Here is a 576716-nt window from a genome sequence, read left to right on the forward strand (position 1 = left end):
CTCACTGACACAGTGTCGGGTATGGGTTGCATCTTGTGGACTGAGCTTTATATCAAATGAGATACTTGTTGGTTGCTCCCACAAGGTTTTATATTTTGTGTAATTAAAAAAATTGCCTGATCCAGCTGGGCTATGGGACCAGCAACCGCCAGCCTGGTAGTCAATGCCTCTCCCACAAATGCTGGCTTTGCCTCTCCAGAGCTCTGAGATTGCTCTCTTGCCAGCCTGTGCTCTACTGTAGTTAACTCTCCCCTGGAGCTCAGTCCTTTGCCCAATTCTCCTGTTCCAAATCCTGGTTAAATTCAGCCCAGGCTGTATTGCAGTGGAAAACACCAGACAGTTCTAACACTTTACAAATCAGCAGGGGCTACAATTGCTGGGCGAAGGATATCCTGTCCTAATATGCCTATGCAAAGAACACACAACTCAGTTATAATATTTACAAGCTGCGCCTAGATTGGGCAGATCTACAGCTACACGACTCTATCCCCCAGTTATGAGATAGATCCCTTGCTACTTGCGGCTCCTCCAGGCCAAGTGGTTCTGCCGTGTCTTCCACCTCCTCTTCCTCCATCTTCCTCTTTCTCCTTATCCCTCCATCTTGTTGTCCCTCTTCCTCCTTCCTCTCTCTTCTTCTCTAAAACTTCCAGCCCCACCTTTCCCTATCTCTACCCAGTCACAGGATGTAGCCTTTCTAAAAGTGCCCCTATGGCCAACAACTCAATTAGATAAAACCCAGTCCCAGTATTGAAAGATTTGTTTGGTGACAAGAGATGACCAATTAGGACTTTCTCCCATTATTTGGCAATTTCATTTAGAACACACACACACACACACACACACACACACACACACACACACACACACACGTTGTGGTAAATATTAAAAAATATGGCGGGACCTTTTTATCCCGCACTATCACCAGTAACTGTAGGTCCACATGGCACTGCGGGGTACTTTTATTTCATCAGTTTCATGCTGTCCCCAAGTACTCTCAGACCCAGGCAATCCGTGGGCCATTCCAGCATGACACCTTGTCACGCTGGTGTCTAAAATCAGTTCCAGTACCAGTGGGCCATATGGAACTAACCATAATTTATCTCTAATTAGTTCTCTCCTGGCAGTTCTCTGCTAGCTGTGAACTCTCTGGTTCCAGCTACCTGGTAAAATCAGGGCTCTAGAAGTTCAGCATGGGCTGGCCTATCTTGGCTCCTTGCCACAGACTCTGCTTACACTCCCAACAACCGCCCCCTGGTAATTAAGGTATAAACTCCCAACTAACCAGTGAAATCAGGACTCAGTGAACTGTAATTTAACAATCAGATTTTTATGTTAAATTCTCAATCTGCAATACATCCACACAATAAACTCACAATCAATTGATAAAAATATAAACCACCCACCTAGATAAGATAAATTGACCTATAGAAATCCATCCCTTAAGAAATATTCATAACAACCTGTATCTATGTAGAGATGTATGGCGATGGATCATTTATAACTGCTTCCATGTTGCCTCTCCCTCCGTTCTGACTCTCCATCTCCTTAAACCCCTGTTCCCGCCCCTCTTCCTTCTAGTCCAATTTCAGGCCTCGTTTTATCTGTGTCTGCCTTCACCTGCTTTTAACGACATCAACCTACACACACACACACATACACATACACATACACACACACACACACATATATGTATATATATGGAAGAGAAAGCAGAAAGACTGTTACAGATGGAGATGATGAAAGATACCAAAAAAGCAAGGCCCTCTAAATCAAAATGCTCAATACACATTTGAACTCACAGAGTCTGAGGCAGCCTGCACAGGCCTTGCTCAGGTCTGCTTTAGATGGGATCCTTGAGCTAAAAGGAGAGAGGGATATATGCCCCCCCAACCCAGAAGTTATCTCCAACTGGTAACCACTTCCAAATGAAATTTTAGCTCTCTCCAAATGAGTCTTATTGATAAAACAAACTAGGGGTACATTGCTTTCCAGATATAGATGCCTAAGAGCAAATGAACTCAGCGACATCTCTGTTTTATCTTACAGGTTCTTTCATATATTATGACTTTCAATTTAGGGTTTTCATGGAATTCCTGAATGCACAAATGAGTACGCCTTGGAATCCGTATCTGTTTTATATGCCATTTCCCGGGTGCTTTTCTTTCTGATGTGTTAGTTTTTTTTAAATCATATAGTATCATATCTTATCACATCGTGTCATTATCCCTTAGAAGCCTGTTTGTTTTCTAAAGAGAGACAGAAAGGCAATAGATCAAGATGGGAAAGGAGGTGAGGGTGAACAGGAGGGGATGAAGAGGGGAGGGGAAACCATAATTAGGTCATATTATTTGAGAAAAGAACCTATTTTCAATAAAAGGGAAAAAAGAAAGTTAAAATGCCTTTTTAAGAAATTTAGCTTATATGTAACATAATCCATTAGAAGATAAATGATCTGACACAACTCCAGCGTTTACTAAAACGCAGTTTTAGTATGAATTCTATAGAATAAAAAGAATAATCACTATGAATAACTGATGAAAATTTAAATATTGAATCATTTACAAAGTCATAGGCAGCATTTAGAAAACTAGAGATAGCACTGCACCAATGTTAGCAACATCAAGAATTCTAAATCCTGAAGGAAAAAGAAGATGCTAGCACTGGATGCTGATATAACATACGTATAGCTACTGAGGCCTTCAAATAAGCGCTGGTGATCACCAGAGGAAAAAATAATGGACATACTTCTTAGTCTCTTTCCAACACTGTATTACTGCAAGTGCTCTCCCCTGACATACCAGAAGCCAATGAACAATGAAGCTTACTGAGAGTGTCTGTACACTTTAGCCTTTCCTGGCACAGGGGATCCAGCAAAATAACTTAAGGATATGGGATATAAATTTGGTATGTACGACATTCAGCCTAGAAGTCCTAAAATATTGTCAGATGTTTTTAAATATCATTCTAAAGTAATGGCAAGAATTGTCTATGCTACAACACAAAGAATAACAGTATATAGCATATACCATAATATAAACATAGTAATTAAGATACATTAAATTTTAATCAATGCTCTATTTTATAAATACTTAAGATGCATTACTGCATGATTAATTGAAAAAATTAGCATTCAAGAAATATAATGGTTCAATAGGCTACAGACATTTGCCAATAACGTACGGAATATGAGCAGAGTAAATTATTCTTTGCGAGAGTAATGTGAAACTCTGAGCTGGTATTTTGACACTTTCAGAGACTAACTCTATGTGCTGCATTTGTCAATCATATTTGTATTTCTAATTTGCTTCCCTAAAGTTTACATATATACTTAGTAACTATCCTTTACTTAATGCACTATTCACATCAACAGGACTAGTTTAGTTCCGAATATGAGCAAATGCCCCTAATTGAAAAACAAACAAACAAAAGGCAACCCCCCCAAAAAAAACTAGTTCATTTAACTGTAGATCATGGAGATATGGAGATATATTGCATCAATTTCCTGATAGAAATTATCTCAAACATTATCTTAATTTTTTTATTTCTTGCCTTTTATGTCCAGCATGTTCAACTTAGTTATAATATTTAGATTCACTAACTTCTAGGCTCCTGTTCCCTCTCATCTATGTCTCGAGGTATCTCTGACAGAACAACATTTTGAACTATTCAGTTAGTTTTGCATATTGGTAATACCACTATTATTAGTATCAATTCATTTTTCATTTCCTCTAGAATGACTAATAAAGGGTCTTATTGTGTTTTGAGTTAAAATGTTTGCTTCAAAGGCTCTTACAGTGATGTTGGTGGTACTATTTGGCAGCGGGGGTGGGAGGATCCAGAAAGTTTAGAAGGTAAAGGCTAGCTAAACGAAACAGGTCATTGGAGCAGTGTTCCTTGGCAGTGGTATCTTGGCTTTGCTCCCTTCCTACCACTCACTATTCAGGAAACAGCTTCTTCCTCTGTATGATGTGTCATAAAACAACAGAGCCAGTCACAGTAGACTATGTTCTCTGGAACCGCAAGCCAAAATAATTCCTTCCTTAATTATTGCTATTAGATATTTGGTCCCCAAAACAAAGTAACTAATACAAGCTTCCACCAAGGAAAAGTCTAGCTAATGCTTGAAATCTTGTTCACATTACTAAATTCTTCAAGCTCCTCTGAACAGTGCTAACTCTTCAGGTACTCCTCAAACAGAATTCTTGGCGGCTAATGTAATGTTACTCAGGTTGTCTTTAATGGCTAGCCAGAAAGCCAGGTCTGTTGAATGATTTATTCTGTCAGTCTACACTTAAAATGCTCATGGCAATCTCTGTGTGCACTGAGGCAAAGCCCAGATCCTAGCTAGAAGGCCAGGGTTTTGTAAAGCTATTAAAATTACTTTCAGGGCTGGCAAGTTGGCTCAGAAGATAAAATTAAAGGTGCCTGCTGATAAGCCAGACAACCTGAGTTCAATTCTTGGGACGTGCATGATGAAGTGTCTCCCAATAATTGTCCTTTGACTTTCACATGTATGTTGTACTGTGCATGTTTGCATACACATACACCCCAACACCACACACACACACACACACACACACACACACACACACACACACACGGAAAGAGAGAGACAGAGACAGAGAAAATTGACTAAAAGTTTAAGGGTAAAAAAGGTATTTTCAATCTTGTTTTGATTATTACTCTCCACTATAAGGATATCTTTGACAAATTTATTCCAAAACTTCCCTCAGAAACTCAATTGCACAAATGCATTGTATAACTCATTATGAACTGTATGATTATTGGAAGGGCCATGCATCAGATACCTAATTTTGTTGTTGTTCTTGCTGTTGTTGTTGTTGTTGTTGTTGTTGTTGTTGTTATTGCTGTTGTTATTGCTGTTGTTATTGCTGTTGTTATTGTTGTTGTTGTTGTTGTTGTTTTGAGACAGGATATTTTTGTATAGTCCTGGCTGTCCTGGAACTCACTATGTTGACTACCAGACTGGCCTCAAACTCAGAGAGATCCACCTGCGTCTACCTCCCCAGTCCTGGGATTAAAAGCATGTGCCACCACGCCTTGCAAGATATCAATTTTTTAAGCCCTAAAAGCCAGTTTTAGTTCCTTGGAGGCTCTATCATCTCTCTGAGAAGGTAAGCTTTAAAATATAGGGACTAAAATAATTCAAAGATTTTTACAATATCTAGAGGCTAAAGAGGGAGATGGAAGAATAAAGATGGATAAGAAAAGCAAATAAAATATTACCATGATTTTGATTTGAGAATCCAATCAATCAGTGAATTAATCCATCAATCAATAGAAGACTTACAGAATCCTAAGAAGCATGTATGGGTATATAGATAAGAAAGATCTAAGAGATTCCACTCAATTTTAAAATGTATCAATCCTTTAAACATCCAACCCATATGTGTAGGCCATCTTCTGGTATACACTATACTTTTTCCTAAATTTCAGACATAATAGCACTAAGTGTCTGTAAGACACTTCCAAATAAGTATTTTCTATGTATAGATATGTTTATAAAGGATGTCAAAAAATCACGGAAATGCAACAAATGCTTAATCCCTTTGCTAACAAGTCAATAAAAGAAATGCAGGGCTTGCTTTCTAAATAGGAGCTTCGAGGTTTGATGCCATCTCACAAAAGAGTAATTACTGAAGCAGTGATGAATGCAATTCTGCTCATTTCCAATCTTAATAATACAGATACCCCTATTAATGCCTGCTCAGTAACCATAGGGCTGTACCCATGCGAGACAGGAGAATGCCACTTAGTGAAGGTCAAATTAAAAGTGTGTTATTTGTTGGCAGTCAAGAGCAGGCTAGAAAGAGGCAGGGTAAAGTTTATAAAGCCAAAAACCACAATTATTTCATACCTGAGGCAGACCAAGGAGCAGAAGTCTCAAGTTTCAGTTCAGTTGATTTGTTTTATGTTGTAAAACAGTGGGCCTCTCCAAGTTGCAAGTGCAGCTGCATGAGAATGTTCTATTCAGCAGGATGTGGTCAGTGGGAGCTTGGGACAGTGGGGTGAGGTTAGCTAAAACTAGGATAAAAATGGTGTTACTTTGGACAGTTCGATAGTAACAATGATTTCTTCCTAGACATGAAGCTTGGTATAAGGAATCATGTCCTCAGAAAGTGATTCTCAAACACCAAGTTTGTTGACTTCCTACATAATAATTGGCCACATAGCTTGTTAAAAATATGGACTTAATGGGCTGGGGATTTAGCTCAGTGGTAGAGCGCTTACCTAGGAAGCGCAAGGCCCTGGGTTCGATCCCCAGCTCCGAAAAAAAAGAACCAAAAAAAAAATATGGACTTAATGTCTCTGATCAAAATTAAACAGAATTTTCAAAAGTGAGCCCAGGGACCAACAGTGTGTTTTTCTAAAAGCTTTTTGGTTGTTTCTGATTCACTGAGAGATTTGGAGGGCACTGTGGGATAGTTGAAACCATTTTTTGTTAAAGCAGACAATGTCTAAATAGTGTTCTCATTTATACTTTATTAGTCAATAAAGTATGTGTTTATGTCGGGCATTGATGGTGGCACTGGCCTTACCTTCTTCATCTTTCTTCATTTTGTTTCTTATACTTATTCTGTATTCTAATTTGCTTCAGGGATTTCACTATCAGTCATACATATATATATATATACATACATACATACATACATACATACATACATACATACATGGAGAGAGAGAAAGGAGGGAGAGAGAGAGAGAGAGAGAGAGAGAGAGAGAGAGAGAGAGAGAGAGCGCATTTTGGGGTGTTGCTGTGTGTATCAGAAAGATAACAAATAAATTCAACCCATCATTACCACTCCTGATACATAATGTACACAGTGACTGTCTCCTGAACCGCTAGGCATATTGTAGTGCTGCTGCTTTAGGAACGAATGCTCCTTTTACCTCTAGTCTTATCTGTAGCATATAGGGATACTAGGTACATGGTACAACACAGGGTCATTTAAGTATCTCTTGGTTTTCCTTTTCTCCCCAAGTACTTGCTATCTCAAATCAAATGTTTCAACCAGCTCTGATACAAACTTTAGAACAAGTCTGAGAACTCATTCTAAGTATAGTAGATACTGTGTTATGCCATGCAGATCCATCTTTAGGACCAAAGAACTCATTCCTCCAGCTTCTGGGAACGTAGCCATGAGACAGTCTTTAGCTGTCAGCCTCCCACATAAATTTTCCTCATGTGCAAATAGCTGCTTTGTTTTAGGCTATGTGTTTTTCTCAGGAGCAAATTGTATCCAATGAACATTATAGAAAAGCATAAAGACATAGATGTCCCCTGTTCTTCAAAGTCAGGCAACCTTGAGTGTTTGTCACCACTTCAGAGTTATTTTATACCTGTTTTGGAACTGTGTTAACATTCAACTTCTGCCCAGTCCTACTTCCTTTCCTGAGGTTCTGGTAGTGATTTTCTCAAGAAATCTCTTACACATGACTTTTTCTCAGTGTTCTTCTTTAAGGAACTCGACTGTTTGAATCACTGGAGCAGACAATCTGATTATTGATGTTATTCAACTTATCACTACATTGTCCATACAAACTCTTTAGTTTTCATTGGCAATCTGAATAAAGCCTCATCTCTCACTTTCTCTTTAGCAAGTAAAAAGATAGTGTCTGATATTTATTACAGGGAGCAATGCATGATAATGTTTTGAGAGGGCATGAGAACAACATGAAAACATTCTTACAAGTGAATTGGAAAAGAAAATATCAAAGAGGAGAGAGGTAATTCTGAGTTGTATGAAATGTTAGAAAAAGGCAGCCCTCTACAATGTCATATAAGTAGGATAAACACTGGGTGTTTTCCTTATTTGCCACCTTATATGCTGAGGCAGGGCTCTCACTGAACCTAGAAACAATCTGGCTAGTTCGCTCCCAAATTTTCTTGACACAATGTTATCACACACAAACTGCAATGCCTGCTCAGCTTAGGTGGATTCTGTTCTGGGGATCCAGCTCTGTTTCTCATGTTTATGTGGTAAATAATTTGCTGAGGCATATCCCTAAACATAGCTTTTCAACTTTAAATAGAACTTACAGTCTGCTAAAGAAGACAGAAGCACACTGGGGTACAAACTCCTTCATGCCTGTATGAAGATATTTTCTTCTAATGCTAAGATCCACTAGTGTATATGCTGTTTCCTGCTAAAAAAAAGAACAAGAGTCAGAGAAGCACTTTGAAATATTGTTGGTTTTGACATTTTGATGGTTAATGGATAGTCAACAAGACAAAAAATATAATGCCAGAACGATCTCAGAAAATTCTCTTTGTGCTTATCCTTACTTAGAGGATGATGTAGAGAACTACCCAGTTCTAAGAATTCACTTAATTCGGAGCTTTATTCCTCTTCTTCCTTCTTGTCTTTCATATATCTACTTTCTTGATTCATTTACAAAATCATTTTGAGAATCACTTTTATGCCATTTTTCATAGATTCCATGTGTGTTATCAATTTAATCCTCTGTAGTGCTGTCAGTCATTTGCAATACCAAATAGGGCAAATAAATAACAATACTGTATTGTTGTTTTAAATATTCATTTACACAGCAAAGCCTACAAATATAATGTATCAAACCAATATTCTGCCAATTCTGAATCCATTAAAGTAGCATCAAACAATCTGTATTAAGAGTAAATTTACATAATATGTTAATTAAATATTAAATGAAATTCTAATGTTAGCTGTATGTACTTTATCAGTACAAAAGTTTGTAGTTCATAGTTTTGTTTATTTAAAAATAAGTGCTAGGAGGAGGGAGGATGCTGTGAACATGTGAATGAATTAGAATGGGTACATGGACTACAAGGATGAAAAAACCCATTTGAATTGTGATTCAAAGTGTCATACCTACTGCCAATTGGGAGGAAATTGCCCTTGTATTTCACTAGTGTCTAGAATTGGCCTTATTTAATATGAGTAAAAAGGTTTAGAGTTGAGTGTTATGTATTTTAACCAAAAGAAAATATAAAATCCAAAGGGTGTTTTCCAAAGATTTGTGGGAGATATTTGTTCATTCAGGAAGCAGATCTATCTATTTAATAGAACTCATATAGAAAGCAACTTTTGCATTTCTTTCCATTTACATCACAACACCCATTATTTGGTACCTCTATTTAAAATATTTCCATTGTATATATGTGTTTTAAGAATCTTTTACGGTAGAGACATTGTAAGAACAAGACATAGGGGGATGACTTTTAGGAAATAGTATTTTCCAATTACAACAGAGCAAATGTACATGTTAATACACAGAAATTATGACAGCGTGCACAAACCTGTGCAAGTTCAAGCTCGAAAAAACAACCCATGAAAGAAGGGTGGTGGACATGAATTCCTACCTTTCCCTGAAAAAATACTGGCATGTATTTGCTGTTGAAAGAGAAAGAAAGTCAGTTTTCTTCTATTGAATAACTGCTATATTGACCACCTTCTAAAGAAAGGTCCAACAACCAGACATAGTTAACCAACACGATGTACACTCATTTTTAAAGAGAGAACAAGAAAGAGTTTTCGTGTGTAAGAGAGTTTGATGTGTATGGAGGTGGGGAGAATCTAGGGGAGGTGTTAGGAGAAAGGGATGAGTATAATCAAAATGCATTGTGTGAAATTCTCAAAGATTCAATAGAAACATTTAAACAACAAAACCTCATGGCTGTGGGAAGAGGACTGGAGGGAATGGAAGAGTAATGGGGATAAGAGGGGAAATTATGCAAAAAATCATATCCAGAAAATATTTTAGAAAAACAGTAAGGTACTAGCACAAAGGCTGCTGTGTACAGCTCAATGGAACAGAGATCAATTGAAGATCTAGATACTAATGCATGCATGTGTAGCATATGACTTTCAAAAGAACAAAACACCAGTCAGGGGTGGAGTGGGGTAGACTCTTCCTCTACACACAGGATTCAATTCTAAATGGATCAAATTCTTTAAAGTCTGAAACTTCTACCGTTGTTCCCAACCTTCTTAAGCCACAACCCTTTAATACAGTTCTTCATGTTATGGTGAGACCCAACCATAAAATTAGTTTTGTTACTACTTCATAACTGTAATTCTGCTACTGTTGTGAATTATGATGCAAACGGGTGATATTCAGGATATCTGACCTGGGATATCTGATATGTGACACCTGTGAAAGGTTCATTCAAACCCCAAAGAGATCGTGACCCACAGATTGAGAACCATTGAATCTAGAAGAAAAAGTTTGGAGTACACTTTAGGATATAAGATCAGGAAAGGGCTTTCTGAATAGAATTGCAGTTGCTTGGGCATAAGACCAATAATTTATAAATGGGTTTCAATAAAATTGAATAGTTATATACATGAAAAACAAAACATAGTTGAGTAAAGAAGTAGTCTACAGCATGAGAGAAAAATTTCTTTCAGCTATACATCTGACAGAGGGTTAATACCTAAAGTACACAAAGAACTACAATCAGTAACTGTCAAGAAAGTAGACATACTTTTATGACACCAGAGGATGTCAGGGATTCAGACTACATGGATCATCTATTATATAAAGCTGTGTAGAGACCTGCTTTAAAATGAGAAAAATATATTGAAATATCAAAAGATTTCCTATATAGATATATATGTCTGTGATTGTGTGTTTGTCTGTCTGTGGTATATATATATATATATATATATATATATATATTTGTATATGTGTGTATATGTATATATATATACATATATATATTTGTATATGTGTGTATATGTATATATATGTGTGTGTGTGTGTTTGTCTGTCTGTGGTATATATATGTATATATATGTATATGTATATATATGTGTGTGTGTTTGTCTGTCTGTGATATATATATGTGTATATATATATATATGTGTGTGTGTGTATGTTTTGTATATGTGTATATATATGTGCCTATGTTGAATATGTGTATCTGTATAGAATTGTGCTGGTCTTCTTCATCCTCCCCTCTTTAAATCCACTCAGTATTCTTGGTCTCTTGTTTTGTGTCTTAGGAAAGTGATACATACGAACTGTATAAATAGGTTTCCTCAACCTTTGACATCCTAATGGATTCATGTAATAAGAATATCAGCAAAGTATCAGAGGCCAGCAACAACAAAAAGATCAGGATATTTATTCTTTTGAATATTCATGTTGAATCACCATGATGGGAACATGTTCAACTGAAAACCATAGTTTCTATCAACTAATCTCTTCACTCCATGTTCCAGTTATTACATTTCCCTTGCTCGTGCAATGATCATGGTATCTTCCTGTGACTATTTCTTGGGGTGCCATCTAACTTGTGGTCCCTGTGTCCTGCCACATATTGCAAACTGTGCTTTCATTAACTTTTTCACAGTCTGCAAAATCTAAGAGCGCCATCTCCTTTTACCAACTCACAAATGTTAACAGTGTTTATCTATTTTGTTGAAATATCCTGCACTTATAAAAATCATATTTTATGATTAATAATCTAAGTCTGTTAGACTCTTAGGTCCTCAGTCGCTAAGATCGTACCATGCACATTGTTGTGGCACACTTGCAGGCCTGAATTTCTGTTGCCCAGAGTTGGCAGTCAGTAATTATTCTGAGGAATTGAATTGAGCCAAAACACAACATAGCTATTCCTAGGCTATGATCTTGAATGACCAAGATAAACATTATCTTAATCATGCCATAAAAATCACGTGTTCCCAAAGAATTTAAAGATGTTAACTTGCTGAACATAATACCCATTTTAATGTCTTCTTCATGCAGAAATAAATGGTATTTAAGGGTATTATACAGCTTGCTGTGTAATTACATTAATCAGAGAGTGACTCTTCTCTTGGTTCCTTTGCTGTTTCCATGGTAGCAACCACATGTTTGCAAGTAAAGAGCGCACATAGAACCCATTCTTAATTACACGTGTAGCACTACATTTCAGAGAACACAATAAATATGGAGGTCATGGAGTGCATGGAAAGGAGATATGATGAATAAAGAATTTCTCTCCAGCTTTTCTATCTCTTGGTTATTACTAAACCCTTCATTAGTATGTTCTGACTCCTATTACCCTCTTTCTTTCATGCAGTAAAAAGGCCTCTGCAGCCACCCACCAAATTATAATCCTCTGCTCCTGAAATGACCCAGAAAAGTGCCAGAGAAAAGCCAGTAGTAAATTAAGTCCTGTCATAACAAAAATACAGTGGAATGAAAGTGTCTACTGACATTTTTCAGCAAAAAAAGGAATAGATTGACACCACTCTCTGTCTTTTCTCTTATCGTGGCAAACCATCAAGGTCTTCTTTTGAAAGAACTATTTGTATTACTAAGAGTTCTTATTTGTTCTTAAATACCTTACCCAGTGTGCAAAGTAGGTAGTGGCTCTTGAAATTCACAAGGCTATTGCTAAGATTAGCTAATTATTGGACATTTGAAAAATAACTCAGAAAGTATAATATCGACGCTAAAATAAATTTTCCAATCAAAGGTTTTGCATTGAATCAAAACTGTACAACCATTATTCTTACTGTCTTTCCTGCTGTTCTCCAGATATTATTTAAGGAGAGTAATGCACTCTTTAGAGAAATAAAAAACGATCATTACTCAATTTTAATTAAGGTTTTCCAAAAAAGAGCCCTATGCCTATTCGATCTACTTGAAAATTGTTTCTTTACTTTAAATGTTCTGTGTGTTAATCACATTTAGTATTATTTTTGTCCAAGAAGAATTAATCTTACACTAGCAATAAATTGTGGTTTTATAAGAACCCATTTGTTTCTGACTCCCTTGAGCTTCATTTTGCCTACATTGATCATTTGCATACTTCTCATTCCTCTTAGTTCTTGATATCTACATGATACACCCCTAACGGTATCCACAACTCATAGGATGGTAAATAAACATCAAAATGTTTTTGTGTACTGGATGGTAGAGACATACAATCACATGACAAGGTGAATGCTCTGTAAGGCCTAATGGAAAGCACTTTACTCTGTTCTGATTTCCCTCAGGAACCAAGAAAATAAAAACACATGAAGTCCACAAGGCTCCTTAAACTCTAAGCTTTAAACTGGCTCACTAACATTCCCAGTGACACCTATTGACAAGAGCATATCACAAGACAAATGATATTCACAGGGTAAAGATATATGCCTTCTTTATGGGAGCAAATTCAAAATAACAATATAAAAGGCTGAACATTGCCATAGTATCAAATGTATAATAAAAAGAAAGGCTGTAACACAGTTGGAATAAGAAAAGACAGACTACGGTCTTGAAAGAGGATTAGAATATTTCTTAAACCATAATAAACTTAATAACTTAATAACGTAATAAACTTAAACCAAAATTTAGATTGACAGTATAAAATAAACCTAAAACACACACTGAAATAATAGCCCCAAGGCAGGTGTTTCCCTAGATACATTTTATACTTAGTTACATCACTTAAAAAATACTCGGTCTGAGATTTGGCTAAATTTAAATCTGACTAGAATTAATTTATATTCTCTATTCTCAATACTGGGCCAGTACTTAATTCAAACAATTCCTGAGATGTCACAAAGACTATTTCATAGGTAAATATCCTACAAGTATTTTCTTGCTGTAAAAATGAACAAATTAGTAAATTAAATGACAAAATTAAGTAAAGTTAAAAGGCTAAATACGAGGCTACCCTGTCAGTGCCTTCCTTAGTTGATCTTCAATGCCTGGAGATCCTTTCCTTCTGGCCTGTTCAGCTACCTTGCTTATTTGGTTCAGATCCATCTGTTTTGGGATGGCAGCACCCACAGTGGGCTCTGAGCTCTTGCATCCATAAGCAATTAAGACCCCAGGCATGTCCACAAGCCAAGATGATGAAGGAATTTCCTTAATTCCTCTTCCAAGGGGAAGCTATGTTTCTGTGAAATTGACACCAGAAACTAACTATGACAACCTGCAAGAGAGATTTTCTGGCAAAAGCAGTATAACTTGAGAGAACTCTAACCTTCTAATCCTAAAGACTAATTTTCTCTTTCTACCAAGAAAATACAACATTCCTACCTGAAAAATCTCTTTATGCTCCTTCAGGCAGAGCAAATTACTTAAAATCCCTGAAAATTAAACTGTCATTGGAAATAAGAGTACACAAAAATAGGCGAGTACCTATATGGTATTACTGAACGTGGTGATTACCTGCCATGGAAAAAAAAGCCAAAAGGATTCAAATAGGATACATAGAGTCCTAACAAAACAACAAAATATCTAGCATATAATGAAAAGTTCATAAGAAATAAGCAAACAACACAATAATAAAAGATCATCAATTCACACCGGTATAGATGTAAGTCAGATGCTGGAATTATTAGAGAATGATGGTAAATCATCCCTATATAAAATGTGTCAAAATCAATTATAAATTCTCATGAAAATGGAGATAATGAAGGAAGAAACAGAAATAATGACAAAACATTCAGAGGTCTGTCAAAAACAAACCTACAGACTTAAGAGCCAAAGTGATAAGCTTTTGAAAACCAGACACAGGAAAAACTCCTAAGTGGTATGATACAAACTTTAAGACATTGAAGAAAGCTACTAAAGCCATTATCAGAAGACAGAAAGATCTCCCATGCTCATGGATTGGTAGGACTAAAAGAGTAAAAATGGTCATCCTACTAAAAGCAACCTACAGATTCAATGTACTCCCCATCAAAATTTCAACACAATTCTCAACAGATCGTGAATTGAAGGACAATTTTGAGCCTCATATGATAACATGTGTACACACACACACACACACACACACACACACACACACACACACACAAATAGACAAATAGGAGAGCTAAAATATTTCTTAATAATAAACTGCTGAAGATACCACCATCCCAGATCTGAAATTATACTACAGAGCTATAGTATTTGTGCCATGTTATTGGCACAAAAAGACACATTCATCAGAAGAATTGAACTGAAGACCCAGATATAAAGTCACACACCTATGGGCATCAGATATTTATAAAGAAGCCAAAATACACATTAAAAAAAGACAGCACCTTCAAGAAATGGTGCTAGTCTAACTGGATGTCTAAATGAAGAAGAATGTAAATAATCCATATTTATCACCTCACAAAATTTGTCTAAGTGGATCAAAGATCTCAATATAAAACGATATATACTGAACTGGATAAAGAGACGTTGGGAATAGATTTGACTGAGTTGGCATAGGAGACAACTTCCTGAAGAGGACACCAATCATGCAGGCACTAAGATCAATTAATAAATGGGACCTCATGAAACTGTAAAGCTTCTGTAAGGCAAAGGACACAGCCAATGGGACAAAGCAGCAGCCTACAGAATGGACAAAGAGAGTGTTTAATATATATATATATATATATATCACTTAATTTTTACTTAATATATATATTTACTATATACATATTTCACAAAAACATGACATCAAGAACATAAATAGCACAATTTAAAAATGGGGTACAGAGCTAAATAGAGATCTAAATAGAGAATTCTCAAAAGAGGGAACTTATATGGCCAAGAAACACTTAAACATTCACCATCCTTAGTTATCAGAAAAATGCCAATCAGAGGTACTTCGAGATTTCATACTACACCAGTCAGAAAGGAAAAAAATAAATCTAAAACTAAAAAAGAAATTAAGCACACAATTACCACATTAGCCACCCAAAATGCACTCCTGGATATTCATCTCAGAAAAAGGGGTTTGTAAAAATACCTGTTCTCAAATATTTACTCCTTTACAAAATGAAAAAAATGTTTTGAAGTATTAAAAAATCCCAAACTAATAAAAAAAATTTCAAATCCTTTGACAGATTAGAAGGTGGAATAATTAGTGGTGTAAACCCATTACCATTCCCTTAACAAATTATAAAGCTTTAAAGAAATTGATTAGGTCGCAAATTTAAGGAATACAAACATTTTTAAGATAAGTTGATACAATGAACAAGGAAAATGAGTAAAAACAATGAAAAGCCACAGGTTTAGGGTCCTGTACTCTAGTACCAAATCTGTTACTGTGTCAGTTTCTGCAAAGTAAGTCTATCTTTGCGTATAGCAATTTCTGGGGAAAATAAAACCTATAGGCCAAATCCAAGAGTGCTTTACATCTTGAAAATATTCTATACCTCTAGAAAATTTAAAATGTTAATGAAGGTATAGTTGATGGACTGTCAGGACATTCCTTCATTAGAATTAATTTAATAAGGTTCTCCACAGTGACTTCAAATGACAGTCCAAGCACTCCCTTCAGCTGTGTAAATGATGCCCCTCATTCCAGCATGACTGGTCAGGTTTCATTACCAAGTTTCTAAGTGCTGATTAATTTTAAAGCAGCTTTCCAATATGGACTCCATCACAATTCATACAAAACTGCTTCTATCTGCTGCAAATTTTTTCCCATTTTTTTAAGACACGTGAAATATCATTTGGTACTGATACTTCATATTGGTTTTTATTTCCTATTTTTTCAGTGGTTTTGTTTTTAGAATAAATTTTAAAGAGGGGAGACATCAGGCAGGACATCAGTTGTACAATTCTTTCAAAACATCTTAACTGATAATGTTTGGGAAGAAAACTTGCCCAACATTCTCCTAGATTTTAGATCTCTCTGTTCTCAAAATAAGCCTCACCATGGATATACTGCAACTTTTCTCCATTTGGTGCTTGCTGTTTTTGTGTTTGTTTGTTTGTTTGTTTGTTTGTTTGTTTTTTAGACTATTCTATTGTTTAAAAAAATCAAACCTAGGAAATTTGGTTCTCATCACCTCATACCACTCAAGTTCTCACCCTTGTTCTAACCCTTATCACCCTTATGGGTCTCAAAGTCAGAATCCCTTTTCTAAGGAGTACATCTAGTTATTAATCAGGACTTGATCTGCAGTGTTTTACTTCATGATATTGGATGTTCAATCTATTACAGTATATCATCTAGACGCTGTATATTAACACTACATAACAATGGCCCCTCCAAACCCTTACCCACCAATTTTCAGTGACTTAAAGATAAAAATATTTCTTTTTTTCATAAAATTAAATGTATAATTGTCAAATTCGACTGGTCTTGCCTGACTTAGCTTCTGTCTAAATTTCACAACATATCTACTTCGGGTATCTCTTCATTCTAACTTTAATACCTGCCCAAGAGTAAACTTTCTATTTATGGTAGACAATATGTCTTCAAGAATATCAGTTGAAATTTGTTGTGGTTTTGACAGGCTTACAAATTAAAATTCTCATAATCAGAATTTTGACCACAGTTCTTTCGCCAGAGCAAACCATATAACAGCGGATGAATTGGAAGCACATTTAGAATTCATGGCAAGGGCTGGGAGAAAAAGAACAGTTATAAATAAATAATTCCACTTACCATGTATGGCTTGCTAATATTAAGAGAAAAAAGTAAAAAAAAAATTGGAATTAGCACTTCCCTGATATAAGACAAAAGCATTTAAGAGTTTTGCCTTCCCTTTGAAAAAGGGAAATCCCAGAACTGTGTTCTTAGTGCTAATGATTTCCATTATTATTTTCCATTATTTCTCCCTAAGTAGAACCAGAGAGTGTCATCAAATGGCTTGTGCTCACATTTGACTGCTTTAAAGGTATAAAGTGAGAGAAAACGTTCTGACATGGAGACTTAGTAAGTGTAAGTGGACTTAGGTGTTTGAACATGAGATGGGTACTTAGTACATGGATCTGAGACCCAGTTTTTCTTGCCTTGATTTTAACAAATGATCAGGTGTTTAATGGTTTGCTGTGAGTACCCGCCTCTGTATTTGTCATGCTCTGGCAGAGCCTCTCAGGAGACAGCTATATCAGGCTCCTGTCAGAATGCACCTCTTGGCATCCCAAACAGTGGATGGTGGCTGTATGTATGTGGGCTGGATTCCAAGGTGGGGCAGGCTCTGAATGGCCATTCCTTCAGTCTCTGCCCCAAACTTTACCTCCAAATCCCCTTCTATGAATATTTTTGTTCCTGTTTTAAGGAGTGAAGCATCCGCACTTTGGTTGTCCTTTTTCTTAAGCTTCATGTGGTTTGTGGATTGAATCTTGGGTAATCTGAGCTTTGGGGCTAATATCCACTTATCAGTGAGTACATACCATGTGTATTCTTTTGTGACTGGGTTACATCACTCCGGATATTTTCTAGTTCCATCCATTTGCCTAAGAATTTCATGTAGTCATTGTTTTTAGTAGCTGAGTAGTACTCCATTGTGTAAATGTATCATATTTGCTGTGTCCATTCCTGTGTTGAAGGACATCTGGGTTCTTTCCAGCTTCTGGTTATTATAAATAATTCTGCTATGAACATGGTGGAGGATGTGCCATTGTTATATGTTGGAGCATCATTTGGGTATATGTCCAGGAGGGGTATAGCTGGGCCCTCAGATAGTACTATGTCTAGTTTTCTGAGGAACCACCACACAGATTTCCAGAGTGGTTGTAGCAGCTTGCAATCCCACCAAAAATGGAGGAGTGTTCCTATTTTTCCACATTCTCGCCAGTACCTACTGTCACCTAATTTTTTATCTTAGCAACTCTGACTAATGTGAGGCCGAATATCAGGGTTGTTTTGATTTGAATTTCCCAGATGACTAAGGATGTTGAACATTTCTTTAGATGCTTCTCACCCTATTCCTCATTCAGTATTCCTCAGTTGAGAATTCTTATTTTTTTCTTTCAAACAGGGTTATTTGGTTCGCTGGAGTCAAACTTCTTGAGTTCTTTGTATATATAAGATATTAGACCACTATCAGATGTAGGATTGGTAAAGATCTTTTGCCAATCTGTTCATTGCCATTTTGTCCTAATGACAGTGTCCTTTACCTTACAGAAACTTTGCAAATTTATGAGGTCCCATTTGTTGATTCCTGATCTTAGAACACAGGCCATTGGTGTTCTGTTGAGCAGTTTTTCCCCTGTGCCTATGTGTTAAAGGCTTTTACTCACTTTTTCTTTTATGAGTTTCAGTGTATCTGATTTTATGTGGAGGTCTTTGATTCACTTGGACTTGAGCTTTGTACAGGGAGGTAAGAATGGGTCAATTTGCATTCTTCTACATGCTGATCACCACTTGAACCAGCATCATTTGTTGAAAATGATGAAAAATTTTCCACTGAATGGTTTTAGCACATTTGTCAAAGAGATAGTAACCATAGGTGTGTGGGTTCATTTCTGAGTCTTCAATTCTATTGCATTGATCTTTCTGCCTGTCTCTGTACCAATACCATACAGTTTTTATCACAATTGGTCTGTAATACAGCTTGAGAGCAGGGCCGGTAATTCCCCTAGAAGTTCTTTTATTGTTAAGAATCATTTTTACTCTCCTAGTTTTTTGTTTGTTTGTTTGTTTGTTTTATTGGGTTTTTTTGGCTTTTCTGAATGAATTTGCAAATTGCTCTTTCTAACTCTGTGAAGAATTGAGTTGGAATTTTGATGGGGTTGCACTGAATCTGTAGATTGCTTTTGACAAGATGGCTGTTTAATCCTGGCAATCCATGAGCATGAAAGATCTTTCCATCTTCTGAGATCTTCTTCAATCTCTTTAGAGACTTGAAGTTCTTGTCATACAGATCTTTCACTAGCTTGGTTAGAGTTACATCAAGGTATTTTATATTATTTATGGCTATTGTGACAGGTATCATTTCACTAATTTTTTTCTCAGCCTCTTTATCCTTTGAGTAGAGGAAGGCTACTGATTTGTTTGAGTTAATTTTATATCCAGCCACTTTGCTGAAGTTGTTTATGAGCTGTAGAAGTTCTCTGGTTGAATTTTTGGGGTAACTTAAATATAGTATCATATTATCTGCAAATAGTAAAAATTTGACTTCTTCCTTTCCAGTTTGTATTCCTTTTACCACTTTTGTTGTCTAAATTCTCTGGCTAGGATTTCAAGTACTACATTGTGTAGGTAGGGAGACAGCGGGGAACCCTGTCTAGTCCCTGATACTACTGGAATTGCTTCAAGTTTCTCTCCACTCATTTTGATGTTGGCTACTGCTTTGCTGTACATTGCTTTGACTATATTTAGGTATGGGTCTTGAATTTCTGAACTTTCCAACAGTTTTAACATGAAGTGTGTTGAATTTTGTCAAATGATTTTTCAGAATCTAATGAGATGATCATGTGCTTTTTTTCCCTTGAGTTTGTTTATATTGTGGATTACATTGATGGATTTCCCTATATTGAACCATCCTTGCATCCCTGAGATGAAGCCTACTTTTAATGACTTCTTCTACTTTTTTAGGGGTTAAAGGACTGTTTAGATGGTTTATCTGATCCTGATTTAACTTTGGTACCTGGTATCTGTCTAGAAAATTGACCATTTCATCCAGATTTCCCAGTTTTGTTGAGTGAAGACATTTATAGTAGGATCTAATGATTTTTTTTAATTTCCTCAGTTTCTGTTCTTATGTCTCCCTTTTTATTTCTGATATTGTTAATTTGGATACTGTCTCTCTGCCCACTGGTAAGTCTGTTAAGTCTATCTTGTTGATTTTCTCAAAGAACCAGCTCTTGGTTTTGTTGATTATTTGTATAGTTCTTTTTGTTTCTACTTGTTTGATTTCAGCCCTGAGTTTGATTATTTCCTGCCTTCTACTCCTCTTGGGTGTATTTGTTTCTTTTTGTTCTAGAGCTTTTAAGTGTGCTGTCAAGCTGCTGATATATGCTCTCTCCTGTTTCTGTTTGGATCCACTCAGAGGTATGAGTTTTCCTCTTAGCACTGCTTTCATTGGGTCCCATACGTTTGGGTATTTTGTGCATTCATTTTCATTCAATAATAAAAAGTCTTTAATTTCTTTTTTTTTTAATTTTTCCTTGCCCAAGTTGTCATTGAGTAGAGCGTTGTCCAGCTTCCATGTGTGTGTGGGCTTTTTGTTGCTTTTGCTGTTATTGAAGACTATCTTTGTTCCCTGGTGATCTGATAAGATACATGGGATTATTTCAATCTCCTTGTATCTATTAAGGTCTGATTTTTGAACAAGTATATGGTCAATTTTTGAGAGGGTACCATGAAGTGCTGAGAAGAAGGTATATTTTTTTGTTTCAGGATTAAATGTTCTGTAGATATCTGTTAAATCCATTTGGTCCATAACTTCCATTAGTTTCACTGTGTTTCTGTTTAGTTCCTGTTTCTATGACCTGTCCGTTGATAAGTCCATATGATCTGTCCAATGGGGTTTGATGTCTCCTACTACTATTGTGTGAGGTGCATTGTGTTTTTTGAGCTTTAATAGGGTTGCTTTTATGAATGTAGGTACCCTAGCATTTGGAGCATATACGTTCAGGACTGAGAGTTCATGTTCATGGAGTTTTTTCCTTTGATGAATATGAAGTATCCTTCCTTATCCTTTTTGACAACATTTGGTTGAAAGTCAATTTTATTCAATATTAGAATGCTACTCTAGTTTGTTTCCTCAGTCCATTTTCTTGAAAAACTTTTTCCTGGACTTTTTTTTTTTATTATTAACTTGAGTGTTTCTTATTTACATTTCGAGTGTTATTCCCTTTCCCGGTTTCCAGGCAAACATCCCCCTTCCCTCCCCCCCCTCCCGTTCTTTATGGGTGTTCCCCTCCCCACCGCCCCCCCATTACTGCCCTCCCCCCAACAATCACGTTCACTGGGGGTTCAGTCTTAGCAGGACCAAGGGCTTCGCCTTCCACTGGTGATCTTACTAGAATATTCATTGCTACCTATGAGGTCAGAGTCCAGGGTCAGTCCATGTATAGTCTTTAGGTAGTGGCTTAGTCCCTGGAAGCTCTGGTTGATTGGCATTGTTGTTCATAAGGGGTATCGAGCTCCTTCAAGCTCTTCGAGTTCTTTCTCTGATTCCTTCAACAGGGGTCCCGTTCTCAGTTCAGTGGTTTGCTGCTGGCATTCGCCCCTGTATTTGCTGTATTCTGGCTGTGTCTCTCAGGAGCGATATACATCCGGCTCCTGTCGGCCTGCACTTCTTTGCTGCATTCATCTTGTCTAATTGGATGGCTGTATATGTATGGGCCACATGTGGGGCAGGCTCTGAATGGTGTTCCTTCTGTGTCTGTTTTAAGATTTGCCTCTCTATTCCCTGCCAAGGGTATTCTTGTTCCCCTTTTAAAGAAGGAGTGAAGCATTCACATTTTGATCATCTGTCTTGAGTTTCATTTGTTCTAGGCATCTAGAGTAATTCAAGCATTTGGGCTAATAGCCACTTATCAGTGAGTGCATACCATGTATGTCTTTCTGTGTTTGGGTTAGCTCACTCAGGATGATAATTTCCAGTTCCAACCATTTGCCTACGAATTTCATAAACTCGTTGTTTTTGATAGCTGAGTATTATTCCATTGTGTAGATGTACCACATTTTCTGTATCCATTCCTCTGTTGAAGGGCATCTGGGTTCTTTCCAGCGTCTGGCTATTATAAATAAGGCTGCTATGAACATAGTGGAGCATGTGTCTTTTTTATATGTTGGGGCATCTTTTGGGTATATGCCCAAGAGAGGTATAGCTGGATCCTCAGGCAGTTCAATGTCCAATTTTCTGAGGATCCTCCAGACTGATTTCCAGAATGGTTGTACCAGTTTGCAATCCCACCAACAATGGAGGAGTGTTCCTCTTTCTCCACATCCTCGCCAGCATCTGTTGTCCCCTGAGTTTTTGATCTTAGCCATTCTCACTGCTGTGAGGTGAAATCTCAGGGTTGTTTTGATTTGCATTTCCCTTATGACTAAAGATGTTGAACATTTCTTTACGTGTTTCTCCGCCATTCGGCATTCCTCAGCTGTGAATTCTTTGTTTAGCTCTGAACCCCATTTTTTAATAGGGTTATTTGTTTCCCTGTGGTCTAACTTCTTGAGTTCTTTGTATATTTTGGATATAAGGCCTCTATCTGTTGTAGGATTGGTAAAGATCTTTTCCCAATCTGTTGGTTGCCGTTTTGTCCTAACCACAGTGTCCTTTGCCTTACAGAAGCTTTGCAGTTTTATGAGATCCCATTTGTCGATTCTTGATCTTAGAGCATAAGCCATTGGTGTTTTGTTCAGGAAATTTTTTCCAGTGCCCATGTGTTCCAGATGCTTCCCTAGTTTTTCTTCTATTAGTTTGAGTGTGTCTGCTTTGATGTGGAGGTCCTTGATCCACTTGGACTTAAGCTTTGTACAGGGTGATAAGCATGGATCGATCTGCATTCTTCTACATGTTGACCTCCAGTTGAACCAGCACCATTTGCTGAAAATGCTATCTTTTTTCCATTGGATGGTTTTGGCTCCTTTGTCAAAAATCAAGTGACCATAGATGTGTGGGTTCATTTCTGCGTCTTCAATTCTATTCCATTGTTCTATCTGTCTGTCTCTGTACCAATACCATGCAGTTTTTATCACTATTGCTCTGTAATACTGCTTGAGTTCAGGGATAGTGATTCCCCCTGAAGTCCTTTTATTGTTGAGGATAGCTTTAGCTATTCTGGGTTTTTTTGTTATTCCAGATGAATTTGCAAATTGTTCTGTCTAACTCTTTGAAGAATTGGATTGGTATTTTGATGGGGATTGCATTGAATCTGTAGATTGCTTTTGGTAAAATGGCCATTTTTACTATATTAATCCTGCCAATCCATGAGCATGGGAGATCTTTCCATCTTCTGAGGTCTTCTTCAATTTCTTTCCTCAGTGTCTTGAAGTTCTTATTGTACAGATCTTTTACTTGCTTTGTTAAAGTCACACCGAGGTACTTTATATTATTTGGGTCTATTATGAAGGGTGTCATTTCCCTAATTTCTTTCTCGGCTTGTTTCTCTTTTGTATAGAGGAAGGCAACTGATTTATTTGAGTTAATTTTATACCCAGCCACTTTGCTGAAGTTGTTTATCAGCTTTAGTAGTTCTCTGGTGGAACTTTTGGGATCACTTAAATATACTATCATATCATCTGCAAATAGTGATATTTTGACCTCTTCTTTTCCCATCTGTATCCCCTTGACCTCCTTTTGTTGTCTGATTGCTCTGGCTAGAACTTCAAGAACTATATTGAATAAGTAGGAAGAGAGTGGGCAGCCTTGTCTAGTCCCTGATTTTAGTGGGATTGCTTCAAGTTTCTCTCCATTTAGTTTAATGTTAGCAACTGGTTTGCTGTATATGGCTTTTACTATGTTCAGGTATGGGCCTTGAATTCCTATTCTTTCCAGGACTTTTATCATGAAGGGGTGTTGAATTTTGTCAAATGCTTTCTCAGCGTCTAATGAAATGATCATGTGGTTTTGTTCTTTCAGTTTGTTTATATAATGGATCACGTTGATGGTTTTCCGTATATTAAACCATCCCTGCATGCCTGGGATGAAGCCTACTTGGTTTTGGTGGATGATTGTTTTGATGTGCTCTTGGATTCGGTTTGCCAGAATTTTGTTGAGTATTTTTGCGTCGATATTCATAAGGGAAATTGGTCTGAAGTTCTCTTTCTTTGTTGTGTCTTTGTGTGGTTTAGGTATAAGAGTAATTGTGGCTTCGTAGAAGGTATTCGGTAGTGATCCATCTGTTTCAATTTTGTGGAATAGTTTGGATAATATTGGTATGAGGTCTTCTATGAAGGTTTGATAGAATTCTGCACTAAACCCGTCTGGACATGGGCTCTTTTTGGTTGGGAGACCTTTAATGACTGCTTCTATTTCCTTAGGAGTTATGGGGTTGTTTAACTGGTTTATCTGTTCCTGATTTAACTTCGGTACCTGGTATCTGTCTAGGAAATTGTCCATTTCCTGAAGATTTTCAAGTTTTGTTGAATATAGGTTTTTATAGTAAGATCTGATGATTTTTTGAATTTCCTCTGAATCTGTTGTTATGTCTCCCTTTTCATTTCTGATTTTGTTAATTTGGACGCACTCTCTGTGTCCTCTCGTTAGTCTGGCTTTTTTCCTGGACTTTTACTCTTAGGTAGTGTCTGTCTTTGTCACTGAGGCATGTTTCTTGCATGTAGCAAAAAAGTTGGGTCCTCTTTACATATCCAGTCTGTCAGTCTGTGTTTTTCGATTGGGAAATTGAGTCCACTGAAATTCAGAGATATTAGGGACTGATGATTGTTGCTTCCTATTACTTTTGTTGTTAGAGGTGGAATTATGTTTGTGTGGCTATCTTCTTTTGGGTTTGTTGCAGGAAGATTACTTTTTTGCTTTTCCTAGGGTATTGTTTCTCTCCTTGTGTGGAGTTTTCCATCTATTATCCTTTGTAGGGATGGATTTATAGGAATATATTGCGTAAACTTGGTTTTGTCATGGAGTGTCTTGGTTTTGCCATCTATGTTAATTGAGAGTTTTGCTGGATATAGTAGTCTGGGCTGGCATTTGTGTTCTCTTAGGGCCTGTGTGACATCTGTCCAGGATCTTCTGGCTTTCAGAGTCTCTGGTGAGAAGTCTGGTGTAATTCTGATAGGTCTGCCCTTATATGTTACTTGATTTTTTTCCTTACTTCTTTTAGAATTCTTTCTTTGTTTTGTCCATTTGGTGTTTTGACTATTATGTGATGGGAGAAGTTTCTTTTCTGATCCAATCTATTTGGAGTTCTATTGGCTTATTGTATGTTCATGAGCATCTATCTCTTTCTTTAGGTTAGGGATTCTATAATTTTAAAAAGATATTTACTGGCCCTTAAATTGGGAATATTCCCTCTCTTCTATACCTATCATTCTTAGATTTGATCTTTCATTGTGTCCTAGATTTCCTGGATGTTTTGAATTAGGAGCTTTTTGTTTTTTGCATCTTCTTTGACTATTGTGTCAGTGTTTTATATGGTTATTTTTTGCACCTGAGAGTCTCTGTTCTATCTCTTGTATTCTGTTGGTGATGCTTGCATCTATGTCTTCTGATCTCTTCCCTAGGTTTTCTATCTCCAGGGTTGTCTCCCTTCATGATTTCTTTATTTTTTTCTATTTCCATTTTTACATCCTGGATGGTTTTGTTTAATTCCTTCACCCGTTTGATTATGTTTTCCTGTAATTCTTTAAGGGCTTTTTGTTTTTTCTCTTTAAGTTCTTCTACTTGTTTACCTGTGTTGTCCTGTAGTTCTTTAAGAGAGTTGCTTTTGTCCTTCCTAAAGTCCTCTATCATCATCATGAGGTGTGATTTTCAATCCAAATCTTGCTTTTTTTGTGTGTTGGGATATCCAGTATTTGCTGTAGTGGAAGAACTAGGTTCTGATGATGCCAAGTAGTCTTGGTTTCTGTTGCTTAGGTTCTTGTGCTTTCCTCTCACCATCTGGTTATCTCTGATGTTAGTTGGTCTTGCTGTCTCTGACTGGAGCTTTTCCTTCCTTTGGGCCTGTGAGCCTGTGATCTTTGGAGTGAAGGGCTCCTAGGAGACCTGCTCTCTCAGGGCAGGTTTTGGGTCTGAAAGCTGTGGGACAGCCCCAGCTTTGGGCACAGTTGGAGACAAGAAGAGTCCTATCCTAGGCTGCCCTGAGGCTCCAGATGGCTCTCTCCTTGGACAGTCAATGGAGAGAAAGTAGAATCCCACCTGTGGGCTCTGGGCTTAGGAGGGAGCATGGTCCTGGCTGACCAGCTCTTTGCCGGCACGATTTGGGTTCGAGAGCTATGGTGCATCACCATCTCCGGATGCAGATGGAGACCGGAAGGGGAATCCTGCAAGTTTTAATGTGACTAGAAATCACCAAGTATAGTCACAGGAACCTTAATCTGCATCATTTAAGATCTTGTTAAAATGCAGATTCTGCACCTACAGCTCCCTATAGAACTTCAGATTGTGCATTTCTAACAAGCTCCAAGTAAGTGATTTTCTATCAGACCACATTGTGAATAGTATGGGTTTATGTGAAAATAGCTTTCAGTGAGTTGATATGCTGTTAACCAAATTAGAATCACACATATGCGATACATTTCACCCTCTTAATTACACTGACCTTGGTTTTAGACATTCTGTATAAGTAAGATTTCCCTTAGGTATTAATATAACGAATCTTTAAACAGATACAGATTTGAATAATGAGACAAAAGCAAAAAGATACTTTATTATTTTGTTACTAATCTAAACAGTTTGAAGAAAGCAGTGATACCATCTGCTGTACTAAGTCTGCCTGAGCTCTCAGCATAAAATATGTTCATACATTTTTTAGCAGTTAGAAACATGAATACTTAGAGTTATTGCATAATAATGGAGCTTTAACAATTCATGACAACTTGAAGTACCTGCTTTTATTTCATTTGATTAAATATGTTCATGTGAGAGTTTTTTAAAAGTAGGATACAGATATATTAATCATTATAAGTTTTTTTACCTAAGTTATATTGATAAAATTTACTACTTCTATCAGAAATAAAATACGTATCAACATCTACAGTAATAAAAATATTAAATTATGCTAATAGTATTACATTTCACTCGGAGAAAAGTGGTTTTCATTTATTTTAAGTATTCAGTTAAGTATGTCACTAATACAGTTGAATTCTAGGTTTTGCTGAGTGCAGTAGACATCAGCCTTGTCACTATCTCTGAAACACTGGAGGAGCTTCAAATAATCCAAGTACTTACATTGCTTTCCAAAATGACAAAGTCTGAATAACTGTAAAGTTTTTAAATCCCTGTAGACGTTCTAGTGTATAGAATAGGGTAACGACATTCCAGTATTTTCTTTTAACTGTTTGCTAACTGTCTGAATTTAAATCATACATGATGATTTTTCTTATTTCCCAACTTTACTTAAATTTTTCTTTATTACTCCTGATATGGCATTATACAGGAATCTAAGCAATGTATACGCTTCTAATTCTTCCTGTTCTTTCGATGACTTACATGTAGCACCATCTGCTAAATTGGCATTATTCCTGCATTTAAATTAGTCTAAGACATGCATTCCAAATACATTAAAACTTGGGTACTGATTGTAAGTCCATTATTTATTTTATAACAAATTGAGATCCTTACAGACAACAGTTATGATTTGAACATTATGTCTTTGAACTGGTTTCATATACAATCATTGAACAGGAAATAAATGTGTAACTTATGACAATTTGAAGTAAACATATAATCAGTTCAATTCATTCTACTTGACACTATAGTTATGGTATATAGTTCTATTTAAAATGGCTGAGATTCCATGTAAGACACTATAGTATTTTCTTTTTAATGGTCATACTAATTTTCTGAATCCACATCATACAAAGATACCCAAAAACTAAAGAAATTAATATAATGTAATATGCATTTTAACAAGATTTTAAATGCTGCAGATTAAGGTTCAGGTAACTGCAGGACCACTTTGTAATATTTTTAATTCCAATGATGCCATAGTATATCTTAAGGAACAGTCTTGAGTGTATTCAATTAATATATACTACAACTATACTCTTCTTATTAATGTTTTAAGGAATGTTAAGCCAAAGCCTAAGGGACATAGATAAACATAACCTTTTAAAATATAACCATTTTTTAACATTTATAAGAAATGTAATTATGAAAAAATATCTAGAAACCCTAAGCATATTCTCAAATGGATGCATATTACTATATGTATGCAGAAGTACATTCATCATTTTTTTTCTTTAAATACAAACTATAGGTTTTGGTGAATTGCTACCTCTGGAAAATTATTAATTTGGTAAAATGCTCATTTGGAAAATTACCTTAAACATCCTTTGGGTGCTAATTTTAGTTTTAAGTCTTCTTCCATTAGATAATCTGTTGTGATTAGGACATGAACTGTTCCCTAAAAGGCTCAGATTTTAAAAGGCTGCTTCCTCTTCAGTGATACTATTGAAATTCATAGTCACAAGTTTGCTAACTTCACTAATCAATTAACTTATTGATGGGTTGGTAGCTACTAATAGGTGATATCGGAAGACTTTGGTAGTGAGGCAAACAGCTTTAAATAAGAGTCCTGAGTCAAGTGAACAGGAATATCACATCCCTATACTATCACTTCCCATTGCCGGGCCACCAGGAGTGGGCAGTTTTTCGAACATGCCTTTCTGTCACAATATACTATCTCACCACATGAAAAGAAGCAACAGAAGCAACCAAAGTGGAATTGATACTTTTGGAATCATAAGCCAATTAAATGGTTCCTCTTTTTAATCTCAAGTATTTTGTCACAGAAATGGAAAACTAACACAACTGTATGTTTAAAAAATTTTAATTTCTTTTGTTTACATACAAGTGTGTATTGATATGAGTGCATGTCATATTTATGCAGGTGCCTTTGGAGGGTACAAGAGGGTGTTGGATTCCCTAGAACTGGTATTATGGGTAGTGATGAGCTATGTGTCATGGGTATTATGAACAAAACTTGGGCTTTCTGGAAGAACAGGAAGCACTCTTAAATTCTGACCTGTCTCTCCAGTTCCACAACCATAGTTTTTTCCCCATGGTGTTTTTAAAATCACATGAGTTGGCTGATAATATTCAGATGATATTAGCAGAGGTAGGAATAGATATAAGTTTGTATACTGAATCTATTTTTATGTGTCCTTAATTAAGTAACTGAGCTTTGTAAGACTACCTGTTTCTAATCTATAAGGCTATCTTGATAATAATATGTAAGTCTCTGGTATGCATTAATCATCCAATAATGAATTCTTGTTTTATCTCATTCTCGTCATTCCATGATCATGACTTTTTATTGGCTTTCAGATGAAGAAAATAAAATGAACCAAAATCATGCTGTTGGTCTTCATTCTATTTCTCAACATGGAGAATTACATTAATTCACTACTCCAGAAACAAGTAGTGGCAAACATGATGGATATCCCGAGTCTTTCATCTTGTTTTTAATTTCCTTGGCTTGTCTTTATGAATTCTTGTTTCAGATGTGAATCTCCTTTTCTAGGAGACTGTCATTTATGCTAGGATAAACAGGAGGATAGTACTGTTTCACTCTTAATAGGCAATGACAGTCTCTTTCACAGCATTTTAGTAAGTAGGAGAATAAGGGCAAATAGACAAATGGTTTAAGGTGAAAGGGACAGCATAGGTTTGAAACAAATTCTTGTTTTATTTTACTATTTTGTAGTTTTGAGATTATTGTATAATCACATTTCTCCCTTGCCTCTCCTCCCTTCAAATCCTCCCATATACCTCTGCTTGCTTGCTTTCAAATTCATGGACTTTATTTTCATTAATTGTTGTTTACACAATTGTATACATTCACAAACATTCCTAAATATAACCTGCTCAGCCTGTATGTTACTTGTATATATGTTTTCAGGCTGACCATTTAGAATTGAATAAACAATTGCTATGTTCTCCCTTAAGGAAGACTTCCTCCCATTCTCAGCATTCTTTAGTTGCCTATAGTACATTGACTAGGACTGAGACCTGATGGGCTTTTCTCTGTTCGTTTTGGTATGTTCATTGGTGTCCTTGTTCAGCTCACATTTGGGCAGTCATGTTGGGAGAATCTACGGAAGCAGCTGCTGATATTACTAAGAGACACAGTTTTCCAGCAAACTTCCTGACCTTCTGGCTCTAACAATCTTTCTACCTTATCATTTCCAGTGTTCACTGTGCTTCAGTTGCAGGGGTGTTTTGTAGATCCTTCTTCCATAGGGGACTGGCTCCACAGCTCTGCATTTTGATTGGTTGTAACTTTCTGTAGGGGGCTATTTTGTTATAAAGAGAAGTTTTCTTGATGAGATGTGAAGACTACACCTATTCTTGCTTAAAAGAAAAAGGTTTAGATTGTTGTTAAAGACTATGCTGGTATAGTGGTCGTAACTTCTCTGATATATATGACTTCACTAGAACTGAGTAGTTTCATTAAGTTTCCAGGACCAAGCATTATTCCTCTTGTTTAGCAGGTCTTAAGTCCAATTAACTATTAGTTACTACCAAGGAATGTGTCGCACTACTAATACCCTTAGAGTTACCATGCCATACTGGTCAGTGATATAGTTTATAGGCATCATACCTGGATAGGTTGTCTCCCTCCTTTGGAAGATTGTATGGCAACTTCTGGTACCATGAAAGCTAATCTTCTGGAATGAAACATTCAGATGAGTCTCAGCTCAAACATCTCTGGACAATGTTTCTGAGGTGCATTGTCTTCAGAAACAGGGACTGCCCAGCTGTACATGGGAGGTAACCAAGGGCAACAGCAATATGCTGTATGTTTTGGAAGACTCTTAGACACACACACACACACACACACACACACACACGCACACACACACACACACACACACACACACACACACACAAAGCCCAGGGGGTGGCATTAGGAAGTCTTGATTTGTTGGAATAAGTATAGTCTTTTGGAGGAAGTGTGTCACTGTGGGAGTGGGCTTTAAGAGCGTCCTCCCAGCTGCCTGAAAACAGTCTGCTCCTGGCTTCTTTTCAGTGAAAATATAGAACTCTCAGGTCCTGTAGCACCAGGCCTTCCTGGGCGCTGCCATGCTCTGGTCTTGATGATAATGGACTGAACCTCTGAACCTGTAAGCCAGCCTGAATTAAATGTTATCCTTATAAAAGCTGCCTTGGTTACGGTGTCTCTTCACAGCAGTAAAACCCTAACTAAGACTATATGTATAGTATGTGCCTTATTTTTTAGATAAATGGTTACTACTATGATTCCTTAATTCCTTTTAAGATATTTTTATTGTTATTTTGCCATCCTCCCTCCAGCTTCTGTATTATCCTCCTTTGTCCTTCCTAAAGATCCACCCTTTTCCATTTTCATGATCAGATCCTTGAACCCTATTATTCCCCAAGTTATTGCTCACCAAACCCATCTATTTCAGCAATGGAAACATGTTAACTTTCTTGGTTTCTGCAGTTACTCCAGGGTATAGGGAGTACAAAGGAATCTTCCAAATGCTAATGCTTAACTCTAGTGAGAGTCTTCAATAAGGAGATTTAAGCAGATAAGACAACATAAATTAGTCATAGGAATATATAATACAACCAACCACAGTGTATGTTTTCTTAGATGAAAAATGTCAACTAAGATTTCATATGAGTTAACAAAATTCACATCTACCGTCATATTGAAACATCAAAGTTGTTTGCTTTAATGCAGCATAAAGTTATTTGTTTGTCATAGTTATTTTTTAATCAAATTAAGATATGATTCTTTTATTTTTAGTTTCTTCAGGACTTTTTGTCACGAAGGACCATAGGATTTTCTTTAAGGACTCTTCTGCCTTTACTGATGTGTTTTTTTGTCCGTGATTCTGTATGTATGTGCTTTACTCTGCATATGTCAAGCCATCCTTGAATTCCTAAAATTGTATTAAATTAAAGATTGTTTAATTGGATATTTTATTTATTTCCCAGTTTCTTCTCCAGAAAACCCCTATCCCATCTTCCTCCCCCTGCTTCTATGAGGGTGTTCCCCCACACACCCACCCACTCCTGCCTCCCCACCCTGGCATTCCCCTACACTGAATCATTAAGCCTTCACAGAACCAAGAGACTCTCCTCCCATTGATACCCTCCAAGGTCATCCTCTGCTACATATGCAGCTGGAGCCATGGGTTGCTCCATGTGTTCTCTTTGGTTGATGATTTAGTCCCTGGGAGTTCCGGGGTGGGGTCTGGTTGGTTGGTCTTGTTTTTCCTTCTTTGTTGGAAAACCCTTCAGCTCCTTCAGTCCTTTCTCTAACTCATCTATTGTGGTTCTAATGCTCAGTCCAATGGTTGGCTGTGACCATCAGCCTCTGTATTTGTCTGTCTCTGGCAGAGCTTCTCAGGAGATAGCTATATTAGGCTCTTGTCAGCAAAGTACTTCTTGGTATCTGCAATAGTGTCTGGATTTGGTGTCTGTATATAGAGAGGAGCTCCAGGTGGGGCAGTCTCTGGATGGCTTTTCCTTCAGTTTCTGCTCCACACTTTGTTTTCATATTTCCTTTAGACCGCAGCAATTCTGGGTTAAAAATTTGGAGATCAGTGAGTGGCCCCATTCCCCAACCAGGTCTTTGCCTAACCTCTGGATATGGTCTCTACAGGTTCTCCCTCCCCTTTGTTGGGCATTTCAGCTAATCTAATCCCAGTTGGTTCCTGGGAGCCTCCTGCTTTCCTGGCATCTGGGACTTGCTGGTGGCTACCCACAGTTCCCCACCCCCATTGCTATACACCTCTGTCAAATTCCTGACCCTCTGTATATCATCTCTGTCTCTTCCCATACCTCATCCTTCACCCTTTTCCCCTTCCTATCTTCCTCCTAAATCCCTCCCACCCTCTACCTCCTGTGAGAATTTTGTTCCCCATTCTAAGAAGGATTGAAGCATCTACATCTTCGCCTTCCTTCTTCTTGAGCTTCATGTGGCCTGTGAATTGTACCTTGAGTAATTTGAGCTTTTAAGCTAATATCCACTTATCAGTGAGTGCATACCATGTGTGTTTTTTTGTGATTTGGTTACCTCACTCAAGATGATATTTTCTAGTTCCAACCATTTGCTTATGAATTTCATGAAGTCATTGTTTTTAATAGCTGAGTACTACTCCATTGTGTAGATGTACCACATTTTCTGTGTCCATTCCTCTGTTGAAGGGCATCTGGGTTCTTTCCAGCTTCTGGCTATTATAAATAAAGCTGCTATGAACATAGTGGAGCATGTGTCCTTCTAATATGTTGGAGCATCTTTTGGGTATATGCCAAGGAGTAGTATAGCTGGGTCCTCAGGTAGTGTAATGTCCAATTTTCTGAGGAACCTCCAGACTTATTTCCAGAGTGTTTGTACCAGTTTGTAGTCCTACCAACAATGGAGGAGTGTTTCTCTTTTTCCACATCCTGGCCAGCATCTATTGTCACCTGAGTTTTTGATCTTAGCCATTTGCATTTCCCTGATGAGTAAGGGTGTTGAACATTTCTGTAGGTATTTCTCTGCCATTCAATATTCCTCAGCTGAGAATTCTTTGTTTATCTCTGTGCTCCATTTTTAAATAGGGTTATTTGATTCTCTGTAGTCTAACTTCTTAAGTTTTTTGTATATAATGGATATTAGCCCTCTATCAGGTGTAGGATTGGTAAAGATCTTTTCCCAACCTGTTTGTTGCTGTGTTGTCCTAATGACAGTGTCCTTTGCCTTAAAGAAGCTCTGCAATTTTATGAGGTCCCATTTGTCGATTCTTGATCTTAGAGAATAATCCATTTCTGTTCTTTTCAGGAAATTTTCCCCAGTGCACTGTATTGGAGGCTATTTCTAGACTCACTGAAGAGATAAGTCAAGGATGCCAACACTTGGGAACTTCTGGCTATTCTCTGGGAATAAGAGTGAGATAACATGAGTGGAAATGCAAGTAAAGGTCTAGGACAAAGATCAGTGTAGTCAGGGTACAAATAATCAACCCAATTTACCCTCCATTGCATAGAGCTTTGTTTTGCCTTCTCTCTCTTTTATCCTCTCCTAATTCATTTTATTTTGTTTTTGTTCTTATTTTTATTTAGCACACCATATCCCCTATATATTTTTTCTTTTTTTAAATATTTCCAAATATTTTAAAAGATAAATTAGAGTATCTTTTGTTTATTATGATTTCTGTCTCTTTTCTTATGTCTGAGCAATAGTGCTAATTGAGGTTTCAAAAGGACTATTCAATAAGAATTTAAACATAAAACTGGAAAAGCTATCTATTCCAGCAGATACACAAATCACAGAGTAATAATATTATAAATATGAGAAAATATTATGACTCCTCAAAAGTCTATAGTTATTCAGTGGTGTATTATAAACTTTAAATGGTTGAAAGGTCAGAAAAAGAAGCTCCCTTTTAAAAAATGATTGATGACCTGAAAGACTCTCCTAGCTCTAAATCATCAAAGGTGGCCACAGCTCTAAAGAGCTCTGGGAACAAAAAATATATTACAATTTGAGTCACTCTCTATAAGCTTAATCAGATGAAAAGAAATATTTTACATCAAGTTATAAGAGTAAAAGTTTAATTCAAAATAATAGATTATCTTTCCATTAACACATGCAACTAGAAACAACTTAATGGTTCCCATTCATCTCTGCCTCTGAATATCTACAGCCTTTTATAATCTCTCCTCTAGAATAGGTAGGGCTAAATGATTTGCTTCTTATAAATAGAATATAGGAAGAGAATGAGTTGTCACAACTAACATAATGGCCATAAATTTTGTCTTTCCTTTCTTTTTCTCATTTTCTTGCTTGCTTGCTTGGAGGGAACATTGCTACCACATTGTGAGATGCTTTATAGAGGGGTTCACTTGGTATACTAGTTAGGGTTCTCTAGGGAAACAGAACTTATAGCATAAATTACTTATAGGGGATTTATTAGAATGGTTTCCCGGCTATGGTCTCCAGACAAAAAGATAAAGAATCTAATAGTTATTCAGTTTATGAGAGTCTCAGTTGGTCCTCAGTATATATTGGACTCCCAAAGAAGTACACTCTAATACCCACGAAGGAATGTATCAGCAACAGGATAGATGAACATTGTCAGCCAGAGTTAGGGTATGAAGGAAAAGGCAAAAGCATCCTTCTTCCATGCCCTTTTATATAGGCTGCCACCAGAAGGTGTGACCCAGATTTAGGGTATATTTTCTGATCACAAATGATTGAATCAAGATAAAGCCTTCATAGGTGTGCCCAGATAGATGCTTTCATTTTAGTTAATTTTCAGACGTAGTCAAGTTGACAACCAAGAATAGTCATTGGCATGGAGCTGAGAGAGGAGGGGCTAAGGGAGGATGTGTGAATCTCACTCAGAAGGGGAAGAAAAATAGTCATCAGAGGTGAGTGGAGAGAGGGAACTGAGTGGGAGAGGGGCTGAGGAGGAGTATGGGGATGAGGATCTGATATGGGGAGAGGGGGGCTGGAAAGGGCTGGGAGTGAGAATGGAAATCACTGGGTGGGCCTCTCTGAATACCTGGGATGGGAGAAACTATAGAACACTACGGGGGTGATCCTTACAGTGGGGGAATATAGTGACTGAAGTAGCCATTTCCTGTAGCTAGGCAGGATTTACAGTGTAAAGAGGGGCATATCAAACTACCCACAAAACCTTGAACCCAAAATTTGTCCTGTCTACAAGGTGTGTAGGTATAAAGATAGAGCAGAAGCTGAGGGAACAGCCAACCAATGACTGGCCCACTATGGGACCAATCCCATAAAACAAAGCCAGACCCTGACACTATTAATGATACTTTGCTATGCTTGCAGATAGGAGCCTAGCATAACTGCCTCATGAGAAGCTTCATTCAGTAGCATGAGGAAAACTAGAGGGGTCAAGGACACCACAAGTAGACCTACAGTCAACTAATTTGGGCCCAGTGGGGCTCACAGAGACTGAACCACCAACCAAAGAGCAGCAGATATGTAACTTGGTCTTCATAGAGGTCCTTTAACGTTTGGAGCAGGGGCTGTCTCTGACTCTCTTGACTGTCATTGGACCCCCTTCTCCTACCTGGATTTTCTGGTTGAGCCTCAGTAGGAGAGGAGTTACTTAAGTCTTAGTAGGACTAGATGTCCCTGGATCTGAGAAACTACCCCATCTCTGAGAACTGGAGTGGGTAATAGGGGAAGGATTTACAAGAGCAAAACTGGGAGCAGAGGAGGGAGGGGAACTGTGATTAGAATTTAATGTGATTAAAAAATAAATTATGGAAATAAAACAGCTATCAGACAAATATAAATAACTCAAATGTCCAAAGACATGTATAGACACAGCATATAGGCAAATAAAATAAAATCCAATAAAATAAGTTTTGCAAACCAAAAAAAAAAAGGATTTTGTTCTTGAGCTCTTTGAGTGAACTTATAGGTCTGTGCTTCCTTAGTTGGGTCTAAAGTGACACAGTCTTTGCTACTGTCTTGATTACTGCTATATGAGAATCTGTGAACCAAAAGACTACATTTCGGATTCTAAACTCATAGTAAGGGTGAGATAATAAATGTTTCAAGGCATTAATTTGCAATGCACTAAACAATAACTAATGTGTAAGAATTTAATAACTCTTTTAGTTGTGAATTTTTTTCTTAAGAAAATGAAGGTGTGACCCTGTTGTATATAGATAAGTGAATTCATTAAGCATGTAGCAAGGAAAAGTTGATACAAGGGTTTATGCCTAGTCTTTATTGTATCTTGTTTACCATGTTATATTGCTATTCCTGGGAGGCCTGCTCTTTTCTGCAGGAAAACAGAGGAGCAGGGGATCTGGAGGAGAGGGGACATTGGGGCAGGGAACTGGGAGGAGCAGAGGGAGAAGAGACTGTTGTCAGGATGTATTGGATGATGACAGATGGGCTGTTTGCTGTCTGTTTTGTTTTGTTAACTTTTGTTTGCTCTCTCAATAAAACTCCTCTAGGTTTCTTGTGTGTGCCTGTCGGGGGCAGGTACTAGACATTATAAATGTAACTGATAACATCATGAGATTGGGTGCTTACAAAGTCCAGCAGAAAAGATTGAGGAAGCTAAGCTAAAATAGTCATGCTGGTGCTTCTTACTGAGAGTTTTCCAAGCTCAGCAGAGCAGAGCAATTTCTCCATGGCTGAGTTTCAGGCGTTTCCACTGCAGGCATTTTTATACCGTGGGAAAAATAACAACCTCTGTTAGAAATGATTCACCTTTTCTCTGTTCTCAAGGGCATAGTGTTTTACTTTGGCAGTTTACTTTTCTTCCTGTCTTTTCTTCCAGAGTTAGAGGGTCAGCTTACCCTAGGACAGAGAGTTTTGGAGGATACTTGAAATAAATATGTCCAAGTCTGAGACAAGAGAGCTGTCTTCACTCCCAGAGTCAGTCTTTCATTAAGCTTAAACACACGAACATTTAGCAGTTGAATATATATTACAGTCCCTTGCAAATATTTTCAGCTGGTGTTGCCATGAGAACTGACAGTTATTTATTCTCTTGATTTAAATTACTATCACTATTACCACAAGAAGCACAGAATTCATTTATAAATGTGTGAAGAACCAAAATTTGATACAGAAAATTCACAGAACATGAATTGAAAGCCATTTTAGCTGAAATACATGTATAAGCAGTGATCTCCTATGCCATTTAAATTTTCAATGACTTTTTGTATCATGATAAGTTTTGAGTATCAGTGATAAGATATTCACTTTTTCTCAAAGACATCTTAATGAAGCATTAAGTATTTTCACAATGGCAAAAAAAGCCAAATATTTTTGAAAAAGAAAAGAAACAAAAGGAAATCTAAGAGACTAAATGGCAACGTAATAATATTAAATAGAATATTTCCAAGTTTTATCAACTATCATTATGTTGTCTATGTCACATGGCAGGAAAGAATTACTGTGATATTTTGAAAATTCTCTTAATGTATGATTCATAAAACTTAGCTTGCTCCTTAATAATAATGAGGACAGACATTTTAAATTACTTTGGGATTTCTCTAATCTTGGGTCTAGCCATCCAAGAATCAGATGTGGATGTTGTCAACAACAGCCTCTAGCTACAAGGTTCAGAGATGACTACTAGATTATTTATTCCTCTTCTTGCATATTCATTCCAAATTCAAACAGAAGAAACTACCTTTGAAAAATGATTTCAGTATTGAAGTTCTCAAACATAAACCATCTAACTCTGGTCTTCTAGATAATATCTTTACTGGATTTTAAATGGCATATACCTATTTTAGTGGCTTTCAAATGATAAGAAGTGAGTTTGTTTGGTAATTATGATTAATTATTTCTAATTTTTAAAAAAAATTATTTATTCACTTTACATCCCAATATCAGCCCCACTCCTCCTCCCTGTACCCCCTCACACAGATGTTCTTCTTTTCCTGTGATAAGGAGAAAAAAACCCTAGGAATCACCACCCTAATCCCCTAACTTCAAACCCCAACAGCACATCACTGCAGGACTAGGTGCATTCTCTCCCTCTGAGGCCAGACAAGGCAGCCCAGTTGGGGAAACAAGTTCCAGAGGCAGGCAACAGAGTTAGGGACAGACCCTGTTGCAGTTGTTGGGGGGGGCACATGAAGACTAAGCTGCATATACATGTCTAGGATCAGCCCATGCTTGTTCTTTGGTTGGTAGTTCAGTCTCTGGGAGCCCCCCAGAGTACAGGTTAGTTGACTCTGTTGTTCCTCCTGTCCTTTTTGAGTTCCTCAATACTTACCCCAACTCTTCCAACAGGACTCCCCAAGCTCCATCTAATGTTTGACTGTGGGTTTCTATATCTGTTTCCGTCAGCTATAGAGTAGAGCCTCTTAGAGGACAATTATGCTAGACTGATGTCTGCAAACAAAATAGAGCATCATAATAGTGTCGGGGATTGGTGCTTGCCCGTGAAATGGGTCTTAATTTGGAGCAGTCATTAGTTAGCCATTCTCTCTGTCTCTGCTCTGTCTTTGTCCCTGCACATCTTGTACACAGGACACATTTTTGGTCAAAGGTTTTGTGGGTGGGTTGCTGTCCTTATCCCTCCACTTAGAGTCCTTCCTGGCTACAGGAAGTGGCCACTTCAGGATCCATACCCATTACTTCTAGGGGGTCTCAGCTGGAGTCATCCCCATAGACACTGTGGAGCCGGCCCCCACTGTCCCAGGTATATGGCATATCTTAGAGATCCCCTCATTTCTGATTTTTAAGAGTGCAAAGGAATACATAAGAATGAAATGGAAGTCTTATTGAATGAAAAATAGTTACACCAATAAATATATATTTTTGGTAATATGAAGGACTAAGACCACTTCAGGAATAGTTGATAGGAATTTTGAAAAACAAATGTCCTTATCCAACCCTAAAATATCAATATACTATAGTGCTGTGGTTCTGTAAATCAAAGATTTCCAGTTCTATCCCCAAATTATTTTCTCAGCAAGTTGATTATTTCCCTGGCAGCACTCATTACATTGTAGCCTTTCAACTCTTAAGCCACATTTGGCAATGATGTGATGAGGATTAACTCTCATGGACCTTGAACCTGGTCCAGAGAATAATCTCATGCTGAGAAATGGAAGAAAGCAATGAACAATCTAATGAAATAAGAGTGAAATGTTCCAAATTTAATGTTTGTTTATAGAAATCTCTGAGTGTTTAAAAATTTATTTTTATCATGACCAAAAAATTATTTGTGACTAATTTAGTGTAAGAATCATTGACTTTTAATTAATCATGAGCTTTTAAATTTGTGTTTCTGCAGAAGAAAGAGCTGTTAACTTGTTTAAAATATTTGACCTATAAATGTTAATTCTTCAGTGTTTCCAATATGCTTTCACATTAAGTAGTATATTTGCAACAGCATTCTTCACAGTTTTTAATAAGAAAAGCCACCCATGTGCACTTCAATTAAAGTTAATTTGATTAATAATATGGTTTATGGAACAAAACATGAAATGAAAACAGCACTAGATTTCTTTTTCAACATTAACAATACTTATTTCCACTGAAAGTGGAGCTTCCAAATGAATATTGCTGCTTCTTTCATGAATCCATGGTGGTTACATTTGAGAATAAACACTGCTTGCTCTACATTCATTTTCTCTATTGACTCTAAACTTCTAGAGTAGAATTTATGAAATCTTTGGATCATAGCAGCTTGAAAAGAATATAATAATAAAGGTAATGTTTTTATATGGGATATGTTTGCTGTCTGAGATAAAAATACAAAACCAATAGAAAATCAGTTACAACAAGTATAATTACATTTAATCAAGCATTACTTTTAGATTTTCAAATGACCAATTAAATAAAACTTAAGACAAAATGTTAAGAAAAATATTTTATTACATTTAATAAAATTTATTTTGGTCTATGTATGACATAATACTGCCACAAAAAATTCTTGGGACTATTTACAGCCTCATCTAATAAGAAAGACCAAAAGCAAAGAAGAGGTATGTCCCTTAATATCAGTTTTACAAATTGTATCTACATCCAACATTTCTTCCTAACCACATCTACCTCCACTCTAGGCTCAGATCAGGACACACATCCTGCACATCAGCCTAGTATACTTTATCCATCTGACTTCATTCCACCTACAATATATCCAACCTTTAGACTTAACCTGCCCATAAATCCTTTCTTTTGCCCCAACTTGCTTTGTCTACAGCAGACAGAGAACATCAAAAGAAGTATATACAGCCAGATAGCATCACAAAAACACATATGATATCAAGCTCATCTCTCCCCTTTTAAATCTATCAGTCAATTAGAAATTTTTGCCAAGCTGAATGATCTAGATGAAACTGAGGATATAGAATTTATAAAAATAATCATAAATTTAGTCAAAGAACTTAAAGAATTGAAAGAAGACACAAAGAAACAGCTAAATGAAATTAAGGAGAAAGAACTTAAGAAGAATAAATACCTGAGTGATACCAAAGAAAACACAATCATAAGGTTATGGAGATGACAAAAACAGCCCTGGACTTGAGGACAGAAGTCAATAAAGTGACAGAAACATCAAAGAGCACTAAAGCTGAAATGGAGATGGAATTGAAAAGCCCAATATCCCAACAAGAAGACTCAAGCAAACCCTTAAAGTAGAATGAAGGAAGCAGAGGATAGAATATCAGGACTCAAAGACAAAGTATAGTATTTAGACCAATTAAGCAAAGAATCTGAACAAGCACACAAGAAGTTTGAGATGCCATCAGGAAAAAGCTTTTGAGTTGTAGGCATAAATGTGGGGAAGGAATCTTAAGTTAATATCATAGACCACTTCTTCTACAAGCCCATAGAAGAAAACTTCCCCAAACCAAGGAAAAGCACATCTATACAGATACAACAAGTACACAGAACATCAAATAGACAAGACCAGAAAAGAAAGTAACCAGGGCATATCATAGTTAAAACACTAAGTACATAGAACAAAGTATTGAAAGCTACAAAAGAAAGAAACAATTGTAGCATCACTAAATAAATAAGGTGAAAAAAGACAAACATCATATACTGTCTCTCATATGTGGAGCTTTTAGCATTTCTATGCATGTAAATAAAGGTGTATAGGCAGGATATAGACTACTGTTTTAGCTAAGTTTACTATTGCTATGATAAAACACCATGACCAAGGGAAACTTGGGAAAGAAAAGGATTATTTAATTTCAGAGTTATAGTCCATCATCCAGAAAATAAGGGTAGGAACTCAAGGTAGGAACCTGCAAATAGGAACTGATGCAGGAACCATGGAGGTATGCTGCTTACTGTCTTGCTTCCCCTGGCTTGTTCAGTCTGCTTCCTTATTCAGCCTAGAACCTCCTGCCCAGTGGTGAGCATTAATGAAGAAAATGCCCTACAGATTTGTCTACAGACAATATAGATGAAGGCATTTTCTCAGTTGGGCTTCCTCTTCCCAAATAACTCTAGTTTAAAGAACAAAACAAAACAAACAAATATCTTACCAGAACAACTATTTTTTTTTTCAGAACAACTATTAAACTTGATAAGAGACTATGACAGAGACTGTTGAGAAAGTGGACAGAGGACAAAAGTTCACATATGAAATGAAAGTAGAAGGGAGAATACTGGTAGTAGGAATGTCATGGTTTGAATATGCTTGGCCCAGGGAGTGGCACTATTAGAAGGTGTGGCCCTGTTGGAGTAGGTGTGTCAGTATAGGTGTGGACCTTAAGACCCTAACCTTAGCTGCCTGGAAGTGAGTCTTCCACTAGAATCCTTCAGATGAAGATGCAGAACTCTCAGCTCCTCCTGCATCATACCTGCCTAGATGCTGCCATGTTCCTGCCTTGAGGCTAATGGACTGAACCTTTGATCCTGAGCCCCAATTAAATGTTGTCATTGATAAGACTTGCCTTGGTCATGGTGTCTGTTAACCACAGTGAACCCTAAGATAAGGATGTAGTTTAAGATTAATATAAATATCTTATGACACTAGTTACTTTATTAATTTTATGATAAAATACCCTAACCAAGGAAGCTTATTGAATTGTTTATTTTGGCTTATGGTTCTAGAGATATAAGAATCCATCATGCCAAGGAAGGATGGCAGCAAGTGAGAGACATGGTGGTAGGACCAGGAATTTGTGAATGATCATATCTTTTACAACAAGCACAAAGCAGAGAGATTGAACTAGAAGTAGGGTGAGGCTTTATACTTTCAAAGAAGAACCCCAGGAACACACTTTATCCATCAAGAACTACCCAAATAGTGCCACCAGTTGAAAACCGTGTTCAAATGCCTGAGGCTATTGGGAACAGTTATCAATTTACTACACTTATATTAAAACACAAGGTAAAATAGTTCATTTATACTATAAATTCTAAAGCATAAAAACATAAAGAGTTATGGCTAAGACACTTATTATTTTGTGAAAAGGATTTTTAAATGATGACATTTTCCCTTCTACTCAATACAATTCATCAAATATCATTTATAAGGTAATAGTTTGAAGACTATATGTCTTATCTTGGGTTTCATTAAATCACAGTCTGATGCAAAGTCTTACATGTACATAATTTACTTTGAAGGTATTATTTTTAGTTCTGGTCCTTGTCATTTTGACTGCTGAGAAGAAATGTGTATTCTGCAGCTGTTGACTGGACTGTTCTTTAGATGTTTGATACACAGTATCATTTAAGTCTAGCATTTCTTTGTTAAATTTGGGTATATATCTATCAACAGATGAAAATATGGTATTGAACATATCCATAATTATTGTACCTGGACCCAAATTTTCTTTTATGTCCAGTAGATTTTATTTTACTAAGTTATCTGCACTCTCATTTAGTATAGATATTTACAGATATGATAAGTACTTGATATATTGTTCCTATATTGTTATAGGGTGATATTGTTATCATTATACTAATTTTGGCTTAAAGTCTGTCTTGTCAAATATGAGTAAAGTTACTGTAGCTTAATTCGATATTCCTTTTACCTATAGTGTAGATTCGTTTCTGCTTACTTTTTGTCTATGTGTCTTTGCAGAGTAAGCTTCTTGCAGACAGTAAATTATTGGCTCTTGTTTTTCAACCCAATTAGTGAACCTATAAATTGGCAAATAAACCCCATTTACATTCAGGATTATAATTAAGAAGTTTCTATTAGTTTCTGTATTTTCCTTCTATCTTTTGTCCTTCCTCTTTCTCTCTCTCTCTTTCTTTCTTTCTTTCTTTCTTTCCTTCCTTCCTTCCTTCCTTCCTTCACTCCTCTCTCCCTCCCTCCCTCCCTCCCTCCTTTCTTTCTTTCTTTCTTTCTTTCTTTCTTTCTTTCTTTCTTTCTTTCTTTTTTTTTTCTTACTTGTTGTTTTGGTTGCCCACAGTTTTCTCCCTTATTCAACCCAAGTATTGATGGTTTACAGAGTAGTAGTTGGTTCTTCCCTAATATTTCTTCCTAATTTACTTGTCTAATAAAATTTGTTTCTTCACCTGACCATTCATGATTATGACTACCTGCCTTTCACCTCTCTGTGTATGAGACTCCTGTATGTATCATCTATGATGTTGTTATAGTAACCTTGAATTTCTTTGTTTTATGCACACAGTGGAAAATCTCCATTGATCTTATGGGATGCTCTTACTGGATATAGTAGTTTTATTGAGCAGTTATTTTCTTTCAAGGCTTGATGTATATCATTCTCTATTCTCCTGTCCTTTGTTGGTTCCTGCTATTCTTATAGTTTATCTTTGGAAGTGATTGAGCTTCTCCATTGCAGCTTTCAATTTCTTACTTTCTTCTGTATTCTTTGCATTATAAGTACAATATGTAGGTAATATCATGGTTTTTCTATCGCCATGTCAACACAGAATTCTAAATGTTACTCTGTTATGGAATGCCCATATCCATCTCTATATTTGGGAGATATTCTACTGTTAAACCACCTAATTTTTTTATTAGTTTAGTATGAATTTCAACATGCTTCTCTACATTATAATTTCATAAAATTGGTCTCTCAACAGTATCTCTTAAAAGTATTAAATTTTATATTTTTCTTTATTATTATCTTAATAAGTCAAGCATCAACCTTACAAGCCTTGTTATTCTTTGTTCCATGGGATATAGTATATTGATGATACTTTCTGCTGAATATTTTCAAATGATTTGTTGAGGTATTAATTTCCAAGACTTCCACTTTTTATGATTTCTATCTTTGCAGATTTTTTTTCTAAACTCTACATTGCTTTATTTTTTCATCTTTATTAAATTGGGTACTTCTTATTTACATTTCGATTGTTATTCCCTTTCCCGGTTTCTGGTCCAACATCCCCCTAACCCCTTCCTCTCCCCTTCTCTATGGGTGTTCCCCTCCCCATCCTCCCCCCATTACCGCCCTCCCCCCAACAATCATATTCACTGGGGGTTCAGTCTTGGCAGGACCAAGGGCTTCCCCTTCCACTGGTGCTCTTACTAGGATATTCATTGCTACCTATGAGGTTGGAGCCCAGGGTCAGTCCATGTATAATCTTTGGGTAGTGGCTTAGTCCCTGGAAGATCTCATTGCTTGGCATTGTTGTTCATATGGGATCTCTAGCCCCTTCAAGCTCTTTCAGTCCTTTCTAAGATTCCTTCAATGGGGGTCCCGTTCTCAGTTCAGTGGTTTAATGATGGCATTTACCTATGTATTTGCTGTATTATGGCTGTGTCTCTCAGGAGACATCTACATCCAGTAACTATCAGCCTGCACTTTTTTACTTCATCCATCTTATTTAGTTTGGTGGCTGTATATGTATAGGCCACATGTGGGACAGGCTCTGAATGGGCGTTCCTTCTGCCTCTGTTTTAAACTTTGCCTCCCTATTCCCTCCCAAGGGTATTCTTGTTCCCCTTTTAAAGAAGGAGTGAAGCATCCACATTTTGGTCATCCTTCTTGAGTTTCATGTGTTCTGTGCATCTAGGGTAATTCGAGCATTTATGCTAATATCTACTTATCAATGAGTGCATACCATGTGTGTTTTCCTGTGATTGGGTTACCTCACTCAGGATGATATTTTCCAGTTCCATCCATTTGCCTATGAATTTCATAAAGTCATTGTTTTTGATAGTTGAGTAATACTCCATTGTGTAGATGTACCACATTTTCTGTATCCATTCCTCTATTGAAGGGCATCTGGGTTCTTCCGAGTTTCTGGCTACTATAAATAAGGCTGCTATGAACATAGTGGAGCACGTGTCTTTGTTATATGTTGGGGCAACTTTTGGGTATATGCCCAAGAGAGGTATAGCGGGGTCCTCAGGTAGTGTAATGTCCAATTTTCTGAGGAACCTCCAGACTGATTTCCAGAATGGTTGTACCAGTCTGCAATCCCACCAACAATGGAGGAGTGTTCCTCTTTCTCCACATCCTCGCCAGCATTTGCTGTCACCTGAGTTTTTGATCTTAGCCATTCTCACTGGTGTGAGGTGAAATCTCAGGATTGTTTTGATTTGCATTTCCCTTATGACTAAAGATGTTGAACATTTCTTTAGGTGTTTCCCAGCCATTCAGCATTCCTCAGCTGTGAATTCTTTGTTTAGTTCTGAACCCCATTTTTAATAGGGTTATTTATCTCCCCGCAGTCTAACTTGTTGAATTCTTTGTATATTTTGGATATAAGCCCTTTATCTGTTGTAGGATTGGTAAAGATCTTTTCCCAATCTGTTGGTTGCCATTTTATCCTAACCACAGTGTCCTTTGCCTTACAGAAGCTTTGCAGTTTTATGAGATCCCATTTGTCAATTCTTGATATTAGAGCATAAGCCATTGGTGTTTTGTTCAGGAAATTTTCTCCAGTGCCCATGTGTTCGATATGCTTCCTCACTTTTTCTTCTATTAGTTTGAGTATATCTGGTTTGATGTGGAGGTCCTTGATCCACTTGGACTTAAGGTTTGTACAGGGATTGACAAGAATGGGTCTATTGCATTCTTCTACATGATGACCTCCAGTTGAACCAGCACCATTTGCTGAAAATGCTATCTTTTATCCATTGGATGGTTTTGGCTCATTTGTCAAAAATCAAGTGACCCAAGTGGTTTCACTACATTGCCTTCTTCTTATTTATTTATTTATTTATTTATTTATTTATTTATTTTGGTGCAGCTGCTTGCATGTACAGTGAAGCCCTGAGTTTGGCTTCTACATTGCCTTCTTAATTCATTCAGTTGTTTGTATTTTCTTCAAAGTCAGTAGTCATTTAAAATTAGACTCCTAATTTTTTTTTTTCGGAGCTGGGGACCGAACCCAGGGCCTTGCGCTTCCTAGGTAAGCGCTCTACCACTGAGCTAAATCCCCAGCCTAGACTCCTAATTCTTGTTGAGTATTTTATCTACTTTGATGTTTTTAGTTATTGAAGAATTGTGAACTTATGGGGTTTATGGTACTTTGCTATTTCATATTTCTTGTGATTCTATGGTACAATCTGTACATTTATGTTACAATTTTTACAAGTATAGCCATTTTTAAATGAAGATATTCTTAGTGAACAGTTTTCTCTTGAAGATTCCATGCCAAAAACAACCAAAACAACTCAGAGATGAGAAAAAACAAGCTGTACTAAAAATAACACCACACAAAATCAGATATGTAAATATAGTAAAATATATTTCAAGGATTGACTATACATTTAATAATAATGGAGAAGAAAGGATCAAAAAATCTTGAGATAAACAAAGATGTTTATAAAAAGCAAAATAAGTGCCAGCATCTGAGTAAGACAGATGCAGATACCCACAGATTACAGTGGAACTGAGCCTGGTAACCCCAGTGGAAGAATTAGTGGGAGGAATTAAGAAGTTGAAGGGGTTTGCAACCCCATAGGAAGAACAACAATATCAACCAACCAGATCACCCAGAACTCTGAGGGACTAAACCACCAACCAAAGAGCACATATGGATGGGTCCATGCCTCAAGCTACATATGTAGCAGAGGATTGCCTTATCTGGCATCAGGGGGAGGGGAGGGCCTTGGTCCTGTGAAGGCTTGTTGCCCCAGCATAAGGGAATGCTGGAGGGATGAGATAAGTGTGGGTATGCGGGAACATCCTCTTAGAGGCAAAGGGGATGGGGGATGGGGGTTTGCAGTAAGGAGATCGTGAAGGGGTGACAATATTTGAAATGCAAAAATAAAATAAAATAACCAGTTAATAAACACACACACAGAGAGAGAGAGAGAGAGAGAGAGAGAGAGAGAGAGAGAGAGAGAGAGAGAGAGAGAGAGAGCGCAAAATAAGAAATACTGGACTAATGAAAGAGCTCTGGTGAAATGGATAAGTCTAGAAGCAGCAAGACCAACACAAGTATCCCATAAAATTAGTGTGATGATAGTCAAAAATTTTCCTTGATAGTGTTTGGATACTTCTCACTGCTTATCTAGGTTTATGATATAGGAGTTTATCAAGAATAATGTCCAAACATTTCACTATTCTATTAAAATCTACCAAACCAATGGGCCAGTATAGAGGCTAGCCTTTACCCAGCTTGCTGGCATTAGCAAAAACATGGTAACTGCCAGGCAATATTCACGTCAATGTGCATATAAGCAGACCCAGGGACTGTAGGTATTACCTGTTAGTATGTCAGGTAAGTGTCTCTCACATTCAAAACACTCCTTCCATGTGAGAATGGGCATTAGATAATTCATAGAAGCATCCTTTAATAGCCAAATAAAAATCTGTTCTAGAGGTAGAAGGTGGGAAGCTTTGGACATAGTTGGTGGCAGAATAGCAAGCCTGGCCAGACTAGTCCCCTCCATGCATCTATCCACATTTGGTTTAATCTCTCTTCGCAGAAGTCTCCTCTTCTCAGAGGGTAGAGCACAGCTTGTTAATGGAAGTATATGTTCTTTTGTAATACATACCTTATCATCCCTCTGTAACACAGACTACACCACGTAGATTAGTGTCCACAAACCTGTATGAAAATCATAGTCAGTTGCCTTGGTTCACATTGGTTCTTGGGGTAGCAGTCAAATGAGAGGAAAGGCTATTGATGCTTGGAGATATGAAAATGCTGAGGTTTCTGATTCACTTGGCAGTGAAGTTGGGAGGTAGGAGACCTCACAAGATGGCTTTACCTTTTAATACTGATGGCTAAGCTGGGAAGTAATGGAAACCTCTTTTGTACCATCATCTTGCTGCAAGGTAACAAATGCTGGTTTTACTTTAGCTTTGCTAGGTACTAAATCCTGCCTTGTGAAGTTGAAGTAACTTTTCTTATAGTCAACCCCCCCCCCAAGTGTATCCCTTCTGTATCGTTATGCATTTAATATAATTAGGATTTTTCTTGTATAGTATTCAACTCTAATAATTTTGTGTTTCACCTAATTGTTGACTACTGTTGTACTCTAATGGCTTTCTAAGATCCCACTAACTCTTTCTGTAGCCACAAACTTACTGGTTTGTTTCAGTCTTGTGGAGGTATAGCAAATTGTTGAGCATTGCTAATCTGCCATATTCCTTACTACATTTTACACTTAGAACCATGACTTCATAAAAATAGTTTATATATTCAATAAATAAAACTTTTAGACAACCACTTCTATATTTATAATTAATGGGAAAGATAAGAAGCTTTAATTAATTTTAAAATCTCTATAATATACTTATGATACATTGTGATATTATTTTATGGTTATAATTTACCATATTTACGTTTGTGGACATATATTTATTTTTACTAGGCCTAAAAACTTGTGATTCATGTTTTTCAGATTTTAGTATTCTAAAATGATATGATATCAATTGCTCCTATATTTCAAAAATTGAATGAAAATATGTAAAATAATGTCTGCAAAACTTCCCAAGCATATTTTCTATCCATTTTTTCTTTTATTGAAATGGGATTTCATGTATCCAAGGGTGGTTTCAAATTCTTTGACTTCTCATTCTTCTGTCTTTGCCTTAAAGTATTAGCATTACAAGCATGTGCCATCATGCCCTGTTCACATAGTCATGGATATTAAACTCCGGACTCAGGAAAGTTAGGCAAGCATCTATTAACTGAGCTTATAACTACCTATATTATTATGTGCTGTATAACAATGCTTCAATAGAAATGGGCCACACATATGATGTTGCTCATAATAGTATGGACAGCCTAGATGAATATTGAAGTATAATAATTGTATTACCTTGATTTGTGTAAGTTCCTCTCTGATATTCATAAAGTAATGAAATCTCCTAACAATGTATTTCATAGAAATATACATATATTGTGTCTAAAAATATGTGTATGTACATATATAAATATAACTCTGCATATTTATTGTATATATTCATGCATTAACTAACCTAATTATCTAAATCACTGGAAAAATATTTTCTTTTTTATTATTTTATTTAGTTTCATCCCAAATGTTGACCCCTCTGGGTCCCTCCTCCCATAGTTCTTCCCCCATCCCCCTCCCCTTGGCCTCTGAGAGGGTACCCCTCCCTGTTATCCCCCCACCCTGGGGTCTCAAGTATCTACAAGATTAGGTGCATCCTCTCCCACTGAGGCCAGACAAGGAAGCCATCTGCTACTTATGTGTTGGGGCCTTAGACCAGCTGGTATATACTCTCTGGTTGGTGGCTCAGTCTCTGGGAACTTCCAGTAATCCAGGTTAGTTGAGACTTGGTCTTCCTATGGGGTTGCCATCCCCTTCAGGTCCTTCAACCCTTCCCCTAACTCTTCCATAGGGATTCCTTCCTGATCTTCAGCTAATGCTTGGCTGTGAGTATCAGCATCTGTCTCAGTCAGCTACTGGGTAGAACCTCTCAGAGGACCTCTATGCTAGGCTTGTGTTTGCAAGCACAACATATCATCATGGTAGTGTCAGGGTTTGATGCCTACACATAGGATAGATCCCAAGTTGGGCAGGCCATTGGTCAGCCATTCCTTTAGTCTCTGCTCCATTTTTGTGCCTGTATTTCTTTTAGACAGGAGCAATTTTGGGTGGAAAGTTTTATAGGTAGGGTTGGCTTCCTTATCCCTCCGCAGGGGTCCTTTCTAACTACTGGAGATAGTGTCTTCGGGTCCATCTCCTCACTGTTGGGCAATTCAGCTAAGATTACCCACACTGAGTCCTGGAAGCTTTCCTATCACAGTTCTCTGTGACTTTCTAGAGGTTTACTCCAACCCCTACCCCTAGCAGCTGCATATTTCCATTCATTCTCCTGGCCCTCTTTCCTTCTTTTCTTGTCTCCCTCCATACCTGATCCTACCTTCCCTATTCCCCTCCCACTCCCCTATTCTACACAGATCCCTCCCTCCCTCTGTCCCCCATGACTATTTTGTTCCCCCTTCTTTTTTTTTCGGAGCTGGGGACCGAACCCAGGGCCTTGTGCTTCCTAGGCAAGCGCTCTACCACTGAGCTAAATCCCCAACCCCTTGTTCCCCCTTCTAAGTGGGATTTAAACATCCTCACTTGGGCCTTCCTTCTTGTTTAACTTCTTAGGGTCAATGGGGTATATCATGGAAATTCTGTACTTTTTAGCTAATATCCACTTACCAGTGAGTACATACTAGGCATGTCCTTTTGATTCTGGGTTATCTCAGGATGATATTTCTATTTCTATCCATTTGCCATTGTCCTTGTTTTTAATAGCTCTGGTCCATTGTGTAAATGAACCACATTTTCTGTATCCATTCTTCGGTTGAGGGACATCTGGGTTGTTTCCAGTTTCTGGCTATTTCTGAATCACCCTGAAAATTTGTAGACATTGTTGGTGTGTTACAAAAGAGACTTCAGTAAGATTCCTACAACCATCTTATTCTCTCAAGTTGATTCAGTATCTAGGGTTTGTTAACAGCACAAGAAATTATCTAATGTGAATATAAAATATACATTAGGACAGATAACTTCACTTTAAATAGTTGGTATAAATTTTTTCTTAATCCATTTATCTGTTCATTGTGATATGTTTCATATTTCTTCCCTTTTAAGCTCCTTTCCAATGTTTATCCCTTATATTTCATGAGTAACACAAAGGATTTTGTATTTTGTATACTTATCAAACTGTTTCATAGTTGAACTGATGCAGAACTCAAAATTTTAGAATAATTATTTTCATATATCTGTAGTTGAGTTTGGCAGAAATTTCAAGAATTTTTAAAACTCACAAGGGAAAAGTGAAAGATTGCTCTTTCATCAAGGATGTGTGATGTTATATGAATTATTTCTAAAAATTATTTGGCAGATAAACATTTCTATGGATAAGTTTGGAGTCATGAATGGAAAAAAAGCTTTGTCTTTTTTTCTATTTACCCCTTATTATTTTTTATTTATTCCCTTTACATCCTGATCACTGCCCCATCCCGGTCATCCCTTCCTACAATTCTTTCCCACTCCCCCTCCTCTTCTACTCTGAGAGGGTAGAGACCTCTCCTTGGTGTCTCTCCCTACCTACCCTGGCACATCAAGTCTCTGCAAGTCTAGGCACTTCCTCTCCCACAGAGGCCAGACAAAGAAGTCCAACTAGAAGAATATAGCCCACAGATAGGCAAAAGTTTTTGGGATAGCCCCTGTTCCAGTTCTTCAGGACCTGCATGAAGATCAAGCTGCACATATGCTACATATGGGCAGGAAGCCTAGGACTAGCCCAGAATGTTCTTTGGTTGATGGCTCAGTCTCTGAGAACACTTAAGTGTCCAAATCAGTTGACTCTTTAAAAATACAAGTATTTAGATTTTAAGAATTCACTTCATATCTTTACATAGATCCATACTTTTGATATCTAGAGCTTGGGAAAATACAAAGCCCACTGAAAGTTTTATCATGTGACATTCTCAAAGAAGATATACATATTTATTGAAATAGTCCCTAAGTTTATTTTAAATTTCTTTTCTTATTTCATTAAATGCTAAATTATTGACTATGCAAATTAAGTACACAGGAAGGCACCAAAACAACAGTAACATCTTGAATTTATTATGAAGGATGAAATTTGGTACCTGTTTATACCAAAGCATTAAACTAGAATTAGCAGGCAAAGTGCCAAATTAAACAGAATCACTTCTTTCAACATTAGCATTGCTTCTGTTTACTTACTTCAGTGAATGAAGTAGCATACTTTTCATTCTTTTGTGTCTGTGATGATTGACTTTTTAAAAAGATTCCTAATGACATATTGCTATGCCCATAGATCTGTACTTACCACTTTTGTTGTTGTTTGTAAAAAGTCAATATGGGAGTACATAGGCCAGACAGGCCTCAAAATTGAAGCTATTCTCTTGCTTCAGCCTCTTACCTGTTAAGATAACAAGCATGTGCAATCATGCTTGGCTTAAGAAAGGTAACACTGATATAAAGTCATTATCTAACATACAGTACATTTTAAATGTAACGGATGGTTCCAAGAATAGTCATGAATTGTGCAACCTCAGCCTGTGGGTGGGGCTCTGAGCCAAGCCGGAAGTACTTTCGGATGGCCTCTCTTGATCACCTTGCTGCGATTTAGCGTCGCCAAGGATCTGCAGCTCTCCTTATATATGAGGAAACATCACAGATGTACATATGGTTGATGTCTGGCTAAGGAGGGAAGACTCACGGTGAGTCTTGTGAGGGTGTGGGTGAGTGGCACTGTCCTGTGGAGTGACTGGGGTGGTGCGCTGAATAAAAGAGGGAAGCAAAAAAAAAAAAAAAAGAATAGTCATGATCACGATTGTGAAGGATTTTTTAGAGCTGGGATCCAATGCTATTTTTATTACATCTTTTAAAGTATATTTTAATATCGAATAAACCTTAATCATTTGACACTTATGTATTTGACACTTTTTGATATGGGATTTTTAAAACTATGAAACAACTATGGTGTGGAATGTCTATGAATTGTCTCAATTTAGCCAACTCCCTAAGCACTGAGGGTATATAGATGTCATCCAGGCAACTGACGATGTCTCCACCTAGGACGTATCTCTGACTTAAGTTAACTGTATGTACAATTTTGGGGAAGTAAAAAGGCAATATGAAGAAGGAAATAGGACTATTAAGTATAGGTTCAAATAAAGTCAAGATTCAAACCTAAAACTTTTCAATACCAGATTTTCAGTTACTTCATTCTAACTTACTGTTTTTAGAACATCATTTGACAAGTGTTCCAAGTAAAACATCTTAATAACCAAGCATCTGTATTGGATGAGAAGTGGTGAGCAAGCTGCGATCATTGCTGTAATACACTAGTTTGCTTTCTGCTTGCCCCTTAGGCCCTTTCTTGACCTCTTAAATCCATACTCACCAGTCAAAAGAATCTACTTTAAAGCCCAATTTTGACCACATTCAGTTCTTGCTTGAAAAAAAATCCAATGAAATATGATCTGAACTCTATTATATTTCAAAAATAAAACTTTTCCATGACCTATTGGATTCCAGCTACTGTTCCAGTTTTCTTGCATTCTTTCTGAGTTACAGAAAGAAGAACATGCATTTGTCCAAAAGTATAGGGCACTATGCTAGAAGGGTCTTACCAGTAGTTTGCTAAAGATTCAGCTATACATAATAGTAAAAAAAGGTAGATTGTGATTATATTTTCTCAAATGTATCTCATACATTATTATTAAATATTAGAAAACACTATCTTCCTATCAATAGGTAATATTAAGTCCTAGATAGCCACTGCCTTTCTGACACTACTGTAGCCACTTTATTTTATGTCTGTAGTCAGCCATTGTTACAGAAGACATTTCTCATGCCCAAGTTCACCATTAACTGCATATCTTGTTAAGTTCTATGCTTTGGTGTTCTTGAAAATTCCCCAGACTCTCACCTTCCTTTAGTGCCAATGGCAATAAAGATCACTTAGAACTGATTTATATAGTTAGCAGCAATAAGTTTGGACCCAAACCAACCACCCAGTCACCCAACCATGCAACTGTCCAAATGCCTGGCAACACTTCCTGCACCTGTGTATAAACTTTTATAGTTGCTACAAGCTTCCGTGAGGTTTTCCTTTATAAGTTGCCCATGGGAAACAGTAAGGGTCACAGTCTCGGTTTCCAAGTTTGACCTATACCCCTAACTGATCAGTCCTCAGGGTATGTGTTCAATAAAGTATCCCTATTTGACTGAGATCTGTATCTGAGTAGTTTGTGGGGTAATTACTGGACCCAAATAGGTAGAGTTTGTGTGTGTGTGTCTGTGTGTGTGTGTGTGTGTGTGTGAGAGAGAGAGAGAGAGAGAGAGAGAGAGAGAGAGAGAGAGAGAGTGAATAATTGCATCAATGTTAACCGTGGGTAAAAATATAACAATTTCATCTTTTAGAATTTCTATTCTGAGAAATATGGCAAATGTCAAATCTAATCATAGTGGTAAATCATAATTTTCAGTGTGAAATCTATGTACCACGGGAGACATTCAAAGGCATCTATTAGGTTATAGGACATTAAAGATATTAGAACTTGGCTTTTTATCCTTACCCATAATTTATATGGTCTAAACCATAAAAGACATTAAAGACAATATCAATTAACCAAACATGGTTAGTCTACTGATAGTATAAATTGAGATAGTGATATTTCAAAATTTGTGTCAGATTTTAAAGACAAAAAAGTATATAATGTCACATATTCTCTATTAATGTTCTTAAAATATTCATTTAATTAAAACACAATTATTGTAGAGGAATTTTAGTCAAGCAACATGGCTGCTCTGGCATGGGATCACATCCAGAAATCTTCTAGGTCTGTGTGAGCCAGCTAGAATGACTTACCTTTAACCCCTCTAGTTAGAATACAGACACGAACTTAGTTTAGGCCTTTAATCCTTCTGGATAGAATACAGGCTCTCCCATAGTACATGCCACCAAACAATGAAGGCAAAGTTAGTTTGTAGAATGAAGTACTTGTATTTGAAAGTGATGTCTGATTGAGGGACTGACAAAGTGACCAATCAGAGAAAGAGTTGAAAGAATGAGTCAGAGATAGGACAGGTCCAACTCTCACAAGAAGAGCCAGAAAGAGAGGCTACTTAGGAGCAGCACAAAGTAAGTTAGGAAGAGTGGGAAATTCAGTTGAGTTTAGTTCAGTTGAGTAGAGTTGAGTTTGTTCATTCAGTTCCTGTGTTCTGTTTAGTTAGTGCAGTGGATTTGAGTTCATTCATGAGTTCATGCAGTTTCAACATAGGCAATTTTAGTGAGACAGTTTTACAGCAACAGGTTACAAGAGAAGACAGAATGATCTAGGGAACGCAAGGGAGCCAGAAGAGTAGATCATATTGCCAAAGTTAGGATGAGTGCAAGCAGAGATACTCTGGGAAGTCAAGAGAAGCCAGATTGAATCAGTCAGCTTAAAGAGGAGTTTGAGCCAGAGCAGCTTAGCCAAACCAGCCAACCAGAGTTCAGAATGCACTAGAAAAGGTAAGCTTTTTGTCAGCAGTAAGCCTCTGGTGAATAAACGCTACATTTACAAATTATTAAAATTAATTACAATTTTGTATTTTTAGTTTAAGTTATTTACTAAATAAAAATTTTTAATTACACACATCTCTTGCTTTTACTCAGACTGTATTTCTAAAGTAATAGTTTTATAGTAAATACAGCATAAAATGGAACTTCTTAATGAATAGAAAGGCTGTATAGTGGGAATGAATGTTTATACTCTTACTATAGTGACAGAGTGGAGAAATTACAAATGATTGTCTAGAAAACTGCTCTTGAAAGGTATCTGAAAAATTCATTTGAAAGCAAGTCTTCACTGTTTCTCTGCTCACTGTACCTAATTGACAAGAACATTAACATGATTCTTTCCCACTATCCAGATATCTCATTCAAATATTACTCTCCCAGTTGTTCCTGGGTCTAAGCTGTCTATACATTTTTCAGGGTTATGAGCAAAGTGAATAGTTTCCATCAGTCTGTTTAAAATTATTAGGCATTTCAAGAAAGTGAAAATAGAATATTGAGACACATATAGGTTCTTCTGAATCTTTAACCTCATGTAACTACATATATCGTATGTCCACGAAGCTGATCTTGCTTCAGATCATGCACATTCTTGGAGTGTCCAGGTGTTCTTGATTCTCTTAGACTCCCTGATAATTACTGTGAGGTGCTGAGAAATCCCTACCCTGATTTAGAAAGATGATTATAGGTCTTTATAATTATAGGGCCTTAAGTAAAAGCTCTGCCCTTTCATTATGCTGCTAAAACTATGTTTCCTCGAGTCATCTCTTGAATTTCATGGTCTGGTTAGAGGATTACTAGACACAAAAAAGAGGATGACTTTTGTGTTCACAAAAGAGATATATCATCTTATTCCCTAGGAATTCCTCTCAACTTGTTTGATTAAATTTAAATTAGAATGTTTTTTCATCTTGATGAGACAATATTTTGATAATTATTTCTTCATTATCCACAATTCCTAAGTATCCCAATTAATGCTAAAATTAATCTAGAGGGCTATCATTGTCACCATTTCATTAACATATAAGATATATGAACAAATTTAAGTATCTTATTATGCTATGAGATTTTCATTCAATTTAAAATATCATTAGTTTGATTGAATGTTGCTTAGTAATGATGATAAAATGCACTTGTGTTTCTCTTGAATTTGAGGAAAAAGTGACCTGTTATTATAAGAACATAAAAAATTTGTCCTAATTAACTTTGTGCAAAAAATCTAAGTACTGATTCACTACAATAATGAGTTTTGAATATTTTGTTCACAAACTGACATAAAGAAGAGTGTGTCTTTTAAATGTAGAAGAAGTTGAAAACCTTTCTTTATTGTGAAACAAAATAGCAAATATAAGAAAAATAGGCATGGATAACAGAAATATAACAGATAACTAGAATTATCCAAATATACAAGAAGCTATCTTTTGATTGAACTAAGAGTTACCACAAATGTCATGTCCTAATTTCACTCCAATGACTAAATGCTTGATCAAGTAAGTTGTGCCCATATCATCCTTGCATTCATTTTATACTGTTTTCAGTTAGCTTCTATGAAAAGATCCTGTTGTTTCAAAATTCTGGCTTCAAATAGTTGGTTATCACAGGTGTGTGCCAGTAGACCCAGGCTTTCATTCTGTGGATAATTTTGTAAAAAAAAAAAGTTTCAAAATACTAAATTTTCTCAGTTTAACATCAATTCAATACTTGACAAATAACATAAGACTAGACAGTCTTCATGAATCTATCTTGTATTCCTATAATAAAATACTTAAATATTGTGAGCACTATGAAGAAAATATAAAGGTATTAGAAATTCGATGCTAAGTTTGTCAGAAAAATAGAAACTCTGAAAAAAAGAAGGGAGGGAGAGAGGGAAGTAAGAAAGGAAAGAGAAAGGAAGGAAGAAGGAAGGAAAGAAGGAAAGAAGAAAATAAGAAATAAATTTGGTGATGAAAATAATCAAAGAAAGAATAAAAGAAAATAAATTGAAGAACACAAGTTTCTAAACTAAGACATAAGTACATAGCATAACAAATAAGATTCATATCAAAGAAAGATATCATATAACTTTAGAAGACTAAAGATAAAGGGATGTTTTTCCAGCTCCCCAAGAGAAAATATATTAAACTTGGAAATACCTTTAAATGATAATGTCATTGTTCTTCTTAAAATAAAACAGGAGGGGCTAGAGAAGATTCAGCATTAAGAGAGCTTCCCATTATTATAGAGAACTGGAATTTGGTTTTTCTGCACTAATATTAAGTGGCTCACAACCCAGTTATAACTCCAGCTCAAGAGATTTGACCCTTTCTTCTGACTTCTGCATGTACCAGGGACAAGTAATTTTTCCTTTACAATTGGTTATCAACTGGCGATAAGTTCTGGGTTAAGAACAGGGATGTTCTGTCTACTTTCTCAGCACTAGGAGTCCATCTGATGTAGACCTGTGCAGATCCTGTGCATGCTGCCATTGTCTTTATGTATGCCAGTCTTATATCCAAATGGCCTTGGGACTTGTTTCCTTGACCTTTTCCATCTCCACTCCGTCTTAAAATCTTCCTTTTCTTCCACAGAATTAGCTGTGAGGAGGGATTTGATGAAGACATCCCATTAAGGACTGAGTATTTGAAGGTCTCTCATTCTCTGCATACTGTCCAGGTGTGTGTCTCAGTATTTGTCACCATCTACTGCAGGAGGTGGTAACTCTGATGATGGATGAACAATACTGATGTATGAGTAGACTAGAATGTTGTTAGGAGTCATTTTATTGTTAGATTCCTTTAGCAGAACAGTATTGGTTTTCCCCTAGATCTGTTGTCTATTTTGTCTCAGGTTCTTGGCCATCTGGGCAGTATTGGGCATGGTTTCCATCTCATGGAGTGGGCCTTATTTCCAACGAGATATTGGTTGGTTACTTCCATAAGCATTGTGCCACTATTGCAGGCAGGTTAACATTGTAGATCTAAGGGTTTATAGATGTGTTGTTGTTTACCTTTCTCCTCTGATAGTATTTAGAGTACCTTCCCATACTATTCAGTGTGTGTGTGTGTGTGTGTGTGTGTGTGTGTGTGTGTGTGTGTGTGTGTGTTTGTTTGTTTGTTTGTTTAGGCACACTGTATCACCATGTTTCCCCAGATGGTTCCAGGCTTGCTTCCAACTCACAAAGGTATGCCATCCTTGCCTTCTGAGTAGTAGGGTTAAAGGCTTATGTCACCAACCCAGCCAACAAAAGACATTTTTAAAACAAGAAAATGACAGAAAAGAGCTGGGTGTGGTTTCTATTATTGTAACTTTAGCATTTGGAAAGCCAAGAAAGGACAATCAGCACAAATTTAAGTACAGGCTAGTCTTCAGAATGAGACCTGGTTAAAAAAGAAATGAGTCAGGGTAGTGTTGTATGCTGTGAAGAATTTCTGAAAGAAAACCATGTCTTCAGAGCCTCGTTGATTAAAACTTCAATGATGGTGGAGTGTTTTGAATATTACAGTTCCCAAGGCTGACTTTTCTTAAGCTGCCTAGAAAGCCACTCCTTGCCCACCTCTTTTTTTCTTTGTTTTTTATCCAAAAGCTACAGTAAAACACCAAAAACAGCACAATAAACTAAAATGATGATATAGTACATACACGCAAAAAAAGGCTCAACACAAGAAAAAGAGTAAGGAATATCCTCAATAATGGTAAAGAACAATTGCTAGGTTGTTACCATTTAAATAATTTATATTAATAATGATGATGTCATCATCATCATCATCATCATCATCATCATCATCATCATTTACTTGATAGAAGTACTCAGCCAACCAAGTGGCTTGTACTTTGTTGCTATCAGTATGTTCTTAGGTTTTAACTGAACAATGATTCTGTTTTTTTTGTTTTTCTGGTATATATGTGGAAGAAAGGCAACACATGGAAAATGTGTAGTAGTATTTCTTTCAATCAAGATCTACAAAGCATTAAATTTCAGCTAAAATAAATGAATTTTAAAGATATATGCACACATATATACATCATATATACACACATATATACATCATATATACATATATATATCATGTATGTATACATCATATAGATAGATAGATAGATAGATAGATAGATAGATAGATATAGATATAGATAGATATAACAAATGGTGAAGTTACAAAGAGAAATGATGAACAATCCTTCTCCGGCCATACTTTTACAGTCCAGTGGGAAAAGTGTTTAGACATTTATATAAGCTTTGTAAGTATAGTAAAGCTTAGTATGACACACATAGAGGACTTACTGCCATTTACAACTCTCTCTGACCAAAATATCTACTTACATAATTAAATATGGCTATAAATTTGCTCTACTTTTTACTGCCTAGTTCAGCCATCAGTTAGTCTATAATGTAAACATAATAATACTATTTCAAAAATATTTTTCACTCATTCCTTGGGAAATGTGTCATTCACTATATATGAATATAGCAAGATGCACTGATTCTATTATATGCACTCAAATCAGTCAATCAAGTCTAAAGTTAAACTGTACCAATCAAAGAAAGCCATCTGTCTTAGTCAGGGTTCCTATTCCTGGACAAACATCGTGACCAAGAAGCAAGTTGGGGAGAAAAGGGCTTATTCAGCTTGCCTCCATGCTGTTCATCACCAAAGGAAGTCAGGACTAGAACTCAAGCAGGTCAGAAAGCAGGAACTGATGCAGAGGGCTTAGAGGGCTTACTGACTTGCTTCCCCTGGTTTGATCAGATTGCTTTCTTATAGAACCCAAGACTACCAGCCTAGGGATGGCACCACCCACAATGGACTGGGTCCTCCCCACTTGATCAGTAATCAAGAAAATGCCTTACAGCTGGGTCTCATGAAGGCATTTCCACAACCAAGACTCCCTTTTCTGTGATAACTTCAGCTTGTGTCAAATTGACACACAAAAGTAGTTAGTACACCATCAAACAAATCCTTTTCCAAAGGTATAATTGTCAGAACCTAGGTTTGCCTACATCAGTTGCCTCATACCTCACAACTCAAATATTTCACCATTTTAATTTGTGACTTACAGTCTGTTCTATATTTTATCCACTCAAATAAAATGTGATTAAATACAATACTTAAGTTAACTTTCATTAGATTGATTTATTTCTTAAGCCAGATTCTTCTAGGTGTTCTATATAAGCAAAAATCTAACAAATATACCAAGTTTATAATAGATAGTATATAATTTCATATACTATAAACCATAAAGCAAAGTCTTTTTCAGACATATTTTGGTACAGTTTCTTGTAAACTGAACTATTATATTGACAGTGTATCTCTGAAGACATTAGGTTAAATATCTTGGAGGTGGGCAGAGTCAGTGCTAGAAACTGAAATCAAAGTTTTGTGCATGGCTTATTAACTGCCTGTCACTAAATAGCCCAAATGCACAAGTTGTACAGTATATATGCATTTACTTTATAACACCAGCATTTTCACCAAAGTGCAAGAAATTATGATAAATAATTAATTAAAACTATTTGAAATAACCAGGATTACCATTTTTAAAGTTAAGTTCTGTTAATAATTTCTTCTCAAATATATACACAATTAGCTGCTATTCTCACATAAATCACCTCTTTTCACTTTCATCTTTGTGATGTTCATCAAGCAAACTTGTCAAACAAGATAGGGACAAAAAGCAGAGCTCTTAGAAGAAAACTATTAATTGATAAAAATCATTGATTTTGATCATAATTATAACAAAGAATCCATATTAGAACTTAGTAAATATGCTTCCTAAGAAAAATTTGAGAGACAAATGTAAATAATTTCCTCTAGAATTGTTTATTCTAAGTGTGTTTATTATCAGGAAACTAAAATATTTTTAATATTTATAACTGCTAGATAGGGCTATATGAGCATCTTGTATTTTTCTCAACTTTCATTGGCTTTTTGCACAAAGTATGCAACAAAAAGGTCACCTGTGGATGCAGTTGAGAAACATTTGCATACATCTACAAGACACTTTTGAAAGAAAACTAGAAACAGGAAATTATTTTTAACATTATACTTTGACCATTTTTTTTTTCATCCTCACATCCCATCAAAATCTTCTCTATTCTAATGTAAATATTGGCTTCCAGAGCTAACTGATAGATTGTCTGCTACTGGTACCCAACAGCAAAGGCAAGGTCTCCCTGTGTATACTAACACAGTTATTGTTCTTTTTATTTTTCGTGTTATTTTGAGTTTGCCATTCTGACTGGTCTAAGATAAAATCTCCAAGTAGTTTTGACTTGTCTTTTTTTAATGGCTAAGAATACTGAACATTAAAATGTTTCTCGGGGCTGGGGATTTAGCTCAGTGGCAGAGCGCTTGCCTAGGAAGCGCAAGGCCCTGGGTTCGGTCCCCAGCTCCGGAAAAAAAAAAAATGTTTCTCAACCATCTCTGTTACATTCTGTGAGAATTCTCTCCTTAGTTCTGCACCTCTTTTTTCCTCTTTTTATTGTAAATAATTTTGTCATTAAAATATACTGATTCTGGTTCCCCTCCCCCAACCTCCTCCACAACCTTCATACCTTTCACCCACACAACTTCAGACTTTCTTTCTCTTTCTCCTTAGAAAACAAAAAGAGAAGGAAAGAACAACAACAACAAAAAAACCCAACAAGGATATAGATCATAATTTTTTGTAAAGAAAGGGAAGACAGGAAACCCACATAGAAAACTTATAACAACACAAAATCAGAAACCATAATATGCAAGTTTAAGAAAAAAGACAAAAAATGCCCAAAAAGATATGAGACAAAAATGTCTACAAAAACACCATTGAGTTCATTTTGTGTTGGCCCATTTTTATTGGGTTTGTTGGAAAATCCTCCTATGGAGGTTGCTATCTCTCATGCCCAGATAAACTCTCTGAGCTCAGTGAAAAATGGAGGAACTCCTTTCTCAGAGGGGTTTTGTCTTCTCTGTCTGATCTTATTTAGACAGTGTCTCTAAGCAATGGTGCCTGATCTTATCTAGATTACCCTGTACAGAGTTTCCTGTAAGTGCTTCATGATTCAGCAATAAGTCCTGATCAGCTCTTCCCACCGTATGATAATTAGGGACTGTGTTCTGACCAACCAGCCCTGCCTACAATGCTAAAAATAAAAACTAAAGAAAGTCACATAACTCATGGCCAGATTAAGAGTTCAACTTTTTCTCTCCAAATAAGATCCTGGCCTACAGGTTCTTAGAATTCCTCATCACATAAATGAAAAATTCCCACCCTACCAATAATGTTTATTCACCCTGGAAATCCTTACCCACTCCCCAAAATCTATTTATCCCTTGTTTATCCTGAATAAAGTTGATTTATTTCACTGAAGCTGATCCTGGAAGTCAGTCCATCAGTACTAATACTGTCTGAGCCCTGAAACTCTGCTCCCTTTGTCCTTCTGGGCCAGTGGCCAAAAGCCTCTGAGGAGAAGGGAGGGTTACTTGGGTTTTCTTTTTTTAAAGTTCTTTATATAATCTAAATACTAACCCTTTATCAAATTTCTTTGTTTTTCTTTTGTCAATATCCACATTAAAATTTCTGTCTTTACTGCAGTAGTTTAAGGATTCTGTGACCCTTGCCTAATGGCATTTTCTATGCCTATTGCTTTCAGTGACTGAATTCCTCTGGATGACTTCACAAAATTCTTCCAAACACTGTACATTGTCTTTCAGGGATTTTGTTTCCCTAATAGACTTTTTATTCATTTCTTTTTTGTTTGTTTGGTTTTTGTGAGGTTTTTGTTTTCTTTACTGGATATCGTTTATATTTCAAATGTTTTCCCCTTTCCAGCTTCCCCTCCAGGAACTCTCTATCCCATCCCCCACCCCCTGCCTCCATGAGGGTGCTACCCTACCCACCCAACCACTCCTTTCTGCCTCCCTGCCTTGACATTCCACTACCCTGGGGGGTTGAGCCTTGACAGGACCAAGGGCCACTCCTCCCATTGATGCCCAACAAGGCCATCCTCTGCTACATATGCAGTTGGAGCCATGGGTCACTCTATGTATACTCTTTGGTTGGTAGTTTAGTCCCTGGGAGCTGAAGAGATGGTTCAGAGGTTGAGAACACTGATTTCTCTTTCAGAGGTCCTGAGTTCAATTCCTAGCAACTACATGGTGGCTCACAACCATCTATAATGAGATCTAATGCCCTCCATTTAGTTATTTCTAATAGTCATACATTGAGAGATCATTTTAGGCCATAAAAGTCCATAAGCATTCCTTGGAGAAATAGACCAGATAGAATAATGTTTCTTCTGTATTTTGAGACTCTTGAAAGTCTTTCAAAATTACAATGTCAGTCCCTTTACAGTACCATTAAAGTCTTATTAACATAATGACATCTTTTTTGTTACTGTAACTCGTATATTCACTTTCAACACTAAAACATCAACCCTAAATTGACCACCATCTCAAGATATATACCCAAGAGAATTTAAAATATAAGTTCAAATAAATAGGAACAAAAATTTCATATTACTGAACTCGTCATCTGGCCCAGAATATATTAACTGCATACAAATATTACATCAGTCTTGAAGACAATCTGATAATATAAGCCATGGGACTATTTCCATAATTTTAAAACTTTTCAGAATTTGTTATTTATAATCTCTAGATTTCCCGTATCTGTCAATAATTTTTAGATTGAATCTAGAACTTAGAAAGATATAATCAGGGTAAAGTAGTTCCTCAAAGAGGATAAAGCTACAGAATATGAAAGAGAATACCTCACTGGGACTCAAGAATATAAGGGTAAATGAGGAAAAAAATCAAATGAAATGAATAAATAGAAAAAAACTAAATGAAGAAAGGAAAGTAAAAGTACTTGACAGTTTTGACCATTTTCATATGATACAGTGGGAAAAATATATTATCCCTGAAAATTGTCATTTGCAATCATAATGCAGCCCAATTTAGTCTACCTGTACAGGCAAATTATCATGACCAAATAATATAATTTAGTGGAGAAGAATATAATTCAAGAATGAAAGTTGACCCCAGGAAAATCTCTAAAAAGATCAACTCAACATCAATTTAGGATAAAATAGTTATCAGAAAGCTTAAAGAATGAATTCACTGTCAAGCTCATCAATTCTATAGCACAAGATTTTTGCTTATTCTGCATATTTGAAATTGAAATTAAAGTGAGCTTTTATTTCACTTTATTTCAAAGAGACATCTCAAAGCTTTCAATCATCTTAGTAGTCCTTTGTCTAATTACATGTGAACATCAAAATTGTTAGCAAATTTTACAGTAGAGTATGAGAGGCTTGATGAAAACTCTGAGACAACAGTGAAGCATCCTTTTGATGCTACCAAACCAATTGGCTGTGTAGGTGGGACTATTGACTATAATTTTTTTTTCAATTTCTTAAAGTAGGGAATTAAAAAAACCACGTACTCATAAATTAGCTTCCAGCTAAATTGATTCATAACTACTTTATAAGGTTATTTCTTTATTATTATTTTAAGAATTTATCATATATCATATCAACATGAAGCTAGATAATAAACTTAGCACCTATTATTATTTAAAAAATAACTTTACATACATATTTCATGTCAACTTTAATATAATAATCTCTCTGGAATTCAGAAAATATGAATGAGGGTAAGAGATGATGAACAAGTGATAAATAAGCCCAGTTCCTGCAGAATACAATGGGTAGTAAGACTTGAAACTCTATGATACTGATTTAAGCATCTGAACTTAAAGAGTATCAATTAAGAATTCAAATATTAGCCTTTAGATATAAAAAAATATAAGAACAGAAGTTTGTTGTTGAAACAAAAATCCTTTCCTTTTCTTAAAACTGAAATTTTTAAAAAGTTATTTTAATACATACAGGTGTGTGTGTGTGTGTGTGTGTGTGTGTGTGTGTGTGTGTGTGTGTGTGTACAGGTAGATGTTTTTAAAGAGTCTTGGTAATTTTACTTGGACTAATTAAATAAATATTGCGAGTTTGTTGCATAACACAATAAAATATAGCATACAAACAAAGTTGTGTATTGATGAAAATAAATCGAATTGGCCTAAATAATATCATTTAAAGAAATTTCTCTTCATGGATAACAGTTTTCTGCTATATAGTAAACTCATTTTTCTCAAATTAAAACAGAAAACGAGGAAACAAATGAATTATACAAGTGTTCTTTATGATTGCTGGCAAAATGTATGGATGTGTGGGTTGTTGTTTTGAAACAGGGTTGTTCTGTGTAGCCCTGGCTGTCCTGCAGCTCTTCAGTAGAGCAGGCTGGCCTTAGACTCATAGTGATCCATCTGCCTCTGCCTCCAGAGTGCTGGTATTAGAGGCGTGCACCACCACCACCTGAAATGCGTGTTTTAATTGTTCTCCATTGTTCTCCAGAGACTTGGACTCTACAAACAAAAGTGATACCCTGGTATGAAGTTGAATATATATATATATGTATATATATATATATATATATATACACACACATATATATATATATAAATGTCACTGAAAAAGTGAGTCACATAATTATTCAGCTTATACAATCTCACACATAGAGTTTATGACAGTCATTTTAACCCTGGAAAATAATTCACTTGGCAAAATGATTGAAACTGCTGGCCCTAATATTATTAATTTAAATCATATAATTCATGGTTTTACATTAACAAAACCAGTTTCCTCTTGGTCACATATGAATCAGGAGCTTCCCTTCACCTTAAAAAGCCAGTGTTACTAATTCATCCTCTGTAAAGACACGGATTCTAAAGGTTGTGTAGGTGTTTTGTTTTTATGTCGGTTTACAATTTCTCTCATTTTTTACAGAAAATTAAAAAAAAAAAAGGTTCTGGTTTCACAATCCCCTAATGTGTTTTTCTCCTGGCCAATGCATTGATTTGTTATAGTGGGTCTGTGGTTAAAAATAGATTAATTCTTACCCAGCAAACCAAAAGAAAAATTTATCATCCTTGCCTCTTTACCTCATGGTCAAAATAAGAGACTCTGTCCAATTACATGCTCATTTTCTTTCAGTTCCTAGGGAAGCTTAAGCTCCTGTAAGAATTACTCTCACTTATCTTGTTTGTTTTTACATTCCCAGTTGGTAGACAATGTACTCAGCAAATGTTGTTCTGTACACAAGATTACCTAACCTTCATGGCAGTGTCAATAAAAATGAAGAGATAAAAGTTATTTAACCAAGCTTCTAAACCAAATTTTTAGAAAAAATTATAAAAGGTAAACATATTTTTACCTAGCTTTTGTCCTTATTACCATTTAGCAAAAGTGATGTCTGCATAGCTATGTTTATTGATATTGTATGCACAGGAGCTGAATTATAGAACCAGACTAAGTGTCCACTAATAGATGAATAGATAAAGAAAGCAATATATATATATATATATATATATGTGTGTGTGTGTGTGTGTGTGTGTGTGTGTGTGTGTCTGTGTGTGTGTATGTGTACATATATGTATATGATTATTAGTCATAAAATGTCATTTTAAAGACTGTTGATGAAACTAGAGGTCATCCTGCTAATTTAAATAAGCAAAACAGTAAAAAACAGCTCAACTGTTACAGACCTTGAAAGAACAAATCTCAACATCATATGGAAAAAACAGAGCACAGGAAAACTAAAACAATCCTGAACAATAAAAGAACTTCTGGAATTATCACCATCCCTGACCTCAAGCTGTATTACATAGTAATAGTGATTTTTTAAAATGCATGGTATTGGTATAAAACCAGACTGGTAGCTTGATGGAATTGAATTAAAAACCCAGAAATAAACTCACATACCTATAGACACTTGGTTTGTGACAAAGAAGCCAAAAATATACAGGAGGAAAGGGGTGAGAATCTTTAACAAATGCTACTTGTCTAACTGGATGTGTGCATGTACAAGAATACAAATAGATCCATATTTATCACCCTGCACAAAACTCAAGTCTAAGTGGATCAAAGACAACATAAAATCATACACAATTAAGCTAATAGAACAGAAAGTAAGAAATAGCCTTCAACTGGTCAGTAAAGGAGGTAATTTCCTGTACAGCATACTGATGTATCAGACTCTAAGATCAAGACCTCCACATGAAACCAGATACACTGACACTTGAACACATAGACACAGGAGAAAATTTCTTGAACAGAAAAACAATGGCTTATACTCTAAGATCAGGAATCTACAAATGGAACCTCATAAAATTGCAAAGCTTCTGTAAGGCAAAGGACATTGTCAATAGGACAAAACAGCAACCAACAGATTGGGAAAAGATCTTTACCAATCCTACATCCGATAGAGGGCTAATATCCAAAATATACAAAAAAAAAAAAAAAAACCTCAAGAAGTTAGAATCCAGAGAATCAAATAATCCTATTAAAATGGGGTCCAGAGCTAAAAAAAATGTTCAGCTGAGGAATATTGAATGGCTGAGAAGCACCTAAAGAAATGTTCAAAATCCTTAGTCACCAGGGAAATGCAAATCAAAATAACCCTGAGATTCCACCTCACAACAGACACAGTAGATAAGATCAAAAACTCAGGTGACAGCAGATGCTGGAGAGGATGTGTCGAAAGAGGAACATTCCTCCAATGTTAGTGGGATTGCAAACTGGTACAACCACTCTGAAAGTAGTCTGTATGTTCCTCAGAAAACTGGACATAGTATTACCTGAGAACCCAGCTACACTACTCCTGGGCATATACCCCAAAGATGTTCTAACATATCACAAGGACACATGCTCCACTATGTTCATAGCAGCCTTAGTTATAATAGCCAGAAGCTGGAAAGAACCCAGATGTCCTTCAACACTGGAATGGATACAGAAAATGTGGTACATCTACACAATGGAGTACTACTCAGCTATCAAAAATAATGACTTCATGAAATTTTTAGGCAAATGGAAGGAACTAGAAAATATCCTGAGTGAGGTAACCCAGTCACAAAAGAACACACATGGTATGCACTCACTGATAAGTGGATATTAGCCCAAAAGCTTGGAATACCTAAGAAAAATTCACCGGTCATGTGAAGCTCAAGAAGAAGGAAGACTAAAATGTGGATGCTTTAGTTCTTCTTAGAAGGGGAAACAAAATACTCATAGGAGGAAACACAGGAATGAAGAGTGGAGCAGGGAATAAAAGAAAGGTCATCCAGAGACTCCTCACCTGGGGATCCATCCCATATGCTGCCACCAAACCCAGTCACTACTGTTGATGCCAAGGAGTGCTTGCTGATAGGAGCCTAATATAGATGTCTTCTGAGAGGCTCTAACAGAGCCTTACCGATACAGATGAGGATGCTTGCAGCTAACCAGGGTTAGAGAAAGGACTGAAGGAGCTGAAAGGGTTTGCAACCCCATAGGAAGAACAACAATATCAACCAACCAGACCCCCTCCCCCAGAGCTCCCAGGGACTAAACCACCAACCAAAGAGTACACATGGAGGAACCCATGGATCTAGCCACATATGTAGCAGAAGATGGCATTGCCTGGCATCAATAGGAAGAGAAACCCTTGGTCCAGTGAAGATTCATTTCCCCAGTGTAGGGGAATGCCAGGTAGTTGAGGTGGGAGTGGGTGGGCAGGAGTGGGAGCATCTTCATAGAAGCAGGAGGAGGGGGAGGCAAAATAGGAAAGTGGGAAAGGGGGAAAGGGGATAACATTTGAATGTAAATACATAAAATATCCAATAAAAATAAAAAAGAATTGATAAATGGATTCTCATGAAACTTAAAAGGATTCTCTAAGGTAAAAGACTTCAGAACAAAATGACAGCCTACAGATTGGGAAAAGATCTTCACTAACCCTACTTCTGACATAGGGCTAATATCCAAAATATATAAAGATCTCAAGAAGCTAAACAGTGACAGTCCAAATAACCCCATTAAAAAAATGAGGTAAAGAGTTAAACAGAGAATTCTCAGCAGAGGAATCTTGCATGTCCAAGGAGCACTTAGAAAAAGTTCACATTCCACAGTTGTCAAGAAAATGCAAGCCAAAATGACTCTAAGATTCTACCTTACACTCATCAGAATAGATAAGATCAAAAACTCAAAGGACAGCACATGCTGACAAGATCGTAGAGCAAGGGGGAGGACACTCCTCCACTGCTAGTGTGTGTACAAACTTATACAACCGTTCTGGAAAATAATTTGGTGGTTTCATAGAAGATTGGGTATGATTCTACCTCAAGAGTCAACAATATCACTTTTGAGCATATATCCAAAAGATGCTCCACCATCTCACAAGTACACTTGCTCAACTATGTTCATAGCAATTTTATTCATAACAGCCAGAAACTAGAAATAACCTAGATGTCTCTCAAGTGAAAAATAGATACAGAAAACGTGTACATCTACACAAGCGAATACTATGCAGCCATTACAAACAGGGACATCATTAATTTCTTTAGGCAAATTGACTGAACTAGAAAACATCATCCTGAGTGCGGTAACCCAGACCCAAAAGGAAATGCTCAGTATGTAGTAACTTGTAAGTAGATATTAGCCATAAAATATGGAATAACAATGTTATAATCAACAGCCAAAGAAAAAGGAGGGCACAAAGAAGAATGTTTCAATCTTTCTCAGAAGGGGAAACAAAATAGATATCAGTGATTGATGGAAAGAGGGAACTGGATGGAAGAGTGGGGACTGCATAAGGAGGGAGAACATATGTAGGGAGTGCAGGAGAGAGAGAAGGAAGATCATCTGGGACAGGGCCGGGGATTGGAGGGATTACTCTCTAGTAGGTGCCAGAAATCTGGGATGGGGAGAAACCCCATAGGGTCCAAGTGGACAGTTCAAGCTAAATGCCCAGCACTGTGTGTAATGGATCCTGAAGTGCCACTTCTTGTAGCCAAGCAGACCTCTCAGAGAAAGATAAGGATATCAACCCACTTACAATGCTTTCTACCAAAAATCGGTCCTGACTACAAGTTAAACTGGGATAAAGACAGAACAGAGGCTGAGGGATTGTTTTAGCTAACCCGCCTTTTTCCTTTTTCCTCACATTTTCTATATAAAGCTAAAATTGTCTTTTCAAGATCTGTGAATAATCACATCAGAATTTTGAAGGGGATTGCACTGAATCTGTAGACTGCTTTTGGTAGGATGGCCAATTTCTCTGTTAATCCTAGAGAACCATGAGCATTGAAGAACTTTCTATCTTCTGATTTCTTTCTTTAATGTCTTAAAGATTTTATTATACAAATCTTTTACTTCCTTAGAGTTGCCCTCAGATATTTCACATTATGTAAAGCTATTATGAGAAATATTGTTTCCATGATTTGTTTCTTAGTCCCTTTGTTATTTGTATATAGGAAGGCTTCTGATTTTTGTGAGTTAATTTTCTATCTAGGTACTTTAGTAAAATTGTTTATCAGCTGTAGGAGTTCCGTGGTGGAATCTTAAGAATCATTCATCTAGGCTATCATATACACTCATCAAAATAGGTAAACTAGAAAATAATTGTACTATTAAATAGAGTATGAGAAAAACAGAACCATTTTTACTGTGCTGGTAGGAATGTATAAAGAGTACAGCTACTTCGGAAAACTTATTTGATTCTCTTTTGTGAAATTAAGCATACAATCATTATATAATATAGAAATATCCCTCTTGGGTAGTTTTCCCAGATAAATTAAAGTTTGGCTTCACATAAATATCGCCACATAAATATTTGCAGCAGCTTTATTAGTAGTAATCAGTAATTCAAACCCTCCATTTTTATTAGCAGTTTAATGGTAGAAAAACTCTGGTATGTACATACCATAAACTATTTCTTGGCAATACATGGGTAATAATATTAACATATATAACGACTCTTATAAATTACATAGGAAATCTACTGAATGCATAAAGTACGATTTCATTTCTATAATATCATTGAAAGATATTAAAACAGTAAGTGGACTAGTGAATACCAAACATTACAATAGATGGATATATTTAGAAAGATCAATGTAAACTACCCTTGTATAAAAGGGACTGCGAAATGTCTCAGCTACGGTGGTAGACACATGAGCCTATGCATGTGATAAAGTTGTATACATGTAAAACTGCTAAATCCTGGTATACACTGTATTAAACTGAACAGCTTGGTTACCATAACATGAAAATAGGTAAAGGGCACTAATTGTTCTTTATATCAGTTATAAATTTATACAGAACTAAATTTACCTTTTAAAAACTCTATCTTAAAAGGCACAATATTATGAAATAGGGGAGATAGTCCTGTTGATAAATTGCTCCCTGCACAATTGTATCTGACCGCCAGCACTCTTAGAAAAACCCTGGGGTGGTAGCCCATGTTTGTTGTAACATTGCTTTAGAGACAGAGAAAGGTGGCTCTGTGGGGCTTTCTAGCTAGCCATTCTAGGCTAATCTGTCCCAGTGAGAGCTCCTGTGTCAAAAATCTGCATGTATGGTAAGCAGTTACAACAACAACAACAATACACACACACACACACACACACACACACACACTAAAAGATTGGTTACAGTTGCTCTCAAAAACAAAATATTTGGATATACATTTTTAAGTGTTTGTGAATCAACTGGGAAAACTAGTAAAAGAAAATGATACCTCAATTTAATACATACACTTTAATCTAAACTTTAAACATAAAGTTTAAATATAAAAGAATATTGAGGGCTGGAGAAGTGAGAAATGGCTCAGTGGTTAAGAGCACTGGCTGCTCTTCCAGAGGTCCTGAGTTCAATTCCCAGCAACCACATGGTGAATCACAACCACACCCAAGAAAATAGAGGAAACAAAGGGGTATTTCATTCCTGGTTCCAGATTGGCTTTGGGCTAGTGTGGGAGTAGGCACACTCAGGAGTACAAAGCAGTTAGCTTAATTCACAGCAGCAATCATCATGGCAGGAAGCATGACAGCATCCAAGCAAGCATAGCACAGGAAGAGATAAGAGTTCTACATCTTTTTTCTGAAGGCAAACAGAAGACTGGTTTCCATGCAACTAGGAAGAAGGTTTCTCAAAGCACATGCCCAGAGTGACACACTTCCACCAACAAGGCCTTGCCTCCAGTGTCTGAGCCAAGCATATTCAAACTACCACACCAACTACATATCTAATAGAAGGTTCATATCCAAAATATATAAGGAAGTTTTAAAAAACTTGGACATCAAAAATAAAAACAAAAACATCAAAAATCAATTTAAAAATGGGGTAGAGATCTAACAGAGAATTTTCAAAAGAGGAAATATGACTGAGAAGTACTGAAAGAAATGTTCAACATCCTTGGCTATCAGGGAAATGCAAATCAAAGCTATGTCACAATTCCGTCTTATACGTGTCAGAATGACTAACATCAATCAAAAAACTGTCAAGTTCATATTGATGAGGAAGTGGAGTAATGAGGACATTCCTCCATTGCTGGTGGGAATGCAAACTTATACAGTCACTATGGCAATCAGTGTGGCAGTTCCTCAGAAGAATGAGAATCAGTCTACCTCAAGACCCAACTATACCAATCCTGTCCGTATACCCAAAGGATGCTCTATCTTACCACAAGGATACCAGACCAATCATGTTTGTTGCAATGTTATTCATAATAGAGGGAAATTGAAAATAATCTAGATGTTCTTCAACAGATGAGCAGATATAAAAAATGTGGCATGTTTATACAACAGAGTATTACTCAGCTGCTAAAATATGAAATCATAATATTCACAGGTAAATGTGAAATTAATTAGAAATAGAAAAAATCACAACTCACTGCTCCCAAACCCCTTGGGAGAGAGAGCTCACCGCCTGGACAGGTAGGCACTCCTGAGACTGCAGAGCGGGAGAGATCACCAATACTGCCCACCCCTGCCCACATCCCTGACCCAAGAGGAAACTATATATGGCCTCTGGGAACCAGAAGATAGGGGTACTGGAGCTGCAGATCCCCTGTGCTCCAGACACTGCCCAGACCTGAAGGGACCTGATCAACAGTTCTCTGCACCCAAATCCCGTGGGAGGGAGAGCTAAACCTTTGAGGGGCAGACAAGCTTGGGAAGCCAGAAGAGACTACACTCTGCCCACATTGCTGACTCCACAGGAAAACACCTAACACCATCTGGGACCCCGGTGCACAGGGGCTCCCGGAAAAGGCGGCTCAGGCCCTCCTGGTTGCTGCCCTCATAGAGAGCTCAAAAGCAACCCCCCACGAGCAAACTTGAGCTGCAGGACCACAAGTAAGACCAACTTTTCTGCTCCAAGCGACCTGCCTGGTGGTCTCAGGACATACAGAGGCAAAATTCCTCTGGGACCAGACATTTCCAGTTTTTAGCTGGAGCCCCAACCTCGGTGATCCTGGCCCGCAGCTCACTGCCCCCAAACCCCTTGGGAGAGAGAGCTCACCCTCACCTTCTGGAAAGGTGGGCACTCCTGAGACTGCAGAGCGGGAGAGATCACCAATACTGTCCACCCTGCCTACATCCCTGACCCAAGAGGAAACTGTATACAGCCCCTGGGAACCGAAAGATAGAGGCATTGGAGCTGCAGGTCCCCCAAGCTCCAGACACTGCCCGGACCAGAAGTGACCGGCTCAACAGTTCTCTAAACCCAAATCACTTAGGAGGGAGAGTTAAACCTTCAGAGGGGCAGACACGCCTGGGAATCCAGAAGAGACTACACTCTGCCGACATTTCTGACTCCAGAGGAAAACACCTAATGCCATCTGGGACCCTGGTGCACAGGAAAAGGTGGTGCAGGCCCTCCTGGTTGCCGCCCTCACAGAGAGCTCAAAAGCAGCCCCCATGAGCAACTTGAGGCACGAGACCACAGGTAAAACCAACTTTTCTGCTCCAAGCGACCTGCCTGGATGACTCAGGACACAGGCCCACAGGAACAGCTGAAGACCAATAGACAGGAAAGACTACATGCCCGAAAGCAGAACACTCTGTTCCTGAAAGAAAACAGGAAAACAGGTCTACAGCACTCCTGACACACAGGCTTATAGACAGTCTAGCCACTGTCAGAAATAGCAGAACAAAGTAACGCTAGAGATAATCTGATGTCAAGAGGCAAGCACAGTGACCCAAGCAACAGAAACGAAGACTACATGGCATCATCACAGCCCAATTCTCCCACCAAAGCAAACAATGAATATCCAAACACACCAGAAAAGCAAGATCTAGATTTAAAATCATATTTGATCATGATGCTAGAGGACTTCAAGAAAGACATGAAGAACTCCCTTAGAGAAACACAGGAAAACATAAATAAACAAGTAGAAGCCTACAGAGAGGAATCACAAAAATCCCTGAAAGAATTCCAGGAAAACATAAATAAACAAGTAGAAGCCCATAGAGAGGAGACACAAAAATCCCTGAAAGAATTCCAGGAAAACACAATCAAACAGTTGAAGGAATTAAAAATGGAAATAGAAGCAATCAAGAAAGAACACAGGGAAACAACCCTGGATATAGAAAACCAAAGGAAGAATAAAGGAGCCATAGATACGAGCATCACCAACAAAATACAAGAGATGGAAGAGAGAATCTCAGGAGCAGAAGATTCCATAGAAATCATCGACACAATTGTCAAAGATAATGTAAAATGGAAAAAGCTACTGGTCCAAAACATACAGGAAATCCAGGACTCATTGAGAAGATCAAACCTAAGGATGATAGGTATAGACGAGAGTGAAGACTCCCAGCTCAAAGGACAGTAAATATCTTCAACAAAATCATAGAAGAAAACTTCCCAACCCTAAAGAAAGATGCACATAAACATACAAGAAGACAACAGAACTCCAAATACATTGGACCAGAAAAGAAACTCCTCCCATCACATATTAGTCAAAACACCAAATGCACATAATAAAGAAAGAATATTAAAAGCAGTAAGGGAAAAAGGTCAAGTAACATATAAAGGCAGACCTATCAGAATCACACCAGACTTCTCGCCAGAGACTATGAAAGCCAGAAGATCCTGGAGAGATGTCATACAGACCCTAAGAGAACACAAATGCCAGCCCAGGTTACGCTATCCTGCAAAACTCTCAATCAACATAGATGGAGAAACCAAGAAATTCCATGACAAAACCAAATTTACACAATATTTTTCTACAAATCCAGCGCTACAAAGGATAATAAATGGTAAAGCCCAACATAAGGAGGCAAGCTACACCCTAGAAACAGCAAGAAAATAATCGTCTTGGCAACAAAACAAAGAGAAGAAAAGCACACAAACATAACCTCACATCCAAATACGAATATAACAGGAAGCAATAATCACTATTCCTTAATATCTCTCAACATCAATGGTCTAAACTCCCCCAATAAAAAGACATAGATTAACAAACTGGATACGCAATGAGGACCCTGCATTCTGCTGCCTACAGGAAACACAACTCAGAGACAAAGACAGACACTACCTCAGAGTGAAAGGCTGGAAAACAACTTTCCAAGCAAATGGTTGGAAGAAGCAAGCTGGAGTAGCCATTCTAATATGGAATAAAATCAATTTTCAACTAAAAGTCATCAAAAAGATACGGAAGGACACTTCATATTCATCAAAGGAAAATACCACCAAGATGAACTCTCAATCCTAAATATTTATGCTCCAAATACAAGGGCACCTACATACGTAAAAGAAACCTTACTAAAACTCAAAACACACATTGCATCTCACACAATAATTGTAGGAATTTCAATGGGTAGGTCATGGAAACAGAAATTAAACAGAGACGTAGACAGACTAAGAGAAGTCATGGACCAAATGGACTTAACAGATATTTATGGAACATTCTATCCTAAAGCAAAAGGATATACATTCTTCTCAGCTCCTCATGGTACTTTCTCCAAAATTGACCATATAATTGGTCAAAAAACAGGCCTCAACAGGTACAGAAAGATAGAAATAATCCCATGCGTCCTATCAGACCACCACGGCCTAAAGCCGGTCTTCAATAAAAATAAGGGAAGAACGCCCACATATACGTGGGAGTTGAACAATGCCCTACTCCACGATAACCTGGTCAAGGAAGAAATAAAGAAAGAAATTACAGACTTCTTAGAATTTAATGAAAATGAAGGTACAACATACCCAAACTTATGGGACACAATGAAAGCTGTGCTAAGAGGAAAACTCATAGCTCTGAGTGCATGCAGAAAGAAACAGGAGAGAGCATATGTCAGCAGCTTGACAGCACACCTAAAAGCTCTAGAACAAAAAGAAGCAAATACACCCAAGAGGAGTAGAAGGCAGGAAATAATCAAACTCAGAGCTGAAATCAACCAAGTAGAAACAAAAAAGACCATAGAAAGAATCAACAGGACCAAAAGTTGGTTTTTTGAGAAAATCAACAAGATAGACAAACCCTTAGCCAGACTAACGAGAGGACACAGAGAGTGTGTCCAAATTAACAAAATCAGAAATGAAAAGGGAGATATAACTACAGATTCAGAGGAAATTCAAAAAATCATCAGGTCTTACTATAAAAGCCTATATTCAACAAAACTTGAAAATCTGCAGGAAATGGACAATTTCCTAGACAGATACCAGGTACCAAAGTTGAATCAGGAACAGATAAACCAGTTAAACAACCCCATAACTCCTAAGGAAATAGAAGCAGTCATTAAAGGTCTCCCAACCAAAAAGAGCTCAGGTCCAGACGGGTTTAGTGCAGAATTCTATCAAACCTTCATAGAAGACCTCATACCAATATTATCCAAACTATTCCACAAAATTGAAACAGATGGAGCCCTACCGAATTCCTTCTACGAAGCCACAATTACTCTTATACCTAAACCACACAAAGACACAACAAAGAAAGAGAACTTCAGACCAATTTCCCTTATGAATATCGACGCAAAAATACTCAATAAAATTCTGGCAAACCGAATTCAAGAGCACATCAAAACAATCATCCACCATGATCAAGTAGGCTTCATCCCAGGCATGCAGGGATGGTTTAATATACGGAAAACCATCAACGTGATCCATTATATAAATAAACTGAAAGAACAGAACCACATGATCATTTCATTAGATGCTGAGAAAGCATTTGACAAAATTCAACACCCCTTCATGATAAAAGTCCTGGAAAGAATAGGAATTCAAGGCCCATACCTAAACATAGTAAAAGCCATATACAGCAAACCAGTTGCTAACATTAAACTAAATGGAGAGAAACTTGAAGCAATCCCACTAAAATCAGGGACTAGACAAGGCTGCCCACTCTCTCCCTACTTATTCAATATAGTTCTTGAAGTTCTAGCCAGAGCAATCAGACAACAAAAGGAGATCAAAGGGATACAGATCGGAAAAGAAGAGGTCAAAATATCACTATTTGCAGATGACATGATAGTATATTTAAGTGATCCCAAAAGTTCCACCAGAGAACTACTAAAGCTGATAAACAACTTCAGCAAAGTGGCTGGGTATAAAATTAACTCAAATAAATCAGTTGCCTTCCTCTATACAAAAGAGAAACAAGCCGAGAAAGAAATTAGGGAAACGACACCCTTCATAATAGACCCAAATAATATAAAGTACCTCGGTGTGACTTTAACCAAGCAAGTAAAAGATCTGTACAATAAGAACTTCAAGACACTGAGGAAAGAAATTGAAGAAGACCTCAGAAGATGGAAAGATCTCCCATGCTCATGGATTGGCAGGATTAATATAGTAAAAATGGCCATTTTACCAAAAGCGATCTACAGAGTATTACTCAGCTATCAAAAACAATGCCTTTATGAAATTCATAGAGAAATGGTTGGAACTGGAAAATATCATCCTGAGTGAGGTAACCCAATCACAGAAAAACACACATGGTATGCACTCATTGATAAGTGGCTACTAGCCCAAATGCTTGAATTACCCTAGATCCCTAGAACAAATGAAACTCAAGACGGATGATCAAAATGTGAATGCTTCACTCCTTCTTTAAATGAGGAAAAAGAATACCCTTGGCAGGGAAGGGAGAGGCAAAGATTAAAACAGAGACTTAAGGAACACCCATTTAGAGCCTGCCCCACATGTGGCCCATACATATACAGCCACCCAATTAGAGAAGATGGATGAAGCAAAGAAGTGCAGACCGACAGGAGCCGGATGTAGATCTCTCCTGAGAGACACAGCCAGAATACAGCAAATACAGAGGCGAATGCCAGCAGCAAACCACTGAACTGAGAATAGGTCCCCTATTGAAGGAATCAGAGAAAGAACTGGAAGAGCTTGAAGGGGCTCGAGACCCCAAAAGTACAACAATGCCAAGCAACCAGAGCTTCCAGGGACTAAGCCACTACCTAAAGACTATACATGGACTGACCCTGGACTCTGACCCCATAGGTAGCAATGAATATCCTAGTAAGAGCACCAGTGGAAGGGGAAGCCCTGGGTCCTGCTAAGACTGAACCCCCAGTGAACTAGTCTATGGGGGGAGGGCGGCAATGGGGGGAGGGTTGGGAGGGGAACACCCATAAGGAAGGGGAGGGGGGAGGGGGATGTTTGCCCGGAAACCGGGAAAGGGAATAACACTCGAAATGTATATAAGAAATACTCAAGTTAATAAAAAAAAAAGAAATACCCAATTTAATAAAGATGCAGAAAAAAAAGAAAGCAAACCAAAAGAGGGAGAGACCATCACTAGTCTCCACAGAATATTAGCTGAACTGTCCTCACAATTGTTTCATACTGACTGTTGTAGAATGTTCTTTACCACAGCAAAATAAATCCTCGATTAAAAAGAAAAAAAGAAAACATCACAAATTACGGTTATCAGTTGGAGTCATTCTTATAAAATGAATAATGCCAATCTTATGTGCTTTTATATAGGGTTGCTTATTATTGATGAGACAAATGAAATAGTATTACATTTTTTTCTACTTCACATGGCCAGATAATACTATCAGAGATGAAAAAGTTTCAGGATAGTGAGGTATATTAATTGCTAATAGAAGACTTTGATCATATTATTTTTAAATATAAAAAATGGTAGATTATTTTAATATATTTATGTTATAATGAAGTAAGTAAAATAGGAAATAAAAATCTAAGTAATATTGAACATCCATCTGACTTCAGTCATAATCACTATAAAAGCAAATAGAAAGGACGATGGACCGTAATTAAGTTGTGTATGGAATCGAAGTTAATTGTATGCTATTAAAATGTCCTGAAAATTTTTTGAATCATTTTGTTTACTTAGCTTGATTTATTTTCCTTTTTCCTTTCTTTCCTGTCCTTTATCCTTTCCTCCCCTTCTATCTTCCTTGGCCTCTTTCTCCCCTCCTTCTCTTCTTCTTCCCTCCTCTTCTTTCTCTCTCTTTCATTTTTTCTCTTCTGTTGACATTTTTTGACCTATGATATCATGTGTTTATATGTATATATTATATAAAGATGCAATCAACCTAATTAAAATATTTCATCATTAATTTACTATTTTCATGTGTTATCGTTAAAATTGTACTTTTAGTAATTTCTAAACCACACATCTATACCAGTTGTTGTCATTATGCCTTACAAGAGATCCATTAAACTTATTCATCCAATGCTGTTGAGATGGCTAAGAAGACATTTTGGTCAACAGTCTGAGAATTTGGGTCTCTAGAATTTATGTAAAAGGAGGGAAGGCATAATGGGCTGTCTGTAATCTCAGCACTTGAAAGAAAGAAAAAAGTGAGGTAAGAATTTTATCTGATCTAGCCACAATTTTTGAGCTCCTAGATTAACAAAAGATTGCCCCATAAGTAAAATGGGGCTGGGAAATGGCTCAGCAATCAGGAACACTGGCTGCTCTTGCAGAGCATCTGAATTTGGTTCCCAGAACTCACAGAGCACCATAGAACTCCCTATGACTCTAGTTATATATATGAAGGCTATGTTGGTTTGAAAAAGAATGGCCCCCATATACATTTCAATACTTGGTCCTTGGTTGGCAGTACTTTTTGGAAAGGAATAGGAGGTATGGTCTTATTGGAGGTGTGTAACTGGGGGCAGGTTTTAAAGTTACAAGAGATTCACAGCATTATCTGTGTGTCTCTCTCTACTTCCTACATTTGTATCAAGATGTGCACTCAGATGACCTTGCTTCCATGGACTAACCATCTGAAACTTTGAGCCCAAATTAAGGACTTTCTTTTAAAAATGACTGCTATTGTCATGCTGTTTTTACTATAGCAGTTTAAAGGTACTTAAGATAGAGACACAATACTTATACATACAAATAATTATTTTAAAATAAATAAAATAGAACATGATCAAAGAAGACATTTGATATCAATTCAATTTTACACACATACACACACACACACATACACACACACACAGAGAGAGAGAGAGAGAGAGAAAGAGAGAGAGAGAGAGAGAGAGAGAGAGAGAGAGAACTTGTTGAAATTGGAGAATTTGTATCTTTGAACATCTAGCCTTTCATCATAACCTATTTCTTCATAGCCTTTAGTATACGTTCTATGCTTCTATGAGGACGACATTGTTAATTATGCAAAAAGTAAAATCATACACTATTAACCCTTCTGTGTATGTCCAGCTTATTTAACATAGAATATTTCTTCTGATTCTATGTTATCATGAATAATCAAATTTCCTTCTTCAGTAAGACTGTATATTATCCCATTTCACATGTATACCACATGTTCTATATCTCCTGAATTGAAAATGTATGCTTCATTTGTATCCTTTTCTTAATTATGAACAATGTTAAAATTTACATAGAAAAATAACATCTTTGACATAATTTATACAATTCCTTTGTATATATTCTCATAGGTTACCCTCATCAAGAGGGATTAATGCTGATTTCATATAGGAAGTTAGTTGTCCCAAGAGTGACTTATTACAAAACAAATTTGGCTATTTAAGCTTTATCATGGTGGTGACCCCATGATCTAATCAATTTTCCTCCAAGATGTACCTCTTCAAAAGTTCTAGAACTTCAATTCAAATGAAACTGGTTATATACTCAAGCCGTATCCAAACCTTACCAGTTATTACTGAGATGTTTGTGTTTCTGGTATATCAGGAACATAGTCCTTCAATACATACATAGCTTGAACTATTTTTATCCCAGTATATAATTTTCCTCTTCACCTTCATACTTATTTTCTTTCTGTGCAAATAGTTTTTAGTTTGATAGAGTCAGATTTGTCTAGTTTTGCTCCTTTTATGAGTACCTTTAGAATCCTACCCAAGAAGTCAATGCCAAGACTAATGTCATGGAGCTTATCTCCTTTGTTTTATTCAAGCATTTTCATAATTTTAAGTTTTAGGCTTAAGCATTTTATACTTTTGGAATTCATCTTTGTATCTTCTGGGCAACGATGCCCTGATTTTCAATACAATTTATTGAAGAGACTGTCCCTTTCTTCTTGGTGGTACTTGGTACCTTTGCTGAAAATCAATCAATTATAAATCCTTGGTTTTATTCTTGGGCTTTCTCTCCTATTCTATTAGTAGGCATATGTTTTATTTTTACATAGTAAAGAGTTGGACATGTAGCTGACAAGGCAGTGTAAAAATTTATCCATATGCTCACCTCCATTGGGTTATTTAGTCTAAAATGTAAAAATTCCTCTATTTAGTGATCTGTAGGCATAATTACATCATGTAGGAACCCCTTCAACTGAATCTCTGTGTAGTTGGTAGATGCTTAGCTCCAAGAAAAGGAATTTTTGTTTACTTCATAATAAGATAGGCAGTGATGGTCTTTTGTCCATCTGAAGGAGTTTGTGTTGAGAGAGATCCTGAGGTTGTAGGGGTATACTATGACTAATCCTCTGAGTGGTCTGCTTCTTCTCCCTCACTTCCCCTCCCCTTCCTGCTCTTTAATGTGGCAGTTTCCTTTGTGATTACAGCATTCTATCACCTTGGGAATCTCCTTTAGACATACCAAGCAGTAAAGAAGACTCAGAGACCAGTCTGGTTGCCTGGAAGAGATTTAATGTTTAGACCATCTGAGTTAGAAAGACCATTGTCTAACATTTCAAAGCTGCCTACAGGGCTTATACTTTACTATAGTCAGATTCCAGGTTTTGTGAACTCTCACCTATGTTGTTTTGCTTTGGTAATCAGCTGTCATTGAGTCATTTCTGCTCCTGTATGTAACTCCTCACCCATATTCCTGTAACTAACCCCAATAAAGTTTATTAGTTCTCCAAGTTGGACTTTGCTCTTTTATCTGAAATGGGCTAGTTTTTGGGGGTGAGTACTCCTATGTGGTATCTTCCCAGAAAAGTCTTGGCACAGAGCACCTTCTACCACTCCTCTTCCTCCAATTCTTTCTCTTTCCCTTCTCATTCTCCTCCTCCTCTTCCTCCTCCTCCTCTTCTTCCTCCTCCTCTTCCTCCTCCTCCTCCTCTTCCTCTTCCTCCTCCTCCTCCTCCTCCTCCTCCTTTTTCTTCCTATTCCGTCTTCCCCTTGTTTTACTTTGGCTGTTGGCTGCTCTTACATAACCAGCTATAGTAGCAAATGAAGAGGAGTGTGAGGACTAACCACAGAGGCAGCTTTGGGAATATAGCTAGATAGTGTTAAGGATAGTCTGTGAATATTGTTCAGGATGTTGACCCAACTAGAAATGAAAGCACTGTTTCACTCCATGGTACTCGACTAGCACTGCTTTGATTCATGGTAATGGACTAGAATGGGGGCAGAGCACTTATTTCCCTTTAAACTTGAATTTTAGTATACTACCAAGAGTGTTTGGCATGTGTCCTTAAGAAAATTACTCAGGTGATTTAGGCTGCAGTTTTCCCATATCCAAAAAGTAGCAATTCTTTGTGTTCGTGGAAAGAGTTCTTTAATTTCAAGTTGCCCAGCATCTGCATGTACTAGTTGGTGTGTTTTTTGTATGCTAGTAGCATGACATCCCTCCAGTAGCTAGACAAAGAAAAACAAAATAGTGCCGAACTAGAAGAAAATAATAGGAATACGAGCATAAATAAACAAAATAAAGACCGCAAATAAAACAAATCATGGTTTAAAAAAAAACAAATTGGTAAATCCTTAGCTAGATTAAGGAAAAAAACCAAAAAAAAAGAATGAAATGAGAAATGAAAAAGTAGTAATTATAACTGACACTGCAGAAGTGCCAAAAATTTCAAGAGACTTCTATGAATGACAAATTATACATTTAAATAAGATTGGATAACTTAGAATATATGGGTAAACTCCTAGATATAGACAGTCTACCTATAGGGAATCAAGAAATAGAAATTTGAAACAGAAAAAAAAAGAAATAAAGAGACAGGATGCATAATTCAAAAGTCCCCTATCAAAGAAAATTCCATGGCCTTATGGCTTCATTGCTGGGACTCACAAACCACTGAAAGAACTTGGAACAGTCCTTTTCAAATTCTTCCAAAAATTAAATACATTGTAGTTAAGTGTGATGTCGGATTTTAATCCTAGCACTCTATAAGCAGAGGCATGCAGATTTCTGTGACTCTGAGACCAGCATAGTCTATATAGTGATTTCCAGGACAGCTAGGGTTGTGTAGAGCTAGCCTCTCTCAAAATACAAAGAATAAAATAAGGAAAGAAATTAAAGCTATTCCCTGCTGTTTCTGTGAGGAAAAAATGACCTTAATATGAAAGTTAGATAAGGGAATAACATGAAAATAAAACTTCAGGCCAACATTCCAACTGAACACAGAGGCAAAAAAACCTGAATAAAATATTGGCAACCATATTCTATACCACATTACAGAGATTATTTACCATTATCAGTTCAGATGTATCTGAGGTATGCAATACTATTTTAGACATTATTGTTTAAATACTAACAAATATGATGTGCCATGTTAACAAACTTATAAAATTGCATGATCGTTTCAGTAGATGACAACACTCCTAAAATTCAACATTAATTCATTTTGGATACTCTTTAAAAATAGATATGTAAAAATTTGTCCATGAACACAATAAAGGTATATGTGGAAAATCAATAATGACTTTACTCAATGGTAAAACGTTGAACAATTTTAACATCAGAAGAATGTCTATTCTCAGTGCTTTTATTCAACATAGTCCCAAGAGACCCAGCCAAATCTATTAGGCAAGAAAAATAAATTTAAAAAACCATTTTCCTCCTTTTTTGTCCATTCTTTTCTTGGGTCTTGTTTATAGTGCCGAACTAGAAGAAAATAATAGGAATACGAGCATAAATAAACAAAATAAAGACCGCAAATAAAACAAATCATGGTTTAAAAAAAAACAAATTGGTAAATCCTTAGCTAGATTAAGGAAAAAAACCAAAAAAAAAGAATGAAATGAGAAATGAAAAAGTAGTAATTATAACTGACACTGCAGAAGTGCCAAAAATTTCAAGAGACTTCTATGAATGACAAATTATACATTTAAATAAGATTGGATAACTTAGAATATATGGGTAAACTCCTAGATATAGACAGTCTACCTATAGGGAATCAAGAAATAGAAATTTGAAACAGAAAAAAAAAGAAATAAAGAGACAGGATGCATAATTCAAAAGTCCCCTATCAAAGAAAATTCCATGGCCTTATGGCTTCATTGCTGGGACTCACAAACCACTGAAAGAACTTGGAACAGTCCTTTTCAAATTCTTCCAAAAATTAAATACATTGTAGTTAAGTGTGATGTCGGATTTTAATCCTAGCACTCTATAAGCAGAGGCATGCAGATTTCTGTGACTCTGAGACCAGCATAGTCTATATAGTGATTTCCAGGACAGCTAGGGTTGTGTAGAGCTAGCCTCTCTCAAAATACAAAGAATAAAATAAGGAAAGAAATTAAAGCGTTTTCGTTTCAGTAGATGACAACACTCCTAAAATTCAACATTAATTCATTTTGGATACTCTTTAAAAATAGATATGTAAAAATTTGTCCATGAACACAATAAAGGTATATGTGGAAAATCAATAATGACTTTACTCAATGGTAAAACGTTGAACAATTTTAACATCAGAAGAATGTCTATTCTCAGTGCTTTTATTCAACATAGTCCCAAGAGACCCAGCCAAATCTATTAGGCAAGAAAAATAAATTTAAAAAACCATTTTCCTCCTTTTTTGTCCATTCTTTTCTTGGGTCTTGTTTCAAGATCCCATCTAAAATATTAAGTGGCATGCTGGAGATTGCTTTAGTCATTGAAGAAATCTTCTTAACAATAAATAATGAAATTGCTGCTGGGGAAGTATTCTTTCTGTCCTTTTCTGACTTTCCATTCCTTCTAATACTTTGACAAAGAAACTAGTAATCTGCTTTGCTGCATCTCATTAGACTCTTCGTTGTTTGTTTCCATATTTTTTATATTGACTAATTTCCAATTGCTTTTTCAAAATTTTAAAAAATTTTGAAAATTCTTGATATGTTTTTTTAGTTAGGGTTTTGCTGCTGTGAACAGACAACCATGACCAAAGCAACTCTTACACAGACAACATTTAATTGAGGCTGGCTTACATGTTCAGAGGTTCAGTCCATTATCATCAAGGTGGGAACATGGTGGCATCCAGGCAGGCATGGTGCAGACCGAGCTGAGAGTAGTACATCTTCATCTGAAGGCTGCTAGCAGAATACTCACTTCCAGGCAGCTAGGTAAGGGTCTTATAACCCACATCCACAGTGACACAACTACTGCAACAGAACCACACCTTTTAATAGTGCCACTCCCTGGGCCAAGCATATACAAACCATCACATTCCACTTCCTGGTCTCCATAGGCTTGTCCAAACACATGAGCCTATGGGGGAACATACCTAAACATAGCATAATGCAAAATATATTTAGTCCAACTTCAAAAGTCCCTATACTCTATAGCAGTCTCAATAATGTTAAAAGTCCAAAGTCCAAAGTCTCTTCTGAGATTCATCCAACTACTTAACTCTAATTCCCAAAGCAAAACAGAAAACTAGCTGGGCAAACTCCAAACTCTGCATCTCCATGCCTGATGTCAAAGCAGTCTTCAGATCTACAACTCCTTTTTCTTCTTTGTTGACTGCAACAAACTTCTTTCTCCAGGGCTGGTTCCATACCCTGTTAGCAGCTTTCCTCAGCAGGTAGTCTATTGCTCTGGTATCTCAAACATCTTGGGGTCTCCAAGGCAACTTCTGTGTTAGAGTTTCTTGTTTCGGTGTCTGGAATCCACACAGGATCTTCTGGACTCGTAGGGCTGGTGTCACTTCTCCAGCTCTGCCCTCTGTAGCCCCCCCCCCTAAACTTAGGTTGATCCACACCACTGACAATGCAGTTCTTAGTGCGTGTGTGTGTGTGTGTGTGTGTGTGTGTGTGTGTGTGTGTGTGTGTGTGTGTGTGTGTAAATGTGCACCTAGAGGTCAATGCTGAGTTTTTCCCCATCACCCTCTACTTTATGTTTTGTGATATCTCTTCCTCAATCTGTAGCTTCCAGTGTACTAGAAAAGATGGCCAGTGAGTTCCAGGGTTCTGCCTGCCTCTGCCTCCCCAACACTGGGATTACAGACATTTGTCACTGCATCTGGCTTTTTAGGTGGGTGCTAGAGATCTAAACTCATGTTCTTCTGTTTGCAAAGTAAGCAACTTAACTGACTGAGTCATCTCTCTAGGTCCTCTCTCCAGTCCCTCAAATAATTTATCCTTTATTTGCTATGTCAGCTTCTAAAGATAGCCTTGTTGGAGTCCAGAACAAAAAGGAGTTTCTGGGAAAGCATGCAGCTAGGCTCTTTCTAGTGGAAAATTGGAAACTAATCTTATTCCAGGAGTTGTAGTGTCTGGGAGCATTGCATGCCCGCCTCCATTGCCAGCCCTCCTTTTTCTTCATACTTGATAGAAATCTTCCAACCTTACTTGTTCTTTGTACTTGATGGAAATTCTCAGATGCCCTACCTCTCTCTACTGATCTTTAAGCAAGGGGTTTAAAAACCAAGTGTTTCCACCTGGTCTTCAAATTTGGAGAATAAGAGTATAGTACAAATCCTTTATACCTCAGCAAGAAGCTGGCAGTCAGGATTTTCTTCTTTATTCTAAAGTATTCTGCTTATGGCAGGGTTAACGGATGAGTATTTCCCTGCTTTTCCATTTAAAAGATTTTATTTTATCATTTATGTGCATGGCTGTTTTGTTTGCATTTCTGTCTGTGCAGTATGTGTGTGCCTGGAGCATAAGGACAGAAGAGGACATCTGATCCCTTAGGAGTGGAGTTAAATGGTTATGAATTGCTATGGGGATGCTGGGAATTGAAACCAGGTCCCCCAGAAGAGCAGTCAGTGCTACCTGTTCTCTCCAACCACACCCCTACCCTTTCTAATGGGGATGATTTCTTAGTTGTCTAGTATATAGGAGTTTTTCAAAAGGATTCTGGCCTTCTTTTGGAGAATTGATCTGTATGTTAGTATTTCCACTGTGTGTGATGGTAAAAGAATAGCCAGGAGCCTTTTGTGTCTGGCTTGTTGTCTAAATAAAAGTTTTAAACTAGATGCTGGATTTAACCTAACAGTTCCTAATCATCCTAATATTTCTTAAGTTGCTTCAACTTCATGTTTTACATAAAAAACATTTTCATGTGCTGTTTTTCTTTATTCCCATTATATTGTACATAGCAGAAATTATGATGGTAAGAATGTGAATTTAAAAATGCCCTCCAATAACATTTTGCTATTCCTATAGGTCAGTACCTTGTTCAGCCATCACTGGCGAATCTTCCTCTTGCAGTATATGGGGACTAATACAGAGACCCACAACTGGACAGTGTGCAGAGAGTGAGACTTTGAAACACTTATTGCTAAATGGGATGTCTCCATTAAACTCCTCCCCTCTGGGCTTGGGGTGCTCTGCTGAGGAGGAGGTGGAAATATTTTAAAAGACAGGCAATTGAAGAAACCACAGAAACAGTATCTGCCATACACGTATGAACTCATAGAATCCGTAGCAGGTTCAGATCAGATAGGCTTGCAAAGGAAACATTTGTTTTTTCTAATAAAGTCTCACTGAGTATGTTAACTACACTTTAGGGTAGGCCAATGCCCAAGAGAAGATGACCAACATAAAATGAACTCAATGTTATTTCTATAGGCTTTTTGTCTCATATAGATTTGTTTGGGCATTGTTTTTGTCTTACTGGTTTTGATTGTACATTATAATTTCTGAATTTATTGTTTTGTGTGTGTATATGTGTGTGTCTTTTGTGTGTCTTTATATGAGTGTGTGTTTCTTCTGCTCTCTCTCTCTCTCTCTCTCTCTCTCTGCTGCTGCTGCTACTGCTGCTGCAGCTGCTGCTGCTTTTCTTTTTGTCCTTTACTTTTGTTTGTTTGGTTTTTTTTGTTTGCTTGTTTGTTTTCTAAAGAAAGAAAGAAGGTATGGAGATGGAGATGGGGAGGTGGAGAATCTGGGAGGAGTTAGGGGAAGGAAAATCATGATCAGAATATGCTGTACAAAATTTTTTATTTTCTATAGAAATATAAAAATGGAGGAAAATTTAGTGAGAAAGAAGGATGTGACTTTATCTTTATCTCAATGTGGTACAATATTTTGGACAAAATAAATACAACAAGTATCCAGCCTCTCCTTCTTGTATGAGGATTCTACAATGCTGAGTAAAAATTGCAGGTACAGGGCATGGTGGTTCACACCAATAATTCCAATATTTGGGAGTTAGAGGCAGGAGAATCAGGAGTTTCAGGTAATTTTTCCCACATAGTGAGTTCCAGGTCAGCTTGGGCTATATGAGAACTTCTCCAGAAAAAATAAAGAAAAGGGAAATTAAAAAGAAGAAATTATAGGTACATAGGTTAAGATGAGGATTCTATGAGCCACAGTTTATTTTCAGCCATCCCATAGAAAGTGTATTTCCATATATGGGAAACAAAATGGAAAGGTTTCATTTTGTAAGCCAATTTTATTTCATATGAATAGTCATTTACATATGTTGATAGTGAAGTGCTACTTTGGTAATTCATTCTCCTCCTCCCTATCCAATTTTAACTCCCAATCTTAAATAGTTCATAAGAGCTGATTTTTTTCATTATATTTTATACCCACACAAAAATATGATGCATGAAAATTGAATGCCATTATCTTTTCATTTTACAAACATAGATTTACTTGATTGTTTTGTCGTTCGTCTTATATTTTTGTAGAGCAGTATCTTAAACCAAGCATAAGGACTATTCTAGTTTCCTTTCTGGTGCTATGATTAAATATACTTGCTCAAAGCAACTTGGAGTAGAAAAGGATTTTTTTGTTAATATTTCCATGTCATAGCCTATCACTGAGGGAAAGCAGGGTAAGCACTCAAGAAGAAACTTGAAGCAGAAAAGATGGAGGAATGCTGACTCCTGGCTCACTTAGGTATATGTTCTGCTATTGTCATTGCATAGCTCAGCACCATCTCCTATTCTAACTCCAATTCAAATCAAGATAATTCCTCAGAAACATGCCAACAGACCAATATGATAATATATGACTTAGATACTTTTCTCCCAGGTGATTCTAGACTGTGCTAAGTTGATAATTAATGCTAACTAATTAATAGTACCATGTCCTAGGAGTATATATGGAAATATTACTAAATTGCAGATAGACAAATTCTTGTAAAAAAATGTAACTAAAGAAATATAATAAATTACAGTTAACCATTTAAAAACATTCAAAATAATAATCTTTTGGATATTGTTATAATTAAAATATATTTAAATTTATAAAGCATTGCTTTCAGCAATCTCTTATATTTTTAAAATATCATTTTATAGTTAATTTTTATTTAGACAAAAATTGTGTCATTGAGTTGGAACATCAACTTTACTATGCAGACACAGCCTCTAGTGAACTTTGACTATCAAAATTATGCATAAAGGAAAAAGAATTGCTAATCTCAATGCTATTTAGATTTTTGGTACACAATTTAATTTTAAAAAGTTAGTTTGCATTTGTATAACTTATCATGACTGTTAATGTATTTTTTATTTGAGCCGGAAGGTATTTCTAAGAAATGGAAACCCACATACTATAGATGAAAATACTAAAAGTTACTAGGTATATGAAGCATAACCTAATATTGTACACCCTTGAATTTGAAGTTAGACATGAAGTTCACCGTTGTCATTTCTTTAGCTCTCTTTATAGACATACTATATTACAGTTTTACACATTTTAGTGAATTTGTGATATCTTATAATTTTATACAGTGTCTATTTTCATATAAGTTGTAAGAGCATAATTTATGCAGATGAGATAATTTTCTTGAGAATATATACTTGGATGAAAAAAGTTTGCTACTGAAAATAACCTTAATGTTGCCTCTTAAATTTATACATTCAGATTAAAAGCTAAGCAGTTTTAAATCTTTAAATTGTTATTTCAAAATTTGTAGCTATCTGAGGTCATAGCAGTAATTGTATTATAACAACCAGTCTTGGATAACATTATAAAAGTCTGCGCACATTCAAAGTAAATACTTCTTTGAAAGGGTACAATCGCCTATGAAATAAACTGGAAATAATATTGTTTTGGTTAAATAATTGAAAAGGACTTGTGTCTTCAATTCTTTTACGATTGCTCTGGTAAAGCACTTTGATAATAGGGTAGAAGAGATGGCCCAGCAGTTAAGAATGCTTGCTGCACTTGCAAAGGATCTTTGAGTTTGGTTCCCATTAACAGGTTGAGCAGTTCATAACCACCCATAGCTCCAGTTCCAGGAGATCCAACTTCTTTTGGCTTCTGAGGGCACTCACAGTTCTGTGTACATAGCTCCACCCAGACACAAACATACACATGATAGAAAACAAATGTTGAACCAAAATAAAACACCATAACAAAAACAATTTAAGAGAGAGATGGTCTACTTTGGCTCACAGTTCCATGTATATCAGTCCATCTTGGCAGAGAGGTCAAGGCTTTAGGAACTTTAAGCAGCTTCTCACATTGGATCTGCAATAAGAGCAGAACAATGAAAGCAAAGTGCGTCTCAGCACTCATTTCCACTTACCTCGTCCTGGATCTCCTGTGTAGGGACTGGTACTACCCACAATTAAGATATGTATTGCCATACCAATTAACATAATCAAGATAATCCCCTACTGGAACACTCGGAAGCCTATCTTCAGGTGATTGTAATTCTGTAGATTTGTCAACACTATCGCAACTTGATAATTATGTTTTCATACAGAAATTTTATAAAACCATGCAAGCATAGGAATCAAGAATTTAGTATAAACTGAATTTTGTTTCTTCTTCTGAATTTCAAATCCCATAAAATTAAGGGAATTAAATAGTTTTATGACAAGGAAAGAGCATATCTCTTCTAAGTAGAAAATGCATTTTTTAGTCAAAATTAGAAATAGTTAGTTGGGTGTGATGGCTTATGCCCCTAATTCCAGCAATCAGGAGGCTGAAGCAGAATTGCTGTTAGTTTGAAGCTGGCCTGAATTACATAGTGCATTTCAGGTTAATGTGAGCTACAGACTGAGATGTTGGTTAAAATTGAAAGAAAGAAAGAAGAGAGGGGGAGAGGAAAAAAAAAGCTCAGAGACAACATATTGTTCTGAAAACAGTTTACCATTTAGGAAGCATATGGTATCCCTTCATGAAATCAGGGAGAAAAGAGTAATTGTGAAATACGTTCTATTAGAATTTCTAGGGGGACAGACTGTATGTTCCTAGTAAAACTATTCCATTTTAAGGTAGTGGTCCTTACATTTTCATATTAAGCAACCAATTATTACTGTGCCCTTATGAACATATGCTTTATATCTTGAATTCCCAGATTTTGTGTTTCATTTTATTTACACTAAAACGATTGCTGATTGCAGGTATAGCCACTGCATTTAAAACGGTAATGAAAAAATTCTCCATTTAGTATGAGACAGGATTGATTTGAAAAGGCTTCCTGGAGGCCATTTATATATTTTTAAAACATTAAGTGAAAAGGCCACTTGAAGGAAAGAAAACAAGAGAAGTCTATGCTTTTCTCTATGTCGCTAACAATCTCAATTGTAGTGGGCTAATGCTATACATAGACATATACAGCCAAGTTGGGGTCATCGAGTCACAATAGAGTCAATTAGGTTTATCTAAAATATTTTGAAATGTTTACTAAAACAAAGCATTACCAAACTTCAGTGATTTTTGACTTACATTGAGACACCACAGTCCTTTGCCCCAGCCTTATATACCCCCATTTTTAGTCATTTATCTGATTGCATTTGTAGACTTCTTAATTTAAGATATTATCCAAAGACTTTCTATCACAGCAGAAGAATATTAAGATACATTTTCTAGTTCCCCACAATGTAATTAGAATCTTAACATTCTTTTGCTGAACATTGCAACTTTAGTCCTTTTAAAAAATATTTTGGGGTGTTTTGTTGATTGGAAGGAGACATGATCTTGCTCTGTAGTCAAGCCTGGCTTGGAAATACTGTGGAACATAAATGCTTGAGTCAAAAGTTGTAATCCTGCTACATCAACTTCCTGACTGTTAGATTTATAGGTATACATTACTATGCATTACAATTTTAAAGAATATGTTTTAGATGTTAATTTTTCTAGGAATTATGTTGCATCTCCCTTGGCTTTTAAGTATCGAATTAACACTTTGTTATGTATAATTTTTCTTCTTCCCTTAAAGACTACTTTATTTGACATTAATATATGTCATTAATATGGCCACTTTTGCTTTTAAAAGTTAGTATTCAATAATTATTTCATAAATTCAATATTCAATATATATTTATTCAATATATATTTCCATCATTTCACTTTCAGCCTGTTAGAGTTGAAGTGATTTTTTGCAAATATGATATAATTGTGCTATATTTCTAATTCTTTTTGGCCTATTTTTTATTTAAATTTTTATTCACTTTACGTCCTGCTCTCTGTCCCCCTCACAGTCACCTCCTCCCACAATCCTTCTCCCATCCCTCGGAGCACATGGGGCACCTTAGATATACACCCCCACACACACACTTCAAGTCTTTGCAATTTTTAAGTTGATGTCCTTAGATCTGTTACATCTACAGTAATTGCTACATCAGCGCTTAAGACTACCTCTTTATTTTAACTATCTGTTTGTTCTCAGTTTTATTTTTCTACCTTCTGTGTTATTTTAATCTTGATAATTTCATTTTATCCATATATTATTGCATCTCTCAACCTTTATTAGGGAAGCTTTTTTTGCCATAGATGGTGATTAATAAAAAGACATACAGCTGGTTAACTTGCAGAGATAATGAATCAAGAAAGAGGGGATAGAAAGTTTATAAGAGCCAGAGATAGTGGGCATCTTCAGTGAAACAGTATTTGCAGACATGGCAGGGCCACTACACACTTGAACTCACAGTGGCTGTGAGTTCACAAGATCAAGCCAGCAAAAATCTCAGCAGAGATGGGAAGGGGCTTATTAAGTCCGAGGCTCCCAGGACCCAATGGGGCTGAGATTAGCTGAAATGCCCAACATAGAGGAGAGAACCTGTAGAGACCATATCCAGAGGTTAAGCAAGGTCCCTGGTTGGGGGATGGGGCCACCCACTCATCTCCAAATTTTTAACCCATTGCTTCTGTCTAAAGGATATACAGGGACAAAGAGAAGAGCAGTGACTGAAGGAAAGGCCACCTACCCCACCTGGGGATCCATCCCATACACAGACACCAAACCCAGATACTATAGGGTATGCCAAGAAGTGCTTGCTGACAGAAGCCTGATGTAGCTGTCTCCTGAGAGGCTCTGCCAGAGCCTGACAAATACAGAGGCTGATGCTTGCAGCCAACCATTGAACTGAGAACGAGGTCCCCAATGGAGGAGTTAGAGAAAGGACTGAAGGAGCTGAAAGGGTTTGTAACCCCATAGGAAGAACAACATCAACCGACCAGACTCCCCCCCACCCCACCCCAAGTGCCCAGGGCCTAAACCACCAAGCAAAGAGTACACATGGAGTGACCCATGGCTCTAGAGTGTATGTAGCAGAGGATGGCCTTGTCAGACATCAATGGGAGGAGAGGACCTTGGTCCTGTGAAGGCTCGATGCCCTAGGGGAATGCCAAGGCACAGAGGTGGAAGGGAGTGGGTGGGTGGGGTAGCACCCTCATAGAAGCAGGGAGGATGGGAGAGGGGGGAACTGGGAAAGGGGATACCATTTGAAATGTAAATAAATAAAATGTCCAATTAAAAAAAAAGTCCCACCTCTACTGAGGAGTTGGCAAACTACAGCAATAGGGAGAGGGAGGTTCAGATTCCTCAGGAATGTGTTCCTGAGAGGCTGCAATAGAAGGTTTCACACCAAGGTACATACAGTACTAAGTAGATCCAGAGGATTTAAAGAAAAGAGCGCATGAAACTGGAAGGGAAAGTGGTGTGTAGGGGAGTAATTGGAAAGCAGGGGATGGTAGTAAATTTGATCAAAACATATTGTATCCGTGTACAACATTCTCAAGAAAATAATAGAAGGAAAGAGCCAAAATAAAAACTTCAAACGTCCAGAATTTTAATTAATTGCACATTAACCTTAGGGAGACCTAATGCTTCAGAAAACCGTAGTCTTTTCAAACTTGAAGTTGGGCTGCTAATGCTGCTGCTGCTGATTTGCTAGGACATGGTGGGTTCTTCTAGTTTATTCAGGCAAAGGTGCAGTGGAATTCATTCTGTTAGGGATATTTATAGGCTTCATGGAGCAGATGTATGCCAAATAGTTAAACATAACTTAATCTGCAGCATAGTGGCAGTTGCTAAGTTGGATTGTTACACTTCTATAGTCAATCAGTGGGGAAGTAACAACCACCAATGTGGTTTAAAAGTTTATTACTTTATATGGATGGCAATGCAAACTCTGCTCCCCACATCTTTATTTCTAAAGGATGATACCACATCCATATATATGGCCAGATAATAGGTGAAATGATGTTGTGATAGGTTGTTCTGTGTTTGATCCTTGCTTATATGTCCTATGTGAAGATATGTAATATAACCACAGTGTCATGGCACTGTTCTGTCTATGAGATCTGGTAAGAGTGGGTCATTTTACAGGGTGTCATTGTGTAAAGATGTAATCAGACAAGAGTAGGTATCATTATTAGTGTCTGGGATTTAATCAGAATAATTTAAGCAGTGTTGGATAAATTGGAGAAAAGTAGTCACTCATTTTTCAGCCACCTAGATAAATTACATACATAGGGAAGCTAGGAAGAAAGATAAAAGTAAATCTGTGGGAAAAGTTAATGTCCTGTTACCAAACCTCTCCATTCTGATGTCTTAATTCTTTCACAAATTAAAACCAGACTATAAATACTATCTTAATTGACAACACCACCAGTTCCTATCTGTGACCCTCCAATAATTTTTCACTCCTGTCTACCTGAAGTTATTTGTTCATTGGGCTGTCATGACATGTCATAATCCTGGTTTCTTTTCCTCTTACCTTTCCCTCCTTCCCTCCCTTCCTCTCTCCTTCTCTTCCTCCCTCCTCCTTCCCCATTCTTATTCTTATTCTCCCATATGGCTTGCTTCCACTATTTTATTTGTGAATTCAGAAACTACCTCATATAAATTTCGCATCAACTGTCCCAGATTACTCATTATTTATCTTAACTTCTCAAGTCAGCTCCTTTTGTTTTAAATGATTTATGTAAGAGAAATAATTTATCCACCCAAGTTAGGCTCCTGAAACCATTCTTGATATTGTCCCTTTTCTAACCTCTCATCCACTTGATCAAGTTCTGAACAATTATTCTTTGAACCCTATCTTCTATATAACTACCCCTATTGCTCTATTTCTGACCAGATGTGTCCCTTTATTGGCCTATTGCCACGTTGTTTGAATTGATAGTCTTCTGTCCTGCCCTTCCAAATCCATATTCTCTCTGGCTAGCCGAGTAGTCTATATAAAACACAAACATCTCTAAGTCATTTGATCTTTAAATTGATGTATATTAATTTATTTTTCCCATTCTCTTGCTATTGCTATCCATTTCTACTTCACCTCCTGTCACTTTTTGCTTTTCTTTAATATCTACAACTCAAGGACCCTTATACAATGCTATATAACCTTGCCCACCATTTGTCTAAAAGTCATTTGCTGCATTGTTGTTTAGCTGACATCCCTTAAGGTCTAAATTGAGCATTCAAATCTCCATATAGTCTTCTTTATAGTTGTCAAACATTCCTCTCTGCATAGAAGTTAACCTCAACTTTTTGCATAGTAGTAGACATATCTATCTTTGTACTTATCACATTATCCTATTAAATGAATTGTAAATGTTCTGTTTCCCCTACCAACATGTGAATATCCTGATCATTTACATATATAAAATTAAGATAATTTTTCTGACTGAAGGACAGAACTTGAGCCAGCATTTTTGATAGTGCTCAAAAAATGTTGAATAGCAAATTTTTGTATCCTTCACTAATGTCTGCCAAGTACATTAGAAACTTCCCTGGTGGGTAAGGGCTTTATGTATTAAGAAAACTAATCTTGGGGTTTTTGTTAGATTGTGATTAATACAGCAGGGGACAACATTGGAAAGAGCCCTTAAACACCTCTACTGGGACAACCTAAACTCAGGCCAATTTCTCTTCACTTAGAAAGGATTGCTGTAAATCTTGGTTGAAAAGGACATGACTTGATTTAATACAGCTTAGCTTTAAGGCACAACAACAAAGAAATGTTTCTACTAATTGAATTATCGTCTCTAGGTGCTCTTTATCCCCATTAAATCTAAAGGGAGATATAGCCTGGAGAAGTGCACTGAGGCCTATTTACAATTACAGTTACTTCATACATGATTCTTGGGCGATTGGAAACTTTGCTTGCTATCCGAGAGACTGTTTTCTTAATTGACAGCTGTTAGGCGAGTTATACTGGAAGCAACATTATTCCAGAAAATTTCACTAAGCTTTCTCTGGAAAAATATTTTTACATTATTCTTGGGAACCACTAGTCCTTTCTTTTATTGTTATTAATCTTATCAAGATTGCTGAAGTTTTTTTTTTAATCAAGAGGGACTGTATGAGCAAGGTTAAATAATACACCTGCTTTTGAAATTATAAGCACTGTCTATGATTAATGAAAAAGGGAGGATCTTATTTTCTCTATTTTGAGATATGAGATATCATATAATTGTTTTCTCCATGTTTTAGTGATCAGTATTGTTCAAAAATAAAAGACTAGAATAACTTTGCACAAAAACCATTGCTTATTATGAAAACAAGAAGCTGGAACATGACAGTGCATATTTGTAATTTCAGTACTTGGGAGTCTGATGTAGAGAGTTGAAGAGTTCAAGGCCAACTTGGACTATATTAGGTAGGTAAAAGATTAAAATATATCTTGTAATACAAAGTATCTTTTCAAACTATGTAGTAAGTAAAAGTCAACAGATCGCTTAATTTGGTAAACATTTATGTTCTCTCACTGACTCCAAAGAGACAAAGGCTTAAAAAGTCCTTCTTTCAGTGGAAGACTCCCTTCCTAGCTGATGGAATTCCTAAAAATAAGATTCGGTTAGAGCACTATTTGTAAATTCTTCATCTAAAGCTAATTAAGAGCATATTACACTTTAAAATCTTAACAGAGGATATGTTGGTTAAGGGATTTTTATTTTTATTTTGAAATCCATAGGGACAAAACATTAACCAGTGTCACAAATTGATTTAACCTCCTTAAAATAAAAGAATAGATTAAAAAGATTATTTTAATTGATTCATTTTGATATGATTGCAAATATCTCAAAAAATTATATATGCAATTAACTTAATTAACTTAACATTTCTACTCTGCTTGATTTTATAAAGAATCTGAGGCTCTTTCCAAAGGTTCATAGTTTGGCTTTTACATCTAGCCTGTGGAAGAATGTGTGACATCATACCAATTAGTTCATTATATTTTTATATATATTTATGACAACATACTTTACTTCTAATCTTTAAAATTTGAATACTAAGAAAGGCAATATTAAGTAGATGAGGATTTCATAGAATCACATTATAGTAAACTTACAAAAAATGGGGCAAGATGTTAAATTTTGAATAAGAGGCAGACTACATAAATGGTAGCTTGTTTGAACAGTTGTGAAAAGAAAAATGCCACAAAGATTCAGCTGAGTCATCTGTAGTTAAAGAATAAGAGCATCGATGACTTAATCCTTTCATTTCTTTCCCCTCCCCAAACCAAGAATGCAGAAAGTAAAAAGCCTGTTATGTTATGAAGAGATTGAAATAATTTATGCTAATTATATTGTCAATGTCAAAGTCAAATGCTATATTTTATTGGCGAACCTAAAGGAGGAGAATTTAAGAGAAAGGCCATGGTGTAATTGTTAGACAATAGGAATCTATACTCACAGTTTGGTTCATTCTTAGATTTTTATTTAGTTTTATAGTTATTTTACATGATTGGACAAACGTGCCTAACTCTAACACAAATTGGAGGGGGGCTATGTACTCCTTCAATCTAATATAGGGTCTTCCTCAAAATTCTCTTTTATTTTCCTACAATGTCACTTTCTCATTTTCTTTGCAAGTGGTCTTGTCACATAATTTCAATCAATGTATCCTTCCTTATCTATATTCTCATTCTCTCATCTATATGTCTATATCCTGGCCTGTGGCTTTTGTCTTGATTTCCTGCTCATCAGACAAGTGATGTCTTAATTTGCACTTGCTTGTGTTACGATTTACAGTGTGGTTGCTTGTCACAAATGGCCAGTCTTTCAGCCTGCATCTTGCTCTTGCAGTCACATTTGGTCATGTCCTATATTCTCATCATTTCTGGTTACCTAAGGATCAGGAAAATCCATGGTAAGTCACAGACTTCTCTGTGGTTAACAGAGAATTATATGATGTTCATCCTGGAGATCTTCAATGGACCACCCATTCACTACAATTGTCCATTTTATGACACTGATACATATCTTTTGGCTTGTTTCCCACGTTGAAATTCTGAAATGAACTTGCTGTTACAATCACACAAACTAGTTTATTTAACATGTATGTAACCATGTGTAATAGAGGGTTAAAGTCTCGGCTGTAAAATGTAGCTAACAGTAGAGCTAGTTTAAGGCAGAATAAAAATAAAGTGATTAGCACTTTGGCTAATAAAATGTGTGCTACCAGTAGGAATATTTTGATAACCTTACTTGTATAATCTAAATTTCAAATTTTTGTCTATATCTTGAAGTTCGGGTTATTAGTAAACAAGTCTGAACACAAGGTTCTTAAATGTAATTCCTTTTTTACCACTAGTGTGAAAACATCAATGTGTTATCTGCTATTGTTTTGCCTCCTTGTGTGTTGGGGGTGGGAACTTGCCAACTGAAGAAGTGATGTTCTTATAAAATTGAGTTAGACAAAACGGATAAAGTAGGAACTGACATGCTTTATTGGCATTACTGAAATGATTTAGAAATAAAAGGAGTTTCTCGTTTACTCAATGTAACTGTTTTAAGAATTATACTGAGAAAAACCAGTTATAATGGTGGTAGAGTTTGCTAATAGACGTTCTAGAATTGTCATTGAAAGTAAAGCCTCATTTAGGCAAACTGTGTTACTAAACGCTGCATAGGTTTTTGAAGCAAACAATATGTGAAACATCATGTTTGTAGTTTGTCGCTAACTTTATGTCCCATTATTACTCTTCGGATGTTATATAAGAACGACTGAACACAAAATGACACCACGTAAAACAGATATCGAGGACCTTGTGTTGAAGGAGTTGGCCAACAACTGGAGCCCAGAGCCTGGGAGGAGGCACGTGTGGGGTTGGGGAGGCGGTTTCCGAATCACCTGGAGCCTCTTGCAGTTGACAGCTCTGACTTCCTGGGTTCCTTTTATCACCCAGGGGAGATCTGACTACACGGACCATCTAGTCCCCTATGGGCGTCTCTGGCTAGCGCCAGGCTCCCATCTGCGGAAGCCCACACCCGGTGTTCTCCGCAGGGTACGGGGGAGTCACCTCGGGAGCCAACTCAGCAGCTGCGAGGGCGACAGAGAGAACAGCCAGGGCTCCCATTGTCACCCTAGCAGTTCAAAGGCGTCCCCTCCCCCTGGTGGCGAGGGGATCAGGGGATGGGGGGGCTATAGTACCCTCCTCCACCACCCCGGGCTCTCCGTTCAACTGGTGGGGCAACCGGTCTCTCTGAGTCTCCTGGGAGGCCACTGGGAGCTATGTCCTGCAGCCGCCGCACCTGACTGCCTAACCGACCTCCGGGCTGGGCGAGCCTCCAGCAGCAGCGGCGGACTCCCAGGCTCCAGGCATCACCGCGGCACACGCCCTCCCGGCGCAGCTCCGGCCGAGTGCTACCCCCGGGGCGGGAAGGCGGGAGCGCGACCGGCCCACACCTGGCCCGCGTGTCTGACAGAAGTCGGGCGGCGGGCACGCGCGCTGGCCCACGCACGCGCACAGGGCTCGCGCGCACCGGCTGCCGGCCCTGGGGGCGGGACCGCGCGGCGGCGAGCGGGGCGGGGGGCTCGTGGAGCGCGCGCCCCGCACCCGAGGGCTGCGGAGAGATATTTTGGGTGGCAGGAGGCCCCTCGTCATTTCCGCCGGGCGGCTCGTCGTCGTGCCGGGGGCTCCACTCCCGCGCGCCAGGCGAGCGAGCGGGCAAGTTGGCTGCGGCCGTGCGCCGGCGTCTCTTCCCTTCCCCGCCGCGACCCTCGGCGGCTCGAGCCATGAACTGAAGCCCCTCGGGACGCACACCCCGGGCTGAGCCGCGGACGCTGCAGCTGCGGTGGCAGCCTGGGCTGGGACAGAGCCGACCCCGGCGCGTTATCCCGGCCGGCCGGCTGGCCGTCGCCGCTCCCACCGCGGCCGCCTCCGACGCTCCAGCCTCCGGACGGACACACAAAAGCCACCCTCTCCCTGTCGCCCACCCCAGGAGGCTGCGGCCGGCCACTGACCCCACCTGAGGGCGCAGCGGGCTGCGGACTTGGCTTTCTGTCCGAGCTCCGCGTCCCACGCGGCACCAACCCCGCCGCCCATGGCTCTGATAATGGAACCAGTGAGCAAATGGTCTCCGAGTCAAGTAGTGGACTGGATGAAAGGTAATGCCCTCTGTGGGGAAGGAGAGGCGACACTAGGGCGCAGGGTCCCGGTACGAGGGAGGGACACCCGACAGGGCATAACCCGTCCTGGGAGCTTTCAACCGACTGCTGAGGTCCTCCCTGGGGATGGCTAGGGGTCCTCTGGCTCTAGCAGGGACTCGGGGACCCTGGTCTCCTTTTGTCTTCAGCCTGGAGGGGCGCGGGGAGCAAGAGGGCGGCGGGCGCCACCTGGTTGAAGCTGGAAGCAGGGCGGTGGAATCCCCGCGCAGCTTCCCCACTTCACGCTTCCCTCGACGCCTTCGGGTTGAGAGGACGCGGCGACCCTTGTTTCCCTGCTAAGGGAGGAGCCCTTGGGACCTATTCTCCTGGTTGTCCCTGCATCAGCCCCTTTGTTCCTGGAAACCCGAGGCCCCTTCTCGGTCTTGCCCTGCCAAGTGCCTTCCCCAGCGCCAACTCTCCTGGCAACTTTTAAGCCCGCATAATGGGGTCAGGATGCAGTCGCTCTGGTTGGAAGCTGGGAACCCCCTCCATGATGGGCTGACGATGGTCGGGAAGGGGGCGCGCTACTTTGGGGTAACATGCTTCCCTTAGGACAGCATCCAAGCTGATATATGTGGGCTCCCTCCTGCGCACCCCAGCATGTCCTTTGCTTTTCTAGGTTGAGGTCTGCGATGTTTAAACCTCTCGCAGCTTCTTGTTAAGGGTCCAATGTTAGGTTTAAAGTAATGCGCATTCAAATATTCTCCTTTCTTCCATATTGAAGCCCCCCCTCCACCCCCGACAATCTCTAATGACCAGTTTCAAACCTTCGCCCTTCTCCTAGTCACAAATGTGGGCTTTTTCTCTAGTCTCTTGGCTTTCCTGTCTCACTATCTCCCTCTGTTGTCTGACTTGAGGGGCTTGTTAAGGACCTCTCCAGTCCATCCTCAGACTGAACTCTAAGGGGATACCTACCTTGGAATAAAAGATTCTTGGACATGCTTGGAAAAATGCTTGGGGAATATGAGAGTTCTGCTTGAGTTCATACCTGAGCAGGGAAACTTAAGATGTGCTTCAAGCCTTATCTGTGAAAATGCCCCTTTCAAAGAGCAAGGAGCCCCTTTCCTAGGCTTGCTTAGCAGTCAGACTTTCTAAGCTCTATATACTTGAAAATGGAAGGGATTGAAGGTAGTGGGGAGAAATTCAGTTCTCTCCTTATCTTTCCCCCACCCTTTCGGACATTTGCCTATTTTCTAGGGGTTCTCTTTATTTGCTTTGCTTCCTTTTCTCCCTGATTTGCCCAGTTATTTCTCACTTACTTTGATTTTCCCATCTCATCTGTAGGAAAAATGCTTTGTAACTGCGAAGCACAGTGTAAGTGCAAGTGAATTAAATTAAACCTAATTCATTATTTATCCACTGCCCCTTGTGTGCAGTGCATTGGGTACCATGGGGGTTATAAAGATGACTAAGACAAAGTCTAGCCGTGGCTCTTCTTTTCTGCTGCTTGTTCTCTTTCCGTATTTGCTATTAAAATTCCAGCTTCCTGAATTACACACACACACACACACACACACACACACACACACACACACAGGCACACATGTGCCTCAGGAAAATTCTGTCTTTTCAGTTTCTCAGTCATGGATGACAGAGTAGTCACAGGAAGTCAGAATGCTTTATTAAAATGCTTTCTTTGAATTTCTCTAACAGGTAAGTTTAGTTTGGGTCTGTTGCTGCAACAATATTCAGAGAAAAGCTGTCTTGGCTTCATGGGATTGCCTTCTAGAAATTCCCATGATTCGGGTAATGAGCACTGCATACTCCATCTTCTTTACCTCCCACCCAGTTAGTCTTGTGCTTTCCCTTCTCTGTTTAGGTCGCCTGAAGCAAGCACAACATACGAAGTATGTCCTTTAGAAATCGCTCTAGTGCAAAATGTAGTTTCTTTGAACTTTAGTAAAGACTATTTCCTGTAATTTTAACTTCACATGATAATTAAGTTGGATAACTTGTTTTTTTTTTTTTTGTACCTGTTGGTGACACATTTTATAGCTACCTAAAAAGATCAGTTAGATAACCAAGATAGAATTACATGCTTTTGTATAACAAAAGACTGAATGAGACTAAAAGAATAACTGATTTAATTATCAAGTTCAGGTCCCAGTTAGCTGCTTAGTCCCAAACTGCTTATTGTTAAATATTCTGTGATAGTCATATACATTTCAGATCCTATCAGAAAATAAGATTTTAAAAAACAGTTGGAGGAAATGAGAATTTCCCCAACTTGTTACTTATAAATGTTATCTTAGTTATTTTTCTCTAGTTCCACCAGTAAACTTAAAAAAAAAGACATTTAAAAATAGTTTCCACACTTTCCTCGTTTACAGAAATGTTGGAAAGCCAACTATTAATTTAGCCTATAGCTTTGAGTTGATTAGACCTTGCTTAATTATAATTATATAATTATAATTATAAGTGTTATAAAACCAGTACTAAGGATGAACAGCACTTTATTTATTATTTGTTTGTTTTTTCGTTTGTTTGTTTGAAAAGGGATCTTATATAGTACAGAGTAGCCTTGAACTTTCTGTATAGCCAAGCATGACCTAGGACTTCTGATCCTGCTTTTTCCACTACTCCAGAATTGGGATTACAGGTGGAAGCCACCCCTCCTGGTTTTATATGGTGCTTGGGGTCAAACTCAGGGCTTCCAACATGTTATCATGCTTTCTACAAGCATCAAGTGAGCCACATCCCCAGACCCTAAGAAATGAGTAAGGCTCTTGAATAATTGTAGCATTCGGGGAGCTCTTCAGAGCGTGTTAGTTGCGTGACCCCTTCAACATCCTTCATATTTGTAGGTTTTAGTTACAGTAAAAGTGTAGCTACCTATACTGTTTTAGTATTCACATACTTTATTATTTCTAGACTGTTTTTTTTATTTACCAGGCAGAAGAAATACAATTAGATCATATGTGTATGACTCCATGAAATTTATAGAAATGATACAGAAATTAAGTCCTCAAAGAATGAAATGAAGGATAAAAATAAATTTATTGGGATTGCACAGCGTGTGTTCAAGACTTGTTTAATGAAGGTCCATTAACACGGCAGTTAATTTTGGTCAATAATTGTTATTGAAATGTGTTTGAAAGAGATACTGAAAATGTCTATATTAACTATTAGCAAAGATGTAAATTGCTCATGCACTCTTTGTAAATACAGCACTGTCAGGTTTTTCTTTTTTTTTCTGGCTGGCAATGTATATTTGACATGGCACATTGTCGTTGTTAGTTGCAGTAAATGTACAATACATGATCCACTTAGGATTCAGTAAAATAAGGCTTTCTAGTCCAGATTAATTTGATAGTATTTTTGAATATTTGGTGATGGCTCATAAGCTTTTACACTCATTAAAAATTAAGTATATAAAATTACTGCTGGAGAAAGTATACACAATCGGTTTATTAGCACTGGAAACCAATGTCCAATTGGAAAGCATGTTTAATCATCTTATGCTTCTGATACTCTTGAAGCAGACCTTTCAAAACCAACAAAAGCAAGCAAGTTACTTAGAAAAGTCATAGGTGATAATGTAGGCAATAACTAGCTTTTCACTAAGCCTATTGTTCTAAAATATTATTTCTCAGGTCCTGTTGATTTGAAACTCCTAGAAATAGTTCATAATCTGTCGTTTCCACGAGTCTCTGAAATATAGCAAAAAACTTCCTAACACTTCAGTGTTTCTCTTTTTATTTTTATTATTAAATGTCCTTGTTTATCTTATACCAAGTCATTCTACTCTTCCTTTTATAACTTTTTGAGCTTTGAGACTAATGCAACCTATCCTCATGATCAAGATAATTATTTTCTAGGACCATTTATTTTCCTCTGTGGCATTCTTTTATCGAGTTTGAATCTCTTTCTGGGTTAAATGAAATGACTATCATCTTCAGAGTGAAGCGGAAGACCCACTTGTGCTGGCATTTTCTGATGATCTCTGGGACTTAATGCTAATCAATCTTGCAGTATTATGATCCCTCAAAAAAAAAAAACCCTACATTTTAAAATAGTCTTTAACCTATTCGGCAATCACCTGCCCTACTCTTTCTTGTTCATAATAATCCATTTTGTTCAAGAAGCAGTACCTGCCTTCTGATTTCTATATTAATGACTCAGCCATCTTGAGGATAGAAAATGAAATATTTAAAAAAAAAACCCTAATGTTTAAAATACAGTTCTGTAATGGGGGAGATGTATATTGTTTAGTCAGTGTAAATGTGAAGTGATATAGAAGAGACTATATCTGATAAGACAAACTTGGACAGGTGATTAATAATTACTTTTCTCCCCTCATAGGATATCAGAGCTTAGGTTGAAACGTATCTTAATTTAAAGAGGAAATTGTCAAAATTTTGAGTTGAATTGAGGGAAAGAAATCAGAAATATTTGCTTGGGAACTTGAAACTGCACATGGTGTTGTGGAAAGATGTTAAACTTAATTGATCACATTGGCTTTATCACTTTTGGAAAAAATAATAGTTTTTTCAAATACACGGTATTTGATAGGCACAGCAGTCATTTCCTCTGGATTTGACAGGTTTTTTTTTTCCTAATGGGAATTTTTGTTATTTTATGTAAAGAAGATATTTATCTTCTGATGTGTATAGTCCACAAGAAACATTTGATTTATAGTGTCATTGACATTTGATTTCTAATACAATCTATTCCTGATTAGAAGAAAGCAACTACTTATGTAATTATGTTCTGTTCCTGGGCTACTATTTACTCAGTGCATTTGCAAGGAAAGTATTTTAATGGAGTTTTACAATTCTTGTCTGCTTTAAAGTTTTCCTCTATAAGAGACAACAATGCTATTTAAGAAAAAAATGTTTTCTAGGATAAAGACAGGAACGAACTAATACACTTAGAAAATGCTTAAAAAGTTTGTCTTATGCATGCAAACACCAATCCATTAAAGATGACAGATTTGTGAACCAAGAAGGGATCCAAGGGGAGGACCGGGTTTTAGCAGGTATTTGAATTGTTTAATTAAGTTATATTTGAAAAGAAATGTATCTTAATGTGGGAGGCACATCAAGAGATTCTAGAGATGCAATAACGGTGTTAACTGAGAGTTTATCTGGCTTTGTCTGGTTGAAGTGGGAAAAGTGGGTAGGAGAGGGAAAGTGAGGGAGGAGTGTGAGTAGGTGACAAAAAGTACAAGAACAAATCTGCATATGAGCAAGACAATAAAACTCTCATCATGTCCTGAGTTTAAATAAATACCACATTATAAAACTTTGGCTGCCAAAAATCAGCCCACAAAGAATGTGTATTGAATTGGTACAGCTGTTTAAAATCTGTTTCTGAGGAATAATCTAGAAATAATGTTAAAGTAGTTATTTTGAAGATTAATTACATCATTAACATTATGCTTGATATTTAGAATTTTACTGATCCAAATCCTTCTATGCAGAATGAAACAAGGCTTTTGAATATCCGTACTGTTCTTAAAGCAATGATAAATTATCATTTTCACTTATAGTAGCACAACCCCAGATTAGAGCTTAATTTGTTTCTAATGACTTTTAGCTTTCCATATAATTTCTTTACAGTACGTCACACATAAGGCTTACTTTGAAAGATGCAGTGTTCATTTTTATAGTGTAGAAGAAGGACGGTGCATCTGAACTAATTTAAAGGGGGCAATAGAGAGCAAGTAATTTGAAAAAAGTGGAGTGTAAAATTTTTTCATGATTTTCATAGTTATTTAGTGTCTGAAAACAGGAAATAGAGTCTTGAATACAGAATCATTGTGTTGTATACCATCCAGTGAGTGAATGCACAGTTTTCATGGGTAGCATAGGTCTGTGCTTTTGAAAATGGTGTATTACTCTGGCAAATGATCAAAAGCCAAATAGTTCATTTTTGTTTAAAAAAAAACTTCAATCTTATTTTAAATTAAAACAAATATATATCCATGATACAGAAAACAAAATAGATGATTGTTTAGGAATTTTAGGCTTGTAGCAGGCTGTTTAAAGCCACATTTCTCAGATCTTCCCAGGTTTATGAGTATGCTCTATTCAGCAATTGTGGAGATGTTGGAAGAAAAGTTTGAAAACTGGCTCTAGAAGAAGAAAAAGTAAATGTAATGTACTATGTGTTTCTCTTTTCTACTCTCATTACAAAGGACACACTTTTGACTTTTTCTGTTAAGGGCATGATAATTATAGCATCTTCATTTTGTGTGATCCGTAAACCTAAGGCTACAATGAACTCCTTAAGAATGATTCTCAACCCCTACACCGAAGAACCGGGAAAGGCCCAAACATTTGAAATGTAAATAAAAAAATCCAATAAAAAAAAGAATGATTCTCAACTAATCACATCTCACTTCTTCCTTCTCTTGGTGGTTTTTTAAAATGACTTTTCATTGTTTTAGGCTAATGTTCAAAGCCGCTAACATGACCTATGAGTCCCTGAAGGTTGTGAGGTAAGGCTCATGATGGATACCAGACACTGGATACCTTAGTCCTTTTGTTTGTCCACAGCTAGGCCTTTATATGGATTTGATTCTTTCCTTCACTTTATTAGGTTTTATTGATCCTTCAGGTCTCAAGCTTTTCCTCTTACACATCAGAAAAGTCTTTCCCCATTTCCCAAATCTTGTAGGAATCCATAGTTGTATGTTCTCGTAGTACAACCTACACCTCTTATGTTCCACTTACTGATTTTATTTTAGCATTCCTTCCTATGATTATCTAATGACTGTTCTACTAGATGAAGGCACAGACCCAATCTGTTGTAAATAACAATGTATAAAACACTAGTGGTAATATATACAATCAGAAAACATTTGTTCAGTGAAGGAATAAATAAATTTATTTTCAGGTTACTGATCTGTCAGCAAATCTTTTTCCTAGGTGACAAGGCTTGCACATAAATTGTCTTATTGCATTTTAATAGACACTCCATTGCTAATGTGCATGCTATATGCCAGAATATAGGCTAAGATAGGGTGTATGATCTCTATTTCTTGGTTGTACTGACTTTACCCAATTCAAAATCCTAAATCATGGCTTAGAATTATTGTGTTAAGAAATATTAATAATTTCAGTGAGTGAATGGATGACACTGGTGTTCATACCATAGGTATTACAATATGACACAGATCCTATTTTCTAATTAAAATAGGCTCGTACTATATGCAAACACCTATAAAAAATATTTAGTTTAAAAACTAAAATAAACCTCTTTTAAACATTTCATTTACATCAGTCAAATATCTTGACTATTTCACCATTTTATAGTTCAGAAAGAACTCTATAGAGAGCATGGGAGACTGGTATTGGTAGAATCCCTTTGGGTTTTTAATTTCCATATAAGGGTTTAAATATTTTATACAATATTATTAAATGTATTTTTCCATAGTGAAAATACAGTTGACTTAATTAAGGAAATAATTCGAAAAAACTCCATTTAGTTAAACATATTATTATCACATATTTTAAATATAGAACTTATATTTTATTATCAGAAAGTAAGATACTTAAAACACTTTTAAATTAATAGCTTTGTAATTTTCTGTCCTTCCTCCTGTGTTTGATAAAAAATATGTTGAATACTTTAAAGTTTATGTAAGTTTATTTTGTTAAGTGTTTAGCAGTTATTTTGTAAGAACATATATGGAAGATTCACTATAAAATATTGCTTGTTGAATGAATGTGCCCCATGTGGATTTCTTGAGAGTAATGTGCTATTAAATAAACACTACTAGAGAGTTTCTTAATAAAATATTTTTCCTCTCAGTTTAAAGTTTGTAATGCATAAGTTACCATAACTGAATTCTTAAGACTTTGACAACACACACACTCACACACAGACATACCCACTATCAAAAAACAGAAAAAAAAACCCCAAGAAACATACACTCACAACCCCTAAACAACGAAGTAAAAACAAAACCCCCAAATACACAAAATCAGAAACCATAATATTTAAGCAAAAGACTAGTAAGACAAAGGAATGCCCAAAGAAAGCAATATGAGACAAAAAGTCTATAAAAATCCCATTGACTTCAACGTGCTAGCCATCTACTGCTGGTCACGGGGCTTACCCATGTGTGCTTAATATAACCAGTGAGACTCCATTGGAGAAAACTAATATTTCCTTTGGCAAACAGATGTCAATTGCAGATAGCTTCTTTGTTAGGGATGGGAGCCCATGCCTACCTCCCCCTCTCAGTGCTGGCACCCCATCTGCCTTGAACCTCTAAAGGCCTCAAGTATGTTGCCACAGTCTCTGTGAGTTCATACGTTCATCATCAGTCCTGTTGTGTTTAGAAGACACTGTTTCCTTGGTGTTATCCATAATGTCCCAGATAATTCTGTAGGACTCTGATTTGCACTTATATATTGAATTTACTTACAAATAAACATTCATTCACTATGATAGAAAATTTAAAGCTTGAAAAATATATTCCTTTTTTTGATTTTAATTGAAATTATAAAAATCTAGTATAGGTTTGCATTATCTTCCTCATCTTTATTAAGTTTCATCAATACTTTCATTGGTCCATTAAAATTTAAATTAAGTAGCATTTATGTTCATCTGTAGAATATTTTGGCACAATGTAAAATTTTTCAAAAGCTAAGTATTAAGTAAACTAAAACTTTAACATTAATATTAAACTGAAAATATTTGTCAAGTGTTATATACATCTCTATTATGTTGACTTGACATTAATGTTCTTAGACATTATTCTTCCAAGATAGATTGGATAATCTTTAGATATAGTGATATATAAGAATGTTTTGTCAGTCACTTTTTAAATTATTACTCAATAATTTATTTTGTTATTTGCTTGAATTTTTATTTTGTTTTATAAGCATTTGTTATTTAAAGAACAGTTTATAACATGTTTTCCCAAATAATACCTATAAGTCAGTAGAAGTCTGACTGAAATCCTGGATCTTACTTTTTTATTGTTTATTAGTGAACAGTTGTGCAATTTATTATAAGTAGCAATAACATTAAGCCTTCCATTTAAATTTAAGTGAATAAAAGATTTCTTACTTTACTATGATTTGAGGGAGAGAGGTGGGGGAGGAAAAAGGGGACAGGATCAGGTATTGGAAGGGGCAGGAGAGAAGTACAGAGGGTCAGGAAATCAGATAGAAATATGTAGCAGTGGAGAATGGGGAACTGGGGTTAGCCATTAGAAAGTCCAAGACTCCAGGGAAGCGAGGGGCCCCCAGGACCCAAAGGGGTTGACATTAGCCGAAATATCCAACAAAGGAGAGATAGAACCTGTAGAGATCACCTCCAGTAGATAGGCACAGCCCCCAGGTGAGGAATGGGGCCACTCACCTGTCTCAAAATTGTTAACCCGGAAATGTTCCTGTCCAAAGGAAAGGCAGGGACAGAAAATGGAACAGAGACGGAAGGAAAGGCCATCTGAGGACTGCCCCAACATGGGATCCTATCTACACACACCAAACCCAGACACTATTGCTGATACCAAGAAGTGCCTGCTGACAGGAGCCTGGTATGGCTGTTCCCTGAGAGGTCCTACCAGCACCTGACCAATACAGATGCAGATACTCACAGTCAACCATTAGACTGAGCCTGGGACTCCAATTCCCAATGGAAGAACTGAGGACTGAAGGAGCTGAAGGGCTTTTCAATCCCATAGGAAGAGTAATATCAATTAATTGGACCACCCAGAGTTTGCAGAGCTCCTAGAGACTAAAGCACCTACCAAAGAGTACACATGGAGAGACCCATGACTCCAGATATGTATGTAGCAGAGGATGGCATTATCTGACATCAATGGGACAGGAAGCCCTTCAGATGGAAGCTGGATGTTCTAGTGTAGGGGATGCTAGAGTGGTGAGGCGGGAGTGGGTGACTGGGTGAAGAAGCACCCTCATAGAGGCAAAGAGGATGGGGAGACAGGAATGAGATGGGGGCTTTGTTTTGTGGAGTGGAAACCAGGAAGGGGATATTATTTGAAATGTAAACTAATAAAATGATTAATAAAAAAGAGAAATATTTAGAGATGTGGTCTCCATCCATCACTACTGTTATTCAATATTATTAATTTTTAAATGTTATCTAAGGTTTCTCAAAATGAGCTTATTTACTTCTTAGTCCCATTTTGAAAACAAACTGAAAATGTGAAGTCATACTTTTTGAGTGTTGTTTACCAAAATTTATCCTAGAATTAATTTTCTAATGAGATGGTTATAATAATCATGTAATCAATTAATAAAAGTTTTAAACAGTAGCCTTAAATAATTCTGAATGGTTGGTTTTAAGAATCTGTTTCATTTTATGTGTCCTATATGTGTATGCAGGAGTTTACTTCTTATGCTACATATTGTCTTACTCTGGTTGTATTGTTTTCAAAAAGTTTAAACACACTGGGTCCTTGTGGTTTTTCCCTCCTTCCAGAGCAGAAAATTTATGTTTTATTTTTTTGTGTGTGATTTATTTATATTGTATTTTTCAAATGGGCCATGAAGATATTAAATATGTGTACATATGATACAAAATGTAGAATGTCAGCTATTGTTGCTTAAAATATAGAAACTCAATAATCTGATTCATAACTATTAATACTACTAGAATGTACATAAAAATCACATTTTATATGGTATAGAGCCTACATGGCAGTGGTTCTCAACCTGTGGGTAGAGACTCTTTGGGGTCAAATGACTGTTTCACAGGGTCACCTATCAGATATCCTGTATATCAGATATTTACATCATGATGCATAATAGTAGCAGAATTAGTTATGAAATAGCAACGAATAATTTCATGGATGGGCATCACAACATGAAGAACTGTATTAAAGTGTTGCAGCATTAGGAAGGTTGAGAGCCACTGCTATATTGTATGGGATAGATAGGTGTTTCTTTCCTATTCCCTCCCTATTGGTAACAGGATAAACTTTGTGGCATTCTTTTTGGGGGCAGTGATTCAAGTCTTTTTTTATCCAAAAGCATGCTCACTTGCCTTTAAGCTATGAGAACACATACTATCATTTTGATGTTAAATTGCTAATAGAATCTAATGGAATATATATGGTTAATTTTTCTTCATAATTTCCCTAGGTTTAATGTTTTGAGTTTATTTGCGGTTTATTTACTTGTTATTTCAGATTACATTTACTTGGGCTTTAGTTGAAGATTACTTTTGACATAAGATGATCATGTTTGCCAATAAATACCATAGTACCTATAAAATTGAAAAGGAATTGTTTGACATGAAAAAATAGTGTTTTTAAGCATCCTATTTTCCAGGAGCCATTTTCACACAGAAAATATCATGGTTAGAATTAGCTTGTGAATTTAATTAAAATTTTTGCTTACATGTAGTGACAGATTTTTTTAATATTTTGAAATATTTTTTGCAAACACTATATAGTACAACTTGGTTCTTCTCATTTGCCAAAATGATAAAGGTCTCATGCACTTTACATTTAATAATAGTAGTAATCCTAGAAGCTGAAATAAGGGAGCAGTAGATGGCTCAGATGTAAAGCCACCTGCTACCAAACGACAACCGGAAGCCATTTCCCCCAGACCCACAGAGTCTTTCCCTGAAGATTTATTTGTTGTGATTCTGTAGTTCTTAAGCCCTTACATATCCACAAGATGTCGATTGGTTTCTTAAAATTGTTTTCTTTGAAAAGTATTATTCATCTAAAATTATGGTATGTGATGGTTTAGTGAACCAGTAAAATAATTTAAACAGGAAGGGATATGGAGGCAAAGTTTGGAGCAGAGACTGAAGGAATGACCATTCAGAACCTGCCCCACATGGGTGTACAGCCCACATATATACAGCCACCAAAACTAGATAAGATTGATGAAGCTAAGAAGTGCATGTTGACAGGAGCCCAATAAAGCTGTCTCCTGAGAGGCACAGCCAGAGCATGTCAAATGCAGAGGCGAATGCTAGCAGCAAACCATTGAACTGAGAGCAGAGTCCCAGTTGGAGGAATTAGAGAAAGGATTGAAGGAGCCGAAGGGGCTTGCAATCCCATAAGAACAACAATGCCAACCAACCAGAGCTCCCAGGGACTAAACCACTACTCAGGGACTGACCCATGGCTCCAGCTGCATATGTAGCAGAGGATGGCCTTGTTGGGCACCAAAGGAAGGAGAAGCCCTTGGTCCTGACAAGGCTGGACCCCCCCCCAGTGTAAGGAAATGTCGGGAAGGTGGCAAGGAGGGCAGATGGGGAGGGGGATGGCATAAGGGGCTTATCTCTGAGAAACCGGGAAAGGGAATAACATTTGAATGTAAATTTTAAAAATCCAATAAAAGAAAAAATAATTTAAACACTAAAGAAAATTTAATATAATAAAAAATGGTAAAATGAGTATAAAGTTTGGAATGATTGAGCTAGATGTCTGATCAGTTTTATTACCTATAATAAAGTACTAATGAAAGGTATAATATACTTATAATATTTAAAGGTATAGTAGTATATTTAAAGTAATACTTATAGCTTTATTTATGCATTAAGCACCTATTCCTATATGTATGAAGCAACCTAAGTAGAATTACTTAAGAGTAAAAACAAAATAATACATTGTATTTTTCCTTGTTTTTATTAATAGAATTCAAGTAAGCCTGATTGGAATGGAAGTTTTAAACAAATAAAATAACTTAAGCTATTATTGTAGAAAGAATTAATTTGAAGTCTCTCAGTTGTTAAAGAAATCATCACAATACCTAGGACAATAGGCACTTGAAGCAAATGACTGAACTCTGACAGTTACTTTGGAGTTGATTTGATAGAAAAAGCATATCTTTCTATTACACCTTTTGAAATCCCCACAAATGAAAATGAATTTTCCTTTTGTTTTTTTTTCTTTCAGTCAGTTCATCACTTTTCACAATACAGTTGTTGACATGTATGTTTAAAAGAAGTCTGGTAAGAGCAAGGCCTGAATGCAATAATATTGTGGATCTACATCTAAATTAATTTTCTTATTTTTGTTAGTTTGAATGAGGCTACTTTGCCAGGTAAATTATTCTGTTCAAAGACATTGAACAGAATAACAGCTATGGAAACAAAAGTTATTTCTTCATTTTATTAGTGTATAATTATTCAAACTTCTAATTTCATAAATGTTACAAATTCTCTAAAGAGAATAAAGAGAATAACCTTATTCTTTTTGGACTACTTTTCATATAACAGAATATATATATATGTATATATATATATGCACACATGTGTATATATATAGTTTGTATATTTTGTATTCATTATATATTATATATTATATATGCACCATATATATTATATACATTATATACACATGTATATATTATACACACATATACATACACATGTATATATTATATACACATACCTATATAATTAATTATATTATATATAAATCTGTGCATATACTGAAATCATATTTATAGGAGGTATCAAATATATGATTTTAATTTGAAAACATCAGTATAATGGAATCTTGATACTATTGTACATATCTCTATTCTTAGCTACTTGAAAGACTGAGGCAGAAGGATTGTTTCAGTCCAGGAGTTTGAAATCAATCTCAATAACATAGTAAGACTCCATCTTAAGAAAATCACTATAATGTCCTTTCTTTAATAAGGTGGATTTCTCTATGTAGAGACTCAGTTTATCTATGTGTCTTATTTCTATTGCTATAAGAAACTCTATGGCCAACAGCAATATGGGAGAAAATGGTTGAATACCTTACACTTCCACATTATAGTCCATCATTGAGGAGAAGCAGGGCAGAAACTCAAGTAAGGCAAGAGCCTGGAGGCTGGAACTGAGCAGAGACTACAGAGGAATGCTGCTTACTGGCTCGCTCTCCATACTCATCAGTTACCTTTGTTACACCTCCTACGACATACATACCCAGAGGGTACCACGGGGCACGGCAGGCTGTGTCCTCCCACATCAATCATTAATCAGGAAAATGCACCACAGACTAGGCTATAGGCTACTTTGATAGAGAAACTTTTTCTCAGTTGAGGTTCCCGCTTCCCAGATGACTCTAGTTTGTATCAAGTTAACAAAACAACAATAACAACAACAACAACAAAACAACAACAACAACAACAACAACAACAAAAAACTAACCAGCACATATGGGAAAGAAAATAATTGTTTTTTCTGACATATAGTGAACATATCTGAATTTAAAAGGCACATTAAGATGTGAAGTCATTCAATATAATATGCATAAGGAAACAGAAGAGATGGGGGTCACAGTGACTATTAGGATAAATAGTGACAGAACAGATAGATTCCTTTGATATGTTATCTTAGTTATAAGGTGCTGGTGGTTAACATTTGCATTCCTTAATTGTGGTTGTTGGCAATAATTTGTTTCCACATAAGAGAGAGTAGGAAGAGGGAAGCATATAATTTTGTAAAAACCTAGCAATTTCTGTCTTGGCCAGGTGATTAAAGTTATCATCGATATGTAATTTTTATGTCATATATCCTTGATATGGTATAATGAGGACAATTCTCGGTGATCTCTTCCTTCAAACCTATAATCCTATCCTAACCATAAAAAATTTAGAAAACCAATATTTAACGATATTTTAAGAAGTAGCTAATACCCTTCAACCTTACCAAGTGAACAGGAGAAACAGAATAGTCTAGAGACATGATGATTAATTGTTAATATGGTAGACTGATAGTATTCTAGAACATAAAAATGTACATTAGAAAAAATCCAATGACATAGTAATAAAATTACTATTTCAATAAATAATAATTCTAGCTACAACTGCACCATAAGAAAATGAGCTGTTAATAGGACTATCTGGGTGAAAGGTACATAGGAACTGGAAACTGTTAATACTATTTTTCATCTTTCCTATGATCCTGAAACCTATATTGAAATTAAAGTTTATTTAAGAAAACAATCAACTTTAACATACTTTTATTTTTAGTAATTTAAAGGATAGCAATATCTCATGTGAAATAGTTTTGACATATCTTGCTAAAACTATAAATTATCAACATTTTCAAAGGAAAAAAATCCCTTGAAGTAAAGGGAAGTTTTTCATTATGAAGGTTTGTTCCACATAACAACCCAACCTTTGTGATAACTTCAGAAGCATTTTAATTTTATGAATATATTCTCCAGTAATTTTAAAGGTAATTTCTTTTCGAAAGAATTCTATACTTGGCTACCATTCTACTGAAATTAACCTTTTACTTGATTAATTTTTCAAAATTGCCTTTCGGTAATCACGAAGTATGTATATGAAAAGGAAGGGAAACTTGATATACTTAGAATGCAAACTACCAAAACTAAGCTGATTCCCTGTATTTTTGCCTGCTAACTAGATGCAGTTAGACCCTTGCACAGAAGATTGTGCTATTCTAAACATCGTTAACAAAGCCTGCTTCTCAACACTCATTCTAATTGTAGTTTCTGTTTCCCACAGACACTTTTGTTCAGGAATGTTAAACACAGCATGAAAATTTTGAGCAAATAAATGTGGTGCATAATAATTGATTTTTCAGCTGTATTAATATAAGTGCATGTATAAATAGTGACACATATTTACTTAGGGCAGACTTGCTGAAACTGAAATGCTTTTTTCGCTAATTACTTTACTGCAAGTGTGCAATGGTTTTGTCATTAAATGTAACACCTTATTTTCATTGTGATAGGTCTGTGAAATGTGTTTAGCTAAATTTGGGTTAGGAGGATGGTTAGAATTTTAAGACCTGCCATCATATCTCCAAGAAAATCATATTATACTTTGAAACATAACTACTTTAATACTTGCGTTTAATTCTTACAGTTTTTAAAACTAAGGATCTTTTTGGGGTTTTTTTTTAGATTACTGATACGAAAATTTGTTTCGGTAATAATTAAATATAATACAGCCAGAACTTTTAAATTCGTTTTTCATGCCACAACAAACCAAATATAATTAAGACAATTTCAAGTTCCTGATAATTTTTTAGTAATCTCTCTCTATAAAAGTGTGTGTTTCTGCTGATATCGATGACTGATATAGATATACTAAAATGCTGCACAGTTTGGACTTCATACTCTGTGAATGCATTACTAGGTGTATGCATTAATGCATTTGCACAAAGTTATTTTTTTAAACCATGATCTCAAGATTGAAGGAGAGTTTGTTTCATTTGAAATCCTCCTGATTTTAGTAAGCCTTGTATTTGAAGAAATCCACAAAACAAATTGCGCTGTGATTATCAAGATTATTAAAATATTTGAACAGGGTATGACTGGAAAGGATGGTTTGAGTTTAGATGGTTCTTACCTGCTTTCAGGATCCTTTTCCTCCTAGTGAGTTGCCTCATCTAGCCTTAATATGAGGAGAGGTGACTAGTCCTATCACAACTTGATATGCCATGTTTGGTTGATATCCCTGGGAGGCCTGCCTTTTGCTGAAGAGGAGAGGGGAGTTTGGGAGGAGAGGAGGGAAGGGAAACTGTGCATATATGCGAGAAGAATAAATTTAAAAATTAAAGAAAAATACCTTCCCAGTAGTACTATTATAAGATGACTTGGATTTTTTTTTATTTCTGGCTATTGTGATAGTAAAGATATTTTAGGCAGACATATAATAATTAGAGACTGTGTTAGAAGCCATGTGTATGATTTGCATGACTTGTGAAATACAAATGGTATGAAGTAAGCCTGGAAGCTTTTCTAGAGTTCATATGAACTTGCATGTTCCATGAAGTTGGAACATCAAAATGTCAGTGGTATTTTTCAAGGGTGCTGAAAACTTTTGTTATCTCCTGTGTTCATTTTAAAGGCCCATTTTTTTATCTTTTTTTATTTTGACATTTCTTCTCTCTACTGACCAAAGATCAAAGGGATATTTAATAAGAAACACTGTATCTTACAGATAATCCAAATTGTCAGTAGTATTGTGTTGAACCCAAATACCTATATTTTCTTATGTACCCAACTTTTTCTTTATGTAACTCGGCTTTTACTTTTGAAGCTATAGATAAAAATAGAAATAATGAAAATGTGCTTTATGGATAATTCAGAAGAATAATTATTCAAAATGACTAAACTTTGGTAGAAATGAAATGACATTTCAACAGTGGAAAAATAGATTGTTACTTCACACTATATTAAATGATCTTCAGAAAAACTGATTTTAATATATTCCAACTTAGAAATAATTCACTGAATGTCACTAACATATACTTTCTTTTAAGATATGGTACAAGAAAAACAACTTTATTGATTTAAAAATGTATCTGCAAGGTGGATTTCACAGGGGTGGCTCTTTATTGGAAGGCCTTTCAGTTTCACTAGCTTTTGTTACCTATGTAATCAATATATTTTAAACATATTTTTATTCTTTGATATTATATATATACATATATTTTTATTACACACACTTCCTTGTCTAACAGTCTTACTGTAATAATTCTCTCCAAATTATTTTTTTCTTACTTGAGTCAGCTGATGCTTTAATCAGTTCGGCTAATGAATAGAATGTTGTATTTCCCTGATTCTGTACAGGAACTTGATGTGAAGGTCCTAAGGCATTAGTGTTGATGGCTCTGCCATCCATCACTGGTTAAGTCTGAATTAATATAGATGGCCTCTTAGTAGGAGACCCTACGTATAAAGATTCCTCGAGCTTCCCAACTTTATTTTATTAAAGGAATCATAATCACTGAAATTTTACTTCTTTGATAGAATATTAAGCATTACAATTTTAACATCACAGGTTGATATACAGTGGTCATAATTATTAAATCCTGAGTCTCTGCATTAAATATGATACTTATGTGGTACTTATGAGCCTTATCCATTTAGATGACAAGGGTGTACTGTATTGACTTGTTATAGAAAGTGGATCTTAGATGAAATTACCAACAGTGGGGAGAGGGAACTTGTAGAGTCCACCTCCAGTAGAAAGACAGGGCATCAAGTGGAGAGATGGGGTTGCTGTCCCACAGTCAAAAACTCTGACCCAGTATTGTTCCTGTCTAAAAGAACTTCAGGGACAAAAATGGAGAAGAGACTGAGGGAAAATTGGTCCAACGATAGACCCAAATTGGGATCCATCTCAAGGGGAAGCTCCAAGGCCTGACACTATTACTAATGCTATGGTGTGCTTACAGACAGGAGCCTAGCATGGCTGTCCTCTGAGAGGCCCAACAAGCAGCTGACTGAGACAAATGCAGATACTTACACCCAACCAATGGACAGAAGCTAGGGACCACTGTGGTTGAATTGGGGAAAAGCTGGAAGAAGCAGAGGAGGATGGCAGTTACATGGGAAGACCAGCAGTCTCAACTAACCTGGACCCCAGAGATATCTCAGACACTGAGAGCCACCAACCAGGCAGCATACACCAGCTGATATGAGGTCCCCTGACACATATACAGCAGAAGACTGCCTGGTCTGGACTCAGTCAGAGAAGATGCATCTGATCCTTGAGAGACTTGAGGCCCCAGGGATGGAAAGGTCTGATGGGGTGGGAGTGGGATGAGTGGCCATCCTCTTGGAGACAGAGGAGGAATGGGATGAGGAACAGTTGGAGAGCTGACCAAGATGGGGAAAAGGAATGGACTTTAAAAAATTAAAGATTAATAATAAAAAGTGCAATATTTGCCCAATTGTAATATTATAAAATAAGAATGCAGAACTATGAAGATGCTGAAAAAAGAAAAAGAAACAAATGAACCATTTCTTCTGAGCTTGAATCACTGAAAATGAGAGAATGGTTGGCAAAACAATGCTTTTTTTCATTCACTTGTTAAAAGTAATATTTGGATTTAGGACAATTGAAAAATGTTAAGTCAGCAAATTAGGTCCCATGTTGTGCAGAACGGTGGTTGGAAAGTTACTAAAAATCTTATGGTGGCTTTTAATTTATTTTATTACCAGCAGTTTTGTTTATCCCCTTAGGTGTGACTTCCATTTGTGTTTTCCTTGGGAAAATGGCTTTGTATCTCTTAACATTAGTATATCTTAATGTAAGTAAAGTCAATTTACATACATAATTCTGAGGTATTTTTAAGTGTAGAAATTTATTAAGATCTTTGAATCAGTTCAACAGTGCTGACGTTAAAGATTTAAGAGACAGGGTTCTATTTATTTTTGTTGTTAGTTTTATTTGACAATTGATAGGCTCATATTTGATAGTATGCAATATTTTATACTTTCAAATTTAAAGGTATTTTGTATTTTCTTGATAGTGGTTAATTTTGAGTCATTCATAACTACCTTTTAAACCATGTTTACGTTTAAAGCAGCAGTTTTCAACCTTGGGGGGTTATATGTCAGATATCCCTCATATCAGATATTTACATTACAATAAGTAATAGTAGCACAATTACAGTGAGGAAGCAGCAACAAAATACTTTTATGGCTGGGGCTCACCACAGCATAAGAAACTATATGAAAGTTTGCAGCATTAGGAAGTTTGAGAACCACTGGTTTAAAGTAAGTGCATTTTTAAAAAAAGCAACATGAGATTATAAGGTTGAGAATTTGTACTTTTATGTCATACTTTGGATTTTTATTTTTCTTTCCTATAAAAAGAAAGCTGAACAGTACATTGTCCTTTAAAATTCTTAGTCTCTGATCCTAAGCTAATTCATTTCCACATTTGATTTAATGGCCCCCAGAGATAACAGTCCTTTTGAATTTTTTCATTTCAGTTACATTCTGGTGCCTAATTGAATACTGAGTACAAAACTAAATGAGGATTAAGTGAACACTTTCTGTGTAATAAAAGCAGAGTGCCTTCTTTGTATTTAAGGGTAGATCTGATTCCCCCACCACCAGTGTGGATTTATCATTACAGATATTGTTTGGGAAATTCTTGCAATATTAGATTATAATTATCTCTCTATGTTCCTTTCTTTTTAAAACAATTATCTTCAATTTATTAACATTTATTTATTTGATTAGAGAAAGAATGAGAGAGAGAGAGAGAGGGAGGGAGGGAGGGAGGGAGGGAGAGAGAGAGAGAGAGAGAGAGAGAGAGAGAGAGAAAGCGTGTCAGAAACAACATAGAGGGTCAGTTCTTGCCTTTAACCATGGGGGTCCCAGGGATGGAACTCCTGTCCTTAGACTTGGTGGTAATTGCCTTTTATCCACTAAACCATCTTGCCAGTCCTCCTCTTTTTTGTTCCTCTTTCACTACAGGAGTGTGCCTTAAAGCATTGGAGAGATGATTCAGTCATTAGTTAAAGACTAGACTCACAACCAAAATGTGAAGAATCTGCCTTAAGTTCTTAACAAAATAAATACAATTCAAACACCTTTATTTTAAGAGTATTTTCTGAAAAGACACTGCTTTATTTCTTACCACACTGACACCTTTGTCCTCTGTATAGAACTATTAGAAATCTCTCATTAATTTGCCATCATATTACATGTAAAGAATTGAGTCTAGATATTACCATCATTACATCTATAGAACTGAGCCTAGAAAAGATAAAGAACTTGTCTAAACTCCTTTATCTTGCTAGTAGTAAAATTAGTATGACAAAGAATCTAATGTACAAGAGCTCAGAAATAGTATTCTCTATGAATCTTTTCATTATTATGAAGACAACTCTTATGGGAACAAAATAATGAATACTTTGTTGATGTCAGAACTAAGAAAAATCTTATTTTTACAGTTCTAACTTTAGTTGTCTTTATCTTTCATTTTTTCTTTTTGTCCTCTTCTCTCTCCTAATGAAACTTTTGTTCTCAACAATTCCTATTCCTCCATTCATGTTTTCTTTTTGCATGTTACCTACTGAATTTAATTAATTTTTCTTGCCCAAATATGGGTGGAAGGTTATGCATTGGTGTTGAGGCAATATATCAGTGATCACACCACTACCACTAGTGCCTCAGGAAGGAAGGGCAGCTTCTAGGCCCCTCCTATGGCTCATGATAAAATATTGATGGACTCATTTGTGTAAAAGTCTTGTGCAAATAATCCACAATTGTGTTGCATTCATGAGAGCCATGTCTTGCAAAGGTCTTTTTGCTGAATGCTTGCATTCATGAGAGCCATGTCTTGGAAAGATCTTTTTGCTGAATGTCTCCTCATCCTCGAGTTCTTGCATTCTGTGTTTTCTCTTTGATGATATTCCTTGAACTTTGGCGGTAATGATAGAGCTTCCCCATTTATGTCTGGACACTCATTATCAGTTGTTCTACACATTTTAATCACTCAGGTGTTTCTGCATTAACCACTGCCAGATACAGTATGAAGAATTTGTAATGGAAGCTGGATGCGTCACTTAATGTATGTACATAAACGTGAGTACGTAGAAGGCAATTTGACAACATGACTATTTAACCAAGCAATAGTAACAGGCCTATCTTTAGGGTCCCTTACTTCCCCAGCTGTGATCTCATAATCCAAGATACAGAACCAGGTGTGAGGTCCTTACTTAGGACCTGTCTCCAGATCCAGTCCATGATATTGTTACTACCATAACATCTATGCAACTACTGCATTTGATGGCCAAGATTGTTGATGACTCTTCTTTCCCAAGTAACCTACGCAGCACTTCTGGCACTATGAAGGCCAACCAGCTGGGAAGATACTTCTAGTTCACCTCTAGCATGATTTTAGAACATAGGCAATAATCCTATTTCATAGAAAAGTACCCTCATACAGAAATGTTTTAGATTTAGTTTATCACTATCAAATGTAAAATTCCAATAAAATGCAAACCACATTCATAGAACTCAAGTGCTAAACTGTTGATGCAAACTTTTCCTTCCAGTTCAGCTCCAGCATGATTAAAGAACACAGGCAATTATCGTATTTCGTAGAACAATACCCTCCTAAAGAATTGTTGTACACAAACTTTTTTCTTCATTATTTATTCATTTTATATTGTAATCACAGACCACCCCCACTCTACTTCTAGTTCCACCCTCACAAAACACTCTCCTCACTACCCTCTTCCTTTCTCTTTAGAAAAGAGGAAGTCACCAATGGGAACCAATTTGCCCTGGCACATCAAGTCACAGCAGGACTAAGTGCATTCACTTCCCCTAAAGTGGCCAAGGCAGTCCAGCAATGGAAGGAAATACAAAAGCAGGCAACAGAGTCTAGTCAAGGTTAGCCCCCACTCCAGTTGTTAGGGGATTCACAGGAAAACAAATCCACACATCTGCTATAAATATGTAGGGGGCCTGGGTCCAACTCTTCATGTTCTTTGGTTGGTGGTTCAGTCTCTATGAGCCCCTATGGGCCCAGGTTAGTCGACTCTGTAAGTCTTCTTATGGTCTCCTCGACCCCTCTCGCTCATTCAATCCTGGGGAAATGAAATAGATATTGGAGATGGATAGAGGGAAAGGTAAAAAGTGTAATAATCATTAGAGAATGAATTGCATCTCAATGCCCAGTTTCTCATTGCAGCTGTGAAAGGTGGAATGGTAACAACCTTTCTGCCACCAAAAGCAAAATAACCACCCCAGGATAGCACTGGCTTATACTTTGAGGGCCAGTAAGAAGGTTTCATGTCATTGGCAACCACCTAGTTTCTTCATGTTCTATAACAAATGGTTAACTAGTGTAACTAAAATGCTTCTCAGCTGTTAATGAGTATGATGACTGCAATATGTCATTTATTTTGAACTAGTAGTTTTAAATGCTTGATTTGTCTACTTCCACTGATTTGTAATTTTGGGGGGTTTAAATTTAAATAATAATGATGAATTAAAATGAATAAACATACAGGAGAAATTCAGTGTGACTTGTTTCTGTTTGTAGGGGAAGGGGATGATGAGGTGCATTCAAATTAAGGGCCTTGGACAAACTAGGCAAATATTTTGCATTAAATTGTATCCCCAGCCTTCTTTCTACATGCTTTTAAGTGTGTTTTAACTATTCTCTACAACTTACACAGCATAAGAGTATGGCCTTTAATGTTTTCATTTGTCTGAATAAATGCACTGATTAATGTATTGTATTTGCTGGACTTCCGATTTATATGTGCATCTAGAGTATTTATGCATCTATGCAGAGAGAATACAAATATGACAGAAAACATGGTTGTTTACCTTTGATAAACACTAGTAAATCTGAACCTAAAGAAGCTGGTTACCTTTTGCTTGGATGAAAAATCTTTAAGCATAAATGTTACTCTAAGAGGTCTTAGTTAAAATAATAATCTTATATATTAAAATAGAACACCTATCATTTGAATGAATTCTTTTTAATGTATTTTTGGAAGTTATATATGTAAATTGATATGAAAGTTAATTTTGGAATGAAATAGAATTTATTTCAGATACAATTATTCATATGTGGCCTTGCATGTAATACATAATTTTCTAATTGTAAGAAAACAACTTTTAGATGCTTGGGCTCTTTTTATTTGTACATGGGTTATTTCATTTCTAAGAAAAATATATTATGAAACAATCTACATAATTTGTTGTCATTCTCATTTACACTAAACATTGTCATCTATCATAAAACTTTTCTAGACTAAATATAGTTATTGCTTTATTTTGATGATTATAATATGTTCATAATGAGTTTTGTCTGAGTTTTAAAAAATGCTGGTTATGTTTATATTTTTAAAAAATTATTTCCTGTAATTGTTGTCTTATGACTGCTTTATAAGTATGACTAGGGTAAACATGGTTATAATATTGTAATGGCAGAAAATTTGGATAGGCCAAACACCTAGTTATGATCCAACTTTGGTATCTATTAGCAGTATGGCTCTTGCAATCTATTTGAGGATCAATGTTTTCATTTTTAAACCGAAGGGGAAAAAAACCTACTTCAAAATGTATTTGTGAATTAAATGAGTTATCTATGAATAAGGTGTAAAAGATTTTGAGCCATTTCAACTTAATTTCCTGTGAGATTGGAGAAAATAACGATAACTGGGAATACAAAAATGAGATGATTTAAAACCACCACATGTAGCCAGTGGACACTTTTAATCCCAGCGTGTTGGAAGCAATGGGAGATGGATTGATGAATTTGAGGCCAGCCTTGTTTGCATAGCAAGTTCCAGGCCGGCCAAAGCCACATAGCAATATCCTATCGTTAAAAATAAATAAAAGGTAGGTAGATAGATAGATGACAGATAGATAGATGATAGATAGATAGATAGATAGATAGATAGATAGATAGATAGATAGATAGATAGATAGATGAAAGCACAGTACAACTCAACAAGGCCTGCTCATGCAATTTCTCCCAATTTGTAGCTCATGCCTGAATATATTTAGATTGCCCTGATCTAGCCAAAAATTTATATAGTTTCATTTGGTTGTACATAGTATTTTAGAACAACTTAGCAATGCCTACAGTTTGAAAGATTCCAAATAACACTTAAAATATTAGTACTCTAAGTATTAAAGCATCACCTTAGAACACTGCTCCTTCATTAAAACGTCTATAGAATCTGTAAATTTTGGAGCAAGGATCCACATTATTTTGTCTCCCCTTTCTTCTCTTTTCCTTACAAGTCCAAGAAATACTTAAATTTAGATCAGAGATTACTCTAATATCCACTGGTATAGCTTAAGCCCTTTTATTGATAGTTTTTCTTCTATGAACTAAAAGTTCATTATTGTCTAAATGATAAAAAACAAATAAAAATATAGACAAAAATGTTATTTCAGTGAATAAACTGTATTTTTGGACAAACTTCCCTAAAGCTGGAGGATTCATTCTGGATTAGAAAAAGGTATCAATAAAAGGGAACCTTTTAGGTCTTTATAAGTGACTCATTTGTAAATATAGTTTAAAAATCATTTAGACCTTGTCTTAGTTAGGGTTTTATTGCTGTGAACAGACACCATGAGCAATGCAAGTTTTATAAAGGACATTTAATTGAGCTGGCTTACAGATTCAGAGACTCAGTCCATTATCATCAAGGTGGGAGCAGGGGAGCATCCAGGCAGACATGGTGCAGGCAGAGCTGACAGTTCTACATCTTCACCAAAGGAAGCCAGAACAGACTGCATCCTCAGGCAGCTAGGAGAAGGGTTGCCAAGCCCACCCCCACAGTGACAACACTTCCGACACACTTCCTCCAACAAGGCCACACTTTCTTTTTTTATTTTTATTTTATTTTATTTTATTTTATTTTATTTTTTTACGTTCACTGGGTGTTCAGTCTTAGCAGGACCCAGGGCTTCCCCTTCCACTGGTGCTCTTACTAGGGTATTCATTGCTACCTATGAGGTCAGAGTCCAGGGTCAGTCCATGTATAGTCCTTAGGTAGTGGCTTAGTCCCTGGAAGCTCTGGTTGCTTGGCATTGTTGTTCATAAGGGGTCTCGAGCCCCTTCAAGCTCTTCCAGTTCTTTCTCTGATTCCTTCAATGGGGGTCCTATTCTCAGTTTAGTGGTTTGCTGCTGGCATTCGCCTCTGTATTTGCTGTATTCTGGCTGTGTCTCTCAGGAGCGATCTACATCCGGCTCCTGTTGGCCTGCACTTCTTTGCTTCATCCATCTTGTCTAATTGGGTGGCTGTATATGTATGGGCCACATGTGGGGCAGGCTCTGAATGGGTGTTCCTTCTGTCTCTGTTCTAAACTTTGCCTTTCTATTCCCTGCCAAGGGTATTCTTGTTCCCCTTTTAAAGAAGGAGTGAAGCATTCACATTTTGATCATCCATCTTTATTTCATGTGTTCTATGCATCTAGGTTAATTCAAGCATTTGGGCTAATAGCCACTTATCAATGAGTGCATACCATGTGTGTTTTTCTGTGATTGGGTTACCTCACTCAGGATGATGTTTTCCAGTTCCAACCATTTGCCTACGAATTTCATAAAGTCATTGTTTTTGATAGCTGAGTAATATTCCATTGTGTAGATGTACCACATTTTCTGTATCCATTCCTCTGTTGAAGGGCATCTGGGTTCTTTCCAGCTTCTGGCTATTATAAATAAGGCTGCTATGAACATAGTGGAGCATGTGTCTTTTTTATATGTTGGGGCATCTTGTGGGTATATGTCCAAGAGAGAGGTATAGCTGGATCCTCAGGTAGTTCAATGTCCAATTTTCTGAGGAACCTCCAGACCCATTTCCAGAATGGTTTTACCAGTCTGCAATCCCACCAAGGCCACACTTTCTAAAAGTGCCAATCCCTGGACCAAGCGTGTACAAACCATCACAGACCTTTAATAGCTTCTTGGCTCTGAAATTTAAACAGAGCAGTTAGCCTCATTCAACTTACTCTTTTTGACCACCATTTATTTCTTTAGCAGTGAGTGCTAAATTATAGTTTGTATTGTAATTCAGAATAACCTTAGGGAACTGGTTTAATAAATCATCAAAGAGAAAATGGGAAGATTGAATAGTTTAAATGATGGTGCTAGAACAGAGAAAATTATAAGGCTAAATATCTGTCTTTTTATCATTACATGGTCAAAAGTAGTGAATTTTAAAGTAGTAACATGAGCTTCGGTTTACTGTTAATTGTCTAAGTCTATGTGAAATGCTAAAGACATGATTTTCAAAAACTTTACTTAGAAGTAATTTGTTTTGTCTCTTTCAAATCCAGATCACTATCCCTTGGAGTTTAGGGTTTGTCATTTTTCAATAGGTTACTTTTCCCCTTTAACTTTTACTATTATGTAGTTATGATGTGTTTGTAGATATGTTTATACAAAAATACTAAAACAAAATGGAACGAAAATCCCACAGACAAACATTGAGTTTATTTTCTTTTGGTCTGCTACTTCTGGGCATGGGAAGCATGGTTGAGATATACAAGGACATTCCATTTGGCAAAATTAATTTTCCTTTTGCTAGCAGGTATCAAATGCAAATAAGTTCTTGGTTACAAGATAAAGCATGCAACCCTTTCCTCATCTCAGTGCTGGGACCCAGTCTGGCTTTAACCTATACCAGTACTAATGGGAATAGTTTAATGATGACATCTCATTTAGGGCTGAGTGTTCCAAAGTCTTTCATAGGCCTAGTGAGGCATTGATCTATGACTGCAGTAGTATGTCACTAGAAGTTGTTTTATTGCTATGGTTTTTTTTTTTTTTAGCAAAATAAACGTATTAGGGTTTTCCTCAGGCCCATGCCATATCTAGTCTCTGGTAGTTGGCTATTAAAGCAGCATTAGTTAAGGGTTCTATCTCATTTAGTGGGCCTTAAACGCAGCCATAAAGTGGTTGGTCACTCATAACACTTGTGCCCTTGTCGTACAGGTATTTTTGCAGGCAGGTCACCATTGTAGGTTACTGGGTTTGTAGTTGGGTGTTATTTATGAATTATCTTTCTCCTCTGGGAATATGCAGAGTACCTCCCAGCACCACAAGCATTAGTCAGTAGGCAGCAACTTGACTTCTCTGTGTTAAATGACATAAGTGTTATCTTCAGCAGCAGGCCTTACCATCAGATTGTGAAGAGCAAACACTAGCCCTGGCAATACCCTGAGGTTTTTTCTGGGTTGGGGGGAGGGGGGCAGTACATAAGACCCCTTTGTCCAATGATTTAACAAGATGTAACCCATTCCTATCACTGAAGGTTTTATTTGGGGCAGTGACTATTTAGATACCTTTCATATAAGTTTTAGGAAGCTTCTATAGTGATACATTTTCATATGATCCTCAAATGTCTCTTAGTGTTGGTCATTCCTTCCTTTGCACCATCATTTGCCCTTCCCTGCCATTGTTCTCCTGATTTATTCCTAATCTAGTTTCCCCTTTATCTCTCCATGACACTGTATTTTATTACCCTTTCTCTTAGAGATGTTATCCCCATTATCCACCCCTTCTCCGAGGCCCTACCAGGTATCTAACCTCTGTGGTGATTTGAATGTAGCCTACATATTGAAAAATTTAAACCTAACATCCACACATAGGAGAAAACATGCAATATACCAATTCTGTAGGTTGCAGCTTTGCATAAAATGCTATCCTTTGCTATACAGAATGTTTCTGTTTCATGACGCACTTATTAATTGTTGGTTTTAATGCCTGTGCTGTTGGTATCCTGTTTTTTCCTGAGCCAATGAGTTCAAGTCTATTCTCTACTCTCTATTCTAACAGATTCAGGGTATTTTGTCCTATGTTGAGATCCTTAATCTATTTGGACTAAATTTTTTTGCAAGAGGATAAATACAGATCTGTTTGCATTCACATACATACAGTAATGCATCCCATTTGTTGAAGTTGCTCTCTTTTTCCAGTGTGTAATTATGCTTCTTTGTAAAAGAAATCAAGTGTTCATAGGTGTGTGGACTTATGTCCATGTCTTCAGTTCAATTCCATTGATGAACATGTCTGCTTTTATGCCAACACCATGTTGTTTTTATTACTATAGCTCTATCATAATACTTGAAGTCTGAAGTGGTGATATCCTCAAGGAGTCCTTTTATTATTCAGGATTGTTTTAGCTATCCTACTTTTTCATGTGTGTTTCCATGTGAAATTGAAACTCTGTGAAGAATTTTATTCTGATTTTCATGTGTATTGTATTAAATCTGTAGATTGTTTTTGTTAGAATGGGCATTTTCACAGTACAAATCTTACTGATCCAATTAGCATGGGAGATTTTTCCATCTTTTCATGTCTTCTTCAATTTCTTTCTTCAGTATCCTGCAGTTTTTGTTATACAAATCTTTCACTTGCTTGATTAGAGTTAGTTCAAGATTTATTTTTAGGCTATTATGGAAGACACTGTTTCCCTGATTGCTTTATCAGGATGCATGTGGAATTTGTATATAGGAAAGATAGTGATTTTTGTGTGTCCATTTTGTATCTTGCTACTTTTACTGAAAGAGTTGATCATCTATAGCAGTTTCCTTGTGGGCTCCTTAGGGGCTTTAGGTATGAAATTAAATCATCTGCAAATAAAGATACTTTGATTTCTTCCTTTCTTGTTAGTATCTTTTTTATCTTATTCAGTCACCTTATTGCTCTATCTTATACTTCAAGTTCTACTTTGTATAGGTCTGGAGAGAGTGGACATCCTGCCTTGCTCCTGATTTTAGTAGAAATGTTTTACTTGGCTTTCCCTTTAAGGTAATGTTGATTGTGGGAGTGTTGCAACTTCCCTTTGTTGTATTGAAGAATGTCCCTTGTACCCATTTTCTCTCTAGAACTTTTATCATGAAGACATGTTGTATGTTTTATAGGCCTTTTCTGCATCTAATGAGATGACCATGCTGATTATCTTAGCGTGTTATATGTGGTGGATTGTGTTTATTGATTTGTGAGTGTTGAACCATCCATGCATCTCCTGGATGAAGCTTACTTGATAATGGTGGATAATCTTTTTCATGGTTTTTTTGTATTCAACTTGCAAGGATTTCATCGAGAAAATTTATTCTTTGTTTATAAAGAACATTGGCATATAATGTTATTTTTTTTGTTGGGCCTTTGTGTATGGTTTTAATATCAGGGTAATACTGACTTCAAAAAAAATTAGGAAATGTCCCTTAAGTTTCTATTTTGTGAAATAATTTGAGGCATATTGCCATTAGTTCTCTGAAGGCCTGGTAGAATTCTGGGCTGAATTCATTACATTCCATAACAATGTTTTCCATGTGGAGTCTTTCTTTTATTGTTCCTTCTAGTTTCACGAATACAAATATACAACAGTATATTTAGCATATAAAGTATATTAGATTGCAAGAATAGCTTAGTAAAAAGTACCTAGATACTAAATGACTAAGTTTTAATAAAATTGGCTTTCAACTATAAAAGCGTACTTGGGGATTGGTATGCAAGAAGTAAAACAAACGAACAAAAAATACCCCAAAAAGCAAACAAAACAACAAAACAACAACAATAAAAACAAAACCAAACAACTTCCACAAGAAATTGTGGCTCACTAAAGCATAACTTCTTAAGTAGAAAAGGGAAAGATAAGATTTCTATTGGAGGCTGGAGATCATATATACTATTTTTAAAAAGCATTTAAGTGTCTTTTATCAGAAAAATGTATTAATTAGCCACATCTTGTCCTTTCATTGATGTTTTATGGCTACTCAGTAATGATATCTTGGTTAGGAAAGATCTTTTCCTTCATGTTCATATGATATATTCATTTATTTAAATCTTTTATATTTTAATTAAAATATAATTTAAATAAGGAGTTTTACTTTTCCCTAAATAAATAGCCAGTTGTTCTAGCAAAATGTACCAATCTTCTCTTTCAGGGAAATTTCAAAGGACTGATGGTTAATAAAATATTTGCAATCTGAGCAAGAAGTTTTCCTACATCTTCAGGTTTTGCTTTATCAAGTATATACTAGTTATTGACCATTTTTCCTTTCAAATACATTTTAGTTTGTAAAATGTAAGTTTTAAAAACCCACAAAGACTTCTTAGAAGGGGGAACAAAATATTCACAGGAGGAAATAGAGGGACAAAGAGTAGAGCAGAAACTGAAGGAAAGGCCATCCAGAGTCTGCCCCACCTGAGGATCTGTCCCATATGCTGCCACCAAATCCAGTCACTATTGGGGATGCCAAGAGGTGCATGCTGATCCTCTGTCTCTGACAATCTTTTTGTCCCCTCTTCTATAATGATCTCCGATCACTGAGTGTGGGAGTGCTTAACCCTGCAGTTTGAATGGTTGTAGTGGCCCCCGTCTGTTGCAAAGAGAATTTTCTTAATGAGAGGTTAAGACTACACTTGTTTGTGGGGATAAGGACAAATGTTTATAAATTACTGTTAGGGATTGTGCTGGTAGAGTAAATTAGTGGTTATACATTCTCTTCCAGTAATCATGAGTTCACTAGTACCGAGTAGTTTGTTGAGTTTTCAATGCTAGACATGGAAACCCAATTTGTTGAGATTGTCTTAAGTCCAATTGGAAAGCTGTTGGTTACTGCCAAGGTATGTGTACCACTACTGCACCCTTAGGGTTGGTGTGCCATAGTGGATAGTTTTGGAATTTGTAGGCATCATAGTTGGTAGGACTCTTGGTTTCTTCCCACCTTTGCAAAGAGCTTCTGGTACAAATAACATTAAATCAACTGAACAGCTTAAATTTATATGTAATATAAATATGTAAATTTAGGTAATAGCAATTCATAAAAAAGAAAGAGACCATGAATTTTAAGAAGAGCTGAGCGGGATGTATGGCAGAGTTTGGCAGGACGAAAGTGAAAGAAGAAATATAATCTCAAATTAAAAACAAATGATAAAATCCAAAGCTATGTCAGACAAAAAAGTATGCAAAAACTAGCATTGAGCTTGTTTACTTACTTTGTTTTTTGAGACATTTCAGTCTATTTCTTTCTATGTAGACCAGGCTGCCTTTGAATGAATTCATAGTGACCTGCCTGCTTCTACCTTTTGAGTGCTAAGATTAAAGGCATGCATCACCATGCCTCACCAAAGGTTACTCTAGTAAAGTTCCAGTATTCCTCTATGTCATTTATAATCACAAAAAGAAAGGATGGGAGTAGATGGATTAGTGTCATATTCCTCTACAGTTTAAGAAATCATGATTCATAATATAAGTTTGTGATCTTCTTGAGGTTTTCTAAATGTACAAAGAATGTTAATCTTGTCACTTAATCCATATCACATATATTTATTTAAAGAAAAAATTAAAGATGGTTATAATTTTTAAAAAGGCTATAAAAGTATTAGAGTCACTAACATAGATATAAATTGGCCATACTTCTTTTGATATAAGACTAGTTCCTCAAAATCAATGATTATGTTTTATATACAGAATTTTCCTTAAACTGACTTTTCTTTTGTCGCTTACTCTTTTTTCTTTCTCCTTTCCTTCCTCCATTCTTCTCTTCCTTTTTTACGGTGTTCTCATAAGGTTATCAGTAACACTGGAACCATCTTTAATTCAAGCAGAAATAATTTTAGTTGTTTTTTTTTCTTCCTTTTGAGATTTTGAGATTCTCACTTCATAAGAAGTGTTGAAATACAGACACACACACACACACACATCCCATTTTCTAGGAAGACATGACTCGATTTTGTGCAAAAAAGCAAGGTTGTACCTTAGATGATTTACCATTTTTAGCTAATACTACTGAGAGGTCAGAATTATAGTGCATTATTCATAACTGGAAAATGTTAGCAGGAACTTAAAATTGCCTTAATTATTATTGAATGAATCATATTCCTCTTAAATGGCTTTTAATCTGTGATGCTATAACCATTGGGAACAAGTTTCCAGGATGGCTTATGACAATAAAAAGTAATTATAGTTTTTTTACATTGTTACATACTTTAGTATATTTCTTATTTTCTTTCTTGAAATGAAATGGATTCATTCTAAGTTCATTAGAAATGTTTTTTAGTCCTATAAAATACCTTGAGTTCATTAGCCTGCCACTTAAAGCTGTCATAAGGAATGGAAAGACATAGTTCAGAAATGGAGCTCATAATTTATCATGGATAAAACTCTAGTTTCAATTCCCAGAACCACAAAAATTAAAAATTAAAATTATTATGAATATTTAACATTTTAGTAAAGGAGTTTTCATTTCAAATATAAAATTAAAAAGCCAATATTGGTATAATTGATATTAACTTAAGTATATTTACCAGTATTTTCTATAGCTTTCACCATAATTGCTTTTTGTGCATATCAAGTTATGTTTTTACTTTGTTATGTTTATAATATCTGCAAACCAGTTTTTTAAGAACTTGCTTGTAGCTACTCAAGATATGTCTTGGTAGGTTCTTTGTTGCTGTCACAGGTCCATTTGTAACTGTAAAGACCCCTGTAAAAGACAGTGGTATTATATTTATATGTATGCAAATCTTATATCCCTCAGGACCTTTTCATTAAAATTCACCAGTGGATGAATTTGGGATTTGGTTGAAATAAAAACTCAAGAAAAGATTGTTTGTACAGCTGCTTTCAAGCAAAGACCAAAATCTCATAGGAGGGTGAATGAATACATTGTTGCTGAGCCAAGCTCAGAAATTTCTTGAGTAGTGTTTTATAAAATATAAAATCATTACATATGTTGGATCTTTGCCCTTGCCCTCACCTCCCCACATTCCTTTCTCTTTCCCTTCTACATAGTCTTCTTTCTTAAGAAGGGATGATTGTTTATTTTTGTTTTATAGACAATTGAAAAATATTTTTGTCGTCTTGTAAGACTTAAGTAGATAAGTAACCTTAGAGTAATATTTTAAATCACCACTTTTAGATTATGAAACCCAAGAAAGGCATGAAATCCATGTATCTTTCTTTTATAAACTACTGTTTATGAAAGTAGGCTTTTTAATAGGAATTCAATAAGAATCATATTGCTAAACTCCATTAACTGTTCATTGGCCAACAATAAGAATATCATTTTAAAATATGACTTAAGAGCTTTAAATGTCATGTAAAAGTTAATTCTTAAATTCTCAGCAAGCAATTTTTGTTTATTAAGAAACATTTTACAGAGGTTAAATTGTAGCTGGAGAGGCAGTGTTTCCTCTGTAGGAAGCAGTGATCAGTTAAGTTGTTTCTACAGCACAGTATTAGCTAAGGTACTGCCATTTCATCTGTATTGTTAGGTGTGTCTTCTCTCACTGGGGCCAGACCAGGAGTCCTCTACTGTATATGTATTGGTGGCTGCATATCAGCTCATGTATGCTGCCTTGGTGGCTCAGTGGCTAGGAGATCTCTTGGGTTCAGGTTAGTTGAGACTGCTGGTCTTCCCATGTGACTGCTCTCCTCAGCTTCTGGCTTTTCCCTAATTCAACCACCAGCTTCTGCCCATTGGTTTGGTTTAAATTATATATGTCTGACTCTTTCAGCTGCTTGTTGGGCCTCTCAGAGGACAGCCATGGTAGTAGGCTCCTGTCTGTAAGCACACGTAGATAGCATGAGTAATAGTGTCAGGCCTTGGAGCCTCTGCTTGAGATGAATCCCAAATTGGGCCTGTCACTGGGCCTCCTCTCAGTCTCTTCTCCATTTTTGTCCCTGTAGTTCTTTTAGACAGGAACAATTCTGGGTCAGAGTTTTTGACTATGGGATGGCAACCCCATCTCTCCACTTGATGCCCTGTGTTTCGATTGCAGTTCCTGATCTGCTGCACCCAGGGCAACATGCAAGGACCCTCTCCCAAATAACCCCAGCAGTTAGGACCCCAGAGTTGTACAGTGGACTCAGGACTCATCCCTTCCACTTGAAGTATATGTATCTTTAAAAAATTATTTATTTATTTTATGCAAGTGCTCTAGCTGCATGTTCACCTATATACCAGAAGAGGGCATCAGAATTCATTATAGATCTTTGTAAGTTGCCTACCATGTGGTTGCTGACAATTGAACTCAGGACCTCTAGAAGAGCAACTAGTGCTGTTCCCTGAGCCATCTTTCCAGTTCCTATATGTATCTTCTTACAACTGCTTCTTCCTTCCTTTATTACTATCAGACAATTATTATTCTTAACCACTGGAAAGAATTTAGAGTCCAGAGGGAATGCAAGGAAAGCAGGAATATCTTTTTCTGATCAACATTTTATATGATGGCAATATAATGTATCCTTTATTTTCATGTTTCAAAAAATAACCTAGCTTATCTTGATAAGGCTCATTATAAATGTTATTTAATATCTAAGCAATATTGAGTGTAAAAATATTCCAAGATTTATAAAGCATATAAAATGCTATTCAGATGAATTTCAAATAAACAGTAGCACAAAATATGAATCAGGAATCTCAGGTTGCTAAGAAAGAGTATGCTCTCCATGGAGGACGAGTTCTGGGAAAACATTGAGGTCTTATCTCAATACATTTCTCCAATGTGATCATTTTTTTTTCTTTGCAGATTTAAACCACTTTTCTAAATTACTTCCTTCATCTTACATTTTTACCACATTATCCACTTCTATATGATTCCTCTTTGGAACTCCTTACCTTTCTCCCATATCAGGATACTTATCTCACCACTTTTCCAAGTCCTGTTACCAACTTTTAATTATTCATTCAACAACCAATTATTAAGGGCCTATTTGTTAGGCAGGAATTGTTCTAAGCAATATGATTAAGAAGCTAAACAGAATCAGACATAGTCCATTTCTTCCTGGAGCTAATATTTTATTGAGAGAAAAACACATGAAGCATGGAATCACACAGACAACAAAATATATGTTAACTAAAAATTAAAATTGGGCATTATTTTAGAACCTGCTTCATAGTCATAAAAATTATGATACCACGGGTTCTTTTCTTTTTGTTGTTTGCTCCATGAGATTCTTGAATAGTAATAATATTGACATTCATTTGTTATAGGAAAAGTTTGCTCAGCAGAGGATATGGCTTTAAACTCTGAAATTGTGAATAAGATTTGTTTCATGTCAAAGAAGGATCATGGATGATATACTGAGACTGTGTTTAATAATGGATGAGACCATTTGTTTCAGAAGTTACTTTATGCCAAGATTATCTATTTCACTCAGAATTAATGAGCCTGTTAAAATGATTAGTTATAACCTAGAGGTAAAATTTACCTCTATATCAACATACTTCTATACATAGCATTTAAATGAAATTAATACCATTGTCCACATTATCTGTTGATTGTGATTTCTTATTGAGGATAACATGGGTATAATTCTGAATAATATATTCTATAGGTCTTTTCATTCACTTACCCTACTAGGTATATAGTAAAAGGATTATTAGTACTGTTGAATCAAATATCTTAAAGACATGTTTAGAAAATATGCATACTGCAGTAAATATGGCTGAAATAGCTGACCCAGTGGTGAGACCAAGCTGGAGGATTAGCTCCTATCAGAGTATCCTCTCTTTAACAAAATGCAACGTGGCTACTAATCGCTATTCCATCTATTGAAGCCAAATAGAGGATTTCAGAGCATGGGTCTGAATAAAATCTTTAGTCATTCTTTCATTTTCTCATATTTTCCATTCATTTTCTCTAGTCTTGGAGGAAGGTCACTCCTCTCCCTCCCTGCATGAAATATCTGTCCATTTTAATCACTTTTTTGTCATTGAGTTTAGTATTATTTTTATTTTCTGAAATTAATACCGTGTTAAAGGTACGATTTACAAATATTTCTTCCTTGTGTGGGTTTTCATTTTTCCATATTAATAGTATCCTTTGCTACACAAAAGTCTCAGATTTTGATGAAGTAAAAATTATGTGTCTTTTCTTTTGTTAACTGTAATTTATATGTCTCACCATAAAAAAATTGTATGTTTTCTTTTTGAAGTAAGCATAGGAATAAAATTTTTTATTTGAAATTTTCATTATCTTAAATGAGCATGTAGTCTTTCACACTTTGATTCAAATAGAATCTGCCTCTTACCATTTATTTTATCCATGGAATTTTCAGTTCTATTAATGTGTTGTTATATGGAATCAGATATTCTTACATATTGCAGCACCATTAAAGGAAATAAATATAAATATATATTTTTCGGGGTTGGGGATTTGGCTCAGTGGTAGAGCGCTTGCCTAGGAAGCGCAAGGTCCTGGGTTCGGTCCCCAGCCCCGAAAAAAAAAATATATATATATATATTTTTCTACATGACAACCCATTTTGACTAGATGGAGAGCACAATATATATTTCTTTAACAAAATCCTTTCGTTGAATTAAGGGTTAAGAACAGATAGTCTTATATGAGAGATTTGCCTCATTTTACCTATTGAATGTTTTAAAATTATATCTTAATCATATATCCTTCACATTAATGCCTAGACAAATTATATTCTATGTTATAGCTTTGCATACTTTAATAAATCTGAGTTCTTCATTGGTATGCACTAGTTCGTATCATTGTTACTTTAGCTTCCATTATATGGGTAGCCATATTTTCATGGTCCTAGTGAATTTTGCATATGTAAATGATGCAATTAAACCTTTCGATAGAAATACAAGCTCTTTAGCATTATAAATGGGAATGTTTTTGACATTAATGACTAGTATGATAAAAATGGTTGCTCTGGAGGATTGAAAGCAGTCTTTCTCACTTTTTCTCCATTCTCAATTCAGTGTAGTATTTAAAAGCAGGGAGAATGAACTTGCCTTCATGTGCTACCTTACCCTTTCTAAGGTGTAGAATCCTAGGCATGTCCCAGATTTTCCAATTTCTTGCTACAAAATCAAGCGAGCGATACGCAATAAGTTTGTTTTAAAAATTAAATGAGAAAATATTTGTAAAGTACTTAAGTTAATGCTTGGTACACAATGGAGATACAAACACACACACACACACACACACACACACACACACACACACACACACACACACACACACACATATATATATATATATATATATATATATATATATATATAAAATCAGTCCCTCAGCCTTAGTTCTATGGAAATAAAAGAAAGCTATGAAAATAATAGTCTTTGTCTAAAATAAAATAAGACAGAGTAATTGGGGACAAACCTAGACAAAAGTTGTCTTCTTTTTCTATTACATTTGATTTTCTTCAGAGTACATGTGGAAATGAATTACATGTTACTTGTTTGACAGCAACTGTGTATTTGCAGAAGGTTAACTGAATGATTGCAGTGAGTGAAATAAAGAAGTATTTGCAAAGCCACCATGTATTGTATTGGTTTCATTGTTGTCTAAGGACTAGGGACAAAGTTTTCCTTTCCAATTATTTGAATGCAGCTTTAGAATGTGTATCTGTCATCTTTCCATTTTGCTCATTTGCTGAAAATATGCCAGCGTGGAATTTAGCTTCGGTAATTTTTTTTTCCCATTTGGCTCTTGTTATTAGAGAAATAGTTTTAACTAGCATTGTTTTTACCTGTGTGAAAAGTATGGTTCTGTTAGTGAATGTTATTTTGTCTCATATAACTACAGTTTCTCTCCCCATCATGCTATCTTTTTTTACAAGAACGTAATACAATTTATTGGTGGAAGGTTTTTTGGTTTGGTTTGGTTTTGGTTTTGTCTTCTATGATCTGATATAGTCTGATTTAGTCAGAACAGATCCAATCTCAAAACCTCTGGGACTACTTTTTCATCCTGATTTTTCTGGTCAGTTACTTACTGGGTATACTTAGGGAGTTACTTAATCTTGCTCCTTTTCCTCCCATTAATTTTCTTATCCAGTTTACATCCCCATCACTACATCACTTCCAAGTTCTCCCCTTACACAATCCCACCCCCATTCTCCCCGTCCTTGCTCTTTTTAACCTCTTAAGCTTTAAAACTGATATAGCAATAGTTTCCTGGCCTTATTTGATACTTCCCTATCTACTCTCCGTTCTCACGAATATCCTATCATCTCCTGAAGGAATATTCTCTTTGCCTTTTAATTTCTAAATTACTCCTCATCCCCCTCACTGTCTGGCTTCTGTTTTTATTGTTTTAACACACTTTTGTCTAAAATCACTGATGATTTAATTGTCAAATACAGGCTAGTTTCATTCCTTATATGAATGGAATGCTGTGTTTGATTTACTACTTGTCTTTCCTAACTACTTTGTTATCTGTTCTCTTTGAACTACTTTCTGTTCTCATTAAAGATGCAGTTTTCTGTAGCTATCTTTCAGGTGTGTGGCCCAATATATCTTTGACCTCATGCACCTTTCTCAGAGCATCCTACCCATTTATATCTTTGCTTCCTTCACTAATTATCTTAATATATCAAATTGTAACAATCATTTTGCATACCTATCTCAGTCTTTAAAGGTCTGAGGTCTGTTGTATTTATTATCTTTCTATTACAAGCATTCAGGGCTGTGTGTGACTCATAGGTTCCGCATCTTCCCTTTGTTGATTGCATGAACATTTTCATTTTCAAAATAAAAATCCTGTTTTTCTTTGTGACACTATCACATATTTAGTATACACATATAGTATAGGATCTTAAGACACTTAGCATGCATTTGCAATGAATAGTGCCAGTGTACATGATTATTTTGCTTTGAGACTTTCTGAACCTTCATATGCATTATACAGTAGTCTTAAAGTACTTAGGTGGGAGTCTCTCATTTTCTTACACTCATTCTACCTAGACGTGCATCTACTATCTCCTTATTTCCTCTTTCTCTTTTTTTATTCCCTCTATTTTACTAGAGATAAATGGGTCTTTTCTATACATAAACATTTCAAGTATCAATATCTTAACAAAAGAAAACCAAACAGCCCCATATTTCTCAGGTATCCACTTCCTGCCCTCTTCTCTTATTATAGTCTGCTTGGAAGACTCCTCAACTCATTCAATGCTGTCTTATTCCACCACCATGAAAATAGCACCGATAAAGAGAAACCATAAGCAACATGCTATATTCCGTTAATATAAGTCAAACGTTCTTTAAATAATGAGGTAGTTTGTGGTCTTCCAATCGTATTTTTCTTTCTCCCCTGCTATGTGCATATTGGTGAGGGCTAAAATTATTTCACTTGGTACAGCAAAACAAAGATAATTATATGCTGTCAGGAACCAGACTGCTTTTAGGACTTTTTCCCCGCTTGGGGCTATGTATCTCCATTATAGGATTTTGTTGTTTTGGTATACGTGTCTTAACCATCTCTCTTTTTTTCTCTTCTTGCTTAGTATTTCTACCCTCTCCTATTTTTTTGCTAAAATGTAGCCAATAGTGGAATCTTATCTCCCTTTTTGATATAACCAATGCCATTAGTTTGTGATAATTGTTTCATTGTCTTGATAATCCTTACCTAAAATTCTAGAGACCTAATCATAATATTCCAATTAGCCATCTGTGCCAGTCTACTTTAAAGATGATTGAACCTAGCACAGTCAGTAGCCTGGACAGTCACTTATTAATTGCCGTGGGTAATTTGAAAAATATATTTTTAAGAGCATGAAATTCAGTGTGACTATATTTTAGACTTGAGTTAAATCCAAATGATAATGGATTAGGGGATTCATTGCACCTTAAAAAAAAAAGAAGAAGAAAAACGCTTAGGCTTAAAATGGATGACAGAAAACACAGCAATGGAGGGAATCAAACGGTTTTTTTTTTAAATCTTTAAGATAGTAAAATTTTAAGTGTAAAAAGAATCAATTAATAGAAATTGGATGAGAGTATTTCGTTTTGAAATTATTCAAGTAGTGCTATGGTGATAGAAGATAGAAGTCCCGAATACAGGAAGGCAGATTCATTAGCCTTATGTAATGAAGGAGACCCCTCACTCTGAAATGGTAGTAAATGAAAAGGTTTGATGCACATAACTCTGAAAGTAGGGGGATCTGTTTATATTCATTATTCTGAATATGTGTCTGAAAGCAAAACTTGAAAGATAGATAAAGGTTTTCAATAATTGCCAGGAAATACAAACCTAACAATGAATACACACACACACACACACACACACACACACACACACACACACACACACACACACACACACACCATATAGAGATTGAGAATAAATGAATAATTTGACTAGTCCAAAGTCCAAACGGAATCAGATCGTGGCGTGCCATAGTAGGAGTTATTGCTTGCTTTCCATCTGTCCATTGATTGGTTTACTTCACCTGTTTTTTTTCTATTCTGTTCTAATTTTATTTTGTAGGTCTCGATGACTGCTTACAGCAGTATATTAAGAACTTTGAGAGGGAGAAGATCAGTGGAGACCAGCTGCTACGCATTACACATCAGGAGCTAGAAGATCTGGGAGTCAGCCGTATTGGCCATCAGGAGCTGATCTTGGAGGCAGTCGACCTTCTGTGTGCACTGGTAAGGACTGAAATTGACTGAAAAGGAGACATTTAATGTCTCTCTTCCACTATCCACTTATTTGTCTTTTTTTCCTCCTCTTCTTTTACAGTCTAAATATAGTTGGAGAAAATTCTCGTTTTTAGCTAAGTATAGCATTTGTATACTTCTGTAAATTTATTACATTAATGCTAAATGAGAAAGAAGCTTAAATGTCAACTAGTAATGACCACATGAAAAGTGAGTTGAAGCTAAGCTAAAGGATTTTTTTAAAACTTTTTATTGTTTCTTTGTGAATTTTACATCAGACACACCAACTTCACTCATCTCTCAATCCCCTCATACCTGCCCTCCTCACTTATCATCCTCCCTGCCTAATAGAAAAAAAAATCTCATTGTGGAAGCTGTAGGGTATCACAGTGTGTCTTGTGTATACCTTTTTGCCCACACTTTTTTTTGTTCATAAATGTCTATGGCATTGAGTCATTGGTCTGGTTTAATAGTGATGCTTTATATACAGAATTATATGTAGTCACTTGTTAAATCCACTTCTTATAAAATTTGAACTATTAAATAATCTTGTTTTTACAAAAATTTAAAGAAAATTATTTAGATTTTATTTCCATACATAATCAGTAAAAATAAACTACAATACACTATATGGTCACTTTCTTTAGTTAAGAAAAATGCATAATAAATTAAAAAATCAATATCAAACTAAGCTTTCTCTAAGCTTGTGGTAATGTGTTAGATATTCTGATATTTGATATAGTCAGAATTTTTCCAGATTAAGTAAGGTAAAACTAATCTGAATGGATTTAAATTCTTACAATTATTTGAAAGCGAAGGAACCTACCAATATAAAGACAAAGTATGTAATTTTATAACCTAAAATTTGAATGTTAGCTCAACTAGTTACAGGTAACATGTCAACAAGTCTTTATACTGTACCACAGTTTGTTTAAAGGTCAGTAACCTGCCTCCTTGTAGTGACCTGAGACATATGGAATTATTTTTGCATAGTGCCTAATTCAGTGTCTAGCACACATTATATCTTCAACAAACTATTTTTGAGATGATGGTTTATAAAATCAAGTAGATAATTAAATACAGATCAACAGGTATATTGATTTATATACCAGTAATCTTTTAACTGTGTCTAAGACTTAATTTTTGTCCCCTTGTAAAATATATTTCAGGAGACTGACAAGAAAATAAGGTGCAATGACCAAAATATAGAATATGAGGTAAATATTAGGGAAATATAGTGAAAATAACTTTTTATTAAACTGCATAAGTATATATTGCATAATTAGCCTAATGGAGGATATGTATGTGTTTAGTGTGTAGAGAGAGTAAAAGAATGGTATTACACATAGATAAAATAATGTATACACACAGAGAGACAGGGACAGAAAGACAGACAGACAGACACACACACACACACACACACACACACACAAGAGGTGAGAGATAGAGAGTAAGTGAGAGATATTGATTGATTGATTGATTGATTGATATGTCAATTCAGACCTAAATATGGATGCACACTCTATCGAAATCGGGTTTAAGCAGTTACACCTGAAGCAAGGGACCGTACTAATGGTCAGGAAAGGGCCCAGTGTTTTAACACAGTAATCTCCAAATTCATGTTGGGGTGGCCCTGAAGTTATTGTAGAAATAGAGTTAGATTGTAGAGAGCTGCTGATCTAGCAGTGTCTGAGTCTCTGTTTGCCACATTTTACAGTATTTATAATTCAGTGTTTCAGATATTGAACTGTATATAAAGATGCAAGGGGGTCTGACACCTTCTTTAGACCTCTATAGGTATTGCTCTTATTTGGTACACAAAATAAATGTTGGCAACGTACCCATACATATCACATAAAATCAAAACAAAACCCTTTTTTTCTTTTATTTTCTTGGATTTTTATTTACATTTCAAATGTTATCCCCGTTCCCAGTTTCCCCTGCAGAAACCCTCTGTCTCCCCCAGTTTCTGTAAGGGTGCTCCCCCACCCACCCAGCCACTCCCACCCACCTCCCCACTCTGATATTCTCTTACACTGAGGCATCTATCCTTCACAGGACCAAGGGCCTCTCTTCCCACTGATACCCTACAAGGCCATCCTCTGCTACATATGGGGTTGGAACCATAGGTCCCTCCCTGTGTACTCTTGGGATGGTGGTTTGGTCTCTGGGAGCTCTGGGGTTGGCTAATACTGTTGTTCTTAAGGGATTTCAAACCCCTTCAGCTCTTTAGTCCTTTCTCTTAACTCCTCCATTGGGGTCCCCATGCCTAGTTCGATGGTGAGCGTCTGTGTCTGTATTTGTCAGGCTCTGGCAGAGTCTCTCAGGAGACTGCTATATCAGGCACCTGTCAGCAAACACTTCTTGGCATCCCCTATTGTGTCTGGGTTTGGTGGCTGTATATGGGATGGATCCCCAGGTGGGGCAGTCTCTGGATGGCCTTTCTTTCCTTCAGTCTCTGCTCCACACTTTGTTTCCATTTTTTGTTTCCCCTTCCAAGAAGGACTGAAGCATCCACACTTTGGTCTTCCTTGTTCATGGGCTTCATGTGGTCTGTGGATTGTATCTTGGGTACTCTGAGCTTTTGGCTAACACACTTATGTGTTCCTTGGTTTACCTCACTCAAGATGATATTTTCTAGTTCCATCCATTTGCCTAAGAATTTCATGAAGTCATTGTTTTTAATAGCCGAGTAGTACTCCATTGTGTAAATGTACCATATTTTCTGTATCTGAGTCCTGAGGTTCATGACTATCTAGTTTTTGACCTTTACAAAAAAATCAGGCATGGTACTGGTACAGAGACAGGCAGGTAGATCAATGGAATAGAATTGAAGACCCAGAAATGAACCCATACACCTATGGTCACTTGATCTTGGACAAAGGTGCTAAAACCATGCAATGGAAAAAAGATAGTATTTTCAGCAAATGGTGCTGGTTCAACTGGAGGTCAGCATGTAGAAGAATGCAAATTAACCCATTCTTATCTCCTCGTACAAAGCTTAAGTCCACGTGGATCAAGGACCTCCACATAAAACCAGATACACTCAAACTAATAGAAGAAAAAGTGGGGAATAGTCTCAAACACATGGGCACTGGGGAAATTTTCCTGAACAAAACACCAGTGGCTCATGCTCTAAGATCAAGAATAGACAAATGGGACCTCATAGAACTGCAAAGCTTCTGTAAGGCAAAAGACACTGTCATTAGGACAAAACGGCAATCAACAGATTGGGAAAAGATCTTTACCAATCCTACATCTGATAGAGGGCTAATATCCAAAATATACAAAAAACTCACAAGTCCAGAGAATCAAATAACCCTACTAAAAAAACAAAACTTTTAAATTAAAAATTACTAGTGTAGTGCACCTATTTCAAAAAGGAAGTTATTTAGGAAGAAGGAATTTCATGTGAAGACAAGCATGAAAGAACGTGGAGTACATGAGAAAATGAAAATGTGGTTTGCTTTGTCTTATATGATGATGTATATTGGGAAGAAAGGTCACATACATATTCTGTCATATAATTTTTAAGTTGTTTCTATGTAGTTTCTATCTAGTATAGTTGGTTCTTCCAGGGAAGATACTCTTGTCTAATTAGCATTTTCTTTAATTTTCTGTTCAACAGTTAGCATGTACAAGGCATTGAATTAATATCTCACTGAATCAAACTTCTAGAGAACTGTGACTTTTTTTTCTCTAGCCTATATAGCCTTTGATTCTGAAATTTCTGTTCTTAGTATAAAGAAGGCAAAAAAAAAATTACCAAATGTATTTTGTTTATTTTAAGCTATGCTAGCTTTTTCTCTTGTTCTAAAGTTAGTCCCTGTCTTAGTCAAGGTTTGTGTTCCTACACAAACATCATGACCAAGAAGCAAGTTGGGGAGAAAAGGGTTTATTCAGCTTACTTCCATTCAGCTTACATTTCCAAATCCCCCAAGAAGGTCAGGACATGAACTCCCACAGGGTAGGAACTTGAAGGCAAAAGTAGATACAGAAGCCACGGAGGAGTACTGCTTACTGGCTTGCTTTCCCTGGCTTGCTCAGCTTTCTCTCTTATAGAACCCAGGACCACCAGCCAACGGACGGCACCACCCACAATACACTGGGTCCTCCCACCCTTAATCTCTAATCCAGGAAAATGCCTTACAGCTGGATCTCATGGAGGCATTTCCTCAAGGGAGGCTCTTTTCTCTGTGATGACTCCAGCTTGTGTCAACTTGACACACAAAACCAGCCAGTATAATACCTATGAAGAATAATTATTGTAGCTGTTAAAAAAAATGAAAGGATTTATTTAGTCATTTTTCTTTTTCTTTTTTTGAATAATATTCATTGAGTATCCTATATATTATATATACAATGTTATTCCAAAAAGAAGATATTTATGATTTGGAGGCTCATTAATTCTTTCAATCTATGATGCTATATCATTCTTAAACAAAGGCATAAATATTATTGAAAATTGTAAAAGCATAAAGTATGAGTGGTTTATTTTGTGGCCCTTAGTTTGTGTGCTGACAATATATTTTATTGAAAATCATAAGTGAATTGTTTATGATTAATAAACATAATTATCAGTATACAAATTCTTTTTATTTCATTTTATATATTCTTTTCATAGAATAGATATTTTGTATGAAAAATCCGGGGTCGGGAATTGATAAGATGTGTTTCTTTAAACTGTAATTGCTTAAATTATTCAAAATTATCTGCTTTCTAAAATGTTTCATTAAAGCACATCTTTGACAATTCACAAATATTTACAAAGAAAAGTATTATAAGTCTAAGTACCTGCTGTTTGGTGCATTCTGATTGAAATAATGTTGAAATTTTGCTAGATGAGAATTTCCACTAGTTTGAAAACTTGATTTCCTAAAATGTGGTCCATGCTCCTTCATGTCTTTCATGTATAACATTTCAAATGCAAATAAATAAAATGGAAGACTTGCATGGATAGAGTGCTAATTCATTAAGACTAGACTTTCTGTGGGTCTGTTAGTTCTAAATCATGACTGGTTCCTGGCCCATGTGTTAGTAGACAAATATATGAACATATAGGTAATAAAGAGGACAAAGAAAGCAGTTAAGTATAGCCCATAAAGAAGCTTTTGTTTTCTTAAATAAATCCTTTTGATAACACCTACGTTGGTTAGGGTTTCTATTGCTGTGATGAAACACTGACTAAAAGTAACTTAGGGAGAAAAGGTTTGTTGTTTTGTTTTTGCTTCCATATCTCAGTCCTTCATTGAAAGAATTTGGGGCAGGAACCAAAACAGGGAAGAGACCTGGAAACGAGCTGATACAGAGGCTGTGAGGGAGTCTTGTACTTCATAGCTTGTTTAGACTACTTTCTTATAGCACCCAGCTCCACTGGCGAAGGGATGGCACCACTCACAATGGGTTAGGTTTTTCTATATTGATCATTAATCAATGAAATGTCCTACAGACTTCCCGGCATATACCCAGGTACTATGGAAGCATTTTTCTCACTTAAAGTTTACTCCTCTCAGATGACTAGTTTGTGTCAGGATGACATAAAAACTAGCTCCTAACAGTGGAAGAGGGGGTTTCTCTGATTCTTTTGCCTGTTCTTGGGACCCTTTTATTCCTATTGGGTTACCTCATCCATCATTGATAGGAAGCTGTGTGCCTTATTTTATTACATCTTTTTATGCAGTGTTCTGCTGATAGCACTGGACAGCCTGCTGTTTTCTGAAGAGAAATGGAAGAGGTGTGGATCTGAGGGAGAGTGGAAGTAGATGGGGTAGGGATGGGGTAACTGGGAGCTGTGGGGAAAAGGAGAAAAGGCTGTGATTGGAATGTAATATATGAGAGAATAAAAACATTATAAATTGGACCAAACACTGTATTAAACACAAAACATGAAAAAAAACTAGCCTGCACATTTTTATTATAATCTTTCCCTTGATGTCATCACAAGCAGGCATTTGACTGTGGGCTCCACTAAGTCAGGAATCTATCTTAGTCATTTGTAATTCTAACATTGCCCTACGCCCATCACGTAGGATGAAGAAAAGCTTTTAATGAATAAAGGAAATACTGACATTAGATGTATTTTTCTCTTTTATTATTCAGAATTATGGCTTAGAAACAGAAAATCTAAAAACCCTTTCTCACAAGTTGAATGCGTCTGCCAAAAATCTACAGAACTTCATAACAGGAAGGAGGAGGAGCGGCCATTATGATGGGAGGACCAGCCGAAAATTACCAAATGACTTTTTGACCTCAGTTGTGGATCTGATTGGAGCAGCCAAGAGTCTTCTTGCTTGGTTGGACAGGTAGTCTCTTCCCTGTGTTTCGTAACTAACCCCTTATTATACAAAGGTTTATACCATAGCATTATTTCATATTTACTTATGAAAATATTAGGCAGATCGAAACACAAAGTAATTAAATTTTGTGACTAATAAATCATAATAAAATTTGATTATGATTCATAATAGTTTGGGGTCAACATCATATAAATATGAATCTTTTAGGAAATTTTATATCAAGATAAATCTACAATCACTAATTTATCTCTGTCAAGCACTATTTTTGTTGTTTTATAAGCAAAATTACTCTTTGCCCGTTGTAACAAAATGAACAATTTCTCCTGAATTTCTTCCTGTGTTGTTAATGATCTTCTTTAAATAAGTAATGAGTAAGTAGATGTTGCTACATTTTTAGCATGTGTAGATCATCTCCCTATCATTGTTTTGTACATGTCTTGTGATGTATGATATAAAATTTATAATATAAAATATAAACATTACACTTTTATATTTGGTTAAATATTGCCATGAAATTGTATTACAATTAAAATGAAACTAACTGAATGCTCTGTTTCCATAGCTCATGGTGTTGTTGTTGAATAATCCATAAGAATTTCTGATAATTTAGTCTTGTCAAAATGTCTCCTCAAATAAATGTTAGTAAAATACAAATTGGCCTTTTAAAAAATGAGACCTTATATATAAAGTAAAGGTTTTATACATTTTTTAGTGTTAGTTTTAGTTTTTTGAGGCAAAAAATAAATTAAAATGTATTTTAATATACAATAACATATGAAGTTCTAATTATACCTATGTCAACTACACTGATCAATTGTTCAAAGTAATTGCATTTTTAAATTTTTTTTGAGAATTTCATATATTAAAACTGTGCTTATTTAAGTTCTACCACACACTCTTTCCTCCAGCTCTTTCCATGCCCTTCTCAACTTTATGACTTCTTTAATTATTGTTAAACACACACACACACACACACACACACACACACACACACACACACACACACTCACTCACGCACACATCGCTGAGTTCATTTAATGTTGCTCAGTGTATATGTGCTTGGAGATGACCTTTTGAGATTGGCTAGCCTATGAAGTTATTTGAAAATACAAACTATTTTGTGATATTTAATTAGTAAAGGAATACTAAGAATATGATGATGCTTAAGTTGCTTAGGTACGTAAATAAGGCCTAGGGACTAGTAGGAGCCTAAGAGTCATCAGATGGGGGATATTTGTTGAAGTTAAGCCTTGGTTCTTGTTTCCCAGCTCCATGTCCCCAGAAATAAGATTCAGAGTCAAAGTATATTTACAAACACCTTGGCCATCTAGCTAGGCTCTTCTCTGCTAGATCTAACTTAAAATAGCCCATTTATTCTAGCCTACATTCTGCCCCATGGCTGCTTACCTGTGCTCAGGCACCGTGCATTTCTCTCTTCACATCTTCCTGGGGAATCTCCACATCTCCTCCTCTCCCAAAATTCTATCTCCCCCAGTGTCCCACCTTCTGTTTTGTGCCTAAGCCATATGCCATAGGCTTTTTAATTGACAGGTGATGTATGCATATAGTACACAAGATGGTCTCTCTCCACCTATTTGTGATGAATAAGACTGTCTGAGTTGGCTGACCCAGTGAATAATTAAAATAGGCAAACCAGTATTGAGCAGCAGATGGAAGGAAAATATTAGAATGTATTTGGATTGTCGCACTTGATTTTTTCAAAATACTTAAACCTTCGTAACATGCTATATGACTTTAATTATGAACTAGGCCTATTGGTTTTATTAACTGTTCTTTACATGATAGGTAGTTCAAGACAGCAAAGGTTTTTCTTATACTTTGCTCATGGACACCACAGTTATTCAGAAGAGGTTCCAGCCTGTACTTTATATTTTATATAGAGATTTTCAAGGGAACAGAGAGATATGGGATAAGAGATGATCCCTGCGGACCAACAACAACTGAAAAATGGATAGAAATTCAGCTCATGCTAGGCAGTGGTACTGTACCCCTTTGATCCCAGGATCAGGAAGCAGAGGCAGGTGGATCTCTGAGATTGAGGCCAGCCTGGTCTACAGAGTGAGTTCAGGACACCCAGGGTTATACAGAGAAACCCTGTCTCAAAGAATGAAAATGAAAGTCTAGCTCATGAAAAAAAAATGTGAAAGTGTAATCAGCATAGAAGGAATTTATGTGAATGTAGTGCCATGGAAGCAAAAGGAACAAAGAATTTGAAGGGAAAAAAAGGCAGTTATTAATAGGGTAAGATGTTGCTGAGATAATAAGTAGGATAAAGTATATGATACATTGTGAAATCAGGATATTTCTGACTACTGTAGACTCTAGACTCAGACTTCTGGGTATGAGAACTAGCTTCTACACTCACTTAGTCCGTAACTTAGGCAAGGCACAAAACATTTACCTGCCTTCATTTTTCTTCTTTTATCAGAGTTATTATAAATATTAAGTTACTATTAGAATAGTAATTTACATATAGTAAATCATTAGTTTATTAATAATGATAGCCTTTAATTATGAGTATTTCAAGTAAATAGCATATATGAATGTTAGCTTTCTTTGGAAAGTAAATAATAAAATGCTGTTTTTTCTGTTCTGCTGTTTTGTATTCACTGTAGTTGAGAGGACTTGAAAAAAGTATCAGAGAACTAAGTGTAAAGAAACTTACAAAGAGAAATTTGATAGAAAATATATTTCTAAAATTTAATTCTTCTTAATTTCACCCATGTTATTTGAATCAGTCCCAAAAATTGTGTTTAATCAAGATGCAAGCTTAAGAAAAATTCATTTCATTATTGTTCTAAACCGTATGTTAAATATCTTATTTTGGTGATTTTAAAAAGCTGTTCTTACTAATTACAGTCTTACTTTTCCCTTTGTAGGTCACCATTTGCTGCTGTGACAGACTATTCAGTCACAAGAAATAATGTCATACAACTCTGCTTGGAGTTAACAACAATTGTGCAACAGGTATTAACTGACAACATTTTATTTTGTTAAATTACTATCTATTTTATATTTTAAAAATGAGCAAATGATTCTTTAACTTTTAACCCTTTTTATTTTATTGTTACATGTATTGATGTTATGCTGTGTGTATGTATGTTTGTGTATCATGTGCATGTTTGATACCTCTAAAAGCCAGAAGGTTGGATCTCATTTATGACTAGAGTTATAGATGCTTGTGAGCCACCATGTTGGTGCTGGAAATTGAACCCAAGTCGTCTGTAAGAGCAGCTCATGTTCTTAATCACTGACCCATTTGTGCAGCCCCTAGCCAGTGGTTCTTTAAAATCAAATAATCTGTTGTAAAAGTATGCATGTATCATAAGTTTTGTTTATTGGAAGATAAAAAATGAACTGGAGTGCCTAACTTCATTATTTTTATATCATGTCTATTAGTCTCACCTTCAGTGGAATGTCTAAACTATATCACTTTTACAAAATTAAATCATTCAATTCAGATAACAATTTCAGATTTTCTGCTCTGATATTAATAGTTTCACTTTGTGTGTACAAATAAATAATATATCTGGCAGTTTTTAATAATAATTAACTGCCTGAGTGATTTTTTTCACTGAAAACTAGCTAGAGATACCAAAATCAAATGCCTTTAGGAGTTCAACAACTAGTATATATGTTTGAATCAATTCTTTTATAAAACATGAGAAATGACAGAAATTGAAGTAAATTTACTAGTAGATCTACAGAAGTGTATTTAAATCAAATAAGTATGTCTTGGATATCTGATGTTTATATAGCTATAAATTTCTATAAGCCTAATGACATTCTATTGCCACTGCTTCTTTCCCAGGGTACCATTTTCCAATGATTCAAGGGGGGAGAGAAAGGGTTAATGTATGTTGATAATTGGATAAACTAGACAAATTGTGATCAAATTTATCCTTGCGTCACCTGTTCTTGATTATCTTCTATAGCTCTCAGGTTGTTATATTGTTTATAATTCCTCAAAAAAATAGGAAATTGTATTAATATAGACTTATTAACTTTGTATACTTGTGTTCTATCATATCGATAATTTTCCATCATATACCTCCCAATTTCAGTTCTTAATATTTTCACTTATGGTATAGTGATTTATACTGTGACTCCTCATCATACTTTATAGAAAGCATACCCATTCTCAGGTTGCTCTCAAAGATATGCTGGTATTCTCAATAGAAATTTTCAGTAGCTTAGCTGTTTTGCTCAACAACCCTTTAAACATCTTATTATAAGGCAGTGATGGGTTTAAGTTTTGCTACTGAGAGGTCAGGAAACATTAACTAGACTAGAGAAGACATTAATTTATTGGCTGAACTTTAAGTACATTCTGTCTTGACCATCATGAAATTACTGAAATACTCCAAATGTACTTAGAACACAGAAGGACTTTCTGTACCCTCCACCCACTGTATATACTTTGTTTAAAGGATAATGGTGTGCCCTCCCAGGACATTTTGCTCATATGTTACCTACTTCTGTATTTTAAAATTCCGTAACTCATGACATTTGTCACAACTCCTTTTACCTCAGTCTCATTTTCCCATCACATGTCTTGTTTGATGATTTTCCCATCACATGTCTTGTTTGATATGTCATCTTTATTTTAGGACAAGACCTTATGTTCTTGGTTATTATCTTGCCCTAATTTGTACTTAGCTCTGTTGTTCCTTAAAGGAAACATCAAATGCAAACTCACATTAATAAATAATGATATTACATTTGTTTTAGTCTTTCTATAAGTATAGAATTGATCACCTTTGAAGTAGTTATTGCAACTCTAAGCCAATTTTGTTATTTGCAAATGAATTGCTAGCTTCCATCTTTGGTTTTCAAAGGAGCTAACATGCTATCCCAGCATAACTTCCATTTATCTTCAAGAACTCCCATGTGTATTAACTGTACTCTAACTCATACAGATGAATTATCACTAACATAGATTTTAATTTAGCCATTTGTCTTATAATACCTCTGTACAATATGCTGTATATATCTTTGATCTCTGTCTTATTAAAATCATACCCTACCTTTGAGGTATTTGAGAAATGCTGCCCCATTTATGAAGTTTTTCTGATTTCTCACAGGTGTTTGCGTCTTCTGCATTTTGAATCTTTATTGTATTTTTGATCCTAGTATAGTTAAAATTAAATGTAACACCTTGCTCTTGGTCTGCTAGTTTCCCACATATTTGTTATTTTTCTATGTTATTTAAAATGTTAGACTAGTTAATTCTCCTATTCTCTTTTATCCACTCTCGGAGGCATGTTCACTGTTCCATGAGCAGAGGTACAGTTCCTCATCTTCCTTTGCATAACATTTCACATGTCTTCTGGGGCAGTTAGATCCTTCCATGAACAACAGTTGTTTGTTCTGTGATAGTGAATCTATGTGTAGACCTTACTTTTCTATATTTTACAAGATCCAGAAGTAGATTTAAGGTATCAGAAAAGAAGGAATTTTTCCGTACTGAAGGAATATTTAAAGTTTGACAAAGGAACCTATCATGAACAAACACTGAAGTTATATTTTAAAAAAAATTTTATATAGTTATCATCTAACAAATTGTCTAATTCAGCTGTTATATATGTATATGTGTACATATATTAATCAAAATTTTATTTGGAGTTATATGAAATACATAAATATAGGAATTAAACTTTAGCTGCCACTTAAAAAGGCCAATTTAAATAAGTAAGGTATAGACTTTAAAAAATATCTAGGACATGCACTTATTACCAGGCTTTCAAGAAATCTCATCTGAACAGTTTTATGCTTTGAAATATGCTGTGCTTAAAATTGTTTTTCACTCAACTTTAATTATTTTTATTCCCTTTGCAACAAGATGAGATGATCAATATCTAAAAATAAACTGTCACAAATGGCTTTTCTCACTTTCTTAACACAAAGAGGTGGTACTAGGGAGTAAGTGGAAAATTCTTATTGATGTTGGATACTCCATTTTAAATAATGTTCAAATTAGGGAGAAAAGGCACTATAAAAAATTTTGGGGGGCTGGGGATTTAGCTCAGTGGTAGAGCGCTTACCTAGGAAGCGCAAGGCCCTGGGTTCGGTCCCCAGCTCCGAAAAAAAGAACCAAAAAAAAATTTTTGGCATTTTTAGTCCAATATAATCTATGTCATTTTTTACATATTCTGGGTTTAGATGAGCTGGGACGTTTGAAGCTTTTAAAGGTATTTTCCCCAACATAAAATTTGTTATAAAAACACTCAAGAAAAGGGGGAAACTTGTTTTTAAAAATCTTAACTGTGAAGCATTCTCAGAAAGAACTAAAGGCTTCTTTCAGAGCCCTGTCAGCAACTAAATCCGAAAAATGAGACAGGTACCCACGCATTTCTTGTCAGAGTTGAAATAATTTCCATGATGCCTGTCTTCGTGGGTATCAGCATAACCTAAAATAATTCTGCTGTACCATTTTAATATTCCCTTCTTCAGACACAAAAACCGAGACTGTCACTAATTAAGAAATGAGCACAGAAGTGTCATTTTGAAAGGTGAAGCTTTGATGAGGTTTAAAATACTTGGGATAAGGGACAAGTATATGAAAGCATTTTGGGGAGGAATGTAACCGAGCTCTGTCGAAAGTCATTTCACACTGGACAATTCATGTCATGGCTGCTACAATTTGTAAACATAAGTGATCACATCTAGCTCAAAGTTAACAGAAGGATCAAAGTAAATGAGACTTTAAAATGGATCACAGGTGTCCACTAAAAAACAAGAGGAACCTGAGATTGGACAAGAAGGAGATAAAAGAATTTCATTTAAAAATATGAATTTACCCACACCCGCGGATCCCGGCCCGCAGCAGCTCTCTGCTCCCAGACCCCGTGAGAGAGAGAGACCCAACCGCCTGGTCAGGTGGGCACTCCTGAGGCTGCAGAGCAGAAGAGACCACCAACACTGCTCACCCCTGCCCACATCCCTGGCCCAAGAGGAAACCGTATAAGGCCTCTGGGCTCCCGTGGGGGAGGGCCCAGGAGCGGCAGGAACCCTGCCTGAGACACCCCCAGAACCTGAAGGAAACAGACCGGATAAACAGTTATCTGCACCCAAATCCCGTGGGAGGGAGAGCTGAACCTTCAGAGAGGCAGACAAGCCTGGGAAACCAGAAGAGACTGCTCTCTGCACACACATCTCGGACGCCAGAGGAAAAAGCCAAAGACCATCTGGAACCCTGGTGCACTGAAGCTCCCGGAAGGGGCGGCACAGGTCTTCCTGGTTGCTGCCGCTGCAGAGAGCCATGGGCAGCACCCCACGAGCGAACTTGAGCCTCGGGACCACAGGTAAGACCAACTTTTCTGCTGCAAGAAAGCTGCCTGGTGAACCCAAGACACAGGCCCACAGGAACAGCTGAAGACCTGTAGAGAGGAAAAACTACACGCCCGAAAGCAGAACACTCTGCACCATAACTGACTGAAAGAGAGGAAAACAGGTCTACAGCACTCCTGACACACAGGCTTATAGGACAGTCTAGCCACTGTCAGAAATAGCAGAACAAAGTAACACTAGAGATAAGCTGATGGCGAGAGGCAAGCGCAGGAACCCAAGCAACAGAAACCAAGACTACATGGCACCATCGGAGCCCAATTCTCCCACCAAAACAAACATGGAATATCTAAACACACCAGAAAAGCAAGATCTAGTTTCAAAATCATTTTTGATCATGATGCTGGAGGACTTCAAGAAAGACGTGAAGAACTCCCTTAGAGAACAAGTAGAAGCCTACAGAGAGGAATCGCAAAAATGCCTGAAAGAACTCCAGGAAAACATAAATAAACAAGTAGAAGCCCATAGAGAGGAGACACAAAAATCCCTGAAAGAATTCCAGGAAAACATAAATAAACAAGTAGAAGCCCATAGAGAGGAGACACAAAAATCCTGGAAAGAATTCCAGGAGAACACAATCAAACAGTTGAAGGAATTAAAAATGGAAATAGAAGCAATCAAGAAAGAACACATGGAAACAACCCTGGATATAGAAAACCAAAGAAGAGACAAGGAGCTGTAGATACAAGCTTCACCAAGAGAATACAAGAGATGGAAGAGAGAATCTCAGGAGCAGAAGATTCCATAGAAATCATTGACTCAACTATCAAAGATAATGTAAAGCGGAAAAAGCTACTGGTCCAAAACATACAGGAAATCCAGGACTCAATGAGAAGATCAAACCTAAGGATAATAGGTATAGAAGAGAGTGAAGACTCCCAGCTCAAAGGACCAGTAAATATCTTCAACAAAATCATAGAAGAAAACTTCCCTAACCTAAAAAAAGAGATACCCATAGGCATACACGAAGCCTACAGAACTCCAAATAGATTGGACCAGAAAAGAAACACCTCCCGTCACATAATTGTCAAAACACCAAACGCACAAAATAAAGAAAGAATATTAAAAGCAGTAAGGGAAAAAGGTCAAGTAACATATAAAGGCAGACCTATCAGAATCACACCAGACTTCTCGCCAGAAACTATGAAGGCCAGAAGATCCTGGACTGATGTCATACAGACCCTAAGAGAACACAAATGCCAGCCCAGGTTACTGTATCCAGCAAAACTCTCAATTAACATTGATGGAGAAACCAAGATATTCCATGACAAAACCAAATTTACACAATATCTTTCTACAAATCCAGCACTACAAAGGATAATAAATGGTAAAGCCCAACATAAGGCGGCAAGCTATACCCTAGAAGAAGCAAGAAACTAATCGTCTTGGCAACAAAACAAAGAGAATGAAAGCACACAAACATAACCTCACTTCCAAATATGAATATAATGGGAAGCAATAATCACTATTCCTTAATATCTCTCAATATCAATGGCCTCAACTCCCCAATAAAAAGACATAGATTAACAAACTGGATATGCAACGAGGACCCTGCATTTTGCTGCCTACAGGAAACACACCTCAGACACAAAGACAGACACTACCTCAGAGTGAAAGGCTGGAAAACAACTTTCCAAGCAAATGGTCAGAAGAAGCAAGCTGGAGTAGCCATTCTAATATCAAATAAAATCAATTTCCAACTAAAAGTCATCAAAAAAGATAAGGAAGGACACTTCATATTCATCAAAGGAAAAATCCACCAAGATGAAGTCTCAATCCTAAATATCTATGCCCCAAATACAAGGGCACCTACATACGTAAAAGAAACCTTACTAAAGCTCAAAACACACATTGCACCTCACACAATAATAGTGGGAGATTTCAACACCCCACTCTCATCAATGGACAGATCATGGAAACAGAAATTTAACAGTGATGTCGACAGACTAAGAGAAGTCATGAGCCAAATGGACTTAACGGATATTTATAGAACATTCTATCCTAAAGCAAAAGGATATACCTTCTTCTCAGCTCCTCATGGTACTTTCTCCAAAATTGACCATATAATTGGTCAAAAAACGGGTCTCAACAGGTACAGAAAGATAGAAATAATCCCATGCGTGCTATTGTACCACCACGTCCTAAAACTGGTCTTCAATAACAATAAGGGAAGACTGCCCACATATACGTGGAAATTGAACAATGCTCTACTCAATGATAACCTGGTCAAGGAAGAAATAAAGAAAGAAATTAAAAACTTTTTAGAATTTAATGAAAATGAAGATACTACATACCCAAACTTATGGGACACAATGAAAGCTGTGCTAAGAGGAAAACTCATAGCGCTGAGTGCCTGCAGAAAGAAACAGGAAAGAGCATATGTCAGCAGCTTGACAGCACACCTAAAAGCTCTAGAACAAAAAGAAGCAAATACACCCAGGAGGAGTAGAAGGCAGGAAATAATCAAACTCAGAGCTGAAATCAATCAAGTAGAAACAAAAAGGACCATAGAAAGAATCAACAGAACCAAAAGTTGGTTCTTTGAGAAAATCAACAAGATAGATAAACCCTTAGCCAGACTAACGAGAGGACACAGAGAGTGCGTCCAAATTAACAAAATCAGAAATGAAAAGGGAGACATAACTACAGATTCAGAGGAAATTCAAAAAATCATCAGATCTTACTATAAAAACCTATATTCAACAAAACTTGAAAATCTTCAGGAAATGGACAATTTCCTAGACAGATACCAGGTATCGAAGTTAAATCAGGAACAGATAAACCAGTTAAACAACCCCATAACTCCTAAGGAAATAGAAGCAGTCATTAAAGGTCTCCCAACCAAAAAGAGCCCAGGTCCAGATGGGTTTAGTGCAGAATTCTATCAAACCTTCATAGAAGACCTCATACCAATATTATCCAAACTATTCCACAAAATTGAAACAGATGGAGCCCTACCGATTTCCTTCTACGAAGCCACAATTACTCTTATACCTAAACCACACAAAGACCCAATAAAGAAAGAGAACCTCAGACCAATTTCCCTTATGAATATCGACGCAAAAATACTCAATAAAATTCTGGCAAACCGAATTCAAGAGCACATCAAAACAATCATCCACCATGATCAAGTAGGCTTCATCCCAGGCATGCAGGGATGGTTTAATATACGGAAAACCATCAACGTGATCCATCATATAAACAAACTGAAAGAACAAAACCACATGATCATTTCATTAGATGCTGAGAAAGCATTTGACAAAATTCAACACCCCTTCATGATAAAAGTCCTGGAAAGAATAGGAATTCAAGGCCCATACCTAAACATAGTAAAAGCCATATACAGCAAACCAGTTGCTAACATTAAACTAAATGGAGAGAAACTTGAAGCAATCCCACTAAAATCAGGGACTAGACAAGGCTGCCCACTCTCTCCCTACTTATTCAATATAGTTCTTGAAGTTCTAGCCAGAGCAATCAGACAACAAAAGGAGATCAAGGGGATACAGATCGGAAAAGAAGAGGTCAAAATATCACTATTTGCAGACAACATGATAGTATATTTAAGTGATGCCAAAAGTTCCACCAGAGAACTACTAAAGCTGATAAACAACTTCAGCAAAGTGGCTGGGTATAAAATTAACTCAAATAAATCAGTTGCCTTCCTCTATACAAAAGAGAAACAAGCCGAGAAAGAAATTAGGGAAACGACACCCTTCATAATAGACCCAAATAATATAAAGTACCTCGGTGTGACTTTAACCAAGCAAGTAAAAGATCTGTACAATAAGAACTTCAAGACACTGAGGAAAGAAATTGAAGAAGACCTCAGAAGATGGAAAGATCGCCCATGCTCATGGATTGGCAGGATTAATATAGTAAAAATGGCCATTTTACCAAAAGCAATCTACAGATTCAATGCAATCCCCATCAAAATACCAATCCAATTCTTCAAAGAGTTAGACAGAACAATTTGCAAATTCATCTGGAATAACAAAAAACCCAGGATAGCTAAAGCTATCCTCAACAATAAAAGGACTTCAGGGGGAATCACTATCCCTGAACTCAAGCAGTATTACAGAGCAATAGTGATAAAAACTGCATGGTATTGGTACAGAGACAGACAGATAGACCAATGGAATAGAATTGAAGACCCAGAAATGAACCCACACACCTATGGTCACTTGATTTTTGACAATGGAGCCAAAACCATCCAATGGAAAAAAGATAGCATTTTCAGCAAATGGTGCTGGTTCAACTGGAGGGCAACATGTAGAAGAATGCAGATCGATCCATGCTTATCACCCTGTACAAAGCTTAAGTCCAAGTGGATCAAGGACCTCCACATCAAACCAGACACACTCAAACTAATAGAAGAAAAACTAGGGAAGCATCTGGAACACATGGGCACTGGAAAAAATTTCCTGAACAAAACACCAATGGCTTATGCTCTAAGATCAAGAATCGACAAATGGGATCTCATAAAACTGCAAAGCTTCTGTAAGGCAAAGGACACTGTGGTTAGGACAAAACGGCAACCAACAGATTGGGAAAAGATCTTTACCAATCCTACAACAGATAGAGGCCTTATATCCAAAATATACAAAGAACTCAAGAAGTTAGACCGCAGGGAAACAAATAACCCTATTAAAAATGGGGTTCAGAGCTAAACAAAGAATTCACAGCTGAGGAATGCCGAATGGCTGAGAAACACCTAAAGAAATGTTCAACATCTTTAGTCATAAGGGAAATGCAAATCAAAACAACCCTGAGATTTCACCTCACACCAGTGCGATTGGCTAAGATCAAAAACTCAGGTGACAGCAGATGCTGGCGAGGATGTGGAGAAAGAGGAACACTCCTCCATTGTTGGTGGGATTGCAGACTGGTAAAACCATTCTGGAAATCAGTCTGGAGGTTCCTCAGAAAATTGGACATTGAACTGCCTGAGGATCCAGCTATACCTCTCTTGGGCATATACCCAAAAGATGCCTCAACATATAAAAGAGACACGTGCTCCACTATGTTCATCGCAGCCTTATTTATAATAGCCAGAAAATGGAAAGAACCCAGATGCCCTTCAACAGAGGAATGGATACAGAAAATGTGGTACATCTACACAATGGAATATTACTCAGCTATCAAAAACAACGAGTTTATGAAATTCGTAGGCAAATGGTTGGAACTGGAAAATATCATCCTGAGTGAGCTAACCCAATCACAGAAAGACATTCATGGTATGCACTCATTGATAAGTGGCTATTAGCCCAAATGCTTGAATTACCCTAGATGCCTAGAACAAACGAAACTCAAGACGGATGATCAAAATGTGAATGCTTCACTCCTTCTTTAAATGAGGAAAAAGAATACCCTTGGCAGGGAAGGGAGAGGCAAAGATTAAAACAGAGACTGAAGGAACACCCATTCAGAGCCTGCCCCACATGTGGCCCATACATATACAGCCACCCAATTAGACAAGATGGATGAAGCAAAGAAGTGCAGACCGACAGGAGCCGGATGTAGATCGCTCCTGAGAGACACAGCCAGAATACAGCAAATACAGAGGCGAATGCCAGCAGCAAACCACTGAACTGAGAATAGGTCCCCCGTTGAAGGAATCAGAGAAAGAACTGGAAGAGCTTGAAGGTGCTCGAGACCCCAAAAGTACAACAATGCCAAGCAACCAGAGCTTCCAGGGACTAAGCCACTACCTAAAGACTATACATGGACTGACCCTGGACTCTGACCCCATAGGTAGCAATGAATATCCTAGTAAGAGCACCAGTGGAAGGGGAAGCCCTGGGTCCTGCTAAGACTGAACCCCCAGTGTACTAGTCTGTTGGGGGGAGTGCAGCAATGGGGGAGGGTGGGGAGGGGAACACCCATAAGGAAGGGGAGGGGGGAGGGGGATGTTTGCCCGGAAACCGGGAAAGGGAATAACACTTGAAATGTATATAAGAAATACTCAAGTTAATAAAAAAAATATGAATTTACAAGTATTTCTCTCCCATTAGTGTTTGTTAGTTTTCTTGGCAAACATTTACACTTTGATTTGTATGCTGAGAGAATAATTTCAAGTGTTGTAGAACAGTTTAAATCATTTTTAGTTGTTAAATTCAGGGTGAAAACTTTTTTAAAAAAAATTCAGTTGCTGGCAATATGCTTTTACTTGGTATTGTTTTCTGACTTTTTTTTACTTTGTTCTAATCTTACCTTGCATAGTTATTTCACTTCATTATTAATACATATTTAAGAAAAGAAAGGGGTATTATTTTGTTGATACCCTTTAAATATCCTTATTGAAGAATGTTTTGATTTTGGCAAGCAGTCTCACTTAAATTATGTGTTTGTGATTTCTAGACATTTTGTTAACTTTATAATACCTTTTATATAAAAATAATATTAAAATTTTATATTTACTATTGTATAGTTATGATTTTGAAAGTAAAATTATAAACAAGCATGTCAAGTATTTCTATTGGAATTTAACTACTTTTATCCATTTTATTTTGGATTTTTATTCAAGCTTGAGGGAAAATTATAACTTTTTATGGGAGAGAACTATAATTTGTGGTTTACATTTTTAGAGGATTTATTTTTAAATACTTAAAACCATGGCAGAATTTGTTTTAAAATGTAGCAAGGAATTGATTTTAAAATTTCTATCAATGATTTTATTCATGTTAAAATGCCTGTAAATTTATTAGCAATATCTGTCATAGTCTACTTAATCATATTCCATGTACATGAATATCACCACTTTTATATACTTCATGAACACTTTCTATAACTTATCTTCCTTATTTTATGAGAAAATACTGTGGTAGGATTTGACATGACATAAGATTTGAACTTAATTGTCCTTAATATGCTTTTAAAAAATGGTATCTACACTTGAATTAATTTCTTCAGATCTTAGGTGTTATCTGTAAAAGTGTATCTTTAACCATCTTGTTAGATTATTACTGAACTTCATGTGAACATTTGAACATTTTGTAGCAGCTTAATAAGTGGCTATTAGAATTATACAGCAAAGAGAGTTTGAAAACAGTTAAGCTGAGCTACTTTTTTGCTTCATCAGAAGCTCAAAGACTGGTACTTTGCTTGATTTTGCTGTTGAGTAGTCAGGAAATTTTTAAAAAAAAATATGTCTAAAATGAGTGATTTAAAAAAATCATTTTGAAGCCAGGTATAGTGTCACATGCCTTTAATGCCACTAGAGGCAAGTGGATAGCTGTGAATTTGAGGCCAGCCTGGTCTACATTAATGAGTTCTAGTATAGCCACAGCTACATAATAATACCCTGTCATGAAATAATTTAAAATAATTTGGTTTAGTTTAGGACATCTTTATATTTTAACGTAAATATACATAATTAGTATTCTGGAGTATTTCTTAAAACATTTAAATGTAATACAAAAATTAATGTTTGTCATATATGAACTTGACACTCATGCATTTATAAATTACTCAAAGCATTAATTTTAATAGTACATTTATAATAGTCCTAGAAAATTTGTGCTTTAAAGGTAATAGGAAAAATCAAACTTTAATTACATACATGTAGAGATATAAAATGGTGATCTACGTTGTGCTTGAATAGGCAGAATATATTTAGTTCATGCAGTATTACGGCATGGAAAGCTAAGCCATAGTAGTCTCATGGTCATTTCAAACACGGCTTTAAATACTTTTACTGCATTCTCGGTGTTAGTGTTTAAGTCTTCGTGAATCAGACATTCTAGGTGACCTGAAAATTGAATTGGGGCTCTTGGTATAGAAACTGGAGCATTTCAGACCAAAAATCAGGGCAAGCCTTATATATCATTGTTAAGCAATATAAATTATACTAATTTAGCATACTCAGTGAAGATGGTATGAAAATTGATTCTAGTTTTCTTTCTATTTAAAGTAATAGATTTTATTCAATTCACCTATCATTTATACTTTAAATTTTCTTCAGCTGCTTTAATAATTAAGAAGCACTATTTATATCTCCTCAGGTCCTAGTTTATCCTAATCAAAATCTGATAATATTATTTGATCAAAAGTTAGATAATAGAAGTAAGTATTAGATATGGTAGCCAGATAACTTGAAGATTTTACTTAGATACACATATAAAAGTGGAACTTGCAAAGTTGTTAATATGTTAAATAAATGTGCAATTGTATTTTTTCAAAGGCTTATATATAATGAGGATGTTAGAATAGATAGAAGGTCACAGACATAAGAAAGTTTCATGATCTTAAATAAGCATTAAGAGCTGCATATTTTCTTTTTTCGTTAATTTATCCATTCACTTCTCAACCTGATTGCAGCCCCTCCCTCTCCTTCCAGTCCCCCCTCGCATGTCTACACCCTCCCCTCTCCCCTTCACCTCTGAGAAGGGGGAAGTCCGGGAAGTCCCCCATGGGTATCACTTCACTCTTATGTTTCACGTCTCTGCAGTACTAGGCACATCCTCTCCCACCGAAGCCACGCAAGGCAGCCCAGTTAGGGGATCAGAATCTACAGGCAGGCAACAGAGTCAGGGTAAGCCCCTGCTCCAGGTGTTGGGGGACCCACATGAAAACCAAGCTTCAGATCTGCTACAAATGGTCCAGCCCTTATGCTGCACATTTCCTTAAGGCTTTGGATGCTAGGAATTTCTGGAAGTTGTCATGCCAGAAGACTTTTAAAGGTGTAAAGTATAGTATGATTTGTACCAAAAAATTAGAGGGTTTATACTGTACTAGTTAAGTTCTCTTAGAGAGGGAAATGACAGTGTACTATTTCTTAGATTTCGACTTTATTTAATATATCTAAATGTTGTATTATAGCATTGTACAACATTCCGTATTTACAAGAGTATATGTAACATGTTTGCTATATATCACAACAATAAATATCATATAAATCTATCTTATAAATGTAATAGTTGGAGTGCTAACTAATAGCATTTTAATTATTGAGCTACTCCTGCATTTTGTATGCCTACTCTCTTTCATGGGTTTATCATATTGGATTTTTGTCTTTAAATAATCATATATAATACTTCAGTAATGGCATTTAATGATTCTTATCTTTAAGCTTTGAGAAAATGTTCTCACTAAGCATCTCACATTTTTTCACTTGATATGTTCCTGAATTTTTATTTGACTTATAATTGTAGTTAATTTCACTGAATATATTTTGTTCTGTTCATATTGACTAATACATTTTTCTCCCATAGACATTTGATTGTATACCCACATTTAAGTTTACAACAAAGTACATATATTAAGTTATGTAGTTGATGATACACTGTGTCATTTTCTCAAAATATTTTCTTGTTTATTACATTTGTACTTCCATTTTCATTCAATCACTAAACTAATTTGTTACATATTTTATAATTCACCTTTTAAAAGCTTTTAAATTTTTCTTAAAAGTCCTAAGAAGTAACTTTAAACATTATGCTAATGTTATATGTAAACAAGCAGATGCAGAATACTAGGCATGAGCGAACAGATGTGAAAAAGTATGTTGATGGATATTGACCCTCATAGGGAATAAAATAAGCCAGAGAAGATAGTCCCTCGTGTGCTACCATTTGCAACATCTAGTAATTACTCTCCCTAAAATTTCAAGCCAAAAGTAATACCAATGTATTTTTAAAAGGTTTTCTATGACAGACCTGTGAAAGCAAATGGCCTCAACATAGCTAGTGCATGGCACATATTTTTCCTCTTAAAAATTCACCAAAAGAATGTTATAGAAATTTAAGTTAGATCTAGTAACTACTCTGATACTAACAAAGACTTGAAAGGGAACTAACTAGAAAATACTACTTTTATATTCCGTTTATATGATAGTTATGACACATACAATTTTAGTTGTACATATTCTTCCTTCATTTCCATATTCTCACAATTTTATTTATTGATCTTGGTCAATATAACTGGGCATGATAAAAATCTCAAAGTAGTTTTAATGCATTTCAGTCATGGCAAAGGATTTGTACATTTTATATTTCCCAGTTTGTGTTTTATCTTTCCTGTTTAGAATTTTCTGTTTAGGTTGCACCTATCTTTTTTTACTTTATATCCTCATTGCTTCTTGCCCTGCTTCTCTCCTTCTAGTCTCCCTGTCTTATCTCCCCCCACCCCATCTTTCCATAACTCCCTTTCTCCACAGAAAAGGGAAGGCCTGCCATGGATGTCAACTTGCAAACAAGTTGCAATAGTACTAGGTGCAACTTCTCCTATTGTGGCTAGACAAGGTAACAGCTAGGAGAAAGAGATCCACATACAGGCAGCAGAGTGAGAGACAACCCCTGTTCCTGATGTCAGGAGTCACACGTGAAGACTGAAATGCACAACTGTATGTATATGTTTAGGGCCTCGGTAGGTTCCTCGCACATATGCTCTCAGTTTGCTGGTTCAGTCTCTGTGGGCTCTTATAGGCCCAGGTTAGTTGATCCTGTCGGTTTTCAGGAGGTGTCCTTGACCGCCTCTGGCTCCTTCTATCCTTCCTCCTCTTCTTCAATCGGATTCCCCAAGCTCAGCTTGATATTTGGCTATGGGTATCTGAATCTGTTTCCATCAATTGCTGGGTAAAGTCCCTCAGAAGACAGTTTTGCTAGGTTCCTGTCTACAAGTATAGCAGAATATCATCAACAGGGTCAGGGATGGGCTCACTATCATGGATGGCATGGGCCTAAAGCTGGGACAGTCATTGGTTGGCCATTCCTTCTATTTCTGTTGCATCTTCATCCCTGCACATCTTGTAGACAGGAAAAAATGTAGGTCTAAGGTTTTGTGGCTCTATTGGTGTACCAATCACTCCATTGGAAATCTTTTCTCTTACAGGAGATGGCCCATTTTCAGGTTCCACATTCCCCAAAGCTAGGAGTCTTAGCTAGCTAGGGTCACCCCCATAGATTCCTGGGAGTTACCATTGTTTTGGGTTTCTAACAATGATTAAAAAGAAAAATGACAGACAGTACTGTATCATGACCCCAGCCAGTTCTGAGGCTGAAGCGGGTTTACTTTTTTCCAGTCTGCTTTTATATCAATTTAATTACGTGCAAAATGATAATATCAGTTCTGGGTCAAGGAATAAGCAAGACAATAAACAAAATCCAGTAAACCCCTTTCTGTGGGCTGGTCAGGATGACCTAGACAAAAGGACTGCCACACATGTCTTCCCTGAGCAGGCTCAGAGCTTTTCATCAACTCAAATGTAAATGTCCTTAATCTGGGCCTATTTCTTGAGTCCTGGTCCCAAATCAGATTCCTGCCTTGTGCTTACTTTCTTTTGTCCTGGCCAAATTCCCGCCTAGTGTCTAGAAGCAAGCAGCCCCAAAAGGCTCTCCACAGTGGCACACATTTATTTATTTTTTTTATATTGAAACAAATTTTTTTTATTAACTTGAGTATTTCTTATTTACATTTCGAGTGTTATTCCCTTTCCAGGTTTCCAGGCAAACATCCCCCTAATCCCTCCCCCCCTTCTTTATGGGTGTTCCCCTCCCCATCCTCCCCCCATTGCCGCCCTCCCCCCAACAATCACTTTCACTGGGGGTTCAGTCTTAGCAGGACCCAAGGCTTCCCCTTCCACTGGTGCTCTTACTAGGATATTCATTGCTACCTATGAGGTCAGAGTCCAGGGTCAGTCCATGTATAGTCTTTAGGTAGTGGCTTAGTCCCTGGAAGCTCTGGTTGCTTGGCATTGTTGTACATATGGGGTCTCGAGCCCCTTCAAGCTCTTCCAGTTCTTTCTCTGATTCCTTCAATGGGGGTCCTGTTCTCAGTTCAGTGGTTTGCTGCTGGCATTCGCCTCTGTATTTGCTGTGTTCTGGCTGTGTCTCTCAGGAGTGATCTACATCCGGCTCCTGTTGGCCTGCACTTCTTTGCTTCATCCATCTTGTCTAATTGGATGGCAGTATATGTATGGGCCACATGTGGGGCAGGCTCTGAATGGGTGTTCCTTCTGTCTCTGTTTTAAACTTTGCCTCTCTATTCCCTGCCAAGGGTATTCTTGTTCCCCTTTTAAAGAAGGAGTGAAGCATTCACATTTTGATCATCCATCTTGAGTTTCATTTGTTCTAGGCATCTAGGGTAATTCAAGCATTTGGGCTAATAGCCACTTATCAATGAGTGCATACCATGTGTGTTTTTCTGTGATTGGGTTACCTCACTTAGGATGATATTTTCCAGTTCCAACCATTTGCCTACGAATTTCATAAAGTCATTGTTTTTGATAGCTGAGTAATATTCCATTGTGTAGATGCACCACATTTTCTCTATTCATTCCTCTGTTGAAGGGCATCTGGGTTCTTTCCAGCTTCTGGCTATTATAAATAAGGCTGCTATGAACATAATGTAGTACGTGTCTTTTTTATATGTTGGGGCATCTTTTGGGTATAAGTGGCACACATTTATAATCTCAGCACTTAAACAAGCAAGTTTAAAGTAAAGGCAAGTTGTAAGTAAAGGCAAGAGAATCACAACAAGCTTATAGGTAGCCTTGTCTATCCAATGAAGGCCATACTAGCCAAGTTTACCTTATGAGACTCTGTCTCAAGCACACATGTGCGAGGTGCGCGTACACACACACACACACACACACACACACACACACACACATTCACAGCTCACAGTCTCTGTATATGTCTAAAAGGATTCGATTTATTCTTTGAAACATTAGACATGTTACTTTAATTATAACTTTTATTAAAGTTGTTGCATAACAGTTTCAAACATACATACATATGCATACATATGTATGTGGTGCTCTAATTACTGTTACCTGCCATCCCCTTTTAGAACCTTCCCCACTACTCCTTTTTACCTCTCCTTCCTTTTAAGTCTCTTTCTGCTATTCATTTCTTTTTGTTTTATTTTTTAAATATAACCAGGGTCATCTGTGTTACCATGAATCTAGAGCTATCCGTAAGAGCATCAGGGCTCATCAGTGAGTACATAACTGTAGACAATGTCTGACCCTCCTCCTGAATCTGTTCATAGCTACTAGCTCACCAGAAAGGACTAGGGCCCCATGAGGCCCAGCCCAATCCATGAATGACTATTAATAAGTCCTGTTTTGTGTAGGCCCAAGGCAGGTGCTGCTTCTGCTGTAAAATCATAATTTGTATAGACTGTATCAAGATAGCATTTCATAGGCCTTCTCCCCATTTTCCAGCTAGAACCTTCCTTCAGTCCTTGCTTCCTGAATGTTTCCTTGACTTTAGGTGGGGTGGTACAAATGTCCTGGTTAGTAATCAAACATTCAAATATCACTTACTCTCTGGACTTAGTGCATCCATTAGTCTCTAATTCACTGCTAATTTTGCAAAGAATTTCACTGAAGGCTAAGAGTAGCATCAAATATATTATTATGCAATTGTAATTAAAGGAGAGCCAATGCTAGACTCTGTTGTGATAGCAACAGACAAGGATAGGAACTAACTGGATAAACAAGGATCAGTAATAATATTTTAATCATTTATTATGTGTCAGACTATGCCTGAATCATATTAAGATTACATATTAGTCATCACACAGGTCATATGAAATAGATTTTTCATACCTATATAAGATGAAATCTACAAACTAACAAAAATATAGAGTTACTAGTTGAAGATATTTTTTAATAACACAGTGTCTTAGGCTGAATCAAAATGACCACTAACATCATATAGGTAATTAAGGTGAAATCAGGTTCCAATGAGTAAAATTTTTGAAATTATAGCTAGTGGTATCAACCTAAATAACTGATAAGAATTCAGTAATTAGAAGAAGTGAACTTGTATCAAACTTATAAAAATGAGATTAAAATGTTGATGAACACAAAATGGCAAAAATGCCACCTACAATGAAGGTGGCAGTAATCTGAGCGTGATGTTGTATTACACTGTGAAGAATGACACAGTACCTCTGAAAACAAGTGCACCCATATTTTCTGAAATGAAAAAATAACCTAGAAATGTAATAATATAAATTTTAATTAATATTATTTTAATATTAATTTTGGTATAGTCATATGCCTATCTATTTTATTTTTCCTTTGTATTTGATGGGTGATTATATCATTCAAGATAAGATAGATTATGCTTCAGTGGCAATCTTAAAATCTTCATGGCTTCAATAGCAGTCGTCATATTCCACCCGCATCCTGTGTTGTTTGCTCTAGTATATAATTTATTCACTTCAGACCCAGTTGTGAGAGGGCAGCCTCTTCCTCAATATTGCTGGTCATGATGTCAGGTAAGATAGAACATAGTGAACTGTGTTTTTTCATAGAGCTTCTTCTATATGAAAATAAGACATTATACATCAAACTCACAATTTATTTGCCACAATGTATTATGTGTGCGTGACTAAATTCAGTCAATCTAGAACATTTTCTTCTGTTTAAAGAAAACAGTGTATGTTCAGAAATGTTTCAGTGTGATCTATTGGGAGGAAATAAATAGCTTATTAAAACTTGCCTAAGTATTACTTTGGATCTCATGATCATTCAGAGTATTAAAAAACTTAGTGTATAGAATATTTCTTAGAAGGCATACCAAATTAAACCTATAATTTAGGCTTCTGTTACTGCTCAGATTTATTAAGACTCAACTATTCTGTCTTCATTGTCATAAATCTACAATATTATTTGAATGCCTGAAAAAAATAGTACTTTTAAAATACTGCAGTTACTGAAACTAAACAGTTTTACTTTAGGAAAATACAATTTAAATAGATAAAAGATATATGGGTTAATGAGTTTTTAAAATACTAATAGTTGGAACTTATTTGAATATATTTTAATATCAGTTTTCTTCCAAACAGAAATTGGAACTGAAAAATTAATATTTATTGTATGTTTTAATGTGTGATAGTGTATGGTGTTTATTTTTGCTTGAACTATTTAGTTAAAACTGTCACAAGGGAAAAATCTCCTGTACTGCTAACCTATAGATTTTCTTTTCCTTAAGATATGTTAGATTGTCTTTTAATAAGTAACTTGTAAGTCTGAAAGCTAGAAAAGCTTTGTATTATAAAAATGTTGCCATCATTGTGTGAATATAAACTTCTTGGCATCTCTTATGTAATACAAAAGTTCATGAGGAGAAAGGATTGATTATTTTTGTTATAAATGTTTGTTGAGATCATGTATATTAAAGTTTAAAATCAAAATCACGTTCTGAATGTTTTTAAAGCTGTGAGAATCAATCGTTTTTTTATAAAATAGAAGTGTGAAAAAACTAAATGTACTATGAGATTGGTGAATACGTATTTTGTTTTCAAATGATGATTCTGACAGTTATATCAGTATACCTCATGTAAAACATTTATAGAGAGTGCACATTGAGAATCAGCATAATAAAATATCTGTAACGTAAATTATCTGCATAGAATGAATGGGACATCTAGAGAAAGGGACAAGGCAGTTCTACCTTTTGAAAGTATTGATAGCTTGATAGGAAAAATTAAGAATTGACTCAACACATACAGAATAAACAAATATAGTTCATTATGGAAATTAATTCACTACTTCCTGAGACTGATCAAAAAAGATACTACAATTACAGAAATTATGTCCTTAATATAATTAATTTTCTAGTCATTTCAGTTACATCTTGATAATATGAAATCCTTTGGAGTAAGGGGTTCTGATTAAATTTCTAAAGAACTAGACTTTTTCTCTACACCCAATAATCTCCCTATGTTAAAGGGTTTGTTTTCTACCCATTCAACTATTATAACATTAGTCTTTAATTTTCAAGTAAAAAACTAAAATGGTTACAGCTACTTTCAGTTTCATTTTAGGTAGTGTTATTGGACTGAAATGGAGTAGACTGTTACAAAGAAACTTTAACAACATTAAATGGCAGAAAGAAGTGAAGCATAGCACAGCTAGCTGCCACACATAGGCCAGCACTTCACAATTACACCTGGAAAGTTTGTCTTATTTCAGAAAAATGCTTATAAAGGTACTATTTCTGCTTAGAGGTCTTCCTCAAAGAGACAGACTAGCAAGATCATACACCTTCTAGTTCATGTTAATGGAATTTACTAGGTGTGTAAGTATTATTTATAAACATTACATTATGCTTCTTAATTTTGGTTAAAAAATAAATAATATGGAATGCTATCAGATAGCCTGACTGTTAGGTGAACTTTTTATATGTAAACATTTGGGTCTATTAATATCTAAGGATACACTGTCTATGCCTGCACTGAACCGATCCACAGCTCTCTGTACCCAAATCCTATGGGGAGAGAGCTGGACTTGCAGAAGTGTGGACAATCCTGAGAGCTCAGGGGAGACTGCCACTTCTGCTCACATTCCTGGCCCAAGAGGAACCTGCCTAAAGCCCTCTGGATATAGGAATATAGGAGCACCTTCCAGATTCTACCTGCACCTAGAAACAAAAACCAGTCCCCAGCAGCACAGACACACCTGAGAGCAGAGGTAAGACCAACACTTCTGCTTCAAGCGACCCGCCTGGTGGCCTCAGGACACACAAAGGCAGAAGTCATCTGGCACAGGACACTTCCACTTTCTGTTTACACCCTGAGCTGAACTGGTCCCAAAGCTCTCTATACCCAAATCCCGTGGGGGAGAGAGCCGGACTCTCAGAAGTGCAGACAATCCTGAGAGCTCAGGGAAGACACAACTTCTTCTCACATTCCTGGGCTGAGTGGAACCTGCCTAGTGCCCTCTGGATACAGTAACCTACGAACAGTCAGGGGCAGGACCCTTAAAGTTTCTGCCTGTGCCAGCAAAGGAAAACCAGTCACCTGGAGCTCTGACACTCCTAAGAGCAGAGGTAAGACCACTTCTTCTGATCCAAGCAACTGCCCTGGAGGCTTCAGGTCACACAAACCCAGGAGCAACTCTCTGTTCCCAGATACAGCTCAAAGAAAACAGGTCTCCAGGAGTGTTGACGCACAGGCCTGCTGGAGATTCAAGCTACTGTCAGAGACAGGAAGACAAGCAAAGACCAGAGAAACCTGATGGCAAGAGGCAAGAGCAGGAATCTAAGCAATAGAAACCAAGATTACTTGTCATCATCAGAGCCCAGTTCTCCCAACAAAGCAAATACTGGATATCCCAGCACACTGGAAAAGCAAGATTTGGATTTAAAATCACATCTCATGATGATGATACAGGACTTTAAGAATAACATTAAAAACTCCCTTAAAGAAATACAGGATAATGCAAGTAAACAAGGAGAAGCCTTTAAAAAGGAAACACAAGGGGTTGGGGATTTAGCTCAGTGGTAGAGCGCTTGCCTGGCAAGCGCAAGGCCCTGGGTTTGGTCCCCAGCTCCGAATAAAAAAAGAAAAAAAAAGAAATGTTTTAAAAAGGAAACACAAAAATCCCTTAAAGAGTTACAAGAAAGCACAACCAAACTAGTGAAGGAATAGAACAAAACCATCCAGGATCTGAAAATTGAAATAGAAACAATAAAGAAAGCTCTAAGGTAGACAACCCTGGACATGGAAAACCTAAGGAAGAGATCAGGAGTCACAGACACAAGTATCAACAACAGAATATGAGAGATAGAAGAGAGAATCTCGGGAGCAGAAGATTCCATAGAAAACATTGACACAACTGTCAAAGATAATTTAAAATGCAATAAGCTTCTAGCCCAAAACATACAGGAAATCCAGGACACAATGAGAAGATCAAACCTAAGGATAATAGGTATAGACGAGAGCAAAGGCTCCCAACTTAAAGGACCAGTAAATATCTTCAACAAAAATCATAGAAGAAAACTTCCCTAACCTAAGAAAGAGATGCCCATAAACATACAAGAAGCCTACAGAACTCCAAATAGATTGGACCAGAAAAGAAATTTCTCACTTCGTAATAGTCAAAACACCAAATGCAAAAAACAAAGAAAGAATATTAGAAGCAGTAAGGGTGAAAGTTCAAGTAACATATAAAGGCTTCTATGAAAGCCAGAAGATCCTGGGTAGATGTCATATAGAGTCTAAGAGAACACAAATGCCAGTCCAGGCTACTATATCCAGCAAAACTCTCAATTAACATAGATGGAGAAGCCAAGATATTCCATGACAAAACCAAATTTACACAATATCTTTCTACAAATCAAGCACTACAAAGGATAATACACAAGGAGGGAAATTACTCCCTAGAAAAAGTAAGAAAGTAAAGAAAGTAATCTCCTTGCAGCAAAACCAAAAGAAGAGAGAGACACACAAACATAATTCCACCTCTAACAACAAAAGTAACAGAAAAAATCACTACATTCATAAAAGAAACATTATTAAAGCTCAAAGCACACGTTGCACCTCACACAATAATAGTAGGAGATTTCAACACTCAACTCTCATCATGAAAACGGAAACTAAACAGAGACATAGAGAAACTAACAGAAGTTATGAACTAGATGCATTTAACTGATATTTATAGAACATTCATCCTAAAACAAAAGATATATCTTCTTCTCGGGGCTTTATGGTACCTTCTCCAGAATTGACCATATAATTGGTCACAAAACAGGCCTCAACAGATACAAAAAGATTGAAAGAATCCCATGCATCCTATCAGATAACCACAGACTAAGGCTCTTCTTAAATAACAACAATAAAGACAAAAAGCCCATATATACATGGAAGGAGAACAACGCTCTACTTAATGATTAACATGTTGAAGGAAGAAATAAAAAAGAAATTAAAGACTTTTAGAATTTAATTAATATCAAGGCACAACATACCCAAACTCATGGCACACAATGAAAGTGTTGCTGAGAGAAAAATTCATAGCTCTGAGTGCCTCCAAAAAGAAATAGCAGAGAGCAGACATTAGCACCTTGACAGCACAGGTAAAAGTTCTAGAACAAAAAGAAGCAAATGCACCCAAGAGGAGTAGAAGGCAAAAAATAATCAAACAGGGCTAAAATCAACCAAGTAGAAACAGAAAAAAAAATATAAAGAATCAACAAAACCAGGAACTGGTTCTTTGAGGAAATCAATGAGAGATAAACTCTTAGCCAGACTAACCAAAGGACACCTAGACAGTATACAAATTAACAAAATCAGAAATGAAAAGTGAGACATGACTACAGAAAATGAGGTTATTCAAAAAATCAGTACATCCTAGTAGAAAAGCCTATATTCGACAAAACTGAAAAATCTGAATGAAATAGATAACTTTCTAGACAGATACCAGGTACCAAAGTTAAATTAGGATCAGATAAACCATCTAAACCATCCCATAGCTCCTAAAGGGATAAAAGCATTTATTAAAAGTCTCCCAACCAGAAGAAGCCCAAGACCAGATGCCTTTGTGCAGAATTCTATCAGACTTTCATAGAAAACCTCATACCAATACTATCTAAAGTATTCCACAAAATAAAAACAGATGGAGCACTACACAATTCCTTCTATGAAGCGACAATTACACTTAGATCTAAACCACACAAAGATCCAATAAAGAAAGAGAACTTCCGACCAATTTCCCTTATGGATATCGGTGCAAAATTACTCAATAAAATTCTTGCAAACCAAATCCAAGAACACATCAAAATGATCATCCATCATGATCAAGTAGGCTTCATCCCAGGGATGCAGGGATGGTTCAATATAAGGAAATCCATCAACGTAATCCACTATTTAAACAAACTTAAAGAAAAAAAACCCTCATGATCATTTCATTAGATGCTGAGAAAGCATTTGACAAAATTCAACACCCCTTCATGATAAAAGTCCTGGAAAGAATAGGAATTCAAGGCCCATACCTAAACATAGTAAAAGCAATACACAGCAAACCAGTAGCCAACATCAAACAAAATAGAACGAAACTTGAAGCAATCCCAATAAGATCAGGGACTAGACAAGGGTGCCCACTCTCTCCCTAATTATTCAATATAGTACTCAAAGTCTTAGCCAGAGCAATCAGACAACAAAAGGAGGTCAAAGGGATACATATGGGAAAGAATAAGTCAAAATATCACTATTTACAGATGATATGATAGTGTAGTTAAGTGACTCCAAAAGTTCCACCAGAGAAATCCTAAGCCTGATAAACAACTTCAGGAAGATGGCTGGGTATAAAATTAATTCCAACAAATCAGTCGTCTTCCTCTACTCAAAGGATAAACAGACTGGGAAAGAAGTTAGGGAAATGACATCCTTCACTATAGTCACAAATAACATAAAATACCCTGGTGTGACTCTAACCAAGCAAGTGAAAGATCTGTATGACATGAGCTTCAAGTCTCTGAAGAAAGAAATTGAAGAAAATCTCAGAAGATGGAAAGACCTCCCATGCTTATGGATTGGCTGGATTATTATAGTAAAAATGGCCATTTTGCCAAAAGTGATCTACAGATTCAATGCAATCCCCACCAAAATTCCAACTCATTTCTTCATAGAGTTAGAAAGAGCAATTTGCAAATTCATTTGGAATAACAAAAAACCCAGGATAGTGAAAACTACCCTCAACAATAAAATAAATTCTTGGGGAATCACCATCCATGAACTCAAACACTATTACAGAACAATAGTGATAAAAATTGTATGGTATTGGTATAGAGAAAGGCCTCTACAAATCTTAAGAGACAGGCAGGTAGATCAGTGGAATAAAATTGAAGACCCTGAAATGAACCCACACACCTATGTTCACTTCACCTTTGACAAAGGAGCTAAAACTATCCAGTGGAAAAAAGAAAGCATTTTCAACAAATGGTGCTGGTTCAACTGGAGATCAGTATATAAAAAAATGCAAATTAACCCATTCTTATCTCCTTGAACAAAGTTCAAGTCCAAGTGGATCAAGGACCTCCACATAAAACCAGATACACTAAAACTAACAGAAGATTAGTGGGGAAGAATCTGGAACTCATGGGCACTAAGGAAAATTTCCTGAACAAAACACCAGTGGCTTATGCTCTAAGATCAAGAATTGACAAATGGAACCTCATAAAACCGCAAAGCTTCTGTAAGGCAAAAACCACTATCATTAAGACAAACGGCAACCAACAGATTGGGGAAAAGATCTTTACCAATCCTACATCTGATAGAGGGCCAATATCAAATATATACAAAGAATTCAAGAAGTGAGACTCCGGAGAGTCAAATACCCCTATTAAAAAGGGGGTATAGAGCTAAACAAAGAATTCTCAGCTGAGGAATTTCAAATGACTGGGAAGTACCTATAGAAATCTTCAACATCCTTAGTCATCAGGGAAATACAAATCAAAACAACCCTGAGTGAGATTCCACCTCACACCAGTCAGAATGACTAAGATCAAAAACTCAGGTGAAGACCGATACTGGCGAGGATGTGGAGAAGGAGGAACATTCCTACATTCTTGGTGAGATTGCAAGCTGGTACATCCACTCTGTAAATCAGTCTGGCGGTCCCTCTGAAAATTGGACACAATACTACCTGAGGACCCAGCTATACCTCCCCTGGGCATATACCCAAAAGATGTCCAACATAAAACAAAGACACATGCGTCACTATGTTCATAGCAGCCTTATTTATAATAGCCAGAAGCAGGAAAGAACCCAAATGCCCTTCAGCAGAGGAATGGATACAGAAAATGTGGTACATCTACACAATGGAGTACTACTCATCTATCAAAAACAATGACTTCATGAAATCCATAGGCAAATGGATGGAACTAGAAAATATCATCCTGAGTGAGGTAACCCAATCACAGAGAACCACACATGGTATGCACTCACTGATAAGTGGATATTAGCCCAAGTGCTCAAATTACCCAAGGTACAAGCCACAGACCACATGAAGCTCAAGAAAGACAACCAAAGAGCAGATGCTTCAGTCCTCCTTATAACTGGGAACAAAATGTTCATAGGAGGGGATATGGAGACCAGGTTTGGAGCAGAGACTGAAGGAATGGCCATTTAGAGGCTGCCTCACCTGGGGATCCATCCCATATATATACAGCCACCAAAACTATAGACAATATTGATGCAGCCAAGAAGTGCATGCTAACAGCAGCCTGATATAGCTCTCCTGAGAGGCTCAGCCAGAGCATGACAAATACAGAGGTGAATGCTAGCAGCGAACCATAGAACTGAGAATGGGGTCTGATTGAAAGAGTTAGAGAAAGGATTAAAGGAGCTGAAGGGACGTGAGACCCCATGTGAACAACAATGCCAATGAACTAGAGCTCCCAGGGACTAAACCACTACCCAAAGACTATACATGGACAGACCCATGGCTCCAGCTGTATATGTAGCAGAGGATGGTCTCATTGGGCACCAGTGGGAGGAGAAGCCCTTGGTCCTGCCAAGGCTGGACCCTTCCAGTGTAGGAAAATGTTAGGGTGGAGAGGCAGGAAGGTGGGGTGGTTGCGGAGAGTGAAGACCCTTATAGAAGAAGGGGAGGGAGTGGGATAGTAGACTTATGGTTGGGAAATTGGGAAAGGGAATAACATTTGAAATGTAAATAAAAAACAAAAAAAAATATTTAAGGATACAGGAAAATATAGTTTTTTCTGACATTGGCAAGATGTTTGACATGTGATAATTGCCATCATAAGAATGGGAATATTGATTTAACCTCGTTTTGACATTAAGACTTCATGTTGATTTGTAAAATTGACCATTTGTATTTGTTTTGAAAAAAAATGTCTACTGGGGTTCTTTGCTCAATTTTCATTGGATTACTTGAATTTTATGTTTTATGAAATTTTAGTCATTTACAATGCAATTTTCTTATAATTTAGGTAACAAGTTTTTATGGATATTTTATTTGAAAAGATTTTCTGTCCCCTACTCAAGTTTTTAATTTGTTCAGTGATCTCTAAGGATGGAATCCCGGGAATTCACATGTGCTGCTAGTTCAATATTTCATTGATAACGTATTTTGTTATGCAGAAACCTTTTATGTTGATAGAGTTCCACTTGATATTTTTGCTTTTGCTTTCTGTGGCCATAATTTTTTATCATATGCATGTTTGTGTACGTTTTCTCTTTGGAATTACATCTTCTTCCATTTGAAATTGTATTTGGCTCCATTTCTCCTTTCTGACTCTTGGATGGCCTGTGCATTTAGTTCTTTGGAATACTTAGTAACGTATGAGTTAGTGTAATCACTCAGTGTGTTTGTAAGAATTTAGTGATTGTTAAATATGTTAAAAATTGAGCATTCCACTACTTCAGGTTCAGTAAGAGATACTGATACTATGTGAGATACTCATCCTTACTTAATATGTCATTGTATTACTGATTGGTGTATTTTAGCCATCTAAACAGATAATATATTGTAAAAGTGATTGTAATCCACATATGTGGATATAGTTTATCACTGTATGCCAAAGAGGAAAAATGACTATATATGAAGACAATAAAAGCAAAAACAAAAAATAAAAAATCACAGAAATGGGCCATTTGTTAAATAGAAAAGAATCTTAACGAGTCATCTAATTCCATCCGCTTCCAGCTTAGTCTATGGATAATAATAACTGCTAACATTTACATGTTTTGTAATTTACCAAGATTTCCATGTCATTTGATGTTCATAGGAAAACAGTTATTATTATGACTCATGACAACTCTGTTATATAAGTATAAACATTGCCATTATTTTTTTAATCTACTAATTACAATTGTCTGACTGAAAGAGAATGTTTTATTTTCCATGTAATATAGAGTATGGCTGATTGTAGAAGTTAGAGGCATTAAGGATCCCCAGAGTAAGAAATTGTTGGGTGGGGGTGGGCAGCAGGAAGGGGAGGTGAATGGGGAGGGGAACACCCTTATAGAAGAATCAGGGAGAGGGGGTTTATGGACAGGAAACCAGGAAAGGGAATAACATTTGAAATGTAAATAAAAAATATCCAATAAATTTTTAAATCCAATAAATAATAAATTTAACAAAAGCAAAAAGTATAATAGCACAAATATCCAGTAATTAACTGCATTGAAATACAGATATTTCATAGTTACTGTTTTATTGCTAAGTAGCTGTATACTTGTATGAGTCATTTACTTTATGTTTCTGCTTTGTTTTTTTTTCTCTGTGAAACCATGATAGCTGTCAACTATGTTTATGCCTGTCCCCACATATTTCCATTCTTTTTGTATTCTTTTCTCTGTTATAACTCATAGCCCTATAGAAACAAATGAAAATATTAGGAAAATCTGAGATTAACTGGGTACTTTACAATTAAATAGATAGCCAGTCTTTTTCTCAAAATAATGATGGCAGGAACAAACAAGACTTTGGTAATTGATCTGAGCAAAATGGTGGATAGTACGCAGAAAGACCTGTGCACAATCTAGACAGACCAAATCCCAGCATAGAGGGCATGAGGGTGAATGTGTTACTCTACCAGTAGCCAAGGAGCTATTAGTAATTGATGGCTGCTGGGAAAAGGAGAGTTGGGGAGGTTTTAATGATGTGACTTCTGGTAGTCTGACCACATAACAGAGCAAGTCATAATCCCAAGACTAGTTGTGCAACAAACTAGGCATGATGGCAAAACAAGAGAAAAAAGCAAAAAAAAAAAAAAAGTAATCTCAAAATTGTGTAGGAAGGGAGTGTGGTATGGAAAGATGAGGAGGCAAATGTATTCAAAGATTGAAATTCTCAAAGAATTTTAAATGGTGGACACATTGTTGAGGAAAAGATTTTTTCCCCATCTGTAATAGTTCTAAAAGTCATCTAGGATGAAATCCGGAAGAGCTCAACTACAGCTTTGGTAAGGCATATATATTAATCCTTGGTCATTTTTCTTTGCACTAAGTAAAGTCAGTCTGCTTTGGTCTTTAAAAGTGAATCTATAGTTATTTTGCCATCCCTGAAGTACCTCCATTTCCCATTTCTCAAGTCAGATTAATTATACCATTAACTCTCATTTATTCTCTTCCCTCCTTCTGTTTTTACTTCCTTGCCCCCTCCCTAAAGAGACCCCCACTTTGCACTTGTCCAATCAGATCACTATCATTGATATGTGAAAAATCCATAAAGAATCACAGTATTAACTATTTACAAAACAATCCCCCAAAACAAACAAACAAGGAAGCAAAACAAAATCTACCTATAATGTGCATGTTTCTGTTTATAAATAGGTATGTATAGTTTGACCAAACTTTTTCCTGTGTGGGCTGGCAATCTTCCCTCCAACAGCCAAAAAACCAGTGGAAAAAAATTCCAAAACCAGACACAAGAAGCCCACATTTGAATTGTTGGTCAGGATTGTCCATGAAACTCTAATAACTTACAGATTATTGCTGTTGACCTTGGTTGACTCTAATCTAGAATGGAGCTGGCAACTCCTTCCCTGGGGACTAGCTTTCATGGTTGCAGAAGTCATCATAAAATGAACCACATCAGCAACCAACGTGACACAATTACATTAAGATTACAGTAGTAGTAGTAGTAGTAGTAGTAGTAGTAGTAGTAGTAGTAGTAGTAATACTCATACCTTGTTGTAACAAAAGCTCCATAGTTGACTTAAGACCCATTCAACAAGTGGAAAACCATGCCTAGTACTGGAAGCATAGCTACCTCTTCAGTGCTAGTAAAATCATGGTTTATAGGTGGAGAATCTACAACTACTAATTTAAATCCCTAATGACAATTTTTATATTTGTCCTTATACCCAAAGATAAGAGTAATTCTTATCATTTATCAAGTAAACTTTTCTTTGCAACAGAGGAAAAACATTACAGAAAACCACAAGAAATCACAATGCAGAGATACGAGGCCTAATTCCAATGAATACATCTATACAACACTCCAGCACCTAAGGCTCAGAAAACATGGTGGAAGAAGGCCGGAAGACTGGAAGAGGCATAGGATCGGGGAGTTTTCTGTGGGGTTCTGTCTCCTAGAAACAACAGAAGCTACACACAGAAAATCTCATCAACATGACTCTCTAAATTTGAGCTGAATAAGGAAGGTGCCAATAGATATGCTAACATGGTCTCAACCCCTCACAAAGAACTACAAACAACTAAGGATTGCTGAGAGAGAAACAGTCATTTGAAGGGAACCAACTACAATTAGTTATCTGATACCAAATGCATACACGAAAGAAGTAACCAGAATATATATATGTATATATGTATATATATATGTGTGTGTTTATATATATATATATGTGTATATATATATGTGTGTATGTATGTATGTATGTATATATATATATATATAGGTTACTTCTTTCTTGTATGTATTTGGTATATATATATGTAATATATATAATATATATATTAGCAATTAATGAAAAAAGGGCCATACATTTGATATGGGAAGTAGGGGTATATGGAAGGGTTTGGAGGAAGGAAAGTGAAGGGGAAATGATATAGTCTCAAAACAAATGAAATAATTTGCCTTTTGCCATTTTGCAGATTTTGCTAAAGTAATATTAAAGTTTAAAGCCAACTTCTCAATTTCTGAATGACTTAACACTTCCTCTTTCTGACTGCTAAATAAGTGTTTGAGATTTTGTCCACAGCTGTCTTTCCATTATACATACTCTGTTTTGATAAAATTGTTGGTTTCTTGTGACTTTATCTTTCACTTCAATATAAATTGTTCAAAAACATGGCTATATTTCAATACCAGTTCAGCCTTTCTAGCTGCCTGCTAGACAGTTTCATATAACCTGTTCTATCCTTAATACTGTTTCTAATTTCTTCCACCTAAAATAAAACTATTTTCACCTCCTCAAACTCTCTTCTACTTCTGCCACGCTCTTTATCTTTTTGCTTATGATTGAGCCCTTGACATATTAAGCAGTCTTTCATTTTGGGGTACCTCTGTCTTCTCCACCTATTTTCATCTCCCATTCATTCATAATCTCAGAATAAGCCCACATGACATAGTACTTTATTTAAAAATGTGATATTTTTCTCCCTTTGAAACCTATAACCTAGGACCTAAATTTAACCAAGTGCTTTTTTATTCAAGTATGTAAACACTCCTGTTTTATTAAAAGTAAAGTTCAACCTCCTAGCATCCCCAAAAATAAAATGCCTCCCAGGTATGTCCGAGAAGGTACATATCTTTATAGAAATTCCTATATTTGAGATATGGCACCAAAATGACATTTGTGCATTAAAAAGCCATGAAAAAAGGAACAAGAAAGTGAGGAAGAAATGAGACATGACTTTACTATTTAAGTAGGCTGCTTCATCTGCGACCCTTCCACAAAGAAGCTGAAGAAAATTTATCAATTAGTTCTTAAAATTTTGCCCCCTTGGTTGGGAGGAGCCTTTAAATAAATAAAATCTCTATTCCCTTTTACACTAAAAAAATTTATAACAGTTTAAGCTTTTAAATATTTTCATAAAATAACTCCACATTGCTGCCTCTGCTTTCTTCTTCTACTGTATTGCCTGCATATATTTTATACTTTAGCCAAACAGTCTCCATATTCCTCACTGATTTTGCTATTGTTCAGTTTTTTTAAAAATATACAAACTGAAATGTTATTTTGCCCCGATTTCCTAGTTTTCTGATTGAATACCCATTTAGGCCAGCTAAAATACCATGTCTTACCCCAGAAATGTAAATCAGAATTACCAATCATAATCTACTTCCTTTTGATGGACCTTTTCATTATAATTATGTTGTCTGTATTTTACTATTATTTTTCTTTCAATAAATAAGGGAATTCAAGCATGAAGTTTAAATGTTATCTTTGATCACCGAAGGTGCCTGACATCAAGTTTCAAAAATACCAAACAGCATTATGTATGGCAAACAGTGACTTCAATGGACGGAGTTGTCAACAGAGAAAAGACATACAAAAGAGAGAATGTGTTGCTTGAATTGCTCAGACATAAAAGATACTTCAATACATTAATGACAGAATTGTGTAAAAATGCTTAGTATAACATTACCATATTCAAAGGCTTGTGTTGGTGCATCATTTTGAAACTTACTTCTAATATTATTGTTTATAAAAAGTACAGTATGAACACTAAATTTAGACTGATGAAAAATGATGGCATTTATAAAAATGCAGTTCCGTGAAGTACAAATGTATATCGTGCTAGAGACCTATACTATTTCTTTTTATCCTTTAGTGAAGAACATAGGGTGCTTATGAGTATGTGTGCTATTTATTCTTAGTAATATGGCCCTTTGATGCTTAAAACTTGTTGACCAGTTATAGAGTATAACATTGGTAGTGCATAGGAATACAATTCATTTTGTATGTTCTGTGCTCAGTATAGCAAAGACTTCATTTTTAAACTGAATGGACAATTGGCTATAATCTATGATACAGTTATATACTATGATAAGATGGCATTTCTGTGTATATGCTTTTAGAAACAAGAAATGATTAAAATTGAAGGTAAGCTTCCTCATTTTTATAAATGCTTTCTCGTAAGGAATTAGGTGCATAAAGTTTGAATGACAAGATTTACAGAAGCATTATATGAGGAAAGATAAAGAAGAATTGAAAATTTTATTTTACATGTACAGTAAAAGATAGCTTTTGGTTTTGAAAAGAACTCATGGAAATGTATATTGTTCTAAATTGAAATTTTTAAAACTAAATTCAATTGTAACATGAAAAATTAGAACGTTAAAGATGTATCCTTCTGTAGCATTGATATCTTCATAAGAATGAAGATTCTTCTACATTTAATAATGTTTTCATTTTAAAACGAGATATATTTTATTAGGAAAGGATTTGGCCCAAAGTGTTAATAAAACCAACACTTTGAAAACTCATTTTTTAACATCCTATTTTCATGGAAGTAAAATAACTTACTAATAAAATTTATCTTCCAAAGTACCTATCTTTGTTTATTTATCATGATAAAACAAATTAAATGAAATTAATGTTTTAACAAAATGTCATACATTTATTTTTATTTTCCCTGACAGCAGGCTAATATTCAGTGACTTTGCTCCTTCATTTTGTTATTCAGTTATTAATATGCTCTGGCCTTGTCCTTGATAATAGCCTCTGGCTTTCAGTAAGAAACAAGACAATCTAGGTCAAAGAAGGTAGAGATACAAACAACTCTATGGAGCTATTCAAAACCCTGAGCTGTTGAATTAGTTTAGCAGAATAAAATAAAACAATTGATCAATTGTGTGGATGTGAAACTGCATCACATGGTTCCATGGATGTTTTGAACAAGCCAGCAGCAATGTTTTAAATCGGTTTACCAAGCTGTGAATGTTGTACATTTAATAACGTTTGGTTAGTTGTTCTTCTATCACTGAGTAATCTTAAAAATAAACTTTTTCTAAAAATTGATGTTAATCAAAATCATCTTGGTACTCTCCATTTAAGAGCCCAGTGAATCTATATTACAGGGCATGAAATCTATGACTGCATTTTAGCTTGATCTCAGAGTACTTCTTATATGGAAAACTGAAATTCGAAAATGATTATATTAGCTTAAAAGTGTTAGGCTGCAGGTACATTGTTCTCACACCAAGCCTTTATTGCTACCAGTTAAAGGCTACCATTACTAACTGCTTTTAGGTAGAATTTGTCTGGCTCCTCTTCTGCTCTTTGAGTCCTATAATTGTGTCTGTTAAACCAATCAAAGGAATCCCAAATATTTTTGTATAGACTTAAGGTTCAATAACTTTACACACAGGCACTTAAAAACTTGTAAAGTTTCCATTGTAGTCATGGGTCAGGGTGGGGAAAGCATCTCTAGGTCATGCCAGAGACCTAGGATGGGAAAGGCTCCAGGGAGTCTGTGAGGATGACTGTAGTTGAGACTCCTCACTATGGGCAATATGGATCCTGAAGTGTCCACCTCCTGTAGCCAGGCAGGACTCCCAGTAGAGATATAAAGACTCTAACCCACCCACAAAACCTTCTACCCAAAATTTGTTCTGCCTACAAGAAGTTCAAGGACAAAGATTGAAGGAATGGCCAACCAATGACTGGCCCATATTGAGACCCATCCATGGGCAAGATCCAATCCCTGACACTATTAATGATATTCTGTTGTACTAACAGAAAGCCTAGCATAACCGCCCTCTGGAAGACTCCACCCAGCAGCCAATGGAAATACATGCAGAGAGCCACAGCCAAACATTAGATGGAGCTCAGGGAATCTTGTGGAAGAGTTGGGCAAAGAATTGAGGGACATGGAGAGGATAGGGATCCACAAGAAGACCAACAGAGTCAACTAACCTGGTTCCTTGGGGGCTTCCAGAGATTTAACCACCAACCAAAGAGCATACATTGGCTGGACCTAGCACCCCGGTCCCACACACATATGTAGCAAATATGCAGCTTGGTCTTCATGCAGAACACCCAACAACTGGAATTGGGGATGCTACTGGCTCTGTTGCCTGCCTGTATTTCCTGTTTCCCTAACTGCATTACCTTATCTGGCCTCAGTGGGAAAGGATGTGCCTAGCCCTACAGTGACTTGAAATGCCTGGGTGGGTTGCTATCCAGAGGGTACTTCTCCCATTATCAGAGGAGAATGGGATGGGGATTGGGGATAGGAGGTAAGTAATGTGGGGACTGGGAAGGAAGAGGCTGTGGTCAGGGTATAAAATAAATACATTAATAAAAAAGAAAATTCATTTCTTAAAATTTCACTTACAATCATTTAGCTATGTTTATCTGTAAAGCTTCTGTAAGGCAAAGGACACTGTGGTTAGGACAAAACGGCAACCAACAGATTGGGAAAAGAGCTTTACCAATCCTACAACAGATAGAGGGCTTATATCCAAAATATACAAAGAACTCAAGAAGTTAGACTGCAGGGAGACAAATAACCCTATTAAAAATGGGGTTCAGAGCTAAACAAAGAATTCACAGCTGAGGAATGCCGAATGGCTGAGAAACACCTAAAGAAATGTTCAACATCTTTAGTCATAAGGGAAATGCAAATCAAAACAACCCTGAGATTTCACCTCACACCAGTGAGAATGGCTAAGATCAAAAACTCAGGTGACAGCAAATGCTGGCGAGGATGCGGAGAAAGAGGAACACTCCTCCATTGTTGGTGGGATTGCAGACTGCTACAACCATTCTGGAAATCAGTCTGGAGGTTCCTCAGAAAATTGGACATTGAACTACCTGAGGACCCAGTTATACCTCTCTTGGGCATATACCCAAAAGATGCCCCAACATACAACAAAGACACGTGCTCCACTATGTTCATCACAGCCTTATTTATAATAGCCAGAAGCTGGAAAGAACCCAGATGCCCTTCAACAGAGGAATGGATACAGAAAATGTGGTACATCTACACAATGGAATATTACTCAGCTATCAAAAACAATGACTTTATGAAATTCGTAGGCAAATGGAGGGAACTGGAAAATATCATCCTGAGTGAGGTAACCCAATCACAGAAAAACATACATGGTATGCACTCACTGATAAGTAAGCTTAATTCTAACAGTTGTATATGGTTTTTATACTGGTTGAAAATCTTAACTACCTTGGTCACCTGACATATCTTTTTCTTTAGACTTCTACTTGTAAGATTCCATCAGAATCATTGAGCATGTATCACTAGTTCATTTTTCAAAAACGTTTAGATCTATAACTATAAATATAACAATTCAGACACTGTACCACAGCTGAAAGTTTGAAATGTGGCTGAAACAAGGAATACTATAATCCAGGTATATTTAATTTTATAAGAAAAGTATTAACTATTAAAGAATAAATAATTATCCTTTTACGTAATTTTGTGGCATATATGCTTCTAAAGACATTAAACTTTAAATGGTGTAAAAACATCAATTTCCTGTGTAGTTTTAGCACATCTGTGCAAATGTTACATGATTTGGTTTCATTTCTGTTGCTGTAATAAAATACCCTAACGTGAAGCAATGTAGGAGAAATGGGGACTTGTTTCATTTATTAATTACAACTACATCTATAATTGTGAGGAAGTCAAGGCAGGAACTTCAATCAGCTGGCCACGCTGAATTCATAATCAATAATAGAAAAATGAAAAAAATGAATAGGAAGTGAATGTATAAATTTTTGCTTGCTTGTTTGTGCTCGGCTAGGCATTTCTGTTCTTTTATTGTTCAGGACCCTTCCCTAAAGCATAGCACCAGCCACAGAAAACTGAATCTTCCTATATTGACTTAAGAAAATCCCCTGGCCTTCACTTCAGGCCAGCCCATTGTAAGGAATCTGTACTTGGGATTTTCCTCCCAGTAATTTTAGGTCATGAAGAAGTGACAATTTAACCATCAAAAAACCATATTTTACTCATTTCTGTGCTCATTCTGGAGGAAAGGATACCTATATGGTCCAATCCGTTTAGCATATGTAATATCACTAAACTATTTTATTGCATATATTATCTACTAATACTTTTTAAATTTCATATTTAATCATCAGACACATTCATGTATTTACTATTCCACAGTATTTATTTTGTTTCGATCCAGTACACTATCTTCTTGTGTGGTTAGATTATTTTATTCAGGAAGTAGGAATATTCTCATGTTCACTTCCAGCTCAATACTAGTCATCTTAGATAGCTTCATTCTATCTTAAATCAAAATGCAGTCCAGTCTTTTCTTGTATATTTCTAATCTGATTTGGAATTAGCCAGTTTCTAAGAATGCCTGGGGAATGGTATAACAAGACCACAATACTGAAAAATTAATTATTACTAAAGTGATCTTTGTTCCTATGTCTTTTCAATGAGCAGAGAGAACAAATATTTATGTATGTACATACATAATACACATATAATATATATATACATACATTCATAAAACAGCAAGAGTTTACTTCTTTAGTAATATTTATGTGTCTTCTTCCTTGATAATATAATATTTATTAGTGACACATGTTTAATAATACATGACATTTTTTGTTTTGGATTACAAAGCATATAGACCAGATTCAGCACACTAATCCTACAAAAAACAAACAGTGGTTTTTAATAATAGTTTTAAGATTATGCAATTTGTTCAAAAATAATTTTTGTAAAATTAAATCCTTACAAATTTAGATGATATTATAATGCATTTCACATAGGAATATATTATCCTTACCCTGGCTTTCCTGTACATATAAATCACAGCTAGGTAAGAGTTGACTTTGTTTTAAATATTTACAGATACAAAAATGACTGTATTGGTAGAAATTTTTCCTGTTTAGCATATGATATTCAATCTTTAGTACTGGGCTTAGTTAAACTCTGATGTAAACCTGACCTAACTTTTCCTCATAAAACCTTGTCCTAATATAACAGGTATAGTGACTTATGCTTTAAAATTGTAGCCACTCAGAAAGGTAAGGAAAACAGGTATAAGTGTAAGGCCAGCCTACGCAATATTAATATATGTCTGTGCTGTAATATATATCTGAATATTATTGAAGAGAGTACTGTGTTTGAATAGTATTATAAAAACATTTATTACTTGTACCTGAGCTATTGGTGTTCTGTTCAATATATGGAAATCCATCAGTGTAATCCACCTGAAAGGAAACTGAAAGAAAAAAACCACATTGTCATCACATAGATGCTGAGAAAGTCCTTAACAAAATCCAACACCCTTTCATGTGAGCTGTTTTGGAGAGCACAAAAATACAAGGCCCGTACCTAAACATAAGAACAATAAGACCAATGACAAGAGCTTCAAGTTTCTGAAGAAGAAAATTAAGGAATACATCAGAAGATGGAAAGATCTCCCATATTCCCATGGATTGCTAGGATTAACAATGAAAAAAGAAAGCATCTTCCATACATGATACTGGTCTAACTGGATGTCCTAAAGTAGTCTTAATGCCTATTGGCCTTTGTCCCAGGTGTTTAAAGCTAGTCAAATTACAAAATACACTTAATAATGGACCATCTAACATTACTATTTTTACTACTTGGGTAAAAATAAAAGTAAAAATTCCAAATTTTCCCACTCTTATTTTATTTTTTACTTGAAATGTTAAGAATTTTTCCTAGCACAATTCCTAAAAACATGGTTTAACATGGCTGTTTAATTTTTAACCTAACATTTGTGTTTTTTTTCAGGATTGCACTGTCTATGAAACTGAAAATAAAATTCTTCATGTGGTAAGTAGACTTGGATGTAATTTTTGTCTCCATTAGACAATATTTACTTAGCAATTAAAAGGCTATGGCTTACAAAAAGTAATCCATAATAAAATGGACTATTAACCTCCCTTAGTTAATTGTATTTTTACATTTCAGGAAGCCTATAAAAGAATTCAAAACTCATTAGTTATGGTAATATTATACTCAGTGAAACGGTATATTTTTGTTGTTACTGAATGGATTGTTTCTGCTGCTGCTTCTCTTCTTCCTCCTCTTCCTCCTCCTACTCTTCCTTTTTTTTATAAATCTACTTCCTAATGAATGCACACCTGTTCAAATACCTTCGTCACTTGTGCACATGGGACTTCTGCAGTTATTACAGAAGTTCTACTTCTACTTAGTTACAATCTTAGCGTCATGCCATTTTGCTTCTTTGCTTATGGCTTTGGGATCCATTCATTATTTGAATACATACAAATACTACTTTGTACCTCAGGAGTTAAGACATTTATAAAATATCTTGACTAAGTATATGGGGAGGAAACATCAACTCAGAATGGCAGCAATGCTGAGATAATGTACTTCCCGTCATTGTGTAGTACTGATGACCTTTGCTGTCAGAAAAAAGGAATTAATGTATTCTCCTGCTTTGTCTAGGAAGGGAAGAGAACACCCTTAAATGTTTTTAGTCCAACTATTCTTAGTCTCTGTAGAATAGAAAAGAAATAACTTTTATTTAAGTTATATACATATATATTTAAAACATTAGTTTAAATTCTATAAGCATATTATATATTGAGTAGTAATCCCGAAGTTCATTCAAAATATAAGACCTTTTTGTATTTATTTATTGTTTATATATGAGCACTTGCATGTAATACTACACACATGTGGCATTCAGAGGAAATTTGTGGGAGAGGCCTCTCACCTACAATGTGAGTTCCAAAGATTAAACTCGGAGCATCAGGTTTGGCAGCAAATGATTGTTCCCCACTGAGCCACCTCGCCAACTCCAAATCTAATAAACTTTTTGACTACATATGGGGAGCCACTGATATTATTGGTTTTTTATTTTGTCTTTCTTGGATATTTTATGTATTTACATTTCAAATGTTATCCCCCTTCAAAATATCACTGCCTGCAGATGATATGATAGTAGACTTAAGCCACTGATATTTTAAGTGGAAAATTCCATACCTGATATCATATGATGGGGTTCATTCAAAATTCAGACTCACAACACCACTATGTCAACATTACCAAGGAAAAGATGACTCTTCCAGACCTCAGCAAAAGTTGTAAAAAACTGTTTTCCTGTTCTAATACAGGAATTCCTTCAAAGGGTAAAAAAAATGAGGTTTGCATTGGCCATCTTCTTAAGACCTATGTCTATTATTTACTATGGCTTGTTTACTTGTTTGTTTGTTTATTGCTTATTCCATCTGTGATAAAAAAAAAGATACTGCTAAAACACCCTAAAATGTATATAGATAATCTATACATAACAGTGTAAAAAGAATAAGGTGAGTTGATCTGTATGCAAAAGTAAGCTATTGAAGCTATTGGAAAGGAGTGTATTAAGTATGAAACTTCTTTAAGAAAACTGAGGTATCGGAAGACCACTACGCATGTCCTAAAGAAACAAATGAATGAACTGTTGAAGCACTATGCTAAAACGCTAAACAAAAACCCACACACATTAAAAAGTAAAAATCCCATTGCATTGTCATTAACACCTTTCATTCGATATGCTGATCATGATGAAACAAGAACAGATCTACCTCAGTAAATTGAAACGTAGGCTAGTTGCAGATGTTTAAGACAAGACTCAACCTGAAAGTTTTAAAGATATATTATTATAAAGTTTCTACTGATGGAAAAAGGAAAATATGCAATTAAGTAGATGTGAAAGAAAGTTATGCCGTCAAGACTATAGTTGTTCATTCATTGGCTGGTGGTAAAATAGTCAAAACAGTTCTGAATCTAGATGACCAGGATAATAGTTACAATGAAGATGGAATTTTTAAAGTGGCAGGGAAAGTGCCTATTGTTAACACAATGAAAATAATGGGCTTATTGGAAAAATACAGAAATGTTCATTTATAACATAATATGAAATCATAATTTTTATATGATCAAGGAGAGACTTCTAAGACAAAATCTGGTTTTAATGGGATAGATGACTTTGGAAGAAACATTTTTAACTGTATCTAACATAGTACTCTTCTATCACTAGGAAACCTACTCCTTGATCCCTTAAGTGCTTTTAACAGTCTCAACCTATGGGTTGCAACCTCTTTGGAGAGCAAATGACCCTTTCACAGGGCTTACATATAATTATGATTTTACACTATGATTCATAACAGTAGCAAAATTACAGTAATGAAGTAGCAACAAAAATAGTTTTATGATTGGGGGTCACCACAACATGAGCAACTGTATACAAGGGCCACACATTGGAAGGTTGAGAACTACTATTAATCTTTATTCTTAGCTAAAACCATAAAACATCTTTTGTAATAACCTTATAATCAAGACACATTTTAGATAGAGACCAAAGGTCTGTAGTTGTTTATTGCCTGCTCCTGGATAACAGCTGCTATAGGTATTTTGATGATGCTACTTGTGTTGCTCTGAGCATAGATTTCCACTGTGTTAATGCTATATCTCGTTTTTACTATTGTACTTATGTGTGAGTAAGTACAAGAAAGTGGCTGCTTTTCACAATCACATAAATTTAGAGTAACCACTTATGGTCTTGTGAATGCTAAAATGTTGACACAAATTTTTTCTGATAGTTCTAGGTACATAAACAGTTATTTTTTAAGGAAAAGTGTTTTAAATAATATATAAAATTTCCATAAAGGTATATATAAAACACATGAATTTGATGTCTATACTTGGATCACATTCCCAAGTTGTTCCATCATGTATATGCAAATTTTTCCACAATAAAAAATCCATAATTCCATACAGATTCTGCTGCAAACCAGTTTTGATAAGACATATCCAACCCATATATCACTTAATCATACATTTCCAGTAGATGAAACTATGGGCTGCAGATATTAAAACATTTGAATGCTGAATTTGAACATAGATCATGGACACACTTTTATATTTAGATTTAGTAGTTACGACCAATTCCAGTTCCTTGAGGCCATGTCTACTGTGTTTTCCTGTTTCCTGTGGAACTCAAGGCTACTGATTAGTTGTGCATGTTGTTTCAATTATTGAGGAAAATGAGAAGACATTGTTTTTATTTCCTTTGAGTGTCTATTTCATTGTCATTGAATTTTCTGCAGCAATGACTGTTGCTCCTGAACTATTGAATTTACTTAAACTTTGACCCACTGCTATGGCTCATTATATTTACTTCAAGACTTTTATTGAGATCATTGTGTGTGTCCTGATTTTCCTTTGGGGCAGTTTTTCAGTAATAATCTCTTATTTTTATCAAAACACATGCATTTAATTTCCCCTATGTATTGGCTGCTAGAAACATAAGACCGAAGGAGTTACTAGTTGAACCTATTTTATACATTAGCATCATTTTAGCTTCTCATTCATAGCCATGATTTCACTTTTCTTTTTTCTTTCTTTCTTTCTTTCTTTTTTTTTGCTTAATGTAAGTATGGTATATTTTTTACATCGGTTGATGTAATTTGATTAAGCACAAGAATAGATCCAGTAAGGTATATGCATATTTTAAAACAATATTCCAATGTTTACAAGGTAATTAAACACAATAATAATTGATAGCGGGCCATGAAAACATGAAACTTTATTCTGGAAAATAAATCAGATGCTATCTTGTGACAGGATGATAGAAATGAATTTTTTATTTTTTATTAGAAAGTTTTTTCAAACAATATATTTTGATCATGCTTTCCCCTCCCCCAATTTCCCCCCAGACCCTTCCCATCTTCTCACCTTCCCAAACAAAACAGGAATCTAAATGATAAAGGAACATTACAAGAATTCTCCTTTATGAAATCTAAGTTTAAATTTAGTTAGTTTTGCTTAAGGAAATAAGATGTTTCAGAATATAAAATTATGCTTGAATTTTATTTAAAACTAAAATAAATAGTAATCATTTATATTTTAAAATAATTATTTCTTACATAATTTTCTATTGATTAATATACATTATTAGTAAATTGAACTTATATTAATAGTAGATTCCTCTCTCTTTTCTTTTTCATATGCCAAATTTTGAGTTACTTGCTATTTGCAGATGAATACAATGTGTTTATGCAGCAAAACTCCATACCCTAGCCAGCTGGACATTTAACATCCTGTCTCATGATGATGGAGACACGGATAGCATTAGTCAGTGAGTTCAGCTCAGAAAATGGTCCTATGCCATGCTATTATTCTACTTCTCATTCTAGGCTCCTAATTATGGATAGCCCAGCCTCTACCAAGCAAATGTAACAGAACACTTGAAAATTTATTATACTTTAGTAAGAAGAAAGCATAGGTCTCTGAATGGCAATTTCAGTTTTCTAGTATTTTAGGTCACATAAAATATTCTTATATGATTTTAACCAAGATTTGGATAAGTGAAGCTAGACATAATGACTTATACATTCTTTTTCTCAGCACTTGGAAAGCAACGGCAAACAGAAATCTGTGAATTCATGTCTAGCCTGGTCCTCATAGTTAATTCCCAGACAGGCCAGGTGTGAGATCTTCTCTGTGAAAGAAGGAAAGAAAGAGAGAGGGGGGGGGAGAGAGGGAGGGAGGGAGAAGGAAAGAGAAATTTGTGAAATAATAAAATCAAATTTCAAACGGCGCACATAGTATTCTAATTGTTTGAATATATTTATACTGAAGAAAAGTGAAGATGTTTGTAATAGACTTGATCTTCATTTTGTCTGAAAGGGATGGGGGTCATTTCTCAAGAGGAAGGGAATGATCATGTATGGAAAACTATTATAGCTTAGGAATTCCATAAAGAAATACAAAACCTTGGCTGAGAAGAGTTGTGAGATGTGTCTTTTTTTAAATTCAATATGTAGTGATTAGATTTTTAAAAAAAGAAACAGGAAAGGAAATACCACTCAATACACTACATTAATAAATTAATAGTGCCTCATGAAGTAGGCTTACTAAGTATATTTAATGTCCACAGTAAGAGGTAAAAGAACACTGCCTATTATATAAAGTGATTAAGAAGGTACATCTACTGTAAACTAAGACCAAGTGAGCTAAGAACATGGTTGTATTAAAAGCAGCAAAAGAAACATAGAAGTAAGACCACACTAAAATCAATAAAATAAATATTGGATATTAAAGAAAAATGATATTTTAATAAAACTGGACTTTAGTAATATTGTTTTATTATATATATTTATATATTCAGAAAATTGCAAATATGAGAGAAAATAAAGGCTTTAGAGGATAGGTTTTGGTCATCTGCAACTCTTTGTGAGGAAAAAAAGCAATAATCAAGGCTATGAGAGAATAATTTTGGAAAAGCTATTTGGATTCCAAATTTAGAAACTATATTGGGAGAATAATTATTTCAAGATATTATCATAGTGATATATTATCAGTATAATGGCAAGAAGTAACCCTGCACTCATTCATCTAAAGAGACTGGAGAAAAAAAAGCTGTGGCTGCAACCCAGCACTTGAAAAATTGTGAAAGGAGACTCATGAGATCCAAGTCAATCTAGGATACATATTGATACTGTCTCAAATATGAGAGGAGAGGAGAGGAGAGGAGAGGAGAGGAGAGGAGAGGAGAGGAGAGGAGAGGAGAGGAGAGGAGAGGAGAGGGAGAGGGAGAGGGAGAGGGAGAGTGAGGGTGAGGGAGAGGGAGAGTGAGGGTGAGGGAAAGGGAGAGGGAGAGGGAGGAGAGGGAGAGGGAGAGGAAGAGGGATGGGGAGGGGTGGGGGATGGGGAGGGAGAGAGAGAGAGAAGGGGGGATGGGGAAGGGAAGAAAGGAGAGAGAGAATAAGAATGAATATGAATGAATATTTCCAAAATACATTGGATCAGAAATTGCAAATATTTCAAAGAAAAGCAGTGGTCAAAGCTCATGCACAGAAACAAATAGCACCACACACACATTTTTAGATTAATATGTTTAGTAAAGTACTTTCTTGATAAATGTATTAGAGTAAGATTATAAAATAAGTTAAACAAAAATCAAATTCCAGACTAGAAAAGTACAGAATGAACAAAAATGCATACATGATAAACAATCACAGATGAGATGGTTAAGAACAAGAAAGAACATAGAAGTGTCAGTTATTTTTAAATGAAAATTTTAACAGACTATCAAAAGATAATATACATACCTAGGTTTTATGTATTTTTTAAATTTACAATCACCACATCCTATTTTAGATCATAATAGCTAGCTACTAGAACTTGCCAGAGACAGTTATCCTCATATAACAAGGGATTTTTTTGAGAGCAATAAGATATATTTCCATCTATTTACACACATACTTTTTAAAATACTCAGGTGCTGATAGTAGCCTTCATGAAAATAGGATGGGCATAATTTATTGCTATACAAGTATAATGCCAAATCCTTTTAGGAAAACAAGTTTGACATACTTTTTAAGTCTCAGAAACAGTAATTCTAACATTTGCATGATATTTTGCAATTTGTTGCCATTACTGTGAATGCTGTACACAGTCTAACACATTTTAGTTCTCAGGAAAAAATATTATCATCTCTATTTTATAGATGAATAAATTTGAGCATAGAATGGTTATGTTAAGTTTCACAAAATGACAGAAATGATTTATGATCAGTTAAAAACTCCTAAGATTAGGGAAAATTCATAGAAGAGAAGGTGGAAAGATTTTTAAAACCAGTGGACCAGGATGCTTGCTGCTAATGTCTTCTAGACATGATGAAGAAAATGTGCTTATGAAATCGCAACAGTATGGTAACTTAATGTACCTGCGTAATGGCAGCACCAGGTGACATGTCACTGTAGATGGAGGAAATTTCACTAGGTTCTATGCCTAGAAGAGCCACAGTCACTCAGTTGCTGCTAAGAAAATAAATAAAAACCTATTTTCTCCATGGACAAACTCCCTGATACATTATCCAATCTCAAGTAATCATCCACAGAAACATGTACATAAATGCAATAAAATGTTCCTAGTAGGTTAAGTCAGCACACACAAGGAATTGATTGAATAGGTGAGAAGGAGAAATGGAAATGATGAAAATGCAGTACTCACATATGAAATTCTCAAATAAAAGAAAAGAAAAACTCTTATAGTCTGACTCCAGAGTTCATATTCTTATAATTTCCTGATGATACAATCTAGAATAAATTGTGGAACACAGTAACATTTTCTACAGGAAATGTTCAAAGAAGCATAATACCTAATAATGAAAAATAAGAAAAATAGTAATCCTGCAATTAACTATGATATATTTATAGGATATATTTTCTATTCATGATTACCATCTGAAAAATTCAAGGATATATCATTTATGAATAAACTATATTAATATCTCATGCTGCACTGTTAAAAGAAAGATTCTCAATTATTACCATTAGAATTTTGAAGTGACATCCTGTTAGACCAGCACCATTTATTGAAGATGCTTTCTTTTTTCCATTGTATATTTTAGAGGTCTTTGTCAAAGATAAAGTGTGCATAAGTGTGTCGTTTTACATCTGGATCTTCAATTCTATTCCATTGATCAACATGTCTGTCTCTGTACCAATACATGCAGTTTTTATCACTATTGCTCTGTAGTAAAGTTTGAGGTCAGGGGTGGTGATTCTACCAGCCATTCTTTTATGGTTAAGAATTGTTTTCGCTATTCTGGATTTGTTTTTCCCTATGAAATTAAGAATTGCTCATTCCGTGTCTTTGAAGAATTGGGTTGGGATTTTGATGGAGATTGTATTGAATCTGCAGATTGCCTTTGGTAGGATGGCCATTTGTGAGTCTGCGTGCTGGAGGCTTTCCACAGTGATCTCTGGTCTGGCTAGGCACACAGTTCAGGCAAAAAGAAGAGAACACTGGCAGAGAGTAGGGACTGCTTTCTCTGCCTCCACTACTGCTGCTGCTACTTTTAGGCTGGGCTGAGCCAGCAGGAGACTGACTAGCCAGCAAGGGGTACAGGTGAGCATCTGGTGGCAACTTTCAGAGAGCAGATCTCTTCCCCAAGTGGCAGTGTTACAGCCCTGTGGCAGAAGCTCTCAGATGATAGAATAATTCCTACACACATTTAATCCTTTTTTTATTAACTTGAGTATTTCTTATATACATTTCGAGTGTTATTCCCTTTCCCGGTTTCCGAGCAAACATCCCCCTCCCCCTCCCCTTCCTTATGGGTGTAAGATTCTTAAATACAGTTTTTGGATGGGTCAGTGTCCGATAGCAGGTACTTCCTATTGGTTTAGCCTGAGAGCTTGGGAAGACTTCATGTACATATTCAGGGGTGTGGTCCTGTTTCTATGACTGATCTGTCTTGAACCTACATGACTTGGTCACATCCTCACCTGTGGAGGAGGGGCTTGGTTCTTGCCCTAAATGACTGATCTGTCTCAAACCTCTCTACAGAGAGGTCTGTGGGGCACTGTAGCTACGAAGGGCCTGATCTCCAGGGAGACTTGGAATGCTCCTGGCATCCCTTTTAGGGTGACTGGGGATTCGACCTATTTCGACCAGGAATCTCAGGGTACCTTTCACAGCCCGCCGCCCTACAGTCATTTTTACTGTTAAGTCGGCCAATTCATGAGCATGGGAGATCTCTCCATTTTCTGAAATCTTATTCAATTTCTTTCTAAAGAGACTTGAAGTTATTGTCATACAGATTCTTTCAATTGTTTGGTTAGAGTTACCCCAAGATATTTTATATTATTTGTAGCTATTGTGAAGGGAGTTTTTAACCTAATTTCTTTCTCAGCCATTTTAGCATTTGTATAAAGGAAGGCTCCTGATTTACTAGAGTTAATTTTATATCTGGCTACTTTGCTGAAGTTGTTAATCAGCTGGAGAAGTTCTGTGGTAGAATTTTTGAGGTTGCTTATGTATACTATCATATCATCTGGAAATACTGATACCTTTATTTCTTCTTTGTCAATTTGTATCCCCTTGATCTCTCTTTGTTGTCTTATTGTTCTAATACTTTGAGTATTATATTGAATAGATATGGGGAGAGTGGGCAGCCTTGTTTTGTCACAGATTTTAGTGGGATTGCTTTAAGCATCTCTCCATTTAATTTGAAATTGACTGTTGGTTTGCAGTAACTTGCTTTTATTATGTTGAGGTTTGGGCCTTGAATTCCTGATCTCTCCAATACTTTTAACATGAAGGGGTGTTTTATTTTGTCAAATGCTTTTTCTGCATCTAAGGAGATGATCATGTGATTTTTTCTTCTTTGAGTTTCTTTATATGTTGGATTACATTAATGGATTTTCGTATATTGAACCAACCTTGCATCTCTGGGATGAAGCCTACTTGATCATGGTGAATGACAGTTTTGATGTGTTCTTGGATTTATTTGCAAGAATTTTATTGAGTATTTTTGCATCGATATTCATAAGCGAGATTGGTCTGAAGTTCTCTTTCTGTGATTTAGGTATCAGAGTAATTGTGGCTTCATAGAATGAATTAGGTGGTGTTCCATCTGTTTTCTATTTTATGGAATATTTTGAGGAATATTGGTATCACGTCTTCTTTGACGGTCTGGTAGAATTCTACCCTGGGCTCCTTTTGGTTGGGAGGTTTTTAATGACTTCTATTTCCTTAGAGGACATGGGCCTGTTTAAATAGTGTGTCTGCTCTTGATTTAACTTTGGGATGTGGTATCTGTCTAAAAAATCATCAACTTCATCTAGATTTTCCAGTTTTGTTGACTATAGGCTTTTGTAGTAGGATCTGATGATATTTTGAATTTCCTCAGTTTCTGTGTTATGTCTCCCTTTTCATTTCTGATTTTGTCAATTTGGATACTGTCTCTGGGCCCTTTAGTTAGTTTGGCTAGGGGTTTATCTATCTTGTCGATTTTCTCAAAGAACTGTCTTTTGGTTTTGTTAATTCTTTGTATAGTCCTATTTGTTTCTATTTGGTTGATTTCAGCCCCGAGTTTGACTATTTCCTGCCATCTACCTTACCTTCCTGTTGTATCAGGAGGAAAATAATTTGATATAATGGAGACAATTTTGAGTCATACTTCTTAAAACTTGATTCTCTCGAAGAACCAGCTTTTTTTTTTTTGTTGCCATTTTGTATTGTTCTCCTTGTTTCTATTTGGTTGATTTTGGCCCTGAGTTTGATTATTTCCTGCAGTCTACTCCTCTTGGAAGTGTTTGCTTCTTTTTGTTCTAGAGCTCTCAAGTCTAGGTTGCTAGTGTAGGATCTCTTCAGTTTCTGTTTTTTAATTGTGAACAATATGTTTTAATATTGCTACAAAATAAAATCATTACTGAAATATGGTTTCAGGTGCATTCCCTTGTCTTTCATTTAAGCCATCTTACATGATTACTTCTGTGAGTATGAAAAACAAAATTAAAAGAAACAGAAATGGTTGCATAGGAGTTTAAAACAGCTCATATAAATCAAATAGCCTCCAAATACTGTCTAATTTTATGCTGCTTCTATGGCCTAGTTTGATAACAACTTTTCTTTAATGCAAGCCAAATGCACCACCTACTTCCAAATTTGAATGTGTTTGGAATTTATAATTATATGTATTATCTCTTGACATAGTTTGGATAAACTTAATAATAGTATACCAGGACACTTAGTGCTATGAATTTTCCTCTTAGCACTGTTTACATTGTGTCCATTAAGTTTGGTTATGCTGTGTCATCATTTTCATTCAACTCCAAGAAGTCTTTAATTTCTTCCTTTATTTTTTCCTTGAACAAATTATCGTTGAATAGAGAGTTGTTTCCAAGTGTATGTGGGCTTTCTATTCTTTTTGCTGTTATTGAAGACCATCCCTAGACCATGGTGATCTGATGTAGAAAAATGAAAATAGACCCATATTTGTCACCTTGCACAAAGCTCAAGTCCAAGTGGATTAAGGACCTCAACAAAAAACCAGATACTATGAATCTAATAGAAGAGAAAATGGGAAAGAGCATTGAACTCATTGACACAGGGGGAAATTTCCTAAACAGAACTCCAAAGGCTCAGGCTCATAAGATTAAGAATGGATAAATGGGAACTCTTGAAACTGGAAGACTTCTGTAAGGCAAAGGATAAAGTCAATATGACAAATCAGCAACCTACAGATTGGGAAAAAATATTCACTAACACCACATCCATTAGAGTGCTAATATCTAAAATATACAAAGAACACAAGAAGCTGACCAGCAAAGAAACCAAACAACCCAATAAAAATAAAATGGTGTATAGAACTAAACCGAGAATTCACAACAGGGGAATCTTGAATGGCTGAGAAGTACCTAAAGAAATGTTCAAAGTCCTTAGTGATCAGAGATAAGCAAATCAATACGACCCTGAGATTTCACCTCTCACCAGTGAGAATGACTAAGATCAAAACCTCAGGTGACAACTGATGCTGGTGAGGATGTGGAGAAAGAGGAACACTCCTCCATTGTTGGTGGGATTGCAAACTGGTACAACCACTCTGGAAATCAGTCTGGGGTTCCTCAGAAAATTGGAAATAGATCTATCTGAAGACCCAGGAATGCCACTCTTGGGAATATACCCAAAAGATGCCCCACCATGCCACAGACACATGCTCCACTATGTTCTTAGCAGCCTTGTTTTTGATAGCCAGAAGCTGGAAACAACCCAGATGTCCCACAAAAGAAGAATGGATACAGATAATGTGGTTCATTTACACAATGGGGTACTACTCAGCTGTTAAGAATGAGGACATCCTGAGTTTTACAGGCAAATGGATGGAACTAGAAAATACTGTCCTGAGTGAGGTAACTCAAACCCAAAAGGACATGCATGGTATGTACTCACTAATAGGTGGATATTAGCCAAAAGAAAAGTACAAAATACCCAAGATACATTCCACAGAACTCAAAAACTCCAACAAGCTGAAGGGCCCAAGTGAGGACACCTCAGTCCCACTTGGGAGGGAGAAGAAAGCAATCATAAGGGGGGAGGGAGAGACCTGGGAGGAAAAAGGGATGGGAGTACAGGGGGAGAGAGAGGGGAACATGATCTGATATTGGGTGGGGGAAAAGGACTGAAGCCCTGAGGGCCAGCAGAAGGAGTGGAAACAGGCAACTTTAGGAGGTAGGAGGTTGGGGGGAACCCTCCAGAATATACCAGAGACCTGAGAGGTGAGAGACTCTCAGGACTCAAAGGGAGGAACCTTATATGAAGTGCTCTACAGTGGGGAGAGGGAACTTGTAGAGCCCACCTCCAGCAGAAAGACAGGGTATCAAGTGAGGGATGGGGTTGCTATCCCACAGTCAAAAATTCTTAAATGTAATTGTTCCTGTCTGAAAGAACTACAGGGATAGAAATGGAGAAGAGCCTGAGTGAGGAAAATGTCTAGCAACAGGCCCACAGTGGGATCCAGCTCAAGGGGAGGCCCTAAGACCTGACACCGTTACTGAGGCTGTGGAGCACTCACAGAAAGGGACCTAGCATGACTGCCCTCCAAAAGACCCAACAAGCAGCTGAAAGAGTCAGATGCAGATATGTGCACCCGACCAATGAACAGAAGCTGCTGAACCCTCTGTTAAATTGGGGAAAAGCTGGGGGAAGCTGAGGAGGAGGGCAACCCTATAGGTAGACAAGCAGTCTCCATTAACCTGGACCCTGGAGATGTCTCAAACACTGGATCACCACCTAGGCAGCATACACCAGCTGACCAGCATGCACCCTAACATGTATACAACAGAGGATTGCCAGGTCTGGGTTCAGTCAGAGAAAATGCCTCTAACCCTCAAGAGACTGGAGGCCCCAGAGAGTTTAGTGGTCTCATGGGGTTGGGGGTGGGCAGTGGGGACATCCTTGTGAAGACAGGGGACAGGTAGGAGATATGGGATGTGGAACAGTTAGAGGGTGGACCAGGAGGAGACTAAAATCTGGAATATATAAAAGAAGATTAAATAAAAAGAAGGAAATTTTTTTAAATTGAATATTCTGGTATAAAAATATTTATTGTATTTGCTGAAAATGGTAGCTGACTTTTTAACTTAAAGTACATTCCATATTTAAAATTAATTTATGATGTGCTTATAGTGAAGATAAAATTGTTTATCTTATTCTGTTGTAGTCATACTTTTGATGGTTTTTACAATTAATTTCATATTCATGCAAGTAAAATATTCAAAAGTAAAATATTGAAAAAGGCTTAGGATCAATTCTGACATCCCACTGTTTTCATCTTTAAAATCAGAGAAATCTATGAAAGAGTATTGTAGAAGGGGAATTTGCATGTAGTGCTGAACACAGATTTGTATTAATATAAAATATGACGATGAAAGAATAGAGGCTGAACCACCTGGGTGACTGGTCAGAGGGCAGGGTGCCATTAGGTTCAGTTGTCAAAAACAGAGTGAGACTACAGAACACATTGCAGAAAATTAATGCATTCTCTACTGGAGCTAGCATTTACTAAATTTAATTAGTGTTAAATTTCATCAAATCAGTAAGTCTGAAGTTTCCCCCAGTTAGGACTTGTCCTGTAATACATGTTCGTTGGCATATTGGGGACTATCTTTATTGTTCTGCTAACATCCTTGTTTTATATATGGTAAAATGGCTAAAGAGAATCTGGAACTTTCCTCAGCCATGTGCTTTGTTTGCCTCACTCCCCCCCACCCCACCCCCCTTTCACTGCATTCTTTCCGTTCCGGAAAGCTGCTGCAGGCCTTGAGCTTGAGCAGACTCACTGTGCTTGCTGCAAAAATACTCATCTCATTGGTAAGCCTCGAGGACTTGTCACCTTTGATAAACTCTTAAAAGATCCCAGGCCATGTTAGTTCATTAAAGTCCTACTGCTAAAATCAAGATTATCTGATACCAAATAATATATTTTACCTTAACCACCAGTGTGGTCTTTGTAAACAAAATGGGAAAATAATACATATTTCTTTTTGTTTTAGTGTTAAATAGATTTCTTAGTTATAAAGTGCTTTACCATTCAAAAATATGCTCCTTCTTTTCTTCCACTGCTACTTTCTCCATGCCCTCCTCCCCTCTTCCCTTCCAGTTCCGTTTCCCTCTTGCTGCTTCCTTCTCTTTCTTTCCATTTTGTCTCTTCTTCCCCTAACCTGTTTTTCTTCACATACTTGACTTTGTACTCAAACTGAAGATATATACCACCAAGCCCAGACAACATTGCTGGGGACCCAACCCATATACATACAGCCACCAAACCCAGACAATATTGCTGATGCCAAGAAATGCATGCTGAAAGTAGCCTGATATAGCTGTCTCCGGAGAGGCTCTGCCAGAGAATGTCCAATACAGAGGCAGATGCTAGCAGCCAACCATTGAGCTGATAACAGGTTTCCCATTGGAGGAGTTAGAGAAAGGATTCAAGGAGCTGAAGGGGTTTGCAACCCCATAAGAACAACAACACCAACCAACCAGAGCTCCCAGGGACTAAACCACTACCCAAAGAGTACACATGGACTGACCCTGGGCTCCAACTGCATATGTAGCAGAGGATGGCCTTGTAGGGCACCAATGGTCCTGCCAAGGCTGGACCCCTCAGTGTAGAGGAGGTGGGAAGGGGAGAGTAGTTGGGGAGAGGAAACACCCTCATAGAAGAAGGGTGAGTGGGGATGGGATAGGGAGTTTATGGCTGGGAAACTGGTAACAGGGATAACATTTGAAATATAAAAAAATCCAACAAAAATTATATTACAAAAAATTTGTGCTAAGACTATTACTAAGCCAAAACTTGTTTTCTTGGGTGTTGAATTGGATTTTGACACTTTAGTGGTAATCAGTATCAGAAACCACTTTAACTATAAATTAATATCTAGGATAGAGAGATGTCTGAACAGTAAAGAGCACTTGCTACTCTTGCAGAGCATACGGGTCAGTTCCCAGCACCTACACTGTAAACCATCTGTAACCAGGTTCTAGGGACTCACCACCCTCTTCTGGGTTTCTCAGGCATCAGGCACAAGGCACACATGTGTGCACACACATATAAACACACCCTACACACGTTCATATACATAAAAGAAAAATAAATACATCTTTTTAAAAAATTAACTCTTCTAAAATTCTTATCCATGCCAAAAAAACAGAGGAAAAATATAAATATATTATGATGAAGTAGAAGATATTTGCCTTTCCTAGGACAAAAGGAGAAACATGCATTCTTAATAATAGTACAACCTACATAAAATAGTTTTGCTGTTTATATTAGTTCTACACAGTGTATGACATGATAGCATGTTTATATGTGTTCCTGGTGATGTTATATTTGCTGAACATATTCTGTATTGCATAATGCTTTAATGTTTAGACTGACTCTGAGGGTACAATCATTGTCTTCATAAAGTATATGTTTACAGTAAATACCAACACAATGTAGTACAAAGGGCACTACTTAGAGTTTAAAAAATTGGTGTCCTGACTTCAGTTTGACACTTACTATTTGTGAACAAGCTTAAATTAGCCTTTCTAATTAAGTTGAGGAATTGGGCTAACTCTATTTTTTTTTCTAATTTCTTAGGTCTAATAGCTGCAGTTCTTTCATGATAACCTCACAAAAATTATAAGAAAACAGAGTGGCCACATAAAGTGATAAATTTGAGGACAGTCTTTATCTGGTGCCAGTCTGTATATGATCAAAGACACTACTAGATTTTTAAAAGTATATCCAAGTTGCCATAAAATTAATGTTCAATGTACTGGAACCAGAATAGAAACAGAAGCTACACAGTAACTTAAATAAAGGAACTTTGGTATAAATAATTATTAGTCTATATTAGAATAATATCTATTGCGGTATAAAAGGAATCCTAAACCATTCCTGAAGACTAAGCGAAATGAGTACCCAGGAAAAGATAACTTACTTAGGCAGAGCACTCACCCTCAGGGCTTAGAACCTGTGGTTGCCACCTCATAGGATTGCCTAGATAAGGTCTGGCCATTACAAGACCAAGAGAGAGACAATGTTTCACAAATGTAGGCAACTGAAAATGGTGGAAGATCTTATAGGAAGATTTTGGGTGCTGCTGTAGTAAGATTTCAAGAGAACATCTTAAGATAGCCTCAAGATGACAGAGTCTGAACCTAGACAAGACTGCACAGTTGCTGAGAGGTTTGAATAAATGGTCTAGGTATATGGTTGGAGCAGGACATTACCTGATCTCCTAAAAAAATGAGCATCACTCATAGACCCTAAATTAGATACAAGAATATTTAATATGTAGCCAATGAGAACCTAGCGAAAAGCTTTCTTTCCTCCACTGCATTCCTGCAGTACCCTCTACTGACAAAAAGTACAACATTGTACCCAATGTAAAGGAGTAAATACATATACACATAGCTCATTACTATATAGAGAAAAGACACTAAAGGGTCAATTTAGAGCTGAGAATTAATAAAATCCTAACTGTCACAGTATGAGTAGCATTTACCTCTGCAAAACCACACATGTTGCCTTTAAATTTTAAATTTCTGGAGTATATGTGTAAACATTGTTGAGGGGTCCTTATTTTTCTAAAAAGTATATATATATACACATATATATACACATATATACATATATATATATATATGTATATGAGTCTCTAATTTACTGAGCCCATCCAGCTCATCAGGTCATTTATTCTATGTGCTCAAAGCTTAAGTAACCTTAATAACCTATTCTTGAATCACTGCTACATCTCAAGTGTCATCCTTGAGCATTGAAAGTATGCTTGAGACTATCATCTCTCCTGAGTCTGTCATCTGCTTTGGGGACCCACCACAAAGCTTTCTGTCACTGTTTCCTGATACACCAGGCAAGTAGAACCAGGCAAGTAAAATAAATCTAGTTATAGATTCTAGCTTATGATATGTCCCCACCCTAATGCAGAGAAGTACATACTGTCTTTTTTTAAAATCAAATTTGTATGTGTGACAGAACTTTGACACTTGGAAGAATAAAGGATTTTTCCCAATATCACGTAGCTAGTGAACTGTAAGCTAGCATTCAGTCCCAACTTCTTCATCACGCTCATGTCCACCCTTCTATGAGAACAAAAATCTAATTCTGTGGTTCAGAAATATGTACATATTTTTTCAGTGGCCAAAATTTTATTTATTGTTTTCCATTCAAATCTATGGTAAGTAAGATTCTAAGATGGCCACCAAAGTCCAGACTCCTGGCATATAACTGGCAATTTTTGAATGTAATTAAGATCAGAATATACAATGAATTCCACTTCCACATGGCTAGGTTTTGTTCTATGACAAAAGTGAAGGGATTTTTTCAGATATTCTTAAAACAATTTATCATTTGATGTGGATATCATAGAAAAAAAGAAATTGTTTGGGGAACTTAAAATTTCTAAGATCTAGTTAAATGTCTCAAAGAAGATAAGAAATCTTCTCTTGGCCTGGAAAAAGAGAGCCACCTTGTTATGATGTGTCCTATGAAGTATCCCATGTAGCCAAAACCTAAGGGCCACTCTTGCGAGCTAAGAATAATCCCTGGGTGATAAGCAGGAAGAAAATGAAACCCCAATAATATAGCCTCAATGAAATTTATTCTACCACTGACGTAAATGAACATGGAAGCAGATTTTCCCCTATTTTAAGATTAATGGATGGAACTAGAAAACATCCTCCTGAGTGAGGTAACTCAATCACAAAAGAACACACATGGTATGCACTCACTGATAAGTGGATATTAGCCCAAAATCTCGAATTATCCAAAATACAACCCACAAACAACAGGAAGCTCAAGAAGAAGGGAGACCAAAGTGTGGATCCTTCAGTCCTTCTTAACAGGGGGAACAAAAATATTCATAGGAGGAGAAATGGAGACAAAGTTTGGAGCAGAGACTGAACAAATGGCCATTCACTGCTTGCCCCACCTGGGGATCCAGCCCATATACATACAGCCACCAAACCCAGACAATATTGCTGATGCCAATAAGTGCATGCTGACAGGAGCCTGATATAGCTGTCTCCTGAGAGGCTCAGCCAGAATGAGACAAATACAGAGGTGGATGATAGCAGCAAACCACTGAACTGAGAACGGGGTCCAACTGAAGGAGTTAAAGAAAGGATTGAAGGGGCTGAAGGGACTTGCAACCCCATAAGAACAACAATGCCAACCAACCAGAGCTCCACTGGGTTGGCTAAAGCACCATCCAAAGAGTACACATGGCCAGAACCATGGCTCCACCTGCATATGTAGTAGAGGATGGCCTTGTTGGGCACCAATGGGAGGAGAAGCCCTTGGTCCTGCCAAAGCTGAACCCCCCAGTATAGGGGAATGTCAGGACAGGGAGCAGGAAGTGGTGGGTGGATGGGTGGGGAAACACCCTCATAGATGAAGAGGGAGGGGATGGGATAGGAGGGTTTATGGATGGGAAACTGGGAAAAGGGATAACATTTGAAGTGTAAATTAAAAATACACAATAAAAATTTTGAACACAAAAGATTCTCTTTTGGAAATTTGGCCCTGCTGGCAGCTGACTGGCTTGTAAAACAATAACCTGCAGAATAGTGTCTGAATCTAGTATCTGGATTCCAAGCTCACAGAAAATGGGAAATAATAAGTGCTTTACTATGTCTCTGGGATTGTGGTTATTTGTATCAATCCTAATTTAAATTTAGATCCAGACCAAGAAAAAAAACTTGGAAATTTTACATAAAATATAAAAGCAACTAATAACCAAGAGAGAGTAATTATAGAAACACTTCTCTTGATGTTTAAATTTAGATATAAATATAAATATAAACAAATATAAAATACTATATTTCCAAATCTAACTTGTTCTTTTGTAAGTGTTGGCATGTCACTGAAGAACAAATATTTCATTGAGTGTCAATATTTTGCTTTGACTATGCCTTTAATTGGTCAGCTTGTACAGGTTGTTTGACCTCTCAGGATACACATTTGGGAAGATTGAACAAAAAATTTCAGTTGTAGTCATTGAAATTCTATGACTATGAGAATTTCAGCAATTGGAAGCTTTATTGGCAAGGTGGATGTTATCAGTAATTGTCAGGACCTATATATTTAGATGCAATAATTTGGAAGGTAAGATGTTTTGAATGCAGTAAGCTTTGAATTAATAATTTTAACTCACAAGAAGATCTTAGGGATTTTTACTTTTATTACTTTTTCAGGAAGTCCAAGTGTAACATGTTGTATGTTTGTGATGCAAAATAAATTAGCAGAACCAAGCTGTGAAATCCATAAGCATTGTATTTGGCATTTAAATCACAGCATGTCCTCGTGATTGTTGACAATGTGATGGCTTAATGTAGGCATGATTATGAAATGATTATTTCATTTTGCTTTGCCTTTTTCTCTCCACTGTCTTATTTTGAAACACAGATAGATTACAAGAGTATTTGGTGGACTGAGATGAATTAGTTTATGTGATTTTTATTTCTTTGCATCTGCAGTTCATTCTTGAAGATATTTGAAAGTCTTTTCTAGACCTAAACCTAATTTTGACATCATATAAAATTTATTATCTGCTGTCGCCGGAGTTTTTGATCTTAGCCATTCTGACTGGTGTGAGGTGGAATCTCAGGGTTATTTTGATATGCATTTCGCTTATGACTAAAGATGTTGAACATTTCTTTAGGTGTTTCTCAGCCATTCGGCATTCCTCAGCTGTGAATTCTTTATTTAGCTCTGAACCCCATTTTTAATAGGGTTATTTTTCTCCCTGCAGTCTAACTTCTTGAGTTCTTTGTATATTTTGGATATAAGCCCTCTATCAGTTGTAGGATTGGTAAAGATCTTTTCCCAATCTGTTGATTGCCATTTTGTACTAACAACAGTGTCCTTTGCCTTACAGAAGCTTTGTAGTTTTATGAGATCCCATTTGTCGATTCTTGATCTTAGAGCATAAGCCGTTGGTGTTTTGTTCAGGAAATTTTCTCCAGTGCCATGTGTTCAAGATTCTTCCCCACTTTTTCTTCTATTAGTTTGAGTGTATCTGGTTTGATGTGGAGGTCCTTGATCCACTTGGACTTAAGCTTTGTACAGGGTGATAGGAATGGATCGATCTACATTCTTCTACATGTTGACCTCCAGTTGAAAATGCTATCTTTTTTCCATTGGATGGTTTTGGCTCCTTTGTCAAAAATCAAGTGACCATAGGTGTGCGGGTTCATTTCTGGGACTTCAATTCTATTCCACTAGTCTATCTGCCTGTCTCTGTACCAATACCATACATTTTTATCACTATTGCATGAGTTCAGGGATAGTGATTCCCCCAGAAGTCCTTTTATTGTTGATGATAGTTTTAGCTATATGTTAAGTCCATTTGGTTCATGACTTCTGTTAGTCTGTCTATGTCTTTGTTTTATTTCTGTTTCCATGATCTGTCCATTGATGAGAGTGGGGTGTTGAAATCTCCTACTATTATAGTGTGAGGTGCAATGCGTGCTTTGAGCTTTAGTAAGGTTTCTTTTATGTATGTAAGTGCCCTTGTATTTGGAGCATAGATGTTTATGATTGAGAGTTCATCTTGGCGGATTTTTCCTTTGATGAATATGAAGTGTCCTTCCCTATCTTTTTTGATGATTTTTGGTTGAAAATCGATTTTATGTGATATTAGAATGGCTACTCCAGCTTGCTTCTTCAGACCATTTGCTTGGAAAGTTGTTTTCCAGCCTTTTACTCTGATGTAGTGTCTGTCTTTGTATCTGAGGTGTGTTTCCTGTAGGCAGCAAAATGCTGGGTCCTCATTACATATCCAGTTTGTTAATCTGTGTCTTTTTCTTGGGGAATTGAGTTCATTGATGTTGAGAGATATTAAGGAATAGTGATTGTTGTTTCCTGTTTTCTCCGTATTTGGAGGTGAGATTATGTTTGTGTGCATGATGCTTTTTTTTGTTTGTTTGTTTAATTGAGTATTTCTTATATACATTTCGAGTGTTATTCCCTTTCCCGGTTTCCGGGCAAACATCCCCTTACCCCTCCCCTTTCTTATTGGTGTTCCCCTCCCCATCCTCCCCCCATTGCCGCCCTCCCCACAACAATCTAGTTCACTGGGGGTTCAGTCTTAGCAGGACCCAGGGCTTCCCCTTCCACTGGTGCTCTTACTAGGATATTCATTGCTACCTATGAGGTCAGAGTCCAGGGTCAGTCCATGTATAGTCTTTAGGTAGTGGCTTAGCCCCTGGAAGCTCTGGTTGCTTGGCATTGTTGTTTTGCATGATGTTCTTAACAATGAGTCATCTCTCCAGCTGTGATAATTTCTTAATTTATCTAAGTTTTGTATTTTATACACTTTTAAATTAATATTTGTGTATAGAAGTGAAAAGTGAAAGCTGCTTTTGGTTAAGCTTTCTGTTTTACCTAGTAATCTTGGAGTTTTGTTTTGTTTGATTTTGTTTTGTTTTTTAATATAAAAATATTTTTGATTTACTTGTTCCAGTAAATTCTGAAGAATAACTGAGCAGTACTATAGTTATTTGTGAAAACAAAAATATTTCAAGAAACTCAATCTTATCTGTGGTTTGTAGTTAGTTCATTGATACATTTCTATTTAAAAATATAATAAGCAAAATGTTATATAATATTATCAGATAAATTCAGAGGTAATGAAAGAATATTATATTTTGTTATTGGTTAATCAGATGAGCTTATTTTGTTTTTTATTGGATATTTTTATTTACATTTCAAATGTTATACCCCATTTCCTGGTTTCCCATCCGTAAACCCCCTATCCCATCCCCACTCCCTCTTCTTCTATGAGAGTGTTCCCTCTCCCCAACCACCCACCCCTTCCTGCCTCCCTGCCCTGACATTCCCCTACACTGGGGGGGTCCAGCCATCGCAGAACCAAGGGCTTCTCCTCCCACTGGTACACAACAAGGCCATCTTCTGCTACATATGCAGCCAGAGCAATGGGTCTGTCCTTGTGTACACTTTGGATGGTGATTTAGTCCCTGTGTAATGTTCTGGCTGAGCCTCTCTGGAGATAGCTATATCAGGTTCCTGTGAGTATGCACTTCTTGGCTCCATCAATATTGTCTGGGTTTGGTGGCTGTATGTATATGGACTGGATTCCCAGGTGGGGAAGGCTCTGAATGGTCATCCTTCAGTCTCTGCTCCAAACTTTGTCTCCGTATCTCCTCTTATGAATATTTTTGTTCCCCCTTCTAAGAAAGACTCAAGCATCCACACTTTGTTCATCCATCTTTTGAGTTTCATGTAGTCTGTGGATTGTATCTTGGGTAATCTGAGCTTTTGGGCTTTGTGACTTTTCTAAAGTGACTAAAATGTTGCCTTTAAAATCATACTATAATAAATATGTTATGCCCAGATCTTTTGCACTTCAGATTTTATATATTAAAATAAACAAGCTGATTCACAGGAACATATACGTACTGTAAGATTATAAACTATTAATTATATTAGTTCACATTTGGCATTAATATAAACTACTCCATAGAAAGATAACCTAAAACCATTTACTTTTAAATTGTCCTTCGTCATACCTAGTCTTTCCCACTGTTATTCAGGCCTTAATTCTTTTTCAGGACATTGGGTAGCTTATGACAATCCAAAAAGATAGCCATAATTTTTGTCATTGTATATTCCCTTTAGATTTTTGAGAGAATGCTGAGTCTTAACGACTAAATCATCAGGGAGCATCAACCTTTCATTTCCTTAGACACATAGTTTAAGAAGTTTTTATTCTTCCTTTTAAAACTAAAGAAAGAGATCCTTTGGAGTGAATATCGGGAAAAATGTCCTTTACACAGTTTTACCAGTCATCTTCTAGATAGAGTAGAATTGCTCTTTTGCTACTAAAATTGTCTTAAGGTTTTGTAAAAAGATATGTTCCAAGGACTAGCATAACTTGTAATACACCCATGGATGTGATTTAATTTTATTATACTATCTTTTTTAGTTGTTTTCTGACACATCTAATGTAGCTCAAGCAATACAAAATGAAGTTTATTAAAAACAAGTTAATAATTAATAATGAACAACCAATAATTAAGAATTCAAATTGTTCTACCAAATCTGCAATCATGGCTTATCTTTTAGCCTAATTCTCACATCTGTTCAGCTGACTATACTAATACCTCCTTTGAAAGATAGAATGATAGTGAGAATGAATATGAAGTAATTTTCATTGTGCTAAATATTTGTAGGAACTCTCCACATAATTTCTGCTAGCAATAATATTAAATAAGAATTAAAATGTATTACCCCATTCTATTATTTTTTCTAAAATACAGTCTTGGGTGGTGTTAATATGATTGAGTTTTAACATTACAAGTTAAGCCTGTTGTGAGGGTTCACAAGTTTATTACAACACCTGGGCAGGCTGACAAAGTAGAAAGGATTCATTTTAGCTCACCATTCCAGATTCCAGTCCATCATTGTGGAGAAATTCACAGCAGCTATAGTTTGATGGATCTGGCATTCTCACATCCACCATCATAAACAGCAATGGATACATAAATGGTAGTGCTCAACAAGCACTATTCTCATACAGTCCAGGACACCCTGCCCAGGGATAATGCCGCCATAATGAACAGATCATCCCACTGCAATTAATGTAGTCAAGACAATCCAAACAAGCATGCCTTGGGCCTATATCTCAGGTGATTCTAGATTGTCACACTTACAATTAACACTAAGCATTGTTTGTGGGTAGAAGTTTATCATTTTATCCAAAGCACAGAGACCTTATTATCAGAGAGAGAAGAAGAGTGAAATTGTCATGATTGTCGTGCAACTGAAGTGGCTGCTGTGATTATTATTCATTATAAGTCAGTTTTGGAATTAAGAATAGTGTATTAATTCACCTCATGTTTAAGGACTGAGGACTTTATAGGTAAGAAAAACAATAGGTAAGACAAATATTTGTTTACTATCATTGGATAGTAGCTATATTTGGCTGTTTTAAAATACATCAGCATATTTTAAATTATAAACCTTATAAGTCAGTTTTCATTGCATCATATAATTTTCTATCTGAAGTAAACAGCCCTAAGGATAGAACTTGCTTACAGACAAAGTCATTGTCAGTGTGATAATTACTACATCTATCCTCATATCATGCCTATTTTTTTCTTTAGGTATCAGTGTTGTGTGACCAATGTTTGTCTTTAGGAGCTGATAATTAGAGTGCAATCTTGAGAAATAAATGCAAAAATAATGAGTCTCATTATAGAGACAAGTTTAGCTTGACAGCTTGACAGAGGGAAGGTGAGCCCAGAAAGACAAAGAGAATCACCTTCCAGGTAGACTAATGCAATAACCACAGAACAACTAAAATACAGTGGAGAAAGAATATTATACCTTGCTTCCCATAAAAATATTCAATTCTTTTACTAAAGAAAAAACTTCTTATATTACCTTCTGCTTATTCTTAGCATACATAGTTATGTTGCAATTTTAATGTGTGAGTGATAAGTGGAGTACAGGGAAAATTAGATATGATTGGAATATTAAAGGTTTTTGCCTCAGAGGGGTTCAGGATAAGTTAACTTTCTGACTGGTTGTACAAGGGAGAAGAAATAGATGAGCTGTTGCAAGCTATGCCTTATGGAAGTGGGAAGTTCTATACAAAGGTAAACTTGCTCCAGAAAGTCGAGAAAAATGCAAGGAGAATTAACCAAGTAAACTTGTGATACATCTTTCCCACAGCTAAAGAGATCCATACACTCCAGTAAGAACGGTGAAGGCCTTCAAGATTCTAAATGAAAATGACCCCACCCAAGTGGGGAACAAGTCAGAGTCATCAGACAGCCAAGTGGCAGAGAGCCAGTCTCCTGGCCATGTTTTAAAGTGACTCCAAGAGTAGCTTTTCTTTTCTTTTCTGATCATTAAATAAAGGACATCTGGATTTAATATTATTGAGAATTTAGTTAAATACAACTTTAATTAAATTGGACCTAAATATCAATGGGTTCTTGGATTATCAAAATTTATAGGGAATACTTTAGGCATGATGTTTCAAATAATATAAATAATATATAACTATACCTTGCTTTAACATCCAAACACACAGTTCATATATCTATAACTTAAAAAATATAGATGCATTTGGTGTATTATGTTTACCTAATGACCTTTTATATAAGAAGTTTAAAGATTCAAATGCTAGGTGATATTCTTTAACTGTATATTCTTCCCTCCTTAAAAGGTCATGATAGGGGCTAAAAATATGGCTCAGAGATTAAGAGTAAGTTTAGTTTCCAGCACCCATACTGAGTAGTTCACATGTTGCAATCCAGCTATAGAGGTATCTGATGCCTCTGAGGGCATCAGCATTATGTATACACACATTTAATTAAAAATAAAACAAAATGGTAAAAATATAATAAATGGTGATTTGTATGTTACTTGCAACATCTGTTTACCATAACTTTTCTCTTTCATTTCCAGTGTAAAACTCTTTCTGGGGTCTGTGACCACATCATATCCCTGTCGTCAGATCCTCTGGTTTCACAGTCTGCTCACCTTGAAGTGATTCAGCTGGCAAATATCAAACCAAGTGAAGGGCTGGTAAGGAATGCCATGTTTATCAAGCCATCACCCATCAGCACACAGCAAGTAATGTGGGCAAAGAAGCGGCCTCCAAATGTAAACATCTATACATTTCCACAGAGACTCATCCTTCTTTTCATTTCCTAGAGAAATCAAGGTAGTGGGAGAGTGTCGAAAAATAACCTTTAAAAGACAGATCCATAAAAATAGAGAGAAACAAAAATGGTTACTCCTCAATTATCCTATTTAATCGGGTCATCATTACTTGCATTTTTTTCATCAATTAAAATTCCTTAGCTTAAAAACTTTTAAGAGTTTTACAGTAAGCACAATGTTACCTGCCAAGTAGGTATTTTCTTTGTTCATTTTACTTTGATTTATTCTGGTTTTAATAGATCTTCTTTCTCCTTAGGTAGGTAGTTAAAGCCACATTGTGTGTGTGTGTGCTTTTGAGGTCTATGTATAAGAGTACATGTGCATCCAGGCAGGCATGACTCATGTTGGGCTCATGTTGGGGCCAGGTTTTAGCATGGGGTGATCTCAATTGCTTTCTCTTTTGTTAATACAAGAGTATCTTACTAAATAGCCCTGCAGCTCAACAGACTGACTAGCCAGCAAGCACCTCAGTACCTCCTGTTTCTCCTGACAGTTGATTGCAGTTCCATCATGGCTGACATTCTATGTGTGTGCTGGGGATGAAAACCCAAATCTTTATACTTACTTATCAAGTACTTTACCCACTGAGCCATCTCCCAAGAAACTATGTTTATGAAGTGCATCCATTCCTTCTTTCATATGTATTATAAGAATTGAATAACCAGCTGGAAATCACTACCACTAGGCTAACATTGATGAACTGCATTTATAAATTTTTATATTATTTGAGCTTTTCAAATATACATTTAGAAAGGAAGTATATAACATTGATAAGCATGAGGAAGACACGACCCACTAAACAGAAAGCAGCTGGAAAGCATCTACCTGCAATGTACTTATTATACATTAGGTTCATCCTATGGTGTTCTAACCTTTGTTCCCATAAATAGTAATATTCTAGAAAATAGGAATCTTGGAAACGAATATACACTTAATGATCTCTAAGTAAATTTTAACTGTTTATGTGTCTTTTTCGTACACATGTATGCATGTCTTTACTGATATATTTGTAACTATTTCAGAGAGGAAAACCTTTATTAATCACCAGTGATGTTTAGTTTGAGGCCATCCATGTATTCTACACAAGGACTTCTCCTCTTAGTTGGCTAATTCTGGGTGTCGATAGTTCCTAGTGGTTTTGGTTTGTTTGTTGTTTTTTTGTTTTTTGTTTTGGATTTTATGAGTGGTTTCATGAGAAGATGAAAATCAAATATAGCATCATGATTGCATGACATCAGACTAAGTTGTAAGTATTATATCTAATATTGACTTGTTTCTAAGCTTATTTTTTTTAATATTTGTAAGCTTGTATGAAGAAACCTTTATGATTTAGAAATTTAATTATACCACTTCCCACCCTTATCTGAAGTTTACTTTCTGTGGTTTCAACTAACATGATCATCTGGAGTCCTAAGATATTAAATGGAAATACCAGAAATAAACAATTGTTACATTTGAAATTGCATATTATTCTGAGTAGTGTGATTAAAATCTCATGGCAACATATATGGGACATGAATAATCTTTTTGTTTAGCTTAGTTATACTATATATGATACTCACTCAGTGACTACATAATTGCTATTGAGATTATTAAATTAAAAGTCATGATATCAAAAGAGCTTCACTTAATCAAGACTTATCTGATTTACAATAAATATCCCCAATTTGCATAGTGGTGCTAATAAATCAGATATGCTAAGGAAAAATCATAAAATGTTTTTATAACTGATAAATTGAAAATATTTGATACTTGGGAGAAAGAAATTACATTTATACAACCATTATATCAATATATTATCATAATTATTCTATTTTCTATTAGGTATTTTAATCTTGTGTAACTTATAAATGAAAATTCATCATAATTATGATTATGTAAGTAAAATAATACATAAACATAGACATATAGTGTTTGATCCTGTTCTTACTTGTAGATATATATCATAGGTTTTTGGAACACACTTGCATGAGGGGATGACCTTTACAAAAGTAATTTAATTTTTTAAAATAAAAACATTCTTCAGTGCATAACACTATTTTTTTCTTCATCTCCTCTTAACTTATTTTCAATGAAAGATGTTCATAGCATAATGTATACAATAAAAAATATGAGCTAATACAGCATTAGATTAGATTAGTTTTTTGGGAATCTGAATTAAATTTTCCTACTAATTTGCACCAGAAGCATGGGCAACAATAGGCATATGAAGTGAGCTGGACTTTCAGAACAATTTCTTTTCTCTATTAATATATCACCCTGACGAGATCTTTTTCTTTATAACTTAAGGTAGGTTTGTATTGACTTTTTAGAATAGACATAAACTTAAAATGGTAGGAACCACAAATCTAAATAGTTTGGAAAACAACTTTCAGGGAAAGGGAAAAAAAATCAATTAGAAGTTAAGGTGGGTGGTAGAAAGACTTTCCATTTGCCTTGTATTTTCTTTGAGGCCCTATACAGGAAACATTAATTTTCTCACTCTGCAAGTAAGAACAGAACCACAGAATTTTAAAAATTATTTTGAATTAAATAATAACCAAGCAGGACTTTATGAGGTAAATCTAAATAAAATATATCTGGCATTTTCAAAATTATCTTATACCCAAACTTGGAATTACTAAAGGTATGTGTGAGCAGCTCAAAGGGATATTTTTAAGTGTGAAGTTGCTTACAGAACCTCATATGCAAAGAACAGTGAGCAATGCATCAATTGAATTGATTCGCATGGAGACAAAAAAATCTAAAATGTTGAATATAAATGGGAAGAATTAAGGGTGACTCTTATAATTCTTATCAAATTTGCAAAAGATTAGAGGCTTTACATGAGTTATTCAAGATGCTGTTTTAAAATGCACTCACTTTTGAATAACCTTCATATGTCACATTTAAAATAAAACAGTTTGAGAATCAATCAGCACATGCTTAAATGTCTAAAAGGCAAAGGCGTGGGAAAGACTGAAAACAAATGTACTTAGTTATAATTAAGTCACGATTTGCTTTAAAAAATACTTAGAAAATTGAAAGCTAGGAAAGTGAGATCTACTAGAACATTTGAAAATTGGATGACAGAAAAGATGAGTTGAACAGAGGGGCCTATAGGCATCATTCCAGAAGCTACTTGGCAGCAGGCTTCCTTATCTAGTGCGGTGCATGAACTATTGACAAATATGCCTTATTTTACTGTGTTGATTGTGAGACTTTGGCTATTATTGCTTAGCTGGTACTTGATTTGAGCAAGCTGAGTAGGGGAAAAGGAGCTGTTAAAAATTGACTCCTAAAGGAAAACAAAAAGAAAAAAATTAATAGAGATAGTTTTAATTAAATATGAGCCCAGTAGTCATCACATTTTCAGAAAAAAAAAAAAAACAATGACATTTGAATATGTTTCTTTACCTCGGTGATAGCTACATCACATAGACTTTCATAAAATAAATAAAATTTATTTAAAACACGCCCAGGCACACTGTAATAAGTATTAGTGATGACTGCGATGGAGGGATGGATGGATGGATGGACGGGCAGACAGGAACTTTTGGAGGATGTTGTTGATGACATTTTTCTAGTGCAAACAATGGCTTGTTGGAGATTTTCTGCTGTTTCTCCCTTTCTTTACTGATAATCTTCTAATCTAAAAATCTAAAATAATAGTATTTACCTTTTACAAATATTTTACCTATTTTTTGATTTGTTATTAGCTAAGGTAGAAGTGTTAGCACCAATCATTCTCTTTTATGTTTTCAATATTATAATATTTGCTTTCCAATAAGTAATGAGATAGATATATTAATGCAAAAGTGTATATGTCATACGCCATCACCAGTATAATGTTGAAGATTGCCATATTGTTATGGCCAAATTTTCCATACTTTTGTTTGAGTTATTTATTATATATTAAACTGTGAACTTTTATTTAAGAAACTAGAGTTCACTGGTAAACAACTATTTTAAACGTGCTTTCATTTTATTTCCCATTTAGAGCCCTATGTTCAACAGTTTTTGGCACTATTAGCTTTTCATGTATGACATTTTGAAATGACTTTAAAATTAAAGGAACTACCTTGTCATTTCTTGGTCATCGTAAACCATTAACTTTTCTGCTTCATTTTTCTTTTATCTTTTCACTGAAAGCATGGGTACATTTCGGTATCTAATTATATGACAAATATAAAGGTATGAGAAAATAATATAGTAATTGATTTCATTATAAAAATGTTCAATGTATACTTTTCTGCACATATTTTGTTGGTTATTGTTAAATCTCTTGTGTATCAGACAAGGAATAAGAAAAATATAAAATACTATAATACTACAAAATAAAGGAGACAAATACAGGATGCTAAATATAACAAAACAAACTTATTACTGTTTCACCTCCAGCTAATTACAGATAGAATATCTCTATTGATAGCTACTTTAAATTGTAAAATTATAGAGGTATAATAGGTGAATAACACATATACACAAGTTGGCTATGTAATATATAGTAAGAATTTTAGAAAAATAGAACTATGTTCAGTATAATGAAATACCATGCTGAATTTTATGTCCTTAGGACAATTTAACTTGACAAGTACTGACTTGATTGAGTATAGGCTTCTTTACATAGCCTTTAGAAACCAGAACATTTATATAGTAATTTTTTTTACCAGTTTTAAGGCAGCGTTGTTAACTTACGAATAAAATTATTATTATATTATATTAAATTTGAAAATATGTCTGTTGCTTCACTTTTACTGATCCTGTCTTTTTCTTAGGGTATGTATATTAAATCCACATATGATGGCCTCCATGTAATTACGGGAACCACAGAAAATGTAAGTATTAAAATATTTTCAATTTACATATGTGTGTATTTCACATGATTGAAGTTAAATGTTGACTACAATAGCATATGATCACTGTATCTAAAAATACATACTAAGATTCTAGATAAATTAAAATTTTTCTCATTTAATTTAATTTAGAATAGTTAATTAGAGAAATTCAGATATTTTCTTTTGATCATTAAACCCCTTTTTAAAAAATATTTTTTAATCATTTTTGTAGTCCAGTCATTCTATCCCCCTCCCGTCCACCCTCTGACTGTTCTTCATCCTATATCTCCTCCACCCTCTCCAAGAAGATGTCTCTACTCCCACTCCATCAGACCTCTCCACTTCTGGGGCCCTAAGTCTCTTGAGGGTTAGGTGCATCTTCTCTGACTGAACCCAGACCCAGGAGTCCTCTGCTGTATATGTGTTGGAGGCCTCATCTCAGCTGGTGTATGCTGCCTGGTTGGTGATCCAGTATCTGAGAGATCACAGGGATCCATGTTAATTAAGACTGCTGGTCTTCCTATAGGGTTGCCCTTATCCTCAGCTTCTTTCAACTTTTCCCTAATTCAACCAGAGGGGTCACGAGCTTCTGTCCATTGGTTGGGTGCAAATATCTGCATCTGACTCTTTGAACTGCTTGTTGTAAGCACACCATAGCCTCAGTAATAGTGTCACGCCTTGGGGCATCCCCTTGAGCTGAATCCCAATTTGGGCCTGTCACTGGACCTCCTTTCACTCATGCTCTTCACCATTTTGTCCCTGCAGTTCCTTCAGACAGGAAAAATTCTGGATTAGAGCTTTTCATTATGGGATGGCAACCCCATCTTTCTACTTCATGTTCTATTCATCCACTGGAAGGTAGACTCAGCATGCCCCCCCCTCCTATAGAGCACTTCGTCCAAGGTCCCTCCCTTTGAGTCCTGAGAGTCTCTCAGCTCCTGTCTCTGGTACATCATAGAGGGTCCCCCACCTCCTACCTCCTGAGGTTGCCTGTTTCCATTCTTTCTGCTGGCCCTCAGGGCTTCAGTCCTGTTCCCCCTCCTAATACCTGATCTTGTTCCCCTTTTTACCTCCCATTACCATCTCCCACCCAAGTCCCTCCCTCCCTGTACCCTCTGTGATTGCTTTCTTTTTCCTCCCAATTCCAATTGAGGCATCCTCACTTGGGCCTTTTGGCTTGTTAACCTTCTTGAGTTCTGTGAATTGTATCCTGGGTATTCCGTACTTTTTCGGCTAATATCCACTTACTAGTGAGTACATACTATGTGGGTCTGAGCTACCTTACTCGGGATGATATTTTCTAGTTCCATCCATTTGCCCATAAAACTCATGATGTCCTTGTTCTTAATAGCTTAATAGTTTTTCATAATGTAAATAAACCACCCAAACTTACGGGTCACAATGAAAGCAGTACTAAGAGGAAAATTTATAGCACCGAGTGCCCTGGTAAAGAAACTGGAGAGAGCATACATTAGCAGCTTAACAGCACACCTGAGAACTCTAGAATAAAAGGAAGCAAACACACTCAAGAGAAGTAGACAGCAGGAAATAGTCAAACTCCTCCCTGAAATCAACCAAATAAAAAGAAAGAGAAAGATACAAAGAATCAACAAAACTAAAAGCTGGTTCTTTGAACAAGATAGATAAACCCTAGCCAAACTAACTAAAGGGCCCAGAGACAGTATCCAAATTAACAAAATCAGAAATGAAAAGGGAGACATAAAGGAAACTGAGGAAATTCAAACTATCATCAGATCCTACTACAAAAGCCTATACTCAACAAAACTGGAAAATCTAGATGAAATTGATGGTTTTCTAGACAGATACCACATCCCAAAGATGGGATGTTTATCAAGAGCAGATAAACTATCTAAACAGGCTCATGTCCCCTAAGGAAATAGAAGTCATTAAAAACCTCCCAACAACAACAACAAAAAATGCCCAGGTGCAGATGGGTTTAGTGCAGAATTCTACCAGACCTTCACAGAAGATCTCATACCAATGTTCCTCAAACTATTCCATAAAATAGAAAGAAAAAAGGACCACCACCTAATTCATTCTATGAAACCACAATTACTCTGATACCTAAACCTCACAAAGAGAACTTCAGACCAATTTTGCTTATGAGTGTCAATGCAAAATTACTCAATAAAATGCTCAAAAACCGAGTCCAAGAACAAATCAAAACCATCATTCAACATGATCAAGTAGGCTTCATCCCAGGGATGCAAGGTTGGTCCAATATACAAAAATCCATTAACAAAATATTATCTTATCTTGAATTTTAGCCTATGGCAATTATTTTGTGGGCTAAAATATTGTTCCTGTAAGGTAGTGTTGTTTCAAGTCTTCTATGCTTTCAAAATAATTAGAAATAGGAAATGAGTTTATAAAAAAATTAACTGTCCTTACGATATGCTGTGTTTGTGGTAAAGTGTTTGGAGCACAAAGATAAGCACCTGAATGTGGATCCCCAGCCTCCATAGAAAAGCCAGCTACCACAGAGGACATCAGTAACACCAGTGCTGGGAGAGCAGGCAGGGATATCTCTGAGGCTTGCTGGCCAGTCAGGATTGCTAATCCATGAGATCCAGTTCACTTAGAGAAACTGTCTCCAAAAGCAAGGTGGTGGGGTCACCAAGAGCGCTCAGCAGGTAGAGATGTTTGCTACCAGGCCAGAGAGGTTAAGTTCATTCCCTGGGACTAGTGCAGTAAGTAAATAGGAAGAACTAACTTCTTAAGGTTGTCCACTGAACTCCTCAGGCATGTCATGATGTGTGTATGCTTCTGCCCCCATACACACGCATACAAAGTAAATGTAAAAATAAAAATTTAAGAGGCATGTAAGATGGATCAGTGGGTAAAGGTACTTCCACAAAGCATGATCTGATTTCTATCCCTGGAAGCCACATTGTAAAATAGGTGACTCACAAAGCTTGTTCTCATTTCCACACATGCCACCATGACCCAAGCTTGCCCACAGACAAATGAATGAATAAAAAATTTTCCCTGATGTTTTTAATTAATTATTTTATTTATTTCCATTCCAGAGGTTGGTTCCCCTCCTGATCTACCCTGTAACAGTTCACTCTACTTCCCATCCCCTTTGCCTCTGAGAGAGTCCTCGCCTTTCCCCGCAAGCCAGGCATCCTTCTTTCCTGGGATCTCAAGTCTCTACAGGATTACGCATGTCCTCTCCCAATGAGGCCAGACAAGGCAGGCCTCTGCTACATATGTAGCTGGACAGGTGCATGTATACTCTTTAGGTGATGGCTTAGTCCCTGGGAGCTCTGAGGTGTCCCAGTTAGTGGACACTGTTGTCCTTATGGGGTTACAATCCCCTTCAGTTCCTTCAATCCTTCCCCTAGCACTTCCATAAGGGTCCCTGATCTCAGTCTAAAAAACAGAATAAATAAGGTGGCGAAACAATTTGAGGAAGATTCCTGAGGTCAACCTGTGGCCTAGACACATGTGTGAACACACACACACAAACACACACACACACACACACACACACACACACACACACACACACACACACACACACCATATAAACATAAAACAAAATACCACAAAAAAAGAAATCACTTTTAGAGTATATCCCATTTCTGGTTATCAAAGGCAGCATTTTATTTTCTGGATTCTCCCACCATACTAATTTTTGTTGTTTTTTTAATAAATGCTACTGAGTAGTAACAGAGACTGAGCAAATGATTTTAATAGATTAATATTTTATAGAAATCCATCTAAAGAGTCAATATACAAGAGTTTATTGTCATACAGAGATGCCTAAAATGCACACAATTGTTAATCAGTATCAACTAGAAAAAGAAGTCTATAAAATCTATTATAACATGTGGAGGATTAAAAAGTTTCTATTACAAATCTCACTTTAGTTTCCTTTATACATTTTAAATTTTATAAATATTAAGTTCCAAATTGGATTTATTTTTTGTTTTGTGTTAAGAAAGTAAAGTTATGGAATTGTCATGGTCTATAGTGTTGACATTTTGTTTCATTTACTGTAGGTTGTCAAACAATTGTATTACATAGAACAGCACGCTCTTGGGATTAGATAATTAGAATGTTATGTAATGCAGACTTCACCTAATTGCTCTTTGTTTTAATTTTCTTTTCAGTATTTATTTGGCTTTATTAAGAGTGAAATAAGTTATCAACTTAATTATCAGGCTTCAAAGTTTAACACTAATTATGTGCATATACTTGAAACTATTGATCCATTTATCTTAATACGGATTTTTTATATTAAATGGAAAACGCCTCAGTGAAGCTGTGAAAGTATTGTAAAATATACATATACATATACATTTTTACATTTTTATTGAAGTATTTTCTTCATACAATACTTCTCAACCTTCAAACTCCTCACCTTTTCTTTCTCATAGTTCTTTCTGTTTGTTGGCTTTGTTTTTGCTGTTTTTAATTTGTTTATGAAAGATACTTTCAAACCTGTAACCTAGTAGTACTTGGCAGGGTGTTCTTGATTAGGTTTGTCAAGTTTAGGGGCAAGTATTATTGCCCTTCAATGCCTTCAGAAAGTTGTATTTGTTTTCTAGTAGAAATATCTATGATTTTGCATTTAATTTGTCACTACCTATACACAGAATGCAAGCCATGTGTTACCTATCAGTAAGCATATCATAATAATTACTTGAAGGTTCTGATTAATTTTTTAAAATCTAATTAAAGAGATGGATTTTGTAATATTTCCAGAGAAAAGAAAAAGCTGCTAATCTTTATATCATTTCGTTTATGTTAAATTCAGTCACCTGCAGATCGGTGCAAGAAAATCCACGCTGGGGATGAAGTGATTCAAGTCAATCATCAGACTGTGGTATGTATAATTACCTTAAGAGTCAGTGGGAGGCAAGAGTTAAAGATTTGCTAAACCCTTAAAATGATGCCAGTGAAATTAAACACCAGTGTTTTATGTGAGATAATTGAATAACTTAAAAAATGAATAATTACTTTTCTGAATTGGTTGAGGGAATGTAACGCATGACTATTTAAATCTTTAAATCTTGGGAATATTGGTAGTTACAATTTTCACTATATATGTATTATATATATATATTTCTGATAAACGTACATTCATTATCTGTTGGAACACTGACTTATTCATTAATTGTGGAGGATTTGGGCATAATTTATGCACATTTTTGTAAAAATTATATATTTCAGTAGCTGAATTGGTTCTTGGTTTGCCAAGAGGAACTATAGTTTTACATCTAAAATATTACGTTAACTAAATTCAGAAAGCTTTCTTGTCCTATATAGTTCATAAATCTGTTCACAGAACAATGAATGGTAGCCTGTGATAGATGTGAAGACAAATTTTCAACGATGTAGGAAATGAATGGCATTCATTTCTGGTTATTTCATATGCCTCAGATAATTCACTTTATTTCTTCTCTTTGGCAAACATAAAGTCTGATGTTGAAGTTTGAAATTAAAATAATCTGAGATTATCAATATAATAATCTTCATCTTTAGAAGTGTAGGATTTTTAAAAAAACAAACATGTTGCTCCATTTACTAACTTTGGAATTATTGATCATTTCCTGTTCGTGCCATTGAACTGACTTCACTTTTGCATGCCCCTAGTGACCATTTGGGAAGACTTTTTTTCTTCAGGAAAGTTTAGAATGGTTCCTAATGTTCATGAAAGTTAGAATGTTTCTTCAGTGAGTTCATTGTCTACCTGGTATAAAAGTGGATAACAAATTTAAAATGCGATATATTGTTGTATGGCTGGTACTTAACAATAAAGTACTAATACTATTCAGTGGGGTTTTTTTCTATGCCATGATAGGCCTGGTAACTATATTTTTGCACTATAAAAAATATTCAAAGTGGTTGTCCTTTTGGACATTTCTGGACCCATCGAATAAGAATTTGGGCAAGGGGAGAAAGCACCTATTCCAGTACACTGGCAGCTTTTCCCTCTGTTCTGTTCATATTGTTTCCTACTTGACCAGAGACTTTTACAAGTAGACTTTCTCTTGTACTGTTTCTGTGTGAAATTCTACCTGATAGAGTTAGGGACAGAAGTCAGTTTCTAGTAAAAACAGAACATTGTTTAAAGAGTATTCCTTATGGAATAAATCTAACATTCATTAAATGAATATTAAGGTCTAAATATTTACAGATGAACTAATAAAATCTGTATGAAATGATGACATTTAAATGCTATGAGAATATGCATACACATTTTCATCACAGGAATCATTACGAATTTTTGAAAGCTGCACAGAATGAGTTTTGGGGGAAATAGTTCTAGTTTGTGCTCTAAAATTTTCTTACAGCCTGAAGTGACTAATATTATCAGAGTAGTTTTCCTTTCTAGAAATATTAACTATAACTGAAACTTGACATGTAACTGTAAATACAAATATCATGTCACATATTTTATATTTTGTTTATTCTTTATAATAAATCCTACAGAAAAGCTGCTGTGTGTGGAAATTGAGACTTAGAAAAAGTATTAATTCATCAACATCTCATAACTTTGTGACTTTAAGACCCAGACTCTTATTTCAATCTTATTGTACCTTTCTACAGTTTCAACTTAAAAACTGTCAAAGGAGTAAGAATCTTAATAAGTTAATAATCATGTGAGTAAATCTCAAGGTTCAATGAGACATTCAAAGGAGCCTTGTATTAGGAAAGAGGAGAGATAGTGAGAATTTAAATAACTGGAGTAGTGAATCAATTTTACTGAAATTTGAATTAAGTTTGAAGCTCATCTTTGCTGCCATTTCTCACTAAGCTCATTTCTTTCAGGTAGACTGAATAAGTAAAATGCCTCTCAAAATATTCGTACACATTAGAAACTTGATAACAATTGAACTTTCCTCTCTTCTATCCTTATACGTAATCCTGTAGGTGGACCTCTAGGAGTTCTTTTTCATGGTAGACTGCTATTATAGCTAAAAAATGGGTCTTGGATTAAAACAGAAAAAGGAAGCTATATTGAGATTGCAAAAGTAACCTTGTTTAATAATGTAATTAGTTACCAGATTTTCTTGTGTTGAAATAAAAGGCATATTTGTGCATGATTTTTTTAATTTAATGTAAACTACCCTTTCCTCTGTTTTATTGTTGCCTATATTACTGTCTGTATAGTGAGAGTAGAATAATAAATTATCTGAGTTTTCATACTGCTAAAGCATGGATAGGTGGATGAATTCTTTGAAGTGTGATTTATTTGTGGTCTCCAATTGCCCTTCTAGCCTCTATAGTCATTAAAATGGAGAGTGGTACTTGGCTATGATGGTGCAGTAAATAGTGTAATAGACTTAAACTTCATAATAAATGACTAAATTCATTAATTAATTTGCTAGAATGATATTATGGGAATTAGTCTATACCATTCCAGATTCAACAATTAGGAAAAGATGATGCTACATCTTAGTGTTTATACTATATCAGTAGTTTTCTGCAGTTTTACAACCTTACCACTGCAGGTTATATTGTACAATATAAAAATCTTCATATTTTATATGAATTTCATTGAAAAACAATTTTAAATATTTCTATGATGGTCAATGAAAGATAAATGAATAACAGGGACAGTTGAATGCCATTAGTATAAATGGCTGGTATGGTTCATCTACTTAATAGCAACTGACTTTCTTACCTCCCTTACCTATTTAGCATGTCCAACTAGATGTGTGGGATTCTCCTATGTTCTTTTATTAAATTATATATTTTGTTACTTGAGATGAACCTAGAAGTTACATGTCCATTTTCATGTTGCTATATTCTTCATTATAAGCCTTTAAGCTTTTCACATCAGCATACTTCTGTGGCTGAGCACCTGACTGCCAGATAGGAAGAAGAACAAAATCATGAATGTCCACGAAAAGCAGAATGATTCCTTTACATGTCCTCCCTGCCACTGAAGATCAACTTCTGAAAGGCTGCTGAAAGACACCCCCAGATTCATTCTGTCTCTTTGTCTCTGTTTCTGTGTGTGCATCCCTCTTTCTCTCTCCATCTCTCTGTAATACTCACTCTCTCCCTCACCCTTCCTCCTTCTGTTTTTCTGTCTCCCTTTCCCACTTCTCTCTGTCTCTCTCTTCATCCATCTTCCTCTCCCTCTCCTTACCACCTTGGCTTCATTTGAACCAGGAACTCTTCCCTCATGATGGAGTCTAAACATGTTTTGTGCTGATGATATTTTACTTATTCCAAAGCATCTGTGCATAGTCCTAACAAATCTACTAAATTACAAGTTAATACCTCTGTTATTATGAGTGGTCTAAGAATCTTATTCATACTGAAAGCATACACTTTCTTTTTAGGTTTATCATTTCAAAGAAGGGGGTATGTATGGTGCCTGAATCTGGCATTTGGGAAAGTTCTTTCTATGTTGTGTTAATACTAAAACATATCTATTGTGATTGTGAAGGGTTTTCTTGGCACTTCATGAATATTTTGGCAAATGTGGTTCAATATATTTTGTTATAGAAGCTCCATAAATGGAATCACCAGGTTGAGAAGTCAAGAAGATCGACAGCACAAGTAGTGCTGTTGATGAGCAATTATTGAAAGATGGAAGGAAAACATTATAAGATAGTGTCATTTTTACCCTCAAGATGGGAAACATTACTGAGTAAGGCTGTTAAATCATAAGGCCGGGGATGAAAGCAAAGGGAACAGACTGAATGACTTTTGAATTACCAGGGAACTTTGATTCTGATTGTGGTTGTGCCTCTCTGATTCTCAGTTTACCTTCTCATCTCTGACTGTGAGGTCAACTTTTTGTTTTTCAGCCCCAGAATAAGAGAACATGTTGAAATTGGGAGAAATCATTGCAATGAGAATACATTAATGCTCAAATTCCTTCAGTTCCCCTTTAGTTCTAACCACTTCCTGGATGCCACTTAGTGGCATGTATATATCCTGATACCATGTAACATTAGATGTGCTATCCCCTCACTTTTCTAAGAAATTTTTGTCTTTATAGTTTTCGTTTCCTCCCTAGTCCATTTCGTTTTCTTTCCTTCATTATATACTTCTCGCTTAACTATTCCTTCATGCTTACCATGTTCAATTTTCTTTACCCTCACCTCTTCTGATTTCCTTTCTCAAAGAAGTTATTTATTTTATAATACCTTATACCCAAAATATTGGAAACTGAGTTCTCAAATGGCAGTATTTGCCATAGAATATGCATATATTCACAGATGTCACTAGACTGTAGGGATTAATATATTGGCAAGTTATTTGACATATTTATGAATTAATGATTTTTATAATGACCTATGAGAACAATATTAGGATTCTCCAGAAAAGTTATTCTAAAACAAATTGAGTGAAATGCTATAATTTGGAAGGCAAAAATATATAAGACAAAATTAATGAATCACACATTTCAGTTATTCAAAGTAATATTTGTTATTCATAATAATATTTTTTCATCTTATAGTAGGCTGTGAGATATTAGATTTATTTTAAATTGAACATCTTCATTAAATTGTGTGCAAACTGATTTTAAAGTGCCACGAATTTGACATAAATTGTATCATTTATTTTGAATAATCAAATCATTACTTCATCGTCCACCATAATATTTCATTGTCTTTCTGTTATAAAATTAGAATTCATTCTACTAAATTCTTATATAAAAGAAATTATTTGTTATGCCTTAATAAAGATAACTTCCTATTAACCAATTTTTTTCTTTGCAAACGTCTAATTTGTTACTTATTTGTACACTTAAGCCTAGCTTCACTGTGAAGAGTATGATTGTTTACTTAGTGGCTGTAACTTCTTTTTATTAGAATACCTTTAAGTGCCAATGGATAGTTAAAAATAGTCTAGTTATTACGTGAAATTTTAAACTACTTACAAGTTTTTGTTTTGTATGCTTGAACTATTATCTATTGCCAGATGCTTATTTACATGCTCTAGTTCTTTTTTTTTTTTTTTTTTTTTTGGTTCTTTTTTTCGGAGCTGGGGACCGAACCCAGGGCCTTGCGCTTCCTAGGCAAGCGCTCTACCACTGAGCTAAATCCCCAACCCCATGCTCTAGTTCTTAAATGTGCTTCCATTTGGAGATTACCATGAGTACTTCCAGCACCTCCCTTCCTCGTCAGTCATAGTGACCTCATACTCTCCTTCCTATGAAAAATAGGATTTGGCAATTACTGGACAGCATTTCCCTTTCTATTAAAATTACTACATGAAAGAAAAACACTATAAAATACCAGGTCATAGAAAATTTAAGAGACAGTAACTTTTACTAATAAATATAAGAATGATATTTAATTAACTAACCATGTGCATATATGTACTTCCTTTATTGTATACTATAATATACACATATTGTAGTATTTAGAAATATACTTTAGGGCTGGAGAAATGGCTCAGCGGTTAAGAGCACTGACTGCTCTTCCAGAGGTCCTGAGTTCAATTCCCAGCAACCACATGGTGGCTCACAACCATTTGTGATGGGATCTGATGACCTCTTCTGGTGTGTCTGAAGACAGCTACAGTGTACTCATATAAAAAAAATCTTTTAAAAAAATAAATATATTTTAAAGTCATACATTTGTTGAAGTATTTACTTATAAATTACATTTTAAAAATTATTCAAACCAATTACACATTTTTATGTATGGTACTTTCTAATACTGAGGTTTGAATTCCTTTTTTATTGATTTTTGATATTTGAGCTACTAAACTAAATTTAAGCCTTATTTTTTAGAAGTATAAGTATTTTTTTAAATCCATAAATGAAAATTTGAGAATTTAAGGTAGTAAGTGAAGCATTGTTTAATTCCCTAACTTTGGTAATTGGGAGTATTATCTTTATTTTTAGATAAATACATTTCTATTTTATTTGCAAGAACAAAACTGAACTATAGGAAGAAGTGGCTGAAACAAAATGACTTCAAAGATATGTAGGCATAATATTGTTCTGAATTTTTTAACTCATAAAAATATTGTTATAGAATTTATTTAAAGGTCTGTATTATTGTGTTTCTTTATAATATGCAAGTGCTTTTTAGGACTAATCTTCTGTATTATGTAATCAGAGGTTCATCCCACAGTTACACTGTGTGCTATAATGTGATTGCTTCCTTTCTCTTCTTCTCCTAGCAAACTTTTCAAACTCAGTTAATGTTATAATTTAAAGAAATCAAAGGGCATTATGAATGGTAGTGAAATAAAATATATTTTGCTTTGATTTAGTTTTCATTGCATGTATGCATGAATACTATGAAGCCTCCAAGATAAACTTTGGCCTTCAGAGACTACATTACCAAATGCCATGTTGAAATGGGAAGGGAATGATAGCTATGTGTACAAGATACTGAACTGAGCCACAACTTTGGGATCGCCTTACCAATGTAGAGATGCTAGTGACACAAAGGGTACACCTAATATAAGTCATAGTTTATAGAAATAGAAATGCATGGTATATTCATTAAAGGGAAAAAAACAATTGCTATTTTCTTTACCCAGACTGCAATTGGCATAGTCAAGATACAAGCCTTCAAACTTCTAGATGACTGACGAACTGATTCTGAGGGGTGGGGATGGGGAAAGTCAAAACTTCTTAGAGTGCTTACATTGGCTTTCTTTATTTTCTTCCTCTATCTTGGCAATAAGAAATTGTTATCTTTTGGAAATTTCCCTGTTAAGTACTGAATGTTAGATCTAGACACGTTATATATACGTATATCTTATATACAAGACTTTAAAATTCATGTGAAAATATTAAATATATATATGCATTTAAATTAAGAGTAACTTAATGTGGTCTAAGTTTTACATTGAAATTAAGCCATATGGAAACAAAGGCCCTTTTAAAAAATAACTATATATACCTTGAAATATTCATGTTGTACTGGAAAATTGCCTTTTAGCATTATGGAGGCGTAAAGTGAAGAGTTATTCAATAAACATAAAATTGTGGATATGTTTCCCCAAAAAATGAAATATTTAATTCTCATATTCATCTTTTCAAATATTTCTTTATTTTATCTTATCCCAAGACTATCTTTTCTAATTATCTGTGTAAACTATTAATACTGAAGTTTTACTTAGAATGGATAAAGCTTAGAATGTCTCAGACTGCTCTCACCTTTTAAAGTTACTTCCTGGTAATCCTAAAAGTCATTTATTTAAATATATTTTGTTAACTCGGTGTATTTACAGTATCTCCAAATGCTTCAAAATTGTGGGATTTTTATTCACATTTTGTGAAAAAGTGAGTGACGGTGAATTGTGTGCATTTGTGCTTTAGACTTACTAGTTCTAGGTTCTTTAAAAGATAGGATAGTTCAGCACTTCTGAAATGTTTGTTCTATGTATGACGTTTTCTCTGGGAGCTTGTTTTGCTAAAGTAAAAGGAAGTCACAGACATAAAGTATTCATTCATTAGAAAATTCGGTAATTTTTAGTAATACTTAGAAACAATATTATAATAAACACATCAGTACAAAAATTGTTGGCAAAAGTTGAGAATCGTTCGTCATCATGTGATTGTTTGTACAGTGAGTCTGGTCTCCTCAGTGTTTTTAAAAAGATAGAAAGACATCTGAGTGTAGAATGACTCCTAACACCACATATTTATAAAGTTCATTTGAAATTTTCTTTGAGAAAATGTATCATTTATACATTATGATTGGGGAAGTAAGAACGTGAGTGTACACAAGCATATAGAAATGTTGATAGTGATATAATGCTTTTTCTTTTTGAAGGCTAATATTTTTAAGTGTTTTAAGAAATAGTACTACTTTCCTATCTGTGGATATACAGATGATCTCTGTAACTCCACAGACAGCCATAAAAAAGAAAACTCTCTAGATTGATATGATAGTCTCAAATTCATTTTTTTATTATTCCTTAATCTTTTCTTTTACATTCCAGTCTTTATCCCCTTCATGGTCTGCCCTCTGAGTTGTTCTCCATCCCATACCCAGGCCCTAATCTGCAAGAGGATGTCTCCACCCACCAACCCTCTCACTCCCTGGACCCTCAAGTCTCTTGAGGGTTAGATGCATCTTCTCTCACTGAGTCAAGACCCAGAAGTCCTTTGCTGTTTATGGGTTTGGGGCCTCATATCAGTTTGTGTACGCTGCCTGGTTAGTGACTCAGAGTCTGAGCAATCTTGGGGGTTTAGACTAGTTGAGACTGCTAGTGGTTTTCTTATAGGGTCGCCCTACTCCTCAGCTTCTTCCAGCTTTCCCCTAATTCAACCTCAGAGGTCAGCAGCTATTGTCCATTAGTTGGGTGCAAATATCTGCATCTGACTCTTTCAGCGGCTCGTTGGGCCATTTGGAGGGCAGTCATGATAGGCTCCTGTTTGTAAGTATACCATAGCATCAGTATTATTGTCAGGACTTGGAGCTTCCCCCTTGAGCTGGATCCCAATTCAGACCTGTCGCTGGACCTCCTTTCTCTCATGCTCTTCTCCATTTTGTTCCTCCAGTTCTTTCAGACCAGAACAATTATGGGTCAGAGTTTTTGACTATGGGATGGCAACTTGATGTCCTGTCTTTCTACTGGAGATGGACTCTTCAAGTTCCCTCTCCTGACTGTAGGGCATTTCATCTAAGGTCACTCCCTTTGAGTCCTGATTGTCTCTCACCTATATTTGTGCGTTATACTACTTGGTCCAAAGAATAATGTCTATCATTTCATAATTAGGTTAAATAATTCACCATGCATTTGGAAAACTGATAGGCCAGAGAATATTCTAAAGTCAACTTCTTCCCTCTCTGCCCATAGGAATCAAAACCTCTAGTCTCTACAGAACCAAAATCCTTTGTGTTCTCAATCCATGCAACCATTCCTTCAAAACCTCCCCACTTCTGCTTCTTATTACCCAGGAAAACCTGCTGACTGCTTCAACCTGACAAATAATAGCCTTAGAAGCCCCCCTCTACAAGAAACCAGAACATCTGGCTTCTGACACTCAGGATCTCAGTGACCTTGGGATGTTTTAATCTCATTTGTGTGGTATACGAAATATGCCTTGATGTATATGTTAAAGGTTGGTTACAAATCAGTGAGATAAGACTAGCCACTCTTCATAACTTGTCCAACAAGAAAGATGGCATTAATTCAACATCTGTGAAAGTTATCTATAGTTAATAATGAGACACACTGTGTAAAACAAATATGATAATTTTAAAAGGTTATTCTAGTTGTAAAATATTATAGGACACGTAAAAATTTAGTCCACTATCCTATTATTTGTCATAATCACATTACAATGGATATAATTCTAGAATATTTAATATAAGATAATGTTTCAAGTGTTTATATTCATAAGGAAAATTCTGATTCTTTGAGAATAAATATTCTGTATAATCAGTTAGCATCATGTATATTACTTTTTTTAGATAGAAAGTCACTTAACCTTTTAATTTATATAGTAAATTTTAAGTATGTTATATTTTAAAATTTTAATGCTACATCTTGATTTTATAGTAATACTAAGCCCTTTTTGGAGTTTCAGAGCATTTTGTCATCATTGAAACATTTAGTTCTCTATCACCATATCATCTCATCAATCAACTTAATATGGTGACTGTCTATTTTTTGTCAAGCATATTATTTATTGAAGGGTATATCTAAATATGATACTCTTGTTTTTACTCAGAATCCAGTCTTGTGGTGGTAAACAGAGAAAGATAGTAAGGCAAAAATTTCACTAGTGAGATACGTTATTGCAGAAATGAGGTCTCTAGTTGTAAGAAGAGCTATATTATGATGGGAATTGCAAGAACATGAACATTTATTAATACATAAGATTTTAGAAGTGACATAAAAAGTACAATCAGAGAGACAAATGCTTTTTACAAAAAGCAGCTAAAAGCAAATCACGATGTTCAAGGCAAACATATTTACTAATTGTTAACTTCCAGAAAACTAATACTAATCTGCTTCTTTCTACTGCCTCCCTGTTTCCCTTTTTCTGGTATCCACGCTCATTAACCTCTTGAAAGTTGCTCAAACTTAAGCTAATTGGTTGCACAGATTTCTTCACCATGGAATTTCTGTGACTGTTCACTCCAAATAATAAAATTTCAGGTTAGACTAATTAGAAACCTTCCACACTAGCCTCTAAGGATAGGATGTGTTGTGATGCCCTTTTTCAAAGCTTTGTACTTGTAGGGAAGAAGTTTCTTCACGTCATTCTAAATATTTGTTCACGTGTTCATTTCTTCCTCTTGTCATTACGCGCTTTAACACTCCACAGATTTGCTACACCATTATAATCATCCTCTAAAGGTCCTGAGGATAATACTGATTTCAGTTATTATGACTGGTCTGAAAATCATATACAACATTCTAGGCATTGGCAAGTCACCACCTTCACGGAGCTCATCACTTATTATAGCAGGTTTACAAAGACATGTAAAAGGCTAGAAAAAGAATGTTAGGTTATAACTCTGCTTTCAGTCTAGCAAGTAAGTTCCCTGCCTAGAACTAAAACAATCCAAAGAAAAGTTAATTGCTAAGATATTTTTATGATGCAAAAATGGATTAAAAGGGGAGACATCTTTAGGTGACTTCAAACTTGAAAGAACTATATGGGAATTGTTGGTAGTGGTGATGAACTTTTTAAAAAGCAGAAAATAAAGTTGTGTTTTAGAATACTGATTTTATTTGAGATGCCAGAAGATATTTGAATGAAGGTCCTCTGCTATACAATTGAACAGACACAAATGTAAATTCTGTCTTTGCCATTTACTATCTTTGTAATCTTGTCCCCAGCCCATCAATTTTTATTTTCCTTTCTTGACATGTAAAATTATCTCAATGCCTTGCTTCATTGAGAAGGAAAATAAAAATGAAAATACTTTAATATGAATGTTTAAAATCTCCTTCAGTAAAATATTAGGTGTTTTTATTATATAGTAGGCATTAGCACCAGTGTTAGAATATGTGACTGAAGCCCTCAGTAGGAACAAGAAATGGTTAGAAAGACTTTAGAGTCCGATTCAAGAAGTTGCAAATGGAACCTATTGACAAAGAAGAGATTATTGTAACAAGAAAGCATGAAACATTAGCTGAAAAAGACACTGAGAAGAAAGAAGAGCAGGAAGCAGAGATACATCTACACGACTTAATTTGTTATTATCATCCTCCATACTTTAAACATGGAAGTTCTGTAATTGAATTGTGAAAAATTAATCAAATTGCTCTTGGTGTTGAGCTCTCTGTCTCAAAAGTAAAGCAATATCTTTTTATGTAGTTTGATTTTTAGTGTATTTTTCCATGCTTATTCATAAGTATCTCTAAACTTTATATTTTGACTCCTTCCAATATTGGTCACTCTTTGGGCTCCCTCTGTCTCTCACTACATGAAAACTTAGAAGCCAGAGAAAAGGATGTCATCATTTCCCCCCCTCACTTCTTCAAGCACTCTCTGTCTCTTACTGCATGAAAATGTAGAAATCGGTGAAAAGAATGCCATCATTTTTTAATGTTACTCTTAAGTATTTACATTGTTTAAGTCTGCCATACTTGATATTTTAAAGCTAGCCAGATGTTATTCCCTTTCAATTATACATTTTGTGGTAGTCTAGCAAAATGTTTACTATGTCATTTTAAAATCTTTTTTTTATTGAAAATTTTTCACCCAAAATATATGTATTCTAATGATGGTTTCCCCCTACCTCAACTCTTCCCAGCTCTTTCTAACTCTACACTCACCAACTCTGTTTTTTTTTTATTGGATATTATTGTGTTATAAATGATCTTATTGATAAAGTGGTTTTTTTTCTTTTGCTTTACTGTTTGGCTTGGTGTGAGGGCCTTAACCGGTAACAAATATATCCTCAAATGTGCTTTAAAAAAAGCTACCAGAACCATAAATGAGAAAATGGAAAATTAATCTTGAAAAAATGATTACCTTCAATTTGTGTATTTTATCGATTTTGACATTTTCTATTTACAACCTTCTTAGAGTGGTATGCTCTCATTCATATGCTGCATTTTATCACACTTTCTGGCCATGTTAGCCTATTATCTGTCACCTATAAGTATCAATAAGGTAAAGGGTAATAAATCTATTTCAGTAATTCTTTGTACCTCATTGTATGACTGTAAGAATGTGGTGATACCACAGAACCATATATCAATCACTTTGCCTGAAATTGTACAAATACATCACATTTGCTGATACAATGAAGACACATGTTAAATATGACAACATAAAATGATAGGCACTAAAAATAGGGAATCATTTGAAATTATCTCAATTAAGACGCTCAAAAGATCAAGGAAAGAGTCATTCAAATTATAAAGTCATCGCATCCAGTTACAATTAATCTGCATTCAAGTATAAAAGGAGAACTGATATGGCTAAAACTTGTGTTTCTTGCTAAGAGAAAAAAGTTAGGCATGGATGTAATTACCCTTCAGACTTCATTCCCATTTCAGCATTTCCAGAATTATTATGTGAAATGGACCTAATGCTTTACTGGTGTGTCTACTCAAAATCAGTCCTGGAATAAAAAAATCAATCTCGTTCTTATTGAACACACCTGTTTAATAAATTTGTAATTGCTTTCACTAGTCATCTAAAAATGCAGTGTACTTATTACTTTTCTTCTTAATGCAGCAATAATTCATGATATTGCATCTCATTCTCCCTTCCATATCTATATCCATGTTTAACAAAAATAAGTTATTTTTGCCACTGTGAGACTTACTCTGTTCCACACATAATTAATATTTCTTTATTGTGAACATTTACATAATTTACAATATTGTTTTAATTCTAATGTGTTACAATTTGTCCTGTCATTTAATTATAGTATTGAAAATAGAATTTGAGAGACAAATACATTTACTAAATGTGGTTCTTGATAAATGTTTGTTTGCTTTTGTTGAAAGCATTGGTAGCATGTTAAATGATAGGAAGCAAGTTGGTCAAAACATCATAAAATTGTATATCCAAATACTTGCCTATTAAATAACATTTAGGGGTAAAATTAAAGCATATCCAAGTTAATTTTATTGATAGAAAAAATTCCACTTTCTTGTGGACAAGTATTTCTATTTTTGGTTATTTGCCCAAAAAATATACAGAAAAAGACAAATTATGTTGAATCAAACAGTTCACAAGAAAACATGCTACTTTAAAAGTCTTTTCCTTAAGCCCAGCTTGGTCACATGCTTGTAATTCAACTACATAAGAGGCAAAGGCAAGAAAATTATCAAGTTCGTAAGTTTAGCAACATGTATATCAAAAATAAATAGGTAAATAAATATAGTATTTATAGTTATATCATAAATGTGCAGTTAATTGTTGAAAACTCAGTTCTTCATTGATTATTTTAATTACCAATTTAATAATTTAGGTATGGTTATCATTGATAGGTTGTTTATAAATTTTGTATGAAAAACATGCCTTTCTTCAAATTTGTAATTCAACAATAGGTTTCATTTAGGGCAAGAATATAAATATCCAGATTCACACTCACTCTGTTACCTCTTAGCTTGTACAAATGGCTATCAGGATATTATTTAGCTACCAGAGGACTCAGAATAGATATAAGATATTTAATAGCTATATAATAGCTCTCTCTTAGGTAAAATAGGTGTTTGGCCAGTTCTATAATTTCAGTTGATTTGCATTAATGTTCTTTTTCAAAAGAAGTATTCTCTTATTTATGTTAGCCAAATATTATTATAATCATTTTGATTCATAGCCAAGCTATTCATGATTTTGTGCATCATAACACCTTGCCCCCCCCCTTTTTTATCTTGGATTTTTGTCTTTGCTGAATTAATCTGCAGTTGATTGTATCAGTAGGAGAATGTTCAAGAAATGTACCAAAAATCTGTCATTAAACTATAATGGGTACATTCCAGATTACTTCTTCATAGTCTGATAAGATCTTTGCTTTATTTGGTGCAATTGTTTATTCTCTCCAGCTAATATACTCTAGGCAAAAACATGATGAGGAACACACAAAAGATATCAGTTCTCTTTTTCTTGGGTGCCTAAGACTACATCACTGTTTGGAACATTTGCTATCTTATTTTTGCAATCCAACTTAAATTTTGACTCACTATATTTGTATATGGCTTCATGAGACATCAGATAAAAGGTTTTCTGTTTTAATATTAATATGAAACATTAATATGAAATATATTTTTAAAACAAATAATAAATGACTTCTAATGTTTCCTTTAAACTATCAGTTTTGCCTTCCCAGTACTGTGACCTTAATTCCCTGATGCTACACCACTAATCCATTTCAAAAACAAACAAAAGTTCTATGTTTAAACATTCTAAAGATGATTAGTGAAATAATTTAGCATGAGTATTAATGAGCCAGTTGTTTTGAGCAGATATTTAATAAAATGTCTTTTCTAAATTTGACATACAATATATTGAGCTTATATGATTATTTGGAACACATTTCCAATAGCTGCTGCACTGGAATAACATTGCCATGTCATTTTTAAATTCATCTTTATAACATGATAAAAGGTTTATTTCACTGATGCATCAGAATGTCTCTTGGTGTGTCAGTACCTGCTATTGGTTGCACAATGTCAGTCTAATTAAAGCCACTTGTAACCACCTATCTCTAAAAGATGGTGATGAGAAAACATATGGTGTGGTTTGTTAGCTCAGGGCATTGCCAACTCTTTGTTTTCTGGCATAGGGACTTTTAAATTGTACTTGTGAAGAGAGCTTGGACCTAGACTTAGCACCTGAGCAGTGTTAATGTGTGATATAATGACTTTACATTCCAAGTCACTTGAATGACAGGATATGTTTTAGTCTCTGCTTTGCTATGGTAAATGTCCATTATGTTGTCTCATAATTTTATGGACTCTAATGCAATAATATGGTTAATCAACAAATATAAAACTTTTTCTTGAATATATTTCTCCTGAAAATAGGTAGGATGATACACCAATTATGTGCTTTCTTTTTTTAAACTAATCTTATTAAAGGGGGAGAACATTAAATCTTTGAGTACTGTACCTCAATTTTATTGTAATGATTTTGCTGGTTACCAGGTGGGGTGGCAGTTGAAAAATTTGGTGAATGCACTACGAGAGGACCCGAGTGGTGTTATCTTAACTTTGAAAAAGCGACCTCAGAGCATGCTTACCTCAGCACCAGCTTTACTGAAAAATATGAGATGGAAGCCCCTTGCTCTGCAGGTAATGAAGCTTAATCATAAGTCATACACCATCATTTTAGCCATAGATTATCTCAGTAATGCTTCTTTTTGTGCCTCATCTCAGCAGCATATGAATTAATCTTGTATGCTTTTGAAAATTTGTTTGTGAAATTATCTCTTCACCTCTTATCCTTCTAGATTTAATTGTGATGAAATCTGAGAGCATACCTAAAACCCAAAGGATAACACTAATTTCATTTTTAAAATTTAACGCATAATTCTAAAAATTCACAAGTTATTCCATGTCAAAATATGGAGAAGAAAGTAAGAAATTTATTTTTTGTTACATTTTATAAGTTGTAATCACATACACTTCTGGAAGAAGATAGTGGATAGTTTAAAAAACTTTTAAATCAGGATATAAACTTGTAATTTATAGAGTGGGAATTTAATTTTCAAATTAGCAATTAAAATTTAATTAGTCTACTTATCAGAATATTTCATTTTTCACTTGTCCACCATATATGGTAGTAAAACCAGGGGAAGTGTTACATTAGGAGTTTTTCATTTTACTTTATTATGAGACTTCACTAAAAAATATTAATTTGGATGACAAAGTATATAAAGTTATTTTAAAGATATAAAGTATTGCAGTTGGACAAAGATAAAAAGTTAGTATGTTTTATATCAATCATGATAGAATCCTGAAACGACATTGAATTTTTTTCACAAATCTTCTGTTTTTAAGTCAACTATTACCTTTTTATAGATGTCTAGTTGTTTTTAAATAATTGCTCACTGAATTTGGAAAACTGATCATTTTTCAGATTAAGAAGAAAAGCTTCAAAACTTCTTCTTCTAAGATTTAGTAATCTATTAGTGCTTTTTACAAGCCCTAGATTTTTTAAAATAAGTCCTCCATTAAACTGGTCTTAAGAATCCTGATGGTTTATTTTTCATTATTTAAAACTTTACCATTCATCAGCCTCAAAGTTGGCTTTATATTTCAATAATGTTAAAGCACATAAAAGTTTCAATGTTAATAACTTTACATATTTAATGTGAAGCTTTTCTATTTTTCAATAGGTTATATTAATAATGTCTAAATGCAGTTGACTTACAATATCTATTTAACCCAAAAAATCTAATGATTGCTAAAGTTCAGAGGCTATTTGCCTTATTAAGTCATATGTTGTCAGATCAAAATTCTCTATCACATATTTTTCTTATTACATTGTAAACTATTTTGTTCTAGTCTTGAATTTCTATTTGGCATGTATATGTCAAAGATCCTTTTTTGAAGTTTAAATGAATGGGTACATGAAGGAAGAGTCCCCATGCTTTCACTTATTAGATAGTCCTCTTTAAATATGTGTCCATTTTTTTCTTTTCTAGATAGCCCTTCATAAAGGAACTTAAACACCAAAAGATGCTAGTTTTTGTTGATCTATATACTCTGAAGTAGTATGTCTAGAAAATCAAATGATTATTTATCCCATTGTTAAATCCTTGTCCAGCAGTATAAGCTGAAGTGAAAATTAATGTTAACCAATTTAAAGTCACTTTTATATAAGTAAATTAAGTAATCCAGAAACCAGTATTACTTATGTTATATGTACAATTGATATTTGTTCAAAGTTAGAGCACAAATACCTTTTAAAAGTTAACTCCATCAATCTTTTCAATATAATTATAAAATTTTAAGGTACTATTTTAGGTCCATTCTTAAAAAGCTATGCATAAGTATTATCAAATTATTAATTATATTTATTTCTTATTAATTACTAATTTATGTTGACTATTTTATAAATTTATGTTTTCATAATACTAAAATTTGGAGGGAAAGTAATTTAAATAAATACATGTGCATATATCAACACGTCTGTAAATTTCATATTTCAACTGAATTTGGGAAACCTAAAACATATTGTCTGAAGTACACCATCTCTAGATAAGCAAGTCTATTAGGGAAAACAAAACTATTTTTAACATCTTTGAAAATTGCTTCAAACTTAACTTTAACACAGCAAAAAGGAGAAATTGGTTTTAATTGAATTCTTCCTAGCAGTGCTAAAACTAATTTTTTTTATTTTTACACTCCAGATTGTATTCCCCTCCCAGGCTACCCCCTGACTGTTTCACAACCCATACCTCCTCCCTGCTTCCCCCGCCCCAAGTCTCCACAAGGCTTCCCAACCCCACCCACCCCTCAAGACCTCTAAACTTCTTGGACCTCCAGTCTCTTGAGGATTAGGTGCATCTTCTCTGACTGAACCCAGTGAGAGTGGATGTGCTCTATAATTTTACAACAGCACCACTACCACAACATGATCCTGTAACCTATTTTAAGGACTGGAAATTATATCATTATAGAGTCCTTTATTGATCTTAAAGCTTTAGCCTGTGCTAAAATCCATACACCCTGAAGCTTAATGGAAACTATCAGAATTTTTATTGAATACAAATTGAGTTCAAGTAAAGGTGGAACCCCCTAAGATTTCAAACTCGAGAATTTGAAAGCATGCTGTCCCAGAGAGAAAACGTCAAGTAGCAGGGTTAGGATCGATGCAATTGTGGATTTCTCCATGGCTTTGTCGGAGGTCATATTTTCTGAGAATCAGCCTCACATGTGAAGCACAAAAACTAATGCAGCAACAATCCTCTGTGTAGACACAAGTGGCATTATTATTGTTTGCTTAATTCTGGTATCCATACAAATCGGCTGCAACCAAAATGCCTATTAAATCATAGGTATTAAATATAAATCATCAATATTTAAAACTTGAAGTTTGAATTATGTTGCTTCTTTTTCTCAAGTATACCAATAATCTAGTAAGAATAAATTCACCTAGAAACTACACAAAGAATTTGTTGTATTTATTTAAGTCACCTTGTGTATTTTTTTTTATTACCAGGCTCAACCTATCTACAAACTTTTTTCAAATAAAAGTATCAATTAACTGAATGTGTAGGTCAAAAGTACTGTGTACATCATTTTCATACCTAATGACTTTAAACAAATATGGCAGTATTTGTAAATGTAATAAAATAAAATATATGTATCCTAAGGTGAAGTATTTTATTTCTAAACTGATGAAAATGATAGGGCCATTTAATATTAATTAACTGCAATGGTAGATTTTGATTTGGAATTTCTTTGGAACTCATAGCCAAATAAGCAAAAGCATACAACTCAATTTCATGCTTACAGAGCAATTTCATCAGCACATTTCATGAAACTTGGCAGCTCTTTTGATATAATTCTATTTTCTCAAGCATTTGATTATAGAACTGAAGGACTTAAAGATCCCTTAGATCCAATGACCAAATTCAGTTACATCTGAAAATTCAAATTCTCTGTCATCTATATACATTCATAAATAGCGAAGATATCTGTCTATGAGATGCAATCTTTTATTCTAAGAAGGTAAACAGGGGTGTCTTGACTCCTAAAAGTTGCTTTCAAAACATCGCCTAGGCACTGTACTAATTTCCAGAATGTGGGTAAGCATGGTGATTGCATATGGTCACATTGTTTTCTTAATAAAATGAAATCCAGGGAGTGCTGTAGAGAGCACACATAGATGATTAGAAGTTTGCCATACTAAATGTAATTGATATATTGCAACAAGAACATGTGAGAGGTCGTTTTCTTCTTATGAGAGAAGCATGGAAAAAAATAACTGGACACAACCAAAAAGAAGTTTCCTTAAATCACTGGGAAACAATGACTACTCAAAACTCTTGAAGAAACCAGCTTTTGGTGCAGAAATACATCTCAAATAAACTAATGCCGATTTAAATATTGTTCAACACATTTTATATAAATTAATATTATCTATATGAATAGCATTATTTTCTTCCCCACATATCTCTTATATTGATACCATAGTGTTGGTTTGTGATTTTGTACTTAAATTTTATTGATGGCAGTTTGCACTTTCCCATCATGTAATGACTGAATAGAAATGAGATAAAAATTATCAACAGCAGTCACTTTTGTATATCAACTGGTATAACAACTATAGAATGGTGAGCACAATAAATTTGCAGTAATGCACTTATAGATGGAGAAGTCAAAACAACTCAATAAACTTTATTTCAATATCCAAAATACAATTTGAGCTTGTTAAATGAGTATTAGTGAAAGTTTGTGCATTTTAGAAAGTCTTGTTTTAAAATCATATTATGAGGAAAACCTTTTATTTGAGGGATACTTTTTGAGGTATAATTTTAAGTAAAAATGTAATTCTGCTGGCTGGACAACAGTGGCCTTTCTCTGTTCTACATGCTCAAATTAGGAAATGACTGCAAGCAACTATCATAGCACATTGAACTTCATCAGTGTCTATGCAATCAACTAAAGAGTCTCAGGAACATTTGTGGGACTAAGGCAAAAGCTTTCACAGTTTTCACACATGGTGTGAAGTTAGCCATTGCTAAACAGTTGACGATTAAGTTAAGTTTATGCTTTTCAGAAATCTTAAATATAAAGTGTTTCGAGTAAAACCTCAACTTCCCACAATTTCTTCTGTTACTATCCCAGAATAATGTTAACTATATTTTGGAACACTTGATTTCAAATTTAATATTACCATTTAATTGTGCACACAAGGTCAAACAGCACAAAATTACATACACTAGTCTTATCAATACAATGTAATTTGATGGGAATAGCTATTTTGTAATATGACTCCAAATATTATATAAGATATTGTGTAATAGCATAATATTTTATGTCCATATACCTGTGCTTTTAAAATTCAAGAATGTAAGGTCTCCTGATCATATCTATGGTCTGAAAAAAAAAGTTTTCTTTATAGTCCAGTAAAAAGAACAGAAACTTTACATGCTTATAGAAGAAAACATAACATTTTGTAATTATAAATTTGTATTCCAGTGGAAGGTGGAAAGCCAAGGGAGAATTTTTTTTCTTTTTTCTTTTTTTCGGAGCTGGGGACCAAACCCAGGGCCTTGTGCTTGCTAGGCAAGCGCTCTACCACTGAGCTAAATCCCCAACCCCGAGAATTTTTTAAACACACATTTTGCTTAAGTTTTTCTCAAATAATTTTTCACATAGAAAAGGCTTGGCTGATTAAAAATGTGCACATTATTTTTTGAAATTATTGCTAGCATTTTCTATGTGGTCAAGAACTGTATAGGATTGTATGCAAATTCTTGTTTCCAAACCCAGAATACATTTTCTTTGGACCATTTGTTGAGATGATCAAGGAAATAATTGTTAATATAAAGCAATATTCTGGTATTAGTGATACCAGTATTGGGAATTTAATAAGAATGTGCCTGAACTGTATAAAGACTTAAATACTGTCCTATGCTAGAACGTTGGGGTGTTGTGATCAATTTGAGTCTGTGATTACTTCGAAGAATAAATAAAATGAATGGCTAGGTTATATATACTTAATGTAATCATTTCATCTCAGTTCATATTTTCCACCTGAAGGGAAAAACAAATTTTTGTGTGAATTTCACATAAGTGATTTTTTGCAACTAAGTACTATTGCAGTGTTTAACGTTTCAATATTGGGTCGGCTTCTATGTCATTGGTTTCATTGAAAAAAATTATATCTCTAACCTCAATAGATCAGATAACAAACTGAAGGACAACTAAATTAAAATACACTTGCCAAAGATTTTAAAATATTTCAAGTAAAACTTAAAAATCAAATTTAGATTTTACGTGTGGACATTGTTTTTCATAATCTTTACCATAGAGCTTTTATATGTACTGTTGTACATACATACATGCATATATTTATGTATATATTAATAGTCTGCAAATGTCCTATTTATGATATGGAACTAGAGAACATGAAGAAGAAAAGACTTGGACCATCAAATAATTTAAAGTAATGTCTTTTATCTCTCAGAAAAGATAAAAATTTTCTTTGACAATTACAACCCTCTATCAATATGTAATGTGTTATTGCTACAGTTCTCACTCATATTTCAGAATGATTTATACCATATTATAATTTAGAGTGTGTCTTTAAGGTATTTATATACTTTAAAATGACACTGAACGTGCATGTATGACTTCTAGGTAGATTTCTGAGTCTGGTTGACCATTGCAACAACTCATTAAGCATCTAAATGTACTGAAGAGCTGCATATGATTTTGAATTTAACACGTAGGGAGGTAAAAGGCAGTAACCTATAATAATATATCAGACTTCATTTCTAAGAGTAAAATTGTATACACACACACACACACACACACACACACACACACAAATGGTCTTTTTTACTGCAGTGCTGTTCAATTTGTGAAAGAAGAGCTTTGTGGTATAAGAACCATTTAGAAATGAATATTGGATGCTATGACTAAGTCCTTCCAAATAAACTACTTTGAAGGGGAGTTCAAAATGGTTCTAAATCATATTGATAGCATGCCACTGTACCATGTTATATTGAAGCTTTAGGATAATATGCAGTCATAAAATAATACCCTTAACCACTGATAGTAGTTTTTGCCAAAAAAATTCCCAAAGATATTAAAGTCATGAAAGAAAGGGTTAATTCGACTTTTTGCTTAAAGTGCAAATTCTTCCCAGTACAACCATGACTATTTTCCTGATGCTCTATCATAAGTAAATTGTTTACAGTAAATGTCTCTAGGATAAGAGAAGGTATAGCCTAGTTTTATTAAATTATCTTCCTTGAGGATTTTAGTCAAAGGATGTATATATATATATATATATATATATATATATATATAATGAATTATGAAATATCCTTAGTTTTTTTATCAAGGGACACTAAATTTGTCATTTCCCATGTATTTTCATACTAATAGTAGTTTTTTTTTTTTTGGTTCTTTTTTTCGGAGCTGGGGACCGAACCCAGGGCCTTGTGCTTCCTAGGCAAGCGCTCTACCACTGAGCTAAATCCCCAACCCCAATAGTAGTTTTTTTTTAGCACAACTTGTTATAATTAGAAAATTTTCAACAATTTCAACTTAATTTTATTATTTGTTCTATGCTGTTATACATCTTCTTAAAGTTCCTTAATGATTTTCAAATGCTTTCAGTCATTTTATTTTATACTCTTTCAATTCTTGTCTAGAAAATTTTTAAAATTAATATGTAGCTTATTTTTCTAATATCAGTGTCAAGTTGATATTTTAATATGATTCTCAAAGTAAATGTTTTCTTTCTAAGTCTGTTTAGCTTGACAATAATAGCACAAACAATACAGAAAAGTATCACATATGTATTGAATATCTACAATGACCTTTAATTTGTATAGAGCATACTGATAAGCCAGAGGACATCCACACGATAAACTCATTGAAATATTTCCTCTGGTTTATCTCTTAATAAAATAAAATTCAGCCAGTTGAATTCAGCAACATAATCGAGTCATTCCTCCTTTGCTCTGTAAGAACAAGTAGTATCGATTTTATAGCAGTTCATTTAATCGTCCAGGGTAACATAACCAAGTCTGGTATCTAGTTGAACATTTTAACCCTTTTTCTTATATTAATTTTCTAACATGATAACTCACATTAACTCTTATTAACAGCAACTCCTTGTTGAATATAGAAATGAAATATAATATTTTTCTTTTTAAAACTTTTCCAATATAGTGACTCACATTAAATAATAACATTAATAGCAACTCTTTGTTGAAAATAGAAATGTAGACGTAATAGATATTTGAAAGAAGTTGGCATAGCTAACCCTGAAATCTAGAAAAGGAATTCACAATTTTGGCAGGTTGCTCATGCAAGTTAAAAATTCCACAAGTCTTATCCTCATACTTAAGACATATTTGAATATTCTTGTAAAAAGTTGACTGCAATTCTTTTTTTCTTGTTTTTGGGTGTTATGGGAAGAAAATAGATACTAAACAAACAAACAAACAAAACTGTAGATTACCAAAGTAAAAGTATAATAGTAACCTTACAAGAGAAGAAAGACAATAAAATTTAATTTAGATTACTTTTTATTAAAACCTTGTGTTATTAGAAAGTGTTCTGAAGTTCTCTTGTACTGTTAGGATATTTTAAAGTTAAAGTACATTGGAAAGCATACTGATAATTTGTTTTTCTTTCATAGTAAATTGATTTTTAGAGTATTGGAAATTAATATACTGTATATTAAGTTTTTCTTTTCCTGCATGTCTATTACGGTTGTTTGTACCTTGAGCCAAAATACACCAACAAAGAGTAAAAGAACTGTAAGCTGTCATATTGCAATACATAGAGGTGTGAGTGTGTGTGCATGTGTTCTGTATCACTGAATCTTTCATTCAAATATCATAAAGGCATGAAATGCACTTAAAATTCATTTTTTATTATCTTGGGCTTCATGGCATTCATCAGTACAAATGACTCTTCTAATCATCTGTGTAATCTCAGAGTTTCTCATTGCCAAGAATGTGGTTTCTATGGGGCAGGCATAGATTAGTTCGATTCTATTCTTAAAAAATATATATATTGTTAGACAGGGAACTCTTTATTGCATACTGTCATAATTTCTAAAATTCTTTAATTAGTGCGTAAAGTTTATGACACTGTTAAATCATCACATGTGATAGAAAATTAAGATTTCATACATCACCATTCCTTTTCCTATCTCTTTTTTTGTTTAATTTTGATTTCGCATACATTAAACTTTACTGTCCTTTTGGAAGGAAGTGTGATTTGAAGCTATTAGGATAAGCTGTGTAATGAGGAAGGTCAAAGTCATTAACTGAGTCCCGAATTGTGTAGCTTATCCCAGTGACCTACATTGTAATTTCCATTGTATTTATGCCTGGCTTTCAAAAATGTTTTGTTATCTGTATGGAAGTAATGCTACAATACAAATAGTTGTAATATGCATTTATTTGCGTGTCCAGCATTTGCATGTTGAAGTGCTAGAATTGTGAGTTTATCTAGATTTGCCTAATGTGTTTCATACAGGCTCAAATAGTACCATTTTGTCATGTGAAGATGCAGTTCATTTTGTGATCACTTTCTGTTTGACATTGCATTGAGGATTATATTTTAATGTTAATTGTTTGTACACTTAATCATATATGTAAGATACATATAAAATTTGTGAATTTTAGTTCCAATTTAGGATAACTTTTCAGTCCACAAGATTATTCTCACATCCTTTGATTCGTAGAATTGGGAATGCTCTTAAGACATCATGATAGATGATTAATTCCATTTATTCAGTATCTTTAGAAAGCAACCTCTATTTAATGCTTAAAAACAAGAGATCTACAGGCATGGAACAAGAGATGAGATTTGAATAATAGATAAATCCATGCGCCTGTGAAAGATGAAATGATTGTGTCATGATTGTGTCACCTTATTCACTATACTTTTAAAGATGTAATAGAAAATGACTTGGAAGAGACAGCTTTGTTTTCATGTTGACAGAAACTATATTTTCCTGCAAAATACTCTCCTGTGTTGATCTCTATTTTTATGTTACTTCTCTGAGCCTCTGTCACATTCTAACATAAAACTATTGTTTGTCAAATGTCAGTGAGGATGTAAGCGAAGTCATTTATTAATTATTTTTATTAGCTTTCAAGAGTGGGATTCCAGAAAATTTAATTTAAATAGTTTCTCATTTTTAAGTGACATAACTCTTCTCATTGCAAATCATTGAGTAGTACTTTTATTTTGTAAATAGCTTTTGGTTGGTTAAACCATAGAAAAGGTGAGTTATGAAATGCATGGAAAACATTATTATTATATATTATTTGTTTGGGGAGGGACCCAAACGAATATCCATATGGTAAATAACACTTTCTTGATTTCAGCCAATTTCAAAAATTTGAACAAACATAATTTTTAAATGATAACTATGTGTCATTGTTGTTGTTTTGTGTTGTTTGTGTGCGTATGTATTTTCTTTTTCATTTTAACCAGCCTCTTATACCTAGAAGTCCCACAAGCAGCGTTGCCACGCCTTCCAGCACCATCAGTACACCCACCAAAAGAGACAGTTCTGCTCTCCAGGATCTCTACATCCCCCCTCCTCCTGCAGAACCATACATTCCCAGGTATAAACCATCCAGGTTGTTATTCTGGGCAGCTTCTAACTAAAACTAGTTGCTTCTACACTATGAACTCAGTTCTTAAAGAACAATTTGAATATTTTTCTCGAGAATTCTGAACACATTCTAAAAAGTACTTCCTATGATAGCAAATGTATTCTTAATAACAAGTTATCTCACATGATAGGAAAGTAATATTAAATAGCCAAGATTATTTTACAAGGTAATGAGGGAGGATTTTTGACTGTGAAGCCACAAGAAATGTCAGTTCTATATAAAACATTTCATATGTTTTTAAAGGGATAGTTTAGAGATGGTTCCTATACTTTTTTTTTCTTTTCTTTTTTTTCGGAGCTGAGGACCGAACCCAGGGCCTTGGGCTTGCTAGGCAAGCGCTCTACCACTGAGCCAAATCCCCAACCCCGATTCCTATACTTTCTTAAATAAAACTGAGAAGTATTTACCATCTCACATTTTAGATGCTCATTTAAAAATATTGTAAGTAAATCTTTTATAGGATAGGAATTTTTGCAGTATATAGACATACATTGTATTCTTAATTACAGTTGTACATGATAAAAAGCTTTCTTACCTTTAAAAAGAGAAAAGGCAAGAGTAGTTGAATTAAAATTTTTCATACCATTACATTTTTGAAAACATTTAAGGGAATTTTTGCTTTAAAATGGTCATAATTTTATTGTCTTTTGATTGTATATACAGTCTTATAATGCAAGTTATACTTTGTACTTAGCCAACTTTCTTTTTTGTGATGTGAATAAATATTTTATAGGTCCTTAAGAAATATTAAGCTTTAATAACTAATTTGTCTTATTAAACCTAGTATGTAGCTAGGATAACTGTAAAGAATATCCACTAGGGCAATGATCTTTTAATCTGACTCCTTAAATCTGGAGTATAAGTATAGATTTTCTGCTTGCATATGCACATATAAATTTAAGAAAAGTGAACATGTTTATACTACATTAAGTTCTTCAGAAAACTCATACTATGAATGCATACATATACATTATATATTTAATTATATACTTAATTGCATATGTTATTACTTTATTTCACTGAAAATTTTTGTTTTCCTTGATACATTACTCAATTTTCCATTATTCAGTATATTCTATATAGTCATGTTTAATAAAGTTGACCTATTGATAAAAGGCTGCTCCTCTATAATACTGTATTTTGAAAATTGGCAGCCCTTGCAAATTTTTCCCACAGAGGATGTCTATATAAATATAACATGATAAACTAATAGGTCTAAATTACCTTCTGGTATGAGCTGCATTGGTATTCATGTCAGAAGCCTCATGGAGAAATCTGCAAATGTACAGATGAACAGAACCTTCTCCAGTGTTGTGAGTTCACTGGGGCTGTTTCTACACTAAATGCAATGTCAAGTTCTTTTCAATTAAGAACTAACAGTAAGAAAACCTAACAGGCAATTAGTTCAAGAAGAGCTTTCAGCTAACTGAAAATGAAATTTGCACTGAGATTTATATTTGTGTTCTTCGTGTTTCAGAACCAGTTATGTATTTATAGTTCAGTAAAAAGCAATATATTGAAGAGATGAAAAAGTAAATGATTATAAAAATGGTAGCTATCTGGTGAGGAAATACACTAATAAGACAGCTCTCTGATTGAGTCAGCTTTGAGAATATTATTTATTGCTTTCTACATCATTAAAATATCTGGATTATAGTTCTCTACTTTGGATATGTACATTTTCATATAGATAAATACAGATTTTTGGTAGGCCGAGATTCCTAATTATTAAATTGACCGATCTTTATAAATTTATCACCATTTGGTAAGGTCCTATGGGAGATAATTAAAATATGACTCAGTTTACATTGTAAGTTAAGATTTTAGTCGTATTTTGATATAAAATTAATATGTTCATATTTGATAGTGCTGACTTGTGATACTTTTTAGGATAACTAGGAACACCCATTACCAGTGAAGCAGAATGATACATGAGAGGAAAAATATATTACATTGGCATGTATAGTCAAATTGTAGAAGACAATTTTTAAGATAAATTTTCACAGATAGCCAAGGAAAGATTTAATAAGATAAACAAGGTGTTTTTTAATTAGTCCTAGAAGGAAGCCTTCATTATGAACTCAGTCGCCCATTACTGTCTAAAAACAATGGCCTTGTACCTCAGACCTCGTTAAAAGTTTCACAGGGTTATAGAGGTGGAAAAACAAAAGAAAAGGTATGGCAATGGGAGGGGGCTGTAGGGGAAACTCAGTAGTAGAAGCAGGAGAACAAAGCATAGATAGATAAAACTGCACTGAACAAACAGGAAATGTTTAATACAATTGAGAATGAATTAATAAAAACTAAAAAATTAAAGGAAATGTTTTTAAATAGCAAAAATAGGATTCAAGGATCTCATAAAGTATTGAGAATTTTTTCTCCTTAAATTATTACAGATGAAAAAATTAATTCTCAAACCCCATACCTAAATTCCATATTTTACCTTGTTTTCCACCCTTTCTCCATGAGAAACATTGCTAATGTGTAATGTTTTTCTATAGGCTTTCTGATGATTTCTCTATATGTACCTTTTTATTCTCTGAGAAGACACTTAGAGTTTGAATATTTATACTGATCATCAACATTAAAATTGGTCTACATTAATAAGCTGCTGTTTGAGCTTCTTATAGTACTGATTTATGTGGTGCCAGTATCTTTCATACGATCATAGTTTCCCTTATATCAGAGATAGAATCGTAAAGAACTTTGTTTTTCAGCAATACAAATTTTATCAGAACCAATAAGATAAACAGACAGAAGAAAACCATATGGTTAAATTGTTAGCATTATGCCTAGTATCTATCCTTTTCCTAAAACCAATCTATATGCTGAAACAGTTTTTCTTCTTATGACATGGCACGGTGAAAATTAGACTAGAGCAGAAATCAGAAGATCCACGATGTGTTTCTAGCTGTCAGTTATCTCTATGACACTGAGGCCAGTTATTTAAACATTTGGCCTTACTCTTTTGTGGGAAAAAAATAATATTTTTAGCCTAGTCTATCATTTTCAAAGAAATCTTATAAAGATCTGAAGATACATTATATAGTGTTAGTATTTTTAAGGCGCCTGTAATTTTGTATGACCCTAATAATATGCTCATCTCTACCTTTATGTTGCTTTAGGGACGAAAAAGGAAACCTTCCTTGTGAAGATCTCAGAGGACATATGGTGGGCAAGCCAGTTCATAAGGGATCTGAATCCCCCAATTCATTTCTGGACCAGGAATATCGAAAGAGGTTTAACATTGTTGAAGAAGACACTGTCTTATATTGCTATGAATATGAAAAAGGACGATCAAGTAGTCAAGGAAGACGAGAAAGCACACCAACCTATGGTAAGAGTCCTTCCCGTATGTTCTATAAGAGCTGTATCTGCCATGAGTCTCATTTACCTTTCCTAGACTTTCAGTCGATTGTTCTTGAGTATTTAAAATTATCAGTTACACCATGTACTTCTAAGTAGACTAGGAAAATTTTAACACATGATACTAGAAATTATTCTAGAATTTTCCAAAGAATAGTGAACATTTTAAATAAATGGCATGTGAAATCTTAGACTCACATGTATATCTTCTATGATAGAGGACAATAATAAAGTAATTCAAGAGTTTTATATAAGTATAAATACTCATATTTAACATGACTTCTTTGAAATGAAATCATTTTCTTAATCCTCAAGGATTTGTAAAGAATCTTTTAGGTAGGATTTTCTGGGGAAAGTATAATATAAGGCTTTATACTTTTAAGAACCTGTGTGATTGATCTTATGTTCGAGTAGAGGAAATTTTTACCTAGAAAGAACTAAGTTTATATAGGTCATAGATGGATGTAGAGCTGCTATGTTAGGATTTTTTTAATGGTTGACTCATGATTTTCGATGTATAACCAAGAAGTTAATACAATTACAAATAGTTGAAATTGATATGCTGTATCTCTAATATTTGTATGTGAAGGTCCCTAAAATGTCAAGTGAAGAGATTTAATTGGAAGACTATGCTTTTCCCTGTCCACTTTCAAAGTAAACCTTTAGCGTGAAAAGCAAATCCTTTGAGAAAAGACAAGATTTTTCCATGATAATTTCAGCCCGGCTTCATCCTCTGTTCCCGAAACAGCAGTCATTTCTTCTTACACTTGCTTAATTTTCTTACTAATATTTGACAAAATTATATATGTTAAGTTTTGTCAAAAATTAACCTAAAGGATAGAAACCACTTCCTGCTCTTGCTCTTGACTTCCTGCTCCAGCTCTGCTCCCTCCCTCTTCCTTCCCCCAACCCTCTCTCCATTTGCTCATGGCTGGCCACTCCTCCCACTGCTCTGACCCCCCTCCTCTTCCTCCTCTTCCTTCTCCTCCTCTTCTTCCTCTTCCTCATCTTCCTCATCCTCATCCTCATACTCATCATCATCATCTCTCTCCTTTCTCTGCCCTTCTCTACTACCCTCTCAACTCCCCTCCACATGCCCTGAATAAACTCTATTCTATACTTTAAAAAAAACCCAGAATAGAAGCCAAATGGGAAAGGTAGCTCCACAGATTAAAAATGTACGCTGTACAATCCTGGAGCCCTGGAATCCATTGAAATAAGAAAAACAAATCCCAGAAACTAGCCTCTGGCATCCACACATACAACATGTACATATACACACACACACATGCATAAATACTGACCATAATACGAAATTTTAAAAGAACTTGAGCACTTATATTCACTTGTGTTCATCATTTCACAAGTGACCAGAAGTTGTTAGGCTATACAGTACATCTACTCTTATTTTCTCACATTCTAGAATTTTCTACACATATCAAATTAGATAAATTCTTTATTTAAGGGGAAATTATCATCAGCAAATATAGTCAAATATGAGTTCTTACTTCAATAACTACAAAGTGTTACTGCTTTCAGACTGCAGTTTAAAGAACCTGGTTCTGTCATGTTCCACAAAGCACATTTTCCCCAGTAAAATAAAATACTTAACTTTAGAAACTTTATATAGTCTATAAATTCCTGATATTTATATATATTAGCTGAGAAAAAATAATGGTAGATATAATGGCAAGAGAGAACAAAATCAAACTACTGAACTTCAAAACTATAATCATACTGTATAGTAATACAATTTAATATATATTTTTAGTGTGGGTAACTATAGATAGTCCCATGGGGATTTTTCAGGTACAACATGAAGACTGCTCCAAGTAAAGAACAGCTTACTATATTTCCTCTCTCAAAGCCAGATTGTCAGTGATGAAATGTACTCATCAGTTAGAGGAAATTTATTTCCATAATTTTTCTCAAAATTAATTCATTTGTTAACTTACTCAGCTAGTATTTGGTGTATACACATATAAAGTCACCCAGGCACTGAGGACACACGGGTGAATAAAACTTAAATGTTCCATGTAAGGTAGGCATAACCCAAAGGTAAAAATCACTATAAAATATCAAAGATGTAGTAACTTCAGGTAAGTAGAAGAATGTATATAACATGTTAGCTGTGGAATTGAAGCCTGGGAAGTCCAGCAAATAAACATGACATTGATGTTTGATTTTAAATGTTAAGCAGTTATCCAGGATTTCTAAGTGCCCATCAGACCCAAACACCTGGTACTTCTCAAAACATAGGTCTGAGAACCTGAGGTTGTCTATAAATCTTTAAGCTAAAATCTCAAAGTTTCCAAAATAGAGCGCTTCATACTTTGCTAAGTAACAAAGGAAATTTATTTGATTCTTCAATCAGTCCCGTCACTGAACAGACAAAGTATTACAAACACTATGGAGTTCTGGAAATTCTTCGTTCTTCTGAAATGTATTACAAAACAAGCTGAAGTACCAAAAGGTCACATGTCTTATCTTTCAACGAATAATGATAATTAAACTCACTGGCCTTTGTGTGGTACCTCAGACGTACTGTATAAGTTGTTTATACTGAAAACATTCACTTTCATTCTTAGTCACAGATACTCTCATTTTCGAGTATGTAAATTAAGCCACCAATTAAGGTTATTAGGCTGTAGGCTGAGTGAGATGGCACCCATTTCTAATCTCAACAGCCTAGAAGTTGAGGCATGAGGACTGTTAATTCACATTCAGCTTGAACTAAAGAGGAAGATGTGGGTAAGCCTAATGTCCTAGAAAAACATTCTCTCAAATAAAACAAAATATCAGAAAACTTCGGATGAATTTGGATAATCTTTAGAGACATAACACACTTCATAGAACACCGATGTACTTTGGTTGAATATGTCTCAATACATTTGTATTTTAAAGTACCATACATGTATATATGAAAATAAGGAGTTTATTTTATACTATTATATTAGTTACTTTTCTCTTTGCTGCAACAAAATATCTGGCAAAAGCAACCTGAGGAAGAAAGGAATTGTTTTGGCTCACATTTTTGAGAGTGCTGTCTCTCAGGAAGGGAAATCCATGACTATAGGAGGTTGAAGCACCCAGTCAGGATGCAGAGATTAACTCTGGGTCTCAGCTCCCTTTCTCCTTTTCCTTCAGTCTGGTATCCTAGCCCATGAAATGGTGCCGCCACATTTATGGTGGATCTTCTCACCTAGTTAGTCTAATCAACATAATTTCTTACTAACGGGCCCAGAAGTTTGTCTCTTAGATCTTGTTAAATTTACATTAACCATCACAGACAATGGTAATCAAGCATAGATTTAGGGATAAACTTTTTGAAATTTTTCTAGTTCTATGATATAAAGCACAATTACTTAGCTAAGGTGCTTACATTATATGCTCACTAGTTTTAAATGAATGAGTTAAAAATATAGGTATTTGCATAAGCAATTATACATATAGGTAAGAATGAACAGGGGCAGCTCATCTAAAAAATAATAATGCCCATGATCTTTGATTTATGCTAAGTACAATTTTGAGTATTTATAAGGCATTCGCCCATTTAAACCTCCCAACAACAGTATGTGATTTATCCAAATTAAAGTATCTGTTTATACCTGAAAACTCTGAAATACAGAGGGATTAAAATTGCCCAGCTACTAAGAAATAGAGCTGAAATTAAGTATACATGGATGTTAGTTGATTCTAAAAGTGATGTTATTAAATGGTAATATTAATAATAATAAAAGTAATATTAAAAAGGAAATTTCAGATAGCTAAAGCTATCCTCAACAATAAAAGGACTTCAGGGGGAATCACTATCCCTGAACTCAAGCAGTATTACAGAGCAATAGTGATAAAAACTGCATGGTATTGGTACAGAGACAGACAGATAGACCAATGGAATAGAATTGAAGACCCAGAAATGAACCCACACACCTATGGTCACTTGATTTTTGACAACGGAGCCAAAACCATCCAATGGAAAAAAGATAGCATTTTCAGCAAATGGTGCTGGTTCAACTGGAGGGCAACATGTAGAAGAATGCAGATCGATCCATGCTTATCACCCTGTACAAAGCTTAAGTCCAAGTGGATCAAGGACCTCCACATCAAAGCAGACACACTCAAACTAATAGAAGAAAAACTAGGGAAGCATCTGGAACACATGGGCACTGGAAAAAATTTCCTGAACAAAACACCAATGGCTTATGCTCTAAGATCAAGAATCGACAAATGGGATCTCATAAAACTGCAAAGCTTCTATAAGGCAAAGGACACTGTGGTTAGGACAAAACGGCAACCAACAGATTGGGAAAAGATCTTTACCAATCCTACAACAGATAGAGGCCTTATATCCAAAATATACAAAGAACTCAAGAAGTTAGACCGCAGGGAAACAAATAACCCTATTAAAAAATGGGGTTCAGAGCTAAACAAAGAATTCACAGCTGAGGAATGCCGAATGGCTGAGAAACACCTAAAGAAATGTTCAACATCTTTAGTCATAAGGGAAATGCAAATCAAAACAACCCTGAGATTTCACCTCACACCAGGGAGAATGGCTAAGATCAAAAACTCAGGTGACAGCAGATGCTGGCGAGGATGTGGAGAAAGAGGAACACTCCTCCATTGTTGGTGGGATTGCAGACTGGTAAAACCATTCTGGAAATCAGTCTGGAGGTTCCTCAGAAAATTGGACATTGAACTGCCTGAGGATCCAGCTATACCTCTCTTGGGCATATACCCAAAAGATGCCTCAACATATAAAAGAGACACGTGCTCCACTATGTTCATCGCAGCCTTATTTATAATAGCCAGAAAATGGAAAGAACCCAGATGCCCTTCAACAGAGGAATGGATACAGAAAATGTGGTACATCTACACAATGGAATATTACTCAGCTATCAAAAACAACGAGTTTATGAAATTCGTAGGCAAATGGTTGGAACTGGAAAATATCATCCTGAGTGAGCTAACCCAATCACAGAAAGACATACATGGTATGCACTCATTGATAAGTGGCTATTAGCCCAAATGCTTGAATTACCCTAGATCCCTAGAACAAACGAAACTCAAGACGGATGATCAAAATGTGAATGCTTCACTCCTTCTTTAAATGAGGAAAAAGAATACCCTTGGCAGGGAAGGGAGAGGCAAAGATTAAAACAGAGACTGAAGGAACACCCATTCAGAGCCTGCCCCACATGTGGCCCATACATATACAGCCACCCAATTAGACAAGATGGATGAAGCAAAGAAGTGCAGACCGACAGGAGCCGGATGTAGATCTCTCCTGAGAGACACAGCCAGAATACAGCAAATACAGAGGCGAATGCCAGCAGCAAACCACTGAACTGAGAATAGGTCCCCCGTTGAAGGAATCAGAGAAAGAACTGGAAGAGCTTGAAGGGGCTCGAGACCCCAAAAGTACAACAATGCCAAGCAACCAGAGCTTCCAGGGACTAAGCCACTACCTAAAGACTATACATGGACTGACCCTGCACTCTGACCCCATAGGTAGCAATGAATATCCTAGTAAGAGCACCAGTGGAAGGGGAAGCCCTGGGTCCTGCTAAGACTGAACCCCCAGTGAACTAGTCTATGGGGGGAGGGCGGCAATGGGGGGAGGGTTGGGAGGGGAACACCCATAAGGAAGGGGAGGGGGGAGGGGGATGTTTGCCCGGAAACCGGGAAAGGGAATAACACTCGAAATGTATATAAGAAATACTCAAGTTAATAAAAAAAATACAAATTAAAATTTTTTGAAAAAAAAAATAAATAAATAAACAAAAAAAAGGAAATTTCAGGATGTTGCATTAGTTCTTTCAAATATGTAAATTTTATCTCAAGCGAGCATATATAGACCTAATTTTATGTCTTTGTTTATATGTTTTATAACTATTCACACAACAATCAACATTCATTTGCATAGATATGACTGACGGATTTTTTAAAAGCTTGCTATAAGGTAGGTAAGGAACAACTGTGTGTTTTATAATTTTAAACCATGATAAAATTTGTTTCATTATTCTACAAATGAAAACAAAACTAATTTGAGATAATTTGCAGAAATAAATACTATTTAGAAACCACCTAGAATGGGGTTTATTCTCTGTGGCATAAGCCATACCCGTGGATCTTGTCTGTCAGCTAACTACTCCAGAATCACCCTGAAGTTAGGACTTTATTCCTTAATTTTCTCATTTATTAAATGAAGATGATTTCTGCCTCGTAGACTTTTGGTGAGAGTTTAGTGACAATGCACTGTAACTGCCCTCCATAACCAGTATATTAGATAGTAATTTTCATTGTTGTCATTACAAAAATGAAAATAAAGTTAGATCACTTTTAAAAGATTTGGTCTCAGGCTGCAGAGGTGGCTCAGCAGTTAAGAGCACTGGCTGCTCTTCCTGAGTTCAATTCCCAGTGACCACATGGTGGCTACAACCATCTATAATGGGACCCAATGCCCTCCCTCTCCTGATGGGGCTGAAGACAGTGACAGTTTACTCATAGCAATAAAATAAATAAGTCTTAAAAAATTGGTTTCATCTTCTCAGACTTCAATTTAGATAGTGATTCTTTCCACCAGTGTCCTTTATAGAGGATTCCTTGCCCCGTCCATTCCAGCACACCATTCCAGCACATTATTATGCATAGAAGTTTACCTCCTAATGTGTAGGCTGAATCCACTTGTGGCCACAAGTAGTCAAATTATGTAAGAAAAGTGGGAAAATAATTTCAGGTATCTTAAGGACTGTGCAAGTTGGGAAATGGGAACCCATTTCTTTTCTGTTTGGTTGAAAATCCAGTAGCTCAACAAAAGCATACAAATGAATACATGGTATTTGGAAAATTATTCTCTTAAGTATTACTTGAACATATTGTGCATTGACTAAATTTTGTGTCTAGAATAGTATACCTAGACATTTTGGACCTGACTGATAGAAGAAAATCAAATACTTTCTCCCCTTTATTCACGTAAATAGTAAATGGCTTTAATGACCTATTATGCCATGATGAAGGGCAAAGTTCTGTCACTATAAAATAAAAATGGTATTTGTATGTTTCCAAGTTTGTTATCATACTAATTACCTTTCATTTTGTCTTAAAAATTTATTCTCTTTTAGGAAGTGTAATTATAATTAATATTTTTCAAACATTTCACAAAGGTTTAAATCACAAAATATATTTACTCATCTTTCATTTCTGAAAAGATGCCTGTTCTCTTTATTGTCATTTTTTCTATAAATAGCTTTCTTTGCAGGTAAAATTCACACTTGATTCATTAGCTATACTAGAGAAAAAAGAAAATAGGGTACCACCCACAGGATATGTCTATATTCAAGTAAGAAGTACTGTTCCCAAAGAAACAATGAGAGAATTTAATGAATCCGGAATATGAAATGTAAACTATGCTCACATGAATTATTATCCTTTTGTACTTTTGAAAACAACTTATAAATAACTCTATGTTGGTTAGCTTTATAAAATAGCTTTTAGCATCAAGCTAATGGGGATAAAGCACTGTGTAACTAAAGGAAAAGCAGTTCAGCAATATTTTGACATAAAAATAGAAAACTCTATTCCTAATACGAAAATTAGAATAATCATTTGGGGAATGCTCTCTTTCTCAATTATTACAATTTTGTGGGTAGAATAGAAAAGCATTATTTTTGTTTGGTTGGTTGGTTATAATATATTTATTTTTTATTGGATATATTTATTTACATTTCAAATGTTATTCCGTTTCCCAGTCCTGGCTATAAACCCCCTATCCCATCCCCCTCCCCTTCTTCTTTGAGAGTGTTCCCCCTCCACACCCACCCCCCTTCACATCCCCTCTGACATTCCCCTGCACTGGGAGATTCCAGCCTTGACAGGACCAAGGGATTCTCCCATTGGTACCCATCTTTTGCTGCTACATATGCAGCCGGAGTCATGGTTCTGTCCATGTCTACTCTAGGTAGTAGTTTAGTCCCTGGGAGCTCTGGTTGGTTGGCATTGTTGTTCTTATGGGGTTGCAAGCCCCTTCAGCTCCTTCAATCCTTTCTATAATTCTTCCAACAGGACCCCATTCTCAGTTCAACGGTTTGCTGGAAAAGCATTAGTTTTCAGGTCAAATGAACTTGAATTTGGCATCATATAGCTTGGCTTTTAATACTTGAACTTAAGTGAGACTACACTTATAGGTCAGGGTTTTATCTGGAAAAAGATAGAGTGACAATACTGTTACTACTGTATCCATAAAGACTAAACAAGGCTTTATATATGTCAGTCACTTAGCACAATGTTTACCTCATAGGACGTTCTTAAAAAATGGTACAGTAATGGCATACATAGTAAGTGGTTGCTACTCATAAACCAAATGTGACAAAGAATTTCAGCTACTTATAAATCATATTAGCATTTAATTCCCTTCCTTTCACAGGACCTAGTAAAGGATTAAGAGTAAAGTTAAATATTCATGTTTGGTCTCTACTAAGCCAATAACCAACTATTTAAGTATAGCAATTAAAATAAATATAAGCAAAATTAATATTTAGTTAATTTTGGTGCAATATTGTTATAGAAAAAGGAAGAACATGTAAACTGTTAATAATACTCTAAACTGTGTTTATCCAAGTCTTAAACTCCACTGTAGAAAGCATCAGGTTGCATTATGGGTCAATTTCAGAAATCCAAATATGACTTGGCACTCACACCTTCTTAAAGTTTTAGATGAGGTGCTACAAAAATAAAGGATAAAATAATGTGAAAAATAGAAGTGTTGTAAACTCCTTAAAAAATAAACCCGGGGTTGGGGATTTAGCTCAGTGGTACAGTGCTTGCCTAGCAAGCGCAAGGCCCAGCGTTCGGTCCCCAGCTCCGAAAAAAAAGAAAAAAAGATAAACCCTTTGAAGAGAGGTTTATGCTGAACTAATTCAAGGAAACAGTTAATATAGAAAACAGTAAAGGAAAGGAAACTTTTCATAAGGCTATGAAATATTAGTATATAGAGAAGACATAAAGATGGCTATGTCAGTTTGGTTATTTAGTTCACTTATCAGAAGAAGAACAAAACTTTCACATGACTTCTTCAATGGAATGGAGTGATGCGGATGAAATAGTGCTCTCTAGTACAGACAGAATGGAAAAGCCAAGAATAGGAAATTACTTCAGAATTCTCGTCTGGAAACAGTCCTGCCCATTTGAGGACATTTGGCAATTTCTTGAATTATGGCATACTATGGGATGCATGGTCTTAGTGGCACCCAATGGGCAGGGTAGAAGATGAGATTGCTACTCTGCATTTTGCAATACTCAAAGTGTCCAAATATAAAGAATGTCCAGAATGCTGTTGTTAAGAAACCCTGGCTATACTACCTAAATACTATACATGGACTGACCCTGGACTCTGACCTCATAGGTAGCAATGAATATCCTAGTAAGAGCACCAGTGGAAGGGGAAGCCCTGGGTCCTGCTAAGACTGAACCCCCAGTGAACTAGACTATGGGGGGAGGGCGGCAATGGGGGGAGGGTTGGGAGGGGAACACCCATAAGGAAGGGGAGGGGGGAGGGGGATGTTTGCCCGGAAAACGGGAAAGGGAATAACACTTGAAATGTATATAAGAAATACTCAAGTTAATAAAAAAATAAAAAATAAAAATAAAAAAAAAACCCTGGCTATTCTAAGGACTAATTTACAGAAACAGATACTGGAAAACTCAGGTAGAGAACTCCTATAAGGCATTCATGGTTGTCTTGTTTTTTAACTAAAAGAATGTAGGAAATTATCCCTCTGGAAATATATATCTGTATTTCTTCATGATTAGTCTATTCCCTGAGCAAAAGTGTTATGAGATTGTGACTGTCTATAATTATCTAGTCTGCCCCACAACTAAACAACTAAACTAACTATGACATCCCTTGGAGCAAGATATGATACATTATTTCCCTGATTGAAATTAGAATGCATTTTCTCTTATTGAAAATGTAGCAAGTAGCATTTGCTAACAGCTATTAGTGTTAGCTTTCAATCATAATGTGGATTAAATAATCTGACATTGTCTTATTTTCTTCAGATCTCTGGTTTTGAAAGTCTATTAAGGAAAAGTTGTGTGATTTTTATAAGACTGGGATATTTACATATTTTATACTCCTCGTAGATAAATGTAAACAGCATTGAATGTTTGTTGCATTTGGACTATGTCCAGTGTTTCTGCAGGGTATTTGTACATCAAATCTTTGGTTTGGGGGTCACAAATATGTATTAATTACCAGCTTAATAAGCACCTTATAGAACACACTTAGGAAATGCTGAAAGACTTGTAATTTGGCTCAAATATCCCAAATCTTTGGTATCAGTGATAGAAATTTCTTTGCATTTTAAGATCCAAACAGTCCTGGGGGCAAAAAGTTAAAAAAGAACTAAAAAAAAAATCTAAACAGAAAAGTTGATATCTTCCCCCAGTTGACTTGTTAGATGTCATCGATTTTTATCTTACAGAAAAACTAGATGGACTCTATTCATAGGATAAATTGTATTTGTGAAAAATTCCAAATCAAAGTAATAAAAACTAAGTAGAAAGTTCAGTGGACTGCATTCTATAACCTCTACTTGCAGAGTTACTGATTCCATTGCAAAATGGTTTATTTTAGAAATCATAGAAGAAAATAGATCCTAGGAAAGAAAATATTAAGTGTTGTAGTACATATCTTTCAAGAGCAGGTGGCTAGAAGTCATATTCTGATCATGTCAATGACTCTTACATACATTAGTGCAAATAATTAAAACAATGCTTGACAAATTAAAAGTGTCAATGTGATAACCTGTCATTGTTTTATAGGTAACAGGCACTGTAATGTCAATGTACTCCCATCTGTTCTAAGACAAAGGACTTCAAGCACAGTGCTTCATTCACAATTTATGCTTTAATTCTTCATCTAACCCTCACAATCTATCTTTCTTTCTTTTTTCTTTCTTTCTTTCTTCCTTCCGTCCTTCCTTCCTTTCTTTCTTTGTTTCTTTTGGTTTTGTACTATCTTCTTTGCAAAAGAGAATGTTTTCCTTCTCTGGGCCCATGTGACCTGTTACATACCAATATTGGCAGCAAAATTAGGTCCTCTAGGGGACAGGAAAGGTACCACCAAGCTCCCACCAGGACCTAGGCACCCCTCTCCCTCCCTCTCCACTCCCTGCTTTAGGCCTCCAGGGCCCAGAAGAACTACCAGCACCTCAGAATCGGTTTCCTGCTGAGTCCCAGTCTGATAAAATTAGCCTATTGTTCTCCACAATATTTCTAAGAGTTTATGAGGAAATATAACTGCCTTCTGGATAGTGATAGGGTTTTCAATATATTGTTCCACTAAGACTTTTTTAATTGATTTAATTTGCAATTAACTTAAAACATTTAAACAAATATTATGTGCAATTAAACAAATAATGTTGCATGCCAATGCCATCTTTCTCGTTCAGGTCTATATTAAGCTGAGTGTAGCAAGAGGCCAATGTATTTTCTCAAATTTTGTTTTATGCCTCCATAGCATTGAAAGGAGGGCCCAGAGTTATTCTATGTCCCCTAATCGTTCCTCATTCTTTCCACAATTCTCCTGTAATTGTCGCTGAACAGCAGCAAAATGTAAGATAAGAAATACTGACTTCACTCAAATTCATGTAACTATATGGCAAACTCATTAAGTAAACACACACACAAATATATATATATATATATATATATATATATATATATATATATATATATATATATACTCCTCCTCTTGGTAGAATTACCTTTATAAAAATAATTTGATTCAAAAAGTTAACTTTGTGATAGAGCATTAAAATGACCATGTGATGTTGACCCTGCGTTCTGCACTTACATCACTGCTCAATTCGAGTGTAGATCATTTTATAAAGCAAGAGTAAACACAAACAAATGTAACCTATTTTTAGAAAAGATATTTCAGTTGTTTTTGGTTTCTCAATAGGGAAACCATAATAAAGTATAAATCTAGTAACAAATCCAGCTTACATTAGCTTTTTGTTGTTTATATGTATTATTATAAACTATTCTTTAAAAACAATCAGCCCATTGAAATACTAACAAGCCAGATTTTCTAAACGTCTTTTCACTAAAAACAAAATCTTTAACTGCAATGCTAATGATTAAAGTGCTCACTCTTGGTTATTTTATTAGATCCAGATATACATTCATTCTCCTTCAAACATTTTACTGACTTTACATTTGATTCAGTTTTACTTCCTCTTTGAATGTGTGCCTCTCTACCTTAAATAACCCCAGGATGTTTTCCTAGAGATGCAGTCAACCATCTGAAAGTAATTTTTCTGTCTGGTATGCGAGGAGTTTGATGGGTTTATATAGCAAACTTATAGCTTAAGCATTCCTTACTATACTCATTTTCATCAAAATATTGGCTGAAATATTTAGAACAGATGCATACATGTGTAACTTTCAGCCTCTAGAGAAAACCTTCTGTGTGCGTTAAGTAGTACGTCTGACTTTTGAAGACTTTGCCTGCCATTTTCTTAACCTTTGCCAGCTATGAAAGGACTATTGCTACACAGGTGCTATTTATTATGCTGAAACTTAATGAGTTTGGCATGGAGGGCGGGAACAGGGAATGATAAAACTGGCAAGGAAACAGCTCACTAGTGTTTTAACAGATTGCTACCCATGGAAACTTGTTAAAAGATATATCAGGAAATAGGACTTGTAGTTCTGACTTGACTACCAAGCAGTTTTCCACAGCTAAATTTGGCTCCTTTTTTTTTTCATAATGAAGCCATTAGGAGCACTTTTTTTAGGAGCACTTTGTGCTCTTCCAGAGGACCTGAGTTCTGTTTCCAGCACCAATATAGAATGCTCACTGACACCTGTTTCTCAAATTCCTGGAGATTCAATGCTGTCTTCCCACCTCCATGGGTACCCACACATATGCACATGGCAGACTACAAAGATACAAAAATAAAATTATTTAAATTGTTTCAAATGAAGTGGGTGGGTCAGTGTAATATACTAACTTGGATGGATGGAAAAGACAGGAAAGGGAATAAAACTATGAAAATATAAACTAAGGTGTCATTTGGAGCTTTGGTGGTGCAGTGCATGGAGAAAGCCCTAGTTGTTTTCCTTTGTTTAGTTTTGGTTTTTAACAAGCTGTTTTAAAAGTACAAAACTTTTGGTACATTTAAGGCACTATTCAGTGTATGGGGATAACACGGTTAAGGAAAATACACCACATCAGACAAGTAGATTTGTCATGATATTTATATTTAATTTCCCTAAAAGGAAGAAAAGTCATACAACTAAATCAAAATACATTGGAACATGTTGGTATTTCACAAAGAACTTAGAGAAGAAATGAACAAGAAATATGTCATGGAAGAAATAGGTGGTTTTCCATAGCGCTGAATGGTACATGTGAATTTAGTGAGATAAGAGAGTAAAGCCAGAGAGGGACAGAATCCCGGATGAGAGGGTGGAATGCATCTTATGAAAAGAATAAAATCCAGTGCCAATGCTACAGACACATCAGAAAAATCAAGAGCTCTGAATGGAGTTCAAATTAGTAATATGGAAGCCCCAGTGATCTTGGTAGTAGATGTTTTGGTGGAGTAGCAAGGAAAGGAACCATTCAAGAGAGGACATGGAGAATTGTAGGTTGATCATCTAAAATAGCTTTCTGATGGTAACATTTATAACGTGGAACAAGAGAGCAGGGTTATGGCTTGGTAGTTTATAGTGTGAAAAATGATTCTTTAAGGTATCCTCTTGTATGCTTTGAAGGTCAGAGGGAGTAAGATGAAACAAACAACCTGATAATTCCTGATTTCCTTAATATCTGGCATCTTTCCAATCTAGCACTTAACAAAAAAATTATGAATGCTACCTCTGAACTGCCAAGGATAGTCATAAAAAAGATATGTAAGATCGGATTCCTGGCAGAAGCTAGAGAACCGTTCATGTAGAATAACAGCAGCAATAGAGTGAAATAAAGTGTTGGATCTGCACCAATGGTATCAGGAAACACAACAGACTGAGCAAACAATTCTGTCAAATGGGATACGAGTATTTCTAATATCACCTACCAAAGGCATTCATAAGCAATTATGTGTGCTACTGTTAAAGAAGCACTTACCTCTTTAAATTTATATCAAAACAGTAAATAATTTAGATACATCATTTAAAAGTACTAAATAGATATCTGTAATTTAAATATTACAAAATTATGTCTCCTTTGTGGGATTTTGTAGTTAAATGCAATTCATAATTTTTAAAGGCTACTTGCCATTAATTTTGAAATAATATGCAATCCAACCCCAAAAGTAATTCTTAACATTTATTATAATTCAGTAAAAAAATGCGACCCAGCTACTATAATGATTCCAGTCAGAAAAGTCCAGATGTGCAACAAATATAAATACTCAAATAACAAAACAGTGGTTAGATTATAAGGCATTAGCACAGAAGTATTACAAGGCTCCTAGATAACATTTTAAAGTGAACCTTAGAGGTAACAGATGCCTTAACCTTTCAGAAACAAAATTTTACTCTAAGGAGAAATAGAGAACAAAAAATTTAAAAGAGCTATAGTTCTTATTTTTCTTGACTGCAGTTTTGGCTGTCAGTTTTTCTCTTGAAATATTACTAACTAAAACCTAAAAGAATTAATGCATCACTATCTAAAGTCAGTACATTTCTACAGTATTTTAATAGATTTGTAAACATTTATATAATGGTGGATCAAATGTGTTTAATTTTGAACCAACACTTCTATTGAATTCTTAAGCCGTGAGCTTAAAACATATGTAATAAATTACAGTATATATTTAAGTACACTAGAATGCTTACAATACGTTCATCAACACGATGATAGCAAACTATAAAGTTCTTTTACCACTTGAACTTTACTATCTCACAAAACCAAATACGCTTCACTATTTTAGCACAGTGCAACATTTAAAAATAACATTGAAGTGGGGCAGTGATGGCACATGCCTTTAATCCCAGCAGTTGGCGGTAAGCAGGTGGATCTCTGAGTTCAAGGCCAGCCTCTTCTACCAAGAGTTCCATAACAGCCCGGTTCCACTGTGAAACCCTAGCTCGGAAGGAAGGAAGGAAGGAAAGAAGGAAGGAAGGAAGGAAGGAAGGAAGGAAGGAAGGAAGGAAGGAAGGAAGGAAGGAAGGAAGGAAAGAGAGAGAAGGTGAAGGGAGAAAGAAAGAAAGAAAGAAAGAAAGAAAGAAAGAAAGAAAGAAAGAAAGAAAGAAAGGAGGAAAGGAAGAAAGGAAGAAAGGAAGAGAAAGAAGGAAAGAAAGAAAAAGAGAGAGAGAGAAGGGGAAGAAGAGGTGGTGGTGGTGGTGGTGGTAGTAGTCGTAGTCGTAGTCGTAGTCGTAGTCGTAGTCATGGTATTGACAAGCAGAATTATTACTTTTATCGAATCCAATGATCTACCGAATTTTTAACTTTGTAAAAAAAATTTCAATGCTAGATTTATGTTTTCTAATAGTACAATCCTGATTTCTTTTACTCTGATTAAACACTATGACCAAAAGGAACTTGGGTAGGAAATAAATCAGTTTTCTTGTCCCCATCACAGTCTATCTTTAACAGAAGTCAGAACTGGCTCTCAAGGCAGTATCCTCGAATGGGTCGAAGAACAGGACACTAAAGAAAGCTGCTCATTGACTTATACAGCATGCTTCCTTACACATCAGAGGACTACCTGCCCAGACATGGCAGTGGGCTAAACTTTTTCACATCAAAAAACAAAACAAAACAAAAGACAAACAAACAAACAAAAACAATAGGCCTGCCTACAGGCAAATCTTTTGAAACATTTTCTCAAATAAGATTTCTCTCTTTAGGATGGGAGAGAGCAAGGAAGTTTGAAGTGTGAATTCTTTTTTTTTTTAACTTCAGTATTTCTTATTTACATTTCGAGTGTTGTTCCCTTTCCCGGTTTCCAGGCCAACATCCCCCTAATTCCTCCCCCTCCCCATCCTCCCCCCATTACCGCCCTTCCCCCAACAATCACGTTCACTGGGGGTTCAGTCTTAGCAGGACCCAGGGCTTCCCCTTCCACTGGTGCTCTTACTAGAATATTCATTGCTACCTATGAGGTCAGAGTCCAGGGTCAGTCCATGTATAGTCTTTAGGTAGTGGCTTAGTCCCTGGAAGTTCTGGTTGGTTGGTATTGTTGTTCATATGGGGTCTCGAGCTCCTTCAAGCTCTTCCAGTCCTGTCTCTGATTCCTTCAACGGGGGTCCGGTTCTCAGTTCAGTGGTTTGCTGCTGGCATTCGCCTCTGTATTTGCTGTATTCTGGCTGTGTCTCTCAGGAGAGATCTACATCCGGTTCCTGTCGGCCTCCACTTCTTTGCTTCATCCATGTTATCTAGTTTGGTGGCTGTATAAGTATGGGCCACATGTGGGGCAGGCTCTGAATGGGTGTTCCTTCTGCCTCTGTTCTAAACTTTGCCTCCCTATTCCCTCCCAAGGGTATTCTTGTTCCCCTTTTAAAGAAGGAGTGAAGCACTTGTATTTTGGTTATCCTTCTTGAGTTTCATGTGTTCTGTGCATCTAGGGTAATTCAAGCATTTGGGCTAATAGCCACTTATCAATGAGTGCATACCATGTGTGCTTTTCTGTGATTGGGTTACCTTACTTAGGATGATATTTTCCAGTTCCATCCATTTGCCTATGAATTTCATAAAGTCATTATTTTTGATAGCTGAGTAATATTCCATTGTGTAGATGTACCACATTTTCTGTATCCATTCCTCTGTTGAAGGGCATCTGGGTTCTTTCCAGCTTCTGGCTATTATAAATAAGGCTGCTATGAACATAGTGGAGCACGTGTCTTTTTTATATGTTGGGGCATCTTTTGGGTATATGCCCAAGAGAGGTATAGCTGGGTCCTCAGATATTTCAATGTCCAATTTTCTGAGGAACCTCCAGAGAAGTGTGAATTCTTAAGGAAGAACTTTCCATATTTTGAACCAGTAACCTACCTTGAACTGAATTCTTGGGGGGGGGGTATTTCCTGTGTTGATCTGCATATCAATCTGACCCTTCTCACCTCCTGTCAGTTTTGTGTGAGAGATCCACGCTTGCTCCAAGTTTCTGTGAATGGTTAGCTCTGTCCTCACCTTTATGTAATATTCATTTTTATTTTTTTTAAGAATAAGCATTCAAATTGACTGTCTAGAAATCTTAGGCATTCATCGTTCCAGCTGAAGTATTGTTTGTCAGCTGGAGTAAACACTAGTAAAACACTAGTTAAAATGTAGCTAAACTCCAATAGAGTTTTGATATTTTTTTAAGAAAAGAAAAATAAGATTTCTCTCTCATTTCACCAGGCGTGATGGCACATGCCTTTAGTGTACTCCATAGGCAGAGGCAGACAGATGTTAATCTATGTGCGTTCTAGGCCAGCCTGGTCTATAAATATAGGATAGCCAGGGCTACACAGAGAATCCCTGTCTTGAAAAATAAAAACCAAACAAGCAAAAAGATTTTTTTCTTCTCAAATGTGTCTAGGTTTGTGTCAAGTTTACAAAACCCAGCCAACATATCTGATTTTCTCCAAAAGAAAAAATTAAAAATTTTTTATGAGCATGTTTCTAAGTCACAGTAATTTTCATTCAACTCTGTGGTAACAATGGACAGTTAAATGATGACTCCAGAAAAATCAGCATAAAATGTCATATATAATGTTGTTCCTGTATCGGTGACTTAATTCTGTTCAAATCATAGATAATTCCAAAATGCAATGAATAGTCATGTATTTCCATGCAATCTGTGAAATATGTTTCTGTTTGTCTTGTGCAGATACTGGATTCCAGTGCCTTTAAAACCACTTAAACAAGTTTTTAATTATCAAATGATTGTTCATTTGATAGTATATGAATGTCTTATTTATTAGACTTTTACTTCTCAAAAGATTTTCTTGGTGATATGCAAAGGTGGTGTTAGCTGCTTTAATTTTGGTGTGCATGCTAAAGTGGAATTTATATTTAAAACTAAACTCTAAAAGAATTATTTGTGGGTATTTTGAAAATATAACACTTATAAAATCAGAAGTTTGGGGGACTGATTCATAAAGAAATAAAATGGGAATTTTTCAGACTTTTCCTCACATGCTTACCCCAACCTTGGTGGGCAGAATATATTAAATTGCATCATCTCATTCATTCCTTCTGTGAAAGAAGAAAAAAAGAGGAGAGATAAATTACATAAGAATGTTAAAATTATAAATGGTCATTTATAAAGGTAGTTGCACACCTTAGAAAGACATTAAATAATATCACATCATTAATAATTTTATCATACCTAATTTATTCTTAGACTTTAAAACAGTCTGGTAAATTATACAAAATAAAATACATCTGTGCAGATAATTAGAAGTTACAAGTTTGGTATACTTTCCTAAAATAGAATTAAAATCTCCCACGAAACTTTGTAATATTTTGACCAACACATTAAAGAAGACATAAAAGAAAAAGGGTGACTTCTAGGGATGCAGGAAATATGATTCAAGTATATTATCTGCATGTATAAAAATATAATGAAAAAATGTTTGCAACTTGTATTGAAATGCCTTCATTTGAATCCTGATATTAGGCATTGACCAGCTGTGTTTCCTTAGGCACATTACTTAACAGTTTCTTTGTACTAAAAGCATTCATTCTCATAACCATACGGATATAATGATCCAATAGTAATCAAACTCTAGGAAGTTCTCTGGTCTACAGACAGTATCTATTGTGGTGCTTATCATTCCATTCTTTGGATCTAGGGCTTGCAGATTTCCAGTTTTCATTAATTCAGAATTTATTGAAATACTAGCTCTTGACAGATGTCATATATTTTTTAAATTTTTGGATTATGGTTTTCATTGGCTATTATGTGCTTCAGGAAATTTAAGTTGAACAAAATAATTGGTTACTTCTCTACCAGAGTGTTATACTTGAAGTCTTTGCTGTGGCTACTGCTTGCTAAATCAAAGTGATGTTCAGTGAGAATAAATAGTCAGAAGGATATTGGACAAAGAAGAGAATACTTGATTCTATAAACCAGACATGCTTATTATATCAAAAACTATGCACAACTAGATTTAAGGCAATGAATCCAAATCGCCATATTGCTGCAGCATGGTAGTATTCAAATGCATGATGGGACCAATTAGAAAACCTTAAGTTCGATTCTGATAGTATAGCATGAAACAGTAGGTTAATGTCCTGATAATAAGGTTAAATGTAAGGGCCTGTCACTTTAGAAGGGACTAGCAAGAGATAGATTCATAGGCCTTAGGGACTAAGACTGAATTCAGTTAATAAATGAAATTGAAACCTGATTTTTTTGTAAAATATTATATGCCTTTATATCCTGGACTCTAATGAGAGCAAACATGGGCTATTCTTTATTATCTATAATAAGTACCTTAAACTAGTACTATCTGGATAGTTCTCTGAGGCAGTTTCACCTTCTGGCTCAAAACACACATTTTCTTCATCCACACATGCCAACCATAACGTTGCATATGAGAGTGTGTTTTGCATACTATAGCTGAAAACCAGTTTAAGTATAAGCCTACCTGGGGAAGAAAAACAATGTGATGTGAAAACTTTGTTCTCTATGTTTAGGCAAGCTACGACCTATATCTATGCCAGTCGAATATAATTGGGTGGGGGACTATGAAGATCCAAATAAGATGAAGAGAGATAGTAGAAGAGGTAAGTGTTCTAGAATTTCAGTGTAGGATGGGTTATTTGAACAATAAGCAAATATAAATGTTCTTCAAATAGCTTATTATGGCTTCAGCAGAAACTTACTCCATCATGAAGTAACAGTACAAATAAATGAAATCAGTTCAACAGTTGACTCTTGACCCATTAGTAATAGGTATCTTATATGAATGCCTTCAAAGAAACTCTGGGCCGATAGTTACACAGAGAAAGATGAATATATGTTTGTAAATTGAGAGTTAATATTTTGAAAATAAGGTCAGAAGTGTGAAACTGCATAAAAGGATTCATTTCAGTTCAGTAAATAAAAACAGTTTTGTTATCAATCCCAATTAATCAGCAATGAAGCTTATTCCTTCATGAAACCTCATATGATGAAATCTCATAATAAGCAGTGAAGCACATAAGTGTAAAACAAATGTCTAATGAAAACTGGACCAGTGACTCTTAACAACAACCACGTAGAAATGGAGGGGAAGGGTGCTTTGTACTTTCTCTGTTCTGTTTGCTGTTCAGGGTTATTTATTCTCTTAAATGGGACTGGGCTACTTTTGAAGTCTCTACCCAAAGTAAGTGAAACCTTCATGGCTTTAACAATGTATGGCTATGGTGAGCCCAGCTCTTGGTGCTGCTACTTCTACTTTCAGGAGAGTGCCATAAATTGTAGATGGATAACAAACCCAAAATTGTTCCTATATACTAAACTTCCTTTACGGTATGGTTGACCCGTTTACTTATCATTTCTATCCAGTAAAATGTAAAGCATCCACAGATCACATAGGCAAGAAAGCGTAAATGTCTGCTTCATTAGTCTCCTTAGCATGTGTTTTTTGGAGTGATCATTTCCAAAATGTTGGGAAGTTCAAGAATATATTCATTTTCCTTTACATGTATATATTAATTCCATTTCCAAGTTTAGTATCTAATCTCATTATAGTTTTATTAAATAAATGAAGAAAAATCAGGTTTATTACATGCCATCTCTAAGTTATACTTTAGGACTTCTTACAATAGTGACATCCTGGGGACATTTTGTATATTAACTACTAAGAGCTGACTACTAATTTAAGGAAAGAGTCTATGAACTAAGTTCGTAGTGTGGGCTTCAACTTCTCCAAGAATGTTATCTAAAATGTTAGAGGCTATTCTTTGCAATCAAGGTTTATGAGAATATTCCTGAGACACTTGCTATAAACTGTAAGGTCCATCCACTCAAATTTAAGCTCTACAGGTGATTTTGATGTTAAATCTTCAGAGTGAAAACTGGAAGAAATAATAAAAAAATCTGCCTTATTGTCTTGTTCCAAGTAATTAAGTTCTACTGTATTGTTACTACATATTTTGTAAGTTAAAAGGTACCAAAATGAAATCTTAGAGCACAATGTGGAAAAGAATGGTACATTTCAAGTATTTGCATACTTATATCAATATATTTCTCTTTTTATGTAGAAAACTCTCTACTTCGATACATGAGCAATGAAAAAATTGCTCAAGAAGAATACATGTTTCAGAGAAACAGCAAAAAGGACACAGGGAAGAAGTCAAAAAAGAAGGGTGATAAGAGTACTAGCCCAACTCACTACTCCTTGCTGCCTAGTTTGCAAATGGATGCATTGAGACAAGACATCATGGGCACACCAGTGCCAGAAACCACACTGTACCATGTAAGTAAACTCAAAAAGTCTTTAAAGTAATTTATTTTCTCGGAAGGCAAATTACTTTCGTTTGTAAAATAGATTTTTTTATAAAAGATTCTAGCACTAGAAATTAGAAACTGAAATAAAATTATTGATTAAAGATTAATTTGTTTTAGAGCTCATATGATCAAAATATTCATATTTCATAGGAGCCTCTATTTTATTAAAAGAACTAATAAACACAATATTGACAGAGAACATTAATTAGGTAATTACTCATTTGTATGTTAATACAGCGCTTGGAAAGCTTTAGAAATCAACATTAGAAATAGAATGTTTAGTATTTCATGACTCTTCCTTAAAAGGAGCATCCAGGGGGCTGGAGAGATGGCTCAGTGGTTAAGAGCACTGACTGCTCTTCCAGAGGTCCTGAGTTCAATTCCCAGCAACCACATGGTGGTTCACAGCCATCTGTAATGGAATCTAATGCCCTCTTCTGGTGTGTCTGAAGACAGCTACAGTGTGCTTATATATAATAAATGAATAAACTTAAAAAAAATTTAAAAAAAAGGAGCATCCACTATGTGCTAGTAAAACTGAGCAAACAAAGAACAGCATTGCATTAGGACTAGGGACACAATCCAGTTGGAAGCATGTTTTCTGCACACGTGTGAGGATCAAGGCTACATTCCCAGCATATAAGAAAAGATTCGGCATAGACTGCCTGCCTATATTCCTAGTGCTGGGGAAGAAGACATGGGAATACTCAGAACTTACTGATTAGCTAACTCAACTGAATTAGTTCTTCCATATTTACTGAGTGACCTTCTCACAAAAGTAAGGTGAAGGAGATAAAAAGATATTTCTGGGTCCAAAAGCACTGACTGCTCTTCCAGGGAATGAGGTATAATTTCCTAGTACCCACATGGAGGCTGACGACCTTCTGCAGTTCCAGTTCCTGGGCTTTCAACACTCTCTTTTTGCCTCTGCAGGCACATACATGGCACATAAATATACGTGCCCACCAAACACCATGCACATTAAATGAGTAAATGAATGTTTTAAATTAAGGTAGATGGAGAATGGTAGAAGAAATTATCCAAATTCAACCTTTGGTTTTTACTTGTACACGCACATGCTCATGTGCATACACACACACACACACACACACACACACACACACACACACAAATTCATACGCAAAAGCATAGGTAGCATTGTATAGAGGAAATATACTGAGATTTCCAATTTAATTAAAGTTATATATGGGAGGGTGCAAAAAGTAGCCTTGCACTTTCAGGGAAAATAAGAAAAACCTTCATCATGGGTAGTGGCTAAGCCAAGAGTGACAAAATGAATAGTGATACTTTCATGAAAAAGTAAATCCTAATCATCACAACAGTTGTGAAACTCCTACAGCAATCAAGAGTTTACTGATGAATTTTGAGCTGAAAATGTATGATCGCAATGGCATGCAGTAGCTTTCTAATGAAAGCATATTACTTGAGAGGTCAAAGGCAGGGCCATTAAGTCCATGCCAGATGGATTGTGAAAAACCAGAACACTAGCCATGCGGAAGCTGAAAATCATATTCCCTTGAATTATCAACATGTTTTATACTACATTGGCTAAATAGTATTTGTTTTTAATGTAGCTTCCACTTAAGAACATTAAAAACAGACTTTATGATGCTAGAGAGGTGGCGCAGTTACTGAAGTAACTGTACAACCATGGGACCAGAGTTCAGATCCCTAGAAACCGCATTAAAAGTCAAGCATGGTGATATACACCTATACGGCCAGCACAAGAGGAGGCATGGGGACAGGAAGACCTCTTGCGCTTGCTGGACAGCTAGTCTAGCCTAATAAATTGATATTTCAGTGAGTAATCTTGCCTCTAAAAATAAGTTGGAGAATGATAAGACACCAAAGTGAACCTCTGGCTTCCACAGATATACTCACATGTACATGCACATGCTCACACTCAAGTGCACACACATGGATGTGCATATACAGGAAAAAGATTACAAGATCTTTAGTTAGTATGTGGAGGAATGGAACTTAATGCTCAAAGTATCAAATCTACCATATTGTTAAAAGGTATACCATCTAATTAAACAAGATGTAAAAAAGAACTTTATACTTGAACTGTTTCTCAGAGTCAATATCTTAAATTGTCATTTCTATTCTCATAAAACTAGATTAGAAAAATGTTTTTCACTATGTCGATTAGAATTTCATTAGCTTCAGTGCCTATCTTATTTCTCCCCGGGTCCATATTCCCATGTCTCTTCCTCTACAAGAGTGTAGAATGTCCCATCAGAACCCATTAAGTAGCTGATAAATCATGATTCTTCCCAGCAACGTCTGAAAGAAAGCTAAAAACAGTCTTCTTGGATACCTGTGAATGGGTCCACTTTTTTATCATCACCATTCAGAAAAGCCATCTAATCAATTAACTTCCTATACAGTCTGCTTCCAATTATAAATAACAGCCTATATAAAGTTCTCAAGATGACAGACAGCCTATTCAAGAGCAGAATTGGTAGTTAGAGATGAAGCTGGAGGGAGAATAAGAGGCCACTTTGATTCCGGGTAGATTAGCTGGCAGGAAGTTTGGATTTAGCATTAGAAGAGTGGCGATCGATCAAACACATACTTATAAACACAGTGTTTCATTATGTTGTACATGTAAAGACTTGTGTATAATAGGAAAAATAGAGAATGAATGTGGGAATTTTTGAAGTATTGACGAAGGGCAGGCAATAAAAAACAAGTAAAAATGCTAAGAATTTGTGTATTATTCCTAGGTTTAAAATTGTTGCCACTATTCCAAAGAACATTTCTTTGTTGAGGAAGATCAGAAGTCTAGTTGACTAACTTCATTTCTAGAGGCTCATTTTAAAATGAAAGAAAATTTTTTTATATTATAGTTTGTTCAAAATATGGGGTCAGTATCAATATGTAACTTAACCACTTTCGTGATAAAATGATCATCTTCCTGATTCTTGTAAAACATGGGTATTTTTGATACAGTAGGACATAAGGGGAAACACTATCTCTGCTATAGTGCTAATTCTATGGGGTCTAAAGATGTTTGCCTTCTGATTTAGAGAAAATGAGTTAATTTGATAGCAGGGTTACATCAGAATTTTATAGTAATATAATTCCTTGTAAGTTGTAGTGAATAACTCCACCAATAAGTAAGTGACTGTAAACACCAATGTTAGTGCCTTTCTTAGTATTTTCGACTTGGAAAGAGATCTTTTCCCCAAGATGAACTTTCTCACACCATACCTTATATACTAGAGTGCAGAAGTTCAGTTCCATCCAGTCCTTGGCTTCTTCTCTGCTTGGTTATCTCATTACAGAGATCCCACTATGCCCACCTCATCAGCTAAACATTTTTTTCTCATTCATAACATTATATTTACTTGTAAGTAAATTGGGTTAATTCTATGTCTGAAAATGCAGAAGTTGTTAGCTGACCTTAGAGAGCACACAGAGAAAGATAGGCAGTGATGTATGTATGTATGTATGTATGTATGTATGTATGTATGTATGTATGTATGTATGTATGTATGAAATCTAAATGTATTAAGAAGCTTTTATGAGGATAAAGAATAGTTTGATTGCCCCGAATCTTACCTTTCAAACGTAGGGGAGAAATAATTGTTATTACCTATCAGAAAGGCATTATTGAGTCAGGTAGATCAAGAACCTGCTAGAGTACCTTTTAAGGAAGAAATCAGATTATAAACTTTTGCTTAGTATAATATGCAGATAACAACATGCTTCTTCATTATACCTGTAATTAATTAACTGATTAATTAATTAATTGAAATCTATATACCAGACTGGGTAAAATCTGATTATGTATCCATGCACCATGCTGGTATACTTTCTTGATGGAATTTTAAATAGTTTTTTAAACAGATTTTGAGTAGGTGTTAAAAAAAATCTGTTAACTCCTTTCCTAACATCCCAACATTTCTATAATTTATCTTAACTTTTAAGATGTAAGTATAAACAGTTATTATATTTTTCCTAATAAGTTGATTTATCCATTCTGATAAATTTGTGAGGAAATATTTTGTAAAGCTAAAAGGTCAGTGTATAGGTGTTAGAAATACTTATTTCATTTTAACAAGCAATTAACCTGAAAAAGACACTACACAAATGGCTTTGTAAGTAGTAATAGTTCATCCCTAACATTTGGCTGCTCCTTTCAGTTGCCGGATGAAGCTCCTCTAATGACAATTGGGCTGGGCATTGATGAGTGTAGCAGAATATCATTAGAAATTAGTTTGTTGACTCTATTTGTTCTTTTTTCCCAGTTGTATTTGGATCTATCTGATGTTGGGCTATCCTGCCCTTGGTTCCCCACCATCTAGACCGTGTCAGGCATGGGTTCCCTCTTGTGGGTGTGCCTCAAATTGGACTATTGTTGGTTGGCCATGCCCATAAGTTCTAGACCACCATTGTTCTAACATATCTTGCAGACAGGACAAATTATAGGTCAAGGTTTCTGTCAATGGGTTGGTGTCCCAGGAACTGAAATTTGAACGTCAGTGTTTCAACTCCTCATAAGCATTTTAACAATTCTTCAAAACTTTAGCCTAACTTTAGCAGAAAGTTAACAATTCTAGTAGTGTCCACTATCTGTAAATGCAATCTCTAGTCTAAGTGTTATAGAATGTAAAGAAGCTGATAAATATAATATCACTTCTATAACTAAATATTAGCTAGCATTTCCTGATTAGTTATGTAGATTCCATGCCAGAAATGTATAGATTATGGTTAAATCTTTGAAAAGACCCTATGGTGTACATACTGTTAATACTATTTCTGTTTGCAGAACTAAAAGGTATACAGACTGATCTTTTTACATAGAAATAAAACGTATCACAGTTGGGTCTAAAATCTCTGTCTTTACATAAATAAAGCCAACACCCTTCACAATAGTCACAAATAATTTAAAATACCTTGGGGTGACTCTAACCAAGCATATGAAAGATCTGTATGACAAGAACTTCAAGTCTCTGAAGAAAGAAATTGAAGAAGATCTCAGAAGATGGGAAGACCTCCCATGCTCATGGATTGGCAGGATTAATATAGTAAAAATGGCCATTTTACCAAAAGTGATCTACAGATTCAATACAATCCCCATCAAAATTCCAATCCAGTTCTTCACAGAGTTAGAGCCATTCTCAACTCCATCTGGAGTTATTAAAAAAGAACAAAAACAAACAAACAAACAAACAAAAATTCCCCAAACCATAAGAGAACTTCTGTGGGAATTACTATCCCTGACCTTGAGCTGTACTATAGAGCAATTGTAATTAAAAAAATAAAAGTACATGGAGTTGATACTGAAACAGACAGGAAAAGCAATGTAATAGACCTGAAGACCCAGAATTAAACCCCCGTACCTCTGGTCACCTGATCTAAGAAAGAAGCCAAAATTATCCAGTTGAAAAAAAAAGACAACTTATTCATTCAGTTTAATTTTCCTGAGACTCCCTGTCTTATCTAAGGTTTATTCAGAAGTATGCTGTTTAATTTCCAAGTAATTGGATATTTGCCTATTTCCGTTTTGTTATGGATTTCTCGTGTTTTTTGTAAGATCAGCAGTGTAAACTTTGTATTATTTCTTTCCTTTTAAAATTAAGGTTTGCTTCACAGTCCAGGATTGGGTCTTACCCTGATGAATGTCCCATGTTTTAAGAAAGAAGCTACAGATCAAGAAAACCTCTTACAAAATTAGTTTTCTTGATCTGGAGATTCTTTTTTAATAGAAATATGTTTTTAACAAAAACAAAGGATCAAACTCATATATAAACTTTTTTTATATACATTTTAAGGTGTTTTTTTTTACTATTTTTTTTATTTTTTATTTTTATTTTTATTTTTTATTTTTTTTTACTATTATTATTCAATTTTCTTTGGCTTTTTCCTCTGGCGTCCGAGATGTGTGTGCAGAGAGCAGTCTCTTCTGGTTTCCCAGGCTTGTCTGCCTCTCTGAAGGTTCAACTCTCCCTCCCACGGGATTTGGGTGCAGAGAACTGTTTATCCGGTCTGTTTCCTTCTGGTTCTGGTGGTGTCTCAGGCACAGGGGTCCTGCCGCTCCTGGGCCCTCCCCCACGGGAGCCCAGAGGCCTTATACAGTTTCCTCTTGGGCCAGGGATGTGGGCAGGGGTGAGCAGTGTTGGTGGTCTCTTCTGCTCTGCAGCCTCAGGAGTGCCCACCTGACCAGGCGGTTGGGTCTCTCTCTCACAGGGTCTGGGGGCAGAGAGCTGCTGCGGGCCGGGATCCCTCATATATAAATTTTAAGTTTTAAAAATCACCATCTGCAATTCATTCATGGAGAGATATGCCATATTTTTTGGATTTTTTTCCACATTACATCGTAAAGTGAGACTAAATAATAGTTGGGCAGGATAGATCAAGAGTACTTCTTTTCAAATCTAATTTATTTCCTTGTCTTTTGATCCCAGGTATCAAATCACTTTGTGTCCCCCAATTTTAGGGGAGGGCACAAAAGACTAGCAAGCCTACCCTGATTTCTCTGATACCTGTATGTCAATGGTTTCTGCCAAACAGAAGTATTAAGAACAGTAGCTGTCCTAGTTCTGCTTTTTACCTTTTGAAGACTTTCTGCGTCTGTTTCAGTACAAAATACATGTTAATTGTACATATCAGTCAGATACCCCAAAATAACTGCACCTAATATGGCTGGTTTTAGGTTTTTTTCCATATATAGTGGAGCTTGAACAGTTTTTTAAGAACCATCTAGCATTTGCTATTGAAACAGGTGTATATAAATCCTAAATCATTGGTAATTAAATTTATATGGAGACTAATTAGCTGCTATTTACATTCGGTTATAAATGGCATTCAAATAAAGTTAATAGTCTATGAAATATTCCGAGAGACTCTGATTCGAATTCCTGATCTTGCATATAAAATTAAACTTAGGAGAGTTTAATGATGATGTAATAGTAGTCACAGAACAGAAATGGTGAATACAATATGGAGAATTAGAAGTAAAGTGTCCTGGTTCCTTCTATAAGTGTATTGCTCCACTGGAGCTCTGCATTACATTACTAATGAAAAATAAATATTCTACATTTGGCACATCAGCAGGTATATTGAAATTAGATTGAAGGTACCAGGGACAAAATTTGAAGTGGGAAAATAAGGATAGGGACAGTTCAAGTGAGAGATGAGAGTAGCTTAAGCCTGCACGCTAAAGTAAAAATTGTAAGCAGAGTTGAGCTCTCAATATGTTTTGAAGATAAGTTACCAAGATGTACTGACAGATTATGAGATGTTGTAACTTAGTTCCCTATACAATCAGGTGCTCAGTAACTATTTGGTTCATGTTTTCAACAGATACTGTGTGAGAAGCTGAGGATTCATTAGTGACCAAAGCAAATGGTTTCTGCCATAATAAACAGTACTACAGTAGGCAAAAAATACATCATAAGACACTGAACCAAGTAATTTCAATGAATTTTTTAATTAATAAAGAATGGCACGAGTGGAAAAAAATTGCATAATGGGGAATGAACTCCAAGAGATTTCTCCAGCATAAAGATAGTACAGATGCAGGCTCTGGTTTGGATCTATGATTTCCTCATTCTTGTATTGGCATGAGGTTTTGAAACTGCAGGTTTTATTTAACACTGCTAATAGTTTTGAGACCAAGTGTGCCTACAGTCTCATACCTTAAGTTCCATCTCATTTACAAAACTAAGATGTTAACATGACCCTTCCTGTCATAAGTGTAAATCATCCTTTCTGACCCACAGAGCAATGTAACTTTCTAAATAAATTGATAAAGCATAATTTTGGATACAGGTGTTACTGATTTAAATTATGTCTACCTCATGAAATTATCCCCCTTCCTGTTTTGGAAAACCCTTTCTTTCCACATAACAGTGAACTTGTATCTTGTGTCAGAATGCAATCAAAGATGAGTGCTTTGTGTCATTTTCTGACATTTGTCGCAGTTTTCTTCTTTAAATAAAATGCTTACTTTCAAGGCAGTGGTTTGTGGTAGTTAAAAGCACAGAGTTGACAGACATAGAATTAAATCTGACTCTGCCCTTCCTCTTGTGATCCTAAATAAGCAGTCTACCCATTCTATGTGTCCATTTTCTCTTCCTTACTACATGGTCAATCATAGCCCCTTTACAGTTGGTTGTTGTTGGTTTGGTTTGGGTTTGATAAGAATGAAAATTGCTAACTTACAGAAAGTTTCCAATACAGTACCTAACACAGAATAATGGCTCAGTAAATAATTATTATGATCACAGAATGATGATTTCTATTTTCCAAGGGGAATAAGTCTTGTTAGTATGCATTAATCACTCCTCCATGCTTTACAACTGTAACACATAAAAAGAAGATTTACGTATGATAAGATATTGCATAAGATGCAGTCACATTCTTTCCTATGTAAGCTAGGAAACAGGTCATTTTTCTTATGAATCATTTGCTTTGCCTAATCTAAGTACTTTAAATGGCATGTAGACTTAGCTCAACTGTCATTTTATTCTTAGCTGACTCCTCATTGATAATGTTTTCAAAGCCCAGAGTTTGAGTCAAGATAATTGCATCTTTATTAAGTAAAATCTCTAGATTCCTGAACAGCCACGAACCTTACCCTGCTGAACTGAAACATCTAGTGCAAATTCAGTGCCAAATCTTTTACTCCCTCTAATTCCACTCTTTTATCTCATGTGTTACATCAGTGATAATATCACCACAGCAACAGACCAGTTAAATTCTGTGCAATTTCTTATAGGTTTTTGATGTAATGCTTAGTGCTTTTAGCTCATACTCCATTTACTCATATTTATACTCTTTTACTGCCAAAATATAATAATTGGTAAGGAAGAAAGTGTTTTACTTTCTAAAATATTTAAGACTTCGAATAATTTTGTTTATTTGTTTATTTGAAAAATTGAATAGTAGAAGTAGCTGCCATTTATCCCAAGTACTTCAAATTGCCAAGCACCTTCTTTTATGTCGACGAAGGATGGTATTGGCTTGACTAGTCACTGAAGTAATCTTAGAACTTGTGGAAAATTACAGTGAAAGAAAGTTGCTATATTGCAACAAGAGAGTATTTTGATTGCAAATTTTTCCATAAGTGCAGTAATTTGCAACTTGAGAAGAATTTAATAGTAGCTGAGCTTTCAAAATGCAATACAGAAACTGTCATTTTCTTCTACAATTAAAATAAGTGCTTCTGAAATTTTCAGGATAAGAATGACCCAAATTACCACCCCCCACTCCTTCATCCCAAAGACGGGAGAATGGAGTTTGAAGAGAACATCTGTGGGCAAATGAAAAACAAATGGTCTTTTCAGGCAAATTCTGAAAGGGGATCTTTTATAGCCAAACAGAATCCTATTGCATGCATCACCATGGTTAAGAAGAGGATCAACAGTACTTCATAATGGCTTTTTATTTTAGCACATTCTATTTTTTGGACAGAATTACAATTTCAACACATCTATTCATAATTCATCATATAATTATTTGCATAAATATCTTTTGACACAGCTTTAATGTACTTTGGTCAGCCACATCTTGAATCTAAACTGTTAAATTCATGAAGACATTCTCAGTGCAACTAATGTTAAAGAAGACTTATGTCCCCAGAGGAATGGTCTACTAAAGGACATACATTTCAGGCATATGCTGCACACATAAATTACTGAACACATGAGAATTGGTGTGTTGTCTACCCACCACCCAACAATGTGTACATTAAAATAATTAACTAGTTAAGATTGTATTATGGGCTATTTGCTAATATTTGCTCAGTAGTTATTCACTGACAGCCAGTAAATCAGTTTCTCTATATTAGGCCCATAATGGTAGTAGGGAGAGGACAAAACAGTGTATAAAACAGATTTTTTTCTTCTTTATTAGAAGAATTAGTTCATATTTGGAAGGGAGTCTATGGAATAAACAAGAAATGTAAGTATATTCAATGTTAAATGCAAAGAAGAAAAAAGTGTTAACTGCATGAAGATTAATAATTTTATGTAAAGAATGCTGGCATTTGTTTTAAAAAAGTAAACATCTATGTGATGACTTAAAGGACTAGGGTAAGCAATGATAGTGTCTGGGTAAAGGAGCATTGAGGTAGTAGCAAGAGTAAAGACTGTGACATAGACCTGCACTTTAGCTTGATCTGCAATCAGCCACTGTGGCTGGAATAAAGTTAACAAGAAGAGCAGAAAATGGTAAATGTCATAAGGGACCAGACTGTGTAAGGCCTTCAAGACTATGAAAGGACATGAATATATACTCTCAATGAGAAACCACTGGAGACTTTTCATAGGTAGAAATTACAAGATGTTGAATGTTTTAATGGGATCACACTGGCTCTTCTATTAAAATTTTGGAGAGATTAGAAACAGAAGTAGCTAGAATGGTAAGGAGGTATTGCAGTAATCAAGGTAAGCACAGATAGCAGAAGTAGTAAGGCTCTCTCTCTCTCTCTCTCTCTATATATATATATATATATATATATACATATATATACATATATATATACATATATACATATATATACATATATATACACATATGTGTGTGTGATGTTTACTCTTTATTATAATTTTTATTTTTTTATTAATCATTCCATTTATTTAAATCTCAAGTGATATTACACTTTTCCACTTCCGGGTTACCCCTCCACTATTCCCCAATCCCACACCTGCCCTCTCCCCCTTCCCCTTTGCCTTTATGTGGGTGCTCTCCCACCTACCCATACACCTACCCCACCACTCCAGCATCCCCCTATGCTTGGGCATCAAACCTCCACAGGACCAAAAGCCTACCCTCCCATTGCTGTAAGGCAAGGCCATCCTCCTGCTACATGTGTATCTGGAGCCATGTCACTCACGGTACACTGTGGTTGGTGGTCTAGTCTCTGGGAGCACTGGGTGGTATAGCCAGCTGATGCTGTCCTTCCTACGGGGTTGGAATTCCCCTCTGCTCCTCCAGTCCTTCCACCAGTTCCCCCACTGGGGTCTGTAAGCTCAGTCTGATGGTTGGCTCCAAGCATCCACATCTGTATTGGTCAGTTGCTGGCCAGACCTCCCAAGGAGCAGCCATACCAGGTTCCTCTCATCAAATGCCTCTTGGCCATAGCAACAGTGTTGAGATTGGTGCCTACAGACAAGATGGATTCCCAGGTGGGCAATTCCCAGATGACCCTTTCTTCAGTCTCTGTGGCTTAGCTGTGGGCTGAAAAAAAAGGAAAAAAGAAAAGAACAAAAAGAGTTAAACTTGACTCAAAGATTTTATACCCGAGCCAGTAGGAAGGAAAATAATGAATGGCCATTTACTTGTACATAGAGGAATAAGTAGCACATTTGATGGGTGGTAAACATTATGACATCAATGTTATCCCAATCCATATTAAATCAACTGAAATAGGCAGCCTATGCATCTCCATTGAGACATCCTGGTTAGTGATATAAATTCAAAAGTTGTTAAAAATCAGAATATGTAAAACATTCTTTAACAAATTGAAGGGATTTTATGTTTTCATGTTCACTGTGAAAAGAGAGTAGAAGCCAGGCCTGTGGGGAGGCTTTCTGGATCTCTTTGTCTTTCTTCTAAGTGTGGTCATTTTGAATAAATCTCCCTTTCCTGCTTTTCACTATTAATTTGGCTTGGTGAGGACTGTAACTGAGCCGGACTTGTTGTAGTATTACTGTTTATGACTCCTAACCTCTGGTAATAATGCAACTATAGCAGGAAAAATGTACATTTTGAAATGTCTGCTGTCTGTAACAAGTTGACCCTAGAAGAAAAGAAAAAGATAGAAGTTTCTGGCAGCTACTGGAGTCTATTTTCTCTGAGAAAAGTTTTTGGGGATGATAATATAATTACTTCATTTCTCCCTTCCCCTTCCTACCTCAAAGCCCTCCCATATACTCCTCTGCCCTCTTTCGGTTTATAGCTTATTTTTTCCATTAGTCGCTGTTACTTGTATGTGTGACTCTCTCTCTTTCTCTCTCTCTCTCTCTCTCTCTCTCTCTCTCTCTCTCTCTCTCTCTCTCTCTCTCTCTCTCTCTCTGTTCTTAAATATAACCTGCTCAGTCTCTATAATGTTATTTGTATATATGCCTTCAAGACTGACCATTAGGTATTAGACGAGCAGTTGGCATGCTCTTCCCTAGAGAAGACTTTCTCCTGCTCCCAGCATTTCTCAGTTTCCTATAGTTATTTGTATAGTGTTTAGGCTTCATGGGCTTTCCCCATCTATGTTGGAGTGTCTATTGGTTTTTATCTTTATTTGTGAAGCAGAGAAAACAAGTATTTGGACTTTGTCTTGGTTTCTTAAAAACCTTGATAAGTTTCTCCCCAAGTGATGCACCTTAAGTTTGATTTTTTTGTTGTTGTTCTTGAGCAATTTGGGGTTCCTTTGAACCTTTGGCAGCAGTTGCCATTTGATAACTGGCTTGATCTTTTGTGGAGCTCTTTGGGATATTATTGCTTGATTTGATTGTTTGAAGTTTATTGATACTGTGTGTGTGTTTTTTTTCCTGCATGCACATATGGACACTGTCTTCATTTCTGGTACCTGTGGAAGTCAGAAGACAGTGTCAGACTCCCTGGAACTGTAGTTATTGATGGTTATGAGCCATCATGTTGGTGATACAAGTCGAACCCAGGCCCTCCACATAGGTATAACAAGCACTCTTGAGATTAGGCATCTCTCCTGCCCCAAAGGCTATTATAACTAAGAAACACTTAAGTAGTGACCACTGTGAAAGAAAGAGCTCTTAGAGGCGTTAGAGGTGAAGAAAGATCACTCTGATGTTCGTGCAGTCAGAGGCTTTAATGACAGCATGGTTAGGTCTCCTTTGGCTTCAATTTCCTTTCTTTAAGCAGAGACATATCTATTTTAATCCTTATCATTGGAATCTGTGAGCTCTAGGAGGAACTAGCTTGATTTATTGAAGCTATGAGGTCTGACTTTAGAGTTACTAGTGTCTTCAAGGGACAAGGCTATAATATGATAATCCCATTTGTTGGCCAAGCCTTCCTGATATGGAATGTTTTTGAAAAGCAAATTTCAGAATCTATCAAACTGTATGGGGTATCTCCCATGTGACAGGAAAACTTTGGTACTCTTTTTTTTTTTTTTTTTTATTAACTTGAGTATTTCTTATATACATTTCGAGTGTTATTCCCTTTCCCGGTTTCCAGGCAAACATCCCCCTCCCCCCTCCCCTTCCTTATGGGTGTTCCCCTCCCAACCCTCCCCCCATTGCCGCCCTCCCCCCATAGACTAGTTCACTGGGGGTTCAGTCTTACCAGGACCCAGGGCTTCCCCTTCCACTGGTGCTCTTACTAGGATATTCATTGCTACCTATGGGGTCAGAGTCCAGGGTCAGTCCATGTATAGTCTTTAGGTAGTGGCTTAGTCCCTGGAAGCTCTGGTTGCTTGACATTGTTGTACTTTTGGGGTCTCGAGCCCCTTCAAGCTCTTCCAGTTGTTTCTCTGATTCCTTCAACGGGGGACCTATTCTCAGTTCAGTGGTTTGCTGCTGGCATTCGCCTCTGTATTTGCTGTATTCTGGCTGTGTCTCTCAGGAGCGATCTACATCCGGCTCCTGTCGGCCTGCACTTCTTTGCTTCATCCATCTTGTCCAATTGGGTGGCTGTATATGTATGGGCCACCTGTGGGGCAGACTCTGAATGGGTGTTCCTTCAGTCTCTGTTTTAATCTTTGCCTCTCCCTTCCCTGCCAAGGGTATTCTTTTTCCTCATTTAAAGAAGGAGTGAAGCATTCACATTTTGATCATCCGTCTTGAGTTTCGTTTGTTCTAGGGATCTAGGGTAATTCAAGCATTTGGGCTCATAGCCACTTATCAATGAGTGCATACCATGTATGTCTTTCTGTGATTGGGTTAGCTCACTCAGGATGATATTTTCCAGTTCCAACCATTTGCCTACGAATTTCATAAACTCGTTGTTTTTGATAGCTGAGTAATATTCCATTATGTAGATGTAACACATTTTCTGTATCCATTCCTCTGTTGAAGGGCATCTGGGTTCTTTCCATTTTCTGGCTATTATAAATAAGGCTGCGATGAACATAGTGGAGCACGTGTCTCTTTTATATGTTGGGGCATCTTTTGGGTATATGCCCAAGAGAGGTATAGCTGGATCCTCAGGCAGTTCAATGTCCAATTTTCTGAGGAACCTCCAGACTGATTTCCAGAATGGTTTTACCAGTCTGCAATCCCACCAACAATGGAGGAGTGTTCCTCTTTCTCCACATCCTCGCCAGCATCTGCTGTCACCTGAGTTTTTGATCTTAGCCAATCGCACTGGTGTGAGGTGAAATCTCAGGGTTGTTTTGATTTGCATTTCCCTTATGACTAAAGATGTTGAACATTTCTTTAGGTGTTTCTCAGCCATTCGGCATTCCTCAGCTGTGAATTCTTTGTTTAGCTCTGAACCCCATTTTTTAATAGGGTTATTTGTTTCCCTGCGGTCTAACTTCTTGAGTTCTTTGTATATTTTGGAAATAAGGCCTCTATCTGTTATAGGATTGGTAAAGATCTTTTCCCAATCTGTTGGTTGCCGTTTTGTCCTAACCACAGTGTCCTTTGCCTTACAGAAGCTTTGCAGTTTTATGAGATCCCATTTGTCGATTCTTGATCTTAGAGCATAAGCCATTGGTGTTTTGTTCAGGAAATTTTTTCCAGTGCCCATCTGTTCCAGATGCTTCCCTAGTTTTTCTCCTATTAGTTTGAGTGTGTCTGGTTTGATGTGGAGGTCCTTGATCCACTTGGACTTAAGCTTTGTACAGGGTGATAAGGATGGATCGATCTGCATTCTTCTACATGTTGCCCTCCAGTTGAACCAGCACCATTTGCTGAAAATGCTATCTTTTTTCCATTGGATGGTTTTGGCTCCTTTGTCAAAAATCAAGTGACCATAGGTGTGTGGGTTCATTTCTGGGTCTTCAATTCTATTCCATTGGTCTATCTGTCTGTCTCTGTACCAATACCATGCAGTTTTTATCACTATTGCTCTGTAATACTGCTTGAGTTCAGGGATAGTGATTCCCCCTGAAGTCCTTTTATTGTTGAGGATAGCTTTAGCTATCCTGGGTTTTTTGTTATTCCAGATGAATTTGCAAATTGTTCTGTCTAACTCTTTGAAGAATTGGATTGGTATTTTGATGGGGATTGCATTGAATCTGTAGATTGCTTTTGGTAAAATGGCCATTTTTACCATATTAATCCTGCCAATCCATGAGCATGGGAGATCTTTCCATCTTCTGAGGTCTTCTTCAATTTCTTTCCTCAGTGTCTTGAAGTTCTTATTGTACAGATCTTTTACTTGCTTGGTTAAAGTCACACCGAGGTACTTTATATTATTTGGGTCTATTATGAAGGGTGTCGTTTCCCTAATTTCTTTCTCGGCTTGTTTCTCTTTTGTATAGAGGAAGGCAACTGATTTATTTGAGTTAATTTTATACCCAGCCACTTTGCTGAAGTTGTTCATCAGCTTTAGTAGTTCTCTGGTGGAACTTTTGGGATCACTTAAATATACTATCATGTCATCTGCAAATAGTGATATTTTGACCTCTTCTTTTCCGATCTGTATCCCTTTGATCTCCTTTTGTTGTCTGATTGCTCTGGCTAGAACTTCAAGAACTATATTGAATAAGTAGGGAGAGAGTGGGCAGCCTTGTCTAGTCCCTGATTTTAGTGGGATTGCTTCAAGTTTCTCTCCATTTAGTTTAATGTTAGCAACTGGTTTGCTGTATATGCCTTTTACTATGTTTAGGTATGGGCCTTGAATTCCTATTCTTTCCAGGACTTTTATCATGAAGGGGTGTTGAATTTTGTCAAATGCTTTCTCAGCATCTAATGAAATGATCATGTGGTTTTGTTCTTTCAATTTGTTTATATAATGGATCACGTTGATGGTTTTCCGTATATTAAACCATCCCTGCATGCCTGGGATGAAGCCTACTTGATCATGGTGGATGATTGTTTTGATGTGCTCTTGAATTCGGTTTGCCAGAATTTTATTGAGTATTTTTGCGTCGATATTCATAAGGGAAATTGGTCTGAAGTTCTCTTTCTTTGTTGTGTCTTTGTGTGGTTTAGGTATAAGAGTAATTGTGGCTTCGTAGAAGGAATTCGGTAGTGCTCCATCTGTTTCAATTTTGTGGAATAGTTTGGATAATATTGGTATGAGGTCTTCTATGAAGGTTTGATAGAATTCTGCACTAAACCCGTCTGGACCTGGGCTCTTTTTGGTTGGGAGACCTTTAATGACTGCTTCTATTTCCTTACGAGTTATGGGGTTGTTTAACTGGTTTATCTGTTCCTGATTTAACTTCGATACCTGGTATCTGTCTAGGAAATTGTCCATTTCCTTTAGATTTTCAAGTTTTGTTGAATATAGGTTTTTATAGTAAGATCTGATGATTTTTTGAATTTCCTCCGAATCTGTAGTTATGTCTCCCTTTTCATTTCTGATTTTGTTAATTTGGACGCACTCTCTGTGTCCTCTCGTTAGTCTGGCTAAGGGTTTATCTATCTTGTTGATTTTCTCAAAGAACCAACTTTTGGTTCTGTTGATTCTTTCTATGGTCCTTTTTGTTTCTACTTGGTTGATTTCAGCTCTGAGTTTGATTATTTCCTGCCTTCTACTCCTCCTGGGTGTATTTGCTTCTTTTTGTTCTAGAGGTTTTAGGTGTGCTGTCAAGCTGCTGACATATGCTCTTTCCTGTTTCTTTCTGCAGGCACTCAGCGCTATGAGTTTTCCTCTTAGCACAGCTTTCATTGTGTCCCATAAGTTTGGGTATGTTGTATCTTCATTTTCATTAAATTCTAAAAAGTTTTTAATTTCTTTCTTTATTTCTTCCATGACCAGGTTATCATTGAGTAGAGCATTGTTCAATTTCCACGTATATGTGGGCATTCTTCCCTTATTGTTATTGAAGACCAGTTTTAGGCCGTGGTGGTCCGATAGCACGCATGGGATTATTTCTATCTTTCTGTACCTGTTGAGGCCCGTTTTTTGACCAATTATATGGTCAATTTTGGAGAAAGTACCATGAGGAGCTGAGAAGAAGGTATATCCTTTTGCTTTAGGATAGAATGTTCTATAAATATCCGTTAAGTCCATTTGGCTCATGACTTCTCTTAGTCTGTCTACATCACTGTTTAATTTCTGTTTCCATGATCTGTCCATTGATGAGAGTGGGGTGTTGAAATCTCCCACTATTATTGTGTGAGGTGCAATGTGTGTTTTGAGCTTTAGTAAGGTTTCTTTTACATATGTAGGTGCCCTTGTATTTGGGGCATAGATATTTAGGATTGAGAGTTCATCTTGGTTGATTTTTCCTTTGATGAATATGAAGTGTCCTTCCTTATCTTTTTTGATGACTTTTAGTTGGAAATTGATTTTATTTGATATTAGAATGGCTACTCCAGCTTGCTTCTTCTGACCATTTGCTTGGAAAGTTGTTTTCCAGCCTTTCACTCTGAGGTAGTGTCTGTCTTTGTCTCTGAGGTGTGTTTCCTGTAGGCAGCAGAATGCAGGGTCCTCGTTGCGTATCCAGTTTGTTAATCTATGTCTTTTTATTGGGGAGTTGAGGCCATTGATATTGAGAGATATTAAGGAATAGTGATTATTGCTTCCCGTTATATTCATATTTGATGTGAGGTTATGTTCGTGTGCTTTCATTCTCTTTGTTTTGTTGCCAAGACGATTAGTTTCTTGCTTCTTCTAGGGTATAGCTTGCCTCCTTATGTTGGGCTTTACCATTTATTATCCTTTGTAGTGCTGGATTTGTAGAAAGATATTGTGTAAATTTGGTTTTGTCATGGAATATCTTGGTTTCTCCATCAATGTTAATTGAGAGTTTTGCTGGATACAGTAATCTGGGCTGGCATTTGTGTTCTCTTAGGGTCTGTATAACATCAGTCCAGGATCTTCTGGCCTTCATAGTTTCTGGCGAGAAGTCTGGTGTGATTCTGATAGGTCTCCCTTTATATGTTACTTGACCTTTTTCCCTTACTGCTTTTAATATTCTTTCTTTATTTTGTGCGTTTGGTGTTTTGACAATTATGTGACGGGAGGTGTTTCTTTTCTGGTCCAATCTATTTGGAGTTCTGTAGGCTTCCTGTATGTCTATGGGTATCTCTTTTTTTAGGTTAGGGAAGTTTTCTTCTATGATTTTGTTGAAGATATTTACTGGTCCTTTGAGCTGGGAGTCTTCACTCTCTTCTATACCTATTATCCTTAGGTTTGATCTTCTCATTGAGTCCTGGATTTCCTGTATGTTTTGGACCAGTAGCTTTTTCCGCTTTACATTATCTTTGACAGTTGAGTCAATGATTTCTATGGAATCTTCTGCTCCTGAGATTCTCTCTTCCATCTCTTGTATTCTGTTGGTGAAGCTTGTATCTACAGCTCCTTGTCTCTTCTTTTGGTTTTCTATATCCAGGGTTGTTTCCATGTGTTCTTTCTTGATTGCTTCTATTTCCATTTTTAATTCCTTCAACTGTTTGATTGTGTTTTCCTGGAATTCTTTCAGGGATTTTTGCGATTCCTCTCTGTAGGCTTTTACTTGTTTATTAATGTTTTCCTGTGCTTCCCTAAGTGTGTTCAGGTCTTTCCTGAAGTCCTCCAGCATCATGGTCAAATATGATTTTGAAACTAGATCTTGCTTTTCTGGTGTGTTTGGATATTCCATGTTTGTTTTGGTGGGAGAATTGGGCTCCGATGATGGCATGTAGTCTTGGTTTCTGTTGCTTGGGTTCCTGCGCTTGCCTCTCGCCATCAGATTATCTCTAGTGTTACTTTGTTCTGCTATTTCTGACAGTGGCTAGACTGTCCTATAAGCCTGTGTGTCAGGAGTGCTGTAGACCTGTTTTCCTCTCTTTCAGTCAGTTATGGGGACAGAGTGTTCTGCTTTCGGGCGTGTAGTTTTTCCTCTCTACAGGTCTTCAGCTGTTCCTGTGGGCCTGTGTCTTGAGTTCACCAGGCAGCTTTCTTGCAGCAGAAAATTTTGTCTTACCTGTGGTCCCGAGGCTCAGGTTTGCTCGTGGGGTGCTGTCCAGGGGCTCTCTGCAGCGGCAGCAACCAGGAAGACCTGTGCCGCCCCTTCCGGGAGCTTCAGTGCACCAGGGTTCCAGATGGTCTTTGGCTTTTTCCTCTGGCGTCCGAGATGTGTGTGCAGGGAGCAGTCTCTTCTGGTTTCCCAGGCTTGTCTGCCTCTCTGAAGGTTTAGCTCTCCCTCCCACGGGATTTGGGTGCAGAGAACTGTTTATCCGGTCTGTTTCCTTCAGGGTCCGGCGGTGTCTCTGGCAGGGGTCCTGCCGCTCCTGGGCCCTCCCCCACGGGAGCCCAGAGGCCTTATACAGTTTCCTCTTGGGCCAGGGATGTGGGCAGGGGTGAGCAGTGTTGGTGGTCTCTTCCGCTCTGCAGCCTCAGGAGTGCCCACCTGACCAGGCGGTTGGGTCTCTCTCTCACCCAACTTTGGTACTCTTATTGAATCATTGGTTTCTGTTGAATTATTTAAGATAAACAATGTAACCATGAGTTATGTAACCATAAAAATATTCTTTACTACTTTGGTACACAGTAGAAACGGCTGTAGCTGACTAGTCTTTTATAAACCTAGAATTGTCTCTAATTCAGCAGTGAGGCAAAAACTCCAATCTGCCCCTGGAACTTCTGAAATTAGCAAAGAAAGAAATTTCTGGACATTTTATTCTTGTAGTTCCTTTTCTACTTCTTTGTGTGCTAGTAAGTGTTAGGATTGGCTGACCTATTTAAAATGTATAGGAATGTGTATGTGATTTGTTCTTAGTAAGAACAAATAGTTCCCTGACTGTTTTCTAGAGCTAACTAAAATGCAAGCTTTTACATATACTTTGAATTTGAGACAAAGGGGAACTGGTTTTACTGGGCTTTACCTATGGCAGGTTTATCTTAAATATTTTACTAGTTTACTTTTTGATTATTTGAGTATGTTGCTTTTGAATGTTAATTTTAGAATCTAAGGCTGGGGAAATTTTGACTACAAGATTTGTATTATTTTGTTCTCATTTGCCATGAGACTTCTGGAAAGTCTCAGAAAATGTCTAAACATGACTCAGAAGGAAGCTTGAAGGTTATTAAATCAGAGAAAGACAAAGTAGGCAGCTTCAGGAATAGAGGTCTGCACAAAGCTACATGGAGGTCTCCAGGGTAAAAAAAAAAAGATGTCTAGTATTAGTATGGACATGGTTGGGATTTTAGTTAATATCTGAAGAAGTAATAGAAAGAGATAGAAAAAATGTTAGCTTTGGGGTTGGGGATTTAGCTCAGTGGTAGAGCGCTTGCCTAGCAAGCGCAAGGCCCCGGGTTTGGTCCCCAGCTCTGAAAAAAAAAATGTTAGCTTTAAATTGTATTTCAGACAATTGGGCGTACTTAGCAGCAAAAATCTCTAGATAACTGTATTGGGTATGGGAAAAGGAGGGGGCTGAAATTACATAATCTGTGGAAGAGATTGGTGTGTTATGTCTCCACCTAGGACTAGTGATAGAACTCTTTGTCTGATCTCTAGCACCATAATAAACTAAACAAGTAAGTGTAAAAGATGTAACACATTAAATAACCCAATTCTTACAAGCTGTTAATAATGTAGATAGCATCTGAAAAAAAGGCATCTCCCATCTTTGTCATATTTCAAAGTAATGAACTACAAAACTATAATAATTACTTGATGAAACACAAAAGGAAGAAGCTACATAAGTAATTTCATGGCAAACAATATATGTAAAATAATTATGTGGAAATTAAGTATACTTAAACACTAGCCAGAATTACCCGTACAGCATAATAAATTTTCTTTTATTCTCTCAACAACTAATTGTGAATTTCTATAGCCATGATTTCTATAATATATATATGTGTATGTATATGTAATAAACATATATATATGTGTCCACATCTATGTGTGTTTATATATATATGAATATAAAAAGAGATATTTATGGTAGTATGAAACTTGGGGGATTATTATTTCTAGATTACACTGTCAGGAGATTAATCTTACTGTTGTCTTTATATGTGTTAGATGTTTATAACTCATACACAGAACAAAAAGATTTATATAAACACAGTATTTTAGGGGGAATTATATTTAATAGTATATATGAATTAATTCTACAACTAAATCAGAAAATTTTATATAAACAAAATCCATTTAACCATTACATGTTTGTGTAGAAAAAGAAAAATCTGTTACTCCAAAGAAGGTTTGCTTCAAAGTCTGGTCTGTGACTTGAAACCTCACATGCAATCTCTAATCTCTCTTGGTTAGCTATTCATAATTAATCTTATTATGCTAGTGAACAATTATCCAAAATATGAATATATTGTCTGAGTAGGAAAAGTGATTTATAATCATTATTTGAAAGTTAGGTGTGTCACTACAGCTCTGGCTTTTTCTCAAGACATATCAAACTTTTAAATACTTAGAGATACCGTGAATAATGCAAAGGAACAATTATAATGATATCCCATGGAAACTAGGTAGGACAGAAATAGAAATAGAATTGGGTGGTATGGTCCATGATTTAGATGACAATATTTTTTCATAGATAAAACTGTGGTATTCGACACTGGAGGCTATGGATGGAACGTGTTCAAGGTACCAAAAATAGTTGTAGGGGTTAGCAGTTGACTGGGAAGGTTCATATGTTCAGAAGAAGAGATGCGCCGTGCTGCTGATACCATTGACATGAGGATTAGTCGGTATAAGTAGGTGTGACATTGTGATATTGATCCAAGTACTTATTTATTTAGATGCGTAATGCAGACAGAAACACGAAAGAAATATTTGCCTCATAGTTCATCAGATTGTGTGAGAATCAGACCAGATCTTGTATTAGAAAGCACAATAGACAGTCTCTCAAAGGGAACAGTTGTGTGTGTAGGGGACTAAGAACACTTAGTTTCACAATGAGTCTTATCCTAGAATCTGCCAGAAAATTAGAACAGGGTTAGACCCTCTCCTGTTTCAAAGGAGTTGGGAAAGTAATGTGGTTACATTAATTTATGTTGAAATATTAAAGGGGAAAGTTACTTCTCTAACCTGGACTTAGAGTCATCAGTGTAGCCCTAAGAGTTCTCTGTATCACACTCTACACATATTAACCTTTCCTGTCTTTAATTTCAGACATTTCAGCAGTCCTCTCTGCAGCACAAATCAAAGAAGAAAAACAAAGGTAATAAAAGAAAATAAACCTGTTAACCTGCTCCTTTTGTACAGTGATGTTCCCTAGCACATTTCATTAATCCTCCCATTGTCTTGAAGGCAATGTGGTTTTAGTTCATTTACCATGCAGATATTTTTGATAACAGATGGTCTCAAAAGGCCTTGAGATGAGGATTACATATGTGGAAATGATAATTTTATGAATAATAAGTATCTGGCTTGCTTTTAGGATGTACAGATTAATTTATTTTATGTGTTTTCCAAAATGTATAAAGTATTACCACTTGCTCTCTTTAGGAGCTATAGCAGGCAAGAGCAAAAGAAGAATTTCTTGCAAGGATCTTGGCCGTGGTGACTGTGAAGGATGGCTTTGGAAAAAGAAAGATGCAAAGAGCTATTTTTCACAGAAATGGAAGAAGTACTGGTTTGTCCTAAAGGATGCATCCTTGTACTGGTATATTAATGAAGAGGTAAGACAGGGCAATTGGTACTCTCACCATCTCTAGCAAAATTCTCAACAGTTGAGCCACTTGGTTTTAAATCATATCACCCTCATGCCAATGCAAAATCTAGCTTAAGAGTTCCCATTTTTCTAATGTAGCAACATATCTGAGGCACACTTAAAATATAGTTCTCTTTCTAAAAGTACCGAGCAACTAATGTAGTACCTTAACTGAAAGCATATAGATTTTTACAACCACTTACTCAAAGTTTCATATGGATTTTCAATTTCTGTTTTGAAGAAGGGGACAACCTAGCAATTGAAGTAATTCAGTATTATTTCTATTTATTTTAGTTTCTCCTGGAGAAAAAAGTAACTAGTAGCCAATTTTTAAAATTATAAGTATCCATTACTTTTGGCCAACTTGAGAGGAGGGTCTTGTGTAATGTATTTTAATTGTTCTAATGACTTGTCTGTGATTTTTATGTTTTTGGTACAACATATTTACATCTAGACTAATCATCGCAATGAAAATCATGTCTCAGCAAATGTGCCAATGTGTAATTGATTGATTCACTGGTTTTTTTCCCCTTGGCACTGCTTTGACTTGTTTGTTATACCTATTACTTCATTTTATTAGACTTCTTAAACAATAATCTTGGCTTCTAGCTCATATATACATATATATATATATATGAATGATTGGTTATCGGTTTGTAGATTTTATACAAATAATATCCTAAGACATTAATTAAGTTTCACTTGAAGAGTAATTGCTGAAGGTTACTGTCACTATTAGGCCTCTGATTGTAACACAGTATGTAGAGAATCATGTTCCCTAAGCTATGATGTTGCCATCTTATATGATGAGTACAGAGTAAACTCAGGGATTATACTACTTGAGTGACTGTGCTTATAGCTTCCTCTTCAAAATGAAAGTAATGATGCATCTCTCACTAAGCTTTCTTCGAGATGAATCAGTGACTGTAACACAACTTAGAACAATGTCTTACAAAATGCCTAGTGTTCAGTGTCCATTAATTGAAGACTTATTTAGAAGATCTTAAATTAATAATTTTCTATATACTTATGTGAAAATATTTTGATTTGATTTTTGTGGCAGTCATATAGTTACATAAAATAAAATCAGTTTCACTAAGTATATCCTGTCTAGTTACTGTAACCAAATACAAAAACATTTTTATTTGATAGGTATACTAAAATTTTATGTGCTAATCATGAAGTATCAAGATGCAGAATCTCTGTTTTTCTTTATTGTGATTCAATTATAGATTTGTCTATGTATACTAAATTCTATTCTGGCTTTCAAACTATAAGAGATGAAAATCTGTTATCTATTTTATTAAATAGTGCCTATATTTCAGTCTTTGGCAAGTTGTTATTACTGTTAGTACAATATAAATGAATAATTTTGTAGTACATATTTCCAGGAAATCCTTCTTGTTATTTTAGAGGAAATACAGTATTTCATGTTACATCATTACAAAAAGATAATGCTCCATAAATATTTTAGATTTAAATTAAGGATGACAAAAGTACCACAAGATAGACTTTAGAATGGAACTTGAGATTGGAAAAATATTTAAAGGCAAAAGTGCGGGGCTGCTTTTTCATACAAATTCAGTTGCTATCAAAGCTCAGAATTCTAAGTTTGTATAGCTCGTTAACAATAGAAATAGCAGGGGTTGGGGATTTAGCTCAGTGGTAGAGCGCTTGCCTAGGAAGCGCAAGGCCCTAGGAAGCGCAAGGCCCTGGGTTCGGTCCCCAGCTCCGAAAAAAAGAACAAAAAAAAAAAAAAAAAAACAAAAAAAAAAAACAATAGAAATAGCACAGATGCACAAAATACATACATATATACATGCATGCATGCATACAGAGAGAGAGAGAGAGAGAGAGAGCAATATTTTCCTTCAAAATAATGGGAAGGGGAGTAATCTTTTTTCCATTGTCTTTTTTGTTTTTATTCTGGTCTGACTAAAAATAAAGTAAAAAGGTATTAAGTAAATATATATTGTGGTTTTATTAATTATTATTTTTCAATCTTTTTTTACGGTCTAGTCATTACTCACCTCCTGGTCTACTTTCTGACTGTTCCTCATCCCACATCTCCTCCCCCTACCGTCTCCCAAGCCCACCTCGCCAAACCTTTCCACTCCCTGGGACCACAAGCCTCTTGAGGGCTCTGTGTGTCTATTCTCCTCAGACACTGAGCCACCAACCAGAAGCATACACCAGCAAGTCCCCCAAAACATATACAGCAGAGAGGGATTAATCTTATTTAAATTTGCTATATAAGGAGTTATGGGCTAGCTTAGCAGATCAAAAAAAAGTTTGGAATGGTAAAAGTCTATGAAACTTTGTCATAAACAAGGCAAGGGACAGAGTAACTGAAAGTTTAGCCAGCAAATCATGTTAAACTTGGTAAAACTTATTTTTGGTTCTGGTATTTGTTGTTGTTATTGTTGCTGTTGTTGTTTACATTCTAATGCAGACCTTAATACAACCTGCACAAATGAGTATTCTACTACTGAATTACTTCCAAAGGCCACGAAATTTTTATAAAATATGTTTTAATTTGCAAAATATTTTCTATTTCATTTTAATATAATTTTTTAATTTTTAAAAATTATAAGTTCTCAAAATATTCCTTTGCTTTGTGTATACATGGAATTTATGGAACATAAGTAGAATTACAAAATAAATGAGCAGAACATTTATCACTAGAAATATCTAATTCATACTTGCACAGAATAATATAGCATCCGACCTCTTTGGTGTGAGAGAGTAAACAGAAAATTTGTTTCTTTAGGATGAAAAAGCAGAGGGATTCATCAGTCTGCCTGAATTTAAAATCGATAGAGCCAGTGAATGCCGCAAGAAATAGTAAGTTATTTTTAATGGGGAATGGAGGGGGATTGTGTGTGGATAATTTATTTTGTAATTTTCTAGATTTTAAGTTGTAGGTTGTTTATGTGATGCTTTCAAACTGGCATTGTGAGAAAGTTAGTTTTGAGGATAGAACATGGAATTTTACTGATTTCTGTCATTGTGATAGATGAATTACGTACATGAACTTAGGTTAGTCATTGTAGCAATTTTACCCATACAACTTAGTTTGAGGCAAGAAGATAAGGCACCTTACATGCAAGCCTGATAGCCTGAATTCAATCCTACTGTCCGTGGATAGCGAAGATCACCTCCCAACTCCCAATTTCTATTCCTCCGGTGTGTGCACACACATACATACAAGTGATGATGATGGCGTTAATAATAAATAAACACCATAGAATGTCTTTGGGATAACCAAAACAAAAGACAAGGTCTCAGTATCAAGCTGTGGCTGTCCTGCAACTTACCTTAAACACAGAGATTCATGTCCCTGCCTCTGCCCCTCAAGTGGTAGGCTTAACGTGTGTGCCACTGAACCTGGCTAAAAATTAGAAATTTTTTTCCTACAACATATTTTGATCCCATTCTTTCCCCTCTCCCAATTTGAATAAAATTTTTGAAAAGTTTGTTTTCCAATTTGCAGAAACCTAAATGTAACTTATTGGTTTCACAGTGCATTCAAGGCCTGCCATCCTAAAATCAAAAGCTTTTATTTCGCTGCTGAGCATCTCGATGACATGAACAGGTAAGTGCTATTTACATCTCAAGTGAATGAATTAGTGAATCAGGCTGAAAATTCACGCTGCCAATCTTTATGGAATCTTATTGTAGATTCTGCATTACTTTAATAAAGTTGAATAGTCCAACTATATAATCCAGGTGATCATCCCCAATTTTTAAAAGTGATATTAGCTTAATATGTGTTTTAAATTTCATCTATACACAATACAATTTATATATGAATAACATTTTTTAAAATGTTCATTTTGAACAAGAGTTGGCAGTCAACCTTTTGACTGTCAGTTTTACATTGAAAGTATCATAACCCATAAAAATTTAAAATAGTACCAGAGAAAAAGATTTTTTACATGTTAAATTTTAGAAATATGTCTTAACATGTATTTCTAGATGCCAAAAAGGGTATGCAAAACCTGGTTTATTCAAGAACTAAGTATATTTGATAGGGTATCCATGTCAATAATTTGTGACTAGGAAATGTAATAATTCTTCCTGTTACCTTTCATCTATAAGAAGACAAGAGTATATAGCCACCTGATCTGATGGCTCTGTAATTGTTTGGTGGCTAAATGAAAACGTACACATATTTTCCTCTTCAAATACTATCTTGGGTCACATTTAGGTCTCAGCCATTCAGTTAGCTTTCTTTCTTTCCTTGAATTTCAATATCTCTGTTTAATAAAATAGAAATTGAATTTTTATTGGTTATTTTATTTATTTACATTTCAAATGTTTTCCCCCTACCCTGTTTTTCCTCCTCAAACTGCCTATCGCATTCCTCTCCCCCCGCTTCTGTGAGTGTGCTCTTCCACCTACCCAACCACCCTCCCAATCCCATCTCAACAACCTAGCATTCCTCTAGGGAATTGAGCCTCCACAGGACCAAGCCCTCCACCCCTTCCATTGAAGCCTAACAAGGTCTTCCTTTGCTGCATATGCAGCTGGAGCCATGAGTCTGCCCATGTATATTTTTTGATTGGTGGTTTAGTCTCTGGAAGATCTGGGGGTTCTGGTTGGTTGATGTTGTTCTTCCTATGGGGTTGCAAACCCCTTCAGCTCATTCAGCGCTTTCTCTAACAAATCCACTGAGTAACCGGTTCTCAGTTCAGTGGTTGGCTGTGAGCATCCACCTCTGTATTTGTCACGCTCTGGCTGAGCCTCTCAGGAGACAGCTATATCAGGCTACTGTCAGCATGCGCTTCTTGGCATCAGCAATAGTGTCTGAGTGTGGTATCTGCAGATGAGATGGATCCCTAGGTGGGACATTCTCTGGATTGCCTTTCCTTCAGTCTCTGTTTCACTCTTTGTCCCTTGTCTTTCTAACTCTATGAAGAATTGAGTGGGAATTTTGATGGGGATTACATTGAAACGGAAGATTGCTTTCAGCAAGATGGCCATTTTTACTATATTAATCCTGCCAATACATGAGCATGGGAGATTTTTCCAACTTTTGAGACCTTCAGTTTATTTCTTCAGGGACTTGAAGTTCTTCTCATACAGATCTTTCACTTGTTTAGTTAGAGTTACTCCAAGGTATTTTATATTATTTGTGAATAAGGCTGTCATTTCTCTAATATCTTTCTTAGCCTGTTTATCCTTTAAGTGGAGGGAGGCTACTGATTTATTTGAGTTAATTTTATACCCAGCCACTTTGCTGAAGTTGTTTATCAGGTTTAGTCATTCTCTGGTGGAATTTTTGGGGTCACTTAAATATACTGTCATATCATCTGCAAGCAGTGATATTTTGACTTCTTCCTTTCCAATTTGTATTCCTTTGAGCTTCTTTTGTTGTCTAATTGTTCTGGTTAGGATTTCAATTAATATATTGAACAAGCAGGGAGAAAGTGGGCAGCCTTGTCTAGTTCCTGATTTTCATTAGATTGCTTTAAGTTTTGCTCCATTTAGTTGAATGTGAGCTATTGGTTTGCTATATATTGCTTTTACTATGTTTAGGTATGGACGTTGAATTCCTGATCTTTCCAAGACTTTTTACTATGAAGGGGTATTAAATATGCCCCTTTCTCAGCATCTAGTGAGATGATCATGTTCATTTTTTTCCTTTGAGTTTGTTTATAACGTGGATTACATTGATAGATTTCCATATATTGAACCATCCCTTCATCCCTGGGATGACGCCTACTTGATCATGATAGATGATCATTTTGATGGGTTCATGGATTCAGTTTATGAGAATTTTATTGAGTATTTTTGTGTTGAAATTCATAAGGGAAATTGGTAAATTGGTCTGAAGTTCTCTTTCTTTGTTGGGTCTTTGTGTGGTTTAGGTATAAGCATAATTGTGGCTTTGTAGAAGGAATTGGGTAGTGTTCCTTCTGTTTCTATTTTGTGGAAATTTTGGACAGTATTGGTTTGAGGTCTTCTATGAAGGTCTGATAGAATTCTGCACTAAACCCATCTATCTGATCCTAGGCCTTTTTTTGTGTGTGTGTGGTTGGGAGACTTTTACTGAATCCTTCTATTTCCTTAGGAGTTATGGGATTATTTAGATGCTTTATCTGATCCTAATTTAACTTTGGAACCTGGTATCTGCCTAGAAAATTGTCCATTTCATCAAGATTTTCCAGCTTTGTTGAGTGTAGGCTTTTGTAGTAGGATGTGATGAATTTTGAAATTTCCTTGTTTCTGTTGTTATGTCTCCCTTTTCTTTTCTAAGTTTGTTTTGAATACTGTCTCTGTGCCCTCTGGTTAGTCTGGCTAAGAGTTTATCTATATTGTTGATTTTCTCAAAAAAAATAGCTCCTGGTTTTCTTGATTCATTGTATATTCTCTTTGTTTCTACTTGGTGGTTTCCAGCCCTGAGTTTGATTATTTTCTGCAATCTAGTCCTCTTGGATGTAGTTGCTTCTTTTTGTTCTAGAGGTTTGAGATGTGCTGTCAAGCTGCTAGTGTATGCTCTCTCCTGTTTCTTTTAGGAGGCACTCAGAGCTATGAGTTTTCCTCTTAGCACAGCTTTCATTGTGTCCCATAAGTTTGGGTATGTTGTACCTTCATTTTCATTAAATTCTAAGAAGTCTTTCATTTCTTTCTTATTTCTTCCTTGACCAGGTTATCATTGAGTAGAGTATTGTTCAGTTTTCCACGTGTATGTGGGCTTTCTGTTGTTTTTGTTGTTATTAAAGACTAGCCTTAGTCTGTGGTGATCTGATAGGATGCCTGGGATTATTTCAGTCTTCTTGTATCTGTTGAGGCCTTTTTTGTGACCAATTGTACAGTGAATTTTGGAGAAAGTACCATGAGGTGCGAAGAAGAAGTTATATTCTTTTGTTTTAGGATAAAATGTTCAATAAGTATTTGGTTCATAATTTCTGTTAGTTTCACTGTGTCTGTGTTTATTTCTATTTCCACAATCTGTCTATTGATGAGAATGGAGTGTTGAAGTCTCCCACTCTTATTGTTAGAGTTGAGATATGTGCTTTGAGCTTTGGTAAAGTTTCTTTTATGAATATAGGTGCCATTGCATTTGGAGCCTGGATGTTCAGGATGGAGAGTTCATCTTGGTGGATTTTTACTTTGATGAATATGAAGTGTCCTTCCTTATCTTTTTTTGATACCTTTTGGTTGAAAGTTGATTTTATTTGATATTGGAATGGCTACTCCAGCCTGTTTCTTGTGACCATTTGCTTTGAAATTGTTTTCCAGCCTTTTACTCTGTGGTAGTCTCTGTCTTTGTCTCTGAGGTATGTTTCCTGTATGCAGCAAAATTCTGGGTCCTGTTTATGTATCCAGTCAGTTAGTCTATGTCTTTTTCTTTTTTTTTTTTTTTTTGGATAATTGAGTCCATTGTTAAGAGATATTAAGGAATAGTTATTGTTGTTTCCTGTTATTTTTGTTGTTAAAGGTGGAATTGTGTTTGTGTGGCTATCTTTTGGGGGTTTGTTGAAAGATGATTACTTCTTGCTTTTACTAAGGTGTAGTTTCTCTCCTTATATTGGAATTTTTCATCTCTTATCCTCTGTTGGGCTGGATTTGTGGAAAGATTACTGGGTAAATTTGGTTTTGTCATGGCATATCTCGGTTTCTCCATCTATGTTAATTGAGAGTTTTGCAGGATACAGTAACCTGGGCTGGCATTTGTGTTCTCTTAGGGTCTGTATGACATCTGCCCAGGATCTTCTTGCTATTAGAGTCTCTGGCGAGAAATCTCATTTAGTTGTGATAGGTGTGTCTTCATATGGTACTTGATCTTTTTCCCTTACTGCTTTTAATATTTTCTTCGTTTTGTGCATTTTACATTTTGATTATTATATGACAAGAGGAGTTTCTTTTCTGGTCCAGTCTATTTGGAGTTCTGTAGGCTTTCTGTATGTTCATGAGCGTCTCTTTCTTTACTTCAGGGAAGTTTTCTTCCATAATTTTGTCAGAAGTAAATGCATAGTAGTGGGTTAAATGTCAGGTTTTTTTTTTTAAGTGTTACCTAACAGCATCAGTCTAGTCTTTCCCCAAAGTAATTGGATTTACCCTATAATACAAATTCAACCCCCTTCTCACTACAAATGAACTGTATACTAAATTTTATTTTACTCTTTTGCAAATAGTCATTTTCAAAGGTTTTATCTTGAAGTTTGATTTATAATTTATAATCTACTAGAAATGTATAAAATATATATTATTGAATTCCACTGATTATTTTATTCTCTACTCTTAGGACTCCAGTCCTCTCTTCACTTTCTTTATGTTTTTTAGGATGATATATACATGATATATTTCCTGAACTTATTTCTATTTACGTTTCTTTGCTTTAAAATTGCAGTTTAAATTTCAATAGATGCCCATCAGAGATACAACTTTCCTCTCTTCAAAATTTGCTAGGTATATGATATATACATAACAGTACTTGGAAAATCATTAATATGTGAATCAGTTAAACAAATTTATTTATTTATTTTCTAGTTAAAAAGATCTAGTATCTTAAGAGAAAATGTCTCAAACACAGGTTTCTTTAAAATACATCTAGATCAGACTATTCTATATTATGACATTAACTCTAACAGTAATTCCAAAGTTATTTACAGTAGTTTGAAATGTGAGTTCTCCCCAATTTCTTCTGTAATCAAAACTCATTATTTTGTGGTAAGACTATTATTTTCATAGGTAAGCTCTAAAACGTTTCTCCTACTTGTATAAATTAGACTATTATAAATGTCTCCAAAGGAGTATTTCATCTGAAAGTGAAAACAGAAGAGCAGGAATAGTTGAAGTATTTATCCATTTGAAGGAAAAGAATTGATAGGGCTTTGTCCATTTCAAAACCTTTTGTATTGCACATGATAACAGCTTTAAATAACTGTTCCATTGGAATTACATCTTCAGTATGGGAACAATTTGTACTACAGTAGACTGTTGCCTATTGAAAACTTAAAATTTTTCAAGTCAAATAAAGAATATATTTCATATGTAGGGTTATTCTACTTTTTAGATATTTTAAAATAAGTATTTCTAAAGAGTATAATGAATTGTTGTTGGTTTTTTTCTTTGTTTTTCCAGGTGGCTTAATAGAATTAACATGCTGACTGCAGGATATGCCGAAAGAGAGAGGATTAAACAAGAACAAGGTAAAGAGATACCTTTTATTTTATGATCCTGTTCCACTTTTTTGAATAAAAAATGCTGGGCAAATGAAAGAAAGTCTTTTGAAGAAAATTATTAGTGAATTTTGATATAATATTGATAATGGATAGAAATTTATAATATTTTATTAATTTATTTTTGAAAAAAAAAGCCTGGATGACACCCTTGTGTAGAAATATAAGCACCTGTCCTGCAATTATACTGGGTTCTGCTCAACAAGATAGTTTTAGTGCAGTGAAGAACATGAAACATAGTAACATAAAACAGGTTCCAGGAAATGAGTATAAACAGAATCCTTCTGGGGAGGGAATGTTAAAAGACTTTGTTGCCTACTCTCTAAACTGTACAATGGAAATGATGTGGACTGATGGCAGTAACTATAACACACAGAATTGGAGCAGGTTGCACAATTCTATAAATAACAGAAGCAGTCTTCATCAAATCACCATGCACAGGCAAACCTCACCTAAGACTATAAAGTGGTAAATGTGTCTTAGTGGCTTAATTTCCTCATCTTTATGCCTAGTAGAATTTCTACAGCTTAATTTTTGTGGTAAGAGTACTAAAAATATGTCAGCCTTTCCTTTCAAATTTCTTTGAAAACACATAAAATAGCCCTTTAAAGCTGTTTTTACCTGGCTGCTTAAAGATACAAGAGCTAGAAATATGGGATATATATATATATATATATATATATATTATCACAGAAACATAATAGACTTCCTACTTAATGTGTGGTTAAATCCTTTGGTCTTGTACTAGAAACTGAGAAATTTACATGTCAACTCCACTCGTCTATAGCTATTGGACATCTCCTGAGTATAATTCTTAGTACTGAAGTTAAGTTTCATACACAATACAGCTCTTTGAAGTTAAAAATAGACTAGCAGTTCCTAAAGGCTGTGAATAATTAAGTAGGTAGTAAACAAAGTAGTGAAGAAGTACTGAGTTATAGTTAGATAAGAGTTAAGAGTAAAGGTTCTATACAGCAAGATGTATAGAGATAATGATAATATGGTATATATAATACATGCGTATGTAATTTTGAGAGGTAAAAATCTATTTGCTCTTAGAAAAATATCAGATTAGTTTCATCCACTAAGCTACAGTATGTATATTTCAAATGTTCCCAAAGAGCCTAAGGGAGTTTTCAGTGTTGCCTTTTTTCTACCATTGTTTTTTTTTTCCTTTCTCATAGCTTAGCACAAGAAGTTAATTTGTAGAGTAGTATTTCCACCTTTTCTTAAGCAAACCATCAAATGTTTATATTGCTATTACATTTAATAAGCCAAGAATTACATCAAATTGAGATTATCATTTTTCCTAGTTTATCTGGGAAGAAAAACACTTCAGATCTCTTACTTATGGTAACAGCCATGGAGCTCTGGTTAAAATGTTAATCATCTCTTTTCCAGTGTGCTCATGAGGGCCACTTGAAGTACTATTGCACCAAGACCCCAAGGTATCAACGCAGACATTGAGGATAAACTCAAACAGCATTATTAGAAACAATGGGATGATCTTAGCAAAAATGAACATCAGGCATTTACTGCCTTTGTGATCTATGTTTGACTGTTCTAACATAAAATAAAATATACTCAAAAGATAAATGCCCCTAATACTTCTTGAATGTATTCACAGTACAAAGTGCTTTGATACATTTTAGTTTATTTAGTTCTCACATGTATACAACTCTGAAAGTCAGATACTATTATTAGCTACTCCGCTACAGATTATAAAATTGACCCAACAAAGTTAAGTAATGCCTATAAGAGCATATATGCATGGTGAAGTTGTACAGTAAAGAATTGCTTCTGAATATCAGTCATGCCTTGTCCACAATCATTTAACAGCTCTGTTTCTGAGCATCTATGGCAATCTTTGTGGGAGGCCTTAGTTATAGTGGTGGTCATTGTTCAGTATCTCCATTATTTTCCACTGGGCTTTTTAGATAGGGTTTAGCTATCTCAAACTTTAAATCCTGCATCAGCCTCCTGAGTATTGGAGTTACAGTTGTGTGCTCCCATGACCAGTTTCCCATTGATTTTTTTTAATTAAGGGAGGAAATGGGCATCTAAGATGAATTAGACATTTTGTATTTTTTTTCTCAGTGGGGATTGTCAGGGTCCTTGTGTTTTAAGGATGGGCAGTTTTATTTTATGTCCAGTACCCTTTGATAGACACTTTCTATTCACAGCAACCAGAGTTAAAAATCAGGAGTAGGTAAAGGAGATTAAACAACCTCACTATACTAACAGTAAACTTTCTTGATGTGTCAAGCAAGAGTCCCAGACATTTAGTCCTCAGAGCTTTGGATCAACACAATGTCTTAGTTCAAATCCAGCTCTATTATTTCCTACCTGGAATGTAACAATTTCTGGAAAAAAAAAAAGCTAGTTGTACTCATGTTTAGATAACACTATAGGAAAAACATTACAACTGAGAATTTCTGGAAAGAGAAGGCTTCTTACAAAAATATGTACTGTGGCTTTTTCATTTGAATCTGAATACGTGAGCCTTGTGCTGGTTGTTTTAGAATCCAAATTTTCAGACAAATTTCTTCTGCTTTTAATACCTGGTCTCTCACTTGAAATTGCTGTTGTAATCATGCTGGTTCTTTGCTTGGACCTCACATAGAGAATCAACACAGCAATTATGGCTGATATAGTAAAACTGATTCTGATTGTTGGTCTTTTGTTGGATTTGACTAACTATTATATTAATACAGCTCTCAGAGCTCTTTATCTTCCCTCTTACCTCAGGTCTGCCAAGTAACTTTGTCTAGTGGCCTATATTTCCTACCTTTTAGTATTTGTGGCTCACTTTAGCCGGTGTGCATTTGTGTGTGTGTGTGTGTGTGTGTGTGTGTGTGTGTGTGTGTGTGTGTGTGTGTGTGTTTGGCAGGATTTAGGGTTCGCCATGCCTTTCCAAAGAGAGGTGGGAGTATGGCATTAAAAGATTCATGTCAGCTTGACTTTAGAAAGCAGCAATTGTTAGATAACCAGTGAATTGAAGCCAGAAAAGGAGAACTTAGAACATTAATTTTGGAGGTGTTTCTATCAGTAGAGATACACAGCAGCTTATGGTATATTGTTTTGCTCGCTGATTAGTTATCTCTGTAATATGACATACTTTACGAAACATCCTGTGGTGTTCATTAATTAAAGATTCTGAGTAATTTGATCTAAAATCAAATGTATCCTAAACATGATTTGGCTGATAGAGTACTACATTAAGGCTTCCTATTTGTCATTAAATTTTAATGAGGTTATGAATAGGTTATTTTGTCCTTATTCTCCAAAGTGAAGCTGATAACTCTTGGGTAGTGCCATGATGACAGACATGCTATAGTAATGAAATCTTTTGGGTTAAGTGATTTTATCTTTTCCTGAGAAATACGGCTTTAAGTACTTATAAAATGTTGATCTGCCCATGTGTGTAAACTTTCAGATTACTGGAGTGAGAGTGACAAAGAAGAAGCAGATACTCCATCAACACCAAAACAAGACAGCCCTCCACCCCCATATGACACATACCCACGGCCTCCCTCTGTAAGTTAAATTTCAGTGTGCTAAGGACATAGCAGGATGCTTTGAACTGAAAAACTATGTTAAATTGTGTGTCAAACAAAATTTCTGGGAAAAGAAAATTTGTCATCTGAAATCAGTAGGAAAACGTGTTTATGTTTACAAGGAATATTTAGTCAAGTAAACAGTCACCATAGATTTTTGGCAGAATGAGTGTGCCAGATTAAAAGAAATGAAAAACAACATAAAAGTTTCCTTAGAAAAGGATTTATGAGTTGATCGTATTAATTCCATACTAATAAACTTAACTTTATGTCTTTTATGCTATATTTTCCCAAATTTAAATTCATGTATAAAATATATTCCTTTTTGTGTACTCTATATAGTGTCTACATGCTAATCCTCAACAAACCATAATTTCATCCTACCCATATTTGTATTATTATCTTTGATCTTTTTTTTACAGTTCAGTCATTATCCCCCTCCTGTTCTGTCCTCCGACAGTTCCTCATCCCATTCCTCCTCCTCCATCTCCAAGAGGATGTCCCCACACTCCTATTTTCAACTGTCCAGAAATTACTATAGAATTGACAGGACCACAAGACAGCTTCTCTGTGGGACCCATAGGGACAAACACTGACCTATGAAGAAGCAGAAAAGTTACTCTGCTTATAGACCACTTGTTCTCACACACAAAAGCCTCTCTTTCTCTCATCCCCTAAGCTGCCTAAAATCCAGAAACAGGAATCTATGGGGTCTTTTCTTTAGAATTTCAAAAAATGTAAACGTTTTTAAGTTGTTTCGTTGCTGAATGTTTCTTACATAAACATTTACAGTTTCTCATACTTTCACTATTATCAGGTTTGTACTAGTGTATTGGATGTTTCATGGAAAACTCTTTTATCTATATCACAAGGCATTCAAGTTCCTAACTCTTTAAAGTGTAAACTGGGGCCTAGAATTTAAGATGTCTGTGAAACAGTGCAGTTGTTTCTTGGCTGTGTATGATTTCTATCCAAGAAAATACTTTGTGATTTTAAAAAAAAAAAACAAAAAAAATTCTTTGAGAATCTACGTGGTTTGTTATTTCTATGGAAGCTGATGCGGGGCTTCTTTCCACAGATGAGTTGTGCCAGTCCTTATGTGGAAGCAAAACACAGCCGGCTTTCCTCCACAGAGACCTCTCAGTCTCAGTCTTCACATGAGGAATTTCGACAGGAAGTTACTGGGAGCAGTGCTGTGTCCCCCATTCGCAAGACAGCCAGTCAGCGCCGCTCCTGGCAGGATTTAATCGAGACGCCACTGACAAGTTCAGGCTTACACTATCTTCAGACTCTGCCTCTGGAAGATTCTGTCTTCTCTGACTCGGCAGCCATCTCCCCTGAGCACAGGCGGCAGTCCACTCTTCCAACTCAGAAGTGCCACCTCCAGGATCATTATGGCCCATACCCTTTAGCTGAGAGCGAGAGGATGCAAGTGTTGAATGGCAATGGGGGCAAGCCTCGAAGTTTTACTCTGCCTCGAGATAGCGGGTTCAACCATTGCTGTCTGAACGCACCAGTTAGTGCCTGCGATCCACAAGATGACATACAGCCACCAGAGGTGGAGGAAGAAGAGGAGGAGGAGGAAGAGGAGGCAGCAGGAGAAAACATAGGCGAGAAAAGTAAGTATGTTTGCCGAAATTCTTAGCCTGTGTACACAGTAATAGCCTTTCAACTTCTTATTTGAAGGTTGTTCCACTTTAAAAAATAAATAATGATCTTGCTGGAGAGGAAGTTAGGTCTCCATAATTTATGAACCAGGACAAATGCCACTAGAACAAATACTTTTTCTCCCAACTCCCCATTTGCTTTTTGAGGTTAATAGTTTTCATTTCTTTCCTTTCTTTCCTTCCCTAATTTCTTCTTGCTTTCATGCATTGATCTTGCCAGTCCATACTGACTGCCCCCTGAGTTTGGGTCAAGAAACTATAAATGTTTTGAGTGTCAACAAACCCTGGTTGAATAACTGAATACACACATGCATGCCAACATTTGCACACATATGTTTATATCTTTTCTCGAATAGTGAGGGGAAAGGTTCAAAAAGCACTTCCCCCCAAAAAAAGTTTCATACAGCATATGTCATTCCAAATTGCACAGCTTTTTCTAGAGTCCAATTTGCTGAATGCATTCCAATTATTATATTGGTATTTACATTGATTAGATAACTCTATTTATGAGTATTAACTCAAAAGAAAAAGAAGATAATTCAGTAACTTTTCTAGTAATTCTGGGGTCTTTTACACAGACATAGCGGTGCACACAAACACACACACACACACTTGGAATTTAGAGACAGGAGTATCAGGAATTTGAGGTCATCATCAGGCACATAGCAAGCTCAGAGTTAATGCAGGCTATGTGAGACCCTGTCTCAAAGAAAACTGAATATATTTATTAGCTTTCAAGTTTGTTATGCAACATGAAGCTTCTGTTTATAACGACCATGAAACACTGGTCCAGAACCCTGACTTATTTAAGGTGAAGGCCTTAATTCAGTTATTTAAATGATCAAGCATCTGGCTATAAATCCTAACTGTGAAATGAAAAAATTGTAAGTAAATAGCATTATATATAGTAAGTAAGCAAACTAGTACTGATGACTGGAACCAGTGATGACTGAACACGTTACTTATTTGGTTTCTTTAAAGGATTGGTCTCCTCTTTTTGAAGATAAAAATAAAATGTAACATTCACCCTGTCAGTCAAGTATATTGGACTTTGATCATAGCATACATTAGCATAAGTTATCATTACTACTAGTGGAAACTAAACAATTCATAGCTTACGAATTACTAAGAGGAAAGACTCTGTCAGTGTGACACTTGGTTCCTTCAGCAAGAGAGCCTCTTATGCTCACGTGACTTGATGGAAATTCTATATCTTCCACCAACAAAATAGAAGAATCACTTGTAATCAGATGTACATGCTTAGACATTTTTAATATAAAGTGTATTTTAGCCACAGTGTCCATAAGAACATTACAAAAGATATGGCTGTCAACGCTGAAAAGATAATTAGCACCCGTCACCTGCAAACCCTCCCAACATCTATCTTTCATAGACTAGAGAAGATTCTTATGAAAAAGAGTATTTAGGACTCATCGTAGGCTTCTACGGGCATTCTGGCAAGCCTAATACGTGCTTGATATTCTAATGGTTAGCAGAATTAACAAACTTTTCTGAATTTTAAGTATTGGTTAAAAAATCTGATTGTCATCCAGGTGCTTTACAACAGCTATACCTAAATATATAGGGGAAGGAAAATACTCCAGCTCAGCCAATTAAAGGGTATTAAATTCTGAAATAGAAAACTCTGTTCATAAAACTTTCTACCAGTTTTATAGGCAAAGACACCAGTTCTTTCTTTTTCTAAATGATATATTAAGGGTCTGTCCCAGTCATCATGTTGGCAATAAGTAGGTAGGAAGGAGCAATCATAGCTAGAACATGGTACCAGACCTGTACCTTCTTCAGGTTTCCACAGAGCATCTCTGTGGAAATCAGATGGATTTGATTTTTTTCTTCAAGGGTCCCCTTTTCATTGTTTTGTGTATAGGATTTATCTTCAGATATACCCCTCTGTTGATGGCTTTTTAAGTTACAGATACATTAAATGCATAATTATTTGATATCTATTAGTTTCAATGAGCTCTTTACACAATAAACATGGCAAGGCAGAACAATCCTAATGAGTCTGTCAGTAAATTTACTGTTACACATTTTGTCATCATAGTTCATAGTTCAGCTTTGCCTCACTAAAAATGGCCATGTCGTAGTTTTGAGGCCCCATCTATTTCTTTCAGAGTACTCCATAAATCTCCTCATTTAATTTTTTTCAAGCACTACAAACTGTTCTGTATTGAACACTGTATTGAACGATTTTGCCTAGATTTTTTTATTCAGTTCAGTATATGTTCACCTTTCTGATGGTGATTGATTTTTGTTGCATACTTATTATTTGGAATTATATAACATGATAAAGGCTTCATTTGGAAAAGATTCACTTTAAAATCAGTCATTTCTTTTAGAAGACAGATAACTTGACCATTTTTTATTTACATCAAACACTACCCTTCTTAGTCCCCCTTACAGAGACCCTCCCCCCCATCCAGTTCTCCTCTAAGAGGGTTGCCCTCCCCAGGAATATCCCCACCCTGATGCATCAACTCTGCCAGGGTAGACCCATCCTCTCCCACTGAAGTCAGGCAAAGCAGCCATGGAGACTGAGCTGCATGTCTGCTACCTATGTGCTGGGGGCCTCACTCCAGCCTGTGTGTATTCTTTGTTTGGTGGCTCAGATTATTTAGAATCTACTTTGAGGATGCCATAATCATGCCTTGTGTGGATTGGTCATTAGAAATAACCATGAAGGCTGCTTATTCAAACCAAACTGCTGGCTATTATGCCAGAAACAGAAATTATACAGAGAACAAAAGCCATGGCCATGATGGCAGCATCACGCATATATGTACATCCTCTAACACAGAGCACTCATATATGTAGCCACACACAAGCAAAGGAAACTTGCAAAACTCAAAGTCTCTCAGTAGTGTAGGGCTATCCTGCTTCAGGCCAGCACTCAACTTGACCTACTAAACAAAATGTGTACTAGTCACCTGCAGGGGAATTGAAATTGAGTGTTATATCTCTGGCTCAGAATATTTTTTAATTTTGTGTAAACATTTAAAATAGGAAATGTTTAGCAGGTGACCAAAATGGGTAATAGAAAACATGAAAACCCCTTCAGCTCCTTCAGTCCTTTCCCTAACTCCTCCATTGGGGACCTCGTGCTCAGTCCAATGGTTAGAAGAACAATACCAACCACCCAGATCCCCCAGAGCTCCCCGGGACTAACCCACCAACTAAAGAGCACATATATATGGAGGGACCCATGGCTCCAGCTGCATATGTAGCAGAGGATGGCCTTGTTGGGCACCAATGGAAGGAGAAACCCTTGGTCCTGGAAAGGCTTGATGCCCTAGTATAGGAGAATGCCAGGGCGGAGATGTGGGAGTGGGTAGGTGGGGGAGCACCCTCATAGAAGCAGGGAGAGTGGGATGGAATAGGGAGTTTCCAGAGGGGAAACCAGGAAAGGGGATAGCATTTGAAATGTAAATAAATAAAATATCCAATAAAAAAAGAAAAGAAAGAAAAACATGAAAATATAAACTGTTTTATAACTTAAGCATAAGGAAATATCATTAACCAAACTCCTTTTATATCATTTATTTTGTTTTACTTCATGTAATGTTATGCATTAAATGACACATGCTTCCAATGAACTCCAAGGAGCAAGAGGTACCTAAATCCATAACCCTGAATAATTTTCGATTTCCTCCTGGCTGTGAAATTTAGCCTTCCATAGAACAGACTGCAATCTCCATGCTCGTGGTTGAACTACCTTTTGTCTTATTTGAAATTCAGTTATTTAACTGAGTCATACTGTGACAATTTTCTCAGGCTGAAATCATTTCAGTCTGAAATAGATGGTACTAAAAGTACACAGATGAGACATCTCTTGTTTTCCTTTGACTGAAAAGTCAGCATGCATATTAATTATCCTGACCTACTTCACTGACATTTGGGAAAAGACAAGTAATTTCCTATTATCCAATTAGCGGTTTCAATGCTTACTGAGGTATAGGTCTTTAAATAGTGTCCTTAAATTAAGTTATTAATTATGTCAGCCTCTACAACTTTTAAGGGGTATAAATCATTAAAGTATAAGATAATATAAAACCAGAAGTTATCTGTTATAACACTAAAGTACTGTCTTGATTAATATGGCTTAAAGTTTGCTGAGAGTGACTTTTACTCCTTATAATGGTAGGGACTTTAGATGAGGTTTTCAACATTATGATCCTGCTGATTTCCCCATTGGCAGTTATAAGATAATCTTTCCAGTCACACATTTTTTATACACTCATGTCTTCAATAAAATCATAATGTTCTTTTTTTCATTATTTGAGAATTACCTATCAGTATTCCCATTTGATTTACACATGTATTTAACTTAGTCTTAGAAATCTAAAACAAAATCTTGGTCTCTCAACCAGAGCAGAAAGAGATTCAATCTATTACCATGGAACTACAATATACATTAGGCTATCTGGATTAATATTTATGCTTCTCAAATTAGAACTTCAGAAAAATACATGCTAAACTTATATTTTAAAATATAATATTCTTTGCATGCTATTGGCAATTTTGGTGCTGTGCAGGTTTTGCTGTAGTTAGGTAGCCCACTACCTAGAATTATCTAGACAGGGAGTCTGAATAATGACTACTAATACAGTACAGAGAAGATGCCCTCAATATTCAGTTAGACTCCAAAGGTCCAAGCTTTATCTCTAAGAGCATCCAGGTATCTTGCAGGCAAGGAAATTATGTAATCTGAATACAAACCTGAATTAAAGGCAAGGTTAGAGGAATGGAACAAATTGAAATTAAAGAAAAACATTGCATCACTTTTCCATTTGCTTTTAATGTAAATTTGCACACAAGTAAATAACTTGATAAGAGCAACATCATAAATAATCTGTGAAATTACAGCTGAAATCCAAAGCAGGTAGACAAAGGGCACATGCAAACAGTAATAACGTGAATAAAGTCAAAGAATAGCACAGCACTTTCAATATATTACTTTGTAAAATTGTAGGCACCATCCTTTGCTGCTTAAACAAGGAAATATAAACAAAGAACACAGAAAATCTATGGGAAAATCCCAATTCCATGTTGTCTGATAAAACTGTAAGGAAGTATAAACTGATAATTATATGGAAAATCATCTGTCTAGAATTCTAATACTGATAGAGGTTACATTTTAAATCACACTATCCTCACCTTTTTCTTACAGGATAAAAAAAATTATTAACCACTATTGACATGAAAAAGAAACCAAAACATTGTTCATCTATTTATTTTAGACATTACTTGAAGACAGAATTCGCAAGTGTTTAACATGCCCTGTTTATGCTGGGATGCTAGTAACTAGAATTACAGCTCTTTTGCACTATGACTCTTTTTTTAGTAGCATTGAAAATGATTGTATATGATTGAAACAATCCTCCTCTGTATAATCTCATTTCAAATATAAGTGTCACAAATATATGACATATGAAGTGATTAATTCATTTTCCTAAGCCAGTTAGAAACAGATCTTTTAACACCTCTAGGCTATTGTCCTTCCTACACAATCCATAGCTTATGGAAAGACGCCACTCAAATTAACTGTGTGCTTGCTTCACAGCCTTGGGTCTTCCCAAAAAGTCATTCATTACCTACTACCATTTTAATTAGTTTGGGGGAAGTATTAATAATGACTCTTGTAGTTTAATAAATACCCAGTGGTCCTCCATCTGGCAGCAAAATAATCCCAGTGGTGTTCAAAGTAATAAAACCAGATTTTAATGGGGAAAAAAAAGACTTCTACATGTTACAGAGCTACACCAGCAGAAGATGCAGCCAGGTAAAATTTAAACTCACACAGCAGAATGACAACCTATCATTATCATAGCTAAGACAAGCTATGATTTACATTTTTGCCAAAATAGAAAATTGGATTCAGTCATAATGTTTCTTCTTATTATTTTCACAATTCATAAAAGCAAATCATTTTTCAATTCAGTAATGATTTATTGTTAGCTTCTCAAAATCATATAGCTACCCTAAAATCATATATCAAAAGTTCTCTTATCTGCTTATCTAATCCTTCAGTGCTTAAATTTTTTCTTTCCTTTATGGAGATTTTCCAATACTGTCAACTTATCTCAAAGCTCTGGGATAAAACAGCCAGAGCAGATTCTAAGATTTGTTCTTTAGAACTGTATGGGAGCTAAAGAGCACTCAATGGCTAACAGAACTTGCTGTTTTCCAAAGCACCCAAGCACCCAAGTTTAGTTCCCAGAGAACCTACATCTAGTGATTCGCATCTTCTTCCAGCCTCTACAAACACTATGCCCACAGGTAGCATATTCTCTCTCTCTCTCTCTCTCTCTCTCTCTCTCTCTCTCTCTCTCTCTCTCTCTGTCTCTCTCTGTCTCTCTCTCTCCCTCTGTGTATCTCTGCCTCTATCTCTGCCTCTCTCTGTCTCTCTGTCACACACACACAGACACACAAACACAACTCAATTGTATTTTGAGAATTCTTTAATGAGAGAAGGTTCTTAGTAAAATATTATTCACTAAAGGGCAAGTGCCCATAAATGTATGTTCTACTGTAAAGGTGACACTTTGTTATAATAATATTTAATGTTTAAGCTTAATATTTCACAACTCCTAAAATGTTTTTGCCATGCAATATAATATGACCATTTCATGTAAATGTATTTTTGATACCAGCACAATATATAGGTTTGCCAATAAAATAAATGTATTGAATTATTTCACAGAAAATTTAATTTAGTTCAATACTGTAGCTAAAGTTGTCGTTTCAGATAATTTACAAATTATTTAATATTCCCAATTATGAATTCTATAACCTTTCACTGTATCTAACCTACTTAAATGTAAACTAAATTTCTGTCCTCTAATTCTCCTTTACTATAAAAATATATGATCTAATGAGCTCTAAACTTGTGCCCGCTCCTTCAGTAGGAATTTATTGTTCATATATCAAATAACAGGTACCATATCATTTAGTAAGTCTGATTCCAACAAAAATTTACATTTCAATAAAAGGAAACACTTAGTAATTCAAAATATGTAGCAAATTTCTTACTTTGTGCCAATAATTTTCTCTCATATCCAGTTAACAATTTTGAAAAAAATTGATTCTTAGAGAAATAGCACAATGTAATCTGTTCTCATATTAATTTATTTATACTTTGTGCAAACTTTGCAAGACCAGAGGTGAGTTTACCTTCATAGCTATGACTAGTTTGGCTCACCCTTAAAAGTCATGCCTTAGAAATAAGCATTCTGGTTGCTCAGCTGTTCTGATCAATTATAAATCAAATGTTTAACACAAGAAAGTGGATATACTATAGTCTACATTTAGAACATGCTTCACAATTTTATAACTATTATGAAACCATGTTATCATAAGTATTTTAACTTTTCCATTTTTAAAGATTTTGAATTTTCTTCCCCATTTAAAATCTTTAACCTGCAATTTTAAACCTAATGTTTTATTGTGCTATTATCTTTGGATAAATCACTCACAGAATATATTTATATAAGGCCTTAAGTCTATTTAGAACTTCCAAATTTTGTCATCCATGAATCCATATGCCATTTCTTTTCAAATTTTGCTTAGATTTGTTATTTTACCCTATCATCACAGAGTCTATTCTGATTTGTGAAATGGGTGGTTAAAGCATGCACCCTGTGATTCTTAGTGAGAGAAAATAACTTGCGATTTTAGGTGGCTAAATTTACTTTTGATCTTCTTCTGCTTGGCGTGTCTGCTCTTTTTTTATTGTCCTTTAATTATGTCAAACTCAGGCATTTACACGTTTTTTCCCTAAAAAGAACATGGAAACGGTATGTATTTAATATAAGTGTTCAGCAAATCTGACAATAAGCCTCGTCCCTCACTTTGGACTCTATTGTTTTTGTACACTGTGTATAATCTCTGGAAAGTCTCCTCTAAATTTTGCATCTTGGGAAACGGGGCTTTTGATATGCTTTTGTTAACTTAATTAGGACCATGCCTCAGCATTGAAGGCAGGAAAAGGTTTACAGTTCCAAAGATAAACCATACAAATACTGAATAATTAAGTGAAATAATCTTTAATATACTTCGTATGCTGCTTTTAAATCAGTAGTATGTATCTTTTTTTAAATGTTTCTGTCAGTTTTTCTCTCCAGTAATACTACAGAATCCATTGCAAAATGATTTACAGTAAGGTTCATCTAATTAGTTGTTTTTGTTGAGGTAAACATGGCACGTTTGCCATGGTATATTTAACTAAAAATGATAACTCTCTCATCATCAAATTTAAGAATTCTAAGACAGTGTTTATCACCCTCTCGCCCCGCCCCAAAAAAGGCCTCTGTTTCAATATTTTAGGATTTCAGAGCTTCTGTGTCCAAAAAAAGAACAGACGTTTCATTTTAAAAGTTCTTCCTTGTATTTATACGAACTTAGATTTCTGACTATTTTTTTATTCTTTGTGAAACTGAAACTAGCAAATTAGGTTTAAAAAGAAAAAAAGAGCAAATTATTTAAAGTCTGTCATGTGGAAGAAAGAATAATATAGTTTTGGAAATTCAGAGAGCATAGTAGGTGAAAGGTGCCCAGTTGTATCTTGCCATAAGCAAAGTGACTGGTCTCATGTTTAATGGGTTTCCAATACTTGGAGTCCAATATAGAGACTCAGGTATGCCAGGTCTCATAGCCAATACTTGTACTCTAAGCTGCCTTGCATAACATAGCCACTGTTAGATCTTTTCCAACTGAATAATTGACATAGCTTACCTGATGTCAAAAATCAACATGTAAGCTTGATTTAGCCTTTCAAAACACCATTTGCCTGAGTTCCTAAGCATTAATTAAACAGGATATAAAACACAGTGTATATATGTTATCATAGATCCAAGAATAAATAAATATTAAATAAAATCATTCTAAAGCATATCATATTATATATGTGTGTATAATTATATGTATATAATAGTGTATATAGTTGAGGGAAAAAAGATGTAGGTTTCCAAAAGTTGATACCTGATTAATTGTTATGTGATCCAAAAAGCAAATAAAATAAATACTGCCTTAAAGTCCTGGTAAAATTTAGCACCTCCCCCATTATATTTAGCAATGAGTTCAAAAATGACTTTTGTATTCTTCCAGTTTAATAAAAAGGCCTCCCAACACTGATAATAGAATGAGACAGACAAATTACACAAATGATTCATTGTCTAAATGTTACCTTGAGTATTCTAGTGATGATACAAAATCTGTAAGGAAGTCCATTGCTGATATTCAGAACTACTTTTTGCATATTAAGAGCACTGATACCAGATTCCTTTAACCAGTTGATAAACTATTTCAGTTGAGTGTGGAGGCACAAAAATGATGAAAATTTTGCCTGTAATGACAGAATTGTCGCGGATAAAGAATAGGAGCAATCTGGAATTTTTATGATGTGATAAAGAATGTTCCCACGTTTCCTGTCATGACTTGTTTCATTGCAGTTAGAAACTCAGTATGTTAATATACTTGACCAAACTTATTCAACTTACTGCATGATTTCTAAAACCAGAGCTTGTCTTAAATTGAGACTCTGACATAATTGTGCATTACCCCCAGAAACTCATAATTCAGGTGACTGTATAACCCAATAAAAAGTAAATGTCAATATGTCAATGACTGTTAAACTTAATCAAGTATTATGGAATACTAATTCTTACTTTTCTAATTCTTATTTTTTAACTTAAAGATTGATTTTTATTATATACTTTACACACACATACATATGAGACATGTGTACATAATTTAGACTTAAAATGATCTGAACCCAATTTTCATCAAAGCATGTCATACTATGAAAACTGTAAAGAAACGAATGGATAAGTAAATTGCTCAAACATTTGAGTGAAACTTGACTACTCTTTGTTACATTTTTAATAGATTAGGGAAAATTAGATATAAGTGGGTTTATAATATGACATTTAAATTCTTTATAACTAATGGTAATATTGCAATGATAGCTATTTTTCCTGTTTCATACAGCATTAAAGGAAAGGTCACCCAAAATCTAGTTAAAGGACCAAGTTCCTAACGTAGCAAAAAACCTACCCTTTCAAGCCATTTGTCTGTCACAGCTCCCCCGAGGCCGTAGTGTACTTAAGATATTTCCTGTTTTTAATCAGCCTCTGTCAATAAAGGAAGGGCAGTTGCAGAATATATGAGCTGTATTGATAACTTATTTGTCTTCTCTGTAACTATTCCTAATAATGGCATATAAATAACTTGGCACCATAGGCCATTCAAAGGAAATCCCTATAGTAGTGGTTAAATTATTACTTCACAGGAGGCCGAAGTCGTTCTTCCTTAACATAGAAGTGCTAGAAATAACACTTGTGATTTCAGACTTTTTTTTCTTTTTTTTTCACTTTTTTTATTTTATTTATTCTTTTGATTTCAGAGTCTTATCTTCTCCAAAAGTCCACTTCTGCCATATAATTCACATTTAAGATTTTAAGGTATATTTTCTTATTTCAGGTGACATTCTACTGATGTAAAATAATATTCCAAACAGTTCTTTAAGATAGTTATTTAATGTACAACTTGTATCCCATGGACTTTGATATTGAATGAAAACATTTTGGTGATTTAATACAATCAAGTAATATTTTATTGGCACCTAAGTCTCTACTCTAATAAGTTCTAGAAAATCAACCTTAAATTACAAAGTAAATTTATCATCTAATAGGAAAGCAAAAACATTCTAATATCATAGTGTAGTATACCAAGTATTCTTAAAAATAAGCACTTAATAATAATTTAATTTCAGTGAAAGAACGTAAAAGAGCTCAATTAGCTCTACCTTGTAAAATTTCACAGGGCCTCACATTTAAGCTAGATTATTTCACCTCAAAGAAAGAAAGTGAAAAATATTTTGTATGTAGTTTGAAAAAATTAAAATTGGGACTAGGGACACAATTATGCTCAGTGATTAAGAGTGTGTACTGGTCTTGGAGAGAACCGTAGTTCAGTTTCAAGAACCCACATACTGGGTAGTTCAACACTGCCTGCTCCAGGGGGATCAAAGCCTCTAACCTCAACAAGCATTGACACTCACATACACAAACGAATACTAGGACATAATTCAAAATAATTTTAAAATATTATTAGCAAACATAGATAAAAACAAAAAATATCTAGAGACATTTGGCTTGGGAGTATAGACAAGTAGAACTATGACAAGAATTGTGTTGGAACTAAATTATGAAGATCCTAGCATGCCATACCTGAAGGTTTGCATTATCTCTTAAAGAGCATGAAGGTTTCCGTAGATACAAAGAGATATAATATAATCAGACATGTATATCAGAAAGACCCCTCTGTTGGCAAAGTAGATATATTGATATAGAAGAATATGTGTGGAGAGGCCATTTAGAAAACTGTTCAAATTATTTAAATGTAAGATCTGGTCCTCCCCCTGCACCATTTATCTATGGAGGTAAACTAAACTGTTAAGATGAATACCTACAAGTAGGGAAGGAGAGCTTAACGGTATAATGTATGCTTAGAGCATGCCTATTAGGGGAATCTGTAAACTGATGTAGCACTGATTAAAAAGCTTGCCAGGTAGCAGTAAGTGGGCCAAAGTGGGAAACTAAATAATGCCAATAACAGATACATACACCTGTCTCATGCACGACACACTGGTCAGACAAGAGTTTAAAAATTGTAAAGAGGACATAAGGCACATGTCTAAGAGTGTGAAAAAGTCTTATCAAAAGAATCCATCACAAATGAGAAATTTTATCCAAGAGAAATGTCTTTAAAATTAAAATGGCAGGGTCTCATTGTATACCATACCCTAGGCCTCAAATGTTCAGAGATCCTTTTGCATTGACCTCCTAAGTACTGAAATTGCAGATAGTTGCCACCACACAAGACTAGATCTGACATCTTAGTGACAATACAATGTGGGTATCTGTAATTCGCCTAATTAGTAAGTTGCTTTAGCAACTTCTGAGGCAAAGTATCAGTTCATTGGAACTTCAAGATTTAGCCATGCTAAATCTAGAAGCCGCATTTGATTTCAGATGAACTGTTTTCCATGGGGAGCCATGTAATGTAGAATATACACTTCCCAGGATGACTTTTTCATCACCATGGTAACCAATCTGCCCCCACACTAAGATCAGTAATCATTGCTAATATGGCTAAAACTAAAGTCTTGGTTGTCAAGGCCATCAATATAATTAAAACATATTATTTTGTTAAAGAAAAGTTGCTACTCATACTGTTGAGGTATCTGTTGATTTTCCACAGAGGGGAAAATGGGCTCTCTAGTGTTGTACTGAAGATTTACAATAAGGAAGAAAAAAATGTCATCCTGACTTTTTTGGGGGCCAGGTCCTGGTTTTATGTCTAGTCATGGTGTGTACTCTGCTTAGTCAATTGCTGAGAACTAATGTCTTACTTTAAACTATTTGACAGCCTTCCCAAATAGTAATAAGCACATGTGGTTGATATACTTCTTGGTGGTGGTTTGAAGCTACTTTTAATTTAGTTTGAGATTTTTCTGAATTTGCTTCAAAATCCAAGATTGATGTCTTGTAGATTATTTGTGCCCTTAACCAAATCAAGAGATAAGTTTTTCTAGAAACTTGATTATTAATATTCATGGTCTTAAAAAGGGGTTGATGTAGTATGTCATGATAAATCTAGATATAACATCATATGTTGGCGTCTGATGAAATAGTTCTTCAACCATATAAAAACAAGTATGTTTTATAATGTGTTCATATATGTATATGTGTATATGTGTCCATACAGACATTTGTGGTAGTATGTATATATGTATCAAAGAACTCTTAAACTGTAGTTCTATGTGTGTTCTTATATTTATATATATAGTAGTGATGCTAATAACATAAACACATACACACATAAAATAAATGAAACGACTGTCATGGAGTTCTTTGGTAAACTGCTCCATAGCTGCCATTGTTTTGCTCTTCCCATACTCCACAAACAAAATAATCAAACCAAATGATAATGGAGTTTTAAATGGAAGTTGGGAATCCCAAATATACCCCTTTTTTGCATGTCCTGTGCAATACGAAATGATTTAAGACAGCCTTTCTTAATAGTTGCATATGTTTATGCTAGAGAAGTCAGCATCGTCCTTTATAAATGAAATCTAATGCATAGAAATATTTAAATCAGTGAAATAGAGTTCTTGTTGTTTGAAATATATTATAATGCAACCCCATCAACCACTATAAAATTGATTAATTTACAGATAAGAAACAAATGTATTCAGATTAAATTTTTTCATATTTCAATACAAATTACATTTTAAGTTACAGAGAACCTTCTGACATTTCAAACATTTGAATCTTACAAAAGGAACTCTCACCCTAGTTAAGTTTGTTATGAGTCTACCTTTCTGTAATTATACTGGTCAGGGTAAAATTCAGCATGTGATAATAAATGTTATACATAGACATGGCCGCCATTCACAGTAGCCGTAAAGCCATTCGTATTTTTCCCTAAGAACACTAAGAGTTAGCATCTTTCTGTCTCTTAAGGCAACTTTAATTTTCTTTATAAGAGCAGTTCTATATAATGTTCAGAAGGAGAAATGGAACTCATAAGTAATGGAATATTTTAAATGGAATTCTCCACATAGGTTCTAGATTCTGTACTTTTCTATCCCAAATACTGGATGAGTTTGCCGGTATAAAATCTAATGACCATTCATTTCAAGACTGATAAGAAAACTGATATAAAACTGATAAGTTTATGAATGCTCATGAACTCAGCTTTATAATTAAGGTAAAAAAAATTGTGCTAATTGGTTTCATCCATGGTACATTTGTTATAAATACAGTTTTACTGTGATTTTTTGCCAAATATTTTTCACAGAAAGGACATAGTACATATCACTAAAATAGAATTTCAATGTTGAGTTGTGAAATAATAATATATAATAATAGATTAGAAACTAAAAAGTATATCAAAGTGTTGCATTAGCTATATAACAGGTTTGAAGTAAAGAAAAAATATTAGTGATAAGTGATGTGTTCTGGAAGTTTCTGCTTGTTCTTGGCACTTGCTTTGCTGGAGAAGATATTTTTGATGGTCCTGAAACTCAATTGGCAGTGCCCCCAAAGCAGCTTATCTCCTTGCCAGAGTTGTTAATGAGTAAATGATCCCAAATGTCACACTGGCATGCCAAGGAGGTTATTAATAAAGCATTAACATTTAGATGTTATTGAAAGAGGAAAATCAATATTGCAATGTTTTAAATATTCCTATCTCAAAAACAGTAAGCAAAAAACTCCATTTCTAAGTTCTTCACTCAAGGCAGTATGTAGTTTGAGAGGAAGTAATGTTTAGATTTTAAGAGTATGAATAACTCTTTTTTTATTCTCCTACAATATTTCACTGCTGCCCCTCCACAACCACTTGTTATGTTCTTGTTGAAAAAAAGTTAGATTTCACTAATTTTCAGATTAAGTGCCCGCTCTGCCCCACTAGACTTTGCTGTCCAAGGATAACATGGTACTGGAGCTTACACTGAATGGCATTCTTTAAAAATGATAGTGCTCTTACCATATGGCAGAACTTTGAGGATAGTTTAAAATTCAATATGAGAATAAGCATAGAGTAGAGTAGGGCTGAGAAGGTAGCTCAAAGGTAGACTACACATTTACCATTGATGAGGCTCGCAGTACAATCCCTTGTGCCTCAAAAGTGATCAAGGAGAGCCTCTAGAAATAGCTATAAGGTATATCTATTAGATATTACTTGAAAAGATATTGCTGTTGATTTAGAAAACAAACATATTCATGATTTTTAGTTTATGTTTTGAATAATTAGGAAGTTCGGCCACTGACTGCCACTAAAGAAGGTGGGCTGGAAAACTATGCTTCCCACAGCCTCAACATTACTCTGCAGAGTTCAGGTTAACTCATCAGCAAATTGGTTGAAGGACATAAAAAGAAGACAAACAACATTTTTCTTCAGTACTTCATCTCCCCAATTATCTTAGCTATTATTCTACTGCACGTTCAATTTGGAGAATTCAGGTCAAGTGAGATGATCCGACTTAGTAGATTCTGAGATGAAAATGTCATCAGAACTTTAGAAATACTTTTTACCACCTGATCACTAAAGTTGATTTAAGTCCAGTTCAGGATAAGTGCCTTTTAAAGAGCTTATGAGTTCTTATAAAACCCCTCCCCTAACATTTGAAACGTAAACAAAGAAAATGTCCAATAAAAGGAAAGAAAAAAAGAACAAATCTGAAAGTCTAGCCAAGAAAAAATATGGTCTTAAAAAGAAGTATCATAGTAGGACTGGAAGAAGGAAAAGCGAACCTATTAAATGAAATGATTTAGAAACAAACCTAAGCCAGGTGGTGGTAGCTTTTATCCCAGAGGCAGAGGCAGGATCTCTGTGAATTTGCGGCCTGCCTGGACTACAGGGCAAGTTCCAGTACAGCCAGGGTAGATAGGTAGGTAGGTAGGTAAGTAGGTAGATACATAGATACATAGATAGGAACATAGATAGGTACATAGATAGATACATAGAAATAGACAAACTTCAATATTGCTAATTCCATTTTTTCACTTTGGCAAAGGCATACATGATGACAGATAATGTGTTGGGTGACTCATGCATTCACCAGATTGTCAGTTCTCATCACTAAATGACTTCACACTGACCATCATATTATCTAATTTCTTCCTTTTGATAGAAACCTATAATGTCACTGTAAAGTTTAAATCTCATACATTGAAAATATTATTATTCTCTAGAAAGTATTGAGGAAGTCTCACTTTTTGTGTTGTGGCTTCATCACGTACAATCTAGCCACCGTGCCGCTTTAACCATTGCAGCAGAAACTAAGAACTTTGAAGAGTTTATTTTAAAATAAGTATTCATTAATTATAAAATATTTCACAAAAACAACCTAATGTGAATAGACTAGCACCCGCCAATACTTCTGAAAGAAAATTTCAGCAAAAGGGTTTAACTTGACTATTTTGTTAATAATATCAAAATAATATCAGTTGAAATACTTGAGGCTAGCCCTTAATAGCTAAGCCATCTCTCCATCACTCAACCAAAATATCTAAAAAATACTAATGGATGATAATGGAGGAATTACACTTATGGTTATTTATTTGTTTATTTATTCTTCTCTCATATATTACATCCTAAACTCAGTTTCCCCTCCTTCCTCTTCTCCCAGTCCCTCTCCCCACCTCCATTCTCTCCAGATCCACTCTTCCTCTGTTTCCTTTTAGAAAAGGGCAGGCCTCCCAGGTATATCAACCCAACATGGCATAACAAGTTACAATAAGACCAGGCTTGTATTAAGGCTAGACTAGACAGCTCAGTAAGAAGAAAAGGGTCCCAAAGGCATGCAAAAAGGTTAGAAACAGCCCCTGCTCCCCCTGTTAGGAGTCTCATAAAAACACCAAACTACAGAACTATATCATATATGCAAAGAGCTCAGGTCAGACCTAAAGTGGCTCCCTGATTCTCACATCAGTCTCTTTGAGCCCTATGTTCCCTGGTTAGTTGATAATGTGGTCTGTGTTCTCGGAGATGTTACACTTGTAGATGAGGCATGCACCTTTAGGCCATTGTGCCTTTACCTGTGGTTGACCTGGATGGCCAGTGCTTTTAGTTTACATTCATAATACACATAAGCATACAGTTGATTCCACTGGGCTGAGTCTAGGAATATCTTTGTATTCTATTTGCCTCAAAAATAAATAGGAATTATTTTACTCAATATAAAATTTAGTAATTGAGAATTTATTCAAGAAGTTTATCGAGACCTCTTTTGTTTTTCATAATTTCAGAAGACCAAGATATTTCCAACACCATCTTCAGCAAAAATTTTAAACTTGATTTAGCTGAGTGATAGTGTTCCAGTGATGGAAGGACTGCAATAAAATGCTTATAACCTCTCCCACCTCAAGGCCAATGACTTAGAAACTACTTGTATATACAGGATAGCCATTGATATTACTTCAACCATGTAATATTATTTCTAGATGTAATATTATTTCTACAAGCAAAAGATGAATGTGTCCAAAAAGCTTACAACATAATTATGTAGAAAATTAAGGACAGTTTAGATTGAGATATGACTTCATGCCTCAGGTTAGACTGCCTCCGACGTTCCAGCCTGAAAGCCCACACCAGACAGGGCTTATTAAACAGCAGTGCGACCTAGAAATAGGTTTCCAGCACTATCTTTTAAATGATGATGTATTACATGTTATTTCACTTGACCTACATAGAAAAATTCCATAGTTCTCATCTTCCTTTTCTGCACATAGTATAATGTGATAAATAATTGCTTCTTCTGGTTATTGAAATATACTATGTTTCACTTTCTCTATATCAGTTATTTCTACTTCCCATTTTCTACAGGATGTAGCAATAGACAGAATGCTTTCTCTCATCTTTCTGTCCCTTTGTTTATTCTGGGGATATAACTAACTATACTGACATGATGCAGCAGATGAAATTCTACCTTATGCTACCGATGGCAAACATGGCTGCTATGTGCCTTCTGAGAATGTTTGGATTCCTGAAGATACAAAATAAAATGAACAAACAGAGAGACTAGAGTTTATCTGAACTTGTCCCCACTTTTCTAATCATTCAAAAACCATGTTCTCTTCCAGTTTCTAAACTCCATGGTGTGTGGCTAATGCTCAGATGTAAAATCATCTTTTTGTCATGCTTATTGTTGTAGCTTTTTATTTCTTTTCACTTTGTGTCATTGACTGTGAGGCCTCCTCATCAGGATACTAGCTAGGCTACTTCCTATGAGTCGAGACAATAGTGTTTCTGTCAAGGTAGTAAGACAGTCGTCCGGTCAAAAGACCAAAAAACCCTTCTTCATAATTTCTGATTGAGTGAAAATAAGGAAACATGTAGAAATTCATTTCATTTTCTTAAAAAAAACTGATGGTTTTGCATCTGTATGGAGAATAGCCAACTTTTCTGATTCAAACTATAGATGTGTGTGTACAAGTTCGAGGTGGGAAAAGATTTGTCTGTTTGTTATCGTATATAATTGGAAGATTGGCATTCCAAACAAATGAAATCAAAATTGGTCCCATTTATGACCAAGTAGACTTGCATGCCAACAGAAAGACATTATCGTATTAAAACCATATGCAATTCTAGACATATTTTTTCTATTTTCTCTTCATGGGTACTGCATGATGGTATTTCTAATACAAATACTGATGTGCTTTGGAATAATGGCACTCGCAGGTCTTTCATTATATTGTATCACTGCTTTATTATATTAGGCTAATACACTGCGAGAGTTGGTAGAACCTCTCCATGCCATATCGGATCCACTTCTGTTGGCACTCAACCCATTGGAATCACAGATTGATAAGCTAATGTTTAGAGAATTTAGATGGAAGAGAGTCGGCACGGCGCAGACTCAACATCAACCTCTTGCAAGCAACTAAAATGGCCTCGTCCTTGCTGTTTATAACAGAAAACAGACTTGTAAAAAGCTTAGATCATCAAGTGTTGTGGATTTGGGGCCTCTAAAGGGATATTAAGAGGGGCAGGCCACTCTTAAGAAGAATTCGAGCTTTCAACAATGGGACTAGCATAAGATCAAAGCCAATCAAGATGGACCACAGTAGCCGAGAACTGCCCTTTTTATGGGAGAACAGAGGGTAAAGGGTCTTGCCTGGGGAAGGGTTCTGTGGCGACACCTCAGTTGTCTTCTCCTGACATCAGGAAGAGAGGGCTCAGCACCAATGATTAGAAAATCCTGGCTGTTAAATGGACTCTTGGTGGGATGGCAAGACTCTTCATTGTTAAGGCAAAGCAGCGGAAGCAAATTCTGTGTTAAGTGTATTTGCATTTTTCAAATTTGACATGCTGTATTGTACTAAATTAAGTGTAATCTATTAAGGCAAGGTGTACACACCCTGCTCAGAAACTCAATATGTTTATTCTATTATTAAAGCATATTCAGGTGTAAGGCAGACTGCTTTCAGTGACACTAATGAAGGAAATTTCTCATGCCAGGCATTATTAGATTCCTCAGCGAAAAATCCTAACTTTCTCCTTTTCCTTGGCACTTACATAGAAGTGATGTTGCCTCATAAGCTGGAATGAGCTATTCTTTTTCTGTAAAATATTCCAATCTATAGGCTGTGGTTTTCCATATTTGAAAAAGTATTTTGTCTGGATGTCTTTCAAATTAGCTTCAGATATTATTTCATACTCTGTAACTGGGCCCCCGTGGCTCAATATTGCTTCTTTTTTCTTCTGTGGTAGATGTGAAATTTCCTTTAGTTGGATGAGGTACACTGTAATGATTTTAATGCTAATTAATGAATATTTCATACTTGTGCAGTGAAAAAATAATTTAATATTGTATTATGAAATGTTTTTCTTCCTGTTGCTGCAGTGTGTGGTATTGCATAATATGAATACCTGTAAAAAATATAAATTGCTTAAAAATAAAAATATTACCAGTTGGTACCAGATCTTTTTAGATAGCTAAATAATTTGCTAAGTATGCTTGATAGCAAATATCTTTCTAACAAAGAAAAATCTATGCTTCTTTCTCACAAATGAAATTTGTGTTGTGAATAAAAATCACATTGATCTGCCTTAGAATTGCCTCTGTGCTCTAACCATTTTCATGTGTTTTTAAGTATATCTAAAGATTGGTAGTTCTTGGTATAGAGAAATAAGTCATATTTATTTTATTGGCATTTAATATTAATGAAATTCTCTTGGGTCATGTTCCCTGTTTAAATCTGAGTAAAACTTTATGATCTGAAGAATTTTGGGGGGACAGGGGGTTCCTCATTAATGAGTGTGGTGACTGTGTATTAATTTTCAAATAAAATCCCTTAGTTTGGCTTTGAAACTGTCCCTATTATAAATTTCTGCCTTAGACTTCCACTTTTATTGGTTACATTTTCTAAATTTTGTGGGTAAATCTGGATTCTGTCAATCATCTCTGTGTTTGCCTCTCAGAGAACCATCCGTTCTTAGGGGTTACTAAAGCAGTGCTAAGGATGCCAGCGTTCTACTGTTTGAACTATTTATCACTAGAAAAAAAACTTTAAAAAAATAGCCATTATACCCTGAAAAGACAACCACTGTCTTATTAAAGTTCTTATTAAACTACAGAATTTGGCAGAAATACTCAAAGGAAAAGGGCGTAGAATAAACTTGAGCCTTGACTATTTTCATCCCAGCCTTGTGGGAGTAAGCTTTAATGTTGTAAAAGAATTGACAGTTATAAGCACAGGATTTACCTGATCTAAAAAGAAAAGTAAACCTTAACAATGTAGGTATACAAATTGCTTGGTCCTCTTTAAAGAAAGGGATTTTACTTATTAAAATTAAGTTTTCCTCTTGACAAACAATTGCCACCCAACAGTAATGTTTAAGTGTTATTATTTTGCCTAAAAGAGAATAAATGGTTTCAAATTATTAAATAACTAATTGGCTGCAAAGGAAAGAACTAAAAGGTAACTTATAAAATCTTTTCTAATACAACCAGCTTCCTTCCCCTCCTCTCAAAACTAGACATAGCATGCTGTTTGGTATAAAGGCCTGGATTAAAATAGCTAGTGTTTTAACTATAAAACAATTCAAGTTATAGTGTAAGCCTATCGTTATTTAATCACTTTTAGTATCAACTTTACAAAGATATTAAATCCATTAAAAGTCTGTCACCTTACATATAAATGTTGTTCTCTGGGACAAGGTAGTAAATTAGTATTCATAAAAATAGTCCTGTAGTCTTGATGCAAATGACAATTGCCCTTTTGGACAAAAATAGCATTCCGCATACTTGACATGATTAGCCTAGAAGCCACAAAGTGCTTTCTGGTTGTATAAGAACAAATGCCACTCAGAATTGACTGATGACTAATAGTACTATGTCTAGCCTTCTCTATCATCTGTAACTTAACCTTTCCCAACCTTCTGTGCTCATTACACAGCTGTGTTGTAGAAAGAACAACTGTTTCCACCAGGACATCATTGTCCAAATTTAAAAGAATATAATTCTCTTCCAAAACATGTACCAAGAATCCATTTCCCATTGTTTTAAGAGCCCAGTTGATATATTTTTTGGTTTTGTTTTCATCTTTTCCTCTGCTTTAACGATGGCATTGCAGTGGCAGGGCAATCAGAAGACAAGAGTGAGATTTTATTGTTTTAGTTTCTACCAAAGAAATGTGAACAGTATTATACAATTCTTTTTCGGTAATTGTGCAGTCATCTAATGGAGAATCTTCCTTGGAGTGTGTTATTCACAAAGTAAACTATCACTCCATTTGAATTTGTTGAGAGCCTGTGAGGCATTATGGTAGACAGACAATGGCAAATGTCAGTGACACAAAGTCCCCTTATAGAAGTCACAGTATGGGTGTTTGAAGGAGAATCTATTAACACACAGGAAGAAAATAGGGAGACTTTCTCCTTCAGTTTTATATTTCATCTTTTTCAGTTTTTTATGTATATTTATAGCATATATGCTGACAGACTACTAAATGTGTATAAATTATGAACAACACAAGTGGTTTAACCTGTAAAGGTGAACAGTCAAAAAAAAGTTTAGAAACTAAATGCACAGAATTCACCAACCAAAAATTTGGGAGCAATTGAGAAATACATTATAATCCACTCATAAGTAGATTCAAGACATTGTAACAAACTGATATTTTGTATCAGCTAATCTTCTATTTGAGCTTTATTTTTTAAACTACCTGGTAACCCTATGGAACCTGCAGAGAACCAATGAGTTATTGTGATGCTCACCATGTTCCTAGATATATGAATGACACCAAAGGGAAGGTTTTTTTCACTCCTTCCAAGTATGGCACAACCAGAAATGATCATCTCTTGCCAGAGAATGCAAATTAATTACTTAATTTTGACCCTCAAATCCACCAGTCAATGAAATGTCATATAAGAAAAGGGACTTTATATGTGCTCTTTGCTTTAATAGAATGGATTTTTTTTAATGTGTGATCTGACACAGACCTAGTTTTTATGCTACAAATGTAAATATAATTTGGGGAAAGTTTTATTCTTTCATAGTGCCAGCTTTCGTGAATAAATTAGATGCCAATTAAAATGTCATTGCAGCAGTGTTACACGTCCTCGGTGGGACTCACAGAAGGTTCCTATATATGTCCTTTTATTTGAATGTGGTCTACACTTTGCCAATTTTCAGAAACATTCACTCAAATTGCAAACGAGCTGGTTTTTAGCCAGTGTTCCAATGGCTGAACTGCCACTTTGAAAGAAATTCAGTTGGGAAGCAGGCCTCACCAAGTGTTTACCTCATCTTCCAAAGCAAGCTTCTTCTAAGAGAAGAAAAAGCAAAGTTTGAGAAGAGAAAGGAACCTGAAGGGAAATGTGAAGGAGACGAAGAGGAAGAGGGCAAAAAGAGAAGAAAATAAAGGTGCTTTCATGTTTTCAGTTGCAACAGTAGCCCTGTAGACTTAATTGAGATTCATCTGAGAAAAATCAAGAAAACCAATTGAAAACTAAAAAAGAAAATAAAGGTCTGTTTTTGTCTTGAATGTTGAGTTCTGTGTTGTTTTGACTGTTAAGCACAGTGAATCAGATTTATAATGTGACGCAGCCCCTCACTCCCTTCTTTTGAAAATAAAAGGACTCTTTGTGTAGTCTTAGAATGTTAAATCATTGGTGACATTTTGTGGTAGCCTGGCTTCTCAGTCCCTCATCCTTACTCATTCCACTACTGTGTCTTGTACAGTGTTGCATATGTGTATGGTGTGTAGAGGGCCAAGCGGGGGACATTCTCATCTCCGTTAGGAGCCGTGCCATCCAGCTGCTATACTTCAAAATGTTTTCATGTTCTTTGTCATTGTGATTCCTTGTTCAGATGTGCTGCCCAGATAGACCCATGCTTGGCTTTTGTACAGCTATCAAACCAAATTCCTTGTAGGATTGTGTTGTCTTTTGCTTGGATGCGTTTTCCCTCAAATAATGTTAAGAAACAGGCAGGGAGAGTTTTTGTTTTTAAATAGCTATTTGTATTTTTATATTTAATCTTTGCTCAGTCTTCTTAAAGTAAAACTTCATTGATATTGTATAAAAATTAAAGCTTCTGAGGTATTCAAAAATGTTAAAAGTTAAGGCAAAGGGCCTGGGTTGAGATGTAGTTCAGTGATAGGATGCTTGCTTAGTCATTTGATCCCCAGCAGAGAAGTGGGGAGACAGAGACACAAAGACAGAGAAAGAGAACATAGTAACTCAAAATGTAGCAAGATGTATATGCCCTACCATATTGGGTAAGATAAGAAAGATTTCTCTTAAAAAATTCACTGTGTGAAAATAAGTCTATACCCTCCTTAAATTCTAAAACTATAATCTTGATCCTTGTTTTCTTTCACCTTCTTTCTAGAACTGAAAAAGTAATGGTACATTATGCCACCTGATACCTTAACTACTATAATTCCCATCTGTTAGGCTTTCTTACTGGTATCCAAACCCCTACTTTCAGAAATTGCATCTATCTTTATATGCAATCTTGCCTTGAGGCAAATAGAATAATTATTAAATAATTCCCCAGTGCCCTTTCCTGGATTACGATTGTATGAAATAGAATTATTCTGTTCAAATGTGTCCTTATTTTTACAACCCCATTTGGTGACCATGAGTGAGTATTTTGTGCCTTCCTTCTTCCTGGATCCTCATTTGAAATTCTCTATGATGGATCTATCTTGTTGTAACTTGAAAATCCATTCTTTTTATAGGCTTACATACACCCATCCATCAAACTCCTCTATGTGCTGAAAATAGGTCAAGGATGAACCAGCAGAGAATTTTTTAAAGATTTTATTTAAATGAATTTTCATATTTTAAGAGAGATATGTTTAGGCATTAAAATTCATTATAGAGCACAATGATAGCATGTGCTGACAGACGATAAGGGATTTTCTAGTGAAAAAATTGATCATAGCTATTCTCAGCTACTAACCTCAGTAGAAGAGTAAAAACCTAAATACAGATTTTAAACAAAAGAGCTTTTTAGTTCTAAAGGTGACTCCTTACAAATTAAGGTGTTATTTAGACTTTGGGGACAGTTTTAACTGTATTCTTTTAAAACATGTTTAGAGCGTCATTAGCATAACCCAAGGATAGTGTCCAGAGTTGACACAAATTACTGGAATAACTTGTCACCCCCCTTAAGTGTTCTATCCTGATGGTCATTTTCTTTGCCAGATTATGAGCATACAAAAATATTTCTGTGTAGTTCAACTTATTAAAGTCTTACCGTCTGTGTATAATTTGTAGCCAATTAGAAACCTTTCCTGTGGAAATTTTTATTAAAAGATTGCATGCAAAGCATGGAATAAATGTTTAGAATGATACATTTTAAGGGTTTCTCACATTAATTGGTACCTCTAAATGCACACTTTAAATAATTAAGTTCTAATTTCCCCATTTATATGAGATTATGACCTTGAGCAAAGACCTCCCTTGTTATAAATTGAAGATTTCTTAATATCATTATGAAGAGCAAATGAGATCATGAATGTTAGACATTTACCCTACTCTCTGGCACAAATAAATGTTCATTAGGATTGTCGTTAATTAGGGATTCTATTTTTAAAACTATATCTGAAAGCTTGATGCTGCATGATCGGTGGTGGAGTGAATAACATTCTATAGTTATGCCTTGGACCAGTGTAAGAAGCATTCCTCCAATAAGACCCTGCTGCTACCCAAAAAAGAAGCTACTTCATTGTTATTGTTATATTCATGACAAATAAACTGATACATTTCTAAGTGAATTAACATCATTAGTCATACAATTTTAAAACAAAATAACACTTTCCTTTGATCATCTAGATCAAAAATCCACAGTTGTAACTGTCTCAATTTTCCTCAAAAATAAGCAAAGTATTTTCTTAACAGTTTTTTAATGTTATAAATTCTGTTAGTACTTGTCAGAAATGTCCTTATATTTGCTTATGAATATATCCATGTGTTTCATTTTCATTTAATTTGGAGCATTAGTATTGCTGAGCACGGGGCCTTATATACCTGTAACCCCAGCACTCGGGAGACAGAAGCAAAAGTATTACCCTGAATTTGAGGCCAGCCTCATGTGTTGCAGGGTGCAGCCTGAGCTCCATAATGAATTGCAGGCCACCCTAGCCTACACTGTGAGCCCCTGCCTGAAAATCAAAGACATTATTTCTTACAATAACTTCTGTCGGTTACTGTATTGATATACTGTACTAGGCATTGCTACAGCAGTCACATGAAATCTAAAAGTCTCTTAGATAGCTCGACAATCATAATAAAAAAATGCCAACAAATACCATTCCATCTTATGAAATCTAAAAAAAAAATCATTCAGTATTAATTAACCAGGAGAACTATTAAATAGCATTTCTATGTTTAATTGTCTTAAAATACTAAGTGCTATGAAGCAGCATTTTCATGTTATGTACATATTATACTTTAATTCTTTGAATTCAACATATGTGTGATTATTTTTCTCTCAAGAGGCTTATTTGTTGAATCAAATCCTATTTAATCCTTCTAAAATAATTGACTGTCCATAATTATATAATCCCATCTAACTAGAATCTGTGAGGTATTTTGTTTGTTTTGTTTTGTTTCTGAGAGATGTTTAAGTATTAGACTATTTTCCTAATTAGACTATATTTCCAATAACTCAATTTCTACATTTTTTCAAACTACAAAACTAATTTTTATTAAACCGAATATCTGTCTCTTTCCCTCCCTTCTCCTCGTCCTTTACCCTGCTCCCGTTCCCCTGTCTCTCAGATGAAAATAGGGAAGAAAAGTTAGGAGACTCCTTGCAAGATTTATACAGGGCACTGGAGGAAGCCAGTCTGTCACCACTAGGAGAACATCGCATTTCAACCAAGATCGAATACAAACTATCGTTCATAAAACGATGCAATGATCCTGTGATGAATGAGAAGCTGCACAGGCTGAGAATTCTTAAAAGCACTTTAAAGGTAAGATATGAAACAGACATGGAAATTCCTTTGGGGCAATGTATTCTTGCACAGAAACTAGATTTCCAGATACTAGAGATTGAGTAGTACACAGGGAGCTATAGGAAGGAACAGTTAAATAGGAAGAATGTGCAGCAGAGAGATTGGAAGGAAATCCTGTCAGGTCTTCATTGAAGTCCTAAGACACTGAGTAAAGGTTACGTGACTTAGTTTTAGGAGAAATCAGGATGTGGCTAAGATTTCTTCTTTAAAAAGCAGGGTTGGTGTTACTCCTCAGTATAATTTTAAAAGAAATTAAAGGCCCACAGTATGCATGTTAAACGTTTAATAAAGAGCTTAAACTGTTTTGTGAATAAACTACAACATATGGAGTGAAACTAGACTCACCATGTTCCATGTAGACACGGCATCAACTGTTCTGCTTGCATTTCCTAATGCACACATTACCTTCCCACTATATATTTCTGTAAATGCTTAACACTGTTTTCATTCTTCTTGTGCCGCACCTAGATTGGGAAGCAAGTGGTAAGGACAGGGAAACATAGAGACAGAAGTTGAAGGAGGTTCATGAGAAAAGGGAGGAAAGTACCTATCTTGCAAGCACCTTGACCAGGTCCTGTACCACGCAAAAAGTGAAAACAGAAACAAAACAAACAAACAAGAACTGTCGTACAGAAGGTGGAACACAGTAATTCCAAAACACAAAATGTCAAAGGACTTCTCCAAGAAATGTTTTAGCATCCTGCTAAAATTGTAGTTTGGAAATAAAGATGAGTACTAAGTAAATGAATAGAATAGGAAATAATTATTTGAAATGTCTTCAGGTAATATTAGCCAAGGATTCAGAGTCCATTATGTATAGAAGCTATCCATATCCATGGACTTATTAATACAACAATTCTACGGGAATAGGGGGGCAGTAATAGTCACAAGAGTAATTCTGTTGACGAGGTCTATTGAAAAGATATCCTTAGCTTTCTATCTTATTTTGGTTTTGCCTTCTTTTGTTGAAGTTTTTCATATGACTTATTGTAATCACACTTTTCCTCTTTCCCAACTCTTCCCAGACACTCCCAACCCAACCCCACACCATTGGTTTCTCTCTTTTAAAAACAAAGAAACCAGAAATACACAACAAACCCACAGAAACACGAAATCTGAAACCAAAATATAAAAGCAAAAGACAATTAGACAAGAAGTCAAAGCAAAACAATATGAGACAAATGGTTTGCAGAAATGTTGAGTTTATTTTATGTCCCTCGCCTCTTTGCCATATGTGAATATCTTAGATACCTGGTTCTTCTGTTTCCTCACTCCCCTCCCTTTCCTCTTCTTTTCCCTTACCCTCCTACTTCCTCTTCTCCTTCTCTCTTCCTCTCTTTTATGCTCTGTAAATATCCTACAATATTTTTGTCCCATAACAATGAAATGCCACTATAAATGTTGAGTTCAAGAAGGAGCAATGAGTCGCCTAATATATTATGCTGTTAGACTCTTCTGCCCTTCTAGGAGAAAGAAAGATAATGAAACACTAAAAAGAAATGCCCCACCCTCTTACTCTTTCTTAATCTTCTCTTCTCTGCTCTCATGCCCTCTTCCCCTCCATCCCTTTTCTCCCCATTCCCCTTCCCTCCACATGCCCATGGCCAGGCTCCTTTGTTCCTCCCCTCTTCTACTCTCCTTCACTCATTAAACCTCTCCATGTAGAAAAAAAAAAAAAGAAGAAGAAAGAAATGCCCCTTGATGATTAAAAATCGATGGGAAGTTACAGAGCCCTGTACTTTGGGACCTAGAAAAGTAATAGGTTATAAAGTCTTCCATTACAGAAGAACAACTAAACACACCCAAGAATAACTCTCAGATTCCACCATAGGCAATTGCCAGTATCATCAATCCCATACCAATTTAGTATCTTGTCTCCTCACTGGCCTGAACCACTTCTTACATGTGTTATTGTCTTCTTTCCCTCCTGACTCTGGCAAACTAGTATGCTTTTTTTTCACCTGCAGAACATTTCCAGAATTTTCTTAGTCTTTTGTTAGATCCATAAAAGAAAAGAATGGTTTTCTCAAAGCGCCTTAACTCTTTCTCTATTTTACCCACCGCAGAAGAAATTTTCTTCTTCTACAGTTGATAGTTGTACTTTTGAGAGTTGCGCCAAAGTGATACTTAGTCATCAGCTGAATGCCAACCTCCAGTATGAAGAGAAAGATTTCATTCGTTATAGGGCCCTAGTGCTTTGGGAAGGAATCCTTAATGCTCAGAGGGCAAGCATTCTGTCTCTGCAGTAACAGGGGCCTGTTTCCCCTCCATGGAGCATGAGGAATTAATCATAAAGAAGGAGAGGTAGGAAAGGCTCCAAAGTAACTCATAGATAGACAGTAGTAAATACACTTGATGGCAAGGGTAGGATGTTAACATAGACATGACAGAAAGACATAAGCTTCTCTTTGAGTGGTTAAGGAAGACTGTTGAAGAAATGGAAGACTTTTAAGCTGGATCTTATAGGTTGAGGACGGTTTCCTTAAAACATGAAGGTTTCTGTAATCAGAGATGGCAAATAGGAAGGGCCAAGAGTACAAAGTAAATCACATACAAGCAATTCAAGACATACCACTGTGTTAAACAAAAAAGATATACTATGATTTTAGTCTAAATAACTACAAATCTGATTCTTGGAGGCTTCTGAATTTATTGGCACATTAACTTGTTTTAAATTTTGATAAAATTTCATCCCCATCTTAACTATTGGATTCTTTTGCTTTTCAGGCCAGAGAAGGGGAAGTAGCCATTATTGATAAAGTCCTAGACAATCCAGACTTGACATCTAAAGAATTCCAACAATGGAAGCAGATGTACCTCGACCTTTTCTTGGATATCTGTCAAAACACCACCTCAAATGACCCACTAAGTATTTCTTCTGAAGTAGATGTTATCACTTCCTCTCTAACACATACTCATTCGTACATTGAGACACACGTGTAAGTGCATTCTCACTCGAGGCCATCTAGTACCTGCTGGTACTCTGAATAAGTACATAAGGTAGTTTTTTATCAGTGTGTTGGATACTTGACAAGCTATACTTTAATGTTACCAAACTATATGAAACAAAGCATACATGGTCACATTACCACTGTCTTTAAAGAGCATTTGTATGTTTTATATGCAGTCAGTGCTCAGCTTATGTTTACTGTGTGCGAAATCAACTATCTTTAATGACTTAAATTAACTTTTGCAGACAATTCTGAAAACAGGTGATCTTCAAGTAGAAAAAACACAAAAAGGCAGTTTTCTATTTGAAGTCATCTCTTCTCCCTTTAAGTTAATTTTATATAAATGAGACTTCAAACGTAAATCAAAATTTTTTCAGGTGCAGACATCCTTGTGGGTGGGAAAGAATTTAAACCTTTTTATATTTATTAAAATGTTCTAAGAATTTTCTTAAACATTGCACAAAGTTTAATGCTGTAGTTTTATTTTTATGAAATGTAGGTGTGTATAAGAGTTAAGCAAACTAGAAGAGCATGAACATAAGAAAAGTTCAGGTCAAATATCTGTCTTAACAGTCTATTAACTCGTGCTAACTGGTTAATGGAGGTTCTAGTCCAAATCTATGAGAACACTGCATGGTGTATCAGGGCAAAGCTTTGTAAGATGTTTTTGTAACTAAGACCAAAATTGAAGATAGAGCTGCTTTATTTTCTTGGTTTAAATCTTCCTTTATTTTTGTAGTGATGAAATGCTGATTGTGTACAGAAGAACTTAAGAATGGATTTTTTAAAACAGACTTAACTCACCCAGAAAGGCAGCTAACAGCTACACCACACACACACACACACACACACACACACACACACACACACACACACACACAATTTCAGCCCAAACGTGTCTTTTGACTCTTAACTTTTAAAAGACAAGGTATACACTGAAATGAGTACATTTTCCAGGCAGTTTCCAATTTTCTCTCGGTCTGTAACTAAACTTCTGTAATTATACATCAGGCAAGGAAGCAAAATGCAGTTTGGTGGTGGCAGATAGAAGCTACAGTAGAGAAAACAATGTTGAAAAATCATTAATGGATTTCTCTACTAAGGAAAAGAGAGGATGGCAGTCATTCAGGGAGTTATTACATTGAGTAGCCTGAGATCAAGCACTTAGAGTTTTTCCTAGAGTCCTGAACTGTTTATAGAGCGGGTGGAGTCTATGAAAAAGTCCTCTTCACATATTGCCATTTCTGTGTCTAGTTTTGGAAAGTGACCACAGCATGAAAGTGACTTGCTGCTTTTTAGTGTGTGGCTGCATAATATACAAGTCACAATTTGCTGTTTTTTCAGGAGGAAAAGACCCTCCTTTACTATTCTATATCCTAAAATCTACTTCTGATCAGCTTTATCCTGTTGCCTGTACAGCTCAGTGAATGTATTTACATCTCTAAGAGTTCAGATATATGCCAGTGAATATTTTTGCTGTAGAGAAGAAAGTAAAAACTACACAGCGGGATCTTTTTCTTTGCTTTTGAAATCACGTTAAATCACTCTCGTTTTGCAGACTTTGCACAACTGTACAGGAAAGTGGCCTTTCTACAGCGCATTTTCAGTAATCCTATATTTAGTCAAAATGGATGAGAAACATGCATTAATGTTTGTATGGAGTTGTGGGTCCCGTGTAATATTTTTATCATTTAGAAAACCCTATTTGTAAAAAAAAAAATTTATTTACTGCATGGTTATTGACGCACATTAAATTTGTGGGATTTTGTATATGTAAAAGAAAGAGAGAAAGAGAGAACAAAGAACAAAACCCCTCTTGTGGTAAATTGAAGTGTGCTTGTTACAATTCTTTAGGCATATTGATGTTTACTAGACCAATGTGTATCTTCACTTAAAATTATTTGTACATGACGGATATGTTATATACAGTGGACAAACAGCCTGCAAGCAACAGGCAGTTGGTGGGAAGACTAGCTCTGTGGCTAGTAAGCAGCTTCTACTTTTGTAAAGTCAGCTGTTATTTTACTGGTAAAAAATTAAACTCATGAATTTTGTAAGACTGGTGAGTTATCAGCCTAGCCTAGCGTGAAAGAGACCTTTTAACACTATATACCTGTGCATTTGATTGCATTAGTTTCAAATCTAGGAGAGAGGCAGCACTGTAAACTGAAGTCAAATAAATTCAGCTCTTAATGAATCCTTATAAAGCACCTACTTTATTCATGCAAAGGGCTTACCACATTTTTCTGTGACCTAATCATACAGCCACCCTCACTACCACCACCCCAGTTACAAGTTCTCACTTTGCCACCTCACTGATAGCACAAGCCAGAAGTAACACCTGTTCAGAGCTCACCAAGGTCTCCTCTGAAATTCTGAAACCTCAAGCTGTCTTCACACTGACCTAATGTAACCTTGAAAACTTCACCTACTCATTCCTTTTCTGTGAGCCTTTGGGGAACGAAGAGTGAAACCACCAAAAATACGCTAATTTTCTTCTTACAAATTTAGTGTACTATGGCTAAATGAAATATATCTAAACTAATAAGCTGCCAGTATAAAAGCAGATGAAACAGGACAGAAAAATTATTAACCAAAAATAGTTTCTAAAAGAAATGCTTTTTATGGTTTTTTTTCCCTCTCAGTTCCATGTCAGTATGAAACTGTGAAAGCAGAACTATAACCATGGCCCTGCACCATAAAAATAATTTTGGCACAACCATTCCATACTGTTTAACAAAGGTGTGTATATGCGTACACACATACACACACACACACACACACACACACACACACACACATAAACAAACCTTCACAATTTCATCCAACACTGTCTACTGGGACTATTAATATAGTTACTGTAGCCAACAATTTTCTGTGGTTTGTGTGTACTAGTACATTCTTTGGATGGGAGATATGAAAATATTCACAGGTACTTGAAAAAACAGCTTAGGGGGAGAAATAAGGTCCTATTTTATTTTCCGATTCCACCTGTAGGCCAGGATGAGTCTGTCTTTCTGAGAACTCTTCGGTTAACTAAAGCTGGTTCATTATCTTTGCATTTGACCATTCCTGGCCGACTTTTGCAGTTGAAGGGGAATAGTTATTCTTTGGTCAAGGCCTTGTTTGCCTCTTTACCCTTCAGAATTACTCTATCAGAGTCCTCTCAGGGGAAAAAAGCCTTGCTCTTCAGGCAAGGTCAAGAACAATTTTCTCTTGGATCCTCTGAAGACTGGACTCACCCATTCAATCCAGCACTAAATTTGGCACCTCTCCAATCTCTCCCTCCCTTGTCTCCTCCGCACCCTCTGCCAGCTGCAACACTGCACACCGAAGGCCACTCCATGCCCAGGGTAGCACACAGCCTATGTCTTCCCAACGGTCCAGGTCAAGGTCATAGCCTACTACATTACGGGTTGGCACCTGGCGTGAATCCCGCCACTTAAGACCACCCAACAGCAGCACTGTCTCTTCTACCACAGCAAGTCCGTAGCAGAAGCGGTCATAGGGTAGTGACCGCAACCGAGTCCACTGGTCTGTGCTGGGATCATAGCGTTCAATCTCAGAGAAGGGCTCATATCTTCCCAAAAACGCAAACACTGCACCTCGCAGCACCGCAAGGTAGTGCCCATAACGAGCTGTGCCCATGGGTGCCCTCTTGCTCCACACTCTCTCTCCAGGGCTAAGGGAGTACATATCCCGGAGGCTACTGGTGCCTCCTTCACCTCTCCCAGCCTTGCCCCCGGAGATGTATACAACACCATGGTCCCCAACAGCACCTGCGTGACCATGTACTGCCCGAGGTAGCTCCCCAGCTGCCACCCAGCGGTCCCTGCGAAGGTCATACATCTCCACTGAGGCCAGTGCCTCACCACAGGTGCCCAGGCCTCCAACAGCCAGGAGACTCTCGCCTACCACACCACACCAGAAGTAGGCTCTTGCTTCTCTCATGGCAGGCACCTCTGTCCAAGTGTGGAAGCGCGGGTCATACCGGTGCACTAAGGCTGTGACTGACCTTGAGCCATCAGCCAGGGAACTAGATGGGCTGCCAGAAAGGCTCTCCCCTCCAAGGACAAATAGGAAGTTGCCGATGGTACATACACTGTGGCCTAGCAGTGGTGTAGGCAGCTGTGTTAAGGTGTGCCAGCTGTGGTTGTACACATCGAAGGACACTACATCCTGAGTGAGCTCCCACTCCTTCTCCTCCTCCATCTCTTCTTCCTCTTCTCCCTCCTCTTCCTCTGGTTCAGGTGCAGGGCGCCGATTCCGAACTACCTCTGGTAGGACCATGATTTCCTCAGTTACAGTCTCCCTAGCTCTGAGACCACCAACTAATAAGATACGGGTCTGGGGACTCCGGACACTGGTCTGTTCTCCCTGCAGAAGCGGCTGGCTGGAGGGTGCTGTGTGGTAATTGAGGGCCTGGATGATGAGGCTCTTGATCCTAGTAGGTAATATAAGACCAGAGCCCGAGTACATGCGCCGCAGGACACTAGCAGGCACCAGGCCAAAGCGTATGCATCCAAGCAGTGTTGAACTATGTGCCAGGCGCTGGGTCGTGGGCTCCTGCTGCAGCCAGGCTAGTGCTAGGCGCAGCAGCCGCGTCTCGGCCACCCGTGCTACATTGGGGGCACCCAGCACAGCCTTCATTGATATAGGATTGAGTTCCAACAGCCCCGAGGGCCCAGCGCCCATCAGTAACAGCTCCCCCAGGTGGCGCACAATACAGTGCTCTGCTGCACCTAGGGTGCGGGCCAGGCCAAAGCGAGCTGCCACATTAGCAGTGAAGCAGCAATTCTCTGGGGTAAGCTGGCGTTCCAAGTAGTGGGCACATAGTCCTAAGGCCTCGGTGACTTGCAGGTAGCTGGCAGCCTCCAGAGTGTCCTCCACAGTGTCCATGGAGAGGGGCAGCCAGGCAGTGTAGATGAAGTCCAGCAGGCGCTGTAGGCCGGCCGCTGAAGGCACATGCAGGTGAATTACGCGAGCCCGCGATTCCTGAGTGTGACTCTTGAACAGAGCCCTGAAGTAGTCGCTGGAGCATGCCAGAAGTGACCTGTGTGCTGGGAACTCACTGCCCTCAGCCTCCAGTGTCACATCGCACAAGAAGCCCTCAGCGCGTAGGGCCTGGTAGCCAGTGAGAAGAGAACTGCCGTGGGCTTTACAGTAAGACAGGAAGTAACTCATGATGCCCAAGGCGGGAAGCTGGGATGGAGCCAGCCAGGCGCGGCTGGAGACATCCCGTGACACGGAACCCCCACCTCCGCTGTCCAGCTGCAGAGCCCCTAGCAAAGGCTGATTTTTGCCTGCTCAGCTTAAAACCTAGGGTTCCTTCATCCAGATTTGGCGGTTGCTTCGTGCCCCTCTCACACAACGTAAGATGTAGAGACAATTTCCAGAAGCCTCTAGTAGCAGAGGGTGTGGATTTCGGAGTCTTCTCGGTAATACTAGACTTGGTTTCAGCCGTTGGTGAGCATGACAGCACGTTGCCCAGAGCCGCCTCCCCTACACAATTTGAGGAGCCCACACTTGCACACCAGAAGCGGCAGTGGCCGCGCACCATCACCTGGAGAGGTCGAGGGTGCTGGATTTCCAAAAGGCCAGATGCGTGGATGTGACCCTATAGTGAGTGGCCCGGGAAGGCAGGATGATAGCTCTGAAACTCCCGGTCGTGGCTGCTCCGTAGACACTCGCGCAGTCCCAGGACAACTGGCTAGGGGACTGGGGGTGAGCTTGTTCTGAGAGAACGATCAAATCAAAGCCTGTGGCACTGAGGGGAGCGCAGGTCAGCTTTGAGGATTGGGAGCGTGATTGGGCGCTGCACATAACATGCCGGTAGCTCACAGCGACAGGAATAGTGCTCGCCTTGGCCGGCTGGCTCTCGGCGACCCGCCCCGCCCCGCTTCCCAGCTGCTGGCTGCTAATCGCTCAAGGGCTCAGCAGGAAGCTTCCTGAGCCAGGGCCCTGACTTCTGTGACCTGACTGGCCTCCAGTAACCGCGGGGAGCGGAGGTGGGGAACATCCCCTGGAATGCTGAGCTGAGGGAGGGGTAGCAAATGCTAAAGAAGGGGCGATTCCCTTGGGACTCTAGTCCTGGTGATGTGTAGACAGGATACCTAGATAAGCTGAAGGCCCTCTTGGTGAACCTTTACAATGGGAAAAGGAGCCTCAGGCTCATCTTTCGGCTTTGAAGATGTACTAGTCAAGAGCAAGCTGGGATTAAGAGGCAATTTTGCGCACTGACACCTAAGAGGAGTCCTCTGCTCAGAGAAGACTCTAGCAAGAGCTAAACCAGAGAGAACCCCAATCTCTGGGCCAAGTTCTTGTGTCCCATGTGAATTCAGGGGCGCTTTCCCTTCCTAACTGCAGACAGTCTCTCAAACTGTCTGGTTTTTTACATTCCAAGGAATTTGCGCCCAACCGCTGCCCTCTGACCCCAGAGGAGCTCTCTTTGCTACTCTTGCCCTTGTGAAAACCATCTCTTTGCAACACAGAGAGCGAAGTTAAAACTCCTCAAAAAAAAAAAAAGTTATTCCTTCTAGTTTCCTCTCTCTGATTTCCATGCTCTGGCTGGCTGCCACATCCTCAATGCCAAGACAAGACAATGGGCAGTAAAGTTGCAAGGCCCAGGAGCGCTGTCGTTTCTGGGGCCCCTCCTCCTCACAAAGTGATTTTCATAAGAAACACCAAGCACAGAAATGGTGACTAAGAAAACCCTGTTCCTCATCCTACTCGTACATTATGAATTCATTAAGTGCTCTTTCTTGCCAATTTATAGGCTTCAGTTTTGTTTTGCTTCCAGCTACAGTTCATTTTCCTGGATTTTGAAAGCAGCCCCTCCAGCAGTCTGTTCCAGATAAGTCTTTCAGACAGAGTTCTATTTCACAGAAGAAAAAAAAAAGTCTTAGGAAAGATAAAAAGTCTGTCATTTCCTACTTGGCCAGCCATCAGTGTTTACAAGGTCTCTGATTACATATGATTCTTTAATTTCATAAAATATTAGTAAAAATTCTGCTGAGCTAAAGAGATAGCTCTGCACTTAAGAATCCTTGCTGCTCTTGCAATGGTCTAGAGTCCAGTTCCCAGAACCCACCTGGTGGCTCACATCCATCTGTAACTCTAGTTCCAAGGAATCCAACACCCTCTTCTGGCCTCTGTTGACACCAGGCACATAAGAGGTGCACAGACATACATGCAAGCAAAACACTCATAGACCGAAAATAAAAATAAATATTTTAAAAAGTGATACTGCTGCCAAAGACAGAATTAAGTTATAACTTAAATTACCAAATTATAGAGTGTAGGTAGGGCTGGGGTTGTACTTTTGTAATGCTAAAAAAATGTTCTAACAGAAATTCCTAATATTAGAGGTACAAATGGATTCAGGGAGAGTATTGTTCCTATGGAGATAAAGGATGGCATTAAAATGTGTGGTTCAAGAGTGAAACATAAACTTACTGTGGCAGCACATGCCTTTACTTTTAGCAGTAAAGGAGGCAGAGGCTGGTGGGTCTCTGAGTTTGAGGCCAGCCTGGTCTGCATACCAACTTCTAGGCCAGCCAATGCTGCCCAGTGAGAACCTATCTCAAAAAAAAAGTGAAATATGACTATGATTTATTTCATACAATTCTCCATTTTCAATTTAAATGCCCTTCACTCAAACTAATCAAATTTTGCTAGAAGGAATTTGGGGGATTGTTAAACCAAATCTTGACCCTTTCCTCCAAAATCATTTTTCTTTTTATACAAACGTGGCAAGTGAGCTCCAAAGGGAGTATGGTTTGTCTGAATGGCTTGAACATTAATTTATTGTTTGGCCACGAACCTAGGGTTGCCTTCCTACTATATTATATGTGACCTCATGTATGATAAAAATCAAATCATGCAACACACTTTACTCAGCATTTTACTAACTTAAAAAGACTGACGTGGTTTTTGAAGAGCACATTGCTCATACCTGTACTGAATCCCACCCATCAGAACTGCCCATGACAATGCATTTGTATTCAAAGTGTCACATTACAGAATTAAAGATGCTGTGGAAACTCTTGAACTCTTAACATCAAAATTCCAGTTTTGCATAAAATAATGTGTTGTTGCTGGCTCAACCTAACATGTTTTGCCAGAGAAGATGTGACGGCGTGTGTTACCTGAAGACATTTTTACATTATGTGTGCTTGTAAGATCTTGTTTAGAAAATGTAACTGTCAACCCAAAAAAAAAATCATTGTCATTTAAGTAGCAGTTGTGTAGTGTTAGTATTTTTATTTCTGTGCAATATTAAGTAGTATTAAATAAAAATTTAGTCTCTGTGTTTAAATTGTCGTAGATATGTGTCTTAAATTGTTATCTTGGTCTGTTCCTTAAAGGGGATACTGTATAAACAAAGCGAAGTCATTGTTCACAGCTCTGGAAGCTAGGAAGTCAACATTCAAGGCACCAATGCACTTAGTGTCTAGTGATGACTCTCTACTGTGTAGAAATGGTACCTTTTTTTTTGGAGCTGAGGACTGAACCCAGGGCCTTGCGCTTCCTAGGCAAGCGCTCTACCGCTGAGCTAAATCCCCAGCCCCCTTCTTGCTGTTTCTTACATGGCAGAAAGACAGAAAGCATTAATTCCATCATCAAGGCAGAGAAAGCCCTGTGCCTACTCTTTACCCAGAGGCCACACTTCTCAAAGGTATTATGCCGGATATTAAGCTCCTACATCTTAATTTGGGGAAGATACATATATTCTGACCAGAACAGTAGAATTTTCCAGAAGCTTGCCTTAAAATCCAACCTAAACACACGGTGCTAAGTAGCTCTGCTGGGAAGTCGAAAAGGGAAGCTTATGAGTTGTCCTCTCCGCACTAGACTCTCAACTCCTCAGAGTTGCTGAGGAATAGAGCTGGGTTTTTAGCAGAAACTTAAGCATTCTAAATGGATCCTGGGCTACTGCTATTTCCTCTGAACCTTCCACTACTAGGCAGGTCTGTTCACTGCTGTTACCAATCCCCCACCCATCTTCATCTCTGTAACGAATAGAACTCAAGTTGTTCAAGCATCCTTCTCAAGCATACTTCAAGCTGCAATGCTACTCACCCCAGGCACTCTACTTGCCCTGCGCTGACCTGTCAGAAAACAAAAACAAAACAAACACACCAAAATAAGAAAAAAGAAAAAGAAAAAAAAAAAAACCTGGGCCTGTCGATGTGTTCTGAAATCATAGCCCTGAGATGTCAAGACAGGAGGATCCCTAGAGCTCACTAAACAGCTGGTCTTTCTGCGTTGGTGAGCTCCAGGTTCAATGAAAAACCCTATCTCTAAAAATAATGTGAAGACAATTAAGGAAGCAACTTGACATCTACCTCTGGCCTCCACACATATGTACGCATACCTATAAAAACATATGCATACACCATAAACACGCACACACGAAAATGTTATAAAATTTACTGGGATCTTTTGGGGAACAAACTTGAGATATAGTTAAGATATTTTTATTACTAATATATAAAATATCCTTCACTTCATCCATGTAAAGGCAGGTTATCTCTTTCTCATTTACTGTCACTGGCTCTTTTCAATTCAAACATGCTTCCTTGCAACACATGGTTTTTGGCAACTTCTATGGGAAACCTATTGTTAGAAATTGACACATTAAGTTTATTGTGAAAAACACAATGACAAACAGTAACATACATGCAATAAAAAATCCTCCCAGATGGTTTCAACTTTTTCCTGAGAGTATTTTTGTGTCTATTAAATGTATTTTATCTTTGTGATATACAATTTCAGAAAAAAAAAAGTGTTGCTGTAAACAAAGTATCGTCTCCATCTCTTAAGCCTTATGAAAACTCACAGTACCAGAGCAAGGGAGATGGCTCAGAGTTTAAGAGTACTGGCTGCCCTTTCAGAATACCAGATTTCAATTCCCAGCACCCACATGACACCTAACAACCATCTATATTTCCACTCCCAGAGGCTCTGACGTCCTGTTCTGCCTCCTTTGGGCACTGCATGCACTTGGTACTTGCCTGAACATAAATGTGTATATGTACAGGCCAACCCTAGTACATAAAATTAAAATAAACATCTTTTAAAAAACGAAAAAATAAAGAAAGCTCTCTCACAGTACATGATTAAAAGAAGGAAATGTCATAAAGGAGTAATTTTTCTACACTATCACATGAGAACAGGCTAAAAAATAGACATTCTAGAGCAGGAGAGATGGCTCAGGAGTAAGTGTACTTACCTGATCATCTGAAAAGATCCGGGTTTGATTCCCAACACCAACATAATGGCTCACAAACATCTGTAACTCCAGTTCCTGGGGATCTGATACCTTTTGAACTCCTTGAACACTGTACACATGTAATGCATACATGAAGGCAAAACACCCATATGCATAAAATAAAAATAAATTGAGTCTTTGAAAAAAGAAATAGTCCTCAGCTCATTAGAAACTCTAGGTCTGCGGCCTGTGTTCTGTCTAACAAGTCCTCCTCACAATTTCTACTATATTCTTAGTTTACTATTCTGAATAATAAGTTCTTCTGAGTTTGATTCCAGTGTTTTCCCCGACAGAGGGCTGTCTTTATACATTTTTATCTTACCAACAACACAATATCATACTTCACCATGGGGATTAATATGCAATAACTGACACCTGTGGGGACAACCCAATCGCAGCAAGGAGGAAGCCCATTTATTGTAAAAAGCCAGAGGTTCTCCATCAAAGAAGAGGGATTAGTGACGTCTGCTCCTCGTTATCCACTCTGGATGATAGTGTTGAGAATGTCTTACAGATAGACACAAACAGATAATGATCAGCTAACCCACGTGTAAAAGAAAGCATAAAGCACTTGATTGAATTCTCAACTCTAAAGTTGGCGGTAGTCCCCATTTCCTATGTAGATGCCCTATTTTCAGAAGTTCTTGGATGAATCATTACATATCCAAAGAAGCCAACCAAATGATATAGGGGTTGGAAGATTTTTTTCTCATATAGAGACTAAGTAAAGGAGCTAGAGGGTTTGAATCAAGAAAGAGAACCCTCAGGAGTCAATAACCACAGTTTTCAGTTTTCTGAAAAGCAAGAGAAAAGCAGAGATAGTCTCCTGGCCAGAGTGCAGAATTAGCAATTGGATTTTACACTGCCATCACATACTTATAGAACCTAATGACAATTTAGAATTTTGGAGAAAAACATACAAGTAGATGATCTAGAAAGTGCTGAGCCATAAGGTAGGTTTATATGATGCTTAAAGAAGGTAGAGAATTTGTCCAAGGGAACACAGTTTACTTTAATAAATCTAGTTCGAGCCATACATGTGACTCTTCCATTCCTTTATCGTTTCAGGGTTCTCCAACCCCAGAAATCTCCTTGTGTCCCCTTATTGGCAGAAGACCCTTGCTACATGAACTTCCCCCTTGTTTGTGCATTTGTGAAGAGAAACAATTATGCCTCTCCCAAGAGTCACCCTCAACTCTTGATAGACTGGATAGTGGTCAGTATGCAGACATGACAATTCCCTGTGCAAGTTATTCATACCGTTTCCTGAGCTCAGCTACTGGACTTAGCCACAGTTACTTTCTGTGGGAGCATTCTTAATGTTCCATGCTTTCAATTCCTGCCTCCCTCACCTGCTCACCTCTTCTGGAACTATGTCCTACTAAATTACTTTCTCAGAACTATCATGTTAGGATACATACTGTTACAAAACCCCACCCAGGACACATTGACACTTTGAAGAATGGGGAGGCAAACAGATACCTTCTGTGTAGGCATATGGAGCCAATGGCTCCTGCACCTGAGAGTCAAGACAGCCTCCCACTAAAAGGCATCTTTCCCTCCCTAACCCATCAGTCTTTCAGTAATATTCTAGAAGGCAAAATGAGCTCTCGAGTAGTTTCAGATGCACATGACACTATTTTTCTCTTAAGATTTGTCTACAGGTACTATAAAATGGTTTACTTAAAGTTGTTTTTTTTAATGGATTGATTTATGCTATGTCAACAAAAGAAACAGCTCTTGCCTCAGAGGAATAAGTTTAATCTGTGGGGAATTTGAAGAAATGGTTCAATCTGAGACTAAATCTACATGACCACAGCCCAGGCACAAAGATTTAGGTTTCCCCAAGTTCCAATCAACAAAGAAAGTGAGAGAGGAACGAACACTTTGGTGGATACATGAGGTAGGTAGGTAGGTGGGTGGGTTGCAACAAAGAGGAAAATTCTGCTCTAGTGTCAAGGACCAGCCTTGGCTTAGCACCCTAACACCCCTTCCTCACAACCCCCGGCTAAGCTACTGTTGCAACCCACCCACCTACCTACCTACCGCTTGCCTTGGAAGCGCAAGGCCCTGGGTTCAGTCCCCAGCTCCGAAGAAAAGAACCAAAAAAAAAAAAAAATGACGTGAAGTTAAATGTGGGTACATGCTGCCAGCTCTGTTCTGCTCACAACAACTCTCCCAGAGATCTCCAGACAGCTCAGCTCTTGCTAGAAAAGAAAATTCTAAGACTCTCTAGATGACACTTGGGTTTTCCAAACAAAGTCAGAAAAGCTGCTAGAAAAAAATTCTTGGATTTTCCAACCACAATCAGAAATACTGCTAAAAGCATTCTAAAAGAGCTATGTGCCCTCCCCACATTTCTCTCCAAGTGGCTCTCTGGAAGACTTTTAAAGCCCAGTCTTTAATTTACATACTAATTCAGCCATTTACTCCAGGTTCCCTTTTGATTACCCCAGGAATCATCATTTTATGACCTTAGCCCATTGATTCTTAGAAGATAGCAAGAGGACTGGAGGGATGGCTCAGTGGTTAAGAGCACCTGACTGCTCTTCCAGAGGTCCTGAGTTCAATTCCCAGCAACCACATGGTGGCTCACAACCATCTGTAAAGAGATCTGATGCCCTCTTCTGGTGTGTCTGAAGACAGCTACAGTGTACTTATATATAATAAATGAATAAAAAAAAGTTTAAAAAAAAAGAAGATAGCAAGAACATTTATTTTGAACATGGCAAATTAATTCAGAGATCTACCTGCCTTTGTAAACACAGACAGTAAGCTAGTTGGGTGGGATCTTACTCTGAAATCACCATTCCCACCAAGCCTGAGCCTAAATTTGCGGCTGTCTCAGGATGATCTTGAAATCAAGAATCTGCCTGCCTTTGTAAACACAAACAAATTTAGCTGGATTGGATCTTGCCCTATAAGCAGCACTTCCTAAATCTCTTTACCTCCTTCTTTTATATCTTTCTGACAAGCTGGCTCATAGTGCATCTGCCTCAGTTCTTTTAGGTTCGTGAAGAGCCTCACATAGTTCATATTACATCCTTATATTTTGCATAGTTGAGAAATTATACATTCTTGAACTCATGTTTTCAGAGTTCTTTCCCATAGTATTAAGGGCTGTCTTAAAGGTCATATTGCTCGTATATAGATATACCCTTGCCTCCTGGATCCGTGCTGCTTCTAATTACCATGCATGGATAAGATGACAGAGAGAACATTCCCTGATAATTTTGGTGGAGAAAACATTTCCCAAAGGAGGAACATAAAGTAAATTATGTACATTTTTATACAAAGAAGCCCCACACCCACAACAACATTCCACAATCAGGAGGCCCATGCCCTGCTAGCTCTGCTCCAGAGGTAGAAACTGTGTCACACCATCCCTTCTGCAGCAGCCAAGCAAAACTCAGCACTCTAGGCCTTAGACAGCATACTTGTCCCTTTGGTTGGTAGAAACAAGGATTCTGTTCATATATTCCAAAGGATTTACCAAAAGGCATTACAGAAGAGGACAATAAATGGCTATTATGGGAATTAAAGATGTCCCAAGATAATTTGGCTATTGCTTTGTAACATTCTGACTTCTCTACATCATTGAAATTCTATCAGTTAATCAGCTTTCATAGTCACAGCCTCGTTCCAGGAATTTTGGTCCATGGTTGTTAACATTTTTCATCTAACCCTGGCTAAGGGCTTTCTGTTTTTCTACACAAGCCCAACATCTCACCATTCTTCACATAGCTTGAAGCTGGCTCAGATTCTTTCTTCTAGTTACCACTTGAATACAGTAGTTCCCACTTTATTCTTGTGATGGCCTCATGACTTTATACTCTATGAAAACCTTGTCCCTCAAGCTTTATCTTCATGGGTGTTCAAGTACACCACTGATTTTCACACTTGGCCTGGTTTCCCAGGGGGGGTCACTTTGAGACTTTAGAGTTGACTCAGAGGTTAAGAGCACTGACTGTTCTTCTAAAGGTCCTGAGTTCAATTCCCAGATGGCTCACAACCACCTGTAACACGATCTAATGCCCTTTTCTGGTATGTCTGAAGACAGCTACAGCGTACTCATATAAATAAATAAATAAATAAATAAATAAATAAATAAATAAATATTTTTTTTCAAAAGGAACATTCTGAATCCGACTGATATCATTGGCATTTCCCTTGGAGATGTGCTTGAGACAGCATGCAACGGTGAAGGAAACACCATTTCCATCTGAAGTGCTAGCTTAGATGGAGCTTTGGGGGCCCTATTCTCCGCAACTGGATCAGACACCTAGACCTAGTGGGAATGGGGGTGGCTGGCTGCTTTTTAACAGAGTTTCCAATTGGATTTCATTCACTCCAAGGCAGTACTGCTGGCAGGGGGTCAGCTAACCACTGAGAGCAGCACCTGAGACCATATTAGAGAGGCCGATCTGCAGCTGCACCCAGTGCTATTAAAACTCTGGTGGTGGCAGCCATCTTTGTGTGTTTTAATACCCCTAAGTAATCCTCATGTGTGCTAATATTCTTCAAGAGCAAGGTATATAGAATTTAAATTTATCCATTCAAGTAGATGTAGAGGGACATGCCTAAAACCCCGCCAGTTGAGAGATGAAGAGTGGAGAATCAGGATGTAATGCCAACCTGAGCTATATGGAAAGCTTGATACATAGCTTTGGCTACATAAGACTGTAAGCCAAAAAAGACCAAACAAATTCATTCATTCAAAATATGTCTCTTGTGTTCTAGGAAGGGTCTCAGTCTGTAGATCATTAGGAAGAGCCCATAACTCATAGTGCTGTTGTTGAGCTTAAGTAATAGGGGATTGTAAAGCATGCTGGTATTTTAATATGTCTTCTATGTCCCCCAAAATAGCTATCTTTCATGGTGGTCCCTTTCATGAAGTTTTTGATGCTTCTACTTCATTAGAAAATAAGTTATCTAAATAGAAGAATCCAACAACATTTCTCAACTGAATGTTGGTAAATTCCAAACTTCAGACCATGGAAAAGTTTCCCATATGGGTAGAGGAACTTAATGTGGAAGCCAGAATCAATAGTTCCACAAATTGGCTCACAATGACAGCTTGGCTTTTAGTATCTGATTCCATTATTTCAGCTTTCATCCACTTACACAGGTTTACAAAGCAAATTTCGTGATTTTTGATGGGTAGACATTCTTCAGATGAACCAAACCACAACAAAAATCATTTTGACTCCAACATCAGCTTCTCAAGAATCTTTCAATATGGTAACATAGTCTAGCCACGTCATAAAGTAAGGAAGTTATCTAAGTGTGTATTCAGTGGACAATCAGACAAATATATCATCTCTGTTTGGGTTTCATTGTTGTAAAGAGACACCATGACCAAGGCAACTATAATAAAGGAAAACATTTAATTGGGACTGGCTTACAGGTGCAGAGGTTTTGTCCATTATCATCAGAGTGGAAAGCATAGCAGCATCCATGCAGACACAGTGCTGGGAAAGGAGCTAAGAGTACTACTTCTTGAGAGGGTGGCCACATCCCACAACCAAGGACCATGCCTAACCTCTGGATATGGTCTCTACAGGTTATCTCTCCCAGTTGTCTGGTATTTCAGCTAATGCCAATCCTGTTGGGTCCTGGGAGCCTCTTGTTTTTCCTGGCATCTGAGGCATTCTAGAGGCTACCCACAGTTCTCCATCCTCCAGTGCTGCAAACCTACATTCAATTCCCTAATGTTCTGTACTTCTCCCCCCTCACAGGCTCCTCCCACACCTGGTCCTGCCCCTTTTTACCCTCCCCTCCCACTCACTCTCACATCCCTCTCTCCCTCTACCTCCTGTGATTATTTTGTTCCCCCTATCAAAAATATTAGCACAGAATTGTCCCTGTCTAAAGGAAATGCAGAGACTGAAGGAAAGGCCATCCAGAGATGGCCACACCTAGGGATCCATCCCATATGCAGACACCAAATCCAGACAGTATTGCTGATGCCAAGAAGTGCTTGATGACAGGAACCTTGTATGGCTGTCCTCTGAGAGGCTGTGCCAGATCCTGACCAATACAGGTGTGGATGCTCAAAGCCACTGTGACTGAGCACAGAGACCCCAATGGAGGAGTAAGGGGAAGGACTGAAGAAGCTGGAAGGTTTTGCAACCCCATAGGAAGAACAACAATATCAACAAACCAGGCCCGAGAGCTCCCAGGGACTAAACCACCAACCAAAGAGTACACATGGAGGAACCCACGGCTCCAGCCGCATATGTAGCAGAGGATGGTCTTATCTGGCATCAATGGGAGGAGAAGCCCTTGGTCCGGTGGAGAATAGATGCCCCAGTAAGGCTGGAGTGGGCAAATGGTTGGGGAAGCTCCCTCATATAAGTAGGGGGGAGAGGGGATAGGATAGGGGATTTGTGAAGGGGAAACCAGGAAGGGGGATAATATTTGAAATGTAAATAAATAAAATAGCCAATAAAAAATAGTTCTACTTTTGATCCATAGGAAGCCAGAAAGAGACTCTTTCACACTGGGCAGAGATTAAGAACTAGGAACCCTCAGGGTTGGGAATTTAGCTCAGTGGTAGAGCGCTTGCCTAGGAAGCACAAGGCCCTGGGTTCAGTCCCCAACTCCGAAAAAAAAAAAAGAAAAGAAAAGAAAAAAAAAGAAGAACTAGGAACCCTCAAAGCCCACCTGTACAATGACATACTTCCTTCAACAGAGCCACACTGTTTCCACAAGGTCATATCTCTTAATAGTACCACTCCTTGGGTTAAGCACATTCAAACCACTACATAAAGTCTAAAGGTCTCCTCTCATGCCTGGAATTCTAGAACAAGTATAGTACTTCAAATGCTTTCAAAACGTTTTTTTTTTGTTCATAAGACTGTATATTATATGTTGATCTGATCCTGATTTAACTTTGGTACCAGGTATCTGTCTAGAAAATTGTCCATTTCACCCAGATTTTCAAGTTTTGTTGAATATAGGTTTTTGTAGTAGGATCTGATGATTTTTTTAATTTCCTCAGATTCTGTTGTTCTCTTTTCCTTTTCATTTCTGATTTTCTTAATTTGGATACACTCTCTGTGCCCTCTGGTTAGTCTGACTAAGGGTTTATCTATCTTGTTAATTTTCTCAAAGAACCAGCTCCTGTTTTTGTTGGTTGTTTGTATAGTTCTTTTCTTTCTACTTGGTTGATTTCAACCCTGTTTTTTATTATTTCCTGCCTTCTATTCCTCCTGGGTGTATTGTTTCTTTTTGTTCTAGTGCTTTTAGGTGTGCTGTCAAGCTGCTAATGTACACTCTCTCCATTTTCTTTTTGGAGGCACTCGAAGCTATGAGTTTTCCTCTTAGCACTGCTTTCTTTGTGTCCCATTTGTTTGGGTATGTCCTGCCTTCATTTTCATTAAATTCTAAGAAGTCTTTAATTTCTTTTCATTATTTCTTCCTTGATCAGGTTATCATTGAGTAGAGTATTGTTCAACTTCCATGTATATATGTCGGTTTTCTGTCTTTATTGTTGTTATTGAAGACTAGCCTTAGTCTGTGGTGATCTGATAGGATGCATGGGATTATTTCAAACTTGTATCTGTTGAGGCCTGTTTTGTGACTGATTATATGGTCAATTTTGGAGAAGGTACCATGAGGTACTGACAAGAAGGTTTATTCTTTTGTTTTAGGATGAAATGTACTATAAATATCTCTTAAATCCATTTGGTTCACAACTTCTGTTAGTTTTTCTATGTCTCTGTTTAGTTTCTGCTTCCATGATCTGTCCATTGATAAGAGTGGGGTGTTGAAATCTCCCACTAATATTGTGTGAGGTGCTATTTGAGCGTTAGAAAGGTGTCTTTTATGAATGTAGGAGCCCTTGCATTTGATGCATAGATATTCAGGATTGAGAGTTCATCTTCATTTATTTTTCCTTTGATGGATATGAAGTGTCCCTCCTTAACTTTTTTTGATAACTTTAGGTTGAAAGTCGATTTTACTTGATATTAGAATGGCTACTCCAGCTTGTTTCTTTGGATCATTTGCTTAGAAAATTGTTTTTCCTGCAAAGCTTCTGTAAGGCAAAGGACACTGTGGTTAGGACAAAACGGCAACCAACAGATTGGGAAAAGATCTTTACCAATCCTACAACAGATAGAGGCCGTATATCCAAAATATACAAAGAACTCAAGAAGTTAGACTGCAGGGAGACAAATAACCCTATTAAAAAATGGGGTTCAGAGCTAAACAAAGAATTCACAGCTGAGGAATGCCGAATGGCTGAGAAACACCTAAAGAAATGTTCAACATCTTTAGTCATAAGGGAAATGCAAATCAAAACAACCCTGAGATTTCACCTCACACCAGTGAGAATGGCTAAGATCAAAAACTCAGGTGACAGCAGATGCTGGCGAGGATGCGGAGAAAGAGGAACACTCCTCCATTGTTGGTGGGATTACAGACTGGTACAACCATTCTGGAAATCAGTCTGGAGGTTCCTCAGAAAATTGGACATTGAACTGCCTGAGGATCCAGCTATACCTCTCTTGGGCATATACCCAAAAGATGCCCCAACATATAAAAAAGACACGTGCTCCACTATGTTCATTGCAGCCTTATTTATAATAGCCAGAAACTGGAAAGAACCCAGATGCCCTTCAACAGAGGAATGGATACAGAAAATGTGGTACATCTACACAATGGAATATTACTGAGCTATCAAAAACAACGACTTTATGAAATTCGTAGGCAAATGGTTGGAACTGGAAAATATCATCCTGAGTGAGCTAACCCGATCACAGAAAGACATACATGGTATGCACTCATTGATAAGTGGCTATTAGCCCAAATGCTTGAATTACCCTAGATGCCTAGAACAAATGAAACTCAAGACGGATGATCAAAATGTGAATGTTTCATGCCTTCTTTAAAAGGGGAACAAGAATACCCTTGGCAGGGAAGAGAGAGGCAAAGGTTAAAACAGAGACTGAAGTAACACCCATTCAGAGCCTGCCCCACATGTGGCCCATACATATACAGCCACCCAATTGGACAAGATGGATGAAGCAAAGAAGTGCAGGCCGACAGGAGCCGGATGTAGATCGCTCCTGAGAGACACAGCCAGAATACAGCAAATACAGAGGCGAATGCCAGCAGCAAACCACTGAACTGAGAATAGGACCCCCGTTGAAGGAATCAGAGAAAGAACTGGAAGAGCTTGAAGGTGCTCGAGACCCCATCTGTACAACAATGCCAAGCAACCAGAGCTTCCAGGGACTAAGCCACTACCTAAAGACTATACATGGACTGACCCTGGACTCTGACCTCATAGGTAGCAATGAATATTTTAGTAAGAGCACCAATGGAAGGGGAAGCCCTGGGTCCTGCTAAGACTGAACCCCCAGTGAACTAGACTGTTGGGGGGAGGGCGGCAATGGGGGGGAGGGTTGGGAGGGGAATACCCATAAGGAAGGGGAGGGGGGAGGGGGATGTTTGCCCGGAAACCGGGAAAGGGAATAACACTCGAAATGTATATAAGAAATACTCAAGTTAATAAAAAAATTGTTTTTCAGCCTTTTCCTCTGAGGTAGTGTATGTCTTTGTCACTGAGGCATATATCCTGTATGAAGCAAAATGCTGGATCCTCTTTACGTACCCAGTCTGTTAGTCTATGTCTTTTTATTGGGGAATTGAGTCCATTGATGTTGAGAGATATTAAGGAATAGTGATTGTTGCTTCGTGTTATTTTCATTGTTAGAAGTGAAATTATGTTTGTGTGCCTCTCTTCTTTTGGTTTCATTACAAGAAGATTACTTTCTTGCTTTTGTAGTGTGTAGTTTCCCTCCTTGTGTTGGAGTTTTCCATCTACTATTCTTTGTAGGGCTGGATTTGTAGAAAGATATTGTGTAAATTTGGTTTTGTCATGGAATATCTTGGTTTCTCCATCTATGTTAATTGAGAGTTTTGCTGAATATAGTAGCCTGGACTGGCATTTGTATTGTCTGTATGATATCTGTCCAGGATCTTTTGGTGTTCATAGTCTCCGGTGAGAAGTCTGGTGTAATTCCAATAGGTCTGCCTTTATGTTACTTGACCTTTTATATTTTTTCTTTGTTTTGTGCATTTGGTGTTGTGACTATTGTGTTTCTGGTCCAATCTATTTGGAGTTCTGAAGGCTTCTTGTATGTTTATGGGCATCCCTTTCTTTAGGTTAGGGAAGTTTTCTTCTATGATTTTATTGAAGATATTTACTGGCCCTTTATGTTGGGAGTCTTCTCTCTCGTCTTAGTCTATTATCCTTAGGTTTGATCTTCTCATTGTGTCCTGGATTTCCTGTATGTTTTGGGCTAGGATCTTTTTCCATTTTACATTATCTTTGATGGTTGTGTTTGTCGTTGTAAAATTATTAAAATTAAAAGTCTTTTATCCCGCTCTAGATCTGGCACTGCAGTACCCCCATGATATCTAATACATATCTTAAAACTCAGTCAGCAAATCCTCTTACCCACTTTGCTCCATCCCATATCAAACTGCCAAAGGCCTCTCTCTGAACCTGGCAGCAATCTCTCTACCTATCTAGTTCCCAAGGCTGTTTTCCATGCCAGAAACACATCCTAATTCCGTGGTGGTCCAAGGTCTCCAGCTGTCCCACACTTTCCTACACTCAAACTGTCACATAAAAGAACACAACACAATAACTTTTGACCCAATTGATAAGATATAATTGCCCACCTAAACATACAAAGCCCAGTACACATCCATCCCTTAAGAACATTAATGACAACCTGTAAATACAGAGAGCAGAATCTTAATGTCAGCTTCCATTTTCTCTCCACTGTGACTACTCTCTCTTTCCCTCCTGTCTCTCTTCTTTCTGTTCCTGTCTCCTCCTCTTCCTTCAAACTTTTCTCACACCCATCCTTCCTTCTTGTCTAATGACAGGCCTCCTTCTATCCTGTACCTGCTCTCACCTGTATTTTACAAATTAAATGGGGAGAAGGTTCTGGTGAAGTCACCTGAGTCCTGAGTGGGTGACTAGGCAGCCATCTTTGGGGCAGCAGAATTAGCATCAAAATACAGATAACTCCAGGGCAAACCACAGCGTGTGTTAATATTTTCTATGGTATCTTCTGTCCCTGAGATTCTCTCTTCTATCTCTTGTATTCTGTTGGTGATGCTTGCATCTATGACTCCTGATCTCTTTACTAGGTTTTCTATCTCCAGGGTTGTCTCCCTTTGTGATTACTTTATAGTTTCTATTTCCAGTTTTAAATCTTGGATGGTTTTGTTCAATTCCTTCACCTGTTTGGTTGTGTTTTCCTGTAATTCTTTACAGGGATCTTTAAGGGATTTTTTTTTGTTTTCTTTAAGAACTTCTATTTGTTTATCTGTGTTGTCCTGTATTTCTTAAAGGAAGTTATTTATGTCCTTAAAGTCCTCTATCATCATCATGAGATGTGATTTTAAATCCAAATCTTGCTTTTCTGGTGTGTTTCGATACCCAGTATTTGCTTTGTTGAGAGAACTGGGTTCTGATGATACCAAGTAGTCTTGGTTTCTGTTGCTTAGATTGCTGGGCTTGCCTCTCGCCATCAGCTTGTCTCTGGTGTTAGCTTGTCTTGCTGTCTCTGACAGTGGCTTAACTCTCCTGTAAGCCTGTGTGTCAGCACTCCTAAAGACCTGTTTTCTTTCAGCCAGATCTGGGAACAGAGAGCTCCTCCTGGATTTGTGTGTCCTGAAGCCTCCAGGCGGGTCCATTTGAGCAGAAGAGTTGGTCTGACCTCTGCTCTCAGGTGTGTCAGCGCCCCAGGGGACTGGCTTTTGGCTCTAGGCTCAGGCAAAAACCAGAAGGTTCCTACCACTGACTGCTCCTTAGTTCATATAACCAGAGGTCACTAGGCAAGTTCCTCTTGGGCCAGGAAGTGGCAGTCTCCCCTGAGCTCTCAGAATTGTCCGCGCTTCTGAGAGTCCAGTTCTCACCCCCACGGTCCTGTATTTCTTTAAAGGAGTTATTTATGTCCTCCTTAAAATACTCTAACATCATCCTGAGTTGTGGTTTTAAATCAAAATCTTGCTTTTCTAGTGCTTTGTGGTATCTAGGGCTTGCTATCGTGGGAGAACTGGGTTCTGATGATACCAAGTATCCTTGGTTTCTGTTGCTTAAGTTTTTGTACTTGCCTCTTGCCATCTGGTTATCTCTAGTGTTACGGGCACTTACTGTCTCTGATTGGAGCCTGTCCCTCCTGTGATCCTGGTTGTGTCAGAACTCCTCAGAGTCCAGCTGTTTCTGTGATCCTATAATTCTCGAATTCTGTGATCCTGAGATCCTGGTTGTGTCTGATCTCCTGGGAGCCGAGCTTCTTCTGTTATCTTGTGTTTCAAAGCACCTCTGATCCTGAGTGTGTTAGGGAGTCAGGCTTCCCCTTGGTGTTGTGGGAATTGGTATGGAGCCAGTGCTCAAGGTATACTCAGGGCACAAGTTCAGACCGGAAGTTATTACTACTACTACTACTACTACTACTACTACTACTACTACTACTACTACTACTACTATTATCCTGACTACATTTTTTTCTCCTTCCCTTTCCCCCAGCCTCTCTCCAACCGCCATCTCTCCAGATCTATCCCCCTACACTGCCCCACAGAAAAGAGCAGGCCTCCAAGAGATATTAACCAAACACAGCTTAACAAGATACAATAAAACCAGGTGCATATCGTCACATCAAAGTTGAAAGGGCAACACAGTAGACAGAAAGGGTCCCATAAGTAGGCAAAAGACTCAGAGAGAGTCCCTATTGCCATTATTAGGAATCACACAAGAACACCAAACTACTCAACCATAACATGTATGTAGAGAACCTAGATCTGCTCCCTGGTCTCTGAAATTCTTCATGAGTCCTGGTCAGTTGGTTCTGTGTGCATGTTCTCATGGTGACTCTGACCCCTTTGGTTCCTTCCATTCTTACCTCCCCTCCTCTGCAGGACTCCCTGGTATGCCTAATTATTGACTGTGGTACTCTCCATCTGCCTCCATCAGTTGCTAGATGAAATTACTCTGATCTCGTTGATGCTGCTGCTAGGCTTCCATCCTAGAACACTCTGCAGGCAAGACAAACTATAGAACGAAGGTTTCGTAGCATTGTTATCCCAATCCTTATATTCACATCAGCTTTATTCATAATAGCCAGAAACTGGAAACAACCTAGATAACCCTCAACAGAAGAATGAATAAAGAAAATGTACATTTACACAATGGAGTATTACTCAGATATTAAAAACAATAACGTCATGAAATTTGCTTGCAACTAGATGGAACTAGGAAAAACAATCTCCTGAGTAAAGTAAGCCAGTCCCAGAAAGATGAACATGTTATGTACACACTCATGAGTGCATATTAGGTATAAAGTAAAACACAATCATGCTATAGCTTGTTAGCTTCTTTTTTATTAAATTTTTATTTATTTGCAGTCCAAATGCTGTCACCTACCTGATTCCCCTCCAAGAGTTCTTCACCCCATCCCCCATTGTTTCTGAGAGGGTGTTCCTCCACCCACCCACTCCCACCTCACCCCACTAGCATCCCTCTTCCCTAGGGCATCAAGTTTCTACAGGATTAAGCACATCCTCTCCCACTGAGCCCAGACAAGGCAGTCCTCTGCTACATCTGTCGTAAGAGCCACAGACCAGCCCATGTATGCTTTTTGATTGTTTGCTTAGTCTCTGGGAGCTCCCAGGTGTCCATGTTGGTTGATATTGTTGTTCTTCCCATGAGATTGTCATCCCCTTCAGCTCCTTCACTCATTTCTCTAACACTTCCATAGGGGTCCTCAACCTCAGTTCAATGCTTGTCTATAAGTGTCTCAGTCTGCTGCTGCTGTCTGCAAGTACAACATGGCATCATGGGTTTGGTGCCTGCACATGTGTTAGATACCAAGTTTGGCCAGTCTCTGAATGGCCTATCCTTCTGTCTCTGCTCCAGTTTTGTCCCTGTATTTCCTTTAGATAGGAACAATTCTGGGTCAAGAATTTTGAAGATGAGTGGGTGGCCTTTTACTTCAAATGGGTGCTATGTCTATATACTGACGGTGGTCTCCTTAGGGTCCATCTACCCACTGTTGGGCATTTGGGCTAAGGTTGTCCCCACTGGGTCCTGGGAGCCTTTCACATCCCTGGTATCTGGGACTTTTCTAGAAGTTCCCCCTGCCTCCCAAACACACACTACTGCATATTTCTATTCATTCTCCTGGCCCTCTGGACTTCTCTCCTGTCTCCTCCCATACCTGATCCTGTTACCCCTTTTCCCTCCCCCACCCCCTCTCCTACCCAGATCCCTCCCTCCACCTGCCTCACCTAGAGGTTCCCCCTCCTACATGGGATTGAAGCATCCATAGTTGGGCCTTCCTTATTGTTAAATTTCATATGGTCTGTGAGTTGTATCATGGGTATTCTGAACTTTTTGTCTAATATCCACTTATCGGTGAGTACATACTGTGTATATCCTTTTGGGTCTGAGTTACTTCTCTCAGGATGATATTTTCCAGTTCCATTCATTTGCCTACAAAATTCGTGAAATCATTGTTTTTAATAGCTGAGCAGTACTCCATTGTGTAAATGAACCACATTTTCTATATCCATTCCTCTGTTGAAGGGCATCTGGGTTCTTTCCAGCTTCTGGCTATTATAAATAAGGCTGCTATGAACATAGTGGAGCATGTGTCCTTGTGGCCTGGTGGGACAACTTTTGGGTATATTCCCAAGTGTAACAGGGTCTTCAAATATATCCATATCCAATTTTCTGAGGACCCTCCAGATTGATTTATAGAGTGGTTGTACCAGTTTGCAATCCCACCAACAATGGAGGAGGGTTCCTCTTTCTCCACATCCTCACCAGCATGTACTGCCACTTAAGTTAGCTTCTTTTTTTAAGCAGTAAATGCTCTTTTTAAATATTTTTAAGATTTATTTATTTTATTTATATGAGTACATGGTGGCTGTCTTCAGACACACCAGAAGAGGACATCAGATCCCATTACAGATGGTTGTGAATCACCATGTGGTTGCTGGGAATTGAACTCAGGACCTCTGAAAGAGTGATCAGTGCTCTTAACCATTGAGCCATCTCTCCAGCCCCAGTTAATTTCTGTAAAGTATTAAGAATAACAGTGTCAAAATCTTGTGTTTGGGGTTTTCTTACTTTAAAAAGTGTTTAAAAGAGCTACATGTGGTGATTTGAATAAGAGTGGCCCCCAAAGACTCACAGACTTCTATATTTAGTGAGCAGGGAGTGGCACTATGTGAAAGGATTAGGAGGTCTTACCTTTATGGAAGAATTGTATCAAGGTGTGGGGGATGCTCTGAGGTCTGAGGTGCTTAAACCTGTTCTCTATCTGCTGCCTTCTGATTCAGATGTACAACACTCAGCTTCTTCGCCATCACCAAGTCTGTCTGTGTGCTACTATACTGTCATGATGATAATGGAATAAACCTGTGAAATTTTAAGCCTGCCCCAAAATAAATGTTTTTCTGTATAAGAGTTTCTATGATCGTGGTGTCTCTTCACAGCAATAGAACAGTGACCAAAGCATATGTATTATCATGAGCAAAATATGATCATGATACCATAATAGTCTGAATGACTGTTCTTCAAGTAATACTTAAAGATGTCACTCAAGACTCAGCTTGAACTCCAGGCAGGAGCCATGTCTCAGTAAATTAACCATATCTATACTGGCCACTGCCATCCTCTTTTTAAGACTGGGCCAAGAAACCCCCAATGCATGCCATTTTGCTCTCTAGAGCTCTTTAGTTTCCTTTTTTTCTAAATGACTTTGCCTAGCCAAACATAATGGAGGGTGTAAAATACATATAACATGAATGGCAACATTTTAACCATACAGAATGAACAGACAAGTGGCATTAAATATATTTGTCCATCTCTAAAACAACATCATCAACTAAACCTGCAATTCTTATCTTCATTCAAATTTTTCATACTCCCTTCTTCCCAGCCAGCCAGAGTATCATTCTGCTTTCTATCTCTAATCATTTGACTATTGTGCTATCTCATATAAGTGACTCATAAGAGGCTATAACTGATTATGTCTACTTTTATTCACATAACAGTCTTTTCAATATTTATTCACAATGTTGCATGTTTTAATACTTAAATTTCCTCCTAATTCTGAATAATACATCTTGCCTATTGGGAATAATGCTGCTGTGAAGATTGGAGTACAAGTATGTGTTCTAGTCTCTGCATTCAATTTTGTATATATACCTATAAGTGGAATTGCTATTTCGTATGGAATATCTATATCATTTTTACATTATACACCTTATTGTGGTTAGGTTGGAAATTTACTACTTGCTATTTACAATTTACTATTGTCTGAATATTTATTCTTGTCTGATATGTGATTAGCAAATATTTTTGCCTACTCTGTGTAGCCTTTGCACTGTCTTATTAGGTGCACATAGCTATTTATTTTGATAAAATTCAGCCTTTATTTTTTCTTATATGTTGTTCTTTTGATATAATATCTAAGAAATCATTGCTAAATTTAATATCATAAAACTTTTTATAGGTGGTAACTAAATTTATGCACTTAACATATTTGAAGATAATCATTGCAGAAAGTGTCCAATTTTTTTTTTTTTTTACTCTTGTGGTACCTGGCACCATTTTTTTTAAATTAGCTTCTCAATCATCATCTGGAAAGAAAACATTCTGAGCAACATCATTAAGAACAGCTCTGATAAAGCACGGTCACTACTACGTATCATAAAGCAGGTACAAGCTATTTTACATCCACAGAGGTATGATACAGTACTGTCCTACATCTATAATACTAGAGGATACAATTTAAAAGGCATTATTTGAGACTTGATTCTACTTTTCCAGCAGAGGGCCCAAAGGATGGTGTGACACAGCTTTGTAAAGAAACATACTCTAGACAGGATTTCCTTTCACTAGTGGCACAGTTCTAAGGATTCATTCTCTCCATGAATGTCAGCTAAAACCGTTATTAAAAAAATGAAATATCCCTAAAACAAAACCGTATAACCACCGGATTCACATGAAGATGACCTAGTGGAGACAAGCTGGACCTCACCTTACCAACAAGCTATCAAATCTATTATGTTTAAACAGTGAGACCTCCAAGGAAGGAGATGCCAAGTAGTGCTTCAAAGCTTCGGACCACAATCAAACACAGCATCCTTTTCAACAGAAGCAGAAGCTCATCTGAATATGCTCAAGGATGCTGACATCAACATTTAATCATCTCCTCACTCATCCAGGAAGAAGGGGAGGTCAGTTACTACTGTACTTTATTGTGTTCAAACAAATCACCATGTTACAAAAATAGCAAGCTGCCATAATAAAAAATAAGGCTCCTCTATCCAGCACCAGATAGCATCATTTTACTTTCAAGCCTAGAAATTGCACACTTGTATATAAACCAACCGAAGATGAGGATTGAGAGTTCATCTTGGTGGATTTTTCCTTTGATGAATATGAAGTGTCCTTCCTTATCTTTTTTGATGACTTTTAATTGAAAATTGATTTTATTTGATATTAGAATGGCTACTCCAGCTGGCTTCTTCTGACCATTTGCTTGGAAAGTTGTTTTCCAGCCTTTCACTCTGAGGTAGTGTCTGTCTTTGTCTCTGAGGTTTGTTTCCTGTAGGCAGCAGAATGCAGGGTCCTCATTGCGTATCCAGTTTGTTAATCTATATCTTTTTATTGGGGAGTTGAGGCCATTGATGTTGAGAGATATTAAGGAATAGTGATTATTGCTTCCTGTTATATTCATATTTGGATGTGAGGTTATGTTTGTGTGCTTTCATTCTCTTTGTTTTCTTGCCAAGACGATTAGTTTCTTGCTTCTTCTAGGGTATAGCTTGCCTCCTTATGTTGGGCTTTACCCTTTATTATCCTTTGTAGTGCTGGATTTGTAGAAAGATATTGTGTAAATTTGGTTTTGTCATGGAATATCTTGGTTTCTCCATCTATGTTAATTGAGAGTTTTGCAGGATACAGTAACCTGGGCTGGCATTTGTGTTCTCTTAGGGTCTGTATGACATCTGTCCAGGATCTTCTGGCCTTCATAGTTTCTGGCGAAAAGTCTGGTGTGATTCTGATAGGTCTGCCTTTATATGTTACTTGACCTTTTTCCCTTACTGCTTTTAATATTCTTTCTTTATTTTGTGCGTTTGGTGTTTTGACAATTATGTGACGGGAGGTGTTTCTTTTCTGGTCCAATCTATTTGGAGTTCTGTAGGCTTCTTGTATGCCTATGGATATCTCTTTTTTTAGGTTAGGGAAGTTTTCTTCTATGATTTTGTTGAAGATATTTACTGGTCCTTTGAGCTGGGAGTCTTCACTCCCTTCTATACCTATTATCCTTAGGTTTGATCTTCTCATTGAGTCCTGGATTTCCTGTATGTTTTGGACCAGTAGCTTTTTCTGCTTTACATTATCTTTGACAGTTGAGTCAATGATTTCTATGGAATCTTCTGCTCCCGAGATTCTCTCTTCCATCTCTTGAATTCTGTTGGTGAAGCTTGTATCTACAGCTCCTTGTCTTTTCTTTTGATTTTCTATGTCCAGGGTTGTTTCCATGTGTTCTTTCTTGATTGCTTCTATTTCCATTTTTAATTCCTTCAACTGTTTGATTGTGTTTTCCTGGAATTCTTTCAGGGATTTTTGCGATTCCTCTCTGTAGGCTTCTACTTGTTCTCTAAGGGAGTTCTTTATGTCTTTCTTGAAGTCCTCCAGCATCATGATCAAATATGATTTTGAAACTAGATCTTGCTTTTCTGGTGTGTTTGGATATTCCGTGTTTGCTTTGGTGGGAGAATTGGGCTCCGATGATGCCATGTAGTCTTGGTTTCTGTTGCTTGGGTTCCTGAGCTTGCCTCTCGCCATCAGATTATCTCTAGTGTTACTTTGTTCTGCTACTTCTGACCGTGGCTAGACTGTCCTATAAGCCTGTGTGTCAGGAGTGCTGTAGACCTGTTTTCCTGTTTTCTTTCAGCCAGTTATGGGGACAGAGTGTTCTGCTTTCGGGCGTGTAGTTTTTCCTCTCTACAGGTCTTCAGCTGTTCCTGTGGGCCTGTGTCTTGAGTTCACCAGGCAGGTTTCTTGCAGGGGAAAAGTTGGTCCTACCTGTGATTCCAAGGCTCAAGTTTGCTCGTGGGGTACTGCCTAAGTCCTCTCCGCGGCGGCAGCAACCGGGAAGATCTGCGCCGCTCTTTCCGGGAGCCTCCGTGCACCAGGGTTCCAGATGACGTTTGGTGTTTTCCTCTGGTGTCTGGATGTGCACAGAGTGCAGTCTCTTCTGGTTTCCCAGGCGTGTCTGCCTCTCTGAAGATTTAGCTCTCCCTCCCACGGGATTTGGGTGCAGAGAACTGTTCATCCGGTCTGTTTCCTTCAGGTTCCAGCGGTGTCTCAGGCGCAGGGGTCCTGCCGCTCCTGGGCCCTCCCCTACGGGAACCCAGAGGCCTTATACAGTTGCCTCTTGGGCCAGGGATGTGGGCAGGGGTGGGCAGTGTTGGTGGTCTCCTCCACTCTGCAGCCTCAGGAGTGCCCACCTGATCAGGCGGTGAGGTCTCTCTCCCACAGGTTTTGGGAGCAGAGAGCTGCTGCAGGCTGGGATCCGCGGGTGTGGGACTTCCGGTAAACACAGGAAGTGCCCGGTCCTAGAGGAATTTTGCCTCTGTGTGTCCTGAGTTCACCAGGCAGGTTTCTTGCAGGGGAAAAGTTGGTCCTACCTGCGGTTCCAAGGCTCAAGTTTGCTCGTGGGGTACTGCCTAAGTCCTCTCCGTGGCGGCAGCAACCGGGAAGATCTGTGCTGCTCTTTCCGGGAGCCTCCATGCACCATGGTTCCAGATGGCGTTTGGTGTTTTCCTCTGGCCTCTGGATGTGCACAGAGTGCAGTCTCTTCTGGTTTCCCAGGCGTGTCCGCCTCTCTGAAGGTTTAGCTCTCCCTCCCACGGGATTTGGGTGCAGAGAACTGTTTATCCGGTCTGTTTCCTTCAGGTTCCGGCGGTGTCTCAGGCGCAGGGGTCCTGCCGCTCCCGGGCCCTCCCCTACGGGAACCCAGAGGCCTTATACAGTTGCCTCTTGGGCCAGGGATGTGGGCAGGGGTGGGCAGTGTTGGTGGTCTCCTCCGCTCTGCAGCCTCAGGAGTGCCCACCTGATCAGGCGGTGAGGTCTCTCTCCCACGGGGTTTGGGAGCAGAGAGCTGCTGCCTAGGGTGAGGATCTTAAAAAAGCCCACATCCACAGTCCAATTTTATTTTTTAACATGGTTATCCATCTTTGCAAATATTTGTTGAAAAATATTGTCTTTTATCTATTTTTGGACATACTTGTCAATCATAATTTGATGCAAATGAAAACTAAATTAATATCCTATCTTTCCCACAGTGTAAATTGCAGTCATTAAGCAAACAACAAGTATTGGTGAAGAATGTAGGAAAGGGGAAACATTTACATAATGCTGGTAGAAAAGTGAACTAGTCCATTAACAGTAGAAGTTAGTGTATGGAGTTGTCAAAAACTAAAAACAGATTTTCCATATGTCCCAGTTCTACACTGGGCATTTACCACCAAATCAACATAGCACACACATACTTGCATATAAATCTTTATTACAGTATTATTCATAAAAGCTAACTTATAGAACTGACTTTAGTCAACAGCAGAAGAACAAAGTTATATAATTTTTGGTAAAGAGGATACAACTGGAGATAATCATTTTAAGCAAATTAAGCCTACCTCCAAAGGAAATGATATTCTCTCCTTTGTGACTTCTTGATGCTATATAGATATATAAAATCGTATGACATGAAAGCAAAAGTGAAACTTAGACACAAAGGGACCTCCTAGGAGGGAAAGTGGTGACAAAAGGGAAATGAAAAGTGATGGGATAATCTGCATAAGTACAATCTGTACCTGTATATAACATAGTACCTGTAAAACCAGCAATCAGGAAGCACTAGAAGGATTGCCACAAGCTCAAGGGCTACATAGTAAATTCTATCACAGTATACCATGACTGGGGCTACACATCAACAGACCTCATTGCACAAAAAAGAAAGAAAGAAAGAAAGAAAGAAAGAAAGAAAGAAAGAAAGGAAGAAAGAAAGAAAGAAAATTAAGTGTGCAGGAAAAGAGCAAAAAGCATCTACAAAGGGAAAATGGTTGCATGTCTCAGGCTTTTCCAAAAGCATTAACTGACAGTTCTGATATGTAAATATGTATAACAATAAATAAGGAAGAGATCATGAATTTTAGAAAGGACAGGAGTTAGGAAGGGGAAATGAAAGTTGTAGATGAATTTTAATCCAACAACCTGGCTGCTCTAGTTGGAATAAGACACATCCTTAGTATATACCCTTAATCTCTAATAGTACAGGTAAATTTAGTGTGTAGAAGGAAGCAGCCATGTTGGACAATGACATCTAATTGAGGGGTACACAAAGTAACAATTCAGAGAAAGATTTGACAGAGTAAGTCAGAGATAGGATATGCCCAACTCTCATGAAAATAGCACAGGAGAGAGAATCTACTTAAGAGCAACACAGGAAGAGAGGGGCAGGCAGTTCATTTGAGTAAGTTCAGTCAATTTGTCAGTGAGTTGTGAGTTGAGTCCTTTGTGAGTCAGTTTAGTCAGTTTAGTTGAGGGGAGTTGAGTTCAGTGCAGTGAGTTGGGAGTCAATGCAGTGAGTGTAGTGCAGTGTAGTGAGTGCAGTGAAGTGCAGTGAAGTTTAGTGTAGTGAGTGCAGTGCAGTGAGTTGGGAGTCAATCAGTGAGTGTAGTACAGTGTAGTGAGTGCAGTGAGTGCAGTGAAGTTTAGTGCAGTGAGTGCAGTGCAGTGAGTTGGGAGTCAATCAGTGAGTGTAGTACAGTGTAGTAAGTGCAGTGAAGTTTAGTGTAGTGAGTTCAGTGAGTTCAGTGCAGTGAGTTGGGAGTCAATCAGTGAGTGTAGTACAGTGTAGTGAGTGCAGTGAGTGCAGTGAGTGCAGTGCAGTGAGTTGGGAGTCAATCAGTGAGTGTATTACAGTGTAGTGAGTGCAGTGAGTGCAGTGCAGTGGAGTTGGGTGCAGTGAGTGCAGTGAATGCAGTACAGTGCAGGTCAGCAGAGGCAGCTGAAGCCAGAGAATAAGGGAGGACCCAGAAGATTAGAATACATTGCTGGAGTACTACTCAGCTATTAAAAGCAATGATTTCGTGAAATTCTTAGGCAAATGGATGGAATTAGAAAATATCATCCTGGGCTGGAGAGATGGCTCAGTGGTTAAGAACACTAACTGCTCTCCAGAGGTCCTGAGTTCAAATCCCCATGACCACACGGTGGCTCACAACCACCTTTAATGGGATCTGATGTCCTCTTCTGGTGTGTCTGAAGACAACTACAGTGTACTTACATATAATAAATAAATAAATCTTTTTAAAAAAGAAAATATAATCCTGAGTGAGGTAACACAAACACAAAAGAACTCACATGGTATGCACTCACTGATAAGCAGATCTTAGCCCTAAAGCTTGGAATACCCACGATACAATTCACAAACCACATGAAAACTCAAGAAGAAGGAAGACCAAATTGTGGATTCTTCAGACCTTCTTAGAAGAGTGGACAAAATACTCACAGGAGCAGAGACTGAAGGAAAGGTCATCCAGAGAGTGCCCCACCTGGGGATCCATCCCATCTGCAGTCACCAAACCCAGTCACTATTGCTGATGCCAAGAAGTGCTTGCTGACAGGAGAGTGATATGGATGTCTCCTGAGAGGCTCTGCCAGAGCCTTACCAATACAGATGCAGATGCTTGCAGTCAACCATTGGACTGAACACTGGGACCTCAATGGAGGAGTTAGAGGAAGAACTGAAGGAGCTGAAGGGGTTTGCAACCCATAGGAAGAACAAAAATATCAACCAACCAGACCCCCAGAGCTCCCAGGGCCTAAACCACCATCCCAAGAGTACACATGGAGCGACCCATGGCTCTAGACACATATAGCAAAGGATGGCCTTGTTGGACATCAGTGGAAGCAGAGGCCCTTGAACCTAGGAAGCCAAATGCTCCAGTGTAGGGAAATTCCAGGGCAGGGAGGCAGGAGTGGGTAGGTAAAGAGCATCCTCATAGAAGCATGGGGAGGGAAGATGGCATAGGTGGTTTCCAGAGGGGAAACCAAGAAAGGGGATAACAATTGAAATGTAGATAAAAAAAATCCAATAAAAAATGAAGGAAAAGAAAGAACACATTGCTGGAGTTAGTTGAGGCCAAACAGGGCAACTCACAGAGAAGCTGAGAAAAGCCAGGTTGAATCAATCAGCTTAGAGAGGAGTTTGAGCCAGGACAGTTGAACCAGCCAGCCATAGATCAGAAAAAACTAGAAAGGGTGAATTTATTCAGCAGTAATTCTCAGAGGCTGAAACACTCTAGGTCTAGTTTAGCAGACAGAGGCTGGAAGATCGTATGGAGGCTAGAGGCTTCTGGACCTAAGCCTAGGAATAGTTAGAACAGAGAAGGACACACTCTAGACTCAGCCAAGTTGCATAGCTGTCATCTCATCACCTCATCTGAGGTAATAAAAGATGTATTTACAGATAGTGATGTAGATGTGCTGCTGTTCATGTATTAAATATATATAAGTATATATATAATATATAAATATATTAAATTCTCAAAAATATTAAAAACAAAAATCATAAGGAGAAGTACTATGTAATATAATATAGTTGAAAATTTTCTCCTTTTGTCTCCATGTATGAAATTCTTCACAATAATATACCTTTATTTCTTTATTAAGAGAAAATTGTTTAGAATATGCCTAATCTCATGCTGATATTATTGGAACAAATAAGAAGAATTTAAATTGAGGGTTATGAAATTTGAGACTTGATAATCTCTTTGATAGACTTTTGGAAAAAGTAGCTAATCATAGTTTGAGCTATTAGCATGGGGTGTGCTGGTGAAAGATAATAAAGATCTGTGATCATCCAGTCCTGTGACTACTAATTTCCCAGTTTTACTTATGTTATTCATCTGGCAAAAAAAATGCCAGTCAGGTCATAACTGAAAGTAAGCTATGTTAGAGGTAAATATGACAAATCATGGAATTGACTGTATGTAACGCCATTTACTTTGTGCTATGAATAACTGTAAAACCAACTTCAAAAAAAATTAAAGTTCCTGGCCATGGTGCCAAGGGATGAGGACACACCTCTTTACACCATGGTACTTGGTGCAAGTAAATATGACATCAGTTTAGAGGACATTAAGCAAATGAGTAATAAAGCATTTACAACCCTCCCCAACTGGAGTTTGTCCTACTAATTACCATTACCATCTTTCCAGTAGTGAGGGCACAGCTCTTCCATCTCCATCATGTTCTTGATAAGGCCATTCTAGGGGGAGAAGGCCATAGAACATTTATGCCCCCATGACACACAATGGAAGACTCATGATTGGACAATGACCTGTTGCATAGGGACAGCCTGAAGACCCAGTACCTAATAATAGCCAGTTGTCCAGTCCTTGAACTTGAGCTGGATCTTTTTCCAAAGCTCCTAAAAGCCAAGAGAATATCATTTCTAAAGCGTTGCAATGCATGTTAGAGTCCTGGTTTAATGCAAAAACTGAACTTCCCAAAACTGTTAAATATCTGAATTTCTGTAACTAATTTTTACCACCAAATAGGAAGTTAGAAGTAGTCCTCTGTTTAGGAAGTCACTGGGCATTCTGTGGAGATGTAAGATTCCCTATAAGACTTTGCCTAAGTGAAAGCTGATCTAAATTTTCCTTTACAATTGCTGCTGCAACTTAGCAAATTTAGCAAAGCAGTGGTTTCTGAGGCTTGGGCTTACTCCTTGGTATCCTCTCCTGGTAATATATCACATTTTCAAAATACTTCAGTGATTACGTACAAGAACACAATCCCCAGGCCACGCTTTTCATCTGCTATCATAAATCCGCCATGCTTTTGATATGAGTGCTGGGATTTTTTTACAAAATCATTCTCTTTGTTTGATACATTTCTTTTTTTTAATTGATTTACTCCTCCATGGTGAAACAATGCGTTAAGCCATAAATATACATAAGGGATTCTTTATCAACACCATTATGCTCTAACATCCACTTATGATGAAATCCTTCTCTCAGCTCTCAGCAATCTTCCAAAAGTGGAACAGAATGGGTTTCCTCTTCTCCAAAGAATTCCTTATATGAGAAGCTTAACATTTCTTCAGACAAAATGTTACAATGCCAGAAACTTCCAAGCTGACATTTACTTAGTTTTTACAAGAAGAATATTTAGAATTTACACAAGGCTTACATCTGAACAGCTTCAACTTCTGTAGGTATAAACCTCAAAGGGCAACTTAAAAACCCAAAATTAAAGGCCCTGCATTTGCACATGTCAGTAGAAGAGTGTGCACATGACTAGTTCTGAGACAAAGTGCTCAGGTCCTTGGGGCTTCTTTAGATTCTTTTTTTTTTTTTTTTGGTTCTTTTTTTCGGAGCTGGGGATCCTACCCAGGGCCTTGCGCTTCCTAGGCAAGCGCTCTACCACTGAGCTAAATCCCCAACCCCTTCTTTAGATTCTTATCCCACATGGCCAATCACTTACATGCAGCAGGCATGTTCTTCCTCTGTGACTAGTGACAATGACTAGTAGTCATTTAACTAATTTATTTATTTACTTTACATCCTGATCACAGCATCCCCTCTCCCATCTCCTCCCAGTTCCTCTATCTCCCTTCTCCTTCCCCACACTCCAGTCCCCTCTTTGCCCCCAGAAAAAGGGAGGCTCCCCTGGATATTAATCCACCTTGGCATATCAAGATGCAGTAGGACTAAGCAAATATTCTCCTATTAAGACTAGACAAGGCAGCTCAGTTAGGGGAAAGGGATCCAAACAGAGGTAACAGAGTCAGAGATAGACCCGGCACCAGCTGTTAGGAGACCCACATGAAGGCTAAGTTGCACAACTGTTACATATGTGCCTGGGTCCATTCCATGCATGCTCTCTGGTTGGCAGGCCAGGTTTTGTGGGCCCATATGGGCCCAGGTAAGTTGATTCTATAGGTTTTCAAGTGTGTTCCTAACCTCTCTGGCTCCTTCTATCCTTCCTCCTCTTCTTCCACAGGATTACCCAAATTCTGCCTAATGTTTCGTTGTGGGTCTCTGCATCTGTCTCCGTCAGTTACTAGATGAAGTCTCTAGTATACAAGTATAGCATATTATCATTAATAGTGTCAGGGTGGGCTCTCTTTCTCTCATGGCATGGGCTTCAATCTGGGACAGTCATTAGTTAGACTTTCTCTCAGTTTCTGCTCCATCTGTACCCCTGCAAGGAGATGGCCGTTTCAGGGTCCACATTCCCCAGTGTTAGGAGTTTTAGCTATTGTTACCCTCATAGATTTTGGGTACTTTCCACTGTCTTATGTTTCTATCTTTTCCCAGAGATGCTCCCCCTCCCTACCTCTGGTTTCAGTTCTTGTTCCCAGTTCCCAGTACTCTCTCCCTCCATCCTCCCCAACTAGATCCTTCCTGGTGCCCTCCCTAGACCTCTCCTACCCAGATCCCTCCCTCCATCCACCCCGAGTCTATTCTATTTCCCCTACTCGGTGACCCTTGTTCCCTCATTGTTACTTATCTTCTTTGGATCTGTGGTTTGTAGCATGGGTATCCTGTACTTTATGGCTAATATCCACTTATAGGTGAGTACATGCAAGGTATGTTTTTGTGGGTCTGAGTTACCTCACTCAGGATGATCTTTGCTACTTGAATGCATTTGCCTGCAAAATTCATGATCTTATTTTTTTCATAGCTGAGTAGTATTTCACTGTGCTGTCCTTTGAGCGCCACATGCATGCTATAGCCCAAGCATACACATCCACACATAAATAGATAAATAAATAAACATAAAAATAAATAAAAACCTAAGCAAAAATGAAGAAAGTGTAAAGGTAAAAATTTAAATGTCCATATATACATATCCAGAATATACTATGAAAAGTGTTTTTTCCAGTATACTTTCTTTTTTTTTCCTCCATCTTTATTAAATTGGGTATTTGTTATTCACATTTCAATTGCTATTCCCTCTCCCAGTTTCCAGGTCAACATCCCCCTAACCCCTACCTCTTCCCTTCTCTATGGCTGTTCCTATCACCATCTTCCCCCCATTACTGCCCTCCCCACAACAATCACGTTCACTGGGGGTTCAGTCTTGCTTTTCTGGTGTGTTTGGATATTCAGTGTTTGCTTTGGTGGGAGAATTGGGCTCCGATGATGCCATGTAGTCTTGGTTTCTGTTGCTTGGGTTCCTGCGCTTGCCTCTTGCCATCAGATTATCTCTAGTGTTACTTTGTTCTGCTATTTCTGACAGTGGCTAGACTGTCCTATAGGCCTGTGTGTCAGGAGTGCTGTAGACCTGTTTTCCTGTTTTCTTTCAGTCAGTTATGGGAACAGAGTGTTCTGCTTTCGGGCGTTCCTGTCTACTGGTCTTCAGGTGTTCCTGTGGGCATGTGTCCTGAGTCCACCAGGCAGGTCACTTGGAGCAGAAAAGTTGGTCTTACCTCTGGTCTTGGGTCTGAAGTCGCTCCTCAGAGCCAGGTTTCAGCTCTCCATGAGGGCAACAACCAGAAGGGTCTGCCTTGCCTTCACTCAGGACCCTGTGCACAGGGGGCGCAGATGACGCTAGGCAGTTTCCTCTCGAGTCAGAAATGTGGGCAGAGAGTAGTCTCCTCTGGCTTCCCAGGTGTGTCTGCCCCTCTGAAAGTCTAGCTCTCCCTCCCACGGGATTTGGGTGCAGGGATCTATTTGATCCGGGTGGAGTCTTGACCTCAGTGTTACTGCAACTTGAGTGCCCATATCTTCCTGTTCCCAGAGGCCCTATACAGTTTCCTCTTGGGCCAGGGATGTGGGCAAGGGTGGGCAGTACTGACAGTCTCTCCTGCCCTACAGTCTCAGGAGTGCCCACCTGTCTGGGCGATGAGCTCTCTCTCCCATGGGGTTTGGGAGCAGGGAGCTGTGGGCTCCAGTATACTTTCAATATTACTATTTTTTCTCTCCCACTATTTAATCTACCTTCCTGACTTTTTTCTCTACTTTTTCTCATTAATTCTTTTTTTCCCTCCAACTTTATTAACTTGTGTATTTCTTATTTACATTGCAAGTGTTATTCCCTTTCCCAGTTTCCAGGCCAACATCCCCCTAACCCCTCCCCTTCCCCTTCTATATGGGTGTTCCCTTCCCCATCCTCCCCCCATTACCACCCTCCCTTCAACAATCACGTTCACTGGGGGTTCAGTCTTGGCAGGACCAAGGGCTTCCCCTTCCATTGGTGATCTTACTAGGCTATTCATTGCTACCTATGAGGTTGGAGCCCAGGGTCAGTCTATGTATATATAGTCTTTGGGTAGTGGCTTAGTCCTGGAAGCTCTGGTTGGTTGGCATTATTGTTCATATGGGGTCTCAAGCCCCTTCAGCTCTTTCAGTCCTTTCTCTGATTCCTTCAACGGGGATCCCATTCTCAGTTCAGTAGTTTGCTCTGGCATTTGCCTATGTATTTGATATATTCTGGCTGTGTCTCTCAGGAGAGATCTACATCAGGTTCCTGTTGGCCTGCACTTCTTTGCTAAATCCATCTTGTGTAATTGGGTGGCTGTATATGTATGGGCCACATGTGGGGCAGGCTCTGAATGGGTGTTCCTTCAGCCTCTGTTCTAAACTTTGCCTCCCTATCCCCTTCCAAGGGTATTCTTGTTCCCCTTTTAAAGGAGTGAAGCATTCGTATTTTGGTCATCCTTCTTGAGTTTCATGTGTTCTGTGCATCTAGAGTAATTTGAGCATTTGGGCTAATATCCACTTATCAATGAGTGCATACCATGTGTGTTTTTCTGTGATTGGGTTACCTCACTTAGGATGATATTTTCCAGTTCCATCCTATGGATTCCAGCCTATGAATTTCATAAAGTCATTGTTTTTGATAGCTGAATAGTATTCCATTGTGTAGATGTACCACATTTTCTGTATCCATTCCTCTGTTGAAGGGCATCTGGGTTCTTTCCAGCTTCTGACTATTATAAATAAGGCTGCTATGAACATAGTGGCGCATGTGTCTTTGTTATATTTTGGGGCATCTTTTGGGTATATGCCCAAGAGAGGTATAGCTGGGTCCTCAGGTAGTTCAATCTCCAATTTTCTGAGGAACCTCCAGACTGATTTTTCGGAAAAAAAAAAAAGCAGTATTATTTTGTCAATGCAGTGCATCCCAATTCATGTTTGGTGTTTTAGTTAGCATACAAAGTAACTGATTCCATTGTGACATACACACAAACACACACACACACACACACACACACACACACACACACACACACACACTACATTGTTCTCATTCACCCCTGCCCTCTACTGTTCCCTCTCTCCATCTCCCCATTCTTGCTGGTTCTCCAAAGGGTCTTCCCTTCTGCTTTCACTGATCCTTTCCATTACCATCTCTTGTGCCTTTTTCCCCACCTCTCTTTACGCTTCTTCCTCCCCCATTCTCCAGTCTACTTTCAATGTGTGCTTATTTGAAGAATTCAAATATTTTAGGAAATTACAAGAATATATAAATTGGCAGTCACCCATAGAAATCCAACCAGAAACCATATCAAATATTAAGAGAGTTCTAGAAAACTGCCTAGGCTGTGCAAAATAGTAGACGAACAGATAAAAACAAACATGATATTTAAGAATTGTTTTAATTCAATTTTTATATTAATATACAGTGTAGCATATTTTACTATGTGTTCCTCATATATTTGTTTATTTTTTTAACCTCTTTCCCCCACTTTCATCTCCCAACGATACCCCCCTTGCTGCTTCCTTTAATTATTCAGGGACCTCAAATACCACAAAACTGGATCCTTGGTTTTGATGATGAGAATGAGAATGTGAAGTTGGGAGAATAGGGGAGAATTAAAGGGGCAATTTTATAAAGAAGAATTTTAAACCTAGCAAGTATGAAGCAGATTTGGTGTATTTTCAAAGTACTTTTCATTGAAAACAGATTCTTCTCTCCTGCAATACAACTTGACCACAGTTCCCTTTTCCTCCATGCCTCTCAGCAACACAGTTTGCCTCTCCCCCAGATTCACTACCTCTCCATTTCCTCTTCACAAAGGAGCAGACCTCCAAAGAATGACGGTCTGCCAAACAGGAAAAAACAAGGTACAATAAGACAGGGTTAAAGACTTCATATGCAGTTTGGATGAGACAACTCAACAGGAAGAAAAGTGTCCCAAGAGCAGGCAAGAGAATCAGAGATATACTTGCTTGCACTGTTAGGAGACCTACACAAACACCAAGTTAACAGCCATATCATGTACACAGAAGACCTAGTGCAGACCTATGCAGGCCCTGTGCTTGCTGTTTCAGTCTCTGTGAGCCCATGTGAGCCTTGCTTAGTTGACTTGGTGGGTCATGTTCTACTGGTGTCTTCCATCCCTCTGGCTTATAAAGTCTTTCCTCCTCTTCTATGAGGTTCCCCCAATCTTTAACTGGAAGTGACTGATGGAGACTTCCAATTAAGACTTTCTGAACAATGTCTGGCTATGGGTCTCTGCACTGGCTCCCTGTCTGTGGTTGAAGGAAGCTTCTCTGATGAAAATTGGAAAAAGCAGCATCAATTTATGACTATTGCCAAATATCATTAGAAATCATTTCATCAGGTTTTTCCCCCAGTCCTATTTTGTTCTACCCTAGGTCTCTGAGCTATTCAGTCTCATGTTCCTGGACATGCAGGCAGTGTAGGAAATGGTCTCCCTCACCTGACATAGTCCTCAAGTTATACCAGTCATTGGTTGGTCACTCCCACAAGTTCTGGGCCACAACTTGCCTGCAGGACAGACTGTAGGTCAAAGGTTTTGCAAATGGGTGCAAATCGGTCCAAGAGTCTCTAGCATGCAGAAAAGTTTTCCCATTCTTTAGGCTGCTGCTTTGTCTGATTGATGATTTCCTTTGCCTTACAGAAGCTTTTCAGTTTAATCAGGTCCCATTTATTAATTGTTTATTTTAGTGCCTGTGCTATCCATGTTCTGCTTTGGGAGTTGCCTCCTGTACCAATGCATTCAAGGATATTCCCCACTTTCTCTTCTATCAGGTTCAGGACATCTGGTTTTATGTTGGAAGACTTTGTTCCTCTTGTGAAGGGTAGTATATATGGTTCTATTTTTATCCTTCTTCATGCAGACATTCCACTTATACCAGCACCATTTGTTGAAGATTTTTGTCTGTTTTCCAGTGTGTATTTCTGGTTTCTTTATCAAAAATTATGAGTCTATATCTGTTTGGATTTATATCTGGATGTTCAATTCCATTCAGTTAACCAGTATATCTGTTTTTATGTCATTACCATGTGGTTTTTATTACTATAGCTCATTAGTACAACTCAGAATCAGGGATGATGATACCTCCAACAGTTCTTTGTAAAAGTAATTTTTATCCAACAAATGTAATTGTCGTCTTGGAGGCTTACTACTGAATAAGCTCACCTTTCCTTGTTCTTTCTGAACTCTGGCTGACTGGTTCAACTCAACTGTTCTGGCCCAAACTCCTGTCCAAGGTGACTGATTCAAATGGGCTTCTCTTGGTTTTTGACTGAATTGCTCTACTTGGCCTCAAACTAACTAGCAATCTGTTCTAATTTGGCTCCTCAATCTCTGGCCCATTCTGTCTTCATCTGCAACCTCTCTCTGTAAAACTGTCCTTGTAAAATGCCTCCTCTTCTCTCTCTCTCTCTCTCTCTCTCTCTCTCTCTCTCTCTCTCTCTCTCCCTCTCCCTCTCCCTCTCCCTCTCCCTCTCCCTCTCCCTCTCCCTCTCCCTCTCCCTCTCCCTCTCCCTCTCTCCCCTCTTTGTTCTGTAATACTCTCTTATGTTGCTTCTTGTTCCTTTTTGTCCTCATGAGAGTTGGGCATAGGCTATCATTCTATCAAAACTTTCTCTGATTTATCACTTTGTCCTCACTTCAATTAGACATCACTTTCAAGCATGGCTTCTTTCTACAAACTAAATTTACCTACATTGTTTGGGATTAAAGGTTTTAACTAAGAGCATTTCTGTATTTCAGCAAGGGGGATTAAAGGTGGGTCATTCCATTCAGATCACACAGAATTAGAAGGTCATTGGATGTGATCCCTTGCCAAAGCAGTGATGTTACTGGATTAAAATTCCTCTGCAGCTCTTTTATTGTTCAGCACGTTTTTTAAAGCTATACTGGTTTTTGTTCTTTTTGATGTTTTTCCATTTGAAGTTGACAATTGTCCTTTTAAAGTCTGTAAAGAATTGTGTTGAAATTTTAATGAGATTCCATTGAATCTGTATATAGCTTTTGGTAGGATGGCCACTTTTACTCTATTAATCCGTAAGCATGGGAGATTTTATCATATTGATATCTTCAATTTCTTTCTTCAAGTCTTAAACGTTTGTTATAAAAGTCTCTAACTTGCTTGGTTATAGTTACTCCAAGATATTTTATATTATTTGAGACTATTGTGAAGAGTGTTGTTTCCCAGATGTCTTTCTCAGTCCATTTGTTATTTGTTTATAGGAAAGCTACTTATTTTTTAAGTTAGTCTTATGAAGGCACTTCACTGAAAATGTTTATGAGCTGTATACTATCACATCATCTGCGAATATAAGTACTTTGCCTTCTTCCTTTCCAATTTGTATTCCCTTCATCTTCTTCAGTTACCTTATCGTTCTGGCTAAAACTTCAAGCATTGGTAAATATGGAGAGAGTATCCAACCTTGTCTTATTCTGGATTTTGTTGGGATTGCTTTGAGTTTTTCTCCATTTAATTTAGTGTTGTCTATAGTTTACTGTAAATTGTCTTTATTATGTTGAGATATGTCTCTTGTTTCCCTGATCTCTCTAGGACTTGTTATCATGAAAGGAGTGTTGAATTTTGTCAAAGATCTTTTCTACATATAATGATATGACCATTGTTTTCTGTCAGTTTGTTTATATGGTGGATCACATTGACTGATTTTCATATATTAAACTATTCTTGTATCTCTGTGATGAAGCCTACATGATCAAGTATTTATTGAATATTTTTGCATCTATGTTCATGAGGAAAATTGGTCTGTAATTCTATTTGTTGAATTTTTATATGGTTTAGAGATCAGGATAACTATGGCATTATAAAGTGAATTGAGCAATGTTCCTTCTGCTTTCATTTTCTAGAAATATTTGAGGAATATTGGTATTAACTCTTCTTTGAAAGTCTGGTAGAATTCTGTACTAAAGTCTTTTGGCCCTGGGCAATTTTTTTTGTTTGAGAATTTAATGACTGCTTCTAGTTCACAGGGGTCTATTTATATCATCTGATCTTGATTTAACTTTGTTAAGTAATACCTATCAGGAGAAATCATTCATTTCTTTAGGATTTTCCAATTTAGTGAAGTGTAAGTTTTATGTCATTATATCTCTGGATTTCCTCGATGTTTGTTGTTATGGCCCCCTTTTCATTTCTGATTTTGTTTATTTTGATACTCTGTGTCCTTTAGTTATTTTGAATAAGTGTTTGTGTATCTTGTTGATTTTCTCAACCAACTCACTTCATTAATTCATTGTATTGTTCTTTTTGTCTCTGTTTTATTGACTTCAGCCCTCAGTTTGACTATTTCTTATCATCTACTCCTATTTTTTATGCTTCATTTGGTTTTATAATGTCTGTTAGCTGCAGCATTTCTCTGTATAGGTTTTGTCTGGATGACCTGTCCATTGATGAATGTAGGGTATTAAAGTCTCCCACTGTCAGTATATGAGGATCAATCTGTGATTTAAGCTGTAGTAGTGTCTCTTTTACAAAAGTGTGTGACCTCATATTTGAGGCATAGGTGTTCTGAATTGAAAGGTCATCTTGGTGGTGAATATGTAATGTCTTTTCCCATTTCTTTTGATTAGTTTCCGTTTGAAGTTTATTTTGTTAGGCATTAAAATGGCTACACAACCTTGCTTCTTAGCTCCATTTGCATAGTATATATTTTTTCAACCCTTTACCTAGAGGTAATATTTATCCTCGATGTTGAGGTGCATTTCCTGAATGCAGCAGAAGAAATGTTGATTTTGCATCCATTATGTTAGTCTACATCTATCAATGACCAATGATTGTTAATTCCTGCTATTTTGTTTTTGATAATGGGGTGTGTGTGTGTGTGTGTGTGTGTGTGTGTGTGTGTGTGTGTTTCCCTTCTTTTGGTTTTGCTAGTGTGAGATTATTTCCTGTGTTTTCATGGGTGTACTTAACCTCTTTGGGTTGAAATTTTCCTTCTAGAGCCTGGACAAGACAAGGCTGAACACTCTCCCTGTATCTGTTCAGTATAGTATTTGAAGTTCTAGCTAGAGCATTAAGACAACAAAAGGAGATCAAGTGGGATACAAATTTGAAAGGAAAAATCAAGGTATCGCTATTCACAATTGATATGATAATATACATAACTGACCTCCAAAATTCTACCAGCAAACACCTCTGGCTTTAAGATTTCTCCATTGAGAAGGCAGGTATAATTTTAATAGGTTTACCTTCGTATGTTATATGTTTTTCCTTTACAGATTTTATATATTCTTTCTGCTCTGTATATTTAGTGGTTAATTATGTGGCATAGGGACTTTTTTCTGGCCCAATGTTTTGATGATCTGTGTGTTTCTTTTACCTTTCTTTTTTTTTTCCTTTTTTTTCGGAGCTGGGGACCGAACCCAGGGCCTTGCGCTCGCTTGGCAAGCGCTCTACCGCTGAGCTAAATCCCCAACCCCTCTTTTACCTTTAGAAGCATCTCCTTCTTTAGGTTTGAAAACTTTTCTTTCATGATTTTGTTGAAAATATTTCTAGGCTAGTGAACTGAATTCTTCTCTTTCCTCTATTCCTATTATTCTGAATAGATTTGGTCTTTTTATAGCATCCCAGATTTCCTGGATGTTTTGTGTCAGGAAACTTTTAGATTTAACATTTTCTTTGACCACTGTATCCATTTCTTCTATCATATATTCAATGACTGAGAGTCTCACTACCATCTCTTGAATTCTGTTGGTGAAGCTTGCCTCCGTAGTTCCTATTCTCTTTCCTAAATTTTCAATTTCCAGAATTCCCTCAGTTTGTGTTTTCTATTTCCCTTTTCATGTCTTGAACAGTTTTATTCATTTCCTTCAAATGTGTTTTTTCTTGCCTTTCTTTGAGGTATTTATTAATTTTTCCAATTGTTTGTCTTTTCTTTGATTTTTTAAAAGGGATTTATTAATTTTCTTTTTGAGAACCTCTGCCATCTTAATATAGTTAATTTCAAGGTCTTTTCCTTGTGTTTCAACTATGTTGGAATATTCAGGGCCTGCTGTAGTAGGCCTGAAGCAGAAAGATGGCTATGAGTTTGAGGTAAGCCTGAGCTACAGAGTAAGTTTCAGGCCAGCATGGGTTATAAAATAAGAGGACACTCTATAATGATAAATGGGTCAACTTGGCAGGAGGAATTTGAATGCTAAATGTGACTTCACCTGTAATAATAATCTTAAAATAATCAAGGAAATAATGACTTAAACTTCTCACTCATTGACTGATAGAACAAGTAGGAAAGAGACTACAAAAGGTATATGTCCACTAGTCAGCTGCATGATCAAACCGATATTTGGAGGATACCTGTGAAACACCTTAACACACTAAGGCATAAGTGAGTCCCAATAAACTTAAGACCAAAATCATACAGAGAAAATTATTTGACAACAGTGAAGCAAAACAGACATCAATAACTGAAATACAATTCGAAGTAAAACTATACAGTAGATGCAAAGCATTTGGATCCATAATGATTCTTCTATAGGCCAAGAGAGAGCTGGAAGGAATTTAATGACACATGAGGCTCATGATTTTCCTGTCTGCAAAAGGATTCTTGCAACTGGTCACTAGGAGGGATGATGTTATCTCCACTACCAGAACCATCCTCCAATATTAAACTCCCTAATTACCGCCAGTAGGTAACTTTCCCTATTTGTCACTAAGGAAATCAAGAAGACAAATGACGAATCTATTATCCTGAGTCCCCTATACCCTCAAACACTTAAAAATGGCACATATAACTTGCAGGAGTCAGTCCTCTTCTTTCACCACATTGCTCATGATGATCAAACTCATGTTGTCAGCAGTTGCATTTATCCATGGAACCATCTTACCAGGTCATGAGCTGGGAGGGACATCAGTATGAGGATATAGGTAAAACTGGATTGGCTGTGAGTTTGTAATGGTGAAGCTGAATGATTAAAATGTAGTGGTCATATATATTATTCTGTATGATAACTGTTTTAAATTTTTCCATGACAAAAAGGTAAAAAAGAAGGGGAAAGAAAAGAACTGGTTAACTATGGGGTTCAAAAGTATCCGTTAAACTATTCTAGGCTTAAGACAAATAAAAGGAGATGGGGAGCTCTTTCCTTTTACACACAATGACTAGAAATCCTTAGAAAGATACCAGGTGGAGGAAGACAAGAATATGACTTCACATTTATGAATCAGATTAGTTTCCAATTGGCTTCAAATTGATTCCAGGGTCAGAAGTTTCAGAAGAAGCTCTATAAATAACTTGCATAGTGGAACTTTGTATAATAATCACTCATTTGACATTTTCTCCTTTCCAGTTTTTATTTTTAAATGCATATAAAATTTCTCAGCCATGAGCCTTTTTTTTCCCCTTCCTACATCTGGTACCCATGATACGCAAAAGGCCAATTCTCTATTTTTAGCTTTTGTGGGTTTGAACATTACTTCGAGGTTCAATAGATAAAAAATGTTCATTGATACATGTTTAGAAGACAAGCTAACTTCATAAACTGGGTGCTGAAGATCGATGAACTCATACAGAATTATGGTGATTTTGCTAAAATATAATAGTCTTATTAACTAAATAAACCAGTGAAGCATAATATGAACAGTGTTGACACAGTAATCAAAATCAGACTAACAGAGGTTTCCCCACTTGTACTTGTGAAACCAAGAAACATATAAAGCTTACTAACTATATTAAAACAGCTTTCTATTTATTCCTGCCTGTGTTAATGAGCGTTAAGTCTCAATTAGTAGGCCAACCACATTATTTCTCAAATTATTGTCCAATTTGTGAACGTCTGTTATATCTTTCCTTGGGCCTTAAAAATTATTAAGAAAAATAAATTTCTGCCTAAAACAAAACAAAACAAAACAACTGAATGTCAGAATTCAAATTAGGAGCAAAACCTTCTACATTTGCTGTCTGCTTGTCCCAAATTGACCTCCACACTAGCTTCCATAAGGACAAATTCTAGATCATAGAAATCATGATCTGAAAGTTGCTTAAACTCATAAATAGAGATGACAAGGTCCTTTGGGACCTGTCCCCAGTGCCTCATCTCAGAGCGACAGGAAATTCTCTTTGTGAATCATTCTGTGTGGATTGACTTGAACTTTACATAACCAGTGGATAGCTTCATGGCTGCTGTAAGGAATTGCAAAGCTACAGTTGCCTTAAACTTGTTATATCACGGGTGTCTGCAATGGGAAAGATTCCAACTGCTGTTCCACCAGGGAAACTTTTCCTTTATACGTGCCCTTGATGGGTGGTGGTTGACACAGCAGTTGGGTCAAGTAGAAAGCCTGACTCACATCATTACTGGTTTCAAAAAGATTGAAATAACAAGTGAGTCTTCTTCAGTGTTTCTTCAAAAAATGCTTATCAAAATCATAAAGAAATTTATAGTCACACACACACACACACACACACACACACACACAAGTAATTCATTGCTATTTCAATCTGTTCCTGAAAACATGCAGATTGCAATTTTTTTGTATTAAGGAAATCTATCTTCTATTATCTTAAATTGCAAAAAACAATGTTTGTGTATGTGTGTGTGTGTGTTTTCTCAGCCATACAAAAGACAATTCAACCATTAAAAAATCCATAAACACTTATAGAAGATTTGAACATAATTTAAAATACCAAATGCCTAATTATGTGCAGTAATCTAGTATATGGAACATGGTTTTTAAAATGGTGTCCCTCGTTAGAATCTTCTTGAAAGTAAGCTGTACATATTATATTTTTGATTATGTGTGTGTGTATAGGTGTATGTGTGTTCATGCCACAGCACATGTGTGGAGGTCAGAGGACAATGTGTGAAGTCTGTTCTCTCCTTCCACCTTTGGGTTCTAGTGATTGAACTCAGGCTATTAAGCCTAGTAGCAAGCACCTTTGCCCGCTGAACTGTCTCACTAGCACCAGCATTTCTAACACTGAAGAAGGAACCAGGAATTCATATTTATACAACAGCCCCTAGTGGTGCTGACACTGTCAGCTCAGTTGCCACTGCCCTGTGGAAACACATAGATAATAAATCTGAAATAAAATTTTCACAAGGTGTCATAGTGAGAAGAGGGAAACCTGTAAAAACTCAACCTTTATTGTGTGGTGAGCATATGTCTAGATGCTGGGTACATAAGGATTAGTATAAAAAATATGGTGCTTCCTTCATGACCCTAGAAATACTAAGCAAGAAAGCATAACAAGAAATTCAGTAAAACAGACTCTACTACAATATGTGATAGAGATGGAAAGGATAATAACAGGATGCTATTAGAAACAACAATATAAGAATGGAGAACTGGGAGCCCTTTATTAAAGGTTTGAAGATAATGTTTTGCTTTTGTCTTTGTTTCTTATGGAACATTCTCTCTCTCTCTCTCTCTCTCTCTCTCTCTCTCTCTCTCTCTCTCTCTCAGTTTTTCTATGGAAATGTTTAAAATACTAAAAAATAAAAAAAATAGCCCATGGTTTCATTATCTAAAAACAACTTTTTAACATTTTAGCATTGCTATTTCCAGTTAAACTTGTGAACAACTTCTTTCACTGATGTGAGAGGTGAATGAATTTAATGGCTAACAAGGACACTGGGTCACCCTTGCTACTCTGACTGTAGAGTAAAAGGCAATAACAGAGAGCATGTGGTGTGCAATAGCACTTATCAACAACAGAGAAAGTGACAGAGAGGGAAGAAATTCCAGGTGCTGGCAAAATCGAGTAGATTATGATGATACCATTAGAGAAACAGGAAGAAAGATTCAGAATGGTGTGGAGGTAGGGAAAGTAATCAATAATTCAGGAAACTCTGAAAAGCATCACCAGTACATTATATCAAAAAATCCTAGGACAAAGAAATATTTGGATGTTTCACATAGATGACCTGGGGTGAAAGTTACCAAATTGAAGAAACATTATTGTACCTCAAGAATAGCCAACAGTAGCCTAGAACTATCAGGAGAGGAAAGAGGTAACTTGAAAGTCTGTGGTTGACAAAACAATAGTCCTAAAGCACTCATATCATAATCTCTGAAAATGTTACCTTATTTAGTAAAAGGGACTTTGCCCATAAAAATAAATCATAAAACTTAAAACTGGGAAACTATCTAGGATTACCCAACTAGGTCTAGTGTAACCTTAAAAGTGAAAGAGAGAATCAAAAGAGGAAGAGAGCCAGATTTGATGATGGAAGAAGAGACAAGACTCAGACTGGAAAGAAATCTGACCCATCCATATTGGCTCTGAAGGTGGAAGAAAGGGACATGAATGAAACTGTGAACTGAAAACCATGAGGGGAAATTTTAAACTCTACCTCCATGGAAAAATGAGTTCTGTCTACAACCTCAATGACCTGAGAGGCAGATTCTCTCATAGAGTTTCCAAAATGGAACTCAGACATGATAACACCATGATTTTTAATCTGTTGAGGCCTGTGTTAAATTTCTGAAGTAAAAATCAACAGGATGATGTGTCGTGCTGATTTTTATTAGATATTTTATATATTTACATTTCAAATGTTATCTCCTTTCCCCCTCTCTGTCCTCCTCCCCCTCCCCCTGGTTCTGTGAAGATGCTCCCAATCCTACCCACCCATTCCCACCTTAATACCCTACACTGGGGAAATGAGTCCTCATGGAACCAAGGGCTTATAAATAAGGCTACTATGGACATAGTGGGGTATGTGTCCATGTTATATGTTGGAGCATCATTCAGGTATATGCCCAAGAGTGGTATAACTGGACCCTCAGGTATTACTATGCCCAATTTTCTGAGGAACCAACAGACTGATTTCTAGAGTGGTTGGTCCAGCTTGCAATCCCACCAACAATGGAGAAGTGTTCCTCTTTCTCCACATCCTCGCCAGAATCTGTTGTCACCTGAGGTTTTCATCTTAGCCATTCTGACTGGTGTGAGGTAGAATCTCAGGGTTGTTTTGATTTGCATTTCCTACATGACTAAGGATGAACATGTCTTTAGGTACTTCTCAGCCATTTGATCCTTCAGATGAGACTTCATTGTTTAGCTCTGCAGCCCATTTATTAAGAGGGTTATTTGATTCTCTGGAATCTAACTTCTTGAGTTTCTTGTATATATTGGATATTAGCCCTCTAAAAGATATAGGATTGGTAAAGATCTTTTGCCAATCTCTTGGTTGCTGTTTTGTCCTAATGACAGTGTCCTTTGTCTTATAGAAGCTTTGCAATTTTATGAAGTCCCATTTGTCAATCCCTAATCCTAGAGCACAACATTGGTGCTCTGTTCAGGAAACTTTCCCCAGTGCCAAGGTGTTCGAGGCTCTTCCCCACTTTTTCTTCTATTATTTTCAGGGTATCTGGTTTTATGTGGAGGTCCTTGGTCCACTTGGACTTGAGCTTTGTACAGGGTGATAAGAATTGTTCGACTTGCATTCTTCTACATGTTGAACCAGCAAAATTTGTTAAAAATGCTGTCTATATTAATTGGATAGTTTTAGCTCCTTTGTTAAAGAACATAGGTGTGTGGCTTCATGTCTGGGTCTTCAATTCTACTACATTGACCTACTTGCCTGTCTCTGTACCAATACCATATAGTTTTTATCACTATTGTTCTGTAATACAGCTTGAGGTTAGGGATAGTGATTCCCCCAGAACTTCTTTTATTGTTCAGAATATTGTCTGCTATCCTGGGTTTTTTGTTATTCCAAATGTATTTGCAAACTGCTCTTTCTTTTTTTGTTTAATTATATATATATATATTATTATTATTATTAACTTGAGTATTTCTTATTTACATTTCGAAGTTATTCCCTTTCCCGGTTTCCAGGCAAACATCCCCCTAATCCCCCCTCCCCTTCTTTATCGGTGTTCCCCTCCCCACCCTCCGCCCATTGCCGCCCTCCCCCAACAATCACGTTCACTGGGGGTTCAGTCTTAGCAGGACCAAGGGCTTCCCCTTCTACTGGTGATCTTACTAGGATATTCATTGCTACCTATGAGGTCAGAGTCCAGGGTCAGTCCATGTATAGTCTTTAGGTAGTGGCTTAGTCCCTGGAAACTCTAGTTGCTTGGCATTGTTGTTCATAACGGGTCAGGAGCCCCTTCAAGCTCTTCCAGTTCTTTCTCTGATTCCTTCAACGGGGGACCTGTTCTCAGTTCAGTGGTTTGCTGCTGCCATTCGCCTCTGTATTTGCTGTATTCTGGCTGTGTCTCTCAGGAGAGATCTACATCCGGCTCCTGTCGGCCTGCATTTCTTTGCTTCATCCATCTTGTCTAATTGAGTGGCTGTATATGTATGGGCCACATGTGGGGCAGGCTAGGAATGGGTGTTCCTTCTATATCTGTTTTAATCTTTGCCCCTCTATTCCCTGCCAAGGATATTCTTGTTCCCCCCCCCCTTTTTTTTTTCGGAGCTGGGGACCGAACCCAGGGCCTTGCGCTTCCTAGGTAAGCGCTCTACCACTGAGCTAAATCCCCAGCCCCTTGTTCCCCCTTTTAAAGAAGGAGTGAAGCATTCACATTTTTATCATCTGTCTTGAGTTTCATCTGTTCTAGGCATCTAGGGTAATTCAAGAATTTGAGCTAATAGCCACTTATCAATGAGTGCATACCATGTGTGTTTTTCTGTGATTGGGTTACCTCACTCAGGATGATATTTTCCAGTTCCAACCATTTCTCTATGAATTTCATAAAGGCATTGTTTTTGATAGCTGAGTAATACTCCATTGTGTAGATGTACCACATTTTCTGTATCCATTTCTCTGTTGAAGGGCATCTGGGTTCTTTCCAGCTTCTGGCTATTATAAATAAGGCTGCGATGAACATAGTGGAGCACGTGACTTTTTTATATGTTAGGACATCTTGTGGGTATATGCCCAAGAGAGGTATAGCTGGATCCTCAGGTAGATCAATGTCCAATTTTCTGAGGAACCTCCAGACTGATTTCCAGAATGGTTTTACGAGTCTGCAATCCCACCAACAATGGAGGAGTGTTCCTCTTTCTCCACATCCTGGCCAGCATGTGTTGTCACCTGAGTTTTTGATCTTAGCCATTCTCACTGGTGTGAGGTGAAATCTCAGGGTTGTTTTGATTTGCATTTCCCTTATGACTAAAGATGTTGAACATTTCTTTAGGTGTTTCTCAGCCATTCGGCATTCCTCAGCTGTGAATTCTTTGTTTAGTTCTGAACCCCATTTTTAATAGGGGTATTTGTCTCCCTGTGGTCTAACTTCTTGAGTTCTTCGTATATTTTGGATATAAGTCCTCTATCTGTTGTAGGATTGGTAAAGATCTTTTCCCAATCTGTTGGTTGCCGTTTTGTCCTAACCACAGTGTCCTTTGCCTTACAGAAGCTTTGCAGTTTTATGAGATCCCATTTGTCGATTCTTGATCTTAGAGCATAACACATTGGTGTTTTGTTCAGGAAATTTTTTCCAGTGCCCATGTGTTCCAGATGCTTCCCTAGTTTTTCTTCTATTAGTTTGAGTGTATCTGGTTTGATGTGGAGGTCCTTGATCCACTTGGACTTAAGCTTTGTACAGGGTCATAAGCATGGATCGATCTGCATTCTTCTACATGTTGCCCTCCAGTTGAACCAGCACCATTTGCTGAAAATGCTATCTTTTTTCCATTTAATGGTGTTGGCTCCTTTGTCAAAAATCAAGTGCCCATAGGTGTGTGGGTTCTTTTCTGGGTCTTTGATTCTGTTCCATTGGTCTATCTGTCCATCTCTGTACCAATATCATGCAGTTTTTATCACTATTGCTCTGTAATATTGCTTCAGTTCAGGGATAGTGATTCCCCCTGACTTCCTTTTATTGTTGAGGATAGTTTTAGCTATCCTGGGTTTTTTGTTATTCCAGATGAATTTGCAAATTGTTCTGTCTAACTCTTTGAAGAAATGGATTGGTATTTTGATGGGGATTACATTGAATCTGTAGATTGCTTTTGGTAAAATGGCCATTTTTACTATATTAATCCTGCCAATCCATGAGCATGGGAGATCTTTCCATCTTCTGAGGTCTTCTTCAATTTCCTTCTTCAGTGTCTTGAAGTTCTTATTGTACAGATCTTTTACTTGCTTTGTTAAAGTCACACCGAGGTACTTTATATTATTTGGGTCTATTATGAAGGGTGTCGTTTCCCTAATTTCTTTCTCGGCTTGTTTCTCTTTTGTATAGAGGAAGGCTACTGATTTATTTGAGTTAATTTTATACCCAGACACTTTGTTGAAGTTGTTTATCAGCTTTAGTAGTTCTCTGGTGGAACTTTTGGGATCACTTAAATATACTATCATGTCATCTGCAAATAGTGATATTTTGACCTCTTCTTTTCCGATCTGTATCCCCTTGATCTCCTTTTGTTGTCTGATTGCTCTGGCTAGAACTTCAAGAACTATATTGAATAAGTAGGGAGAGAGTGGGCAGTCTTGTCTAGTCCCTGATTTTAGTGGGATTGCTTCAAGTTTCTCTCCATTTAGTTTAATGTTAGCAACTGGTTTGCTGTATATGGCTTTTACTATGTTTAGGTATGGGCCTTGAATTCCTATTCTTTCCAGGACTTTTATCATGAAGGGGTGTTGAATTTTGTCAAATGCTTTCTCAGCATCTAATGAAATGATCATGTGGTTCTGTTCTTTCAGTTTATTTATATAATGGATCACGTTGATGGTTTTCCGTATATTAAACCATCCCTGCATGCCTGGGATGAAGCCTACTTGATCATGGTGGATGATTGTTTTGATGTGCTCTTGAATTCGGTTTGCCAGAATTTTATTGAGTATTTTTGCGTCGATATTCATAAGGGAAATTGGTCTGAAATTCTCTTTCTTTGTTGTGTCTTTGTGTGGTTTAGGTATAAGAGTAATTGTGGCTTCGTAGAAGGAATTCGGTAGGGCTCCATCTGTTTCAATTTTGTGGAATAGTTTGGATAATATTGGTATGAGGTCTTCTATGAAGGTTTGATAGAATTCTGCACTAAACCCGTCTGGACCTGGGCTCTTTTTGGTTGGGAGACCTTTAATGACTGCTTCTATTTCTTTAGGAGTTATGGGGTTGTTTAACTGGTTTAACTGTTCCTGATTTAACTTCGATACCTGGTGTCTGTCTAGGAAATTGTCCATTTCCTGAAGATTTTCAAATTTTGTTGAATATAGGTTTTTATAGTAAGATCTGATGATTTTTTGAATTTCCTCCGAATCTGTAGTTATGTCTCCCTTTTCATTTCTGATTTTGTTAATTTGGACACACTCTCTGTGTCCTTTCGTTAGTCTGGCTAAGGGTTTATCTATCTTGTTGATTTTCTCAAAGAACCAACTTTTGGTTCTGTTGATTCTTTCTATGGTCCTTTTTGTTTCTACTTGTTTGATTTCAGCTCTGAGTTTGATTATTTCCTGCCTTCTACTCCTCCTGGGTGTATTTGCTTCTTTTTGTTCTAGAGCTTTTAGGTGTGCTGTCAAGCTGCTGACATATGCTCTTTCCTGTTTCTTTCTGCAGGCACTCAGCGCTATGAGTTTTCCTCTTAGCACAGCTTTCATTGTGTCCCATAAGTTTGAGTATGTTGTATCTTCATTTTCATTAAATTCTAAAAAGTTTTTAATTTCTTTCTTTATTTCTTCCTTGACCAGGTTATCATTGAGTAGAGCATTGTTCAATTTCCACGTATATGTGGGCATTCTTCCCTTATTGTTATTGAAGATCAGTTTTAGGCCGTGGTGGTCCGATAGCACGCATGGGATTATTTCTATCTTTCTGTACCTGTTGAGGCCCGTTTTTTGACCAATTATATGGTCAATTTTGGAGAAAGTACCATGAGGAGCTGAGAAGAAGGTATATCCTTTTGCTTTAGGATAGAATGTTCTATAAATATCCGTTAAGTCCATTTGGCTCATGACTTCTCTTAGTCTGTCTACATCACTGTTTAATTTCTGTTTCCATGATCTGTCCATTGATGAGAGTGGGGTGTTGAAATCTCCCACTATTATTCTGTGAGGTGCAATGTGTGTTTTGAGCTTTAGTAAGGTTTCTTTTACGTATGTAGGTGCCCTTGTATTTGGGGCATAGATATTTAGGATTGAGAGTTCATCTTGGTTGATTTTACCTTTGATGAATATGAAGTGTCCTTCCTTATCTTTTTTGATGACTTTTAGTTGGAAATTGATTTTATTTGATATTAGAATGGCTACTCCTGCTTCCTTCTTCTGACCATTTGCTTGGAAAGTTGTTTTCCAGCCTTTCACTCTGAGGTAGTGTCTGTCTTTGTCTCTGAGGTGTGTTTCCTGTAGGCAGCAGAATGCAGGGTCCTCGTTGCGTATCCAGTTTGTTAATCTATGTCTTTTTACTGGGGAGTTGAGGCCATTGATATTGAGAGATATTAAGGAATAGTGATTATTGCTTCCCGTTATATTTATATTTGGATGTGAGGTTATGTTTGTGTGCTTTCATTCTCTTTGTTTTGTTGCCAAGACGATTAGTTTCTTGCTTCTTCTAGGGTATAGCTTGCCTCCTTATGTTGGGCTTTACCATTTATTATCCTTTGTAGTGCTGGATTTGTAGAAAGATATTGTGTAAATTTGGTTTTGTCATGGAATATCTTGGTTTCTCCATCTATGTTAATTGAGAGTTTTGCTGGATACAGTAACCTGGGCTGGCATTTGTGTTCTCTTAGGGTCTGTATGACATCAGTCCAGGATCTTCTGGCCTTCATAGTTTCTGGCGAGAAGTCTGGTGTGATTCTGATAGGTCTCACTTTATATGTTACTTGACCTTTTTCCTTTTCTGCTTTTAATATTCTTTCTTTATTTTGTGCGTTTGGTGTTTTGACAATTATGTGACGGGAGGTGTTTCTTTTCTGGTCCAATCTATTTGGAGTTCTGTAGGCTTCTTGTATGTCTATGGGTATCTCTTTTTTTAGGTTAGGGAAGTTTTCTTCTATGATTTTGTTGAAGATATTTACTGGTCCTTTGAGCTGGGAGTCTTCACTCTCTTCTATACCTATTATCCTTAGGTTTGATCTTCTCATTGAGTCCTGGATTTCCTGTATGTTTTGGACCAGTAGCTTTTTCCGCTTTACATTATCTTTGACAGTTGAGTCAATGATTTCTATGGAATCTTCTGCTCCTGAGATTCTCTCTTCCATCTCTTGTATTCTGTTGGTGAAGCTTGTATCTACAGCTCCTTGTCTCTTCTTTTGGTTTTCTATATCCAGGGTTGTTTCCATGTGTTCTTTCTTGATTGCTTCTATTTCCATTTTTAATTCCTTCAACTGTTTGATTGTGTTTTCCTGGAATTCTTTCAGGGATTTTTGCGATTCCTCTCTGTAGGCTTTTACTTGTTTATTAATGTTTTCCTGTGCTTCCCTAAGTGTGTTCATGTCTTTCTTGAAGTCCTCCAGCATCATGATCGAATATGATTTTGAAACTAGATCTTGCTTTTCTGGTGTGTTTGGATATTCCATGTTTGTTTTGGTGGGAGAATTGGGCTCCGATGATGGCATGTAGTCTTGGTTTCTGTTGCTTGGGTTCCTGCGCTTGCCTCTCGCCATCAGATTATCTCTAGTGTTACTTTGTTCTGCTATTTCTGACAGTGGCTAGACTGTCCTATAAGCCTGTGTGTCAGGAGTGCTGTAGACCTGTTTTCCTCTCTTTCAGTCAGTTATGGGGACAGAGTGTTCTGCTTTCCGGCGTGTAGTTTTTCCTCTCTACAGGTCTTCAGCTGTTCCTGTGGGCCTGTGTCTTGAGTTCACCAGGCAGCTTTCTTGCAGCAGAAAATTTGGTCTTACCTGTGGTCCCGAGGCTCAGGTTTGCTCGTGGGGTGCTGCCCAGGGGCTCTCTGCAGCGGCAGCAACCAGGAAGACCTGTGCTGCCCCTTCCGGGAGCTTCAGTGCACCAGGGTTCCAGATGGTCTTTGGCTTTTTCCTCTGGCGTCCGAGATGTGTGTGCAGGGAGCAGTCTCTTCTGGTTTCCCAGGCTTGTCTGCCTCTCTGAAGGTTTAGCTCTCCCTCCCACGGGATTTGGGTGCAGAGAACTGTTTATCCGGTCTGTTTCCTTCAGGGTCCGGCGGTGTCTCTGGCAGGGGTCCTGCCGCTCCCCCACGGGAGCCCAGAGGCCTTATACAGTTTCCTCTTGGGCCAGGGATGTGGGCAGGGGTGAGCAGTGTTGGTGGTCTCTTCCGCTCTGCAGCCTCAGGAGTGCCCCCCTGACCAGGCGGTTGGGTCTCTCTCTCACCGGGTCTGGGAGCAGAGAGCTGCTGCGGGCCGGGATCCGCGGGTGTCGGTTTTGTTAATTTTTATACTCTCTCTTTTCCCTCTGGTTAGTCTGGCTAAGGGTTTATCTATCTTGTTGATTTTCTCAAAGAACCAGCTCCTGGTTTTGTTTATTGTTTGTATAGTTCTTTTTGTTTCTACTTGGTTAATTTCAGCCCTGAGTTTGATTACGACCCCCTTCTACTCCTCTAGAGGTGTATTTGCTTCTTTTTTCTAGAGCTTTCAGGCTTGCTGTCAAAATGCTAGTGTATGCTCTCTCTAGTTTCTTTCTGTAGGCACTCAGAGCTATGAGTTTCCCTCTTAGCACTGCTTTCATTATGTCTTATAACATTGGGTATGTTGTGCCTTCATTTTCATTTAATTCTAAAAAGTTTTTCATTTCTTTATTTCTTCCTTGACCAAGTTATCACTGAGTAAAGCATTGTTCAGCTTCCATGTGTATGTGCAATTTCTGTTGTTTTTGTTGTTATTAAAGTACAGCCTTAGTTCATGGTGATCTGATAGGATTCATAGGGTTAGCTGTAGAGGCCTATTTTGTGACTCTCTATATGGTCAATTTTGGAGAAGGTACCATGAGGTGCTAGGAAGAAGTTATATTCTTTTGTTTTTTTTAAAGACTTATTTATTTTATGTATATAAGTACACTGTAGCTGTCTTCAGACACACCAGAAGAGGCATCAGATCCTATTGCAGATGGTTGTGAGCCGCCATGTGGTTGCTGGGATTTGAACTCAGGACCTTTGGAAGAGTAGTCAGTGCTCTTACTCACTGAGCCATCTCTCCAGCCCTTGTTTTAAGATGAGGTGTCCCATACATATCTGTTAAATCCACTTGGTTCACAACTTCTCTTAGTTAATCTGGATCTCTGTTTATTCTCTGTTTCCATGATCTGTACATTGATGAGAGTGGGGTGCTGAAATGTCCCACTATTTTTGTTTGAGGTACAATGTATGCTTTGAGCTTTAGTAAAGTTTCTTTTATGAATATAGGTGCCCTTGCATTTGGAGCATAGATGTTCAGAATCGAGAGTTCATCTTTGTAGATTTTTCCTTTGATGAATATAAAAGGGTCCTTCCTTATCTTTTTTGATAGCTTTTGGTTGAAAGTCGATTTTATTAGAGATTAGAATGGGTACTCTAGCTTGTTTCCTCATACCATTTGCTTGAAAAATTATTTTCCAGCCTTTTACTCTAAGGTAGTGTCTGTCTTTGTCTCTGAGGTATGTTTCCTATATGTAGCAAAATGCTAAGTCCTGTTTATGTATCCAGTCAGTCTATGTACTTTTAATGTGGAATTGAGTCTATTGATGTTGAGAGATATTAAGGAATAGAGATCATCGTTTCCTGTTATTTTTGTTGTTAGAGGTAGAATTCTGTTTGTTTGTCTCTCTTTTGGTTTCATTGCAAGGAAATTATATTCTTGCTTTCTGTATGGTGTAGTTTCCTTCCTTGTGTTGGAGTTTTCCATCTATTATCCTTTGTAGGACTGTATTTGTGGAAAGATATTGTGTAAGTTTGGTTTTGTCATGGAATATCTTGGTTTCTCCATCTATGTCAACTAAGAATTTTGCTGGATATAGTAGCCTGGACTGGCATTTGTGTTCTCTTAGGGTCTGAAAGGATCTTCTGGCTTTCATAGTCTCTGGTGAGAAGTCTGGTGTAATTCCAATAGGTCTGCCTTTATATGTTACTTGACCTTTTTTCCCTTACTGCTTTTAATATTCTTTCTTTATTTTGTGCATTTGGTGTTTTGACTATTACGTGATGGGAGGAGTTTCTTTCGGTCCAATCTATTTGGAGTTCTGTAGGCTTCTTATATGTTTATGGGCATCTCTTTCTTTAGGTTATGGAAGTTTACATCAATAATTTGTTGAAGATATTTACTAGCCCTTTAAGTTGGGAGTCTTCACTCTCTTCTATACCTATTATCCTTAGGTTTGAGCTTGTCATTGTGTCCTGGATTTCCTGGATGTTTTGGGTTAGATTTTTGCATTTTACATTATCTTTGATGATTGTGTCAATGTTTTCTATGGCATCTTCTGCCCCTGAGATTCTCTCTTCTGTCTCTGTGTCTGTTGATGATGCTTGTATCTATGACTCCTGATCTCTTTCCTAGGTTTTCTATCTCCAGGGTTGTCTCTCTTTGTGCTTTCTTTATTATTTCTATTTCCATTTTTAAGTCCTGGAGGGTTTTGTTCAATTCCTTCACCTGTTTAGTTGTGTTTTCATTTAATTCTTCAAGGGATTTTTGTGTTTCCTCTTTAAGGACTTCTGCTTGTTTACCTGTGTTGTCCTGTATTTCTTGAAGGGAGTTATTTATGTCCTTCTTAAAGTCCTCCACCATCATCATAAAATGCGATTTTAAATCTAAATCTTGCTTTTCCAGTGTGTTTGGATATCCAGTATTTGCTTTGGTAGGAGAACTGGGCTCTGATGATGCCAAATAGTCTTGGTTTCTGTTGCTTAAGTTCCTGCGTTTGCCTTTCGCCATCAGGTTGTCTCTGGTGTTAGCCTATCTTACTTTCTCTGGCAGTGGCTGGACCCTCCTGTAAGTCTGTGTGTCAGCACTTCTGTAGAACTGTTTTCTTTCAGCCAGATCTGGGTACAGAGAGCTGCTCCTGGGTTTGTGTGTCCTGAAGCCTCCAGGTGTGTCCCTTGGAGCAGAAGAGTTGGTCTTACCTATGCTCTCAAGTGTGTCAGAACTCCTGGTGACTGGCTTTCAGTTTTGGGCCATAAGGTTCCTGCCCCTGACTTCTCCTAGGTTCCTGTATCCAGAGAACACTAGTCAGGGTCCTCTTGGGCAGTGAATATGAGCAGAAGTGGAGAGTTCCCCTGAACTCTCAGGATTGTCTGCACTTCTGAGATTCCAGCTCTCTTCCCCACGGGATTTGGGTACCCAAGTCAATTGACTTTCAAATATTGCCTTTGTTAATTTTTTTTCTTCCACCAACCCCTGGATTTCAATTTAACAATTGCTTCTGAGTCCTTTCACAACTGCCAGGGACTTGGCCTGACTAAGGGCAATAAGAGAATGAAGAAAAAACAGACACACAGAAAGTCTGGGGGCAGGTGGACTGTGCTCTCAAAAACTCTGAAAAGTCAGAGAGTTTATTATTCACAATTGAACAGAGACACAGGGTTATTGCATACTTCTGAAAAAGAAATGGAGTTATTACATACAGATAAATAAGCAGACAAGATTTATGGCTCACAGATGGATCAAGGAGGCAAGCTTAGCTAATCTTGGTAGTAACAATCTCTAGGGGAGCAGTGTTTATATCATTAATGTCTATGAGAAAGAATCTATGGTAGACACTTTCCAAACACTCTATCAAACTTGGACTGGGTGATGGCTTCACCACTTTGCAATGTGTCTGAGGCTTTGATATCTTTGATCCCCCAGTACAAATTTTAACTTTGATAGTGTCTATCAAAGTTAACATTTATGGTGTAAACACTGCTCCCCAGAGACACAGGACACACACAGGGCCTCCTCTACTCCATACAAATTGCAATATGGCAAAACCAGGAGATAAATCAGTTCTTCCCACATACCCAATGGCCGAGACATTGCTCATATCTATTGTAATGACTGTAGTTCTAACATGGATGATAATTTTGTTTGCATTGACAAGAATAGCACTTTTTTAATGAAGATTTATGCTAGAAAATTTTTCTTTGGCAATATGAACTACTTTCCTTAATTGGCCAGATTTTTAAATACTAAAAGGATAGTTTCTTGAATGTTTGTGCTTTGTACAACAGAAAAAGTTGATACATATACAATTCATACTACTCAGTTTTGTGTTGTGTTATTATTAACATTATTGCTATGATATTTTAAGGTGTATTTATTTATGTGTATGGGTGTTTTGTCCTCATGGATGCACATAAGACTAGGACATCAGCTTAGCTCAACCAGGAACCAGGTTCCTGTCATGGTTAAGAGGACTAGCTCCTCTTTCAGAGGCTCTGGGTTTGAGTCCCAACACGCAAATGGTGACTCCCAACTATTTATAACTGTAGCTTTAGGGGATCCAATGTTCTCTTCTGGCCTTCATGGGTACAAGGCCATGCACGTGATACACAGACATACATGTAAACAAAACAATTCCATACACAAAATAAACTTCAAAAAGATATCTTTACTAAGATCAACAAGGAGTTTGTTTATGCATTTTTCAAGTAGATCAAGTCATTATCAGTGTTTTTGATTGTCTAGCCTTAAGAACATCATGGTGGGGCTGAAGAGATGACTCAGTGGTTAAGAGGACTTGCCACTCTTCCAGAGGTTCTTAATTAAATTCCCAGCACAGATAACTTTCTATAACTACAGTTCAGTGGGAGCAGGGGTCAGAGCCAACCCTTGGAGGCTTCCCTCTCACAGCCTCCACTGCTCCAACAGCCATCTGTTACTGTGTCTTCACCATATCGAAAGGTAGCATAAGTGTGGCAGCTACCTTTCCTGAGATGCCACCAGGCACAAAAGCTTACTCTTACACTTGTCTGGTCTTTTGGTCTTAGCTCATTCCATCAGATTTTTTGCCAGCTCATAGTTGAACCTGTGAAGGTCACATCTTAAAGGGTGGTGCCTCTCCAACACCATCACAGTAAGTGCCACCCCTACCCCTTGCCACCACATCATGAACACAGGTAGCTAGCTTCCAGTATGACATGTGCCAAACCTACAGCTTGGTCTGCACAAGCTCCAGGGGACAGATCACTGTCGCAGTGCCTATGCAGGTGAGGGTACCAGCCACCATAAAGTAAAAGAAAAAATAAAATCAGTTAAAAAATACCAAAGTCAAACAAAAATTGAAAAAAAATGGAATCCATTTTGTGTTGGCTAGCCACCATTGAGCATGGAGCCTACCCTTGCATATGGTTGATATACCCATTGGCAATCCATTAGAGAAAACTGAGTTCATCTTGGTTGATTTTACCTTTGATGAATATGAAGTGTCCTTCCTTATCTTTTTTGATGACTTTTAGTTGGAAATTGATTTTATTTGATATTAGAATGGCTACTCCTGCTTGCTTCTTCTGACCATTTGCTTGGAAAGTTGTTTTCCAGCCTTTCACTCTGAGGTAGTGTCTGTCTTTGTCTCTGAGGTGTGTTTCCTGTAGGCAGCAGAATGCAGGGTCCTCGTTGCGTATCCAGTTTGTTAATCTATGTCTTTTTATTGGGGAGTTGAGGCCATTGATATTGAGAGATATTAAGGAATAGTGATTATTGCTTCCCGTTATATTTATATTTGGATGTGAGGTTATGTTTGTGTGCTTTCATTCTCTTTGTTTTGTTGCCAAGACGATTAGTTTCTTGCTTCTTCTAGGGTATAGCTTGCCTCCTTATGTTGGGCTTTACCATTTATTATCCTTTGTAGTGCTGGATTTGTAGAAAGATATTGTGTAAATTTGGTTTTGTCATGGAATATCTTGGTTTCTCCATCTATGTTAATTGAGAGTTTTGCTGGATACAGTAACCTGGGCTGGCATTTGTGTTCTCTTAGGGTCTGTATGACATCAGTCCAGGATCTTCTGGCCTTCATAGTTTCTGGCGAGAAGTCTGGTGTGATTCTGATAGGTCTCACTTTATATGTTACTTGACCTTTTTCCTTTTCTGCTTTTAATATTCTTTCTTTATTTTGTGCGTTTGGTGTTTTGACAATTATGTGACGGGAGGTGTTTCTTTTCTGGTCCAATCTATTTGGAGTTCTGTAGGCTTCTTGTATGTCTATGGGTATCTCTTTTTTTAGGTTAGGGAAGTTTTCTTCTATGATTTTGTTGAAGATATTTACTGGTCCTTTGAGCTGGGAGTCTTCACTCTCTTCTATACCTATTATCCTTAGGTTTGATCTTCTCATTGAGTCCTGGATTTCCTGTATGTTTTGGACCAGTAGCTTTTTCCGCTTTACATTATCTTTGACAGTTGAGTCAATGATTTCTATGGAATCTTCTGCTCCTGAGATTCTCTCTTCCATCTCTTGTATTCTGTTGGTGAAGCTTGTATCTACAGCTCCTTGTCTCTTCTTTTGGTTTTCTATATCCAGGGTTGTTTCCATGTGTTCTTTCTTGATTGCTTCTATTTCCATTTTTAATTCCTTCAACTGTTTGATTGTGTTTTCCTGGAATTCTTTCAGGGATTTTTGCGATTCCTCTCTGTAGGCTTTTACTTGTTTATTAATGTTTTCCTGTGCTTCCCTAAGTGTGTTCATGTCTTTCTTGAAGTCCTCCAGCATCATGATCGAATATGATTTTGAAACTAGATCTTGCTTTTCTGGTGTGTTTGGATATTCCATGTTTGTTTTGGTGGGAGAATTGGGCTCCGATGATGGCATGTAGTCTTGGTTTCTGTTGCTTGGGTTCCTGCGCTTGCCTCTCGCCATCAGATTATCTCTAGTGTTACTTTGTTCTGCTATTTCTGACAGTGGCTAGACTGTCCTATAAGCCTGTGTGTCAGGAGTGCTGTAGACCTGTTTTCCTCTCTTTCAGTCAGTTATGGGGACAGAGTGTTCTGCTTTCCGGCGTGTAGTTTTTCCTCTCTACAGGTCTTCAGCTGTTCCTGTGGGCCTGTGTCTTGAGTTCACCAGGCAGCTTTCTTGCAGCAGAAAATTTGGTCTTACCTGTGGTCCCGAGGCTCAGGTTTGCTCGTGGGGTGCTGCCCAGGGGCTCTCTGCAGCGGCAGCAACCAGGAAGACCTGTGCCGCCCCTTCCGGGAGCTTCAGTGCACCAGGGTTCCAGATGGTCTTTGGCTTTTTCCTCTGGCGTCCGAGATGTGTGTGCAGGGAGCAGTCTCTTCTGGTTTCCCAGGCTTGTCTGCCTCTCTGAAGGTTTAGCTCTCCCTCCCACGGGATTTGGGTGCAGAGAACTGTTTATCCGGTCTGTTTCCTTCAGGGTCCGGCGGTGTCTCTGGCAGGGGTCCTGCCGCTCCCCCACGGGAGCCCAGAGGCCTTATACAGTTTCCTCTTGGGCCAGGGATGTGGGCAGGGGTGAGCAGTGTTGGTGGTCTCTTCCGCTCTGCAGCCTCAGGAGTGCCCCCCTGACCAGGCGGTTGGGTCTCTCTCTCACCGGGTCTGGGAGCAGAGAGCTGCTGCGGGCCGGGATCCGCGGGTGTCGGTTTTGTTAATTTTTATACTCTCTCTTTTCCCTCTGGTTAGTCTGGCTAAGGGTTTATCTATCTTGTTGATTTTCTCAAAGAACCAGCTCCTGGTTTTGTTTATTGTTTGTATAGTTCTTTTTGTTTCTACTTGGTTAATTTCAGCCCTGAGTTTGATTACGACCCCCTTCTACTCCTCTAGAGGTGTATTTGCTTCTTTTTTCTAGAGCTTTCAGGCTTGCTGTCAAAATGCTAGTGTATGCTCTCTCTAGTTTCTTTCTGTAGGCACTCAGAGCTATGAGTTTCCCTCTTAGCACTGCTTTCATTATGTCTTATAACATTGGGTATGTTGTGCCTTCATTTTCATTTAATTCTAAAAAGTTTTTCATTTCTTTATTTCTTCCTTGACCAAGTTATCACTGAGTAAAGCATTGTTCAGCTTCCATGTGTATGTGCAATTTCTGTTGTTTTTGTTGTTATTAAAGTACAGCCTTAGTTCATGGTGATCTGATAGGATTCATAGGGTTAGCTGTAGAGGCCTATTTTGTGACTCTCTATATGGTCAATTTTGGAGAAGGTACCATGAGGTGCTAGGAAGAAGTTATATTCTTTTGTTTTTTTTAAAGACTTATTTATTTTATGTATATAAGTACACTGTAGCTGTCTTCAGACACACCAGAAGAGGCATCAGATCCTATTGCAGATGGTTGTGAGCCGCCATGTGGTTGCTGGGATTTGAACTCAGGACCTTTGGAAGAGTAGTCAGTGCTCTTACTCACTGAGCCATCTCTCCAGCCCTTGTTTTAAGATGAGGTGTCCCATACATATCTGTTAAATCCACTTGGTTCACAACTTCTCTTAGTTAATCTGGATCTCTGTTTATTCTCTGTTTCCATGATCTGTACATTGATGAGAGTGGGGTGCTGAAATGTCCCACTATTTTTGTTTGAGGTACAATGTATGCTTTGAGCTTTAGTAAAGTTTCTTTTATGAATATAGGTGCCCTTGCATTTGGAGCATAGATGTTCAGAATCGAGAGTTCATCTTTGTAGATTTTTCCTTTGATGAATATAAAAGGGTCCTTCCTTATCTTTTTTGATAGCTTTTGGTTGAAAGTCGATTTTATTAGAGATTAGAATGGGTACTCTAGCTTGTTTCCTCATACCATTTGCTTGAAAAATTATTTTCCAGCCTTTTACTCTAAGGTAGTGTCTGTCTTTGTCTCTGAGGTATGTTTCCTATATGTAGCAAAATGCTAAGTCCTGTTTATGTATCCAGTCAGTCTATGTACTTTTAATGTGGAATTGAGTCTATTGATGTTGAGAGATATTAAGGAATAGAGATCATCGTTTCCTGTTATTTTTGTTGTTAGAGGTAGAATTCTGTTTGTTTGTCTCTCTTTTGGTTTCATTGCAAGGAAATTATATTCTTGCTTTCTGTATGGTGTAGTTTCCTTCCTTGTGTTGGAGTTTTCCATCTATTATCCTTTGTAGGACTGTATTTGTGGAAAGATATTGTGTAAGTTTGGTTTTGTCATGGAATATCTTGGTTTCTCCATCTATGTCAACTAAGAATTTTGCTGGATATAGTAGCCTGGACTGGCATTTGTGTTCTCTTAGGGTCTGAAAGGATCTTCTGGCTTTCATAGTCTCTGGTGAGAAGTCTGGTGTAATTCCAATAGGTCTGCCTTTATATGTTACTTGACCTTTTTTCCCTTACTGCTTTTAATATTCTTTCTTTATTTTGTGCATTTGGTGTTTTGACTATTACGTGATGGGAGGAGTTTCTTTCGGTCCAATCTATTTGGAGTTCTGTAGGCTTCTTATATGTTTATGGGCATCTCTTTCTTTAGGTTATGGAAGTTTACATCAATAATTTGTTGAAGATATTTACTAGCCCTTTAAGTTGGGAGTCTTCACTCTCTTCTATACCTATTATCCTTAGGTTTGAGCTTGTCATTGTGTCCTGGATTTCCTGGATGTTTTGGGTTAGATTTTTGCATTTTACATTATCTTTGATGATTGTGTCAATGTTTTCTATGGCATCTTCTGCCCCTGAGATTCTCTCTTCTGTCTCTGTGTCTGTTGATGATGCTTGTATCTATGACTCCTGATCTCTTTCCTAGGTTTTCTATCTCCAGGGTTGTCTCTCTTTGTGCTTTCTTTATTATTTCTATTTCCATTTTTAAGTCCTGGAGGGTTTTGTTCAATTCCTTCACCTGTTTAGTTGTGTTTTCATTTAATTCTTCAAGGGATTTTTGTGTTTCCTCTTTAAGGACTTCTGCTTGTTTACCTGTGTTGTCCTGTATTTCTTGAAGGGAGTTATTTATGTCCTTCTTAAAGTCCTCCACCATCATCATAAAATGCGATTTTAAATCTAAATCTTGCTTTTCCAGTGTGTTTGGATATCCAGTATTTGCTTTGGTAGGAGAACTGGGCTCTGATGATGCCAAATAGTCTTGGTTTCTGTTGCTTAAGTTCCTGCGTTTGCCTTTCGCCATCAGGTTGTCTCTGGTGTTAGCCTATCTTACTTTCTCTGGCAGTGGCTGGACCCTCCTGTAAGTCTGTGTGTCAGCACTTCTGTAGAACTGTTTTCTTTCAGCCAGATCTGGGTACAGAGAGCTGCTCCTGGGTTTGTGTGTCCTGAAGCCTCCAGGTGTGTCCCTTGGAGCAGAAGAGTTGGTCTTACCTATGCTCTCAAGTGTGTCAGAACTCCTGGTGACTGGCTTTCAGTTTTGGGCCATAAGGTTCCTGCCCCTGACTTCTCCTAGGTTCCTGTATCCAGAGAACACTAGTCAGGGTCCTCTTGGGCAGTGAATATGAGCAGAAGTGGAGAGTTCCCCTGAACTCTCAGGATTGTCTGCACTTCTGAGATTCCAGCTCTCTTCCCCACGGGATTTGGGTACCCAAGTCAATTGACTTTCAAATATTGCCTTTGTTAATTTTTTTTCTTCCACCAACCCCTGGATTTCAATTTAACAATTGCTTCTGAGTCCTTTCACAACTGCCAGGGACTTGGCCTGACTAAGGGCAATAAGAGAATGAAGAAAAAACAGACACACAGAAAGTCTGGGGGCAGGTGGACTGTGCTCTCAAAAACTCTGAAAAGTCAGAGAGTTTATTATTCACAATTGAACAGAGACACAGGGTTATTGCATACTTCTGAAAAAGAAATGGAGTTATTACATACAGATAAATAAGCAGACAAGATTTATGGCTCACAGATGGATCAAGGAGGCAAGCTTAGCTAATCTTGGTAGTAACAATCTCTAGGGGAGCAGTGTTTATATCATTAATGTCTATGAGAAAGAATCTATGGTAGACACTTTCCAAACACTCTATCAAACTTGGACTGGGTGATGGCTTCACCACTTTGCAATGTGTCTGAGGCTTTGATATCTTTGATCCCCCAGTACAAATTTTAACTTTGATAGTGTCTATCAAAGTTAACATTTATGGTGTAAACACTGCTCCCCAGAGACACAGGACACACACAGGGCCTCCTCTACTCCATACAAATTGCAATATGGCAAAACCAGGAGATAAATCAGTTCTTCCCACATACCCAATGGCCGAGACATTGCTCATATCTATTGTAATGACTGTAGTTCTAACATGGATGATAATTTTGTTTGCATTGACAAGAATAGCACTTTTTTAATGAAGATTTATGCTAGAAAATTTTTCTTTGGCAATATGAACTACTTTCCTTAATTGGCCAGATTTTTAAATACTAAAAGGATAGTTTCTTGAATGTTTGTGCTTTGTACAACAGAAAAAGTTGATACATATACAATTCATACTACTCAGTTTTGTGTTGTGTTATTATTAACATTATTGCTATGATATTTTAAGGTGTATTTATTTATGTGTATGGGTGTTTTGTCCTCATGGATGCACATAAGACTAGGACATCAGCTTAGCTCAACCAGGAACCAGGTTCCTGTCATGGTTAAGAGGACTAGCTCCTCTTTCAGAGGCTCTGGGTTTGAGTCCCAACACGCAAATGGTGACTCCCAACTATTTATAACTGTAGCTTTAGGGGATCCAATGTTCTCTTCTGGCCTTCATGGGTACAAGGCCATGCACGTGATACACAGACATACATGTAAACAAAACAATTCCATACACAAAATAAACTTCAAAAAGATATCTTTACTAAGATCAACAAGGAGTTTGTTTATGCATTTTTCAAGTAGATCAAGTCATTATCAGTGTTTTTGATTGTCTAGCCTTAAGAACATCATGGTGGGGCTGAAGAGATGACTCAGTGGTTAAGAGGACTTGCCACTCTTCCAGAGGTTCTTAATTAAATTCCCAGCACAGATAACTTTCTATAACTACAGTTCAGTGGGAGCAGGGGTCAGAGCCAACCCTTGGAGGCTTCCCTCTCACAGCCTCCACTGCTCCAACAGCCATCTGTTACTGTGTCTTCACCATATCGAAAGGTAGCATAAGTGTGGCAGCTACCTTTCCTGAGATGCCACCAGGCACAAAAGCTTACTCTTACACTTGTCTGGTCTTTTGGTCTTAGCTCATTCCATCAGATTTTTTGCCAGCTCATAGTTGAACCTGTGAAGGTCACATCTTAAAGGGTGGTGCCTCTCCAACACCATCACAGTAAGTGCCACCCCTACCCCTTGCCACCACATCATGAACACAGGTAGCTAGCTTCCAGTATGACATGTGCCAAACCTACAGCTTGGTCTGCACAAGCTCCAGGGGACAGATCACTGTCGCAGTGCCTATGCAGGTGAGGGTACCAGCCACCATAAAGTAAAAGAAAAAATAAAATCAGTTAAAAAATACCAAAGTCAAACAAAAATTGAAAAAAAATGGAATCCATTTTGTGTTGGCTAGCCACCATTGAGCATGGAGCCTACCCTTGCATATGGTTGATATACCCATTGGCAATCCATTAGAGAAAACTGATTTTACTTTCCCAGCAGCTATCAATTATAATACCTTCTTGGTTGGAGTGGGAATTTATGTCTACTTTCCCTTCTCAGTGTCTCAGATTTTGAGGTTACTCACTATCACTGTATGAAGGTTCATGCATGATTTTAGCTATAATATTGTTTCTTTTATAAACTTAGGTGTCCTTGTTTTGGCTTATAAGTGCTTAGAATTGTAATATATTTTGGTGGATTTTTCTTTTAATGCCTTTGCAATATTTTTACTTATCTCTTTCTATTGATTAGCCTCAGTTTGAAGTCTGTTTTGTCAGGTATTAAAGTTACTACACTTGCTTGTTTCTTGGTTCCATTTGCTTGGAATACATTTTTTTTATTATTTTACCCTGAGGTAATGTCTGTCCTTGATAGTAAGGTATGTTTCTGGGATACAGTAGAAAGATGGAGCTTGTCTTCTAATCCAATCTTTTTATTGGGAAATTAAAACCACTGATATTGAGAGCTATCTATGAGCAATGTTTACTGGATCTCTTGTTTTATTGTTATAGTTGGTTTTTCTGCCTTATTTTCTGGGGTTATTTTTTCCTCTGCCTTCTTGAGCATTGTTAACCTATTTAGATTTAAGTTTTCCTTCTAGTGGCTTATGTAAAGTTATGTTGATGGCCAGGAATTGCTTAATTTTGCTTTTATCATGAAATCTCTGACTATTGTGATTGATAGTTTTGCTCGGTCTGTGCTCACACCTGTGGTCTCTTAGAGTTTGCAGCACATCTCTTCAAGCTCTTCTGGCTTTAATGGTCTCCATTGAAAACACAAGCATTATTCTAATTTGCCTGCCTTTATATCGACTTGATCTTTTACCCTTGCAGCTTTTAACATCTTTTTTCAGTTCTGTATACTTTGTGTTTTGATTGTTATGTGTACTAGGGAGTCTCTTTTCTACTTCTATCCATTTGTCGTTAGTTTGCTTCATGTAACTTGATAGGCATCTTTTCATTTAGATTGAGAAATTTTTCTTCTGCAAATTTGTTGAATATTTTCTCTGCCTTCCTCTATTCCTGTTATTTATAGATTTGGCCTTTTCATGGTCTGTGGCTAGGTTTTTTTTATGTTTATTTACCAGACACTTTCTTCCATGTCTTGTACTCTTTTAGTGAGTTTCTAAATTTTTCATTCCTGCTTTTATTCCATTTTTACTTTCATTCAATGATTCTATTTCTTTGTTAAATTGTACTTTCATGTCTTAAATTGTTTTCAATATTTTATTCAACTTTAATTTGTGTTTCCACAGTCATCATTACGGGTTTATTTATATCCTATTTAACATCTTTGAACATACTGATAGCTGGTATTTTGAAGTCTTCATCTTCTTCTTTAGCTAATTTGCTTTTTTGGCTATGTGTGGGGGTGGGGGGGTTGCAATAGGGTTGCTGTATGACTTAAGAAATGAACTTTCATCTTTTCTTTGCATCATTTTTTTACATTTCTAATAGTAGATAATGTTGTGTTTTATAGAAAAGAAAAGGAAAAGAAGCCAGGGATATGTTTGGTGGAGGTTTGGTATGGTGCTGAGGCATCCCTTCCCCATAAGGTACCAGCCATACAAGGAGTATAGTTTAGAATAGAGTTTATTTAGGGCATGGGGATGGGAGTTGAGGGGGTAGTAGAGACAGAGGGGCGAGTAATGGGGAGAAAGGGGACAGAGGGTGAAGAGGATAAGAGAGCAAGAGAGCAAGAGAGAGAAGAGTGGGCAAGCAGTATAGTGTATAGTGAGTCAGGTATACCTGGCTGTTGCCAGGAAACTGTGGGGCAGAGCCTAGAAGAAATGCTAAGAGATAAAAAAGCATCATCACACAACTATCAGTTTTACTTGTTGGACTTTCTCCAAATAAGCATCTTGTTTAGGCTGATATAGTTAGGAAGGTTATCAAATTCTTTTCATTAATTCTATACAACTATAATACCATTCACACTTTTATTTCAGGAAGTATTTAAATTATGTTTTCACCAAAAGTTGGGAACTGAAGTTTTAACTCATTCAAGCTTTGAAAAATATCAGCCAAATAATCTATATGGAAAAGCCTGGCATCAAATGCACAGCAGTTTGTCAAACTTGTCTCATTGTCAACGCTACATCATATGTACTAAGATTTCTTCATGTGACTTTGGCTTCTCCCAGTATGATACTTTTAGCTTAATTAATTACTCTTCTTAGGGTGGCATACTTCCATAATTCTAGAAACAGGAACTGTCTGGCCCCAAACAAAGATGGTGCCACTTATTTTATTGATGACAGCAGTCTCAGGGCCCACTCATAGTCAAACAAGTGAGAAAACAGATTCTCTCCCTGGGTAAGGAATCACAAGATCACATTTAGATCATGTCCAGCTGGAAAAAAAGAGCAGCACTGAGAAACACTTTTGGAAAATGTAATCTGCCACAGCTAATTTCTGACAGTGAGGAAAGAATATGGACAATAAATTCTCAGTCTCGCAGGTCTTTCCAATCTCTACTTATCTTTTGCTCACATGTGATTTGTGGGCCACAATAACTTCCTGGGTTATTAAGAAAAAAATGTTAACTTGGAGCCAAAATGCACTGATTCCCTTAAGAACCTTGTGTTTCCCTTTTCCCAGTGGCCACATTTTGTTATAACCCATAGAGTCTTGCAATGGAGTGCTAGAGGGAAGAACAGAAGAAGTGTTTAAAATGCCTTTGTAGGGTCATTTACCTGTCACAAAACTCAAGTAATACAGATCTAGTATTGTGGCCTGACGGACACAGGCTTCTATTAACACATAGCTCATATTTCATGCTGCAAAGTGACCATTCCTGATCCAGTTAGTAGCAGAAATTGTAACTGATGCCTTGACCTAATGAATTGGGCCAAAATTCAATCACAGCCTGTCTCAACCTTAAATGAAGTCACTATAAAGCCAGTTAAAATTCACGGGTTACCTTAATGATAAAAGTCCTGGAAAGAATAGGAATTCAAGGCCCATACCTAAACATAGTAAAAGCCATATACAGCAAACCAGTTGCTAACATTAAACTAAATGGAGAGAAACTTGAAGCAATCCCACTAAAATCAGGGACTAGACAAGGCTGCCCACTCTCTCCCTACTTATTCAATATAGTTCTTGAAGTTCTAGCCAGAGCAATCAGACAACAAAAGGAGGTCAAGGGGATAGAGAAGAAGGCAAAATATCACTATTTGCAGATGATAGGATAGTATATTTAAGTGATCCCAAAAGTTCCACCAGAGAACTACTAAAGCTGATAAACAACTTCAGCAAAGTGGCTGGGTATAAAATTAACTCAAATAAATCAGTAGCCTTCCTCTACACAAAAGAGAAACAAGCCGAGAAAGAAATTAGGGAAAAGACACCCTTCATAATAGACCCAAATAATATAAAGTACCTCGGTGTGACTTTAACCAAGCAAGTAAAAGATCTGTACAATAAGAACTTCAAGACTCTGAAGAAAGAAATTGAAGAAGACCTCAGAAGATGGAAAGATCTCCCATGCTCATGGATTGGCAGGATTAATATAGTAAAAATGGCCATTTTACCAAAAGCGATCTACAGATTCAATGCAATCCCCATCAAAATGCCAATCCAATTCTTCAAAGAGTTAGACAGAACAATTTGCAAATTCATCTGGAATAACAAAAAACCCAGGATAGCTAAAACTATCCTCAACAATAAAAGAACTTCAGGGGGAATCACTATCCCTGAACTCAAGCAGTATTACAGAGCAATAGTGATAAAAACTGCATGGTATTGGTACAGAGACAGACAGATAGACCAATGGAACAGAATCGAAGACCCAGAAATGAACCCACACACCTATGGTCACTTGATTTTTGACAAAGGAGCCAAAACCATCCAATGGAAAAAAGATAGCATTTTCAGCAAATGGTGCTGGTTCAGCTGGAGGGCAACATGTAGAAGAATGCAGATCGATCCATGCTTATCACCCTGTACAAAGCTTAAGTCCAAGTGGATCAAGGACCTCCACATCAAACCAGACACACTCAAACTAATAGAAGAAAAGCTAGGGAAGCATCTGGAACACATGGGCACTGGAAAAAATTTCCTGAACAAAACACCAATGGCTTATGCTCTAAGATCAAGAGTCGACAAATGGGATCTCATAAAACTGCAAAGCTTCTGTAAGGCAAAGGACACTGTGGTTAGGACAAAACGGCAACCAACAGATTGGGAAAAGATCTTTACCAATTCTACAACAGATAGAGGCCTTATATCCAAAATATACAAAGAACTCAAGAAGTTAGACTGCAGGGAGACAAATAACCCTATTAAAAAATGGGGTTCACAGTGGAAGGGGAAACCCTAGGTCCTCCTAAGACTGAACCCCCAGTGAACTAGATTGTTGGGGGGAGGGCGGCAAGGGGGGGAGGATGGGGAGGGGAACGCCCATAAAGAAGGGGAGGGGGGAGGGGGATGTTTGCCCGGAAACCAGGAAAGGGAATAACACTCGAAATGTATATAAGAAATTCTCAAGTTAATAAAAAAAAAGTCAAAAAAAATGGGGTTCAGAGCTAAAGAAAGAATTCACAGCTGAGGAAGGCCGAATGGCTGAGAAACACCTAAAGAAATGTTCAACATCTTTAGTCATAAGGGAAATGCAAATCAAAACAACCCTGAGATTTCACCTCACACCAGTGAGAATGGCTAAGATCAAAAACTCAGGTGACAGCAGATGCTGGCGAGGATGCGGAGAAAGAGGGACACTCCTCCATTGTTGGTGGGATTGCAGACTGGTACAGCCATTCTGGAAATCAGTCTGGAGGTTCCTCAGAAAATTGGACATTGAACTGCCTGAGGATCCAGCTATACCTCTCTTGGGTATATACCCAAAAGATGCCCCAACATATAAAAAAGACACATGCTCCACTATGTTCATCACAGCCTTATTTATAATAGCCAGAAGCTGGAAAGAACCCAGATGCCCTTCAACAGAGGAATGGACACAGAAAATGTGGTACATCTACACAATGGAATATTACTCAGCTATCAAAAACAATGACTTTATGAAATTCGTAGAGAAATGGTTGGAACTGGAAAATATCATCCTGAGTGAGGTAACCCAATCACAGAAAAACACACATGGTATGCACTCATTGATAAGTGGCTATTAGCCCAAATGCTTGAATTACCCTAGATGCCTAGAACAAATGAAACTCAAGACGAATGATCAAAATGTGAATGCTTCACTCCTTCTTTAAAAGGGGAACAAGAATACCCTTGGCAGGGAATAGAGAGGCAAAGATTAAAACAGACACAGAAGGAACACCCATTCTGAGCCTGCCCCACATGTGGCCCATACATCTACAGCCATCCAATTAGACAAGATGGATGAAGCAAAGAATTGCAGGCCGACAGGAGCTGGATGTAGATCGCTCCTGAGAGACACAGCCAGAATACAGCAAATACAGAGGCGAATGCCAGCAGCAAACCACTGAACTGAGAATAGGACCCCCATTGAAGGAATCAGAGAAAGAACTGGAAGAGCTCGAAGGGGCTCGAGACCCCATATGTACAACAATGCCAAGCAACCAGAGCTTCCAGGGACTAAGCCACTACCTAAAGACTATACATGGACTGACCCTGGACTCTGACCTCATAGGTAGCAATGAATATCCTAGTAAGAGCACCAGTGGAAGGGGAAGCCCTGGGTCCTGCTAAGACTGAACCCCCAGTGAACTAGATTGTTGGGGGGAGGGCGGCAATGGGGGGAGGATGGGGAGGGGAATACCCATAAGGAAGGGGAGGGGGGAGGGGGATGTTTGCCCGGAAACCGGGAAAGGGAGTAACACTCAACATGTATATAAGAAATACTCAAGTTAATAAAAAAAAAAATTCACGGGTTACTACTCTTCATCAAGAAGCTTCTCTTTATAGCAAATGAAGACCACCACAAAAAAAAAAAAAAACACAACTAGACACAATGGAAAAGATCGGTGGACCATTGGGAGACTAACACCATCACCTTCACATATCCTTCATCTATGGCTCAGGGAACATCTCAGAAGGGAAACTGGAAAGATGGTAAGCTCCAGAATACCAGTAAGTCTACTATGAAACAGTTTCTCCTAGATATGGCTGCATAAACAAGACCAGAACTATAGAAATAGCAACGGGCATGCTAACATGGAAGGGAGAAATTTTAGGAGTCTACCCCTAGATAAAGAAAGTAGATAGGGTTGGGGATTTAACTCAGTGGTAGAGCGGTTGCCTAGCAAGCGCAAGGCCCTGGGTTCGGTCCCCAGCTCCGAAAAAAAGAAAAGAAAAAAAAAAGAAAGTAGGTAAATATTGATTGCTGGGAGAAAGAAATTTAGCAACTCCCAGGGATGATCCCCTTACTGGTTGTCCAATGCAGAGGGATTAGCGTTGAAACCATATACACACAAACAACAGAAATGGACTCATTGGGAGATATTCATGCATATGTCTGTAACAAATACAATCAAAGAAAGAGGCTGTCAATTTAAAAGTGGCAGGCATGGAAGGGATTTGAAAGAGGGTATCTTAGAAGCCTGGCAGAAGGAAAGGGGGAGAAGTGATGTAATTCTATTTCAATTAAAACATTTTTCAATCCCTCTTTGCGATGTTCAAAGAGACACTTTGTTGGCAGTCTTGTTCTTCTATCAGTCAGGGGCAGAGCAGATGGCGGTCCTTTGTTCATCCTAGCTTGATGCCTGGCTTAATGGACAAAACTCTCTTATGCCTAGGACTCATAAAAACTAAACCAAATCAAATCAAATCCAGGTAGCAACGCACAGGAGGAGGGAGACAGACAGAAATCTGTGGACCACCATGTCACACACAGACCTACTCTCCAGTGATGGCACAGCCTGGCCACTGACACCCACTTGCCACCATACCATGCAATATGGATGAAGAATGTTGCCCAGTGGCCAGCCCGTATCAGCAGCCACCACAATGTGTGCGTATGTGATTGTCAGACGGGGGAGAGAGAGAGAGCAGCTTGAGCATGATGAAGAGAGGTGCAACTGGAGACTCAAGGGTGGAGAAGAGTAGTCTGTTATGAGTAGACAGCCCAGCCACCTAAGGCAATAGTGAGGTCCCAGATGGGGCTGCCACCATGGGCCATGTCTGGGTCTGTGGCTGTGCAGCTACAGGGGGTCAGAGCTGTGCATAACTGTCCCTGTCCCTCACTGGATACAGTGCTTAGGAGAGCTGGTGCCATCTCTCACCAGTGGCGGGACTCAGGAGAGCAGGCCTTGCACCTTACCTGGAAGGGGCAGGGGCAGCTGAGCCAGCGCTGAGGGAGAGAGCTCAGGAGAGCTGGCACCAGGCTTGGGTATGAGAGTGATGTTTTGTCACCCCTTAGTCCTCACCATTTGCAGTAGTATGGAGACCTGGCCCTGGAGTCATAAAAGCAGGAGAGCTGGCCCTGCCCCATCACTGGGTGTAGCACTCAGTAGGGAGGGCCTGAGCAATAGAGTAAAACTGGCCCTGATGGCAAAGACACAGGTTAGCCAACCCCTCACAGCCTGTGATATTTGCAAGTTTGGAACCCAAACATTGACTGGGCAGCACACTGGAGCTGTCTCTGGAGGCATGGATATGGGTGAGCCAGCCCAGAAGGCATGAGGGCTAGAGAGCTGACTGCTTCCTGCTGATGGCAGCACTGGGTGGACTAGCTGGAACAGCGCTGGAAAGCTCGTTCTGGTGGTGCAGATAAGCAAGAGCTGGTGGGCTAACCAGCTCAGCCACCACCCAGGCCCAGATCCAGGGCTCGGAATTGACGAATCCCAAAATCTATATCATATGCAAATGGTTGGGACATGTGAAAGGGCCAGTTCTACTGATCCAAGGCTGCAGGATCTCCACAAAGCAGAGCAACAACAGCATAACCAGGAACAGTCCCAATGAGGATCCCAAAGTGATGATGTCACAGAAGTCAGAGACCTCAGACCAGACCAATGACTCATTGCAATGAACATATGCAATTGATAATGTGTGGACAGAGAGATATGCTGTGGGACACACTGTGGCATACTACAACTTCTACAAAGAGAGGTTTTCTAGGTGTTTTGTTGTTTGTGTGGTTTTTTTTTTTTTTACTTTGGTGAGGAGGTTTAAAGGGTGAAGGTCATATATGAGAAGATGAAGAGATGAGAGAGACTGGGGTGCATGTTGTGAAACTCACAAGGAATCAATAAAAAGTTTAAAAAATTGAAAAGAAAAGAAAAAGTCATGGGTTATACTACTGAAAAATAAAAATAAAGTGCATGCTTGGGTACAGGGACATCTATTATGCTAGAGATGAATTTTGCATTTTACAGGTGTGAAACTACCTTCCTTCTTATGGTCACTTCTCCCCCATACCAATGAAAAGTCTTGCTTTGCCGTCTTGTGACCTTGGAGCTTCCCAGGGCATCATGTAACAATGTGCTCAACCACATTTCCATTGCTGATTATCTCACTCTGGAAGTCCTTTGTGGCATTATTACCTTCCTTGCTGTTTTCACCACAGAGCCTATCAGGCTGCCATTTGGACCTTTTCCCACTTCCATTGATTGCACATGATATTCAAGTTTTCTAGCACTTTGATTCTTTCCATCAATCTCTTCAAGGACACTTTCATATTAAAGTGATATTTGGGTTCCAACATGAGTACAGTTTTGGAATGAATTGCATAAATAAAAGTGACAAACAAGCTAGAATACTTTGGGGCCATGGACTTTAACCAGGAGGATATTTTATTATAGCTTTCAAATAATTCTAATATTGCTTTTATTGGAAGGAAACATTTGTGTCTCATCAATTGTGTGTCTGGTGACACATTCATCTTAAAAATAAAAAAAGCCTTCATAGTAGTTATAATTCTGTATATTAATTACGTATAGGGAACTAGTAATATTCTTTATTATCTTTAAACATATATGGCCAGAGATGGCATTGCCTGATGACTTATCTCTGCATTAAAAAGATAAAAATGTAGTTTGGAAAATATACAGAACATACAAGTATATCGGTAAGGTTAGGTAAAGCGGGGTGTTCTGTAGAAGTTCTAGTTTTTAAATTGTCTTCATCACCAGAACCATTTCAAAATCAGCACTGATGGGAATAAAGTGGAGAGTGCCATTTTCCTGACTAGTACGTGTTATGCCCCTTAGGAATTCGTAAGACAGCAGGAATGAATTACTTTGGTTTGCTTCCTAAACAGAAGTGCCCAAAGTGCACATCTGACTGAAAAATGTTGTTTTGCTAGAATCCGTAAGATTTTTTTTTAATGTTTCTAGTCCTTAGTGCATAAAGACCATCATGGGCTTTGTGGCTCCTCCGTATTGTCCAGGCTTCTACAGTTCAAGCACAGATGATCCAGCTTCCAATCTGTAAGCATGCACATGTGTCTGAGAGCTTTTCCAGCTCTGCACAGTTTTGCCCAATGTGAAAGGTAACCCTCAATCAAAGGGTTGGAGTTGGAGTGTAAACACCTTAGCTCCTTGATTCCTCAGGGGGGATCTTCAGAAAGCTATTGATTGAGCTGCTGGTAACGCTGTGAGAACACCCGCAGCCATTTTTAAGTGATTGTTGCCCTTTTCTCCCATCGCAGCATTAGGAGCTGAGAGACTCCACTCTGCTCTGTGCTGGCCCACCCCGAGCTGAGAGCTGCTGGCAAGGACTGCTCTGTGCTGATCACACTGGAGTAAAGAGCACAAATAAAGGATTAAGGAAGGGCTGGTGCCTGAGTCACCCCAGGCCTGTTCCAGGTCACATGTGCCTCTAGACTATGTGACATTTAGATGTCTCAGGTCACCCCAAGACAGATTATCCTCTAGTCCTCTCTTGGCTTCACGACCTGTACTTGGAAGCTCTTGTGAATCCTCCTCATCCTTCAAGAGAAAATAGATGATGAATGTTCAATGGTGCACAAACAGGTGTGCTTTCCTACTCTGCTGTACCAACAAGAAGCCATTGTGTCTTAGGTAATGAACCAAAACTCTGGCTCTCAGAGCAAGTCATTTTCTCGCTGTCTCTCCTTTCTCATCTCATTCTTTCTTCCCTCTTCTCCTCGCCCCCCTTTCTTTTTCGTTTTCTCTTTCTTTCTCTGATTCTTTTTTTTTCCCTTTGGCAGGAGTCTCGCCATGTAGGCCTGCCTGACCTGGAACTTAACTATTTAGATAAGCCTGGCTGCGAACACAGAGCAATCTGCCTGCCTCTGCCTTCTCAATACTGGGTTTACAGACATGGCTACCTCATTCAGCTTGCTGTATCAGGCATCCTAAGGAAGGGTCTCCTGTCCCAAGCCTCTGTTTCCAGAATCACAGTGTGTGATTTCAGCTGACTCACTGGAATCAAGATGTTGGCAAATAACCATAATATCTGAGGACCACAGACTGTTACATAATCATCCTTTGGTAGAGACAATGAGGTCATATGGTTGCCCATCTAATTGCTGATCAGGGACACGTTTGATGGCAAATAATTTGCTCGCTGGCCCATAACTTAATTACTGAGTGTCTGAATCAACAAAGCTTTTAGATGTAGGTCTTGCCTAATGGCGTATTTGTTAAAGATCATTGCCTTCATTTGGCCCCTAAATGAAAGGTCTGGGGGATATGACGGACCATTGCCAACACTGTTCTCTATGACCTCATGTTGGAAAATATGTCAATTCCCACGGTTTATTCTCTAGTCAGCAATGGGCTTTATTGTTTATGGCCAGGGCCAAACAGAACTAGTGCCTCAGAGTGTCAAATATTGGTAAAACTTCTGGTGGAAGCCCAATTTGAGGAGAAATTAGTGTTATTCAACTTAGAGATAATGGTTTCCATTCCCTATCTCATAAACTATGTTGAGAGAGGTCAAGCAGGCATGTACAAACTTTTGGCATTTTCACACAATGTTATCTTCAGAGTTCCTGCTTGAGAAGCACACAATCAAAACACACACACACACACACACACACACACACACACACACAGTGTTTTAAGTAAAGTTTATGATTTTTTATTAGACTGTATTCACAGCTATCCTGGAGTATTTGTGGCCTTCAGTCATAAGTTAAATATACCTGGGAGGGAATAAGCAAGAGGAGTCTATGGGTGGGCAACTGCACAAGAGAAGATGGCCTAGCTATAGATCAAGGAGTCCCATGGTTCTCCTACTTAGCTTAAGTGATCCCCCCACCATGGATGACGCGTTAGTGTAGTCTATAAATACTGTTGAAAAGAACTTCTCAGAACACTGTCCTGTGTAGAGCAAGGTAGAAGAGCAAATGCTGATAAGTCAGGGTAAAAAGATGGCAAATTAGAGAGACCTGGACATGTCCACCCATAAACATCTGAATAGTGATAAAAAATAAGGTACCTCCCTCCTGGACGACTATCATCGTAGCCCCAATGCCTTGTAATGAATTCAAGACTTGGAAAAATATTACTTTTTGAGAATTATAAATTTCTTTTTTTGGTGTTTTGACTGTTCAAAGTTTAAAGAATCTTGGTCTATGTACTGTTGTTATTTTATCACTAAAGACCACTGTCATTTCCTATTTCTTCAGTTGCAACTTTAAATAAGCACAAGAATTTAAATAATTACAATGAAATTGAATTTATCTATATGATTTTTAGAACACTAAACAAAGGTCTAATTTCCAACACTAAGTGGGAACACCCAGGTCTTGAGTTCCTGGCCTTCTAGAAGTTTAGATGTCTCCCTTGGTCTCTTCTGGCACTCAACACCTCCCACCAAATGCAAGTCTAAGCCCAGGAATCTTCCTGTGTGGCCAGAGCCTGAACACAGCAGGAAACAATGAAAAACAAAATCACCAATGAAGCCTTCCCTGTTTCATTGGGTTGTGTTTCTTTCTAAAGATTGCCTTAGAGATAAAAGATGATGGCTTGTATAGGAGCATGAACTACAGATTAGTGTGTGATCACTATCCTGTCGAGTGCACTGTAGATGAGCAGATGTTGACAAATCAGGGTAGAAAGACAGGACAAATGGAGACCTGGAAAGAGAAAAGAGCCTCTCACCCCCATGTCTAGTTTAAAGACTCAGTAAGCAAGAACTCCAGCACCATTTGTTGTGAAAGTGGTCAACCTAAAGTCAATAGAGACACTGAAAGTAAACCAAGTGTAAAGTGGGAAATATTAAGTCTTGGATCAGGTCTCATTCTTTTCCCCAGACATCATCTGAGAACTTTGATTACCAATAAAATGTTGTACCTTCCTGCATCTGTGACATCTATATGGCTACCTTATAAATTGTAATCCTGCCAAACGCCCATGAGAGCAATCCTTAGTTTTTTGTTTAGATTCCTTAGCAATACTTTGAGGATAATTGCTTCTAACTCTCCCAAAACCCTAATATGACTATTGTAAAACGAAAATGAACTATGACTATTTTACAGAAGCCCATAACCATGCTCTTGAGTATGCCTTAGCTTTCTCTTTGAGTGCCTGTATCTTGATCCTCATGCTCAAGCCCAATGGTCAAGACCGTTAAAATATCTTACCAAAAAAAACAAACAAACAAACAAACAAAAAAACCCAACAACAACAACCCACAAAAACATCAAACAACAACAACAACAGCAAAACTCTGTTTCCTCAACTTCTTTATTTTGTCAAAATCACAAATCCTGGTTTGACCTGAAAAGATAAAGGGGACTCCTCGAGCTGCTTTGGTCGAGAGAGTGGAGTTGTAGCTCCTTCCCTTTCTCCCTAGACAATAAAAAGCAAGAATAGCTTCCAGAGAATTGTGGATCCTCCCTACTTCTGTATTCCTGGAACCCATCAGCCACCCACGCAACACAATGGAACAAAACCTGCCCTACCCATCTGAACTCACAATCCTATTTGCAAATGAGATTTCAGAGTGCAGGCCTGCATGTGCTTGGCAGCTCATCTGCAGGCATTAGAAGCCCAAGGGAAAAGTCTTTCCTTCTGGAATCTGCATCTTAATACAGCCTCACGGAGTCAGTGAGAGCTGGTCACAAAAAAGAACCACGGTATCCAAAAGTGTGGTTTCTCATAGTCAGTGGTGGCCTGCAATTATTTTGTTCAGGAGAAGTCAAATGTTAACGAATTGATTTTTCTCCTTTAATAAACAAACATAGAGATGAAGGTTGTGAGGTCCAGAGCATCCCAGAAGCACAAAACGATTGCTTAATTGAGGTTGCTTTTCTTTTTCCAAAGAACACCTTTAAGTGATGATACTGTTAAGGCTGTAATCTTACTTTATGGCTGAATTCCCTGTCTTATAATCAGCATTTGTTTTTGACAGTATGATTTGCTTTCGGTACAAGATCTAAACAAGTTTGGTCCTTTGCTTAAAGAAACAAAATTGAAGTCTGTTCATGAGCTCTATGGGTTTTCTTAGCCTGGCAACATGCTGGTGGCTTGCAGTCTCCTCTAGTGAATGCTCTATGTGTGGCTTGCTGAATGAATACACGATTGTGTCTGAATGTTATAATATATCCCTGCCTTCAAAGGAACACAGAAATTTCATTAATGCCATGTGAGTCAGAGAACAGCAAAGGGCCACACTGATGCATACATTCAGCATCAGGTTAAAAATCCCAAGGGGGCACCAATTAGCAAGTTAAATGCAGTTTCTATTTCAAGCTAGATTGCAAAGCAATGGGATAATGCCACAGGCCTTTAAAGGGAACGAATTTTAATTGATCAACCTGTAGTCCTTGAATCCAAATGAGCCCTCTTCTCATTCCCAAGGGGAAACCCTAATTCTAGGTCAGCTGAAGAATGTAGGAGAGTATATTTCACAGGATGGCACATTCAAATTAGTAGTGTTCTTTCCATGGACCTAATCATAATGGAAGGCTTGTTTGTAAATCCTCTAACTACTTGTGTTAAAAACCAAGGGATTCATTTGGGTAATTGTCACCCACTCCCACCCCACCCCCATGCCCTGGGCTCTGCTGCTAGAATTGCACTGCCAGGTATTCAGTAACCTTGGAAACAAAGATAATTACTTTCCAGTGTTCACTCTCAAAATGTAAAGATCACACAAAATGAGTGGTGGGAATGACTCTGTGTGGGCCCTTTTTCTGACAGTTGCTGTTCTGCAAAGAGAGAATTTACAAGCATCTCTCTAAGTCATGGGCCCAGTTGGGCCCTCTCTTTTCATTCTGTATCAAGCACCATAGGGAGGGACCTGAGCAAATAGAATGTTTTAAGCAAGGTGCTCATGCAGATGAATTTGCTTCCCCCAGCACATTAAGTTCCCTGAGCACATGGTGAACATCCAGGAAATGTTGGTAAAGTGATTGCTACATTCAGATTCTAGTGGAAATCATACCATTGCAGATCTGTACTGATAACTGGTACCACTGGTTAGGGGGAGGGGGTAATCCTCCAAATATTCAACTACTTGAACCTTGTTTATCTTTCATAGAAAAGGTTTATGAATAATATGTTTTCCTTATAGATACTTAACATAAATAAGCCTGACTCAAGATGATACATGGCATTTCTGTTTTGGGATGTAATCTCATTATGTTGTCCAGGGTAGTGTTGAACTATTTGGCTCCAGCAATCCTCCTGCCTCAGCCTCCCAAGTGATTGACACTACAGATACAAGCCACACCAGGTTGACTGATGTATGGGTGGTAGTTGTGTTTGTGTGTTTTGTTGGGAACCAAACCCAATAATAGACAAGTGTTCTACCACCGAGCCATATACACAGCTCAAAATAAATATTTTAAGAACTACTTAGTATAAAATACGTGAATTTTGAAAATGGTAACCTCATTGAAAGCAAAGATTCTTCTTTTCCTATAATATATGCCCTGTCCAATGACTAATTCGATATGAAACTTTCCATATCATATAGAGAATGAATTTGAAACTTAGCAACATTGCATACATATTAAATTCAAAGCCCTCCTAAATCTACTGAACTTGTCTCATAGCTTCACTCTGTATTATGCTGCAAATGTGCCTTGAAAGACTTACTAAAATGTGAAGACAGTTTTTATAACATTAAACCAGACTTTAATTTTGAATCAGAACATAGATAATCTATATTTAAACAAAGCGAGCACCGAGGTAAATTTTATAGCCCTAGCCAACCATCCCAGAGAGGAAGAAGTAAGACAGCCTGAGACATCACAGTCACATGTCGTTTAGAACCTGCTGTGACTGCAGAAGATAGGCTGGCACAGTTTGATGTTCCCTGCCTGGTATATGTATAGCAGATGTAGATGACCAAGCTAGACCACAGCCTGGCAAAACACCAAGGTAGGTGGGAGCCAAAAAGACAACCAGCCAATCTTTCTTTCGGGAAACAACTGCTACAGAATGGAAATGCAAGAGTCTCTTCCACTTGTAACATTCAGAAGTGCATAGGCAGTGACTCTCTCTGAAACAACTATAGCAATTATTCAGCTCCAGAAACACTGCTAAAATCTGTTCATGCAGGGTAGAGAGACACATTTGGTTTTCACATAGTCCGCTGTTTGATAATCTGGTCCATCACTGACTGTGAGGTTGCTCATATGCTTCTTCTTGGGTTATAATAGTAGGTATTAATTAAAGTTATCCCCTCCTTCTTCCCCTACCCCTCTATTTGGTATAGGGCTTCCATATGTATCCCAGGTTAGCTTTGACCTAGTGATCCTACTGCTTCAGCTTACAAGTGTTGGTATTCCAGGCCTGTCTGGATAAATCTCCATCTTGGCAGGATATACAGTTTGCTCCCTTTGCACAGCTATCATGTGATCGTCCCCTCTCTTCTGTTCCCATCACCCTTTACCGGGTCTTAAAATGAACTCTGTTTCATCCTGAATATAAGATTTCTGACCCTTCATGGAACTAAAATGCACTCAACGAGCAGGTCATCCTCGGATGGGAAATAACATCAGTACAAAATTACTCGTGCAATATTTAAGTTCATATGCAGTGATCAGCCAGTCATAGTGTTTTCCATGGTACCTCATAAGTCCCTACATAGGCAATATGGGATTTGACTCCGTGGTACCTCATAGTTTTCTTTACTTTACAGAATATGTAGCTATCTGAAGGTAGGAAAATTAATTTGGTGTAGATTTATATGTTACATTTACTCAAATATTTATTTCAACTCATAAAAAGTTAATTGAGATCATTTAAAAGGTGAAGAAGACATTTCAAATATTGACCAAAAGACTGTGGGAAGTAACTTAAAAGTACTTAATATCAAAATCACTGCATGCACATTGCTGTACCCCCCTCCATAAAAATCACATCTCTCCTCAAAACCACACTCCCCAGGTGGTAAATTCATGTGCTCATTTGCTCTGCAAGGTGCCAAAAATGTAGCTAAAGTGAGAAATGCAGCCAAGTAGAAGGAAGAAATATAAATGTACAAACAGGATATTTTTTGCTAGAGTCTTGGGCATTCAGGAAGTTTGTGATCATCATACAAATATATAAAATTCTCATGAAGTTGTTTATTTCAACCCATTGTTTTTTCCATTGAGAAAGCACGTCAAGCCTGCAAAAGAAAATGCAAACATATCATTAGGGTTTTTTCTCTTTAATTGTATTAAGATATGACTAACAAACAGAAACTGTATATTTAACATGCAATGTTATGTGATGTTTTGATATATGCATACACCATGAAGTGATTAAATCAAGCTAATTAGCATCTATAACAACTCACACATTTTTTTGTGGTTAGAACACTGACAATCTACTCTCTTAACAGTTTTCAAACATGTAATACATTATTAGCAGTATTCATCATGCTGGACAACATTCCTGCCATGTAACTGACATTTTCGGTCTTCTCAACAGTTTCCCATTACATCGGTCCCATTCTCCTTCTACTTCTTCAAACTCAATATTTAGATTTCACATACAAGCGAGATCACACAGCATCCTTCTTCTGTCTCTTAGTTCACTTAATGAAGTATCATTTCAACTTTATCATTTGGTTTAGTTTTCATGAGATATTTTTAGCGTTAGCTTATATACTAACATAAGTATAAGTCAAATGAGGTGTGAGACCCCATTAAAACTTAAAAATGCATCTCCCCAGCTGCCTAGTCACATACTCAGGACTCAGGTGACTTCACCAGAACCACCTCTCCATTGAATTTGTAAAGTACAGGTGAGGGGCAGGTACAGGATAGAAGGAGGCCTCTCATTGGAGGAGAAGGAAGGATGGGTGGGAGAGAAGTTTGAAGGAAGAGGAGGAGACTAAGGGAGAGAGGTGAGAAGCCATGGCAGGTGATGTTAATATTCTGCTCTGTGTATTTACAGGTTGTTATTAATGTTCTCAAGGGATGGATGGTACCGGGCTTTGTATGTTTAAGTGGGCAATTATATTTTACCAATTGGATCTTAAAAAAAAATGCATCTCCCAATTCTAAGCACACAGTGTGAACTTCGAAACAAGGCATAGTCATCAGCTTTGGTTCTAGTGACAAGTAATTACAGACTAAAGTAGGATGATGTTCTTGTAAAGAATTAAAAAAATGTATGCTGACTTTAGAAGAATGACTTTGCAAAACCTAGCCTGGTAAAAATTTGCATTCGTGACTCTAAAATCCTCATCCCTTTCTCTATCCATCTCCACTGTCATGTAACTCTAGTTCCCCACCATTGCTAGTGAGGTATAAGTTCTAATGCCGGAGTCTAGACATGTGATTTGCTTTGGTCAAGGAAATGAAACAGAAGTGTCTTTAAAATATCACATGCTATTGCTTGCTTAGTTGTTTCTCTGCTACTGCCATAACAAATCTTTGGCCCAAGATGAGAAACCTGTATCAAAGCTAAAACACCTCAACCAGGCCCCAGCACACAGCTCCAACTGACCTGAACACTCAGAAATGACTACAGCCAAGATCGGCTAAACACAAAACACATGAGCCACAATGAAAATGTCGTTTGTTTAAATCAGTGGCTTTGGGAGCTATTTGTTATGCAACAATAGCTAATAAAATTGTATCATTTCTTTTCAAAGCTTTCTCGTAGCAAGTCTCAGTTATTAACACATTCATTTTCCATTTGGCTTTAGTGTTATTCTTTGCGTGTTTCCCTTCTGTGAGTGGAACAAACGGTTTCTAAGGAGAATCAATCTTTTTATTACCAATGGCTGGATTTAAAAAAAAATCTGCAGGCAAGGGTGAAATGTCTCCTGGGGCAAAAAATAAGGTTTGGTTTTCTCTGCAGCCCTTGCTTCCTTCTCTACTTCAAAAGTTGGTGAGCCAGATACTCTATTTCTCTGTCTCTCTTATAGCTACTGGGAGTCGTGGAACCCAGACATGGTCTGTGAGCACTGAGGAGAAGTATGTATCTGACATCTTTTAGAAAATGTTGCTTCCCAGTATGCATCTGAAGCGTTTGCAGAGCCCTACGTGGTCTCTGATATTTGTAGCATGGCCGTGATGGTGGCTGCATTGTTCTCCTTACTGAGATAAAACGTAGAGAACTAAGCAACTTGCTCAAAGCCTCACAGCTTCTAAGTGGAAAAATGTCGGATTTTTAACTTAGGTGTCCAGACTCCTAACTCCGGACTTAGGTGTCTAAACTCTTTCCAGTCTTCTAACAAGGATGATTTGAATGGCTTTGAACTAAAGAGGAAATCTGGAAGCCATTAGTGGTTGTATAGTGAAATGACCTCTTGAATTTCTGTAGAATTTGATTTTTTGTGTGGTAAGAATACAACAGGAGATCTACTTTCAACAAACATTTAATTGTAAAGTATGTCTGGCTTAGGTGAAAAATTACTAGCTTAGGTGAAATGTATAATAGATCTCTAAAGGTAATTCATCTTGTTTAAATGAAATTTTATATTTATGAATGTGTAATCATTTGTTTTTTCCTCCCACCAGCCCCTAGCAAGAATCTTTGCTTTTATGAGTTTGACTAGTTAGGTAGGAGTCTCATATAAATGGAATTGTATAGTGTATGTCTTTCTGTGAGTAGTATGTTTCACTTTGCATAATGCTGCCCAGTTCATCCATGTCCTACAGTAAGGAATTTCTAAGACTGACTTGCATTCCCTTGTATCTATTACACTGTTAGAAATTTAAGAGAATTTTGTTTTAATTTTTCTAGCAACTTTCGCAAATCACCAAGGGACATAAGATGCCACTTTTTTCACTGTCCTGGATTTCTTGATGACATGTAGATCCCTGACTGGCTGTCTCACAGACTTATACTGGGGTGCCATGCTGGTCCTTTCTCCAACCATTCTTTCTCATACTTCTGCCCACTGAGTTCACTGAAACACATATGCACAGCTTTTGCAACATGATGAGGCCATCAGACCTTCTGCCTTTTGCTTACAACTTTAGATTGAAACCCAACCTCTCTATGCCATCAGCATGTGGCACGTGACCCACAGAATGGTATAAGTCGGCTTATGTGCATTATCTCCTTCCCCCTGCATCTCCCATTATAATTCTCCTACTACAGGCTATGACTTTGTGAAGGGCATGCACATGCCGTGGCCATTTCCGTTTACATCTGATTGCTGATCAACTATACCTGACACAGGGACCTCAGGACTGAAGAATTGGACCACAGCAGAAATGAGAACTCTGTTGTAGTTACAGATAACCTCACACTCTTCTATGTAAGGCAGCAGGAAGGAGCAAGGGGTCAGAGATTCAATAAACCAGGACTGGTGATTTGATGTGCTATGTCCCCACTGTGCTGTCAATTCTTCTCTAGACCCCAGAGTCCCATGATGACTAGAGTATGCTACATTCAATTTATTGCAGTGAGCGCTGTGCTGGGTGACATATGGCAGCCTTTCTGGCTAAGTGAGAGGTCCATGACAAGCTAACCTTGAAGCGCAGACATTCCTTGGACTTCTCTGAACAACATAAAAGGGGTGATGATCCATAGCAAATTGTCACTGAAGCATATTCTGTGAAGTGTGATTTCTCACTGAAAAATGTCCGGACAGTAAAGCACTGTCTGCAACCCAGAAATGATACCATTTATATGACAGGCTTGATGTAGCCTCTGATCACTAGGCAGCTTCCCAGCTAGGTGAAATTGTGGCTTTCCTGAGAAATATTGTGCACTAGCCTCAAGGGAACTAGGTTACTTTCCCTTACCCACTGTGCCAAAGAGCAAAATCAGTCAGTAAAATCCTTGGTTAAACAGGGGATACTGGGTCTATGCCACAAGCCAATACCTCACATGACAGTAGACAAAGAGCTGATGATGACAGCAACAGCTTTGATTAGCTAGTATGTGCTAGGTACTACTCCATCTACATATAGAGCCAATTGTTCCTGTAGGAGTCAGGCAAGAAGGAATAGGCAAGAGAGTGGAAATACTCCAATTGTCTTACAGATCACCTTGTAGCCTACCAAGCCCCTTTCCCATAGAATTTAAGAGGCCCAGTGAGCCCAGGCACAGAACTCTGTTTGTGGATAGTCAGACATAATCTTCCCTGGACTACAAAATCCCAGAGGAGTAGAGAGTCTGTATCACTGGCCTCATGTGACTCACTGTGTCTGGGAATACCTGGCAGATGCCAGAATACAAAAAGTCAGGAACCAAGAGACCAGGACTCTCTTCTCTGAGTCAGGGCTCTAATTTAGAAATGGAATCAATGGGAAGACATCCAGAGCTAAAATTGCCCATGCTGTAAAGCACACTTGTTTGTCAGGGTGTTGGAATGCAAGTGTGTTGGGCAATTGCCAGGGCCACAATGCTTTGCCATCTAGACAACAGTTGTGATTCTGCTGTGTCTCTTAGCCTCATGAAGGGAAAGTGAGGTGCATTGCTAAAAACGATTGTTCAATATGTCTTTTCTCCCCCCAGATTTAAAAGCCAGAAGCCCAAGCAAGTTCCAGCTTCCCTTTGGACATGGGGCATTTTGGCTGGTGTAAGAAATATACCAAATACCTCCCCGGTGTCACTCTGTGTCCAGTCTGAGGCTCATGTGATGTTTACGCCTCACCATGACCCATTTATAGCTGCCTTACTCATACTCACTATGATCCCACATACATCATATGGGAAATGAAGTCCACTCAACACTTGTCTGAATTTGTTCCTTTAACCACACACTCTGTGGGGGAGACATAGCAATTACTCCGTCCTCTGTGGTGCTAAATCATACAGCCATAAACACAATGACACTCAAGAATACTGACACTCAAAGACAGGCAGTGCCTTGTGCTCTGGTTTCATTATCAATGGCTAAACATACACTCAGAGTACTCTGGTTCGAGACTCCGCATGCATTGGAGGGGGGGGCGGGTAGCAAAAATAAGACAAGGTCCTGGCATTTGTGGAGTCTTCTAGAGTTTGCAAGATACTTTTGCTCAGTGTCCTATATAGTTTTCATGATCACACCATGAGGTCAGTAGTACAAGCTACAACAATAGCGTGTAGGGGATGTCACATGTATGTGTCATTTATAACTCTATTAAGACAACCCCAAGCCCAGAAATCTTTTTTAAATCTGAAAAAAAGACTCATAAAGTCAGTGAAACAAAAGTCTAAGTCAAATATTAGAAGTGTTTTACTAAAGTATGTGACAAAGTCTTCTCTAGTAGAGCAGAGCTCAGTAGCCTCTAGTGGTGGGCAAAATGATAAGTTGAGGGGATAGTGGTCTCAAAACAGATTTTTCCAAAGATGAAAGAAAGCCTTCATTATCATATATGCCTTAACACTCTGGGCCTAGAGACAACGGTATTTATATCAAAAATCCCCAGAATCCTCCTAAAGCTGTCAAACAATGACCTGTAGCAACCATAGGTTCTAGAACAATTCCAATGAATAGTCAATGTCTTGACATATAATTAATGGAAAATGAAAAAAGTAGGCATTCTTTCATTGGTGCATGACTGAAAACCATATCGTCTTAGAAACCATCTTAAAGCTGATTGATTCTGGTACAGTAACCATGACCATGCCGAGCAGTTCAAACTGTCATATAGAAGGGGAGGGGGAGGGGTTAGGGGGATGTTGGCCTGGAAACCGGGAAGGGGAATAACAATCGAAATGTAAATAAGAAATACTCAAGTTAATAAAGATTTAAAAAAAAGAGTGCTTGCTGCCCTACCAAATGACCCAGGTTCAGTGCTGAGTACCTGCTTAGATTTCCAGCACCCATGTAAGGGAGCCCTCAACTGCCTATTAACTACAGTTCCAAAGGATCCAATGCTCTCTTCTGGCTTCTGTTCATGCATGGGTGCACACCCCCCCACCACATACACATGCCTTCAAACACAAAAATAAAAAATTAAATGTTTCTAAAACTTTGAATTAGATGTTATTGTACTTGTTTAAATGAATACCAATATTGAATAAATAAGTTTTTATCTTCTCAGAGTTTAGCAGTTTATAAAGCTGTATAAATAAATGAATACCAGGTGTGTAGTTCGATGGGGTTTCTCTTGTTTGCTCTCATTACACTTCTTTTTTTTTCTTGAGGCTAGAGGTTAAATTCAGGGCCACACACAGGATAAGAAATGGTCTACCATTAAATTATTCCCCATCCTCTTTGACGAGTGTTTACACCCTTGTCCCCCTTGATGAGTACTTTTTCTTAACTTATATGTAATCCCCAAATTACAGTTGCTTGATTTAAAAATTCTGCTAAAACAATAATCCTTTCAGGCTTTTGAAAAACATTAAGACACCAAGTGTCCAATAACAATACTTCTTCTATTAGGCAAATCAAACCAGATGAAATACAAGAAATACACTGATACACTGAATAATAAATAATACAAATAGCATTGTGAGTACATTTCCTTTTAACCGCTCATTAAGATGCTAGTGTTTTGATTCTAAAATGTAGATCTTTATATAACTGCACATTTCATGGGAGAAAAATCCTTTCTTTAACAGACATTTCTCATGCATCCCAGATGCTTGAACTCATGTAGTTGAGAATGGCCTTGAATTTCTGATGCTTCCCACGAACCTCTCCAGTAAATTATAGGTGTGTATGGTTGTGGCAACTGATCTTCTGGCTTATTGCAAGCACTCTACCACCTGAACTCCAGTCCCTAAGCCTCTTTTCTTGATAGAGTTGTCTGTTGAATGTTGAGTATTTTTTAAGTTCAAATATTAATTATCAAGTATTAGAAGGATGATTTGGATGGCCATCTAAGAAGCACAAGTAAATGCCTTAATCTTCCACCTACTCCCAATCATTCAACTATTTTAAAAGCTAATTATGATCCAACCTTAACCTTTAAAGATATCACAAAAGTATTGCTTTAGACAGAGTCGTTCTCTCCACTTGATAACTCTGGCTTTCCTGGAACTCTACATAGACCAGACTAGCCTTGACTCAGATCCTTGAACTCACACAGGTGTGTATGCTTCTGCCTCATGACTGCTGGGATTTAAGTATGTGATACCTTGTCTGGCTTTACCAAAATATTTTAACTATATAATCTTAAGAGTTAAAGGGTCAAAAAAGGATGGTTTGTGGAAAGGAAAAATAGCAAACCTTAAAGGGTCCATTTATAGGCTATTGCAAATTATTCCTATGTTGTGGCATTTTTCAAACCTGAAAATAGGATCTCAAGGTTGGCTGTACACTAGAACCACCTGGAGACTTGTTTGTAATCCCAAAGCCCAGGTTGCTCCTGAGCAATTACACCAGACTCTCTGGGGGTTCAATCAGTCTTTACAGTTTCCTAGGTACTCTAATGTGAAGCCAAAGTTGACAACTACAGGTCTAGAAGGTCTCCTCACACTTCAATGTTTAGATGCCCTAGAGATCTTATTAAACTGCAGATTCTGACTGCATAAGCTCTGGGGATGGAGCTTGAACTTGTTTATGTCCCCTACCTTCCAAGGGGTTGCTGTTGTTCCATGGACCATACATGGGAAACAAAGGGTCTAAAGAGGGGATTCTCTCCAATGCTTGCCAGCTCACCACAGACATTGATGATGTGTGAAGACCAAGAGGAAAGGATGCCAATGGCATAGTGAGCATCCTAGAGCAATCCCCACAGCAGAGTAGTCTGACCCCAAAGTCAACAATACAGAGGGAAAAGACAAACCCCAGTCTAAAGAGAGCTGTTTCTAGTGAAAGAAAATACTTTCAAACTTGATCCCAAACAGAGCATTTGGTCTCTGGTATAATAAAAGGTTTCTTCTGGGAAGCACTGCCAATAAAACCTGAGAGATTTTCTGATAAACTTAATGAGATTAAGAGTCCCTTCTGGGAAATTAGATTTACCTCCTTTGCTAAATTTACCTTGAAACAGAGTTTAATGATCACTTGTACCTGGGCTCACAATGTTTTCTAGCCTCGCCTTTTATTTTCTTATCCCAAGATTTGAACAGGATTTCTGTAGCCTCTTTAAGCTACTGTGAAATAAAGCTTTGATGAATGCTTGGAATCGATGCATCAGAGAAACTGCTTTAAAATCCTTAGCCCAACCTGCCTGCGCTCCTGACTATAGATTTGATCTTGTTTTTTTATGTGCCTGTTGTGGAATCCAAACCCAGCTTTTACATTCCAGCTCTCCTTCTTTCTACCTGTGCACTCTGGACAAGCTATCTAACCATGTGAACCCCAATTTTTCATTGATTGATAGAAAAATAACAGTGTCAAGCTCATTTGATGGCTGTGAGGATTACACATTAAGGCATTTTACAGAGTGCCTCCTACACAGTGTGAACTATGCTATTATTCTCAAAGATCCATGCAAAGCTTATAAATCAACACATTCTTCTCCTTCTGTCTTCCGAGCAAGATTTCCAGTCTGTGTCATCTTAGATTCAAGCTCTTTGTGATATTGATGGTTGAGAGAGATCTAAATGTACTGAGAGGAGAAATGAAGGGAGTTAACTGAGGGCTTGACAGCCATCAAAATGGTTCAGCTGTCATGCAAACCTGTTCACCTGAGTTCAGTCCCCAGAACACACATGGTAGAAGGGGAAAATAGCCTCCTATCGTTTGACTTCCACATGGATGCTATGGAATGTGTGTACCACATACATAGGCATTCACACACACACACACACACACACACACACACGCACACACACATACACACACAAACACACACACAAGCACACACACAAGCACACACATACACACAAACACACACACAAGCACACACACACACAAACACACACACATACCGCCACCAACAAAAACAATGACAACTCTAGAACAACAACAATAAATAGTAGTAATAAATAAAATCTTATTTTAAAAAAACGAGTGGGCTAAAACTAAGTTATAAGGGGGGAAAAGGACTTAACTCAGTAGAAAACTGAATTTCTCAGAGAAAAAGGGGACATTTCAATTCCAAATCCCCTTATGCCATGGAAGGCTGAAGAAAAATCTCATGGGTCATGGAAACATCACTTGCAGTAGTAAATATAAGACAGCACCTAACCGACAAGATTCTGGGGCATGCAGTTAGAATTAATACTGAGCACTTATCCATCACTTCAAAGGACTGGGAGAGATTTTATTTTAAATAACGTAGAAATGGACAGACTCTTGGATCCCATGGCTTAATTTTGAACACAGGAAATGGGCCTTGTGAGGGAGACAGATCCATTCTTAATGATTTAACCATTAATAAAACCCTGCTATAAATGGAACCCGAGAGAAAAGGTAGCTTGTCAGAGGGCAAAGAAGCCAGCCCCATTAGACAAAATAGGTCAGGCAGCGAGAAAGGTGCTGTGTCTCCTGACTAGATATGTTGATCAAGGATGACAGGCCTTGTCAATTTTGAACTGACTTAAAAAGGATAAAGAATATACAAGGAGTTCTTTCTTGTTTCCTTTCTTAGAAGTTAACAGTATCAAATAGGATCTTGGAGCAAACTGATAATATTTACCATAGTTTTCAGTCCTGTGCCTAAAGCCTGTATATGTGTGGATGTGAATGTGTTTGTGTATGTTCAGAAATAAGATTTCAAAACATGCTGTGCTTCTTGCAGAGAATTCTTAGGGCTGGACCATCAGTTTGATTTTACTGCTTTTGCTGGTTGTTCTGATTTTTGTCCTCAGAATTCAAAAGAGAGGGCAAGAAAACAACTGCAAATGAAGAAGTTAAGAAAGTGAAGAAAAATTTAAATCTATCTCATATGTGAAATTTTTAGTTCATTTTGCGCCTCCCCCTGCCCCCGACCCAGTACCTGCTCCCTAAGACTCAAAAACAGGAAGAAATCATATCCCTACTTCTCTTTGTTTAGATATAGTTTATAGTTGTTTCATCAGCTAGGGGCATCAGGAAAAGCTCTTTCATGGTTAAAAATAATCTTTCTCATCTTCAAAAGATAAACAGGATTTAGTGTTTCAAATGCATATACAAAATAGTAAGCTAGACATAGCGGCACATGGCTCTAATATTGGGACTTTGGAGATGGAGGATCATCACAGTATGAAGCCATCCTGGTCTACATGACAAGTTAAACTTGGGACTGTAAAGTAGTACCCTATCACAAAAGGACAAAGAGGAGGAGGAGGAGGGGGGAAAGAAAAGGAGGAGGGAAGAAGAGGAGGAGGATGGGGAGAGGAAAGGAAGGGATGAGAGAAAGGGAGAAGGGCAGAAGGAAGAGAAGGAAGAAGGAGGGAGGGAACAAAGAGGAAAAAGGAAAGAGAGAGAAAAGGAAGAGGGAAGGGGAGGGAGGAGAGAGAGGAGGGAGAAAAAGGAAATGGAGGACAAATAGTCCTTGGTAAAATTGATAATGATGGTAAAGGAATTTTAGAGACAGAAGCACAGCAAATGTGTGTGTGTGTGTGTGTGTGTGTGTGTGTGTGTGTGTGGGTGTGTGTGTGTGTTATAGCAAATATCTATATGGCTTTGGGCTTTCAAGCCTGGAACTTTGTCATCTCAAAAACAAATTTCTAAAATAGCCCCCAATCGTGCATTACAAAAGCGACAGAGTGTGACTTGCAGCCCTAGATCACAAAAGAATCCGCTTGCTTGCATCACATGCTCTGTGGAAAGCCAGTTGCCATGGTAGGAAAGCAACCCAATGGTGAGGTCTCCAGGGAAGGTACAAAAACCTACTGATAAAAATCATTGACACCTACTCAGCAATGTTAGTGATCACCCTGAGACTGGACTGATCAAGACTTTAGTCCAGCTTATATCTTGACCACACTAAGCTGGGGTCATCTCCCTCAGCCCCTTCTGAATAAATTAATACCTACTGTTCTTAGAAGTCTCTAAGTTTGTGGTGCCTAGTTGCACGGCAATAAACAGCTAACAGTAGTTGCCTCAGCTAAGTCCAGTTGTTATATTTTCTACCATTTAATAGGTGTTATTGATAAGAACATGAAAAATTTGAGGTTACATCTGATGATCAGAAGCATAATTGTAGTTGCAAGATAGAGAGAACCATAAGGCACTGGGCATTTCTTGAAGTGATAGAAAGAAAGAGACAGTCAGAATTTATGGAACCAGCATTCTAAGAACCGAAAAGTTTGGCCTTCTGAAAACAGGCCAACCTGATTGGCTGACTTTGAGTCAAAGCTCACAGGACAACAGTTCAACACAGGTTATTACTTCTTAGCACATCATGCTGAAAACACAACCCATTTCCGTTTGCATCCCCAGATTGGGCTTGTTAGGGAGCCCACCCCTGACAGTGCCTGGAGGGCTAGGATCCAGAGATCCAGAATAGAACCAAACATTACTGGCAAAAAAATTCAATGAATTGATTCATGATGATATTCTGATATACTTATATATCAGTGCCTAGTCCAATTATCATCAGAGAGGCCTCACCCACCAACTGATGGGATAGCAGATCTAGAAACCCACAGTCACACATTAGGCAAACCTCAGAGAATTCTGCATAAGAAAGGGAGAAAGGATTGTGGAACCCAGAGAGGTGGAGAACACTACATGAAAATGGCCCACAGAAACAACTAGGCTCATAGGGTCTCACAGAGACTGACGTGGCAAGCACGGAGCGCAAAGGCATCTCTGCTAGCTGGGCGATCTGTATATATGTTGTGGTTCTTTAGCTTGGTGTTTTTGTAGGACTCCTAACAGTGGGAGTAGAGCTGTCTCTGACTCTTGACAGCTTTTGGGGCCCTTTCCCTCCTACTGGGTTGCCTCATCCAGACTTAAGAGGAGGAGAAGTGCCTAGTCTTACTGCAATTTGATATGCTTTGGCTGGTTGATGTCCATGGGAGGCCTGCCCTTTTCTGAAGAGATGCAGAGAAGTAGATGGGGGTAGGAGAGTGAAATGGGGAGAGGGACTGACTGAGAGAACAGGAAGAAGAGGAAACTCGTGCCAGGATTTAAAAAAAAATTAAAAAGGCATAATATACTCTTCAAAAAAAGAAACTCTAAAGTTGGGAGCTGGGTGGTTATGATATGTGTCTTTAATTCCAGTACTGGGGAGATAGAGGCAGGTAGAAGTCTTAAGTTCAAGGCCAGACTGGTCTACCCAGTTTGTTCTAGGACAGCCAGGGCTACACAGATAAACTCTGTCTTGAAAAAAACAGGAAAAGATAAAGAAACTGCAATCAGATAAGTACTTGCCTTGTTAGAGGGAAATGGGTTTGGATGAGACTTAAAAGCTACCAAATTGGTATTTAAACCCAAGTGAATCTCCAGGGGAAGGGGCATAATCTGGAAGACCAGAAAGGATGAGAGAGGACTGCTGCATAGGTCTGGGTCTTGGGTTTTGTGTAGACTTAATGGCACTGGTGGTCTTTGCATGAGGCTGAGGCTTTACAAGAACTGCTAGATAGATATACAATAGCACTGATGAAGAGCATCATGCCTGTGGGAGCTGCGATGACTTCAGCTCCCTTTTAAGCACAATCTGGCTATTGTGTGGATTCCTATGCCAGTGTGGATGGCTTAATATCTTTCTCCAGGTCTTATCCCAAGAATAAGCTATGGCTCGGCAATGAGTCACTGTATATATAAGTATACATCTAGACCAGGAAAGTGTGGCTGCTTTTCATATTTGTAGACTTGCATCCCAACAGACGATTCAGCCAAAGAAGCACTTTCCAAATTCAGAACGAGTACAGTCTGTGAATAGAAGATGTGATAAACGTCCTCAACTTGGTTTTTCTTAAGCAAGCATCAAAATCACCTTTTGTTCCCAAGTCTATATTTCCTCAGAGGTGCTTGATAACCAGGCAGATCCTCACGACTTTAATGTGCAGTCAGTACCACAGACCAAGGCTTTAACTGTATCTAGCATTTTGCTCTAATGTAAAGATAATCAGAATTGTTTTAAAAAAGTGATTCTTGCCCAGAGCCCAAGCCTGGACAAGTCAATTGTTCAGAAATCACCTTCAGTTCTTATGTCAGAATACTTTAAAATAAGCTATAAAGCTGCCTATTACTCATCCAAGTAGCTGTGATCCTTTGCTTCTGTCTGTACTTGGACATGAAAAGTGTTCAAATTTAGAACTTCCTTTCTGTTTTGTTTCCACTACTCTGACATCCATAAAAGCCGGTTTGAATGAAGATTATCAAAGCCAAGTCCTTACTATTATTGCATACCTAGAACTTGACAAAGCCTTCATTAGAAATGTTTTCATAAAGGGCTGACTTAGTAAAGTATCTGCTACATAAGCCTGAGGGCCTGAGATACCCAATGCCCACGTAAAAGCCTGCCTTAGCCATTCCTGTCATGGAGTGCTAGAGAGAGCAGAGATGGGTAGATCCTTTGAGTTCAATATCCAGCCAGTTTAGCCTTCATGAGTGAGCTCTAGGTTGAACGAGAAACCTGTTTCAAAGGACTAAGGTAGAGAGTGCTCAAGGAAGGCATCCAATGCTGATCTCTGACCTCTAGAAGTATTTGAACATACCTATATAAACATCAAACGTAATAAAGGTATATTTTCACGGAGGTGGCAAAAATGATTTCTCATCTCAATCATTTCAGCCAAAGATTTCTATGTCTTATTTCTTACAAATGCATACAAATCTAGAACCCTCATCAGAATTTTAGAAAGAAGAGGCCCTGGCATACTGATCTGTGATTTGCTAACCTCTGTCCTATAACATTGTAGAGCACTTAATAAACATTTATAGAAATTAACAGTGTATCTGTGAGTCTAGGTGGTGAGTAGGTAAATCAATAACACTGGCAGAAGTCCTCATCATTTTCATGAGGATTGTCTCTTGTGATATACAAAGCCTACTAAACTACTTGGGAGCTGAGCTGTCCTATCTGTCAACCGGAAAGCCTGCTTAGGAAATGATTAAGTGTTGCACAGCCCAAATCCTGGCTTCCACACTCTCTAGCTGTGCCACATTGAGACAAAGCATGTATGTGTTCTGTCCCCGTTTTCTCACTTCTACTATGGCATCATCCTTACATGCATCTTTTATTTGAGTCTCATGTGTGCTTAGAACAGGGCCTGATCATTGGAAACAATATAACAAGTACTTGTAATTAACTGTTTTACTAATTTGTACTGAATTTCAGTGAGAAACTCTGGCAAAGTTTCTTACTACACATTTGCATATTGGCTATAAAACTGGGGTGGGTAGAGGGATAGGCACATGGTATGTGAGTGACTCTCCAAGTGTAATCCCCAACCCACTATCAGTAACAATGGCCACCACAGACATTTGTCACAAATATACATTCCTGGACCCATTCTAGACCGACCGACCAAATCAGGAACACTGAGGTTTAGCCCAGAAGTCTAAGATTCAGCAATCCTACAGATAATTTTACCATAAAATTTTGAGAGACTGTTTAGAGGAAGAAAGGAAGGCATATTTGATCAGAGAGGACATATGTGGGAAGGGAGTAAGGAGAAAATGTGAGCTAAGTACAATATTGCATATGTATGAAAATGTCACAGCAAAACCCACGATTTTGTATGCTAACTTAAAAATAGTTTAAATTGAAAACCATCATTCTTATCTAAGAGTTTTCTTCATACTCCAAGGCCTCTACCAAGAATGCTGTCCTTGGTGCTGCCATGGTCCCCACTCTCCTCAAGATCTCAGTTAAAAATAGGAAAAAGCTTGCTTCTTGAATTGGCAGGCCGTCCATGCAAAGTCAGCCAGGAAAAATAACTACACAATTGGATTCTAGAATCTAAACCTGCAATGATCTCGGCAGGTTAGAAAGTGTCTGCCAAAATCTGCAGAGCTGTTTTGATTTTTAATGGAGACAGCTTTGTATTTCACCTAACTCAAGTTTCTTGGCATTTTACCTCCTACATGCACAGTAAGGCTGCTAGTAGTGAGGCTGGGCTACAGACTCTATGCTCCTATCTCGTACCATAATAATAAAGGTTACAGAATTGCAGCAGCTTATTCAAAGTTGACCTGTAGTGCAAGAGGTGAGTTCCTGGTGGCTACTCCTTGAAATTTCAGAATTTGATCACCTAGTCAGAAAGAGCAAACTGAGTGGGGACTGAACTATGAAAGGTCGGCAGGCGCCGCAGAGAGCCCTTGGGCAGCACCACGCGAGCAAACTTGAGCCTAACTTGAGCCTCGGGACCACAGGTAAGACCAACTTGTCTGCTGCAAGAGAGCTGCCTGGTGAGATCGGGACACACAGAGGCAGAGTTCATCTAGGACCGGGCACGTCCTGTGTTTGCCGGAGGTCCCACGCCCGCGGATCCTGGCCCGCAGCAGCTCTCTGCTCCCAGAACCCGTGGGAAAGAGACCTCACGGCCTGGTCAGGTGGGCACTCCTGAGGCTGCAGAGCGGAAGAGACCACCAACACTCCCCACCCCTGCCCACATCCCTGGCCCAAGAGGAAACTGTATAAGGCCTCTGGGCTCCCGTGGAGGAGGGCCCAGGAGCGGCAGGCCCTGGGCCCTGCCTGAGACACCGCCGGAACCTGAGGGAAACAGACCGGATAAACAGTTCTCTGTACCCAAATCCCATGGGAGGGAGAGCTGAACCTTCAGAGAGGCAGACAAGCCTGGGAAACCAGAAGAGACTGCTCTCTGTACATACATCTCGGACGCCAGAGGAAAACACCAAAGGCCATCTGGAACCCTGGTGCACTGAAGCTCTCTGAAGGGGCTGCACAGGTCTTCCTGGTTGCTGCCGCCGCAGAGAGCCCTTGGGCAGCACCCCGCCTGGTGAACTCAAGACACAGGCCCACAGGAACAGCTGAAGACCTGTAGAGAGGAAAAACTACATGCCCGAAATCAGAACACTCTGTCCCCATAACTGACTGAAAGAGAGGAAAACAGGTGTACAGCACTCCTGACACACAGGCTTATAGGACAGTCTAGCCACTGTCAGAAATAGCAGAACAAAGTAACACTAGAGATAATCTGATGGCGAGAGGCAAGCGCAGGAACCCAAGCAACAGAAACCAAGACTACATGGCATCATCGGAGCCCAATTCTCCCACCAAAACAAACATGGAATATCCAAACACACCAGAAAAGCAAGATCTAGTTTCAAAATCATATTTGATCATGATGCTGGAGGACTTCAAGAAAGACGTGAAGAACTCCCTTAGAGAACAAGTAGAAGCCTACAGAGAGGAATCGCAAAAATCCCTGAAAGAATTCCAGAAAAACACAATCAAACAGTTGAAGGAATTAAAAATGGAAATAGAAGCAATCAAGAAAGAACACATGGAAACAACCCTGGATATAGAAAACCAAAGGAAGAGACAAGGAGCCGTAGATACAAGCATCACCAACAGAATACAAGAGATGGAAGAGAGAATCTCAGGAGCAGAAGATTCCATAGAAATCATTGACTCAACTGTCAAAGATAATGTAAAGAGGAAAAAGCTACTGGTCCAAAACATACAGGAAATCGAGGACTCAATGAGAAGATCAAACCTAAGGATAATAGGTATAGAAGAGAGTGAAGACTCCCAGCTCAAAGGACCAGTAAATATCTTCAACAAAATGATAGAAGAAAACTTCCCTAACCTAAAAAAAGAGATACCCATAGGCATACAAGAAGCCTACAGAACTCCAAATAGATTGGACCAGAAAAGAAACACCTCCTGTCACATAATAGTCAAAACACCAAATGCACAAAATAAAGAAAGAATATTAAAAGCAGTAAGGGAAAAAGGTCAAGTAACATATAAAGGCAGACATATCAGAATCACACCAGATTTCTCGCCAGAAACTATGAAGGCCAGAAGATCCTGGACAGATGTCATACAGACCCTAAGAGAACACAAATGCCAGCCCAGGTTACTGTATCCTGCAAAACTCTCAATTAACATAGATGGAGAAACCAAGATATTCCATGACAAAACCAAACTTACACAATATCTTTCTACAAATCCAGCACTACAAAGGATAATAAAGGGGAAAGCCCAACATAAGGAGGCAAGCTATACCCTAGAAGAAGCAAGAAACTAATCGTCTTGGCAACAAAACAAAGAGAATGAAAGCACACAAACATAACCTCACATCCAAATATGAATATAACGGGAAGCAATAATCACTATTCCTTAATATCTCTCAACATCAATGGCCTTAACTCCCCAATAAAAAGACATAGATTAACAAACTCGATACGCAATGAGGACCCTGCATTCTGCTGCCTACAGGAAACACACCTCAGAGACAAAGACAGACATTACCTCAGAGTGAAAGGCTGGAAAACAATTTTCCAAGCAAACGGTCAGAAGAAGCAAGCTGGAGTAGCCATTCTAATATCAAATAAAATCAATTTTCAACTAAAAGTCATCAAAAAAGATAAGGAAGGACACTTCATATTCATCAAAGGAAAAATCCACCAAGATGAACTCTCAATCCTAAATATCTATGCCCCAAATACAAGGGCACCTACATATGTAAAAGAAACCTTACTAAAGCTCAAAACACACATTGCACCTCACACAATAATAGTGGGAGATTTCAACACCCCACTCTCATCAACGGACAGATCATGGAAACAGAAATTAAACAGTGATGTCGACAGACTAAGAGAAGTCATGAGCCAAATGGACTTAACGGATATTTATAGAACATTCTATCCTAAAGCAAAAGGATATACCTTCTTCTCAGCTCCTCATGGTACTTTCTCCAAAATTGACCATATAATTGGTCAAAAAACGGGCCTCAACAGGTACAGAAAGATAGAAATAATCCCATGCGTGCTATCGGACCACCACGGCGTAAAACTGGTCTTCAATAACAATCAAGGAAGAATGCCCACATATACTTGGAAATTGAACAATGCTCTACTCAATGATAACCTAGTCAAGGAAGAAATAAAGAAAGAAATTAAAAACTTTTTAGAATTTAATGAAAATGAAGGTACAACATACCCAAACTTATGGGACACAATGAAAGCTGTGCTAAGAGGAAAACTCATAGCGCTGAGTGCCTGCAGAAAGAAACAGGAAAGAGCATATGTCAGCAGCTTGACAGCACACCTAAAAGCTCTAGAACAAAAAGAAACAAATACAGCCAGGAGGAGTAGAAGGCAGGAAATAATCAAACTCAGAGCTGAAATCAACCAAGTAGAAACAAAAAGGACCATAGAAAGAATCAACAGAACCAAAAGTTGGTTCTTTGAGAAAATCAACAAGATAGATAAACCCTTAGCCAGACTAACGAGAGGACACAGAGAGTGTGTCCAAATTAACAAAATCAGAAATGAAAAGGGAGACATAACTACAGATTCAGAGGAAATTCAAAAAATCATCACATCTTACTATAAAAACCTATATTCAACAAAACTTGAAAATCTTCAGGAAATGGACAATTTCCTAGACAGATACCAGGTACCGAAGTTAAATCAGGAACAGATAAACCAGTTAAACAACCCCATAACTCCTAAGGAAATAGAAGCAGTCATTAAAGGTCTCCCAACCAAAAAGAGCCCAGGTCCAGACGGGTTTAGTGCAGAATTCTATCAAACCTTCATAGAAGACCTCATACCAATATTATCCAAACTATTCCACAAAATGGAAACAGATGGATCACTACCGAATACCTTCTACGAAGCCACAATTACTCTTATACCTAAACCACACAAAGACACAACAAAGAAAGAGAACTTCAGACCAATTTCCCTTATGAATATCGACGCAAAAATACTCAACAAAATTCTGGCAAACCGAATCCACGAGCACATCAAAACAATCATCCACCATGACCAAGTAGGCTTCATCCCAGGCATGCAGGGATGGTTTAATATACGGAAAACCATCAACGTGATCCATTATATAAACAAACTGAAAGAACAAAACCACATGATCATTTCATTAGACGCTGAGAAAGCATTTGACAAAATTCAACACCCCTTCATGATAAAAGTCCTGGAAAGAATAGGAATTCAAGGCCCATACCTGAACATAGTAAAAGCCATATACAGCAAACCAGTTGCTAACATTAAACTAAATGGAGAGAAACTTGAAGCAATCCCACTAAAATCAGGGACTAGACAAGGCTGCCCACTCTCTCCCTACTTATTCAATATAGTTCTTGAAGTTCTAGCCAGAGCAATCAGACAACAAAAGGAGGTCAAGTGGATACAGATCGGAAAAGAAGAAGTCAAAATATCACTATTTGCAGATGATATGATAGTATATTTAAGTGATCCCAAACGTTCCACCAGAGAACTACTAAAGCTGATAGACAACTTCAGCAACGTGGCTGGGTATAAAATTAAATCAAATAAATCAGTTGCCTTCCTCTATACAAAAGAGAAACAAGCCGAGAAAGAAATTATGGAAACGACACCCTTCATAATAGACCCAAATAATATAAAGTACCTCGGTGTGACTTTAACAAAGCAAGTAAAAGATCTGTACAATAAGAACTTCAAGACACTGAAGAAGGAAATTGAAGAAGACCTCAGAAGATGAAAGGATCTCCCATGCTCATGGATTGGCAGGATTAATATAGTAAAAATGGCCATTTTACCAAAAGCAATCTACAGATTCAGTGCAATCCCCATCAAAATACCAATCCAATTCTTCAAAGAGTTAGACAGAACAATTTGCAAATTCATCTGGAATAACAAAAAACCCAGGATAGCTAAAGCTACCCTCAACAATAATAGGACTTCACGGGGAATCACTATCCCTGAACTCAAGCAGTATTACAGAGCAATAGTGATAAAAACTGCATGGTATTGGTACAGAGACAGACAGATAGACCAATGGAATAGAATTGAAGACCCAGAAAGGAACCCACACACCTATGGTCACTTGATTTTTGACAAAGGAGCCAAAACCATCCAATGGAAAAAAGATAGCATTTTCAGCAAATGGTGCTGGTTCAGCTGGAGGTCAACATGTAGAAGAATGCAGATCGATCCATGCTTATCACCCTGTACAAAGCTTAAGTCCAAGTGGATCAAGGACCTCCACATCAAAGCAGACACACTCAAACTAATAGAAGAAAAACTAGGGAAGCATCTGGAACACATGGGCACTGGAAAAAATTTCCTAAACAAAACACCAATGGCTTAAGCTCTAAGATCAAGAATCGACAAATGGGATCTCATAAAACTGCAAAGCTTCTGTAAGGCAAAGGACACTGTGGTTAGGACAAAACGGCAACCAACAGATTGGGAAAAGATCTTTACCAATCCTACAACAGATAGAGGCCTTATATCCAAAATATACAAAGAACTCAAGAAGTTAGACCACAGGGAAACAAATAACCCTATTAAAAAATGGGGTTCAGAGCTAAACAAAGAATTCACAGCTGAGGAATGCCAAATGGCTGAGAAACACCTAAAGAAATGTTCAACATCTTTAGTCATAAGGGAAATGCAAATCAAAACAACCCTGAGACTTCACCTCACACCAGTGAGAATGGCTATGATCAAAAACTCAGGGGACAACAGATGCTGGAGAGGATGTGGAGAAAGGGGAACACTCCTCCATTGTTGGTGGGATTGCAAACTGGTACAACCATTCTGGAAATCAGTCTGGAGGTTCCTCAGAAAATTGGACATTGAACTGCCTGAGGATCCAGCTATACCTCTCTTGGGCATATACCCAAAAGATGCCCCAACATATAAAAAAGACACGTGCTCCACTATGTTCATTGCAGCCTTATTTATAATAGCCAGAAGCTGGAAAGAACCCAGATGCCCTTCAACAGAGGAATGGATACAGAAAATGTGGTACATCTACACAATGGAATATTACTCAGCTATCAAAAACAACGACTTTATGAAATTCGTAGGGAAATGATTGGAACTGGAAAACATCATCCTGAGTGAGCTAACCCAATCACAGAAAGACATACATGGTATGCACTCATTGATAAGTGGCTATTAGCCCAAATGCTTGAATTACCCTAGATACCTAGAACAAATGAAACTCAAGACGAATGATCAAAATGTGAATGCTTCACTCCTTCTTTAAAAGGGGAACAAGAATACCCTTGACAGGGAAGAGAGAGGCAAAGATTAAAACAGAGACTGAAGGAACACCCATTCAGAGCCTGCCCCACATCTGTCCCATACATATACAGCCACCCAATTGGACAAGATGGATGAAGCAAAGAAGTGCAGACCGACAGGAGCCGGATGTAGATCGCTCCTGAGAGACATAGCCAGAATACAGCAAATACAGAGGCGAATGCCAGCAGCAAACCACTGAAATGAGAATAGGTCCCCCGTTGAAGGAATCAGAGAAAGAACTGGAAGATCTTGAAGGGGCTCGAGACCCCATATGTACAACAATGCTAAGCAACCAGAGCTTCCAGGGACTAAGCCACTACCTAAAGACTATACATGGACTGACCCTGGACTCTGACCTCATAGCTAGCAATGAATATCCTAGTAAGAGCACCAGTGGAAGGGGAAGCCCTGGGTCCTGCTAAGACTGAACCTCCAGTGAACTAGACTGGTGGGGGGAGGGCGGCAATGGGGAGAGGGTTGGGAGGGGAACACCCATAAGGAAGGGGAGGGGGAGGGGGATGTTTGCCCCGATACCGGGAAAGGGAATGTAGGAAGGAACACTCGAAATGTATATAAGAAATACGCAAGTTAATAAAAAAAAAAAAGAAAGAAAGAAAGGTTGGCAGGGGCAGGATGTGTTATGGGAGTTCCAGAAGCACTGTGATGTGTGCACATTTGCAAACCCCGTTGGTCTAGAACCTTATCAGCAATTTGGACTCATGAGCCCCTTTTCTTGCTCACCAGGTGCTCTGAAGCCAGCTGGGATAGTGGGGTGCTCCTGGCAGTGGAAGCATATCTCTAATTGGCTCATTATTGGATTGGATTTAGCCCCAAATGGCTTCCAGGTTCTCTGCCTCCTGACAGGTAATAAGGAGCAAACTTTGTATATGATGCTGCAGGGAATCGAAGATACCTTTCTAGTCTGCTGGTGATGGAAATCTTTCCAGAAGAACTCACTTAAAGAATGGTGATTTAGGGGGTTTTGAAGTAAACCTTCTCCCAGAGCTATTGTTTTCTCCTTAGTACTTCTGATATTAAGACATTCAGCCTACTTTCCATAATTCTGGATATTTTGTGTTAGTGTGTGCACACATGCACATGTGTGTATGTGTGTGCATGTTGCTTTGGTGCTTTCATGTGAATAAATACTGTGCTGAAGTATGATTTTTTTCATTGCTTATTTGTATGCATGTGGGCGAAAGCATCACAGTACATGTGTGGCAGTCAGAAGACAACTTTAGGGAATTGGTTCTCTCCTACCATGTAAGTCCTGGGGACTGATCTCAAATTGTCAGACTTAATGGCGAGTGTCTTTATCCACTGAGCCATCTCGCTGGTACAATTATAATTCTTTTTTGACTAGGCATCAGGGATGTAGAACTGGCATTCATAAAGTCCTCGGTTTGGTCACTAGCATGAGACACAGGATACAAGAAAACACTAAATATGGACAGAAATTGATTTTTTTTGAGATGCATCTGTCACGATACAACATTATTGGTAGAAAAGGATTATTACCCCTATTGCATATGAACTTAAATAGATGTACTTCATAACCAGGCTTAAAATTATCTTTCTCTGACGGGAAGTGACAACACATCCCACAATCTTCCACCCTGTGAAGTTGGAAGTCACACAGGCATGAATTGCTAATCCAACTCCTGTCTAACTGATCTTCCAGCACTGATGAGAGGCTTGAAACAGAATGAACATGGAAATACTTCTAAATTCTCAAAATCAAGCCTGGAGGCTTGATAATGTTATTCCTACTGCTAGATCTTAGTTAAAAGATGCGATTTAGAGTTTTTTTTTAAATAAACCCCTAACAAACCTCCTTTTCTTTATTGCCAGCTTATGATGCCCCTTTAAGCAGCCATTTCACGAAGCCTGTTAGGTTCCCATGTTATTTCATTAGCACCTGTATTTGTTTGTGACAGCCTGCCCCTTTCTCTCTTACTGAAATAGAGACACCTATTTGCCAAATTAAGTAATGGAGGGGAGAGAGAGGGAGAGAAAGGGGGAACCCTCCTGTAGCCCACAAATTGGGTGTGAGTGGCGGCTTAAGGTTAGGGCAGGATATATAGAGAAAACAACCAGGGTCTGTCTGGTTGTTCAGACTGACATAGTTCTCATTTTACTCCTTGGACCAGGCTGCTACATAGTCTTTGCGTGAAATAAGTGAGGCGCCTTTGTCTACCGAGCCTATCCAAAAAATGCTCAGAAAATGGTATACGAAACAGATCAACTTTTCTTTGACAACAGAGAAATAGTAGCTCGGTCTCTAAATGTTCTTAACACTGACCACATTCCGGGAGAAAATAAGTCCAAAAATTACAAAGTGTTTGCTAGTTGAAAATGGGGAGACGACGAGAAAAATTCCTTGAAGTTTTCAGTATAAAACGAAAGTGCTCTGGTGAAACGCTGGTAATGCTGCTATCTGGAGCAAAGAGCTTTGGAAAACTGCCACTGAGCAGACTTTGAAAACTGGAGCTGCAGTGCCTCCTCCAGGAGAAAGAGGGCACTTGCAGGCTGGAAATTGTCTCACGAACAGCAGAGAACAGCAGAGTCTCTGGCAAAGCAAAGAAGGAGGAGCCAAAGAAAAAGCAGGTCCTCCGGGATGCTAGGGAGCCTCTGGGTGAGCTCAGATTAGTCACAGATAATTAGTGCCTTTTCATGTTCAGCACACTTTCTTCCCGTTCTCTCCAGAAATAGGCTGAGCTACTCTTCAGAGGGTATTTTATTTAAAAAGCGAAACAATTCCCAGCTTTGGAAGCAAGGGGCAGAGAGCAGGGACATCAAAAGGAATGAACGTTTCCACAATGTTTGCTTGTCTTAGGTGCCCCATCTAAAACACCTCACTGTTCTCAGGGTTCCACTATTTGCATTCACATTCGGCTCAGAGTGGTCAAGGAATCCCAATACAGCATTAAGTGGAAATGGAGTACAAATGTGTACCAGAACATGTAGCATCTAGTAGCTTCTCTCAGGTGGAAAATTCTGTGTCAGGAAGCCTGTCCACACCATCTCCTGTAATCACAACTGACTGCTGTAATCGCCCCATATACTCCTTGCTGAGTCAGACTCGAAACATTGTTGTTTCTTCATTTCCCTTGTGAGCAAATGTCCCTTCTCACATCCACACCCAATTACTCCGAGTTCTCCACATTTACTTCTACTATAGTCGTGTCTAACACAATAGGTGCACACATACTTTAAATTTTTCCTGATCAAGTGTGGTTCACAGTGCTAACATGCATTTTGAAGGGAATAGGCTAATCCAGTCAGGGTAAATTCTACCTAGCCCATGTAGAAAATGATTAAGAAATGAAAATGAAGTCTGAATAAATGGATGTATGAACACTTGGCATTTAGTAAACCTGCTTGGCAAGATTTTAGAAAATGTATTTGGAACTAAAGGCCAGGCACCTTTTGTACTATTTGAGAGTCAGGGAAGAAAGAGCTAGGTCACACAGGCTTGCCAAGAGTTGAGTCGCCCCTGCTGTATTATGTCAGTGTGGGTCTTCCACAGTGTAAGGAAGTTATCACTGTCCCTCCAACAGAAGGCTGCCAGTGACTTTCCGGCAATAGGGCATGCTTGCTTTTTGCTGTTTTCCAGCAGTCAAGAGGAATTGTTGTGAGCTGCCTTGGTGCCACCTGCCTGGATGAAAGAGACTCTAATTTGTCAACTGCTTAATAGAAAATTCACTCAGTGGGAAGCCAATTGACCATCCCTGCCTGGGATTAAACCAGCTACCACCTCACCATCTGCATAAAGATATAAACCAGGGCATGTGGATTAATGAGTTCACAGGCAGGGGACACTGGCAAGGGAGCACAAGTAAATCTGTGAATCTTGATTTGTTCCTCATGATGCCTTCTTCTCAAACGCCACAGCATGTGTGGGGAGTTGAAACGAGCAGCGTTGTCACGATGCAGCCAAGTCTGATTAGACAGCCCAGAATTCACTCTCCTGGTTTTCTGCGTGGGCTGCACACAGCGTGAGAGGGGATGAGAGAAAAGGCTTCATGGCTGGAAGACAGCTACACTTGAGAACAACACAGCCCCGCCTGACAAGCCTTCGCTCATCCTGGGAGCAAAGGCAGACTCTGCGGAGGCCTGGCTTTTCTCAGCAGCAGCTGGACACGGCCCACACTATGTCCTTGGTCATAATCTTGTTCTACTCTGTCTCCTCTCCTTCCATGCACTTCCTTTCCTTTCCTTTATTTCCCTTTAGTCTCTTTTCTTTTATGCGTTCACATTTTACAGGCATTAACCACTTCTGTTTCCTAAGACCTTTAAGGAACAGCAAACTCTTGTGCTCACATACAACATTTCACATATTAAACATGTGCCCTCTCCATGCTCTGATCCTCTGGATCTGATCATCTCTGAGCCTGGGGGATCCTTTACAGTTCCTAAATGCTGACTGACTGAACGGGAAAACATTCAAGCAAAGGAACAAATAAACCAGCGCACGAGAGTTATGGCTCAGCACTGCCCTTGGTGGGAGGGGACAGTTTCTGCAATCGCCTTTGCTTGTTTCACTCAGAGCTGTCACAGAAAAATATTCAAAAGGACTATGCTTGACTAAAGGACATTAAAAAAAATACAGTGGTGGCAGTGATTCAAAGGACTGGGTGGTATAGTATTGCAGATGCTGGGGTGACTTACAAGCAGAGTGACTCTAGTGCAATCACATAATCATTCTTAGCATTTACTGGGCCATAAATGAATAGGCCATCCCTTGTGGTTGACACAAGAAGTAAGTGAAATATGAAGGTGAAACACAGGATGCTGTATCAGCCATTCCCAAGCATATAACAAATGGGACTGCTCATGGTGATGAAGAAATTACAATGGTGCTATTGGTTACTGGTATTTGCTACTAATGTGCAACATTGATTTTAAAAGTTTGCAGAACTGCTGAGATAATTGTATAACCCAGGTAGACATATTAGATATGTTATAAATATCCAATTTACTAATGGATGAAAAATTATATCTGAATGCCTTATTTGTACAACGTTAAGTATGCTAAAAACTATACATGTTAGGTTGTTAATTCCTATGCCTTTTTTATTTAGCATCTTAATTTCTATAAAGTGCACTGAAGAAACTGCTTGGAAAAGAAAGTTTGCTGGATGTGACATTAATCTCTCAAGCAGAAAATTGGGTTTATTTTTTGCTGGCACCACTGACATTTGGGGCTGGATAATCGCTTGTGTAGGGGGCTGTTCTGGACATTATGGGATGTTTAACAATATACTTGTCTTCTTTCCCACCCTGCCAATTTGTCTAGACATTGCTAAATGCCCTCTGAGGGACGACAACACACACACACACACACACACACACACCCTATATCCTAGGTCATAAAGCACCGAGCAGAGAAAAAGCTTTCCACGATATTGAAAGCAAAGCATGTGCCAGTCATGGCTGTTCTTCAGCCCAGGAAAAGTTGCATAGCAGTGTATACAAATATGCAGAATTGGGTCCTGAGTCAATGGTTTCTGTGTAAGTTGTAAAGACATCCTAGCACAAAAGCTTCATGAGACAACAAAGCAACTGAATGAAACCTTGAAACCTTGATGTAGTTAAGAAATATTTAAGAAACTGTCCTCCCAACAGAGTAAAGAGTAGAAAAAGGAGGTTACAAATAAAAAGAAAGGCAGCTTCACTAAAAATTAAAATCTCCAGCCATTTCCTTTAGAGAAAAAGAATAGAACCTATATAATTGGGTCAAAAAAGGGAACACATCAAAATTGACGACAGGAAAAAAAAAAAGCCTAGCAAACGACAAAGAAGACATTAGGAGAAGCTTTGTTTTCCTTTTTACATATAGTTCTATCTAAATCAATAAATCTGTCCTCTGTCTTCTGAAATCATGATAAGTCAGACTATGAAAAATAAATCATGTTAGTCCTGCAGGCTGTGAAGCAATATAAAAACAATCACTCTCACGATAAACTGAGTGGTGGAAAGAGCAAGATGCAAACCTGTAGAAAGGCTCTGAATGACAGTATGTCAGGGAAAGAGGCTAAAGGAACCAGCTCTCGTTGTCTGAGTCACTGCCTAGCCCAAGCATTGTGCTTACATAGAGTTTTCTTTCTAGAAGCATTCCCCTAGCCTTCAAAGGTAGCACATACAGGGTATGCTATTTTCTGCTTATTGTGAATTAACAAAATAGAGACATTGAACCTAAGTTGCAAATGTGAAAGGAACTGAGACCATGCCTTTAGGACCCTAAATCTCCATATTGTTAGCAATTTTGCTGTACTGTACCTTATATTTACATGCAGGGAATAATAGGAAGTAGGTCAAAGTGTTATATTATGGAAGGAAATTATTTGGGGGATTACTTTTAATTTCCAAGATTCTGTTATATTATTTCAGTAGTTTCTTGGGGGATTTTTTTTTATTTAGTTGTTTTTTGTTCTGGGTTTTAAGGCAAGAATACACTCTTTAACCCAAGCTGACCTGGAGCTCAAAATAACCTCCGGCCCCACAGCCTCCCAAGCGTTGATATTACAAGCATGAGCCATGAGGTTTGTTTTAGGGTCTATATAAGTTGATTTTAAGCTTAATATTCCTTGTCATTTCACAAGAATGTTTCCATTCACAAATTGGTTTAATATTAATCATATTACCCAAATACAGAGCTATCATTGATTTGGTTTTTGATGTGAGATCTTCTCTTTCAACCATAATGAAAGCACTCTCTATAAACTCTGATTTCATTGCATCCCATACATTTCAGTAAGCTGAAAATACTTTCTAATTTTTCTTGTGACATTTTTGTTGACTCATTAGTTATTTCAGAGTTTGTTTTTGGAGTTCCATAAGTTTGTGAATTTCTAGACTGTCCTCTGTTATTGAGTCATAATTTTAAATAAGTTGATTTATTATGCATGACTTCAATTCTTATGTATTTATTAAGACTTGTTTTATATTCTACATCATAGGCCATGTTCCTTGTGTAGTAGAGAAGGACGTATACTCTTGACTTGTTCAGTAGACTGGTCAATATGTGCCTGTAAGGTCTAGTTAGTGTCTATTGTTCTGATCTTCTATTTCTTGTTACTCTTTTACTAAAAGTAGGATCCTTTTAGGCAGGATTTTATTCTGTAGCCAAAGATGGCCTGAACCTCACTATGTAGTCCATGCTGGCCCCAAACTCCTGACAATATCCCTTCCTCAGCCTCCTTAATGTTGGAATTAGAGACACGAGCAACCATGCCCACCTGCATGTGGAGATTTCAAGTCTTCATTATTAAATGTCTAGTTCTCAGTTCAGTTCTGTCAGTTTTTGTTTCATGTATTTTGGGGGTCTGTTAATAGGTGCTAATTGTCCTTCTTATCAAGTATGTGGGTACAACAATTTGCCCTCCTGTCAGCACTTTCAAAATTAGCACTTGAATAAACAAGAGTGACAGTGATGTGTACTGTTTACCATTTAAGAGTAATGAGCACCTTATGTTCTCCTTTTCCAGAGATGACATCTCTCTGGATGACTGGTGGTTAGCAAGTATGTCTTATCTGGACATAAATGTTCTTATAAAAGTAAAGAAAGCAAACAAGTTGCTGAAAATTAAATTTCCTTTGATTTTATATATTTTCTTATGTCTGCATGATAAATAGATTTGCATTAGCAAAAATGGAAGTGTCTTCATACAATACCAAAATCTATGAAGTGAATTACTAAGAATTATTAAAAGTTTGCATTTTTAAAAAGATATATTTTTATTTTATGAATATTTTGCCTTCACATATATATGTGAACCATTTGCACACTCAAAGGAGAGGGCAGAAGGGGCCACCTCTGGAACTGGAGCTACAGATCATTGTGAACTGCCATATGGGTACTAGGAACCAGAACAAGGCCCTAGGCAAAACCATCAGGTCCTTTTAACTACTGAGACATCTCTCCAGTGCCTAGTTTGCATATTTAAAATGAAATGATGTATGTAGTGATAAATAGATACACAAAATATGACATATATACACAGTGGAATAGTATTTGTCCATAAAACATGAAAGTCTTTGTGATTTGAAGCAAGATGGATGGAGTTGGAGGACTTCATGTTGCTTTAAAAGCAAGGCTATATGGTTGCTATTCATATGTGAAAGCTAAAAATATTGGTTTTTGCAGAAGTTGATTGTAGAATAGTGGTTGCTGGAGATTAAGAAACATAGGATGAAGGTAGACTGAGAAAGTTAGGTAATATATCCCAAAGGTCAGTTATGTTGAGAGTAATGGTTTCTAGCATGGTACAATATAGCTGAATAATACTTTACAATGACTATTGCATATATTATATAGAACTAAGAATGTGAAGGTTCGCAGAATAAAAATTACAAACATTTAAGGAGACATGCTAATCACACTGCTTTGATTACATGTACTGAATTAATGCATATGTATCGATTTTAAAATGACAAGCCACAAAAATGTTTTGCCTTTCTCAGAGATCCTAGGTTCGTGTGCACAAAAGTGTATGAAGTCTGTCTGCCACAGAGCCTGTGTCCAGGGTGCCATGTTCACCACTGAGTAGCTGAATCCCTATGACTTCTGGGATAATGGTTTCTCTCTAGAGTTTCATCAGTGCCAGGGCTTTGAATAGCTGCTATCCTGGTGTTTGTTTGCAAAACTGTAGGATTCTTCTCAGGTTTTACCCCTGTTAATCATTTTTCTTATAATTGCTGCATTGTTGCCAACTTAATGTTTCCATTGTTCCTTTCTAATGTTTTGTTATCAGTGAGCTCTTTCACCACTGGAAAAATAAGAGAAATTATAGACAAGTTGTAAAGTCTTGGTTTTTGCTCTGCCCTAAAAGTTAATGCTGTACTGCCCTCAAGGAACTGTTTTGTTCTAACAAGCTGGCTTATTAACGAAGTCCTGCAGATCCCATATGTCCAGAGGCTATCCCTTCCCATTGTCCTAAAATTGTCCCTACCCTTGATTATCTCCTGTTCCAAAGTAACGCTATTGTCTCTTTTGTCTACTCAGTGAATGAAAGCAACCATCAGATATCTTCAAAGATGAAACCCCTAACTCATGACGTATCTACTCTCTGATCTACTCTATCTTTCAACCAAGGCTTCGGTATTCTGACATCAAGGGCCAAAGTTTCTACCTATACATCTTAGTTCTGAGAAAAGAAAAGGCAGAAAAGCTAGTTATAAATGTTCTTTACCAAACACCTGTCATCTGAAAGGATAACAAAGGAGACAAATGGATAGAGTCTGTTTGTACACCAAACTTAAGCGATTCTTCAGGTTCCCCAGCCCCTTAATAGCCTGTGGAATTCCCAACAAAAGGCATGAAAAGGTCAAAAGACACATGAGGATTTTTATGCCTTTCTCCTAGTCCCGTCTCTGTATCAGGCTCTTGGAGTTTCTTAAGTTAACATCTGGCCACCTTAAGTTTCATCCAAAAGAATCCTCAGAATGATATGGTTGAATTTCACACTTTCTATGTCCTACCTTTGCCCCACCTTGGCTCAGAAACCCTCTTAGAGATACTCCCGTATATCTTGGTTTGGATGCAATATGTGCTATCTCTGTGTTTCTATTGCCTGATGTGGTTCCCAATCTGGATACAAGAACTATGGAAAATTCAGACATGGAGGCATATGCCTATAACCAGCACTGAGATTGGGGAGACAGGTGGACCCCATGGACTAACTGGCTGGCTAATCTAATAAAAATGATGGGCTTCAGATTCAGGGAAGAGACTCTGCCTCAAAAAAACAAAAACAAAAACAAAAAAACAAGGTGAAGCTTGGTTATTTAATTTTCATTACAGTTAAATATTACCCAATATTAAGATAATATTTATGACATACCTTCCTGTTAAGTACTTTTCTTTAATATACTTGGTAAATGTGATTTCTCTACTATAAATAAGACTCAATTAATTGCAACTCAAAAACAAAACAAGGTGAGATGTAAGAAATCAATATTGAACTAAGCTAAAAGATTCCTTCCTGGTGGTTCTGCCCTTAGATGGCACTATGCAGGATGCTATAAACTATAGACATCATTGGTCTAACCCATTTGTGAACTCTACAAACTCTAATACCAGGCAAAATAATGGCCATCTATGTAATGATGGCACAATTATTATGGGAGTAGCCAACCACCCACAATTTGACACTTTTTCCTATAAAGAAATTCATGCTTAATAATGTAAACCTTGTCAAAAAAAAAACCACACAACAGAAGTGCTCTTATATCCTTCAATGGAGGGCGGGGAGGTGGCTGAGGGGGCTACTTACTTGAGTTGATATAACAATAAACCTGTCCTAAATATCTATGCTTATAGCCACAATTGAAGTCTATTCTCTGCTTTAAATAAGGAAGCATCTTCTTACATAGAATGACTGAACAAAATGTTGACAATAAAGAATAGTTTAGCACTAAGAGCCCCCTCCCAAGGTTTATCATCCCCTTAAGGCTCAGGGAATTCTGCAGAAAATGGAGTGGAAAGAAAGTATGTGCCTGAAGATGAGGAAAGGGCTGTGAAATATCATCTCCTAAAGCATGAAACCTAAGTGACTACCACAAACTTGCATCAGCCAGGTTCAAAAAGTCAGGCTTTCCTAACAGTCTGCTGTCCAAGAGGACAGAGCATGGTGAGTCCTATCACATAAACTGCTGATCAGCAGCCAACTGACAGAGTCAGTTTCACCCTGGGGATCATGAAACGGTATCAAGTTACACGTCCATTGGGGGTGGGGGGTGGTTATCAGGTTCTCAGGATCACACAGAAGGCCCTGATTAAACTTTGTGAGACATCAAACAAAATCAGAACTACGAAATATAAGACAGGGATTTATATGGAAGAGGGAGGGTTAACTGGGCTGGCAAGGAAACGATGAAGGAAGAGAGACCGAAATAAATAGTGCACATATATGTAATTGTGAAAAACAAAATTTAGTAGAAAAAAAAAGCAGAGTGATCTTCAAGATACTTAAATGGATAAAGGTATTTGCCACACAATCCAAGTTTGATGCCTCAAACCCACCTGACCAACTCCACAAAGTTGCCTTCTAATCTATACATACATACCATACATGCATGTGGGTGCTCACATTCATACACACAACAAGAATAAAATAAAGAAATAAAGTTTAAGAACCTTACAGGTAGAGATTGATAAAGGGAAGGTACCCTACCTCTTCTCTCTCTCTCTCTCTCTCTCTCTCTCTCTCTCTCTCTCTCTCTCTCTCTCTCTCTCTCTCTCACACACACACACACACACACACACACTCCACACATACACATACATACATATATATATACATGTACACACACATGCACTAACATGCATACACCACACACACACACACACACACACACACACACACACACACACACACAAATGTATGTATCTAGGACCTGGAGAGACGGCTCAGTCAGTGAAGTGCTTGCCACAGGAACATAGCTAAGTTCAGATCCTCAGCACCCGTGTAAAAGCTGGCAATAGAACTGCTATGCAGATCTAGAACCCCAGCACTTGGGAAAGAACTGAAGACCCCTGGGAATTTCTAGCCAGACAAATTAGTCATATTGGTTCAGTGAGAGACCTGATCTCATTCAGAGAGAGAGAGAGAGAGAGAGAGAGAGAGAGAAGACATTTGTCTCTGGCCTTCACATCACTTATGTGTCATACATAAGTCATGGCACAATCACTTATGTCCATACATATAGATGCACATAACACACACACACACACAGAGAGAGAGAGAGAGAGAGAGAGAGAGAGAGAGAGAGAGGGAGGGAGAGACAGACAGACAGACAGACAGACAGACAGACAGATACATGTGTTTAAACCGTTTTGGTTGGGTAGTGAAAATAAATAAAACAAAATGTTCCTATCTCTTCTCTGGTCTTTTTCAGCAAGAAATTCCACAGCTTTATCAAAAACCTTTAAGAGTTCCTGTTTGGCAACTCGAAGAGAACTGAGTATGATACCCAGTCATTAGTTTGTTCTGATATTTCATAAATAACAAGTTCATGCAGTTATCTGTCAGATTAATTCCCACTCAGGTAGCTTTGTCCCATCCAGGTTCCTGAGCTTTATTCTGTGGCCATGAAATCTAATTTGTCTCATTCTTACTACTTCCTTGCCTTAATTGTGCTAAAACACTACATACTGCTATTTTACTTTAACTCAAAACAGATTCTAAGATTAGCGTGATAAGAACATTCCTCCTACCCTAGCACTTGAGAGGATGAGGCAGGTGGATACTCAGTTTGAGGCCAACCTGAACAATATAGTGAGAATATGTCTCACAAAAAGAAGAATGGAAAGAAGGAAAGGAAGAGGAAAGGGAGAGAGGGAGGGAGAGAGGGTGGGATAGAGAGAGGGAAGAACCAGCCAGCTCCCCTCTTCCTCTAAGAAATTTTGGAAATATCTTTAGAAGGTCTAGGGAAGTATGAAATAAATATCACAATTACACACTTGACTATCACAAACCTTCTGTAGTGCTGTTACCATATTTTTTGAGGCCTGAATGCATGCAGAGCTGCGTCCTCCCACTTCCTTATCTGCACAGTTAATTATTTGTCTAGATCCTCTTGTCAAAGCAATAGTTCACTGTTCTTATGGTATATGGTGGAGAAACATGCATGTGGTGACAGACATAGGTCTCCTTCCCTAACCTAAGCTTCCCTAACTAGAAGAATGATCAGAAAAAAACCAATAGGCAAACAGCCTTGCTAGTTTTTCAAGCAGTTATGGGATAAGATATACCCGAAGGTATGACTTTCCCCTAAAAACAACATACCCAAGATGCTGTCTAAATTGAATACCCCTGGTAGAGACTCATATTATGGAAAGCTTTCTTTTGAAAATGGTCTTTTTTAGACAACGAGATTGCTTTTCTACTCACCTTCTGACCCCTTTGAACTACTGTTCACCTTTGGGGACGTATTTTAGTTCACTTTTAACGTTTTGGATCTCAGACAGGTTGACGACGGGTCCTGGGAATTTCTTCATTCCAGGAACTGGCTTCTTTTCCTCGGGAGTAGCAGGTGCTCCCTGGGGAAAAAAAGAGGAAAGAAATTCAACTCACCCCAAAACAAGGATATTTGATCTCTGTGGCTCCTGGCATATAGCAGGAAAACAAATACCGAAGGAAGAATGTCAATGCAATTCCAGAATAGCAACTTCCTCTGGTGTTAGTGTTCACACAGCCTTAGAGTTTCAATAAAATTCCTGGAAGGCTGTGCAAGAATGCAAAATAATGTGAGAAAAAAATGTCCTTCCATATAACTTAGGACATGTTAGGCAACAGTTCAGTGTCTAGTAACTATAAATACTGTCAACACTTAGGTGGAGTTCTATTTCCCACCAAAACATCTCCTAAACATGAGTTGAATTTAGGATCCTATCATTATCAGATACCTGATGGCAAGAATCTGTGAACTGTCAGGGCACAGCTATCCTAATTAGTCCAGAAGTGTACACAACTGTGTGACGTATAGAGGCTATCGTATGATAGCCTTTTGTCATATGATGCTTTTGGAAAACATAAGGTCAGAAGGACATAAGGAACACATCTTTGAATATGGGCTTTGAATATGGGAGAGAATGACAGAGGAGGACAACCTTTTCCTGCTGCTTTGAGAAGTAGTTTAAATTTCCTATCTTTAAAGGAGTCTCCATTTCAGGGAGGGATCGACAACTTTTTCCTTTTGTGTGTGACTCCCCCCGTGTCAATGACAAGGACTGAAATGTATACTTGACTTTTTGTTTAACTAATCAACCCATACCTCTTATAAGCATACGCCAAGCACACATTGAAAAAGAGTCTAAAACATTAAGCTCAGTTGCTGCATACAGCTCCATCTAGTTACTACAGAAGAAAATAGCATGCCAGTCTGTTCTTCCGGTCTTCCTTAAAGTAAGTATTGGGGGACATTTGATCACTCTGATAGCCAGAATATTATGCCTTGGATCAGATTACTTCAGGGGTAACTGAGTGATTGCCCTAACTCCTTGTTACTAAAATACATTCATTGTCATGCTGGGGTCACTAATACCATACCTGCTGTAAACAATGACTAAAAGGTGAGCTCATAGCGGGGACACAGGGACACCTCCTAAGAGAAATTTAGGCTGGAGAGTTGAGCTTAAAACTACACTGAGGCCAACCATTGAACTGAGAACAGGATCCCCAATGGAGGAGTTAGAGAAAGGACTGAAGGAGCTGAAGGGATTTGCAACCCCATAGAAAGACCAACAATATCAACCAACCAAACCCCCAGAGCTCCCAGGAACTAAACCACCATCCCAACAGTACACAGGGATGGATCCATGGCTCCATCCACATATGTAGCAGAGAATGGCCTTGTCGGGCATCAATGGGAGGAGAGGGCCTTGGTCCAGTCAAGGCCTAATGCCCCAGTGTAGGGGAATGTCAGCATAGGGAGGCGGGAGGAAGTGGATGGGTGAGTGAGGGAGCACACTCATAGAAGCACGGGGGATAGCAGGTTTCTGGAGGGGAAACGGGGACACAGGATAACATTTAAAATGTAAATAAAATGCAATTAAAATAAAATAAAAATAAAAATAAAAACCACACTGAGGCTTGTGTTTCTTCCACTATGCCCCTCCCTCTTCTTTCCCTGGATCTGGGTCTCAACAACTCTTCCTGCAGCTCTCTCCCATCTTTCTTACAGGTGGCTTCTCCCAGTAAATAAGCAGTCTGCATGTTAAATGTCTGCTTCTCAGAGGACTCTAACTAACATAGTCCCCAGTGCAAAACTGTCATAACTCTTGTTTAATCACGAATGGGATAAACCAGTGATTATGCGTGTGTGTGTGTGTGTGTGTGTGTGTGAGAGAGAGAGAGAGAGAGACAGAGACAGAGACAGAGACAGAGAGACAGAAAGACAGAGAGACAGAGAGACAGAGAGACAGAGAAGGAACTTCATATTTGCTTCCTGTGAAAGACAGCGATAAAACTAGTGCCGTTAGTCCAGGTCTAGTCCCTGCCTGTGTCTCATTCTCAAATTGGTTAACACATAAAGAAATACTGTACTCAAGTTTCCCCCAAACTCTGACAAATATCAGATATCCCTTATAGAAATGCTTTTATGTTGTTTATTTTGGAGGATGGGTAGGCATAAAAGACTGAAGCATTACTCCTCTTATAAAGGCTAATGAGACTTCCTGTAGTCATTTCCTGTGAAGCCAGTACAGTGCTGATTAAGTAACTAATGTGTCACCCACACTAAATGATAAAGTGACTCAATGTGGATGCTGCAAATTCCTGGAAGATGTTTTTTCTTTAGGTCCATGTAGAGAGCCATAGGCCTGGCTTCTTTTCTCCATGAAAACACATTCATCATCTAGGGTAGATGGTGAAAAGTTCATTAAAACTGTAACACCACCCTCCCTACTTGAAGAACCAGGTATTCCAGAATGTTCTTTGCTTGGCTTTCAGGAAGGAATTTTTAACAAGGCTGTAAAGTGTTGCTTCTTTTTAAATATGTGTAGAAATGAAATGAAAAATGTTTCAGTACTTATAAATACTCCCACTGTTGGAGGTGTGTAGATCTTAATAAAGCGGCATGAAGAGAAAAATGTTTCCAGATCCTTCTGCTAAGTTCCCAGGTGAGTCACTTCCACTGCTCACACATTTAACACATACAGCCAATATCCGCACTTATGTGTCTGGGGCCGGTGAATGTACACAGATTAATGATGGTAATGTTTAATGCTAGATATCTTCCTATCAAGTTATTAAGACCTCAATGGACTGCTTTTTTCTTTTCTTTTTATTTTAATTACAACAAGGCTTGGCATTTGATTTAGTAAGGTGGTATTTAATGAAGATTGTCACTCTATTTAATAATTTGATAATATGGCATTGTTTGGGAAGCAGGGAACATTTTTACACTGAAGTTCTACCAGCTTTAGAAAACATTACTAAAATCAGAGTCCCCTGATTCTGTGAATTTCTTGCTATGGGATTACAGCAAACTAAAGTGTGAATGAAGATGCTTCTACTTGAATAGTGGAGGATAGCCCTTTCTGAAGATATCTCAACTCAGCAGGGAAATAGAGTCTATTTATTCATTAATGTAGCTGAAGAGAGTGTGAGGGAAGCCTTACCAACCACTGCAGTCTTCCCTGTTTTAGTCACAGCACTGTGAAAGGAAATGTCCACCTTAGGTATCACATACTTTGAAGTACACTCCAACCTACCTCATCTGACTGCCCTTCTTTACTAGCAAATACCCTACTGAGTTTTTCCCCAAGCTCTCTTGCATGAGGCAATAGAGTTTGACCTACATATTCTCCCTGTTGAAACACTTCATGTTGATATAGCATACACTTCAATTGCTAGCTGTTCTAAGGTACATGTGTTAAGACATTTAATTCTCACACCAACTCTCCACATCTGCTTTTATCCCTGTCTCATCATTGAGACTAAGGGAAGAAAAATCTAAAAAAAATGTCCAAAACCTTACAACTAAGATGTCACTAGACTAGAATTAAATACCATGTTGGAATCTTGTGAAGGGACAAGAGGAAAATAACAGTACCCTTAGATAACTTCAAGCAAGCAGCGACTTTTCTTGCACAAAAGAATTTGGATAGAAGACCCCTGTGCCAGAAGTACGCTTATGTCTAACAAGCCACTGGCAGAGAATGCAGTTCATGGCTTCAGGCAAAGCAAAGGACTGGTCAGAAGCCACAGGTATGGCTAGTGTTCACAGAATTGGTCAGTCAATGACTCAGGCTGTTTTCCTGCTAAGACCCATCCATTTGTTTACCTCTTAGAGGATGTCAAGCTTGAAAGACCGAGTTTAGCTGGGGCACTAACTAGCTAGGAAAGAGGTGAGCTGAACTGGTTACTGACTGTATGCTACAAATAACACATCCTACTATAATTCTGTTAACGTGAGGTTTGAATATGAATTCTAAATCTAAACATGTAAACAATTCTTAGTTTGCAAATACAGATAACAGTAATAAATGTAAATAGGGAAGTTATTCTGATTCATATTCAATTTCCTCATTCAAACTATGCCACAGAAGGTAGTCAGGACCTCAAGTTAAGCGACAAAAATCCTATTTAATGTACACTTAACAGCTAAGACAAGCTATCCAGTTACTCCCCTTGAAGTGTTTCTCTGGGAAATTTATTCAGAGACCCAAGCCAGAGTTTGACTCATGAGTTTGCTTTCTCAAACCCATTAACCTTAAGAGTTCCTATCTGCTTGTATTGGGTAAGGAACAGCCTTAGCCCTCTATTCTACCAAAAGAACCCCAAAGAGTAGCACAATGCGTGGAACGGAACATCTCTAGGGTCTCAGGATCTCTATGGATAGTTCATCCTCTCTACCCTATGAGGAATATCAACTGGCCATTTGAATATATGAGTGGTTAGAATGTATGTGGTTACAAACCAAGTTGGTCCTTGGTAGTTTTGTACAGTGTGTCCAAACCATCAGACTAGGGACAAGGAAAGTGCTTCCCTAACCTCCAAAGGAAGATATTTATGTTGTATAGGGAAGAACCCAAGGTTGCCGCTCCACTAAGGGAAAGGAAGACGTGAACCTCCCCACACCTCAGCACTGGATCAGCCAATTTCACAAAGAAAGCAGGACCAAGCTACCTTGTGACTAGCTATTATAGTAGTGACAGATACAGGAAGGTAGGTGGGAAAAGAAATACTACAATGCCAAATTAAAGGAGGTGAGGGCAGAGTCCCGTGGCCATCACTTCTAAACGTCCCAAAATTGGAGGCTAAAGCTGAGGACCTAAGCTCATAATCAGGGCCAAAGTCACCTTAGCAAACTTTGAAATAGTGGGCCAAATAGAAAAAACATAGAAATCATTACCTTTTTAAATGCTGTACTTTTTGTAATGATGAGAGATAGATGATCAAAAATCTTAATCCCACCCCTCTCAGAATCAGACCCCAGATTTCAGCAGAAAAGTCACATGCAAGTAAATACATTAACACCTGAGGAAGGGTTCATGTTCCTGTTTCTTACAACTATTAGTTTTAGTCTCTATTTTAGCAACATATTTGAATTGGTCAGGGAGTAAGAATAGGAGAGGGAAATACAGAGAGGGAGTCTAAATAGACTCTTTTGGAAAGCCTTGTTTTCAAAGAAATGTCAGGAGCCATCTAGGGAAGGCTAAGGCCAGCAGTTAGCTCTCCTGGAGGTGGTGCTCCACCTCTTTTGCATTGTCTAAGATGGGTGACCTCTGAGAGTCAAGGTCCCAAAGAGACTTCATCTCAAAATTGTTTCTTGCAGCTGATATGCCTTTCCTGTCATTATTAAATTAATATAATAATCCCTGGTCATTAGCCCACCCTACTGAGATTTTCTGCAGATCAACATGAAGGTGAACATAAAGATTAATTAATGTTGTTTAGATGAATTAATGGTTTTATAGAATTCCTGATTTGATTCAAATAATCTTAGGAAGAAAGTCTTAAGAAGTAGTCTTAGTCAAAAACTCAGGGGACAACAGATGCTGGCGAGGATGTGGAGGAAGAGGAACACTCCTCCATTGTTGGTGGGATTGCAGACTGGCACAACCATTCTGGAAATCAGTCTGGAGAATCCTCAGAAAATTGGACATTGAACTGCCTGAGGATCCAGCTATACCTCTCTTGGGCATATACCCAAAAGATGCCCCAACATATAAAAAAGACACGTGCTCCACTATGTTCATCGCAGCCTTATTTATAATAGCCAGAAGCTGGAAAGAACCCAGATGCCCTTCAACAGAGGAATGGATACAGAAAATGTGGTACATCTACACAATGGAATATTACTCAGCTATCAAAAACAACGACTTTATGAAATTCGTAGGCAAATGGTTGGAACTGGAAAACATCATCCTGAGTGAGCTAACCCAATCACAGAAAGACATACATGGTATGCACTCATTGATAAGTGGCTATTAGCCCAAATGCTTGAATTACCCTAGATGCCTAGAACAAATGAAACTCAAGACGGATGATCAAAATGTGAATGCTTCACTCCTTCTTTAAAAGGGGAACAAGAATACCCTTGGCAGGGAAGAGAGAGGCAAAGATTAAAACAGAGACTGAAGGAACACCCATTCAGAGTCTGCCCCACATGTGGCCCATACATATATAGCCACCCAATTAGACAAGATGGATGAAGCAAAGAAGTGCAGACCGACAGGAGCCGGATGTAGATCTCTCCTGAGAGACACAGCCAGAATACAGCAAATACAGAGGCGAATGCCAGCAGCAAACCACTGAACTGAGAATAGGACCCCCGTTGAAGGAATCAGAGAAAGAACCGGAAGAGCTTGAAGGGGCTCGAGACCCCATATGTACAACAATGCCAAGCAACCAGAGCTTCCAGGGACTAAGCCCCTACCCAAAGACTATACATGGACTGACCCTGGACTCTGACCTCATAGGTAGCAATGCATATCCTAGTAAGAGCACCAGTGGAAGGGGAAGCCCTGGGTCCTTCTAAGACTGAACCCCCAGTGAACTAGACTGGTGGGGGGAGGGCGGCAATGGGGGGAGGGTTGGGAGGGGAACACCCATAAGGAAGGGGAGGGGGGAGGGGGATGTTTGCCCGGATACCGGGAAAGGGAATAACACTCGAAATGTATATAAGAAATACTCAAGTTAATAAAAAAAAAGAAAAAGAAAAAGAAAAAAAAAGTAGTCTTAGTTTTACTAGAAAGATGTAACAAAGTTAGAATCAAGAATAGAATGTGTCCAGTCCTCATAATAGTAAATGAAGGCTACATAATAAGAAATACAGTGAGCTTCCATAATTATACTAAAAAGAGAAATAGGCTTGGGGCAAATTCATATTCAAGGAAAAGCATTCAGGTCCAAGGATGAAGCCACAGGTGTGAGCTATGGTAAGGTAAGGCCATATGAAACTTTTGCTTTGAACTTATAATGAACACAGAGAATGAAACATTGCTTTAAACTTAGTATCAATATCCTCTGTAACTCCCATTTTATGTAACATTTTATCTATGAGGCAATTTTCTAAGGACTTCTGTCTATAAAAAGACCAGAGAAAAGAAATAAAGATGACATGGGGTGATGGTTTGGCTTGGGGGGGGGGGGCTCTGTGTCACTCACCCACCCATCCATCCATCCATCCAATGTAGTGATGTAGCCATTTTCTGCTTTTTTGTGTGTTTATTTTTTCTGCAAGTGATTCTTTCCTCTCTGGTTCGCAAGGAGTTAACCAGTCTGGTCTGCAGAATGGCTCCTGGCTGGCTGGCCAGAGAAGGGAGCTCTAGCAATAAATTCTTTATCTGGCTGCTGTATAACATATGCTAATTGCCAGAGAATTATATAGTAAGTTTATAAAGTAAATAAGAGTTAAGTTTTTTCAGTGCTTAATGAAACACAGAATAGTTAGCGAATTAAAAGGCTAACTTTTCATCAATCTTTTGATCTGCTTCTGATGCAGTGTCCCACCTCAGCTTGTTCTCCTAAGGCCAAGCGGGCCCCACAAAGGAAGATAAAGATGATTGTTTGAATCTGAAAGTAATTTAATGTGCTTACTTACTGAGCACTAATTGAGCTTGATCTCCCATCAGAAGCCTGCTCCACCACACACAACCTGCTCAATTTAATCATAGAACGTGAGTGTAAACTTACCAAACCAGTGACAAGCACTAGCCCAAAAGCCCCTGTGCACAAAATCAATTCTGATAACTGGAAGTCAAGGTTGGCATCTTCAAGCATCTTTGTTAAATATTTAACACTGGCTGAAATGGCAGGGAGGCACAGACTTTCTCTGCTGAGAAACCTTGCCTCTGGGAGGACTCTGGAGGAAACAGGCCTTGCTGGTCTCTATTAGCTATCTTTCTCACCTCCGCAGTTCCAGGGGTACTCTCTTTCCTTCTGGGAGGCTGCCCAGCTCCCGGACGAAAGGCTCCCATTGGAATATTAATATTGGCCTAAGAGAAAAGACAAGGTATATTTAGCTTAAGAATAGTAAGAAATTGCATGACATTCTAAGACAGCAATCATCGTGAGGAAAATGCTTCTGAAAAGTACATCTTCAAAGCTTTTTATCTAAGGAAAATTGCTGTAACAACAGCACAAAATATGCAAAGGGGAAATTCACTTCACTTATTATACATTCCTAGTATCCATCTTTAGGTCTGCACAGTGAATTTATGATTCCTTATTGGATGGAAAATTTTTTGAAGACAGTTTGTTCTGGCCATTGCCCTCCTATGGTGCACATCATATTCCCCTTTCAGTGATGAGGGAGGAACATGTAATGATAGAAAAGGAGGGAAAAGCATCCACAGAAGCTATTCCACAGTTAGTTCTTGTCAGTTCCCTTTATATGTACAATGATGACGGTGCTTTCACACTTTCTAACTTGCTACCTCCTTCCTGTAACATCCTGTCACTTCTCCAGGATCACCTCAGGTCCCTGCATCTCTGTCTTCTCCCAACATGCTCATATGTAGGACATACAGAAAAAGGAAAGTTTTATCAAAGTGTTTCCTTTTTGTAAAATAAAAATTGGATTCTTGCCCTTTATTAAGATAAAACACTAACCTCTTTCAGTGACAAGCATGAAATACCTTCTTGTAAACATGAAATGGTTCAAACACTAAAGTATAGAAGAATACATTGACACGGTCATTTGAACTTGAGAAGATAAAATGTAAATTTAAATTTCACCCATATTTTGGCATACATCAAAAGGTAAAAATGCTTAGTACTTACCAAAAATGTCTTCAAATATGTTAACAATTTAAAAAAACGAGAACACATTTTTCCACTAAAGATAAAAATGTTGCCCTATAAGTAATTGGATATATGGGCTTGGAAAGTTGAAACTTCATTTTGATATAAGTGAAAATGATGTCTAAGCAAAAGGAGAAAAATGTTTTGTTAACTGGTGATGCAGAGTGGATGATTTACATCCTACACCAAATAAACCAGAATTTGTGAAAGTCCATTTGAAGATACCTGATATATGCTTTGTTGCCAATGTAATGACTAATCCACAACATAGGAAATGGCCAGTGTCAATATTCATGCAACACGGCAGGTCTGTGTTTGGCTCCAAGGAAAGCAGGCTTGAAAACTTTCCATTATGCTAGACTACTACTGATCCCACAGGAAGAAAACAAATTTCAAAGTGTTGGTGACAACTAGCAAGAAAGGTACATCATTCTGATGCCAAGAAGTATTTTTTATCAGTGTGTACATAAAAGAGATACATAAGACAGAGGGAAAGATATATTTTACATTCTGGCAAATATGGAAGAATATTTCATCAGTCTCATGAGATCATGATCTTATTATGTTTCCCAGGCTGGCCTCAAACATCTACCCTCAAATGATCCTTCCACTTCAACTTCCCCAATAACTGGAATTTCAGGAAGGCATCATCTTTCCAGGTCACCCCTTACAATTTTAATTGGAATAATTTCTTTATTTCTTGGGAGGACACAAAATAATGCTATTTACTAGGTATGTGTCTCAGTGATAAAGTGTCCTCAATTTGATCCAGCGCCACAAAGAGTCAAAACTGAATGAAATTAATAGTATTTCACACTTGACAATTTTGAGATTAGATGACATACATAGAGGCTTGAAATAAAACCAAAACAATGTGAACAGCCTCAGAGAAGATGATCTATATTAGACCAATAGACTATTTGCTCCACTATTATTTAGATGAAAGAAGAAAAATCCCAGCACTTTGGCGGCTGAGGTAAAAGGATTGTTTGAGGCCATCCAGGGCTACAAAGCAAGATCCTGACTTCTCTTGAAAAAAGACATTTATTTAGAGTACCCCATTCAACCCATTTATTATGAATATATAGGAAGTACCGTCCTGGTAGTGAATTTGGATAAAATATTATTTCTGAAAGACTCGGTTGTTAAGCTATCTAATCAAGTTGATACACTTTATAATCAAATGTAGTTTTCAGTAAGGAAACATACAAAGGTGATCCTTAATAATCTAATAATTCATGGTATAGGATAACATTCTCTTATTTGGAGATTATCTTTAGAACTTTTAGTACCCTTTCCAATAGGTTGTTTGTAACAGTGAAGCAGAGCTGATAGTTGTTATAAATTCTTTCTAATTAAAAAGGTGACACCTTTTCTGTGCCTCATTATCCTCATTTATAGTATGAATAATGGACTACAGCATGATTTTTAAACCTCTTCACAATGGATCCCTTCCTTCAAGTATCACCAGGACATCTGTGAATACAAAATATTATTCATCAAAGACACTTCTCTCTGCTACAGATAGAGACCATTACAGAAAATCGGAACTAGTCAAAATGCAGAAAACAACTGAACACAGGATGTCAGGCTCCTAGGGATACATCTACTCAATAACTCCTGCACCTAGGGCTCAGACAACATCACAGAAAAGAGGATAAAGAAAGAATGTGAGATCGGAGAAATCTGCTGTGAGATTGTGTTTCCTAGAAGCGACAAAAAAAGCTTCATCCATAATACCTCAACAATATGGCTGCCTAAAGAAGACATAAACAACACTAATGGACATTCTAACATTGAAGGGGAAAATTGTACAGTGTGTATGTGTGTGCTTGCATGGGTGTGTGTCTAACAATAGCAATTAAAGAAAAGGAGGCCATGGGTTTGAGAGGAAACAGGGTTGGAGAGAGAAAAGGAAGGAGGGAAAGTATGTAATTGTATTTTAATTTCAAAAAATTAAAACACACATTGCCTAAAAAATAAAATGTAAAATAGTTAGAAAAGGAGGAAATTAGTTCACAACCTTTTCTTCACAACACTCAGTCTTGTGAAGTTAATATCATCTTATTTGTTTGACTGATAAACTGATGAAACCTCAAAGATTTTTTTAGAGTTTGTGATCAAGGTCACATAAACAGTACAACAAACAAAGGACACATTTTCAAATCAAAATTTAAAGTTAACCTTTTCACTCTACTAATCCAGTTTCCCAAGAGTTCTTTTCGCTTGGCTAGTGGGAGCTCTAACCAGCTCTAAAATTGCAGACTTAATACTTTGAGAGTGACCTTTGGAAAGGAAAACACAACATACGTGCTTCTAAAATAGATTCCAAACAAAAGCCACATTGGAAAATGAGCCATTAACTCTGACTTGACACTTTTTCTTCTTGAAGGCATCACTCAAGAAATCAGGGATAGGAAAGAAAGCAGCCTGAAAACATTTTGACCATCCAATCATTACAGTGCATCAATAAGGTAATAAAAGAGCAGTGCTTTGTCAACCGTGTCATACAGTACACTAGTAATAAGATGATTAAAGAGGCTTTATTATTACAATTGTAGGGGAGTGATATTTGAGTGACAAATTATGGACTACATTATAGCCATAAGAAAAAAAATCTTCATAACTTGAATTTGATAGAAAAATGTAGATCAGATTTTCTTCTGTCATCTAGAAAATTCAGTCATATTCTTGCCTTTTTTATTGCTTTGCTCTATGTCTGAACACAAAATAACTTTCCAACATCTTAATACTACCATCTGCAAATTGGGTATGGTATTTGCTATTCAAATTGTGTGTAATGTAAGTTGCATTTTTTAATAACAGGATAAACAGAAATATAAAAGGTTTGACTTAGAATCAACATGAATGATTTAGAATCAATATAAGATGAAGATCTATAGAGATTCTCTATGGATAAAAAGAAAGACGGTTCTTGGAATTTTATGTTTCTTTCTGCAGTGTAACTTTTATTTCTTGTTCCTATTTTAAGTTTACTCATTTTAAATAATATGCCCCTGATGCAGCAGACCTGATCCATCACCTTCCCAACCTATACATAATTTGTTACATTCTCCAAGCTGGAAATGGAAAAAAAATCTAATAGGTCATCTTTGACTAGAGAAGGATACTGTTTCCTGATAGAAGACCTATCTGATGTGAAATTAATACTGCTCTTGATCTCACCAGGTAAAGAAAAGTAGAAAGAATTCCCTGTAAGTTAATTCCACCACTCCCTTAATTATTTGTATTGTTCTCCTTCCTTGGCTCTAGGCTTTGAGCCAGGAGGATTCTGAAAACAATATTCCCTCCTCAGTCTCTAGTATATGGCTTACAATAAGATGGCATCTTTTTTCCCCAAAGGGTTAGATTTTGATACCTGCTGCTCACTGAGGACTGGCAGTTTCTACTAAACCTCATTCCACAGCCATAGATCTCTCTTCCCCTTCTTTCTTATCCCCACTCACTAGCTCTTTTTCAGAAACTACTGGGATTTATCTGAAGGTTGCATGTTTGCTTGAGAGGACTCCCACAATCACTCCTGCTGATTCTATCTTTTGTTTTCCAATGTCCCAGAAACTTGTGCCATTATTGGTGTGTGCCATTCTCCTACGGCAGGCAGGAAATTCTATAGGATTGTTTCAGAACTGCTGTCTGATTTGTCCTATTCTCAGGCCTTATCCTTCTCTGAATGAAATGCAATATGGCACTTTAAAACTTACAGCATTTTTACAGAAGATTTGCAGAAAGAAATGTCCTTTAAAACTAGAAAATTAGATTTTTTGACATATTAGTCTGAAATAAGAGGTACAAGTGAATACATACCTCTATCAACTAAAAGATAAGCAATTTGTTTTAAAATAAAATCCAAAAGCTGTAGAGTAGATATTTCTTGAAATGTGGAGCAGATTCAGAACATCAAACTTTCCCTCAAGAGTTTTGAAAAACTCCCACTCGTTCACTGTTCTTCACCCATGATGTTTCATGCTGTAAGGTCCTCTCCCCTCCAAGACTTTGTTCTCAACATTTTCTGTTCTCTTCAATAATTTCCTAAATGACTCAACTGTAATCTTGTCATCCATGGTAAAGCACATTTCAAGAATGTACTGTACAGATTTGAAGACAATGTGCACAATTGGTTGGGGGAGGCGGGTTATATTTATGAAGTACTTGCAAAGGCCAGCATTAAAAACGTGACATACTTTAGTCAGGATATGACTGCTTGCCTCATGTCACAATGTTGGAGCCTTCATCAAAGCATTGGAGGGCATTAGTTGGAGTAACACCAAACCCACTTGAGAGTGAGACTGCTATATTCGCGTTCTTGCTACACTTTCAAGAAAGCACCATTGTAAATCATAAACAGTGTGCTTGAGTGGTTTATGTAAGGAAGAAACAGTAGATCTATGATCAAAGAAAGGGTCTTTCCTCTACAGTAAAACAAACATCGAGTGAAAGTTAACGTTTTGTTTTCAATTTAAGTAAAAGATACAAAGGAAAGCATGCGTCATTGCTAGGGTTTTAGCATAATCGATATACTGATTAAATGACTAAGACATGCAGGGTGGTAGTCTGCTCCTTTGTAGTGAGGACTTTCATACACTTGGAATCCTTTTCTTTTAAAACCAGAAATCCAACCCAGGAAAACAGTCTATAAAACCTGTCTATACACAGTCTCTGCTTTGACAGAAGCTGCTTTCTTCTTCCATGGAACCTTTATGCCCTAGACTGTGAAGAATAGAAAAACATTGTGTTAATGGGTGGGTAAAATCAAGAAGTACTAAAATGGTATGGTGTGGAAATATTTTGTTGTTCTACATGTGGATTCCATAGCAAGGGAAAGTTTTCCATAGTAAGTAGCCACACACTCCCTAAAAATGCAGGACTCCGATAATCTTGCCCTTGAATGTGTGATAAAGGAGTTAGATTTAGACTCACACAAAGTTTTAAGTCAGTTAAGCCAGACAGAATTCAGTAACCATACTTGCTTATATTTCAAGACCATATTCTTCATTGGATTACTTTGATTTGTGCTTTTCACTTCAAGCCAACTTGCTTTTAATATGACTAAGTGGCTCTCGGCTTCTTAGTTCAAACACTATTCATGAATGTTGGTTGCTAAAGTGGGCTTGGCACTTGTGGCTTCCCTTGAGATGGTCCATAGCCATTTACCTCTATCTGGGGTGGGAGGGTAGGGAGAGGTAGAAACAAGTCCATAGAACACTGCCTTTTAGGATTACATTGAGTGCCTGAGTCACCTGACTCAGTCCTTTTGGCTTGTGATGTATGAAAGTCACACTGCACTGTAGCAGGTACACAGTAACTGAATAGCTACAGCTATTTTTGTCATACAAAAATTAAGCCTTAGAAGCTACTCTTAAGAGACTTGCAGAATACTAGAAGCTGGTCAAGGGCTTAAAGGTCACTTGGCACATCTACTTACAAATTATGAGACCATTCTAGTGAAATCACATAACATAGCCATGACTAGGGCATAAGCCTCTTTTCTGGTCAGCTATGATGTTCTTAGATCTCACAGGAGAGGACAAATGTCAGAAAGAATGGATCAATGTCAACCCAGAGATGACTGGTTCTGTGTGAGCTGAGGTTCTGGAGAGGCCTATGACAACTCCCAAAATAGGTGTGCTTAGGAGGACCAGAAGATGCAGCCAGTGGCTGGTATCACTTGTTCTTATTAGAGAAAGCTACTGCACAGATGGCTGATGGGATTAAATTTCTCAGCAGTTCTAACTTTCCCTGCCACCTGTCATGTCACATCCCATGACCCAGTGCACAGAGTGTGCTGATGTTGCCTTGGTTGCAGTTCCCATTATAATCAACAATGGGACTGTCAAGTTGTGATCCACAGGACAAATGCAACCCATCACCAAGATTTTAAATAAGCTGTTGGGAAACAGGCACATTCATCCACTTTATGACCCTGTGACTGCTTCAGAGAATAATAGCAGAGATGATAGTTGAAGCAGACCAAACAATTCAAAGCCTAACATATTTGTTGTCTGTCTGGTCCTTTACAGAAAATGTTTTGTCAACATCTGATATAGATAACTTTACAAGCAGCTTAAAGAGCTCTCTCTGGTCTGTGGAAAATCAACTGGTTCCTTCAGAATGGTTTTATATCCTTGGCTGAAATGTAATGCACTGGGAAATAATGGTAACTTAGACTCTCCTTACAGTTCAGAGGCCATCTTCAGCAAACACAAAAGACAGCTATCTACTGTCTGTAAGGATGAGCTGAATTCTAACCTTCTTGTTATTCTGGCATATGGGGGAAATGGAGTTACATGAGGAAAACAACAAGGTCATTCCTTGAACTGTATAGACAGAACAGTCATCTTTTAAGGAGTATGTGTACCAGAATCCAGGTATTTGTCATAAACTATCTAATTTATTCATTACAACAGTCTCCTTATATAATAGTGTTTGCCTCGGTTTTACAGAAAAGTTAGCTAAGGATGCTTAAAGTCACAGAGATTTGTAACTGCTTAATTATATTTTTCACACACTCTTAAAGTTGCCTGCCTAGAAGAAGTACAGTTGAAAGAAACTCAGTTTACTTAATCCAGACAAAATAGAAATCTAAATCTAAGATGTTAGAAATTTGCACTGCAAAACATTATTCTACAAGATTGCCCATTGAAAAGTCCAAAAGGCTTGGAGAACATGGCTTTCATGAGAGGAATAGATGCCAAGCAACCAGAGCTTCCAGGGACTAAGCCACTACCTAAAGACTATACATGGACTGACCCTGGACTCTGACCTCATAGGTAGCAATGAATATCCTAGTAAGAGCACCAGTGGAAGGGGAAGCCCTGGGTCCTGCTAAGACTGAACCCCCAGTGAATGTGATTGTTGGGGGGAGGGCAGCAATGGGGGAAGGACGGGGAGGGGAACACCCATAAAGGAGGGGAGGGGAGGGATTAGGGGGATGTTTGCCCGGAAACCGGGAAAGGGAATAACACTCGAAATGTAAATAAGAAATACTCAAGTTAATTAAAAAAAAAAAGAAAGAAAGAAATAATAGACTCGGGCTGGAGATTGCTCAGTGGTTAAGAATACTGACTGCTCTTCCAAAGGTCCTGAGTTCAAATCCCAGCAACCACATGGTAGCTCACAACCATCTGTAATGGGATCTGATGCCCTCTTCTGGTGTGTCTGAAAAAGTTTCAGTGTAGTTATATAAATAAAATAAATAAATCTTTTTTAAAAAGTAATGGTCTCTGAGAAAGTTTCCCAAACAGTATGGAAACTCTTAATCTACGAATATCCCCTGAAACTTATGGTATTCTAAGGCATACACTTTGGGAATAGATAATGATGATGATAACTGATTAATGGATAACAGTCATTTCTTAAGTAATTACTATAAGTTAGGCACTGGCCTAGCATCTACATGTATTCAATTTATTAAATACTTGCAGAAACATTAAGAAAGATGTTCTGCTACTCATTCTATTAACAGATAAGCAGAGGATGAAGAACAAACAGGTTAAACTACTTGCCCAAAGTCATACAGCTGTTCAGTACTGTAGGCTATGACCTTATCAAGTACAGAGATCAGGTATCAACTCATTGTTGAATACCCTACTCCTGGCACATAATATGACCCCCCCTCCAAGGAAATTGCAGTTGAATTGGATTGGAGATATGCTATGCCCCCTGGAAATGGCAGTTAAATTGGATTGAAGATAAGAGTCTAATAAATAGAAGTGACTATGGACTGGAAAGATAGGTCAGAGGTAAAGAGCACTGGCTGCTCTTTCAGAGGTCCCAGGTTCCACTGCCGTCATCCACTGGCGGATGCACCTCCTTCTTCAGGCTTCTGTGGGCGCTGGGCACCAGCGGTGCACATACTTACATGCAGACAAAACATACATACGCATAAAAATAAAATAACATTTTAAAATTTGAAGTAACGAAAATGTGTTGATTAGACCATTTCAAAGCATCTGCTGATATTTACCCAACTGGAGTGCTCTCTCATCAATTTGAGTTTGTCTTTGCTTCAGAGAAACTCATGATCTCATGTTCCTATTATGAACCATTAGTTATTATGCAATCACATCCATATTTTGTTTAATGTGTCCTATTTAAGGTTAACGTAAAGTTGATAGGAAAATCCAAGATAGTGCTGATGCTAGCCACAACAAAAACTATTTCATTTAAAAGTCCATTAAATTGGTCTTTCGATGAGACATCAAATATATTAAAAGAGACAACACCATATCCATAAGGAACCGCTGATTGCCCTTGTTGGTAAGGTAGGTGTGGTGTGTGTGTGTGTGTGTGTGTGTGTGTGTGTGTGTGTGTAATGCAACACAATAACAGCTATTGAGAATGGCCAATAGTGGCATTTTAAGTATTGCAGACTTTAAAATATACATCAAGGTCAAATTTAGTAAATAAAATGCTGGTGAATTTTCAGTGGAGATTTATATGAGCCAAAGGGCACTACAGAAGAAAAATCAATACACTTTCAGCTTTAAAGGGAAGAGATTAAAAAGCAACTTGATAGCGTTCTGAAAAATAAAAAGGAAATTTTCTGCTTAGCACTTCAAGAGCGTGGAGTACAGGGATCACGACTCTGATATAAAATCTCCTTGGGATCATAACTAGAATAGTGGCTACTCTCCAATGATTGCTTACTATGCTGTTAAAATTTCAGGATCTCATTTGTTAATTCCTAAACAGAATTACTGTTATCTCCATGTCACAGGTTTGCACATGGAGGACCAGAAGTGTAAAACAGCAGGAAATCCTTTCCATGTTTCTGCATTAGCACAACATAGATTCAGGAGTACAGTCTGTGTTCAGAGTCCTTGCTTCTATTTGAATATCATGTAAAATAGAAGATTCAAAGGTTCATGGATCCAAGTGACAAAATAATTCCCACTACCCTTAGTCAGGATACACTGGAGACTCACTAGCTAGAAATACCAGCGCAGTATGTAGAAGGGAATCCTTGTCAAATGCATTGGCCCCTCCCTGGGCTTGCTCAGTGACAGGTTTCCAGAGACTGGCATACATACCGCCATTTAAGAACTCCATCAATTTAAGGGTATGCATTAGTCATGACAAGTACAGATCTGTCTCTCCAACACCATTTACCAGTTCTGTAAACTTGGATTTCTTCAGCCTTCAATAACGTGTTCACAGACTGGCCAAATGCAGACCTCAAAACTCAGTCAGGGGGCTGGAGAGATGGCTCAGCGGTTAAGAGCACTGACTGCTCTTCTAGAGGTCCTGAGTTCAAATTCCAGCAACCATATGGTGGCTCACAACCATCTATAATGAGATCTGGTGCCCTCTTCTGGCCTGCAGACATATATGCAGGGAGAAGGCTGTATGATGTGTAAATAATAAATAAATATTTAAAAAAAAAAAAAACCTCAGTCAGCCTTTTGTGATTGAGTTTATGCTGTGTTGAGGCATTAGAGTTAAAAGACTCAGGAGCCACTGCGTGACTTACAGCATTCTGAAAAGTCCAGGAAAGGACGAAGTTTCTTGAGAGAAAGCACAACTAGATTCTGTGCTGATGGAAGGAAAACAGAATTTGACAGGAAAGCGTTGTTCCCAGAGTCTCTCAGGCTGGGAGCTATTTGAGAGTCAAACTCAGAGCCCTCCAAAGAAATAACAGATTTAGTCTTGAGTGAAAACACATACTGAAAAGTATTTTCACATTATAGGTACATTTCAAAATGCCTGCTTTCTGTATTTCCTCTTTATGGATGGCACAAATCAGTTTAATCTACCAAAGAGTAAGTTTGTCAGAAGAAAATTAGTAACACTTAAACTTAAAACTCAGAAGGGTTTGGAAGAACAGTTGACTTAAAAAGGTTATTGTTTAAAGAAATATTTATTAGTGCTGGCACACAGACTCAGAGCCTCACATATACTATTAGTGTGCCCTACTACTGAGTTAAACCTGCTGCCTCAAAAGATATTTTTTAACAAGCGAGTCAAGCAAACTGTGACCTACTGTTATATCTATATATCAGTTGAGTATAAAACTGAAAATTGAATGTTCTATTCTCTATCAATGAACATATAAAAATCCCATATATCTTTTAATTAGCATGTAATAGCTGTATGTCTTTATGGGGAACAGTGTATTTTAGCAGTATATACATATATTTACTTATTCACTTTACATCCCACACTCACTGCCCTCCTCCAGATCACCCCCTCCCACAATCCTTCCCCCATCCCCATTCCCCTCCCCTTCTCCTCAGAGCAGGTGGGGGCCCCTGGGTATCCCCAACCCTGGCACTTCAAGTCTCTGCAAGACTAGGCTCTTCCACTTGCACTGAGGCCAGACAAGGCAGCCCAGCTAGAAGAACATATCCCACATCACATCCTTTTTGGGATAGGCCCTGCTCCAGTTGTTCAGGACCCACATGAAGACCAAGCTGCACATCTAGCAGTATATTTTAATACAAGCTTGCCAGACATAATGGTCAAATCAGATACAGTATCATTTCCTACTTGTTATTTTAGAGCCTGCTGGGAGCCTCGGATAGGTTATTGTGAATCTAGTATGTTTGGTAAAATGTAATTATCATTTTAAAACTTTGTCTTACAATTCATAGCAATTAAAAGCAACTTCGGCTGTTGATTTTACCCTATCAGTTTTACAGCCCTTTCTCAATTCCTTAGCCTTATAAAGAGGAACGCTCTTTTCTTCTTAAAGTTAATAATCAGAGATGAACAATCGCAGTAGGTCAGAAGCCACAGAGCCGATGGTAAAACACAAATAGACCGACTTACCTGAATGGATCTGACGTTGGAAATTGGCTGCTTCGACATGTTCAAGAGGTCTTATACCTAAAAAAACAAGACACTGTTAGAGGTGGCAGCCTTCAGATTCAAGGTCGTGATAAACTAGAATTTAACTCATGATTCAACTGGGCAGTCGCCTCTTTCATTGGTCATATATTCTTTCAGTCTCAGTTTCTGCAGTTACTTGGAGACTCTCCTTCCCAAAGCCTCAGGGAGAGGGAACACTAGAGCACCCCGATAAATCATTCAGAAGCTATACCGAGCCTTGCCCCTGATAGAAATGATAGGGGAACAGAAACTTGAAAAGCCCTATCCTCTCTTCACCTGCCCTCCTGACCTTCTGCCAAAAGCCTCAAACCAAAGAGGCGGTACCAACACCTCTCTTTGTTCCGCAACAGAGGCTGGCTGCGGCTTGAAACTGAACTTGTGGTCTGTGCTCACTGTTGCCAGGGCAGCTACTCAGTTCAGCAGGGGCAGCCATCCTCCGGTGTATTACCTGAAGACGGTGGCTCAGCTTTTGGAGTACCCTCTCAGCTGTGTGAATATCTCTTCTCCTGGCAAACTTTGAAGAGGTTTGCGGACTCTTTGAAGAACCGGATCGTTTGATCTTCCTAGGCGTCCCACCTAACCACCCCAACAAGCCTAGATTGTAGAAACAATGGAAGCCAGAGTGTTCTAGAACTGCCTTTCTTCAGTGGAACAATCTTAGAAAGTAGAATTCCATGACCATATCAGATCCCCAAAATGTAGAAGCACTTTTTTTCCTCAAACCTTCTTTAAACACAGGAGTCCTAACTTTGAACAGGGACCAAAGCCCACCCGGAGATATAGGCTTAGTTTGCTGGAGCTAAAGGAACCAAGAACACTAATGAAACTGGCTCTGGCCTGTTTTTATAGCTGTCTGTTAAACATCAACCAGACCAAGTAAAAAGTTTAAAACTCATTGAATTCAAAACATTCTCTGTTCTAAACCCTAACTATAAAATGAGTTGACCGAATTCTATCTACTGATTGCTGTGCCTGTGTATCAACGTGGGGCTGAACGAACACAGGGATCAGACATAATGTTTCACACAAGGCCCCTGAAATTTGGGCAATGACATTGAATATTTCTAGGTCTGTTTCCTAGATGATTCTGCTTCACAGGCTAGGGAAGATTTGAGTGACATAACTCCTCTGATGTGACTTTCTGATCTCTAAAGCATGGTGTGTGTGTGTTTCATTAGTGCCAATGTCCACAGCTCATGACTTCTGAGTGCTGTGTTCATCTGCAGTCTTAAATGTAGAGGGGAAACCCTGAGCCCTGGGAGCTCCCAGAGACTAAGCCACCAACCAAGGGGCATGTGTAGCAGAGGGCTGCCTTGTCTGGCCTCCTTGTGAGAGGATGTGCCTAATCCTGTAGGAATGTGATGCCTCTGGGGGACCACCCTCTCAGAAGTGAAAGGCAGGGGGATGGAATGAAGAACTCCCAGGGACAGGGAACCAACCGTGAGAGGGAGCAACATTTGGGATGTAAATAAATAAAGTGATTTTTAAAAATTAATAATAAAAATGTAGAGATAAACTGATGCATGATCTTCAAGACAGAAATGAATTACAGGAGAACTTTGGTAAAAATGAAGAGGGTTTTTTTTTAGAGCTTAGCTTCTATTCTATGAAGATAAATAGTTGTATACTTATTTTTAAAATATCTACAAGAACTATAGCTCAATGTATAATTTGGGGAGCTATGTACATGAAAATAACATACATGAACTTTTAAATTTCATCTAAATATACTTCTTCTATAATAAGGGTCTAGGAAGAACCAATTTAACTATAATCAAAAATTAAGTAAGAACAATAGGTTGAACAGTCAAGGATACATTTTTCTCCATGAACCTTTTCCAGTTGAGTGCTACCTTCCCTTCAGCATCAAAGGCACATAAAGAACTTTCCAATTTGACATTCTAGGATACACGGCTCAATGCCGGAATGATCCGCCTAGAATAGCTTACTTTGTGATGTTTCCATTTGCCAAACGCTAAGAGAAATAATGCAAAAATGATAATCCTTATGAGACATTAAAGACCTTCCTAGTGTTTGCTATATGTGCATACAACTAGAGTTTAAGCAAAAATTGTTTTTATTGTTACTGTATATTAATTTAAATTATGAAAATTACAAAATGCCTTTATTCACAATAGCAAGTTGAAATACAAAAGCAGCAATGATTTTATTTATGCTGCATTGATTTTTGTACAGTTTTTTTTCACTGACTAGTTATACCAACTACTGGATTACAGTATTTGCTGGGAAACTCTGAGCCTAACGGATGGACCTTGTCTCTCCTGTCTAGTTTTGCTATGTTCTCATCTGTACGTGGATCTCTTCCTAACATCCTTGTTAATCTTCAATAGAGACATCTACAGAAAGTCAGTTCTCTCCCCATTCTCATTTCTCACTATCAGGCTGAAGAATATGTGCATAAGTCAGTTCAGCAGCAATTCCTGCTGTCCTCATTATTTGCTGAGAAATCAGGGCAAAGCGCAGTGATGAATAAAAATAGACAGTGTTCCCTAGCTGTTTCCCTGGTTGTGCATTCACCTCCACCAGGATGTATCGTGTAGTGCATCTTCCCTCTACATCTGCATGCTCCTTCTGTGAATGGAAGCAGCATTTATTAACTCACCCAACCACCACCCACTTCAAGGCAACTGCTCTTTATCCAAAGAGATGATACTCTTTACAACATGCAACTGCTGTGTCTGTCTGCTGAATCTGCCTAAAATTTGAAATACTGCAAGTCTGACAAGGCATATTGATGTTAATAAACTGGTGATCCTTGCCAACTGAGTACAGGTAAGTTTTCCTGGCAGTCTGTGGGAACTTTTAATGGTCTTTGTGCTGAGTCATGAATGATAGACTCCCCACCCCCCACCCCATTTGCTTTTGATTGGGCAGAATCTAATATCTAGCTTCTAAATAAAACCCTCCAATGTACTAAAATTGGTCAGCATTAATATCACTAATTTTGCAAGAAGAGATTGAGGGAAAAATCAATTGCTATTTGGAAAGAAGAGCTTTGTTTGTTCTTTTTGAAAGGTCAAGGATATGAGTAAAGCACTATCTCAAAGGGATTTATCTTCTGTCCTGAAGCTAAAAATAATTCCCAAGGAGGGTATAGAATAATGCTCTGACTACTTCAATATACTGGGAGAAAAGAGAAAGGTTTTGCAATTCCAATCTGTGCCCGCATAGACAAGGACACTGAGGGCTTCACTCTACCCTGCTGGGTACAGGAAAACAATGACCAAAGCAAAGCTCTTGAAAAGATGGTTCGTCTACAGAACTCTGTTGTTGAAAACAAGCCCAGCAGCTAGGGAAAGGAGAAAAGGATTCTAAACTTACATCATGTAACAACTCTCACCATCATTTTCATTTAAACACACACAAAAAGAACCCTACCATTCCAGCTTTACTCTGCCTACTCTTCTGAGTCTCAGCTTAGGGAATGTTGTCAGTCTGCAGCTGACAATAATACTGGCCTGCAGAAAGAACTTCAAGGTCACAGTTACGGTATCTGAACGGTAGACATTTTATTAACAGTGAAAATCAGTAAGTGAAAATCCCTTTTAGTTCAATTCCCTTCTCTCTCTCTCTCTCTCTCTCTCTCTCTCTCTCTCTCTCTCTCTCTCTCTCTCTCTCTCTCTCTCTCTCTTCATAAAATAGAATCCGGGATGCCACTAGTGAATAGGGAATTGACAAAGAAGCCACCCAGTACTTAGCAACCTACAAAGTTATGAGTCGTTACTTTAAGTTAGGGATCAAGAAAATTTCCTCTTGAAAGCTGGGAGTGAAAGCTGGGTTCTTCAGCTTACCTGCTCTCTGGATTTGTTTACTGCCTGAGGACAGTCCTAGGCAGCCAGGTGCAAAAACAGAAAACGCTTTACAGGGTAGAAGGAACTCCCGGTGTCCTCTGAGCTGAGATCTCAATTCCAGTGCTTTTCATGTGGCTGGAATAGCTGGAGTGCTCTGTCCCTCTCCGGTCCTGAGAGCTGCTCCTGGCTTGGGCTAGAGGGGAACTTGCTTTAAGGCTAAAGTGTTAAAGAGAATTCCTGTCATAGCTCACAGTTGTTCTTCCTAAATATAGAGTTTGATACAAGCCATAGGCTGGCTGCCTCTGAAAGGCTTGACCATGTGGAAAGCAGGGCTCAGATATCAGCGTGGAGGTGGCTACGTTATCTTACTGCCCTCCTAATCTCGAGGAGGCTGGCTGCATTCTCTCACAGTTTCTGAGGGGTGTAGTGAACTTCAAAAAAGTAGGAAAAGTCTATCTTTAGCTGTATTATCTAGAGGCCAGAAAATGAGGAAAGGTTCATTAAAAATTGGGGAAAGCAGGGTGCTGATGTCAGACATTGCTTGAATGCAAGCTTGGTAACTTGGGAGCTGTTAAAGTTACTTAATAATCAGCACTCCAAAAGCAGTCATGAAATAATATAATTAATTAATAATATAATTATACTACTATAACTTCAAACTATAAGACATTGTCCTAGTTTGTAGGTCAAATGCGGTTAAAAATGGACCGGCTGTCATGGTTGCTGGCCTCAGAGACCTTGCTTACTTGGCTTTCCTGCTTTGATTGATGCATTAACCTTAGAACTTGGCCCAAAGGAAACAACAGAAGAGAATAAAACAAAGGGGAATGTCTACTTTTAGTTTCAGAAAGGGCCAAGATTAGGTACCTAGGAAACCTAAGGCTATGGTCACTGTCTTGAACATGGCTTTGTTGATGAACTTCTTCAATTTCTGAATTAACTTCATATAAAGTTTCCCTTCCAGCGAGACAAGGTAGCTCACACCTTTAATTCTGGCATCCAGAAGGCAGAAGCAGGTGTAGGTCTATGACCTGAATTCGAGATCAGTCTAGTCTATATAGTGAGGTCCAGGCAACCAGGGCTATGGAAAGTGATCCCGTCTCAACAAAACAACATAAACATAGACATAAACATAAAAAAATTGAAAAGCCACCACACAAAACCATCTTCCCTTTGGTAGAAATGCTCAGCAGAACAGACAGACTTAAAATACATCCCCTGGGTGGCCTCACTTAGAACCACCATGACAGGACATTCTCAGCACCAGGCATCATCAACCATTCTTGCTATGTGAAGAAAAGAAGCTTTAAATACTCTGAGTCAAGCACCACGTCCTGGTCAGGGGTGAAGTCACTGAGCATAGAGGACATCAATGGGGCACAAACTTGTATAGTCGTGAGTTGTTGTCATCTGAGTGTCAGTGCCAGCTGGGACCTCTCAGAAGCACCAAGAAGGCAAACACTTTACTTGACTTCATTCCATAACCCCTTAAAATTTCCACTACTGTTGTCAGTTTAAGGCTTCCATAAAAGTCTGCACATGCTATGCAGGGAGCACTCACATGGCACACACTGGGTCGATGAGTGACAATGAATGGGGCTCAAGGAGACAGGGGACAAGATAAGTCTATTTCTGACAGGGACGGTCAAGATGAGGAGTAGGAAAAAGAAGCAAAAAAAAAGTCTCACTCAAAATATGGAAAATGGAAAACCAGAGGGTATTGAACATTGATGGGGCAGATTAAGAATTTTGGGCATATTTCAGTAAAGATCACCTAAGAGGAACAGGGCACAGTATTGTTCACAAAACCATAATTCAACCAAGTTCCTTTTACCTATATACATACCTTCACCTCTCCTGGACCTACACACACACACACACACACACACACACACACACACACACACACACACACGCTACAGTCTAAGAGTAGAGCTTTCATTTGAATCATTTTATTGAATCCTCTCAGTGGCTCTGTGAAGTTAGTGACATTGGGCTCACTGTAGAAAACAGTAAGTGAAGACTCCTGCTAACTTGGTCAGTTCTTCCTAGATTTTATGTTTTAGCCAAGATCTCACTGTTCAGCTTTGGTTGAGCTCAAAGCCACGAAAACCTACCTGCCTCTGCACCCCAAGTGCTAGGATTAAAGATGCCACACACCTGGCCTATTCCTAACTTTTGACTTTCAACTTCTTTCCTCAGAACCAAAGCAACTCACGTGTAAGGAACCACACACTCACATGTAAGTACAGTACCAATTACGGTACATCCTGGAGTAACAGTGACTCAATCAATAGTCATTTCATCATCTCACAAATCTAGGAATGTGAAGAGAGGTAATTCCAGGCTTGTTCAGAAATATATGATGTCGAAAGTTCCAGGCTCTTTCACATTCGTTGTCCCTGCCACTCGGAAGATGTCAGCATTTTATCCTCAGCTTCCCAAGATGGCAGCCATAGTTCCAAGATTCAGGATCTGTAATGGACATCTAAACAAAGAGGGGGAATGATGTCTATGGAAAAGAAAATTCTTTCTCAATTCTCCAAAACAACTTCTCCTTAAATCTTAAAAGTAAAATAAAATAAAATAGGGGTGCAGGAGGATTGATCTCACATCTGCAAACAAAGTAAACAAATTAAAAGATGGCAAAAGTGAATGAAGTGGGAATGACAACAAAAAATAAAGTATCCTACATAAAACTCAGATGCCTTAGCAATAAAGAAGAGAAAGGTAGTGATACAGATAATATATGTATACACATAAAAGGCTTTATATAAGTGTACTTTCGAACACATGACTCATGAAATTTGCACCACCTTAAAAAGCAGATATATATTTTTCTACATAGAAACATATTTTTAAAGAAATTCAAATGGGAAAAAACAATACAATAATTCTAGAATCACATTCCACAGGATATACAATCACATAAAATTTCAGTTAAGATGTGGGATTTTCTTTTTGCTGTTGTTGTTACTGTTTTATTTTGTTTGAAGATTTATTTTATTATTTATTTGTGTGTGTGAAATAACATATCTATGGAAGCCAGAAGAGGGTGTCAGATCCCTAGAGCTGGAGTTACAGACAATTGTGAGTAGCCTAACATGGATACCAGGATTCAAAGTCAGAAGAGCAATGTCAGTATGGGCTGTTAACTGCTAGCCATCTCTTCAGCCCTAAAGCACAGTTTTAATCCTAATAATATAAGGGATAGTAAAATATTGGAAAGGCTTTAAAGTATAATAATGAAATCAAAAAGTAATCCAGGAGCTGGAGAGATGGCTCTGTGGTTAGGAGTACTAACTGCTCTTCCAGAGGTCCTGAGTTCAATTCCCAGCAACTACATGGTGGCTTATAACCATCTGTAATGGGATCAAATGTCCTCATCTAGTGTGTCAGAAGACAGCTACAGTGTACTCCTATACATAAAATACATAAATAAAAAAGGAATCCAGAGAATATTGATACTTTTTGCAAGTAAAATTTCAAAACATGTGTGTACAACAATAAAAATAGCTTCAAAAGCTATAAATGAAATAGTGAAATATTTTCTGTATGTGCATTTGTCATAGAATTACATGTTTATATAAACATCTTTTCTAAACAAAAAGAAAAGTAATAGTTAACCACATATCAACCAGAAAGGATAGGAGAAATGGCTAAGAGGTTGAAAGTTCATACTGTTCTTGCAAATGATCCAAGTTTGGTTCCTAACACACCCAACTCGAAACTGGCTTTAACTCCCGATCCAAACAAATTCAATGCACAGCTCTCTCTCTCTCTCTCTCTCTCTCTCTCTCTCTCTCTCTCTCTCTCTCTCTCTCTTTCTCTCTGTGGTGTGTGTGTGTGTGTGTGTGTGTATGTGTGTGTGTGGTGCGTGTGTGTGTGTGTGTGTCTCTCTCTGTTTCTCTGTCTCTCTCTGTTTCTCTCTGTCTCTCTCTCTGTCTCTCTCTATCTCTGTGTGTGTGTGTGGTGTGTGGTGCATGTGTGTGTGTGTGTGTGTGGTGTGTGGTGCATGTGTGTGTGTGTGTGTGTGTGTGGTGCATGTGTGTGTGTGGTGCATGTGTGTGTGTGTGGTGCATGTGTGTGTGGTGCATGTGTGTGTGTGTGTGTGTGGTGCATGTGTGTGTGTGTCTCTCTCTGTCTCTCTCTCTGTCTCTCTCTATCTCTGTGTGTGTGTGGTGTGTGGTGCATGTGTGTGTGTGTGTGTGGTGCATGTGTGTGTGTGTGTGTGGTGCATGTGTGTGTGTCTCTCTCTGTTTCTCTGTCTCTCTCCTGCTCTCTCTCTCTCTCTCTCTTTCTCTTTCACACACACACACACACACACACACACACACACACACACACACACACACACTTAAAAATAAATAAATCTTAAAGGGAGTAGACCTGGAAGAGAAAGGATGTAGAGGAAGAACTGTGATGAGTGGAGGGAGAGAAATTGCTTGAGATGTGTTTTGTGAGAGAAGAATAAAATAAATACAAATTTAAAAATAAATCTTAAAAAGGAAGCTATACAGATAATCTATTTTCCAAAGCCAGCAAGATAGGTCAGTAGGTAAAGGCACTTTCTGTCAAGTCTGACGACCCCAGTTTGATCCTTGAGACTCGCATGGTAGAGAAAAAGAACCAAACGCCACAAGCATGTCCTGTAACCTCCACGTATGCACAGTTATACGCCACTCACACACATAAATAAATAAATGTAATAAAAATATTTAAAGAATCAGTTTTCCAAAGTATGCAATAATTTAATTTCCATTTGTGTGTATAAAATGCTTTGTGTTTATCTGTTTTGTAAGTGACAGAATGCACTGAAACAGTTCTAGTCATATTTCTAGAATAAAATGACAACATTATTCGAAAATTTATTAATGATTTGTGAAAATAGTAAAGTAGCAAATGCCAAGCATAACAGGAAACGAAAGCCGTATCTTGTCAGGGACACTATGAGCCAATCCACTTCTCTCCTGAGCTCCTGTTTCTCCGTTATGTTTTGATCCCACACCTTACACATTAGCTTCCTTCCATACGCACCCCCAGAGAGGAACCCTTTCTTGTTAAGGAGAAGCAATGTGTAGAACTGTCACTCCACTCATGACTATTAATACTTTTCATGTAGCAATTTAGCATCCTTTCTTCCAAAGTCAAAGCAATTTTTGTTTTACCTTTTTGGAGTTCAATAGCTTGCTTCTCCAAAGTAGTCTCCTATAATAAATGAATTATTTCACTTCAGAAGGGGGCTCAGATCAGCATCTTCTTAGAGAAGCGAGTGGCAACCACTGCTCTGTTGTCCTGTGCTTTTAACTAATTAACCTTTTAAATGCTTTCATGAATTTTATTTTGTGTATGTGTGTATAAATATATATATATATATATGCAGGCACACATGCTTCAGAGTACATGTGGAGGTCATAGGACAGCTCTCACGAGTTGGATCTCCTGCTACCTTGTGGAATCTGGGGATAGAATACGACCTTATCTCTCCTCTAACGCTGGGGACTATAGGGACAGTCATCAGGCGGCGTCTTGAGATATTCCTGTTTTCTTTCCTCTTCCCCTCTCTTGCTTTTGGTTTTCTCCCTTCAAAAAATGTCAACCTGACCGTTTTTTTTTTAAACCGAGACAAAATAAATAAATAAATAAAATAAAAATGAAAAAAAGAGAATACAAGCCACCAGGTCTTTTCACAAGCATCTCAGGCCTTGAGCCATCTTTCTGGTCCTAATTCACCTTTTAGCAAAAGGATAACTTCATTCATCATATATATGAACATTGTCTAATGTGATCCAGGCAGTGCAGTAGGTGGTGAGGGCTTTAAAAATGAGCAAGAGATAATTCTAGGAGCCTGCTGCTCACAGTCTGGTAGAGAAGACAAATAACAACATAATTGTAGGTTTTGTATTCTACATGAAAGCCCACCATTTAAACTACTATAGAGGTCCATGTGAAAAGGCCTGGATGCTCATACCAGCAAGCTAAGGGCTTTCTGAGAAAAAAAGTTCCAGCTGAATATCCTGAACTAGTACCAAGTATCATCACTCTCCCATCCCCACTGTGGCTGGAGAGAAAACAATACACAAGACTGAATAGTTTGCTCACTATCTGGCTTCAGAGCTTATCACTATTGGAAAGGGGCAGACAGAGCCAAGTAAACAAAGTGGAATAAATCTTTATAAGTTATACATGAAAAAAAACCTGAAAAAGAGAATGAGGGGAGGGGGTGTGGGCAAGCATCTCTACAAGAAGTTAAATTGATAAGGTGAGAAGGAACCAAGAAAAACAATATTCCAGGAAGAAGTGAGTTTATGTTTCAAAGTTCCAAGATGGGAACGTATAATCCCAGAACATGAAGCCTAAACATATGGAAAAATGCCATGAGATGAAGTAAGAATGGTAGTCAGGGACTAGCAGGGCTCTGGAAGGCCATTCTTGCAAGATATCCTGGTTTGCGTAATGGAATATATAGATGGTTTCAAGCAGTGGGATTGCCTTGGCTCGAGGTTTAATGGGCTCACTGTTGCTGCTATTGATTTCTAGAAAACGTTAAGCTAGAAAAAGCAGGGGAAACAGTGCTGAAAATTCTACCAGTGACGGTAAGCTGAATGAAAAGGAGCAGAAAGTTTTAAAATGTACACTTAAAAAAATCTCTTGCAGAGTCAAGAATCTCTCTTGACTCAGTGGTTAAGAGCACTGGCTGCCCTTCTAGAGGACAAATTCAACTCCCAGCACCTATTCGGCCAGTTCGGAGCTGCCTGAGATTCTAGCTTCAGGGAACCTGATGCCATTTCAGGTCTCTGTGAGCACCAGGCACCTACACGATGCATTTTTAAAAAGATGGTGTGGCTGGAGAGGTGACTCAGCAGTTAACACTGACTGCTCTTCCAGAGGTCCTGAGTTCAAATCCCAGCAACCATCTGTAATAGGATGAGATGCCCTCTTCTGGTGTGCCCGAAGATAGCGACAGTGTACTCACATACATGAAATACATAAATAATCCTTTAAAAAATAATAAAAATAAATGAGCTCAATAAACTAGATATGGCAGAATGGAAAAGACAAGAAGTAAATGTCTCTTAAACTTGGATCTGAAGCATGGAACATGAGACTTCAAGGGACTGGTACTGGAGAAGGCGTGAAGGTAGCAGTAACCATCCTGTACACCTCATATGAGCTTGGCATCAGATCTGGCACATGACATGCTCTTATTCTGGGACATTGAGATAACAGACCGCAGATTCTGGCTTAACTGACCTCCTGTGGTCTACCTTGTCTCATATGAGATCAGAAGACCCTGTTCTCTCCGGAGCAATCTTGCCCCCCTAATCTGGAAAGAGAATTGGTACAAAGAAAGGCCGAGGAGAACCTGAACAGACAGGCTTTGTTGAATTTACCCAGTCAGTCTCCTATCAAGCATGAATTTGCAACAAAGCCTCCAAAAAACTGAAAAGGTCAATGTTTGGAGTCCTTCCAACTAGCTGAATATTTGGAGGTTCCAGGGAGGGCACAGAAGCTCTTCCCTCTTCCCACGACTCCCTTATGCTTCCCATCATCTCTATCCATTATAATAACCATACCCAAAACCAGTAAGCAATGCGCTAAGCCCTGTGAAACATTCAAAGAAGTTAAATGCCTATGGTGGGGGGGGTGCTGATTCATATCTTGTTGGTCAGTAGCACAGGCAAAAACAGCCTAGGGCATTTGAGTAACATCTAAAGTAGTTGGAGTGGGGATCTTGGGAACTGACCCCTCAACTTGTGGGCTCTGATGTATCTCCAGGTAAATAGTGTCAGAACTAAACTAATCAGAAGATATTAGGTTGGCATCACTTCAAAGTTGTTTGCTTTCTGGTGTGTGCTTTTTGAGGTTACAGAAGTTATATGTGCTGTTAATATATACTAGAAACATCTGAGTTGGAGTTAGTTTTTTTTCTTGGAGAAATGAAAACTTAAAATGTCACTGCCAACCATGGAGGGATAAAAGTGTCAACAGATTGTGTATGCTGTTTGAAAATGAGGCCACGGGCTAAAAGTGATACTACAATTAGTAAACTCTTGTCAGGAAAGCATGAGGAACTGAGTTAAACTACCAAGTACCTATGTAAAAAAAAAGCCAGGCATGATAGTACATGTCTATAATCCCAGTGCAAGAGAGGCAAAGACAGGAGTATCCCAGGAGCTTGCTGGTAATTCGGCCTAGTCAACTTGGTGAGCTCTAGGTTCTGTAAGAGACCCTGTCTCAAAAACTAAGATAACTATATCTTGAGAAACAGTACCTAAGGTTGACCTCTAGCCTACATCTCTCTGTCTTTCTGTCTCTCTGTCTCTTTATCTCTCTCTCTCTCTCTCTCTCTCTCTCTCTCTCTCTCTCTCTCTCTTACACACACACACACACACACACACACAAAACTGTGGATTTTATTATCATTGAAGAACTGAAGCAACATGTTGATTAAGAAGGAAGTAGGGGGGCTGGGGATTTAGCTCAGTGGTAGAGCGCTTACCTAGGAAGCGCAAGGCCCTGGGTTCGGTCCCCAGCTCCGAAAAAAAGAAAAAAGAAAAAAAAAAAAGAAGGAAGTATGATCTGTGGTGCCATTACCCCAGTACAGCTTCAGGCAGGACAGATTGTAGATGGAAGGTTTTATATGGTGGGTTGATGTCCATGTTCTGCTGTTAATGAGCCTTGGTTACAAAAGATGGCCAGTTCAGGCTCTGTATCCCCCATTACTAGGAGACTTTGCTAGGGTCACGCTTGTGAAGAACTTCTGGGAGTGGCCAACCAGTGGTACATCCTGAGGCTCACACCACAAGAGGGATCTCATGCCTGACACTTCCTAGATGTCCAGGAACCAGAGGCAGGATAGCACAGAGACCCAGAATAGGACCAAATACCACCGACCAAAAAAAAAAAGTGAATGAAATGATTTCTAATGATATTCTGCTATACTCATAGACCAGAGCCCAGCATAATCATCATTAGAGAGGCTTCAGACAGCAACTGATGGGAGCAGAGGCAGATAGTCACAAACACTGAGTGGGAATCATCTGGATAAAGAAGAAGGAGACAGAGTGGTCAAGGACACCATAAGAACACAGCCCACAGAATCAGCTAAGCAGGAATCATGGGGTCTCACAGAAACTGAAATGAAAAATACAGACCCACTATGCGTCTAAACTAGGTTCTCTGCATATGTTATGTTTGCATAGTTTGTTGTTCCTGTGGGACTCCTAACAGAGGACAGAGGTGTCTCTGACTCTTTTGCATGAGCTTGGGACCATTTTCCTCCTACTATTGGGTTGCCTAGTCCAACCATCATACGATGGTTTGTACCTAGTCTTATTGTAACTTGTTAGGGCATGTTCTGTGGATGTCCCTGGGAAGTGTGCTCCTTTGGTTTTTATAAGGGAAATGGAGGAGGAGTGGATCTGGTTGAGAGCTGAGGTGGGAGAGGGACTTGGAGGAGGAGAGAAAGAGGAAACCATGGTCAGGATGCAATGTATGAGAAATAATAAAAATTTAAAAAGAAGAAGAAACTAAGAGGACTGTTTGCAATACCATAATCAGGAGGCTAATGTATGAGGATTACAACTTTAAGGAGAACTTAAACTACATAGTAAGATCTTGTCTTAAGAAGTTAAACATGGGGGTTGGGGATTTAGCTCAGCGGTACAGCGCTTGCCTATCAAGCGCAAGGCCCTGGGTTCAGTCCCCAGCTCTGAAAAGAAAAAAAGAAAAAAAAGGAAGAAGTTAAACATGATAGGACATATTCTAATCACAGCATTTGGACTGTGGAGGAGAATCAGGAGGTTAAGGTCATCCTCAGCTACACAGCAAATCTGAGGCAAGCTGAGGAGCCACTTGAGACCCTGAGACTTGTCTTAAAAACAAAGACCTGAGAAAGGGCTAGGAAGATAGGTCAACAGGTAAGAGCACTTCTAGCCAAGTTTTATGATCCTAGTTTGATTCCTAGAACTCATATGTTAGAAGGAGAGAACTGAGCCTCAACATTGAACTCTGACCTTTGCATGAGTGCCACAGCATATATGTATTCACACATACAAACACACAAGTACAGTAAATAAATAAAATAATTTATTTTATTTAGTAAATAAAATAATTTATTTTACTTAGTAAATAAAATAAAAAATAAATTTTACTAAAACAATAAAAAAGGAAAGGAAGAGCTATCCAATGTGTGTCTAAGGGGATAGCTATATGTTATTTCCATCTGAGCAATACTAAACTATTTTTAAGCCAGAATAAGCAAGATGGGAAAGGACAAGAGGCAGTCACTAATAAGTAAAACATAGAGTAAGTGATGAAGTAGAGTTCCTAAGGGCAGAAATAGATGTGCTTTCTTCAGAGAAAAAGCCAGAATAGAAAGGCAAATGGCACAAAGTTTATGAGGATCTGCTATAGTTTGGAGCTGGAATGTATCAGAAGGTTCATGTGTTCAATTTTAGCTTGATCTCGCAGGTGTGTCGAACCTGCAGCCTACAGGCCACATGCATCCAGGAATAGCTATGAATGAGACCAGGCATGCTTGTAGACCACAATATCATGTCACAATACCAAAAGGTTGGACATCCTTGGATACAGCCTAGCACAAAACGGAGTTAGGCTCTTAAAGATGTGAGCCTAGGAAAGGCAGAAAGTTACATCATTGGAAATTTTCCTTAAAGCTAATACTGGGGCTCTGGACCCTCTGTTTCCTCTGTATGTCCTTGCATTCAGGCCTCTGTGAATTGAGCTGTGGATTCCATCACCTCCCCGCCATGGTATGCTATCTTATAGACTCCTAGCAGTGGAACCAACATGGACAAAAATGATAAGCAAACCCCTTAGCCTGCCTTCTTTGTAAATTGATTATGTCAGACATGTGTTACAGTGATAGAAAGCTGATTGGAAAACTGAACGGATGTGGCTCGCTCTGCTGTGAAAGGTATCCTGATTCCTGCTTGAGATAGGTTGAAGCCCTAGGGACCCTAAGGGATGGGAGGAGCATTCAAAGTCTCCCAGGAGATCAGGCCCCTCTCATGTAACTACAGCTCCCCACAGCCAATGCCCCAAGCCCCTCCTCCACAGGTGAGGACTTGACCACAGGTCATGTGGCTCAAGACAGACCAGTCATTTAGAAGCAAGACCACCCCCAAATATGTAGATGAGGTCTTCCCAAGCTCTCAGGCCAAACCAATAGGAAGTACCTGCTGTCAGACCCTCCCCCATTCCAAAACTGTATATAAGGATCCTATCCATAAGGATTAAATGTGTGCAGGAATTACTCCATCCTCTGAGAGCTTCTGTCATAAGAGCTGTAACACCACCGCTTGGCGAAGAGATCTGCTCTTCTGAAATTGCTGCCAGAAGCTCCCCCAGACCTCAGGGGTGCAACCTAGCCCAATGTCCTGCTGCAGCAGCAGAAATGGAGGAGAAGCAGCACCAGCAGCGGAGGCAGCAGAAGCAGTTCTTCCTCCCTGCCAGAGTTTTCACCTCTTGCCTAAACCTGTGCACCTAGCCGGACCAGAGATCTCCATGGAAAGCCTCCAGTACAAAGGTCAATGAAAGGATACGCCCTCAGTGCTGAGACTGCAGAGACTGAAACCTGCAACCTTGTTCACGGGTGTTGCATCAGCAGAAGAGGGATAGCCACAAGTTCAAGGCCACTCTCGTTTACATTGTTTCACTTTTATCTTATGTGTAACCACTACATTTTTTAATTGGATAAAGAGGTTATAACCCCTAGGCTACTGTCATTTTTCCTAAACAAGTATAATTTCTAATTTTATTTTTCAATACTTGTCCTTATACCCACAGATACATGGAGCCTTTAACCTTCATCAAATAATTTCACTTTGCAGAGATACACAACTGGTCAAAATTCAGAGAATAAGTGATCATTGGGTGCCCAGCCCTAAGTGATACATCTATAATCCCACCCTTAATGTTTAAGGCTCAGAGAACACTATGGAAGAACTGGAGGAAAGCTGCTAGAGCCAGAAGACCAGGGCACCTGCTGTGATATTGTGTTTTCCAGATAGAACAGAATACAGCAAATACATAGGCGAATGCCAGCAGCAAACCACTGAAGTGAGAACGGGACCCCCGTTGAAGGAATCTTAGAAAGGACTGAAAGATCTTGAAGGGGCTTGAGACCCCATATGAACAACAATGCCAACCAACCAGAGCTTCCAGGGACTAAGCCACTACCCAAAGACTATACAAGGACTGACCCTGGATTCTGACCTCATAGGTAGCATTGAATATCCTAGTAAGATCACCAGTGGAAGGGGAAGCCCTGGGTCCTGCCAAGACTGAACCCCCAGTGAACATGATTGTTGGGGGGGAGGGTGGTAATGGGGGAAGGATGGGGAGGGGAAGCCCACCGAGAAGGGGAGGGGGAAGGGTTGGGGGATGTTGGCCTGGAAACCGGGAAGGGGAATAACAATCGAAATGTAAATAAGAAATACTCAAGTTGGGGTTGGGGATTTAGCTCAGTGGTAGAGCGCTTGCCTAGGAACCGCAAGGCCCCCGGGTTCGGTTCCAAGCTCCGAAAAAAAGAACCAAAAAAAAAAAAAAAAAAAAAAAAGAAAGAAAGAAATACTCAAGTTAATAAAGATAAAAATAAATAAATAAAATAAAAAAAGAACTCCCCTAGTCTCCATTCCTTCCTGTCCTGCAAAGCCTTTTTAAAAAAGGAATTAATGAATTATATGAATACACAAGTCAAAAAACTCACAAACAACTAGGAATAAATAGAAATAAGACTCAAACTTAACGCATGCCACAGTGACAGCACTGGGAGTTAGTGCAGGCTCCCTGTCCTGGCATCTGGAACAGTTTTTCAGATGTATTCACAAATGGATTAGGGCCCTGTGACTGGGTTGTAGTCAATAAGCACTGTACACCAGATCTTTGTGAAGTGTGCTCCATGTTTTCAAACTCTCTTCAAAGGTAAGCTCATCCTTCAATCTATAATACAAGCATCACAGCATGCTTGAGGGAAGTTACAAGGGCTGGTGGTAATATTTGTCCTGTGTCATCTTAGCCTACTTCTATTCTTCTCAAATAATTCTCTTACACCATGGATCCTTATCAATTATCAGGGGACACAGAAAACTTTAGAAACATTTTGAATTACCATGTTTCAGAGAGGACCACTACTAGCAGCTATTGCTAGAGACTGGATGCTGAACTATTAAGGAGAGTGGATGAGCCCCATAGGACAAAAGTGCCAAGTTGAGGGATTCTCATGTGTCTCCACTTACACTTACCTCTTACTCCATCTTTCATGGATGGGGCAGGAGACAAAACAGCCACTTGTCATATAGCTTCATCTGACCCCAAGTGTTGAGGATCCTGTTTCCACTAGCAGGCCAGGGAGAGAGCAGAGTTTCCATACCAACAAAGCATGTACTACTGACCCATGACATCAGGAAGGGACACACAGGTATGGATGCGCAGGTGAGTAGGTTGAGTGATGTACCGGGAGGCAGATGAAGACAATGGCTATAACTGAAAGTACTTTTTTTTCCAGTGGAATAAACAAGACTGCCAATTAAGAGTGAAAACAGAAAAAGAGATTTGCTGTATCAAGAGGGTTTTAGAAAGCACTGTCAGAGACATGGATCTGGGAACAAAAATGCAGGGGGACTAAAGCTGCCCTTGGTGCCTAATTAAATTTGTGGTTTATAGTGAGAAGTGAGCGCACAAAGCAAAATAATAAAATAATAAAATGTGGTCACAGTTTTTATCCGAATATGTATTTTATTAAAATTTCTCTAATAGTATATAATTTCAGTTTTATTTCCTTTGATTCCACTAATAGATGCAGATTTTGGAAAATATATTTTAAAACTGGGAGTATTTTTGCACAAATATAAGCCACTAAAATATAAGTTATCCCTATCTAAATAATGACAATATTTTGCCAAAATGAATACATGGTTCAGGAACTGTCTTTGGGTTTCTATTCCTGTAGTGAAACACCATGACCAAAGCAAGTTAGGTAGGAAACAATTTAGTTTACACTTCCACATCACTGTTTGTCATCATCAAAGACAGTCAGGACAGGAACCTGAAAGCAGGAGCTGATGCAGAGGCCATAAGGAGGTGCTGCTGACTGGCTGGCTTCCCTTGTTCAGCCTGCTTTCTATAGAACCCAGGACAACCAGCCCAGGAAAGGCACCACTCACAATAGGCTGAGCCCTCCCTCCTTAATCACTAATTGAGAAAATGCCCTAAAGCTGGATCTTAAGACATTTCCTCAACTGAGGCTCCTTCTACTCTAATGACCCTAGCTTGTGTCAAGTTGACATAAACTAATCCAGCACAAGAACTATTACAAATGTTATTAAATGGAAAACTTCTTAGACCAATTAAACTTAGTGTATTCACTTAAGCAAAACAACACACGCAACTTCAAAGCCAGGTGCTCCTCAACCAGAACAGGTTTCTTAGAGCTCTAAAGACAGGATCCTTTATAGAAAAATGGAGATAAGAAATAGAAAACTTCTTAATTTGGTTCAGCCTAGTCAATCAACCAGTAAATCGGTTGTAGCTTAACCAGTTAATCATTTATAACCTAATTAGTTGGTTGACTACAGTCCTCCTGCAACCAACCAAAGCTGAGTTACTACAATTACATTCTATTACTTTGATCTGTTGGGCCAAACATTGGTACTCAGTTCAAACCCATGGTCTCCTTGAAATAAAATTGAAGCATTCTAATTTTAAAGAACTTTTATAATGATAGTTCTTCCAGAATTCAGAAAATGACTAGCTAAATTTATATAAAATATTTTGATGTTATACTTACTAACTTGATTCAGTATATGTATGTAAACATACATGACTTTGCATGTGTGTATATATGCACAGCATCATAGGTTATGACATATTTCTGAAATTTATTAGCATATATTAATTAAATGTAATAATAAGCTTTATTATCGCATCCTCCCTCTACATCTTGATGTAGGAGTGCTAGGATTACAGATGTTCCCCCATAAGCTTTATGGCTCTGGAGATCAAACTAAGGCTTAATCTGCAAGTATCTTTGCCCTCGGGACAATCAAACTGAATGCTCTTACATTCTTTCTACTCTCTTTTCCAAGAAAAGATAATATAGATGTCCCATTCGTGACTGAATACTCAACAGGCATCTTTTTTGTAGTACTCTGACCAGTTATAAGTCCCTACAGTAACTAACCACTGCCATTTGAAAGAGAAGCATGTCTACCAAAGTTGACGGCAGTTATGTAGAAGGCAATTTTATGGGCACATCATGCCTGTTTAGCAAAGCAACAGCAGCAGCTTCCCCAGTAGGACTTAGGTCCTCCTGAGCTGTGGAATTCTTTTACCACATTTTATAAGCTGTATACTAAAGAAAAAACTGGAAACAAAAAAAACAAAAAAACAAAAAACAAAAACAAAACAAAACAAAAAAAAGAAACAGAACTATCTGTAGAACTCTAAAATACTCATCTGAAAAACAAAGGGTCTAGGAAAGAAATCAAAGTTGAAATAAAAAATCACATGTATAAATTAAGAACAGTGAAAACAATGTGTACTCAGAGGGAAATTCATAGCAGTAAAACTTTTATTCTTGGTAGAAAAAATTCTAAAATAGTATTTCAATCAAATACAAAAGAAAAAACTGGGAAGATTTAGTGCAATAATGGGAAAACCATTAAAGTACATATCTTCTTTCTTAGATAATGTTTGAAATTGTATTTAATAAGCATCCATACTTTCTGCCTAAGAATGGATGGACAGAATAAGGTCCGGTAGTAGTCATAACTTGGTCCAAAACGGTTCATTAGCCTCTCATCCTTTCCAACTACTGACACCTCCAAGTGATGGCTAGGCCATCTTGTCTGGCTTCATTTTGTCTCACTTCTGGGGGATTCCATATTTTTTTCTTCTTTGTCTACTCTGCCCTTCACATAAGTAGCCCTTTTCCTTTGTGTTTGGTGATGGAGTTCAATGTGTCTTACAGAACTCCTCCCAGTCAAACTGCTACTATCTCCACAGGACCAGGTGTGCTTGCTTACAAAGGATAATCACAGATGTTTTCATTCACTGTTTGCATTCCCTCAGAGATGAGGTGCGGAGGGTGATAGCATCCTACCTAAGTACCTAACCACTCCGTACAACCAGTTGTTTGTAATTCTTCCCCAATTGTGTGTGGCCTCTAACTCTCAAGGAGGGGCTAGAATATATAATAGGCTGGGGGGAAACGAAGGTTAAAGGACTCCTTCTAGATAGTCATGAGGAAGCCATTGTCCATGCTGAATGCAGCCCTTCAGGTGTGACTGCTTTAAGGTGAAACAATTTCCCATATATAATCCCTTACCCTTAGTCTCTAAGTAAGCCCAATAAACTCATTGGTGCCCCGTGGTGATCTTTAGAGGAGAAGAAGCTCGGTTTTGTCATTGAGATTGTAGAGTGAATCTCATAAGCATCATGTGTCAAAAAAACAAGCCAATGGTCAATGAGTTGAGGCAGGAAATAGGAGGTAGGACACTGGCAGGAAGAGAGCGGATCCTGGAAAATAGAGTAGAAAAGAGATTCAAGATTGCCACAAGGAGATGAACATAATCCAGCAGGGAGACACTGAAGGAGATGCTGAGGAGACCCGAAGGAAGAAGCAGGCCAGGACTGGAGAGGTAACTAACATAGTATAGTTTAAATGGTTAAATGAGTTACAAACTAGTCAGGGAAGGAACTGAAGCTTATGGCCAAGACATTTATTTGTTAATAATTACTCTCATTATTCTGGGAACAGGAGCTGGAAAGAAAAAAACAGGTTTAATTTTTTAACAAGGACTTTATTAGAAAGAGGTAGACACTGTATAGCATCCTCTATGAGAGAAAATTATTGCAATAAATAATATTGATCCTCACAGCCCATTGAAATACACATGAGGAAAGCCATTTACTCCAACTTCTTTAGGTCAACTGAACTATCTTTAGGAATATGTCAAATGAATCAGCATAACTATGAAGATTTTAAGTGTATACAAGGTTCATAGAACAGCTACTGGGAATAATCAAATGCATCACTGAGATACGTGAAGCAGCGTGGGCTGAGAAGTACACTGAATTGATAGAAGAGACACAGATTGAATTCAAGAGCACTTCCAGGCACTAGAGAATAGTGTATGGCACATATCTGCAACACAATTCGGTAGAGGCTTTTCTACGGTGTTGATTAAAACTCTTGCCTTCAGTGGGAAAAAGAGTTGAACCTGGCGTCAACAAAAAGGGAAAAAGGGAAAACGTTAATTGTGGGATTATTTTAAAGGTAAAGAAACCATGAATTCTATAGTCTTTTCAATGTTTATGACTGATTCTCCCTTTCTCAGCTGCAATTGATTACCTGTGGCTTTTCTTCTAGGGTGGAACCTTGTGAAATATACCCCAGTTATGTTGGCAACTCAACTAGCATTATACAAGTCTTCCTAGGCAACCAGGTTGAGAGTTCCTGGGGTGGCGTCCCTGTCATGTCTAAAGACACTATCTTACTGCAGCAGCCTAGTCCTTTGGCCTTTACAGTCTTTCTATACACTCTTCCGTGATGTTTCCTGAGCCTTAGATATAAGGGTTGTATTGAAGATGTAGCATCTGGGAATAGGTACCCCATGGCTGCCTATTCTCTACATTTTGACCAGTTGCGGATCTCTGTAGTATCTTCCATCTGCTGCAAGGGGAAGCTTCTCTGATGAGGAATGAGATCTATAGTTAGCTATGAGTATAAGGAAAAATATTTAGAAAATTGAAACTATACTGGCTTAGAAAATTGGTAGGAATGGGTTCTGTGCTAGGGTCTATGACCTTTCTGGCTGTGATTGGCCAAGTGTACTCATTCATTTAACTGCTGCCTATGGCTGCTTCCCTCCTACAAAAGCAAGTGGTTACAACAGAAATGGCTTGTCCCGCAAAGGCTGAAATGTTTGTCTTGCCCTTACAGCAACAGATTGCCTGACACTGAGGTCCAGTCATGTACATTTTCTCTAGGTTGCTCATTTGTGAGTTTTCCTTTTCCCTGTGGGAAATGGGTGTTTGTTTTCACACATGAAAAACACCATTCCAACTGAAAAAGGTTCTTTATCAGCCTGTGAAAAACTCAGGATGGTTTATTTCCAACTCTTACAACAAAACAGGAACACAGAATTATATTGTTGCTTATTGTGTTCTATGTTGCTAAACTACTGAAAATAAAATTGAGCTTTTATGCATGAAAAAATGTATTTCTACAATGTGATAAGCTTTTTTTAGTTTTATAAAATAAAAGCCCATTCTCCTCTTAAATTTTGACAAACTGTCACATAGAAGAAAGAACTGCTTTGTGTTAAGGTGACTTGATTTATTCTGTTTTATTATTGCCAAGCAACCTCTTCTCAAATCCCAGAGTTCTGACTTCTTTTAATAGACATAGAGGCATTATCTGACTTCCAAGAATTTATAATAAGCTCTTACAAAGTGTATTACGAATGTAGTCCACACAAACATTGAAACATAACTCTGAGACAGCTGCATTAGAACCATGGCTGGTTTAGGTTACCATTTACTTTTTTGAATATAGCAAAGATGCAGCAGTGGAAAAGACCTTCAAGAATCTAAGGTAATAGCTGGAGTTGGATTCTTCCTACAATGGAATCCACCATGGAAATGCTGGAGCTACACTATATAATTAAACTAAGGTGTTATCATGAAATTGAACTTTCTTCCTTCGAATTATCATTCCATATACATTCAAAAACATTTCTTCACCTAGACCCAATCAAATTGCTATTCTTTGACATTCTGCTTGAGTTCTAGGGTGGAATTTTTGTCTTTTATTTTATATTATTCATTTACTTTGTATTTATGGCTGTTTTGCTCACACATACAAATGTTGACTATGTGCATACCTGAGGCCAGAAGAGGAAATCACAGTCCCAGGAACTAGAGTTAAGATGTTTGTCAGCCACTCTTTACTGCTGAGCCATCTCTCCAGCCCTGTGCTCATTTTTAAACTAGACATTGAGAAACCACTTCTGTGGCCCAAAAGAAATGAAAACTAGAAGAATGTCAGCTCTCAAAATCCAAGAGGTCTGGTTTGGGGATTTAGCTCAGTGGTAGAGCACTTGCCTAGCAAGCGCAAGGCCCTGGGTTCAGTCCCCAGCTCCGAAAAAAAGAAAAAAGGAAAAAAAAAATCCAAGAGGTCATGCCATTCATGGTCATCTTCATTATTGTCATTTAAACATATCACTCCTCCAATTCCTGCCTTCTGTCCTAGTGGTTGCTTTTGGGTATCAGTCATTAAGTAGTCTTGGCTGGGAAGGGTAGCACTTGTAGGCAGAGGCTGATATTGTACTAAGACTTTGATGTACAGAGTCCGGTTATCTATACTCTTAGCCTTCCCAGTCTATTTCTATATCTTCTCACATTTCCTAAATATATCAAGTCCAAGGCCATCCTGAGCTATACAAGACCCTGTCTCAAATTTACAAAACAACAACAAAAACATTGCCCTATACAATAACTTCTTAATAAGCAGTCACTTAAAAACGTGGATGGGTCATGAAAATTTTGGCAATAGTAATGATTTCTGAAATAAACGAAATTTATTTCAAAATTGAATAGAAAATGAATCTGAGCTACTTCTCGCAGGGCTCGCCCATGTGGCATGGTATGAATTCCCTGTTCTGAACACATAACTTGGGCCCCCTTCACCATGCATGCCTTCACACTGTGCAATATTAGCAATCACCATAACACCTTAAACATCTGCACTCACATTTAAGGCTGCTGTATGTCACGAATTAAAGTGTTCTCCATCCAGGCAAAATGTTCTGCTATTATAAAAACATAATGGTTTAATTATGGAAAACAGACTTTTAATGATCTTCAACGACTTCCAATGATCCTCCTCTAGTATGTATCAAACAAGTATAAGCTAGCAGGGTTGATTTCAACAAGTGCTGTTTGTGGGCTGTTGAGAAGGCTCAGCCAGCAATGGCCCTTGTTACAAGCCTGCCATCCTAAGTCTGAACCCTAGAAACAACATACAGAGATAGAAATGGAGAACCTGCACTGAAAATGCCCTTATGTACTCGCATACACCATCCTGCACTCACGCGCACAATTTTATTTTAAAAGGTATTTATTCTTATGTGTTTGGATGTTTCACCTGCATATGCAGCTGCATCATATGCATGCAGCCTTCAATCCTTCCCCCAAGTCTTCCATAAAAGTCCCCAAGCTCCATTCACTGTTTGGCTGTAGGTGTCTGCATCTGTCTGAGTCAGATGCTGGGTGGAGCCTCTCAGAGGACAGCTATGCTGGACTCCTGTCTGCAAAGATAACAGAGTATCATTAATCAAATTATAATTATTTTAATAAATTAATAAATATAATTATTTTAATAAATAATAAACAATAATTTAATTAAATTAATAAATAATGTAACTTATTAATTATGAATTATTTAATTTATTAATTATAAATTCTTTGATTTATTAATAAATTAATAAATATTTAATTAATAAATATGATTATTTTAATAAATAATAAAATTAAATTATCAGAGAGTTTTACTTGCACGTGGGATGTATCTCACGTTGGGCTGTCATTGGTTGGCCATTTTTTCAGTCTGTTCCATCTTTCTCCCTGCATTTCTTTTAGACAGGGCAGATTTTGGGTTGAAAGTTTTGTTGGTGAGTTTGTCCTTATCCCTACACTGGGGGTCCTGTCTGGTTACAGTAGGGGACCTCTTTCTGTTCCATGTCCCCACTGTTAACCATCTTGGCTAAGGTCACCTACACTGACTCCTGGAAGCCTGCCCCACCTCAGGTCTCTGGGACTTCCTAAAGATTCTCTCCCCACCACCCCAGCCCGCAGCTGCAGATTTCCATTCATTCTCCTGGAATCCCTCTCATGTCTCTCCTCACACCAGGTCCTGCCTCCTCATTCCTCTCCCCCTCCCTTCTCTTACCTGTTTCCTTCCCTTCCTCTCAACCTCCCTCTTCCCTTGCTCCCTTTCTCCCTCCCTCCCTCTGCCTCCTATGAATATTGTATTCCCCCTTCTAACTGTGATTCAAGCATCCTCGCTTGGACCTTCCGTCTTGTTTAACTTCTTTGGATCTGGGGTGGGTCATATATCATGGGTGTTTTGTACTTTCTGGCTAATATCCACTTATCAGTGAGTACACACCATACATGTCCTTCTGTGATTGGGTTAGCTCACTTAGGATGATATTTTCCAGTTCCAACCATTTGCCTATGAATTTCATAAAGTCATTGTTTTTGATAGCTGAGTAATATTCCATTGTGTAGATGTACCACATTTTCTGTATCTATTCCTCTGTTGAAGGGCATCTGGGTTCTTTCCAGCTTCTGGCTATTATAAATAAGGCTGCGATGAACATAGTGGAGCATGTGTCCTTGTGGTAGAATAGAGCATCCTTTGGGTGTGTGTTCCGTGATATGCCTCCTATGCATTAAATAGGACTGGGGCCTGAAGGGGAAGTAGTAGTTTTTCAGGTGGAGAAATCTAAGAGAAAATATTCAAGTTTCAAAACATAAGCTCTAAGAAAACAAAGCTAATTAAAAGATTAAAGAGTTGAATGTTAATTAGTTCAGAAATTGACTGAAGAGGATCCATATGAAATGAAGTGAACTTCCCCTGTAAATAAGAGTAAAGAAAGAGCAAACGACAAATTCATGAATAGTGGTTTATTTTTATATAAAGTACAAACCAAATTTGATTTAAATGTTCGTCATTAGCATTGTGGACTCTTTGCACATTTTAAAAAATTTACCAAAACTAAAAACAAATGAAGGCTGAGAATATAGGTCACTGGTAGAGCACTTGCCTAGCATATGTGAGACCTTATCTGTAATTTCCAGCACCAAAAAAGGACAAAACAATGCTAATTTAATTTAACCTGTTTAATATAAGATGGTGGTTCATTCCTATATGTCCAGTACTCAGAGGCTAAGCAGGAGAATCATTCAGACTACATGGAAAGAAAACTAATGGAAAATAAAATAGGGATGATTCAGTAGTTAATATATCTCAAGAGATATAGCAATTGCTTTTTATCTGTACCCTATATAAGATCTCTTCAATTCATAAAATTCAGATCTACCAGGGTATCCTGAAAAATTCACAGTCCAACCCCAAGCCTTTATTTGCCAAATAATCTTTCTTCACCAAATCCCTCATCTCTACCTTCTACCTCCTGACTCAAGAATATGAAAATCAAATATATAAAAGTAGATAGTTTAAGTAAAAAATACAGATTATAAAAGGAAATTATTGTGCTAAATTGTTTCTCTCTCTTTACTGAAACTGGAATTTGTTCTGTACTCTGGCTGGTGAGGTACAACCTCTTGCTTCAGCCTCCAGAGTATTGGGACTACAAACCTGTACCTCCATGCCTCTTTCTGCTATATTGTTTGTGAGCTCATGGTTAAATCAAGAGATCAATTTCCAGAGGAAAATTCTGAGAAGATTTCAAAGACAATCCCTTCATTTCAATCCTTTTGTGAGAGAGTCTTTTTTTTTTCTTTTCTTTTTTTTTTGGAGCTGGGGACTGAACCCAGGGCCTTGCGCTTGCTAGGCAAATGCTCTACCACTGAGCTAAATCCCCAACCCCAAGAGAGTCTTTTTTTTTTCTTTTTTTCGGAGCTGGGGACCGAACCCAGGGCCTTGCGCTTGCTAGGCAAGCGCTCTAGGAGAGTCTTTTTATATGCCATTCTTTCAGTCAAAATATTCCCTATGTCTCTCTCCACAACTCCTACTTTATTGTAGTAGAGAAACCTAGTAGGGCTCTTATACATTTTTTTCATCCAATACAGTGCTATTTCAAGGACTGATAATCTATTGTATATCATGCAATAAGAATCCATTCTAAAACTATTCTAATATGATTTCTTTTAACATCTTAATTTGTGGTTTAGTTGTATATAATTGTATTTCTTCAACTTCTGTGGTAACTTCTCAGGTATTACACCAATTATCAAGACGCATTTCTGATTAAAACATGCATGAATAGCTTTATGAGTTACATCTTCACTGATGTGTTTGCTAGTACAGTTGTAAAACAATTCTATGGGCTGGAAATTTAAGTCAATATGTGCTTAGTGCAAGAACCTGGGTTTAATCTCCAGGGTGAAAGATATCGAAAATGTTCATTTCCAACACAACTTTGCTTTGAAATGGCTTTAACATAACCCTACAAATATTTTTGGAATGCAAACTTACGGCAAACTCCACTTGGAGGAAGAAATACAAAGAAAAATAGGTTCTATTGTCTCAAGATTCATGCTCTATGGGATGAAAATATCATATAAATGAATAAGATATTTTATGATGGGTTCTATATTATAAATTAAACTTGCATATGAAAGTATGATAATGAAGAAAGGAGGGATTCCTTTGGTGTTGCATGGTTGCTTCTTAATGAAAGTGATATTTGAGCTGGATATTGAAGGATGAGTTAGTCATTTGCAATATGGGGTAAACAGAAGGCTAGACTTTGGAGGTAAATGATTATTAAAGTGGACTGACTAGACAAATCTTTTAGAAACATACAAGGATTTAGACGAGGTAGCAATGGGAGTCATGCGGGTTTGACTTACCAAAGAGAGAAAGAGTAATGAGCTTCAATATCAAAGGAGTATGTCAAAAAAAGAAAGAGGGGGATGCAAGAAAGATGAAATGTGTATACAGTGGTTTGAATAAGCAATGTCCCCTATGGTTCAGGTGCTGTTTGAAGGTTATAGAACCTTTGAGAGAGAGTGTGTTGCTGGAGGAAGTACATCACTAGGGGTGGGCTTTGGGGCTTTATAGCCTTGTTCCACTTTCTGTTCTCTCTCTGCTTCAGACTTCCAGTTGAAACTATAACCTCTCATCATCCTGCTCTGGATGTCTGCTACAGTACTTCTCCTATCATAATAGACTCTCCTTCAGAAACAATAAGCCAAAATGAACTGTTTCTTCCATAAGTTTCTTTTGGTCATGATATTTAATCACAGCAACAAAATTATAAAATGTGATGTGCTACCAAAAATTATAAAACAATTTTAAAAATTATAAGGTTAAAGGGAAACAGAGTAGATGCATATACAAAAGAAGAAAATGTACCAAATCTGAGTCTTTTTACCTATGAATACAACTAACTTAGCTTTGCTGTGTTCTATCTAAATGTATGGCAGTGCTTGTAATTCTTCGCTTAAAGGCTAATTCAGGCTGCTTCAAGTCCCCTCTGACTGTGCAGACTACAGGCTAGAAGTATCAGAGAATTAAAGACTCCTACAAGTAATCCCCAACTAACGAGTGGCAAGAATTGGTAAATAAAGATTCCATCTCCCATGTTCCTTGTACGGGATCACTGTGAGTTATCCATTTGATCTCTAAAACAAGACCAATACACAGCTGATTTATTTGGATTCCCTTGAGAAGAGGTAATAGCTAATTCTGACAGTCAGATTGATTGTATTAATGAATACCTAGGCCATTAATGAGGCATACCTTTGGGTGTGCCTGTGAGGCCTGTGTACAGAGAATTAACTAAGCGGAAAAGACCTACTAGACTGGTGCTGAGTGGCACATGAGCTCAGGAGAGGCAACCGGCTGAGCACTGCCGTTCTCCTTTCTTAGTTTCCTTGCCCATGGAGATAGGAGCGGGTAGCCTCCCAATATCACAGACAGGAACTCACCTCACTGCTATACCTTTCCTATTGTGATGAACTCTATTTCACAAATTGTGATTCAAAATAAACCCTTCCCTTCCGATGCTTTTTTTTTTGTCTGCTATGTCCTTGCAACAGTGAGAAAAATAACATCTATAACACTTCTGTTTGGAAGTTTTCCCTGACCTTTATTACTTGCCAACTCCCCTAGTGGATTATCTCCCAAAGAAATGACTTGTACTTTAATTCTTGTCCCATATGTTGATTAGAAAGCAAGGTGTGTCATTGATGAGTGGCTATTAGCCCAAATGCTTGAATTACCCTAGATGCCTAGAACACATGAAACTCAAGACGGAAGATCAAAATGTGAATGCTTCACTCCTTCTTTAAAAGGGGAACAAGAATACCCTTGGCAGGGAATAGAGAGGCAAAGATTAAAACAGACACAGAAGGAACACCCATTCAGAGCCTGCCCCACATGTGGCCCATACATATACAGCCACCCAATTAGACAAGATGGATGAAGCAAAGAAGTGCAGACCGACAGGAACCGGATGTAGATCGCTCCTGAGAGACACAGCCAGAATACAGCAAATACAGAGGCGAATGCCAGCAGCAAACCACTGAACTGAGAACAGGACCCCCGTTGAAGGAATCAGAGAAAAACTGGAAAGCTTGAAGGGGCTCGAGACCCCATATGAACAACAATGCCAAGCAACCAGAGCTTCCAGGGACTAAGCCACTACCTAAAGACTATACATGGACTGACCCTGGGCTCTGACCTCATAGGTAGCAATGAGTAGCCTAGTAAGAGCACCAGTGGAAGGGGAAGCCCTGGGTCCTGCTAAGACTGAACCCCCAGTGAACTAGACTGTTGGGAGGAGGGCGGTAATGGGGGGAGGATGGGGAGGGAAACACCCATAAAGAAGGGGAGAGGGAAGGGTTAGGGGGATGTTGGTCCGTAAACCGGGAAAGGGAATAACACTCGAAATGTAAATAAGAAATACTCAAGTTAATAAAAAAAAAGAAAGAAAGAAAGAAAGGTGTGAAGGAATGAATGTGAATGGAACAGTTAAGATTTGAAAGTGGCTATGAAAAATGAATGAAGAGAGAAAGAAAGAAAGAAAGAAAGAAAGAAAGAAAGAAAGAAAGAAAGAAAGAAAGAAAGAGAGGAAGGAAGAAAGAGAGAAAGAAAGAAACAAACAAACAAACAAAGAAACAAAGAAAAAAGCAGGCAGGCCAGAAAGATACAAAAGAAACCAATCACATTGTAGAAAAGCTGGAACAAAATGATCCAGTAACAGATCTCTTAAAGTAGATTTTGGCTTTAGCTTCACATTAAAATCACATGAGATTAATAAGAGCAAAACAACTGATTTAAACGTGCAGCAAGACTGAGAACCACTGCTTAGAACAGAGGCAGTGTTCATGAGGTACCAAGGACACTGTGATTATAGCTACAGAGTCTGTCCCTGCCTCCCCTTCATACCATTCTAACCCCTACATTGTGCTCCTCTGATATCTGATATTATTGTGAGTGGCTCAAAATAAATGGGACACAGAAAAGTAAAATTGTCTGAATATTGAATAAATGTTCACATTATATTTGAAAGCTTTGGAATTGGATTTGGCTTGCTGATTCTGGCCTTAGGGTAATCTGGGTTGTTTTCTCTCTGGTTCAAAATGACAATTTTAAAATAATTATTTGATTTACAGGATCTGCTAGATGAATGAACAATGCCAAAAAGAGAACATATGGCCAGGCCTTGGTTTTCTTTTAACCTCACTGGAGACAAATCCAATAGGCTAGATGACTCTTACTCATGATCTCTCTTGTCCTAATTTACAGTGGGAATTTAATTTTCTGATTGGATTTTGGATAAGCTTTCAGAAAAACGACAAAGATCAATGCGTGTTAAGAAATGGGTTGGCAGGGAGTCTCTGGATGGTAAAATACTGAGGATCAGCTTTTAGAATCATCCTTGAGTGAGACCCAGGTACTTATTTTAATGGATATATTAGAAATAAGCATCATAACACAAGACAAGTTTTATCTCATCAAAGAGAGGAAATATTTGTAGCGCATACAGTAAACTAGAATACACACATACACTCATTGATAAGTGGCTATTAACCCAAATGCTTGAATTACCCTAGATGCACAGAACACATGAAACTCAGGATGGATGATCAAAATGCGAATGCTTCACTCCTTCTTTAAAAGGGGAACAAGAATACCCTTGGCAGGGAATAGAGAGGCAAAGATTAAAACAGACACAGAAGGAACACCCATTCAGAGCCTGCCCCACATGTGGCCCATACATATACAGCCACCCAATTAGACAAGATGGATGAAGCAAAGAAGTGCAGGCCGACAGGAGCCGGATGTAGATCTCTCCTGAGAGACACAGCCAGAATACAGCAAACACAGAGGCGAATGCCAGCAGCAAACCACTGAACTGAGAACAGGACCCCCGTTGAAGGAATCAGAGAAAGAACTGGAAGAGCTTGAAGGGGCTCGAGACCCCATATGAACAACAATGCCAAGCAACCAGAGCTTCCAGAGACTAAGCCACTACCCAAAGACTATACATGGACTGACCCTGGGCTCCAACTGCATAGGTAGCAATGAATAGCCTAGTAAGATCACCAGTGGAAGGGGAGGCCTTGGTCGTGCTAAGACTGAACCCCCAGTGAACGTGATTGTTGGGGGGAGGGTGGTAATGGGGGGAGGATGGGGAGGGGAACACCCATAAAGAAGGGGAGGGGGAGGGGCTAGGGGGATGTTGGCCCTGAAACCGGGAAAGGGAATAACATTCGAAGTGTAAATAAGAAATGCTCAAGTTCATAAAAAAAAAAAAGAATACACACATGCATGCAGGCATGTGTGTACGCACACACACAATCTGTATCAAATTTACAACAAAAAACATTGAAACATTAACTCATGGTTGATGATACTCTGCTGTACAGTGAATAGAACTGGACTTTAAAATCAAACATTCTTGAATAAGGACCTCTGGTCACAAGGTGTTCTTATATTCATTTCATTGCATTGTTGGTAGGATTAAATGAGATAGAAAAATACAGAGCAGATGCCCAGTAAAATTGCTTACTAGAGTTTTTTGAATAAATCATTAGTTATAATTAACATAATCATTAATTGCATTAACCAGTTTCAGATTTTGTTTGATACTTGTTCTAAAATGGAAATACTTTATTTCTAAAATTGCCACAGAAAATTTTTGAGCAAACTTTCTCTCATATTTTTCTGTGACCTGCTTAACTATTTTATTAACAGTTAATTTGTATACAAAATAAATCATAGGTATTTTTGTTTTATGTGTATGGGCGCTTGCCTGCAAGTGTGGTTGTGCATCACATGTGTGCCTAGTGCCCACGGGGGCCAGAAGAGAGTGCTGGATTCCCTTGGACAAGAGTGACAGATGGTTGTGAACTGCCAAGTGGGTAGTAGGAATTGAACCGGGATCCTCTGGCTCTAAGGCCTTTTATTACAAAAATGCACACTCATAATGTACTAATGGACTTAAGAGTCACATGTTTACTTCAGGTTCTTTTATTTTGGTTTTTTGTTTGTTTTACCTTGACCTTGTAGTGGGTCTTTAACTACAATGATGCTGGCTGCTATATAAGAAGATCCTCCATTGACTGGATGATTTAGGAACATAATTCATCCATGGTCACATCTAACCATCTCTTTATTGGAAGTAGAGGTCACACCAAGTATTAATGCTGCATTCTGTTTTGTCCTTGTGGGTTCAAAACCAGCTCTGTAATTTTCGCCACTGAGGGCAGATTTGGGTAGACTTGGAAAAACTTGTTTTCCTTATTTCATATACTTCGTGGCTTGTGAAATATACTGTCTTGCAAATCCCGCCACATCAATGGTCAGTTCGAAGGCTACCACTCTACTGGCTGTGACACCACTCCATGGCCCTGCACAGTACACTCATCCCAGCCCAAGACCACTGCCACCATATCTTTATATTTCAATCAAAAAGGAGAGTATTTTTAACCAGAGAAAATGTTTATTTCTGCTCTTTCATACATCAGATTGTCCAGGAAGATGTGTGCATATGTGAAATAACATACTACTACACATATGGTTTAAAGGCAAATCACCACTGGAGGAGCTAACCAACCATCCAGATTTCTCTCAGAATCATACTTCCTGATTTACTTTACTTTCTGAAAATCAGAAATATCATCCCCAAAGAGAAAGTGTGATGGCTTGTATATGCTCAGCCCAGGGAGTGGCACTATTAGGAAGTGTGGCCTTGTTGGAATGGGTGTGTCACTATGTGTGGGGGCTTAAGACCCTCACCTTAGCTGCCTGGAAGCCAGTATCTGCTAGCAGCCTTCAGATAAAGATGCAGAACTGCTCCTCCTGCACCATGTCTGCCTGGATGCTGCCCTGCTCCCACCTTGATGATAATGGACTGGACCTCTGAACCTGTAAGCCAGCCCCAATTAAATGTTGTCCTTATAAGAGTTGCCTTGGTCATGGTGTCTGTTCACAGCAGTAAAACCCAAACTAAGACAAAAAGTTATTTAAAGAAATTACTTTATTTGATATAATTTTAGAAATGAGGTATATTTTAAGAAAAAAAACTGAGCTGGAGAGATAGTTCAGCAGTAAAGAGCATTGGCTGCTCTTCCAGAGGACCCCAGTTTAATGCCTGGCATGTTCACAACCACCTGCAACTCCAGGTCCAGGAGATCTCATGCCCTCTTGTGGCTTCTGTGGGTATTGCATTCATTGTGACGCCCAGATATAAATGAATGCAAAACGCCCATGCAAATAAAATGAAAAAAGATACATCTTACAATTTTTTAAAATAAATAAGTACATAGGCTAGGAAAAATGTCACTTAGAACCTTTGATACATCTGAATATATCAACAGGACAAGTTACGAACTTGTCTGTTACTAAGAAATTCTTGCCCAAGTTTTAATATGCTTCCTAAATTTCTACTCAGTGTTTCCTTTATTGCTGTTCTTCACTCTTTTCCACATTGCTGATAGGGTTGATTTTGGCATTTAAATTTTCACTAATGGTGGTAACAGTAGCAAATCCAGTATCTATTGGTTTATAAGATGAGCTTACATCTCAGATCTCAGTCAGCTAGCATTTAGGTAAAGTACACATGTGTATGCTCAAATATATATGTATATATTCTGTGAACACTTGAGTAGTTGATATGGTATATTTTATATATTTTAATAACAAGTAGACAAAACTATCAAAAATCATCACTTAACCTCACTAAAGGTAAAAGCATGCAATATTTATTTACCTAGACTATATGTAAGCATTATTTTATAGCACTACTGTCTAGTAAAAATAAAATGTAAACAATGTTTGTTCATGTTAAATTTCTACTATCCACACTAAAATTAAAGATAAGCAAGTAAAATTCTTTTTAATATTATACTATATTGTACATTTAATTGGAGATATGTAAAATACTCTGAAAGTATGAAGATTATTAATATTTTTCATCTTTCATACTAAGTATTCACAATTTACACTTACACTTTGCAATTCATAAACGTTTTCATCAGATATAATTTATATTTAAATTTCACAGTATTTATATTTTTTCTATACTGAAGTTGTTTTACATATACACAAAAGGTCCCTATAACTCAGTGAAGAATCTGTTTTTAAGGTTATTTCAATATAGTACTTTGAGTGTCCCAGGCTAGCCTCAAACACAATATGGATCCAAGGATAACTTTGAACTTTTGATCCTCCTTCCCCCACCACCTTCCTGCGTGCTAGGATTCCAGGCATGCTGGGAAACGGGCCCTGTTCATGCGGTACACTCTACTAACTAAGCTATATCTCCAGCCCCTAGTTTTTAAAGTTTTTAAGTTTTTTTTAATTAAATCATTACATGTTTATTAGCTAGGACAAGGAATTTTAGTTTATGTTACTCTTTCATTATTCTACAAAGGACATTATGTCCCTTTTGTTATTATAATGTTATTAATGACACAAATCATAGCTAACTGAAAATTTGATTTTTTTTAAAGAAGCTCTGGCAAAGTTTAATTAAAGGAAAACTCCATAAACCCCCTATCCCCTCCTCCTCCCCCATAAGGGTGTGCCCCCCATCCACCCCCCTTACCAGCCCCCACAATATTCCCCTGCACTGGGGGTCCAACCATGACAGGACCAAGGGCTTCCCCTTCCACTGGTGCCCCAACAAGGCTATTCACTGCTACATATGCAGTTGGAGCCCAGGATCCGTCCATGTTGGGTAGTGATTTACTCCTTGGAAGTTCTGGTTGTTTGGCATTGTTTTTCTTATGGGGTTGCAAGCCCCTTCAGCTCTTTCGATCCTTCCTCTAATTCCTCCAATGGGGGCCCCATTCTCAGTTCAATGGTTTGCTGCTAGCACTCACCTCTGTATTTGACATGTTCTGGCTGTGCCTCTCTGGTTCCTGTCAGCATGCATTTCTTAGCTTCATCAATCTTAACTAGTTTTGGTGGTTATGTGTATATAGGCCACATGTGGGGCAGGCTCTGAATGGCCGTTCCTTCAGTCCCTGCTCTAAACTTTGCCTGCATATTCCCTCCTATGGATATTTTTGTTCCCCTTTTAAGAAGAAGTGAAAGCATTCGCATTTTGGTCATCCTTCTTCTTGCACTCCCTGTGGTCTGTGGATTGCATCTAGGGTAATTCGAGCTTTTGGGCTAATATCCACTTATCAATGAGTGCATACCATGAGTGTTTTTCTGTGATTGGGTTACCTGACTCAGGATGATATTTCCTAGTTCCATCCATTTGCCTATGAATTTCATAAAGTCATTGTTTTTGATAGCTGAGTAATATTCCATTGTGTAGATGTACCACATTTTCTGTATCCATTCCTCTGTTGAAGGGCATCTGGGTTCTTTCCATTTTCTGGCTATTATAAATAAGGCTGCGATGAACATAGTGGAGCACGTGTCTTTTTTATATGTTGGGGCATCTTTTGGGTATATGCCCAAGAGAGGTATAGCTGGATCCTCAGGTAGTTCAATGTCCAATTTTCTGAGGAACCTCCAGACTGCTTTCCAGAATGGTTGTACCAGTCTGCAATCCCACCAACAATGGAGGAGTGTTCCTCTTTCTCCACATCCTGGCCAGCATTTGTTGTCACCTGAGTTTTTGATCTTAGCCATTCTCACTGGTGTGAGGTGAAATCTCAGGGTTGTTTTGATTTGCATTTCCCTTATGACTAAAGATGTTGAACATTTCTTTAGGTGTTTCTCAGCCATTCGGCCTTCCTCAGCTGTGAATTCTTTGTTTAGATCTGAACCCCCTTTTTAATAGGGTTATTTGTCTCCCTGCAGTCTAACTTCGTGAGTTCTTTGTATATTTTGGATATAAGCCCTCTATCACTTGTAGGATTGGTAAAGATCTTTTCCCAATCTGTTGGTTGCCGTTTTGTCCTAACCACAGTGTCCTTTGCCTTACAGAAGCTTTGTAGTTTTATGAGATCCCATTTGTCGATTCTTGGTCTTAGAGCATGAGCCATTGGTGTTTTGTTCAGGAAATTTCCTCCAGTACCCATGTGTTCGAGATGCTTCCCCACTTTTTCTTCTTTTAGTTTGAGTGTATCTGGTTTGATGTGGACGCCCTTGATACACTTGGCAAAAGCATAATAGATAGCAGAGTACTTTTCCACCATAAAATTATTTACACCCATTTATTCAGCTAGAAAAACTAGCTTGAGAGGTACTCGTCAGGTATATTCCTCATGAAATAACTTCTCTACAGCAAACAATTGTCTTATATTTGGAACACTTTGAAGAAAATAATTGTCTCATTAATTTTGTGTTTTGAGTCTTGATTACTAATAGTTCAAGGTGTTATGGGAGAATCCTGGTGTCCTGGATAGCTCATTAAACACATTAAGATCAAGCAGAGTGTTTGTATTCTGAAAATACTGTCCAGTTCATACGAATGCTTGTGTGTAGGCTATGGGCCCAGACTTCTACTGGCACAGGACACACTGAAGCATGTGTTAGGAAAGCTTCATACCGATTTCGCTTGGTTCTCCATTTTCTTCCTTTGTTGTTCTGCTGCTCTCTTCTCTCTGTCTGCAATTTTCTGCTGCCTCTGAACTTCTTCTGCTTGCCAGGCTGCATCTTCTTCCTCTCCCATGCATTGCTATTTTCTTGCCACGTATCTAAGTCACCTACTTCTGAAGATGGATGAATAAAAGGCATATCTCCTGTAGCTGAGAATCTACTGGAAAAACCTGTACTACCATCTGGGACACCAAAAGTCAGTGGTTCTCTCTTCGTAATGACAATTTTCTGAGTTTTCCATATAGTTAGTGTCATGTCCTTAAAATAGGCAGGTTCCAGTTGTTCCAAAGAGTTCTGCTGTGTTGCCACATTCCCACTCCCTCCTTAGATCTTTACGCTTGTGGGTACATCTTCATCCCAGGAAGTCCACTCCTCCACATCTGTCTGCTTAGGGACAGACGAATAATCAACTGTGGTGGGCAAAATTATTTGGTCTCCACTCAATTTCCTTCCTCTGCCAGATCTGCATATTAATCTCTTTAGGAACGAGAACACTGTTGCTAGGCAGGTACAAACTTTAAATAACGGAAACTGAGTGATGGTCATGGTGAAAACCAGAACCTGCCCTCTGCCTCCCACACCCCCCCAGCCTCCCCCCGCCTCCCCCCCCGCCTCCCCGCCACCCCCACCACCACCCCCAGTGCAGGCTCCACCAGCTGCCGCGGGCCACGTAGCTCACAAGGTGCACACACACAGAGCTGCTGTCTGCCTCGAGCTCGTGCTCAGCCTGCTCAGTCCCTGCTCCACTCATTCAAAGCCAGGTGCGCGCTCTGTCGCAGCCTGTGCACAGCCGCTATGGCCGCCCCATCTCCAAAAAAGTTTTTGGGTTTTTCGTCTGTTTTGCTTTTTTAGAAGCAGTTTCTCTGCGCAGTCCTGGCTGGCCTCGAACTCAGAGAAACCTGCCTGCCTCTGCCTCCCAAGTGTTGGGATTAAAGCCTTGCACCACTGCCACCATGCAGCAGTTTTTAAAGTTTTAACACAAATAAAATGAAATGATGGAACTAAATTCTTTGGTCATGTTTAAAATATGACTCCTGGCTGCAGAGATGATCACTTTACATAGCCTTTATATGTTCTATTATTAGCATTTGACAAGTTATCACATAAATTAGACTTTTTTGTCCATTATTGCAAATGAAGAACTGAGAGTCTGTGTTGTCATTCATATGAGACCATGCAGCTAGGAACTAACTCAACTCATATTTAGGCATTTGGACCCCATCCCAGTAGCTGAGAGAATGGCAAAAAAGAACATCCGTGTTAGGTGTGCAAATATCTGGTATTTTGCTAGACTCTACTTTCATGGCATATGGCTATGGCTACCATGATGCCCAAATTAAAAATATAGACACATGGTTTTGACAAAAGATTTTTGCACTTTCTCCAGGTGTAGAAGACAGTGAGAGAAATATTTTGGAAAACAAAATGTTAGGATTTGAGGACATTTCAATAGTTTATAGCTTTGACTTCTAACTTCTCTTAAGCAGAAGCAGCAGTAGAGTTTATCCCAAGATATCATAGGCAAAACTCCAATATAGAAAACCCACGGTAGAGGAGGGCCCAAGAGCAGCAGGACCACTACCTCTGAGACACCACCAGAACCTGAAGGGATCTACCAGATAAACAGTTCTCTGCACCCAAATCCCGTGGAAGGGAGAGCTAAACCTTCAGAGAGGCAGACACGCCTGGGAAACCAGAAGAGACTGCACTCTGCACACATCTCTGACGCCAGAGGAAAACACCAAACGCCATCTGGAACCCTGGTGCACTGAAGCTCCTGGAAAGGGTGGCGCAGATCTTCCTGGTTGCTGCCGCCAAGGAGAGCTCATAAGCAACACCCCACGAGCAAACTTGAGCCTCGGGACCACAGGTAAGACCAACTTTTCTGCTACAAGAGACCTGCCTGGTGAACTCAGGACACACAGAGGCAAAATTCCTCTAGGACCGGGCACTTCCTGTGTTTACCAGGAGTCCCAAACCCGCGGATCCCGGCTCGCAGCAGCTCTCTGCTCCCAAACCCCATGGGAGAGAGACCTCACCACCTGGTCAGGGGGGCACTCCTGAGGCTGCAGAGCAGAAGAGACCACCAACACTACCCACCCCTGCCCACATCCCTTGCCCAAGAGGAAAATGTATACGGCCTCTGGGTTCCCGTGGGGGAGGGCCCAGGAGCAGCAGGACCGCTGCATCTGAGACACCATCAGACCCTGAAGGGATCTACCAGATAAACAGTTCTCTGCACCCAAATCCCATGGGAGGGAGAGCTAAACCTTCAGACAGGCAGACAAGCCTGGGAAACCAGAAGAGACTGCACTCTGCACACATCTCTGATGCCAGAGGAAAACACCAAACTCCATCTGGAACCCTGGTGCACGGAAGCTCCCGGAAAGGGCAGCACAGATCTTCCTAGTTGCTGCCGCCAAGGAGAGCTCATAAGCAACACCCCACGAGCAAACTTGAGCCTCGGGACCACAGGTAAGACCAACTTTTCTGCTGCAAGTAACCTGCCTGGTGAACTACAGGCACAGGCCCACCGGAACAGCTGAAGACCTGTAGATAGGAAAAACTACACCCCCGAAAGGAGAACACTCTGTTCCCAAAACTGGCTGAAAGAAAACAGGAAAACAGGTCTACAGCACTCCTGACAAACAGGCTTATAGGACAGTCTAGCCACTGTCAGAAATAGCAGAACGAAGTAACACTAGAGATAATCTGATGGCGAGAGGCAAGCGCAGGAACACAAGCAACAGAAACCAAGACTACATGGCATCATCGGAGCCCAATTCTCCCACCAAAGCAAACACGGAATATCCAAACACACCAGAAAAGCAAAATCTAGTTTCAAAATCATATTTGATCATGATGCTGGAGGACTTCAAGAAAGACATGAAGAACTCCCTTAGAGAACAAGTAGAAGCCTACAGAGAGGAATCGCAAAAATGCCTGAAAGAATCGCAAAAATCCCTGAAAGAATTCCAGGAAAACATAAATAAACAAGTAGAAGCCCATAGAGAGGAGTCACAAAAATCCCTGAAAGAATTCCAGGAAAACACAATCAAACAGTTGAAGGAATTAAAAATGGAAATAGAAGCAATCAAGAAAGAACACATGGAAACAACCCTGGATATAGAAAACCAAAAGAAGAGACAAGGAGCTGTAGATACAAGCTTCACCAACAGAATACAAGAGATGGAAGAGAGAATCTCAGGAGCAGAAGAATCCATAGAAATCATTGACTCAAATGTCAAAGATAATGTAAAGCAGAAAAAGCTACTGGTCCAAAACATACAGGAAATCCAGGACTCAATGAGAAGATCAAACCTAAGGATAATAGGTATAGAAGAGAGTGAAGACTCCCAGATCAAAGGACCAGTAAATATCTTCAACAAAATCATAGAAGAAAACTTCCCTAACCTAAAAAAAAGACATACCCTTAGGCATACAAGAAGCCTACAGAACTCCAAATAGATTGGACCAGAAAAGAAACACCTCCCGTCACATAATAGTCAAAACACCAAACGCACAAAATAAAGAAAGAATATTAAAAGCAGTAAGGGAAAAAGGTCAAGTAACATATAAAGGGAGACCTATCAGAATCACACCAGACTTCTCGCCAGAAACTATGAAGGCCAGAAGATCCTGGACTGATGTTATACAGACCCTAAGAGAACACAAATGCCAGCCCAGGTTACTGTATCCTGCAAAACTCTCAATTAACATAGATGGAGAAACCAAGATATTCCATGACAAAACCAAATTTACACAATATCTTTCTACAAATCCAGCACTACAAAGGATAATAAATGGTAAAGCCCAACATAAGGAGGCAAGCTATACCCTAGAAGAAGCAAGAAACTAATCGTCTTGGCAACAAAACAAAGAGAAGAAAAGCACACAAACATAACCTCATATCCAAATATGAATATAACAGGAAGCAAAAATCACTATTCCTTAATATCTCTCAACATCAATGGCCTCAATTCCCCCAAAAAAAGACATAGATTAACAAACTGGATACGCAACGAGGACCCTGCATTCTGCTGCCTACAGGAAACACACCTCACAGACAAAGACAGACACTACCTCAGAGTAAAAGGCTGGAAAACAATTTTCCAAGCAAATGGTCAGAAGAAGCAAGCTGGAGTAGCCATTCTAATATCAAATAAAATCAATTTTCAACTAAAATTCATCAAAAAAGATAAGGGGGACACTTCATATTCATCAAAGGAAAAATCCACCAAGATGAACTCTCAATCCTAAATATCTATGCCCCAAATACAAGGGCACCTACATACGTAAAATAAACCTTACTAAAGCTCAAAACACACATTGCACCTCACACAATAATAGTAGGAGATTTCAACACCCCACTCTCATCAATGGACGGATCATGGAAACAGAAATTGAACAGAGACGTAGACAGACTAAGAGAAGTCATGAGCCAAATGGACTTAACAGATATTTATAGAACATTCTATCCTAAAGCAAAAGGATATACCTTCTTCTCAGCTCCTCATGGTACTTTCTCCAAAATTGACCATATAATTGGTCAAAAAACGGGCCTCAACAGGTACAGAAAGATAGAAATAATCCCATGCGTGCTATCGGACCACCACGGCCTAAAACTGGTCTTCAATAACAATAAGGGAAGAATGCCCACATATATGTGAAAATTGAACAATGCTCTACTCAATGATAACCTGGTCAAGGAAGATATAAAGAAAGAAATTAAAGACTTTTTAGAATTTAATGAAAATGAAGGTACAACATACCCAAACTTATGGGACACAATGAAAGCTGTGCTAAGAGGAAAACTCATAGCACTGAGTGCCTGCAGAAAGAAACAGGAAAGAGCATATGTCAACAGCTTGACAGCACACCTAAAAGCTCTAGAACAAAAAGAAGCAAATACACCCAGGAGGAGTAGAAGGCAGGAAATAATCAAACTCAGAGCTGAAATCAACCAAGTACAAACAAAAAGGACCATAAAAAGAATCAACAGAACCAAAAGTTGGTACTTTGAGAAAATCAACAAGATAGATAAACCCTTAGCCAGACTAAGGAGAGGACACAGAGAGTGTGTCCAAATTAACAAAATCAGAAATGAAAAGGGAGACATAACTACAGATTCAGAGGAAATTCAAAAAATCATCAGATCTTACTATAAAAGCCTATATTCAACAAAACTTGAAAATCTGCAGGAAATGGACAATTTCCTAGACAGATACCAGGTACCGAAGTTACATCAGGAACAGATAAACCAGGTAAACAACCCCATAACTCCTAAGGAAATAGAAGCAGTCATTAAAGGTCTCCCAACCGAAAAGATCCCAGGTCCAGACGGGTTTAGTGCAGAATTCTATCAGACCTTCATAGGAGACCTCATACCAATATTATCCAAACTATTCCACAAAATTGAAACAGATGGAGCACTACCAAATTCCTTCTATGAAGCCACAATTACTCTTATACCTAAACCACACAAAGACACAACAAAGAAAGAGAACTTCAGACCAATTTCCCTTATGAATATCGATGCAAAAATACTCAATAAGATTCTGGCAAACCGAAACCAAGAGCACATCAAAACAATCATCCACCATGATCAAGTAGGCTTCATCCCAGGCATGCAGGGATGGTTTAATATATGGAAAACCATCAACGTGATACATTATATAAACAAACTGAAAGAACAAAACCACATGATCATTTCATTAGATGCTGAGAAAGCATTTGACAAAATTCAACACCCATTCATGATAAAAATCCTGGAAAGAATAGGAATTCAAGGCCCATACCTAAACATAGTAAAAGCCATATACAGCAAACCAGTTGCTAACATTAAACTTAATGGAGAGAAACTTGAAGCAATCCCACTAAAATCAGGGACTAGACAAGGCTGCCCACTCTCTCCCTACTTATTCAATATAGTTCTTGAAGTTCTAGCCAGAGCAATCAGACAACAAAAGGAGGTCAAGGGGGTACAGATCGGAAAAGAAGAAGTCAAAATATCACAATTTGCAGATGATATGATAGTATATTTAAGTGATCCCAAAAGTTCCACCAGAGAACTACTAAAGCTGATAAACAACTTCAGCAAAGTGGCTGGGTATAAAATTAACTCAAATAAATCAGTAGCCTTCCTCTACACAAAAGAGAAACAAGCCGAGAAATAAATTAGGGAAACGACACCCTTCATAATAGACCCAAATAATATAAAGTACCTCGGTGTGACTTTAACCAAGCAAGTAAAAGATCTGTACAATAAGAACTTCAAGCCTCTGAAGAAAGAAATTGAAGAAGACCTCAGAAGATGGAAAGATCTCCCATGCTCATGGATTGGCAGGATTAATATAGTAAAAATGGCCATTTTACCAAAAGCGATCTACAGATTCAATGCAATCACCATCAAAATTCCAATCCAATTCTTCAAAGAGTTAGACAGAACAATTTGCAAATTCATCTGGAATAACAAAAAAACCCAGGATAGCTAAAACTATCCTCAACAATAAAAGGACGTCAGGGGGAATCACTATCCCTGAACTCAAGCAGTATTACAGAGCAATAGTGATTAAAAACTGCATGGTATTGGTACAGAGACAGACAGATAGACCAATGGAACAGAATTGAAGACCCAGAAATGAACCCACACACCTATGGGCACTTGATTTTTGACAAAGGAGCCAAAACCATTCAATGGAAAAAAGATAGCATTTTCATCAAATTGTGCTGGTTCAACTGGAGGTCAACATGTAGAAGAATGCAGATCGATCCATGCTTATCACCCTGTACAAAGCTTAAGTCCAAGTGGATCAAGGACCTCCACATCAAACCAGACACACTCAAACTAATAGAAGAAAAACTAGGGAAGCATCTGGAACACATGGGCACTGGAAAAAATTTCCTGAACAAAACACCAATGGCTTATGCTCTAAGATCAAGAATCAATAAATGGGATCTCATAAAACTGCAAAGCTTCTGTAAGGCAAAGGACACTGTGGTTAGGACAAAACAGCAACCAACACTTTGGGAAAAGATCTTTACCAATCCTACAACAGATACAGGCCTTATATCCAAAATATACAAAGAACTCAAGAAGTTAGACCGCAGGGAAACAAATAACCCTATTAAAAAATGGGGCTCAGAGCTAAACAAAGAATTCACAGCTGAGGAATGCCGAATGGCGGAGAAACACCTAAAGAAATGTTCAACATCTTTAGTCATAAGGGAAATGCGAATCAAAACAACCCTGAGATTTCACCTCACACCAGTGAGAATGGCTAAGATCAAAAACTCAGAGGACAACAGATGCTGGCGAGGATGTGGAGAAAGAGGAACACTCCTCCGTTGTTGGTGGGATTGCAAAGTGGTACAACTATTCTGGAAATCAGTCTGGAGGATCCTCAGAAAATTGGACATTGAACTGCCTGAGGATCCCGCTATACCTCTCTTGGGCATATACCCAAAAGATGCCCCAACATATAAAAAAGACACATGCTCCACTATGTTCATTGCAGCCTTATTTATAATAGCCAGAAGCTGGAAAGAACCCAGATGCCCTTCAACAGAGGAATGGATACAGAAAATGTGGTACATCTACACAATGGAATATTACTCAGCTATCAAAAACAACGACTTTATGAAATTCGTAGGCAAATGGCTGGAACTGGAAAATATCATCCTGAGTGAGCTAACCCAAACACAGAAAGACATACATGGTATGCACTCACTGATAAGTGGCTATTAGCCCAAATGCTTGAATTACCCTAGATACCTAGAACAAATGAAACTCAAGACGGATGATCAAAATGTGAATGCTTCACTCCTTCTTTAAAAGGGGAACAAGAATACCCTTGGCAGGGAAGAGAGAGGCAAAGATTAAAACAGAGACTGAAGGAACACCCATTCAGAGTCTGCCCCACATGTGGCCCATACGTATACAGCCACCCAATTAGACAAGATGGATGAAGCAAAGAAGTGCAGACCGACAGGAGCCGGATGTAGATCGCTCCTGAGAGACACAGCCAGAATACAGCAAATACAGAGGCGAATGCCAGCAGCAAACCACTGAACTGAGAATAGGTCCCCTATTGAAGGAATCAGAGAAAGAACTGGAAGAGCTTGAAGGGGCTCGAGACCCCAAAAGTACAACAATGCCAAGCAACCAGAGCTTCCAGGGACTAAGCCACTACCTAAAGACTATACATGGACTGACCCTGGCCTCTGACCCCATAGGTAGCAATGAATATCCTAGTAAGAGCACCAGTGGAAGGGGAAGCCCTGGGTCCTGCTAAGACTGAACCCCCAGTGAACTAGTCTATGGGGGGAGGGCGGCAATGGGGGGAGGGTTGGGAGGGGAACACCCATAAGGAAGGGGAGGGGAGAGGGGGATGTTTGCCCGGAAACCGGGAAAGGGAATAACACTCGAAATGTATATAAGAAATACTCAAGTTAATAAAAAAAAAAAGAAAAAAAAAAAAGAAAAAAAATGGGGCTCAGAGCTAAACAAAGAATTCACAGCTGAGGAATGCCGAATGGCGGAGAAACACCTAAAGAAATGTTCAACATCTTTAGTCATAAGGGAAATGCGAATCAAAACAACCCTGAGATTTCACCTCACACCAGTGAGAATGGCTAAGATCAAAAACTCAGGGGACAACAGATGCTGGCGAGGATGTGGAGAAAGAGGAACACTCCTTCATTGTTGGTGGGATTGCAAAGTGGTACAACTATTCTGGAAATCAGTCTGGAGGATCCTCAGAAAATTGGACATTGAACTGCCTGAGGATCCCGCTATACCTCTCTTGGGCATATACCCAAAAGATGCCCCAACATATAAAAAAGACACATGCTCCACTATGTTCATTGCAGCCTTATTTATAATAGCCAGAAGCTGGAAAGAACCCAGATGCCCTTCAACAGAGGAATGGATACAGAAAATGTGGTACATCTACACAATGGAATATTACTCAGCTATCAAAAACAACGACTTTATGAAATTCGTAGGCAAATGGCTGGAACTGGAAAATATCATCCTGAGTGAGCTAACCCAAACACAGAAAGACATACATGGTATGCACTCACTGATAAGTGGCTATTAGCCCAAATGCTTGAATTACCCTAGATACCTAGAACAAATGAAACTCAAGACGGATGATCAAAATGTGAATGCTTCACTCCTTCTTTAAAAGGGGAACAAGAATACCCTTGGCAGGGAAGAGAGAGGCAAAGATTAAAACAGAGACTGAAGGAACACCCATTCAGAGTCTGCCCCACATGTGGCCCATGCATATACAGCCATCCAATTAGACAAGATGGATGAAGCAAAGAAGTGCAGACCGACAGGAGCCGCATGTAGATCGCTCCTGAGAGACACAGCCAGAATACAGCAAATACAGAGGCGAATGCCAGCAGCAAACCACTGAACTGAGAATAGGACCCCCGTTGAAGGAATCAGAGAAAGAACTGGAAGAGCTTGAAGGGGCTCGAGACCCCATATGTACAACAATGCCAAGCAACCAGAGCTTCCAGGGACTAAGCCACTACCTAAAGACTATACATGGACTGACCCTGGACTCTGACCTCATAGGTAGCAATGAATATCCTAGTAAGAGCACCAGTGGAAGGGGAAGCCCTGGGTCCTGCTAAGACTGAACCCCCAGTGAACGTGATTGTTGGGGGGAGGGCGGCAATGGGGGGAGAATGGGGAGGGGAACACCCATAAGAAAGGGGAGGGGGGAGGGGCATGTTTGCCCGGAAACCGTGAAAGGGAATAACACTCGAAATGTATATAAGAAATACTCAAGTTAATAAAAAAAAGAAAGAAAGAAAGAAAGAAAGAAAGAGAACTTCAGACCAATTTCCCTTATGAATATTGATGCAAAAATACTCAATAAAATTCTTTCTAACCAAAAAAAAAAAGAAAACCCACAAAGGTGATTTAATTAAATCTATTAAATCCTTGAATATTAGTCATTCAAACAGTCCTTTTTGTGATATACTTGCCTTACGATAAAAACCCATGAAGTAATCTACAGCATCATGAAATAGCATTTAAAAGCCACTTTTCAGGAATATGGAGTCAATTTTTCTCTATCTCACTAAAACCATCTAAAATCCTGGACATTAGAAATGACTGCAAGAAAAATACAGTGATAGAAAGGTAGCAAATGATCCAAGGACCTTGGGACCTAAAGAACAACATTGTGGTGGTGGATTCCTTTTTGTTCTGTTCTGTTCTGTTCTTTCTTGCTTCATGTAGCCCCAGAAATGCATTTCTATGTGTATATGTTCACATTTATTTTTGGGTTTGACAATTTCATTCATTGTAAAGTGAGAGTAAACACCCACAAAAAATAAGCATTGATGACTCTTTTTACCTATAGTGTCTAGAAGTTAGAAACAGCTCAAATGTCTATGAATTTTAAAATATGGTTGAATTGACACATACTTCTATGATAGAAACAAGGCAGCCCTGAAAGAAATTAATATAACACAATACCAGACAGGAATCTTAGGAGACTTGTTGTTTATAAAAGAAAGCAGACATGAAATAATACATTGTGTGATGTTTTCACCTGAAATTCAACAACTAGTCAAACAAACCAGCAGAGGTCAAAAAGGTCTAAACACAGATTTTTCTTGGGTAAAGTGTGTGAGTATTGACTAAGAAAAGGAATGAAAAAACCTTGTGGGGCTCTGGAAATGATCCTCTTATTTGACTTGTTCTGGATGGTGTTCACATGGGCAGGTGCCAACATGAAAATTCATCAAGCTGTTTATTTTACATTCATGTACTTTGCATAAGCAAAATCAGAGTAAACGAAAATAAATTAGAAATGAAAAATCAAACCACCGGCTTTGGAAGGCTAACAATGTCTGTGCTATCAGGTCAGACAAAAAAATGAGAAGGTGTGTGAGACAGGCATGGATATATGTGTGCCTTCCTGTTTTTGAGCCCTTGTTCAAGGAATGGCTTGCCTACTTTTTCTACCTTTGTTTATGGCACTAGTTCAGCCCAGATATTGTGTTGCTGACCACTTGACTGAAGTAATGATGATGTTACACTAAACATTGACTCACCTCCATTGAACACATTGCCATATCTTGGGTAAATATTTGCAGAAAGGTATATGGCATACTGCTTATGCCTATAGACTATAGAGCCAAAATGCCGCTTTGTCACCTTTCTCACCAAGACTGAGATCCTAAGTTCGGTGGCAGATTGACATGAGTTTGAAACCATACTGGGGCTACAGTGTGAATCCTGACTCCGAATTCTCACCCAGCTCAAGAACGAGATCCTAAACTCTGAAATTCTCAAGTTCTACTTCATAGGTAAAACTCTGTGTAAATTCAAGGTACATTAAAAAACAAATACTCGAGTCTTTCAGTTCTGGGAGCATGGAACAAATCTAATTCTTCCTTGAATCCCCAACATTGAATCTGGTGATTTGTGTGGCCTAAAAATTCAAAAGCAAGATTGCTGAATGCATGAAGTCTCAGGACCCAGCCCATTTACTAACCAAGTGATTTAACATATCTCCAAACAGTCTCCAAGCTTCTAAAATGAATCCAATGGTAAAACTGATAAAAGAACAAAAAGCTTTAGAACTGTGCTTGACACAAACCAGAGCTCAAAGACATTACCTTAAAAATGAATAGCTGTTTAGGCAAATTGAAATTGTTTAGGCAAAGTGCTGAGGGATTGTAGCTGAATTTGAGAGAAAACTCAAGTCTGGATTGACTCCCAGACCACCCATCACAGGTGGAATGTGTGATGTGCTTGTTGGGGAATGATTTTTTTCAACCCCAATGTGGGCCTCAGAGGACAGAAATGTGGAAGTTATTTCTTACTGGGAAATGAGGCCAGCCATGGGAGGGAAGGAAGAGTGGTCATTTAAAAGAGGTCATTTCAGTTGCTCCTCTAGATAAAGGAAACATACCATGTGAGGGCTGGTATGTGGCGTTGAGCCCATGCAGAGGTATTGATTTGTTCTTTTCAGAAAGAAATGCACATTATTTGGTTCTAATAGTCTTTCTGGTTCTATAAAGTAACTTCTGTGACTTCGACATAATTCACTTGTGTGGTTTGGGGATTGGCCACTTTGGCAGGATGGTGTTCTGTTTTGATTAGTGAGGACACAGGGGATCTCTTTTCTTCAGAGCATGATTAATGGAGGAACTTGCCTTAGTCCTTGTCTCTGTTCCTCTAACTACTCCCACAGTCTCCCCAGACATTATTATTATTAATAACCTGTTCTGTGGTGAGTCTTCTCCTATAAGGCAAAATATGGCTTTCTACAACACAGTGCTTTGAAAATCTCCACATCCAGAATCATCCCACCCAGTTCTTACCACCTTTCCAGACATTTCTGCAGCACCATATGACCTCATGATAGCTTCACACTGAGGTAACATACTAACATACTTCTCAGCTGAGAACACTGGTGGTTTGAATGAGAATGGCCCCCATAGGCTCCTCCATTTGAATGCTTGGTCCCTTTTTTAAAACATTTTATTATGACAACATATATTAAGTGAAAGAAATGACAAGTATTATAATAAAACATTAAGTGAAGGGGGAATGATATGTTCAGGGTTCGTTGTATTCCTGTATGAAATTCTCAAGAAAAAAAATTACATAAAAATCTGAAGAAAAAAAAAGAATGCTTGGTCCCCACTTAGTGAAACTGTTTTGAGAAGGATTAGGAGGTGGTGTGGCTTTGTTAAAGGGGGGTGTATCACTGCGGGGGGGTGACATTTCCAAAGGCCCAGTTCTCTCTCCCTATGACTCTAACTGTCAAGACATAAGCTCTCAGCTATTGCTCCAGCACCATGTCTGCCTGCCAGCTGCCATGCTTCCTGCCATGATGACCATGGACTCACCTCTTGAAACTGTAAGCAACACCCACTTAAATGTTTTCTTTTGTGAGAGTTATGTTAGTCATGTCGTCTCTTCACAGCAATAGAACACTGACTAAGACAAAACACTGATGGATAGGTGTAAAAGATGTAAAAACCATGACAATTAGCCACTCCAGACTAGAAGGGGGAATTGCAGACACAAGTGAATTCTAAATGAATTCATTTCAGTTAGTATGTGCATAGCAGATGGTATTTTTGACTAGTAAGACAACTAAGAGAAAATAGATTAAAGCATTAAGAATTTAAATCAAGGGCTGGAGAAATGGCTCGGTGGTTAAGAGCACTGACTGCTCTTCCAGAGGTCCTGAGTTCAATTCCCAGCAACCACATGGTGACTCACAGCCATCTGTAATGGGATCTGATGCCCTCTTCTGGTGTGTCTGAAAACAACTACAGTGTAGTCATAAAAATAAAATAAATAAATCTTTTTAAAAAATTCAAATCAGGGTCTTCCTGGTTGCTGCCGCTGCAGAGAGCCCGTGGGCAGCACCCCGCGAGCAAACTTGAGCCTCAGGACCACAGGTAAGACCAAATTTTCTGTTGCAAGAAAGCTGCCTGGTGAGCTTGGGACACACGGAAGCAGAATTTCTCTAGGACCGGGCACGTTCTGTGTTTACCGGAAGTCCCACACCCGCGGATCCCGGCCCGCAGCAGCTCTCTGTGCCCAGACCCGGTGAGAGAGAGACCCAACCGCCTGGTCAGGTGGGCACTCCTGAGGCTGCAGAGCGGAAGAGACCACCAACACTGCTCACACCTGCCCACATCCCTGGCCCAAGAGGAAACTGTATAAGGCCTCTGGGCTCCCGTGGGGGAGGACCCAGGAGCAGCAGGACCCCTGCCTGAGACACCACCAGAACCTGAAAGAAACAGACCAGATAAACAGTTCTCTGCACCCAAATCCCGTGGGAGGGAGAGCTAAACCTTCAGACAGGCAGACAAGCCTGGGAAACCAGAAGAGACTGCTCCCTGCACACACATCTCGGACGCCAGAGGAAAAAGCCAAACACCATCTGGAACCCTGGTGCACTGAAGCTCCCGGAAGGGGCGGCACAGGTCTTCCTGGATGCTGCCGCTGCACAGAGTCCCTGGGCAGCACCCCACGAGCGAACCTGAGCCTCGGGACCACAGGTAAGACCAACTTTTCTGCTGCAAGAAAGCTGCCTGGTGAACTCAAGACACAGGCCCACAGGAACAGCTGAAGACCTGTAGATAGGAAAAACTACACGCCCGAAAGGAGAACACTCTGTCCCCATAACTGGCTGAAAGAAAACAGGAAAACAGGTCTACAGCACTCCTGACACACAGGCTTATAGGACAGTCTAGCCACTGTCAGAAATAGCAGAACAAAGTAACACTAGAGATAATCTGATGGCGAGAGGCAAGCGCAGGAACACAAGCAACAGAAACCAAGACTACATGGCATCATCGGAGCCCAATTCTCCCACCAAAGCAAACACGGAATATCCAAACACACCAGAAAAGCAAGATCTAGTTTCAAAATCATATTTGATCATGATGCTGGAGGACTTCAAGAAAGACATGAAGAACTCCCTTAGAGAACAAGTAGAAGCCTACAGAGAGGAATCGCAAAAATGCCTGAAAGAATCGCAAAAATCCCTGAAAGAATTCCAGGAAAACATAAATAAACAAGTAGAAGCCCATAGAGAGGAGACACAAAAATCCCTGAAAGAATTCCAGGAAAACACAATCAAACAGTTGAAGGAATTAAAAATGGAAATAGAAGCAATCAAGAAAGAACACATGGAAACAACCCTGGATATAGAAAACCAAAAGAAGAGACAAGGAGCTGTAGATACAAGCTTCACCAACAGAATACAAGAGATGGAAGAGAGAATATCAGGAGCAGAAGATTCCATAGAAATCATTGACTCAACTGTCAAAGATAATGTAAAGTGGAAAAAGCTACTGGTCCAAAACATACAGGAAATCCAGGACTCAATGAGAAGATCAAACCTAAGGATAATAGGTATAGAAGAGAGTGAAGACTCCCAGCTCAAAGGACCAGTAAATATCTTCAACAAAATCATAGAAGAAAACTTCCCTAACCTAAAAAAAGAGATACCCATAGACATACAAGAAGCCTACAGGACTCCAAATAGATTGGACCAGAAAAGAAACACCTCCCGTCACATAATTGTCAAAACACCAAACGCACAAAATAAAGAAAGAATATTAAAAGCAGTAAGGGAAAAAGGTCAAGTAACATATAAAGGGAGACCTATCAGAATCACACCAGACTTCTCGCCAAAAACTATGAAGACCAGAAGATCCTGGACTGATGTCATACAGACCCTAAGAGAACACAAATGCCAGCCCAGGTTACTGTATCCTGCAAAACTCTCAATTAACATTGATGGAGAAACCAAGATATTCCATGACAAAACCAAATTTACACAATATCTTTCCACAAATCCAGCACTACAAAGGATAATAAATGGTAAAGCCCAACATAAGGAGGCAAGCTATACCCTAGAAGAAGCAAGAAACTACTCGTCTTAGCAACAAAACAAAGAGAATGAAAGCACACAAACATAACCTCACATCCAAATATGAATATAAAGGGAAACAATAATCACTATTCCTTAATATCTCTCAATATCAATGGCCTCAACTCCCCAATAAAAAGACATAGATTAACAAACTGGATACGCAACGAGGACCCTGCATTCTGCTGCCTACAGGAAACACACCTCAGAGACAAAGACAGACACTACCTCAGAGTGAAAGGCTGGAAAACAACTTTCCAAGCAAATGGTCAGAAGAAGCAAGCTGGAGTAGCCATTCGAATATCAAATAAAATCAATTTCCAACTAAAAGTCATCAAAAAAGATAAGGAAGGACACTTCATATTCATCAAAGGAAAAATCCACCAAGATAAACTCTCAATCCTAAATATCTATGCCCCAAATACAAGGGCACCTACATACGTAAAAGAAACCTTACTAAAGCTCAAAGCACACATTGCACCTCACACAATAATAGTGGGAGATTTCAACACCCCACTCTCATCAATGGACAGATCACGGAAACAGAAATTAAACAGTGATGTCGACAGACTAAGAGAAGTCATGAGCCAAATGGACTTAACGGATATTTATAGAACATTCTATCCTAAAGCAAAAGGATATACCTTCTTCTCAGCTCCTCATGGTACTTTCTCCAAAATTGACCATATAATTGGTCAAAAAACGGGCCTCAACAGGTACAGAAAGATAGAAATAATCCCATGCGTGCTATCGGACCACCACGGCCTAAAACTGGTCTTCAATAACAATAAGGGAAGAATGCCCACATATACGTGGAAATTGAACAATGCTCTACTCAATGATAACCTGGTCAAGGAAGAAATAAAGAAAGAAATTAAAAACTTTTTAGAATTTAATGAAAATGAAGATACAACATACTCAAACTTATGGGACACAATGAAAGCTGTGCTAAGAGGAAAACTCATAGCGTTGAGTGCCTGCAGAAAGAAACAGGAAAGAGCATATGTCAGCAGCTTGACAGCACACCTAAAAGCTCTAGAACAAAAAGAAGCAAATACACCCAGGAGGAGTAGAAGGCAGGAAATAATCAAACTCAGAGCTGAAATCAACCAAGTAGAAACAAAAAGGACCATAGAAAGAATCAACAGAACCAAAAGTTGGTTCTTTGAGAAAATCAACAAGATAGACAAACCCTTAGCCAGACTAACGAGAGGACACAGAGAGTGCGTCCAAATTAACAAAATCAGAAATGAAAAGGGAGACATAACTACAGATTCAGAGGAAATTCAAAAAATCATCAGATCTTACTATAAAAACCTATATTCAACAAAACTTGAAAATCTTCAGGAAATGGACAATTTCCTAGACAGATACCAGGTATCGAAGTTAAATCAGGAACAGATAAACCAGTTAAACAACCCCATAACTCCTAAGGAAATAGAAGCAGTCATTAAAGGTCTCCCAACCGAAAAGAGCCCAGGTCCAGACGGGTTTAGTGCAGAATTCTATCAAACCTTCATAGAAGACCTCATACCAATATTATCCAAACTATTCCACAAAATTGAAACAGATGGAGCCCTACCGAATTCCTTCTACGAAGCCACAATTACTCTTATACCTAAGCCACACAAAGACACAACAAAGAAAGAGAACTTCAGACCAATTTCCCTTATGAATATTGATGCAAAAATACTCAATAAAATTCTGGCAAACCGAATTCAAGAGCACATCAAAACAATCATCCACCATGATCAAGTAGGCTTCATCCCAGGCATGCAGGGATGGTTTAATATATGGAAAACCATCAACGTGATCCATCATATAAACAAACTGAAAGAACAGAACCACATGATCATTTCATTAGATGCTGAGAAAGCATTTGACAAAATTCAACACCCCTTCATGGTAAAAGTCCTGGAAAGAATAGGAATTCAAGGCCCATACCTAAACATAGTAAAAGCCATATACAGCAAACCAGTTGCTAACATTAAACTAAATGGAGAGAAACTTGAAGCAATCCCACTAAAATCAGGGACTAGACAAGGCTGCCCACTCTCTCCCTACTTATTCAATATAGTTCTTGAAGTTCTAGCCAGAGCAATCAGACAACAAAAGGAGATCAAGGGGATACAGATCGGAAAAGAAGAGGTCAAAATATCACTATTTGCAGATGACATGATAGTATATTTAAGTGATCCCAAAAGTTCCACCAGAGAACTACTAAAGCTGATAAACAACTTCAGCAAAGTGGCTGGGTATAAAATTAACTCAAATAAATCAGTAGCCTTCCTCTACACAAAAGAGAAACAAGCCGAGAAAGAAATTAGGGAAACGACACCCTTCATAATAGACCCAAATAATATAAAGTACCTCGGTGTGACTTTAACCAAGCAAGTAAAAGAACTGTACAATAAGAACTTCAAGACACTGAGGAAAGAAATTGAAGAAGACCTCAGAAGATGGAAAGATCTCCCATGCTCATGGATTGGCAGGATTAATTTAGTAAAAATGGCCATTTTACCAAAAGCAATCTACAGATTCAATGCAATCCCCATCAAAATACCAATCCAAATCTTCAAAGAGTTAGACAGAACAATTTGGAAATTCATCTGGAATAACAAAAAACCCAGGGTAGCTAAAGCTATCCTCAACAATAAAAGGACTTCAGGGGGAATCACTATCCCTGAACTCAAGCAGTATTACAGAGCAATAGTGATAAAAACTGCATGGTATTGGTACAGAGACAGACAGATAGACCAATGGAATAGAATTGAAGACCCAGAAATGAACCCACACACCTATGGTCACTTGATTTTTGACAAAGGAGCCAAAACCATCCAATGGAAAAAAGATAGCATTTTCAGCAAATGGTGCTGGTTCAACTGGAGGGCAACATGTAGAAGAATGCAGATCGATCCATGCTTATCACCCTGTACAAAGCTTAAGTCCAAGTGGATCAAGGACCTCCACATCAAACCAGACACACTCAAACTAATAGAAGAAAAACTAGGGAAGCATCTGGAACACATGGGCACTGGAAAAAATTTCCTGAACAAAACACCAATGGCTTATGCTCTAAGATCAAGAATCGACAAATGGGATCTCATAAAACTGCAAAGCTTCTGTAAGGCAAAGGACACTGTGGTTAGGACAAAACGGCAACCAACAGATTGGGAAAAGATGTTTACCAATCCTACAACAGATAGAGGCCTTATATCCAAAATATACAAAGAACTCAAGAAGTTAGACCGCAGGGAAACAAATAACCCTATTAAAAAATGGGGTTCACACACACCTATGGTCACTTGATTTTTGACAAAGGAGCCAAAACCATCAAATGGAAAAAAGATAGCATTTTCAGCAAATGGTGCTGGTTCAACTGGAGGGCAACATGTAGAAGAATGCAGTTCGATCCATGCTTATCACCCTGTACAAAGCTTAAGTCCAAGTGGATCAAGGACCTCCACATCAAACCAGACACACTCAAACTAATAGAAGAAAAACTAGGGAAGCATCTGGAACACATGGGCACTGGAAAAAATTTCCTGAACAAAACACCAATGGCTTATGCTCTAAGATCAAGAATCGACAAATGGGATCTCATAAAACTGCAAAGCTTCTGTAAGGCAAAGGACACGGTGGTTAGGACAAAACGGCAACCAACAGATTGGGAAAAGATCTTTACCAATCCTACAACAGATAGAGGCCTTATATCCAAAATATACAAAGAACTCAAGAAGTTAGACCGCAGGGAAACAAATAACCCTATTAAAAAATGGGGTTCAGAGCTAAACAAAGAATTCACAGCTGAGGAATGCCGAATGGCTGAGAAACACCTAAAGAAATGTTCAACATCTTTAGTCATAAGGGAAATGCAAATCAAAACAACCCTGAGATTTCACCTCACACCAGTGAGAATGGCTAAGATCAAAAACTCAGGTGACAGCAGATGCTGGCGAGGATGTGGAGAAAGAGGAACACTCCTCCATTGTTGGTGGGATTGCAGACTGGTAAAACCATTCTGGAAATCAGTCTGGAGGTTCCTCAGAAAATTGGACATTGAACTGCCTGAGGATCCAGCTATACCTCTCTTGGGCATATACCCAAAAGATGCCTCAACATATAAAAGAGACACGTGCTCCACTATGTTCATCGCAGCCTTATTTATAATAGCCAGAAAATGGAAAGAACCGAGATGCCCTTCAACAGAGGAATGGATACAGAAAATGTGGTACATCTACACAATGGAATATTACTCAGCTATCAAAAACAACGAGTTTATGAAATTCGTAGGCAAATGGTTGGAACTGGAAAATATCATCCTGAGTGAGCTAACCCAATCACAGAAAGACATACATGGTATGCACTCATTGATAAGTGGCTATTAGCCCAAATGCTTGAATTACCCTAGATCCCTAGAACAAACGAAACTCAAGACGGATGATCAAAATGTGAATGCTTCACTCCTTCTTTAAATGAGGAAAAAGAATACCCTTGGCAGGGAAGGGAGAGGCAAAAATTAAAACAGAGACTGAAGGAACACCCAATCAGATCCTGCCCCACATGTGGCCCATACATATACAGCCACCCAATTAGACAAGATGGATGAAGCAAAGAAGTGCAGACCGACAGGAGCCGGATGTAGATCTCTCCTGAGAGACACAGCCAGAATACAGCAAATACAGAGGCGAATGCCAGCAGCAAACCACTGAACTGAGAATAGGTCCCCCGTTGAAGGAATCAGAGAAAGAACTGGAAGAGCTTGAAGGGGCTCGAGACCCCAAAAGTACAACAATGTCAAGCAACCAGAGCTTCCAGGGACTAAGCCACTACCTAAAGACTATATATGACTGACCCTGGACTCTGACCCCATAGGTAGCAATGAATATCCTAGTAAGAGCACCAGTGGAAGGGGAAGCCCTGGGTCCTGCTAAGACTGAACCCCCAGTGAACTAGACTATGGGGGGAGGGCGGCAATGGGGGGAGGGTTGGGAGGGGAACACCCATAAGGAAGGGGAGGGGGGAGGGGGATTTTGCCCGGAAACCGGGGAAGGGAATAACACTTGAAATGTATATAAGAAATACTCAAGTTAATAAAAAAAAAAAAAAAAAAGACCAGCGGTGTGCACAGTTAAGCAGCCGTGGTCTAATTGTGGTCTGTTGCTTCATCAGTTCTGGCCCTCCAAGCTGGTCTGAAGAAGTTGTAACTGTCACAACTTGAGAGAAGAAGCTGTTTCTACAAGACATCCACTCTTCTCACATGGTGGGGGAGAGGCTTGGTTTTCAGGAATTAATTATTCTCATCTGGATAGTGGGTCTATTTCATGGTGTTTTTGTGTTACTAGAATCCAAAATGATATTGGTTGAGGACAATGACTTTTTTCGGTGCCATTAGCCTTGAACAGGTATGAGACAGGCAGCAGTGTCTTTTAAGTATCTTTAGGAACACAAATGAAATAGCCAAACTAGGAGGTGAAAACTCAGATAACTAAGTTTGGTTTTATATTGCTATCCAATGGCAGTATGAATTTCACATAAAATCTATGAGTTTAAGTACTAATAAAACAAACTCAGTTTTCAACATTAAAAAAAAATGGGGTTCAGAGCTAAACAAACAACTCACAGCTGAGGAATGCCGAATGGCTGAGAAACACCTAAAGAAATGTTCAACATCTTTAGTCATAAGGGAAATGCAAATCTAAACAACCCTGAGATTTCACCTCACACCAGTGAGAATGGCTAAGATCAAAAACTCAGGTGACAGCAGATGCTGGCGAGGATGTGGAGAAAGAGGAACACTCCTCCATTGTTGGTGGGATTGCAGACTGGTAAAACCATTCTGGAAATCAGTCTGGAGGTTCCTCAGAAAATTGGACATTGAACTGCCTGAGGATCCAGCTATACCTCTCTTGGGCATATACCCAAAAGATGCCTCAACATATAAAAGAGACACGTGCTCCACTATGTTCATCGCAGCCTTATTTATAATAGCCAGAAAATGGAAAGAACCGAGATGCCCTTCAACAGAGGAATGGATACAGAAAATGTGGTACATCTACACAATGGAATATTACTCAGCTATCAAAAACAACGAGTTTATGAAATTCATAGGCAAATGGTTGGAACTGGAAAATATCATCCTGAGTGAGCTAACCCAATCACAGAAAGACATACATGGTATGCACTCATTGATAAGTGGCTATTAGCCCAAATGCTTGAATTACCCTAGATCCCTAGAACAAACGAAACTCAAGACGGATGATCAAAATGTGAATGCTTCACTCCTTCTTTAAATGAGGAAAAAGAATACCCTTGGCAGGGAAGGGAGAGGCAAAGATTAAAACAGAGACTGAAAAAACACCCATTCAGAGCCTGCCCCACATGTGGCCCATACATATACAGCCACCCAATTAGACAAGATGGATGAAGCAAAGAAGTGCAGACCGACAGGAGCCGGATGTAGATCTCTCCTGAGAGACACAGCCAGAATACAGCAAATACAGAGGCGAATGCCAGCAGCAAACCACTGAACTGAGAATAGGTCCCCTATTGAAGGAATCAGAGAAAGAACTGGAAGAGCTTGAAGGGGCTCGAGACCCCATATATACAACAATGCCAAGCAACCAGAGCTTCCAGGGACTAAGCCACTACCCAGACTATACATGGACTGACCCTGGACTCTGACTTCATAGGTAGCAATGAATATCCTAGTAAGAGCACCAGTGGAAGGGGAAGCCCTGGGTCCTGCTAAGACTGAACCCCCAGTGAACTAGTCTATGGGGGGAGGGCGGCAATGGGGGGAGGGTTGGGAGGGGAACACCCATAAGGAAGGGGAGGGGGGAGGGGGATGTTTGCCCGGAAACCGGGAAAGGGAATAACACTCGAAATGTATATAAGAAATACTCAAGTTAATAAAAAAAAAATTCAAATCAGATTCTTATGAACATTTCTCCAAGATACATTAGCAGACATCATCACTTTTGGATCAGGGATTCAAAGAAGTTATGCTAAAATAAATATGACTCACTTCTATATTTATGAATTTATTCATTATTTCTGTATTAATATCTCTTAAATGCAAGGCACACTAGAGAAATGGAAAGTGAAAAGAAAAAAATGTTTCCTAGATATGAAAGGAAAGTTGGAGAGTCACAGATGAGACGGACTACAGAAGTGCCCAGTAGGGTTTTCAGAGGAAGAGAGGACTGTGAAAAGAGCAGGAAATTCAGAAAAGACTTCACAAAGACACCTATGAACCTTAAGGGTTTTGACCGCATTGATTGACCACACAATCCTATCAGAGATGAGAACTGACAATAAAAGCCAACAAGCATCTGGGAGCTGGAGAGGTGGCTTAGGGTTAAGAGCACTTGCTGCTCTCACAGAGGATGCAAGTTTAGTTCCTAGCACTAGGAGATAGGACACACTTCTCCCTGTCTCCATGGGCTCTTTCACACATGCGACAAACACAAAATCAAGCAAACATAGCACAGATGGATAAATGGACACAGACAGACAGAGAGATGGACAAACAGACACATCTGTCTTCAAATTGCACACAGCAAAAGCCCAATAGCAGTGGGATTTCTTATAGAATTTAATGAGGCCTATTTCTATTTTTTTCTTTTCATGTCTTCTTGCTTTCTTGTCATCCTGGAGATTAAACCCAGGGCCTTTTGCAAGTTAAGGCAACCACTCTAGCACTAAGCTCTGTCCCAAGTCCTAATGCTCACTTTAGAATATTTGAAGAAAGGAGATCCCTATCAATCATGAATTAAGTTATCTCGTGTGAATTTTCCTCCTTAGATCATGCATTTTGCCAAGTCAAAGCAACATCAGGAGATATTTTGAGTGGTACATAGTGCGGTAGCTCTTGCTGGTAAGGATGTGGCAGAAAAGAATACCTTTTGTCGTTATGTATGGATCTTATTTTAGCATAACTTAGTACAAGTGAGGCTCAAAGATTGGCTGCTAGGCTGTGCTTCACCAATTCTGGTCCCTACACCCTATTCTAGACTCTGCAGGCATTACACTCAGGTACACAACAGCCCTCCACACATACACACATGTATGCATAATTAATAACAAGAATAAAATATTTTCAAAGAAAACAAAAAGACAATAATAAATTAAGTCACCTTTATTCAAACAAACAAAACAAAATAAAAAACAAACCTGAGGTTTCCAGGTAAACCTGTTTTATACCACCCTGGATTTGAATAGCCGTGTTTGGTGAACCCAAAAGGGAGTGGCTGTGCAATTTTGAGCTTAGAGATCAAAATGTGTGAATCCCATACAGCTGTTCCTCTGGCTGTCATCACTAGATAACCTTTAGTTTCATTGCCTCTGCTGAAATAATGACCCCAAAGATGTGGTGTAAACTCCCTTCCCAGCAGGCTTTATGTCAGGAGGATTAAGTTGCCACCTGGCTTGTACCCTCATGGAATTACTGATCTCAGTGGCCCAGAATGACCTCTGAAATTGTTTTTAAGCCAAGTATTTGAGAATTAGTCATCACCTAGAATTTAAGATGTGTGTTACTTGGCTTCATAACACAAGAGTTTGCTCAGGGCCCATGTAACATATTTACCCTCAGGTACAATGTATAATAATTGTGATGTTCTGTGATGGTTGTTTATATTGCCATCTAGAAACACATACCATCATGAGCTTTGGGCTGCTCCTTTTGGTCTCCAAAAAAGAAATTGCTTCAGAAATTCTTTGGCAGAAGTAAGTGTGGTCTGGCCTTATCTGGATAGTCCCTGACAAATCATGTTCCATCATGGATTTTCTCCCTGGATGAGTAAGAAAGATATATGATGCTTTCCAGCGTAGGAAAAAAGTACGCCCCCCCCCCCAAAAAAAGCAATGCTTTTTCTTCATGGTCCTCACTGTTTTTTTCCTAGCATCTCTGATCCTGTGGACTCCTGTGGACTCCTGTGGACTGCATGATCATCACATGACCACGAGCTTGATCCTTCTACTATATCCTCCAGACTCTTGCCTTTCTGGTGCTCTGTCTCCCTGACTCTTCTCTCAAGCACCTCAATTCTTTCTATAAAGAAACAGTTCACCAGGCTTCTAAAAGTTCTATCTTCACTGTGGGCCTGTTTAACTCACAGCAACTTAAAAGAAAACTCCATGGTCATCTTTTACAACTTTTTCTTCTACTTGTACTTGGCTCTGATACTTCTGTGGACACGTGGTAAATTAATTCTATGAATATGGATATATGTTCTTTATTACCAACCCCAAATATCTGTGTTAATGCTACCAACACCATACAAAATCCACATCATTCAGCAGTTTCATTCTTCGGTATATAAAAAAAGAAAGTGGGCATCCGTGTACACTAATGTCCATAGTGGCGCTATTTAGAACAGCTCAAAGGTGTAATCAAGCTAAATGTCCAACAGAATATGCTTCCATACAATAGAATGTAAGTTTACCATTATAAGAAATGGTATTCTGTGGGAGCAAAAGATTATTTTCTCTTAACAAGACTTTTTGTACTGAAAACAATTTTTTTGAATCTTTCTTAGCCTAAAAGACCCATTTTCCTTGGAACATGTAAGAACTGTGCAGTAGCCATTTATGGTTTAAAGCAAACATGCCAGATGAACCTGAGGGATAATAGATTACAGAGAATATATTTTTGTTATGGCTGGTTACCCCAGCCTTTTTTCCCCTTGTGTGTGTGGTTCAAGTGTGCACTGGGAGGCAACTGAGGTCTGAAGCCAACCATATGCTCCTGCCTTGCACCTCCAATAGGTTTTATTATTTTTTTAAATTAATGAAAATATGTAATATTAATAGTTATTATTTACTGGTGCAGATGGTTGACATTTTTCCCTATTTTCCTCACTTTATGAAAGAATTTTAAAAAAAGAACATTTCTAAAACCAGAGGACAAAAGGGGTTAATGTTACTTAAAATTACATTATATATATATATATATATATATATATATATATATATATATATATATATATATTAAAATACCAATTTTTTTCTCTGGGTGCAAAGATGTTCATTCTTTTAAAAACATTTAAAAAAATTAAAAAGCCTCCTCTTTCCACCCCTCAAGTCAACTTTTGTGCTCCAGAAAATTTTCTATTCCGTAAGTCTAAGGGTAAAACTTCCAGTATTAAGATAATTTGTACCTGTAGAGAAAAAAAAATTACTTTTTCATAATATACAGGGGCAGCTGCCAAATTGATGTATTATAATATTGTGGTTTCTGTTTCTTGAGAGAATTTTTTTGTTATTTTTAAATCTAACAAAGGAAAAAAATTAAAAAAGAGGGTAAGAAATGACTCCAGTGGGGTGATTTTAACATGCAAATGTCTGAGGTTTCTTCACTTGCTTTCTTCCTTACTCTGCCCCACACGTACACTTTCTGTAAAACTTGAAAATAGAAAGAAAAAACCCTCAACTGTTGTAAATCATGCAATTAAGGTTGATTACTTATAAATATGAACTTTGGATCACTGTATAGACTGTTAAATTTGATTTCTTATTACCTATTGTTAAATAAACTGTGTGAGACAGAAAACAAAAAACAAAAAACAAAAAAAAAAAAAGAAATGGTATTCTGGCCAGGTAGTGGTGGTGCACGCCTTTAATTCAGAATTTGGGAGGCAGAGGCAGGCAGATCTCTGTGAGCTTGAGGCCAACCTGGTCTACAGAGTGAGTTCCAGGAGGGCCAGGACTACATAGAGAAACCCTCTCTCAAATAAGAATAAAAGGGGAGAGGGAGAGAGAGAGAGAGAGAGAGAGAGAGAGAGAGAGAGAGAGAGAGAGAGAGCATTCTAATACGTCAAGGTTCCTGGTTCTGAAAACAGGATAGGATAAACAACTGAAAACATGGAACTCTCACATGCCAGAAAGTAGGGACACTAAGCCCATGCCTTTACAACACCCCAATTCTAAAGTTGTGCTTCTTTTTAGGAGTAGCACAACTATAGAAAAAAAAAAATCTCGAACCAACCGCCTGGTCAGGTGGGCACTCCAGAGGCTGCAGAGCGGAAGAGACCACCAACACTGCTCACCCCTGCCCACATCCCTGGCCCAAGAGGAAACTGTATAAGGCCTCTGGGCTCCCGTGGGGGAGGGCCCAGGAGCGGCAGGACCCCTGCCAGAGACACCGCCGGACCCTGAAGGAAACAGACCGGATAAACAGTTCTCTGCACCCAAATCCCGTGGGAGGGAGAGCTAAACCTTCAGAGAGGCAGACAAGCCTGGGAAACCAGAAGAGACTGATCTCTGTACATACATCTCGGACGCCAGAGGAAAACACCAAAGGCCATCTGGAACCCTGGTGCACTGAAGCTCCCGGAAGAGGCGGCACAGGTATTCCTGGTTGCTGCCGCTGCAGAGAGCCCGTGGGCAGCACCCCAGGAGCGAACTTGAGCCTCGGGACCAGAGGTAAGACCAACTTTTCTGCTGCAAGAAAGCTGCCTGGTGAACTCAAGACACAGGCCCACAGGAACAGCTGAAGACCTGTAGAGAGGAAAAACTACACGCCCGAAAGCAGAACACTCTGTTCCCATAACTGACTGAAAGAGAGGAAAACAGGTCTACAGCACTCCTGACACACAGGCTTATAGGACAGTCTAGCCACTGTCAGAAATAGCAGAACAAAGTAACACTAGAGATAATCGGATGGCGAGAGGCAAGCGCAGGAACCCAAGCAACAGAAACCAAGACTACTTGGCATCATCGGAGCCCAATTCTCCCACCAAAACAAACATAGAATATCCAAACACACCAGAAAAGCAAGATCTAGTTTCAAAATCAATTTGATCATGATGCTGGAGGACTTCAAGAAAGATGTGAAGAACTCCCTTAGGGAAACACAGGAAAACATTAATAAACAAGTAGAAGCCTACAGAGAGGAATCGCAAAAATCCCTGAAAGAATTCCAGGAAAACACAATCAAACAGTTGAAGGAATTAAAAATGGGAATAGAAGCAATCAAGAAAGAGCACATGGAAACAACCCTGGATATAGAAAACCAAAAGAAGAGACAAGGAGCTGTAGATACAAGCTTCACCAACAGAATTCAAGAGATGGAAGAGAGAATCTCGGGAGCAGAAGATTCCATAGAAATCATTGACTCAACTGTCAAAGATAATGTAAAGCGGAAAAAGCTACTGGTCCAAAACATACAGGAAATCCAGGACTCAATGAGAAGATCAAACCTAAGGATAATAGGTATAGAAGAGAGTGAAGACTCCCAGCTCAAAGGACCAGTAAATATCTTCAACAAAATTATAGAAGAAAACTTCCCTAATCTAAAAAAAGAGATACCCATAGGCATACAAGAAGCCTACAGAACTCCAAATAGATTGGACCAGAAAAGAAACACCTCCCGTCACATAATAGTCAAAACACCAAACGCACAAAATAAAGAAAGAATATTAAAAGCAGTAAGGGAAAAAGGTCAAGTAACATATAAAGGCAGACCTATCAGAATCACACCAGACTTTTCGCCAGAAACTATGAAGGCCAGAAGATCCTGGACTGATGTCATATAGACCCTAAGAGAACACAAATGCCAGCCCAGGTTACTGTATCCTGCAAAACTCTCAATTAACATAGATGGAGAAACCAAGATATTCCATGACAAAACCAAATTTACACAATATCTTTCCACAAATCCAGCACTAGAAAGGATAATAAATGGTAAAGCCCAACATAAGGAGTCAAGCTATACCATAGAAGAAGCAAGAAACTAATCGTCTTGGCAACGAAACAAAGAGAATGAAAGCACACAAACATAACCTCACATCCAAATATGAATATAACGGGAAGCAATAATCACTATTCCTTAATATCTCTCAACATCAATGGCCTCAACTCCCCAATAAAAAGACATAGATTAACAAACTGGATACGCAACGAGGACCCTGCATTCTGCTGCCTACAGGAAACACACCTCAGAGACAAAGACAGACATTACCTCAGAGTGAAAGGCTGGAAAACAATTTTCCAAGCAAATGGTCAGAAGAAGCAAGCTGGAGTAGCAATTCTAATATCAAATAAAATCAATTTTCAATTAAAAGTCATCAAAAAAGATAAGGAAGGACACTTCATATTCATCAAAGGAAAAATCCACCAAGATGAACTCTCAATCCTAAATATCTATGCCCCAAATACAAGGGCACCTACATACATAAAAGAAACCTTACTAAAGCTCAAAACACACATTGCACCTCACACAATAATAGTGGGAGATTTCAACACCCCACTCTCATCAATGGACAGATCATGGAAACAGAAATTGAACAGAGATGTAGACAGACTAAGAGAAGTCATGAGCCAAATGGACTTAACGGATATTTATAGAACATTCTATCCTAAAGCAAAAGGATATACCTTCTTCTCAGCTCCTCATGGTACTTTCTCCAAAATTGACCATATAATTGGTCAAAAAACGGGCCTCAACAGGTACAGAAAGATAGAAATAATCCCATGCGTGCTATCGGACCACCATGGCCTAAAACTGGTCTTCAATAACAATCAAGGAACAATGCCCACATATACTTGGAAATTGAACAATGCTCTACTCAATGATAATCTGGTCAAGGAAGAAATAAAGAAAGAAATTAAAAACTTTTTAGAATTTAATGAAAATGAAGGTACAACATACCCAAACTTATGGGACACAATGAAAGCTGTGCTAAGAGGAAAACTCATAGCGCTGAGTGCCTGCAGAAAGAAACAGGAAAGAGCATATGTCAGCAGCTTGACAGCACACCTAAAAGCTCTAGAACAAAAAGAAGCAAATACACCCAGGAGGAGTAGAAGGCAGGAAATAATCAAACTCAGAGCTGAAATCAACCAAGTAGAAACAAAAAGGACCATAGAAAGAATCAACAGAACCAAAAGTTGGTTCTTTGAGAAAATCAACAAGATAGATAAACCCTTAGCCAGACTAACGAGAGGACACAGAGAGTGCGTCCAAATTAACAAAATCAGAAATGAAAAGGGAGACATAACTACAGATTCAGAGGAAATTCAAAAAATCATCAGATCTTACTATAAAAACCTATATTCAACAAAACTTGAAAATCTTCAGGAAATGGATAATTTCCTAGACAGATACCAGGTACCAAAGTTAAATCAGGAACAGATAAACCAGTTAAACAACCCCATAACTCCTAAGGAAATAGAAGCAGTCATTAAAGGTCTCCCAACCGAAAAGAGCCCAGGTCCAGACGGGTTTAGTGCAGAATTCTACCAAACCTTCATAGAAGACCTCATACCAATATTATCCAAACTATTCCACAAAATTGAAACAGATGGATCACTACCGAATACCTTCTACGAAGCCACAATTACTCTTATACCTAAACCACACAAAGACACAACAAAGAAAGAGAACTTCAGACCAATTTCCCTTATGAATATCGATGCAAAAATACTCAACAAAATTCTGGCAAACCGAATCCAAGAGCACATCAAAACAATCATCCACCATGACCAAGTAGGCTTCCTCCCAGGCATGCAGGGATGGTTTAATATACGGAAAACCATCAACGTGATCCATTATATAAACAAACTGAAAGAACAAAACCACATGATCATTTCATTAGACGCTGAGAAAGCATTTGACAAAATTCAACACCCCTTCATGATAAAAGTCCTGGAGAGAATAGGAATTCAAGGCCCATACCTGAACATAGTAAAAGCCATATACAGCAAACCAGTTGCTAACATTAAACTAAATGGAGAGAAACTTGAAGCAATCCCACTAAAATCAGGGACTAGACAAGGCTGCCCACTCTCTCCCTACTTATTCAATATAGTTCTTGAAGTTCTAGCCAGAGCAATCAGACAACAAAAGGAGGTCAAGGGGATACAGATCGGAAAAGAAGAAGTCAAAATATCACTGTTTGCAGATGATATGATAGTGTATTTAAGTGATCCCAAAAGTTCCACCAGAGAACTACTAAAGCTGATAAACAACTTCAGCAAAGTGGCTGGGTATAAAATTAACTCAAATAAATCAGTAGCCTTCCTCTACACAAAAGAGAAACAAGCCGAGAAAGAAATTAGGGAAATGCCACCCTTCATAATAGACCCAAATAATATAAAGTACCTCGGTGTGACTTTAACCAAGCAAGTAAAAGATCTGTACAATAAGAACTACAAGACACTGAAGAAGGAAATTGAAGAAGACCTCAGAAGATGGAAAGATCTCCCATGCTCATGGATTGGCAGGATTAATATACTAAAAATGGCCATTTTACCAAAAGCAATCTACAGATTCAATGCAATCCCTATCAAAATACCAATCCAATTCTTCAAAGAGTTAGACAGAACAATTTGCAAATTCATCTGGAATAACAAAAAACCCAGGATAGCTAAAGCTATCCTCAACAATAAAAGGACTTCAGGGGGGAATCACTATCCCTGAACTCAAGCAGTATTACAGAGCAATAGTGATAAAAACTGCATGGTATTGGTACAGAGACAGACAGATAGACCAATGGAATAGAATTGAAGACCCAGAAATGAACCCACACACCTATGGTCACTTGATTTTTGACAAAGGAGCCAAAACCATCCAATGGAAAAAAGATAGCATTTTCAGCAAATGGTGCTGGTTCAACTGGAGGGCAACATGTAGAAGAAGGCAGATTGATCCATCCTTATCACCCTGTACAAAGCTTAAGTCCAAGTGGATCAAGGACCTCCACATCAAACCAGACACACTCAAACTAATAGAAGAAAAACTAGGGAAGCATCTGGAACACATGGGCACTGGAAAAAATTTCCTAAACAAAACACCAATGGCTTACGCTCTAAGATCAAGAATCGACAAATGGGATCTCATAAAACTACAAAGCTTCTGTAAGGCAAAGGACATGGTGGTTAGGACAAAACGGCAACCAACAGATTGGGAAAAGATCTTTACCAATCCTACAACAGATAGAGGCCTTATATCCAAAATATACAAAGAACTCAAGAAGTTAGACCGCAGGGAAACAAATAACCCTATTAAAAAATGGGGTTCAGAGCTAAACAAAGAATTCACAGCTGAGGAATGCCGAATGGCTGAGAAACACCTAAAGAAATGTTCAACATCTTTAGTCATAAGGGAAATGCAAATCAAAACAACCCTGAGATTTCACCTCACACCAGTGAGAATGGCTAAGATCAAAAACTCAGGGGACAACAGATGCTGGCGAGGATGTGGAGGAAGAGGAACACTCCTTCATTGTTGGTGGGATTGCAAACTGGTACAACCATTCTGGAAATCAGTCTGAAGAATCCTCAGAAAATTGGACATTGAACTGCCTGAGGATCCAGCTATACCTCTCTTGGGCATATACCCAAAAGATGCCCCAACATATAAAAAAGACACGTGCTCCACTATGTTCATTGCAGCCTTATTTATAATAGCCAGAAGCTGGAAAGAACCCAGATGCCCTTCAACAGAGGAATGGATACAGAAAATGTGGTACATCTACACAATGGAATATTACTCAGCTATCAAAAACAACGACTTCATGAAATTCGTAGGCAAATGGTTGGAACTGGAAAACATCATCCTGAGTGAGCTAACCCAATCACAGAAAGACATACATGGTATGCACTCATTGATAAGTGGCTATTAGCCCAAATGCTTGAATTACCCTAGATGCCTAGAGCAAATGAAACTCAAGACGGATGATCAAAATGTGAATGCTTCACTCCTTCTTTAAAAGGGGAACAAGAATACCCTTGGCAGGGAAGAGAGAGGCAAAGATTAAAACAGAGACTGAAGGAACACCCATTCAGAGTCTGCCCCACATGTGGCCCATACATATATAGCCACCCAATTAGACAAGATGGATGAAGCAAAGAAGTGCAGACCGACAGGAGCTGGATGTAGATCACTCCTAAGAGACACAGCCAGAATACAGCAAATACAGAGGCGAATGCCAGCAGCAAACCACTGAACTGAGAATAGGACCCCCGTTGAAGGAATCAGAGAAAGAACCGGAAGAGCTTGAAGGGGCTCGAGACTCCATATGTACAACAATGCCAAGCAACCAGAGCTTCCAGGGACTAAGCCCCTACCCAAAGACTATACATGGACTGACCCTGGACTCTGACCTCATAGGTAGCAATGCATATCCTAGTAAGAGCACCAGTGGAAGGGGAAGCCCTGGGTCCTGCTAAGACTGAACCCCCAGTGAACTAGACTGGTGGGGGGAGGGCGGCAATTGGGGGGAGGGTTGGGAGGGGAACACCCATAATGAAGGGGAGGGGGGAGGGGGATGTTTGCCCGGATACCGGGAAAGGGAATAACACTTGATATGTATATAAGAAATACTCAAGTTAATTAAAAAAAGAAAAGAAAAGAAAAAAATCTCAAGTCTAAAGAGATGTACACTGTGACTTTTCCGGCAGTATAGTGTTTTTGCATTTGTCTGGGAGTTAAGTGGATCTTTCAGGATCAAATCCTTGATTCACATAAAAAGCAAGGTCCACAACTGGGCAGGATTACTGTTGTGCTTTTATTCTTTCTGTGATTTCTTTCTAGTGTGCTAGAAAACACTGAGGGGAGGAGGTGAATGCGATTTTTTTTTTTTACTAAAATTGGCTCCAGTAAATTGTCATTATATTCTGCAAACCTCAAAATTTAAAAGAAACCTTGAACACTTACTGTGGGTCTCCCTGTCCTTGTGTCCTCGATCCCTGAGGGCACTGGGAACAGAGGCATTGAGCAGGGGATTCAGAAGCTCCGTGAGAATGTATGGTGAATAACCACACCAGGACAACTTATCAGGAGGCAGATCGACTTTACATAGGGTGATTCAAAGCTATAATGTTTGGGGGGACTGAGGGTAGGAACATCCAGGATGGGTAAAGGTCATTGGTTGGGGGCTTAGGGTACCTGAAATGCCTCATTGGCATTGGGAAGCACTTCAGAAATCTCAGGTACTGGTTGGAAAAGTTCTTCTTAGGAGAAAAGAAATTGATCCTGCAATCTAATTGAGGCTATGTGACATTCCTCAGGTAGAGGTGGAGTGTAGCTTAGAATTTCCCAGACAAGGTCAGAGAAGGAAAAGCCCCACCAATGAAGGGAATCTCCATATTGTGCAGAACCCAGAGACTATCACGGTGGACTTCAACCTTAAATTATCCAAGTTTTCTCATAACTTATAGGAATGCCCTCAAATGTTCTGACTAATTACTATATAATCATCATGTTTAGGATGTGAGTTTTAAAATCGCTTTCTACTGAAGTAAATGACAGTGTCAGTCAATGGTCAATATTCCATCTTGAGCACAGATGATCCAAGTCCATAAACTACAGTAGCAGCCTACTTTGCCTTGCTTCAGTGTGAAACAGGACTAGAAACAAAATCTTCTGACTCTTAGACTCCACAATTCATTTCCCAGATACTTTCGGGAACAGGCTCCATGCAGGGATCAAGATTAGGTTTCTTGGCCAAGGTCAATGTGACCAGTGGCCAGTATGGGAACTTGAGGAGTGAGAGATAACTTGCTCAGAACAAGATGTTCAGAACTAAGAGGCATTCATTTGAGAATGTCTTAGTTACTTTTCTATTGCTTTGAAGAGACATCATGACCAGGGCAACTTTTATAAAGGAAAGCATTTAATTGGCCCTTGCTTATACTTTCAGAGGTTTAAGCCATGGGAAGCATAGTGGCACACAGGCAAACATGGTGCTGGAAAAGTAACTGATAGTTGTACACCAGAATCCACAGGCAGCAAGAAGGCCAGACTCTGGACTTAGAATGAGCTTTTTGAAACCTCAAAGCTCATCGCTTATGACACACCTTCTCTAATGAAGGCATACCTCCCAATCCTTCCCCAAACAGTTCCACCAACTAGGGACCAATAATTCAAATATATAAGCCTATGGGAGACATTCTCATTTAATAGCTCACCATCACAGAGCCTTAATATTATAGGCAGGATATGTTCTCACCAGCATGGGCACAGCTACAAGTTGTGCTGAGATGTTTCCTTAGCTGGAGGTTAATTGTGGAGGTACAAATTAGGCAAAACAGGTGGGTCTAGGACCAAAGGAGGTGCCTTTGGCATCAGTGACCAGTAGTTGAAACAAAAATAACCAAATATCCAAAATAATTAGGAATGTCTTGGATCCTGAAAGACATCCATGTGGAATGGGGTACCAAGAGCCAGATACTGGCAAGATTCTACATCATATTTCAAGGAAGTAGGTAAGATACATTGCGGTTCCACTAACAGCTCAGAGTAGTTACCTCCAGCACTGTGGAAAGAGAAATAAGGGTCTACTTTAGAAACGTAATAGCAATTTCAGTATAAAAACAGGTTAAGAATTTGGGTATCTTTTGGGAATGCTTCTGGTATAGCAGAAAAACAACTAACAACAGTTTAAATCATGAATTAAGTCCAGGGAGAAGCAGAGTTAGGATTTTATTTTATTAGCTTTTTCAGAGAGTGTCTCTTTATGTACCCTTTATTAACCTGGAACTGGTATTATAGCTAAGGCTAGCATCATACTTGCTACAATTCTCTTTCCTTACCCTCCTAAAATCATGGGCACAAGCCACTGTGATTCACTTAGGGTTCTCTGTCTCTTGTCTCTGTCTCTGTCTCTGTGTCTCTCTGTCTTTCTCTGTGTGTATTTCTCTGTGTCTCTGTCTCTCTGTCTCTCTCAGTCTCTCTATGTATGTCTCCCTCTGTCTGTCTTTCTCTCTCTTTCTGTTTGTGTGTGTGTGTGTGTGTGTGTGTGTGTGTGTGTGTGTGTGTGTGTCCATGTGTATGCATGTGGAGACCATGTGTCAACCTTGGGTGTCATTCTTTGGTGGACATCCACATTGTGTTTAAGAGACTCTCATTGGAAATTGCGACTTGCTGACTAGGCTAGGCTGGATGACTATTAAATCTCATAGATGTTCCTATTCTTGTCTCCATGCAAGTGGGATTACAAGCATACAACACCATGCCTTGATTTTTTTTTTTGAAACAGGGTTTCTCTGTGTAGTCTTGGCTGTCCTGAAATTCATTTTGTAGACTAGACTAGGCTCAAACTCACAAAAATCTGCCTGCCTCTGCCTCCCAAGTACTGGGATTAAAGGCATGCACTACTATCCCACACGCGACCTCGCCAGCAAGAAGACACGCGGGGACATACGAATTCTTGCGGCAGCCAAACATTTATTAAATCTTAAGGGGAGCGCCGCACGCCCGCATGGCGCGGCTTATATACACCCTAGCGAGGCGCATCCACACCTGATTGGTCGCTTACCCATGATCTCATTAGGCACGCCCCGGAGTGGGCAAAGACCTGGCACGAAGGCACCCTTGCACATGCGCACATAGTTAACTTCCTGAAAGGAAGTCGGCTGGCGCGGCGGAGGCCAGCACCATCTTGTAATGGTGGAGGCTATCCTGGCCTTCCACATGGGGCGCAGTGGAAGCCAGCGCCATCTTGTGGTGGCGAATGTTAAAGCGGCCCTCTACATCTCCCCCTATTCATTTATATTTTATCACAAATCATTTATTTTATAACAAATCATGATCACCCTATCGCGTGCAATGAGGAAACCTCAGCGATGTGGAAGGGCTGATAAAAGGATCATTGAGTCTCTCTCATCCCAGTGCAATGGATCCACAGATCCATGGGGTGCAAGAGCAGAGAACACAGATACCGACTAATTCCTGAGCATAGATAACCAAATTCCAGGGGAGGCCCCTTGTGCAATGGCCACAAGTGCTTGAGTGATAACGGCCTTGTCATGTTTCTGTTGAGATCTGAGTTTGCAAACCAACCATAGCATGAACACTAATCCACAGCATAGGGCTGCACCAAACAGAGCCACTCCCAATAAGTAGTGGGCACCTCATCTGGTTCACCTCAGCTGTTACCACCAAGGGCCGTAGTCAAGCCGCTGCTATAATAGAATTTAGAATTCCCAATTGTTAGTAACTACTCCAGAAAGTTTACCCACTGTGCTTGTCTAGCAATAGATTGGGGGAAGATAACTCCAGACACTACAGACACAATGTCTGCAGCAGTAATGGCTGCTACAATAGCAGCGAAAGTGTCAAGGTCTTTTCCAGGACAGTTCAGGATCAGTCATTTTTCTCTGGAACAACCAGCAGACAATGGAACCATTTCTGAGATCTGTACAACCAGGGCAGAGTTCCCCAGTCCACAGCAGCTTTATGCAGGTGGCATTCCTGTGAAGCTACAGTCTGTAAAATGACCAGTTAAGGCAGCAAGAGTCACCAGGGAAATGAGGGGGGCAGCAACGGCTGGAGTCCAGTCTTCTCCAGCAAGCAGCAGTGCACAGAGGATCAGAGAGCGGGCCATAGTGGAACGGGACACACGCGGTAACACTGACTGCAACAACGGCAAAATCTCTGTGATGACAAAGGATGAAGGGGAATCTTTCATCTTCCTCTCAGGGCAGAGGGATGACTCCAGGGACCCGAACCACGAGAACTGAATCTTCATGTAACCAGGATCAGCAAGTCTCAGCAACCACTCAGGCAGCTGGCACACTCTTGTAGCATCCTGTAGAAAAAACACAAACATTCCCTCTTCCCCATATAAAATATCTGGACAGGATCATGTCAATATGTGGATCTCTCTATTTCACCTAGGCAGAAGTATGCCTAGTTGTAGGGTGCCATAAACTTTGGCATCCAAATTTTAAAATTGAAATAAAAGGAGCATTATTTAGCATACTGGGATGACTCCCCCTTTTTATATATTAAGATATAGTAAAGATATTATTTATTAAGGTAAGTCCTCAAGGATTAAATTGAGGACACTGAGCACTTGTATTTATAAATTGACTTGTATACCAGATTATTGTCTCCAGCATTATTGTTTTGGATATATGAAGAATGAGATTTTTTGACTAATTGCTCCTATGTAAGGCCTACAATCTGTCTGGTATCATTGTCCTCCCTTGTTAAGGAGCCCAGGCAATCCAGTTTGAGTTCTTAAATGGTCTATTAAGGAACAGTACTTAGTGCTCTTAACCACTAAGCCATTTCTCTAGCACCTCAACAAACTTTATTTATCTAAACATAAGCATTAATTAGAAATGCCAAATCCTGTAAATATTGTCCAGATTCAGTCATACTAGAAATCCCTGAGCTGGCAGGGTGAGGCTGGGAGTTGAAAGTAAGCAAATGGAGTCTTCTTCTTTTTATATCAACTCCATTATCATTTTCAAAGAGCTGGGTCTATGGTTTTGTTTAGTTGTCTGAGCCAGAGCACTGAAAGGACAGTGAGTTGTCAGACAATTTACACTGAAATCACTCACTGATTTTAAGGAGAAAACCTGTCTCTAATAAAGCATTAAGTAATTGAAATCAATTGTAAACCACAAGCCACACATTGGCTATCAGTATATGAATTGAAGGCTTGATTTAAAAACAGTGGCTAAACTACGGAATTTAATAATCTGTGTTGAAGCAATAGAAACTCAAGAGAACAAACAAGTGATGTAATCATACATGTAGCCTTTTCATTAGATGAACCACCTATAAATACACTAAGCGCATTTCTTATGGGTTGTATGCACAAATATACAGGAATTACAAAAGCATGTAAAGAGTAAAATTATCAATTTTGCCTGAAAAATTTGTATATGTAATAGGCCAAATATCAGTATTTTGTAATAACCAATTAACTGTTGTTTGGAATAAGATATGTTTCACCAGGTTTCTTTTTAAAATACTTCCATGACTCTAGTCTACAATTCTGTATTAACACAGCTGAAGCTTTATCTCCAATGTGCATAACAAAGACCTAAGTCCTCTGGTAGGGTGAGGTACTTAGCCAATTAACATATCCTTAAAAGCTTGAAATTAGTTTCAAATATTCTTTTCTGGAGTAGTGCAACAGCTACTCCCCAAATATTAAAGCTCATTTTGAGAACAAAGGTTTGTAGTAAAAATTTCCATATACACTAAAAGATTTAAAGTTCTAACTTCTTATATTGAAGAAGCAACAAAATTACATAATATAAGGCTATTAGCCATTCTTAATGATATCACTCTATGGGCCCTCTAAAATTATAAGCAGGCTCACGAAATGAAAACTCAAAATCAATCCTCTAAATCTATCTTGAAATGGCAGTTGGAGTAAACAGACTGGCTGTAATGTTCTCACAAGTTCTAAAACCTCATCAATCTTTTGTGAATCCTGTAACAATCTCTACCTGTTTGATTTTTTCTTAATTACAAATAAGTTTGAGTTAGTCAATGTAACACTGGCAATCCTTAATCACAACCTTTAAGTTCTCCTTGTAACACCAGAGCACAGCCACAACTTTGGAAAGTCACCTGAGTCCTGAGTATGTGACTAGGCAGCTGTTCTTGGGGCAGTGGAATTAGCAATTAAAATACAGATAGCTTCAGGGCAAACCACAACTAGGAAAGCAAAACTCGACCTCCAACAAACTAGTACAAAGTTTGACTGCCAATTCCTATATATGAACGCACGATGGCGTAGTCTCTAGTACCTCAACAAAGAGACATTGTCCTAAATTCTTTTAGAAGCCTGGTTTCTAGGATAAGAATTCCATAAAAATATTATCTCAATTTAGACCTGTTTCCCTAGGTTGGCTCATGCCACATGTTGTCTAGAAATAACTCCATCCAAATCACCAGCTTTATATCAACTTTCTGTTACCAATATTATACCTTTTTAACCATATCCAATAACTAAAAAGGCCAACAATCTATGACCAAGGCAAGTAGAGCATATTTACACATTTAAAACCAATGAGAAACAAAACTGAAGTGGCTACACATATCTTTAATATTTAGACCAAAGACCATTTTTACCTTTTTAGCTATGATCTTAAGAGAAGCACCTTGTCACCTGTTGAGTCAAATAATAAGTCAGGGATTTCTCTAAGAGAAACAGCTGTCAGCTCTTGTATCAAAGAAGCTGAGAAGCTGCTGGCGCCTTTAAGATCAGCTCGTGCAGACGCTTAGCTTCTGGGCAGCTTCTCCAGCTCACCTATGTTCCTAGCTGCAAGTGTAGGGCTCTAAAGACCTGATTGAAACTGTTTTTTATTCATTTGTTCCCTTTTTGAAACGAGTTAAAACCAAATCAAGGTGTAAGTGACCGGCAGATAAAGTTTTTACCATTTTTTCTTTTGAACATGAAACATAAAACATTTAAACAATGAGAAACGAAAACCACAGACATACACTGACAGACATGGGGACATCCTGGTGCACCAGGGACAAACAATAGACAAAGAGGGAAAAAACCAGATGGTGTTCACAGTGACTATCCACTCGAGTGGAGTCGATATGGACGATGGATTGTCTCAATTCCTGGACTAGTCCATCAATGTGTTGAAACCCAATTCCTGTAAGATACTGAGATATATTATCTGAGCAGCACGACTGACATTCGCCAATGGTATGGAAGTGAAACAGTCCAGAATATTTTTACTCACAACCCAATTACATTAACTCCATCAAGCTGTGCATGGGCATTGAGATGTCCTTTTGTTTGATTCTCCTGAATAAATTTTCAGGCGGTCTGCCTCTATCAAGCCTAATCAGTATGACTCTGCAAATCTTATAGAGCCTGATCACACCTTTTAACAGCACAAAGACAAAATTTTTCTCCCAAAATACTGTGTTCCTTTTATCTCCTTTTCTTTTCTTTTTTTCTTTAGAGACCTTTTCTCCCTCCGACATACTTTCTTGTTGCTCTGTAAGGACCCTCTGACCTGTCCTAACGGCTGTAACGGCTTCCCACACAAAGAAAAAAGTAAACAAAATTACCAGCCTTGTCCATGAAGGATCCATAACTTTCAGTTTCTTCACAGTGGGGGCCCCTGTTTTTGCAGGGGTCCCTCCCTCAGTAGCCGAGGTGGCCACTGTCCCCGGGGAATCCTTTCCCCGCACTATCACCTCTGACGGTGGTAAGACCGCAGAGGGGCCTGGTGCTTGAGATCGATCAGTATCATTTTTTCGTTGCAACCTTTCACTACGCTCCGTTTCTGACATGCTTTCCTATCATGTCTCTCGGAGCTTACCTCAATTCCTGCCGCTTCTGGATTCTTTCCGCGGACGGAGGACTCTCTCTCGGTGCCTGGCGATGATGTGGCATTTTTTATCCTGGGTTCTGGGCACCAAATGTCCCACGCGCGACCTCGCCAGCAAGAAAACATGCGGGGACATACGAATCCTTGTGGCAGCCAAACTTTTATTAAATCTTAAAGAGAGCGCCGCGCGCCCACATGGCGCGGCTTATATACACCCTAGTGTGGCGCATCCACACATGATTGGTCGCTTACCCATGATCTCATTAGGCACGCCCCGGAGTGGGCAAAGACCTGGCACGAAGGCACCCTTGCACATGCGCACACAGTTAACTTCCTGAAAGGAAGTCGGCTGGCGCGGTGGAGGCCAGCGCCATCTTGTAATGGTGGAGGCTATCCTGGCCTTCCACGTGGGGCGCAGTGGAAGCCAGCACCATCTTGTGGTGGCGAATGTTAAAGTGGCCCTCTACACACTACCACTAACTAGCATGCCTTGATGTTTATATGAATCCTGGGAATCAAAGCCAGGGCCTCTGGTTGTGTAAGCCCCAATCCTACATTCCTTTGAGCAACTATTGAAATTTCAGAGTTTTTTTTTTCATCTTTACCATCTACTATTCTTCAGGATAGTCCATTTACTACTCTAGTCAGTGGCATGAACCTGGGAAAGCAGAGCCTAACACTGGGTGGACTAAAGTCCCATACAGTAGCCAAGCCTATTCAGAGCATCAGGCAATTGAGACTCAGCAGGTTAAGAAGCATCAAGTGAGCAAGGTATTCAAGCAAGGCATGTCAATCAAGGACAAGCCACATATGGCAAAAACATGTTTTGCCATAGAGGCATATGAATATAAGAGCTGAAGTAAACTCACTCCTATCTGCTCACCTGGGAGAAATATAAAAACACATTCTGAGAATAATTCCTCCTCGTTTTGAAAAAACTTGAGGTCACAAGACTTCTTATTTCCTTGGAGTTCTCTCTCAAGCACTCAGAATTCTCCCAAGATTCATGGACCATGTCCTGAGAATAGTCTTTCTTGTTCTTGGCTGTGTGCCTAACAACAAAATAGCTATCATGGCTATTAGCATCCTTTCCTCATGTTTGCATCCCCAAGTGCAGAAAACAGGACAGCACAGTTGGAATCTGAATACCTACTTCCCCAGTTGGTGATTCTGTTTAGGAAGCTGTAGACCATTTAATAGGTGGAGTTTATCTAGAAGTTTTAAGGGCCTCCTTAGCTACTGGGACTCCATCTTGTATATGGTCTCCATTTTGTAGTAAGCTAAATTATAACAAACAAGTGAATTTCCAGAAATGGCTTCTAGCCCCCGGTGCCTGTATGAATTATACTTCAATATCTTACCCTATGCTTTGTCTGCATCCAGTCCAGACTGAAACCCAGCCGTTGTTAAAGAAGCTCTGATTGGCTGGTCTACATCCAGGCCAAGTTATGAGGAAAGCCACCTGGGGTACTTGGTGGATAATAACTCACTTAAGGTGCCAGGTGTGGAAATGGTGAGAAACCCGGTTGGTTGCCTCTACCTTATTTATGGGTTTTTGCTTTAAAAGTTTGCTCTGTCCTGCCTGCTCCACTCCTGCTGGCATGGTTTGGATGCTAAACCCAGCTGTCTCCCTGGTATACGAGCTTTCTGAATAAAGAAACCTTTGTTGGCTCAAACTTGGTTTTCATAGTGGATTGTTCCCTAATTCTCAGACCCTAACATTAGAAGTAGGTCACTGGGATTATGGATTATATCCCAGGAATCTTGTCATGATTTTTTTTCTTCCTTACATTCTCATCAGAATGTCTTCTGCTCAGTGACAAATGGAAATCACTCTGAAACTGAATCAAGATAAACATTTTTCCCCTAAGTCATATCTGCCAAGTATTTCATAGTTAGAAAAGTAACTAATACATAGGGAGAAGCATGTCATATAACTGTGTCATATAACTGCCCACAAGTGCAAGTAGGAGATATATAGGTAGATAGAGAGATAGATAGATAGATGATAGATAGATAGATAGATAGATAATTTTCCTAGTGCATAGTAGTTTCTGTGATAGGCTTCCTGACAATGGAATGTCTTGATAAAACTAGATGTGTCCCTATCCTCTTGGACAGAATTCAAAGTCTTAGTAACTGCAACCATGGGCCATAGTTGCAGCTAACATCTAAGTGGTATTTGCTATGAGCCAGAAATAAGTTTTGTGCTCTTTATTGACCAAATGAGACAAAGGAATGTGTTCAAGGTAACAACTAATTAAGTGGCAGAACTAGAATTTGAAGCTAGGCACCCTGGCTCTACAATCTATTCTCTTTATTACTAGACTTTCTCTTGTCCAAGAAAATTTTGCAGACATAACTATTAGGAGAGGAAGAAGCCCAAGCTGAGTGAAGCTGTGACTGAATATGTATTGTTGACATGGGCAGGGCCATGACAAAACCCAAGGCCTCAGGTCCAAAGGAAATTGCCAAAACCTATCCCCCATATGAGTTAGGCTCAGGACATACAAAGCCTTCTTCTTCTTGTCCAGGTAAAAGTATTTACAAAAGATTGATTAGCATGTGAAAAAAACTAGCAACCATAGCTTCCTCCTCCTGGATGTTTAGGACCTAAGACTGCTCATCTACAAAGACCTCCTACTGGGAGGCGCCAACAATACTGCCACCTCCTATCTTTTGCCTCCCCTGATGTATATAATAAATACTGCTAAGGTCACAGGATGTAGAGAAGTAGGTGCAACTCCATCAGAGCATGCATCATGCATCTGATCCCAGATTTTTCCGTACATGTGTCTGTCATTTCTTCATCCCCTCACTAGTCCTATCAGGGTTCCAGACCCAAGCTCTGAAGGTCATACCACATAGCCCAACATGATTTTCTGCTCATAGAGGCAATAGGAAACATATAGATGAAGCTGGTGGTGGTGGTGGGGTGATGGGCACTGTCCTTTTTTAGTGATCTCTCTGTGTCTGGAGTCTTTACCCAGCTCCGTAACCATAGTTCATAGTGGCATCCATCAAGCTGTAAGGACTACTCTATCTGATCAGGGACTTGCTGTGTTAATAAAAGCCTAAAAAGGGTGTCTAATCCAAATATTTGTGATAAAAGTAGACTCCGAACTTGGGTGCTCTCGGCCAGGCAAGATCACACATGGCCTATGTCAGGATGGAATTGTCACTTGGGCTATACTTACCACTCCCATGTAATGTAGTCTTTGTGAACTTCTAAAAGTTTATAAACAAAGTATCTTGCTTCTGCAGTTCCTTCAGAGAGGTTTTATGGCTGCTTGCCTAATGCTGGTATGTGGTGACTCTCGTCTTAACTCTTGGAGTTACTTCATACCAATAGCTGAAACAGAAAGCTTTCTCCAGTCACCTTTAATTACCGCATACAGGTGGGGTTTTTATTTTTTCACTTGTGAAGTACCAAATATAAAGTACACTTTCAGAACACTTTTTATACATACAGAATTCACTCAGGATTCTTTCCACAGATTGCTTACTACTTTATCAAACAATGTCTGAGCTATGAATAGTGGATTGTTTATGAACCATTTTTAGGCTTTAATGATGAAAGCAAATCTCCCTCTGATTTTGGACAAAAACAGTGAGGAAAGCTAATCCTTATATAGCGAACTATAAAAATTCTTACAACTCAAAAATTATATTTAATCCAGGGATTAGATGTAAATATTCAGTGGTAGATTCCATTCCTAGCATGCATAAGGCCCAAAGGTTGACTCCCATTGTCATAAATAAATAGCCCAAGTCTGGCATTTAGGATTTGCTTAGAGATAGTGTATGAATCATCAAGCATATATTCAGCCAAATGATAACTCTCTAAGGATAAAATTCAATTCTGGGGCTGCCATTACCTCATCTCAAACTGAGTCACTTTAATGGCATACAGTGGGTGACACTAATGGATTAAATAATCACCAACGAGTAGTCCTTTGAGCACTTAGCACTTGACCGTAAAAGATGAGCAATGTAGAATGAAGACTTTATTCTGCTGAAACAGCAATTGAAGTTTTGGGATGCAATCCAAAATCCACTAACTTAGAAGTTCTTTCTGCACTTATTAATGATAAGGACTGGTCTTCAGTAAGAGAATAAATCACATAAAAAAGCAACCTCCTGGCTCAGATATTCCCGTTATCAAGGCTGTTTAGATCCAGTTAAGATGTGCCACCTAGACTCATGGGAAATGAATGTTGGCAGCAGCATTCTAAACAAGGAGCTCACAACCCAAGTGTAGCTTCTGACCGGAGCAATGGATAGCATGCCCTCTTCCTTTCAAGACAGCCTGTCTGCAAGGTACAGAAATCCAGTAGTAATCTGACTAGGCAAATTGTTGGTGGCTCTCAACCAGAAAAGAGTATTTGGCAATTGTGTCTTTCACAGCTCTGTGCTACTCTAGTATTTCGGGCTACTGAGGCAGAAGGAAAAGAAAGATCATAAGCATGTGTGCGCGCGCACGCACCACACACTCAACTTAAAAGGTTCTTGATGACTGTTTATGACTGGCCCTGTGTAAGCTGGTGAACTTTCCGGTTGACTCATCTGTATGCCTTTGGCGGGAGAGTTCGTCATTTGGCCGCCGCCGCACCTATTGGTATCCATGACATCTTATGACAGAGCCCTCGGAAAGCCACTGAGAAAACTGCATGTAGTGCTCTGGTGCCCGTTCTAGGATGCTTGCCGGGGCTGCCCTCCGCCCTCACTGAGGCTGCCTCTCTCTGTTAGGCTGGGAGTCGGGCGAGCAGCTTCTGTGTCCTGCTCTTGGGCTCCCAGGCGGGCTCTTCAGCGAATGACTTTTCTTGACCAGCAGGTGGCGCTGTTGAAAGGCAGTTGGGTCATGAGTGTACCAAGCTCACTGTTGGAACCCTCCCTGGTTGGATTTGTGGTTAGTGGCGGTGAGACATTGACCTGTCCAGAAGTAGGCATTTTGTGTGTCTTAAAGGGTACATCTTGTCCTTAATCTGCACCTCAGTTCTTTGCCTTTTGACAACTCTACGATGATGAAACCCAAGTGTGTGAGCTGAGATCCAAGACCGTAGGCAGAAATGAACGTCGCCCCTCTGGGCTACTTTTCTAACGTGTTCTGTCACAGGAACGGAAGGTGGATGACACCTTACTTTGCTCTGCTGTGTTGCTCTGGATAAGTTAACTTTGCTTCTGCCCCCACCCCCACCCTGTTTCCCCACCTGTCAGAGCCCCGTCAGGTCCATCCTGGGGTACCTTTCTCTCTGCATCCACGCTCAGGCAGGTCATGCAGCTGGTTCTGGGTTGGGACTCAGAACCCCCGCTGTAGAGAACATTCCCTCCCTCACAGGCCACAGCAGCTGCCCGTGGGGGTGGCGGCTGAATCTTGCCAGTGGGGACTTGTTGAATGCATGCATCTTGAGCCTTGGTGGTCCAATCACCAGGGGACTTGGGGGACCGTTCATTAGAGCACTCTAACCTGACCTGGCCTGTTTCAAGACCGGGTGTGTGAGAAGAGCGGGTGTTGGTGAAAGCACAGAAACCAGGATATTTCAGACAAGGCTGGTTCATCACTGTGAGAGGACGGGGTCAGGCTAGGGTGGGGGGAGGGGCAAGAGTCGGGTCCAGCGATGCTGGGGAGCTCAAGGCTGGGTGATTGATCTAAAGGCCACTGGAGAACAACCCAGGGTAGGAGTTGCTGGAAGTTGCCCCTTAAAGGCAACCACAGTGGGGTTGGGGATTTAGCTCAGTGGTAGAGCGCTTGCCTAGCAAGTGCAAGGCCCTGGGTTTGGTCCCCAGCTCCGAAAAAAAGAAAAGAAAAAAAAAAAGGCAACCATAGTTCGATGTTAGAGAATGAAACCTATCTATCCAACTCTGACAAAACGGGTCTCTTCACTTCTCAGGGTATGAGGAGGGCTGAGGCTCCCTGGTGGCGATGCTGGCTGTAACAGACCTGGCCACATGGCACTCAGCTGGCCACACAGCAGGCCTTTCCTGCTCCTGCTCCTGCTCCAGGGCCCAGTTCTGCATCTCAGCAGGAGACAGATTGCATCAGCTGTGCCCAAACTGGCAAGAGGGAGAACTGGATCCCTCCTCCCAGCCTTGCTGAGTGGCCCGGGCTCAGTAGAAAGGGTTCTTTAGAAGCTTGCAAGATGGGTCAGCCAGGGGAAGTCTCCTTAGGGGGACCATGTCAAGGGGACAGCCATGCAGGCTAAGAGTTGAGCCTTGCAGGTAAAGCTCTGGACGGGAGCACCAAGGACAGGCAACAGAGCAAGGACAGGGCAACAGAGAAAGGCTTTGCTTTCTTGGAAGAACTCAGGAGCCGGGTGAAAGTGTCACTGTGCTATGCCTTAGGACTTTGTTCCCAGTGTCCAGCACAATCACCATCAGTCTCACAAGGGTCGTTTGCATTTCAATTCATTAAAATTAATTATAGGGCTGGAGAGATGGCTCAGAGGTTAAGAGCACTCTTCCAGACTCTTCCAGAGGTCCTGAGTTCAATTCCCAGCAACCACATGGTGGCTCACAATCATCTGTAATGGGATCTGGTGCCCTCTTCTGGTGTGTCTGAGGAAAGCAACAGTACCCATATACATAAAATAAGCCTTTATGAGAATTAATTATAATGAAAATTTAGGTAAAATGAAAAAAAAAAGAAAGATCATAAGCTAAGAGAGAGGTGCTAGAAGGAGGAGACAGAGCCTATTTAGAAGAGAAATGTAATTTGCCACAAGGAATGAAATTCTCAGAAGGGTTGTGAGATTTTTTTTCCATCTTTATTAAATTGGGTATTTCTTACTTACATTTCTTTTTTTTTTCTCCATCTTTATTAACTTGGGTATTTCTTATTTACATTTAGGCTGGAGAGATGGCTCAGCCGTTAAAGGCTAGGCTCACAACCAAAAATATGAGATTTTTTAAAACTTCCACTTACAACACTGCTTGCTACCTAGCAAGCTGTGTGCAGTGTATGTGTTGTCTATTCATGTGCATGTGGAGGCCTAAGGTCAGTGTTCTGCCTCACTCTCTGCCCTTATAATTTAAGACAAAGTTTCCCACTGAACATGATGCTCAATTCAGCTAGCCTGGTGGGCCAATGCTTCAGCAATCTGTCTCCACCCCATCCCAAGACTGAGGTTACAGGAGCATGCTGCCACCTCCAGCTTTTTTTTTTTTTTCCGGAGCTGGGGACCGAACCCAGGGCCTTGTGCTTGCTAGGCAGATGCTCTACCACTGAGCTAAATCCCCAGCCCCACCTCCAGCTTTTTATGTGGATTCTGGGGGACCTAGACTCAAGTCCTCCTGCTCGTATGGCAAGCAGTTTACCAACTTTTCCCAACTACTAACAGATTCTTTTACTGATCAGATTTTTTTTTTCAATTTCAGCTTTCCTTTGGACACAATTGCTGGGTGTTACTATCTCTCGCTTGGAAAACTGTACCCTTAACAATATTCTTACCTCCGCACCTCCCACCTGCCCTGAACATTAGTTGCTAAGATACATCTAGTCCCTGCTAAACACCCCTGACTACCCACCTATAGGAGCGGCCCCAGGCCACCCCTCCTCCCCAGACCTCTCATGACTGCCTTTTCTCTTTCCAGTCTGTTGAACTCCTCCCTCCACTCTTGCATCTGTACTGACCAGATTTTATCCCCCTCCTGGTCTACCCTCTGCCCGTTCCATGTCCCATGCCTCCTCCCCACATCCCCACATTACCCCCTACCCAACCAGACCTCTAAACTCCCTGAGGCCTCCAGTCCCTTTAGGGTTAGGTGCATCTTCTCTGACTGAACCCAGACCCAGGAGTCCTCTGCTGTATATGTGTTGGGGGCCTCATCTCAGCTGGTGTATGCTGCCTGGTTGGTGATCAGTGTCTGAGAGATCTCGGGGGTTCAGGTTAATTGATACTGCTGGTCCTCCTTACAGCGTTGCCCTCTCCTCAGCTTCCTCCAGCTTTTCCCTAACTCAGCCATGGGGGTCAGCAGCTTCTGTCCATTGGTTGGGTGCACATATTGCATCTGATTCTTTCAGCTGCTTGTTGGGTCTTTTGGAGGGCAGTCATATTAGGTCCATTTTTGTGAACACCCCATAGCCTCAGTAATGGTGTCAGGTCTTGGGGCCTCCCCTTGAGCTGGATCCCATTTTGGGCCTGTTGCTGGACCTTCTTTTCCTTGGGCTCTTCTCCATTTCCATCCCTGCATTTCTTTCAGACAGGAACAATTATGGGTCAGGGTTTTTGACTGTGGGATAGCAGCCCCATCCCTCACTTGATGACCTGTCTTTCTATTGGAGGTGGGTTCTACAAGTTCCTTCTCCCCACTGTAGGGCATTTCATTTTATTTTTAATGATGTACATATAGGGGAGGGAGATGAAGTGTGCCTGAGTGCAGGTGCCCATACCGGCCACAAGAGGGTGCCAGATACCCTGGAGCTGGAGTTAAAGGCACCAGTGAGCTGCCCATCATGGATACTATGGACTACCCTCAGAAGAGCAGCCAGTGTTCTTACTGCTGAGCCATCTCCCCATCGCCATTCTAACAATCTCTTAATTGGGATGCTTCATCTCACTTCTCAGAGCTTTTTCTCATAAGCAAGAAAATAAAGGAAACTAGATTCTATGGTGCTGAGAATACCTTCAAGCTTGGAAGTTGAGAGTACCTATACCATACTATCAACTTATTTTTTTCTAAAATCATGTCTGACTCTATCAAAAAGTACGTTATTGAGCTAGTATATTTAAAAAGCTGATATTTCAGCTGGCATTCTACATTTGAATTCTAGAACACAGATGATTTTAGTCACTCCAATCTCATTTCTTCCACAGAGAGTTGATAGCAAATTTCATGCTAGAAGATATGTCTGGAATGGGAAAGAATCTGTTGCATACAATTAATGCTCATAGTCCACTGTGGTCCAATTCTTTCCTGGAGTCCATTTGAGAAAGACTGCAATTGTCCTGTGTTTTTTTTATTTGGAATTGGAAGAGCTTGGCTCAATCCTTCCTAAGGAATTATGAGGAATTCCATGCCTTGCTCAAATGTCTGCATAGTCCTAGGAGCCCCTGATTCCTGCCCACTTCTTGCTAAAATTTCTGGCTCTGTCCGTGTAGGAAATACAGCCTTGGGAAAACAGCTATCTTCAAAGCAAAAAACAAAACAAACAAAACCCGAATAATGTATTATGAAAGTTAAGACAAAGAAAACAAAATATTTCCTTAATCCTTTGTTCTTTTAAGGTTTAATCACAATGATTTTGGTTTTTTCCTTTAACATTTTTTTCTTTTCTTTTTTTTTTTTTTTTTTTTTTTTTTTCCGGAGCTGGGGACCAAACCCAGGGCCTTGCGCTTGCTAGGCAAGCACTCTACCACTGAGCTAAATCCCCAACCCCGATTTTGGTTTTGGATCTGGGGCAAGTCACTGACATGCATATTTTACACACCAAAGCACACCTGTCCTCCAAGTTCTCCCAGCATCCCTCAGTCCCTATTTGGCATACCTTGCCCTCAACCCTGAACTTTCCAGCCCAGGGGCTGGGTTGATCTTCCCCAAGAGGCTCCTCCCTATATAATCCAGACATTTTGGTCTCTTTCCATCTTCTCCTTTGTGTGTATGTACGTGCACATGCACACTTCTCCCTTTCTCTCTTCCTCCCCATCCCCCCTTTCCCCATTGTGACTTTCCTGGCCTTGGTACTTGGGGCCAGTGAATTTCACCCACCGTAGAGCAGCTTCCCAGTAAACTTGCCTTTAATATAATCTAATCTGGCTCAAATTGACTTATTTCACCTACAGAGGAGAAATAACCTATTGGTACCTGTAATCTTTTTCCCTAATGAACATGTTGATCTCTGTGTTTTCTTTTCTCTTTCATTTTTTACTCTGAGAGTTCTCATATAGCCAAGCAAACACTCTCCCATGGATCTACATGCCCAGCCCTCAATTTGTTTCAAAGCTATTGAACTGCTTTTAACACTGTACTTATTTGCTTATGAATACATGTGCCTCTGTTCCTTGTGGATGCCAACTCAGTTCTTGGAAAGGGGTAGAATGGAGCATCTCATACTGTACTAATGAATATAAAAAACCGTAAAACTGATGTGTTAAGAACTGTGGAAAATTAGCATTTGGATGGGCGCACAGCTACTCTCTTTTCATCCATATATCATATATATATATATATGTGTGTGTGTGTGTGTGTGTGTGTGTATGTATGTGTATATATATGTATGTGTATATATATATATTTAAAGGGTATGTTGCACTTATCTCCATTTTATTGACTTTTTACCCTCATTTCTATAGTAATTTCAGTAGAACACACTCTAAAAAGCCATAAAGGTTTCTAACAATACTAGACACCTTGGCTAAATGTCTCTACCCTCCTCCCACCAAGATTGCTCAGGGGGCATTCTTTTCTCACAAAAGCCAGTCATTGGCCATGTTGCCCATCTGCGCTTTCTGTCTGTCATTCTCAGCCTCACTTTTACCCTAGTCCAAATTTGCTCTCTGGCTTTCTTCTCCACCCTCTGTTTTCTCTATCTTCACCCTCTCCATGGATTCCTATCAAGTTCCATGTAAGCAATTCTGCCTGTACCTTTGTTGACTCCCTCCATTCAGTGTCTAAGGGCTTCACCTTCCATCTCCCAAGGAGTCCACTGAAAGACTTTAGAGCCTTCTTAAATTTTGATGGTATAATCAAAAGTTTGCCTAGTTCTGGTAGCCTAATGTTGTGATTTGCCCTGTAGTTATCTGTATTTTGATGCTAATAAAACTGCCCCAAGGACAGCTGCCTAGTCACATACTCAGGACTCAGGTGACTTCACCAGAACCTTCTCCTGATTAAATCTGTAAAGTACAGGTGAGCGGCAGGTACAGGATAGAAAGAGGCCGGTCATTGGAGGAGAAGGAAGGTAGGTGGGAGAGAAGTTTGAAGGAAGAGGAGGAGACGGAGGAGGAGACGAGACAGAGAGAGGGTGAGAAGTCATGGCAGGCGATGTTAAGATTCTACTCTGTGTATTTACAGGGTGTTATTAATGTTCCTAAGGGGTGTATGGTACTGGGCTTTGTATGTTTAAGTGGGCAATTATATCTTACCATTTGGGTCAAAGGTTATTGTGTTGTGTGTTCTTTTATGTGATGGTTTGAATGTAGGAAAGTGTGCGGCTGGGTTGTGTTTCCGCCAAGATACAGCAGTGCTGGATCCAGCGAGGTAAAATACAACCATACTTATATTATTTTTATATTTTTACAACAACAACCTAAAGCAAACAATTTGATACAGATGTTAATCTTCTTTCTCCGCTGCTTTGACCACCCCTTAGAAATTCTGTACCAGGATCTGGAAACTGGGCTTCCTATCTGTTAAAGTTCTCTCATTTTGCATACAAACAGCTCTAGAACCTGGTGGTTTCAAACAGTAGCAATGCCATTTTCTCTCACTAGTACCTTTAGTGAGTGGGTCTTCTGCCCCCATGTCATCCGGAGTTGCAGTTATCTGGCTTCCTTGGTAAATTCTGACTGTCTAATAGGATATCCACAAGAATCACTGACCTGTACACCTCAGTTCTCCTTCATATGGCTTCTCAATAGGCTATCTCCCAGCACAGTGACTGCGTTATGAGAAGCTATGGAAAACAAACACACTCAGAGGAGGGTGCCTTAGCCTCCCGTGTCCTTGATGACAGTCATGGGTTAGTTTTAATTGTTAATTTGAAACAATCTAGAATCACTTGGGAAGAGAATCTCCATAAGGATTTATCTGGATGGTGTTGGTTGGGGAGTATACCTGTGAAGAATTTTCTTAAAAGGCTTAAGTGAGGTGGGAAGGCCCCACCCTGAAGGCAACACCTTCTCTTAAACAAAACACTGCACTGAGTTAAGGCAAGAAGCAGATGAGCACTAGCTAGCACACATGCATTCATGCATTTATTCTCTTTTGACTGCTATGTGACTAGCTGCTTCAAGTTCCTGCCACCTTGACTTCCTTGCACGGATGAACTAAAACTGTGATTGTGAACTGGAACCTTTTCTCTCCTGTGTAGCTTTGTCAGGGGATTTTGTCATCAGAACCAGAAATAAAACTAAGACAATGACTAAACTAAAAAGAATCCCAGATTGTCAACATAAAGCCAGACATGAAGCAGATTAGACTAGGCAGGGAAAATAAGTCCTACCCTGATACAATGGTCTGTACGTGACAGAAAGGAAAGGACTGTTGTACCCATCTGTGGGAACCAACTAACCTACTGTCTGTCAATCCCCAATGCTTAGTGATGGCTTTTCTAATACTTACTGTCAGGTCATTAAGATTTGGGGAGGATCTCCTAATTATTGAAAATGGGGCTGTCATTTTAGATCTTGGGCTATTCAAAGACAGGCATATTCTACTAGCAATTATCTTCTCAACCAACCTTTTTGGGTTGAAGTTCTCTTTGTAAAGATCCTACAATCTTTCCCCCTTCTTTTGTTCTTATTTTTTTAATTAAGCAATTTATTTTATGTATATATGAGTACACCATTGCTCTCTTCAGACACATGAGAAGAGAGCATCAGATGCCCATTACAGATGGTTTGTGAGCCACCATGTGGTTGCTGGGAATTGAACTCAGGATGTTTGGAAGAGCAGTCAGTGCTCTTAACCACTGAGCCATCTCTCCAGCCCTTGTTCTTATTTTTAAACCCTGATTACATGGTTCAAGATTCCATCAAAATAGATGCCAATTGTTTTAACAGACAAAAATTGAATATAGTGATTCAGCAAGAAAACACTGAGATAGCCAACTATAGTAGGCAGTTACCAACCAGGGGCTAGGAAATAAAGGGAAGATATGAGACTTGAAGAAAAAAAATTAGGGAGACCAAGTGAAGGGTGGGCAGACCTCTGTTTGACTGATGCATGGTGCCTCAGAAGGTAAGTAGAAAATGTTGTAGTACTAAGACCTGTGCCTCTGAGAAGCCCATAAAAAGCTGACAGACTTTAGGAGAACTAAGAAAGAAAACTAGAAGCCATATCTTTAATTCTGATGGAACTGAATATGTGTCCAGTGAAATAAGTCAGTCCCACAAAAACAAGTATATGTTTTCTCCCATATGTGGTAGTTAGGGGGGGAAAGACATGAAATTAAAGGAGTGATGGAGGAGAATATGATCAAAGTACAACATATGTGTGTATGGAAATGTCATAATCAATTTTCCTGTACATTTTTAAGTAATAAGAATAAATACCACCTGGAAAATTAGGACCAATGATTGGTAGAACCTAACTGCTGCTGACAAAGTGACTGGTTATTTGAGGGCTGATGATCATAGATACAGGAGGCAGTAAGAAAGTACTCTGTGATGGCTTGAATAGAATGGTACCATAGGCTCATAAATTTGAATTCTTAGTCACTACAAAGTGGAACTCTTTGAAAAGTATAGAAGGATTAGGAATGTGAAAAAATCCACCAAGATGACTCTCTAACCTGAATATCTATGCTCCAAATGCAAGGGCACCTACATACATAAAAGAAACCTTATTAAAGCTCAAAGCACACTTTGCACCTCACACAATAATAGTAGGAGATTTCAACACCCCACTCTCATCAATGGATAGATCATGGAAACAGAAATTAAACAGAAACATAGACAGACTAAGAGAAGTCATGAACCAAATGGATATAACAGATATTTATAGAACATTCTATCCTAAAACAAAAGGATATAACTACTTCTCAGCACCTCATGGTACTTTCTCGAAAATTGACCATATAATTATTCACAAAACATGCCTCAACAGATACAAGGAGACTGAAATAATCCCATGCATCCATCAGATCACCATGGACTAAGGTTGGTCTTCAATAACAACAAAAATGGCAGTAAGCCCACATATACATGGAAGCTAAACAATGTTCTGCTCAATGATAACGTGGTCAAGGAAGAAATAATGAAAGAAATTAAAGACATTTTAGAATTTAATGAAAATGAAGGCACAAAATACCCAAACTTATGGGACACAACGAAAGCAGTGCTAAGAGGAAAACTCATAGCTCTGAGTGCCTCCTAAAAGAAACTGGAGAGAGCATACATTAGCACCTTGACAGCACACCTAAAAGCTCTAGAACAAAAAGAAGCAAATACACCCAGGAGGAGTAGATAGCAGAAAATAATCAAACTCAGGGCTGAAATCAACCAAGTAAAAACAAAAAGAACTATACAAAGAATCAACAAAACCAGAAGCTAGTTCTTTGAGAAAATCAACAAGATAGATAAACGCTTAGCCAGAATAACGGGAGGGCACAGAGAGTGTATATAAGTTAACGAAATCAGAAATGAAAGGGGAGACATATCAGAATCTGAAGAAATTTTAAAAAATCATCATATCCTACTACAAAAGCCTATATCAAACAAAACTGGAAAATCTGGATTAAATGGACAATCTTCTAGACAGATAGCAGGTACCAAAGTTAAATCAGGACCAGCTAAACCATCTAAACAGTCCCATAACTCCGAAAGAAATAGACGCAGTCATTAAAAGTCTCCCAAACAAAAAAAGGCCAGGATCAGATGGGTTTAGTGCAGAATTCTTTCAGATCTTCATAGAAGACCTAATACCAACACTGTCTAAACGATTCCACAATATAGAAACAGAAGGAGCACTAACCAATTCCTTCTATGAAGTCACAATTATGCTTATACCTAAAACCCACAAAGACCCAACAAAGAAAGAGAATTTCACACCAATTTTCCTTGTGAATATCGACACAAAAAATACTCAATAAACATCTCGAAAACCACATCTAAGGACACATGAAGATGATCATTCACCATGATTAAGTAAGCTTGATCCCAGAGATCCAGGGATAGTTCAATATACAGAAATCCATCAACATAATCCACTATATAAACAATCTCAAAGAAAGAACCACATGATCATCTCATTAAATACTGAGAAAACATTTGACAAAATGAAACACTCCTTCAGAGTAAAAGTCTTGGAAAGATCAGGAATTCAAGGCCCATACTTAAACATAGTAAAAGCAATGTACAACAAACCAGTAGTAAACATCAAACTAAATAGAGAGAAACTTGAAGCAATCCCACTAAAATCAGGGACTAGACAAGGCTGGCCACTCTCTCCCTACTTATAACATAATACTTGAAGTCCTACCAAGAGCAATCAGACAACAAAAGGAAGTAAAAGGGATACAAACTGGAAAGGAAGAAGTTAAAATATCACTATTTGCAATGATATGATAGTATATGTAAGTGACCCAAAAGTTCCACCAGAGAACTACTAAACCTGATAAACAACTTCAGCAAAGTGGCTGGGTATAAAATTAACTCAAACAAATCAGTAGCCTTCCCCTACTCAAAGGATAAACGAGCTGAGAAAGAAATTAGAAAAGGACACCCTTCGCAATATTCCCAAATAATATAAAATACCTTAGTGTGACTCTAACCAAGCAAGTGAAAATCAGTATGACAAGAACTGAAGAAAGAAATTGAAGATCTCAGAAGATGGAAAGACCTCCCATGCTCATGGATTGGCAGGATTAATAAAGTAAAAATGGCCACTTTGCCAAAAGCAATCTACAGATTCAATGTAATCCCCATCAAAATTCCAACTCAATTCTTCATAGAGTTAGACAGAGCAATTTGCAAATTCATTTGGAATAACAAAAAACCCTGGATAGCAAAACCTATCCTCAACAATAAAAGAACTTCTGGGGAAATCACCATTCCTGACTTCAAGCAGTATTACGAATCAATAATGATAAAAACTGTATGGTATTGGTACCAAGACAGGCAGGTAGATCAATGGAATAGAACTGAAGACTCAGAAATGAACCCATACGCCTATGGGCATGTGATCTTTGACAAAAGACCTAAAATCATCCAGTAGAACAAAGATAGCATTTTCAACAAAAGGTGCTGGTTCAACCAGAGGTCAGCATGTAGAAGAATGCAAATTGAACCATTCTCATTGCCCTGTACAAAGTCCAAGTGGATCAAGGACCTCCACATCAAACCAGATACACTCAAACTAATAGAAGAAAAAGTGGGGAAGCATCTCGAACACATGGGCACTGGGGGAAATTTCCTGAACAAAACACCATTGGCTTATGCTCTAAGATCAAGAATCAACAATGGAACCTCATAAAACTGCAAAGCTCCTGTATGGCAAAGGACATTGTTGTTAGGACAAAACAGCAACCAACAGACTGGGAAAAGATCTTTACCAATCCTACAAGTGATAGAGGGCTTCTATCCAAAATACACAAAGAACTCATGAAGTTAGACTCCAGAGAGCCAAATAACCCTATTTAAAATGGGGTACAGAACTAAACAAAGAATTCTCAGCTGAGAATTATCGAATGTCTGAGAAATATCTAAAGCAATGTTCAACATCCTTAGTCATCAGGGAAATGCAAATCAAAACAACCCTGAGATTTCACCACACAGCAGTCAGAATGGTTAAGATAAAAAAAAAAGGTGACAACAGATGCTGGTGAAGATGTGGAGAAAGAGGAACACTCCTCCATTGTTGGTGGGATTGCAAGCTGGTACAACCATTCTGGAAATCAGTCTGGAGGTTCCTCAGAAAATTGGATATAGTACTACCTGAGGACCAAGCCATACCAGTCCTGGGCATATACCCAAATGATGCCCCAATATACAACAAGGACACCTGCTCCACTATGTTCATAGCAGCTTTATTTATAATAGCCAGAAACTGGAAAGAACCCAGATGCCCTTCAACAGAGGAATGGATACAGAAAATGTGGTACATCTACACAATGGAATATTACTCAGCTATCAAAAACAATGTCTTCATGAAATCCATAGGCAAATGGATGGAACTAGAAAATATCATCCTGAGTGTGGTAACCAAATCACAGAAAAGCACACATGGTATACATCATTGATAAGTGGATATTAGCCCAAAATCTCGAATTACCCAAAATACAATCCACAGACCACATGAAGCTGAAGAAGAAGGATGACCAAAGTGCAGATGCTTCAGTCCTCCTTAAAAGGGGGAACAAAAATATTCATAGGAGGATATATGGAGACAAAGTTTGAAGCAGAGACTGAGGAACGGCCATGTAGAGCCTGCCCCACTTGGGGATCCAGCCCATATATATACAGTCACCAAACCTAGACAACATTGATGAAGCAAACAAGCGCATGCTGACAGGAGTCTGATATAGATGTCTCCTGAGAGACAAAGCTAGATCGTGTCAAATACAGAGGTGAATGCTATCAGCAAACCATTGAACTGAGAATGGGGTCTCCATTGGAGGAATTATAGAAAAAAATGAAAGAGCTGAAGGGGCTTGCAACCCCATAAGAACAACAATGCCAAACAACCAGAGCTCCCAGGGACTAAGCCACTACCCAAAGAGTACACATGGACAGACCCATGGCTCCAGCTGCTTATGTAGCAAAGGATGGCCTTGTTGGGCACCAATGAGAGGAAAAGCCCTTGGTCCTGCCAAGGTTGGACCCCCCCCCCAGTGTAGGGGAATGTTAAGTTGAGGAGGCTGGAAAGGGAGGGTAGTTGGGGATAGGGAACACCCTTATAGTAGAAGGAGAGGAGGATGGGATAGGGGGCTTATGTACGGAAAACTGAGAAAGGGAATAAAACTTGAAATGTAAATTTAAAAAATCCAATTAGAAAAAAAGGAATGTGGCCTTGGGTAAGTATGGACTTGTTGGAAGAACTGTGCCACTGGGAGTGTGCTTTGACTTTTCAAAAGCCCATGCCAAGCCCAGCGTCCCTTCCTCTACCTGTTGATCAGGATGTGGAACTCTCAGCTATTTCTAAGGCATCATGCCTTTGTGTTTGCATGCTGCCATGCTCCCTGCCATG

At 37.8% G+C, this 576716-nt stretch overlaps 3 protein-coding genes, 1 non-coding gene and 1 pseudogene across 11 annotated transcripts; 2 read left to right on the top strand and 3 right to left on the bottom strand.

Moving 5' to 3' along the window:
- The first annotated feature begins 101476 nt into the window (after window positions 1–101476).
- Window positions 101477–350364, top strand: Cnksr2 (connector enhancer of kinase suppressor of Ras 2). 6 transcript variants are annotated; one of them, NM_001113366.1, is made up of 22 exons: window positions 101852–102088; window positions 142519–142682; window positions 148791–148993; window positions 151888–151975; window positions 190271–190312; window positions 215790–215909; window positions 220805–220864; window positions 225651–225719; window positions 240899–241045; window positions 250901–251034; window positions 254211–254422; window positions 274094–274183; window positions 275645–275859; window positions 298078–298126; window positions 298414–298586; window positions 301389–301462; window positions 302142–302213; window positions 307712–307779; window positions 311246–311346; window positions 312445–312985; window positions 338858–339054; window positions 341824–342039. In NM_001113366.1, the coding sequence occupies exons 1-22, from the start codon at window positions 102025–102027 to the stop codon at window positions 342037–342039; spliced, it is 3099 nt and encodes a 1032-aa protein (NP_001106837.1). In that variant the 5' UTR covers window positions 101852–102024. The 6 variants fall into 6 exon arrangements, with proteins under 6 accessions (XP_017457633.1, XP_063136342.1, XP_038955929.1 ...); XM_017602144.3 differs by lacking the exon at window positions 240899–241045 and having other exon boundaries at window positions 101477–102088; window positions 341824–350364; XM_008773224.4 differs by lacking the exon at window positions 274094–274183 and having other exon boundaries at window positions 101589–102088; window positions 341824–350364.
- Klhl34 (kelch-like family member 34) lies at window positions 345000–347755 on the bottom strand. Its single transcript, NM_001401129.1, has one exon. The coding sequence runs from the start codon at window positions 347229–347231 to the stop codon at window positions 345294–345296; it is 1938 nt and encodes a 645-aa protein (NP_001388058.1). The 5' UTR covers window positions 347232–347755; the 3' UTR covers window positions 345000–345293.
- A 68170-nt stretch (window positions 350365–418534) lies between the features above and the next one.
- LOC120099482 (small nucleolar RNA SNORA48) lies at window positions 418535–418677 on the top strand. Its single transcript, XR_005498653.1, has one exon. It is a non-coding gene; the product is annotated as a small nucleolar RNA SNORA48 (small nucleolar RNA).
- A 9310-nt stretch (window positions 418678–427987) lies between these two features.
- Smpx (small muscle protein, X-linked) lies at window positions 427988–485957 on the bottom strand. Of its 3 annotated transcripts, XR_005498074.2 has the most exons (6): window positions 485601–485957; window positions 481729–481785; window positions 470046–470132; window positions 462079–462227; window positions 434262–434326; window positions 427988–428407 (listed from the first exon to the last, which is right to left on the bottom strand). XR_005498074.2 is itself a non-coding variant. In NM_053395.1 (5 exons), the coding sequence occupies exons 2-4, from the start codon at window positions 481765–481767 to the stop codon at window positions 462096–462098; spliced, it is 258 nt and encodes an 85-aa protein (NP_445847.1). In that variant the 5' UTR covers window positions 481768–481785; window positions 485601–485771; the 3' UTR covers window positions 427988–428407; window positions 462079–462095. The 3 variants fall into 3 exon arrangements, 2 of the variants coding, with proteins under 2 accessions (NP_445847.1, XP_006257007.1); NM_053395.1 differs by lacking the exon at window positions 434262–434326 and having other exon boundaries at window positions 485601–485771; XM_006256945.5 differs by lacking the exons at window positions 434262–434326; window positions 485601–485957 and adding an exon at window positions 482237–482657.
- Window positions 485958–518335: 32378 nt separating this feature from the next.
- Window positions 518336–518952, bottom strand: Ebag9-ps2 (estrogen receptor binding site associated, antigen, 9, pseudogene 2; annotated as a pseudogene).
- Between the last annotated feature and the right edge of the window lie 57764 nt (window positions 518953–576716).

The sequence above is a fragment of the Rattus norvegicus genome, chromosome X (genome assembly GCF_036323735.1).
Source record: "Rattus norvegicus strain BN/NHsdMcwi chromosome X, GRCr8, whole genome shotgun sequence".
Classification (NCBI taxonomy): domain Eukaryota; kingdom Metazoa; phylum Chordata; class Mammalia; order Rodentia; family Muridae; genus Rattus; species Rattus norvegicus.

What these genes read in the sequence shown, in the direction of transcription:
- Klhl34 (NM_001401129.1), bottom strand. Translation starts at nt 347,231, where the DNA reads ATGAGTTACTTCCTGTCTTACTGTAAAGCCCACGGCAGTTCTCTTCTC.
- Smpx (NM_053395.1), bottom strand. Translation starts at nt 481,767, where the DNA reads ATGTCGAAGCAGCCAATTTCCAACGTCAGATCCATTCAG. An exon ending in CCAACGTCAGATCCATTCAG is followed by an intron (nt 470,133 to 481,728) that starts GTAAGTCGGTCT and finishes CTTTTCTCTTAG; the next exon opens with GCCAATATTAATATTCCAAT. An exon ending in GTACCCCTGGAACTGCGGAG is followed by an intron (nt 462,228 to 470,045) that starts GTGAGAAAGATA and finishes TTTTTTCCCCAG; the next exon opens with GGAGCACCTGCTACTCCCGA.
- Cnksr2 (NM_001113366.1), top strand. Translation starts at nt 102,025, where the DNA reads ATGGCTCTGATAATGGAACCAGTGAGCAAATGGTCTCCGAGTCAAGTA. An exon ending in TCAAACCAAGTGAAGGGCTG is followed by an intron (nt 215,910 to 220,804) that starts GTAAGGAATGCC and finishes TCTTTTTCTTAG; the next exon opens with GGTATGTATATTAAATCCAC. An exon ending in AGTGAATGCCGCAAGAAATA is followed by an intron (nt 301,463 to 302,141) that starts GTAAGTTATTTT and finishes TTGGTTTCACAG; the next exon opens with TGCATTCAAGGCCTGCCATC.